General features: G+C 41.2%; 1 protein-coding gene and 2 long non-coding RNA genes across 13 annotated transcripts; 2 read left to right on the top strand and 1 right to left on the bottom strand.

Annotated features, from left to right (window-relative positions):
* Window positions 1-82,966: 82,966 nt before the first annotated feature.
* LOC310673474 lies at window positions 82,967-122,614 on the top strand. Of its 4 annotated transcripts, none has more exons than XR_014509052.1 (3): window positions 82,967-83,068; window positions 84,454-84,553; window positions 121,999-122,614. It is a non-coding gene; the product is annotated as an uncharacterized lncRNA (long non-coding RNA). The 4 variants fall into 4 exon arrangements; XR_014509053.1 differs by lacking the exon at window positions 121,999-122,614 and adding an exon at window positions 111,655-111,770; XR_014509054.1 differs by lacking the exon at window positions 121,999-122,614 and adding an exon at window positions 96,879-96,966.
* Window positions 122,615-133,299: 10,685 nt separating this feature from the next.
* On the top strand, window positions 133,300-458,695 carry KHDRBS2 (KH RNA binding domain containing, signal transduction associated 2). Of its 8 annotated transcripts, XM_083431750.1 has the most exons (17): window positions 133,301-133,689; window positions 208,613-208,740; window positions 263,889-264,005; window positions 287,976-288,122; window positions 339,713-339,840; window positions 343,090-343,288; window positions 414,932-415,014; window positions 426,474-426,532; window positions 435,729-435,903; window positions 437,888-437,936; window positions 438,700-438,878; window positions 440,911-441,001; window positions 453,618-453,722; window positions 454,019-454,053; window positions 454,584-454,676; window positions 457,043-457,113; window positions 458,468-458,695. In XM_083431750.1, exons 1-9 carry the CDS (start codon window positions 133,599-133,601, stop codon window positions 435,824-435,826), a joined length of 1,050 nt encoding a protein of 349 aa, XP_083287876.1. In that variant the 5' UTR covers window positions 133,301-133,598; the 3' UTR covers window positions 435,827-435,903; window positions 437,888-437,936; window positions 438,700-438,878; window positions 440,911-441,001; window positions 453,618-453,722; window positions 454,019-454,053; window positions 454,584-454,676; window positions 457,043-457,113; window positions 458,468-458,695. The 8 variants fall into 8 exon arrangements, with proteins under 8 accessions (XP_083287874.1, XP_083287875.1, XP_083287873.1 ...); XM_083431748.1 differs by lacking the exon at window positions 435,729-435,903 and having other exon boundaries at window positions 133,300-133,689; XM_083431751.1 differs by lacking the exon at window positions 454,584-454,676.
* Window positions 420,820-429,219, bottom strand: LOC310673488. Its single transcript, XR_014509069.1, has 2 exons — window positions 428,195-429,219; window positions 420,820-422,177 (listed from the first exon to the last, which is right to left on the bottom strand). It is a non-coding gene; the product is annotated as an uncharacterized lncRNA (long non-coding RNA).
* Window positions 458,696-517,594: the final 58,899 nt, after the last annotated feature.

Below are 517,594 nucleotides of genomic sequence, written 5' to 3' on the forward strand. Positions count from 1 at the left end.
GTTCCCTCATTAAGCTTTTATCTACCTTAAATGAAGGTGATAACTGGATGCTCTCTGGTAAGGTCATCTTGGCAGTGTTCCCACACTGCTTTCCGGACTGCTTTGATTCATAATAGATCCATGGTCTAAATTGCAACGGGACACCCTCGCTTGGTCAGTTGTTTGGTCCCACACTTTCTGACTCGGCAGATCTCTCATGCAACAAGGGATGGAAAGAACGGGAATACATGAAACTTTTGCAATATGCAAGAACGACTCCACTCATCCCCACACCCACAAGGCTTAGAGCGCTTAAGTTTTGTTTACATTTTGTGCCTCCGGATGTGGCTTCTGTGAGAGAGAAATGCAGCGAGAGCTAGACCAGAACCATCCCACCTGCCTTCGCTGTCCAGCTCTTTCTATGGGCGAAAGTTGCCTGGGTGTTTCTACATTGTTTTCTGTCCTTGGAGGCAGAGGAGGGAATCTCCTGCTGGTGATTTTTATGACTGGCTTAGCAGAGAAAATGGTCAGAAGCTTCTCAGTCACTCGAAATGTACTAATACTATTGTGGGTGACAGGACAAAGACTGGACCATGGCTTTGGAGGTTTTGGAGGTTCAGAAACTTGGCAGGGCTGCACCCCACTTGCCAATATGAAGGGCTTCTCTTGGAACATAGGAAGCTGCCTTATACTGAGTAAGGCCATTGGTCCATCTAGCACAGGTGATACTGAGTAAGGCCATTGGTCCATCTAGCACAGGTGATACTGAGTAAGGCCATTGGTCCATCTAGCACAGGTGATACTGAGCAAGGCCATTGGTCCATCTACACTGACTGGCAGCAGTTCTCCAGGGTTTCAGACTGGGGACTTTTCCAGTCCAACCCAGAGATGCTAGGAACTGAACCTGAGATCTTTTGCATGTAAAACAGATGCTCCACAACCACGGTCCTTTCCCACCACTGCTAGACTGTGTGAGGAAAAGTTGATTGAAGAGAGTCCAGGAATACACTTCCACTTGGTTCAGAATGGAAGCACCTGGTACACTGACTTTCCAGGGTTTCAGACAGGAAATCCCTCCCAGCCCCACCTGGAGATGCTGTAGATTGAAGTTGGGACCTTCATCATGTGACACAGACACCCTGACACTGAGCTACATCTGTTTTTAGTGCAATAATGCTGCCCTTCTGGGCACACTCCTAAATTATTTTCCAAATCAGGTAATCTGTTCATCTGATTTCAGTTTTCGCATTAAAGAGCATCTGCCTTTTAAAACTCTTATCATTGCATATCGATGAGGATAGGATCAAACAGATGACAATGCTCGCAGGCTGTTTAAAAAAAAGATAAAGGAGAGTATTATTCTGTAGCAGTGCCTGGCTTTCTTTGGCTTGCTAATAAATTCAGACTCATCTGCACCTACATTGATCCTGCAAGGCTTTGCAATTACATGTTTCTGAAGAACCATTACAGCACATTTCCTACACTCAAGAAAGGGCCTGTTCTGCCATTATCTCATTTGTGATTCTGCGTTGTTATGAAATCCAGAATTGGAAGTGTTAAGAAAAGCTTTGGTACGTATAAAAGCTGTAGTTACTTGCTGAGGCAATAAAACCATCAATGATTTTTGTCTGCTGATTAGAGACCATAAATATTGACGGAATACTACCAGGAATCAATTTTCTTTGCAATGCCATTTCTTTTCATAAACAGACAGCGATGGTGCCGTTTCTGCCAAACCCTGTCAAGTGTCCTTAGCTCATGTCACACAGGTATTTTATTAGACGACTGATTGTTAATATAGTAATTCTTTAGCAATGAAGCATTCTGTCATGTCAGCCTACTTTCAAATACCTTACACTGTTTGGAGCATTGATTTGCTGTTCACTTAAAAACCATTTGTTTAAGAAGCACCAGTGTATTGCTAACTCTCTCTAGACATTCATGAAATTGTACTCCTTTGCCATAGTAATATATTCAGGTATCAAATTTGCTTCCTGATTATGTCTAGTTTAATTTCAGTGCTTTTACTTAAACAAAAACAACAGTGATGATTTTAAAAGGCATTACCACTTCTAGTGTGGGAGAGGGAGATATCGCTGGCTGCTCCTCAGTTCATAGAATCACAGAATTATAGAATTGGAAAGGACCCCAAGAGTCATTTAGTCCAACCCCCTGCAATGCAGGAATCTCAACTAAAGCATCCATGACAGGTGGCCATCCAACCTCTGTTTAAAAACCTCCAAGGAAGGAGAGTCCACAATCTCCAGAGGGAGTCCGTTCCACCGTCTTTTCTTACTGTCAGAAAGTTCTTCCTAATGTCTACTCAGAATCTCCTTTCTTGTCACTTGAAGTCTTTTGTATATGTCAATTCAAATAAACACGTATAAATAAAATACCCATCGAGTTGCATTGGAAGGACTAGTAAAAAAAAAAGTTTGTGTGTGTTTGCAGCCATTTTATGACCACACCCCACTCTCAGCAGAAGATGTGTACAAGTAGGACTGCCAGCTTTTGTACTGGTCTTTGTGTGCGTCTTTAATAGCTATTTGATCTGCTGTCATGTAATAAAGTTTTAACTCTGTGTCATGAAAAAATGTTACTACTACAAAGCTTGAATTATCGAAGGAGCAGAGGGAAGGCAGCCCTCTTCCCTTTTGTGATGACTCTCTTGGCAATTGTTTTTCACAATTTGGCTAAAAACAGGAGGGGATGTATTGGTTTCATTTAGGGCCCCTTGCCTCTCCCACTTAATTTCAGCAATGGTCTATTCATTTATTTATATGTTAACGCTATTTAATATGCTGCCAACCTGTATAAAATATCAAGGCAGCATACAACAATATGTACAAGTGCAATAAAACATAAACGAATATATAAACCAATTGGCAAAATGACTGGCTAATCAAAAAAACAGGCCTGTCAGCATAAAAAGTTCTCCAAGAGAAAGTAAACAGTGAGGATGCTTGCTGAATCTCTGCTGGAGGAGTGTTCCACAGAATGGGACCAGCAACACAAAATGCCTGACTTATTGCTGAAGCCAGATGGGACTTTGTAACAACATGTTCCAGCGTATCGAAAAAACAGGGCATGAGGGCAGGGGCTGATGGTTGTACAACCACAACAAGCAGGTTTGTGTGGAGCCCTCAACACAGAGTGTGTCCTCTGCTGAGACACCCCCTATAACGTCAGGCTGGTTATATAACACTATACTCAATGCCAAACAACTCACAGCTGCCATGTTAATTTTGCACAATGCTCCCAATGCAGCCTGTTGTTGGGGAATTGTGAGAAATTACAGGGAAGGATCTCAAATACCAATGCCTGGCTTAGGTTAGTGCAGGGGTGAATCTGCCAAGACATTGAGGCCTGAGGTGCTGGGTGCTGACACTGGGCCCAACAACCACAAATTGCCGCTTGTGTTGTCAATTTTGTTTTATTTTTGTTTAGGACGTTGATGGTGTAATAATAATAAAATACAGCAGTAGTTTCTGGCTCATAACAAATCACATGATGTTCCATAGAATAAAAGTCAAAGAGAAATAAAACTGATGTCCTTCTCGTGTAATTTATGTAACAGTTCTTTAGGAGATGAACAACTTTATCTTCACATTTAGTCTGTCCCTGTCCTCTAAGCCTTCCTGCTCTTGGATTAATAGTATATTACGTTCTTTATCCGGACTTCAAAGAGGGAGTGACTTTCCTCAGGAATTTTTAGAGTTTATTTTAAATTGCTTCTTTTCTTTAGGTTTTATTCTTTTCCATCTGCCTGAAAACAGCATTTCCCTCCAGGGAAAGCAGATAAAAAAAAGATTACGTATAAGACGACAGCATTGCCAATCCAAGGCAGCTGGCAAAGTGAGACTTCTGGTTTTTAATACACCCGTAATCAAATCATTAATTGAGCTATGCTGATTCACCCACATTTGGAAATGGGCACATCACTTTCATATTTCTAACTTACGGTCCTTGCTGTGGTTAGCAGACACATGCTGCCACAGAGAGCCCAGAGCCAGCTATTCCACAATAGCATTGGCTTGTTTATGGGCAGGATGCATCTTGATTACTGAATTTGGAATAGATGAGTGAGTTGGTGGAGAATTATTTGCAATGCACATGGTAGTAAACCATTGCAGCTGGAACTCAACCCCATTACATTTCCAAGGCTTATTTGCAACACAAATCTTCTAATTTGGTCTGGTCAGGAAATTTAGAAAATACATAACATATTTAATGGAAAGAAAAGAGGAAGATGAGGCTAGAGCAGCCCTTCCCAACCTTAGGGCCCCAAATTGTGTTGAACTACAATTTCTATCCTCCCTAGCCAGCAAGGCTGGCTGTCTGGAATGATGGGAGTTGTAGTCCAACAACATTTGGGAAGCAAAGGCTGGAAAAGACTGGTCTAGAGACAGCTGTAGTGCACAACTGGGGATGGACAGATGGTCCATGCCACTTTTGCACATCTTCACTCGCAACTCCACTGCATCCTCTTTCTGCACAAATCTGTGATTTCTGCAAATGTAAAACCTCCTGAAATTTGCATTTAAATGCCCATTTCAATTCATAGTTTTTAAAACATATTTTCTTTTAAAACATACATTTTCTTGCACAACAAAATAAAATTGAGGAATGTAACATTTTGAAGTTTTGGATTTATTCCATGTGGTTAGGATCTAATTTGAGTTAACATTGGCATTCACCATCAAGTGTCATATTTTGCATGCAGGAGGTTCCAGTATCTTCAGTTAAAAAGATCAGGTAGCAGGCCTGGAAGGGATCCAAGGATATAATCCAGCTTGCAATCCCCCTCCAAAAAAACCCCCCTTATTTTATTTTTATCCCAGAAAGAATACAGGGCACCTGGAATTTTCATTAACAAACCAAATTTGAAAAAAATGAAAAATAAGCAATCACTTAAACTAGCACATTTAACCCATTTAAAACCAATGTAGTTGGGCAGATATTTTAAAAGGTCCAGATCAGGGGGGGAAACATGTTCTATCTTTCATGAGAAAATTTTCTCTGTTGAATTTGCTGAAGTACTTTCAGCTATATTACTTTCAGCCGTGCTCTTGGAGTCCTAAGCTAACTGATCAGTGGGTGGCTTAATGAGTCAGATTTGTATCTGGGAAACATTTAATTAAAACATGATTAATGACCATTGCAACACTATCACAGAGATACCAAGAAAGTGTTTCAATTTCATCTGGGTCTCTTTGATTTCAGCAACTTTCTCACTGTGTTATACAAGTTCTATTTAACCAGCTAAAACCAAATCAGACGTTAGGTCTAGCGGTGCCTTGCTATAACAAATGAACATTTTTTCTTTCTTTTTTAAGTCTACTGTGTAAAAATAACTAGCTATTTAACGAAGACTTCCACCAGAGCCTACTGTGGTTTCAAGAGAGGGGAAGGAGAGATATCATCTCCCCACTTCCCTCTTCCCATGGCTTGAGTGCTATCAGCGCTGATCCTGTGCTCTGGAAAATGTTGTTTGAAGAAAAGGCAGGGAGGTAGTTCAAGGCAATTGTGTTTGTCACGGTGAGGGAAGAGTTAGGAAGTCTTCTTTAGTTTCGATTTCATTTTTAGCTGGAGGAAAATTCAGGAGCCCAACCATGCTCACTTTTCTTTAGGTGAAGATCACAAGCCCTCCAAGCTTACACCCAGTCAGCGTAGACAATACTGGGCCATATGAGCCAATGGCCGATGTTTCTTGCTTTCCTGTGTTTTGCAACTGAAAAATCAGAGGAGAGTTAAAGTTATAACACAGGGAGATCAAGTGAAGACCTGGGAGTAAACATGTGTGAGTAAAAAAACAAAGCCTAAACTTCATTAATGTGGTGCTCATAATGCACACCCTATGCCGTCCTCTATTCCCCCACTATGATCTCCACCACCTTGCTTCTCCTCTTTTGCATTCTTACTGCAAGATCAGTGGATCCTGCCTGTCCTTCCTTCTGCTCTCTTTTAGTGCACCCAGATGCTTTTGCTGTAAAAGGCAAAAGGTAAAAAGCACCCAACTCCCAAGTCCCTTATGCCCTTGCCCCCAACCCTGCTTGCATTCACCTGCAGGCACAGTTGAAAGGCGGAGAGTGTTCCAAGCAGTGATGCTGTTACTGCACATCATCGCTTCCTGCTCCCTCCCCAACTTCACATCTGGCCAGGCTGGGCTTGCTGCCGTGCAGAAGCTAACTGCAGCCCACCTCCCACGATTTCTCTGATCACCTAATGCATTTGTTCAGTTCGATAGATCAACTATGCTGAAGCCTAAGAAGAATTGAAACAAGAGGAAGAATCCAGCCGAGGGAGATTATAACAAGCCTGGAATGTAAATAGAATTGGAGCATTGTGTTAGTTCATAATTCACGTTTATGTTGTACAACAAGGTTTCAGTAATGTTGCCGGATCATCTTTCTTTCCTTCTAGGTAGCTTGAAATGAGTGGGATAGGAAAATGTTTCACTGGTAGATATCCACAGTTTGTCATTCTCTACAGCTGTCTGCTGTCTACAGATGTGAAGGAGACGAGTAAATATATAACCTTTAGATGACATCTGAAGGCAGCCCTGAAGAGGGAAGCTTCTTAATATGTAATTTTTATTATGTTTTTATATGTATTGGAAGCCACCCAGAGTGGCTGGGGCAACCCAGTCAGATGGGCAGGGTATTATTATTATTATTATTATTGCCACACTTATGAAATGGTGGCTCTTGTGAATGCAACTGAATTACCCTTTATTTTTCTACTTATTATTTTATAAATAATACTACATTATTACTGCAGTGGCTCCTAAGTCCTACTGTCAACACCTAGCAAGGTTCATTGGAAATTGTTTCTGAAATGTAGTGATGCTTGCTCCCGGCACAGTTGTTATGGACTTAGTCTAATTAAAGTTCATTTTGATTAGGAATATGTATGAAGAACATTGTTCCATCATGCTTGTTTCTATCTAAATAGATTCTTGAAAAACATATTTCATGTGGAATTGTATTTTGCTAGTGCTGTGCTAATGCAGATATGAAAATGAGGTAAGTGAAGCAAGCACTCATTAAAAAAAGTATAATTTAAAACACAATAACATATTGCAATGAGGCGGTGACTTTGCGCTCTGATGCTTCCTAAAAAAGGGCACTTCGCTCCAAAATCAGAGGAGAAAAGCCTCGTTCTGCTCCAAAAGTATGAATAGAAAAGTGGGTGTCCAAGAGCACTTTCGAACTACTCTATTATTGATTTTAATTTGGACTAGGCTTTCTATCTGGCTTCAGTCCCACATAATAAATCTGCTTCAACCTAATTTCTGAAGGGTTAGTACTGAAGGAATGCTAAAAGACTCATTATAATAAATGCCTTAAATCTGATTCTTAACACAAAGAAATTATGGATACCCTATGCTCCAATCCTCCCTCTTCAGGGATAGTTTCCATTTTCCAGTTTCTCTTGTTGGTAAGCAATTTTGCCAATTTGTTGCAATTTGTTGTTAGTATGACTTTCTGGCATGGGCTTTCCTCAGAGTCTGGCTATTTCCCAAGGCCTCTAGAAGTCAATTCTCTGAGTAGGGGATGGATGAATATTTTTGATGCACACACACCTAAATATACACTGTATATTTTCACAATATGAATGCGCAATATGAATATTCACAATATGAATGCACACACACCTAAATATACACAGGGGAACAGGAAGGCCCCCATATAATGCGCATTTTCACATGTTCATAACACAGTCTGTTCTGAACGGCTGATAACAGGTTACAAGACCACAATGGTGGGATTCAATGTTGTGCTAAGGCAATTGTTCTATTAGCGAAAACATTTCTGCTTGCTAAATATGCAAAATATGAACAGTTTCCCTTGTTTTCCTCCATGCCGCCCCTCCCCCCTGTTCTGGGGTTTATCCCAATCATTCCGAGCAGATTTGGAGAAGATAAGGAGGCCATGGAGGGTGGAGAAGGAGGGAAGTCATTTTGCCCTAGGAGGACTCATTGCACTGGCTTCCACTAGCATAGCTGAATCTGGCCCATTATGCTTTTCTAGAATATCTTTGAGCTGAAATGAGTAAAATCCTCTGACTGAAATTTTGAAAGTGTTGTTCAAATATATTGGAGATGGATAACATGTGGGCCTCCACAGCTCCCATCATCCTTGACCATTGGCCATGGGGGCTGATTGGAGGGCACTGGTTCCCCATCCCTGAAATATATGAATAAGTATGTGTTCTAGTATATAGAATAATATGGTACGTGAGCAGTTACAATTCTGAGGTGGAAAAGATATTAAAATATTGGCAGCCTCTCTTCAGCAGAAGGTAACAAGAACAATATTATCTTGTGGCGCTCAGTTGGCAACCTGTAAACTTTTATGTCAAGACTTTAACAGATTTGAATGGATTGGGTCCATTAATGTTTATTGTTTATTCAGTGCTACCAACACACTTGGCGCTTTACAAGAGTTTCATAAGCAAAAGGAGGCAGTCCCTTGTCCTCAAGCAGCTTGCAATGTAAGTTGTGACAGCGGGGATGACGCGCAGCGTAAATTAATAATGCAGACTTTTAAGTGAAAGAATAAAAGCTTTACTGAGTTAAAATAAACTTCTTCATAAACAGCATGGTTCCAAACAGTTTGACTGAGATTACATACTGCTCACAACCGAGGCAGACTGACTCTGACTGAAATCTTACAGAGAACACAGAGAGAAAATGGCTGCTAAGTCACATGTCAGAGTGACTCAACAGTTAGTAGTTAGGTCTGAATAACTTTAGTAGGGGGGAGTAGGCTGTATGCAGGAGCCTGTTAACTCCTGGATCCAGTAAGTGATAAAATATAAACCTGGCTAGCTTCCTGTGTTGGGGCAATTGCAATGGCCATTAAAAGGGAAAGGGGCTTTTTGTGAGAAGGTGAATGGGTGGTTGTTAGAAGAATAAAACCAGAGTTAGAGTTGAGTTGCAGTTATGTGGACCAGAAGCAAAGCAGCAAGCTGGGGAGTGAGAGAGACAAGGCAATTATTAATTTCTGTTTGAATCCAAGGCCTTGGCTATAGGAGAAACAATACCCTTTTGTGGGGAGGGGGTTATGCTTTGAACCCTTCCAGGCTCAGGTGGTGCATTTGTGTACATAAACCATATATCATAAGGACACCACAATAGCTACCGTTCTTCATTTCCTAAAGGAAACACAAACCCTGGGTAAGGGCCTGGAACCTCCGGAATCTCGTATCGCTCAGAGATTGGGTAGCTTGTTTCCTTGCTCTCTCTCCAAAGCAACATTTTGCCTAGAACACAGATTAACATTATTTTGCTAATACAGTGAAATCACTAATATAATTACTTTTCATATACTATTATCATCAATAAAAATAATATACTTTCATACTAATGCAATTAGGGCAAACTTCATGAATAAGAAATCTGGTAATGCAATGAAGAGAGCTTATGGGAAATGTTGCTGTTGCTTTATAGCTTTGCTGTGCATTTCAAGGACTAGTTTAATTTCTCTCCTGGGACCAAAGCAGAATGGAAATGAGAAAAATTGTGGCACAGCCTGCTAGTGGCCATTTTCTGGCTGCATCACAAGTCTAGGCCCATTTTTAAGAGCAGCTCCATTATGGATTTAGAAAACTTACCGGTATATGGATCTGTAGCACAAGTGTGGAAGTTCCACACACAAAATTTAAAAAGCTCCAGGCAAATTATAAAGCTCCGGGGAAACACTGGAAATATTTGTTATTTCAAATATAACCCTTTGCATTTTAACTGTGTTTTCTCTTAACTATGCAGTTCAGCCAACTCAAAGTGTTGCTCAGGCCCAACTCATATGTTATTGAAATGGCATCAGTGGGTGTTTCACTGTGTGGATTCAAGGCCATTGCATGCCATTACAGTTATTAATTGCGTAATTAATTTCATAATTTCATTTCAAACATAGCATTTGTGGACCAAAACACAGAAATACCATCATTACAGTAACATTGCATCCCTAGAGTGATGTAGCGTCTGTTTTTGTTGTTGTTATTTTGCAGAAAAGAATAATGTGGTACATTCTCATTGCCTTATATATCTGGATGAAAACCTGCCATAACATATATGTTGAATAACAAACCGCAGAAGGTGAAAGGTTAACTGAAAGTACACTTTTACATCTTCTTTTTGTATTTCAGTAATACTTGTATGCAAATATGCAATTTATATTTACCTCACTGTATAATTTCCATTCCTGTGACAGATAATGCTGTATTTATTTCCTTTAAAAACATATTTTAGGACATTTAAATTCCAAGCGTTTCCTACCAAAGACAAACCCTGCACATCAATCAGTTTTATTCCTAGGTACAGCTAATAACTGAGGAACACCTTGCAAGCGTGCCACATATTCCATTTGATATATTCCATACTGTACCCATTTTGTTTGAAATGCAAAGCTTGAAAAGTAAGCGTATACTCACTGGGACTGCTGGCTTCTGATAAACACATTAGGTTAAAGGCGGGGGGAGTGCAATTATGCAAACTGCTTTTTCCATTATTTTACTTCTAAACTCAAAGTAGCAGAAGTTGAAGTCTCAAAAATTAGGTCGGCCAACTTATGTTGCCTCACTCATGTTTCCCCTTTAATGCCTGTCTTCCCAGTAAAGTGGGTTTTATTAGAAGCAGAAAGATAACAGTCTACCCTTAGCCAATCTAGTTCATACCACAAGAACTCCTGTTAGATCTGTTGTCTTGACCATCTCTGAGGCCCAGTTCAAGGACCATATGCATCCGCAGACAACAGCATCCACACAGCTGCAGGTAACCTGAAAGGGCCAGGTAAGACAGCTTCTTGGAAGAGGTTCATATGAGCAGAGCACAGACAATAGTTATACAGTAGCCACAATAATATATTTATATACCACTACAGTGGTACCTCAGGTTACAGACACTTCAGGTTACAGATGCTTCAGGTTATGGACTCCGCTAACCCAGAAATATTACCTTGGGTTAAGAACTTTGCTTCAGGGTGAGAAAAGAAATTGCGCTGCAGCGGCAGCAGGAAGCCCCATTAGCTAAAGTGGTACCTCAGGTTAAGAACAGTTTCAGGTTAAGAATGAATTAAGTTCTTAACCCGAGGTACCACTGTATTGTGCTAAAAAGTACCCCGAGCAGTATACATCATAATCATAAAATCAAATATACAAATCAATCTCAAATATTTGCAGAAGACAAAATTATCCCTATTCTTTGTTAATTTACTATTCACTTTTGCTAACCAGGGCATGTTCCTCTTTACTTGTATATTGCATTGTCACAATAACGCTGTGAGGTTGATATATAGTGGTGCTTGGGGGGGGGGGCGGCTTTGGTTTTAAGTGTTATATTGTTTTGGTTTTGAGATCTTGTGTGCTACATAGGTATTTATTTATTTCACAAGTTTGTAATAGCACCTCAAAGCGGTTTACCAAAATAATGAAACAATAAGATGTTGGTGGGGGAGTTAATGGAAACATTAAAAAAAAAATCAGCGATAAGCTAAAATCCAGACGAAAACACATCTCCACAAATGTAGATTATTATATTAAAGATTAATCTAACTATGCCTCCTCCTGTTTCAATATAAACTTCCATTATCAAGTTAACAAGATACTGAACAAAGTGCATATCCTTGCCCTGAAGAGTCAATAAAAGCATGTGCTCATTACAGATGACAAATGAATCCAGCCCACCATTTTCATCCAGAAACTGTGATTTCTATCAATCTACTAATGTGAACCATCCTGTGATCATTGGATGAAGGGCAGTATACATACATACATACATACATACATACTGCAACTTACCACAATATTTCCATTGAATTATTTCAAAAAGGTATCTGTATCATATGCTCTATAGTAAAGCTTAAGGTTGATTGAGATTAGTAAATTGATAAAACCCTCGGTATACAACAACAGAGGCGTTACCATTTGATTGTTATTCTCGCTTATGGCTCTAAGGGGGGGGGGGGGTTCCAGTTGGAACCCACAGGAACTCAGTTCCAGCACCTCTCAGGTGGGCACCATTGCCATTATAAGAGAACAAGGGAGGCATTCATTGGGAGTTCTGGCACCTCTTTTTTGCTAAAAAAAACAACAACCCACTGGCCTTAAGTATCCATTTTAAATGGTAACCACTAATGCCATAGAATGAACAGCTTAAGCCATTTCCCCACCATCATTTTAGATAATAATGTACTAACATGCAACTAATAAAAGGGCAAATCACGCACAGACAGGTTACTAACAAGGGAAGGATTATGAAATTTCAGAGTATAAAAACTTTTTTTAAAAAAAATATGTTTTCTTGTTGCTTGGACAACTCATTAATTTGCTTTTGAATTGGTGTTTTCATTTGCTTCGGCTGGATAAAGATTTCATTCTTGGCTTCTCACAGTTATTCTGAGCCTCCTGACTGGGTTTTTGGCTAGGTTTCGTTGTCCCGTGTGTCTTCAGTGTTCACACTGATGAACAACCTTTGTCCTGACCATTCCAATTGCACGGAGAAGTGCATTGTGGGAATTGGCACTCCAGGGATACATCCCAGCTCAGATTTCCATGGTCATGAAATAACTGGTTAGCTGATATCGCTAACCTTGGAGGGTGTGGGTAGCCCACCAACATCAAGGCACATAATCTTTGGCCATCTTTTATTTTGAGAGCAGGGAATTAATTTCAAGATGGAGGCAGGCAGAGAGGTACGTAAATATTTAAAACTGAACGATCGGACTACCTTGAAGAAACTGAAGCCAAATCAACTCTGTGCTGATGAATAATACTTGCTATTACTTAATAACTCCTGAGTGCACATACCTATTACTGCCTATATAACATTTTGTATACTTCTAGTATTATGTAGGCTGCCAAATAAGAGGTAATAAAAAAACAAGAAAATCTGTTGCCTGTGTAAGTGTTTTAAAGATTCCTGACCTAGTTTCAGCGTCAAACATCACCACAATCCAGCACGCATTCTTTTTCATTATTATGTCGCTAACAGATTCTAAAAGATTAACAACCATTACTGTTAAAATGTTAGCGCTGGCTTTGATTTAATGACAGCTATTTGCTATAAGTGAAATTTTGGCAGGAACAGGTATCTGGAGGAGTGCCACACAGAGAAAATAGGTCCGTTTCAGAGGCTAGATCTTGGTGTCCAGATTTCTGGGCTCCCTCAGTTATGCATCTTGCCCAGTTCTATTAAGGGCTGTTTCTGATCCCATGAAAAGACTATAATAACTAAATCAGCCAACCTGGTGCTCTCCAGATTTTTTCCCTCATCAGTCTGATGTGCATTGTAGTCCTAAACATCTGGAGATCACCTAACAAAAGGTGCTTTACAACATGGCACAGGGGGTGCTGTATGTACAGATTGCCCCTTCACTAGTCTCCTGGGAACTGCTTAGGTGCACATGTCTACTACAATGGTACCTCGGGTTAAGAACTTAATTCGTTCTGGAGGTCCGCTCTTAACCTGAAACTGTTCTTAACCTAAGGCACCACTTTAGCTAATAGGGCCTCCTGCTGCCGCTGCGCCACCGCCATGCAATTTCTGTTCTCATCCTGAAGCAAAGTTCTTAACCCGAGGTACTATTTCTGGGTTAGTGGAGTCTGTAACCTGAAGCGTCTGTAACCCGAGGTACCACTGTATGGAACATTTTGTGCAGCTAAGACCTTTGCATTGTTTATTACATCATGATATCCATCTTCAGTGCATTCAGCAAGCCAGCTGAAGATTACTAGAATATGGGATCAATCTCCAGAATGGCATGCTTTGTGGCCTTGTGCTTTCATTCTGATGGATGCACCTGAGGATATATTCATACTTGTGGGATTTTATCTCAGTCCAGTTAAGGGTTATTCACCTGCAAATATTGTTGGGGAGACTAGGAGAACCTAGTCTGCAACCATCATATATATACCCTCCAACATTCCTCAGATGAAATTTGGGACATGTTCTACACCAGTCCCACCCCTGTGCCCTCCTCCTTGGAGGCTGGGGCAGGGGTGCAGATGCATTGGCCAAATGAAGCAAGCTGGAACCAAGTGATTGCAATGGCTGCTCCTCAACATCCTCAACCTCTTGGCGCCTCTTGCAGCCATGGCAGTAGCTTCGCGGACAGGCCCTGCCCCACTCATCATTTTCTTTATGAGAGACCGACCGACTGAGAAGCGGGGAAATGGTGAAATTTTTTCTTACGGGCAGTCAAGTGACCCGGATATTGTTTTCATAAAAACAGGAAGTGATGCCATATTGAGTGGACGGTGTGGAAGGGAGTTGGGAGGCATAGTTGTAAGAAATGTGTTGGAGGGACGCATAGATCTGAACTTCCAGTAACATGTTGAAACACTGTACTGAAGGAAAGGCCCCCTGGGAATTTGGGACTCAGTATGAAAAGTGAGAAGCCATTATGGCTTAAGGGTTTTTGTGATGATCCTGGTGTTTAACTGCCCCCCCCCCCCCAAAAAAAAACACACACCAGGATATGCAACCACAAGCAAGCTAGTTTGCATTAGTTTCAAGGGCTCTGTTTTACTAATTATGAAATTCAGCCAGAATGATGCAGCCATTGGAGGTACAAGAAATATGAGAGCAAGCAGAAAAATGAGGGGGGAGATTTTAAAAGCACCCTAGCTAAATGATTAATAGGCATGTGAAAATGTGCAGGCTTGGTTTGATTTAAAAACAAAACAAAAACAAAACACCAGTCATGGCTTTCTAGGACATGTAATCACTTTCTGATAAAAAGAAAATGCTACTTATTCTTGGAGACAAACAACTAACTCCGTTTGGACTGCTTGGAGTTTGAAGGCACAATGAAATATTTAAAAAACCCCAGAGTATACCAGTGAAGTGAAAGCAGCTGGAGGAAGGAACATTAGAGCAATGATTCTGATCTTGGCTGGTAACAGCAACCCTGGGCTCTTGCTCTTCAAAGGACTATATTTCCATCTCTTGTAGAGAAAGGAAGTAAGATGGTTTCAATGCGGGATGGGGACAAAAAGGAAATGGGTGAGTTAGCACAGATTTGCAATAACTGAACAGAAGATAGGAAGGTATTTGTTAGTTACAAGCAGGTAATTCAGGAGTCCTATAGCTGGCAGCAGACAGAAGGACTGCTTATAAGGTCATTTCAACAAAATGAGCTTTATACCACAATACTGCTTAGCAATGAAAGGATATCTGGTTCCTTCATTCTTATGACAGAGATTCCTACAAAGGAAATGCTGGATCGCCAGCTACAACCACAGCACTCCAGATAGGGGTTCTACAGATACTCGGGAAGACGAGGGTGGTTTCAGGTAACAACACAAAAAGCTGTTGTTGGTGTGGCGGTGAGGGGAGCTAATGATACACAATGGCTCGCTTCAGTGTTATTTGTGAAATACTTAGGTCCCACTAAATTGATTGTCTTCTTCAGAAGGATAGTTGTGTTGGAAAACTGTACCCGCTGCTAGTGGGACTTCAACTGGTTATCGTTTATGATTTATGAAATTTGTAAATGCACACTTTTCCAAATTTTTATAGCACAGTTCTTTTAAAAAAAGTGTACAAAAATGTGAATAATTAGGGGAAAGTATGCCTAAAATAACTTATAAAATGTGTCATGTTAGGAAGAATTGCTTTCAGAAATATATATATAATTTGGTATTTTGCATATAAAAATTGTTTTGGTTTTTTTAAAAAGGAAAACTGAGCACTAAAATGCTGATGGATTTTTGCGAGGACTTAAAAAAAATCAAAATCAAACCGATGAGCAAATTTGGCAGACTTGGTTTAAGACTGGAACCCCTTCCTGAGTGTGTGAAGAAAAGAGCATTTTTAGTATCTGTATCCTATTTAACAGCCCAAACTTTATTTTAAAAAGCTATAAATTGTGTAAAAATTATGAGGGAGGACTAGGAAGGGCTTTGATTGAAAAATGGGGGACTGCTCTATCTGTGGCTTCTATTAGTGCCCTGAATTGTGTCTTGCTTCAGCGCTAACACATTTCGTTTTACTCACTGAGAAAAACGGAGAAGAATTTGCTGAAGTGCCTTGTATCTGTCAGTGGCGTTCTTTGTCTGCTCTGCTAATCAGAGTAAAAACTGGTTCTGATAGAAAGGAGCTCTGAGGAGAAGATCAGACATTGCTTGTTCTGTTTTTCAAATGTATATATATATATATGGTTTCTCTCCCCCACCCCCAACTTTCAGTTTATAATGAGTTGAAAACTCACCCAGGACTCACAGGTCTTTTGGACTCAGCCAAGATAGGGTCTAAACTGTGGCACCTGCCAAAGAGAACAAACACAGCCCTTGATAGGGAGGCATCTACGCTTTTTATAATTGGTCCCTTTACCATTTCCCAGGAAGGCTAAATCCTATTAGTCTGAATCACTGCAGCTGCATGATAGTGGAAAGTTGCTAAACCTTCAAGTACAGAAAGAGACTTTTTGGGTATTTCTTTACTAGGACACATGTAAGGAAAAAAGATTCCTATGACTGCTGCAGGTGAAAGGTATAATTCTGAAAGGCCAGCAGCGGGAGGACCATAGGCGTAAGTCAATTATGCAATTCTACAAGCTTCATGGTTCAAGGCACACGCCCTTGGCTCCCCGTAGGGCAGGAGGTTGATGCAGCCAGAGAAAACGGGCAACTTTTCACAGGTTGAGAATGTGTGGATAAGTAATACAACTGTGTTTGATTTCTCTGCACATGATATACGATAATTCTCTTTGCAGCCTGCAAGGTGGTATTGTGATCTCATAGAGATGATCAAACCATCGCAGGCTGAGTGCTCTTATTGTGGAGTGGATATCTGCATCATCCACCCCAAAGGCCAAAGATAATTATTTATACATACACAGAATACATCTAAAGCCTATGTGGATTAAGTCTGGTGGTAGAACATGTGACATAATAGTCACCTGTATGGACTCAAAAGATAGGCTATCCATAGGAAGCTGCTTTATACTGAGTTAGACCATTGATCCAGCTATTATTTATACCCTGCCACTCTGGGCAGCTTCCAACATATATAAAAACACAACAAAACATAAAACATTAAAAAAACTTCCCTATACAGGGCTGCCTTCAGATGTCTTCTAAAGGATGTATCTCCTTGGCTCGGGAGTTGCATAAATCCATGCCCTCTAAAGTTTCTCTGATGAAAATAGGGCCGTCCTAAAGAAAAACTCACTGGAAGGACAGATCCCGAAGCTGAGGCTCCAATACTTTGGCCACCTCGTGAGAAGAGAAGACTCCTTGGAAAAGACCCTGATGTTGGGAAAGACTGAGGGCACAAGGAGAAGGGGACAACAGAGGACAAGATGGTCGGACAGTGTTTTCGAAGCTACCTACATGAGTTTGACCAAACTGCGGGAGGCAATGGAAGGCAGGAGTGCCTGGCGTGCTCTGGTCTGTGGGGTCACAGAGAGTCGGACACGACTAAATGACTAAACAACCACAAAAGAAAAGCAGGACATTCTGGGATCCAATCAGAAACCAGGACGGCTTCTGTAAAACAGGGACCCTGTACTCTGCCTTCCTTCTCACTCTTCATGATAACCAGAGGTTCTTAATGACAATGTCTGAAAGAGAACTCTGCTTGATTAGGCCATTTTATGCAGCATGTCGTAAATGCATATTACCACGGACCACTGTAGAAAATAAAAGTAACTCCCCCTATGAAAAGGTGCTACAGTTTTCCTATAAAGTATGGAGGATAACTCTGCCAGGTTCAATGGGGCTTAACTGAAGCCTATAAAACACGAACGGAAAGTTAACCAAGGTTCATCTTCAAAATTACTGGGAAGTTTGTTAGATAAGCCTCATTAAAATGGCGTGCCTGAGATGCATAGCAAGAGCGCTGTCAAGGTCTGTCCCTTCCTCCAAATAATGTTTTATGTTTTAAAATTGAAGCCGATAAAACAGAACATTGCATTTTAGGATCTGGTTGTCAAAAGTTTAGGCAGATTTAACTTGGATGGTGTCCATTGGAAATGGTTTCTGTTGGTGCCTTCTAGACCACTAATAATCTACATTTCTGAATTTACCGTAAATAAAATGCCTTATTTGGGGGGGAGGGGGGAATCATTCTCATGTGAATGTCCTCCCAATTCAGAGGTTCTTTTTCAATCTGCCAGAGTTGAGATTTACCGTAATTCATACCCCGCATGCAACACCCCAAACCTGCTATAATGTTGCCAGCAAGGCAAATAGCCTGTGTGTGTGTGTGTGTGTGTGTGTGTGTGTGTGTGTGTGTGTTCGTGGTTTTTAAAATTATTGGTTTGTTTGCTTTAAAATGTAACACCTGTAGCAGAGTACCCTAGAGACTTTCTGGTTACCGCTAATGGCAATGTTTAGCTTTCATTTAACCCAAACTGACTGAAAAGGTCAAATTTGGTTGGCTACCCTACCCACTGAAATGCATGGGTGAATATAGCTTTTGATTCAAATTGAATTCTGCGCTGTGAAATAAAGGAAGGAATAGCCCTCTTGATTTCTTTGTAAAGTATGGCAATCCATTGCTTTCCAAGAAGGCCAGCATAATTAGTAAAATACTATTGAGAAACATAATTTAAATGAATAATTTGGGCCAGAGTCTCAGTGGATCTAAATGGACATACCAAATCCATTTTGAAGTTACCAGCTTACCTCCATGAGCCCTGCAGTTTATTGGAAGCGTTAATTATCTCCCGCTGAGAGAACACACAAAATAATTGGGATTATTGCTGGCAATCCAGCAAGTATGTATTCCACTTGGCACTGGTCCAAAACTTTGGTCTCTGGAGTGTTAAAGATGAAAGCAGCGTCACCCTTTCCAAATAACAGTAACACTTTATCTATATGTCTGCAGATCTGTTATTTGTCAAAAAGCATTTTAATAAGATTCTGATAATAGTCGTCATGCACTACAGTCGCCCTTTCTGCAGTTTGCAAATAACTGCCATTTCTGGAATTGCTTCTGAGAATGCCAAGCTGTACTATGTTATGTCACACAGCAGGCTTCTAATAACTTTCTATTTTTTAAATTGCTCTCTCAATATTTTCTAATTGAATTCCATTCCCGACCTCCTGTGTAGGCCATACTATTACAGTGGTATCTCATTTAGTGGGAAAGAACCCCGGTATCATATAGCTTTCCTAAACTGTTTTTTGCCATCCTTTGCTTTTCTTTTTTGCATACTGTTCTTCTTGTCTATTTCACCAATTAAAAGTCTTTTCTGGAACCACAACCTACCAAGCTTACAAAATCACTCCTCTAAACTGGTCTCTGTGATATAAAATACTGCAGGACATGGCAGTTTGATGGTGCTCATCAAGTCCAAATGTTTTAGCTTACTTCCGTTTGATGTATTAGGTTCTGGTCAGAATCTAGTACTGCCACTTGAAGTCACAGGTTGCATTTCCAAAAACAAAGATATTAATCTCTATGTCTGTCTGTTTGGGTTTGTTGGTTTTTTTAAAGCACATAACCCCGTGTTTCCCATTTGTTTTTGGACTACAACTCCCACCATCCCTAGCTAGTGAGGCCTGTGGTCAGAGATGATGGGAATTGTAGCCCAAAAGCCGCTAGAGACCCAAATTTGGGAAACACTGATATAACCAAATGTGTGAAGGCCTGCTTGAATGCTTCAGTGCTTTATCACTCCATTCTTTTAGGAAACATAATCTTGCCCTGAGGATCTATGAGTGACAATTCTAGTTGAAAGTTTACAATTAACAAATAGTACCCAGTTAGTCTAATGATTACCAGCTTTTGGTGACATGACAGCAGACCTTTTCACTGATGGCGCTGATGTTATGGAATGCGCCCTCTGCTGAAATAGGAAGGCTCCATCTGTATTAGCATTCTGTCAGCTTCTTAAAATGCACCTGTTTACATTGCCTCTACTGGTGTAATCCACTGGGAGCAGTCATCAGAAAATATGGGGCAAAGTGCCATAGGTATGCTGATGACAGCTCTATTTCTCCACTAAATCTTCATCCGGAGAGGCCATGCCCAAGCTGAACTAGTGCCTGGATGAACTTAATGAAGGCAAATGAACTGAAATGGAAGCCTGCTCAGACAGAAACACCATTGATTAATGGTTTCCAGCTCAAAGAATTGGGGGTTCTGACTGTTCTAGATGGGGCTCCACTCCTCCAGAAGGAACAGCCACACAGTTTAGAGGTGCACCTGGAATCCATTTTTGTCCATGGAGGCCCAGGTGGAGCAAGCGGGATCTGTGGGGTCTTTGCTAGCTTCTACCTGGCCCTCCCTCTTACCCAGCAACCCACTTGCCTTGGGTTTATTTAGTTTGTTGTCATTTACTTGAAAAAAATCACAGGAAGGAAGAGGTGAAGAAGGCTGGAAACATTTGGCTCTGATCAGACTGATTGGTCCACAGATCTGTTATTCCACTAAAGCCAGGTTATTCTCATGATTATTAAAGGTGAAATGAAGATTACCCTCATCTAGTGAAAAAGATAACCCTGAGCTAATTTGTCCCCACAAAAATTGTATGGTGAAGGCATGGCTCATGTGGTCATGGGTTACTCTTTCCACTACACGGAACAAGTTTGAAAATGGGTGTTTCAAATTGAATCAATAGTGGGGGGAGGGTTTGCCCTGCTTTTTTCGTTTTCTAAAAGAGTTATTTTCTGATTGTGGAAAGTTTCCAGGTAAGGAAAGACTTGCGTTGGACCTAACCCTTCTTGAGTTCTTTAAACCTTCCAAGCAATTTCTGAACAATTACACCATTTCATATGCCCTTTTTGCTAATAATAAATATCGGCAGCACAAAGTGAATAGCTGAGGGAAAATAAGAAGTCCAAAAATGGAATGGGCAAATGTCAGTAGATTAGAAACATTCCTGATGCAGGAGAGACTTCACCAGCCCCCAAGACTTTTACCATTCAAAATGATTGCATCAAGTTCCACATCACCATCAGCATTCAGCAGAGCCCCGTGACCTGGAGGAAAGCATTCCATTTGTAAAAGGTCAAACATTCTTAGCCTTAAGCTTTTGAAATGAAGCAGAGAAAACAATTTCAGAGCTATTTACTACCCTGTTCCCTGACAGCTTTTGTCCTGGCTTCCTGTAAGAGATATTTGCTTTTATAGTCACAATCCTTTAAGTAAATATGATGCTTGTGGCTACCGAAAACCATTTGATTGCTTTCTTTGAGTCATAAAGCTTTTATCTTGTTTCTAAAAATCATAAAGCCCACTAGGCACTGCGATTTTCCAATGCTATTGACTGCTGTCCCTTCCATACATTTTACGTAATCAGATAAGAGTATAGATGTTGACAGTGAGCTCAAACAATACTGGAATATATATATATATATAACATTATAGTGGGTGAAACATTATTTTGTTTTGTTTTACTACCCGGTATACATAACTGTTTTAAAACCAAGAGGGAAATGATGGTTGTCAAGATTTCACACTGGGTTTGTAATAGCCTTCTAAGCTGCATAAGATAGAAAAAAGGGTGCAGAGAAGGCAAATCAGGTTCTCCTGCTGATAGATTTTGGGGATATGTGATGTATTTCCCCAATATTTACTGTGCATTCTGTTCAGAGGTTGGGAGCTACCTTGCATCTCTTAATTACCATGCCTAAATCTTTAACATTAAAGACATGTTTTAAACCACTGTAAGATACCACAACAGAGACAAAACACAGACAAATAACACACACTGTGCTGTTCTGCATCTTACACATGCCCCCCTCCCTGGTAGGCCAGTACAAACTACAACATAAAACTAATCTTTATTTGGAGTTTGTGTGTATCCTTTCATTTGATAGCTACTTCAGAACTTTATTATAAAGCCAAGTTTACCTATGGGGTTCAAGCGGTGCAGCAAAACACAATTTCAGGTCACTAAGCACTGTCTGGTGAATAGACTGTCTCCAAGAACACACAAGGTTGGACAGCCCTAATCTCCAGACACATACAGAGGCAGTACGCTGATACAAGCTTCCGGATCCCATGTATTCGAAACAAACATAGCAATATCCGAAACCACTTATTCAAAGCATTTTTGCTAACGTTCCCCATTTTTCTCTTTTGAAAGGATTCCTAAAGCTGCATCAGGTTTATTACTCCATAAATCTGTGGAAAGGCTTACAATGAAATAATGGTCATCTGCTTCCAAATTAAAACCGTATTGCAACAATGCAGACTTGTATGGATGGAAGTGCTAATTCTTACAACTAAAACTTTAAATGGCAGTAGAGGGATGAGCACTTCCTCAAGTTTATGTAGGCAACGAAGTTGTCTTTATTGAAAAGACTTTAGCAGAAGACAAAATTAAAATTAGTTTCTTTCTGTTATTTGCAGTTTATCTGCCTTCTTGACTGTCAAACCGTTTACATAAATTAAAACCAACAACTGTTTCTGACCATTAGTACAAGCCATGCTAATTTCCTTATGGAAGACTGTCTGGCTAACAGCACACATTAGCAAAATAGTAAACCACACCTTTCGAAAACAACACACTATCAAATTTTGATTCTGATAAATCAAACAATGGCTCATTAAGAATGTGTGGCTTTGAGAGATCCCAGAATAAGACTAGAAGAATATTTAGTCCTTCTCATAAAAAGCTGCAGTTCTAGCCATTCTTTGGGCATTTTTGTCACAGCTGATCTATACAATTGTGAATTTTATCCCATTATGTATGCTACTTTGGAAATGCAAGTCCTCCCTGATTAAGATTTTAAAAAGAGTTGTGCAAATAATACTGTATTGGCCTATAATTAGCCTCAGACCAGTTGTATTATGTTTAAAAACAGTGCAGACAAGGTGGCAATGGTGTGATTAATTGGTGGATCGGATGCCAAAGTCCTAAAGCACCTTAAGGACTAACAAATTTATTGCTGCACAAGCTTTCATAAGAACCTGATTTATCAGCTGCAATGGAACTGAACACAATGCATTTGAAACACAGACACAGAACAGGGAGGTGGAGCTGAATGTAAGGTAACCTGAAAAATATATCATACATGTTTCCTAGAGAGGGAGATGGAATCCTCATGGACCAAAGCAATGCCCTCTCCCCAACTCATCAGTCTATGTTGGTTGTGGTACTGAGTATGCAGGTGGGCAGGGTTCCACCCTGCTCATTCATCCAGGTCTCAGTAATGCACATCATCCAAGATCAAATAAAGGATGAGCAAGGACCTATTGTGAACTGACCCGGCATTGCAAAGCAGCAGCACCAGACTGGTGAGCGCTAACTGTGTATCAGTGCCTTGTGTATTTCTGCTGTTCTAGGTCATCTATAATGGGAAATATGTGGTCAATTGCTCTTCCCTGTGAAAATAAAGAAAAGAAGAGTCCTCTGCTGAAGATGTTCAGATTAATTTTCCTCATGTAAGTTCTGAGCAGGATGCATTTTGGCAGACAAAAAAGAAAAAAAAGTAAAAGAAAGAATTGTGAACAATGAAAAGTTCAGAGAAGCCACAGTTGGCATTTACTATGTTTCCTAAACCCATCAACAAAACTGTTTTCTTGTTCTTCGTTTACTCAAAACATGACAAAGAGGCTCATTGTATTTCCACAATGTTAAACTAAATGTCATACTTTGGGGGTTGATCAATTTGCAGTAAAGGCCGAGGCATTGCAGTCCATGAAGACAATCAACGTACATTGAATGTTGCCGAATTGCCTGTTTTTCAAGTTACGTTCGCAAGAAAGGTAGTCATCCCAATTTCATCTAGGTCACTTAATCACAGGAACTTCTCCAGTGTTCCTTATTTCTCAGATGCATGGAAAAAAATAATCCAATATACCTAATCACTTTCCCCCCTATAAATTAACTTCTTGATTGGTTTCTGTTTTGACTGCACTCTCTTCAAAGTACTTAAGCTGCCTAATTATGTGCGGTCAATTATCTCTGCTTTCCAGACTATTGCACTCTCCCTTTCTCCATCCTGACCTTGATGTGGTGTTAAAAGTTTCTAATAAGCATGGCATCAATCTCAACCTCCTGGCATTGTCTGCTCTGCTCTCATGTTCCTTAATCTGGTTCCCCACCACCGCCCAACACACACAAACACACACACACATACACACTTTTCCTTATTCATTCTTTCCTTATTTTTCACAATAACATTTGCATATTTGGGGGGCAGTTCTTTTTCTCTATCCCTTTTACATTAAAACTGGGGTCCGACCAATCAGAGCTTGCCCAGCTCCTGATTGTTCTTTAACCCTGCCTCCATTGGTGAATTATTTGCTGTATGCACAGTTGTATGTCTACCCCTGATTCTTTCTCGTTCATTGTGATTCCGCTCCCCCAACACAGTCACATGTGATCTTTTAAGCTTGGGTGACCAGCATGGGAAGAGGTAGAGCAGGAGTAACCAACATAATGTCCTCCAGATGTGTGGGACTACAACTCCCATTGGTCCCACCTAGAATGACTAATGGCAGGAGATGATGAGAGTTGTACTCCAAAACTTCTAGACAACAACACGTTGCCACCCCTGTCAATGAGAAAATTTGAGAGCACTCATGGATTTCTCAGCAGTGGATGACAATGGCAATCTCATAACCACCTCCTGACCCTGCAATGAAGCTTGAGAAAGGCTCTTAAATTGGCAGTCATCATAACATCATGTGGCTCCACTTACTTCTGGTAGAGTTGATGGTGGTGGTATCCATCTGTCTGAAGAGAGAATGCAGTGTGCTTCCAGGGGTGAAGTCAAACCACGGCGTTAGCAGCACCAAAGTAACCTCCCTGATGCACAAGTCTGGGCAGTGTGTATGGAGGTCCTGGGCTGCTCAAACAACAACCCCCCCCCCCAGCCTTGCTGGAAAGCAGAGCAATATGTTTGGCACCAGCTTGGCTGCCGGAGTTGCTGGAAGGAGGTGTACAAGAAGCTATCCCACTGTCTTAGGAACTCCACTCTGGATTTGTTCAGGGCAGAGCTTTCCAAACTTGTGTGTTGTGAAACATTACTGTGTAAGCTGCAACGTGTAGGTGTGTTGTGCGAAAGCTCCTGGGGCTGGAAGGGGGTTATTTAACTTCTGTTTTGCTAGTAAAACTGAATTATGGTGTTGCAAAATGATGCATGTCTACAAAGTGTGTCACCAACATGAGAAGTTCAGAAAGCTCCGGTGTAGGGGCTTCTGCTTAGCCTTTCCTTCTCCTGAAGATATCCTGGTAGAGTCATTCCACAACAAGCTAGGTAATTGCTCTCCCTTATAGCAGCCTTCAGGGTCCTGACTAATCTGCACTCTTGTTTGCTGAATACATAAACCCATGAATGAACACTGTGGCAATTAAAATACAGGTGGTACCTCAATTTAAAGTTATGATTTCTTGCAAGCCTTCCCTTCTGTTCTTTGCCTCATCTAACCCATTCTATTGATAAGTGTTGTTGAATTTATATAGGTTGAATTTGGACTAGGCTGAAATAAATGGGATTGTCATGCTCTGAGAAGAAAGGGTGCACTTGCAATTCAGTATTTTAACTGTTGTATGTTTTAAAGTGCAGTTATACAATTTTATTGATTTTATTTTTAAAATCTTTTTGTAAATTGCTTTGAGGGTTGTTTTTTTAAATAATCAAGTGGTGTATAAATTTTATGAAATAAATAAACTGACTCAAGATATGAATAACTTTACAAGAAGAATCTTGCTGGATCAGACCAAGGGTCTATTAGACTAGCACCCTGCTCCCCAAAATAGCTAACTAGAACCCCATGAGAATCTCACAAGCAGGGCAAAAAGACAACAGTCCAGCTTTCCCCAATCTAGAGTCCTCCAGATGTTTTAGATTACAGCTAACTACTGATCATATATCTGACCATTAACTATACTAGCTGGGGCTGATGAGATTCCACATCTGGTGAGAAAGCAACTGATATTCAATTGTATATTACTTCTGAATCCTGGGAGTCCACTTGGTCATCATGGTTGAGACCCGTTCTCCATTAATTTTGCTAACTACAATTGCATGCCCACTATCAAAATTCAATTCTCACATCAAAAATTGAAATAAAAGGTCATTGCGTGTCAGTGTATATGTTTGGTAGGTTTTTATGGTGATGTAGAGCAGATGGGAAACGTTCAATAACAAAAATTACCAAAAAAAAGAGGATTTTCCAGAATTAAATTTAGTTTATGATGTATTCATTGTTTCCATTTATTTAGATCATGCATATTAAGAAAAAAATAACTCTAGAGTTTATAAAATTAGGAGGAGCAGGAGAAACATCTGGGATTCTGAATTGAAAGAAATCAGTGATGAATGATCAATTTGTAGCTGCATACATTAATTACCATCTCATGATTATTAGTTTAACAGTAAAACATAGCATATGTAGGCTATTGATTTTTCAGTCGTATACATTAGGTATTAATGTTCCATTCTACTAATTAAACTCAATAGTACAACTACAATGGAATAGCATTAAAGGATTAATCACAAAACAACTCCCATTATTTCTGTGTTGCCTTTTTGTAAAATCTCTGTGAGTTGAGAAGGAAAGCTGTTGTGTCATGATGCACTATCAAATTTTTCTTTTTCCTCGCTGTCAGATTGTTCTTAAAATTCCTACAAATCAAACTTACTACTCTGCTTTACTGCTCTGTGTGGCCTCAGATTAATCTACAGAGTGTCAATAAATCATAAAGTCTTTTATTCATGCTCAAAGTGCATGCAATCAATTTTACCCACTGCTGAGCTTCTGGTATTATCAAATGTTTTGATCTATCTTTGTGTATTTACTAAATAATTTAGGATTATGGTATCGACGGATTACACATTACTTTGAAGAGCACAATCTATAGTAACCTTAATATTTTTTTACTATTTGCCCCAAAATTCCCACTGTTTATGGAATACTGCTCTGCATTAATTGATTTCTCTCCCCCCGCCTTCTCCCTCACCAAAACATTCCCTATATTATTGAAAACAACTTTCCTAACATCATGTATCTATATGAAAATATGCATATATTCCATGACCCATTTTCTAATAGAAAATACCTGATATTGAGAAGAGAGAGAGATGGAGATGTGTAGTTTGTGGGTAGACAGGAAAGAATCATATGCAGAAAAAGGAATAGCTACATCAGTTTTCATGCTCTTGCTGTAGCTTATTCAGCTCTGTTGCATTCATGGGTTGTACCTACACCTAGGCCTTTGCTCAGCCCATAGCATGGAAAAATAAAACTGCTCTCAGTGTGTCACAGGAGAGCCCAGGACACTCATTGCTCCTGTCCCAATGATACATCTATACAAAGATGACACCTGCAGTCATACCTATTTGTGAGTTCTGGTTGGAGCTGGAAGCTGGAGACACAGAGGCATATCTTGCTGTGTACTGAACCCAAGCCGAACTCTGGAAGCCTAATGGGGAAGCAAGATTTATGGGTGTATTAATGCTGTGAGCACCTTGCTCCTAGGCTCAGGTACATATGTGCATAAAACAATACATCCTAAAGAAACCACAATCTCTGCTGGCCTTCATTCCAAGGAAACCAAACCTATGGTAAAGCACAGGAATCCTGGAGTCTTTCGCCACTCATACTGGGATTACATACAGCAATGACTTCAGCAGAACCAATCACCCCTTAAAACCACTCCCAGTGTCTCAAGTACCGCTTCTTCCTGCTTGAACTGAGCCAGACCTTGTGACTGTAATCTCAGGCCCTTCTCCATGTGTCCCCTCCATGGGAGGTCCAGAGGATGGGAAAACATGAATGGGCCTTTTCCGTGGTGGCACCCATCTTGTGGAATGCTGTCCCCAGTGAGGTTTACTTGGCACCATCTTTAGTTTTAGGTGCCATGCAAAGTTTGTCCTTTTCAGCCAGGCTATCAACACTTAATTTGGAGGGTTTCAAATACTCATGGCCTCTTTTGGTGGGGCAGGATTTATAAGACCTGTTCTTTAGGTTTTTATCAGTTCTGTTTGTTGTAGTTGGTTTTAGTGTATGTATAGTATTTTTAAGTTGCTTTGTCTCACTTTTATGAGGAAAATGAATTAATTATCATCAACATCATAACAGAAGTGAGTGATCAAAAATAGATCTTGTTTGCAACCAGGAGATGAGAACAAAGCTTAAAACACATAGAAAGCTGTTACATGCCAATGTTGTTTTTGTCCACAGTCAAGTTAGGACAAAGGAGTAAGAAGGAGCAGATGTTACAAACAGAACCAATTTGCTCAGAGGTTACAGAAGCACACAAAAAATAAATTAACAAATGCGGGGGGAACCAGTTCAGCTATTGAAAATATAATAACCAAACTGTAAGGAATTTCCAAGTCTATAGTAAATTTGTAGTTCAATTTAAGAAATAAGGAGCTGAGCTGGAAGGAGAGGAACAAAGGAGAGGGTGATTGTGCAAGTGGAGTGTGGAAATATTCTTCATCGGGGAGAAATGTGCTTCCGTAGACTGGTGTACATAAGAAAGGTAGGAATGAAATGAAAGAACACACCAAAAAGAACAGAGACCTGCTGGAGTTTATGATCAAAAAGAAAAAGGTTAATTATAATGCAGTGATCTTTTCACTTCATAGCAGAAATTCAACAGCAAGAAGCTATAATCAAGTTGAAGACTTCATTATTATTTAAGATATGTTACAGGACATGAATTAGTACATTGTGGAGCATCATAAATAATTTAAGCTATGCTGCTTGTGTCAATTAAGTGAAAGTGTCTTTTTGTGATATATTTGATTGCACTTTGCACTTGCTTGGTTGTTTAGGAATGCACACATTTTAATAATTTGAAATTGATATTCTAGTCAGTGCCGATATATTCACCATTAAGCATAGCAAGAACAGAGAGACAGGTAGATAAAGGATTAGGGACACACACATCCTGTGCACAAGCTTGTAAACAGCATCACCTAGTGGTCCATGAGATGGGGTGAAGCTGACACCCCACCTGCCCCTCTGCCTGCGCTGCCTGCAGAGAAGCAGCAGAGAATAGCACCCTGAAATATTGCAAGATCTCACAGAGTGCACAAGATCTCACGAGATTTTAGTGAGATCTTGTGATATCTTGCTGGAACCCGCCGCTGCTGCACAACTTGGTAGGGATGCTTTAGGGGCAGTGACAGGGCAAGGCGGCACTTCCCATTTTGCCTCAAGCAGTGAAACAGGACATATTGCCCCTGTCATTAAAGGTGTGTGTGGCATCATCATTATTCAGCTTCTGCTAAAGACACACTTTTTTACCCTGGTCTCTGAAGTTAATGTGTTTTTCTGGGGCTCACCCCTTTTGGGGTTTTGTTTTTTTAAAAAAACTACACTGTGCTGCTTTTTGTATATAATTGATTTTTATTGTTTTTACAATTGCATAAACTGTTTTAATAATATGATTATATTTGTTCCTTGCCCTGAGAACCTAATGGTGAAGGGCAGGTAAGAGAAATCTTATGAATAAGTACAGGTGCTATCCACAACAATACAAGACCGAATTGTAAGGCCTTATCTACTTGACTCTGAAATTCACAGGAGCCCTAATACTGAGCTGATAACCCCTGCACATCTTACCAGCCCTAAAGAATTAAGGGTTTGGCATAGAGACTCAGATAGGTGTGGATGAGATCTAAGCCCAGCAGGGGGATACTGTAGATAGTTATGCAAATGAAGGATCGAAAGTGATGTTCAGTGATTGGATAGTTTGTATGCAAATGAAGGATCGAAAGTGACGTTCAGTGATTGGATAGTTTTAGAAAGTTGCTACAGTAACTGTTGTACTGGAGCTCTATATAAGCAGCCTGACTGAGCCCTTCAGTTCAGTTCTGTTCTGGCATCTGAATAAAGAAGAGCTGTTTGAAGAATCACTGTGTCGTCTGATATGTTTACCCACAACTTAACACTTTCGTGGGACCTGCCAGTTCTGTGCATTAAACAAACAGAAAGAAGAAGAAGAGTCTGGATTTGATATCCCGCTTTATCACTACCCAAAGGAGTCTCAAAGCGGCTAACATTCTCCTTTCCCTTCCTCCCCCACAACAAACACTCTGTGAGGTGAGTGGGGCTGAGAGACTTCAGAGAAGTGTGACTAGCCCAAGGTCACCCAGCAGCTGCATGTGAAGGAGCGGAGACACGAACCCGGTTCCCCAGATTATGAGTCTACCGCTCTTAACCACTACACCACACTGGCTCGCAAAGGGTGAAAGCTTGGAAACAAAATGGTCTCTGCATGTGAACCTCTGACAACGTGTGGTTAAGGATATTATAGTTCCCATCCATGTGAAAGACAGCCAAGGTGGAAGGAATTATAGGTAGAACATAGTACTGTAGTTAGAAATGCAGTGGAGGCCAGGATCAGTGGTAAGGCACATGCATTGGAGAAGTTTCTGGTCCAAACTCATGTAGCAGAGCTAGGGAAAACCTGTGTCTGAGACCTCCAGCAATCTCTGTTAATCACAACAGGCAAGTGTGGGATAGATTCAGGCTAAGGCAGCTTCATGTGCATTCTAAATGGTTCCATTCCAGACAGTGAATGATCACTGCCTGATCCACCAACGTATCACCATTTCAGAGCTCAAGTATCCTTTGGAAGATTGGGAAGTGGAGTGGTGGTGACGGCAGGGAACGGAATAGCTTAATGGGTAAACAAAACACATCTCTTGCCATGTATGGCAACCCTAAAACTCTTGGGGTTTTTTGCTGTTTGTATAGAAGGAAAGGGGGTTGTCATGCATCTGAAGGACACAAGTCATGGCCAGTGAGCTGCATCTGGTCTCGGAAAACACTGTGGCTCAGTGGTAGAACACTTCCTTGAATGCAGAGAAACCCAGGGTCAATCCCTGCCATTTGCAGGTAGGGCTGGAAAAGACGGAGATAATTAGTAAGAAGAGCAGAACTTGGTAACTTAGAATATGTGGAACAGAGGGAAAAGAAAAGATACCAGAGAAGGAGACGAAGGGGAGGGAAGCCCTTAGGTGTTTTGTGTTGTGTCCTTGGTTTGTCATAGTTTTGCTTTTATTTTCCCCTTTTTATTCTTTACTTATTATTTTTTGAACTGTATGTAAAAATGCAAATAAAAATTACTTTTAAAAAGAAAAGACTCGCTATCTGAAACTCTGGAAAGCCAAAGCCAGTCAATGTCAACAATATACTGACAATAGTTTGGCTCAGGATAAGTCTCCGTTCCTACTTTTATGGATCGCAAGGTTTGTGCGACCCAGCTTGAGTTTAAGCAGAACACCCAGCCTCTCTCTCATTCTTTGACTGTCTTAGTCTGCAGGCATTCTCTTTTTATCGGCACCAGGCTTACAAAATCACCTGACAAAGCGGCAACATCAGGGGGCTGCTGTTGTTATGTGTGTATCATATATCGCTCCTCTTCTGATTTCTGAACTGGTTCTGCCAGTCTCTAATTTAGTTCACAATGTCAATCAATACTTTACAAAACACATTATGTTGTTTTCTATGGGATCTTCCCCGTTTCTAAACAAAGAGCTACCTGCTGAACGGCTCATCATGCCCTGAATATAAATCTACCATATCTCTTATAGTTCCATTCTGACAGGCACCTCCACTTGAATTGTTCATTGATTAAGAAGGGTGTTTTTTTTCCCCCTTGGCACAGAAAAGAACCTTATATAGTTATCCTCTGAAACAGTAACTCTAATCAGCTCTTCCATTCCCACTTGGCTTAACAATGCAAGGCACACATCCACGTCTATATCTAGATTATCCACTGCTTTGAATAGATATCATATTTCCTTCCACAAACCACTTAAGAGTATCAAAATGTGTATTGTGCCTCAGTTTATAGCCACTTAATTCTGCAGTTAAGATCACCACTTACATAAGCTCTCTGCACTTATATGAGATGCTCAAATATCCATCTCTGAAGCGCTGTATCTCAGTGGAAGAGCATCTGCTTTGCAAATAGAAGGGCCCAGGTCAGCCACAGGAATCTGCAGGTAGGGATGGAAATTCCTCCTGCCAGAAATCCTGGGGAGCTACTGCCACTCAGTGTTGACTACACTGGGTTAGATTGGCCAGTTGTCTGACTCAATATAAGGCAGCTCCTTATGTTCCTAATAATGGCAGAAATGCTTCAAAAATTTTTTTATACCACAAATCTAACAGAGCCCTATACTTCAGTGAATGTTGTCTGAAGTATTCTACACACTTACCTGAGATAAGTCCTATCAAATTCAGTGGGGGTTCCCTCCAAATAGACATGTATAGGATGGTAAGAAGTGTTCATTTTGTACTGTAAATTATTGGAAAACACAGATGATTCAGGCAGCCAATCAGTTTTCTACTGAGTTTATCCTTGATGTGCCCCATTCTCAACAGTATTTATCTGGCAATTGGGGAAAAAATTGAATACTCTTTTTATTTTTACGCTCCTACCCAGCAGCCATGGACATGGGTGGCTCTGTGGTCTAAACCACTGAGCCTAGGGCTTGCCAATTGGAAGGTTGGCGTTTCGAATCCCCGCAACGGGGTGAGCTCCCTTTGCTCGGTCCCTGCTCCTCCCAACCTAGCAGTTCGAAAGCACATCGAAGTGCAAGTAGATAAATAGGTCCCGCTCCGGTGGGAAGGTAATCGGTGTTTCCATGCACTGCTCTGGTTCTCCAGAAGCGGCTTAGTCATGCTGGCCACATGACCTGGAAAAACTCTGCGGACAAATGTCGGCTCCCTTGGCCAGTAAAGTGAGATGAGGACCGCAACCCCGGATTCGTTCGTGACTGGACTTAACTGTCAGGGGTCCTTTACCTTTACCCAGCAGCCACTGTGACTCCACCTTCCCAATCCCACTCAGCTCTTCATAACAAGCACTGGCAATCTGAGCTCCTGGGAAATCAATAGCATCAGTAAGATCTTCAAATATTTAAAGGGAAATTCTGGCTGGAACTAAATGGAAACAATTATTTAAGAACCTTGGAAACCTATTATTTATTCTGACACTATCCTATAGATAATTGAACACAACAATGAATGCATTCAGCACCCAAAACCATGGTCAGTTTAAGAGAAGCATTAAAGTGCTTATAAATTTACTCACTGCATCAAAAAGCCCCAAAATGGCAGGTTAAGACATCCACCTTAACCACCGCACAATGTAAGCAGTAAACACATACTACAGTCTCACTCCCCTCATCATACCCCTCTCTTTAAATATATGCATTCATATAGTATAAACACATACACACGGCTTTTTGAAACATGTCTCTACTATTGGGCTCACATTCTAAATCTAATTCTTTATCCATTAATATTTATTGATCTTATTATTGGTGTGGGGCCTTGCTCTCCAGTGCTGGCTTTACTTCTAAACCATTTTCTTTTGCTTAGAGTATTGCGAACCAAAGGACAAAACTTTATGGTTGGCTTCCATTTTAATCACAAACTTTCTTTTGCTTTGAGAGAAAGGTGTAATATTAGGAAACTTCAGACTCTCTCTCACACACTTTCAGTCCCTTCTACAGCATCTCAAAACTTGTTTATCTTGTTTAGACCTCACTTACAAATGCAGGCCTGGATTTTGCACTTTTACTATGTGGAGACATAGGTGCTCCAAGTTTAGAATCTTTGCACCACGATAGCAATATCTGTTAATTATTCAGTATCTCTAAGCTAGCTGTGGAATTTATCTGTCCATGCCAATGACACTTGTGCAAAAGCCATTGGAAGGAGCTCCATATTTCAATCAGCAACATTCTGTCGAAAGCTTGATAACATTATTGTTTTATTGGCTAGAAATACAGAAACCAAAATTGAGTTAGCACAGGAGACAGATACCACAACAAAGTCAATCTCCTGATGTTATCTAGCCTGATGTGATTGTTGAACCTCTGAGACTATCATATATTTATGTCCCTGAAAGTTGGCAGAGAGAGAAAATTCTCACTGTTTGCAAGTGATCAGCTGAAGAATTTAATATGCATTTCTACTGCTCCTTGCAGCACTCTGCTGTAAAGTAATTAAACTGTGTGTCATGAAATATTGTTCTTTAAGTGGCTTCATCTTGGCAAGTTGGCATTCTGAATAGATACACTGTGGGAAATTGCCTAGGGTTTGGGGATAGGATGCCATTTTATTCAGTTACTAGATCTAAGATCTCATAGCCAGGTCATGTATCAACAGCAGTGAGCAGAGGAGGAGCGCAGAGAGAAGAAATGTCCAGGTGCACCTGTAGCAGCAAAACTGGTTGCCTTCATCTGCCCCACCTGCAATAAAATATATCTCTTCCTGTATCAGTCTCTACGGCCACAACAGAAACTGTAACTCTCCAACGATTTAACTTTACCCTCAAAGGTACACTCCTCCATTGTCTCCCGAGATAGACGGATGCCCATAACAAGCAGTGCACAGCCTACAAATGAACAATATATGGTCAAAACATTAAAACATTTCTCCCCTGTTCCTAGTAGCAACTGAGCGTGCTCAATCTCATTGGGGTTCACCCCCCCCCCATGTTTAAATTCTAAGTTTTTCTTTCCATTTAGGTTTCTGCTAATTCCAGGGTTCCATTTACAGTAGATGCCATTTCTGTCCCCAAGCCAACTATTAAGAAAGTAGGATAATGGGACAGGGGTGTGATTTGGCTGGCTAATTTTTCATTTTTCTTCTTGTTCTCCAGTCACATTTGCTACAAGATTTTGAAGCCTGACCTGCTTGGTGGTTATTGCCACAGTGTATGATTGATGTTACAGCTTTTTAGGGGAATATTTACACACACACCTAGCAACATTTCTTAGTGGAGAATTTATATTCTATTCGTTTTGTCATCAGGAGGATAACATACAGGAGCCAGCAATCATTTAAATTAAATGCTGTGCAACACAAGAAGTCACACTTGTTACAAAATACCAGTTCATTCTGGCAATGTGTATTATTTTCACTCCTGCAAGCTCTTGCCATGCATATGGTCTGTAGCAAGAATGTGGAGACACCAGACTAGCCAGACACATAACTATCCGCCTCACTCTGCCTAATGGGGCAGCTGGCCTGTTCAAAAATATGAAAGAATATCCACCAAACAACATGGACATACGACCACCTGAAGCTGTCTTATACACAATTTAAGCTGTTGGCCCATTTTTCACTGCAATCCCTCCCATGGAAAATGATAAACATGTCAGAATCTGCTCAATTGAAGGAATTACAGTAACAATGTTTTTCATATCCTGATCTCATAGCCCTAGCAAGCTCCTTTTATAAGTTACATGTTTTCTGGAAATTCTTTAACTTTCTTCTGATGCATCTTTGTTTGCACCCAATTATTTAGTTCAGTAAATTAATTCAGAGCTTTTACATTCACTACATATCACATTTCTGTTAGAATTTACCCTCTTTGATATCAGGCAGTGTAATGTTTCTTGGTATTCAAATAAGTAGCGTTACCTCTGGGCTTTAAATAAATTTGATGTGCGCCCTTAATGCAACTAGTTTAATCAAACACATCAGTGATTTTATCCTAGTATACTGTTTTCATTTTGCTTATGCAAGGCCTCCATTTTACGTTTGACCAGTCTTAATACTTCCCAGTTTTAAATCCTAATGGGCTTCACCATTCACAGGTGCAGAAATAAACTAATTACAGGTTTTATGACCCTTGAAACCTATACCAGATATACATGATTTACAGTATTTTTTCCCAAGCATGTAAGAATAATTTCCAGTTGCAAAGGCTATTAAGCTTTTCTAAAGAATAAAATAAAGTAATGCAGCCTTTGCTAAGATGCAGGTTCCCAGCACCAGAACAGAAGAATATCCAGACTGTTTGCAATTGACTTAACTCCCTTCCCCAACTTAACTTCACCCGCATTCTCCCATGCTTTACAGACTTTTGTAGTAATCCACACTGTAGGCAGACACAGATCCTCCAAGTGTCCCTATTTTCCAGGGACGTCCCTGATTTAGAGAAGCCGTCTTGGCTTCTGATTTGAACCTGGAATGTCCCACTTTTCCTTAGGACGTCCCTGTTTTCAATGGAGAAATGTTGGAGGGTATGGAGTTCTCTGACCCCCAAACTGTCTGAAGGCAATCCTATACAGTGGTACCTCAGGTTACAGACACTTCAGGTTACAGATGCTTCAAGTTACAGACTCCGCTAACCCAGAAATAGTACCTCATGTTAAGAACTTTGCTTCAGGATGAGAACAGAAATCATGCTGTGGCGGCAGTGGGAGGCCCCATTAGCTAAAGTGGTGCTTCAGGCTGAGAACAGTTTCAGGTTAAGAACAGACCTCCAGAACAAATTAAGTTCTTAACCTGAGGTACCACTGTATAGGGAAGGGTTTTTTTTTTTTTTTTTGAATGTTTAATGTTTTTATTATGTTTTCATATATATTGGAAGCTGCCCAGAGTGGCTGGGGCAACCCAGTAAGGTGTGTGGGGTATAAATAGTAACATTATCATTGTGGAATGGGAGGCCCCTATTTTCATTGGAGAAATGTTGGAAGGTATGCAGACATACGGCCATTCACATGTATGTACAACAAGGGTGGGGAATCAGTGGCTCTCCCAAGGTTCCTGGACTACAACTCCCAACATGCCTTGCTAGCTGAGGTTGATGGGATTTGGAATCCAACAACATTTGAAATGTCACAAGCCCCACCCCCCAAAGGCAAAGGCATCAAGAACCTCTCAGAAAAAATGCCTTAAGTTATGAGAATCCAGCACAGTGCTATGATTTGTGACAACCAGGACTGGCCATGCTGTGCAGTAGATTGCAATGATCTCCTTCTGTCTGAATGCAGGCCTGTTAGAAGGAAACATTATCATACACTTCCTGATGATTTGCTTTCCATCCCTAGTGAGGACAGTATTTGCATAATAAGCCAATACTCTCTCTCTCTCTCTCTCTCTCTCTCTCTGTGTGTGTGTGTGTGTGTGTGTGTTTTTCTTTTAAAGAATGGGTTTTAAATTGGGGTGGGGAGGAGAAGGTGGCTTAAAAAGGTTTCTTAAAAACAAAAGAAAGGCCCTCCTACTGCTGCTACTTAATATTAGTGTTAAATGCTGCCGAGAACGTCCAACTCATGCTATAAGCCCTCTGGGTCAGCACAGTCCATAATAAATAGTAGTTGGCACAAAGGTGGGCCATTTCAAAGCCTACTATTGTATTCCAGTTAACCTAGTGCTTCTTATATTTATTCTCTGTGTGGCATTTGTTTCTTTCATTAAATGGTCATTTTAGGAATGTGGTATGAGTGTCCCTTCCCCCTTCCCTTAAGATGTTCCATGCAGCAGAGAATTAAATGTGTTTCTAGCGAGCATCATCAGTAACTTCTGCGTTTTAATATTCAGCATGGATACTCTTAGAAAGCCAATGCATGTTTTAAACATTTCACACATTCATGGGTGATTGCGTTTATTTAAGGCCCTAGAGCACACTGAAAGTCCCAACTATTTCCACCCTGTAGGTCACTGCAAACCAGTTTCATACCAATCTTCCAGTACAGAAAAATGAATTTATCAGCATTAATTAGCACAGAAGGCTCAAAGTCATTAACTTTTCTGAACCACTTATACCAATCTCTCTCCTGCTGAGAATTCAAAATGCACTTCATTTAAAGTGAATGGTACAATGTTGAGTGTACACTGCTATGATGTTTAGAGCCACCTTTCAACAACGGAGATTAAGTTTGGTACATTTTTGAAATCATTATTTGCCAAGGACTGGGTTTTCTAAAAGGGGCATGGGTGGCGCTGTGGGTTAAACCACAGACCCTAGGGCTTGCCAATCAGAAGGTCGGCGGTTTGAATCCCTGCGACGGGGTGAGCTCCCATTGCTCAGTCCTTGCTCCTGCCAACCTAGCAGTTCGAAAGCACATCAAAGTGCAAGTAGATAAATAGGTACCGCTCTGGCGGGAAGGTAAACGGCGTTTCCGTGCGCTGCTCTGGTTCACCAGAATCGGCTTAGTCATGCTGGCCACATGACCCGGAAGCTGTACGCCGGCTCCCTCGGCCAATAAAGTGAGATGAGCGCCGCAACCCCAGAGTCGTCCGCGACTGGACCTAACGGTCAGGGGTCCCTTTACCCTTTACCTAGGGTTTTCTAAAAGGTACCACATCATTCCCCATCTCTTCACAGTTCAAAAGTAGCCAAAGAATAAATTGAGGTAAAATAATGGGGTGATGCAGGAGAGATGTAGACTAAAGCAAAACAAACAAAGCAGAAAGTGTAATAAGTGTTGGAAGTACAACAGCAGACCTTATTCAGTGTGAGACTCAGGACACTTTTTCATCCAGAACTCTCCAGAACTCAGTTCCGGCACCTCTCAGGTGGGCGCCGTTGCCATTATCAAAGAACAAGGGAGGTGTTCATGGTGAGTTCTGGCACCTCTTTTACTAGAGGTTAATTCTGACCTTGGTCTGGCTTATAGCAGACTTTGATTGGCTACAGTTTCTAGTCAGTCAGGAGTTAGCTGTCAGTGAGGAAGACAACTGGAATTTGACAGTTGAAAAAGTTGGATGGTAAGTGGTATGTAGGAATTTCCCCCCTGTGTATGCCTGACTTCAGAAATACCTTTATGTCTATTTTCCTCTTATATTATATGCTGTTCTTGTTCAGTTTGCACCAGTAAAGTTTTATTAGTTTTTGCTTTACTCTGTCTGCTGTACAGTCATATCTCGGGTTACAGCCGCTTCAAGTTGTGCTTTTTCGGGTTATGCACTGCCGAAACCCGGAAGTACCAGAAAGGGTTACTTCCGGGTTTTGGCGGTCGCGCTTTGCGCATGCGCAAAAAGTGCCAAGTCACAACCCGCACGTGCGCAGACGCAGGTTGCGAATGCTGCGGGTTGCAAACGTGCATCCCGCACTGATCACATTCACAACCCGAGCGTCCACTGTATTTGAAAACAAAATTAAAAAATTCCTTCCAGTAGCACCTTAGAGACCAACTAAGTTTGTTATTAGTATGAGCTTTTGTGTGCATGCACACTTCTTCAGATACACTATATACACTGACAATAGGAGCAGAAGTGATGAAATGAAGGCTAAGCAAAGACATTTGGTAGTTTGGAGTGTGGTGCTTGGTGTACCTAGAAGGCGGATGTTGCTGGACAACACCTCCCATCATCCCTAACCTTTGGCTATGTTGGCTGATGGGAACTGAAGTTCAATAATATCTGGAGGTCCACAGGTTCCCTACTTTTGATTTAGAAGAAGAAGGTGTCCACTGTGCAGCGTCATATGAAAAAGAACTATTTGTTCTGAAGCTCACTTGAAACCTTCCTTAGAATATTCTAGAATAGCTTATGTTTTCCTTTGGTGCCACCAGGTGCAGAGGTTTACATTTCATGTTGCCTTTTTATCCATTACTGACTAGCCACATTAGTCAGGCATGGGGAGAAGAGGCACATTTTACCAGAGATGCAGCCTCATCACCATGAAGAAAAACACTGAGGTTATATTGTAGATCATGCTTGAGGATATTTATAGAAACGTGTTTCCTTGCAGCTATGTACCTATTACCCAGATCTTGTGAGCTTTCCTAGAGGCAAACAGAAGCAATGTCAGAAAAGAACAAATAACATTCTGAACAATGAAATGTTGGTTCAGACCTTCTTTAGCACAGTGATACCTCCTTCTGCAGTGAAGATGCCATTTCTTGCCATTTGAGGGACACAGAGATCTGTCTTTCCCCATGTGAAATCCTCTCTTAGTAACTTCTGTGACAAAGAGAGCCTACAAGAACTTTCCTCAGCTACTTCATTGCCCAACAATGAACAGCAACCCTGCAGTGCTGCTGCCAACCTTCCACTTACTCTTGCAATCCCAGGTGGGAGGGAAAGTCAGATACACTAAAACCATTACTTTTTTAAAGGTTCAGCACCTTCGTTGCTTAGGTGGAGTGTACCAGCAGCTTACACTCTCTCTGAGTCTCTTCCTGACCTCAGAGGAGCGTGTTGGTCCGTGCTTTTTATCAGTCAGAGAGCGGTAGAGGCACGTTTCTGGCACCTCTCAGGTGGGTGCCATTGCGGGCCGGCTTCTTGCCTTTACGTACTTCTGAGAAGCCCCAAACAAACATTCCAAGTCAAAACAGAAGTTGGCCAGCGAGTCTACACTTTATTTTAGATCTATGACTCCACCTAGCTCCTAAGTGTGATTGGTCAAGCTTTAAGCTTTCCAGCAAGGCCGCTACTGTTGCACAGACATGTGTTTGCACGAGAACCCTTCCGAGCTGCCCTAGCCATCTGCCTGAGTCTAAGAGAACAAGGGAGGCAGAGGCCATTTAATTAACCTGCACCAGAACTAGGGGCACTGGCATCTGTTCAGGGCTGTCCTGTAGTCGCCCGGCGACTTACTGTAACAACTTCATCTTGAGTTCCAGCATCCATTTTTCTGGGTGACTTAAACCTCCAATCCTAAACTCCCAGTAGCCTGAACGCCAAGCATCTAGGCTTGTGAGGATTCTAAAACCCTGAGGTTGCCAACCACACAGACTCCAATGGTCAAATTAAGAAACTTTATTAGGAACAAAGGTAGGGGGAAAGCATGCAAGATGTCAAAACAGAATACAAAATAAACCAGAGCCCTGTGGTTTTAAAACGGAATTAATTGTAGCCTACGCTCTACACCCCTTGTTCAGATTTACTTACAAAGAATCAGAAAGGCTGGTCTTGGAACCCTGGTGCTATAAGGGAACTGGGTCCTTTGGTGTTGGAATGGGAGCAAGATTGCAAAGGCACCTCAGTTTTTCGAAAGCTCTTTTTGGTTAGATATCTCATGTTTCCCAGGTAGGTCCCTTAAGTGCCCTTTTTGCATATGAAGGGGCTTGGTAGGGGATATGTGTCAGCCTTACTTAGAGAAATGGTGGGCAGCTCAGGCCCTTTCTTAGAGGGAGGGACAGAATGGGAAGAACAAACATAGGCAGAGACTTTGACACCACCCTTTTTGTGCGTGTGGGATTCTATTCCCCCATGAATCACCCATGAAATTGGTGGGAAAGAACTGTGTGGTGGGTGGTTTACCCAAATTTCATCACGTGGCATGATCCATGTAAAGTGTGAGAAAATTCCAGCGGAAAACTCCCATGATATTGTGGGTGAATGGGGTTGCAAACAAATTTTCTTCTGGAAACAATTAACACAGAAATGAGGGTTAAAACTCAACTAGATTCTGCTAGATTTCTGGAAGTAGATTTTACATCCTTTGAATCATCACCTAAAATGCAGAAATTATCAGGTAATAATAATAATAATAATAATAATTTATTATTTGTACCCCGCCCATCTGGCTGGGTTTCCCCAGCCACTCTGGGCGGCTTCCATAGAAACAAAAAATACAGTAAAGAAACATTGGGAAACATTGGGAAACTGGAAGTGCTGTCTGAATGCAGTTTCATAAGATTGTATGTATCTGTGTGGGAAGGGGTTCATGTCATAAGTTTGTACCGGACCCTGGCATCAGTAGAGCTTATTTTAGTTTATTCCCCCCCCCCCCCATTCCATTTATATACCGCTTGGTTGTAGAAAAAAAGCCTAATATGGAATGGTATCTTGATACAAAATTTGTGTTTCCTAAATTTGATGTGTGCGTTTTGGGTTTCTCTATGCAGAACCTCTCAGACACGGCTTGCCCAAGACATTTTGGCATCTGAGGAGAACCACAAAATTGCATCACGCCTCCCTACCAGGGAAGAAAGGGTGAGTAAAGATCTGCATCAGGAACTGGGGGGGAATAAAGATCTACATGGGGATCTGTTGGCCCTATGGATCATGCCAACTGAGGAGGATACGTCACCTTGTCTCATGGGTGGGCTGGCCCTGTTCTCAGAGTAGAAGAACGGCAAGTACTTCTAGCAGCAGTTATGTATCTCGAAATATTGGGAGAAAAGCTGTAGTCCAGTGGGAGGGCATCTGCTTTGTATGCTGACTAGCTGACTGTCTTTGTATGCATAAAGACCCTGGTTGAATCCCCAGCACCTCCAGTCAGGGTTGGGAAAGACCCCTCTCTGAAATACTGGAGGGCTTCTGCCAGCCATTGTAGACCATCGTGCATTAGATGGACCATAGTCAGATGAAGTACAAGGCTGCTTGCTATGTAAGTGGATGGTATGGAAGAAATAATCATAAGGGGAAACTAGATAATAAAGGGAAGTGGGGAATCGGGGAGAGAGCTCTGAAGAGAATATAAGGAGAGACAGAAGACCAAGTCAATCCACATTTAACAATTTGCCATAACCAGATCATCTGCATGGGCTATATTAAGACCCCAAACACTGCTGCAATTATGGTGAAATTTCTGGTGCAAATAGAATGGGTGTACAGAGTAAAAGCAAGCACAGTGCATGTAGTTTGTCATATGAGAAGATGATGATCTCAGGCATGTGCATTTCAGTGTTGGGGTACTGTGGCCAAAGATAGATATCCCATTGCCTGGGCATACAAGGAAAAAATAGATGCTTCTGTTGTTCTGCATACACATTATTTTTTCTATGTGGAAATGCAAGAAGTTTGCCACTTTTGGAGTGGGCTCAGTCTGTTTCTTGCAGTATCGTATAAAGGTTTTAAAGAAAGACTTCTTCCCTTTTATTAGTAACGCAGAAAAAAGCCACAGTTAATTAAGTCACCACAGAGATAATTAACTAAGTTTATTCCAACCAGATGTCGCACTCGTGAAGAGGGCAGCCTCCATGTTCTAGGAAACCAGAGAGGAAAAGACCCTATTAAAAAAACACAGTTTTATAAGTTATTGGTATCTCATGTTTTATAAAATAGAAAGAGTGAATACATTTAGCCAGCAGAGAAGAAATAAAGTGGCACGTCGTATAGCAGCAGGCCACAGACGTTTCGTAATAAACTCTCACCTGAAAAGGGAGAGCCCTTTTAACAAGAGTTTCTGGTTAATATAAACACAAACTGGTCAGTGCAATAAAACAAATTTAAAAATGAGGGGGTCTTCATAAAAAAGGCATGAAGGTACACTGCCTCCTGCTTCCCCTAAATTGTCCAAAGGACTGATGCAAGGGTTGCATTCCTAGGAATTGAGAGGTAACAAGGCTTTGTTCTGCCCTGCACAATGTGGAGGAGGCTGTAGCTCAGAGGTAGAGCATCTGCTTTGCATGCAAGAGGTTCCAGGTTCAATCCCGGGCATCTGCAGGAAGGACTGGAAGAGAACCCTGCCTGAAATCCTGGAAAGCGCTGCCAGCCAGTGTAGGGAATACTGATGAATATTCCAACTCAGTATAAGGCACCTATGTTCCTAATGACCAGGTGGACCTTGGCTCACCAGGCATCCTCTGGAGGTAATGAGAATTAGGACAGGGAAGAGAGGAGAAAGTGAGTTATATTCTCCATTGAACTGTTCTCCCATCAGATCTGATTTTTATTTTTATTTAATTTTTTTGCTGATCAGCAGTAAAACCCACAGAGACTGTTCTGGGCTATGTCAAGTGTTGGTGTGGTTGCTTGAGAGCAAACAGGCAAGACTCCAACCTGTCTTTTCTGGGCTTTATTATTAGTACAAACTATTTACACTGCGGAGCGTCGCAAGTCCATGTCTGCTCAGTCGCTAGCAGAATCTGGGAGTGGGCGGTCCTTATACCTTCCCCAGCATAACAGTCGTGTGACCCCCATCCTTCTCCTCCCTTCTCTGCGCCCAAACCTACTGCGCAGAGTGGACGCTGGCAAAGGGGGACTTGCCTCCCCTCCCCTTTGCTCAGGCTTGGTGTTGAGGCTCTCCCTAGCATCTTCTGGTCCCTGCACCCCCTCCCCACTGGAGGTGGGGCTTCCCTCCTCGCCAGAGGAGGAACTGCTTCGCAAGATCTTCGGAGGCTCCCTGTAACACAACTGCCCTTCCACCTCTCGCCTCTGAGCTGATGGCAGTTCCCTGACAGGCTAGTAACATATTGGGGTATAGTTGGGGGTCTTTAGTCAAGATCGTGGTTGGGAGAGAAAGGTTTAACTCCCCTTTCCACATGCCACAATCCAGTGCCCCTATACGCTTTCCTCCTGATACAAGGAATCAAGGCAACTGTTGTTTTTTAATCCTGAAACTTTTCTTGCATTTCCTTGGCAAGAGCAGAGCTCATCCTTCTCCTGGCATCTTTCTCTCTCTCTCTCTCTTCTCCCTGACATGTGAAATTCAAGAAGGATCCCCTACTGAGTGTTATCTTAATCAAAAAGGTAGCACTTGAGGGCTTTCTTTCTGCTAACAAGTCCCACTGGACGGTACAGCCTCTGTGAACCTTTAATGTTTCACTCCAGTTAATACAGAAAAGTGAAACTTGTACAGTTCGGCTGTAAATTAAAATGTTAGAAACTTCAACTTTTTGTATTAGGCTGGCTGGTCTGGAGGTTCGTTTTCTGTGATAAGATGACTGTGGTTTGAGAACTATCATTCAATTAGTTGTCCTGATCTTAGACATGTTTACTTGGAAGTACCATTATTCAAAATCACTGGGTCTTTCTTTGAAGTCAATCTTTATGAGACTGGGAACAGGTTTTGGCATGGAGCAAAGGATGAGGGTCCTCTTGCACATTTTATAACTATAAAGAAGGACAATATTATTATTCTGATATTGCAGAGAGAAGAGTAGACTGCAGATGATGTTGATGGTGTGTTTCTGTGGAATCAGTACAGAACCGCAGCTTGTTCCTGTTGCTGCAGTCTATTACTCATCAGGTAGATCAGTGTACGAGGGACGCGGGTGGCGCTGTGGGTTAAAGCCTCAGCACCTAGGGCTTGCCGATCGAAAGGTCGGCGGTTCGAATCCCCGCGGCGGGGTGCGCTCCTGTTGTTCGGTCCCAGCGCCTGCCAACCTAGCAGTTCGAAAGCACTCTCGGGTGCAAGTAGATAAATAGGGACCGCTTACTAGCGGGAAGGTAAACGGCGTTTCCGTGTGCAGCTCTGGCTCGCCAGAGCAGTGATGTCACGCTGGCCACGTGACCCGGAAGTGTCTTCGGACAGCGCTGGCCCTTGGCCTCTTTGAGTGAGATGGGCGCACAACCCTAGAGTCTGTCAAGACTGGCCCGTACGGGCAGGGGTACCTTTACCTTTACCTTTACCTAGATCAGTGTACAGCACAGGGTGTCAGACTAGACAACTCTTTGGTGTGCTCTAAAAGGAAATGCATTGCATGGGATTGAGATAGATTATCCTTGGGGTTCCTTCCAGCTCTACAGTTTTTTTTTTTATTTTGTTCATGGAACATTCTCCTTGAACACTCTCTAGTTTGGCTGTCTGCCTCTCACAATGTAATCCTTGTTTCTCAGAAATCGCATTAAGCGCAATGGGGCTTAATAATAATAATGTTAATCATGTTAATGTAATGAGTGTGTCACTGCACTGTTCTAAAACTATGAGGCTATTGGCACTTCAGAAGAGGATTGTTTAAAATTAGCTGTCTGCCAGGCCTAGGGACAGTCATTGCAACACATAGAACGGCCTTCTAAGTGGTGGCTCCCCAGAATTGGAATGTCTTCTCTCTTGAAATCTGGCTGGAACCAGCACTGGTTGGGTTTGGTGCCAGCTTTAGTCAGACTTTAACTGATGTGGGTTCTTGGTGTGTAAGACCACTGATGTTTGTAGTGGCTTTATATTATTTTAATGCTTTTATTGGCATTGATGCATTTTTAAAATTAAATATGATGTACCTTTCCCTGGGTCACAGGGTGAGCTATATAAAATAAAATAAAATAAGCCTGAATCCCCAGACAGCTACCCCAAGTTTCAATATCATTTTATTGTTCCATTGTGTCTAGAAAATGAAAATAACACCAGACTCCCTGGGATGTTACAAAGATAAATAATATGATTAGGATGTTACGTTAAAGTTCTGAGAGACATTAAAATACTGGCATAGAACAAAGAGATATGTGTGTATTGGGATACTAAATGTGTGATGTGTTGGCAGTGTAGAAAGGTACTTGTCTGAATGAAATAGACTGCCTGTACTCATTTGCTTAAATGATTCTTAATTGGTGGGATGGTTATTACTAATTTTGAGAGGTATACTGATTTCAAAATGGGACGTTTATCAGTTTTATAGGTTTCAAAATGTGAAAAATGAGACTCCTCTGTTAAATAAGGATGAAATCACCAATAGAAGGGATAGGAGAAAAATGAATGGAGCACTGGTGACTGAGGGCAGGAACTGTGAAGAAACATCAGCCAATGGGAATAGGTTTTGTATGTCCCCTGAATGCAGCATGCAAAAGAAATAAAGGAAACCTAAGTGCATAGTGATATATTTATTTATTTTGCTTAATATCGCAGTGTGGTTTTGTCTACTATTAACAAAACATGCCAAAGGCACCAAGGTTTTGCCTATTCCTGAATAATATTTGTCTAATAGCATAGTTTGTTTGGGTCACATTGACGCATATACAAAATGTATATCTTTGTTTGAAATGTCAACAAGGAAAGTCACTTGGAGTTAAAAGAACTGAAGCCTGAGCAATGTTAGGATTTTTAAGGATGAAGAACCACAATTTAGCTATTCTAGTGCCTCTGTTCAATTCCTGATTGTTGCTTGCGTTAATTCTTGATTGTGGCATATTTCTCAATAGTTACCATTTTATCTGTTGCGCAACTGCAAGTCCTTGTGCACCCTGCCATGACCAATAAATTCTCAACCACCTCCTTGCACATAAATATTCCTTTTGAGCCTCATAAGAAAAATCTAAAATGCAGTACTGAAAAAAATGGGCACTGAGTGGAAAACAGAACCAAATTCTCATGTGGCAAGCTGAGTAAAACGGGATTAAAATAGGATATGAATGTGTGAGGTTAAATGTTTCTTACTTTACTTTGCTGCAAGAAGGGGGGGGGAACCATCCTGTCCACCCCACAATTTGCAAAGAATCTCTGGACTTCTCTAGCTAAAAGCTATATTGAGGATACACCAAATCCAAGAATAGTCTGACACTAACAACAAGATATTAAGTATATTTACTCAGAAGCAAGCGCCACTAAATTCAGCCAGACATTCTATAGTGAGTAACTATGTACCTAGATATTACAAGGGGTATATGATTACTGCTGACAAACAGCTGCCCTCCCTGGTCACATTTTGTAGAAGGACCATGTGATAGTGTAGTTGGGCATACAGTTGGGACTTCAAGAAGGCCAATTTCAAAAAGCTCAAGGAACTGCTGGGTAAGAGGTCCTTGCAGACTGGAGGAAGGCAAAAGTTGTTCCCATCTTCAAAGAAAGGGAGGGAAGACCCAGGTAACTACTGACTGGTCAACTTGGTGCTGATACCAGGAAAGGTCCTAGAACATACAATTAAATGGTCTGTGAGCACTTAAAAATAGAATGCTGTGATTATTGAGACCCAGCATGGGTTTCTCAAAAACAAGTCATGCCAGACCAATCTCATTTCTTTTTTCGATAGTTAATAACTTTGTGGATCAGGGTAATGCTATGGACATGGTGAAGCTCCTGATTTCAGTGAAGCTTTTGAGAAGTCCCCCATGACATTCTTGCAGAGAAGCTGGTGAAATGTGAGTTGGTGAGGGATGCATTTCACATATTAATTTCAGCTAACTAACAAATCCTTTGGCTGTGGGTATCTGCCGAATGCAATTCCCTCTTGGCCCAGGGCTGCATAACAATCCAATGCTCCAAAAACCTTTGCAAAACAAGAATGTGCAAAATTATATTGCATAAAAGGATTCTTGCCTTCATCTCTTTTCTCTTTTTTTCTTTTAAAAAAGGACTGTCCCCTCAGCTATAGAGTTAAGCTATGCAGCAGACTTCATGTGCTGATATTTGCTCTCCAATAACACATTCAAAACAAAACTCTGCAAAGTGAAGTGAAGTCGTATATGAAAACTCTGAAAATAGATTTATTTGCCCTTGACTTCAGACTTGAGCAAATCCTGTACAGTTCAGATCTCAAGTGCATTTATAAAATTAAAATGAAATCAAGCCAAGCTCACCAAGAATGCTCGAAGCAAGGTGGGCGAGGGGGGACTGAAAGGAAACTTATTCTAATTTGCATAAATGTATAATTGGTATAGCCCATGCACACCTTCAATGATAAACTACCACAGATGTGTAGGATTGTTAGAAAGCTAAGGTGTGCCCTCCAGTGTACAGATGTTTTTAAATCCCATGCTCTTCTCCTTGAATACTGTAATTCCCTTTGCGAACATTACACACAGATTATGCATGGTGCATGATACTCAATCCTAAACATTAATATTTTTTCTCCAAAGAATATCTTTAGAGCTCTTCCCACCCAGCAACTAGATCTATAAATAATTTACACTTTGCCTAAAGTCAGACAGTCCTGCTATTTAATATGTTCGGTTGCAGTTAAATCTCTAAATCTTTGGTGGCAGATGTGTGGTATTCATCCAAATGAAAATGCAAAATAAACAAAGTATGCTGCGAATTACTGTACATTTCCATAGAATGTGCATTGCAGTTACTACCTGTTATGTGGATTAAGTTCCTTCCAGATGCATTCAATGGTGTTCACAAAAGCATTCGTCTGTAGCATACAATGCTGTTCAGCAATGCAAAGCCTTAATGGGTTAAAGGACATGCCAAATTCTTGAGAAGTCCGTCTTCTGAACAATTTTTGGATCAACCTGCACTCCCAGTGCAAGTTAACAGAGAAGCAGGTTTACTTGGAGTACATTGTACAGGTTTTGGGTGGAAGCTTGTTAACTTTCATTGGAAAATGACATTTGAAGTCAATACTCCCCCTTTCATCAAAAAGTGTATTTCAAACATGCTACCTAGACAGGACAAAGATTGCATGAGCAATTACACTACATTTCAGTGTGGGATGATGTGCAAGAGCAATTGACTTGATTCATTTGATGTTGATACGTTTGGATTCTAATAAGGAGTAACTGCCCAGAAATGGAGTTTCTATCTCAATCCTAGAAACCATAAAGGGATTACTTTGCACGTAATGGATTGTAGTGAACGTAGCAATGAAGAAAATGAGGGAAAGAAAGAATTGTGGAAGTAGCGAGAGAGAGAGAGCTGTAGGAACAGTAATGTCTGGAATGACAGACCACTTCTTGTAATGCAGCAGCCAGATTACTGGCTGGGGTTCCATTTAGAACTCATATCACTTCTGTTTTAAAACAGCTGCGCTGGTTGCCATTTCATTTCTGAGCCCAATTCAAGGAGCTCACATTGGTGTTCAAAGCCCTAACTGACTTACGTCCCAAATATCTGGAAGGCCACTTCCCTACAGATTGGTGGAGGAGACCTTCTTAGTTATTTGCTTGCCCGTAGAAATTCGGGTGGCAGTGCCCAGGAGAAGACATTTTCTGTGGTTGCCCCTGAGTTATGGAATACCCTCCTCAAAGCAGTATGTCTGTCTCCTTCATTATGTAGTTTCCATCATATGCTGAAAACACACCACTTTGCCCTGGCTTTTGACACTGAGATACATATTTTTAAGACTCGCATTATTCTTGTGACTGTAATAATAATAACAAAACTTTTTCATATTGTATTTTTAAATTGCTGTAATCCATCTTGGGACCTTATTGTGAAGGGCAGGTCAGAAACAACAACAACAACAACAGGCAATATTTTGCATTTTGTGTCTGCCTGCCACTCCAAACATAGAGATCAGGTATGGGGAACTTGTATCCTTCCAGATGTTGTTGGACAGCTCCCATCATCCTCGAGCAGCCAGAATGTGCATAAACATAGCAGCACAGCCAGTGAATGTGGGCTTGCAGATTTCAGCAGGGCAGCAGCTAGTATTTAAATGTATAATAGGGTAAAACAACAAGATTTTTTGTGGGGGGGGGGCAAGGGGAAGATAAGAGTTTGTGATTATTACTTCAGTGGACTAGTGCAGCGTATACTGAGGCCTAATACTAAAGTCAATGTGATGGAACAAGTGTAAGAAAATAATTTGTTCTCTTATATTCATTGTTAGCGTGAAGGTAATGCTTTGGAGAGGATGAAAAAAAAATCCAATTTTATAAATCTGTGGTCTTTGCTACACTTTTACTTTCTTCAAGCTTAACAACTGCTCTGAGACTTTAAGTTCTTTTATTGTTAGGGGAGTTCATTTTCTGTTCTATCACTTTTTAAAGGAGATGATCATATCACTGAGAAATTTGCCATAGGCAGAGAGAAGGGAACAAAACAGCACATCCTAGGCTTGTTCCATTTACTGTTTTTGGAGAAAGCAGCCAGCAGAACATTGCATCTACATTTAGCTTCAGGGAAGGACTGACACAACATAACACTGAGTTAAGATCCTGGGAGAGATAGGTTCAACTTTATAGTTCAAACACACACACACACACAGAGATCTTCAATTTTAATTGCACCACCGTTCCAGTTATTATAATGCAAGATTGCAAAATGAAGTCAAGGTTGTTGGATCTAGATCCTGTCAGCATTCCCATACCTTTGAGAGTTAGAATGAATTGCACAAGGTACATATTTCCCTGTCACAGTGCTATAAAGGAAAGGTATCTCGAGAGCTGGTAGAATTTTCACTTCCATGCAACTCTTACAGGTATATAGTTGCAATCTCAGCATCTGGAGAGTGGGGTTATCAGGTCACCTGGAATAAGGGGTAACGATAGGAACTCTGGATGGGCTGCATTAATAGCTTCCCGACAAGCAGAAATGTAGTAGAGCATTGTCCATCACTGGAAATAAATTTGGATACTACGGGGTTATCTCACCTGTGTCAGTGACTTCCATTCACATGTGTGTAGGCATCAAAATGCACAATATGCTGCCGAAATGACATAAGAGAAGTGATACCACATGTCATAGGGAAGAGGGAACAGCTCAATATGAAGGTGGAGATTTTGATGTCAGCCTTATACCATTCTTAACACTATTATTATTAACTTATTTATTTATACCCCGCCTTTCCCCCTGACATTATCTCAAGGCGGCTTACAGATAAAAACAAAGACTGCTAAAAGTACAGAAAAATAAGTAATTAAAATATAATTAAACACTGACAGAATTAAAAGAAGAAGAAGAGGAGGAGGAGGAGGAGTTTGGATTTGATATCCCACTTTATCACTACCCTAAGGAGTCTCAAAGCGGCTAACAATCTCCTTTCCCTTCCTCTGTGAAGTGAGTGAGGCTGAGAGACTTCAGAGAAATGTGATTAGCCCAAGGTCACTCAGCAGCTGCATGTGGAGGAAAGGGAAATCGAACCTGGTTCACCAGATTACGAGTCCACTGCTCTTAACCACTACACCACGCTGGCTCTCAGGGTCTTTTCCAGGGAGTCTTCTCTTCTCTTGAGGTGGCCACAGTATTGGAGCCTCAGCTTCAGGATCTGTCCTTCCAGTGAGCACTCAGGGCTGATTTTCTTCAGAATGGATAGGTTTGATCTTCTTGCAGTCCATGGGACTCTCAAGAGTCTTCTCCAGCACCATAATTCAAAAGCATCAATTCTTTGGCATCATCAATCAGCCTTTTTTATGGTCCAGCTCTCACTTCCATACATCACTACTGGGAAAACCATAGCTTTAACTTAAAACTATATACATATATAAAATCTGTTTAAAACCTCCCAAGAATTGCAATAAAAACAACATGGTACCAACACTTTAATTAAATCAGTCATGAATGAGTCAACTCTCACTGAAGGAAGCAGCCAGGAAAAGAGAGAGTTAACTGTCATGCAGGATGAACAGCGGCTAGAGCCAATTCCCTCACTCCTTGGAATGCTGGTTGCCAAGGGAACGGATGAGGGTGAGTGGGGAATGCTGCCAAAGCTCTTGGAAGTTCCAACAGGTGGGAACAGAGACAGATAGTGCCTCGGAAAAGAAAGAGGTTGGAGCTGACCCAATCAGTCCCGGTAGCTGGCGAATGGTGGGGTTGCTAGACCGGAAGCGAAACAACAGACGTAAGCTTCGTAAGTTCAATTTCTGTTTTTCTGAAGAGATCTTCAGAAGGGTCATCTTGATTGATGATGGAGGAGGCTGTATTAAGCCCTCCAGAGCTATCTGTTGTTTTGACAATAAATCATCCTTTTTAATTAACTGTGCTTACTGTGTGATCAAGCTGGGGACTGGACTCCTGACACAGCCAATCCCCCAAAGCCTGTTGGAAAAAGAAAGTCTTCACCTGCCAGTGGAAGGACAGCAAGGAGGGAGTCAGTCTAGCTTCTCTAGGGAGGGAGTTCCAAAGTCTGGGAGCAGCCACCGAGAAGGACCTCTCTCAAATCCCCGCCAAGTGTTCCTGTGAGGGTGGCAGGGCCGAGAGAAGGGCCTCCCCTGAAGATCTCTAAACTTGGGCAGGATTGTATGAGGGAATAGAGTATTTCAGATAGCTTGGACCTAAGCTGTGTAGGGCTTTATAGGTCATAACCTATGGAGTTTGAATTGTGCCCAGAAGCAGACCAGTGGTGAGTGGGAGCTGTTCTAGCAAGGGAAGTGTATGCTCCCTTTAAGCAGCCCTGGTGCAGCTTTTTGAGCCAAATGGAAGTTTCTGAGCATCCAAATGGGATGTACCTAGCGAGTGTGTCACTGTGGCCAAATCAGACGCCTCAAGGACCAAGGCCGTACCTGCAGCACAGGCTTAAACTGCACTCCTGGCCACTGCAGAGACTAACCTGGGCATCCAGTCTCAGGTCTGAACCCAGGAGCACACCAGAACCATGAACCTGTGTCTTCAGGAAGAGTCCTACCCTATCCAGCACAAGCTGAATCCCTGTTGCTTGTTCTGCCTTCCAACTGACTAAGAGCATCCTATTGGTATGTGTTGCTATTCAGCAGTAGATATTGTGTTTTCCTGGGGAAACCACCAGCAAAAACAAAAACACCCTCTCAGACCCATGCCTAGAAATCACGGAAAAAAACAGAAGTTGGGCAATGGGCAGTGGGACTTAAATTAGCTGTGTCTAACCTGTTCCATTGGTTTCAGTCACTCTTACAACTAGCTTTAGCTGGACTAGGGCAATTTTTGTAGAAAACTTGGCTATCAGTGTCTTGAAATAAATAAAACATGACTCAAAAACAACAGTGGGGTAACAAAAGGTTTGGTACGACGAGATTCAAAACGATTCTTTCGAAATAACTTTTCAGCTGTGATTCAATCCTCTTTACGTTTGCACTTCACCTTCCTTGTGGTCAAGCTGCATCCCATTACATTTAAAACGCACAAGGGTTGAAACAGTTTGGCTGTTAAGTGGCATGGAGATGCCAAGCTGAGAGTGTAAAACACAAACTTTATGCTGTGCATGCACAATCTTCCAGGAGCCTGGTGGGGTCATCTCCCTGGACTGGGATGCTAATATACCGAGATTATATTTTAAAATTGCAAACACAGCACACAAACTCTGCCAAAGATACCACATTTAGTTTTAAAGCATGTGCTTTTTCATAAAGTTTTTAAATCTTTTAAAATGATTTTTTTATTTAAAAAAAAAAAAGTACCAAGAGAAGCTACTAAAAGAATACATTGAAACAGTTCATATTATTATGCTAGAGGCCCTAGTAAACTGGCAGCATTAACTATGCACTCTAAACAATTGTTAAAGTTCTGGAATGAGATTCTGAAATATAACTCTGCTTTCATAAATTTTTATGGTGTCATGAAACAGTGATATCACTATAGCTCAAAACACTTCTTTTAGAGGGGATTTATTTCAGCAGAGAATAGAGATGACCTTGCCATCTTCTATAAGATGATGTGATGGTTAAACCATTTTTACTGTCTACATATGTAGCCTTATAGAAAATGACAAAAGTAGAAAACTTGTGAGCCAGGAGACTAAATGAAGCTTATTTATAGGACAATGCGTGGCCTTTTCCATCAACAGGGCAGAGATGGATGTCGCAGGCTGCCAGGTTTCCTTGAACAACCTTTCTAAAATATATCATATAGATTTTTCAGTGTACTAGAACTGTGATTGTTTCAGATGCTAATTTTCTGCTGAGTTATACCCTTGCCTATACAGGGGTGGGGGTGGAATCCACAAACTTAAGCAGTGCTTCATTGTAGCTAACTTTCCTACACCTGTGGCCTGCAAAAGGTGTGGAAGTTACCAACTTTTCACCTCTAGGCTATCTGTGCATTTTTAAAAAGTGTTTTGAGATTGAAGGACCCAGTGTGCCTTGCATTCTGCTTGCCCCCCACTCTGTTCCACTACTACAGTAAGTAAGGCAGTAGTATTTCCTCCCCACAGGTGGCAGAGGAGAATGGTGGTAGAGTGAAGCTCAAGGCACAGTGGCTGTCTCAGCAGTCCCACGTTCTCAGATGTTTTAATTCAGGAATAGGGAACCTGAGCATTGTTGGATGGCAGCTTCCATCAGCCTCGGTGCATAATAAGGGATAAGCAGCCTCACATGCTTAAGTGTAATTAATGCACTACGGGGTTAAAACCATAGAGTAAGCTGTCCTGCCAGGCTTAGCTCCCCTTGGGAGGGACTAGGTAATCAAGCCTTTGTTTCACTCAGTCTATCTGAGAAGCTCAACATATGAGGAGGTCTGAGCTGGTTGCTGTGGTTCAGACTGTGTGGCTCTTGCAAGCCTCTCTTGAGTCCCTATATGAATAATTTATTATTATTTTATCATTATTATTTATTGAATTTATATACTGCCCTATACCTGGAGGTCTCAGGGTGGTTCACAGAATAAAATCAAAATATAAAACCACAAAATACATAATCAAAATAAAAACAACCCAATAACTCCATCCCCATAAAAAACCCCACATTTTAAAAGGGCATAGGAATTTAGGAACTTTCACCACTGTAAGTCAAGTTTTACTGCCTGTGCAACTTTTCTGAATGCTGTATGGAAAAGCACATGAACCTGACCTTTGGTAAGTTAAAAACATGTGGTTTTCTTCTATGCTAGGGAACAAGGCAAGTTTTGGAACTCAGAAGGGCATATTTTAAAGGTCTAACATCCTATATTTCCACGCTTTGCTACAAATTTTGTGATTTTAAATCTCTGCTGGGGTTCTTTTGCCAAAGAATGCTTGCCACAGTCTTGGCATCCAGGAATTCTTCTTTTGATATACCCGCTTTTTTCCTTGCACCAACATGATACAGGGCTTGAAGTAGGAAACCGTGGCAACACAGCAGCATGGATGGGCAAAATTCAGAAGGACAAACTGACTTCTTATGAGAATCTGTACCTTGGGCTTGGAATCATGGACATCCTGATACAGAATTCCTCCAGGAGGCTATGACTATAAATTCATCCACTGACACATTGCATTCACACATAGCCAGATACATGACACTGCTAAGCAGTATTTCCTATTAGGTAGGAAAGATGGGAAGGGACGTGGGTGGCGCTGTGGGTTAAACCACAGAGCCTAGGACTTGCCGATCAGAAGGTGGGCAGTTCGAATCCCCGCAACGGGGTGAGCTCCTGCCAACCTAGCAGTTCAAAAGCACATCAAAGTGCAAGTAGATAAATAGGTACCATTCTGGCAGGAAGGTAAACACCGTTTCCGTGTGCTGCTCTGGTTTGCCACATGACCCGGTTGCTGGCCACATGACCCGGAAGCTGTATGCCGGCTCCCTTGGCCAATAAAGCGAGATGGGTGCCGCAACCCCAGAGTCGGCCACGACTGGACCTAATGGTCAGGGGTCCCTTTACCCTTTACCTAAGAAAGATGGAACTGAGATGAAGGTGAATCATGGGGTGCAGATTTAAGGATTTTTACCTGTTGCTAGTTGTAGATAATCAAATTATCCCTGCATTATCAGGTTAGCAATTCGCAAGTGTTCCTTACTCTTAATTGCTCAGGTGGATGGCTGTACCTAGGAATGTGGCTTTCCTTCACTCCATCCTAGATAATCATAGGGATGATTCCTGCTGGTAACTTCTCAGTTTTGATTATTGCAACACAATGAACATGGAGCTGCCCTTTAATGCTTAACAGAGACCACAGCTCGTGCAGGATGTAGCACCTCAGCTTTACTTAATACCAGACAAAAGGAGCAGATAGGTGTGTTTTTTTCCAGACAAAGCAAGCCTGACTGCATCATTTTTTAAAATGTCATTTAAATTGCTGGGTCTTTGTATAATGTTTTGTGCTGTTTTAAAATTGTATGTAGCATTCAGGAGGCTCTTATTTAAGAAGAAAGACAGGATAAAAATTTAACAGATATGAGATACTTAAATGATAGAATCAACCTAGCCAGATTATCAACTCTAGCTGCAAAATTCTAATCTTTAGAGATTAGCGGTCAAAGCTGCTCTAGTGGTGTAATAAGCTGCAACAGGTAATGTAACCATTTCCGCTTGTCAAATGCATCTGCAATGAATCTGTCAGACAGGAGGATAGTTCTAACTCTATGACACAGTTTTAATAAGTGGCTACTAGTTACTTACAGCTATTTAAATCTCTTGCTACATGATGCAAATTGATTATTTGAAATCCTTTGATCTCCTCTGTAGTACACATATTTAAATACAACTTCAAAGTTGTTCCAGAAATATCACAAAGTTGTTCCAGAAGTGTTCACCACTTCATTTCGGGGATGCAAAGATAAGATTCAGTAATGACCCTTCAAGTGCCAATTTTGGGAGGCCAAGGTTAAGGGCATTTCATCTTGTTGACCAACAGAAGAAACAAAGCGAGTGATCCAGGTATGTTGAAGTATTTTTAGGGCCCACTGTAAATCTCTTCCAATGAAATCAAAGGGACTTCAAAGTGCTCCACTTTTTCTCGATCATGCTCAAAAGCTCCAGGCTGCTGTTTCTTGAAGTTGGTGGCAAAGCTTTCATTGCACCAAGAGCTGCTCCACAATCATTGCTGTAGCAAGTGAAGTGTTGAGTTCTATAAGGAAAATACTTGTTTACAATAATAAAAATAGAGATGACTCTTCAGGGAAATTGTGTGTGTGTGTGTGTCCACTTCCTGCAAGGCCTGTGAGAATAGGAAAGGCATTAATCGTTCCAAACCAGATAACATAGGCTGACCTTTACAGAATAAATAAAGGTTGAGGGTGTGTGTAAATTTATCAAGGTCACCCTTAAAGTTCATAGACAAATAGGATTTGAACCAGTTCTATCCCGATTTTTTGTTTTTAATGCTTGGATTTAGGAGCTATTTGTTTTGAAACTTCTTTTGCTTAAAGTGGGGCAGAATTTTTTTCCCCTTTTCATTCCGTCTGCTATATTCACAGTTGAATAAGATGTGACACTGGAGATGTGGGAAATATGAGCACATCTCTTAAAATTTCTTGCAAGTGACGGAGGTGTGCTTGTATGTAAGAGAGCAACCTAGCCACGATTGTGGCACAGGGCAGAGGGGCTTCACCCTTTTCACTGCATGAAACTGCTCCTTGCCATCCATGGGAAAAACAAACATCTGCAGGTGGGATTTTCATTTGGAAAACTGCACAATGGGAAAGGCGTGGGCTGCAACCCTAGCCCCACTTACTTGAGAGTCAACCACACTGGATTTAATAGGACTTCTTACTGCTGAGTAGAGATGGTTAGGATTGCATTGTTCTTCTCCATGGCTTCCTGCATCATTTTGCATAGCTAAAAAAGGAAAAGGAAACATTCCCCCAAACAATTGGTGACCTTGTATGCTTAAGTAAGGTAACCAGCAATTCCCTCCTGGGAATTTTGGAGAAAGCAGCAGAAAATTGATACTCATTTTCACAGTGGAAGTGGTGATGCATGTGTACAGCCCTGACCTCCTTGCTACCTAGTCCCTTCCAGTAAGCAGCAGTGACCCACCTGACAGGAACTTAGCGTAGTGGTTCATCACGCCCAGGAAGACACTTCTGAATACAAGGAAAAGAAACACCTCTGGCAGCTTGATGTATGAAGTTCTGCAGAGATACGTTGTTGTAGTCCTATTAACCTGAGTTTGTATTCAGGTTAAATAAAACACAGTACTGTATTATTTAACATAAACTTTAAAGGAAGAACAGATTGGCAATATCCACATGTTTTAGCCCCAGCTTTTATCATAACACAGTGCAGGCTGCATTCAAAATGAAAAACCATTCCAGCTTCTGTTGTTCCTGCTAGCACCTCCTTTGAGAAATGTGTCATAACATTCCACTGTAGACAATTGGTACAACAATGCACGGGATATTGCTCTGTTGGAGAAACTAACAAATAAGTTACAGCTGTTAAGGGAACAGAAACAAAAGGGTAACTTCACAATGGTTTGGCATAATTTTATTATAGGTTCAAGTTTTCCAGATAATACCCAACCCCTCCCCGCAACAGCATGTGACTCAACATGACTAGAATCATTCTACAAAAGGAAAATATCAGGTTCTCCATTCTCTAGGTTCTCCCACCACATTCATAATCGTATTCATACTCATAAGTATATTCACTTTTATATAAATGTATCTAACTTTCATATCCTAATACAAAAGCATTTAATCTATTAATAATCATTCCTGAGCCAAACTGTGATTAGAAAACTGCCACTCAAATATGTTAATGAACATATTTGAGAAATGTTATGATTTCAAATCTTTTTTCCCTTTTTACCTTTCCTTCCCTCTTTTATGTTTTCTTATTGAAAATCAAATAGCTATAATATTGTAATATCTCAATCAGAAATGCTTCTTCTTTGTTTTTCTATTATCTAGATTGAGAATAGCTAAGTGTTAATTTGTTATATTGTTGAAAACTGAATAAAAATGATCAAAACATAACAGTCACACAGATGAACGAAAGCAAAGAATGTAGTTATTGATCAAAATGATCAGCAGAAGTTTTAGACAACAAAACATTTACTGTTGCATAATGAGAGATTTATTAACATACGCTGTATAGAGAAATATCTTAAGGCATATGCCACAACAAACCCTCAGTACCAATTTGTATGCATGTTCATCTCTCTCTGTGGTTATGTGACCTTGCGTATGTGCACAGACAAACACATTTATCCAAGTACGCAAACCACACACATACTTGGATTGCCATGTGGCCCAGTGTCTGAACAACAGCCAACACTTCTGCAATTGACTGGAGCAGTGGCAAAGGCTTCCAGACGATAAGCCAGAATCCAATATTGCCCCATTATTAATCTTACTACAACTAGTATCGATCACAAGCATCTCTTCAAGAGATGCTAAGGCTCAGAGGCCTAGGGCTTTGGCAGGAAGCATTTCAGGGCTGCACAGTGCAAGGGCTGTGCAGGTCATGTGCCTTCAGCATAGCTTGTGGATGAAAAGCGCTCCTTTTATGAATAAATGTAAGCAGTTAATTAAATCTACATCCTCTGCAGAAGATGGTCCCATTTCTCTCTCTTTCTAATCTTCAAAAAAGCAATGCACATTTTCAGCCCTGTAAAGGGCTGATTTCAAAGGAAACTGAACAAAAGCGCAACTGTGAATAAATTAACAATAGCAAGTAAATGAATATTAAAGATGTCTGAAATCAGAGACAAGAAAGGGGGTAAAAGAAAATAATGAAATAATTAAGGAGAAATTAAAAGGCATGTAAAATTTTGAAATAAGGCAAAGCACAGGATAATGGACTTAACTTGAGGAAGACCACCATTGTATGATCTCATAAGACTATTGTGACCTATCATCCTCTGTTTACTGTTCCAAAAATTCTTTAACCATGCTTATTCTTCAAATCTATTCAACTTTTCTCTTCCTTGTTGTACCCATAAAATGCCGGTGCCTTCCCTTTGATGTTGTTTTATTTCATATTTAACACTTGTTACTGCAATAAACATTGGGCATCACTTTAGTAACCCATGTACCTCCTTTGCATATAATTATCTCTGAAATGTTTAGCTTATCCCATCAAAAGTCAGACGAAAGGTGTATGTCGCACTATCACTTTCAGAGCCAGGTCAAAAGGCACCTCTTTACCTAGGGCTTTTTAGGATGAGTTTTTGGGCGCCGTGCTGTTGTAGTCCTGTTCTTCTGCTCTTCTGATTTCATGTTGTTTTGTGGTTTCAATTTCATGGCTTTAATAAATTGCCAATTGTTATAAATTCTGATGTTTTATGTAACCTACTCGGGGATCATTCAATGAAGGGCAGGCTATAAAGATGTGTGTATGTATAAATAAACAAAGCAATGGTCTTTCAGTGCCTCTAAAAAGCATGGTCTCCAGAACAGAAGAGTTTCTTAGTTTTGATAAAGTCACTGAGAAGACTTCAAGGCACGTTTGTCTGAACTTGGTGCACAGATGGAATGCACTCACATGGAATGGCAGAGTGTGAGGCTCTGCTTGGAGATATTCACTGGCTATCCATTTGCTGCCAGGTCAGGTTCAAGGTGTTACCTATTAGCCGTATTGGTTTAGACAAGCCTATCCAAGACACGTAGACGTAACATGTGTTTTATTTTGAATTATCTGTTGTTGATTTTAATCATCTTCTAGATAGTTTTAAATACTTGATTTTAACTGTTTTTAATCAGCATTTTCAATGTTTTATAGGGCAGGGGTTCTGAGCTGCTCAGAGGTTTTCTTACAGTCAAGAGGTGCATACATTTTGTTAGTTATATAAATAAATACTTAGAAGGATTTTCTCGGGTGCCCTAAAGATACATAAATCACAATAGGTAGAAAAAGAGAGTGGCCCTTATTCGAAGTTTGTCAAGTTCACTGTGAAAACTTGTTTTTAAAGTGAAAATCTGAACACAAGGACAGCATTCAGATATGCCACCATGGAGGTCTGCTCTCTCAGTTACGTCTAGTGATGATAGACCTACCTCTCACTGCTTCTCAGTATGTAACTTGCATGGTAGCAAGAAGCTGAACTGGAATATTCATAAAAGTCATGCTGTCTCACCATCCCACTGGTATGTGGGAAGAGGTCAGTTTTTCTTCAAAGCAGCAAGATATCAGGACTTGCTGTGTGCTGTGTCTCTGATCATAGCGGCTTTGTTGTATCTCTTGTTGTTCTACTGGAGGGAAAAGAAGAAGAAGGTTTGTGACCCAGTATCTCTGTTTCACCATGAAGTGACACAGAGCAGGAAATTGATTGACACTGGGTTTGTACACAAGCGTTTTAAAAAGAAAAGAAAGCTACTGATAGAAAACAAGCTTACAAGGATGTACGATGGACTGAAGACCTTCTGTTCCTCATCCTCCCTCATTACTGAATATACTATGCCAACCAAACACATCCCCTCCAATACTTGCTGGACCACAAATGCTCAAAACCTCATCTGTGCTGTATTGTACAGCCCTACCATGGTAGGTTGGCCCTACTGTTAGAGTGGACCTGACAGCCTTGCAAATAGAGGATATGTGGCCACTGTAAATCTTGCTCTGGAACTGCTTTCCCCTTAATCTTCTCTCTTAGTTCTTACCCCTTAATTTAACCCCAAACAAAGCACAAGAACTGCATTTGCTGACGTTTATTCATTTTTAAGCTTGAATCTCCTTTCTATCCTTTGTTGACTTCTTCCTTCCATCCACACTCACGCGAGAGCAGGAAATTTATTCCGTTTTATGTTATTTTTATAAAGTTCATGTATGTAGGTGATATGATGTAGACAGTAGAGGACTGCTGATGCACTAGGACTGCTGATGCACTAGAGACATTTACTTTGAAGCAACAACAGTGAGTTGGATCCAGATTGGTCATATCATGGATGGAAGGGCACTTCCATCAATAAAAGGCTCCAAGATCCAACAGAGGCTGAGGCTTCCCATTGGGGGAGAGGGGAAGCAGTAATCATAGATGCCTCATTTTTCTGGCCGCCCCCAAAGCTGCCCTCATGCTGCTGTGGGAGGTCCCCAACCTCCTGGGTCAGCTTTTCAGGAGCCACAGAGTGAGTGCTACAGGGAGAGTTATTGGCAAAGACCACCTTCCTGTTTCATTCCTCCAGCACATGTGGAATTCCATTAAGCACAACTCTGGATTCAACCCACTGTACCTTTTTACTGTAGATACCTACGTGTGTTCCCTAAAGGCACAGCGTAAAAATATTCATACTTATTCCAAGCTTCCCAACTTTGTATTGTCCTTAAGAAGGCAGCAGGCAGCTGTATGATCAAGAGGATTAGCAGATGTTATAAAGGGAAAAAAGAGCATTAAGTACTAAGCATACCTTCTTGATCGCTGTTTGCTGTTAGCAAGAGATGTAAAAGTCATTCTCAACAGAAACCAATTTTATACTTATTTTATTATGCAGGGAACTGAGAAAGACCAGCCATTGCAAGAGACTAAAATTAAGGTTAATGCTTCTGAGCCATTTTCTGTTGTAAAACTGAATTAATATAGCTATTTTTGAAAGAGTAGCTTGTCCCTTTAGAAATAGATCTGACTAAAATGTCAAATGTGCTTCCTTTTGTATTCATTGTTCCTGGCACAACTGGGATATGTGTGTGTGTGTGTGTGTGAGAGAGAGAGAGAGAGAGAGAGAGAGAGCTGCTTAGTTTCCACTGAGAGGAAATCATCATCTAGATCGGGGTGGGGAACTTGTGGCCTTCTAAATGTTGCTGGATTTCATGTCTCAGCTCTAGCTGGCAGGGTCAGTAGTTAGGGAAGATGGGCGAAGATGTTCAGGAGGAACTGGAAGGCCACACATTCCCCACCCCTAAACTAGATTTTTCCCTGTATCTAGAATGGAGCCACCTCCTTGGCCATTGGGCTCACTATTAGTCCTGTCTGCTCAACCTGCAGGAGCCTGTCTTTGCATGTGGGGGAAGCCCCTAACTCACTGAGGGCTTGAGACCCATCGGCTACCCTGACCTGGTTTAGCTGGCCAGTTGAATCCAGTTGGCCAGTTGCATGCTGACAGCTTCTAGGAGCCGCAGGTGAGAGCTGAGAGCTGGCTGCAGACCAAAGGTGGACAAACTACCCCAGAGGGAGCATGACATGTCTCCTGCCAGAGGTACTACCCCTCCCCTAACATTCTGAATCAATTCTTAGTCAGCCCCTCCCCAAACAACTTGGTAACCAGCTGTAGACAGTGAAGTGCAGTGTCAGTGCTTACCTGACATGACAGCTGCATCACTGCTGCTTACTGGGAAGTTGAAGGGAGAGGAGATTCAAGGGGTATGAGCTGTGCCAGGCTCTCTGCCACCTCACCTTTCCACATTTTGGAAAGATGGAGTGACTCAGCCATTGAAAGGTCAGATGAGTGCTGTCCCACCCCCCACTCCTTTGTTAATGTTGGTAACATGTTTTACATTAAAGTCATCCCCTCCACGTCATCTGACCTAAATTACTTGGGTCAGTGCTGCTGACTACAGATTACACCTACGTTTTGAGGAATAGTGCTTGGGTTAGTCCTACGCCCCAAGACATAGGCACAATCTGTGGTCAGTTCTATTGGCAACCTGACTTTGTTTTGGATGTAAGTGCTACTGATTTTCTATTTTGTTGTCCCCCCCTTTTTTTTACCCAAACATTTTTTTTTTAATTGCCATGCCATGCATTTGTTCTAATAGAGAAACAAGTAAATAAACTTATTCATATTTTTAGGAATAAAAGGGAGACAGAGAGAACATGGTGAATAATGTATTCACTTTCCAGATCCACACAGACATACAAAATTATTTTTCTGCTGGTGGCTTCCCTTCCTCTGCTAGCCATGTGTGCACGGCTGTGTATCCTTGCTATATTGCTGTGTGAAAGCTGCACTCTGCGTTTTTATAGGTATAAACTGTGCCGTGTGCAAGGGAGGCCTTGGTTATACTCCCTGGACAGCTGCGGGTGAGTCTTGGTGACAGTTGTCATGGGATTTATTGTACAGCTACTGTACTGAGCTTGCACAGGTTTTAAACCTCCTTAATTAAAACAACGATGCATTCTATGAAATGTGTATCTTCTTCTTTTTTGAGCAAGGAGAAATATAACACAATTCTGTTTGTTAGATTCATAGTGGTGGTGGTGGGGATTTTAGGATGATCCTACTCCTGCTTCAGTTTGGAATATTTATCTTACTTTTCTTTCAGGGTGTAATTCCCCCACCCCCACCCCCAAATATTTTATTGAGATTTTCAAGAAATTTATGGTAATGAACAAAGTACAGTGGTACCTCGGGTTAAGTACTTAATTCGTTCCCGAGGTCCGTTCTTAACCTGAAATTGTTCTTAACCTGAAGCACCACTTTAGCTAATGGGGCCTCCTGCTGCTGCCGCGCCGCTGGAGCATGATTACTGTTCTCATCCTGAAGCAAAGTTCTTAACCCAAGGTACTATTCCTGGGTTAGCGGAGTCTGTAACCTGAAGCGTATGTAACCTAAAGTGTATGTAACCCGAGGTATCACTGTAATGCAAACCACAAAAACTGTATCATCAGTCACATTTCACATGTACAGAAAGTGTAAAAAAGTAAAGGTAAATAAAAGAACCTTAAAATAACTGAAAATACAGTCCACACTTTTCAATAAGGCTCATGGTAAAACAGGGAAGTGGTTACACCCATTAATTTCTTGCCCAAAGCAGGCTTCATACAGCAGAAGATTTGTAGATTAATAGAAGAATTAATAAATGATAAGAATGGAAACGAAACAGCTGCAGATGAATTGGGCTTAGCTTGCCACTTGGCTAACCAAACATTACCAAATGGGCAAGCTTTTCAGAGTGTGTGATTTGCCATTTGCAACAATACCAGCTATTAGTAGAGAAGCCCTGTGAAATTTCCCAGCCTCTCATGACCGCTCGTCATCCTGGCCTCTCCAATATATGGAGAGTAAAGCAAGTCAAGGACTCCTGAGAACAACTTGATGCGTGTAGCTAGATAGGTGATCAAACACTGTACCCCAGAATGTAGTAACATAACATAAGGATGGTCCCACTGTAAACCCCTCTTGTGGCAATCCCAGCAGCAACCAGGAGAGAACTGCGCATTGATATAACTACCAGTATACAGTGGTACCTCGGGTTACATACCCTTCGGGTTACATACGCTTCAGGTTACAGACTCCGCTAACTCAGAAATAATACCTCGGGTTAAGAACTTTGCTTCAGGATGAGAACAGAAATCGTGGCGGCGCGGCAGCAGCAGGAAGCCCCATTAGTTAAAGTGGTGCTTCAGGTTAAGAATGGACCTCTGGAACGAATTAAGTACTTAACCTAAGGTACCACTGTACTACTTTCAACGAGACTTACTTCTTAGCGACAGAAAGACCTTCACTCACTTTCTTTGAAGACAAACCTATCCCATGCATAGTCCAATAGTGACCCATAACTTTCTGACACACAGGAGTGCTATGGTACAAACGTACCACTGCCAACAGCTTTCAGGCTCCACTTGTACATCCTCAGCCATCCCTCTGTTCATATATGGAAAGAGGTAATCACGCATTACAGTATTTAATCTAGGTGAACAACTAGCCATCATCTACTGACATGTCAATTGTTTTTCAAGTTTGTTTTATTCCTATAATTTAATGAATATTTCATACCATTTTATGGAAATTGTGTGTGTGTGGGTGTATGTATTAAAAATGTATATACGGATATACATTTTATACACACACACACACACACACACACACATTTTGCCAAATAAATATAGCTCTTTCTATCCCTCCAACATGATAAAAGTAACAAAATTGGTGTTTGGCAGGGTGGGGGGGAGGGGGAGGGAGGGACCAAACTGGGCTGGATCTACACTGACCTTTTTCAACATCATTGTAGATATATTGTTCTAAAACATCACAGGGCATATTGGTAAATTAAAAACATTCCTTACCTTGTTTTGTCCATAACAACGCAGTTTCCCTACTGCTGGTTCCTGGTTGCTCTGCAGCACCCTCTGGTGTCACATTTTAATAACACATAATTAACGTTACAAGCAAAACGTAATGTGTCCATCTACGTTATGAAAATCATTCCTTAACCCTTCGTTAATGTTATAAACCATGAGTGTAGATCTGCCCCTGGAATGCAATTTGTACCTAAATCTTGCCATAAGCTGACTTTCTACACCTCTAATTTAAATTCCCAACAACCACACCTTCAACACTTCAAGTTCCCAGTCTAGAGGTAAAATTAGACTACTAAAGGTTGTCTTTACCTCAGGATTTTTAATGTAGTATGAGGGCATTGTAGGATCAGAGGAGATTTTGATGTGAACAGAGTTTTCTGCCCCATTAATAAAAGTCCATAACACTCTCTTGGTAGTTAATATACCAGCAAATGTAGTTGTTAGTTTCAAAGGCTATCACTGGGTTTAAATGAAAGTAACGGGGATCAAAATAGCTAGCCCATTTTCTGTCTGTGAAAAAGAAGTATCCTGCTGAATGTGAAGGAGACAAGTGGTAAAAATTGCAGAAGATAAATGATCTGTCTCATCAAAAAAAAAAGGGGGGGGGAATCTTGGATAGCAGCAGCTGACATTTATCATCAGAGTCAGGTAAAAATGTCTAGCAAGGACCAGCTGCATTTTGTCCGAGTTTGCTCAGCTGTCTTGTACATCTCAGAATTATGAATCTCCATTTTATGAACCAATGTATAATCTGGCACATAGAAAGTAGAAGACCGAAAGCAAGGAATAGAGCAGTCAAGTAGGGTTTTGCCATAAACTGGGTTTTTCGGTTGCTTTCCAGAAGCTAGGTTTCCACACAAGTGATTGGAAGTGGGTGGGGCTGCCTCACCATTATATTTTGAAATGTTGTGAGGTAATCCATACGTTACCCCCAACATCTGCTTAAGGTAAAAGAAGAATTAATCTGTCAGTAAATCCGGTTCTCCACACCATTCCTGGACTGACTGCATGCTGGGAGGACTCCAAATGTATCTTGGGAGATACAAGTTTCTCTGAGGTCTTGGACACCTCTGCACAGTTGACCGGTTGGACATAATTGGTTCCCATGTAGTGACTTAGCCAAGTTATCTGCTCTGTATGTGCACTTGCATGCATTGTTTTAAGTGTTGTTCTGAGGTGAAGCCTCAGGTTTGCTTGGGTTGTGGAACAGCTGATATTCCAGGTAGATCTCTGCCATGTTTGGTTTGGGAAGGCCCCACTATGATAGCCCATGTGCTTGATAATCAACCCTATACCGACACACCCAACATTACAAGTTGGAAGGAAAGACTCCAAAATAGATGCACACACACACCCCCCTCACACACTCAGAATGGTCACCGAGAAAGCTTGCAATTACCAATCCAGTTCCGGATTGAGCAAAGGAAAGCGTTCATCCATCACTATGCACAGTGGCCATCCTGCTCAAATTGTATATTTCTGGATTCATACCTTTAGATATGTCATGGTATTTTATTTGCATTCCATAGGTTTGCCTGCTAAGCTTTTGTGTGACATAGCTCTTGGCAGTGTAAAATTGGCTCCTGATGAATTCATGAAATGTGTCTTGCCAGTGTCTGCAAAGGAGAACTGCAAGAGACAGTTTGAGCAATTTCAGTTTGGGAAGATGAAGCAGTCCTGGGATTGTAGAACTGGTTGGCAGGCAGGTGCTGCTGTTACTTGTCGCATTTTGGGGCTAGGGCGGTTTTCCTGCCATGTTTGAAAATGGTATGGTAAGACCCTAGTGTTTTTTTGTGTTTTTTTTTATCTAACAGGAAACTCAGCTTGAAAAAGATTGTCTTGGAACTTTCCTCTGTTTGTGGGGATACAGGCAGCATGAAAACAGGACTTTTAGACACCCCAGCAATGAGTCTGCTGCCATGTCACTAAACACAATATGGTTGTAAATTCTTTGCTTTTATTTATGTTTCAGGTTGCCTGTCTCATAGTACACTGGTCAAACACACTATATTCACACCTATAGAAACAGAAAATCAATGACGAATACATTTTATGCCTCTCCCTTCCCCATTTTTAAACACACACACACACACAGCTTAATTCTGATCACCCAGAGGCAACCTATCACACAGTGTCTATAGCTGTGAGACAGCCACTGAAAAATTCACTAGCTGGGGATGCACACTTTCCTGGGGTAATTTTGAATGCTACTTTAATGTGTGTGCGGGGGGGGGGAGAGAAACTTTAAGTGAGTTGCATTGCCTCAGTTCATGTGGCTTGTATAATGTTCAAAAGGGGGGGGGGGGAGAGATACAATTTTATTGATTTATTTACTTTGTTAAACATTTATATCCTACCCTTTGGTGCAAAAGCACCAGTCAGGGCCACTCATTAAAACAACAGCATAAACCTATCAACCAAGGATACAGAATGACTACTTAAAACAAAGCTTTAAAAACAACAGCACAATTATCTGCCCTCTACAACAAAAGCCTGCCAGAATAAAATGGTCTTTTATTCAGCAAAAACAAAGCCACACAGGACCAGCCATACTGCATGGGCCATGGTCAAGGTGTTGAGTAATCTAAATGAACCCTGTTCATCCATGATATCAACCATACAGTTGTGTGTCCATGTAACCCTTTCTCAGTTTGGACTAATCTTTCTGATCAGGAAGGATATATTTTGGTTCACTTTGTTAAGTCATGTGTAGCTATATGCCCAGGGTTCAAGGACATGATCAGAGCCCATCATCTTTGGGAAGCTAAGCAGACATTGGTCTGGTGAGAGCTTGGATGGGAGATCACCTAGGAACCCCATTCCTTGAGTTTCATGAGGCAGGGTGTAGATAAGTTTGGCTGGCACTAGAGATGCTTGAGTAATTTGTTATTTGTGGACTTAGGAACAAGATGGCCTGGTTCACACTTCTTAAACTAATGTAAGGGTCAGAACATAGCTATCCTTCAGTCATTATCCCTGATTGGCACTTTTCTGGATTTTGTAATGCCCCCATCTCCCATTTGAGAGAAAATACTTTTTAAAATATATATTTAAATACACATATATTAAGTTGTTTTTAATGCTGTAACCTAGCCTGGAACCTTAGAGTAAAGGGCCGATAATAAAATAATAATAGTTTAAAGGATGTGTTTAATTCAGAACTGGGATGGAACAAGTTTAGGTGAAAGTGACACACACTTGGAATAGACTGGTGTGTCCACCTCTAGGTGGTATCTTTGATGCAGCCACTTTCTTGTTGGATCTTGTTGGATCTTGTTGGATCTGGAACACCGAGCAGAGGGCATTGGGCTGATCCCTTATGGCAGGAGATTTTTGTCCCTTATGAAAGTGTCATTGGATTATATTATAAGAATTGAGTCTTCGCCCAAAACTGGGCTTCATTATTTAGATTCACTGATTGAATGAGAATATTTATTTCCTCCTTCCTGGCTATGTGTGAGCTTCTATAACAAAGGTCACGTTTATTGGGGCTTAAAGTTTTGCTGCTGCTTTTGTTTCCTCCCCCTCCGAAAGTTCTCACTCTCAAATATAATTGTTGCCACTGAAGTTTGAAATTATTTTGCTATTTCCACCCCCTTATAAGCATTAATTTTTTTTCATCTTGACACAGCGCACTTGTAAATTGTCATAGCAAGTGAATTTCAGAAGAGCAATGTCTTAATCAATGGGTTTAAATCTGCCCTCAGAGTAGAGTTCAGCGAAATATTTCATAGTACTTTAGACCAGTCACAGTGACTTTTTCCAGAGTTATGGAGCAGCCTGCAGGCTATTCTTGAATACTGACAGTAATTTCAGCGCCTCGCAATGTGGTGCTTTTGAAGCCGCCAAACACTGAATCTTGTTCCGTTGTCATTGATTCTTGCTGGTGTGTTGACACCATCAAGTCACATTGCCCCTCTTATATACTGTTCCATTGTTTAATATGTATTTTTCTTACTCTGAAGTCCTTGAAATTTTATTGAGGTTTTTTGTCAAAGAGTTTCTGCAAGGCAAGAAATTGACTCAGGAAGAATCACATTATTCTGAAGGTTTCACCATGAAGGTAGCATTTTTACCCATAGCGTTAAAAACATTTCCTCATTCTGTCAAAGGAATGATCAAACAACAGACCGGCAGACGTTATTTTATTTCCACCTAATCATGTTCTACAGTGGAAAGGCACCCCAGGGCCTTTGCGGCTCTCCTGCATTCACGTACCTGAGGTATATGGAGAGGCAAAAGGCCAAAGGGCAGGTGCTTTTCATCCATACAGGAAGTGCAAATGGTAGAACAATACTGCACATGCTGGAATACATTTGGGCTATTATCGGGAGGGTTTTGTGTTGTTTTACAGCAATTGGAAAATGCACTTGACAAAGAGGCACCTAAAAATTTCACAGACAGAACTTTGCGAGTCAAGAATAGAAATGGGTCCTTGTACTCTTAGTGTGCTGCCGTGACTGCATTATTTCTGACTTGCAAAGCAACAACAACCAGTAGAAACAACCCATTCTGAGTTCCAGTGCTTAGGCAAATCTACAACCTTGTTCTCTTTAAGAAGCATTGCAGCTGCATAATAAGTGTCCTTACATAAATACCCTTTGGAGAAGAACGCCAAGGATTTGTAGGATATGTCAACTGTTGTGCCTATGCTGGAGCCTACAGCCTTTTCTGTAGTCGCTTAGGTCCACCACTGAGTGGTTCACAGCCTTAGGAGGAATCTCAAAAGACTCTAGCATAGAAGACAGGGGAAAGCAAGGGAGGTAGCTATGCTGGAGAGCTTTGCAGGCACCTCAACACAGCCTGTCTCTGCAAACCAGTAGAGCTTTGATAAGAATGAATTAGCCATGGAGGGGGGATACCTTGCAGCTTAGCTGAATGAGATACAGTGGTACCTCAGGTTAAGAACTTAATTCATTTCAGAGGTCCGTTCTTAACCTGAAACTGTTCTTAACCTGAGGTACTACTTTAGCTAATGGGGCCTCCCACTGCCGCTGCACAATTTCTGTTCTCATCCTGAGGTAAAGTTCTTAACCCAAGGTACTATTTCTGGGTTAGCGGAGTCTGTAACCTGAAGCGTATGTAACCTGAAGCGTATGTAACCCAAGGTACCACTGTACCATTATTAAGAGAAAGCCCTGAAATTCATTAGAATCTTGCATAACCCACTGCAAAAGTCCCCTCCGCCCACACCTTTAAGGGAAGGACTGTGACTCAAAGGTAGAGCATCTACTTTGCATGCAGAAGATCACTGGTTCTGTCCTTAGCATCTCCAGGTAAGACAGGGAAGGACGGTTGTCTGAAACCCTAGAGAGCTTGCTGCCATCCGAAAATACCGAGCTAGATGGGCCAATCGTCCGACTGACTCATTATAAGGCGTATGGGAGTGAGGAAATTTGTCCAACTTGTTCCGGCTCACCCCTAGATGAGGCTCAGTGAAATATCCTTTCTTAAAATTATGCTGTAGATGGAAAGGTTATTTTCTTTAGAAATGTTTCTCCAGACCTCCTGTTTGCTAAGCTTTACCTTCTGTGCTGCACATGATTTTAAAATATTTATGTGCACTCCTCAGTGATTATCTGACTGTGAAGAAGAAAGAAACAATGGCCACTATGAAAGACGGGTGCTTACACTTTCATTTGTGTGATTCAAAGAAAACACAGCCCAAGGGGAGACCCATGGGCATGATTTCAGATACTAAGTTGGAAGGAAGGAGTTGCATTAAGGCTTGCAGTGGGAAGAGGAGCATTGTTTGAAACCCATGCTTGATACAAAAGCACTGCCATTTTAACATTTGTAGCAACCCTAAGCATATCTAAGTGAAGTCACACAATATCATTCCTTGTTTACTTTCTTTTAGGTCACACCCACACCATACACCACATAGCTCCCCCTCCCCCTGAAAAAAAAGAATCCTGGGAACTTGAGTCTGTTAAGGGGGCTGGAAACTGTAGCTCTGTGAGGGGGTGTCCTAGCAATTCTCAGCACCCTTAACAACTACAATTCCCAGGTCTCTTGGAGGGATAACTATGAGTGTTGAAGTGGTATACGAGTATTTTAAATGTATGGCATGGATCTTGAGCATTCTGGGGGGCTTTGTAGGACATCATATCCTCAACAGATGGCTATCAAGTATCTTCTTGAAAACCTCCAGCAATGGTGGGCCCTCTGCCAATAGTTTGTTCTATTTTCAGACTGTAACTACTGTCAAGATATTTCTCTGCAAATTAATCTGAAATCCAGCAGCTTAGACCCATTGAGTGATAACTTTGCTATCCTTTCCCTCTGTTGTCTCCTCTGTATTGAATTGTAGACTATATGCTCCTTGCAGCATGGGACTCTTTTCTTGTAAAGTACAATGCAGAGTGTTGGTGCTATATATAAATTAATGATTATGGGGATAATGATAATAATGATGATAACAACAACAACAACAAACTAATAACAATCGCCAGCAATTTATCAACAGTTAACTATAATATTAGTTTAATATTAATAAATAATATAGGAAATAATTTCAGCAGGAACAATATAGCATTCTCCCTTCATTACATATGACATAGCTGATTACAGTGCCGGATTTATGTATAGGCTAAGTAGGCTGAAGCCTAGGGCCTCTAAATCTAGGGGGCCTGGCTAGCCTTCCCGCTCCCCAGCAGGCAACCTCCTCTCAGGTATATAACCAGCAGGTATATAACAGGAAGACTGGCCTGCCCAGGCCACAACTGAACTTGGTAGGTCCATTCTATGTAGAAGGAGGTCTTCACAGAGCGTAGTGGCGACCTCAGGCAGATGTTGACATGCAGAGAGTGGCAGCAAATGTTGAAAGATGGAGTTGTTCTTGCTGCACAGAGTGCCATGCTTCCCCTAACTTAGCTTCCTGCCCTTGGGTGAAATGGAGAATGCTACCCATTCACCATTGCCAGTGTTGTAGTTAGATTCACCTACCAATCTGGACAGCTTGTGTACACAGAAGGAGTGAGGTGTCATTTGGTCCTTTGCCTCAGGCATCAAAATGTCTTATGCTTCCATCACAATGCTCATTGGCTCTCGGAGGTGGGCGTGTCTTGCAAGCCTGTCATGGTGTTCTGTGCAGGATCTATTGCTCCCGATTGAACTGAATCACGGCTTTGATGTCAGATTGCAGTGCAATTCAGGGTCCCTGTCATATTCGGAGGATTAAAAAACAGCAGCCCAGGAGTTTGGTCGCTGAGATGTTATGTCCCTGTGATGCAACAATGAAAGCTATAGCACAGATATTGGGAGAGGTACAATATGTTTTGTTATGCATATGTTTTATCAGACATAGGCAATCCACATTACAAATACCAGTCACAATACATTTGGGATGTGGGCACTAAATTGATGCAACCAGATTGAAACCTTACTGTGATTAATCCAACCTAGAAATACAGGAATAATTTAGTGAGAGATTCAAAGTGTGATGCTGCAACTCACAGAATGATATGTTGAAAAGCACTGATTTCCCCTTTGTCATGGAACTTGCTGGGTGGGAGGTTTCTGCTTGGTTAATAATAATCTGGGGCATTCCAAGAAAAGAAGAAACAAAAGCAGTTTTGATGAGCTTCATGAAATTTCTCGTGTGATCGCTACACATGAAACCACATCAGTAAACTCAGAATTATACATATGCAGATAAGAGAGTAAAATTGAACCAGTTGTGTGTTGAAATTTCAGTGGAATGATTTACTCTGCCCTGTATATGGGGTTATGTTGTAAATACAAAAAAATGCAAAAGTTTTGCATTAATGAGATAATATAGCCATTTTTCCCTCCATGATTTCTTGATGCTTGGTTAATAGTGAGCCTCTGCTAAAGAACTGATGGAACAGGATGACAGCTTCTTTGCTCACATAAACAAATTCATTACTTTCTGCTGATGTCCATAGTTTTTAATATAATTACATTCATTGGCTTAAAAATCAATACCCATACATAACACATATAGACATGTTCATTGTTAATTCCTACATTTTTCTTTACTGCATATTGAGTTGTAAGGTCCATAGGTAAAGGCAATAAAAGAATGCCTAATGATGCATTTAAAATAGTTAATGTATTTTTAACAGACTGCCCAAATACAGATTTATCTACCCTGTAGGGAGATGCTCACCATCCAAAGGCCTGCATGTAATGGAACACATTTATCTGGATGATGATCTAAAGCAAGTAACTCTTTCAATGTTTCTGTCTCCATCTCCAATGCAATGAGTTATGATGAAGCAGTATGTAGCTTTTACAGCACTGAAGAAACTAATGTTTCCCCTCTGCTCCGAATTTGCAAATCAGATTCATGTGCTTTGCTTCTGATGAATCTCAAATTTCATCTGCCACCATAAGAATCCATTAAATATCTTCAGGTTTTTTCCATAGACATTAGTTTCAGCTACACCGGACAGCAACTGGTTATAATGGTGCAACACGTGAATTTTTTTTAATGAGCCTTATTGGTAAAAATTCATCATGCCCACATGCATACACAAAGCTGGGTTTGCCGATATACAATTCTCAGCTCCATGGCGGGTTAGAGTAGGATTGCCATATTCGAGTCCCCCCAAAGCCAGGTGGCATTAATTGCATATTATGCATCTAATTTGCTAGTTATGCAAAGTATGTGTTTGCTTGAGAAAGAGTTATTGCCCCATCCCTGCCCCACCTGTCTTCCCATTTCAAGTAACCCCTTTCAAAAGTTGCTTTTTAGGAATGAAACATATGTTTAGAATTTCCTACTTACTTACCCCCTTAATATACTGTGGGGCTTCACAGGAACCTGCCAACCCCTTGTGCTGATCCTGATGGTATGTTTACGTGGATATTTGGGTAAGTGTGACATGGATGCGATTCAGAAATTGAACACAGAGCCTTGCTGCTGATTCTGAATCAAGGTGGGGTGGGGGGAAATAGGGTTTCTTAGATATATATTTTTTTACATAAACCACACTGTGACTGGTACTTAAAGTTTATGGATGTATGATTTCAGTCCTGCTCCCTTGGTACCCTTCCTAAACATTTCTTTTTCCAGCTCGATAGACTGCTTGAAAGCTGTGCCTGTTTTCAGTACTTCTTTAGCAGCTTATCTTTGAGCACTAAATATGGCTCAGATAATGCAGAGTATTTAACCGCTTCACCTACACGGTGAAAATGTCTGCATAGGGAGCTTCTGGCTCACTGGCCAAATTAGGCCATGCAGAGTTCTAATTTCTCCAAGGCCATTTCTCCAAAGCTATACTCGTCTGCTCTGCACCTGATGCTGTATATGGGGCATGTAAAGACATAGACTGTTGTATGCTGTGCCACAGTGTAAAAAGAGTAAAGGGATAAAAATTGGTGCTGTTGTTGTTAAAAGTTTGGGGTACTTGCTCTGCTGGGCAATTCTATAATTATACTCCCATATAGAGGAGAGGATGAAGGAACTAAAAAAATATAAAAGTAAATAAAATACACATTTGAGTCCTTTGGTGCTGTTGGAGATTTCTTGTTCTACAGTTGTGACGCAGGCCAAATAATTTGTGCAATGCAGATAAGTTTATGCAGATGTCAATATCTGTAAGGGAAAATTTCTACACTAGAATATCAGCTCTCAGAAATGAGCTGGGAACATCTGTGAGCTAGAAGCATTTGCATAAACAAAAGTTGCACCAGAAGGTGCTCAACAAGTCGTGTGAAACCACTATACTAGCTTCTTGGCAGGTAGGTCTTTGTGGCATCCAGGGATGGGCATGGTGACTTGGTGCAAATGCACTAGCAGGAGTGCTGGATTGCCTCTGCTGGTGTGTTAACATGGCAATTAAATGCCCACCACCCCTCCTGCCCATCCACTCACTCACCTGCCCTTTTGCCCGCCCACCTGCTCTTTTGCCCCCCATTATGCCACAGCAAGTCACCTGCCAGGAAGACTGATTCACTCTGCATAATGGTATGGTGGGAGGGGAGAAGAAGATGCTACTAATAAATTGTGATGAAGGAATGATGTCACTTGTGCATATTTATCATGTGTTGACTTCAGCATCAAATGATGTACAGTGGTACCTTGGTTCCCAAACTCAATCCACTCTGGAAGTCCGTTTGACTTCCAAAACATTCGCAAACCAAGGCACGGCTTCTGGTTGACTGATTGGCCCCAGAAACAGCCAAAACAGACATTCGGCTTCCAAAAAACATTCACAAACTGGAACGCTTACTTCCGGGTTTGCAGCGTTCAAGAGCTGATTTGTTCGGGAGCCAAGTCGTTCGGGAACCAAGGTACCACTGTATTTCATGTATGAAACAGCTTCATTCAAATATTGTTCAAAATATATTTTAAAATGTGTATTTCAAGAGCAAAAACACATCAAAATGTGCGTTGCTGAAATATATCTAGAAATGTGTGTTTAAATGTGAATTTTGATGAGTATTTCTTTTGAAATTGAAAATTGATGCAGAAACAGGTTAGGATAGGCTATGGGTGAACACATTCAAAAGTGACACAGATAAGAAATAGACCTATTGTCCACCCCCTAGGATTATAGGCTTCTCCTTGTGATGCTTCTTTTTCTATGTAGGGAAACTTTAAAGATAGAGGGAAGCATTCAAATACTGTATCGGATTCCTCCTTTTGAAATTTCAACTGCTACAACTCAGCAACGGTTCATCTTGTGCCGAGTGTGTGTTATGCCTTTATATAAGTGGACACAAATATTCATAAGTGAAGCAGCTGCAATCTTATGCATACTTACCTGGAAATAAGCCACATTCAGCTTGGCTCAGCCTGTTTAAGAGTTAATGTAGGGACTACTGCACATATCACTTTACTGGGCATCAAAATAACATCAGTTGCTTTCCCCCTCAAGTAACAGCAATCGTGTTAGGCAGAAAGATCCCATTGTGAATCAGTGTGCAAGCAACTAATTGAACTGATATTCACAAGGGGAGCAAAATAGGCAGGCATTTTCCAAAGCCGTGCTCATTTATATTGGTCAAGGTTTTCTTGGGTTCATAAATAATGCACTTTTTTCAATCAAGAGAGGGGCGAGAATGCATACACATACTTCATCAAAGCTGTATAGGTTTCAGTGCATTTTAAATTATACCTTGTATGTGTGGAATAGTATACCTTGCCTGATACACAAATGCTATTTAATATATATATGTCTTTAACATGGAAAGCTGTAGTATACTAAAAGATTCCAGACACAGGACAAAGAGTCATTGTTTACTGTCTCCTAACACTTGTTTTTGTTCTAGATAAATAGTATCCTTCTCGATGACGTTGTGTGCTGTATCCCAGGGGTTTGGGGGGGGGGGACAGGTTTTAGCAAAAACACACACCAATATTATCCTCTCCTGCACAAACCTTCCACAGCCTCACCCCAGTAACTTTTCTGTCTATCATTCCAAACCCCCACCTACCATTTAGTTGTCAACAAAAGGCCTTTCATTCCTCAAGGTGCACTTACTCTTCATGTGATTATAGGCATCAGTCAAGTGAGCAAGGAAACACAACATACAAAAGCGAAAATAGTTCTGCCAGGCACTGCCTGAAAACTGTGGTTCAGAGTTAAAATATAGCAGCGTGGTGCCAAATGTACTGGCCTGGTACATTTTTGACAGGCATGATGGAAGAATATATCTATTGCTGAGAGTACCTGCTCACTGCTAATGGCACATCGCCATAGCAACTACAGGCCTAACATTTCTGCAGTAACCAACTAGTAGTTCAAACTGACCTGCATTTTTAAAAAGCAAAAGAAAGGGAGGCGTCATAAAATCGAATTGCTTGTTGACAATGTATTATGCTCAAGCTACGTTAACAAACTGACGGCAGAATTGAGTTTTACATTCCTTCACTGCATCCATAAACAATAGACAGCAATTTATTACTTGCAACGAAATAAGGCCTACTTATCATAGTGGAACTGCTCTAGTGGTCAGCAACAGAGTTTTGATCAACAAATATACCTGGCCTATAAACCTGCTGATTTTTGCTGCTGCTGCTTGTGAATTTGAGTTTTAATTGTGCTTCAGTTATTAATTCATTTGTTGTTGTTATTTTATACTTGGTGTGTACATGTGTGACGATTTCTGTTTGGAGTACCTATATAATGCAGCATATAAATATATCTAAACAAACACACTCACTGTTATTTTCTTATGCCATTAATAAAATTTAATGTCTGGGGCTAAAGGGCAAAAGATTATATTAGATAAACCCCATGGATTTGTATGCCCCCCCCCCCCCGATATTTGACTTTAGAATGTTGAAATAATAGCAGACTCCTGTACCAAGGCTTTTTTTCAGTCAGAATTTACCGGAATGTAGTTCCAGCACCTCTCAGGTGGCTGAGAGAATGAGGGAGGTGTTCATGGTGAGTTCTGGCACCTCTTTTTCTAGAAAAATAGCACTGGAGTTAAATTGGTGTTAAATTCAATTCAATTTGTTCTTAATTTGTTTAAAATTTTGGAAAACCAATAACAATTAAATTGGAGGTGGGGAGAGAGAAAACACCATCGGGGAACACGGTTAGGCCACTGAAATCTCTCATCCTTAATTCATGACTAGAAAGTGAGATGAAACTTCATGAAGTTATCCTGATCATGAATGGCTAAACCATTTGATCACTGAAGTAAATAAATATAATAACGAAACCTTCAGGCTCTTCTGTGTCCCACCTAGAGCACCTGACTCATGATTGAAACATTGATACCAATTTCTTCTTTTGTGCTATTTTTTAAATATATATTTTTGTCATTCCTCAGTATTTCTGTCCTTGAAATAAGATGTCAATTATGAGAATTATTGGCCTGGCTAAATTAATCTTCTGTGGCATTACAATAATTGATGATGTGGCATTTAAAAATGTGTGCTTTCTTTCTTTCTTTTAAAATCAAGCTGTCTAGGATAGGAAAGAAATGAAAGTGTTTTTTAAAGGCTTTCAGTAATTAGTGGTCTGGAGCAGCAAACAGTATCTCAGTGGAATTATGATGAATTACATATTCCTTATAAGCTTTATTGATTAATATGTCTTGTGCCCATGAAAGAGGAAGACTTGGAATAAAATCAGACGTACTTAGGGTTTCACTGGTTCCAGATTTATAGGTGTATCTAAGTTATCACATATTTAATTAGGACCATGGGTATTGTTTTCCCTAGAAAACCAAATTTGCAGTCTTCACTAGACGTTGCATGATGTATTACATTTACTTGGTGGATTTAAAGCAATTCATTGCAGCATGACATTCCATATTGGTGTCTTTGCCAACTGAGATGTAATGGGTATGCATAAGAACATATAAATCTTATCATTGCTGCCTTTCAAGAAAATGTATTAAATGTAACAACCTACAAAGAAATGTACTAATGCACTTGACCCAATGTACTTATTATCCAGCCCCACCCCTCAGAAACTGAAGTAGCAAAACTGACAGGTTCATGTCACAAAAATAAACCCTATTCATGCGGGGCTGGTCTGTGGGTATTCTAAATTCACGAAGACGGCAGAGAGCTCCTTGTTCATACTGCTCTTGATTGCGATGCACTGGCCTCTATCTCAATATTTGTGCATTGAGCAAGACACCTGGAAAAGATGGGACCCATTATGTACACAGTTATACAAATGTAGGTGGTTCATGCAATCAGGATTCTCCTGATTGTGTACAACTTTAAAATGTAGGCACTACTTTTTTGTACTGCAGGGCAGGCCGAGGTGGCAGTGCATGTGTTGCAAATGCATGGATAGGGTCCATAAAGGAGGCTTGGCACCTCTGAATACAACATGGAACCTGTGAGCTTCCAGCAGGTTGCTGGACTTCACTAAATGATACATTTTTTAAGAAGAAAAAAATGCCTCTGTTTATATGTGACTTTATTGTACTGTATAGGATATAGTGATAAGTATTGATGTGCTATCACTTCAAATACTAAAAAACAACACAACTTTGATACGACTTTTTGCCGCTGCTGCTGCTACTGCAGCAACTGCTCCTGCTTGTTATAGTATTTGACAGAATTTATTTACGAAAAATGTTTTAGGTAAATGCAATATATTGATGCATGCACATGTGCAAGCACATGCACACACACAAAGATGTTTTAGCCACAACAAGCTCCATTTCTTACCAGTTCCCACCCTCACCTTCACAAGCAAAATCCCCTTCTTTGCAAAGGGTTAGGAGTAGGAAGAACTCACAGCAGGCCCACCTAAGAAAGGGGCTATGGCTCAGTGGTAGAAAATCTGCTTTGCATGCAGAAAGTCCCTTGTTCAATCCTGCCTGAAACCCTGGAGAGCTGCTGTCAATCAGTGCAGATAATACTAAGCTAGATCTAACTTGATATAAGGCAGCTTCCTATGTTTTCTGTCCTGAGCTTGAAATAATCATTCCCACCCCTTGTCATTTCAAGGTTAAGGCAGCATCTAGACTTCTGACCACTGGTTTTCTCCTGCCCTTTTGCAAACAGAAATATTTTGCTGCGGCTGCAGCTGCGGCTGCGGCTGCGGCTGCTTATAAAGCAGGCTTCCTCAACCTCAGCCCTCCAGATATTTTTGGCCTACAATTCCCATGATCCCTAGCTAGCAGGACCAGTGGTCAGGGATGCTGGGAATTGTAGTCTCAAAACATCTGGAGGGCCGAAGTTGAGGAAGCCTGTAATATAAAGGGTAGAAATGGCAGGCAGGGCTAGTGGCAAGGCAGCAGATTAAGCCCCATTTGACTTGGCCTCAGACGCAAATGGACCTGGGTCTGACTCAGAATGGGAGCACTTCTTGGAATGGGGAAGTTTGCGCCTTCCACTTCTCATCATCACATATTGTTGGTGAACTCCAACTGTGGGAGCCTTGATTCAAAATGAAGGATTCCCCCCACATACTTAGAAATAGTGCCTTCTGGATTATGCATGGTGGCTGTGATCAAAGGTAGTACAAGGTGAGATCTGCTCATGGAGGTGTGGATCTCTTGTTTTCATTTTAAGCAGCAACCCATCTTCCTCCCACAGTGTCACATCACAGTCTGCTTTTCAAACTCCTCCAAATTTATAGAAAAAACTTGCAGCATAATACAAGGGGAGAGAGCTGCTCTTCAGAAAGGAGAGAGAGAGAGAGAGAGTCAGAATAACTGCACTTAGGAAATGCCCAATTTGCTTTACAATACTTCTCAGTGCTGGATGCCTCTGGGCTTTCTCCTCCCATCCCTAGCATAGCCATGGTTTGTAGACAGGTTTTCCAGAGGTGTCAAAGTCTGATATACCCATGTAACGCTTCCACCACCTGAACATTTTGCAAGCAGTAGTATTTTTCAAGGAACAAATGAAATGGAAAGCCTGGCTTCACATAGGGATAAACGGGTACTAGTAAACTGATATCTAGTGTGTTGCCATAGTTTCCATTAGTTTCATTTTATTTGTGCAACACTAAAAACAAACTAGAGATTGAACTATAAGACAGACAGAGGCTATTCATATCTATCTATCTATCTATCTATCTATCTATCCATCCACCCACCTACCTATCTATCTATCTATCTAAGCATATGGCACCAATCCTGGCCCAAATGCACTGGCTGCCAATTCAAAGTGCTGGTTTCGACCGATTAATCCTTAAACGGCACAGGACTGCAATACCTCAAGGACCACCTCTCCGCATATCAACTGACCTGGACCCTATGTTCATCATCTGATGCCCTTCTTCATGTGCTCCCTCCATTAGAGATTTGGAGGGTGGCAACACAAGAATAGGCCTTTTCTTTGTTGAGTGCTCTCTCCAGGGAGGCTCGCTGTGTGCCATCATTATATATTTTTATGTGCCAGGCAAAAACTTTTCTCTATAACCAGACCTTTGGCCATGAAGTATCAGTGGCTTTTTAGAAGCGGGTGGAATGTTTTTAATGTATTTCTCTTTCCTCTTGTTTTTAATGTACCTGTGTGAGGTTTATTGTCTATTTGTTTGGTTATAAGTTGCTTTGGGTTGCTCTGGCCAAGATAATGCAACTGACAAATTTAATATATTTTAAAATATATGTTGAAATACTGCGTGTGATTATTTGAATATATGTTATATATATATATGATTATTTGAATATATGTTAAATATATGTTGAAATACTGCGTGTGAAATACTGCGTGTGATTATTTGATAACTGACTTCTGTGAAAACAAGGATTAAGCTCAGTGATGTGGAAGTGTGGTCTCCTTTTCCATAGGAAATGGTGCTGCTTCCTGCTAGCATGTCCATTGCCACCTCAAACAGATCAACACTGAGTATCAATTGTTAACTGCCTTTTAAAAAAAACACACACATGAGCCTCATTAGTCTACAAAGAGAAAGAACCTCCCCCCCCCAAATGCTTCAGCACTTACAAGATTTACTGCAGTGTGAACTTTAATCAGTAGCAGCCTATTTCTTCAGATGCATAATAATACTTAGCATTTATTTTAGCTCATTTCAAGTGTTTGACACATTTCACATCTGTAATCCTAGCAATTCTTATAACAGTCCTTATTCCTATAAGGTGGGTCAATGCTATTATCCCCATATTGCAGGTGAGGGAGAGGTGAAGATTAATGATGGAACTGAATCTTGCAATTTTCCTGGCTCATAACTTGCATTGTAGGAGATATGACTCAAGTATAATTCTCCTGAAGTCCTCTAGCAATTCTAAATCAGTTTAGAGATGCTGTGCATTTTTATTATTTATTTAATTAATTTGTATACCACCCGTCATCCAGTAAACACCTGCAGAAGACTGGACTCCTTTAAATGGAGAAACACCTATCAGTGAAAGTGCAGCTACCTGTTGAGGAACGGCTAAGGGAGCTGGGCATGTTTAGCCTGGAGAAGAGGAGGTTAAGGGGTGATATGATAGCCATGTTCAAATATATAAAAGGATGTCACATAGAGGAGGGAGAAAGGTTGTTTTCTGCTGCTCCAGAGAAGCGGACATGGAGCAATGGATCCAAACTACAAGAAAGAAGATTCCACCTAAACATTAGGAAGAACTTCCTGACAGTAAGAGCTGTTCGACAGTGGAATTTGCTGCCAAGGAGTGTGGTGGAGTCTCCTTCTTTGGAGGTCTTTAAGCAGAGGCTTGACAACCATATGTCAGGAGTGCTCTGATGGTGTTTCCTGCTTGGCAGGGGGTTGGACTCGATGGCCCTTGTGGTCTCTTCCAACTCTATGATTCTATGATTCTATGTTGTGAGTTGAAGCTGCTATGAGGCTCAGTCTGAGAGCAACACATTTTTATGTTGTTCCCAGCCTGTGATCTTTGGATGAAAGGTGGTCATGGCTGAGTGGGTCTTTGAACCCTGCTCTCCCAGCCTGATACACTAACCAATACACCACAACGACTTCCAGGGTGTATTAACATTTTGGAACACAGTTTGATGAGGCAATGTGTAGTACTGCCCTTGATCTCCTCTCAGCTGTTGGGAGTTTAGCTGCAAGCCTTTGTACTGTAATGTAGGGTTATGCCCCTATCAGACCTGTGGGATTTTACATGCACAGGACTGATTGGTTACTCATTTTATTGTTCCTTCAGGTGCTCTACTTTCACCGGTGCTAGTTTTTACTCCAGGATGTTACACAGTGTTTAAAACAGTTGAATAGTGTAGCCCTGTTTAAAAGCAACATCTATAACAAGTGTAGTAAGTACATTTATATACTAGCTTATGCCCTCTCATGGCAGTAAAAGTCAATTCTGGATTGCTTTAGGAAGAACTATAAAAATGTAAATTACGAAGACAGACCTGATTTGGTCTTATTGCCTTGGCTGAGTTCTAACACTTAAACTTGGAATATATGGCTGCTGGAGGTAATTAATACTCAGTAATTTGCATATTCACAAGACACTGTACTATTTTTCTCTCAGCCAGGGTGAGATGAATGAGTCGAGGTTCCTGAGACCACTTAACTAGGATTCTGGGTTTGAAGTATATGCCTTCATTTAAATGTGTACAATTCCTCATAGCATGTTATCTGAGCTCTATTATATTGCCCGTATTTTTCATAGCGGGAAAGAGGAAATAAGAAGGATTATTTTTATTTGATGCAACAGAAAATACTGTGGAAACCAAGCAAACAGGTAATTTTTAAAAATGTAAAAATTGAAATGGAGATTCACAGTCATACAATCAGGATGTTATATTCTCTCACCGGGAGCAGTCTAATATGGACAAATATAAACTGTTGGTTCTGTATAAGTGGAAGATTTTGCAAAACAATCAAACAAAGGCTGCAACTGTAAAATAATGCTTAAGCAATATACCTTTTCATTTTGATGTCAGTGAGGCTAACACCTGAAGTCCCAAGCTGCTTTGCGTTTAGATTTGACCATGTGACTAATCCCACTGCACCATTGGGCGTGAAGCATCTCTCTGTTCCACTTGAAGCAGAAAGAAAACTTCCATTATGTAGTACAGTGGTACCTCGGGTTAAGAACTTAATTCGTTCCGGAGGTCTGTTCTTAACCTGAAACTGTTCTTAACCTGAAGTACCACTTTAGCTAATGGAGCCTCCTGCTGCCGCTGTTGCACGGTTTCTGTTCTCATCCTGAAGCAAAGTTCTTAACCCAAGGTAATATTTCTGGGTTAGTGGAGTCTGTAACCTGAAGCGTATGTAACCTGAAGCGTATGTAACCCGAGGTACCACTGTAGTACTATTGAAAATCACCGTGCTCTTGAAGACTAAATATGGAATGCTGTTTTTAAAAAGTGTAAGAGAAATGATAAAAGTGCAACAAATGATCCCACTGGGATCTAAGAGTTGTAGATGGACCCCACCTGTAGGTCAAACAGGAGTTTATAAATTTGGGGAGCCATCCTTTTCTAGCCCAGGGCAGGGGCAGAGGTGTTCAAATGTAGTTTGAGATCTCAGAGGTTGTACTTGGTTGTAGAGTTTGTGTGCAAATGAACAAATTGGTAAATCCCACAACCATGTGTAGAAGATGCCTGACTGCTAGTGCTTCTTTTTCAATGGATTTGCCTCTAGGAAGAAGATTGTGAAGTCTGAATACCCATTCTTTATATTATAGATACTTATCCTATTGTCAAAAGCTCGGACGAGTTAGGAAAGGGAAAGCCATAGATAGAAGGGGTACCAGAAGAGGAGCTCAACATTTCCAGACCAAGAAGGTAAGTCTTAAGAATGGAATTTTAATTTTCTTGACTGCATTCCGGGACAAGGGCAATAAAGGAAGGCCTTGTATTGTTAATGATTGTGGTGAGGACTCTATTCTTATCCAGGGAATGTCCGAACCTCTGATGATGTGGATCATTTGCTTTAGTTGGAAGGTCTAAGTCTAAGATCTAAGTCTATAGACAGTAATTTTGGCTGATTTGTTGTGCTTGCCTTTGTTGGCATAGAGTTCCATTGTGTGTTACTACTTCTTGAGGGTCTTGGTTGGAATGTCTATTGGTAGAACTTGGAATAAAAATAGAAAGCAAGGTAAGGTGGTCATTTTGAGGATGGCAATGTGACCAAGCCATGAAAGGACTCTGTTGCCACCTGCACCTGCAAAGGTCAGATTTTAGTTTGAAAGCAAGACTGGTGTGATTTCTTTTGTAAAGATACTTTAAATCTTTAGTTAGCATCACCCCCACTTATCTGAACCATCCACAACATGGCTGGAAGCCAGACAAGGTTTGCAGGTGGGGTTTTTGTGGGTTTTTTTGTTTTTGTTTTATTTGCTTCTCTAAGAATATTGAAGGTCATTATTGTGGAATTTGAATTATTTGCTTTGAGTCTTGCTGCTGCATGAAACTGCAGTAAAATGGATTGAAGAGCTGGCTGTGCTCTATTGGGATTTTCTGCCATTATTAAGACATCATTTGCAAACAGATTGCTGGTATGTGAGCTTATTCCTGATGTTATGCCTTAAATGTTGCCGCCATTTCTGATGTTGTTTGCCAGGGTTTTGATCACTAGTGCAAAGAGTTGCGGGGGACAACAGGCAACTTTGTTTAGTACCTTGCTGTAGTCGGATTGCCAAGGAGCTGTCCATTCATTAGATTGTTTCTGAGGTGTTGTTTTTTTTAAAAATAAATAAATAAATTCATTTTGTCTACAAAGTGGAGGAATTTCCCTCTCCCCCCAAATCATTTTGTTTAACAAAAATGTAATAAAGCTCCATTCAACTCTGTCGAAGGCATTGAATGTATCCAAGGAAATGAAGACTGTCTGGATTCTGCTTGGGGGAAAATTATGGGTGGTGTTCAAGGCTCAGCAGAAAGAGTATCATATGTATTGCTTTGGTATAACTCCTGTTTGATTGGGGGATGTCAGTGTGCCTTTAAACACATTCAACCTCTTTACCATTACCGCTGACAATATTTTTACATCCTAATTAATTAAGGAAATCAGTAAGATCCTACAAGAGTTGGGTCCTTATCAGGTTTACATAGGAACACTGTCTTGGAGTGTGTAATGGTTCTAGGGATTGCTTGTTCGTAAGTTGCCTTTACTCATGGCTAGCTTGCATGGTTGAACCTTTTCTGACAGAGCAGCCTCTATCTCGTGGCTGCCTCAGTCGCTGGCAGAATCCGTCAGTAGGCGTTTCTTAAACCGCTTCCAACATAAAAGCTGCTTGACGCCCAATCTCCTCCCCCGTTGCCTGCGCGAAAGCTTTTTGCGCAAGGTGGGTGTGGGCAAAGGAGCACTTGTCCCCTCTCCGCTTGTCTCCTGCGAAGAGTCCTGGAGCCACCCCTCCGCTTCCTCTATCTCCTCCCCTTCTCCACTGGTGTTGCGCTGATTTCCTTCCCCCGCGTATGGGCTATCCCTCCTCCTACTGGGACCCTCTCCACCATCATCCGGGAGCCCTCTCACCTCCTCCTGCTCCAATGGCAGTTCCCTGACAGAGTGTCTCCAGGATTCAGTAATAGAACTGCCTTCAAGTATGTTGTTAAAAAGGTTAGTGAGCCATGGAGCAAGTTCAACGTTAAACTTTTTGTAGAATGTGGCACTGAATCCACCGGGACCTGGGAATTTCCCATGGTTTAGCCTTTTGATAGTGGTCAATATCTCGGATTCTTGTATTGGGCTATTGAGGAATGAGTGTTGGTCTGGTGTAAGCATGCCTATCATAGATGGTGATATGAAGTTTTCTATTGTTTGCAGGTCAAGATTACATATTTGTGATTCTAGCCATTGTCCTCTGAGGAGTCCATTTTCAGAATATTTGTCGATTTGATTTTCCTATTCTTACTCTATAAATATATTTTACTTCATAGGAAATTAGTAGAAAGCTTTCGAGTTGCGTGCATTTTTAAACCAGACCTTTCCTAAAAGGGAAATCAGGTCAACCTACATGTTTCCACCCTTTCCCATCACATGAACCCTGTAGTTGTACTGTGGAGGCAGTCATGCCATTTCTCTTTGTTTGGTAATGCAGAAGTTATGGCACTTCTATTAACTGGAATGGGAGAGGGGGTAGTATGCTAGGGCAGCCTTCCCCAACCAGGTGTCCTCCAAATGTTTTGAATGACAGACCTAGCCAGCACCATCACAGATGAGATTTGTAGTCTGAAGCATCTGGAGGGTACGTAGTGGGGGAAGGCATGGAGTTAAGGGTTGTATCCAGCACTGGTGTTGCACTAACAGAAAACACTTCCACTCACACAAGGCTGGGCACCACCACCCACTACAGCCTTCTATTGAATTACATTCAGTTCCAAAGGGTTACCTAGGACTCAGGTGCACCTTTTATGAATGGCTGCAATGTGTGTGTAAGTAGATTAGAAGAAACCTGGGACCCTACCTTTCATGAGTAGAAGTGCTTACATTGACTTGGAAAGAGAAATCATCTAGAAAATAACCCCATTTTTCTAACCAAACAATGAATGGTAGTGTGAAGAAACTATTGTACAAAATACTGTTCTGTATCTTGGACTTTTCTTCAAAGCAATACCTCAGCAGTCCTGCATTTTCATTTCCTTTAGAAGGATGCCCTTTCAAAAGGATTCATTGACAGCAGACATGCTACAATCAGATATTATTCCAAAACCATTGTCCTTCTGCTCCTGCTGCAAGTAGGTCACAGTGGAGAAGTATCTTCAGATGCTTTGTGTGGATACTTGGTCTTTTATGTGCTGGAGAATAAACTGAAACTGTGATTCTCCTGGCAGTCTGGTAGGGGAAAATATTAGCAGTCTGCTGCTTTTGGTCTGCCATTCTTTCACTTTCATTACCAACTGCAAGGATTCTGAACTTGTTCAAAAGCTAAGAAAGTGAATCTAAAAGTTAGCCCAATGATATGGGAATCTACTGCCTGGTTTCAAATTCAAGCAGCTTGCGCTGGGTATTCTCTTCATGAACCCCTCTGCCATGTGCCTATGTCTAACTAACTCTTTCTTCCTAAGAGATCTGTCATCATACTTTGAGGAGGGGGATCCCCTCTTTGTGGGATGAGGCCAGGAATGTGAAGCACACGGCACTCTCTGAGGTATCCTGGACCCATGTTATTAAATACCTTGCAAATTAATACAAGAACCCTGAACATGGTCTGGTAGTGTATGACCAGTCAATGTAAGCATTTAAGCACCAGAGTTATGCACTGGTGATAGTCTGTCCCCATCAATAGTTTGGCCTCAGCTGGAGCCTCTCAACCAGGCCAAGGGCAGCTTCAGGTAGAATGGAAGGTGGAGCTAACCAAATAAGCTGCAGCTCCTCTCTAAGGCTGGTGCTGAGGATGACCAGGTCTTACTGGTCTTAAGTCAACTTATCACTACATTGCACTGGCACTCAGCAGTGGCAAATACCATCACATTTGAAAAGGTGACATATGTTTGTAAACATTCAGAAACATGCATTGTTATTGGCAGGCCACCAGTCAGTATGCACCAGGATGTGTCCACTATGTGTCCCTGTGTGTTTACACACATGAAACTCTGCTTCACCATATACTGCTTCAAATACAGGTGTATATTCTGGATCCCAGTCTGAACTAGATATAGCTGCTTTCCAGTTTTTGCCTTGGTTTTATTGTTGTTTAATTGATTGCATTTTATATGAGGCTGCAGCAAAATGTTGAAGAAACTCAGAAACCGTAGCAGCAATGTCTTATTTCCTCTGTTGTAGGCGTGATGCTACAACGATTGTCACACAGATCAAAAATGCATGAGCTGAGATATAACTCAAGGGACAACATAGTTCAGAAACAATAGATTGCTACTATCATTGGGTGAAGCAGAGATTCTAGTAGTGTCTCACATTACAGGTAGAGCTTATTCCGCAGGGGCTTAGGGGAGATGAATGACTAAAATGTCTGAAGAAAACTGTAACTTATTTCCTTTTGTAGTGGGCTTGCTTCAGCGGCTGATGTCTATTGCTTCAGCAGATTGGTTTTATGTAGCTGACAGGTGGGCAGGTGTCGAGATGGATTTTGTCTGGGCCTTTTTTGTTGTTTCATTTGTAGCTTATTTTAAAAGGCAGGGTTGTATTCATTTTGCTATCATCAGAAGTTGCCGTTTGTGTGGGGAATAAGAAGCTTGGGAGGAAATCAAAGCACTGGAAGAGAGCAAACTGGATTTTTGTTGCTCTGCCTCTCCCCACATCCACATCCAGCCCTGTTTGAGGGTTTCTCCTTTCTGTCCTTTTCTCTGGATTAACACCTATAGTTGCCTTCCAGTAAAGGTAAATTATAACATGTGGGGTGAACCTACCCTCAGCAGCCAGAAACATCATAGCCAGACACTGGAGAGACCTGTCAGGAGTAAGCATGGACCAATGGTATCAAATAGTATGGGAAACAGCCTTATTAGAAAAACTAACCAATAAACTAAAACTGACATGGGGACAAATAGAAGAAGACACCTTCACTCTGGTATGGCCCCCCTTTATCACATAAACAGCCCAACAAGACAATGACAAAAATCCGCCAACAGCATATGAATCAATACGGCTAACCTGGTACAAAAACACACACACATACCACTCACACATGAAAACAAAGTTCACCACAGCCAATCACAAGCAAGCAACAACACCCTAGGCCTACCCCAACCTCTCTCACCACCAAACGAACACAAGCGAATAGCAAAGAGAACCTGCACAAGTGATGATGATACAAAACCCCACACATACATTAAGTAGAATAGAAACATCACCACCCAACCCCACCCTCACTCATCAGGCACCCTCCACCTCTTTCCCCCTTTTCTTCCTAATGTAACACTAATGTCTCAACAAATGAAACTGATCTGTAGAAGATGTAACTTGAAAAAAGAGACATTGCACATACAGTGGCACCTTGGTTTAAGAACAGCATAGTTTATGAACAACTTGGATTAAGAACGCTGCAAACCTGGAAGTAGGTGTTTTGGTTTGTGAACCTTGCCTTGGAATAATAACATGTTTCGCTTCCTGTTGAGTGTGTTCCATTTGTAAATTGAGTCCCCCACTGCTATGGGAAAGCAGGCCTTGGTTTAAGAATGGACTTCTGGAATGGTTTAAGAATGGTTTAAGAATGGTTTAAGAATGCTTTTTCTGCTTTAATTTTAAGAATGGTTTAAGAATGGACTTTGGTTTAAGAATGGACTTCTGGAATGGATTAAGTTCATAAACCAATGTGCCACTGTACTTTTATTAACCAAGAAATATTTAATAAACAAACAAACAAATCAGCATTCTTATCCAGACATTAAAGCTGCCTAACCCAACCTGGTGCCATCCAGATGTTTTGGACTACAGTTCCCAACTTTCCTGACCACTGGCCTTGTTGGCTGGAACTAATGGAAATTGTAGTCCCAAAAATTCAGAAGGCACCTGAGTTGGGAAGGCGGACTTAAAGGGTTCTTAACCTGCTTGCAGCCCTCACACATACAATGAATTGCTCCCTGCCCAGAGGATTTATAATTCAAGTACAGTGGATAAGGTAAAGCTGAAAAGAGAGCACAGGCCTTACAGAAGCAATATGGAGGATCAGGAGGGTTAAATGATAGCAGGAAGTACAAAGAAGTGAGGCCATGTTGATTCAGGAAGAAAATGGAACCTGAGGTAAAACTTTAGCTGTTTGGTGATGGGTTTTCTGCTGTATTTTGTTTGTTTGCAATCAAAAAGGCTAAGAGGCAAAGTATCATGGAGAGAAAGGTTGTTAGTTTACATATATGAACAATCACATTCATTGAAGTGTGCTCTTAAGTATGGAGATCTCAAGTAGTATGTTTATTAAAGATCACATCCCTAGAGGACTTTTGCCTTCTGCTATCACATTATCACCATCCTCCTCTTCCTAGCTGGATTGCCTAGAGCAAGGGTCACAAACATGGCATTAATGGATACATGTGTACCTCAAAAGGCCTTCACTGAGGCCTGCAGAGTGTCTCCTACCCTGTGAAATTAGGTTTGGAAGAAACATGCTTTTTAGCCAATAGACTAGGGGGTGGGTGGGTTGGTGAGAGAGAGAGAGAGAGAGAGAGAGAAGGATAGACAATTTCCTCAGTTTGCAAATGTATCCATGGGCCCAAAAAGGATGGCAATCATTGGCCTAGACAGTTGTCTCACTGTTACAATTATATTATTTTGGACCTTTTATCTATGTGTTATCACTATGCAATTATCCTTTTTGAATAATACATTACTATTGCCTTCCTTTCGGCTTCCCCACAGGTTTGTAGATAAAAGGTCAATCAATCAAACCATATCCTAATTCTCATAGCTAAATTGGGTACCAGATTATTCTAGCCATGGAAAGAGTATTCATGTGCATCTAGGGAAAGAATTCCACATTAAAATAGTGCCAAATCTCTTTGAACCACTTTTCCTTTTATAAAAGAGCTTAAATGCTTTTGGGGAGTTTTGCAATGCCAGTTAGATAAATGGAACAAAATTAAAGCAGAAAAAAACAGCTGAATATTTAAAGACTTGGTGATTGAGAGAACTATTTGGTTATTTAATAGCCTCCCAAGGGAAGTAGTAGAAGATTCATCATATTAACCAGGCATCACCTGAGTTGGAAAATATGTTGCATTGGCTTAAAAAAAGATTAATATTCCTGTTATGGACAGAAATTCTGCTTCTCACCTTATATAGACATTTGGTAAAGTGAAGTGAGTTATGTAAAACACTCAGGAATTTAGTCATCCTGATGAAACATCAAGTTGCTGAATTGTTGCAAAATAAAACAATTTTCACTCAAAATAGCTTTGAATTCACATGCAGAAGAGAAAACTTGATGCCATTAAGTGTTTGACTCAGCTGAATCACTCTGGAGAAATGATAACATCACATGTTTTCAGATGTGTCACCTAATATCAAATGATTAAATGTGCATCAGTGTCTTACACTAAATGCCCCAAATTTGGTGAACATTGAGATTCACAGGTGAATGTTAGCATTCACTGAGACTGGGGTGGACTTTGGTAATATGACACCCTGAGCAAAGCTCAAATGTTATCTGGGCCTGATAGAACATTTCAAATATGTTTCCATATTTGTTTTAATACATTCACAATGTTGTTAATGTACATGTGTCCTCAGAAGCAAGCCCTGTCGACTTCAATGGGACTTACTCATAGATAGAACTGTGTGATATAATTGCAGTCTTTTTGTAACATGCATACAAAAAAAGCTCTTGATCGTTTTTGCCTCACTTTCGCTGTAATGCTGCATTTTTGAAGACTGGCCACTAGAGTGCTGCAGGTATCCATTCAAGATGAGTTTCTGCAACATTGCTAGACACAGTTCTCAGCAAACATACATTGTAAATAAAGATTGCGGCTGTGTGTTTTAAATGCTTTATTGCTTCTGCTCTGCCCTTCTTGGAAATTAGCTGTAAATGGAGTGGCTGGGGGACACTGGGTTGCTTTTATTGTCTTGTGAGAGTGCAAAACATACAAACACAGAGCAGGGAGAGATGTTTTGTATTGCCATCATGTTTTAAAGAATGTGAAATAAGCAATTAAACACACACAGCGGCTTGTCAGTGGTATGCTCTCTCTATAGCTGTATTGATATAGCTGTAAATAATGGATGTGTGTGTTTTATTAATTAGTTGGTGCTAAGGCAAGGGAGTCTCTCTTTTTGCAAACAATTGGACACCAGTAATGGCTCAAGTAAAATGGTGCAGGGATGTCTGGTGCCCTTTCGGACTGGTAGGGCAGGAGGCAGGAAGGCCAACACTAGGTGGAGCCAGAGTCAATGACAGGTGGAGCCAACGCAGTCTAGTATTGGCCTCCTCCTTGTTGAATTCTGCAAGGGTGACACGGACCAGGAGGCATAGCTGTCAACTTTCAGATTTGAAAATAAGGGATCAGCAGCCTCGAAAATAAGAGATCAGCAGCATACCTGTCAACTTTCAGATTTGAAAAAGGGGATCAGCAGCCTCACCTGTCCCAGAGACAGTCTATGGGATATCTAACAATCCGGTATAGCAGAAGGAAGTAGCGGGAAATGGCGCTGAAATAAGGGAATTTCCTGCAAAAAAAGGGAAAGTTGACAGCTATGGCAGGAGGAGAGCTGAGAGTCAGGTCTACTCTTCTGAAGTAGTTGTATGTAAGAAGGGAAGCAGGGGGGCTTGGAAGAATCAAGACTGTCAGTGGGTCACATAGAATCATAAAACCATAGAGTTTTTGTGTTGGAAGGGACACTGAGGATTGTCTAATCCAACCCCCTGCAATGCAGGCATATGCAGCTGTCCCATACAGGGATCAAACCTGCAACCTTGGTGTTAGCAGCGCCGCACTCTAACCAACTGAGCTATTGCTGTGCCCCTTTCTCCCTATAGGACCAGCCTCCACTGATATAGAAATAAAATTGAAGGCCAGGCCTTTAAATGCTATGCTCAAGGCTTCAGCATTAACTGGCAAACAAATAATGCCCAGCATAGCTCCTTCTGCAGAGGAAAAATAGGCTTGTGAAATCCTCAAAATATCACCCTTTTCCTTTCACACCCAGCTTTCGAGGTAGATATTTGCAGATACAATCTAGAAACTGATCCAACTCCCCCCTCCCCCCCGCCCCCGGTTGTAGAGACCTTATATTCTTGTGAAGTAGCATGATGTACATAATTAAGTGCCACACAGTACAGTTTGTTTGAAAGTCAGCCGGTGAGTTGGTTCTTTTATTCCTGGTCAGGATCAGGATCCTCCTTGCATAAGGTCAATTCTTTCATGTTGGAAAGCATTACCCATAGGAAATATTCTAAAAGTGGCTAAGGGGTTGCAGGTATTATGTTGAAAGTAGCTAAGAGTAACTGTAATGTGGGTTGTGAGGACAAGTATAGAACTAGCTAAAGGGATTCTCTCTTCAAGAAAGTGGCATTTCATCAAACAGATTTAATGAGGCTGAAAACCCTTTTTCTTATTCCTTGTGAAGTTCACGAATTTGTGAAACGCATTCCCAGTTGTGCAATGGGTAACCATCCACTAGTTTGAAGGCAGAGTAAGGCCGAGCCACTTCTAATTTCACTGGCTATAATCACTATAATACAAGCTGAGAGGGAAGCACCAATGCAAATGGGAAAAGAAGAACAAAATCAGCACAGAATACAAATATTAAAACTTCTCAGTCTGCACAGCTCTGCTATACCTAGCCTTTGCTGAAGTTACTTAGAATCATAGAATCTTGCATCACATCTTTGAGATACCCCATAACCATTGTACCGTACTGTAAGTCTAAGATTGGGGAGACTCGTGTTCAAATCCCCACTCAGACACAAAGGTTGCTGTGTGAGCTTGGACAAGTGTCTGTCTCTCGGGCTAATCTACCTCATAAGGTTGTTTTGAGGATAAAATGGATGGGAGGGGGGAGAAGAACTGTGTGCTTCTTTGAGCTCCCAGCCTCATTGTGCACCTTCAGTTGATGACTGTGCATCTGAACATGCTTACAATCCTCCTTCAGACCTTTCCACTCAACACAGGAAGGTTAGGGATGGAACTGGTGTAAAGTCTCCCAATCCAGATCAGCCTTTCCCCTGCCCCTGGATGCTTTGTGTCAAAGAGTCATAGCAACACAATTTGATAATTTTACTATCAATGTAATTTAAATGCACATGGTGAGGGGTTTTGGACCTGTGCAGAGTAAGCCCAGACTGCACCCAAGCCATGAATTTGACAAGCATGGGAAACAAGTCTTATGGACATATATGCATAGAGTACCTGCATGTCCAGGGAGATCCTGGGTTTATCCAGCCAGGTACATCACCACCACCATTAGTTTGTTAGTTAGTCACTTTATTTTGCCCAGGGGAACCCAAAGCAACTTACAACCAACCAACCAACCAACCAAACAAACAAACAAACAAACAAACTAGGTGGAATGAACCATTGGTCAGATCCAGGGTAATTCTTACATTAATACAGTTAACTGTTGGATTCTGAGCGCCTTCATACTCAGACGTTTTGGCTCCCGAAAGCAGCAAACCTGGAAATGAGTGTTCCGTTTGTGAACGTTCTTTGGAATCCGAACATCCAATAGGGCTTCCGTGGCTTCCGATTAGCTGCAAGAGCTTCCTGCAGCCAATCAGAAGCCATGCTTTGGTTTCGGAATGTTTTGGAAGCCGAACGGACTTCCGGAATGGATTCTGTTCAACTTCCAATGTACAACTGTATGCAAAATTGATCTTTTCCCTCTTCAGCCCCCGTGTGTCTGCTTAGGGATTGGTGTGGGGATTTCAGAAATCCCAGGATTCTGAAGGTACTGACAGAATGAAAAGCCAGGCAAGAGAAAGCTAATAATGATGGTTACAGCCCCTCTTTAGCCATGGTCACTGAAAAAGGAGATGTGGGAAGGATAATGTTTGACCAGCAAAAATGCCCTTGATGGGGGAAAGGAGAGAAACAGGATCGGTGATGAGAACTAGAGCCAAGTTGCCTTTCTCCTTAGTCCGTCATTAATTTCCTTTCCGTTTCACACTTCTGAGTGCTAAATTGGCAGTCTCAAATTCTACTGTATAAAGTTAATGAAGGATGTGTCTTTAACTTGCTTGACATCTGGCCTCTCTCTTAATGCCTGTTACTTGCCAAGAAGATTTCTGATTCCTTTAATCAACGGTTCAGGCAGAGCAAGACTTCCACTGCCTGACCCCTACTTAAGAGGAAGAAGACAGATCCAATATGTGCTCCTGAACTGGGCCCTGCTGGCATTCCAGGAAAGGAAACAGGCAGCGAGAGCAGCACTACTATGCTGTTTATTGAAAGAATCACCTGCTCATAATTCTGGAATTTGTGCATGTGTGGACATCCATAGTCTAGATGTGATGGCTATGGTGTCCAATCCAAGTCTTCCCATTATCATGGAGGTGTAGCCAAAATGGCCTACCTTCTTCAGTCTACCTCAGTCAGCCCCCACCTGTGTTCCCATAAGTGTATAAAGCTAAATTGCCGGTGTCAAATATGCAGTATTTTTAAAAATAAATATAGTAAAAATGTAAATGAAGTCAAAAAGTTAAAATATATATATACACAGAATAGAGTTATATATACTAATAGGACCCAGCTTAAAGATATTAGACTAGGGGGGAAATAGTGACAGTGTTTATGAATAATTCCTGTAGCATTTTCGAGCAAAGCAAGCACCTACCAATTCTGCATCTCATTTATGCTCCCTGCATCCCAGTGAGATAGGTTAGGCTAAGACATAATGAATTGCCCAAGGCCACCCAGGGAGCTTTATGGCTGAATAGACTCTCAGAAACTGGGTCTCCCATGTCCAAACTGCATCCAACGCTCTGTTCACTGCAGACCATGCTAGCCTGCAGGGGATTCTAAGGATAACATTCACCCACATAGAAAGGCTAGGAGAAGATACACGTGCATCCTATTTAATCCTGTTTGGATAACTTTTTCAGAGATAACAAACCTTTCTTTATGCAGAATTGAGGTAAAAGTGGGGTTGCCCTGAATGTTGCTCATGGACATTTTTAGGATGAATTTTGTACTCTTGAGGAGATGAAAACAATCTCTTAAAAAACCCTAGCTTTCCCCTTTTTTTTCCACCAGAGCTATTTACAGAGCCATTGTTTTCCTTGGGTTGCTGCTGCTTCAGCATCATTTTCCTCACTGATCTATCCCCCTTCAAGTGTTTCCAGCCAATCAGGGACCACTTTAGGGTGGCACCTGAATGATTGAACTCCCATTTTGGATATGCTTGTCTTACACCTTTGTTGTTTCATTTTAGTCAACCGAGTCAATCTTGTGCTCGCATGCTTTTAAAGGAATTTGAGAGCCTTTTCATTGTCTTTTTTCCCTCCTGCTTTTATATGGGTTTTTACCTGCTCACTCTGCTGTTTTACTGCCTTTTTATTGTGTTCTGTTCTATTGCAGTGTTTTATACGTAAGCCACACTGATACTGTTCCAGTGAAAGGTGGGGTACAATCCAATAAACAAATAGATACATAATGAATGCAATAATATTGCTGAGGGCAAATGTTGCTGAGTGAGAACAAAGCTTCCAAGGATGGTCACATGGCCCCTAAATAAACCTAGTGGTCTAACCAATCTGTGTGTTTTATCTTGTCTAAGCAGGCAATGTGCCTGGAAATTGAAGAGAAAGGAGAGCGCAGCTATAGCTAAAGATCTCCCTCAACCTATGGTCACAGCATGAAACAGCCTTCTCCTGACCTTCTCAAAGTATGTTTCATATTCACTGGTCAACCTGGTCATGAGGCCCAGTGACTTCTGAAGCCCTTAGGAGCCTAGTTGGATGGAGTGCCAGTCAATGACCTATACACATATGACAGATGACAGCGGGAGGTTCTTCCATGAAGTTTAGCTCAGCTGCTTAGAGCATGGGGCTGATAATGTCAAGGTTGCAGGTTTGATCCCCTGTGGGACAGCTGCATAGTCCTGCATTGTAGGGGGTTGGAGTAGATCCTCAGGGTCCCTTCCAATGTAGAGTTGGAATTCTATGATTCTATGAAATGACTAGTTCATTTATGGAGGAGATACATGGCCAGCCCTTGTAATGTGTGTTTGAATTGGCTGGGAAAGACCAGTATAGCTGGCTAACCCTATTCCTGTGATAATTCACACACACACACACACACACACACACACTCCCAAGAGCATAAGATCACACCCCAGGGAAGTGCTCACATTTTGCTTTGTGTGTTTGTCTGTAAAGGAAGCCACACTTGCCTGGCCCAATTTGCATTGCCACAACCAGTGTGCGTAGTTCAGCAAGGAATCTGACCACATGCCCCTATTTATAGCATATATTTAAGCATTTTGTCTTATAGCTCTTAGATTGGGAATAAAAAGCAAATGTAAGTGAAACTGGCAACTAGTATTATTATTTTTCGCTGTGGACTGTCTGGATTTTGTCCTTCAAGGAAAGCAAATCCTGCAGTGGAGCCATTTGTTCTACAGTATAATGTGTTTTATAAGCTTTGCTGAAGTAGTGAATAGAAATGAGAGGTTTCAGTTACCCCCTGTAGAGACAATTGCAATCTCATCATCAGCCTGATAACAGTTGATGGTTCTGTGGTCACCTCTCCAGGATTGCGGTTGATACTGATACATTTCTTCTCTGCTGAAAAACTTAACATCCAGCTTTTGTTAAATTTTCCCTTGGCCCAGCTGTGTTGCAGTAGAGGGGGTGAAATATATATAGGATAGATGACCTCAAGAGTTATAAAAAATCCCAGGTGAAGAGGATTCTTTGCACGTAAAGGATAAAGGTTTTATCATTTATTTAAAAGAGCTGCAGCCTACCTCTCCAAAAACTTAGGGAACGTCCAGTAAATAAACAGTGAAATGGCATTAGGATCATTAACATGTAGTTTAAAGCAGCAATCCTATGTAAACAACAATAATAAAAAAAACTGCACTTTGTAGCAGCAGTATGCAAAACCAGCCACTCAGTGGCATAAACCTTTCAGAAAAGATAAGTTGCATATCTCTGAAAACAGATAAATCCAGGTTTGGTTTGGTTTAATTTCAAAATGGTCATTTTTTAAAGTGGAAAATGGCAATACAATGAGCAAATAATATAGCCGATACAGCAATGATGGGGTTGTTATAATTGCCTAGGTAGGCAGGAGTGAAGGAATTATAATATGCTAAGCACTAGATAAATGAGTAGGGTTGACTGGGAGAGGGTACAGCTATAGATAAAATGCAAATCCTAACACTGTGGCCAAAATTGGGATTCAGGAGAAGGAAGTGACACTGTCTAAGTGACTGTTCTAACTGAAGACTAATAGAATAAGTAACTAAGATAGGAACAAAAGACAACAAACCTTTTTGAAAAATGGAGATAGGACTGGGATATATTAGGAAGGGTGAAAGAGGATTGAGATAAATCAAATAGAGGGTTAAGGATGCTGAGGTGGGGGAAGAACCAGGGTTATTCACCCCCCCCTCTCTCTCATTCCCCCCTCTCTCCCCTTTCTTTGTATTGATTTTTTCTTCTGACCATGAGGGGGAAAGGAGCAGGGAGTTTGAAAAGTTTAAAAATTCAAGTTATGCAAAAGTCACATTCTGTCAGGTGCTGTAAAAACTGACAGATATCAATGTGAAAAAAGTAAATAAAGTTGTCCACTTGGTGCTGATGGTCAATTCCTGGCTCTCCTCTCTGGAGGAAAGGGTGAGCCTATTTGGAGCTTGTTGTTGTGGGAAGAAAACCGAGAGAAGAGTTTTTTGGCTATGTTGCAGGGTGTGTGTGTGTGTGTGTAAGAAAAACCAGGGTTGTTCACCTCCTCTCTTTTTGCTGACCATGAAAGGGAAAAATAGGGAGAAGTACTAGGACCCCTTCGCCTCCTCTTTGCTTGATTTTCTTTGATAAGTGAAAAAGAGAAGGAGTTGATCCATTTGCTGCTGTGTTTATTTTGCTGCCTATGCTTGCTCTGGCGTTGGCTGTGGTATTAACTCCTTCTCTTTGCAGGGAAGACTAAATGTGGGCAGTTGCACATTGTGGGAAGACAGAACAAGGAGAGGAGAGGGAGGGTGATTGTCACCCTTTTATGTATTTATTTTGAGGATGTTAGGAGTGGAGAAAGCACCAGAGTTGTTCTTTTCCTTTTTGCTTTGCCCATGGAAGGGCTTTTGGGGAATTGAGGTGGGAGATGCCTATGAATGGACTTTTTGAAAATGAAAGGGGGAGAGAGAAGAAGCCCCAGGGCCCATTCACTTCCGATTTGTTTTGGTAGCCTTGTGAAGGAGGCAATTGGGAGTTAATCCAGCCATGGATGAAAAGTTGGGAAAAGCTTTTGAGAATGTGTGTGTATTGGGATGGGGAAAGAAGTATGGAAAGAAGTATATTTCGTGTGGAGCAGTCGACAGAAGCTTGTTGAGGCACTTCTTGAATATATGTATGTAGTTGCAGACTTTTTAAAATGCAAGAATGGAGGAAGAAGAAGCTGCTTGAGATGGGCATCAGCTGAATATTGAGATAGGTGGGTAAGCTATGCCAACCCTTTATTGTTCCTGCTGCTTGCTCCACAACATGGTTCATGGATAGATCTCAAGTTATTGAGAATAGGAGTAGGAGAAGCACAGTGCAGATGCATAATCATCATTACAAGCATCAACATTACTATTACAAATGATAGTATGGGGAAAGAAATCACCTACTGCCCAATGCATAGCTGTCAACGTTTCCCTTTTTTAAAGGGAAATTCCCTTACTCCAAATAGGATTCCTTGTAATAAAAGGGAAAAGTTGACAGCTATGGTCCAATGGTTCAAGCATTCCATTGCGTGAGCCTGTGCCTGAAGTCTGAAGTGTTGCAGCCCAGTGGGAACTAGCTCTTAGTATCATGATGTTTCTTGGTGTATTGTCCTGTCCTATATATTGCAATAACTTTGTAAACTACAATGGTTTTGTCTTCTGTCTGTGACTCAGAAGGTTATAAATATGAAACAGACATGATGGATGGGCTCTCAGTGCATATTATATATTCTGCAGACGCTGAAAAAGAAGCGAGAGAAAATGTCTCTTGTATGTGCAGTCAGACTTGTGAATCTTGCATATACTTCCTGTTGTCTACAATTCCCTTAAAATGCTTTCTATTTGCCTGGAGGTTTGGGGATATCACAGGTGGTTTTGTTGCTCTGACCAATGCTTGTAGCAATCATTTTTATGTTGTTTCTCTTGATTTCATTACAAATAATTGCCAAAAAGACAGCATTTTACTATTTTAAAAAATCAATGTTATGGCTGATTTTCTTTTAAAAAATGCAGCCCTTTGTAGCTGTTAAGTTTAAGTACTATCCCTAATCAGCCACAATGTCCACATGGCAGTTGCAAGTCATATTCTGAGGTTTGGAAGTTCCGTCTTGACTTTTAATCCTTTCGGGAAATGATTTAAATTTCAATTATGATTTAATTACATTTGAGGAGAGCCATAGCTCAGTGGTCAAATGCATGGTTTGCATGCAGAACATTCCAGGTTCAGCCCCTCCCACATTTCCAGTTGAAAGGGTCAGGTAGCAGGTAATGGGAAAGAACTCTTTCAATTAGGGTAAATAATCCTAGGGAAACTGGACAAATGTTCAGACCTGGTATAAGTTTGATGCTGTAGCCACTACAATTTCCACAGCAATAAGGTTGGAGATGAGATGCATGTTTGAACTGTCAAAGACAGTAGCTGATGGTGGGATGGTGATGCTCACCTGACCTCCGGTTGCATCACGGCAGCTTCCTGGAAAGTAAAGTGGGAGAGGCGAGGAGGAGGCAAGTCAGCTCAGTTCAAACACAATCTCAGCGATGGCAAAATATTTCTTAGTTTTTGACTAAAGGAATGCCAGTCCTTGAATAATTTCACTCAGGAACTCAGGCTGTCTGAGAACAAAAACCAACACTGTAACTGATGGGATTCCAAGGTACCCTCTCATTCCACACTAGTAAAGACCACTGCTTCAGAGCCTGGCTTTTTCACTTTGCTCCCTGAGGCTTCCTAGGAGCTGATGAAGTGGCCTGGAGAAGTTGCTGAGTGTCTCAATGGATGACCAGTTCTTGGCACTCTCTGCAGTTCTTCTGCATTACAGCACAGCTGAAACAAATAGCAAAATAAAAACCACCGATAAATATCATGTGCCCTTAAAAAACAAAATTAAAAAGCAAATTCAGTTGGTTGTGTTGATGTGCATTCTAGAAGTTAAGAGTTACTAATCATAAGAGTCATGTCTCTTTTCCAAATTTCTCATGGGAAGGATGCAGTGTGCATGCTTGGCTTCAGCAACGTCCCAGTTCAGTTCTTGCCATCTCTGGCTGAAAGAGCTGGGAAATATTCTCTGCCTCAAATGTTGGATAGCTGTTGCCAGTGGGGAGTAACAATTGTTAAAAAGCTCTCAGGACACATACCTGGGAATGCCTTCTGCCAGTGATATTGGAGAGTTATGGTGCCAGTTAGAGGAAACAAGCTCTCACTAGAAGACAACTCTGTATGTTGTCTTATAGAAAAGTTTCCTGTAAACATCTAGAATATCAACACCACCCTGCTATGTGTTTGAAAACAGTGCTGGAGTGATAGATTTTTATTTTATTTTTGCAGTATAAATAATTTCTGTTTACAATGTTGCAAAAAAAAAAAAATATCCTGTATTGGAACCAGGAAATTCAATACAAAAACACTAAGAAAGAATGTATTGGAATTGATATAAGTTATTGTCTATAAACATTATTGCTTCTCTAAATTTCTTTGCTTTCATTGGAATCAACTATAAACTATTTATAGTTATTCCAATTCCATGTTGTGTGTGAGACATATCCATAGGGCATGATTCTGACACTGGAGAAGTTTTGGATGAATGCCAGCTTGAATTCTGTACAAAGTTATGCCTAATTTGAAACAAATGATAAAAATAATTATTCTTTTCCACATTTCTTACTGCTTCATATCATGTAACTCATTGATCTCTTCAGCTAATGGGTGGGACCAAAAGTTCAGTTGCCAAAGACACAACCATCATTTTGGTTTTTAACTTTGTGTTGTTTTTTTAAAAAAGAGAGAGCCAAAGAAAGGGAGAAAGAAGGGTAAAGAAGGAAGAGAGCAAGGAAGAAGGAACTGAAGCAAGAATGGAAGTGTGTGCGCACTTCTGTGTGTGTGTGTGTGTGAGAGAGAGAGAGAGAGAGAGAGAGAGAGAGAGAGAGCTAGATACTTAAAACAATAAAAATTAGGGTCCACACTGTGGTGCACCCAAACCTGTGCAATCCTCCCCACTGGTAGGTCCCTGTGCTCAGGCTGGGCTGGGTACAATGGACAGCAGTTGGGCTGTCTGATAACTGGATCTTCACCCCATGCCAAGTCTTTGTATTATCAACCAGGGATGCGGGTGGTGCTGTGGTCTAAACCACTTAGCCTCTTGGGCTTGCCAGTCAGAAGGTTGGCAATTCGAATCCCTGTGATGGGTGAGCTCCCGTTGCTCTGTCCCAGCTCCTGCCAACCTACCTGTTTGAAAACATGCCAGTGCAAATAGATAATAGGTACTGCTGCGGAGGGAAGGTAAATGGTGTTTCTGTTATGGTGTTCTGTTGCACCAGAAATGGTTTAGTCATGCTGGCCACATGACCCGGAAAGCTGTCTGTGGACAAATGCCAGCTCCCTTGGCCTGAAAAGTGAGATGAGCGCCACAACCGCATAGTTACCTTTGACTGGACTTAACCATCCAGGGGTCCTTTACCTTTACTTTTACTATCAACTAGTGAAGTTGTGGCCAAGTTTTAAACTCAGTTAAGCCTCTGTACTACTATTGTTCCCAAACACAAACCCTGACTACATGTGGGCACACAAAGAGAAGTATAATTTTTAAAAATTATAGATTGTTATATATTTGAAATAATTTAATTTTAATTAAAAAAAAAATAAAATCAACCTCATTTGAATTGGGGGAGTTGCTCTGAGAAGGTTGAAGCCCACTGATGTAACTCACAGAAATTCGATCTTATTCAATGACAATGTTCAGACAGAAACCTTTATTTTTCTTTTGCAGACATACATCTTTCCCTGGCATACATTAATATCACAATAGATTCCAAGGGAAAGGGGCTAATGTCTAACATTCCTTCTGGACCAACTTTAGTTATGGTTGACATTTCAGAGTAAATAAAATATGAAAAGGAGCATGAAAGGTGCAAATTAGAATCTGCAATAGCTCCAGCAAGCAGTATATTTTCCCACGTTATTATTCTACATGAAAATCTCTTGAGGACAAGAGAATGAGCTTTGTAATTACACAAAATATATGCATTTTACAATTGCTTAATATGGCATGATACTTTAAAATGATAGCTCCTTGTGTGAACACTTTATAGCGAGGAACTACCTAATTAGAAATTAGGGCAGTAAATCAAAAAGTTTATTCAATCTGCTGGAACCCCATGCATGAATAAATTATGCAAAAAAATTAAGTAGAGCAGAAATATTAGAAGGTCTGAAACTGATCCATGTGAGACCTATAATTTACAACTAAATTTTCTTTTATCAGTGCTTAATAATTTTGTGGGCTCCTGATGGGGAAGGAAACTTTAAAGCAATTCTTTGAACTTTGTATGAGGGAAAGGATGGGGAGTTGAGCCATTTTGGGGGTAGTTTTTTTATCCCCATCTCCTTCACCAACTTACAGATCCTACTATACTTTGGGCTTTTAGACATGGATTCATAGAAGTCTGCAGAATTGTCTTTCTTCTCGTGAATTTATTCAGCAAACAGCCATTTCTTCTGAGAGTCTCATCGGGGGAGCTTGCCTGCCTCCCACCCTGGAAAGCAAGTTGACTCCTACAAAGAGGAAATGCCAGTCAGACACGGCAGGAGGGATAGAGTTGCTACTTGAGGAATCAAACATTTATTTTCTCATAAATTTAATTCAAGGCTCTGCATGATGAGCTCTGTCTTGTAAGATATACACTAGCTCAAAGATTGCCAGTACCAAGGGTTTATGAGAACTAGACTAATAGGATAGTTTGGAATACTATTAATAAAACAACTTGCAGTAGGTTAGGCCAATGGTCTCTGTGAGCCATTATGTTCTTGGAGGTCTGGACTGGATTTTTCACTTTTTCTGCATCAGTCTCTTTCAGCAGCAGAAACAAAGGGTGGGCAGGGGGAGGTTGCCCAGTTTAGAAGAGTTTTGTGACATTGTAACATCCTTGGTGTCTCAGAGTTTCAGCCTAGCTACACAATGGAGTTATGCAGGTTTTCATGTTTGCTATCCTTCTTCCAAGGAGCTCCAAGTGGCATTCAAAGTACCCCCTTTTGCCATCCTATCTGTACCACCACACTTGTGTGACAGGCCCAAGGTCACATTGTGAACTTCATGGCTGAGTAAGAATATGGCTCCCTGGTCCTTGTTGTTGTTGTTGTTTAGTCGTTCAGTCGTGTCCGACTCTTCGTGACCCCATGGACCAGAGCACGCCAGGCACTCCTGTCTTCCACTGCCACCTGCAGTTTGGTCAGATTCATGTTTGTAGCTTCGAGAACACTGTCTAACCATCTCGTCCTCTGTCGTCCCCTTCTCCTTGTGCCCTCCATCTTTCCCAATATCAGGGTCTTTTCTAGGGAGTCTTCTCTTCTCATGAGGTGGCCAAAGTATTGGAGCCTCAGCTTCACGATCTGTCCTTCCAGTGAGCACTCAGGGCTGATTTCCTTAAGAATGGATGCGTTTGATCTTCTTGCAGTCCATGGGACTCTCAAGAGTCTCCTCCAGCACCATAATTCAAAATCGTCAATTCTTCGGCGATCAGCCTTCTTTATGGTCCAGCTCTCACTTCCAAACATCACTACTGGGAAAACCATAGCTTTTACTATACGGACCTTTGTTGGCAAGGTGATGTCTCTACTGGTCCTAGTCTGGCTCAATACATCCGGGTGCAGAACCTCAGGCCCAGGGGTCAAATGCCAGCTTCCAGGCCTCTCTGTCTAGCCATTGGGAATTTCTGAGGCACATCCAGTTCTGTAGACTGCAATTCTCATCATCTCCAGCCAACTTAGTCAATGGCTAGAGATGATGGGAATCGTAGCCCAATAACATTTGAGGACCCAAGTTTGAAGGACACTGATCAAGGAAGGAAGGAAGGAAAACACACACACACTTCTCTTTTCTTTTAGCAAACAGCACTGCAAGTTTCACCTGAGTGGATTCCTGGTAGTCTGTAGATGGAATTTAGGAGAAGAGGTAACTACAGTATTTGATTCATATACTAATTTAAAGCAGGCAGTTCACGGTGTGAAGTTAATCTTCCAAGGTACAGATTAATTCTAGTTTTGTGACCCACCTGGGAGTACAGGATGACTGCTATCTATATTCTTGGTTGATTTGTAAGAGTCTATTCATATTGATTTGTAACAGACAAAAAACATAGCATAGGAATATTCACTCTTTTGTCTAAGACAATTACATTTTGAAATAATCTTTTGAGAAAACTGAGAGGCACTCAGCTGAATGCAGCTGAAGGCAATGTTCCATACAAATGAAAAAAGTAACTGACCAATGCTTATGAACCCCGCAGAAGTCAACCACATGAAAAAATTAAAGCACCCTCCACTGCTCCAATCTTTGCTTAATGATTGCTAAAAGGAAAAGAAGCATACCGCACATTACATTAACTCAGTATAAGCAGCCCATATACAAACATTACATCCATATTTTTGGCTCGATGAGACTGTGGTGTCATGGCATCTGTGAATTACAGCACCATCTTAACTATGTCTTCTCAGAAGCAGGTCTTAGTGAATTAAATGGGGCTTACTCCAAGGTAAGCCAGGTTAGGATTGCAGACCAAATTATTTAAAGGTTTTAATCTTATTTTGGAAGTTGTGTGTGTGTGTGTGTGTGTGTGTGTAAATTAAACTGATAAATACACAAATTAAAAATAGGAGTCAGGGTGGGGTGGGGGGAACAGGCTAGCTGGTAAGCACCTAGCTAGACCTCATTAGGCTGTAATATAGTGGTGGACTTAACATGATCTCTTTTTGCCTTCAGATACATCAGATTAAAAAACACGTTTGATGGTTTCTGTGACCAAGGATGAATGTTATTTGTAAATCACACTTGTCATGTCTTACTGCTTAATCAAAGTAATACACTGACATGGATAGTGAAATTGGAACTATGGGAAGTAATTCCTCTTCAGAAAGGCACTGAAGGCATGTGCCTGGGATCCAATTAAAGCAGTGAGAAGCAACTACATGCTAAATGTTAAGCAAATGTATAGGAGCTCTTTAGGAGTATATGTCACGATTGTACTGCCACCTCTTCCTCTTTTCAGATTAGCTTTTTACATTAACAGAACCTGGCAACTCCAATATCCTGGAAAGGTACCAATGTGCCCCGCAGCTGCCAAGATAAGCTATTTCCAGAAATGAGACCTTTTAGGACACATTTTGCAAAGTGTTATGCCTTTGTGGTAGATCACATACTCTGTGAACGTCTCATCTCATCTCTATTACTATTATTTTTCAGTGCCTAGGGAAGATCTTCCTTTCCCAACATGCCTTTTAAGTGAAGATTCTTGCCCCAATCTGCAACTAGATTGATTTTGTAGATTGTTTTCATATGTGTGTATTTTTATTGTTGGTGTGTTTATTTTGATATGTTTCATGGGAAGCAATTCATTACTGTGTGTAGGCAAAAACCCAGGCTATAGTGCTTTGCTTCTTCAAAGGAATTGCTTCATATCCTTCAACCCAGTAGATTAAAAACTGTGAATTCATGGAGAAGGGCCTTTTCTGTTGTGGCACAACTAGGAAAGGCAAGGTAAAGCAAAATTTACATTGTTGGTGTGACAAGTACCAAACAAGCTTAGAAGAAAGGGTTTTATAGAGCCTGCTGCCTCCCTACTGGATCTGGGGATTAGCTGTCTACCTTAAGATAAAGGCACAGGAATTAACCTCACACCCAGTTAAGACACTGATTCATCTAGCTATGTATGGTCCACAATGGTTGGCAGAAGCTGGTTCTGCAACTTAGAGGGCACCCTTGGTCTGTGGAGTCTCACCTGTCTGGCTGGCACAAGCCTCAGAGTTCTGGTGGCACAGGAGACAAGGAAACAAACACTGGAGATCCTAGTTCACCCCCTCTCCTCCTGCTGTGGGTACCACCCCCAGTACATACAAGGACTGGCAGTGGGATCCTCTTTCCCTAAGAAATGCTCATTTGGTTTTCAGTCCAGGAATGGGTGGTCTTCAGAGCCACAAAGCTGTGAGTTTCCCCACTCTGCCAGTGGGCAGCTTGTGATGTGCAGTGGCGGAGCGTGGAAATGCTACTTCAGGACACAGGAGGGGTTCTAAACTATGTACTGTTGTGAATCTGGGAGGTTCAAGGCAGCCTAAATTCTGGATCATGCTAGAGCCGGAATTTAATTAAGGTTTGGGGTGGCAAAAGCTAGTCTCGGGTGTGAAATGATAGCTAGACTCCTGTAGATTTAAGTGTGTGTTAGACCTTGCTAATCACTTAATTAAAACCAATTAAGTCAGGACTAGTGTCCTGCATGAGATGTTTAATTAAGCTTGTGCCAAAAACTGTGTTGGATTATCTGGGGGTTAGAATCTAAGGAAATGTAGTGTGTATTCTAAGCATCAGTAATTAGCTCATGTAAAGCTAAGTAGGTTAGGCACATTTCCTGGGTTGTGTATTGGGTGTGGTTATCCTAGCTGAATCAACAAGTGTTAATGAAGCCAGACAAACTTCTTTGTGAGATGGGGGCCTGGGGGAGATTAAACCTTTAGGTGCTCAAAGCAGCCAAAAGAAATAGGTGTTAGAATGTAAATGAATTAAAAGGGAAGAGCAGCGGCCTTGAATTCGCCTATCAACAGTTATTAACCAGGCAACAGGATGAGTGGGCAGAGTGCTTACCTGATCATGGCACAATCCCCACTATGGTGAGCTCAATGATATTTTGATTTATTATTATTATTTCTAATTCTGTACCTATACATATACATTAGCATATTCAAATTTTATGCAAATATGTGCCCTCTGGGGGGCATTTTGTAGGTGGCCATCCCAGTCTGCCTTTCTTGAAGCAACAAGGATTAGTCTGCTCCTCATGGCAACTCTGCTGACACTTTCCTCCCAGCTGAGAAAATGGCCGCTCTTTCTCCTTTAAGATGAGAGGCCAGTTGATATTATCTGACCTATAAATAAAGATGCCCAGTGAAGGAATGTACATATGTAGCCAATAAAAATATAGCAGAAGGTAAAGGAGATGGATTTGTAGTCATACTTAGCATTATAGTTATCTAGTCCTGCTCCTAGTCTTCAGACATTAGATTCATCTAATGAGACTTGCACACATAAGGACTAATTGAAGATAGGATGTCCATCCATATGTACTAAAGATGTAATTAGGAACACAAAATGCTGTATTGTTATTGTCTACGTTTCAGGACAGACCCAGTAAAAATGTATTTTTAACAACAGTTAAAAGTTCTGCTATGGCAGAAACTGGATATTTTTATTCCCAGAACTCTGGTAATTTCTAAAGCCCTTCTCTTAGAAACTCACATAAGCTGTTTATGATAGAATTTGACCTTTAATAAACAGCTTTGAAATCCTTCTAATTACCCAATGTGAATGCCAAAGTTGCTCAGATTTGAGCTTTCATATGTAATGGAGTAATCTAATGTTCATATCTGAAAGCCTCAAAGTCTTGCCTAGTCTCGATGGGCTAAATGTGAAGCATTATTTGCATGGTCCTAGAAACATTCACTATCTCTTCCCTGTCCCTGGTGACTAATTATTCCTCCTGGTTTTCCTAGTCATATATTGTATTTTTATGTTGTGAACCACACTTAAGAGCTAAGCATGAATGGCATCATCATCATCATGATATAAAAATGGTGCTGTAATAGCTCAGCTCCTGGCAGACAGGTAGATCCACATGTACGTTCTCTGACTTCTTAAATAGTTGTATACATCACGTTTCCCTAATATCAAGGTTGTTATTGTTGTTTTTAATAGTGCAGTTTTGTCTCTTTCTTCAACTACATTATCTCAGACTAGCTTAAAGTAGGGATTGAAAACAATTCTTCAGCCCAAGAAACCGTCATGGGCAATCTTCCAGAGGCTACATGCCAGCACCTGTAGCACCCCTTTGGTCACATATGGAGAGACCCTCATGTGAGCCCTCATTCTACCACATCCTTTGGGTACCATGTTGTGTGGTGGTCACCTCCTCTTTCAGTCTGGTTGTCAGCCAATTGGCAATTAAACCTGCTAAGCTGCATAGCTCTGTGTACCTGCTGGCAATATTGTCTTCAGCTGTGCTTAAACCCTTCTAACAAGTGGGGAAATATCTCCTTCTATATCCTCTCATGTTTCATCCTTTCATGCTGCAACCCCTTACATTTGAATCCCCCCCAACAATATCATTGTTGCCTTTAAGAACAACGTTGTTTGTGAAGCTTTCACATGCCCCTTTCCTTTTAAAAATTCACTTTAGAGAGATCTTTCTGAAACATGGCTGGTGATTTACATCTGCTTCTCGTCGAGGATTGTGGAGTTCAGCTTTATAAATATTTAACTCAAAATAATAACTGGAAATGTACCTGCTGTATTTCTTCATCTTATTAATGGATAATGGGCCTTTTTTATATATATAGGGCAAGCAGAATCATGGTGCAAGCTCTACAACAGTGGGGGGGGGGGGGAGAGAAAACAATGAAATAGAATCTGGTCATCATTTCTCCTACATAATGTTTGGTATATAATTTGCTACCAAGCATTCATATGACAGAAGACATCTATATTGGATTCAGCCTCCACAGGAAACACTGCAAATTATATATGAAACACAAGTATGTTAAATTAAAAATGTGATGTACAAGATACATATTTGTATCGTGTATGTCACTTTTTTATTTCTCATACTTGCGCTGCATATATAATTTGTCGTGTTTTCTGGAAAGGCTGAATATAATATAGATGTTTTCTGTCATATGAATGCTTGGTAGCAAATTATCTTTGATATATGCTACATTTGTAACATTCAAGATTTGGTATTCCTGTTATGTACTCCTCAGAGTGGCGGTCTGCATCATTTAATAGCGGCCCTCTTCCTGGATTGGGGAAGTGGTTCAAAAAAAGAAAAGTCCAAAATGGATTTCTCATGTTGTCACTCTCACAATAGAGGATAGTTATTATAGTGTCTATTGAAGTGTCATAGTAGAGAGTAATTATTAAAGTGCCTTCTGAAAAGATTTATCCTCCCTCCCACCCTTGTTTGGGCTGCAATAAAAGGTTTATGTGTATATTTGACTAGATGAACCTTTGATCTGATCCCCTCTTACATCCTTATGCTAAATATTTGGCATGAGAATTGGGAGAGGGAGGTCAAATTGCCCTTATTTGAATCTGTAAGATGCTGGATGATGTGGAAGTCCTACAGATCCGATCTCAATCCTCTACTCCCTTAGACACCAGTGATGTTGATGGTTGCAGCCTGGGAATGACTGCTGAAGTAGCTAGATGTAATACTCTCATGGGACAAGGCTTCCATACCCACAGTGCTGATACTGCCTTTCGTGGTTTCTTGCTCCTGACAGCGGATTCAAGAAAAAGAACCAAATGTTATTTGCAGGCCTCTCCCTGCCACTCCTCAGATGTTCCAATCAACCATAGAATGCCTCTTTTGATGAGGCTTTGGACCTTGGCTCTGTACTGCCATCCTTTCTGAATGTTGTTTTGTGTGTGTGTTTGTGTGTGTGTGTGTGTGTGTGTAGAAAGCTTCATCTAGTATTTGTGTTGAATCGGGGCTTACATACTTGTCCCCTCATCTCCTATGGGATCCACGGAGGCAGAAAATATATTCACATCAGAATTCTCTATGCAAGCTCTACATCTTCTTTCTTCCCTGTGCCTTCTCTGCGCATTGATCTTCCTCTCCCCTTTTCATCTCAAAAAGCACAATATAAAACTAGTGGACACCTTTCAGTGTAAGTGTAACATTTACATGCCCTTTGCATCTCCCTTTATACTGCCTGAATAAATCAAGATAAAGCTATCGATGGTTTATAATGGAGCAATGGACATATTCCCCAAGCAGACAGATCTGTGTCTTAATGCATTCAGTGTAAAATGTCACTTTTAGTCATAGGGTATTGTTACGAAAGCATACTAAACTACAGTCACACCCCCCCATTGTACTAGGAAAGCTAATCTCCATTATGAAACCAACTGAGCCCAAGGTTCACTGAAGGGCTGTTCAGGGATTGGGAATGATGTGTATGTTGTGAGGAAATGTTTCATACCACAAATGCATGAAACATACTTTTGAAGTCCTTGCTGCACCCGCCACATGGCCATACCAAGGTAGGGGATGGTGCTGCTTCTAAAATGAAATAATTCTTGTTTCTTGTTTTCAGGAGGATCACATAGGACAATGATAGTCAGTGTTATCTCCTCCTGGTGTTTTGGACTACAGCTTCCCTCATCCCCAGCCAGCCTGGCTAATGGTAGAAGGTGATGGGAATTGTAGTCCCAACAACTCTTGGAGAGCACCACGTTGACTACACCTGACACAGAATGTCACCAGGTCAGTGCCAGAAGTTTCCTGGTGTAGGAGGATCTCAAGGGATGGCTCAGTCAGTAGAACATGAGACTCTTAATCTCCAGGTTGTGGCTTTGAGCCCCACATAGGGCAAAAGATTCTTGCATTGCAGGGGGTTGGACTAGGTTACACTTGTGACCCCTTCCAACTCTGTGATTTTCTGATCATTGATCTATGCAGTCATTCTTATTCATGTAACTTTGGTCTCACAACTGTGCTTTGAGTCCTGAAGTGGTATTTGATGTAGTGATGTCTACAAATAACCTCTCAAAATTAGGGATGGGTGAATGTGTCCATCGGTTTCTCTCAGTTTCCAACTTTCCCAGTCTTAATTCAGTTCTCCACATTTGCATCTCAGTTTGCAGTTCTTCTTTTTTTAAGATCCTCATGAAAAAATCACCAATATTTTAGTGCAAGCCACTGTGTCGCAGCAATATAGGGTCAGTAATGCCACCTTACCTTACAGGGTTGCCATATGGATTAATAAGGTGAGATATGCAGAGTGAACGCTCTCAAGTTGCAATCTAGATGCCAAGCATAATTCTTTATTATGTTCAGACACGTGATTTAGGGGATCAGGTAGCAACTCTGAGGTTAATTCTGATTGCAGGCATCAGACACATCTAATTTTACTGCTTGGGCTACCTGACACTGGTAATGCAGCATGTGATAAACTGCATATAAATCAAAAGATTGCAACTTTGCACCGTGTAAATTTGCTGAGATCCCTCCCCCACTCACTATTTTAGTATTTCAAAGAGTTTTCAATGAGAGGTCATTGCTTGCAATGCCATTTACAATGAAACATTTATATTGTAAACCACTCTGTGATCCTTGGATGAAGGGAGGTATAGAAGCAGCAGCAGCAGCTTCAACCTAGCCCCTCAGGAGTCTTTCTTGTGCATTTCCCAAAAGAATTACAATGTCACACTTGAGCAAAACTAAATGTGAATACATTGCAGATACGCCTCCTTAAGTGACTTGAGGATTAATTGCCTGATCCATAAGTTCGTTTTATCAGAATAGGTGGACTGAAACTGGTTGAGTCCTGCTGAGTTCAAGGGGGTTAAAATACCTGAGGCTGAGATATTTAATACACCAACTCTGTGGCAATTCATTACAGTCAGCAAGAATATTATGAAACTGCTCTAGAAAGAGTGATTTGAAGGTTGCAGCCCTAGGCAGGTTAGCTGCAGGTGTCTTCCACCCCACTCCTTTTTCCACTTTTTTGGCAGTGGATGACAGAAACTATAAGAAAAATCTGCCAGCAGTGTTACCTGACCTAGAGAATAGGATAAGTTGCCTGAGTCACAGCGCGGCAGGAGTGTGTGCAAAAATTGCACTTGACTTGCCAGCCATGGAACTGGAAAGAAACAGGAAGGTGCAGCTGTGGCATTTCTGCTTAGAAGCGTCATGATATGAACTAGAGTGGCAAATTTTGTTCATCGAACATTGACAAAGTGAAAGTTGGTTTTTCAAGGTGAGTGAAAACACCAGAAAAATGCTGTCTCTATTCATGGCTGTTGAAGGAACACGGGTGGGCTTGCCGATCAGAAGGTCGGTGGTTCAAATCCCCGCGATGGGGTGAGCTCCCATTGCTCGGTCCCAGCTCCTGCCAACCTAGCAGTTCGAAAGCACGTCAAAGTGCAAGTAGATAAATAGGTACCGCTCCGGCAGGAAGGTAAATGGTGAATCCGTGCGTTGCTCTGGTTCACCGGAAGTGGCTTAGTCATGCTGGCCACATGACCCGGAAGCTCCCTCAGCCAGTAAAGTGAGATGAGCGCTGCAACCCCAGAGTCGTCTGCGACCGGATCTAACGGTCAGGGGTCCCTTTACCTATTCATGGCTGTTATCAACTCCGTGCAACATCTAATCCCCCTTTCTTGCTGTTTCCTCAGCACTTTGTTGTTGCTGTTTCTTTCTGCAGTAGCAGCAGCAGCAACAACAACAGCAACAGCAATTAGTCAATTGCTACAATTTTATTCTCTCAAAGCAACTTACTTAAAAAAAACACCCTAGAAAACCGAATTAAAATAACTAAAATTAACTAGAAATGGTCATCCTGCAATAGCATACAGGACAGATCTTATACCACCCAACTAAAACATGAACACCACTGTATGTGCATAGCATCTGGTATTCAGGGTTATACTTCCTAAACTCTATTTAACTGTCATAACTGGTATCTGTTGATAGGCCAGTCCTCCAATAATTTGTCCTAGATGCCCTTTAAAAACAACAACACTAAGCAAGTAGATATTAAAATGAAATGTGTGCAATTTAATTTTCAGCCTCTGTGAATTCTTAAGTACGTCACAGTATAGATTTATTAATTGCCCTGCATTCTATAATATATTATCAAGCTGCTAGGAACTGTGGGTGCTGGGGGGGGGATAGCCTGCATAATGATTGCTTAGTTTGTGTGGTATAATACTGTCATGCTGTGGGTGTTGGATATGTTGTTGACATGTGATTACATTAGAATGATTATAGTATTAGATGGATAGATTGTTATACAATTATATTTCAAGATTTTATGTGTTATAATGCTCCTGTTATCAAAGTGAGTCATTCGTCGGATTGTTGTTGTGTTTTGAATTGATTTACCTATACCTGAATGTTACTGTAATGATGTATTGATTTGCATTTTTGTTGCTCTGTTGTGAGGCGCTTTGAGCATGTTTATTTGGGCAAAATTGACATACCATTTTAAAATGGAAATAAATAATATGAAAAGTCCTTTCTAAATGGATGGCAGTCATATTTCTGCTGCCTTGACTATATGGTTGAAAAGTGGTATTCACTTAAAAAAAAGAAGAAAAAGACAGGCTTTTTAATGAACTGTTAAACATTATGAACAACGAGATGGCTTGATTTCCAAAGAGTACTACTGAGAAGATTCACAGGATAATTAAAAACACTAGGCAGATATTGATGTTGTTACTGTAGGTAAATAAATCTCTCCAAAAAGATGTCAAGTGTTTTAAACCTTTCAAGTGTTCACATTTTAAACCAACTTTCAATGGTGAAGGAAAGACATTGATTCCCCTAGCCATAGAATTTAGTACCACCACTGCAATCTCTGATGTGGCCAGGCCTCAGTTCCTGACACCAGGAACTAAGCTGCGAGAGATGCATGAGTACCAAATGGGTAGGGACCAAGAACATTTGGGAGATTGGGAGGAAAAGGCTGGAACTATCTGCTTCCTAGCTCCGCGGCAAATTAGGCAGACATAATTGCGCCCCTATCCAGAGCCGAATGTACTTGTTTGACCCTGCAAAGGAAAATGCTGTGAAATGCAGCCTGCCACCAATTAATGACACACATTCCGTTCATGTTGTATTGCCTAGACAGACTGTCACCATGCTTTCATCCATCTTGATTAGTCAAAGCACACAAGGAAGCTATTGATTTGTGTTCATTCTGGTACAAATGGTGACTAGATTCCAGTGCCGATAGGCAGCTTTCTTTCATACCTTTGTAAAATGATTCCCGGAATAAAAAAATGGAACATCTGAAAGTGAGGTTCAGAGGACTTTACTGTACCTGTAATTTGCTATCAGATCAATCTATATTAAAGTATAGTGCTTCCTTAATGCATTTAGTGCCTTCTTGGAAACATTTGTAAGACATGCTACAGCATCTCATTCGGAAGCAATATGCTCAGATCAATCCTAGAAGTCTTACATACCATTGATACATTATCTGGAGTTATTGATCAGGATGCATTTTGTTGTGATTTCATTCATAAATCCAGTTTAGGATCTGCTAAAATGTTTTTTTTAAAACTTGTTTTACCAGTGGCTCCTTCCTATGTACAACATTCAACAGCTGTCCCCCTGCTGTGGCAAAGACCATCCAGGAATAGGGGTTTTTTGTCCAGAATGTAGAGGAAGAAAAATTCCTCACAGTCCACACAAGGATTTGCTTTTGGCAATTTCTGCCCCATCCCTAGGCTGGCAGAATATGTTATCCCTTATGGGGTTTTAATTTGCTGAACCAATAAATTATGCAGCCCTCGTTTCCTTGCTTCTTCCTATGTAGGACCATATACTTAAAAGCATTCATATTGAATTTTGCCATGTGTCTGAACATGTGTGGAATTTTTTGGAATGAACCTAATATTTGTGATTTTCTTAACTGTGATTTCAACAATACCACTAATATGAGTGTGTTTGATCAGTGCATTTGCGTTAGGGTGAACAATACCCGTTTGTATTGAATGTTTAGTGTTTTCCTGTGAATAAATTGTATATGTACCATGTGAGTTCCAAATTCCGTGATCCCATCATAGTAGCAGATAGGACAATCTGTTTTTAGTACTGTGTCAGGAATATGGTGATAAGATTCCAATGTTCAGTTTATCAAAACATTTACAGAGATCAGAAGTAACAGAGCTACTTAAAGTCGAACAAATGAGAGATCTCTCCCTGCTCATCCAGATCAATAAGGATTTCTTCACTTCTGGAAACTATTGGCTTAGATCCCAGACAACATAATTTATCAATGAGGGAATTAGAATCCTAAGTAGGAAACCATAAGAATAAGTGGAACTCATAATGTTGATTTCTTCCTCTTTGGAAGCAATTTAGAAACCCACACGACAGTGTGTTTATTTTAATTTTCTAATTGTGTATGTGTTTCCCACATTTTTATTAACTTCAAAAATATTTAAACTTAGTACTGTAGGGAATATACAATAGAACCTATAGTTATTTAAGGTGGGGGCCTTAAGGACCTTCTGGTGTCCTAAATTAATGTCCTCTGTTACTAATGTTAGAAACACAGACAGCCATTATAACTGGGCTATTTATTATCTTGTGGCTTGCAGACCTAGAAACGTTAAAAGTAAATGTGGGTTTCAGAAATCTTCCTAAGACATGATTGAATGGATCATACAAGTCTACTTAGGCAATATTTCTAGTCCTCCTAGATAGGGCTGTTTTCCTGACAGCCCACTCTGAGGAGGGAGAAGATATTTAGCACCCCCAAATGGACTGCTGGCAAATCACATGGCCACAACCATCCCTCCCTCCATATATTCTTCTTGCTTCAGAATTGGTCACTGGGAAGGAGAGGTAAGGAATATGGCACCAAGGGATAATCCTGGGGAGGGGGGCAGGCTCTGGTGATATCACTTAGAGCCTTACACCAATTGGGACTTAAGCACCAGATTGCAGGGACTTGAAGAACTACCTGTGTTTAAGATTTTTTTTATATAGCTTACCCATTATATGAAGCCATAGAGTTTCCTTTTCCTCTTAATTAATGATCTGCTTGAATTGTTGTGTTTGTGCTTTTGTTGCCTGTTGTTTACCTTCAGTTCAAAATAAAATGCTGTTTTCTTCATAGTTTTCAGTGTAGCCTTCTAAAGCATAGAGTTTTGTTTTGTTTTTCATGCCCTGGTCTAAACAGGGGAGTATCCCTCTCCCCCATGGCAGATCTCTTCCTACCAGGAAGTAAAACACAGTGTGAAGCTGTACAGTATGTAATCTTATACCTTCTGTATCTTGGAGAGTCCAGTATCAATGTTGCACATGTATGGATGCTTTCCATAGGTTGAAGCCTGTAAATGATTGAAACATCATCATCTTAACCACCTGAAGCTGTAGTAAGTTAGCCCTGGAGAACCACCCCTGTTCCATGCATTCTCCTACAGAGGGAGCGGGCTGAGTTGAATTCGGAAAAGGAAGGAAGCAGTTAATTGTTGGTCTTCAACTCCCATCAGCTGCATTCAGCATGTCCAGTGGTCATAGATGACGGATGTTGTAGTTCAGCAACTTCACGTGGGTCAAAGGCTCCCCAGCCCTGTGTCAACAGTTAAGCTAAGGGTCAGATGCTGGATTCGTGAGATGTTGAAAGGTTGTTTTAAACATCTTTCTGAAGTGAGGACCTCTTTGCAGCTAGAGAACCAAAGTGACAGTTTGCTACAAGAATAGCAACAGCCCTGCACCTCAGATCACATACTATTGCAAATTAGCCCTTTTCACATATTCCAAAACTATTATTAGTATTAATTTGGTTTCTGTGGCAGCCTTTATGACATATGGTTCTATTGTGGTTTACAAGCATAGCGGCTTATACTGCAAAGCTGTAAAAACAAAATACAATACATTAAAACCAGGTTAAGATGATGATGATGATGATATAAAATACAACAGATTGTCATTACTCAGTTACAGCAAATCAGCCCTTCTTCCAAAGCTTAGGTGAAGAGTTACTTCTTCAGCTGGCACTGAAAGCCATACAATAATGCTTCAGGGTGTACCTTTGTAGAAAGGGAATGCCATCACCTGGGTGCCACTACAGAGGAGGCCCTGTCCCAAGTCACTGCACAATAAGCCACAGCTAGCAGCAGGGCCTCCCCTTCAGAGATGAAAGGGAACAACAGATAGCACAAAGGGGCTGTGATGCTTACCTGACCCCCCCCTCCAGCTGAGAGAGGTTTTTTCTGCATACTAGAATGGAGCTGGGGAAGGATGAGGCAGTTCCAAGGTTGGCATAGTGCAAATAGAGCCAGTCTGGTGCCCCTGCTGGCATGTTTGCACTATACCAATCTTATCACTGCCTCACCCTTCTCCGGTGTATCCCAGTATGCAGGGAGGTCAGATAAGCAATGCAGCAGTGTTTCCCAAACTTGGGTCCTCAGCTGTTTTTGAACTGCAAATCCCATCATCTCTGACCACTGGTCCTGCTAGCTAGGGATGATGGTAGTCCAAAAACAGCTGGAGACCCAAGTTTGGGAAACACTGCATTAAACCTTAAAGTATGAACCTGACCTCAAGCTCCTGCTGCCTCTTTTAAGTCCCATTTGCACTCTGCAGCGTTGAACGAAGCTTTGTGCTTTTGGGCAACTGCGGTGAAAAAACAAAGCAGGTGAACTCCTCATATGTAAAGTATCTTCCTTATTGACTCCATTCCCCACCACCACCAAAAACCAGGGTAGTTGAAACACTATTGAGAAGACAGTTCCCACACACTGTTCACCTCATAGTTGAGGGGATTAAGTTTCAGTAAAGAATTATTGTTTGCAGTGGAAATGGAGGGGGGGCATAGTAACTAAAGGAGCTATAGATGGAGCTCAACAGTTACTGTAACAAACAAACAAACAAAGCTATAGATATAAGTGCAATTAATTTGCCATGTAAGCACCACAAGTGAACTTAAATTTACTATGGGTTAGGGTCGTGCACCTTTCTGCATCACGGAGTGAGAGATTATAGGAGGCACATGTTTAAAATGCAGACATTATTTCAGGTCACAATGTGCTTGAAGTACATTTGATGCATCAGATTGCTTGAAGGCTTGAAAGCTTCCAGCTGTTGACCTGGGTGGGGTTTGATCAATACTGGTCAACGTGAGGCCTCTGCTCTGCTCCGCTCAGGGCCACTTATTTTATTTCCTGCTGCCAGTCAGCACTTAGTACAACCTAGGCAGGTTGAAAACTGAACTTACACCAAAAAGAAAACATGGAATATAGCTTCCTGCCTTTTTCTTACTCTTTGTGCTTAATTTGCCAAGGCAGACATTTTCCAACTGTGTTCTGAAGAACCCTGGGGTTCCTTAGAAGCTTAGCAGGGTGTCATTGATGTGAAGATCAACAATGGTGGACAAGTTTCCCTGAAAGTAAAGCTAGCTTTGCCCTCAGATGCGTAGCTCCTGGATAGTTTCTGAGGAACAGCAGGTAGGACAAAGACAGAGTCCAAACAGGCCTAGACAACTCTGTTTATAGACTGGCAGTGTGACTCAGAATGCACCCCAAAATCTTCCACAGCATGAAAAGGTCTCCATATCCCATGGGGTGGGGGGGGGGACTTCTAGGCAGACAAATACATGTGAAAGGGGTTTGCGAAGTTTAGTTTGAAGAACACTGTTTTAGAGTACAAATCATATCTCAGCCATTTACACCAAGAGCAGCTTGCCAAACATGTTAACAACATCAGACCTATTAGTTCAGACCAGACTCTTCAATGCAGAAAAGAGTCCAGGGGTGGCAGTGGGACAGCATTAATTATTGTGTATATTGTTAACTGCTTTGAAATATATAAATGAAATGCTGTATATAAATTTTAAAAATTGGTCCATCAATTCATAACGATATTATAGACAATATTGAATTCTTCAAATGAAATGGATGGTATTGACCACCATTGCAACTGAACATCCTCTCAAACAAAAACAATCCAGAAGTTTCCCTTCCCTGTGGTGCAACCTGTCAGTTTGCATTTCTTAGTGCAGAAAGTATTGATCTCATGTGCAAAGATCTTTCCTATTCTGATTAATTCTAGAAGCTACTAGAAGCTTCTCTGTGTGAGAGAAGCAGAGGCAGAAGGGTTAATGATTGTTTGGGTTATACCTTCTGGGAACCTGCTTTGAACTAGTTCTCTTATCTCTATTCTGCAGAGTCGTGCTGACTATATAGGCCAAAAGGAGCCTGGGTCTTACTTTTCTCTTCTCTCTCTCTTCCTTTTGGTGTGGTGTTTCTGTTTCTGTACATAGAATGCTTAGTGGTAAGGTTTAGTCTTATTATGAGTTAAGTTTATGCTGCAACTGGATTTTGTATGCACTGAGCCAATTCTGATTGTTCTGGATTTGATAATTATTATGCTACTTTTGCCTTCAGCACATGTAAAGCTCTCCTGAATGAAGTACTATTGCCTCTGGTCTATTTTTGGGGAACTCTGCAACATGTTTAAGGTTTTCCTCCACATGTATGACACATGTATGACAACATATGACACAACCCTATACATGTCTACACAGAAGTATGCCCCACCGATATCAATGGGACTTACACTATAGCAGAAATATAAGAGAGTTTTGTTTAGTCCATATAGTTAAGCACACTGACTTAATTTGCACCTCCCTGAAACAAAGTGGTATTTTAGGATAAAATACATTTAGAAATGAGCACATTTCTAAAAGTGTGTATTTTAATATATAACTTGTGATCGAATCTGCAAAATAAATGCTAACCGCAACATAATATATATTTAACTTCATATGCATATTAATTTTCCACATCTTAATGTGGTAACTGGATGGATTCAACACTTGCATTGACAAGGACCAGAAACAGAGTGACTCATCCATCCCAATGCTTAGGGTTGGATGACTTGCCTTGCAGCCTCAGTGCCTTTCTTGGAAAGCATGCAGCACTCTGGTAGTGCACCTCTTTCAGGAAGGAAAGAAATAAAATGTTCAACTGTCCCATTGAAAGAGAATATGACTGTGGGAGTGGTTTGTATTCCATTTTTAAATGAAAACGTATGTGTCTTCCCCTGCTTTCCATCTGACTAAAATTTACTTGGTGAAGTCTGTGGAAACTGGTCTATTAGAGTGAATGGAGTCTTGCCCCATCGGTCTCAGTGCACTCTCATTCAGCCCTCACCTGCCTGCTATCATCAACCAGTCCAGGGGGTGGCACTTGCTGACAGCTTCCTCCTCCTTTTTAGTCCCAGCATTGCACCTTGTAGAACTCAGCAGGGAGGGCAAATGGAGACAAAACTAGAATTGTAGGCCCTGCCTCTCATTGACTCTTCCCACCGTTTGAGCTCCTTGCCTTCTGCCCTACTATTCCTAGTAGGTACCAACCACCACCAGTCAGTGTAAGCCTTCTTACTTCATATAATTCCTCACTCAAACATGTAATGAAATCATTTCAGGCATTTTTAAGCAGCCATTTGTGTTACACTGAGAAGAGCAAGCACTTCTAATGGATTTTTTTTTTTTTTAATGCAACTCCAAATAATTTACAGAGATTAGGATGTTGTCACAAAGATACCGGAAGCTTAGGGATTACTCTCTGAAGCTGTTCTGTACTGACAGCTAATTGGTAGCACTCTTTGAGAGTCCTTTTATAGCTGGATACAGCTGAATGGAAACAAGCCACAAAAGGGAGCTCATTTTTGTTTATCATTAATTTTTACTTGGTTCTGCAGGTTTTTTTCTTAAAATAGAATTTTCTGCAATCTCTACTAGTATTCCCATTATATCATGTAAATTGATTTGGTAAATTCATTCATTTGTTTGTTTTAGTTGTCTTCCTCTTTTAGTGGCCTGTAAATCCAGTCCAATGAATGAATAAAATTATGCCTAGGGTGAAGAGATACAATATCTCCATAAATGATTAGGGAAATTCTCGTTTTATTCCAACAGATCATGCTGCTGCCCTTTGAGAAAGAATGAAATTGAGGAATCATTGTCTTTGTGACTCTTACACCTACTAGGCATGATCTAGATTAGGAACTCTGGTTGGCACACAAATAAATTCTAATGAAGAACCACCAACCTCCTGACCTTCACTACAATACAAGTCTGTTTCCTAAACTGTCATATATCAAACCCTTAGTGCCATGTAGAAAAGCTAGCCACAGTTATCTACACTGTGGCCACCGGCTTCATTTCACTCTAAATTGATGGCTCAACTGGTTGTTTACAAAGATACATCTCCTACACTAAAATGCTAGCCCATTAACTTTGAAAGTCGGCATCAGAAGTTGACATGTTCAACAGATGAGTCAGAAACACATCAGATGTTTCTCTCTTGTTTTTCCCTTAGGTGCACTTCTGAGTTGTTTTAGCTTTGCACCTCAGAATATGGAAGAGTCATACTTGCAAACAAGATATCGTACAGGTGCATCACTGGGGACTCCAGAATCAGTGCTGATCCCCCTGAGTATGCAACTCAGTTTAAACTGTGATTGCTTCAGGAAGATCCACATAAACATTTTAGAGCAGAGTATATGGAGTGGTTAGATGGGTGCTAAGATCTCCTTTCCCCCAATGTTTCATTTGGTGCGGTCCGTTCATATAAGCACTTACCGTATTTTTTGCTCTATAAGACTCACTTTTTCCCTCCTAAAAAGTAAGGGGAAATGTGTGTGCATCTTATGGAGCAAATGCAGGCTGCGCAGCTATCCCAGAAGCCAGAACAGCAAGAGGGATTGCTGCTTTCACTGCGCAGTGATCCCGCTTGCTGTTCTAGCTTCTGAGATTCAGAATAGATGTTTTCTTGTTTTCCTCCTCCAAAAACAAGGTGCGTCTTGTGGTCTGGTGCGTCTTATAGAGCGAAAAATACGGTACCTGGGGAGAAAAGTGTTTGGAAGGAGAAGCTATAGGGAAGTAAGCAGGGTGGGTCCATAGTACTCCTTTGGACTCCACTCTTTCCCTATATACATGATTGGGATAGACTCAGGTTTAAACCAGTGGGTCTGCTATGGTTAACTACAGTGATGTTCTCTTGTTGTATTGTGTATTGTGTAATGCTGTATTGTGTTTTTAACATTCGGTTGGAAGCCGTCCAGAGTGGCTGGGGAAACCCAGCCAGATGGGCGGGGTATAAATAATTTGTTGTTGTTGTTATTCCCTTGACTTCGGTGTATATTTCAACATTCCTGCCATTTACATCCTCAGAAACTACATGTGAAAAACGACAACGCAAAGTTCCCTTGTGTAATGGGATGAAAGCAGCTGAGCATTCAAGTGCTTGCAGAATCGTCGGCTTAGATTAGATGGCTTACTGTGAGCTTCGCCATGAAATCAGATAGTGGACATACCTGCGTTTTCAACAGCGCAATATTAGAGTCTGAGTGGCAGCAGCCTGTTTCAATACACACTTGTTTACACACCTATTTTAAATATTTTGTCATAAGGTGCCATACTTCAACATTATCTCCATGGATATTGGCTAATGGGCAATTTTCTGTGTTCTGACATATTGCCTTGTTAGTACCTCATTAACACCTGCTGCTAGTGAACAGTATTCCTTGGGGACTCTTTTCTGCTGTGCACTCACCTGATGGAAAGCTAATTGCGTCACTGTGTAGCATTCCCATTAAAGCTGCTGAGCATCTGTGATTAATAAGGCACTGCAGTAATGAGGAAGTGAACCTAGGACTCAAAAACACCTCCCACTCCCATTAGGTTTGCTTTTGAAGGCCAGGGCTTTAACGGCAAGCCTCTCTGGGGCAACCACAACATAACCAGAGCCTCCAAAGATCTGGCAATGGGGATGGGGTGAGGGGTACATCAGGTAAATGTCTTGAACAAAGGGGCACTGTTGTATTTATCCTGCTTGGCACCTCAAGTGCATGGAAACTGTGTGGTCTTTGCTTGTTATCCTGCCTTCCTGTTTCTACCCTAACTTAATATGGAAGAACAAAAGCAAAGTTGTGTTTTATGATGGACATTCCTCTCTCCTGTCAGCCCACAGAGCTGGTTCTGGTCCTGAGAGTGTGGGGGGGGGATGCCTGTACTAAGGGGGAGAGTGCATAAAAATGGATATATCTGAAAATAGCGTGCAGGTATGCAGTATATCAGGGGAAATTGCTTGCAAAAAATATGTGCACTAGTCAAAACTGTATATAAAAGGTATTAGGAGAAATCTGTACTAAAATGCTGAAGAAATTTCATGGAGATTTATTTATTTTTTAACCCCAAATTGCTACAGAAATGTGGAGAACTGAATTTAAGGCTGGGGAAAAAATGAGAAACAGAGTGAGCTTAAATTAACACATTCGTCCATCCCTACTGTGGAATATTGTGGGAAACTCTGTATTGAAAACCAGACATTTAAAATGGGGAGACGAGACAGGGCAGGTATGAGTCATATGTCCTGCTCAAGTACTGGGTCCTTTGCAGCTGCCCAAGGGGTTTGTGTTGTGGAATTAGGTCTGCCTGTCTGTCCGAGAGAGAGAGAGAAAGCGCCAATATAGTAGAGGAGAAAGGTCTGCCTTGTCTGGAACTGTCTGTGCTCCATGATTCTGAAAACTGCCAAAGAAGCCCTTAAGAATATTTGCTTCACTCACTCACTCACTCACTCACTCACTCATTGTTCTAGATAGCTAGAGAGAGCCTTAGCTAAGGGTCCTAAAATGCGGGCAAACTGAGAATTTTCCTGTGATTCACACCAAAAGGCTATTTCATACATTCTGAATATGTATCCAGTCTCTAATCAGACTATGCCAGCAGGTGTACAGTTCAGAACCAATCCTGCCTCATGAATGTGTGCCTGTATGCTAGTATGTTTGCTTATACACATTTCTCTCATGCATCCTTTCATTCTTAGGTGCACACTTAAGAAAATATATAATTCATGAAGTAGTCCTTATTTTACATTTGTGATGGGACACACACATCGCCTAGGTCTTCTCAGATTGACGTGGAATAAATAAACCTATTTACCCCATGAAGGAAGTGTGATGGGGTCCTTCCTCTCTCTCCCCACCATGATCCTTCACATCCTTGTATTTCCCTTTCCATTCTCCTCCAGTCTTTCACCTCCCCATCAATAACACACATATGAACAAGGGGTGTCCAGTCTATTTTCTTCCAAACCCAGTCTTTTAAAAAAAGTAATTAATGGGGGGAAATCATTGCATGCAGAATGAAAGAGCTGATGATATCTCAACATATGGTTACAATTAATTAGTACTCAGAGTAGACTCTATCGCAGAAAATCTAACACACATTTAAAATAAACTCCTTAAAGTACTGGCATAAATATAAAGTAGAACAAAGTAAAGTTCTGCTCTTTAGTAAGGAACTGCAAGGTACAGCCTGAACCTGCAAGAATATAATCAGATTCCAATTTGTGATAACAAGATGGAGCTCTTAAATTCTGAAGTTGCACTCATGAGCGATGATGACCTAGCCCTGCAGCTATGCAACTCAAGTGAATCATTATCCCATACAAATCTTTGTGCTGCACAAAACCTCTCTAATTTACGCTATGTCTGCCATCCCCATGTGACTCTTGAATCAAGCATGTTGTCCAATAAATGAAGATTTGTGTACTATTATCTCTAGCCACTATTGTACTCAAACTTCATTAGACTTTTGAGATCCAACGTTCTACTCAAAAGGAAGAAGCAATTATCTCTAACGATATGCAATACTGCTAGGAGTGTAACAAGCTTCTTTCAGACACAAGCCATCCTCCTTTAGGAGTGCATTTTAATTTTGTCGGTGCCTGTGTAACATCACATTCCCAATAACTTAATGACGCCACAGGTAGCTCTGAACTCAGCCCTTTCCTCCTCCTTCCTTCTTCCATTGGTTAACCATGCACTGTACCCTATTCTGTTTCTGTTTCAGCAGCTACTGATAGCTGAAAGGTGAAATGGATGTCAAAATAATAAAGTGAGCAAGGCATTATTCGAATAACACAATGGCCCTTCCCTACCAATCCATCCACCTGACAGGTGCAAATGGGTCACCTTTCAACGAAGTGCATTTATTTTTTCGCATTTAGAACGATGCAAACAATTCAAACCTTTAGAATAGCATACCGTTCTTTCAAATACATCTTTAAACTTAGAGTAGGCATGGTGGACATTTATAATAGGTATACACATTTCAGCCAAATATAATTAGAAAGGAAAAGTGCCAAGATATCAGGCCCTGTCATGGTTTAGAACTAAAATGCCAATTCGCTTTGCAAAAAAGGAGGAAGAAGAAAGAAATGTCAATTATTTTCATTCTCCATTGCTCGTTCCCTATTAAAAGCTCTGTGGTAATGGCTGGCTTTGGGACACCTGGTGTGTTCAGCCAGGAGTTTCAGAGAAGAACGTTAATGGAAGGCTTATACTACAGGCCACAACTTTGCACCCATCTGCACCTGTATTGCTTGTACTTACTTGCTTGCTATATATATTCCATTTGTATACCGCCCTTCCCCACAAAGGAGGCCAGGGCAGCAAATAGAAAAAGGCCTAGAGCAGACTTCCTCAACCTCAGCCCTCCAGACTACAATTCCCACCATCCTTGACTCCTGGGTCCTGCTAGGTAGAGATCATGGGAGTTGTAGGCCAAAAACATCTGGAGGGCCGAGGTTGAGGAAGCCTGGCCTAGAGCAAAACAATACAACAAAAATAAAATAAAAAAACATCGTTTACACATTCAAAAGGACCTAAAAGCATTTGAAACAATTCAAAACATCTAAAAATAATCATATACCCTCACAGCTAATCATTTCAACGTCTCTGGAAACAGTATTGTTCGGCCAGGAGTATTTTTAAATTCCTCCTGAACATTTAAGAATGTAAGAACCACCTGAAGGATCAGACCAATGGACCATCTTTTCTAGCATCCTTTTTCCCCCACAATAACCAACCAGATGCCTGTGGAAAACCAGCAGCAGAGCACTCTCCCTTCCTGTGACTAATTTATTTTTATTTATAAAATAAATAAATTATATATTACTAATTCATTACTATTGAGGGAGACAGGTGCATGTTACCTGCAAGGGGATCCCACAAAAAAACTCTTTATGTTGCATCATCTCTTCCTATCCTGCCCATTGGACCTTCTTCCCCTCACAAAGGAAGGGCTCAGATCCTCTGACCAGGCCTTGCCTCAATGAAACAAGGCTCTCTGTGCTGCTAAACATGGTGGTTGATCTGAATCCCTGTTGTGGTTCAGCCTGTTTTCTTTCTAGGTCCTCGTGCACTTTTTATTCTCCCTCCTACTCTCGTTCCCTGCATGTGGGTGTCAACTCTGCACCTCCTCAGAGCTCTGTCACATCCTTTCTCCTTGCTTTTGATGCTTCACTCTGCCTCCTCCCCTTCCTTTTTTGCTCAAGTCCCTGCCCTTATCTGAAGACTCTGATTTCTCAGCTTCTTGCTTTCTGTCACAATTCCCTTTGATCAGAATTTCTGCAGCATGCTGCTTTGGTCATATTTTTTTGACTTTGTTCTCTCAATGAGCTCTTTGCTATCAGTAAATTTCCCTTCTCTGGCCCTTGTTTGATCTCTCTTAACCTCCAGCCCTCTCCCTCACCATTTATTCTACAGCCTCCAGTCTACCTACCATTTAAGTTCTCTGCTGTCTCGCTCTCCCATACTTCAGCACTTCAACTCTTCCCAAGCTTATCCTGACCGCATGGTGCTTTCCATCAGTATTTTCACTGCCTTAGCTGAACACTTTTGCATGTCCTTCAGACTGACCTTGGCTGACCCTGATCAATTTCCCCTGCTTTTGATTACTGCCTAACTAGAGAATCTCAAAATACTGTGCAAGCTCCTTTCACTACACTCTTTCATTCCAAACTCTTCCATGTTAAATCCTAGGGCACTTGCCTTCCATTGCCTCCCTACATCATTGCCTTTTCTTTTCTTTTCATTTCACTTGCATACCTGCAGTTCATATCCCTTATTTCAACACACCTGTGCAAACTATATTTCCATCTTAACATGGAAGAGATATGATGCCCCTGATTGTAGCCTATAGAGAACAGTTTTGGAAAGCTCATTATCTCAGGTTTGTCCATGTAGAAGGATGCCCCAAATCTGCTGCAAGGTTCACTTCAGATGGAGTTCACAAAACACTTCTAGTGCGCCAATAAGTTATTTGAAGCAGATGCCTCTTCTTTGGTAGGGGCATCAAATTGAAAGATTTCAGTTACAGTAGCAAAATAGTCATCCAGTACTGCTTGTTTTAAGCAAACAGAAATATGAGAGGGGCATATTTAACCACTTTGTAATATAGCAGTTTGTAACACAGCACCTTACAGAGCTATGTGCAAAATCACATTGCAATTCACAAAACAATGCCGTGCATAAAAAATCACATTTATACATTTGGCTACCTTTTCACATTCAAGTATCTCATATATGAGACATACATGTGAGTTACAAAAATCAGCCGCTGTTGAATTGTGGGATCCCAATAAATTATGGATGCAATTCTATGCATAGTTCCTTGTAAGGAAAGCCAGTTGAACTCAGGTAGATTTACATCTGAGTAAGCATGCACAGAATGGGGGCTGTACATCAACTTTCCAATTTCAAAGCCCCACAAATTTGAGATCCCTGTTTCACTTGATGAACTGTTCTGAAAATTACTGCAATCGGAATCAATGGTAATGTGCGTGCTTGCAGCACCACACCACGTTTTTGCCGGCATTATGGGCGGGGAGAAAACTCTTAGAAAAGAGAGAAACTTTTCCCAAATGCTCACTGAAAAGCTTGCAAATCCTGAACTGATTTTGAATTAAGACGAGGACAACTTGCCTTTCACTGCAGTTTGCATCCCCTTTAGCCTAGTCACCGGGATCATTATGCATGTTGTACATAGGTAAGCCTTTGCGTGGCGAGTTCCCGCCCCCCACCAGGATAAATAAAGACACGAGACACCATAATTTAAGGTTAAATGGGCGAATTAGGCCACAACTTTATTGAATTCAGGAATGAGAGGCATTGGCTTAGGCATTGGTCCTATCGACTATCCGGCTCCAGCCCATTTACTGGAGACATGGGAAGGGTTAACACCATAGAGGGGGAGTCTCCTGCTGAGGCACATCAACTAGGAGCTCCCCCGGGTCACCCACTCTGGGGCGTGCCTTTGGCCCACACCTCCATAGGCTTCGGACAGGGCCACGCCCCCCGGAGTCCTTTATCGGACCACCCTTCGTTCACTGGGGGGAGGTGATGGCGTCCTCCCCCCCCCCACACATCCTCTTAACCCCTTCTTACCAATACCTAACCGTCAATGCTAAGGAGTTGTGACGAGTTGCTACGAGGTAGGCGAAAAACCAAATGGCTGTAAATTGGCAATTGGGAAAAATTCCTACCATGCCCGTTGCGGCAACAGACCGAAGTCCATAGCAAAGTCAGAGACCTACCTAAAGCCTACCTAAAGGGAGGGAGGGTGGGAAAACGTGGGGGCTAGTCAGCAAAAAGAGGGCGAGCCCCCTCTGCGCCGGCCCTAAATAGGGCAGGCCCCCCCCCAGCCAGCCGATTGGCTGGCTGGGGGGGAAGATGCGGCCTGGCTGGGGGGGAAGATGCGGCTCACGTGGGGGTGGGCGTGAAGCCCGCAACCCCACCTCCTGGGCAGGCCAGAAGTGGCTTTACTTAAGAGCAGCTGGTTTAGATAAAGACCTGCCATTTACAAAAAGCTCTTTTTTCCAAGGTTTCTGTTGCCGTGACACCTTAATCCAATACTTAGTTCTTTTTTTGCAATACATTCCACCACATCCACACTTCTTTCCCAGCAAAGAGGGGACTATGTATTATATAGATAATTGCAATCATTTAACAGCAAAGGAGTTCTTCTGCCAAGCATAGAAATGAATGCAAATGTATTGAATATTTGAAGACTTTGAACAAACTGAGTGCTTATTTAGAGTGAGATTTGAAAAACAAATAAAAAGCAGTTGTTGTTTTTAAAAAAGGCAAGAATGAAAGATTTATTCTGTTCTTCAAGATGATGCCTTCTTGTATCTATGTGGACTATTTGACTGTGTATTCTTGTTTATAATTCTCATATCTTGTGGAAAGATTTCTTCCTGAACTACTGTTTTTTAACTAGCCTGTCTGTTGTGCTTCCAGGCCTACCTGTAGGGCATCATGCTATGATAATGAATTATCTGAAACAATGATAGCATCTATATAGCTTTGGTTTATCTGGGACTCAGAGGCTGCCACACCACAGTTTTATTACAAAGCATTCCATTCTGTTTTGCAACAAAAGACTATCAACGTGAGTTCATTTAACTGAAAAAGGAGACTCATTAGGAGCATCTGTTAATATAATGGAATAAAAAAGGCCATTATTTTAATTGATATTCGCTCACATTCTTCTCCTGACCACTCAGAGTTGTTCTGTACTGTGTGTTTTCTCTCTGGATGGCAGAGCTTTTAACCATCCCCATGATAGACTATTCAACAGCATAAAATATATCACTACAGATATATATTTTCCAAGAGCTGCCCTGCAGTTTCCCATTTGTAATTCTATCCTATTACTTTCACTTCTTAGCTTTTGCATCAGTTTAAATAATGCTTCTATTTGTTGTGTTGTTCTTTCCATATACGTATCTCAACTCCTTGGAGCTGAGATGTTAATACCAACCTCATTTGTGTGTAGTTGTGTGCACACATACACACGCACACGCACACACGTATGTGCATCCATGTATTTGCAGATGTTGTGCTATTGTATATATTTAGATTTGAATGGCCCTCATGCAATATTTCAGTTGCAGCAATATTTCTCTCTCTCGGGGTTTTAGTGGTACTGGTCAGTCAGCTGCATCCAAGGGCCGATTCCTGCCCATCAAATGCAGGTCTCAGAACCTGCTCTTTGCTCTGGCCAGGTTGTCATTTGTGCAAGGACCCTGCTTGAGAGTAAGCACCTCTTCTCTCTCCCTGGTTGCTACTTCAGATCTTGAACCTTGCCTGTTTTGCACCATGCAAAACTTTTAACTTGTTAGTGTGGAAAGTTTTGCTTTCATTGTATTAGTGTAACTCAATTATTTACTTACTTATTTGCATATGACCAGAATATCAGCAAGATGCCTTTTTGAGATGCTGGATGGAATTCAACATCATGCCATGATGAATGTTCCATCTGCACATGCATTTCAGCTTGCCAGATGAACTGATTCTCCCTCTCGCTGCACACTGTTTTGGGGCTTCCCCTGACCCTTCTAGAGCCAATTTCTGGGGAGCAGGCTACATGAAGTACCAGAAACTAAGGGAACATGGCCATATTCTTTGAGCATCAGTGCTGTCTAGTGGCTAGGACGGAGCTTTTGGAACTGGAGACCTTGCTTTAAATTCCAGCTCAGACAGTCGTGGGCAAATCATTGCCTTACTTTTCCATCAACAGCTTTTGGGAGAGGGCGAAGTCCCATAACCATGAAAGGAAGCTCAGCTGTCATACACTGAGCATTAACTGGCTGTGTTGTTTTGAGATATAATTTGTTTCAGACCCAGTTTGGTTACTTCAATCCCTAATTAAAAATGGTTCCTAGGTCCAGATCTCAAGTCTCATGAAGATTAATGAGACCCCAATGTATTTCTATGCCATTTCCAGTAGCCATTTGGAAGGTCTGGAGGTTTAATTGTCGTTTTGAGGGTGTGCCTTTCATGTGCCTTTGGATGACTTAATCCATTACTATAGAACTGAGGAGGAAGCAATGATGTCCAGTTTAACAACAGTGGGACTTCAGGGAAGTATGTACCTAGTATCAATCTATGTTGCCAGCTTTGGCAATCTGTGTTGCCAGGCTCTTAGGAAAACTCAGTGTGAATGCCTTTCTATAACCATTCCATCTTATCCTTTAAAAAATCTTGCAGGAAGAGATGCACAAAGGTAGGGTAGCCAATGGGATGCCTTCTAGATACTCCCGCCAGCCCCAACCAGCATAGCCAGTGCTCTGAGAATCTGGGACTTGTAGTCCAACAACACCTGGAGAGCACCATGCTGTCTATACTTGCACTAGGCTGCAATGTGCATAGGGAAGGAAGACTTCAAGGAATCGGAGTGGAGGAGAAAGCAAACCACATTAGTTGCTTCATTAATTCTCTCTTGTGCTTTAACAGTGCCATGCACCACCAAAGGGCTGGTACTTTTCTGCCTTTTGGCTTGCAGCTAACATTTTCTTTTACCCCATTTAAAACATTTCTTTATACTGTCCTTCATGAGGACTGAATCCAGGGCAGTTTGCAGTGCGAAAAACGAAGCCCAGGTTTAATCTTACTACCTCCTTCTGCTTTTTTGTGTGCTCAGAATGGAGGGAGATTGTATTCCCCATTTTATGATCAGGCTTCTTTCCCTAGTCGGATGGGGAAGCATTTCCAGCACTGTTTCTGTCTCCTTGCACACACTGCCAGGAGGAGACTGCAGCTTTCAGCTTGACACTTTTCTTTCTCTCCATCTGGTGAAGGCAACATGTTCGCTCTCCCTTTTATGCTCTCCAGCAATAAAAAACCTACCTGGATCGAGTCAAGCTGCTGTACGGTGTTTATAGTAAGGACAGGGCAATGAATCAAACCTGCAATGAGTATTCCGCCCCCCCCCCCCAACGCCGCCACTATTTTAGATGTACCAGTCATAACAATCAGCTCCCCACCTTTCAGCAGTCCCGACAGAAGATGGGATGAATAAGGTTGATCCCCCTTGCAAAACTTAAATATTGGTGATTAAGAGCACAGCACGCTCCAAAAGGTGACAACTTTCTTGGCTAGCAGGATGTTACAAAGAGTCTCTGGGTGCGTATTAAAAGCAGCCAAGCAGCACTGCAGACCAGTAAAATATGCGGTGACCGGGCTAATTGCTTTCCCTGAGAACCGAATTGCCAGGCGTTTATGAGGGCGGCGGGGGCGGGGTGCAAGGGAAACAATTCGGCCCCTGACTGTAACCCAGCGTTGGGTCTGCTGCTGCTTCAGACGCCGGGTCTAGGTTGCTCTGTCCTTCGTCCTGCTTCAGCACCTTGGACAGCGAGCGGAGCGCCTGGTCCTTTCCCCTCCCCTCCTTCCCACAGACAGCAGCGCTCCTGTCTCTTCTCCCCAACCTGCCTTTCAGCCGGCGAGGTTGGGTGGGAGCCAATCCCACCGCAGCGCTGCCCCGCGCATCCCCGCCTTCCAGCCTGCGACCACCAATGTGAAGGGAAAGGAGATGGGTGGGAGGCTTCTTTTCCACACCTCCCTAGTTAAAGCTTCTGGTATGAGGCTGGCGCTCAGTGGCGGGGGGAGAGGCACACACGCAGACGGGCGAGCAAACGCGCGCGCTGCTGGAGGGAGGGGAGCAGGAGGGAGGTGGCCGCGGGAGCGCTGTCCGGGGTCCTGAAGCGGGGACTGAGCGAGGGGTGCTCCACCTGCCGCCGCTTGGGTGCATGGGGAAGTGAGCCATCCCAAGTGCCACGAGCAAGGGGGAGGGCGAGAGGCGAATCTCACCCGGGGAAGCTCCTGCCACTGTCCTTTTCCAGCACCACCTCGGGCAGGCAGCCGGTCCAAAGTGCCGCCGAACATACTATGGAACAGGAGAAATATTTACCCGAGCTGATGGCAGAGAAAGATACCTTGGATTCCTCCTTTGTTCATGCGATGCGCCTTTTGGCTGAAGGTAAGACTTCGCTCGCCTCCCCTTAACGCGGAGATCTCTCTTGCTTCTCTCTTGTTTCATTTCTCTGCCTTGCTGCTGCCTACAGCGAACTGTTAATCTCCGCTGCTGTCTTGAACCAAACTGAGACGGGTTAAGAAACGTGCAGATGCACATCCGTTGTTGGGAAAGAAGGAGAGAGCGCACGGCTCTTTCTGTGATATGATCTCAGATCTACATACAGGCAGCGGTTGCCCAGACAGAAGCGGGTGATTGGGAACGACTTAATCGCATTAGAGATTGCAGTGTTCAGGCAAGTCAGAAAGTGCAGGGGAGAGAGAGGGGTCGAGTTTTGCTTTAGAAAAAACGCAGGAAATCCTCAGACACTGTCTTCGCCTTGACACAGACATGCGAACGGGTGCGCAACAGTAATCTTAGCAGTGGGGACGGTATGCTGGCAGCATTGCTTCAAGGGGCAAGGTTAAGCCAGAGATGCTGACAGGTTTCTGTAGAAATGCTGTAGGACAAGTAGGGCAGTTTGTGTTCATGGCAAGACTCCGGAAGAAGAGCCACTTCCCTCTTCTAGCGTCAGTCCAGTTTGCAAATGAATAAGCAACAATTAGGCATGCTGTGAAATGTGTTGGACGTGGATGTTCTGGTAAGAAAGGGCAGACTCTTAGGGAGAGACAAGATTCATGATTCTTCCCCGGTTCTGTCCTGCAATAGATTTTTGGAGCTAGCATACAAAACAACTTCTGCTCCTCAGTATACAGAGCATTCCCATTGCCAAATACAAATGTTGCCAGTATCTTCCACTTAATAAATAACTACCAGGACTGTAGCCATGACGGTTGCTGCATTTCCATGGAAAGTGTGTGTTTCCACAAGATTTTATTTATTTTCATACTCCTAGTTAATACTGAATTCTCTCCTCGTTAAGTGAACAACTGAAGTTGAGTTTTTGTGGCAGGCAGAGCTACAGTTCCTCCTTTCATTTGAAGAAGATGCTATTGTCTCACTTGAACTCATTACGTCTTATGCTGTGTGTATGTGTGCTTTTTAATTTCATACTCAGCTATATATGGCAAGAGCTAAACCCATCACAGTGTCTATAATTCAGCAGTGCTTTCATTTCACTTCATTTGGTTCGTATTTGCCGTGTTGGGTTCACCCTGTCTTTTTAGGAGATGGAACAGGACTCTGCTCATCATGGAGTTGTGCTGTGGGATTCACCATTTTGAGCTGTCAGCATTGCTGGTCAGTCACTAAATAAAACTTTGCAAGTTGTGCATTTGTCTAACTGTTCTAGTCACATTAATCTGTGCCAAAAAAACCTGAGGTACAAAAGTATAACCACCAGAAAAATATCCCTTGAACTTATCCCTTGAGCTTTCGTTTCACTTTACTTGTATACTGTTTGTATACTTTACTTATATCCTCTATTTCTGTACTATTATTGTTTACTCAGCACGTTATTGGAGGATATAAAGTATGAAGAAACTCTGGTAGGTAAAGATGATTACGCTCCGTAATTAGTGATAGTGTTTAGATAGAAACAACTATACAGAAATCTAGGAATACATGCAAGGACATATGCCTCTGTTCCAACTTAATTTGATGTTTAAACACTCATAATCTGAAAAGCACTAAACTCACAATGCTTAAAAGCACTAAACATGTTAACTTAGTTGAGGAATCTTCAGGTCTTCTTAAGTGACAGAGTATTTATTTGCAAATCACAATAATGCAGTGCTTCTGTTGAGAATGGGAATGCTGATATGAATCAATGATGAATTTAATATACTTATAGTAGCTGCTTTTCTTCTATAGAGGGGGGGGGGAAACCATACCCATTTCTGCAGGAGATACTTTGGCACCCATGGGATAAATTTAAGTTTTCTCTCTAACGTTGTGGGTGTAGTTTTCTCTTTTCCCAGCAGGGGGAACTATGTACTGAGACACAGTGGGAGTCTCAAGAGAAGTGAGGGGTGGGGTAAGAGAGAGAGAGAAATAAGGGTGTGGGAAATTAAAATATACAACTATTTTAAAAGCCAAAAATAAGAGCAAGACTATGAAATATATGTTCACAACTGCCTTTCCTATTAAAGCTAGAAATCAACTCAGAACGGCTCACAAGCTTTAGTAAACTGTGGCTATGGCATTTCCACCCCATATGCTGTAGGTGAACATATGTGAATATTAAAAAGAGACTAAGGTGAACTGCCTATGAAAGCTGCAGAGAATGCTAATGTGAGATTCCCACCAGCTACCTGGCATTATCACTCAAAACACCATCTGTCAAGGTTTCTAGAGCCACGTTTTAGATTCCTTTAAAGAAAACACTACAGAAATTAAACTTTCATTGTAGCGATCATATCTACCTAGGAGAGCACAAACTACATGAAGGGTAACGGTAAATGCCATTGCTTGCAGGCAGCCTTCTGGGAAGCAGGTTACAAACATTATACCACCGTTTATCCAAATGCCCAGCAAATAGGAGACTACACAGCAATATTACTGTTGCATTCCACCCCAATCTCTGAGTGGTGTGAGATTTCAGGGGTTCCAGGCACTTACCAAGGGTTTGTGTTTCCTTATGGGAATGAGGCAGGGCAGAGACTGTGGTGTCTTTATGATATATGCCAGCAGAGCCCCCTTTCCTTTGTTCTCTTAATCACCTGGGTGATCACCTCAACACAGGAAGCTAGCTTGGCTTATGTTTTAACACTTTCTGGATTCAGGGGTTAGAAGGATCTCACATACAGCCTACTTCTCACCCCCACCTCACCCCTCAAAATCCTCATAACATTACATTACTAGCCTTTAAAATGGCATCTTTACTGGAATTATAATATTGCTATCTGCTATATTGGCTATTATTTGCTAATAGAGGGATAGCCTTTTAAATCACAACTTAGGAAGTCTTTTTACTAGTAATGTATTTCAATTACATGCACAAGGTCCTCTTTGTGTTTCAGGGCTTAAACTTGAAAGTGATTCTTCATGTCACTTGCTAATGCTTGGGGGTTAAAGTCAGACAAGCTCAAGCAGAACTCTTAGGGATATGTGTAAAGAGAGTTTAGGTTAAGGATATCTGATTAAATTATGAAGAACCTCTGCATTTTCTTAGGGGATAGATCTTCCGAGCCTAGGAATGACTATTAGTATGCCTTGTCCAGTATGCATAACTTATTTTTGTAATGGCTAGTTCTAACACCTTCCTTATAACCTTACTTATATTTCAATAAGGAAAGGTGCACTTATAAATAAACCAGCATCAATAATACTGAGCTCTAGTTCAGTTATGTTAATGGTAAGGATCCAACATACGGAAATATTTAACATCATTTGTAATTTGTGAAGTTTGGAATGGCCCTGCATCAGACAGTGCAAAGACATAAGACTGCAATCCCATACACTTTCTTAGGAGTGCTTTCCATTGAATCCAGATGCTGCAGCTCAGTAACTTTGGACTAAGCATCCACTTGACTGAACAGTTGTACTCTCAGTAGAAAGTGTACAGGGGAATGTTGATTTATCCACTTTGTTCTGTAACCAAAGTATGCAGTCCTGGTTCCTATTGAAACCAAATATACTGTGAAATGTTAATTCTACAACCCTATGCACACTTACTTAGGTGTAAATCCCATTGAATTCAGTGGGACTTGCTCCTGAGGAGACATGTATAGGATTGCACTATTAGCTGCATACATGCCCCTTTGGAATTCTGTACAGACATACTGTATGTTTGTATCTTAGCTTTCATACATTATATGGGCAAGCCCAGGGTCTAATGGTCTCACCACAAAAGCAAACTTCCTAGAGCCTGTTCTTTCTTCCCTGTAGCAGTATCATCTTTAAATCCTTTATATATGATTACAGATGAGCAGAAGCAGGGGAAATATTCAGACGCTGTAAAATCTCAAATCCTAAAAGAGAATTTCTCCATACTAATTGGATCACATTATGCAGCCACCTGTTGCAACAGGCAGCATAATTACTGATCCTTCTAAGTTCATTGTTACCAGAATTAACTGTACAGTATTTTGCAGTTAACCTTTCTAGGTGGCAGGTAAGAGATCATTGTACATCATTCAACCACATAGTTTCCAGTGGCTATAAAGATATTTAAATACCCAGCAATGGGGATATTTAAACTGCTTATTTTATGTGCCATATTTTATTATTATTACCATAGAACTTGGGGCAACTAATTCAGATTTTTATGTTGGGCACTGTAGGGCAAACATTATGTCATTTTTGAGCGAGCGCAAGTAAGCAAAGTGGGAGGGATCAGTCTGAAAACATGAATGGAAAAAAAACCAACAGCTTGGTGATTCCTGACATGTGTGACACTGTCCGCATGACTCACTGGAATCTGCAGTTCCACTTTCTATTGTTTGTGGAAGTTTGCCTTCTCTATTTTAATTGTGTTTTTACATTACAATTTACCATGATTAGAAAACACAGCTGAAAATGCAAAGTTATGCAGATTGCAGGGGGGGGGAGGAGAATTTGATCTCTCCGTGGTCACGCTGGATTCTAAATTAGATGTTTTGTGACTCTGAAAGAAAGAGATCTGATCACTCATGAAGAATTTGCAGATAATATCCTCTCAGTGAGCAGCTGTGCTCAAAAGGAACAAGCCATGTTCTAGGACAGGGTTGAGCAAACTTTTTAATGTTTAGTGCTGTAGTCCTTTAAGGTAATTGCCAGGGGCAGCATACTGGTAGTGGAATCAAATGTGGGTGAGGCTGGACCTCAAGGTGCATGTGATCAGAGCCAAAGATGTATAGGGTCACTCTCTCTCTCTCCTCTTGGCACTCCTTCCTTCCTTTCTTTCTTTCTTTCTTTCTTTCTCTCTCTCTCTCTCTCTCTCTCTCTCTCTCTCTCTCTTTACCAATCCCCTTTTCACTTGTTTTTCTGTGTACATGGCCAGCTGCTTTTAAAACTCAGCCATATCAGTAACAGTGTGTGATGCAACATGGGAGCTTCTGCTGAGAGAAGAAAAGTCAAATATCCCTTTCATCACACAGGTACCTCTTTAGCACACCGAAGGGACCCTTCTGTATTACAGCTTTAGGCAAATGGAAATGTAGGTCTGGGTCTAGTGCATATAGATGGGAGACTACCTGGGAATCTTATGGATTCCATGTTGAGTTCAGGGGTGGGATTAAACTAATGAGTCATGTCAATGAAAGTACAATGACTTCTGCTTCTGCATGGGATGTTCCCCACCTTTTCTCCCCCCACGCAACCCTCCCCCCCCAAAAAAAAAATTGGCTGTAGGAGGATCAGGGAAAAGAAGAGGGAGGAGAGGATGAATCGTTCCGTTCAGCAAGCCATAATGCTTGCCGTCATGGAGCAATTGTCTTAGTGTGATGTTAAATTCCTCCCAGTGTCTAGCTTTTTGACTAAAGCCATGGAGAAGTTCATATTTAGACAAAGAAGCTTGGGTGTTATTATTTGAGATCAGATTCCACCTTTGCAAAGTGTGAGTGATTCATCACTTCATGCTTCCAAGTCAAAGCTGAAGCTGGATGAAATACATATACACCCCCCTCCTCATTTCTCTTACTGCAGGAAGATAATATGCATCTTTGATATCCAAGTGTTCCCTTTGCACTCTGTTCATGCTTTCCCCCTTGCCTGTGCAGTGGATGCCCAATGCAGTAATTGCGAAAAACAATCTTCCTGCAGATATTTACATCCATTTCTTTAGGCTTATCAAAAGTCCTAGAGGATCTTCACGTGAGCTTATGCTTATAAATACCTTTCCAGGCTTGAAATGAACATATATAACAAAAGCCAGCTCTTCTGCACCCATGTTTTCTTAGTTTCACAGCCTTGTTACAACTGTACAATACAAGCCCTATGAAGAATGAATGGTTGAGGAATGAATGAATGTGGTGCATGTTTATGTGTTTTTGTGTGAATGGATGGATGGAAGTATGAAAGAGACAAAGCAACAGTGATGAATGGATGGATAGATGGATGGAATGTGTGACTGAACATGCATGTATGGTTGTAGGGTAGTTGTGTGGATAAGGCCTCACTCGTTTTTTGGTTTAGCACTGCCCATCACCAGCTCTAGTCCTTCCTACCATTGGTATGCAAGCTTTTGATCATGTTCCCCTGAGGGAATGAGGTCCTGAAAACTTCAAAACATTGCCCACTTTTGCCCTAGATGTGAAATTAAAAAAACAACAACTTTTAACATTATTTTCTTCTTGAAAATAATTCTTTCTTCTTGAATATAATTCTATTACAGTACTCAGAGCTAGAGAATTGCATGCCACATAAAGTTTGCTTGACTCATTAATATATACTTCTGCTGGGAATCAAGAGGCTGTGATAAGGTCACTGCATGCAAATTATTTTCAACTGCAAGGTACACTGTTATGAAGAGTATGCCTTTCTTCTCAAAGAGAAAGGTTATTGCTTAATCCAGTGACCCACTGCCATTCAGGCACTTGCTATTTATTTGTGGATGGTTATAATTATCTTTAGCCTTAGCTGCAAGGATAATTTATTAACTGATATTGTCTGTGCAGGGCTTGGAACAAAGATCAACTTATTGTAATGTAAGTTTACTTTATAATTCATTAACTGTTGATGATATTAATTCAGTGTAAGTGGATTTCTGAGTTTTTGCTCTTTTTCGTGTGTTACAGACAGGAAGGGATCTTGCTTCAGTAAATAGCTAGCTGTCTTGCTTAGGATTGGGGTTCTTCTTGGTGGTAATGTACTCATTCATGCAAATGATTGCTTGGTGTTTCTTCAAGTGATGGAAGAACACATATGTATAAACTAGTCCTAATATTTTATAACAGATGACTTAAATAATGCACCAACATCTTGAATCTTTTAGTTCTGCTTAAGTTTCTATGAAATCAAAAGCAACAAAGAATGATAAGTATGAATATGGGATTTCATTCTTGATTAATTATTGACTGGGGACAAATTCTAGGAGCAGATCTGGGTTATTCAGTTGCAGCAAAAAGGACAGAGTGTTTTGTACAGCTGCATGCAGCAGTAGATTGCAAGGAGAGCAGCTCAGATGGTCCCACATTTAAACCCAGTTTTTTTTTAAAAAAGGATCAGCTAGTAGCCCTTGGAGAGCTGTTGCTAGTCAAAGAAGATGATACTGGGCTTGGCAGAAAAATGCCAGCTGGGTACAAGGCAGCTTCCTGTGTTCCTTTTGGACCATGCATTTTAATAGGGAAAGGTTTGCTCCTCTCATAGAAAAGGTTTTGCTGTTGTAAACTAGTTATACCCTAAGTTCAGACTTGCTGGCTTTGTGGTTTAACATTGGTCCCTGCAGTCCAATGATGTGTTTAAAATTTACAAAGCAAGCATGTATATTCAGGTTCACTTAATGACTCAGGGTTCAGTGATCTGGACTATGCACTCTGTCTTGAAAACATAAGAAGTGCCTTGCTAGATCCATCTAATGCAGTATCCTTTGAAAGAATCCCAACCAACTTCAGGCATTAGATGGTCCATCAGAAATTGGAAAGTGTTGAGCCAACAGTGGACCCCATCCCTAATCTTATACAGTACACACTTGTGAAACAGTCTTATTTATTTCATTGGAAGAAATGGGAAGAAATCTGATAGTAAATCCTATTGTTACTTATTTTGCCATGATAATTGCATGCATTGTTTAAGTCAGCGTACATACTCTTATATCCAGAAAGCGATACATTTTGTTGCCTGAAACAGTGCTTCTCCCTTGCCTGGTTAGGATTAACATATTAAACACTTGCTGCACCATTCAGATGCCAAGTCTTGCCTTCAACTAGCACAGGGCTGGAGAACCATTTCAAGGCAGCAGGATGGATGCTTCAGTCCCCCAAGCCTTGCAGGCTATCTTGACTGGTTGGTAGGGCTGCCCACCTGCCATTCACTGGAAAGCACTATGGGGTCAGACCATGTGGGCAAATGCAGGGAGCCATTTCTTTTACCTACCCTACATCTGACACCATATATGATGTATGGTGTAGGGCAGGCAAGAGTCACTTGGCCATAATGGCCTCTAGGACTGAATGGTAAGGTCTACTAGTCCTGATTGGGCCCATTGGACAGAGGTTCCTCCCTGCTGATTTAGTGCTTCTCTCATCTCATCCCCTGAAGCAGATTCATTTACCTTGTTGTGTGGCAGGGCTGGCCCTGATCTGACTTATCAACTCAAGTCATAATGTGTTTTCTAAAGTTAAAAGGGCAGCTGCTTCAATGCCACAGCTTGCACTGTTGGTTCCCTAGTGCCAGCAGTTAACCAAGGATATTGTTCCAGAATAGTAGCAGCTGCTATGCAAGGAAAGCCGCCATCCACACATAGGGCATCATGAAAGTGCATCATCAAAGTGAGATCATGAAAGCAGGTGGAGTAGTTCAGAATTCCTCGCACAGAAGCAGAGCTAGTGTGTCAAGTTATTCTGACAGGATTTTGCAGCCACTGGGTATTGCTGTACTTTAGGGGTAGCGAATGTCTTACCCATCAGATCTTGCTGAATTCCAGATCCCATCTTCCCCTGACAATTGTCAAATAATATCTGGTGGGTACCACATTTGTTACCCTTCCTGCACTATATGGCAGAGCGGAAAGTATGAGGTCAAGTGATATTCTGTTTAGCTGAATAGACTTGCCTGGCTTACCTAGCAATGGTGGTGGTTTCCAAAATACCTACTCTTTCAGTCTGCTGTGGAACTCATTGGTGTCTGAGACTCACTCTGGGGTGCATTTTCAGTTTGCATGGAGCCCTAGAAATGTCTAGAAAGCTTTGCCATCAGCCCAACCAAGCTGAGTGTGTAGCCTAAAACATGCCCAACACTACTGTGGCTGTACAGTGTACTGACCACCACTACTCTGACAATGTCATTCAAAATGCTTTTTCATCTATCAAGGAACTCCTGTGAAGCTTCCGATGCTTGAAGTTTGAAAACCACTGCATTATACTTTCTCACCTATAGTGAGTTATGTAATTGTTGCATTTTATGGAACAATTCAAGTGACCTTCTGCATTTGCTCATTGATGTGTGAGTTGCATAAAAAGCTAAACTGCAAGGAAGGTGATAACAAGAAAAAAATATATAGATCACAGCCAGCCAATGTGGTGCCCTCCAGATGTTTTGGACTACAACTCCAATCACCCTCAGCCAACATAGCCATCCATTGGGGATGATGGAAGTTGTAGTCCACACATTGGCTACTTCTGATCTAGAGTAAACTTTGATTAAAAATTTCATAGCATCTGCAATTAAACTGGCCATATTTTATTAGGCGGTGGCACAGTTGTTTCTGGACTGAGTTTAAGGTATATATATATATATATATAGGCACAGAGTAAACACAGATTCCTGGATGCCAATAATGACCACTTTAAATTCAAGTGTTGTAGCTGTATCCAAGAATAAAGTGACTTGGAGCAGCCCTTGCTTGCAGAGCTTTGGAGATCTTGGAGATCCACAGAGCTTTGGGTTGGGGTGGCTGTTTGTATAGCCCTGCAATAGTTAGGTCTATGTATTTCTAGTGGGGGAATTTAATAAGCAGACGAGCCTGTGAATGCCCAACGCCTGCAGCTGTTGTGCATTTGCACCTTTTATCTCTTGCAACATTTCCGTTCTCAAGTTAACCATAACAACTTGAGGAATTGCTGGTTATAGTGTCTGGTTTCCCCTCACTAGGCCTTTAGCCAAAGGAGATTTCAGTATTAATGTTGTTCTGAAACTACTTACTACAGAGAAAGTCAAATAAATGCTATGACTGGAATCAATTTGCTGCTTTGGCAAAAGAGTAATAAATGGGAGATTGCAGAAGGACAACACACACACACACACACACACACACACACACACACACAAAATTATATAGCACACTCCTCTTTTGAGAAGACATTCTTCCTTCACCTATGAAGAAGCATGACAGGGGGGGAAATGACCAGAGCTACATTTCAAAGTGTTTGCCTCTCTGTGTGTGTCTGAATGTGTGTGTGTGTGTGTGTGTGTGTATCTATTCCTTCCATCCCTCCACCAAACTGAATCCCTGAAATTCTTGAACTGACATGATACATCTTGTCAGAGCTACTAGTGGGCCATGCAAGGGCATGGGAGGGGGTATAACTTCCCGGGTGAGGAACGTGCTTCAGTCCCTCAGGAGTGGAAGTGATGCTACAGTGCACTCCTTGGCAAGCTGCATAAATCACAGGGCTTTGCAGCATGGGAGGCACTGACAGAGAGAGAAAGGCACTGAACTGTGCAGTACAAGGAAGGACTGTGCTGCATCTCTGCCATCATTATTTCAGCCTAGAATATTACCCCCTTGCTATTCTGCAAGAACTTTCAGGCATTGAAATGCCAGGTGTGGGCATTGTATGAATAAATACTACACATTGCACATCCTCAAGGCTGTGCAGGGGATGTTGCTGCCTGGACCAAAAACTTCATAACTAGTTGTTCAGGGAATCAAGGGTTCCCTTAATGTTTTCCTTACCATCATCTGAAGACCTTGAGCTACCTCTTAAAGTTTCTTTGCCCTTGTTTAACTAATAATATATAATGCCACTTATAAATGCCAAACCTTCAAGCGGTTTCTCAGAAATCCTCTATACTAATTAGTGAAATCGGTCCCTGAGTGATGTTCCTTGTGCAGGCAAAACAGCAGCATCTAAGAACAAGAAGGAGGTATGGACAGGCTTGGGAAGACTCCAAGGTCTGCAGGAATAAAACTCACACATATAAATAGTCTAGAAAAACAACTCGGGTTGTGGAAATGGATTGGAATATCCTGGAAGAACAACTAGCTACCTGGTTGGTTGGCAACCTGAACATGAGCCCTCCACACGGTGCCATTTGTTGCTGACCTACTTTTAAAGTTTAATGAATAAACCTCTTTCCGCAGCAAGTTATGTAATCTTTAAAAAAGATACTGTAAATTAATAACCGGTCCAGTCCCAAAACAAAGCAAGTAAAAGTTTTGCAAACAAAAAAAGGAGGTCAGAACGGTGGGAAAGAGAAAACATTGTAGAAATGTACACACATACACACACAGCTGACATGTGAGTTCCCAGTTTGGTTAGATAGTATCTTTGTAAAGGAAAATATTCATGTTACTCTTTCCATGAAAATGGCTCAACAAAAATCTGCATCCTGCAGTAATCTCAAGAAAACTTTTGTATTTTTTGTTGAGCCATTTTCACGAAATCACAAGATGAGCATTTTCCTTCAATTAAGGTGCTATCAAAATGCATTCGGAACTTAGTATTTCTTACAGGTCTTTTCCTTTTCCTTTTCTTCTTTGTGTAAAATTTATACATATAGAGGATTCCTGTCATTGAATGGGTCATCTGAAATGTTTCATAAAATGAATAACAGAAAAGCACACATTAACTAGGACATCTGGCGCTCACTCTGCAAATACAGAAAGATACATTCCTGGCTGCCGCTGCAAACCTCCCCTCCCACCAGTGTAAATTTCCCACAGTCCCACATTCTGTTTCCTTGGTTGTCCTGTGCTGGAATGTGTTATGAAGTTGATGTCAAGTCAAAGGTCTAAAATCTCTTACTGTTCAGAAAATTTTTTGTAACTATAGTTAGAGCATGGTAGTGATAATGCAAAGGTTGCAGGTTCGATCCCGTATGGATCCTGCATTACAGGCGGTTGGACTAGATGATGCTTAGGGTCCCTTCCAATGCTAAGATTCTACATCTGATTAGGCATATGTGTCAGATTTCAGTCTGATGTGAAAGTACCTTTACAATTCAGTTTCCACTTTTTCATTAGTAACACTGTCTCTCAACCTGGAAAGCCAGGCAATTGTTCAAAGAATGGAGATCTCCTCAAGGTGATATTGAGAGTGTAAGAAATGTTTTGAAAGATAATTTAAAGCACAGTTTTTGTCTTCCCCAGTTAGGGTCATGTGGTTTAGCGGGTAGTTATATTCAGAGTAGAGCCATTTAAATTAATGAACCTAAGTCCATTAGGTCCATTAATTTCAATGGAGGTCATTCAACGTTGCACTCTTCTGATCGTTCAGTGCAAGCATTTTGGCTTCCCAGATTGAACTCTCCCCTTTCCCCACCTCATGCACTATTCTGGGTGTGTGTGTGCATGAGGACACACAGGGGAGGAGAGGGGGGAACACCCCATCATGCAAGCAGAAGTCCTTGGTGAGGGCTTCTGCTGATGGGATGTACTGGTTAAATCATTCCCCTTGGGGCTGTGCTAAGTAGCACTCATGTTACCTATAACCCTTCACACTTTTAATCTGTATATTAAGAAATGATCTCTGGTCTTTAATTTTTCAGAATGGAATGGACTGGTCTTTCTTCCTTTCATTCTACAGTGGTACCTCGGTTTACGAACTTAATCCATTCCAGAAGTCCATTCTTAAACCAAAACCATTCTTAAACTGAGGCACACTTTCCCTAATGAGGCCTCCCACATCCAGTGCCCTTCCACCATTTGGATTCTGTTCTTAGACCAAGGTAAATTTTGCAAAACCGGTTTTGCGGAGTTCATAAACCAAATTGTTCGTAAACAGGGCTGTTCTTAAACCGAGGTACCACTGTATGTATGGATGCAAGGATCCAAAAATATATATTGAAAGTTAACCTTCCTAGATTATGAATTCCCCAGATGGTACTCCTAAAAAGTGAGTCATTTTTGGTATTAGTATCCTTCATACACTGAATAAGACACACAGCTGGACCAGCTGGAACTAAACACCCTGCTTGTTACTTATACAGGAGTAAGGTAAAGGTAAAGGACCCCTGGACAGTTAAGTCCAGTCAAAGGTGACTATGGGGTTGCGGCGCTCATCTCGCTTTCAGGCCGAGGGAGCCAACATTTGTGCACAGACATCTTTCCAGTTCATGTGGCCAGCATGACTAAATGGAACACCATGATGGAAACCAGAGTGCACGGAAACACCATTTACCTTCCCAATGCAGTGGTACCTATTTATCTACTTGCACTAGTGTGCTTTCAAACTGCTAAGTTGGCAGGAGCTGGAACAGAGCAACGGGAGCTCACCCTGTCATGGGGATTTGAACCGCCAACCTCCTGATTGGCAAGCCCAAGAGGCTCAGTGGTTTAGACCACAGGTCCACTTATTCTCTAACTCTGAGCTGGGCTCACTGCAGAGCTGTGGGGATCCCTTGTGAGTAGAAAAGTGGACTCCTTGAGTTCACTAGTCACTACCTGTTGGACTACTTGACCCTGTGATACTCTTCTGTTACAAGAATTATGAACACTTTGGCCGAGGTACCACTGTAATTCCTAAAGTAGCTACTTAGGTGTATGCAACAAAATATTCTGGCTTGCAGGCACGGTCTGGGTATCATCAAGGAAGAGGGAAGAGTTCCTTGGGCCAGCAAAGATGGAGACAGTGATTTCCCCCAAATCTAGCTGCTTTCATGTTGGGTCCCAGGAAGTGTTAAGGTTTGGGGACAGAGTGGCAGGAGCCAACCAATCAGTGAAGAGTAAACCACTTGGGACAACACCTGTGAGAGGGAATATGCCATTAGTCCCTGCCATTTAAATCAAAGAGAAGGAACTGGAGTATCCCCAACACCTCTTATTAATGTGAGGGAGATGCTTTGGACATAAATTGCTCTCTGCTGGATAAAGGCATGGATAGTCTCTGGGTACAGATAGGTTCTCTTAAAACAACAATTAATGGGGAAGGGGCTCTATTTTGTTACGGCGTCATAAAAAAGGGATCTCCCTGATTCATTATTAGCACAGAAGTTGCACTTGACTAGATGGAAGTGACTTATTCTCCTAGATAGTAGCTACTTGATGACAGAGTGTGAAAGTAGGCCTGCCATGTGGCAGTCGGAATCCGGATGCATGGCAACCCATGTCAGAGGTCAAGATTTTGGCAAATTTCCAAATATGGCAACCCTAGTGAAGGGTTCCTTTGGCAAATGCTTATAAAATGTCAAACTATCAATAGTTAATTTGAAAGAAGAAAAATGTTGGATTTCTCCCCCCCCCCCCCGTCATTTCATACGGGGTGATTTTATTCACTTTTAGCTGAGTGTTCATACAAAATGTAAATTATTGTTGCAGGAAGATGTATTTTATGGATTAACACAAGGCGTAGCCCAATGAAACTTCAGTATTTCAGCTACATACGTATATTAAGACCAGAAGTAGGTTGTCTATATGGAATGAAATCAGAGTGCTAGTTTCCCAGGAGTGGCGTTACTGTCTCTTAACTAGAGAGGAGAGAAGGAGAGAAGTGGCAGTTGGGAGGTCAGCAAGGTGCAGACACAGTGGCAGGAGTATTATATTGGTTCTGCTGGAAAGTCCACATCACGCTGACCTCCCTACCGCTTGTCCCCTCCCCATCTGTCTCCCAGTAAGCAGCAGCCCTGGGAGCTAATGTTGCAGTTCACATTGTCCGCATGTTCATGAGTACACTCAGGTTTTTTGCTCCTTATTATTTATTACTATTGCATATATATCCCATTTTCCTCCAAGGAGGTCAGGCTGCTGCACATGGTTTCCCCCACCAGACTAGCGTACTAGCAGATACAATTAAGATGTAGAAAATGGAGCCTTTCAAATTCAATGTTCATCAGACCACTATATTTCTGTGCAATTTTCAAAGGCTTCATTTTTTTTAAAAAAAGGGGACCCGAAGGTATATAGCTAATAGCTAAATAAAGAAGGATTAATAACCTTTAATTTACACATTAAAGGAATTTAAAGGAAAAAGTAATTTACTTTTACCTCTTAAAATAGAATGCTCAAAAGCACTTAATGTCACCAGTCTAATCACAATGTTTCAAAAGGACTATAATTTCAGCCCTGATTTGTATCTTTGGCAGCATCTGTCTGATAGGAATTGCCGTTGTGATTATTTTTGTGCAAAATATATGCATGCATAAAGCACACACTGTGCTGGAGAGGTTAGTGCTGCAGTAATAGAAATCATTTGCAGCTGTAGCTTCCGCCAAAGGTTAGAAATGTTAAATGAAACCTGCTTCCATCATTTGAAATTAAAGGAATTAACTGGCAGGTCATTTAAAATTCTTATTGGCAGCTGCTTTTATCTATTATATTTAATTAATCAAAATGTAATGGAAATCTTCTGGAGTTGCCTATTAAGCTTTGGGGGGGGGGGACCACCATAATGTAGAAGTCAAAATTATATATATATATTTGAGGGTTTCTTGCTTTAGGAATGAGTGGGGGCCCCCCAAACCTCTTACATTTGCATTTTTATAACTTTCCTCACTTTTCCATTTGATTTTCATTTAGAACTTTTCTGCTCATCATCTCCATTCCATTTGCCATTGCACTGAACTCTTCTCCCTCGTCTGCCTCTATCACTCCATTGCTCTCGCATTTCCTCCTCGGCACATTTCTCTTTTTGCCTCTCCTAATTTCCTCCACTGTTTCTTTATGGATGCTTATTGCAGTCGGTTAATGAGATATCTCCCAGAACGAACAAAAGGACTGGAGAAATAAGGAGATGGCTGATTAGAGCAAGAAGAGAAAGAAACAGCTGAGCATTGCTGCTAATTTTTAATTACTCCACATCTCCAGTTCTAAAAATTTTCTGTGCTTCAGCATGCCTCTACCATCACAGCAAATCCAGGGCCATAGGGTGTAATGCAAGCTGATTTTTCTTTGTTTTCTCTAATTAGGCTTCTCTTTCTTCTCTCACTGCAGGATGCCTGCTCTTTAGTTAACAGTAAAAATAGTTAAGGATGCAACCCTAAACAAACTACCGCTGGAGTAGGTCCTACAGAAATGGATGAGGCCAATTTCTAGGCTAACTTGGTCAGCATCAAGCTGTTGTGTACAAAATGATATTCTTTTACAATCTCCTTGGCCTATCAGAAACGTCTCAATTCTCCTTTTGCTGAGATTTTATGTACTTCAAATTACTAGCGCATATTTCAAAGCGTTGCCTTGCATTCTGTCTTGTAAGTGATAGTGCTTCAAAGAGACATGGCCGTCTCCCTCCCTCTCTCTCTCTCTCTCTCTCTCTCTCTCTCTGTGTGTGTGTAGCTCATGAGTTATTCAGCACAAAGTACAAACAGGAATTAGTAACAGATGATGGTAAATAAATACTTCATATTTTGTTTGCCTCTTGCTATTATCACCTAAGGATAGGGCTGGATCCAGCGCTGTTTTTCTAGAAAAAGAGGTGCCAGAATTCACCATGAACACCTCCCTCGTTCTCTTAGAATGGCAATGGCGCCCACCTGAGAGGTGCTGGAACTGAGTTCCGGTGAGTTCTGCCTGAAAAAACACACCACTGGCTGTATCCAATGATAGCTTTGCCTTAGCAGAAAGCACTTCCCTTAATATAAGTCAGGGCACCTGATTTACCCCAGTCACTCCTACCTACCACAACCCTCCACACCATATACAGTACTGTTCTGTTCCAGAAGATTCCCCAATCTTCAGGAACAGCTATTTTGGGGGGGGGGTGCAGGGAGGCATAGGCAAAACTAGGGTGCTTCACCTTACAGAAGCAGAAGTGCTTTCCCCTGGCACAAAGCCACCACTGGATACAACCCATGATGACAGCAGCACAAGACATACACCCTAATTTTAGTCAGTTCACAACCCAAAGCGTTTTCTCCTCCATAGCTTGAGTGCATTTTGTGTTTTGTTCAGTATAGCTGTTAACATGAAACCCAGCCTACTAAAATCTCCAAGCCTAACTGCATGTTATTTCTTATCGCTATCAGTTGCTCTGTGTGAACAAAAGGGCAGAATACTAAGGAAGGAAGATTTTAAAACTTAGTGTGCACCTTTAAAGGGTAAAGTAAAGGGACCCCTGACCATTAGGTCCAGTCGTGGCCGACTCTGGGGTTGCGGTGCTCATCTCGCTTTACTGGCCGAGGGAGCCAGCGTACAGCTTCCGGGTCATGTGGCCAGCATGACAAAGCCGCTTCTGGCAAACCAGAGCAGCGCACAGAAACGTCGTTTAACTTCCCGCTGGAGCAATACCTATTTATCTACTTGCACTTTGACGTGCTTTCGAACTGCTAGGTTGGCAGGAGCAGGGACCAAGCAACGGGAGCTCACCCCATCACGGGGATTCGAACCGCCAACCTTCTGATTGGCAATCCCTAGGCTCTGTGGTTTAGACCGCAGCACCACCTGCATCCCTAGTGTGCACCTTTAACCTGATCCAAATAAGGAGATTCATAAATGAAATCTGGCATCCATGCATGTATCAATTGCTCCAGCAGGGACTCTGAGCATCTGCTGGACATGCACTGAGATGCCAGCTGAATGTGTGTCTGAATGTAGATGCCATATAGCTGCATAATATTATTTTCGATAGGGTGTGCTTTCAGATACATACCTCTGTCCATATTCTGACACAACTCCTCATGGGTTAAGTAGCATCTTTTGCATGTGACCAGAGTTGTCTTTGGGTTCAAGCTTAAGTGGCCTGCATAAAATGTGTAATTTTAATTCAGGGCTCAGCCCTAAAATCTGTTTGAAATGCCAAGGTGCATCCACAGTAACAGTCAAGTATGGGGAAACTGTAGCCCTTCAGGTGTTGTTGTCACCAGGGTAAATGGCAAGGAATGGTGCAAGTTATCCAGCAACATATAGAGGGCCACAGGTTCCCTATCCCTGATATAGATAGATAATTTCCTTCAAAATATTCATTCTTACTCAATGAGCAAAGTTCTTAAATTAAAATCAGTGAGTCTAACAATACTATAATAGGTTGATCATAGCGTCATGCAGACTTGGCCTACTGTGTCCAATGCTCTTCTTTTTCGTCAAATAAAAAATGTATCCATTAAGCAAATGGAGGTAATAGGGGAAAACAAAACAAAACAAAAGGCCATGAGAGGAGATTATATGTATTTCTCATTCATTCAGAACAGCTTCCTTTCTCTCTCCCCCCCCCCCCTTCCCCTCTGTCAGATACCAAAACTAGGAATCACTGAATGAATAAACTGGGATTACTGATAGATGACTACTACAAATTTACAACAAAAGCGACAGCATCCAAAACACCATAAAGCTAACAATACTGCTGAGTGCTCAGATGCAAGTCACCAGGGGAAACATGATGCTATAATATAGAGCGATCTGAATAATATTGATTGCAGTGAAGATACATCACCCATTATTAAATTTTCCTTTGCAGTGTCCGTCAGGTCCCTTATCCTTCTTGGTTAAATTTATTACTCCAGCATTTCAGCGTTTCTTTGAACTGCACAACAGAATGGACCGTGTTTTGAAGGCTTTGAAGGAAGAGGTTCAAAAATAAAAGGCACAATGCAGCTGAAGAGAGTATTGTGCACTCAAGTTTAGGGAATGAACGTTAGATATTTATGAGAAAACGAAATCCTTGCTTTGGTGTTTGCCAAAAACACATCCCTGAGGGCATGTTGGGCATTCCTGGGAAGTGTCACTGCAACCATTATGCAGAAGCCGCCGCCAGTACCTGCCCTGATCCTCCCTCTATGGTTTGCTTTGGAAACCACCATTATGGTTTCCCGCAACGTCCCAGAAGATTCCTACATTAGGAATATTGTTGGGAAATTTATATGCACTATTGTTAATCCTTGGGCTGGTACAAAAATGTAATTGAATTCTGCCCCAAACATTTTAGGATGGTATGGCAAGAAAACTGTGAACTGAAGTCCAATTAGTATTATCATTTGATCATGTGGTAGCTGCAGTGATCATATGATGAATCTAGGGATGTGAATTAGGTGTGCAGTCGAAGCCCTCTGAAATTGGATCAAAGAACTAAAGCTCCAAACAGAGCTATAAAGGAATGAATAAAACTCTTTAAAAACTGTATCAAAGAAAATATGCTTCCAATAAAGCTCCTTCTCCTGATTGTTACATACGCAAGACGTAGTATATTTTTGACCCAGTCATCTGGAACAGCTGAATTCAGACACATACCCAGCTATGATCAAATCTACCATGAAGTGCATAATTGCCTACTCTCATTTCAACATCTGTGCATAGACATAAGATGATTTTGCAGTGCTGTGGTAGAGTTTATGATGCTAAGCAAGAATGCTTAGTAGGCTTTTCTAATGTGCTTTGGAATAGTTTGGGGGATGTGTGGGTGGAAATACTGGAACATTTCAATGTAGGCTTGAACAAGCTGCAATCGATTTACAATATGGAGCATCCTGTTTGGAAAAGTAAATATATTTTTTCCCCAATTTGAGTATCTGCTTTGTGGCTATGCCAAAGTCAGCGATGTGCCCTGGATTCCACCAAATCCTTGATTGCAGTTTCTTTTCTTGTTTGGATTTATGTTTTATACATAAAACATATAGAAGGCTTTGTTTATTTGATGCTCCTCAAGTTTATTCATGGTGCTAAATCAGTTCGGCTCCCATCAGGCTGTGATTGAGAAGTTGTAGCAAAATGTTCAGGCAGGTAGCAGGACATCCTGTTCAGTGATGAATCTAATGATCAGGAAGCATGTTTCATCACTGATTTAAACAAATGAGAGTCATAGGAGAGTTACTTAGAAGCTTGCAAAATTTTGCCCATAATTGCTGGAAGATAAGGTCCAATTCTATGGTTCTTTAACTATCCATGGATTTCAGCAGTGGGGTGCCAGGTAAGTTAAATCTGGGTGATTCCAGATGAAGAGTAAATTCAAAAATGGACAACTAGGATCTTCCTTTTCAGGTTTTCCCTAGAAATGATAAATTCGGATTAAAGGGGTGGGAAATATGGACTGGCATTCTGATGTCAATGACATTGTGCGAATGTTTTTTTTAAAAAAATATTGCCTGCATGAAGAGCACAATAATTGCACAATAAGCACCCATGTGGAAGCACCCTCCATGGTCAAGGGAAAGTGTGTTCAATTCAAACATTGCTGCACTGCTCTTTACCCAAGGCATAGGAACCACAGGTCATTGCTACGCGTAGCTATGCATTGTCTACCCTGACTGGCAGTGGCCTCAGGGGTTTCCAGACATGGAATCTTTCCGAGCCTCACCTGAGATGTTGGAGATTAAATTTGGGACCTTTTGCATGTGGAGCAGATTCTCCACTACTTCGCCACGGCCCTTTCTGAAGGCGGTTCATTATGTTTGTTTCTTTCATCTCCCCTTCCCTCCCCTGAAAAAAATATGTATAAACTTCATTTTCCATATAAAATGCCTTAAGCAGTGAACCATCCAATGCAAAATAAATAAATAAATATTATTATGGCAGTAAAAATAATTATTACTATGAATTATACCCATGGCTCCCTCTTCTCATTGCTATTGATGTCCTTAGGTGCTCTATAACCTAGTCTTTTTTTCCCCTTCTGGTGTCATAGAACAAAATGCCCTTGTCTACCTTCTATTTCTTTCTTATGTCAGCTGGTGTGCCTTCCACATCAGTGAGCTCTGTATGAGCTCTTTATCTGCATATTTGCAAAATATTGGGTAAACTGCCAACGAGTAAGAGATGCCCCCCAAAAAATAAAGAAAAAAGTTTTAATTGTGGCTCGTGAGAATTCTCACCAGATGACAATATTGAGATTTTTTGGGATCCCCTCCACCCCCCCAAAAAGAAATCTAAACAGAATATTGAGTCTATATCTAAGAACATAAGAAGAGCCACGCTGGATCAGGCCAAAGACCTATCTAATCCAGTATCCTGTTGACACAGTGGCTAACCTGATATCCATGGGAAGCCCACAAGTGGTTATGAGCACAGCAGAACTCTCCCCATTTCTGCTCTCTAGCAACAAGTATTCAAATGCACATTGCCTTTGACAGTGGAGGTAGAAAATAGCCTCATGGCTAGCAGCCACTGACAGCCTGAACCTTCATGTATTCATCCCCCCCATTGATATCTGTGCTGTCCCAGTCTTTCGAGAAACCTGACACTAATTACTTTCTTCCTTAAAAGCCCAAAGATAAACACCTTCGTTTGTATATGCTGCTTCTTGGATTGTATTCTGAGGGCAGTTGCCACGTCAGCCATCCGTTCTGGAGACATTGAGATGGTCTGTCTCATTTCCCCAGAGCATCCCCAGCAAATTAACAGTTTGGAGGATGCCAGGGCAAAGTCATCAAGCAATTTGAGGCATGAAAATGTGAAGATGGTGTCTAAGACGTCAGCTTCTGATAGTACAAATAAGCTAATGGTTGGAAGAAGCAAAATCAGTGTATCTTTGTCAAGCTTTGACACTTTTCACTCAACAGCTTCTATCTAAAGGTGCCTTTCCACTAGCATAAAGCCCCTTTGTTCTTCCAAGGGGCAGAGGTTCTTTTTTGATCTGGAACACAGTGATGACTAAATTTTTATTTAATAGCCAAAACAAAAAACTACAAAGTGTTACAATTAACTTATGTCCTGTCCTTTGGTTGTTGGGAACCTTGTCAGCAACAGATGGGACACTAATAAGGCTTATCTATAGATTAAAATTCCCATATGTTATCACCCTAGTATATGATAAACAGTGAGAGCATAATACTGTATATTCCATAGAACAACAAAATAGAAACATAACAACTAAAACACTCTTTTCTTAAAGAAGGGATGTTAGGGGTTAGAGAGGTGATTCCAAATCCAGAGTAAGTTTTCAATTGGTCTGAAAGACTTTGCACAAGCTCTTTTCAAGCTCTCTGCTCTTTATTTGCTACAGTCGTATTCAACATGCTTCTTTGATGGTCGCATAACCCCATAACACATTATGCTGCTGCACTGTGAGAAGCTATCCACTAGCTTTTGTGCAAGAGTTCACACATTTTGTTTTATGTCTATGGTTCCTGGAATCCATCATGGGACAGGTATACTCACCTGCTAAATTAAAAATGGCACCTACATCAGCCACCACCTTGCTTACTCACAGACATAAGCTATTTGCCCCTCTCCCCTGTTTTTTTTTTTTTTAAGAATAATTTTTTATTAACCGACCAATCACCTCAAATCAAATCAAATTACATAAATTCCAAATTACACAGCCAAATTTTAAATTTTTGTTGGGGGTACCCATATTTCAAGTTCCGAAGGGATCCAATCAACTTCTTGCTTCTTACTGCTGTTTTAATGTCCACAAATCTAACCTTATGATGTTCCCAGTACTATCCAGTCCTTTCTTATTATTTTTCCACATCTCTTGTTGTTATTTTCATATATTTTTCCTTTCTCTTTGTGACCTCTGATAGTCTCCGCAAGCTGGTTAGAACAGTTTGTAATCCTGCGTGGATATGCCCCTCTCCCCTGTTCAGAAGTGAAGGAAAAGTGGGTGTCAAGTCCTGAAATGTAGGGATATTTAAGGGGGCATGTTCAATGTCAAAGAGACTACTGTAAGCCAGTGCAAACATGAAATGTCTCTCGTGTATTGTGAATTTTCAGGGACTATTAACTGACTGCATCTGTGTGGCAAGCAGTTTGTGCACATAGTAACTAGTCACATGATAGAGACCTTACTGTCCCTAGATTTTTAAATTTTATAATCAATTTTATCATATGGCTTCATGAAACAGCAGCCCCCGCAAGGACACTTGTTCAGCAGAAACACTCTATGTTTTCCCTGTTATTTGTCTTGCACAATTAAAACTTGTGCAAGAGACCAAATGCATCTGTGTCTGTTGCTGCTGTGTGTGTTTGTGGTGTTGCAATCTAGTCTGAGGTATGAGAGCTTTGTATGGTGGCCATATGAACAGGGCAGCAAATATGTTTGTGTTTGTTGGGGGAGCATACAGTTTTGTCTGTTTGTGTGTTGCTATTGGTCTACAACTGCTGCGATAGCAGGGCACAGTGTTGGGTTCCAGCCTTATCCAAAGCAGGTGACAAGAGCAGCACTGACACCATGATAATATATGGTAAAAAAAATGGGTCCCCAAATGTATGTTTGGGGTAAAGGTGAGCCCCTCCCATGTTCAAAAAGGTTGAAGGCTACTGGTCTAAGGTATAAGATTCTTGAACAGTGGCCAAATTATACCAGTGAAAAACATTAATCTGTGTGAGTGAAAACTTGCATAAGTGGCTTATGACAGGAAGTATATTAATTCCAGGATTATACTTCTCTCATTTTCATTCTTTTGAAGATGCTGAACAGGTTTTTATATACTTTCAAACTGGGTTATGATACAGCATTCCAGCTGCTCTTAAAACGTACTTATTTAAAACTTCAAAGAGAGAAGCTTGAGTTTCAAAGTAATGTCATGGGGTGTCTTTTTTCTCAAATCACTGTGGGATTTGAATTTTTAAAAAAGCAGGGATGCTTGGTGCTCAGGCCACTGAACAGGAGGGGAGAAGTTGAAATAGGTAAGGTAAATGATACCCTTCAGACACAGGCAAGATGCCTCTCACAGAGCTGACATGGGGGAAATTGGATCTTTCTGCAAGACATTTGTGAATGCAGAGCTGAAGGTTAACATGAGAAAAATGTGAAATTTGATTTAAAAAACTGTGTGGTGTAATGAACAAAGCAACTTTGTCTCTGCTTATGGAGACACTATGAAGTAAAAGGAAAAAGGTGGCAATATGCCTAAAAACGTGAGAAAAGGGGATTAGAAATGGCAGAAAACAAAGTTACCATTTGCTGAGTAAATATAATCCTATCAAAGTACAAGGTGCTTGACATAAACAAAATGGCCATTCCCACTGAGGTAGGGTCCTTCCTCTACGTCAGAAGAAGGGGAAAACCTCCAGCCTGCAAGTGAAATTTGGCGCAGCATGGTGCCTAATTTGGCCACCAGGGAATTCAGGTGCACAGCCGATGCCCAGCAGAAAGTGGGCTTGAAATCGCCACCCAATGAGCTGATAGGCACAGACTTCAAGACTGCTCATCAGCAGCTCTTCAAAGAATCATGCAGAACCCTTTGCAAAGCCTGCATGGTGCTTTGAAGTCCTAATGATCATCACCCGATTGCTGTCTTTTCCGCCAACTGGGTCAGGTCCTCCATCCCTGTCCTCCAACCTGCATGCACATACACTCTGTGCAGAATTTGAGATGGAGATGTTGAGGTCTGTTGTTGCTCTGACAACACCTGCCTCCCCTGTTGCTTTCATTCTACATGGACATATCTATGGGACAGGAATAATAATAAATAGAGGGTTATATTGTATGCTGGCGCCAGGTAGCTGCAGTGGTTGAGGTCATGTTTCTCTCACAAAAGATTCAACTGCAGTTAATACAATCTCATTATCCCTTACCCCACTGGCTGTGAATCATTTCTGATTCATTCACCTTCTACATAACGGGAAGAGGGGATTGTCAAGGGTACATTTCATAGGCCTCTCTCTGCATGTGTGACAACTGCTCCTGATTCTTCTTGCTGCTATAAAATTGGGCTGCTCTTTCAGCGAAGGAGTTGAGTCAGGGGCAGCCCTTCTCCCTCTGTCTCCCTCTCTTTCTCTCTCCAGCTCGCCAGCAGGACAGAATTGATCTTTGTGAAATTGTGTTTTATTAGCACACCCTGTTGCTCTCCAAACTCAAAGCAGAAGGGCAGCAGGAATCCTCTACCTCCAGCTTGAGATTCGGTTCATTTGACAGGGCCTGGGGAGCACTGTGGGAATGGCATCCGAATGGAGTGTGCTGGCACATTAACTTACTCTCTCGGGTTCCCTTCTTTTGATTATATTGGGCCTTCCAATCTTCATTTAACCTTGAGCTGCATGATTCCGGAAAGAAAGGAAAGAGGAGGCTGAAGCAAAGTAGGACAAAAGACCTGCCCACAAAAACACGCTGTCAAGGCTAAAGCTTGTCATCGCAGCTGTAGAATCAAACACTTCAACAGAACAATAAAATACACTGCCATTCCCTGAACTGTGCAAGTACACTTTTAATGAGGTATTGTGTGCATTTTATTTAAGCCAGGCTTCTCATTCATACGTCTCCCCAGCTTCCCTTTCGTGAGGCCATACTTTCTGTGATTGTACACTTCATTGTTCCTGATGCAGATTCTTGGTGTTTTTTCAGTTTCTCATACTATGGACAGGAGCGGCCCTTTCATGAGGCAGGGGGAGGTTGCTGCCACAGGGAGTTGATTTGGGGTGTCACTTATTTTTGCAGTCTTTCTGCCAGGGCAGGAGAGAACCACTTGAGGAGTTTTCTGCCATGGGTACCAAAATAACTTAATCCACCTCAGATGCTATGCACCTTGCCGTGTGTGTGTGTGTGTGTGTCCGTGTGTGGACGCGTGTGTGTTTATTTGCTGCTCCACCTCAGGCAGCAAAATGTCTTGGGTCACTCTTAATCAACCAATTATTTTCATGACTGTTTTGTTGACAGGACGTCATGAGGGTTGCAGTCCTAAAGGTCCATAAAACATGGCACATTTATAGTCCTCTTTAATTTTGTGGAGGGGCAGTGGGGGCCTCACATATGGAGGTGGCAACATCAACATTGTCAAATAATTTTTCTTCAGCTGAAGAAAAATGGCATTGACACATATCCATTAAGAAGAAAAGGGGCCCATCCAATGATCAATTGGTTTTTTTGAGACTTAAAAGGTCCTGCCTGAGATCAAGGGAAGGGCTGTAGTTTAGGTATGGCTAGGAAATTACTGCCTGAAAATCCGGAGAGCTGCTGCCAGTCAGTGTAGACAATACTAAGTTAAATGGATAGTAGGGGTGATTCAATATAAGGCAGCTTCCTGTATTCCTATATACAGAACAGCTTCCAAATTAACAAAGCCCACACAATTCAGATTTTGGCCACTTATCTGCAATAATAGAACTATGCATTTTAACCCAAATTCCATTTCAATTGAAATTTGATAGGAACCCTTAAAAAAGGATAATTCTGGCCACATATACAAAAGACAATGGCAGGTAGATTTAGGGGAATCCTGATCACTAGTGCGCCATCTGTATATGGCCATCATCACACAAGAAACCCAGACCACTATGACTCTCTTTCTCATAAAGTTGTATTAAATATGCCCATGTCTTTCTTGGTGACCCTTTCTTTGTAGCAGCTTTCAAAGAGGTGGCCATGTTAGTCTGCTGTAGGAAAAAAACTGTGGCAACTTCACCAGATACAGTGGTACCTCTGGTTACATACTTAATTCATTCTGGAGGTCTGTTCTTAACCTGAAACTGTTCTTAACCTGAAGCACCACTTTAGCTAATGGGGGCCTCCTGCTGCCGCCGCGCCACTGCTGCACGATTTCTGTTCTCATCCTGAAGCAAAGTTCTTAAACCAAGGTATTATTTCTGGGTTAGCGGAGTCTGTAACCTGAAGCGTATGTAACCTGAAGTGTATTTAACCCGAGGTACCACTGTATGTGAAGCCTTACTTCTCATTGGTGGCTGGGAGATGGGAGGCAGAATGGGGCCAAATAGCTATGAAATACAAAAAGTAGAGCGACAATCCTATAGCAAATGGATCATTCACAGCAGTGTTAATTGGTGGTGCTAACATACTCACCTCAGCTTTGCTCTGTTAGCTGTATGCAGGACAGAGAACCATTCAAATGAAATAGAGAGAGAGCTAAAAAAAATAAATTGATTTGCAGTCTTTCGATATGCCTGGTCAATCATTTTGTTTCAACCTGTGTGGAATATTTAAGAATGGCTGCAATCTATTTCTTACATATGCTTTAGCATCCAAAGCAGCAGAGAATATAGGGAAGTAGGAAATGGATGCTACCATTTTAGAATCTTGTAAAAAGCAATTCAAGGGAGCGGGTTGTAAAAGATTGAGTTGATAACATCCGTTTCTCCTAAGAAATTTGCATAAAATAGCAAAAATGTTAAATCACTTTCAAGATTAACATCTCAGCATATGAGGTCATATGAACTTCAGGGACTGGTGTTTCTGTCTTATTTAACAGCCCCATGAATGTGACAGAAGTATATTAATAAAATTTGCAGAGGATCCTAGCCTGGAAAAGTGTAATGATAATGGGGAAATCAAGAACTTCTCTGTTTGGAGACAAATTAGAAGTGTGTGCAGGAAATGACAAACCTTTTATTATGTCTCATAATGCATGCGTTTCATTAGAATGGGATTTGAATTACTGTACTAAAAAAAAGATGTCTTTTTTCATCATGGATTTGAAAAACTTTCATGGGAAAAAGACTTTGTTAAGGGCAGATTCAAACCTCATTGATTTCATTGGAAAGGTTCCAACTTAGTTTTAGAAGATGATATGCAGAGGGATGAATAACTAAGATCAAATCATGAGTGATAGAATTTTGCTTTCAGCTTAAAAGCGCTGCCTCTCTGCCTGTTTTCAAGCCTCCTAATTATGAAGCCCTAAAGTAATTAATGGCGCTGCTATTATTATTATCATCATTATTATAAGCTGCTTTTTAGCATTTATTGCAATCATGCGGTATATAAATGTTTTGAAATAAATAATAATTATAGTTACTATTTTCATTTATTAAACCACCTTCATCCTGTAGGATCCCCAGGCAGTTTCAAAATAATCAACCTACTACATCACACTCATCCAACATTACAAACACCATAAATGCAGAAATTTACAACGAGAAAAATTTCAATGTAACAGCAGCTCCCAAACCCATAGAGCCTTTTCTACTCCCTTCAGTATAGGCTGCAGAGGCTCGTAGCCCCTGTCTGTACTGTTGTGTAACTTCCCCCTTAGTTGCAATGAATGAGGAAGGGGCTGTACACACACAGGGGCTTTCACGTGTGCATCACCAGATACGCTGGCCTCTAGAGTTCCAGAATCAGGGCAAGAGGCAGTTCAGCCTCCAAGAGGAAGGGCTCTCACTAGGGCTTCCGCTGCTCAAGACTTACTCACCCTAAGAGTTCCCTTCCCCAGTTTCACGGTCCACTCTAATTTTATTTATTTATTTATAGCAAACTCATTTGCCGAGTATCAGTGCCAGATTAAACCCTGTGGACGCCCCTAGGCAGTCAAAATCTTTGTTGGGGGCAGCCCTCATGCATAGTGGGATAACACTGAACTAAGTAAGCCTGATTCTAATTTTTTTCAAGATCAAAGCAATATTATTTTGATCCGTTGTGCCTATTTGGTACTCAGCACTGCCAAGTGTGGATCTTTATATAATTTAAAAACAACAACATCCATCCACACACAAAGGAGATATTTAGCGAAACACAAAACAGCAACAACAGGCAAATGAGGACGGAGTATGCTTAGGAGGCATGGGATGCTAACTGGCTGTTGGGATGGAAAACTGGAGGGAAATAGAATGGTGTATCCTGGACAAGGGCACAGCTGGCTGGCTGGAACCCTGAGCAGGAGCAGTTGCAGTTACTTACAGCTCCAACTATTCCTCCCTGCTTCCCATCAATCACCAGTGTGCCCCTGGGTAGGTGTCTGCTGAAAACTTTTTCTTTTTTTAACAGAAGCCTATCCAGACATGCAGAAGTTGGCGTGTGTTTTAATCTGTGTGCCCCTTTCTCCCTTCCATTATAGATTATTCTGCATTTACACCAGAGTACCTTGTTCATCATACATGGCACCATCTTCAGCAAGCTGTTGCCACTCTGGCTCACTCTGACCAGTTCCTGTGCTTAATTAAAGTTGGTTTGTTCAATCAAGCAGCATCAGCAAAAAATACATGCAATTTGCATAATTTGTTCTGCTTATGGTGAACTTACATAATTTGGCTTTCCAAAGTGCAGGCATTTCTTCTTCCTTTCCCCTCTCTCATTTTCACAGTAAGACAAGGTTTCTGTGATTTTATATTGTATGGTGTTCAAAAAAGGTATTAATATGTATTTATTTTTTATTTTTTAAAAAAGGAAAGCTGCTGGTGGTGCGGTAACCCCTTAATGCAAGCAATAGAACCACATATCAGATACATACTATACGCAGGCACACAGTGGTAAGTTGGCTTCCATACAATTGAGAATTCCTGGGCAATGAACCATTCTTGCGCTTAGCTGCTGCCCCTTCTCTTCTCTGTGGAACACTGGGCCATAGACTAAGTTTGCCTGAGGCTTTGCCTTACCCCATAAACACCCACTCGACCACTTCAAAATGTGGAACTGCCATTGGTGCCACAAAACATTAGTTCCACACTGATAAGAAATCATTCTTTTGGGAGTCCCTACCTATTGACATCAGGTAGGTGTCTGCTGAAAACTTTTTTTCCCCCAATGGAAGCCTATCCAGACATGCAGAAGTTGGCATGTGTTTTAATCTGTTTTCAGCTTAACTTGTTTTAATTCTGTTTTGATCTTCCCATATACCTGTTTTCTAGTTTTGAATTTTATTGACAATTTTAATATTTGTCTTACTTTTTGCAAACTACTCTGAGTTCCTGTTGACAACCAAGTAGCATATACATTTGGGGCAGATCTACACTCATGGTTTTTTAATGTTAAGGAAGGGTTAAGGGATGGTTTTGATAACGTAGATGGGCACATGGCGTCCTACTTTTTATGTTTATAATGCCCTATTACCTTGTCTTTTTTATCACTTAATTTTTAATTGTTCTTTGCTGCTATATTGGTGAAACACTGCTCATATGTCCCTATGTAGCGCTTTACCTCCCCCCCTTTTTTTTTTGCTGCATTCAAACTCTGACCCGACCTGCCCCCAATGGTATTCAAGGGGCAGATAACAAAGGACACAGAAGGAAGGAGTAAGAATTAAAATGTGACACCATACAAGGTTAAAAACATTTCAATTAATAAGTATGCCTTGTGACATTTTAAAACAACATATCTAATATTGCTCTAATGGGGGAAATAATGTTAAACGGGTCAGTGTAGATCTAGCCTTTGTCAAATAAATAGATACAAACAGTGCTCTTCCTCTCTGCCCTGAGAAAGGTGCTCATTCTCAAAGAAGATTTTAATCCCCGTCCCCACTCTTTCATCCATGACTCTGGTTTGCCCTGTACCTTGAGAGCATTCATTTTCTTTGTAGTCTTTTATGGAGAACCTTATCATAAGCTTTATGAATCTCCCAACTACAGCATGTGGCTTTATCTCCTTTGATTAGCTTTATTTCAATACAAAGAACTTGATTAGGCTAGAAAAGCAGAATTTCCCCTTGCAAATGATGTGTTGCTTTGACCCTGTCAGACATTACTTTTCCATATGCTTACCTAGTCTCTCCTTAATGAGACTCTTAGTCTGTTTCTCTGCACTGAATGTGAAACACACTTGTCTTGGATTCCCAGGGTGTTTTGAGAAAAGTGTCACATTAGCACAGAAGCATTCTTTGGTCCAAAAATTACTCTTTTTCGGTATGAATTTTTATGGAGTTTCGGTTAACTCTAAACATGAAATCAGTTATGTAATAACAGTAATTGACATAACCAAGCTTTACCATATCATATAATAAAGGAAAGAACAAAGAACAAACATTGAACAAGAATGAGTGACTGAATCTCAGTGGAATGTCTTCTAAATAATAAGTCATATTAAATTCAGTGGGTCTTGCTCTCTGGTAAGTGGAGTTAAGACTGCAGCCCCAGCAAGGCCCAAACTATGTATCTCCTTGCAAACTGTATGCAAAAATGGTGATGGATGGCATGACATGAAACACAGCCATATAAGTGTCATCCTTCCAAGCAGTGACTAGGCAACTTGAGAGGGAAAGTATGCAATAGAGAGAGAGAGAGAGAGAGAGAGAGATTTAGCAATAAATGTTTGAATGAATAATACTCTGGAAGAAAACTCCCATATACTTCAAAGTAGATTTTTGAATATTTTTAAAGAGGATTTGCAAGAAGGAGAGAGGAAATTACAGAGCGAGGGATTAGATGAGCACACATGAAGGTTCAGGAAGTAAACGTGTGAATTCCACAGTTTTTTACAGATGGAAATCACAAATTTTATGCAGGACAAAGGTACAGCTCTTCTGTATGCAGCGAGATCCAATATCTGTTGATAGTATTCCCCAGAGTTCCAGTAAAATAGGTATATACTAAGCACGAAGGGAGAGACAGCAGAAGGAACAGAAATTAAGACAGACAAGCACAGCTTCAGCGTCAAATGTTCCTCGAAGTTCCCATTCAGCTTAAGCCATCTGTGGCACCAGACAAACGTATCTCCTCTGAGAGGTTGAGAACCACAACTTATTCTGTCAGCTAATATGAACAGATATAGTGTTGCCTTTGCAGGGAGTAATTACACAGATTTTTAATAATTGCTGCTCCTTTCCCCATAAATCACTAAGGACACTGCAGACACTTATATGTGTCTATCAATGGACATGATCCAATCGAAATAAAGCATACTGGAGTCCTATTAACTTAAATGGGACAAGTAAACATGTGCTTAATTTTTTCTCATTGAAACCAAAGGTATTTAAAAATGCCTCACTTTGGTTGGATCATGTAATGAACCATCTTTCTGATCAGAAGCAGAATTTCACTGGGGATAATGCAAAGGGTTAAAGCTCTTCTGCTGATCATTCCATACATATTTATTCTGTGTAGCTCACCTCCTTTATTTCATCATCCGATCTGAGGCACGCAGTCACGTTAGCTTTGCTTATGCTGACTGAAGATAAACAATGCAGAAAATACACCATGAAAGTTACAGGGTGTTGTGGTGTTGTTTTAACTACAGTAGCAAAATATAGCTCGTCAGCCCATTTACATTTAGATTATATAGTTTTTCTTTCCTTGTACCAAATGTGCAAGCTAAGCTTTTTTAAAAAATGTATGCCTTTTTATCCCCTATAGTGCACAGTAAGTGTTAGCATCCATTTTCAAGTCTCTTTCAAACACTTAAAAGAAAAGAAAAAAACCCTCACACTCAACTTTCCACAATAAAAATGCATTTACTGTGGCCATGGTTAGTCTCTAATGAGTTTAAAATATTTTTTTGCAAAGCATGCTACATGTGTTGTAATGGGGCTACCAGGAATGCAATAGGTTCTCCCACGAGATGCTGCTGCGAATGTGCAGGGTCCAGGCAATATTTTCAATTGATGGAGCGAATGGACTGGGTTTTGAGTGAAGCCAGAACAATATGACTGAACTGAGTCAGTGGCACAATGAAATAAACAGTGCTTACATAAAAACCAGCGATCCAGCCATCTTGACAATAATATGCTCACTTTCAAGACACTGCAGTAAGAATTAAACATTTGTGCAGTGGGCTTTTTGCTGCAGGGTTTGAATCATGATTGAATAATTCCAAGCAGACATAGTTTTGCCCCTGAGAATGTCTTATCCAAAATTTGCTGGGTGTTTGATATTTCTGAGTAACATTTTGATATATCCCAACCCTACACTGGTGCTGTATAACTTGCTGGACTCATTTATGATTTGCCAATATGCACAGAATAATTAAACAGTTATGGTGGAGACACATTTCCCCAACCTCATCCCCAACCCCACCACACTGTTTTTGATTTGGTCTTTAGAACCATTTCAGGAACTTCCTAAAATGGTGATGTGTCTGAAGCCCAGTGGGCTGTCCCAAGTGTTAGACATACGCAGAGTACACCCATTAAAACTAATAGACTTTATTTTTAAAATAATTTAAAATTGAATTCATTTTAAAGAAAACCTTAAAATGTAAAAAAGAATCATTTTGATCAATACAAAACAATAAACAAAACATAATGGCAGTTGAAGGATTGTTATACATAAATCATCTACTGTTACATAATCAACTGGAATAATTGAGCAGACAAACAAATAAATCTAGCTTGTTGTTGTCATAATTTATTACACACCATAAGATCCCAGGGCGGATTACAACTGTTAAAAACCACTTGCAACCATAGGAATAAGGTGGATTCTAAAAATATACATCTTAAGTCTCAAAAGGCAGGATAAAGAGGTGGGTCTTCAATATTCATCAGAAGCTGTATAATTAAGATGCCAGACACACCTTTGTGGAGAGGGAGTCCCACAATTTAGAAGTTGCCACAGAGAATGCTGTCTCCCAGACCACCACTCCTGAGCCTCTGAAACCATTTCTACCAATCTTAATACCTAAGGTATTAGGGAAGAGGACAGCTACATCTATTGCTAATGCTGACGGTTGTTTAAATACTGTAACCTACAATTAAGGAATTTGGACTGAAGGTTGTGCGGACTGAAAGCTCCAGTTCATTAACTCCCATTTCGTAGTGTCCCAAAGATAGCGACACTTCATATCCTTTGTGGATTGGAAACAATTCTAGCAATGATTATATGGTCTGACAGCCTCAATGTATGATGATCATAAATGTGACTTGGTGAATGACATTTCAAACTATGCCTGCAGCCAATCATACTTTTTAAATATAAAATGCGTTTGTGGGGAAAAAACTATGTGGATAAAGTCCTGCCCTTGGGAAAGAACTCTAGAGAGTATCCAATATTATCAGGAATAAATATACATAGTCAATGTGAAGGTCATCTGTGTTGATTAGGAAAAATACTCAGCAGGCAAATAATGTTTATTACTATAGCACCACCAGTGTTATACTGGCATCTTGAGGCAGTGCAGATTATTATGGCAGTCATACGTGTGTGTGTGTGTGTGTGTGTGTGTGTGTGTGTGTGTATATTAAGATCTCTAACCTTCTGCCCACATTTGGTAAAAGCCTTAAATAGTGTTGTGGATCTTAACCTAATTCCCTTGGGTGTCTCAGAGATACACAGGAAGAACTAGGGTAGGAGTTAGGTCTGAGGTTCTAGGGAGACAGGACTACAAAAGAGCAGCTTTTGTATTATGCCTTCAGGCCACCCCTCTTTATTCATCTTCCCAAGAAGATTCTTTTGTTCTTCCGAAAAAGAAAAAGAAAAAGAAAATCATCACATTGCTGAACCAACAGAAAAATGTGAAAACGTTCTGGTGTCCCGCCCCCCCCTAAGAATTAGATTATTGCAATGTACTCTATCCGGAGCTATCTTGAGGTTGGTCCAGAGATTGCAGCTGGTACAAAACATAGTGGCTAAGTTACTTTTGGGGACAAACCTGTGCCAGCATTTAGCATCTTGCTTTCGGGATTTGCACTGGCTGCCAATCTGCTACCAGGCCAAGTTCATGGTTTCCATACTAACATATAATGCCCTGTACAACTCAGGACATGGGATGGAGACAGTGCAGAGAAAAATGTTTTTCTACTTCTCTCATAACACTAGAACTCGTGGGCAATCCAAGGAAGCTGAATGTTCAAGATAGATAAAGAAAGTACTTCGTTCAGTTAATATACGGAACTTGCTCCCACAGGAGGCAGTGATGGCCGCCAGCCTGGATGGCTTTAAAAGAGGATCAGGCAATTTCATGGAAGATAAGGCTGTCAATGGCTACTAGCCATGATGACCATGCTCAGCCCCCATAGTCAGAAGCAGTAATGGAAACCGTAGTGTGCTCTTGTGCTCAGGTCCTGCTTGTAGGATCCCCACAGGTGTTTGGTTGGCTGCTCTGAAAACAGGATATTAGACTAGATGGGCCATTGGCCTGATCCAACAAGCTCTTCTGTTCTTATGACCAGGTTCCTCAAGAGACTGTCTTATCCTTTACATAATTCGCTTACACTGGGGTCTGCAAAAAGCTGCTCCTGCGTGTTCCAGAGATCTCAGAAGCCCACTCCACAATAAATCACAGTATGATTGCCCCTTGTCTGTGAAATAGCATTCCTGTTGAAATACAACAGGTGCCCGCTATCTGCAGGTTATGGAAACAATTGAAGCCTTTTTTTTCTGGACAAGCTTCTCCAGTTGGATGAGTAGACTTCTGCAGTGGGTGTATATTTGGTATTCTTTTTAAATTCATCTACTGATTTTTTTAGGTGGCTTTCAACTGTGTTTAAAGTGGATTTTATTGCACTTTGTACATCAACCTTGAGATATGTGTGGAAGGTGATAGATTTTAAAAAAAGGCATCCCATGTGCAGCTTCATCAATTGCAAAGAAAACAATGGTATTTTAGTCAAGGAGACTAGGACAGGAAGATAACGTGAATTTATTTCAGAGATATAACTAATTTGGCATCTTTGTGTTAGAGCACGTGCCTTTCAGTTTCAGACCCTGACATCTCCAGGTTGGGGGGGGGATATCCCTATTTGAAACCTTAGAAAGGCACTGCCAGTCAGGGCAGACAATATTGAACTAGGTACTGCTTTAGTATGAGGCATCCAGTGATCCCTGTTGTTTGCTGCACGCACAAAGGCATGCACACACAGCAGGATAATGTTTGAAGGTAGATTGGTGGTGGTGTCGACATTATAATGCAGTAGCCCCAGTCAGCCTTTAGCTGACTCCACTAGAGATCATGCACCCTTTAAAAGAGCCACTCATCATTTGTTGAGATACTGTTATCAAAAATGACGGCTGAAGTACATATTCATCACAAAGGCTGGGGAGCTGTAAAAGCTTGTGCTGTTTAAATGTCCAAGCTTGTTTTGCTCTGGCCTACTCTGTGCATTTGGCTTAGCTGCTTTGCTTTTGACAGTCATATGCTGTTTAGCCTATACACCTTGAGGTTAACCCATCTTCCCAAGAGAACTGGGCCTTGTAAACAACAGAAGCAGGTTCAATCAGTACTCCTCTCTTCCGCCTCTCTTTATTTGGCAGCTGACATTGCATGCAAAAGAGGCTTGGTTTTCTCTCTTACAACAAGGTGCTGGCAAGCTCTGAATAGGTTTTATAATGTCTTAATGGCATTGGAGTGGAGGGTCGGGACGTGGGTGGAAATCAGTTCAGTGCGCATGTAAAGGCAAATCTGTCTAATGCGCGCTTTCTGAAACAATGTGCAAACCAAAACGCAGCCGTTCTTTGAAATTTGTACTCCAAACTTTGCAACTATCCAGCTTAGTAAACTGTGCACATACTAGGGTAAAGTGTGCATAAAATACATATATTGGTGAAACTAACATACAAAAATGTGTTGCTTGGTGAAATTGCTTTTCTAGAATGTGAACATTAGACAAAATTGCATACAAACATGTATATTGGAATAAAATTGTGCAAAAATGCTGATGAATGAGGACATCTGCTAATGATGGTGGTGATGATATTGCAAACCGATGTGGAAATGCAGAGAACGGAAATAATTAGCATAGAAAAATGAGAAACCAAGAGAACCAGATTTCACCTGAGAAGAAATGCCACCAGTGGGGTGGGGTGGAGACCTCATTCACATATTTATGATATTTCTGAAGGGCAGCAGCAAAGAAGTATGTTTGCCATGCTGGATTTCCAAGCCACCCAGAAAATATACATCACAACTGCATCACATATCACTTTTGTCCCCCACACAGGGAGGGCTAAGACTGACCAATTCCGCATGTATGTATATTACAAATAAGCACTGCCATTTAAAATAGAGCTTATAGCACCAAGGGCTCATTCAGTTATATACACACACACACGCACGCTTGTTTGCCAAAATGACTTCAAAGCATGAGTCTTCTTTGGCCTTACTGAGCTATTCCGCTGTAGCACTCTGAAATTGTTTTTGCAGATGTCATTTCCTTATGGACTGGGAGCTCTTCACAGGTTGAGAAGCAAATGGGAAGGGGTCAAGTTAGTGTAGCATTACACAGTTGTCATTCCAAGCAGCATTCACCAGGGAGAAAATCACATTGAATTTAGTGGACTTGCTTTGGAATAAATACACTCAGATTTGCACAGTAAAATGCCATGGGAATAATCTGGTATCGCTCAGTCTAGTGCAGGTTAGTGCTAGCAGAGAAGCAAGAGCACATGAAGCTCCTTTATTATACAGATTATTGGTCTACCCTGGTGTGAGGAAGCTGTGGCCCTCCAGGTGTTGTGCTCCATCTCCCATCACACCCAGTCAATACAGCCAACGATCAGGGATGATGGGAGGAATGGCGGAGGAACCCTCTCCGGCACCCGGGGCGGGACGAACCACCCAGTGGTGCTTGAGTGGCGTCTGTATGGGCTGCTGCTCGCACCCTGTACCTACGGACTGTGCATGTGTGGCATCCCATACAGTGCACACACGTGGCAGCCCATACAGACGCCCGTATGGACGGCGTGAGAGAGCGGCAGCCCGTACGTTCACTGTGCGAGAGCGGCGCCCATACTGACTGTGCGTGCCCTTGGCCCCGCTTGGCCATCTTGTCACACACACACCAGAGTGGCACCCGGGGGGGCCTGCCCCCTCTGCCCCCCACTTTGTACGCCCCTGGATGGGAGCTGTGGTCCAACAACATCTGGTGGCTCTCCAGGATTTAAGCAGGGGCCTTTTCCCTCAGATCTGTTGCCTGAGACCCCGGAATGAGAATTGCCCAGAGATTCAATATGGGACTTTCTGCATGCAAAGCAGGACTCTTGACACAAAGAGATGGCTCCTCCCATTTTGAAGGACTTAAAAAAAAAATCACAGCAGACAGGCTTGCCTCAGTCTGCTATGCTTGCATGCAGCAAGAACCTTCCTCTTTGAGCTGCAGCAGCAAGCAAACTTGAAAAGACCAGGCTGTTCATTATACTCTATAGGTGTCCTTTCTCTAATGTGCTGAGCAAAGAAAGCTCTGCTCTAACGATCGTTCGGCAGAGGCTACTGAAGAGCAGTGATCTCACTGTGTGCCATATTATTTCTGCTTTTTTTGTTTTGGTGTTTGGTTTTGTTTTTCAGTGCGGGAGTACACAGAATGAAAACAATTTCTGTCTTGTTTGCGTGTGTCAGTGGGAGGAGGGCAATATTCATAAGTTCAATATATGAAAGGTTTGTGGTAATTATAGGAGGAAAGCCATTAACTTGTAATTTGGATCTATCTATGCAGATAGAATTGCAGGCTGCACCTTAGCAGTGCTGAGGCACCTTGTGGGCATTTTAGCATCAGCTGAATCTAGGCTTGTCCAAGTAACCTAATCTAAAAATATACAGAATGCTAAGCCTGTTAGTAGTGACATGGGGCAAACTTTGAGAGAGAAAAAATCTCTGAAGGCCACAGCCAGTCCAGAACCTATTCTGCATGCATCATCTTCACTGGCTGTCAATTTGCTTCTGGGCACAATTCAAGGTGTTGGTTATTTCCTTTAATGCTCTGAATGGTTTAAGTCCTGGATACCTGAGAGACTGCCTACTCCTTGAGAAAGAGAAGTCTATCTCTTCCTCCCAACTAGGGCAAAGTCATGATTAATGGGGACAAGAAATGGGGCCTTCTTGGTGCAGCTGCAGAGGTGAACAGTCTTTCGCTGGCTGATGAAGACATTCTTACTCCAGCAAGATCCTTTTTTTAAAAAAACAAAAATTATCAAATTTGTATACAGCCCTTCATCCCTAGATCTCAGGGCAGTTCACAACATAAAAATACAAGATAAAAACAAAATGCATAACGAAAACAAGATCAACCCCCTCCCAGTAAACCCACCCCACCCCCTCAATAAACATATTGGCAGTCTGAATAATAACAGTTGCTGAAATCTCAGCCGGTGCTGTGGAGCTGCAAGCATGAAGTGGCTCTTAGTTAATTTTGTGATTAATGGGTGGCTTGCTGTTGTTGTTGTTGTTTTTGAGAGGTTATCCTCTCCTTCTGGGTATTTAGCTCTAATATGTTGACTTCAGGGATTTGTGTCACTTTATTGCACTTGCTGCAAAGTTGTAATTGGAGCAGGGATCCCGCTATGCTTAGAAAGCCAGTGGCGAGGCTGAGACTTGGGTTTAGTTTAAACATTATCAAAGCCAGAAGTCCTAGCTGGATTATTTCTGACTCTTATCCAACGTCTACCAAATCATGGCTTTGTGCACAGCAATTTGTTCTTTCTTCCCCACTCAGCATGTTGTTTTTTGAATGCAACCTTCGCCATGTAAGAATCCCCCCCCCAAAAAAACACTAAAATCTAATATTCTTTGTTCAAAGACAGTTGAATGGCGTTTAAAAGATTACACAGCTTGCATTTGACTTTAACCCTGTTGTTTATCCATCCATCCATCTGCCCCATTTCTACTTACTAAATGATCAGCGCTTGAACTCAGAAGGCGGAAAGTCTGACAGCATAATCCATATTCTGACAAATAGTTGTGATGTCTAAATTGTAAATTCTGTCTATTCTCATCAATATGTATGTTTGAATTAGCAAAATTGTATATACATGTACACCTCTTGCAGAGATAACTGGAGAACTATATAGTATAATTATTATTGGACCTTCGCACAATCATTCTGTGTACTTACAACCAGTGGCGTAGTATGTGTGGGGGGGTGCACAGGGGTGGTTGCCCCAGGTGCAAAATTGTTAGGGGCACAAAGTGTCAACACCTGGTGCTGGCTGTGTGCTTCCATTGCTGGGCTCCATTGAAAACAGCTTCTCCATGCGGACCAGGAAGCGACCTCTCCAGACAACGGAACTACTCTTCTTTTCTTAATTCTGTGGCTGAGATCTCCTGGGTGACACAGACACCATTAGGCAGTTGAATGTGCATGTGTACATACTCCACTTGTTTCTCTCCCATGCACTCCCTCTGTGCATCCCCAGGTACAAGCACGCTACGCCACTGCTTACAACATCTGTAAAGGGTTTGAGCTGCAGTTCATCCTCCCGGGTCCTCCCTGGATTTCAAACACATATCTGTCACATTCAGACTTTTCACTTTCACCCATGCACTTAAACATTTTAGGTGCACACTTAAAAGATACCATAAGGTACCATAGCTCTGCTTCACGTGAGTGACATAGGACCCTGCTAGATAATTTGGAACAACACTTCAGTTGATCTACCTGTTTGCTGAAGAAACAACTTTCGTGATTCACTGACTACCTCAAGATTTTTCAAATATGTCTGTGACTGGTTAACCATAAACCATAAAACAGCTAATTGCCAGAAGTATTTAATTGTCTGGCAATGCTGAGTCTCCTGTGGCCAAGAACAAAAGAACCAGGCTGTGCACTGTGGAGTCTACAACATCTTTCAGTTTGTGATTTTTCACCATGCTGTTCATTTTCCACCATCCTGACCCCCTCATTACATCCTCTGCTTTTACTACTAAAGATATAACATAGCACTGCAGGGAGACAAAGAGAAGGAGAGATGAGGCTATAATGAAAAGAAGGGCACAAGAGTGAACTGGAGGAAAGGATTAAAATGAGATGGTGGCTCAGAATTAATTGAGTGACAGCTGCTGTCGTTATGTTTCCCCCCGAAAAGAAGTATAAGCTTTTTGACCCAGCGCTGTCTATCCTCATTAAGCTCTAATAGCTAGATACAACAATCAGTAGAAGTGTATAGGTTAATTACTACTTCATTTCTTCTAATGCAGCTTATACGTGAGGTTTTAATGAATGTTAATTATAGCCTTTGTTGTTCTGTTATTAAGATAATTTGTGCGTGGGATGGAATATTCTGGCAACGAATGGCTTCTCAAAGGTGACTGGGGAATAATGAAGGGAAGTGACCAACATGAAGCACAAAGGCCTTTTAGCTCCCAAAAGCTATTTCCTCCCCTTACTACTTCACAAAAGGGTGAGGGGCATTTTGATAAGAAATAGCTTCTTTCTGCAAGCACTGAAAGAGCTGCAAATGAATGCCATGTGATCTAAGAGAGATGAGGTTTGCTCGGCTGAGGAAAGAAAGAAGGAAATGGGAAGGAATGCTAAGGGTCTTTCTGTTAGCCATACACACTGGTTTTACTAATCCACAGTAGCAACTAAGAATAAAACAACAACAATATCCATTAACTATATCGATCCATACAATTGACAGGGGAGACCCTGTAGGTAGCAGCACTGACCCGTGACACAGCCTTCTTAGTGGTAGTTCCCTGTTTGTGGAATTCTCTCCTTGGTGAGGTACAGCTGCCTCCGTGACTGCTAACTTTCAAAGGATTTTTGTTTGTTTGTTTGCCCAGGCATTAGATGTCTGAAATATACTGCTCCTGGCAAACTTGAAATTGTTAGCTGTGAATGTATTTGATTGTTTTAGACGATACTAATTTTAAATTCTCTTTTATTGTATAAATTGTGTTTTTATTTTACTTGTAATTGCGTTGTTCTGAGTTTTCTGCATTTGCTGCTCTGGGCTTCTTTGGGAGGAATGGCAGGATATGAATTTAATAAATACATTATTGAACTTTCAGGTTAGAAGGAAGCCAATGAATTTTTCATTTAATCATTTTTTAAAAAATAAATAAAAAACACACCTGCCATGTAAAACATATAAAGGCAGTATACAATAATACAGCAATATCACATGTACTATACTAAAAATGAAATATAACAGAAAGAGCAGGTAAGAGCTTAAAACCATAGTGGCTAGTGTCCCAAACAATCAAATGCCAAGGAGAACAAGATTTTCAGCATGCGTCTACACTTCATCAGAGTTTTCCACATGCTTCATCTCTGAGGGGACACTATTCCAGAGTACTGGTGCCATCACAGAAAAGGCCCCCCTCTGGTTCTTAACAGATGGGCACATACTTACAACTAGGAGGGCTTCTGATGATGACTATGGTGTTCAGGTCTTTATAGGTTGATTCCAAAACCTGGTAGCAAACCAGTGCAGTTCTTTCAGCAAAGGAGTTACATGGCAAAGCATCACACATCCAACTACCCACTTCATGTTGCACTAAGCTGCAGCTTCCAGACCTGACATAAGTCTAGCCCCACATAGAGTGCATTACTGAGTGGGTCAATGTGGCCAAGCTATCCCTGTCCAGGAATAACTGTAGCCAAATCTGGTAAAAGTTGCTCCTTGCCACAAAATCCACTTGGGTCTCTTCCAACAATGATGACCCTGTTGCTTAATCAGGAGTGCAACTCCACCCAAAGAAGGCAAACTGTGGGGTTTCTTTTCCATTTTATTTAAACATATTTCTTTCCCACTCTCAAAAGGAATCTCAGAATGGCTTGCTATCATAAAGATGTAAACAAGATGAAGCCAGCCAAAGATAAACATCAGTAAGCATACTAAAATCCCTCACAACAGATTAAATCTAAGCATATAACGGCTTAGTGAAAGATGTGGCCGTGGGTGTTGTGTTGTGGACAAAGTATCAGAAACCCAGAGGGGGGCTCTGGGTTCAAATTCTCAACCCGTCTCAAAGGTCATTCAGTTAGACATAGGGGTGGGGGTATCAGTCCCAGGGTCCAAATGTCATGGTCCAGGCCTTTCTGTCTGGTCCTCTGGACTCTCATCACCCCTATATAAGTGCATTTGACTGGCCAGAACATGTTATAATGCCTCTTGCATGGCTGAATGAAGAAATGTGTGTGTGTGTACAGACAGATGTGTACAGAAACTTCTGGCTTTTGCATTGCTGAAATGGTACCCACTAGAAGACTCACATCAATGGCTCCACCCACTTTTGTCTCTGGTCCAAACCACCGCTGGTATGTGGCCCCTGGAAAGTTGCCCAAGAGGGGATGTGGCCCTTGAGCTACAAAGCCTCCCCCCCCCAACCTATATCACAACAATGTTGAGAGGATAAAATGGAGGGATGGGAACTATGTATCCCCCCCTCCCCGTTGAGCATTTTGGATTTGGATAAAAATGCAATAAATTATTGAGTCATGATTGGCCTTCTTTATACAATGGGCTACTAAGTGGTTGCATCTGTCAAACTACTGCTGAGTATCCAAAAAGCTATGATTCATTTTGGATGCCAGACCTTTCAAAGGATGATGTCAGATACCTAGCCCATACATTTCTGATTATATTTTTATTGAATTCCAGCTAAAACCACTTATCTGAGCAAAAAAAAAATATGCACCGTTTTGTTATGAATTGCAAGAAACGTATGGACATAGAATTACATACATCACAAAGCACCAATTGATTTAATGGAATTAATATCCTCCTAGGATCACCGTAGAGCCGTACAATTTACTTGATGGATAACGTTTGCACTGGGAGACTTTTGTTAGCAGCTATGCACATTAAAATACCTACACGCGCCATCTGTCTAATGACTTCTCATCCAAGGAGGTTGCTGTGCTTCCATTCTACCAACAAAAGGTGAAAATCGCTTTTTCCTTGAGCTAGCTTTTACTTTTTCTTTCTTGGGGAACATGAACCCAGGCTGGGATCATTACAGGGCTGAGCCAAAATGAACCCCTGACTTTGAAGCAATGGGTGTTTCAGCAATGGATGAAGGCAATGCCCAGGAATAACATGTTTGCCCATCTAACCAAGTAGTAGAACACATGCGACAGGCAGGGATACACCTGTCAGGAGCTCATCCTACACTCGAGTAGGACCCTGGTAGAGACACATGCCCAACTGGCATGTTCTCTCCCTCCTGGTCATTCATTCAGGAGCTTCAAAAGCTTTCTTCAGCCCAAACATCACATTAAGGATTCGCAGAGTCTTCGCAGTTTGTGTAACAGACCTCAGCAACTCAGCATTTTCTCTAATCTACGTTTATTTACATACAAACACAGACGGAGCACTGCAACATGGCTCCCTCTTTCTCTAGCATCAGGCAGCAAAGAGAAAAAAGAACAAAGGACAATAGTCCCACTTCACAGAACACAGTAACACAAGCATCATGTCTCCGTCACCTCCCACTCTGTGGAGTCAAAACATACACCGTCATGTAAAAGACAAAAATCCCATGACTGCAACCACGGAGCAGGAACTCAAACAACACCTGCGTTGTCTGGTAGCTATAGCATTTCTGGAAGTGCAATAACTCCAGCAGTGCTAGCATTCCTAATAGCAGTTACAGGAACCTGGCAGTGGCTGTAATAATAATTTAAAAAAAAAAATCACAGGGGGAAAAAATCATAATGACAATCCTCCCATTTTTAAAAGGCCATAGATTGTTTAATGGCCAAAGGCCTAGGTAAAGAAGAATGTTTTTGCCTGGCAATGGCAACTGCACTACCCTTCCTCATCCCACATTCACGTGTGACAGCACTCTCTCAGTCAACCCAGAGTGAAGGCAATGTGATACAGGAAGAATTAACCTCACTCTGAATTGGCTTAATTTTCCCTTGTCATCTCATGTTATTGTGATGCCAGATATGACAGGCTATTGCAGCATTGTGACATCATTGGTAATATGACACAATCTTGATGGGATGTGATCGTGTTTTGAAGAAGGAAGCAGCCTAATGGAGAAACAAAACAAACAGATGGTGCTGAAGCAAGTGCTTTGAGGACCAGTGAACAAGAAAGGAAATGTTTTTGTGGTCTTTCAGAGAGCATTTTAGGCCCCACAGAAATAGCTGTCCAAGGATGTTCAGTGCATCCAGAATAATTTTATTTTGATTTATTTAAGGAGCTGTGTGTTGCATTTCAAAACAGAACGATATCATAAAAAACATTTTACAACCAGTATCTTAAAAACAACAACTAGAAAAAAGCAGCATAAAACAATTCCTTATCCAGACAATTGAAACAGTATTTAAAGAGACAACAGTAAAGATCATCTTGATAACAACCTGAAAAGATACAGGCCATTTGGCTATTTAAACTCCTTACAAAATGCAACACATCGCCAAAGCTGCCAGCCTTATGAGCGACTGGCTGCCACAGCATTGAGGGGACGGCACGTTTCAGTTCAGTGGAGGGAGCCGCTCAATTTCCACCAAGGGAGCAAACATATCTCTTTATTAGAGTGAATGGGGGATCATATTGGATTTAATGAAGCACTAAGCAGCTTGGATTCAGATTTTCTATGGTTGACCAAGAGGGGCCATTTGAGAGTACTTTAAAGGAGGTGACCTCTCTTCTCCCTCTCCCGACAAGTGCAGCTGGTACATTTTCACCCATGTTCACACTTTTTTTTAAAAAAAAGTATTTATATACTGCTAATCAAAAAATATCAATGCAGTAAACTTTACTCAGAATAGACCCATTTGAATGAATGAACATGACTAAGGTCCATTGATTTCAGTGGGTCTACTCGGAATAACAGTTTAATACCACACCATTATATACCCCCCCAAAGCCCCCAGTAAAAAAAATACAGCGATGATTGGTCAAAAATACTTAAACAGCTGCATAGGCCCATCAGCGTAAAAGTTCTTTAAGTGATGCCTGAAGATCAATAGCAAGGATACCTGTCGAATTTCTTCTGGAAGAGTGTTCCATAGCATAGGACTGGTGACATTCAATGGCCAATTTCTACCTGAAGCCAATCAGGACCATCAAAATGAGAGGGCTTTTTCTTGCACAGGGTATGTAGACCTTAATTTTGTGGTAAAAGCCCCATTGTGTTTCAGCCCAGTGCTATTTAGCAAAGAAAACCCTACTGAACCTTATGAGGTAATTATATCGGCATGGACTCCTGGGCAATGGCCTCTTAAATTATGGTACCTCAGTGACAGAATACCTGCTTTGAATGCAAAAACTCCCAGGTTCAACCACCTTTTTTTTAGGTAGGGCTGGCGATGTGTTGCATTTTGTAAGGAGTAGGGCTGGTAGGACTCTTGTCCGAATAATGGACAGTTGCTGCCCGTCTGTGTTGATAATACTGAACTGGATGGACCTGTGGTCTGACCTGGTATAAGTCAACTCTTCCTGTGTAAGAATGTAGTCTCTGTTCTAATGTTATGGTGCAAAACAAGGGAAGGAGAGCAATATTGCCATCGTCATTTAAAATCGTTTTCTCTGTGAAATAATGAGTCACTGCAAAGCCACAATAGGAAGGCTCTGAATCCTTCCGAGGACTGCCTTAATTATAAAGCACATACGTTATCTTTTCTTTCTTTGAGCAACAAGTTCTTTTCCAACCCCAAATATTGTTGGTCCAGATCACTCACATCTTTGGTGGGGTTTAGGTTTCAGGGGTAGCACACAAAACCAAAATCATGCATAGCCGAAACAAATCATTGGAACCGTGTTTTCGCAAGCCATCTTATCTTCTGGAGCTGACACACCAAATGGATCTTACCCCCGCACTCCCAAGGAAGGCAGAGACCTTTTTAAGCCCTCTTGCGAGCTCAGGGAGGCTCTCATGAGATCTCACAGGGCTGCTTGAGATCTCACAAGAGTCCACCCCTCTCTGAAGTTCTGCCTTGCTCGCGTTTCTTCCACACTTCCCCCTTTTTAATTTTCTTTTCAACCTTCCTTTCTCCATTGTGCCGTCACTTTCCCCAAGAAACCCCCTCATACACACATTTACTATTCCCCAGCTGTCTAGCTTTCATTCTTCTGGGAAATACTGACATGCAATCCCAAACAATTTGAACACAATCTTATTGTAACACCCTGAGGGGGAAGAAGAAAGGGTGTTTAAAGAAACATGAACAGTTGAATCCTAGACAAGCTCCTTACGCATTTTACATAGTTTGTTTCTCTTTTCATGGAGAATCTTCCTGTAAAGGCCTAGAGCTTTGGAAGTTTGCTATCTCTACTAATGTGAATGCACCAAACAGATGTTTGCAAACATCTGTTTGCAACAAATGTTCATGAAGCAGCCTCCGCCAGCCTGGTACATGCTGCCTGTGGCTGATGGTGGTTGCAGTCTAATTCACCAGGAGGGCACCAGGTTGGGAAATGCTGTCATAAGGGTACACGTCTCATGGAATCAGGCTTGGGCATGGCTTCCAGTGAAGGGGATGCTTGCTGACAAAATGGCTTCCCTGCCTAGGTCTCCCAGGGTGGGAGTTTGGGAGAAGAAATGCAAGTTCCTGGGTGAGCTTTGTGTTAGTCAAGTTAAGCTTCACATGTGAAAGAGGATTTTGTATGCTGCTGCTTCTTCTTTTGTTTTGTTTTGCTTTGCTTTGTTTTGTTTTGTTTGTTGTTTGTTTAGATAAGACCTTACATTATTACATTACATTATTACATTACTATTACATTACAATTTAAAAAATCTATAATCAATCAATCAATCAAAACAAAATGGCTTCCCTGCCCTCGGATGTGTGAAAAGGCCCCTAGGCTGGGCAAGGCCATTTCCTCCTTAAAGCAGCTTCTTGTCAACATGATTGAGTTCTGTTCCTAGTTACTCCCTCTCCTTGCTTTCGCCACATCCCCTGATACGTTATCTACCATGTACACCTGTATTTTGGCATGTGACCCAAGAAAGGTTAAACAAATGTATTTAGCTGCAGAAAACATAGCCAAATAAATTAAATCTCGCCCCTTCTCTCCCCCCACACATTGTGTATGTGTACACACCATACACTTAAAGCACATATAAAGTATATGAGTGCCCCCCAAAGAATCCTGGGAACTGTAGTTCTCCCCCCAAAAAAGCTACATTTCCCAGCACCCTTAACAAAACTGGAGCTTCAGGAATTATTTGGGAGAAGCCATCTACTTTATAAAATTGTTTTATTTGTGTGGTGTATATGCAGCCTTTAGTGGTTATGTCCAAAGGTCCAGCTATTCTGGGATCTGGTTATTATCACATTCATGACGTTTGCCACTTCCATTAAGGGAAATGAGAAGTCAAGCTCTTGTGAGTAAGATGGTTCCACATGCTTGTCACTGTATTGAAGTGATTATCCTTGTGGTTATAGAGCGATATCATTATGGAGAGTCAAAAGGGTGCCCCGAACATCTTCTCAGTTTTATAGAATGCTTAAAAGTTTAAGTGCATCTATCAATTCCCTGGATTTATAATGCTTGATCTTCAGGCTTCTTTTACAACTCTGCCGTGATTGTTTTTAACTTTTACAATGCTAGAAGCTTGTGGAAACATGTCTAGGGCTAACCCTAGGTGATTTTCATTATGTATTGGCACCTGAGCAATTTCTTAAAACCCATTACTGTATTTATTGTGGGCTAAGCCCCGTACATAATTTATGTGTCTGGTTAGCTTTAACCATTTTCTTTTTATTGCCTTCCTTCCACACATCACCTTTCTAATATTCAGTGTAAGCATTTTAAATATCCAGTGCCCCACCACTCCAATCCAGAGCACTTTTGCTAGCTCATTTCCCTCCCCAGGTAACTTACCCATCTCTGAATCATAAGCAGGGGTGGCCCAATTATATACACCAGGGATAGGGAACATTTGGCCAGATGTTGCTGGACTCCAACTCCCATCAGCCCCAGCCAGCATGGCCAATAGTCAGGGATGATGGGAGTTGTAGCCCAACAAACATCTAGATTAGGTCAGAGTTTCTTCATCCTTGGTAGTTTAGGTTAGCTAATCTTGCAGTGTTATAATTCAAGAGGCTCACATCGTACTGGAAGCCATGGAAACATTTGGCCTCTGTTTCAGGCAAATGACAGACTCATCCAAGCGGAGAGTAAACCCAAGAATCCTCTGCAACCTGCAGCAGGAGCTGCAAAGCTCTTGTACTTTGTGAAGAGACACACTCAGCCTGCTCCACCTTGTGTGGCAAGAATCTCGAACTATTCCTGATTATGTTGCCATCTAGCATCATCAATGTACATGACACTTTTCACAGTAACTACCACGAAGGGCATACAATCTAAAGCGTGTAAATCAGCAAACACTAAGACCTGGTCATTACGATCCTTTAGTATCCTTGGAGGGAAATGTTTTGTTTCCCATTATTTATTGGGAATTGTAGGTCAAATAATTTGATCCAGGTGCATATTTTGCCTCTGAGTAAGGTTTTAACTTGTTGGCAGAAAAGAAAACCTGCCTAGTGAATTAAATGCAAAGAACATTCGGTGCAAAATGTGGGCACGATGCAATGGGAAAATGGGTGCCCTGAAGTTCCGTTAATTTCAGTGAGTGGGAAATATGGAGGACATGCTTAAATTTCACAGCACAGTAGGTAATGCATCAAATTAACAGAGATTCCCTTATAAAACCTATCCTTTCCAATGCTGTTCATTTGTAGAAGCAAGGAAGCTAAAATCATGCTAAAGAGTTGCTTGAGGGAGAAGGGGAGGATGAGTGGGGGACTACATCCATCCTCCCACAATTGCCCTGAACAGTTGACTAGTGTGAATGTAGTTCAGCTGCCTCATGTGCACACCTGGAAGAAAGAGGCATGATAGGAGGGAGGACCACAGCTCAGTGGTAGAGCATCTGTCTTGCGTGCAGAAGGGCCTAGGAAGGGCTGGGAGAGACCCCTGTCTGAAGTCCTGGACATCTGCTGCCAGTTAATGTAGACAACACTGAGATAGATGGATCAATGGTCTGTCTCTGCATAAGGTGGCTTCCTGTGTTGGGTACATAGGGCCATGGCACAAAGGAGAAATGCAGTTTTATAGCTGTGCAAGAAATGTTTGCTGAGGTATAAGTCGATTGCCAACTTCTTCCTCCAATGTCAATTAAATGGACCAAATAGCCGGCCTGCTTTCTATTAGCAAGGCCTTAGATGCTCTCTGAGGCTCTCTGAGCTCAGTCTCCACCCTGAACCAAAGGTCCAAGGATTTTGGTTAAGTACCAAAATAATCCATTTGCTAAACAACCCATCTGTGGAATCCTCAGTCACCATAAAGGGCATTCCACAGTGACTCTGCTGCCACTCCTTTTTCTACGGTGCCTATCACTAATGTTAGACAAACCTAACTGACAGCACATCTGCATGCTGTCCCCATCCTTTCCACAGGCATAGTATGGAGCAGATGGTGGTGAGGGAGGGAACCCATTGCCCATACCCTATCAAGATGCCAGGCAAAACAATTAATACTCTGCCCCAAAACAGCCACACTTACCTATATTGCTACCTGTAGGGCAGAAGGGTGATTCATTACACAGAAGGAGTAGCCTGAGTGGTGCTGGCTTATAGAGCATCCTATTGATACAAGGATGCTATGTGTCTCTGCACTTCCTAGTATGCTTTGCTCCGAGAGCAGGCATTAACTGTCCCCATGCCTGCTGAGGGGAGGTAAAAGGTAAAGGTACCCCTGCCCGTACGGGCCAGTCGTGTCCGACTCTAGGGTTGCATGCTCATCTCGCTCAAGAGGCCGGGAGCCGGCGCCGTCCGAAGACACTTCTGGGTCACGTGGCCAGCATGATGAAGCTGCAGCTGGCGAGCCAGCACCAGCACCGCACACGGAAACGCCGTTTACCTTCCCACTAGAAAGCGGTACCTATTTATCTACTTGTATTTAGGGGTGCTTTCGAACTGCTAGGTGGGCAGGAGCTGGGACGAACGACGGGAGCTCACCCCACCGCGGGGATTCGAACCGCCGACCTTGCGATCAGCAAGTCCTAGGCACTGAGCTTTTACCCACAGCGCCACCCGCGTCCCCTGCCTGCTGAGGGGAAGAGGAGCATAAATAGCAATGGGACTGGAGATCTAGCTGTGCATATACATTGGTACCTTGGGTTAATTCGTTCCAGAGGTCCATTCTTAACCTAAAACTGTTCTTAACCTGAGGGTACCACTTTAGCTAATGGGGCCTCCCACTGCCACCGCCACACGATTTCTGTTCTCATCCTGAGGTAAAGTTCTTAACCCGAGGTACTATTTCTGGTTTAGTGGAGTCTGTAACCTGAAGCGTCTGTAACCCGAGGTACCACTGATTATCCTTTTGTGTGTGAGAGAGATTCCTCATCCAGATATGTGTGCAAAACGAAAAGCTACCTGTACCTGAAGCAATACTGTATGCTTTTTAACTAATCTTTCATTTCTCATTATACATTTAATTAATTTGTAGCAAAGCCTGGTTTTTATCAGTTCTTATTTGCACGCTCAATTAACATAAAAGTATTTTAAGGAAAAATAAAAGGGATGTCACCAGGCTTAACTGTGGCTGAATCATGATGATCCTCCTCTTTTTAGAAAGAATTTCAAATCCTGCAGTGATCAAACAGTTAGAACATCCTGCAGTTAGAACATGATTGTGTTGTGAACTTAGATGCTAGCACAAAAAAGATGAATTAGCCTCCTGTTTAAAACAAGCCTGCTTAATTTACATCAAAAAAAGTTTGGGTTTTGTTTTATATATGTATAAAAAACAATATTATCAAAGGATGAACAAGAAATATCTACTTAGTGGCTTAAGCAAAGCTCACTTCATCTTGCTACATAAATTATGCATGCATCTTCCAAGCATCTTAACTGTATCATCTCTTAAATAACAGAACAGAAACCATTAAGAGACTGTTTGTGCATGCTTCACAATTTGAATCTATCCCTTTGATCACTTCCTGATTTTCTTATCAGTTCTGATTAACAGACAGAAATAGTTCAAACAATGTAATTTAGCAACTGTGTGTTTTTCCCCTTTAGACATTGCACAAGATATATACACTTTATTAAAAATTCATTTACTTTGTTTATTTGTAATAAGGTTGAAATAAATCATACTGTATCTTTGAGCTACTCTCTCTTGATTGCTTCCCGAAGAATTCTTTACAGGGGAATGCTGAAAAGATTTTTTTTGTTAAGCACACATTTTTAAATAAACGCGTTTTTTTAAAAAAATTATAATGTAACTAATCATTAAACCATCAAATAGAAAAACAAAGCCATCACTATATTATGATTATTGACTTGCTGGTCAATAAAAATTATTGAGCACAATCAAGCAAAACTGAATGGCTTTCAAATCCCATTGATTCAGTGACAGGAGTTATGCATGTATTTAAATCTTTTGCCACTGAAATCAATGGCAGATTTGAAATCAACTAATATAAAAGTGTGTGGCTGTGACTGGCTCATCCTCATTGCCTCATACTTGCCCTGCTTTTGCCAATTTGTAGAAACAGCCCAGTTGCAAATATTCTAATCATTCAGGTAAGCAGCTGGAGACCTTAAGAGAGCTAAACTAATACGGTGGGTTTTCCAGGTACAACTCATCTTGAACAGAAGATACATGAAAACCCTATTAGGTATCATTGCCCTAAGAGGCAACATGCATGCAGTGGGGCTGTGTGATGTGCCAAAATCTTTCGTCCAATTTCTTGAAAGTTTTCTTCTGTTGCAAAAGAGGCATCCATTTTTCTAACTCCTTGTGAGGCAACTTGATAATTTCTTTACAGTGCTTGTAGATTCTCTTTTTCCAGTGCAGGGTTTGGGACTTGCCTCATCATTGCAAAGTGGCCACAGGTGTTTTCCAGTAAACATTACTCCAGAATTCTGCAGTCTCCACAGCTGCCCATGCTTCCTGATCTGATCTGCAAAAGCCACCTGGGAGGAGTTTCCTAATTATACCTTCCCTTAGTCTTTAACTGAAGCATGAGCACCTGGGAAAGCTGCTGAGTGCAGACCATTGGAAAGGTGATTTGCAGAATTAAAGAAAGGACACTCACAGCCCTCCAGCCCTGACACTTCAGGAGTAAGGTAAACACAACAGAACCCTTATACCCAACCCATGACTATTTCATTGACATTTTCTATTGTATTGGATAGTTTTGGATAAATATTATTCTTGCATTAACAGAAGGGAAATGGCTGGAAAAATGCAGGAGACTTTTTCAGCACAGCACTGATGCAAAACACCCTACTTGCATGTATGTTTCTACTTCTCACCTGGTCTGGGCAACTGTTGACCACTGCTTGGCTATTTAGCTTGCTTGCCAATCTGGACAATTCTTCCCAGTATGAATCCCTGGCTGCCTTCCTCATACTGGTTTGCAGTTATGATGCGTTGCTTTACATTGTGGGGTAGAAGAGGTTTTGGAAAAGGCATCTACATAGCCGCAACTAGGATCTGACCATGCCACCCACCTCCCATTAGAAAAACACTTTTTTTTTTTCTCCTGGGAACATGTACTGCGGATACAACTGGTCTTTCCATAAGTTGATTTGTTTAATATTAATAGCCTAAAAGGACCTGAAATTTGTGTGCAAATTGTAGTTTTGTATTTTTTTATTTTAAAAAGAGAACAGATTGTCAAAAACATCTTTAAAAATAGTTTTGATATGATGGCAGAAGAAATGCTATTAGAAAGGGGCAGGGTGTCCAGATTTCCCTGCCACTGAAAATAACTATGGAATATGTAGCACTTATATTGTAGCTGCACCAGTAACATCATCATGGGAATGCCCTCAGGAATAGCCATCTTGTCGGCTGGCAACTCCACTGTCTTATAACATAAGAATATAAAAATCGTAATTTTGGTTGGGTGTGCATGTGACCCCTTTTCCTGGACCTTATTTACAACTTTGGTCCAGGGCAGTGGAACAAGTATGGTTCCCTTCAATGTTTTTCTTCCTCATTTCCTTTCCTAACTTCCTAATGTCCTTCCTTCCTTTCTTCCTTGTCTGCATCTGGACTCCAAGGAAATTATGGTAGCAAACGGGGAATATTTATTCCTTGTCCTATAGCTGCAGGTCAACCGGGCTCCAAAAGGCTCACTGGAGTTGCCAAGAAGCACAATGGAGAATCCCAGATATGAGGGGGGCACCTTCCCTCTGCAGCACCTTCCTTGCACAGGAAGTCCCCAAATCACCAAAAAAAGAGAGTTTCAGCAGTGTGAGAGCAGAGAGAATTTTATTGAAAGTGTGCACACTCCATTTCAGTTCATCTGGAACGGAGCCTTGGCATAGAATAATCTCTGCAAGTAAGTCCTAATGGAACAGCTGCTGAAAGTTTTTGTTGTTTTTTTAATGCAGCAGATCCTTGTCTTTTTTCCTTTGTGAAATGGAGATTACTCATGCAGCTATGAAGCAATTTGAAATATTAGTGTGTGCATGCTCAAAAGAATGTGTGTTTGTTGTTTTTGAAGGGTATGGGGTGAAATAGCAAGACATAATTGAAAGTGTATCAGTGAAATGGGAAATTCCAACAATATGCAGTCAGAAAAGCAGAGAAGCTCCTACTGACTTTCTCCTACGAGTTTGTTATTTGGTTGGTGCTCAGCTTTTCCACTGTTGTTTTTTTAAATGCTAATTTATTCTAGCGCTTCAAAAATTAAACCCTGTGTGAAAAGATTTACATTGCAACCTTATACATATTTATCTGCCCAGACGTAAGCCCCACTTAGTTCACTGGGACTTACTACCAGGTAAGTCTGCTTAAATTGCAACAGGATTTACTCCTAGCACAGTACAATTACAGTTCTTCAAAATTTGGGTCCTGTATGCGAAGTCTACAAGATTTACAATGCAATCCTATGCCCTATTATTACCTAGAAGTAAGTAGTATAGAACTCAATGGGATGTACATCTGAGTAGACACAGAATTGCCGCATAAAAAATAATTATGATGTGCAGAATAGTGGATTTATTTATTTATTTTTACATTGTGAATGCGTTCCTTCTTAAATAGACAAAGGGAATATCTAGTTTCGGTACAAGCCACCCACCGAGCCTGAGAGTCCTTGCCTTGGCCTTAATGTGCTTAAAGAGCTCATGTGTCAGTGCAAAGCCCCTTGCTGAAGCGATAAGTAGCTTGCTGCAAGATCCATCCTTTGCTCCAAAGAGGCTTCCTAAGCTTATAGTTGCTTTGTCAGATAAGCTTGTAAATGCCTTTAATAAGATAATGGCTCAGTTGTACACATGGAGCTTATGTGTTATGAACCTTGAAGCAAAAAAAAAAAAAAAAAGTTAGATTCATTTTCTGCTTCTCATGATTGCTTTCCCAAACAACAATGCCAGCACAATTTCCATCTCTGTGTTCAGGGGGTAGCGGTGGTAGTGGCTGCAGAGTAAGCATGGCCACATATGTGTTGAAATATTGGGGAAACAGTGATCCATCTCTGAGGACTGTTTAAAACAAACACAACAAAATGATAAAAGGCTTTGCAAATTACAAGTGCCGGGTGAATGATCATTGGTAGAATATTCAGTTTGACTTTTATAATCAGCTGCCATCTGTCCTCTTCAGGGTGTCCTCTTGCCACGGGATACCAGGCTTTCTTTGCAAGAAGGAATGTTTGTTTAGCAAGATGGCGTGCATCTGCCACAGCTTGGTTGCTTCGTTTCTGCCTTTAACTTCCTTTGATTTTTTCCCCAGGGCTTTGGCCAAAAGACAAAGGGGCAAACATAACGTACTGGAAAATGTAAGGCTCGTCACTAGCACTGTAGACAGATAACCCAGTCCAGAAAGGGGAGTGGGATGGAAGATATCGATATGGATCAGACACATCCTGTGCTAGCATTATTAATTTATTTTCATTTGTGCCCTTATTTATTTGTAGATTTATAAACTACAGGCACCTCCCCATTTATGCATGGATTATGTTCCTAGGTACCGCATGTATACATGAAATTGCATACAGTGGGGAACACCATTTTCAAAGCCTGTAAACACCCTCCAGCAAAATTCCACCAAACTCCACCACAGTCAATCCCTCTAAAACTCCTTTCTCCAACTCCCAACTCTCCACAGGCCTCAAAGGTCAGTGCAAAGGCTTATGGGAGTACTAGCTGTTTCCCAGCCATTTCGGCAGTTTTCCCACTCTTTCCTGGCCGTCTCTGCCCTTTCCATGCCTTTCTGAAGTATAAATTGATTTTTTATTTTCTGGTGCTGTGCATATACATGGTCGCACGGGTCAAAATTGCGTAAATGGGGAGACGCCTTTACCTCACAACCAAAAGTGACCATGGTGGTGTATAATAAAGATAAAATAAACTACAAGATTACAGACTCAGTAAGCTAAAACAAATTATTTCTATTATTGCACAATTATTATTCCATAAAATGCCTGGGTCACAATTTAGGGGAAACCTTCTTAAATAAATAAAAAATGCATTGAAGGGTGCCTAAATATCCAGATGTTAGCACTTGCCTAATTTCAGTTGGTAACTGATTCCAGAGTATTGGAGCTTGGCTTCTAGTTCATACTAAGTGCACCTCTGAGGCATGTGGTACTTTCAGCAGTGCTCTATCTGAAGAGAATAGTTATCAGGCAAGGATATACACACAGGACGAGGCAGTTCTTTTCTTCCATGATGGAATTCAAGATTCTCCCCCCCCCCCAAAGAACTGACCAAGAGCTGCTCAGCTTCAACCAGCTTTCTTACTGCATCATGTTCAGTAGTGACATCGCTGTGACTTACCAGGATGGAGGGGCTGAGGTGATGGCAAGTACAGCACAGTGCAAATGGTAGAAACCAATCTGGGTCTCCTGATGGTGTGTTTGCACCACGCCAGCCTTGCTGTTGCATTGCCCCTTCCCATCCCGATAAGCTGCAGTGATGCCAATAGATGGAGGTCAAGTGAGTGCCACTGCCCTGCTCCACCGACCATCACTGACCATATGCCTTCACATCATACCCCGAGGCTTTGTTGCTCATGAATAAGATCCTCAAAGCTAGCTTAGTGTTCACTCAAATGTTTGATCAGGCATCCATGTATATATGAGTAAGGTTGTGATACCCCTGTGGAGATCTTTGTAGTTTCCTCCTGGTCGAAAGTGATGAAAGGGGTAGCCAGGTGTTCCTTTCCCCCATTGCAGATCCTTGTGGACCAATGGACTTCGTCACATACTTTCCTCTTTCTCCTTCATTTGCTTTATTTCATCTTTGAGTGCTACTCATCTCAAGACAATTATGACTTGACTACTTTTTCTGTCGTTTGTTTCCAGTGAAGGTACATTCAGAATAATTTCATGTGTGTGCGCGCACAGCATAATTTAATTAAAAAAAAATCTTAGAAGGTAGTTGTGAAAAGAAAAACAGAAACGGAAACCTCCTCAATTATAAACACTAATTTGCATTCACCGATGATCCCTGCAGAAATATGAAAATATTGTTAAGATGATGCCAGCGAATGGCTGTTTCTGAAAAGTGGCTGAAAAGTGGTTCAAAATAGTTGATATTATTCATGAATTCATTATTTCTGTTGTGTCTCATTGACCTTTCCAGTTTATATACAGCAATATAAGTTGTGGGTGCAGTGCAGGCTACTCCACAACTGAAGCAGGGGCCAGCATAGATGCCAACTGGATTCCTTGTTCTGGTTTGACATCCTTTGTCCCACTATTGCCATGTTTTCAGTGGCAATTTTCTTCTGCTTTCTCTCTCTCTCTCTCTCTCTCTCTCTCTCTCTCTCTCTCTGTGTGTGTGTGTGTGTGTGTGATGGAGGCAGAATTGGAGAGAGAACAGCATACAGGAAATCGTGTCCAATCTTCTGCCTCCCTAATTTACGGCTAAGATATGCATGAAACAGTCTCAAAACTGATTAACTGCCTTGCATGAAATTTCCTTTGCTTTATTGAAAGCCCAGCTGTCAAGCTGAAGCATGATTTATTCCCATCAATCCTTCAGACTCCAATTCAACACACATACACACACACACACGAGAGAGAGAGAGAGAGAGAGACAGAGACAGAGACAGAGAGAGAGATGGTTTTGTTGGCAGAATAAACGTGACGCTCAAGGACTGTTTGCATCCGTGCTGGACTTTGTTTCCCCTTCCTCAAAATTTAGTTGTTCACAGCATCAGAAATAAAAGATCCACAGAAAGCTGAGATCCAACATTTCAGAACGTTTCTTTGGGGGAAAATCTGTCCATTTCTCATGTTCACTTGGCAGCTGTCTAGTGTGGAATCAATCACTCAGTTCTAGCCCATTATGTTCTGAGGGTTTCAGTTAAATGAATGAATAATTGTGGTCCCGCCGCCCCCCCAAGACTTAGTGCATTGGTCAGAAGACTCACATTAGAGTGGGGTGGGAAAACCTTTGGCCTGTGTGTCCAGTTATGCCCAGTTGGGATCCTAATTTGCCCTACAAGGCCATTTCCCTGAAATCACGCCCATCTGACTAATCTACCCCTGATGTCAAAAGACAGAATGTAGCACGTGGTGGTCTCATAATGTTTTCAAGGTAAGAAAAACTGCAAACTCCTGCACCTCCCTCCTCACAAAGATTTCACAGACGTTTTCACTGCCCACTCCTTTTTTATGGGCAGTTCCCTCCCCAACATGAAAAGAATGGCCGAAGATATTGGCACAGCATTATTCTGAACCAACCAAAGCTTCTAAACATGGATCCATTCTGGACACTACAAGGACTTAAAAGGCTGTGCCCAGGTCTGGTTTCCCCTAAGAAGGGGTGCAGCTTTGCTGATGGGAGGGGCCAACCAGAGTGCAACATTCATAAACCTATCATGTGACAATGGGGGGGGAGGGAAATGATTTGAACTAGAGATATCAAGAATCACTCAGCCGCTGCTCTACACCAGTTAGGTGATGCACCTTGTGAATGGCTCACATGTTTTGGGACCAATCCATACCACAATTTTTATTTAATCCAGGGCTGGAGTTCAATAAACCTTTGATTTCCCCCCCCCTCTTTGAAATAGACCATATTGTTCTATTGGTGAAGATCCTCCAAGTCTTGGTTGGGGTCAGTGGGTCTGAACTCTTACCCTTTTCCTCAGTGCTTACAAAATTCTTATTTGCAATAAAAAGTGCCCCATTGTATCATTTTGATTCTGGTTGTCTCAGTTCAGGGGTGCCTAACTTTCTTTGGCGTACACTCTGTCATCGGGCCCTGCCCAGCCATGTAGTCCAGCTTCTTCAGGATGAGGGCACGAGCTGTAGAAATTGGACTATAGGGGCAGTTATATTTTTCTCTGACAGGTTCATCTTTTCTGAATAAGAATGTTAAAATAACTACAGACCAGTCTGGGTGAGCTCTCTGTTCTTATATCCCACCCTCGCTGCTACATAAATATAGAAAACTTTTAATAATACCACCTAATAGGGGGGAAAACTCAACCGCTAACCTACCTCACAATATTGCTGCAAAAATAAAGAGAGCAGGGGAGAACAATATGCACAGCCTTGAGCTTCTGGGAGTAAAAGCAGGATGCAAATATAATTTGGCTTTTCCAGACCATGTAAACAGAAATGAAATGCACAAAGTCACAGAAGCAGCCTCCTCGCTTCCTTGCTTGAACTGCAACCATCCTGAGATCCGACAGCAAAATATTTTTTTTTAAATTTTACCCGCCATGATGAACTGAAAAAGAAACAAGTCTGCACATGAGTAGTTTTGGAATTCAGAAAGCACCCTCTCACTTGGTATAACCTGAAATTCTGTAAGCTTGTTGATTGCTTAGCTAAACCAGGGGATGCTAACTTATGGCCCTCTGCATGTTGTTGGACTCCAACTTCCATCCTCCCAAGCCAACATGGCCCATGGTCAGGTATGTCCGGGCCACAAGGTAGCCACACTTGCCTTACACTTTATACTGCAAATGTTTCCTCTGAACAAGTGGGAAGCCAAGAAGAGACACATTAAGAATGGATGTGCAGCTAAAGCTACAGGCCCACAGCACCTTTGTTGCCCTTTCATGAGAGCAATTAACAGGAAGAGGGCTACAGACTCTTAGCATTATTTAAAGTCTAAGGTTTTCTGAAGCTTTCTATCCTGTTGCCTCTGCTTTGATTCCCCAAAGTCCTCACTATTCCCTGTACAGCAATAACTCTTTCAACTCAAATTTATGTACTGAATCGTGCTGAACCATTCTCTGTCGGGCCTCTTAGCTGGTATGTGAGAGCAGCTTACAACACTGCATTTCATTTTACAATGTTGGAAATCTGAGATAAACCCCAGAGGCTACTATCTAGCAACGCTTCTGGAACTCGTGATAAGTGGGAAATTGGTCCTGGGTAATTTGGAATACAAACTCTCCCAGTTCAGAAAACCACAACAGGTGACTCCAAGTTCTGGTCCTGCTCAGAATAGGGTTCACCTATACAGAATAATTTACCACAGCAGACATCTCCAGTTGGGACAGTAGGGAAAAGGGGGTGAAATTTTCTGTGCGAAGAGGGTGGTGGCGTGGACATGAGAATTCATTAGAAAGCTGTTCGACAATGGAATGGAGGCCCTCAAAAGGTGGTGGACCTTCATTGGATGTTTTTAAGGAAAGGTTGGATGGCCATCTGTCAGGGGTGCTTTAGTTGTGATTTCTGCATTTCAGGGGCTTGGACTTAGGTGATCCTCAGGATCCCTTCCAACTCTACAATTCTGTGACTCTGTTTATATGAAAGCTGCATTTGAATGTATGCAGGTCCTCGGGAACAATGTGGGATATGGGGTTATATCTGACTAAGTGGGCCCATCGGAATCAAGGAGTCTGAAGCTAGTCAATACTCCCTGAAGTGGAGATACTCTCACTTGGACTTTGCTGGATACAACCCATGGCAGGGAGGGCTCTAAGGGGTGGGTGCTCAGCAGAGATCAGACACCTTACCTTGCAGCAATAGAAGTGCTCTCTGCTAACACAAAACCACACTAGATACAACACTATGTAAATAGAGACGTGTTTCGAAAATCACTACCGAACCCTAAGTATTTTTGTTCCAAACTGTACAAACCTCCACTTCTAAGATTTGCAGTCTTAAATCAAATGTGTCACTCTTCTGAATCTTGAATTAATTAGCCATGGTACAAAAAAGGGTTTTTTTTTTGTTTTTTAAATCATTACTTTAATTGCAAAATTGAGTATGTACTTGAAATGAAAGCATAACAACTGTACTGGTGAGATAATCAAGTTTTCTTTAACCTTTCATGATTTTAATGCATTCTGGAATAAAGTAGTATTTATAGCAGTGGTAGTTGATACACCCACTCTATAGAGCAAATTCTTTTATAATGTTCTTTACTAGTCATTATCATTAGTAGCTACTTTAGGATACAATTCCTGTTTACTTGGAATAAAGCCCCACTGAACTCAGTAGGGCTTACCTCTGGGTAGGCATGGAATCACTTACTATGATATTATTATTTTTCACTCCTGACCAATATACTAGCATAATTTGAAGATATATACAACTCTTTGAGCCAAAAAATGACAATTTTCTATTATCACAAAATACATTTTCAGTGGGCCAGAATTGTTTGGTGGACAATGCTAGACCATCAAAAAATCTCTCCCCCACCCCAGTATTGTGAATAACATTACAAGAATCTCCATAACTGTTCAGATCCAGAGGTATTTAAAATGGCAGCACCCATAATGTACTTTCAGCCACAGTTACTGCAGGGATTGGGGATTTGTGTCTCTCCAGATGTTGCCAAACTATAACTTCCATCACCCCTGACTATTGGCCATGTTGCCTGGGGTTGAATGGGAGTTGGAGTCCATACATTGCTATTTTTCTAGAAAAAGAGGTGCTGGAACTCATCATGCACACCTCTCTTGTTGTCCCATAATAGCAGTGGCGACCACCTGAGATATGTGGGAACTGAGTTCCAGCTGGGGAAAAAAGCCCTGGAGTCCAGCAACATCTGGAGGGCCTCAGTTTCACCACTCTTGATTCAACGAGCATAATAAGAAACAGTGAGGGTCAGATGAAAGAAATGAATGTTTCTCATAGTAACACCAGTAGCTGTTTCCTTTGACGTTGGGCTGTAGCCTATTGGTTTGGATTGTAGTAGTCAACATTTTCTGGTGCATAATCTGTTGACCAACATGGGAGTTTCCACTGTTATGGGAAGGGGTACTGGGGGATTGTTTAAAACAGGCCAAGAGTAAGAATGAGAGAAGGCACAGGGTTAAAAAAAAGGCTTTACCTTTACATTACCTAAATTATGGATTATCCTTATTCTTGCTTTGAGTGTGGAGTGGCCAAGGGAAAAGAAGCAACCTTTTCCAAAGGATTTTGTGTGCTACTGATTTACACTACAGTGCTACACCCCAGAGGCTGAGATGGTACAATGTGGACATGCCTTCAGGCAAGGTGAAATACTCTGCTTTCCATCACAGGCAGCCTATGGCTCTTGAACTGGAAATACTAGCAGATTTCATTCCAAAAAGAGAGGCACACTGCATGTGTCTTGAGAGTGCTTGCTTATGGAAAATGCTTTTTCATCTTAAGCATTACAGCCTGAGATGGAGACATTCTAAAAAGCGCTGAAAGCTTTTCTTGCAAAACTTTGCACAATAGTAAAAAGTTTAGTGCTTTGAGAGTATAGAAACAACAGTCGAAGTTACCCACTTGTAACAAAGCACTCTCTTCTTGGAAATGTTCCTCATCAGCAATGAACCTTTGGTGTTATGTAAGCCCAAGAGGCTACTTCTACTGCTTATCAAGGCAGCTGACAGCATCCTTGAATCAATAACGGGTTTGCACAAGTTTCTTTTCTGTAATGAACATTCTTAGAGGTAGCAAGAGATTGACAGATGTTCCTTTTGACCAGCTGCTGAGATTTGCTGTGACAGATGTGAGCCAGATAAAAGGCAGTTTGTTTAAGAAATGAAATGCAGGCAATCTGAACAATTTGGTTGTGACTTTCTTTTTTTTATGAGTGCCTTATGTATTTCCATGTATGTTGAATAATAAAATAAACTTGCCAGCAAATGCAGCTCCCAATTTGCAGCCTAATTCAAATCTAGTATACTTGGAAACCATGCCAGATAATTTGGGTAGCGTTTACCACCAAGGATACATGCTTAGGATGATGAGGATGATGAGGATTATGTCATTTCTATACCACTTTGTAATTTTAAGAAAAAAACCTCAAAATGCTTTACAACACATTAAAACATTAAATAAAACAATCCAGAATGAAGCATCACTGAAAAAAGTCAAATATAAAGTATACATTCAAAGCAAAAGGAAACTAAAATATTATCTTGAACATTTCAAAATGAAACATTACTAAAGGAAATCAAATATAAAATGCACATTTTAAACAGCATAATTAACAAGAGAATAAAATATTATCATAAGCATGTGTTTCCCCAGCCACTCTGGGTGGTTCCCAACCCAATATTAAAAACACAGTACAGCATTAAAGATTAAAAACTTCCCTAAACAGGGCTACTTTCAGATGTCTTTAAAAAGTAAGATAGTTGCTTATTGCCTTGACATCTGACGGGAGGGCGTTCCACAGGGCAGGTGCCACTATCGAGAAGCCCCTCTGCCTGGTTCCCTGCAACCTCACTTCTCTCGGGGAGGGAACCGCCAGAAGGCCCTTGTAGCTGGACCTCAGTGTCCGGGTAGAACGATGGGGGTGGAGATGCTCCTTCAGGTATACAGGACCGAGGCCGTTTAGGGCTTTAAAGTTCAGCACCAACACTTTGAATTGTGCTTGGAAACGTACTGGGTCTACGCTAAGAGACAGCCAAGATGGAATCTGGCCTCTTCAGCAGTATCAGCCTTTTTAGCTGGAGTTGATCAGGGCCCCACCCTCCTAGACCATGTGGGAAAAGGCCTGCAAGGCAGGAAGCAGGTCCTCCAGGACTCGCAGCCAAGAATGGTTTCTTAGGATTTGCAGCTTAACAATCTCCTCCCATGCATGTTGGAATGAAGCTCCACCATGGCCAATGGGAGTTACCACAGGCTGCCTGGCCCATTTTGCCACCTGAGGCAAAAATGGGAAGGTGCTGTCATATGTGTGCACTTAACCTTACCGCAGTCTCACTTACTGGGTCTTGGGAAGGTTCTGTGCAATTTTGCAGGGCTCTTGCCAGTAGCTGCTGCAGCTGCTTCTCCTTGCTTCTTCGGTTTTGTGTGGGCAGTCCTGTGGAGGCGCCCCTTGGATTCCACTGCCTGAGGCATCTGTCTCAGTCTGCCACATGGACAGACCAGCCCTGGGTGTTATTCTGAAGTAAGTGTGGAAAGGACTGGCAATGTAATCAGTGTAACTTAAATTAGTCATGACTAACACTATGCACAACTTATCAGGATGTACATTTTACTTAGGTCCTGACAGACTGTCCTATGTGGCTAGTAAGGTAGACGTGCTCCAGGCATTTATTTATTTAGAAAAGTATTTATATGCCACCATTTATATACTGAAACATCAGGATGGTGTACAGCAATAAGGTATCATTAAAAAGAGCACAGAAATGATTGGGCGGTCAAACAAGCTTCAAACAGCTGCATAGACACGTCAGCATAAAAAAAAGTCTTCAAGAGACATCTGAAAGTGAAAAGTGAGGATGCCTTCTGAACCTCGGCTGGAAGAGTGTTCCACAGCATTGGGATTGCAGTGCTAAATGGTTGGCTGGTAGCCGAGGCCATTCGGGACTTTGTAACACAGGAGCAACTCACAGCACTTCTCTGGATGATCTCAGTAAAAGCACTGGATATAAGGGTGCAGGTGTGCCATTTATCACTGGGGCAATGAGGGAGAAAGTATGTGTACATAATAAGGGATGGGAAAAGTACAGATTCCTTTATATTTTATGACATTCTTGCAACCAAAAGCCATCTTTATGGTAGATATGGCCCCTAGTGCTGAGGCTCTCATTCTCCTTAATTGCTTCGGGGTACTACAAACCATGAACTGACATTCTGAAGAAATCTATACTTTTATAGCTTTGTGGGCTAAATATCGCATTGCTCCATTCACGATTTCGCACCATTTAGCAGGCAGAGCAGGAAGGCATGTGTCCCTTTAGCATATCCTGCTGCATAGATTCGAAAATGGAAATCCACATGGAACAGAATGTTTGTTTGTTTATTGCAGAGCTGAGGGCCATAAATGGCACAGATGCATTTTATAGTCCTTTCTGGTGTGTGGAATATGTCTGCTCCCCAAATGTCCAGATCGATTAATCCAAAGGGCATTTGCTCAGCTGTCACACTTTGAGCATTGCTTAAAGTTAAAAAGGTTAAATTAAAATTTATTATAACAGAAGGCCAAGGTAAACTATAAATCCTAATAAAAACAAAACAGACTTTTCTCTTTATAATGAAAAACTGTGTGATATCCTAGCTGAATAATGAATTTCTAGAACTGTGCATTTCTTCACTCAGAGGTCACAGTAGTATCACCATGAGACTTAATCTAGTAGCAAATTTTTCAGGAGCAAGAATGGAAATTGGAAAAGCATGGAAACCTTTGATTGAAGAACTATTTCTAATGACATGGGAAATCACCAACCCAATAACATTAACCCAGAGGGCAGAATAATGAAATGATGTCGAAGTAATGATTTAATTGGATTATTTGCTAGAATATTCATCGCATTATAATAGATAACACTGAAGTATTTTTCCTCTGGCACTGCAATCCTATACTACTTACCTGGGAGTAAGCTCAAGCTCAATTGAACCTAATGGGACAGACCTCTGAGCAGACCTGCATGCTGTAGTATTGCACTAGTATTGTAGTATTGTGTTTTCAAAATTTAGGCTGCAATGCTGAACATACTTACGTAATAGGGAGTAAGACCCACTGAGCAGAGTAGTGACTTACTTAAACATCCACAGTATATTTCTGTGTATGAGGGCGTAAGTGTGTGCATCTAATCTGCAAATTGGTGAGTTCAAATATTTTCAGATTTTTATTTATTTTTATTGCAATTTATTTTAGAAATCAATGCAACTTCTTATGTTCTGCAGTTAATTGTATTGTGCAATAAATAAATAAATAGTTGAGAAGCAAATGAAGTGAGGAAGACAACCCATCTCTACATGAACAGAACCAATTTCCATTGGGGAGGTTTAGCATAGAGCAAAAAGGGACCCCGTTTCCTCCCTAAGAGCCAGTGTGGTGTAGTGGTTAAGAGTGGTGTATTCGTAATCTGGTGAACCGGGTTCGCATCTCTGCTCCTCCACATGCAGCTGCTGGGTGACCTTGGGCTAGTCACACTTCTTTGAAGTCTCTCAGCCCCACTCACCTCACAGAGTGTTTGTTGTGGGGGAGGAAGGGAAAGGAGAATGTGAGCCGCTTTAAGACTCCTTCGGGTAGTGATAAATCCAAACTCCTCTTCTTCTTCTAAGTGGCCCTTGGCACGCGTCCACACACACACACACGTTGCATGGAATGGTGTTATCTTGTGTGTGTTTTCTGTGTACTTATCTAACCATCGTTTTCCTGCCTGGGGTCCAAGTCCACAGATTACTTAAAGTCAGGGTTGCAGTGCAAGCACACAAAGGGAAGAGGATGCCATTTGATGGGCTGTGCCTAGAGGTCACAGTTTCATATTGGTAGTCTGGAACTGGATAACATTTCACCTCAATTTCATTTGGAATAATAGAATTGTATTGTTGGAAAGGACCAAGAGGGACATCTAGTCCAGCCACCTGCCATGCAGGAATCTTTTGCCCAATGACCCTGAGATTAAGAGTCTCATGCTGCAACGGCTGAGCTGGTATAATTGCTTAATTCTTTTTAATAAAAAAAGCATGCAAATGGAATTAAGCATTGGACAGTATCTGACAATACTAAACCTGTAACAGGTGCAGCAGCTGCATCCGGTGTGTGTCTGAGATGTTTGGAGAACATCTTCCGGGTATGCATCTGATGGGGATTACAATAGCCAACTTCCAATTGGAATTTAATTGGTGGCTCTGCCTCATTTAATTGGAGGGGGCGGGGGAAGTGAGCAACCTTGAAGGACAGGCTTGAGGGAGTCAAAATGGGAAATGGTCCAAGAAGGGGTGTGAAGGGAATCAAGTCTGACAGGCAAGTTTAGCAGAGCTGTGCCTGGGTTAAGGATAGGCAAATTTGTCAGTTTCAGTTTTCATTTTCCAATCTTAAACTCTTTTCTCTATATTTCCAAATCAAATTGAGAATTATTATTTTTTCAAGTTCTCATGAAAATTTTGCAATAATGCATTTTTATATGCAACTTTTCTTAACATACATGTTTTGTCAAAGCAATTTCCTTCATATGCATTTTCAATGTTATTTTCAATAATGTTGGTATCCATCAGTCTTGAATGACAATGGAGTGCGCCTCCTAGGGTGAAGTCAAACTGCTGGAGAATCACTGTGGTTGCAGAGTCCGGTAACTCATAACTGCTGCCTCCTGCATTGTTTCTGCCTGAATATAGCAGTACCAAAGTGACCTCTCTGGATAGTGTGTGTGGAGATCCTGGGGTACCCAGACAACAAGACTCCCCTTTCGGCCTTGCTGAGGAAGGAAAGCAGAGCAATACATTTGGCACCAGCTTGGCTGCAGGAGTTGCCAGAAGGAGGCATACAAGGTGCCATCCAACCGTCTTAGGGATTTCACTCTGAATTTGTGTAGGGTTTACTCTGTATCCTTTTCTTCCCTGTATGTCATACCTGGGACCTTATTTGATACAGCAGGCAGAGAAAGGTGGGAAGGCAGGACTGGGAAAAGAATCCGTGGATTCGGCCATGGCTGCTCTCTCCCCCACCCCTTCCCACATCAAGATATTTAAAGATACAGCATGGATCGCTAACCTGCACCTTGTCTGCCCAATTTGAACAATGCAGGAGAAGTGGATTAAAAGGTCAACCAGCTGGGCAAATAGGCATACTGATGAAGAAAGCTCTTAGAGAAGGGGGGTGTATTTTGAAGCTCTCCAAAAGTTAATTTGACAAGGCTGCCAGCAGCTACTCCTACCCCTGGCTCCTTTTGCCGGGAAAGAACATGCTAGCATTGGTTACTTTTGTTAGAAGCAGATTGGAACTGAAGTTCCTCAAAGTACACTCCTTGTATTTATTCAAAAATTCCAGTCAGCCTTTCCTTTTATTTCCTTGACAGAACATCTTATTTCCATTAGGAAGCTAATGGGGTTTAAGAACATACTTGTCAGGGTCATTTAATTCCATTTTATGTAACTCAACATCAGTTCCTTCATTCAACACCCTCGCCCCTTTTTGTCGTCTCGGTGTGGTGGAAATATTGCCTGGCTTATTCAGTGTAACCTTGTTTGCTTCATGTTTATCCTGTTTGTGTACCAAGTTCAGAGTGGAAGCAGAAGCTCCCATTGGTTTTTACAAACTCCTGGCTCTGGGGTGTGATTAATCCAATGTGTAGGCTGCTTTTCACCTGGTGTGAACTCTAGAGGGTTTTTTAATCCTCATTTACCCGACAAACATTTTTTTCCTGCTGATTATTGTGCCTATAACTGGAAGTACTTTTTGGTATGTGACGCTTGGCACTGTGGAAAATGGTAACATATATGTCCTACTTCCCCCAAGGAAAAGTGCTTTCAAGATTTATGTCTTTGTATAATGTGCTATGAAATTGTTAGACTAACCCTAATGGCCAATTTTATGTGCTGCTCATATTACCATAATCTGAAGGGCAATTAGCTGACTGTCATTATTAGAGGTCTGTGCCAACTGCAAAATTCCTTGGGACCTAAGGGGGAGTCTCATGTTCTGGAATCTTTTGATTGGCTCAAAACACAATATTGATTGTCATATTTTCTGTTGCTTACTGGAAGTGGAAATATAAATAAACCACAGCATCAAGCATTCATTTGCACTATAATGCTAGATATCTTAAATCACGGCATATGGGCACTGTCAGGAGGGAGGGTGCCAACTGGGTGGAAAAAATGATCTACGCTTCCCATGTAGCCAGAATATTAATACACCCTTCTAAGCAGTATTGTGCATGATTTGTCCTCTATGTATTCCAAAATATCTGTGTATTCTGTGCTCAGGTATCTTTACTGCAGCACAGGTGGCACTGTGGTCTAAAGCACTGAGCCTCTTGGTCTTGCTGATCGGAAGGTTGGCAGTTCGAATCTGCTCGACGGTGGTGAGCCTCCACTGCTCCATCCCAGCTTCTGCCAACCTAGCAGTTCGAAAGCACACCAGTGCAAGTAAATAGGTACTGCTGCAGTGGGAAGTTCCCCACCCCCAAACAGCAACAAAAAAACAACTATTGCTGAAAATGCTTCACACAGTTTACAAGACCTCTCCTTGCTGTCCAAACCTGTTCTTTTTAAGTTTGATGTCTGGTAGATGAAAGGGGGTAAACTACAAATTCTTCTGATTTACATTTTAATTGGAGCTGAAGAAGGAGCCTTTCAATGCTTACCTCTTATTTAGAGCAACCATTACAAACGTTGGCTGGATCTACACATATTAGAAAAAAACGCTAAGGGGGGAAACGTATATAGCGCTTGATGCAATTTTCCATTGACTGCTGTACAGCACCCCCTGGTGTCACATTTTTATAATGCATTTATAATGTTGTAACTTACCAGTATAATTAGTCCCTTGTGAACTGGGCCTGAACCTGGTTAGTTTAAGTACGTTTCATGGGCCTCTCAGCTTCGCCAGACTCTAGCATGGTCTGGTGGCCAGATGGACCAGGAAGAGGAGCAGATTGGGGGCTGAATGGCTGGCACCAAGGGCGGGAGGATGAAGGTCCTCCCCTTTTGGTTCTAGAGGTGACTCAGAGTTGCTGGCTCTCCCCCCCCCGCCCTTCCGGCAGAGCATAGAGCCTCCTCAGAGAGCAAGGGCAACTTCAAAAAGACATAGCGAAGGGCTTAGCAGGAGGAGATGGCAGTGGATATGGAGGTAGAGGGACAGGACACAATCTTGTTGCCAAAACCTAGGTGCTATATTCATAGGTGAGATCATTTGCATCTGCCCAGATAGAGCGCAGATCAACAGACTTATAGGGCAAGAGAGTCCCGTGAGTGAACTTTGCCTGCTTCATATTTAAAAGCTTGGTGGGAGGGGCATATTAGCTGCTGGGACATCTTTGTAGCTCCTATTTGGTTATGAACCTCTTACCTTGCTCATGGAATCTGGACCTTGTGATCTCTTCCTTGCCTACACACAACAGTCATTGTGTTTTGGTTTGGGAACTTGACAACATGAGGCATTTGCACTTCCTTTCTGCATTATGTCCAAAGCTAGGCAAAGTCATTCACTCTTTCTAGGAAATCATGGGAAACTGTTGTTATTGTTGTGTGGATGGGTGGATGCTAGATTGAGCCCTCTTAACACCCATACTATAGTTCCTTTAGCTTTTTGGGGAGTGGGGACTATGATTGTTTTCAATGCAGTTATGCTCTGAAACACCTAATTCTGCATATGCGTCACTTTGGGTATAGCTTTATAGGCTGTTTGTATAAGAACCAGGCCACAGAATTCTCAGGTGAAAGGAAAATCAATCTTATGATGGAGGTGCAGGATTCTTGAAAAACATGTAGCTGACATCATTAATATTATCCTTGCAGAGTACCCCCCCCCCGCCCGTACGGGCCAGTCGTGTCCGACTCTAGGGTTGTGCGCCCATCTCACTTAAGAGGCCGGGGGCCAGCGCTGTCCGCAGACACTTCCAGGTCACGTGGCCAGCGTGACAAGCTGCATCTGGCGAGCCAGCGCAGCACACGGAAATGCCGTTTACCTTCCCGCTAGTAAGCGGTCCCTATTTATCTACTTGCACCCGGGGGTGCTTTCGAACTGCTAGGTTGCCAGGCGCTGGGACCGAGCAACGGGAGCGCACCCCGCCGCGGGGATTCGAACCGCCGACCTGACGATTGGCAAGTCCTAGGCGCTGAGGTTTTACCCACAGCGCCACCCGCGTCCCTCCCGACATCATTAATACTTACAATCAAATAATTACACACACACACACCCAAAACAGCTGCCCAGAGAAAAACTAAGCAAACACTAACATTATTCTTCTGAAGGGGAACCAAATGCTGGCAGCTTTGGAAGGTGTATATTCTATTTTATGGTAGGTTGGAGAGGCTGACGAGAAGAACATTTGTTATTTGATGAGTTTTGACATGCTTCAGAATGTAGCAAAGGGATGTTTCTGCTGGGGAGGGTGACTTTTTAAAAATGGAAATACTATATTCATGACGAGAGTTTTGTAACAGATGTCAAGTATAGTGAAGAGAAGTATAATTAACTTCCTTTTATTGGCACGGCAGAGGTGTTTTGGGGGGTGGGGTGGGGGAGTAAGACGCACACACATTCTTTACTGAGTTTCTTTTTGCCAGAACAGTGTAGATTTCTGCAAATCTGTGCTTGGGAAACTACTGAAAGGTGTGATGATGCTTGATCAGGATATGGGCAGCAGGGGTTTGGGGGGAGGTTGCTCCGTTAGAAGCTTACTTGCTCCAATATAGCCCCCTCCTCCCGCCTATGCTGCTTTGATGCCCAATTGCTGCTGCTTTCTGTGTATGCTTCATCACAGCCAGAAATTTCGTTTTCAAGGCAAGGCCTCCTGGGGCTCATGTTGATACATTCAGTGACCAGCTCCACATGGTGATTAAGCTTGTCAGCTCTCTCTCCTTGGTCTGAAGTTTCATGATATCAGCCTCCTTTTGGGAGTCTCCAGAGGAAGGAGTAAAATCTCAGAATGAGGAATCAGAATAGAATGGGCAGGCAGCTTTATTTTGGCTTTATTTCTTTATCTTGGCTTGATTTCTGTTATTACCTCTGCCTCCATATCCATTGAACTCCACCCCTGAGGTCCTTCCCCCTGGCCTTCCAGCGGGCATCTTCTGCTCCTACCATGTGACACTAAGCGCCATCTTTGTCCTACTAGGCTCTCTATACTAGCCCTTGTGAACTGCCAGGCACTACCTTATCTCTTTGACCTGGTCTAACTCTTTGGCCTGGTGGAAATGAGAAAATAGAGGCCTAAGCTGATAGAGTGAACTGTGGCACTGCAGGCTGCAAAAGGCATGTGTTTATGTTTGTCGCCTTTTGCATATGCTCCTACATAGAAGGTTCAATATTAACCAAAAGCTAGCACAGTAGCTTTGTTTGTTTGTTTGTTTGTTTGTTTGTTTGTTAATTGAGTGAAGGTTGTTATAGGAGGGAACATTTTTTTTAAATACTTTCTGTAGAACCAAAGAGAGGGTCTGTGATAAATTCCTGTATTATTCTGCCACCACTTTCTCCTACAGAAGCAGTCCAGGCCTTCAGATATAATAAACCTTAGACTTTGCAATCTAACTGGCCTGACTGCAATCCAATGGCCTGACTTGGTGTAAGGCAGGTTTCTATGTACCTACATCATTCTGCCCGATCAGGGTTTTGTTTTTTCCCCAGCTGAAACTCAGTTCTGGCACCTCTCAGGTGGGCACCATTGCCATTATAAGAGAACAAGGGAAGTGCTCACAGTGAGTTCCAGCACCTCTTTTTCTAGAAAAATAGCACTCCAATGGATGCTCTAGCTGCAGGACACTGGATTTTAGGATGAAGCGGTGAGGCCTATTTCATCCATGCATAGCAATTACACCCAAACAAATTGTTCTGAAGTGATTTTGTAAGCCTATCAAAGTGAGCTGTATAGCTGTTACTCTGAAGTAAGACCCATTGCGTTTGACCGGTGGTACTGCCCTCGAAGGAAGTATGCATAGGATTGCTGCAGATGTGCCTGTCTGTTACACAAAGCAGTACCCTTCTCAGAATGTGTGTTCTGATGTTCAGCCCAGACACTTTGGGCTGAGGTATTGTTTGGGTTTTTTGTTAAGTGTGTAAGTGTGTGTTGTTTGCTGTTGGTTTTTTGTATCTTTATTCTAGAGTTTGCAGTTATTCATGTGGAAATTGTCCAGATCGGTTTTGTATTTTTTTAATGTTTGATTTATTATATATGCCTACTTTTTATGTTTTAGTTATGTATTTTTCATGTTGTAAGGAGCGTTGACCATGGTTTGAACTGTGGGAAGGCAGCATACAAATAAAAGTATGTGTGCATGTATGCAGTGCTTTTTTCAGGAGGGACGACACTCAGGGGTATGCATACCCCTAAACATTTTGTGAATTTTTGTACTTTTGTCCATTTACTGTATTCATTTTTCCCAATTTAAACTATAAAATGGTGATTTTCTTGAGTCAAAATGACAGTGCCCCTAAACATTTTTTTTTAGAAAAAAAAGCACTGCATGTGTGTATACGATGGTCTTTGCCACTCCTTTGCTTTCATGAGTTGGTGTTTCTGGAGTCACTACGGAACAAGCAAGAAATGCATTATTCTGGGCTACCAAAGGGGGCGATAGAGCACCTTGTAAAGAAGGTGCTGGAAGGCTGAACTAAAGTTGCTACAAAGAGAAAATGGTGGTTGTGTGTTTCTGACAGGCCAGATATATATATATATATATATATATATATATATATATATATATATATATATATATCTGGCCTGAGGTTATTTATTTATTTCTTTGTTTGCGTGCTGCTCCCTGCAGCACAATCTTTATATTTGTAAGTAAAACAGATGATATTACATGAACAGGACAAAGTCACCAATACGCTTTCCTCAGAGCAAAATGCAAATGCACCCTGTGATTTCTGAAGATCAGGGAGAATGACTCTCTCATTCATGCGCACACACACACACAGAGAGAGAGAGAGAGAGAGAGAGAGAGAAAGCACTATTTTAGGTTATCCACATTTTATCTTCTTTAAAGCAGCTCTTCAACTTTTCCAGAAAGTTCCTGCTGTGCACACATTCCTGGCTCAGCAGGGCCAGGCTCATTAGCAGGTTTCTGTTTGCCGAGAAGTGTCATTACCAGGGGCTCAAGCAGCAAGTTCAGCAACAACATGTTGGTTGAAGAGGAGAAAAGGAAAAAGCCACAACACACCCCTCACTTGGTAGAGGAAGCAAATCCTACTCTTAAGACAGGCAACTTATAAGGCTGCTGTAAGGCCAAACAAATATGCTCAAGGGAGTCTCAAGCCCTTAACCGAGAGAAATTATTATTTGTTTGCCTCAACAGTTCCTTAATTATATTCCGGATTTCTAGTTCACTATTTCATATGAAATAGCAAAAAATAGGGCAATAGAACATCTTGTTTTTGTATAATCGTGGTATTTTTGTAGGAAGCTTCAGTGCTTTTTTTCTGGCAGGGACGCAGGGGTACGCATACCCCTAAACATTTTGTGAATCTAGGTTTGGCCTCGTTGAGGGGCAGTATTTCAATATGAGTAGGAAAATAAGAGTACCCCTAAACATTTTATTTTAAGGGGGGAAAGCACTGGGAAGCTTTAACCTGATCAAAGGACTAGCCATTTTCAGTGTTAGTGCTGAGGCCTGAAACAGCCAACACTATAATAAAGGAGAATGCCATTGTTAATTGGCAGCATGGCTTTCCTTCAGATGAGGAAATCCCTATGGTTTTCCAGAGCTTACTTCCTCTTATTAATGGGCCTCATATGCAGAATAAAAACTTCAACTGCATATTTCTTCCGCTCATAAATAAACAATTCTTGTTTTCCCAAGAGTGTACCCCTATTTTACAATATTGATCCAGTGTCAGAAACACTAGATGAGAGGAATGCAGGTCTGCAAAGATGTCAGTCCAAAAGTGCAAATCAGTGCTGGATTGACCTGCACCAAGACACAATGGCTTCCATCTGGTTTAGAGGAGCCCATTCTCCACATCAGGTATGATGGGACTGAAAATGCCATTGACCCGATTGTTCCTCATGATGCCCCCCAAAAAGGCATAGGATATTAACAGCAGTGAGCAGCTATCATCACGGGTGAAACACACTCCCTTCTTTTCTTGCGAAAGAAACATCTGCCAGGCAGTACTCAACAGACACTTTACTTATTTATTTAACTTATGATATCCCCTCATAAAATCACTTCTCTGAGTGTTGTACAAAAAGAAGAGAAAGATACAATAAAATATTTAGGAATGATTGGCAGACAGGAGCTCAAAGCACAGCTCCTAGCACAAGAGCTGAGGCAAGCCAATGGCTCTTCAGCGCAGGAAAACATGTACTGAAGGAATAACATTTTAATGAAGGGTAGAGATAGTTGAGGAATTGATCCTTGTAACTTTTGATACAAGCTGGGTGGGACCATGCTAACATCTGTCATTCAGAATTTAGCCTGCAATCCTAATCCCACTCAGTTACCATGGAAACTCAATAGGACTTACTTCTGAGTAGACATGGTTAGGCTTGCACCGTTAGTTATCCATGCTTTCTGAATGTTTCAAGATTTAAGGAAATTGGGATTGTTCAAGATCCTTTGCTTGCAACATTTTTGTTAACTGGAGCTTTCTCTTAACCAATTCCTTGTTGAAATTATGCAACAAACTTGAGGGAGAGGGAAGAGGCAGCTCATTAGAGACTTGAGAGCTTAAAATGGGAACATTGTGGATTGGGAATTATTTTAGTGAAGTACCTGGGTCTGTTTGTGGTCACCCTTCAGGAGCATACAAGAACAGGGTGGTGCAACATTGGGCTCCCATGATTTGCCGGCGGTATAAAACTTCCGGATTGGCCAGGCCTGATATAAATGTCTTGAGTCTGGCCTTCTTCTCTTGCCTAATTGCTATAGTTTCTGTATGCTTCACTCTAGCTCTCAACTTCCATAGCAGAACCCAGCTAATGCTGAGTGTCCTGCTGACTGCTATCATAAAGTCTCCCTATGATTGCATCATAGGTTCCGTTGAAATGTCAGCTGCAGCTTAAGTTGTATAGTATGTTGGGTGGTATTCAACCAAATAGTTGTGCTAGTACAAGGATATTTGCCACTAGCACAATAGGATTTACCCCTCCTATCCTCCATGTGTGCCACATGCCATCTCCAAATGTTCTCCAGAGGGTTGGTGGGGGCCCTCAGAACAGATTTATGGGTTGCATGGTAGGGAAGATGGGGGAGAATATTCACTCTTGCATGGACAGAATTTTCTCCTTAGCACTACTCATTCTTTTGCCTGAGTCTATGTGGTTACTCATATAACTTCCAAATAAGAAAATAATCCTGCATCAAAGCATAACAGCCATCTAATTATAGATTCTTTTTTTTTTGTTCACCCTTCCTAGAAATTGAAAAGTTCCAGAGTTCTGATGAGAAAAAGGAGGATGAAGAGAAAAAATACCTCGATGTCATCAGCAACAAAAATATAAAGCTGTCAGAAAGAGTATTGATTCCTGTCAAACAGTATCCAAAGGTATTGTAATACCTATATAATATAAGACAGACTGTGCTATTTTGATAGATGATTGTGGTTATGGTTATAATTAAATGCTGTGCTCAAAGTGCTAAGTCAGGGCAGTATAAAAAGAGAATTAAAATGTATTCATGCCTCTTTATTGTTTCTAATAAGTGTTGGATCAATATTTCAGATTGGATTTTGAGGGAATACACATAGAGTTCAGACCAACTCCATTAAATTCAATAGGAGTTTTGACTTTGACTACAACTCAAGGTGGATTGTACCCCTTTACTGTCCTCCTACCCCCCACATCTCTATCTCTTGGCTACCTTTACTCATCATGTAAGGAGTTGATGGTTCTGGGATTGGTCTAGCCAAAAGGCTATGGCATGGCTAGGAGGAGGGGCTGGCAAGTGAGGAAGTACTGGGCAGGCTGTGGCACTGAGGTCCACATGAAAGTGGCCCAGGTTTTACTGGTGGGTCCTGGTTCTCTGTTTGAAAAGCACTGGTTGAAAGGGAAATAAGAAACTTACTAGACACTCCTCTGACAAATCCTCTCATATGATAATTTGGTTTCTTCCCACTTACTTGCCTTGAAGTAAAGAAAAATTTACATCTCAAAGGAAGCCAGTATTATTTTGAGCAAATTTGGAAGGTGCCACTTCTGCAAACCAAAATTCCTCAACACAGATCTGCATAACAAAGATCCAGGCAGGAGGTAGTAATATGTGTGTGTATGTGTGTGTGTTTATTTATATATATATATGATGAAGTAAAGGAATGCTGCTTTCCCCTGTGCAGCCTTGTATTTTACACAAATAGTTGTTGTCCTGGCAGTATTCAAACTGAAATGGTAAACACCCCCATTTATCTCTAGTGCAATTTTTCCTGCTGATTTATTGTCACATGGTATTTGGCCTCACTATTAGCTTTGATTACACTCTCCACTTTTCACTTTATTCTTTCATCAGCAATAGCAATAAATTACAGTGGGTAAAAAAGCATATCGACCCAAATGAGAGGTGTGTATAAAAAAAGAGAGAGAAGGAGAGGTGCATTGATTCCAAGATGGCATTTACCTCCTGAATTGTGAATATAAAATTGATGTAAAATAATCATCAAAATGGTAAAAGGCACGAGAAATAGGCATTGCTAGAGGACGGCTTGTTATTGCCTTGTTAAGATGTTGCACTGTTCCTAAATTGGTAATGTTCTATAGCATCACTGCTGCTCTGCCCTGTGCCTGTTTTGGGAATCAAAGGTGCTACTGGCAGCACATCCCATATTTTTCATATAATACCAGTCATGGGACAATATACAAATATTCTTAATAATAGATTATGATTATGTTTATTAAATTTCTCTACTGCCCTTCAACCAAAGAGCACAGGGAGGTTTTACAATAGAAAAACACAACCCATAACAGCAGCAAACAAAAACAATACCCCTCCCACAGTTTAAAAGGCCATAGATTGTTTACCGGTAATTAACCAAAGGCCTGGGGGAAGAGGGATGTTTTTGCCTGGCGACTAAAGATACATAACAAAGATACCAGGTGAGCCTCCCGGGGGAGAGCATTCCACAAGCAGGGAGCCACCGCAGAAAATGCCTTTTCTCATGTTGGCACCCTACGGACCTCTCATGGAGGAGACATATGAAGAAGGGCCTCAGATGATGAAGGAGCAACTTTCTCCTTTTGTGCTATAGCAACTTTCTCCTTTTGTGCTATAGAAAGATTTCCTATCCTATTGCCCTTACAACTAGCAAAGCACATGCACATAATTAAATGCAAGGATTTCCGTGTACTCAGTTATCAAAGAAGTGGTGTTCAGTTCAAGTGGCCTGGAAGATTATGACAGTTAAATCCTAACCATTTCTACTAAGTAGTGAGACCTATTAAACTGAATGAGTCTTAGGATTGTGGCCTAAATTGAGAGTGAAGAGGTGATGTGTTCAGAATCCTGAGACCTCTTACATTCAACTGATATGTGTTTACAGTGGTGCCTCGGGTTACATACGCTTCAGGTTACATACGCAGCAGGAGGCCCCATTAACTAAAGTGGTGATTCAGGTTAAGAACAGTTTCAGGTTAAGAACGGACCTCCGGAACAAATTAAGTACTTAACCCGAGGTACCACTGTATTACATTTTATCTCCTGCGTCTCTTCCATTACAATACTGAAGGCAAAATAATAATCAGAATGTGGTTTTGGCTGGAAGGAGCATCCTCTTTCTCATTTCTAAGCTTGCAAATCCATGTAAAGAATAATAACATCATATATCTGATTTAAAACTCTGGATTTTACTGTCCGTGTTCTGTCATTCCAGAGCAGCTCAGCTAGTGATGGCGCTGAAACCCCCCCCCCCCATCATTTCTTCTCTTTTAGATGTCTCCTCTCTCTAATCCTGACAGTCAGGATTTCACAGCACTTGCTTAAATGTGTTTTATTAAAGTATTTTTTTCATGAGTAACAAAAAGGACCTTCAGCATCTCTGTTTTCAAATCATAGAGTCCTTCATGCAAATCAGTTGTATTCAGTTTGAGACATGATTGTTATGGGTAATATGTGGCTGAGGGGGAAAGAGAAGTGGGGGAGGGAGTGGGGAGGAGACAGAAATGGGGGGAGACAATAAACTTTCATTCTCTTTCATAATATATGAGCGGAGCTTTTGAGGCACATTTATCACCCCCTGGAAGTGCATTTGGAATGCTTTGTGAGCTTAGGAGCATTTTTAAGTGAGTCTTTGTGAGGAGAAAAATAGGCAGTGGTAACATCATAGGTTAGGCTTTGGGAGATTGGATGTGCCAAGGAAAGAGAAGTCCTGCTGTCAGAATTTAGTGCAGCTAGCCAGGCTTGCATTGCAAGCTTTCTGTTGTCGACCATTAAATAAGGCCCTTGCTGAATTGTGCAGATGCTACAGTTTGTTTTCATCTGTCAGTCAGCCTTGGCAAGATTCCAGGCAATCAGAAACGAATTAAGAATAATTCTATTAAAAATTTTAAAAGAGAGGAAAGTACTGGTGTTAGCAATCCACCTTTTGAAGTGTTTCTCAAAAGACTGTATACGTAGGACATTGACAGCTTGTCTCCTTGATCAGCTTGATCAGTCAATGGTGGTTGTTTACCATGGCAGATCATTCTTGTCTCCAGATTAATTTCACTGTACTGTTGCTTTGTTAGGCATTATTAAACTTGGTTGCTATTTTTAGTTGGACAGGGCCATGTTACCCCACCATTCCTCTTTGCTGTGTCATGGATATTACTAAAAACCCACCTGTATTTTGCTCCTAAGGGAGGCTCTTCATAGCTAGCAGCAAGGGAACATTTGCTTTCAAAGTTGGGCCTCACGCTTTCTTTCCGGTGTGTATTTGGCTTCCCTTTCTATTGCATTTTGTAGTACCAAGAATCTGCCACATCCTTTTGCCGCATTGTTTCCTGCTTGCTCAACAAAGCTCAGACAAATAAAGATATAATTTCATTATTTATATATTATGGCTTGAAGGCAACATGGGCAGTTTGTCACAAGCTCTGTAATTATAAACACTGGGTTATTCCAACCTACCATCCCCAATTCTTCAAGGAAAAATGCATTTTCATTGTTCCTTTGTTGCAGGTGGGAAGTTGAGGATGACAAAAAACAAAACAAAAAACATTTTGTCAAAAGAACTCTTCCAGGTTCCCCACCCCAGACCAAAAATGAGAGAGAATAACCTTGGGTTTTTTTAGTTATTCCTGGGAGTTCATTAAATAAAGGAGACCCAAAGCCCCTTCCCCATCTTCTTCTTTGTCACTCCAAGAGAAACTGCAATGGGCCCTTCTCTGACCTGAATATTTTTCTGATCCAGAGAAGGGCTAAGCCTGGGCATTTGAGGCAGTGTTTTAAGAACCCTGGGAATTCATATGGAAGCTGGACCCAGATAAACCTAATGTCAGTCCATTGGTTGAACTCTCAATCTATTCTCAGATATGGTAAAATATCCTCAGTATGGCACTAAAACAATCATTAGTCATATATTTCATGTATGCAGTTGCATTCAAGGGTCTCTGTGTTGTGCTGTGCACAATGGATGGGATGAAGCAATCTCTTGTGGTGCTCTTGAAGGAGTAAAAATATCCTCAGTATCAATCAGCACTAAATATAATGACTTCAGTTAAAATAGTCACACTCAAATCAGTATTGAATCTACTCCTCCAACTCTACTTCAAAGCAGAAGAGGAAAATATTTAAAATGAAGTGACATTTTCTGAGGAATAAGAACTATAAAATGTGAATACGACTATGATTGGAACATGAATTCCAACCTTGAATTTGTTTGGAAGGGGAAAATTAAGACACAAGCTAGACCAGGGTTTCCCAGACATGTGTCTCCAGCTGTTTTTGTAGTAAAATTCCCATTATCTCTGACCACTGGTCCTGCTAGCTAGGGATGATGGGAGATGTGGTCCAATAACAGCTGGACACCCAAGTTTGGGAAACCCTGACCCAATGAATGCAATATATAGTAACCCTCCTTAGACAACACAAGTGAGTGTGGCTGATTCTTCATGGAAGCAGGCGCAGGAAAGTAGTAGAAGGCCCCCTTTTGAGCAACTGACATTCAGTGTGACTTGTCTACCATAGACCCTAAGTCTAAGGGGTTGAGGGGAACTTTTTCAGGCTGAGGACTATATTCCCTTCTGGGACCCCATGGCAGTGGTGAGTGAAACCAGAGGCAAAAGTGGGCCAAGTAACAAATGTGAATTTTGCCTTTGTACAGTAGGCTACCACTCTCTATCTTCCATCCAGGCAAACAGGAGGTATTATCAGAGTTTGGGGACACATTTCCATCCAGGAAAAGACACCTAAGGAAAATTAGAAGCAGGTCCACTAAGGGATATGGCTTTGAGGGAGCACTAATGGGGCCAGAGAGAGCTCTGGAAGGCCACATTTGGCCCCCAGACCAAAGGCTCCCCAGCCCTCCTGAGATACACTGTACTATTCCTATGATCAGAAACTATGAGAAAAGCCCTTCTTTTTTTGACTGAATGAGCAAGGCTGTGTTCTTGCTATTTGTACATGCATAGGACCTGTTCAAGCAGGCTGCTGAGTGATGTAGGTCAGGGGTGAGGCCCACCACCGCGACCCTGCTGTGTATTTTTTACATTCAGTAAGCACACCTAATGTGGTTCGAAGTGGCCTAAGGTCACATTAGAAATCAAGAAACTTTAAAAGAAAACAGTTAGAGAAGCCTCCTACTGCTCTGCTGCAAATTTCCATTAAAGGAGCCAAGTTATGAAGAACAAAGCAATAATGTCCTGAAATTAAGGGCTCACTCACAATGTAAATGCTGACATCAACAGAACACTAAAGCCATGAATGGTGTCACTATAATTAGGTTAGATGTAGCATAGCACAGATTTTTTTTTTTTAGTATTCTTTCTGCTTCTGCCAAAGGAGAAGCTTTACTTATTTCAGGCATAATTACATTTGTCACGTATTTTGGAAATGCAAAAAAGCATGCTAGCACAAAGAGGCAATATGACTTTCAGAGCAGATCATGTAAATGCTTTTCGTAATATGATTAGAGGGATGAGATGACTGATGATAGCATGGAAAGCAGAAAACAGTGCTTTTCCTTCTCATTTATTTTCTGCTCTTGATTTCCCATCAGTGGATAACTTAAACTGTGGGGTCAACAGTGAACATGATTTGGGAAAGAATGTTTGAAAATACTTTGGCAATTTATATATTTCTATCCCCAAGTAACAGATGCATATGTGTGTAATGTGATTTGTATAAATCAAACATAACTGAACAATTTGCATGGGATTTCCTTTTCCACATTGCTTTTTGGGTTCCCCTTGTCGGGGTCAGCAGGACATGTCATTGTCACCAGCAGCTTCCCTGAGCTCATCACTCTAATAGCAAACTTGGACAAAGTGTGCCTGCAGAAATGGAGCCTAAGCAGAGCCACTGAAAGGCAAAAGGGAGGTATCAGCTTGGAAACCCCAAAGTCTATAAGCGCTTCAAGAGGTCTCAGGGAAAGGGTTGCAGCTAAGTGAGAGAGCATCTGCTTTGCATGCAGAAAATCTCAGGTTCAATCTCCAGATCTCTAGGTTGGACTAGGAAAGAAACCCTGGGCAGCCAGTCAGTGTAGTAGACATATCAGTTAGCTGGGCCAATGGTCTTAGTCAGTATAAGGCAGCTTCTTATGTCTAAAGGTAAAGGTAAAGGGACCCCTGACTGTTAGGTCCAGTTGCGGACAGCTCTGGGGTTGCAGCGCTCATCTTGCTTTACTGGCCGAGGGAGCTGGCATACAGCTTCCGGGTCATGTGGCCAGCATGACTAAGCCTCTTCTGGTGAACCAGAGCAGCACACGGAAACGCCGTTTACCTTCCCGCCGAAGCGGTACCTATTTATCTACTTGCACTTCATGCTTTCGAAGTGCTAGGTTGGCAGGAGCAGGGACCAAACAACGGGAGCTCACCCCGTTGTGGGGATTTGAACTGCCAACCTTCTGATTGGCAAGCCCTGGGCTCTGTGGTTTAACCCACAGCGCCACCCGTGTCTACAGAAGTACAATTTTTTTTTTTAAGCCTGCGGGGACAGCCCCTCCTCCCAAAATCCAGGCCAGTGAAGACTGGGTTTGCTCAGCAAGCACTGAGCATTGACTGAGGGTCGGGAAAGTAAAACTGAAAACTACAGGGGGCAGAATGGAGCATTTCATGGACACTTGTCTTTCTGAAAGAGAAGCTATTGGTATTGAACCTTTACATTAGATCTGTGGCTCTTTCCATCTGTTGACTGTTCCTGCCACCCTATCCCACCCAGCCATTGCTTCCATTTCACAAACCAATTTTGCGTGGTTTGGGGTTGCTTCCAAAACCTGCAGATACTGTGCATATTATCAGAAAGGACCAAAACGAAAACAAAACAACAACAACTTAAGCAGGCAGAAAAAAAAACCTGCTGTGTTGAACAGGCAGTTTTAGTATTTATACCAGCCCTGACCAATCCTGGGCTTCTTACTACTTGTCAACTGTGGGGGCTAATGTTGCATTCCCCTACTTCCTTTTAAGCTGGAAAAACCCTCTGAGAACAGAAGTCCCCATGTTGCTCACATGATTAAGCCCCAACTCATATTGTTCACTATATAGACACTTTCTGTATATGGAAAAGAGGTAACATATGGAGCATCCCTGAGCTCCAAAGCCATAGAAACAATGGGAAGTAGTAGAATGATATCGTCAGCTCTTTTGTTTTCAGCACAAACAGTAACTTGGAACAGTATTGCTCCATTAGTGCTGTGAGCCCAACTTCTGGAAAACCATATATTTACAGAGGGTTGGTTACTTTCACACTCCAGCTGGCAAGGAAGACACTCCAAACAAATCACCTTTCATCACACACGTCCCTTTGCAACCGAGTAACAAGAATATGTGCTTTAATAATGCATTGCCTTTTTTATTTATATTGCTGCTGCAGTCTGAGCAGTGCAACCTCAAAATGCCTATTTAGTCAAACAAGAAAATGAATGCTAATAACATGTAGCATCTATAAGAGGCTCACTATCGTAAATAGGATCACAGGGGATGTATTAACTAGGATATGCTGGGAGCTATTTTGTGGAAAGGGAGAGGAGCTGAAAACACTTCCAGTCATATCAGTGTGACTTTTTTAAAATTTAGCACTGAAGAAAGTGATCAATCATTGAAAAGCTAACAAAAGATCTTTGCAAACACAGTAGCTGTTTGCAGTTGTCAAGTTGGGCTGAGGATAATAAGAGAATAACAAACTCCTTTCTGAAATGATTTTTTTACCTAAAGCCTCAGCCAGATAAAGTGTGATCAGTTGCTCTTAAATCTGGCTGGAGTTATTGAACATTACCAGGAAAAAAATATCATAAGCATTCTATAGAATCATTTAGATACAGGAGGGAGCCTGAAGATATAAGGATTTAGAATGTAAAATAGATCCCATTTTAAATATGTCTATATAAGTGATAATCAACATTGGTCATATTGAATTCAGAGTTGACCCATTGAAATTAATGAACTTAAGTAATTTAAGTCGATAACTTTCAGTGGGTCTACTCTAAACTTCTGTCCTCACCCTGGGAGTTAGTCTCGCTGAATTACTTCCAAGTAGATATGGTTAGAATCATAGCCAGAGTTGGAAATTACTAGATATAGATATAAGAGGTGTGTGAGAGACCAAATATTTGCCTTGTATTTGTGTGTGTTTTAAAAAAATAAAACTGTTCCTCAGTTGTTCTGTGATCTTTCTGTTTTGATCTCTTTTTGCAGTTCCAAGTTGCTCTGTCTTAAATGAAGCTTTATGTTCCCTATTCACAAAAATGAGGAATCTAATAATGGCTTTAATTCCCCACTCCCTTTTTGGCTGAAGTGGATGAAATTTGAAGGCACATGAACATCTTCAGAGTGAATTAAACCTGCCAGATAGGTCTTGGGATGTGTAGCAGGGAAGTAAAAGAATATACTTTACTCCATTAAAACTCAAAACTTCATATTAGTTTGATATTTTTGAAGGGGGCAGAAGTGAGGATTCCCTGTCTTACCTTAAAATAATTAAGAGTTGGCCAAATGATTTGTATTTTCCTTGTATATCTCTCTCTTTGTTCCAAAGGTTATTAGTTAGTTAAACCAGGACAACATGGTTCAAACTGAAACAAAAAAACCCCTTGCATTACATTTTTATTTTTTAAACCATCGGTTTCCCTGTTTTAATTATAATATTTAAAACAATCCAGAGGTCTTTGGTGATCTGCAGGTGACGTTGGATAGCCTCACATTTTGCAAAGCCCAGAGAGTTATAGAAACATACTCCTATTTTCCCTATATAAGATGCCCCCATGTATAAGACACCCCTTATTTTGGGGGATTCCAAATTAAGAAAACACCCCTCAGCACTACCCATGTATAATATGAGCCCCAATTTTAAACCTAATTTTTTCGTTTAAAAAACCCTAGTCTTAAACATGGAAAAATACGGTAGATACAGGTAAATAAATGAGCTATACAGGGGGGGGGGAATAGTCAAATGACATGAGGGTTTTGGTGAGGGGTTCAACTTCAGGGTGGTGTTGATGTATACTTCAGTTCGGTGGTGGGGATGAAGACTCCTGAATTCAACTTGTTTCAGCGTCTATACAGAGCCAGTGCATTCTGCCCTAATATATAGTACAGTGGTACCTCGGGTTACAGATGCTTCAGGTTACAGACTCCGCTAACCCAGAAATAAAACCTCGGGTTAAAAACTTTGCTTCAGGATGAGAACAGAAATCACACAGCGGCAGCGGAGCGGCAGCAGGAGGCCCCATTAGCTAAAGTGGTACCTCAGGTTAAGAACAGTTTCAGGTTAAGAACGGACCTCCAGAATGAATTATGTTCCTAACCAGAGGTACCAGAGGTACCACTGTATGTCTTACAAATTTAAATATATGGTAAGCATATATGTCTGTGTGTTCGCCTTCATCTGAGCGTTCATTTGTTAGGAGAAGCAGCACAGATCCCAGTATTCCTTTTGGTGTTCTTTCTTGGGAATGCAGGAGAAATTCAATTCAATCCACATTTTATCTAATTCACACATTCTTAAACAATGTGCAGACCAAAACACAGCCATTTTTCAAAATTCACATTTCTCTGAATTTTACAGTACAGTTCTCCAGCAATGTAATGTGTCCAAAAGCTAGCATACAACAATATTATATATTAGTGAAAAATACTGCATAAAAATTATTAGAAAATTTGCTATGAAAAAATGTGTATATGAGGCAAGATTACATACAAACATGGATATAGTAGAAATTTGCACTAAAATCCTGGTGAATTTTTATAAGGTAGGGTTGTTATCCATTTTCTGGTTGAGCTGAAAAACTTACACTCTTACATGACATTGGGCCTATATTAAACTAAATCATTGCAGAAGCCAGTTCAAGGTTTCCCACTAGCGCAATGGGAATTGCCCTGTCCTTAGCCCAAGCACACCCTGTGCCATCCCCAAAATTTGCTCTGGTGGGTTTAGGGAACCCTCAGAACAGATTTATGAGGGGCAGGAGAGAGAGAGATGGAACCATAGTGATGGAACCTTAGCCTTAGTGCTGCATTGAATGTACAGATTTCAATTTAAATCCTGTTATAGGCCACAATTTTTTGTATAGCTGGTTGCAGACTTTATCAGCACCACAAAAGTGTGAGAGTTAATGCGCACAAGAAAGAGGTTTGGGTTTTTTAAAGAACAACATGGAATGGTTTTGTTTCTTCAGTCCATTTTCACAGTTCATTTCGTACTATTGAAACCACAAATGAATTAACCACTACTTCAGATAAAGCTAAAAACTCAACGACAGTAGAATGTCAGGACAGATTTTCTCTGGAGTTCATTGCTTCCTTCTAGTCTCAAGACGGTAATTTAATTGCATATTTTGTGCTGTTCCATGTTGACAGCACCTGGTGGAGTCAGCTGAAGAGTTTGAATGCAGAGACATACCAAGAATATATATTTCTAAATAAGGCAATTTGGAGAAGATCTCTGAAAAGCCTTCCAGTGATGAGAATAGCAAAACCACAAAAAAGTTACCAAATGCAATAATGATATCCTCTTATCTGTTTGAGTTACATGTGTGGTCACTAAGGCCCAGAGGCACATACTGGGTTGGATTGAAATAAGGCTTTCTTGACTCATGGAATTGCTGTTTTATCCCTTGTGAAAGAAAAGTGAAACTATATTGCCCGATGTTCTCTGTTTGTGTAAAATCTAGCACAAGATGCTGCACAAACTATGAGAACTGCTACAGAACTATCCTGTTGTATCCTTGTGTGAACTCCTGGTGAAGCCCTTGGGCAAGTATTTGTGGAACATTTCTAGTAACTGTTTCCCTTAGGTTTGTGGCTTGTTGGACCCAACTCATAGACTACAGTGAGACCTGGAAGTTGTTAACAGGGCACTGGGCTACTGCTTTCTCCAGAGGCCTGCTCGCAAGTCAACAAATGCTCACCACATGCAGCATGTGCAAATGCAATCATTGGGGTAGGGTGGCCCAATGGAGTTGACCGAGAACAGAACAAGAGACTGCTGGATCAGGCCAATGGCTCATCTCATCTAGCATCCTGTACTTGCAGTTGCCTACCAGATGCCTGTGGGGAACCAACAAGCAGGACCTGAGCTTGTTCCCTCATGTGGTTTCCAGTAACTGGTATTCAGAAGTATTACTGCTTCCAACCATGGAGGCAGACCATTGTGTAGTCACATTTTAAACCATACCAGTGGCAGCCATCACTGCCCCCTCTGGAGTGAATTTTGCATGTTAACTATTGTGCAGTGTGAAGCGCATTCCTAGGTCTGTCGTGAATCCTCCAAACATTCAACTTTTTTTTTTATGTCCACAATTTATAGTATTATGAAAGAGAGAGCGAAATAAACTTTTCTCTGTCCACTTTCTCCATGGCATGCATAATTTTAAACACTTCTGCCATGTCACCTCTTATTCACCTTTTCTCTCAACTAAAAAGTCCCAAATGTTGCAACCTTTCCTCATAGGGGAGTTGCTCAATTTCCTTTATCATTTTGGTTGCCCTTTTCTCAAACTTTTCCAACTCTGTATTTTATTTTATTTTTAGGTGAAGCGATTAGAACTGTACATGGTATTCCAAATGCGGTCACACCAGAGATTTATATAACAGCAGTATAATACTGGCAGTTTTATTTTCAGTTTCTTCCCTAAATGATCCCTACCATGGGATTTGCCTTCTCAACAGCTGCCACACACTACACTGTAGGAGGAGAAGCTGAGATAACTCAAGGACAAATAGGCTAAAAACTTAATAATAAATAGGTGCCTTGCTACCCCCCCCCCAATGTTTTTGCTTTACAAGCTTTTGTCCTGTATTTGTGCATGTGCATGTTAAGTATTTATTATTTCATGCCTTATAATTGATTAAAACCAGAATATCCCAATGGATAGCATATTAGCCTTGGAATTTATACGTTCATGTGCTCCCACAGCGAAATAAGCTTGTTGCATGTCAGTAGGTGACTCCTTTTATTCAGCCACAATTTCCTGGGAATTATAATGGGTGCTACCACATTGCAAAGAATAATGAGATACATGTTGCAAAGCACTTTTCACACTTAAAAAAAAGTGTTGTAGAGATTATAAGTAATAATCATAAATGACAATTAAGGTAAATGCTGAGTCCATGGTAGGTTTGACTTATGAGAGACAACCTAGATTTGGCCTGAACTGTCATAAAACTGTCATAAAACTATCACCATTGCAGATATGGAAATGAGCGTTTCCTATGAAATGTCTCCACAAGGAGAAATTTGGCTCAATATTCGCATGGCTGTACTTCAATTATAGTATGAACTGGCAACATCAATTTTAAAATTAAGCAGAAAAAGCGTAGGTAATTCTACTCTTCTTACTGCTCCCCACCCCCAATAACTAAAGGTGGATTTCCCCTAATGAAGGGGGAGAGCATCTTGTATTGCTGGCTTAATCTTTACTGAGATGAGAAAGGCGAATTTGCTTCCTGTTTTGCAAAATTGGCAGCATCAACACACACTTCAACCCCACTGAGCTCAGTGGATAGAGTTCATACGCAGTGTGTATTCTGGCTGCAGAAATGCTTCAGCCAGTAGTGCAGTACCTAAGAATGTTTGATCTCCTCTTGTCGCTTCGACAACACAAACTCTTCTTTATTTTATTTGGCCTGAACTGGGGATTGATTCAGTTCTCCTATTCTCTCTTCAAGATATCCCTGACTTCACTCCTCTGCTTTCCTGAATGATTATCTCACCTAACATTCCGACCACACAATAACATTGATACTCCCATCCCGCCCCCTCCACAAATGGTCCTGAAATTGTCGGCAGTATCTTCTCTTCAGAAGCAAGGATATAAATAGGAGCTCTCTTAGATCAGATTTTATTTCCCATGGAGGAATGGTCCAAAAACTTCAGGCTACAAAGCTCTTTACAGAGCAAGTTGGATAGGTAATAATAGGAGTAGCAGCAACTAATAGTAAGTATTCTTAACTATGTGTGCGCTTGCATAGCTGGCTCCTAAGCACAAAGGATACAAGTGTTGAAAGCTGGTGTGGGTGATCTGTCTCCATTAAAGTCAGTGGGAAAGGCTGTGGTACTGAACCTAAGTGTTTGACCCATTACAATCAAAGCCAAACTGGGCTAACTATACACTGGATTGCCCAGTTGCAGATTAAGTTACAAATAGTTTAAAAACTATTTTCAATCACATGTCCATCTTGCCTTCCCTCCAGGAGCTTAGGGTCAAATGAGACAAGAAATAAATTTAATGAAGTCAGCCTATGTAGACAATATGTTAAATGTATGAATTTATTTTATGTAGGGTTTTTTTTCTTTAAGCTCATGGCACATAGGAAGCAGATGGGGAAACAAGAGTGGGGGAACTTTTCTAGCCCAAAGATCACATTCCTTTCTGGATGACCTTTTGGGACCACATACCAGTGGTGGTAAAAGTTGTTATTTTCCCTAGGACAGAAGTTCCCAGGCTTGGTTGGTGGGGTGGGGGTGGCAGGAGGAAAGTGCTTTCATTAGGGGCTGTGGTGCCATCTTCTCTTCCCATATTTCATGGTCTTGATCCTGATTGGGCTTCCTTGCACTGCAGTGTGTATGCTGACCTAGTTTCACAAATTCACATCATATCATTCAGTTTGTAAGTTAGAATTGCATGTACAGTATGTGGTTGATCCTCACAACCACCATCATGAGAGAAGTTGGCCTCATAGCAGCTGTCCCAAGGCTTATTCATAGGTAATAAGCTATTGGAACTCAGGCTTCCACAGCCCAGTTCACCATGCTGTATGGCACACTGGCTTCCACTTGCGTGTCTCTTTAACCGGGGAGTAATCATGTCAGTTCTTTCACCCCTTCCAGATGTGTGCACTTTGAGACTTGATTTTTAGCGAAGGTTGGCTTTACGTTTGATATAGGAACCTTCAGATCTTTCCTACGGTCATTGGTTGTCAGGCGCAAGTAAGCGGCCTGATTTACTACTACATTACTGTAAATTTTCCCTCATTTAATCCCCTTGATTTCATGGCCCATGGATTCTAATGATACTTTTTAAGAAAGGTGTGATAGCCTTACAATGACTAATTGGATTGGCAGTAAAAGTGGAGGAATTTATCAGGCAGCTTAATGGATTCTAAGATATATGAGCATGTGGAGAGTACCTGGGAGGCCATAGTGAAATGAGTATTGTTTTCACAATCAGCTGAAAATCTGTGGCATCTTCAGTTGATAATTTCTTAACGTTGTTATTTCCCTGTGTTTCATGAAGCACCTTGGTCTTCTTTCCACATCAGTTTTGGTGCATATTTTTCTTCTCCTCTGTTGCTAGTATAGCCACACATTGGCCCATTTCAGACATATTGGGAAAGGGCATGTGTCTGAGCCTGATCACTCTAGACCGACTCAACAATTTGGCTGTTCCCCCCTAACCTGTTCTGGCTGGCCTGACCAATAGGGCTGAATATGTGGCATGCCATCATTGCCCAGCCAAGAATTGGATCGTCCTGTTATTCTCTTAACTGCATTTTGGGAAACTTGAGTAAATGCTGTTACTTATTTCATATTTCTTCACTATACATCTATGTAGTTAAGAGTTATAGCCGTGTCAATATGCATGGTGCTTTATAGAGTGGAGTAACCAATAAAGAGGTCCATGCCCCTGAGGAAATTACAATCAACTTTACAAAAGAGGAATCAAAAAGAATAGAGGCGAAGGAGTGGCTAAGGTAAGAAGGATTGACTATGAGCAAATTCAAATCTAGGCTTTCACTAATGGATTAAAGTAAAAGCTTCACAGACAAGGTAGGCTTTGAGAAAGGAAGGTAGGCTTTGAAAAAATAACCCAACGCGTTTGCTCTGAGAGGGAATTGAAGACACCCTATCATCATCATTTTTTACATATAATATTGTCTGCTTGAAGACTGCTTCACTCACCATCTTTTCTTAATTTGCTGGTATATAAATGGATTCACACCATGGTGTTGCATCTGTTCTTCACAAGTCTCTCAGCAGATATTTCTCATTTCACTTCATGGATTTCTGAATCGGCCTTTCACATTAAGGCTACATTACTTGCACGGTAAAATTAAACTGAAAACAGATATGATTTCAAAAGATTTATTTTTAAAATGATTTATAATTTTATAAGCTTATTTGCAGAAATAGCATACAAACCAGATTCTTCGCATAGCCTGGGCTGTTGTCTATCTCAAAGCAAAGTTACCATGATAAAGTGCTTGGGTTTATTTATGTTTGACACTGTGGCCCGGTGAAGCTATAGCTCTGTGTACACGAATCCTTTGTAATGGATTACCCTGAAAGTGAGTCTGTTTGGCAACTTTTAAATGAAATTTTCAACACAGGAGGTATAAGGTCATCATTTGACATGCATTGTATTTTAATCTGTAAAACAGTAAAATGTGTTTGTTATTGTACCCATCTGTAGCAACAAAGTGCAATTTTACCGCTTTGGAATAAATACATTTCAGATTATGCACATTTTTCAGTCAAGCCTGACATCTAACTTCATGAATAAAAAAGGAGCTATTAATCATGACTTGATAGAGTCACATGCCTTGTGTTTGTGAGTGAGCAAGCTGTCTTCTGTTAATAACATTTTGAGCTGGTGGATATTCATTATACAACACAAATAAGCTAATAAGGCAGTCCTAAAAAGTGATCACCTTTTTATGTTGACGGTTGTTGCTATTCAGGTAGCCCATATGCATCCCAAAAGATAATCTAAGACCATAAAATGCTTCAGATATAAGAGTGAATATATACGCCTTGTGTGTAAGTTGGGACCCATTCTTGAATCCTTTTCGAAGTGGTTTCTTGATAGAAAATTAGTAATTTCTTAAAGCATTTTAGAAGTACAAAATCAGGGCCAGGATAGATTCTTGCTTTGAATGTACATGGTTTGTTGAGTGGAGCTGTGCACCGAGTTCAGCCAAGGTTCAAATTGGAAGCAAAACTGGGCTTGGAAGGATTTGGGCTTTGCTCAAAGTGCATTGAGACAGCCCCACATCACAACAGGCAATTTTAAGTGGCCCAGAGCCTTCCAGGGCTGTCAGAAGCTTGGACATCAGGCAGGAAGGATAGACCTACTGCGCAGCTAACACCTTTGGGTGAGAAGGTGTGGGGGGGTGTATTTCCCACCAGGCCTTTCCTCTTTCCCAGCAGGTCTCTCTTCCTGGCTACCCCCTGAAGCAGCACTGCAAAGAATCAGATCATCCCACTTAACAGTAATTAAGTGGAACTGATCCTGCACTGAGCAGATTCCCTGAAAGCAATTCCTTTGTGAGTGCTTCCCTTGTGTGCACAAAAGCTCCTCATGAAGGAGCAGCACCACACAGGAGTGGATCCTCCCATTTAACCAATGTTACAGGGAGGATCTGTTTTTACATGGTGCTGAGTTGCTGCACCCTTTCCCAACTGTACAGCAATAGTATTGAGCTACCTATTTGTAATTCAGAAACAAAGAAAGCATGTATCTGTGAATAATTTAGCCTCAGTGAATAATAGAGTTTTGCACTCACTATTGGTTTAGTTCTGCTTTTAAGTCAAAATTTGCTCTTTAGGGAGCAGAATGTGTGTGGTTTTTTCTGAACGAATTAATTGTCCAGTGCTTTGAATACTACTTTTGCTTTTAGTAGCGTTAAGGCTGACCAAGGCTGAAATGAAGACCCTAGCTGTGGTCAAGAATGGTAACACATAAATAGGCACTGCAGGTGCTGGAGATGGAATCACCAAGGTCAGCATTGCTGATTCTACCTCTGTCTTTGGCAATGACCTCCATAAATACACTCAGAGTAGTTTGTCTGCAACAAGGGTGATACGCAGCCGCCGCCACTGAACATGGAATCACAGCAAAGAGATTGATTGATATTATGTAATGATGCATGACTTCTTGATATTGTATCCAACACCGCCTACACGTGAGCAGAATGAGCTTTTGCTAGTACAATGGGACATTACTGTGCTCTCTTCCCCCATGCCCTCAAAACCTCAAATGGTTTTTGGGGGGAGCAGATTTTTGGGGTGCACGGAAGGTCTCTGTGTTTTGTGAAACTATATTAATTACAGCTGTTCGCATAACTTTCAACGACAAATGGGCCTTGGTTTTTAATTCCACCAGAGAACATAAACTAAGAGACAGCATCTATTTGCTGCTTTTTGCTTCTGCCTGCTTACCTGCAGAATCTTCAGCAAGCCAGGATAAAAGACACTTGCTCCTTACAGTGTCAGCAGACAAAGGGCAGTATCTAAAGATGTATGTCAGATGTATGTCAGATGCTAAAGAGACATTTTCAAGTATTTCTGCTCTCTGTTCTTCCTGACTGTAGCCTGAAAGATCTGGCGTGCATTCTTTCCCCCTTTGCGTTGGTGCTAAAATGTCGTACCTTCATCTAACTAAAATATGCTTATTCTAATTTCTTCTGCAACGTTTATTGTGTAATCTGAGTATTAGTGTTTTACCAGCATTTATCTACTGTAGAAAAAATGGGAAAGGGACTGGGAGCAGCAGTTTACATGACCGACTTGAGTTTTCCCTCTGCACTCAAGGTGCCCTTTGTAAAACTGCTAACCCTCTTTATGTGGGCTGAATGGAGGGGTGAATCATTAAAAACATCAGTAAAACATTGATAAATGCTAGTTTGTTTAAAAAATGGTAAATTCAGATAGTCTGTCTAAACCACTGTTTCCCAAACTTGGGTCTTCAGCAGTTTTTGGACTATAACGCCTATCATCCCTAGCTAGAAGGACCAGTGGTCAGGGATTATGGGAACTGTAGTCCAACAACAGCTGGAGTCCCAAATTTGGGAAACATTGGTCTAAACAATATCATTTTCAAAAAGTCATGAGAAAGAAGTGAGGGTTGTTCCTACTGAACATCTGCTGGCCTGCCACACTGAAGGCTCAGTTCCTAGTAGACCAACTGAACCTTAAGGGAATGGGGAACCACCAGAAGTGCCCCATCAAAGGATCTTAGTGAGTGAAGTGATGCATAAGGAATCAGACAGTCCTTAAGGTACTTTAGGCCCAAGCTGTTTAGGGCTTTGTGAATGAATACAAGTAGCTTGAAGCTGCCCTGGTAGCAAATTGGCAACCGGCGAAGCTCTCTCAGTAGTGGAGTTGCATGTTGCCAGTAATCTGCACCCTGTGTGCACTCTGGCCACTGCATGCTGCACTAATTGAAGTCCCAGGCTAGATGTGAGGGCAGCAGCATAGTTGTGTTCACAGTAATCAAGCCTTGAGGTTACCCATGCATGCACAGCTGCTGCAACCAGAAACAATTGCAGCTGTTATACCAGTCAGAGCTGGTAAACATTATGAACAATGTGTGTGCAAAAAAAACACACCTTGGGGGAGGCTTTTCAGCATCAGAAATTGAAACAGTTTGACTCTATGAAAGATTTGGGTGGAAATTTTGACTTGGTGATATTATCACACTTGGTGGCACCCAGGAAGGGAAGAAAAACATGAAGAATCTTTAAAAACCACAGGGTATTATAGAAATATTAGACACAGTGGGGACTGACTTGAGACACCTGAGATGTGATATTATCACAAACAAGTAGCATCAACAACAGCATGTTGTGGAATGTTTCCCGTGTCTCTTCTTATAGTTCTGTGGGTTGATTCACTTCACTGAGTTCAATCTATTTCAATTGAAGAACTCTCATGTAACCAGTTTGTGGATATGCCGCTTAGTTATTTTCAGAGAGGCTGCTTTGAAGCACCTCTCCTAATTAGGAATGCAGTGTGTTCAGTATTATTCTCTCTCTTTTCCCATTTGTATATATTTTGGTCCATGAAAGTTTATAATTAAAGAGTTTTTGACTTGGTTTTGATTTCATAACATTATGAAACAATATATAATGAAGGGATGTAACTGATGGATATTACAGAAAATCATAAATAGTACCCAGTTCTTAATATAGGTATTAAAGCTTGACCCCTCAGCTCATGAGTACAAACAACCATATCACTTGAGATTTTATGCTTTCACCACTTGCTACAGGGCAGCATGTTTAGTGGCTCACAATTATGTAGAGGGCAAATATGCAGTGGGGTTCCTAGCAAGCAAGACCAATGCAGACAGCTTTGTGTGTCGCTGAATTGAAATTGATTCATGTTTCATCTGCATAAGTATGCTATGTAGGTCATGTGGGATAACCAGCCTCATATAACTAACATGGCTAAGTCTAATTAATGCATGAAGGGGTTAATGCCATAGAGTAAGCTGTCCTAGGTCACACACCCTCACCTTGGGAGGAAGGTAATCACCCGAGAACCTCAGTGTGTAAAGAGGTCTGAGCTGGTTGCTCTAAACTCAGACCACATGGCTCCAACAAGCCTCTCTTGAGTTCCTATACCAATAATTTAGGAACTTTCGTCTCTGTAACTAAGCCAAGCTTTACTGCCTGTGTTTTCTGACTGCTGTATGAAAAAGCACACAAACCTGACCTTTGGAGAGTTTGTAAGTAAAACATTTTTTAACTTACCAAACATGTGGTCTTTTCTGTGCTAAGGGAGGAGGGGAATTTTGGAACTCACAAGGGCACATTTTAAGGTCTAGCAGTCTATGTTTCCACACTTTACTTTGCTGCATATTTTGTGATTTAAAATCTTTGTTGGGGCTTTCTCACCAAAGTATACTTGTCTCAAACTTAGATCTTGGTGTCTAGGGAATTTTTTTTTTACAGCAATTTTTCCTTGCCATCAACAAGCCAGAGAGTGCTGTGGTTCAAAAGTCATTCTTTCTAAACCTATTGAGCTTCTATAGTTTTTAGCAAGGTAATAGGCATCATCCAAAGATGTTAATTAGTACCAACAAAATACTATTGTGTTTGAAAAGCCAGGTTGATCATTGCCTGCTGTTGCGCTATCCTGCACAACAGAGCATATGCGACTCCTTTTGCTATTGCTGCTTAAGCTGACACAAAGGGATAGAACCCTAAAGCAGGCCTAAGAAACAGAGGACATAAGCATTTCATCAGGGGACTGTAGTTGTGTATCCAAATATTTCTGAGGTTCAGAGGGTGGTGTGGATCCTTTGTAGCCAAATTAGGCACAGCTCATGCACAGAAGCAAGCTTGGCAGAATTCCAGGGTTGGCAGAAGTATAAATATGTGTATATTGGGAGAGGGGGGGAATCAGTAAATACCTGGAAAACAGCTCAGAGATAGGATGTTCAGTAGCTACAGAATACTTGTAGACTGTTGGGTGCAGGAGATGGAAAAACAGGTAGGAGAGGAATGGAATGGTGTATCCTGGAGGAGAGGCTGGCTGGCTGGAACTTTAAGCAGGGGTACTTATACCCCAAACTTTTAGTTGGAGGTCCCACTTCTATATCCCACTATGCAACTGTTTACCAAAGGAGGCAAAACACATTTTAGAAAAGGACCCTCTTTATTGAAACTTAAGAGTAGATGAGGAATATGAGCAGCTGCATAGATGTATGGATTTATTTTAATTTGTACTTCCCCTTCCTTCTGTATGTATGCATATCCAATTCTGAGTATACTGAAGGTTGAATTGTTCGCTACGACCCTCTTGTGGTTTTGCCTTTGGGAAATAACTGAAATTCAGTGTTTCTGCTAAATCACCTAGTTGCCCACCAATACATATTCAAGAAGGCAAATCAATGAGAACAAGCCGGCAGAAGTGAGGGAAATTTACACTCGCCACCATTCCCGCTGCAGCATCCCCTTGATGAAGTGTGAGGCTTGAGCTTGTCCATTACTGATTGTCCACAGTGGAGGAGGTATATGAACAGCTTAGCGCACACTGTGCAGTGACACTTCCACATCTCCATGGAAACTGTGCATCAGCACATCTCTCAGTGGCCATTATTAAACAAGGACACTGTTATTATCCAATAATAAACAATCTCGCTCTTCAAGATAGCTGGGGCCATCTGTTAGAATGTGAAGTGTGTCTGAATTTATAATTCAGCCATGCTGTGCTAAGAGAAACATTAGGGATCTCTCGCTTCATTCTCCCATAGTTAGAAGAGTGCAGTTGTCAGTAATGCATCCGCCATCGAAGCATATCATGGCACATTACATTATTTGTTCATGTTCACCATTAAATAAGCTTTCTTTTCAGAGATATACAAGTAATGTCTCTAAAGGTGACACAGGTGTAGCCACCTGTTCATGCCCGGGTTCTTGCATAATCAGCCCCTGAGCACTTCCATGCTTACATATTTGGCCCTGAATGTTTGACTGTAAGTTGACTGAAAAGTTAGGCAAGATTAGACGTCAGTTCTGTGTAGTTACTTGGATGGACATCTGAAGGGATTATATGTTTAACTTACATATTTAGGTTAATGCACATGTGCTTATGGTTATTGTATCTGCAATGTGAAATAAGATGACTTTTTGTTACTGTCAGTATTATTTAGATATTATTTTTTATTTATTTTCTTGTATTTTCATTATTATTATTATTATTATTATTATTACTACTACTACTACTATTGGTCTTTCACCTTCCTTTTCTTTGTTGAATTTACAAATAAATATTAATTAAAAATGGGCAAAACTTTAAACATATTACAGGTTACAAGACTCTTCAGCTTACAGACGCTTCAGCTTACAGACTCCGCTAACCCAGAAATAGTACCTCAGTTTAAGAACTTTGCTTCAGGATGAGAACAGAAATCACGTGGCATGGCGTGGCGGCAGCGGGAGGCCCCATTAGCTAAAGTGGTACCTCAGGTTAAGAACAGTTTCAGGTTAAGAATGGACGTCCAGAACGAATTAAGTTCTTAACCTGAGGTACCACTGTACATTTAACCCAAAGGAGTGCTTGGGAAATGTTTCCTTCCTGTATATGCCTTGAGCAGTGGAAATTGCCTGAGAAATTTGTAGAGATTACAATAAGTTTGTAGGCACTCCAAAGGAAAATCTGGTTATGAGCTGCAGAGGAGAGGAGGGGAAGGGTTCCATTACACAAACAGTAATCTTTTGCGCTAGATCATTCTGTGTAGTTAATGTAGACAGAAATATCTTTCTCCTATCCTGTAGGTTTGAGTAAGGAATGGCCTTACATCCTTTTTGGTCCTGTGTGAAAGCAGCGTGAAATTGCATTCATGTGATGATTGCTATACATGTTGGAATATGTAGAGCGGCTTTCCACATAGCTCATCACCGACAGCCAACCTAGCAGTTCAAAATCATACCAGTGCAAGTAGATAAATAGGTACCACTGTGGCAGGATGGTAAACGGCATTTCCGTGCACGCTGGCACCCATCATGGTCCTCCATGCACCAGAAGTGGTTTAGTCATGCTGGCCACATGACCCGGAAAGCTTGTCTGCAGACAAACACCAGCTCCCTCAGCATGAAAGCGGAGATGAGCATCACACCCCCATAGTCGAATTCGACTGGACTTGACCATCCAGGGATCCTTTAACTTTACCTTTACCTTACCACCAACAGCCGCCTATTTCCCAGAAACATTCATGATTTTCTAGCCCCTGGGGCTGTTATATCTCTGTTTCACATTTTGTGCATTGCTTGCAGAGGTTTTGAGCTACCTTTTTTGACTCATTTGTACCTCTGCAGACAGAGAATACTTTTAAATCCAGTTAAATGCATACTTTCAGAAAGATTGTACAGTGTGTCAGACTCAACTGCAAGAAAGTCACCTCTTGTGCTAAAAAATCTATCTCTTCTTTTAATCTGTTCTTCTTTCTGTCCTGTTATACATTGTATAACATGTTCCCCAGTTCTGTAAAAGGAAGTAATAGTAGTTGCTTCATTCCAACAATTACATAGGTCTTTGCTGGCAATTTTTAAATTTACAGAAAGTTAGGGGTGCTATTCTCCTATTAGCTGGTGAGACAAGTTTGTAGCCATGTATCTGGAGAATGTGAATACTTTCCTAGGTGTCTCTGCCTTTTCTATTAATGTGGCTTATAGCTGCTTGCTCCTACTACTGTAAAACATCCAAAAAAGTGTTCACATTGCAGAAATACATACATTTTCATTCATTTCTTTCTGGATTTTGCGTGTGTACTCTCCCTATCACATCTCTATGGTCAATAACATTCCCTATAGTGTGAAGACACAAGTGTCAGCAATGAACCACAACAGTATTGTGCATATGTGTTGGTGCAGATTTATTTTGCTATCAGTGCTATGTAGGAGTTTAACTGCATGCTTAAAAGAATGGATTCCTGTCTGGTTTGTGGATATGAACCTTGGCTTGACCAGCGCTTCATATAAGCCAATGTTTCCCACCAGTTTTTGGACTACAGTTATCATCATCCCTGGGCCACCGGTCCTGCTAGCTAGGGAAGATGGGAGTTGTAGTCCAAAACTGACTGGAGACCCAAGTTTGGGAAGCACTGATACACTGTTCCCCCCCCCCCATTCACGTCATCCACCTCCATACATGCATTGCTTTATAAACTGTGGTGATGCTTGTAATAAAGTATTCCCCCCCTTTCATTTTAACCAACTTAAATTAATTGTAAAAGACAACCCATTAATGTAAGCATTTGTTATTCTGTATAAACAGGGATGTACTGGAAAGGCACGCTTATGTGAACGCAAAACTCTCGCACATTAGGGCTTTGCTGCATTGCCACCACTACATAATCAGCAAGCACTGGATGTGATACAAGCCTGTGTTGGCCGATCCTGTACATTGTTTGTTAATAGGAAATGAACAAAGGCGGGATGATCAGTGCAGGAGGATTTCTGTGCAATATAGATTGTCAATATGTGTCATCTTTTATTTTTATACTATTTATCTCTCTCCTCACTGTCTCATAAACTTAAATTAGTTTCCCCTTCCTCCGATTACAGTTGAATTCTACATCCTTCCTATAAGAGGGATTTCTATTTCAATGGCTATTGTAATTGAAGGAAACTAAATGAACCCCTACTATCCCATTTGTCTTTAAGGCAAGATAACCACTTATGCAAGTTTCACTCCAATTTTGGTCACTGAAGCATTTTACTGGTTCTGATTAGTCCCACAGAGTGGGAGCATCATCATCTTGTCAGTTCAGAAGAGTCATTAAACTTGGGTAAGCTGTGGTGATGCATGAGCTAGGGATATGTAAATTCCCTTGTAGTGGGTACATTCTTCATCCTGTCAATTTGCTGTTACCTGCTGTTAACTCTCTCTTCCCTTTCTCCCTCCCTCTCCCTCTCTTTCTCTCTGGTAAAGGAAAATAATAATAATAAAGGTTTGCTTCATTAAAAAAAAATCTCTTTGTTTTCCCCAGCAGTCTTTTCCTCCTTGTCCCCCCCCCCGCCCCCCGCAATGCCAAAAAAGATACTACGTTCATCTTGGGGAAGCTAATAATTGAGTATAAGAAGTTTAAAAATAGAATCTTGGCATCCGCCCTTCTAGAAATTTCCCTGGATGAAGGAAAAGCCTGCTCAACATGGTATGAAAATAATAGCCGTAATAATAAAGCATATGAGCTTGTGAGAGATCTTGTTTGTCCTCTGCTTTAATTTGTGCAGCTGGCACTGGTGCCGTGTGCCTGGTAATCCAACCTGACACTGACCTGGGAAACATTACAAAGGTAATCTTCACATAAATTCGAGCAATTCTTTGGCAATTATTCCACGCAGAGAAATATAAGGGGACAAAAAAAGGGGGGGTTTCCATTCTTGGCTCATTTATTTTCTTTGAATAGTAATTGCCTACACTGGAAAGACAGATTTAAATCATTTTCACATGTTTTTTAATGTACAATCCCCAGTGTCATAGAATGTTGAGAATATTCATACATCATCACATCATCAAAAACACATTTATTTTATTTATTTTTATATTGAATTGATATACCACCCTATACCTGGAGGCCTCAGGGCAGTTCACAGAACAAAATCAAAATATAAAACCACAAAACATATAATCAAAATAAAAACAACAATCCAATAACCCCCCCCAACCCCACATTTTAAAAGGGCATGGGATGTTAAAAAAGCAATCAAAAACCATACATTGTCAAGTACTAGTAAAAAAAATAACCTCAAATCATTTTTTAACATGTATACTCTATCTTTCAACCATCAAAGAACCCATGCTTCACTGATGCCATTGCGTTCAGACATCATGCTCACATCCTCACGTAGAAGATATAGAGGGATTGAACCCTGTAGCCAGTTTATAGCTGGCATGTCCTTTTTTTCTGCTGGAGTCTGTCAGCAAACCTCCAGAGTTTTTGAAACAGCTTGTTCTGAGTGTTTGTTTTTACCTCCTAGCAGGAACACTGCAGCTCTAAGAACTGACGCATGTCAGCTATATGGACAAAATACACTCTGACTATAGAGAAGTGCATATAGTCACTCAGCCTGCAGACCGACCAGCTTCAGCAAAACCACGAGTCTGCTGGCCCTGTGGCTGTAGTCTACATCCTAGTTCTTTTAAGTACAGTATTGTGCTCATTCCAGCCCTATCTTCTCATCGAGGCAACATCAGCAAAACAATGTCTGTGTTGCATGAGAAACCTCTCCTGAAGTGGTTGTACACAGTTGTTCCTGAGCAGATCACAAACCTTTGCCTTTTGTGTGTACAAGGTGAGTGTGCAGAGGAGTGCTCCCACATTATGGGATGGAGATTTCACATTACCTGAAGGTTTACAATTTGTTCACAGGATAAATGACCTACTCCACACTGTTCAGAAATTACAACTTGTAAAAAGACCAATTGATCTTGCAAAGTAAATCCCTAATCTTAGTTTACTGAGCCAGTGGTGGATTTGCTGCCTATTAGATCTATTTTCTGTTCTGGGCAAACAGGAAAATTGGCTTTCTTCATATCCAGATATTGAGCCCTAGCAACAGTAGACTTGGCAGCAATCAACAGCCAGGTTTGAGTGTCAGCATAATGAGATTCTGTAGGGCCACTTCACTCATCTTCAGGAAGCTTGTTATGTTTTGTGTAAAATGGCTGGCAGTATTTTTGCCTGATGTTGTAGCAAAGCAGTTGTGCAGCCTATAGAAAATGTATGTTTTATTTATGCATAATAATAATAATAATAATAATATACCACCAACTCTTTCAAAATCATGTATGTGTACAATAAAACCATTCAAGCATCTTAAAATCATAAAATACATAATAGAACAGCATCACTGAATCAAGATGTGTGTGTATCAACCTTTGAAGGTATGTAACAAATTGTTGTATTGTGAAGAGTTCGTAAACTTTCTGAAAGTATAGCTTGTTCTAAATAATAATAATAGGAGGATGAATTTGTGCAAAAGTGTAGCCAAATTATTTCATTACTGATACAGTTGCTATTATATTGTCAATATACATGAATCCTCATGAGTTCATCCTTATGTTTCTATAGTTTAGGCAGTTTAAGGCCCAGAGTTAAAGAGTCATCGTAACTTTGCCCAGAGTGAAGGAATTGTCATTGGATTTCAGAATTCAGCAGCCCCTCCTCCCACCTTTTCTTTTGAGGTTTGGTGTTAGATGTATGACCATTGTTAATCCTAGTAAATATGAATGAGGGGATGCACTTAAATTTCACTTTGAGGCAAGCCTAGCTCTGAGAAGGAGCTTAGGAACATCCCAGGATTTATTATAAGTCGGGTTATCAATTGCCACACCACTGATTAAGTCAAGCTGGGAAGGCCAAGGTCATTGGGGGACACCAAGCTCAGCTCTTCAGTGCTGTCTTTCCACAGAGTGGAGGGAGTCCAACAATTGCATGAACAAAGTAAAAACAGCTTGTAGCAAAAACAGCATAACCTGACTGGCAGCCTCTTATCTGTAAATTGTTTAAAATCAGCACCTGATACCTTTATTTCATTCATTTTCTCAGTTGCTAAAAGAGAACTACATTTAAACAATTGTTTTGTGCAATGACACTTACTTATAGTATACTTGAGCCTCCATCATGTAAGACTGATATTCTCTAAAGGATACTGAATACTGATACTGGATTTCAGCAACAATGAAAGGCACAGCTATTTGTAGGTGAAACAACATTACTTTCTTTCAAGACCTTGATACTGAGATGGGTCAGTGCGTTGCATTTAGAAGTTGATGCTGTGGTCTATGGAGCGTCCCCTGGTTGTATGAGGTGGTGTGGTTTTTTAAAAAGTAATCATAGAACCGTAAAAATAGGTTAATTATGTTTCTCTTGCTATAATTTCTTTTGCTTACATATCCTTAAGTAATCAAAAGTACTTTACGACAGTAATAACCAAATACCCTTGATGTGACCTTGGCTGTTCAAAGTTAAATTAAACTAATGACACACTAAATCTTTTTAGTCCCTTTCAAGGTGGCAGGACAACTAATCACTGTCTGTTGATTTGTGCTCAACAGAGTTGAAAACTAGCGCTTATTAGACCATACTGATAATGTGAAATATTTCTAAGAGAAAGTAGACTTTTTAAGAGGAAGCAAATGACTTACCCGGAAAGGGCTCTGCAAAAAGTAGACTTTTTAACAAGAAAGTAGACTTTTTAACAGGAAGCAAATGACTCACCTGGAAAGGTCTCTGCATTCTACATACTTTGCCCTGGAAACTATTTCCGTTGGCAGAGTCTGTCAGAGAGGGGAAGGAAGGTAATTTGTCCTGAGCCTCCAACTGAAAGGGGGCCTCAGATTTAGACACTGGGTAACTTTTGGGCATTTGATAAGTTTCACAACTTAATTTTATGAAGCTGAAAGTTCACACAGTGCATGGTTAAACTATTGGAAGCAGTAATCGCCACCCAACTTGTGTGGCTTTAAAAGAGGTTTTATTAATCTTGTAGGGTTTGTATTTTATTTTATCTCATTACTATTTAAGTTGTCTTTGATTTACACCATAGTTAAAATAGTAATAACAAATACAGTTAAAACTACAAACAAGCAGAATAGCAGCAAAAAAACAAACAAACCAGAATTTAAACAATCATCAAGAACATTTGAAACCCTTCAAACCAGTTGCAGTAGAAACATACTCAAGAGGCTTCTAACCTCATTAAAACCCTATTTAAATAGACAAGAGGAAGGAATTTCACAGCCAAGATGCCACCTCTGAAAAAAATGTTCTCAATTTATTTAGGGAGCTTTGGGCTTCTAAGTCACCTGAAGCTCATAATACAGTACAATTCAGCAAAGCAGACTTCTACTTTTTTTTTTGTTAGTTTCAATCTTGGTTTTGTATACAAAAGATTTAGTAAAGGAAATTTCTGAATTAAATTTTCATTTGTATTAATGAACTTTTTTCAAATAAAACATAGCTATATCAAATTATAAAACACTTGATATTAACAATATATTTCTGAAAACATACCTTGTTGCTAAATTTAGCTCTTAAGATTTAAACGTAGAGAACATTTTCTTAGTCCAAAATCTTAACCATTCAACTGTGAAATTTACTAGTATCTTATTGTCACAAACACGCACACCACCTTTTTTTTAGTTTACATATTTCTTATACAAAATTAACTCCCCAATATTTGATTGACAATTAACCGGTGAGCAAAAATTTGAATACACTCATATTTGAATGGCAAACGTCAGATAGAATTCCGACCTTGAATAGTACCGTTACATATCACATTATTCTTTAAATAACTCTTTGACCTTAAGTGATAAATCCCAAATTTGAACTCAGCATTCAAACCAGACCATATGTAGTATGTTTATATAAGCTACCCAGCCTTCATTATGAACTTGTCTTGTGTCTACATCTGCCTGTAATATGGCTACAAGACTTTCCTTTTGCTTTCTACACACCCTCCAAATCCCCCAGAACAGCACAGGGTGGGAGGAAAGGGAGAGGAGTCTTCTAACTGGCAAGCAGGAATGCTTGGGCTAGTGGAACAATAAGAAGAATGCAACGTTGCATTCCTCCCATAATCTGCTACTTGTTTGGAGATGAATTAGCACCTACTCGGACCTTGAGATCATCTTCTGAGGCCCTTCTTCATGTGTCTCCTCCTCGAGAGGTCAGGAGAGTGGCAACACGAGAATGGGCCTTCTCTGCAGTGGCTCCGTCTGTGGAATGCTCTCCCTAGGGAAGTTTACCAGGCGCCTTCATTATATACCTTTAGGTGACAGGCAAAAACGTTCCTTTTTAACCAGGCCTTCAGTTGATTTGATTGGCATCCTATGCCCTTTTAAAATGTGGTTCTTTTGTTTTTTTTTATTTTGATTATATATATTGTGATATAATTTTATTTTGTTCTGTGAACCACCTTGAGACCTCCAGGTATAGGGCAGTATATAAATAAAAATAAATAAAATATTCCAGAAAAGCTCCAACCTCTAAAATCTGTCACAGAGTTTGGCACTATCCAGTAACTCCTGGAGGGCATTAAAAGAAAAAAACTTTGGGTAATTTCCTAGAAGAATGTAAAAATATTGACTTTATCCAGCAACTATGATAGCAATGAATTAGTGGAGGTTTTTTTCCTTACAAAACGTGTGCTGGGTCTTCCTGAGTAAGATTTCTATTACTCCATTGCCTGCCTCATTCCCTAGATGAAAATCTTTCCATTTTCAGGCTGCCTTGCATGATAGAAAAATGTATTTCCACTGGAGGACTTTGCTAATAACTATAATTTATTTTGCCTGAATGGAAAGGGAGATGCACATGGCTGCAATCAGCAGAAGCCTAGATGCTGGAACCATCTGATTACTATCTTTTTCCATGTTTACCAAATGAAATTGGTCAAAGCATCCATAACAATGGCCTACAGTGCTGATAAGGGAGGTTATTTTAGTGACTTCTCATGGTGAACTAGTAATGCAATCCTTTACATGTCTACTCAGTGTTGTGTAGTAGTTAATGTGTTGCACCCGGGTTCAACTCTTCACTTGACCATGAATCTCACTGGGTGATCTTGGGCCAGTCACTGACTTTCAGCTTAGCCTACCTCACAAGGTTGTTGTGCAGTTTAAATGAGAAGGGGGAAAACCAAGTGTGCCACCTTGGACTCCTTAGAGAAAAAGGTGGGATATAAATGCAGTGCAACCAACCAACCAACCAACCAACCAACCAATAAGCCAGCCAGCCAGCCAGAAAGCTAGCCCTATTGAGTTTCATCAGACTTACTTCCAGATAGGAATATGGGATTTCAGCCTAAATCTGCTTTGTGGAATATGGAATATTGCATGAACTGAAAGATAGGATCCTGAGTTTCTTATGCATATCCTGTTGAAAGCTTGTAGTGGATATATACTTCTGACTCTAGGTCAAAGTTTGAGCCCAAGAAAAAGCAACAGCAAGAAGTCTTAGGATTTTTAGGGGAAAGTCTTGTGGCACTTACAAAAGTCTTGTGACTCCTTGAAGATTAGCACATCGTTCTTATGGCATTGTTTGTGTGGACTAGTGTATCTGTTTGTGTGTGAGTGACTTTGTGTGTTTGTGTCTGCAACTCAAGATTACACTTCATGTGTCTAATGGAGTGGACTCTCGTCCAGAAAAGCTAACCTACGTATATACAAATGTGTATACCAAGATTGTTTTGGGGTACTTAGTGGAGATTCTTAAAACTAAATCTAAAGTTGCCTGATTTATTCAGTGGTGGCTATCTAGTCTTTTATACATTGCATGTGTTTGGATTATCGATGTATTTGAATGACTTTGTATGATTTTACTGTTTTAACTTATACCAATAAAGGCTAGTAGTAGTAATATATATACAGATATATGTGAACGTGATCACAAACACTGATTGCACCAGGGCTCCAGATCCACCGGAGCACCAATCTATGTTCATCTATAAGTGCATAGGCATTTCTATGCAGACCTTTGGCTTTATGCACAGAGGCCAAGGGTGAGTCTGGAATGGTGCGGTGATGTTGATAGTGGGACCAGTAGTTGTGGTCTTTCTTCATTTACTACCATGTAGGGAGGGAATATGTGAAAGAGTCAAATGTTAATTGTGATTCTGTGCATGCAGGTCGGTGTTCAGCAGTTCAGCAGTTGCTTTGTAGGAATTAGGTACTCTTAATCGTACTCCAGGTCAAAGAAGTTGCATTGCATCTGGATTCCGGCTTTAAAACGATCCTTCATTTTCTGTCTTTATTAACATACACAGAGGGTATGATTTTTTTTGTAAGAAAATCTGTTAACTTCCTACCTTCCCTTGAAAGGGAAAGCAAACATTTGTAATAATTTGATTTGTCATGAAACTCATGTTTCAGTAATAGATGGAATGAATTTAATGAGGTATTTAATAGGCTGTGTTCTGTTGGAGATAGACAAGGAATATTTTGATAAGCTTAAGATATCATAGTTGTAAATCCAGACACTGTTCCCCTATTTAATAAAAATAAATTCTGCTCCTTAGAAACCACATTAATTCTGTTAGAAATCCACACACAAGAAGTTTGGCTTTGTGCTGCAGTATTGCTATTCCTTTCTGTTAATTTTAAACACTAAAATGAGCTTTTTGTTAAATACTGCCATTGCCGATACTCAACCCATGTGTACTATTCCAATCATTTTTTGCAGGGAAGCATCTTGGAAGGAGATAACATGGGGGTTATATAATTGAAGTTGCAAGTCCTGGCAAGTATTAGAGAGGGGGAAGCCATAGCTAAGACTGCAAATTACTTTAACCTTCATAGTTGTCCAAGATATTCACTTCAGGAGCGAAAAATCCCAAACATTTCATCTTTGTGATTGCTTCCCGCCCTTTCGCCTGTAAGCACTGACTGAAGGCTTAGGGTTGCAATATAATGAGCAGTTTCTAAAAATGCTACCTTTTAGCTGTAATGAATAGGTGTTGTTCCTTGGAGGCATTCAGAATGTTACAGAATCAGGCCTCTGAGACCAATGTTGTTATTATCAGTCAAGTATGCCTCAAATTTCTGCAAAGTTTGCGTATAAGAGTAGGATTGCCAACTGGGCAGGTTTAGGGCAGCTGCCATCTTTCTCTCTAGCAAACGCAGGAGAGGAAAGCTAGTTTCCCCACCATTCTCTGTTTTTTCCTTTAATTTTCTTTTCTTTTCCTTCCTCATGTACTTTGCGCATGCTTCTGTTATGCATATAACAGAATAGGTGGAGACCGGGAAAGAGCGTGCATAGACTTGCAGCAGCGTTTTCATGACAGCCGAAATCACTCTGCTATTGTACTTGGTGCTGTCTGTACTGCACATACGCATTGAAAGCAAGGCGGACAGATGGGTGGCAAAGGCAGTGGCAGTGGCTAAGCCAGCCAGTGATTTGCAGGATCAAGGTGGAGGGTTGGAAACTGGGGACTTACATTTATAAGTGTAGCTAGTCACCAGTTGTGTCTGCTGATGTGACACCATCAGCCACACCCGGTCAATAGAATGCAAGGTGAAAGTTGTTTTTTGACTCAGCCCCACCCTCTTTGGTAAACAAAATGAGCTGCTTCTTTTTGTGTCTGCAAAGAAGAAGTACTGCAGGGCAACTTTCAGGGACTGTAGAGCAGGCTGAGGTTTGCAGGACTCATCATAAAGTCTAGGGGAGGAGGGAAGGGTCTTCAAGGGAAAAAAACCCTGCATCATCTTGCAGGCAGAGGAGGGAAGCAGAAAGGACTGGAGCTGCTGGAAGGATGGCAAACGGAGTGGAAACCAGGAGAGGAAAAGAGAAAGGAAGAGGTGATGACACAGGAGAAAATGGAGGCTTGCAGGGGATTGAGCTATGATTGGGTGACTCTACCCAGCCATTTTTCAAGGTTCAAAAGACAAGACACTGACATTTACATAGTCACCCATCCCTACAACTATTGCCCGTGACTACTGGTAGTAGTTTCACCTCAATAGCACTTTCAGTTTTAAGAAAGACAAAATGCATTCAGATTTTTTTAAAGGATTTCCCATTTAAAATCTGCATGGAAAGTGGATGGAATAGATTAAGCAGTAAGCACACGTGAAATAGAAACAAACCCATATTAGTGTTCTCTGTCCATCTATAGTAAGTGGAGACAGTGAAAGCCAGATATGGATATACCACAAAATCCTAGAAAAGAAAATATATTAGCCTTCCAAGGTAGCATTGATTATTTTTGCATCTTTCCTTCAGGTTCTGTGTTTTTGGGGTTTTTTTTAAGTTGATCCACTAAATTCATTTTAGCCTCTCCTTGCTTGAAAGCTGCTCTATGACCCTGAATAAATGTGATGCCCTTTTCCCAACTCCGTCAAAAAACCACCACCTTCACTTTCCATTTCTAATTCTCAAAATTTCCCTGTGGTAAATTTGTTCATCCATAGCATTCCTCAATTTTCCTTTGACTTGCCTCTCATGCTCAATGGCCATTTCCAATTCTGCATACTACTAATGACAAAGATGTTTTTTGTTTATCGCTTGACTCCTTTCATTCTTCATCTCTCCCAGAACTCTTGGATGAAAGTATCCTGTGGGTTTAGTGATTTATTGCAATTTAATTTCTCAAGTTTCTCCCAGCTCTGGCAGCAGCTGTTTGTATTTATTTTTTGACATCATGTCAGCATCACTAGTTTGGAAGATTTTTTTTAAAGGCATGCTACCACTTCTCCCCCACCCCCCAAAAAAATCTTCAGGTGCCTTTATTTAAATTGGATTGTCGTTTTCGTGTACTGAAAGTTTTTGAGAGTGAAGTCATTTTCAATAATGTAGCTAATTCAATTGTAGGTGAAATGCAACATCGTAACGCTGGGGCATGGGATTAAACACATCCACAACAAGCATGTTCACACCTGAGCAATATCCAGGTGTCCAGCTTTTACGTATGATAAAAATTGTGCTAGAGAAAGGGGGTGTGCTCTGCTGTGCCCCACCCACTTTAACACACCCCCTTCTCCTTTTTCTCAGCTGCTCATGATTTGGAAGGTGAACTTCTGAGGTGGGAATTCCCCATGCAATTTAGATCCCTGCTTCAGAACTTCACCTTCCACCTTGTGGTGCTTTCTTCGTCATGTAAAAACTGAACGCCTGAACAGAGCTACAAATAATTTGTGCTGAGCAGATGGGAACAAAAAAAACCCCGCCAAGCAGCTTTAAGCCATAGTTTGCCTGTTTTGCATCTGTACGCTTAAACCATGTTATGGATATTTAATTATGGTTAGGCTAAACCACACTTTTGCATTAAAAATGAGCCCAGCCATTTTTAGTGCCGAAGGCTGGATTGAGCTTTAGTATTGAAAATAAATGCCAATTGTGATACAAGAGAAAAGGGTGGAAATTTACCGAGACATTCCCAAACAGTTATTGGATTTGAGAGCCACATATTCAGAATTGGCTAAATTGTTGAGACTTAACACAATTCCTTACAGGTGGGAGTTCCCACAAGGACTATCATTTACTTACAAACAGAAGAAGGCTAAAATAAGATCACCAGAGGACCTACAAAAGTTCCTGCACGACCACGGAGAAGATCTCCAAAAAGAAGCAGCAGCTAATTGGCCTTTACCCAACCCAGGTGGACCAACGCCTGCACCTTCGGAACCAGAGGAGAAAGAAGACACACCGCTCTAGGTGTGACAGAATAGTTCAGGATGTCTCTGCGGCTACTCAGTTGGAATATTAATGGCGGAAATTCCCCGGAGAAAAGAAGGAGGTTATTTCACATATTGAAGAAAGAACAATTGGACATTATTTGCCTACAAGAAACTCATGTGACCAGGCTCCATAGAAAGGTTTTAGTTAATAAAAGATTAGGCCAAGAATTTATATCGTCGGACAAAGTAAAGAAGAGAGGAGTGGTGATTTATGCTAAAGAGAGTCTGACACCTAAATTTTTATTCAAGGATGAACAAGGTAGAATTTTGGCAATTGAAATTCAAGCTCAAGGAGAAAGAATATTGATATTAGGAATTTATGCTCCAAACGATGGGAAATCAGAATTTTTCAAGAAGCTGCATGAGACGCTGCTGGACTATCTGGATTATGCTAACATCATAATGATGGGAGACATGAATGGAGTGGTGTCTACACACATGGATAAGTCTTACAATCAGAATTTAACATCAGATGGCAGACTGCCTAAAACTTTTTTTGAACTGACTGACAATCTGGATTTGATTGACATATGGAGGACAAAGAACCCCCTAGGTAAAGAAGGAACTTTCTTCTCTGAGGCCCATCTGTCCTGGTCAAGGATCGACCAAATTTGGACCTCCAGGGGGATGGCACCAAAGACTAAAAAGGTGGAAATCTGCCCAAAAACATGCTCCGACCACAACGCCTTGAAAATAGAATTTAGACTAACTCAACCCGGTTCCTTCAGATGGAGAATGAATGACACATTATTAAGAGATCAAGAGATTGTGAAAAAGGCCCAAAAAACACTAAAGGACTACTTTGAGATAAATTTGAATACTACAGTAGAAAAAAGAACGATCTGGGACGCAAGCAAAGCCGTTATGAGAGGGTTTCTGATACAGCAGAATACAATCAAGAAAAAATTCTGGAATGGAAAGAAAGATAAAATATTGGAGAAAATACACCAAGGAGAGAAAAAATTGAGAACTAAACCAAAGTCAAAGGAGGTGCTGAGAGAAATTAAATTCCATCAAGCAGAATATTCAAAATTGATTAATCAGGAGATTGAATGGAAAATAAAACAGATGAAGCAAAGATCCTTTGAATCAGCGAATAAATGTGGAAAGCTGCTAGCATGGCAGCTGAAAAAAAGACAAAAGTTAAACACGGTTACAAATCTAGAGATTGAAGGAAGGATGATTCAGAAACCAGAAGAAATCAGGAAGTGCTTCCACAGATACTTTAAAGAACTGTATGCACAGGGGCCTCAGAAAGAATCAGAGATAGATCAATTTTTAAAGACAAATGGATTATCAAAGATAACTCAAGATAAAAAATTAATCTTGAACTCTACAATAACTTCACAGGAAATTGAAGGTGCCATTCAGAATATGCAACTAGGCAAATCTCCAGGCCCGGATGGGCTTACCTCCAAATATTACAAGACTTTGAAGGACTATTTGATACAACCCTTGTTGGAGGTATGCAACCAGATCATGGAGGGGAAGAGGGCACCAGAAACGTGGAAAGAAGCCTTCATCACATTGATACCCAAGTCAGAATCTGAAAAGACTCAGCTCAAGAACTACCGTCCCATCTCACTCCTAAATGTGGATTACAAAATATTTGCAGACATTTTGGCAAATAGACTTAAAAAAGTATTAAATGAAGTAATTCATAAGGACCAAGCAGGCTTTCTCCCTGGTAGACACTTATATGAAAATACTAGAAACATCATTGACATTTTGGAACTTTTGCAGACTGATAGGAACACAAGGGCGGTGTTAATCTTTATTGATGCGGAGAAAGCATTTGACAACATATCTTGGATGTTTATGAAGAAGAACTTGGAAGGGATGGGAGTGGGACGGGGGTTTGAGAATGGATTACAAGCAATTTATTCAGAACAAAAGGCTAAATTAATAGTGAACAATGTGGTGACGGAGGAATTTAGAATTGAGAAAGGGACACGACAAGGGTGCCCCCTATCCCCTCTGTTATTTATTTCAGTCCTGGAGGTGCTATTGAACATGATCAGAGAGGACCGGTTGGTACAAGGGATAGAGGTCGGAGTGAAACAATATAAACTGAAAGCATTTGCAGACGACCTAGTTTTGACACTGCAGGAGCCAGAACCCAGTACAAAAAGAGTTCTTGAACTTATATCTGAATTTGGTCGGGTGGCGGGATTTAAGTTAAATAAACAAAAAACTAAGGTGTTGACCAAGAATTTGACAATTACAGAAACAGAGGGGTTTCAGAGAGAAACAGAATTGAATGTGGTAAAAAAAGTGAAATACCTAGGGATCTATTTGTCCTCCAAAAATTTGAATTTATTTAAGGATAACTATGAGAAATGTTGGTTGGAAGTTAAAAAGGATTTAGAAATTTGGTCAAGATTGAAACTTTCCTTGTTGGGAAGAATCGCAGCTATAAAAATGAATGTGTTGCCGAAAATGTTATTTTTGTTTCAAACCTTGCAGATCGTGGACAGAGTGGATTGTTTTGGAAAATGGCAGAAGGACATATCTAGATTTATCTGGCAGGGCAAAAAGCCCCGAATAAAGTTTAAAATACTAACAGATTCAAAAGAAAGAGGGGGGTTTGCCCTGCCGGACTTGAGGTTGTACTATGAGGCTGCAGCCTTCTGCTGGCTGAAAGATTGGTTTTTGTTGGAAAACACTGATGTCCTAGATCTGGAAGGATTTAATAATGCTTTTGGTTGGCACGCATACCTATGGTACGACAAGGTTAAAGTACATAAATTGTTTAAAAGCCACATTGTCAGAAAAGCAATTTTTGCAGTCTGGATGAAATATAAAGACCTACTAGAGAGTAAAACTCCGAGGTGGTTATCACCAGTGGAGGCCAAGGCCCGAAAAAGACCCAATATGGAGGCCTACTGGCCGAAATATTGGGAACTAATTGAAAAAATTGGAGACAAATGGAAGCTGCAGAGCCAGGAGAAATTAAAAAACAAGGTGCGAGATTGGTTACACTATGCTCAAATTCAAGAGGTTTTCAAAATGGATAAAAAAGTTGGATTCCAGGTGGAAAAGTCGAAACTAGAGACAGAATTGTTAGAACCAAAGACAAAGCTGTTATCTAGAATGTATAACTTGCTGCTTATGTGGAATACACAGGATGAGATAGTTAAATCTGCTATGATTAAATGGGCACAGGATGTTGGACACAACATTATGTTTGAAGACTGGGAAAGGTTATGGAACACCGGAATGAAATTCACGGCAAGTACTGCCTTGAAGGAAAACATCATGAAAATGATATACCGGTGGTACATGACCCCAGTCAAGTTAGCTAAGATACATCACCTGTCTGACAACAAATGTTGGAAGTGCAAAGAAGCAGAGGGGACATTCTTTCACCTCTGGTGGACTTGCCCAAGGGTTAAGGCCTTTTGGGAAATGATTTATAATGAGTTGAAAAAGGTATTTAGGTATACCTTTCCCAAGAAACCAGAGGCCTTCCTGTTGGGCATGGTGGACCAGAGAGTGTTAAAGAAGGACAGAATTTTGTTTATGTATGCTAGTACAGCAGCAAGAATACTCATCGCTAAGAACTGGAAGACACAAGATCTACCCACGCTGGAGGAATGGCAGACGCAGTTGATGGATTACATGGAGATAGCTGAATTGACCGGCAGAATCCGAGATGTGGATGTAGAAACAATTGAGGCGGACTGGAAAAAATTTAAAGATTATTTGCAAAAGTATTATAAGCTGTATGAATCTTAAGATTATGCATGATTTGGAAATGATATGCTTTAGCAACTATGATTAAGTGAACAGTAAATTAAGTGAGAAAAGAGAAAAGGAGATAATATGAATTGAACATGTTACGTTTATTTTTAAAGGTATAGAAATGGTGACATAATGTATTGAATTTGGATACATGGCATGTGAAGGTTACAATAAGGTATGATATAGGGTAGCAAATTGCTGACATTGTTGATGCAAGGAATGCAGAGTCGGAAGGGGTGGGGAAGTCCAAGTTAGGACTCTTTTTTTGGTTTGATTTATATTGTTTTGCTATACAAAAAAAAAAAAAAAAAAAAAATGGTTTCTTGTAAATTTGTAGGTATGTTTGCAATGCACAAAATTTGGAAAGAAACGCAATAAAAAATATTTTAAAAAAAAAAAAAGAAAATAAATGCCAAGGCGAATCCTGGTGAACTCTGGCACAAATTAAATCCCCCTGAGAACTCAGTACCTTTTGATGTTGCTGGGCCTCATTTATACAACTTCTGTATGTTACTTATGTTAATAAATTTATGTCAAACAGTGCATAAAAACTAGAAAAGGGTAGTTCTGTGCCAGAAGGGTAGGAGAAATAAGCTTCTAAACAAGGCATATCTGTGGCACTTTGATCCAGTGTAGTCCTGTAAAAAAGCCATCTGTGTATTTTCTACATAATAGATCACCAAGAATAGTTTCTGAAAGTCCATAATGAGATTATATTTAAAGACAGAACTGAAATGTCACTGAGCCGATTAGCTCAGCATTCTCACGTCACCAGAAAAAGTGGCCACTCTGAGTTACTGCCTTGTTGTGCTACAGCTGTTAATTATATACTACAAATTCAAAAGTGGATAATGTGAATTGCCTATTTAATTTGGGGGTGGCCTGAAAAGAGCCCTATTAAGTGTTACACTGCAAGTATTAAAATGTAATACTTCCATTTCTGTGTTTTTTGTTTTTAATATTCTAGAAGCAGGGACGGATGGATAGAGTTATAGGCACCCATTTTATGTACAGTAGACATATATTTATGACTTGCAATAAATTATTTTTGCTGCTTAGTCTCTGATTTACAGTATTTGTTTTCAGATATGCAGCACTAAATTCTGCTAGGAGACATTGGAACATTGATTACCTTTCATTTGCAGGTCAGCAGGGACTATGTTCTGCTTACAGAAAAATAAGAAATTCCAGTAAAGCTTTCAGTGATTGAGGGATCATTTTAAAGTGCACACAACTTACTTACCAATGGGCAATGACATGCAAGCATGTTGCCTTTCAGTAGCAGATGAGGAAAAAGGAAATGTATTGACTGCTTCGCAAGTATGTAATTTGGCACATTTCGTTGGGGCACTTTAAAAAGATTCCATTTGAGGAAACTTGCAACCTGTTTTGTTATGGCTGAGTCACAGAAAATATGCAATGAGTTGTGAGTATATAAATGCAAATTGGTGAATGACAGTGGCTCGCCATGTCCAGAGAAAGTAGTAAGACTATTTCAGTGGATTTCTCCAGGGAAAGGAGAAATTCTCTAACCATTTCTTGGGTGCAGAGTTCCATGGCAGTGGCACACCTTGTTTCCTTTCCTCTTCCCAAGTTTTTTTTATTTATTTCCCAGTGCTGCCATCGCAAGTGGCAACAGCAGCTCCTATGTCGGCAGTCCAGGCACTATTTTGCATCAACCACAATGCCCTGCTCCTAGCATCATTCTGGGACTGTGTGTATGTGTGGAAATGGTGGCCGGCTCTCCTGACCACTAAAAATAAGAAGAAGAAGAAAAAGATGAGAATATATTTTGATAAAAGTCTTGAATTGCCTTCTTTTTCTAAGGAGGTGAGAAATAATGAGAAAAATGTATTCAGAAAAAATGCAGCTCAACTCTAGATAGAACTACCCTCCATGAATTTGTCTAATCCTCTTGGTCATTTTTTTAAAATGAGCATTCCGGAAATATGAATTTGCTTGTTTTCCTTTCACCTCTACTGTTGTTTCTTCCTGATGTTGTGTCTATTACACTGTAATCCATTCTGGTGGACCTGTCTGCTCTGTTCTTTGTACAGTGCTGATTAGCATTTTAAGTGGTTAATTAACATCAACAACAACAAGCTGTTAATCAGGAAAGTAGTTTTATTTGTTTTATTTAACAAGATTTATATATTACTTACTTGTCAGAAGACCTCTAAGCAGTTTACAAAGAGCAATCCAAAATATTCATTAAAATATATATTAAGGCAAACATAAAAAGTTAACACTAAATATAAACAAAACTAGCAATTTAAAGCAGTCATAAGTAATTAAATTATATGTTAAAATTACATGCCTTGGTAGGCTTGCTGAAACAAAGTTTTAGCAGGTGCAAAATGCAATATACTGAAGGTATCTGCTTAATATTAATGATTCTGAATTCCAACATAAATGATTACCTGTTTTTGCAATGAAGGATTATAGGGCTGGGCCAAAATTGTAGCCCAATTTAAGGTACATTTTGACAATTTTCAGTAGCCGGGGGCTTTGGAAGAGGCTCTGGTAGAGCTCATTGCAACTACCACATTATCTTCCAGAATAGGGGGAAATTTCTGACAATGCAATTTCTTCCCTAGGGGCATTCAGGAAAAACAAAATGGTGGCCTCTAGCCAAAATAAGCTGCTAGAAGTTCTAATGAGCTGTTTGCTCTCCCAACAAGTAAGGTGCCTGCACTCCACCTCCAAAAATATGAAAGAGGGGAAGGAACATAGCTGAATGATAGAGGATCTGCCTTTCATGTAGAAGGTCACAGGTTCAATCCATGGTGTCTCCAGGTAGGGTTGGAAAATACATGCCTGTAACCCAAGAGAGTCACTGGCTGTCATTATAGACAGTACCGACCTAGATGGATCAATTGTCTGACTCGGTATAAGGCAACTCCCTTTCTTCTTATCCCTGACCAACTCTGTCCTGCCAATATCTGACTAAATTTTCAAGCTGGTGAAAGTTACATTAAACCTAATCTTAATATAAATTACGGAATGATTTATGTAAGGCTAGGCTGAACTTTTGTTATGTTGTAGTTATGTATTTTTTCCCTTTTGTAAGTTGCCTTGAGCATGGTTTGAAAGGAGGCATACTAATAAAATTATGTATGTGTGTATGTATGTATGTATGCATGTGTGTGTGTATGTATGTATGTACTTTCATCAATTTGAAAATTTCATCAGTGTCATTGTAAATGGATTTCACTCCTCCCGCGACATACATCTTTTCAGAATATATAGACAACTATAATTATGCAAATGAAGAATAGTTACAGCAGTTCCATTGTGTTTTATGACAAAATTGTTGTCGTATAATTTTTCTTGCATTCTTCTTGTGAATCTCTAGCTACAAACAATCATGAACCTGTCATTATTTCTTTGCTGCCGCCCCTCAGAGCTTCCCGCCCCCCTGTGTAATATTATATGGGAACAAATTAGGCTGCTTTTTAGTGCAATAATCAGTTATTCATCAGAGTAGGACTACTGCCCAGAAAAAAGTGATCACTAAGGCATTCCCCAGCTAGCTCAAGCCTGAAGCAGATGACTGTGTCCCCAAAGCTTATAATGATAAGAAAAATGGCCAAGAAGTCTATTAAATAGCTACACGTTCAAAAAAGCATGCATTATTCCCCTCTCTAACCTTTTACTGAATGAGTTTTGTTCTGAGTGTGCATGATGCTTCCTTAATGGCAGAATAATAATGAAACGTGGTAAATAGTGTTTCTAGCTGGGAAAAGCCATTTCCATAATGAATCATTTATTTCAATTCAGTTGTGGGAATGAATGCAGATTTGTTGGGAGGGCTGTAAGAAATCTGGGGGGCAACCCAGATTAATTCAATTACAGTACACACACAAAAACTTATTTAGGAAGAAAAATGTGAGGTTTCCAGGCTCTTTCTGTCCTTAAAAAATGTGGGTTTATGTATGTATATACAAAACATCTGAATATCAATGAATGAAATATAGGAAACATTAAGATCATAAAGAGAAGATAGCCAAAAAAACTAACTACTCTTTTCTCTCCTTTGTTCTGTGCCTCCTACTGAGGTCCATAACTGCATCATTTGGCCAGGCTAGCTTTCTTATTTTTGTTGCTTAGCATCCAGTAGTGAAATCTCCACCGGAGGGAGGACTAGGGAGTTCCTTATATATTTTTTCTGCCACGAGTGCCGCATTGCTGCATACCTTGCAAAATCCACCCAAAGCTCATCATAGCTCACCTGTCAAACGTTGCCTTCATAAAAAGGAAACGCATGGGAAAGTAAGCACTCTGCTGCCTGTTTACATAAAGAAGATATGTTGGAAATCTGCAAAACTGTGGATATTTCCAGCTTCTTGCAAGATGTCCACAAAATACCCATGGATATCCATGCTTGTGTTTCATAGGCCCTTGTGTGGCCACTGTGAGAAGGGAATGCTGCACTAGATGGGCTAGTGGCCTGATCCACCAGGTTCTTATGTTCCTATGCAACCAATGGTAGTGTTTCATTCACCCCTATTAAGTGAACTGAGTACATTGTCAATGCAGAACAAGAATTTGCCCTCTATTAAAGACTTCACTGATTCCCCCTGCACACACACACACCTCTGTATGCAGTTTTTTCATTTCAGGTTGGATCTCTGTTTTTTATCAAATTAGGATACCATAAAACCAACAAGCATATTTTCCTGTAGTGAAGAATACTCAGGGCCATAATGATCTGGAGTATATGTGCAGCTTGTTCTTGTTGGTGTTTTGCTGTGGGACTGGATAGCAGAGAATATTGTTGCATCCCTAGATGAAACCTAAAAGTCAGTGTAGGAGGCAGTGAATGGGAACAGCTTGACCTTGTAATGCTAGCCTGCTTGTAACAGAGGAAACAATGATCAGGAGCCATCCCATGCTGCTGCTGCTGCTCTTTGTCAAAGCTTGGTGGACCAGGGAGAAAGCAATTCCAAGGAGAAGAAGCAAAATTGGAGAGTCAGTTGTTTACTCCCCGCCTGAAATGCATGGCACAGATGGATGTGTCAATGAGGTTATTCTGCAGCTGCTGTGGATGCTCCCTAGTCACTACTAGCACCATCTCATCTGTCCACCCATCCATGAAGCCCAGATCAATGAGAGGGGAGCACAGAACTAACTTTCCCCACTGGAGGCATTTTCTGTCCTTGATGCTGGCCCAGAGAGGAAAGAATCACATTCCAGACATTAACAAGCATGGGAGAGAGAGCCCCAGTGTTAGTGATCTCTCAACAAAGTGCAGCCAGATAGTTGATTCTGTGAGCCCCTTGTTAAGGGATCAGCTTATGTTCTATTCACATGTGCAGGTAAATACACAAGTTACATGTATATTCATGTATTTGCAGTTTTAGGGGATCTGGAGGGCAATTAGTTATTTATCAGTACCAATACATTCTTGCTTAATGGGGAGAGGAATTAAGAAGAACAAACAAATATCAGAATAATAGCAGGTAAAAGGGTTGTTTACAGAAATAAATGGTGGACAGTAACTAAACAGCTTTGCGGACTAAAGTGGCATGTGCTATATCCACAGATCTTCTTGACAATGCCACCTTGTGGAGCTGCTGTATGGAATCTTCTGATTTAGAGCACTGTGCCACGTTTGCTTAGGAGAGATCAGAGAGCAGCAACCTCAATTTTGAGTATCAGATGCCGTTAGCCTGCTATGAGGCAGCACCTAGGCCCTGCCTTCTGGAGCTTTGAGGCAGCTTTGTTTTTTGTCTTTTGTTTACTTTGACTTGGTTTGTGCAGATACTTAGTTTGCTTTAGTAGTACTGTGCAGGCTTGGCCCATAGCGGGTATATTCTCTCTAAGCTCGACCCTGCTGTTGATTTTCAGCCTGTCCAGCTGAAAATGTTGATCTCTAGCTAAACAGTGTTGTGACTGATTTCAACTCTAATGGAGATTTGGGCACACATCATCTAAACAAACAACATTAATTGTCCCTCAGGTTTGCCTTTTCACTGAAAGGATTTCCTAAAGTTTCTAAACCACTCTTCCTGTCCAGAGATAGACATTTAATCTTGTATCTGTTGTATTTTTCTGACCCAGTTACTCAAGATTATATTTTTATTTCATAGAGGAAAATCCTACAATAAAGACACTTCCCCCAAAACATTTATCAACTTAGCTATTCATTATTAAAATTTATAATGTACCCTTCCTTCTGAAGGGAGCACAGGATGGCACACAATAATAATAATACCTAAGAGCAATTTAAAACAATGTCATTACAGCAGTTTAAAAAAGCACTGTAAAAATGTCATACAACTTTTGGCCAGAAGCCAATACAAAAAATGTATTTACATGTTTCCTAAGTGCAGATAAATATTTATTTATCCCTCTATTTTCTGCTTTTGGCAACAAATGCTGATGATTGCTCAAGAGTGGAGAGAATATGCATTTATAAACAAAAAAAGGTGTGTAATGGCAATGCAGGGTGCACAGACAGTTCCAAGAAGCAAAAACAATGACAGCAAGCCAAGCAGAGTTACAAGCTAGCTTGGAGATCAATAACAACAATGAAAAATTAGGGGTGAAAATGTTATCAAAAGATTACTATCAAAAGCTGGTTGTGAGCTCTTGCTTGTAGGCCAGGTTCCTCCACCACCACCACCACCACCATCATCATACATCTGACTGGGTTGCCCCAACCATAAGGGGTGGCTTCCAACACATATAAGAACATAATAAAATACCAGGCATTAAAATCCTTCTGATACAGGGCTACCTTCAGGTATCTTCCAGAAGTTGTATAGTTATTTATCTCCTTGACATCTGATGGGAGGGCGTTCCACAGGGAAGGTGCTACTGCCAAGAAGGCCCTCTGTCTGGTTCCCTGTAACTTCACGTCTTGTAGTGAGGGAACTGCCAGAAGAGCCTCGGAGCTGGACCTCAGTGTCTGGGCTGAATGATGGGGGTGAAGACGCTCCTTCAGGTATACAGGGCAGAGACTGCTTAGGGCTGTAAAGATCAGTAGCAACACTTTGAATTGTGCCTGAGCTTTGTAACACTTGCTCTTTGGCTGGCTTGTAACAAATTTCAATACCACCCCTACTCTAGACTTCCATTTATAGCCAAACAGACCAGCATGGGTTTCTTAAACATACCTTCAAAACAGAGAGGGGCATCCTTTAAAAACCTAAGTATTAGAGGTCAGGGTCATCTTTAGAGTCTTGAAATTGGTATAAAAACAAAAGGGAAGCCATTATGTTCTTCATCTACAGCTATGTGACAAATGTTCCTTTGAAGCTTGCTCTTGCATATATTGAGACGTGGGTGGCGCTGTGGGTAAAAGCCTCAGTGCCTAGGGCTTGCCGATCGAAAGGTCGGCGGTTCGAATCCCCGTGGTGCGGTGCGCTCCCTTTGTTCGGTCCCAGCGCCTGCCAACCTAGCAGTTTGAAAGCATTCCCGGGTGCAAGTAGATAAATAGGGACCGCTTACTAGCGGGAAGGTAAACGGCGTTTCCGTGTGTGGCTCTGGCTCGCCAGAGCAGCGATGTCACGCTGGCCACGTGACCTGGAAGTGTCTCCGGACAGCGCTGGCCCCCGGCCTCTTGAGTGAGATGGGCGCACAACCCTAGAGTCTGTCAAGACTGGCCCGTACGGGCAGGAGTACCTTTATCTTTACCTTTACTTGCATATATCATTTCAGTCGCATAAGCAAAAATACTAGCAAAGTAAGGGATGTAATTATGCTTCATAAGAAAAGACATGAGGAAGATTATTAAAGTTATTATCTGAGACAAATGCCTGTGCATTTAAATGCTTCAAATGAAGCTTGGAATAAATTTATGTTGTGTGACATTTAAGTAAAACAGTCTGCTTTATAAAGGCTGGGTTTTGTCTGAGCCTAGTAATGAAAATATGAGACGGTTGTGAATGTGACGTCGTTTGAAGAAGACTGAACAGAACAATACATTGCATGCAAAAGAGATATTGTAGAGTTTTATTATTAAGCTTGTCCACACTAACATTACTGTGTGTTTGCAGCAGTTTGTGCTTCCATTTAATATGCACAGTCCACATGACATCAACCCTCAAACCCTTGTTGAGTTAGGCACTTCCCCTGCATATGAAGGCAGGCTGTGGTGGATTGAGTGGATGAGGTCAATAGTGAATCCAATGGTCAAGAAGACGGTTACCGTACATGCTGTAGAGGAAAATGAGGGGCAGATGGGGCTTCTCAAACTGGGAAGTTAGCCCATCTAGGAGAAGGAAATCTCTGATCCTAAACCACCTCTGCCTTGAAGCTATACTCATTCGTGAGAAAGGCTTCGGAGTACCTGCTGCCTCGCAGGAGATCTTCAGGAGAAGAAAAGGCAAAAGAGTAAACCTTACACAAATCTGAAGTGGCGTCCCTAAGACGATTGGATGGCATCTTGTATGCCTCCTTCTGTCAATTCCCAGTAGCTCCTATAGCCAAGCTGGTGCCAAATCTATTGCTATGCTGTCCTTTGGAGAACATCAGTGAGGCCCAGGGGGTAGGTCTTGTCGTCTGGGCAACCTAGAACTTCCATACACACTGCCCAGGCTTGCGCCCCGGAGAGGTCACTTTGATGTTGCTAATGCAGAAAGAACAACACAGGAAGCAGCAGTTAAGATTTACCAGCCTCTGCAGCCACAACTTTCTCCAGTGGTTTGACTTCACCCCCAGAAGCTCACTCCATTGTCTCGCGAGACAGATAGATGCTGACAACAAATGACATCACCCCTCAGATTTTCACAAAGCTTGGCAACTGCATGCCCTATTAATTAGCTTAATAGAATCAACAAATTAGAGGATGGGATGAAGCACAGAAGGGGCTGCCTACTGGTTTGAATGGAAAAGGCCAACAAGAAGTACTGACAAAAGTAGAATGGCAGATGAAGATGATGGACTTCGCAGAACTGGCGAAGCTGACAGGAAAAATCCAAAACCAGCATGATCAAGTATTCCAAAAGAACTGGAGTAAATTTATACAATATTGGAAAGATTATTGTAAGCAATTAACATCACTAGCAGGGTTATCAGAAGACGTCTAATGAGAAGTTTTCTACCTTTCTATATTTATTTAAATTTTGAGCTATTTTGTAATGAGTGTACCGTAATTAGAATTGGAAAACATGCAAAACGCAGTGATATAAAGGTTAATCTTGAAAGCCATGAGGTGGGAGGAAAGGAAGTTGATAGGCTCTAAAGAGCCAGGGAGGTAAAGTGGATAATAGTGATATGAATGCATATTATTAAATGGACTCCACATGTGCAAATTCATATGCGCAGGTGTGGACTACTCTGGTCCAATTCGAATGGATTAACCGCTAAATAATGCTCAAATGTGGACAAGCCCCAAGAGTCAGTTCAGTGTAAATCAGAGATATGTATAGAATGCAATAAGCAATGATGTTGGCTTCTGGGATTCATAAAAACCTTTATTCTGATCAAAGGACCATTTCACCATGCCTAGAATATTTATTTCAGTCCCCTTCTTGTGCACCTGCAGCTGCGTGGAAGCTGTTCAACACCTAGGGCAGAGCATGTGGAGCACATGGTTGCATCATCCACAAGCACAGCCCTTAGCTTTATGGAACTGCAATAAAGAGCAGCAGCTCATAAATTAGCTTTTGGGGTGTGAATGAATGGATCTTAAATTTAAACACAATTTAATCCACAGGCCTGTGCTTGATGTGAATAAGCCCTAAAGAAGCTAGTGTTGTAACAGAATCAGCATAAGGGCTACTTGGTGACATTTTTTCCCTCCTAATCCCAGTTTGCTTCACAAAGGAAACCAAATGTGTATGTTGCCTTTTTTTTTTTAACAAAGACAATTATTTTGTGGTAGCCGTTGGCAGATGATGTGTCCCCTGAAGTCAGCTGAATGTAAAGTACCATTCCAGGGACTGGTTGCTTAGGCTGAAAGTATAAAACGACAGGTTTGATCATTTGAAGGCTCCATATGGAATGCTTACAACACACTGATTTCCAGCAAGAAAATAATAATAATTTGGCTGCTATAGGACCAGATGGCAGATTAAAAGGCACATCATGTCAGAAAGTAAGCAGTTTGCTGTAAAGGCAACTATGTCTTAGCTCAAGGTTTGGCAGCAGTCTTTTCACCGATCACAGGATCTTAGTCTGGAGGTTTTCATGTTTGGGAGTAAGCAGACAGGAATGCATATAAACACTTTTTTTTCCAGTAAGCCAAAACCTTTTAACTGTGTTATAAGCTTGAAGTTATGAAATATGAAAGTGAACAAATTGTTGCTTTCAGGTGAGAGCCAAGGGGTCCCTGACCATCAGGAAATAGTACCAAGGAAATAATAATGCACCTGTCTCAATAAGATGCAATCCTAAGCATACTTAAGTGGAAGTAAGTCCCATGGAAATCGATATGATGTTAGTTCTTGTGTAAGTGAATTTGAGATATGGCTGTCAGTACGGCTCAGTGCAGTGATTCCTGTGGGTTCAGGAAACTGGTTTTATTACAAAACTACTTATTCTGCCATGGTATTTTTCATTATTAGGCTGAATATTATTATTATTTTTTTAAACTCCCTTTGTGACTTTCAGAACGGTTGTTGTATATGTTTAACTAGAACTGACTCAGAATTTGGGATAAATCTGAGGGTTTCCCTTTGGGTAAAGCACCTGCTGAATTTCAGCAGAGACTGAAACAGGTTTTAATAATACCAATGAAATTTCTATGGGAAGATATTCTCATCTCAGTTGTTGCCACTGAATTCTGTCTTGAGTGAAATCTGAGATTAATTTGGTAGTTCCTACTGGGGCAAAACATCTGAGGAATTTTAAAGGATGCTAGAACCATTAGGTAGGATAAAATTTATTTGCAGGAAAGTGAAGGGGGGGAGGTTTCACACATTCTGAGTCGCTTTTACAGGAAGCCCACAAAGAAAGGTGTAAACCCTAGTTGACTACAAGGATGGCAGTGATGGCATTAAAAAAAAAAAAAAAAAAGCTCTCCCACTACATTTTGAGTGCTCAGTAGTTTACAGTGGATAAACCATATTCCCTCACTGGCAACCACCTGCAAGCTACACAGGAATGGTGAGCAGGACCAGAATAAAAAATGGGCAGAACAAGGAGTATATCTTACCTTTGTGCAACCAGCTACAAGCCAGCCATAGAAAAACCAGATGTTTCTACCTCACCCGTACCTCTCCATCTTTCCATAAAGGAAAGCAAGCATTATCACTGTTTGAAGACATATTCAAGCCTTCTCCTGGGCCTTCGGTTAATTAAACAATCTGTGGCCTGTATATATATGTGTGTGTGTGTGTGTGTTCATTACTATGTTTCGTGTTTTTGTGCTTTTATATTGTAAACTGCCCTGTGATTTTCGGATGAAGGGCGGTATAGAAATTTAGTAAGTAAGTAAACAAACCTTTTATTTATTTAATTAATTTACCAATGCAAGCTTTTAATGCAAAACCTTTTTTTAAAGAAACAAAAACACCAGGGAATGTTGAGGGAAATGGCAAAGAAACTACTCCTGTTTCAGGTTGCTAAGATGATACTGCATAAGCTAGCGTAACACCGATGCACTATTCATTTGCACGCACAAATATTAATGAAGACTTGTAAACAAGATTCCAGTTTCATTGAACACAAAGGAAGAAGGAAGCTATGCTACTTATCGTATTTTTCCTTCTATAAGACGCCCCCATGTATAAGATTCCCCCCTATTTTGGGGGACTCAGATTTAAGAAAACAGCCTCAGCATTATCTGTGTATAAGACACCCCCTAATTTTTGACATAATTTATTAGGGGGAAAAACCTAGTCTTATACACAGAAAAATACGGTATATGAACACGCCTTACTATTTCTTTAAAGCAAGTGTCACTAGTTGTGTATTCCAGAATCTAGCTTTGTAATTTATTTATTTATTTTTTAATTGTTGGCATTAAAAAAAAGTATTCCAGACATCTTTAATGAAAGTTAATAAAGTAAATAAACAAACTTGAGGGGGCATGGCCTAGTAAGAGCCCTGTGGGCCGGATAGAAAGGCCTGGAGCTTCCACTTTCAGCCCTCAGCCCTGTAGCTTCCCGCTCTTGTGGTAGACTAATTGAGAGTGTTACCTTGATGCCATTCTAAATCATGTTGCATTTTCACTCAGGGAAATCAATTCCATCCAGTTTTAATGGAATGTAACAGACTAGCTGAACGTCTCTAGTAAAGCCTGCTTTATTCCCTCACTACATTCACTGTTATGTGAGTAGAAAGGTTCCTGAATTCCTTTCAAACACATGTTTTTGTAGGTTTAGGTTTTGAAGTTTAAAGCTAAAGGAAATGGTAGGCTTTCAGGAAACGCTAATATAACCTCTTTAATTCATTATCCCTTTTTGTTGACGTAAGATCTGGGTACCTCTGTCACTGAGTTGGTTCTAGTATGTACAATTTGCTAAATACTGTCTTATCAAGTATAAATATTAAGGCAAAAAGAGGATTGTTGTGCAATGGAAGTGAAGCTCCCTGTAATGTTATTTTAGAAGCCAATTGAGTATTAACCATATAATCCTCTTAGAAACTGAAAGCCAAATCCTGTCCTTTGATAAAAGTTACAAGTGAAATGTGCTAGGTTATGTTGGAAGTTATTAATCAGTTATAGCCTATTAATAGTTAACAGTATTTCAGTTTTTGCACCGGGGCTTTTCCTGTTGTACGTATGTGGTGTTAAGTCATCAGTATGTGGTATTTCCCCACAAATGAACAGCAACACATCCAACGAATGCGGTAAAAATAAATAAATATTTCTGAGGACAGATCAGTTGTCCATAGATCACCCTTCACAGCTGCCCATTGATACATCAGACAGACTAAAAATAAGCAAGTACACAGTCATTAAGAAATATTAACATATGCGTAAATTCATACTAGATATGCTTGAGGAATTCAATCTTTGCAAATTCCAGACAAATCAACCCAGTCAGTCCACACTTCCCAGACTAATGTGCCTATCAGAACTTAATTATCCACATACTTTCCAAATGTTCAAATGCAGTACTTGGCTCAAATCTATCAAAGTATACCTAATAAGGCACATTTTGAAAGGAAGTATATTGAGAAATTCGCATTTAAATGCATAATTTTTGCAAACATTTGTTTAAAAATAGCAATATACAGATTAATGTATGAACAGGGCAGAATCGACTTATGGGAAACAGGAACACAGACCATAAACACACACACACACATATTCATCTATTTTCATGAACATTATTATCTTCTGCTTCTTATTCTTATATTCTGTTTTCCTCTATGGCCCAATTTGTTCCCCTTATTACTTATCCCATGCTGCACACATGCACTCAACACAATCATATCTGTAGGAGAATAGTCAATGAGTCTTATATTTCCTGGCTCAGAAATACAAATCCCATGAGATTTAATCGCTTGCCTTAACAACAAAAGAATTTTTCCACCCTCTCAAGACCCATTCTTCTCTGCCCCCTTTCCATTCACTTGCTCATAAACCTTCACTCTTCCAGCCTCTCTCCCTTCCTACCTGTTGGCCTGTGCTGTGGTGATGTTCCAGGGAGTGGAGTGGCAAGGGGGAAGCCTTTTCTCTTTTCCTGCGCACTGTAGTTCAGTTGTGAGTGTGACATGGGCAGATCTGATTCATGTTGACTCCATTTAAGTCAAGTTATTTCCCCATTTTGGAAAATACTTTGGCTTTATCTGAGCTTTTCTATTTGGAAGTGTGGTCACTTGCATATCTCCAAAAAAAGAGGACACAAGAGAACCCATTTACAGTGGTACCTCAGGTTACGAACTTAATTCATTCTGGAGGTCTGTTCTCAAGCTGAAACCATTCTTAACCTGAGGTGCGCTTTTGTGTACTGCTTCCCACTGCCGCCGCACGATTTCCGTTCTCATCCTGGGGCAAAGTTCGCAACCCGTTTGCGAACGCAAGCGGTGTTTGTAACCCGAAACGTTTGTAACCCGAGGTACCACTGTACAAAGAATTTGCAGGTGCTAATTTATAACTTCTAACTTAGAAGCTACTTAAGAGACTTTTGTAAACTGCATATAGGTCTTTTGTTTGAGTAAGCGATGCATAAATTTATTTAAATAAAAAATAAAAATGAATGATGTATATAGAGTTGCACACCATATAGTACTAAGCAAATTGTTTTCTCCTCATGCAGTGGAACAATACCCCTCTTTTCTTTCCCATATGCCCCATAAATGTGTTCTGGGGGGGGGGGGTCCCCCAACTCTACAGAGCAAATCTGGAGATGGAGCAAGATAGATTTGAGCAGAAAGTGGGAAATATTTGAACAGAATTTGCCCATTTTCTGGTCATTTCCCTGCAACATTACCGGAAATCCCCTTGTCGGGTGCTTTATTTTTCCACTAGGGAACTGTGGGGTCACAGGACCTTGGCATGCAAATGTAACTTTGTACATTGCCTTGAGATTAAACAGAACTGCTTTTAAATAAATGCTGTCTCTTTAAAGCTATGTTAATGAGTATGGGCACATCAGTCACATTAAAATAACTACTTTCCTTTGAATATGAACATGACTTGAATAAGAAAATTAATGTTTGCACTACGTTATGAACATGCAAATTACTATGTAAGTGCTGCCTTAATTATAATTGCTATTAATGATGAAATCAAAATTCCAGTGAATTATAATGCATCCTTTAATTAGATTTTGATATACAATTTCTGAAATAATTAAGTCTCCTCCAACTTGGATGTTGGCCAGGTTATATATAATACATAATACAGACTGATCATGTAATTAAGAACGTTTCAAGAAACCATTGATAGACCTTGCAGCATAACAATCTCCTTTGACTTAAAATAGAATGGTGCTGTTTTCTTTCATTGGTGAATCAATCTCCAATATGGCAATGTAATTGATGTCTGAATTCACAAAAGAATTTTCTAGTGTGTTTGCTAAATATGGAGTGCATTTCTGTATATAAATTATATTTAAATATTACTGGATAAAATTTAATAGGAATTTACATATGGAAAAGTGCAACTGAATGAAAAGTACACAAAACAGTTTCACTTTCCTTTTTTGGATGTATGTAAAACAAATGTATCGGCACAGGGCTTGGAAGCTGCTGGTTATGTTTTCAAAAGAGCTGTGTAATATCTGGAGAATCCCTGGGCTTAGACCTTTGAAACTAGCTTAGAGACTGAACGACATTTGCATAAACAGCTTCTCAATATGCTGCCCCCCCCTTTCTTTTCCCTTTGCATAAGTTGCCCACTGATCGTACAAAAGGTTCTACAACGCCAAAGGGCAAGTTCTGATGTGAAAATGAAAACTCGTGAAAACTCAGCTCAACTTTAACAAACAACAACAGCAGTTTGGCCTCTTGGAGATGTAACATATGTGAATATGTGCCAGTTTTTCTTTCTTTTTTAATCAGCTACGTTGGGATGCTCTACCATCAGTATTCTATTCAGTAAGTCCATTCTGTTTGGGTCCAGAATATCACATGAAGCATCTTCTCCCTCTATATTTGAGATATGCTAGGGAGGTCCTGCTCAAAATGCCATTTTTAAGTGATGCAATAATGGCATCTACCAGGAGGAGGACCTAAGTTTCCATATTGATGTGGAGTGTCTCCTGAGAGATGCACTCAGCCACATAATCGGTTGCTTTTCAAAAGCTGATTACAATCTGTCTAGATAAACACACACACACACAAATTATACAATGCAACATTGGTGTTGTTGTTTTTTTAAAAAAATTAGAGGATAATAAATATATGTAAGAGAGGAAAAGACATTGCAGTCATACCCCCCCCCCCACCGGAGGCCTTCATTATATTCCCCTGCACTGAAAATGGAGCACAATTATTATTATTTAACCAGGAAAAAAAATTACATTTCTTTAAATTCCTTTATTTAAATGCCACATGTTACCAAATTCCGATGGAAAATTACTAGACTGAAAACAGAGGGAATAGCTTGTTATATCTGTATGGTCTTGCACTCTGAAAGATGTTTGCTTAGAGTCATTGGCCATCTGTTTGATGGAACTGGGCCAGCATATGGGCTTTCTGCGTCTGTGTTTGTCTCTAGAACACCCGGTGGTTGATATAGTCAAATAGTCAAATATCGCAGCAGTCTCTTCAAGAGAAGGGTTGTGGCTTGGTGATGGAGCACATGCTTTGATTGCAGAAGATCTCAGCTTCAGTTCTTGGTATCCCCAGGTAGGGCTGTGAGAGGCCCTTGCCTGAAAGCCAGCAGAGCTACTGCCAATCAGTACAGACAATGCTGTACTGACTTGGTATAAGGAAACTTCCTGTGTTCCTAAAGACAGGCTTCCAGCTTTTGTAGGATTAAAGGGGTTACATTTATAACAGCAATGCGTTTACCATAATATTTTTTACAAAAATAGTAAAGTGACTGATTTAGCAGCTGTTTGACTATAGATTTAGGATGATAATCATTTTGTACTGGTGATCTATCTAATTTTGTTCTTCCCCTTGTACAAGCTAATACCTACTCAGCAAATTTATGAGACCAGTTTGGAAGATATTCTGGAAGATATGAAAGATAGAGCATTCTTCTTCCCTGGGGGGTTCCCAGCTGTTGCCTCCCACCACTCCTCTTCATCCAGCCAGTCCATGACATATTACATTCCCTGAAACCCTCAACACTGCTTTTGCCCTTGTCATGGTTCTGCAATGGTTTTGGTGATCAAGTAGGGAAATGCAGTTGGAAAATGGAGTTGAAGAGGAAAAAACAGACTTTGGAAGGAAACATTATGATCCTTCTTGCCACTTTGCACATCCATGGAACTCCAAATCCTTTGCAAACTGAGGATTTTGTTCTATTCTCAATAGTATGCCATCTACAATATATTGCTTCTCAATATGTTCCAGAAACCAACATTTTCTAACTTCCATCCCTCCCTATTCTGTTTTATTTTTTAGTTTAATTTTGTGGGCAAATTGCTTGGACCAAGAGGAAATTCCTTGAAAAGGTTACAAGAGGAAACAGGTGCAAAAATGTCAATCCTGGGGAAGGGTTCTATGAGAGACAAAGCCAAGGTACTGTACCCAACTCTTGATTTTTCGCTATATCGACTGTAGACAAAGTCATTGTAATATGTCATTTGCTGAGTATTTAAATGGTTATGGCGATCTAACATTGTAGAAAAAAAATCTGTATAATGTTACACTTTTTGAGGAGAAAGAACATTACTGGGGGTGTGGGTGGAATCACCCTGAAGTCTAGACCTCGACATATTTTACGGAGATAATGTGCATCATTGCAACTTAAAAATGTTCTCTGCAGTGATTAAGGATCCATGTGAATCTTTTATAACTGGGTACGGTGTATAACATGATTGCTATGCATGTTCCTAGAATTTGTGTTACATGAAAGAGAACTTGGAACTGAGTTGACAACATCTTGAAACTTGGACTGCATCGTAATTATCATCTGGTTGATTAATCACACCCTTTCCGTTTCCCTTTCCCTCCTTCTTAAGGCAGGGTGGGGAGCCCCTGGCCTTCTAGGTGTTGTTAGACATCTCTTGGCTTCCATAAGCCCCAGCTAGTATGGCCAATGATCAGATATTTCTTTGCTTTGCAATACTTGCATGCCACTTTTCAGTTACAATGGCTCTCAAAGCAGTTCACAATCAGATTTATAAGCATATCATATTGGCCTGACAATAAGAGACCTGGAATATTAAGCATTATCATTGATATCATAGGACCCTTGGCTCTGCTCCCCTGAAAGGTGGTTTGTCCTAGGGGCAGATATTCTTCTAACCTGTCACCCCAGTCTACCAAGTACCGTATTTTTGCTGACAATACTACCGCCATTGCAGGTCAGGGAACTGGACTAGCCATGATTCCCAGTTATTAGATGGATAACAGCTAATGGATGACCAAGGGGTGACCAGTGACAGCTGAAATCCTCTCCCCAGCCCTGATGCTTGTGGCAGGTAAGGGAGATCCTGGGAAGCAAATGTCCTTCAGAGTGCTGGCCCCAGTTCAACAGGTATTCCTACTTCTGTTCTAGTCAGGTGGTATCATTGGCTCCCGGGCTTTTATAACTCTCAAACACTGCCCAATCCCCATGCCTATATTCCTCTTTGACCAGCTCTGCAGCAATGGCCACAGAGAATTCACACACACACACAAACACACACTCCTGAGATAGGCTTCCAGGCATATTCTTAGCAGCTAGATATTTTCTGTCTTTGTGGCAGCTGGCTTCCTCATCCAGTCTGACGTGATTGCTGTGATTTTTGTTCTGCTCCCCTGAAAGGTGGTGTCAGCAAAAGGGCTGCTGGTTGCAGATGTCCTTTATTTTGCTTTCCCTAGCCCTCCAGGTGTTCCTGCTGCCAATGCTACAGTCAGGGATGATGGAACATCTGGAGGGTCAGAGGTTTCCCGTTTCTGCCTTAAGATGATCAGGTATAAATGAAGGCAACATTTCTTGAAGCAGGCACAGTGCCTACATTTAGTGATTCCAATCACTCTCCTGTATTGTTGTGTCCCAGGCCTGGCATGTTGTAGCAGTTCCACTCAGTTATTTCTGACACTGCTTTCAGAAATCCTGGTTTGCTTCTACCTTTCTGTTACTCCCATCATACATCTCAAGACAATAGAAGAGAAACAACGAGTTTAAGAGAGAGAGGGGATCATTAAGATTCCACTTTCATCAATCTGTTTAATGCTAAATTATTATCTCTTGTTGCCAGTTTGTGCAAAGAAAAACCAACATATTTTTTAAAGTTACAGTATGTGATTAAAATAAACTGGACATTAAATATGATGCTCTTAGTATGAATGGACATGTTTGTTCATTGGTGCAAAAATTCCAGGAATGATTAATTTACTCAGATAATATTTCTGGAGTATATTGCAGATGTTGGTGCTAGCATAGAGCCTAGCAAAGAGAGGCTACTTGAGACTTCGTTATGGGCACAACTCACTGGAAAGTTCCTGCATCTTTAGGACCAAACTAGATGTTATGTGTGAGCTCCATGAATATGGGCCTGTAGGCATTTCCGTCCGTGGCTGAATCCAGCTTTGGAGGAATATTTGAATTTTGGTTGCATTGTGGTACAAAGGGTAGAATCCAGCACACATACTCTGACCACATGGATCGACTTCTCCCACAAACATACACTGCTACTTTGTGAGAAAGACGGAAGATAGGAATTCCCATCACTGAATTCTCGAATAAACTTTGGCCCTAAGATCCATTTAAAAGAATGGGAGCTGCACAAAAACTCTACTGTGATTAAGAGAACCCTCCACCTAATCCTAAAACTCCAGTCACCCATCACCAGTTTTATATCAATTCAAGATGCATGATCACTCTAAAGCTGTGATCTTACAGAACAACATGGATCTGAGAATTGTCTAAGACCCCCAACCTTGTACTCTCCAGATGTTTTGGTCTGCAAGAACCATCAACCACAATCTGCATGCTTTAAAACAATAAAAGAGATGATGGGTGGAGTTTTGGGAGAGAAATAAATATTGTTTTCTCATTGATTCACCTATTGGCTCCCCCCGCTCCTGCTACAGCACCAAATTTCAAAACTTTTAGTGCCTAAATTGCCAAGTATGGTTTGTTTGTTTTTAAAAAATCAGATATAAGCTGTTTGCTTAATGTGATGAGTACAGAAGGGAATTGTGCCCATCATAAGATAACAGCCAATTTCCATTCAGTTCTTATGACAGGTGGAAATAACAGGCCCTCCAACTAGAGAACTATGATTACCATTCTGTCTCATATGATGCCTTTAAAGCTTGTCATCCCTGTGCATGCATTACAAACCTGTAAGTCGTCTCTTTGAGTGTTAAAAATGAGAAGATTTTAAACATTCAGGCTTACAATTCACCCCACCCCCTTTCTACTCCCCACCTTGTGTTCTTATCACATCATAAAACAATTTCAAGCAGTCTGGAAGAAAATGATGAAAGAGAACAATTAAAAACCTATAGACAAGTGAAATCTGATTACAAGTGGACTTATATATAGGCATCAATTCACTGAAATTGCATATGTGGTATACATGTTTTCCAAGGTAGCAATCACTAGTAATTATATTTGTGGCTACCTCTCCTAAGATACATCTTTGCTTACTAATTATGTGTGATTAAATACTTACTTTTGTATGCAGACAGAGTTGTTTTTATAAACTTGAAGTAAATGAGGTGGCTGTCGCCTATACTGTCCTGATCATGTTTGCTAGCTATACTTCTCAACATACTATACATACACTATCTTCTAATAGGAATAGCTGTGCTAGTTGGACATTGATGAATGGAGACATTTAGGGAGGCCAAGAAAAGTAGCCATTGTGTTTCATATCACATTATGTTTGCTTGCTTGCTTATTTGTTTACTGTGTTTATATCCCATCTTTCCTCCAATCTGAAACACAGGATGGCATGACATAAAGACCAAAGCCATTATATACTAACAAATAATAATCCAGATAAAATCCAGTAACAGCAGTGATGGCCCACATAACCACAACCCCCAAACCCTGCAGCTTTAATTATCCAAATGCCTGGACTTCAAAATATCAACTGTGAAGATTGATAATCCCCAGGAAGGAGTTCTGTGATTGGTGCATCTCCAACAAGAAGGCCCATATTGTGTCACCACCTCCCTAGCTTATGCAACAGATGGTACAGCCAACAGAGCCTGCACACCACAGTATTGTTTTCCTGGTGTTGAATTATCAGATTTAGGGAAATCAGAAGCAATAGCACAAGGGGCACAACATATTTTATTCATTTATAGCAGGGATAGCCAACATGGTTTCCTCCGGATGTTAGTAGACTCATCCCTGACCTTTGTGCCTGGTCTCTGAGGTTGTTGGGAGTTGGAGTCCAATAACATCTGGAAGGCCCCACTTTGGTTGTCCCTGTGTTACAGCAGCAAAAAAGCTCCAAAGCCCACATTTGGGTAACACTTTATTAGAACCAACCGAAAAGTAAAAAGTAAATGTGGGAAATTCTCAAGAACTCTTCATCAGGCATCATGGGTATACAGGGGTATACTGTGTGTATAACATCTGTATGTTTGTTGCGGTTACACTGATGACTACAACTCAGTACACAAATCAGGGGAGGATGTTAGGATTCTTGGCCCATGCTTGCAGTCATGGGATTGTTTTTTATCACATGATGGTATATGTTTTCATTCCACATAGTGTAAGGTTACCAGATTTTTTTCAATGAATCCGGGGACACTTTTCAACTTCAATGGATTTTGTATGGGGACTGATTTGTAAATCTGGGGACTGTCCCTGGGAAACGGGGACATCTGGTAACCTTAACATAGTGGGAAGTGATGGAGACAGGATGTTTGTATTACTGTAGGATTATTGTCCTTTGTTCTTTCTCTTTGCTGTCTGATGAGAAAGAGGAAGGAGCTAAGTCAAAATGCTCCGAATGTATTATCTGTAAATAAAGTAGTTTAGCCAAAATGCTGTACTGCTGGGTCTGTCTCGCAAACTGCCAATACTCTGCAGAATCCTGAAGTGTGCTGATGCCTCTCAGAGGTATCAGTCACTGTGATGTTCAGGCTGGATAATGCTTTTGAAGCTCCTGAACGAACGACCAGGAGGGAGAGAACATGCCAGTCAGGCACGTGTCTCTATCAGAGTCCTACCCGCGTGTAGGATGCTCCTGACACTGGTGGGTCTTAATAAAGGTGTTATCCAACTACAGGCTTTGGAGATTTTTGCTTATGGATCAACATGGCTACATTAGCTTTCTAACAGCACACACACACTCACATTCTGAGACCTCAAGACCTCTTATTTGTTTCTTCTAACATTTCTCTGATATATTTTACTGTATGTCTAGGTGCTCACATTAATCATGACCTCTTGTGTTACTAAAACCCATCAGCTTTGAGTGAAGTAGTTTGTGAATTTAGATTAAAAAATTATATGCTTTCCCTCAAGTAATACTGAGGATGTTTGAGGTGGCTTGCTAAATCACAGGTGTTCCATTTGCCATGAGCAGTCCTAGGGCAAAAACAGTGGCCACCATTAACAGGGTAGTAGTGTCTATTTGAGCCCCATGTAACAGAAGATGTTAGCAGCATTGCATTAAATATAGTTGTACTTACCTTCCAGTCTCATAATGAAAGCTAATGTTTTAATAACATTAAATTGTTCATTTTGATTATTGAAAGATATTGCTCAATAAAAGCGCAGCAAATAAGACCATATAAAGACTTAAAATTTTATCATTTTGAAAAAAAAACCCCTATTATCTATTCTGTGTCTGCAGGGACTTTATTTTTAAATATCTTTCATTATTAAGACATAAAAAATACAATAACACTGAACATGCTAAACAAAAATGGTTCATAGAAAACCAAGTTAAGTCCAAAGCAGAGAGAGTATAAATGAAAAGGAGGGACGTCATCTTGTTAAGCACAGTCGGGTGAAAGCGGGGGCATGATTTGGACCAATCAGTCAAAGAGTCATATGTCAAAGGCATTGCCAAATAAAGTAATACTTCACTGGGATAAATGGCTTCATATGTTGTTTGCTCATGTACGTCACAAAGGTCCACCAAGTGGCAGCAAAGCCATTGGTTTAGCAGTCCCCTTCAAAAGCTTAAGCCGATGGGAGGTTTTTCTGAGGTGGCTTTCTTATACCAGCAGTTCCCATTAATAACAGAAACATCCTTCCATCCCTGTGTCAGAACCAGTTTATCTGCAGCTAACATGAAAATTACGAAAGGTTTTAAAGGGAGGTCAGCATTAAGTCCTGAGAAAATGGGTGAAAGAGTCTAGGACCAGTGAATGGGCAATGATGATTTCACTTACCTTAAGTATTTGTGTCCAGAAAGTAGTCGCATGGAGGCATGCCCACCACATGTACCAATGTGTGCTAACAGCACCACATCCTTTCCAACAAGTCTGATCATTTGTATTCTGAACGCATTGAAAGATATTGCACAATAAAAACACAGGAAATGACACTATATATATAGACTTAAAATCAATTACATTTTTGAAAACACATATGTATTTTATGTTTGAAGGGGCTTTTAACTCAGAGTTCATCAAAAGCATGACACGATAATAAGTAGTACATTCCATAAGCCCTAAAACATGGCTTAGTTGGATAGAACATTTCTTGGGCTGTGCTGTACTGAAATAGATTCTCCTCAAAGCCCTTTCGCTTAAAACCCTATCAGTATTTTCCTTTAGTGGATTTTGAACAAAGAATTCACTTGCAATTGAGCAACTTTAATGTAGTAGTTTTATAGAAACCCAATTCCTGTGTAACCTCTCTACAGAGTTTTAATTTTGTTTCCTACAGGTATCATTGCTATATGGGATAGGAAAACATGATATTGACACTTTGTTGGATCTAGGCAGTTATTCACACATGCTTAAGTTACAGAGCAATTCACCGCTATGCTGGACTGGAGAGGATTTAGATTGAGTGGGCAGAGTTGTCTCTCTCTGCTCAGCTCTGCTGGTTGAGGTAGTGTTCCACTGGCTGCTAAATGTGCAGAGCTCCACTGAGGTTCGGGGCAGGAGTCTTGCTGGAATAAAGTTATAAAAAAACTCAAACAAAAAAGCAGCTGGTCCCTGGCAGCCCCCCCCCCCGGCAGCTAACTTAGCCCTCTGAGGCCTGGGGCAAGTGTACCTTGGCTGTCCCCCTTTCTGCATGGGCCTTAGGGTGAGAAGCCCACTGACAGTGTCTCCACCTGCCAGAAGAGCCCAGCAGAAGGCCCCCAAACAGGTCATTGAAAGGGTGGGGAAGGGCTGAGTGGCCTTGGGATCCAATGGTCTCACAGCCAGAGCTGTCTGGCACAAGGAGCTTCCTGCGCTGTCCAGCACAAAAAGTTGGTTCAGGGATCAGGCTGGGTTGCCCTGATGCACCACCTTCTGCTACAGCCATCAAGAATGTTATGGCTGCAGATTCTAAATACACACACACACACACACACACACACACACACCGAGCTTGGTGTAAGGTGGTGGTGGATCACGTTGCCTGTCACCATGAATTCTATGCCATCAATTTCAGTGAGACTAAGGCTAACTTGAGTGTGCCACTCAGTTTTATCTTAATTGAGCGCTTCACACAAATCCTTACTGGCCTCGGCACAGGAATTATTTTGATTTGAAGGAGTTTTTGTATTATGCAGTAATATAAATATATCAATGATCATGTATTTTAGCTTTAAACCTAACTGGAGTTGTAAAAACAGGTGTGTATCTCTATATGTAACAAAGGGTTTAAATATCCATGAGTGCATGCTCATAAAAGCTTAAATAAATTATATTGTCTGAATTCCTCTCCCCTGATCAAAAAGATTAAAAAGGAAATGCAAATGGACCAAACTGAACCTCTCAGTGTTACGCAGAATATCTGCCATGCAGATGGTGGTATTGCTTTTGGGGGGGAATCTTTTTCTAATGCGTTCCATGTATCTCTGCCCAAATACATTTAAATCTTGGCAAAAATTAATAAATAAATACGTTTCTCAAGGGAAAATAACTTGATTGGCTAAGAAAAATTACTATAGAAAACAGTATGGAGGGGGGCAGAGGCCTGTCACAGCTGGGCCTCTGTTATGAGGTATTTCAATTGAAGCAGCTATGTTTTATTATTTCAAAAGTGTGTAAGAAATGGATGACTCTAGAGCAAGAAATATTACATCAAACACTATTGTGGGTTCTTCCAATTTATCATTTAAATACATTCTTATTACAAAGAAAATCATAATCCATTTATATTGTGTATGTTGAACACATAGGGAAATTGGCAATGCCACACACCACCTATCTTCCCTTTATTTCCGCTGGGATCCCATTCAAAGTTAAGGATATGGCGTTACACAACATGATACTGAAATGGGAAAAGAAAGACAGGTTTAGATCGCAGAATTTATACAGTATTAAAAAACCTATTACTTTGGAACAACATAAGGTCATAGCTGGCAACCAAAACCTTAATTAGCTACAGGCTCGCCGATTTAAATCTTTATCAGTGAATCACATTTGAAGACTCAGGCCAATAGTGAACTTAATAAATTTGAACTTTTATTGTTAAACTAGGGTGCTTCTGAAAATTGGGTATTTGGCTTGTTTGCAGACTTTTATGATGCCATATCACCAGGGATGCACAAATAATCTGTGTGTGTGTGTGTGTGAGAGAGAGAGAGAGAGCATATTTCCTTTGAGCACTTAAAAAAAATTGAGATCTTGTACTGAGGGGGCGGGGCGTGTTCTCAAGAACCAGGTGTGCTTCTTGAAATCAGTGGGGACATGGCAATCTTCGCTGATTTTAAAATGCAGATTTAAGCAGGTTCCATGCCACAAAATAGCTGGAGGGAGTCAATGACCCACGGCTGAAGATCCTTTTACCCCCATGGGTCTTCAGCAGTACATTCTGTTTGCCCTTATGCCAGCTCTTTATTTTTGCAGTAGAACTCAGATACTACCCATTGTTCTGAACAACCAAATAGGACTACAGTCTCTGTTGATTTATTTTAGACAATTAATGCTCACTGCATCCCTGCATATCACACCCTTGTTGAAATCCCTTTCAGCTGTAAAGGCGTGGAAAGTTGCTGTTGTAAAGGCATGGGTGGCTGAGATAACCCTATGCCAGAGCCTCAACCTTGGGCATGTTGAACTGAGTTGATTTTTGGATACCAGCTTTTGTGCTTCCAGTGCAAAACAGGCTTTACTTCTTTTATGAGGCAGGTGAAAAATAAATGGATAAATGGATTAAATAAATAAATTAAAGGATTCCTTCCGGTATTTATGGGAGCAGGTGTTTTTTCATTCCTCGAGATGTGTTGTCTCTAGTTGGGGATTAGAAAATACAGGGCTTTGTACATGTGTTTCTGTACCCATGTTGTTTGTGTTATATTGAAGCAAGGTTCGTGTTTAGTCATGGTCTCCCTTGACTACAGGAATAATTTGTTATAATAGATGTTCCTAGTCGCTTGCGTGGGTGAATGAAGGTCAAGTGCAAACTACCCATTTTGCCTATTAGCTCTGGGAGCCTGCAGTCCCTGTTGTGTAGTTGTTCACTCCTGGGCCTGGCTGCAGGGCTGGATGATACTGGATTTGTAGTAGAGATTAAGCCATCTGCTTCACTTTAAATGTTTCCTGCTGAAATGATTCATGAAGTGGTATAATATTTGAGTGCAATTAGTGGTAGCATTTTCAAAACTGAATAACCAAGAGGGCAATTTAACCTTCTCTGAGGAATTGCATACTCCAGGGCGAGTTCTTTTAAAAAAAATATTACATTGTTCTAAGGGAACACTTGGCAAATAATTGCAGCAGCCCTGGAACAGATGCTTTGAAAGAGAGCCTCGTGTTATTACTTGTGTGACACAATGGTGATAACTAAAGCATCTAATGCCTGCTTCAAACTGATGTTAGAACAGACTTTGGTGTTTCTTCATACTACTACTCGTGTAATATTTGCAAGCAAACTAAGGAGCTGCCACAAGATTTGTTTTCACTGCCAGGATTTAGCATGCAAAGTATTAAATAATAAAGACGTATGGCCACTGCAGATGCAGGTTAAATTTCCTTTGATATGTTAGATATGAAGAGAAAGTGGTTCAGAGGAAAGAGAACTATTTGCATGTATGTTGTGCTTGTTTTTAGTCCCGCAGCCTGTTTTTATTTTGTAAGGAAGTAAAGTTCTGGAATAAGTGAATTGCGAGTTGATGCAAAGCTGCCTAATTTTGCAAAAAGGTTTTATTTCCTTACATTGGACAGAATCTGAGACAGAATTGTTTAACTGATCCATTTGTGTCAAAACATAGATGCCAGAGAGTTGGTTAGATACTGCAGCTTGTTGTGGATGAAGGGTTATTTGTAACGAGGATGGGGTATTGTAGGAACTCTAAGGAAAGGCTCTGCAGCCAATTATGGTATGGACACAAGTTTTCATGGAAGGTAATTGAACCAAATGCCTTGAAGTATGGATGAGGAGAAGTCAAACCTAAAAGGGTCTAGTCAGTTGCCCGGCTTCCTTCATCAAGTTTTCTTTGAAGAATGGCACAATGAAACTTTCAACATATATTTGAAAAAAACAAAAATGTGAAATCAAGTAAACAATTGAGATATTATGATGCTGGTGTATTATGGGTCCTTTTGAGAACCATAGTTCATTTTCCATGAAGGCCTTGCCCATCTGCATTTCTGTAGAGCAATGATTTATAGTCTAAAATGTTTTATTTGTTTTCATGGAACTCCATTAACTCTGGATTTTGATACTGTTGTGCTTTGCTATATTATTGTTGTTTTCAGTGTTTTACATATAGATAAATGCCGAAGAGCCCATTTTGAAATATTTGCAGCAATTATGTTAAATCCCAGTTCCCCCTGTGCTGTGTTTATCTGTACTCCTGAGAACCATGATAAATACTTTTAATATGCCTTAATGGGTTACTGTTACAAGAAATTCTTGTGCTTGCCACTACTGAGACAGCATTACATTAAATTACAGTGCAGACAATTAAATAGAATAGTGGGGAAGGGGTATCAGGCTTGGAAGAACAGCTAGTTGCAGCCTTCTGTAATTCAATTCCTTGATCAACATAATAAGGGAAGATGGTGAGTGGAATTTAGATAACTAAGCTGGATATGATTGTATTTGTAATATCTCCATCAGGGATTAATGCTCCCTTATTCGGAGACATTGATTAGCCTCTAGATTATTTTTCTGATTGATTACTGTTGTACTGCAACATCCCTTCTTCATATATCTAACCAAGATCAATATCACTTTATAGTTAGAACTTCATCTTGGCACAGTTATGGTACAATCAGCAGTAATTTGTGGTTCCTCGATAACAGTTTCAAAGAAAATGTGCACAGTCTGTTACTTCAGCTTGTAGCCATTTATAACTAGGAGGGGGGAAATTAACTTCCCTTGCATCTTGTCTGGGGGAAAAAATGAAGCATTAGTTGTACATATGCTTGGGCATGAGCATCTTTCTCAGGAAATTTGTCTGTGAGTTATCATTTCACTTCAGAGAACATGGGAGAGATTAAGGTATGCAAAATTCATCCAATCTCTTTCTTGCATAACTCATACACAGTGATTCATTTGTGTAAAAAGATAGTGCTAGGACTCAGTTCTAATAGAGATTCAATAAGCATAGACACAGCTTCTAAAAAAAATGAACTTAAAACTGCTTTAGGATTCAAACACATCTTAGGCCTAGAACTCTCCCAACTACAGTACATTCAGCCATTTTAATACAGTGGTACCTCAGGTTAAGAACTTAATTCGTTCTGGAGGTCCATTCCTAACCTGAAACTGTTCTTAACCTGAGGTACCACTTTAGCTAATGGGGCCTTCTGCTGCTGCCGCTTGATTTTTGTTCTCATCCTGAAGCAAAGTTCTTAACCCAAGGTACTATTTCTGGGTTAGCAGAATCTGTAACCTGAAGCGTCTGTAACCTGAAGCGTCTGTAACCCAGGGTACCACTGTAGTAGCAAAATAACAAGCAAGGCTCCACCCACAATCTGACTCCCAGGGAGAGAACCCACCTTCTTTTTGTGGCTGCTGTTAGAGGAAGACTTTGCCATGACAGTTCCCTCTCAAACCATTTCTCACCTTAGCTATTTCTCATGAGTGCAAGGAAAATTGCACTCGGATGTGTCCCTAGCTGTCAGGCGCAACAGAAACCTGACAAATCTATCTCATTCACGTGGCTCTAATCCACATGTGACGATTTACACAGTACTGTAGGGTAGGGGTTCAGGCAATCCCAGCCACACATTCAAAGCATGTGTAATGGCACTGTGGGGCTGTGCAACTTCTCTTTACCCCCAATACTGATTTGTGGGGTGGCCACAGCAGGTTTAAGGGGCCATAGACATGTATTGGTGTAAGCACACAGATATCTGCCACATGAAGGGAGATCTGGGCATTGATGGACATGGCCCCACCCCCCTTTCAACATGTCAGGAATATTCATTTGTAGACCCCTGCTGACATTCGGTTCTGATTCCTAACATGTATTTCAGGGGGAAAGAAATAAAAAGTAGTAAGGAAGCAAGATGTCTGCCTTCAGCCTTGGCTAAAACTGGCCTTTTGACATCAGCCATAGCCAATGTAACTAGCCAGCAATGATGTAGAGTGCAGCTGAAGCTTAGAAACAAAGTAGAGGTGAGGTCCTGTACTAAGATGTCTCTATGCAGAATTCATCCCAACTTTTGCAGTTCAGGGAAAGTGAAGAACATGGTTTTTGTATTTGAATTCCACAATGATTTGAAGAATTTCTAGTGCTCCTTTCAGTCTCTTTGTGTGCATGTAGCAAAATGCCCAAGGCTCAATTCAGGATCAGCTTGGTATTTATGAATTTTCTCAGCAAGGATTCTGAAAAAAGGCTATCTGTTTTCTGAGACTTTTATTCAACTTTGTAATTTTGATGCATGTGCACAGGTGCATATTATCACATTTGCCCCTCAGAATTATAGTTTTGTCTGGGGTCCCATGCCTGGCTTGTGCAACTCCACCAGGTTATGATATGTGTGCAGCATAGTACATTGTTCATAGGGGGAGGACCTCAAATAGTTTCACAGAAATTAATGAAAGATTCCTCAGAAGTAAGGACTTGGCATTAAAAATAACACACTTTGCAAGTGCCTGCAAAGTAGCTTGTGACGGGCAGGGAGTGTCTTTTGAACACTGCCTGCCCATGCATAGAATCTCATTTAACATCCCAAGCTGCAGAAGTCTGAGGAGACAGCACTTGATTCATAAGGCGGTTGAATAATATGAGCCAGACCCAAATCCATATACGGAACATCAGTTACATCACTACTGTTTGTCTGTTTATTTACTTCCTGTATTTCTTACATTCCCTTCATCCAATAGTCCCAAGGAAGGTTACAGCATATCAAAACAAAATATAATCAGAACAGCTATTAAATGGCAACAACTCCCACCCATAGCCCCAAAACAAGAACCGGACGTTTGCAGGAGGCATGCTTTGATTTCAAACAGACTGCTATTAAACATTCTAGGATAAACTGCATCTTAATTTGTTACACATGTGCACTAATTTCTCATCAAGCTGTTTGCCTAGGGCTCTATTTTGGCAATCTATGTCGGTGTAACTAACCATACAAAGGAGACTTCTCTTCACAAAGGGGGAACTAATATGAGGCATAACATTAATTTTCACTTAATAGAAGCTGGGTATCACTAAATGATTCATAAGGAGCTGACAAGTGGTTTTTATTTCAAGTTTCAGTCTTTTTATATCAAAAAAATGTTAAACAGTCAGTTTCTTGCGAAAAAGCTGTCTTGGATTTAATAACACTCACAGGCCACATTTCAAATTAATTTGGTCTGTTAGATAATCTCTTACTCCTTTTTCCACATCAGTGATATTAGAGCTATAAATAGTAATAAGGTTGCAACACTTGCAACCCCTGTATAGCAGCTGGGCTTGTCTGGAATCACCCTTGCCTCATTCAATTCAAATGGAGTACTTCCTCTTCAAGGTCAAGCTCTCAAGCAACTGGCAATGGAAGCCTCCTCTGGTCACTGGCTATTAAGCCAGTCATGAAACCTCTTCTCCATTAAGCAGTCTTAGCCATATGATCAGACTCAATAAAGTTGTAGCAACAACAGTTTTCATGGGTGAACATTGGTTTGGGCATTTTCAGGAGACACCAAACGTTCCTGAAAACCTTACCTCTTTTTGTTCATTCCTGTTCACTGGCCTCTTCAGCAGCTGCTTTGGTGCCATTAAGAGAAGTGGGTATGTCTACACGATCCGTATCACCAGATGTTATGGAGCCACCTTTCAGAGTGGGCAAATACTTTTGCTCCATTTTCCCCATCCTGAACAATTACTAAAACTGGAGGGGTGCATTTCAAGGATGGATGGGTGTGGAACTTTTCATGAAACACGCCTCCTACCAATTTCAGTTGTAAAGGCATTACTTTCAGGTCTCGATTCAACGTGCCTTGGGCATTGAGAAGCCCTCCATAGGAGACCAGTATTGAAGCATGGCTGGTGTGTGAGTGGGTGTCCATGATTCCTGAACTCTGTGCATGTGCTTCTGATTGCCAAATCACCTGTTTATAAAGTGTGTGGGGAGAGCAGTGATAGGGAAGAGAAAGAATCACAAATGCATAGTGGGGTTCCCTTATTCTCAACAGATTATTAGCATTGCCAATGGGGAAGAAACTGCCTGGAATCTCTCCCTTTTCTTCCCAACCCAGCAGGGTTTGGAACTAACTTTGGAAGGACAAAAAAAGAGCAGCAACAAAAAACCAAAAGGATGCAAAACATCAAAAAGATGAATTCTTTGAACAGTAAAAGTTACAAGGCCACTTCACTCATTATTGCTCCCCTCTTGCTCTACATGGAAGGGAGGAAACACTGAGCAGCCTCACCCATGGGCTACACACTACTAACAAGAGCACTCTTTGGGCAAACGAACTTGGGTGCCATACTGAATGAAGGGGCTTTACTGGATCAAAAATGCCGAGTGCATTTTTGTTGGTTGTAACTTTCATTAGGGGCACAAGATTAAGGTTCCTCTCTCAAGGCACTGTTGTTTTTGTCCATGGAGTTTTCTTGGCAGGGATACTGGAGTGGCTTGCCGGTTCCTGCTCCAGGTGGATCACATTTAGTCCAAACGCTCCACTATGACCTGTCCATCTTGGGTGGCCCTGCACGGCATAGCTCATAGCTTCTCTGAGTTATTTAAGCCCCTTCGCCACGACAAGGCAGTGATCCATGAAGGAGTTTGACCAAACTGTGGGAGGCAGTGGAAGACAGGAGTGTCTGGCGTGCTCTGGTCCACGGGGTCACGAAGAGTCGGACACAACTAAACAACACAAAGCACTGTCTTAAAGGAGAGATGTTGCCTTGATAGAATAATCTTAATCTTCTGCCCTTGAGGAATATTATCAACTAAAACATGCTTAGGGGCGCCCCCCCCCCCAATTAAGACTATTACTCTTCATAGAGGTTGCTCTGCTGGCTTTTTTTTTTTTTTTTTTTTGAGGTTTTGCCTTCCTTCTTCTTCTTTTGGAGGTAGCATTGTTGTTGTTGTTTAGTCGTGTCAAGCCCCTTCGCCACGGCAAGGCAGTGATCCATGAAGGGGGGAGGTAGCATTAGCAACCTGTTATTGTACCTGGGGAACTCTGGATTGGGGCCAAAAGGTTTTTATTTTGTAATAATATGGGAATAATTTTCCTTCTTCCAGCAATAACCGTTGTTACTGTGAAAGGGAATTTAATCTTGATAATCTACACACAGCACTTTCTCAACTTTTATTACTGTAACACAGAGTGGTCTAAGAGTGGGCAGTGTAGTAGTTCCTTCTCCCTTCCTGCTGCAGCTTATTGGTTCTTTCTTTTCAAGTGCTTCCTCTGATCAAATTGCTAACAGGCAATATTAGTTGTTTAAAGGTTTCTCTCTCCCCCCCCCTTTCTTTTAACCTTTATGTATTTAAATGGTCATGACCTTCTCATCAGTTGATAGACTGGACAATTGTGAATGCTTGAATAGTGCTCCTTTTTTATAAAAAAAAAATACATTATTTTCAAAAGGCTAACTCTCAGTATTGGTGGACTCACCTTTAGGAAGGGGGAAAAAACCTATATTAATCATGACACTTCCAGCCTTTAAAAACACAAAGAGACATCTTATATGTGTCTTCGTGGTATTTTACTCCCTCCATCTATATAGTGCAAAGGAGATTCTAGATTACATGATACAAAAGGCAAAGGTCATATATTTGCCTTTTAAGCTCAGAACATTTTCATTTCTCTTTGGGCTATTGCAGCAGAACTAACTGTTCAGAGGCAGCTGCCTTCCGGCAGGTCACACTATCTGCCCATTTAGTCCAGTATTGCTAGCTCTAACTTGTGGCAGCTCTCTGCGGTCTCATTGGTATGTTCTCTATGCAAGTTCCCTATGAAGAGTGTATGATATATTCAGTAGTTTCCTGCACATGTGTCAGGGACTGGGGAGAGGAGGAGGAATGGTGGAGATTGCCTCCCCAGTTTGACCCTTCCAGGGAAGAGGAAGACGGTTTAGGTTTGCAACAGAGGTTTGAGGGAGGTCACAACTCAGAGGCAGATGAGGGGGAAAGTTAGAAAATAGTAGGGGGGGGGAGAGGAAGCACCGGGGGTGACAGCTGATGGACACAGTGTCTTTAGAAAGCATTCCAGACCCCCCTCCACTCCCAGAACCTGGCGAGCCTTGAAAGTAGGAGAGCAAAGAGCTCAAAGATAGGGGCCACGTAGCAGCACCTATAGGAGAGGCGATGAGAATGATGGATGAGGAAGTGGGAGAGACAGGGGTTGGAGATTCACTCGGGACAACACCATTATCCAAGAGTACAGTATCTCTGTAAATACTGAATAAAAAGTGGACGGTAAGAAACATTTCCTTGTCTTTGTACGTTCCTGGGCAACCAGCCAGGAGTCGCTGGCAGCAGCCTGACAGCATGACGGTCTTAACTTAGAAGAATAGGATTGCCAATGTGGCATCATTGTGCAGAGTACTCTTTGCTCTGCCCATCCCCCATACCTTTGAAGCATGGCTGGAAAAGAATGGAGACAGAGCTGGCTAAGGATGTGATGGCTATTGGACATGGAATCCACAGTGGGGCTCCTTAACCTGGAAGAGGCAGGACCTAGAATGCTTTATCTTGACCTTCTTGAGTTCTTTGTGCATAAAAAAATAGCAGCAATGTTGGAGTGGTGGGTCCTTTGCCAGTTTTGAGGTCTGGGCAAATGTTTATTCTTAATGTTCTCTGGTAGTGGCCCTGGGTGCAGAATGAATATGCTCCAAAAAACATTTGTGAACCTTGTGAAGGTTGTGAGATAGACAGGTTAGTTCCCAGTTTGTCTTCTTTTTGATATGGGGCATGCATCACCCTTGCCACTGGGATAATATAACATTGGGGTTGATAACCCCCAGAGCTATCTGACTTGTGACTACTTTGCTGTGGCTGCCTGCTCACCCATCCATACAAGCAGTTACAGGAGCAAACAGAATGACCAGCAACTTCCACTAACCTTGACCTCTTCGTCTGGGCCCAGAGGGACAGGAGCAAGGAAACTGGCAGAGTCAACAGCAATGAGGGTGAGTTGGGGCTACTTAAGGAGGGCCCCCCCTGGCAGCCCAGGACCCTAAAATAACTTGGAACTGGAACTGTGTTGCAGAGTGCTCAGTATTATAAAGCTGAATCATTTCTACATGGCGCTGGAACCTGCAAAGCTGTGATACCTACTTAGAACATAAATTAGTCAGATTCCTCTCATCTCTGTCCCATTTCACAAGCTTCATAAACTGTAAGTGTGTCTGATCTCTATACCCATAATGACTCACATCCACATACACACACACTTTTGGGTCCTGATTGTGGGTTTCTCATAGGCATGTGGTTGGCCACTGTGAGAGCAGGAGTTGGACTATTGGAGGCCGTTATGGTCTCTTGGACAGCCACCTTGAATCAAGAAAAAGAAAAATCCTGAAAGTGGTAGCATAGCAATGTCCTACTTTGGGAGGGTGGGATACCAAAATAAAGCTGACACTCGGAGTTGGCATTTTTATTTAGGTCAGAATAAAGGCGTCACTTATTTCCCAGGCCTGAGACTTTACCTAGGGATCCACTAACATAGGAAGCTGCCTCAGTATAGTCAGATCCTTGGTAGCTCAGTACTGTCTACACTGACTCAGTGGTGTCGCAAGGGGGGGCGGGGGGAAGTGAGCCTTGGGTGCTCGCCCCGCCAACCCTGGGCACGGCGGCATGAGCAGCCATTGCGCCACCACAGCCGCATGTGGAGGATCCCATCACCGTCCGTATGGTGCTCAGGCAGTGCCGGTGGCAAACCGCTACATACAACGCATGCACGGTGTCGCATGCATGCGCTGTATGTAGTGATGCTGCACACGCGCTGTACATAGCAGTTTGCCACCAGCGCCGCCTGAGCACCATACAGATGGTGGTGGGATCCCTCCATCACCACTACAGTCGCGAGCAGAGGATTCCACCACCACCCATACGGCGCTCAGGTGGTGCCAGTGGTAAACCGCTACGTACAATGCATACACTGTATGTAGCAACGCCGCACACACGCCCTACGTAGTGACTCCACGCATGTGTCGTACATAGCGACGCAACGTGTGCGCAACCGATGGTTTGCCCCGCCCCGGGTGCCGGTTAGCCTTCGTTTGCCCCTGCACTGATTGGCAGCAGCTCTCCATGGTTTCAGAGAGGAGTCTTCTACAGCCCTACTAGGAGATCCCAGGGATCAAACCTTCAGTGTGTGTTCTACCACTGAGTCCTGGCACTTTCACAAAGTATCTCGGGATACATTTTCTCTCTCTAATGAAGTCCACAGCCCTCTAAGGACGTGGCCATTGGAAAATAGTTCTTGTCATCTGCCATTCTCTCTTTCTGAGATACTCCTCTCATGTTTAGTTGCCATAGAGAGCACTGTGGAAGAGATGCCTCCAGCTCCACAGAGAAAAGTAGAAGAAATAGTGTTGCACTGAATGTTTGGGAAGACTTAAGCAAGGAACTAGAATTTATTATGCTATTTAAAGTTTGCCTCAAAGGACATGTGGAAATAGCACCTTTAAAATTTATACAGTTATTTATAAAGACTGTATAATTTTATCTGAACAGGATGGGAACTTCAATTTTTCATATGCAGTAATTTGCACTATTCTGATAAAGTAATTGCACAATGGAATTTATGATGAATTGGGTATTAGTATAAATGTATTAGGAAGACTAATGCAGTTGGAATTTTCCATGTTCATTCATTTGTAGTGCAGATATTTTCTGCTTTAGTTCTAGGATCTAGATTTTCTTTTTTTAAAAGCAAGATGATCTGCAACCTTTGCTTTGAAGATTTATTTATTTTTACTAATTGCCTCTAAAAAGGGAAATAGCATGGTTTCCAAAGCCGCAGACAGATATTTTACCATTATTTTGTAGTCTGAATATCTACATAACTACTTAAGAAAAAAAGATAGAAACCAATTAAGAGAAATATAATGGAGACAAAGTTTCTTTTTCAGTGGATAGACTATTCATTTCTTTACAAGGAAGCATGAGAAATAGATGCACAAATATTAATAATGTTAAGTTAGATATGCATTTTTCTTTTTAATGCTGACCATATTTAGTGAAACTAATCCAAATGAAATTCAGTCTGGGGTAGCTGAAGATATTAAAACAATGGGAATGATATAACATCTGGCTTACTATTAATTATGAAGATATGAGTTGTTATTTTGTTTTTAACGATAAATTATATTTTAAACATTGTGAAAAGTCAGTTTATATTCATTTGAGTTAAGTTAAAGTAAGGTGAAAAGAGAAGTAAAGGTTCTCCAGAGAACTATTGCGAAGATAAACAAAATTTTGTTTGATTTGATTTGCAGTGATGGGACCATCACTTCATTTAAAAGTAATTGTGGCTGGAAGTTGAAAAGTACGGTATTTGAAAAGCAATTTCAGCTTCAACTTATGGCTTGCTATGCGAGTGCCTAAGTGCTTATGATGCCAGTGTTTTGTGGCACTGCAGGTAAAAGCCAATATGATTAGTATGGAAACACTAGTCATGTAACATATTGGTATTCAATTTCTTCTTCTTCTGTACATTACCCAGATAGCACAGCATATGCATGTTTTAGATTACAGCAAAGGCATTTCCCCAACAAGAGGTAGATTTTTCTTTGACAAGTCTTAGGCATTTTTACTAATATTGTTTCATGCTTCAAAATATGAATTCAAAATATTTTGTCACCACAAGTGTCTGTAAATGTTTTATGGTTTGCAGCCTGCCACTAGTGTTTGTCTAAAAGATGGAAACTGAGAATATTTTGTGATACTGAATATATATATAGTGATTAAGTAGTTTTTTCAGTCTTTTTTAATACAAAGCCCTGACTGCTAGAGTAGTCTCTGCTTCGAATCTGGAGCCTCAAAGAGCCAAGCCAGATGTGACATTTGTCATGGTGTTTAACCTTGTGTGACTGATATTTCTATGAAATAACCATGGGTATAACCATGAAATAACTATGGGTAACATAGAGTGGGACCATAGTATGTGGAGTGGGGGCTTTAACCCATTCCCTCCCCCACTGTTTATATCAAAATTCCACCCCGCTGCAAGCAGGAAAGCTCCCATTGGGTCTGAAGATAAAAATGAAAAAGGGCTCTCTAAAATCTCTCTCTCTCTCTCTCTCTCTCTCTCTCTCTCTCTCTCTCACACACACACACACACACACACACACACTATCAAAGTCTCTGAGATTCATTTCATTATTCTGAAAGGAGCTACTTAAGAAGTATATAACTGAAGCTATCGATTTCTGTGTGAGAATATCACAGAATAAGTAGGACTTTTCTGCTAGTGGTCAAACAATACAACAATAGGCCACTTCTGAAGTAACAAAGAGTTAAACCTTTGGCCATTTGGACCTCCAGATGTTGCTGAACTACAGCTCCCATAATCCCTAGCCATTGACAATACTTGCTGGGGCTGATGGGAGTTGTAGTTCAGCAACATCTGTGGTAGGGGGGAGAGAAGCAGAAGTTCCCCACAGATGAGTTAAATAGTAGCATCTAGTTTCTTAAACTGCTCCTAGATCCTTGACTGAAGGACTCGCAATTTTTACGTGGCTCATCAGACACACACCACAACATTATCATTCGGAAAGCTCAGTCACACATGAAGGCTAGCAGAAGAACAATTGACACAAAAGATGAGAAGCAATAAGCATAGCTCTGGGCAATGTCCCCCCCCCCCTCTCTCACTCTCCTCTGTACACAGCAATAGTTGTTATTCCTGAGTTTATAACTAGAAACATCAACCTTTTGGACATTTTCTTCACCCCGCCCCCAGGCCTGGCAATCCATTGTCTCATCCATGAACAGAATGAGCAATTGCAATGACTCAAGTGATGAAGTGTTGCCTTGAAGTTTCTTTGGCATCAGATGAATCCCATCTATATTGCAGCTGGTACCAATACATTTCAAGAATCACAAAGGCATTATTAAGAAGGAATACATATTGGAATTCTGTAAAGACATTTTTATGAATACATTATGGCACTTAAATGCATGTGCAGTATGAACATTTTGGTCATGCTGTACTAATACTGCTCCAGTTGTTCTTTTTACTTTAATGCAGTTTATTGCAAAATGCTCAGAATTTTGACGGTTTATCTCAGTGGTGTTTTTGCTATATTCTGCAGCTATCTTAGATACACTACATCAGCTATTTGCTATATGTTAGTGCCTGTTTTGCTATCACTGATGTATTCTTGTTGTTGAGAGTGATGTGAAATATACCTGTTGTTTTATCGTACATGCTAAATTTCAACAGTTTATATGACTCAGTCTGGGATGCTATTGTATTGAAAAGCTCATAATAAATATTTTAAATAAAATAAATATGGTGATATCCAATGTTAGTCATACTCAAAGGAGACCTGTTCAAATAACTTTTTAATGAGGCATCTTTAACTGGTTAAAGACTTGGTTAAAAATTTACCAGTGGATTTATGATAACTCATTGTTTTCAAACTAGAGTTTGACTAATTCCTTGTTCCCCAAAAGGCATATTCTGGTACTAACACAGGCATAATGTAGGTTTAGACATTGGCTGCATTTGCACGACATCGTAACGCAAACTATGTCTTACTGGGACCACGAGGACATGTGGGCTCCCCTCCTGAAGCAGAGCTCGCTGCCACTTTGGTGTTTCCCAGTCATTTTTACTCCCACACCATGCTGAGCTAAGCCATGGTTTGACTTAGCATGTCATCCAAGCTCCTTCCTCACTAACCATGAGCTGCAGCCATGAACAAACCACACTATTGACAGTTTAACTGGTTTAGGAAAACATAACGGCTTTGATCTATATGGCAGCAGCAGAGATAAAGTAAGGGGGGGTGGAATACGCTCACCAACCAGGAAACAAGATGTTAAGTGGAGGTTAGCATCTAACAGGGGGGAAAATTACTGATTTCTACAACATATTGACGATATAATAGGAAAAACATATCTACATCATTAAGGTAATAGGTGAATAGGTGTTGGGTTTACAGGAAACAGGCCTGGGCCGCAGCATTCCACATAATCATTTTTTTATTGTTTACTTTTCCATAGTTGACCCTGCATTGTTACACTGGTTTAGAAAAATACTCAGTGAAGGCATGATTATTACTTTTAAACTGCAAACGGTGTGGTGCCCATTAACATCTACTAGCTATTTTATTTGTATGGCTATCTTGGGATACGTTGAACCCCAGTACCGGATTGATACTTTAGATTTTTAATTGATGAAAGGTTAAAGAAATAAAAGGACATACCCTAGTACATAGCTGTCAACCTTCCTTTTCTTTTGCGGGAAATTCCCTTATTCCAGCGCCGTTTCCCGCTGCTTCCCGCTGCTATCCCGGATTGTTAGATATCCCATAGACTGTCCCCAGGACAGGTGAGGCTACTGATCCCTTGGTGAGGCTACTGATCCTTTATTTTCCAGGCTGCTGATCCCTTATTTTCAAATCTGAAAGTTGACAGCTATGCCCTAGTACCCTTCCCCCTGGAAGCCACATGACGTGAATGTCAGTCAGTAGGTGCTGGTTTTGCCGTCATTTATCTGTTACTAAAAATGTTTCAGGGCAAAGTCCATTTGATGAGATCAGTACCTGAGTTGCTCAAAACCTGAGGTTCTCAACTGCATTCATATAACAGGGAATCATTGTGAAGTGTTCCCATGATATGTAGAGAAGAGGCATCACTCTCTGCTTTATAGAAAGAACAATTTGTTGTGAATTATTCAGATTTTTTTTAGTGTATTATTTTAAACTTCTTTCTCTAGAGCAGTTGCTGGAGATAGCTAATAAAACTGTAACGTTGTAGTGAAAAAATGCCTGGTCTTCCTTTGTTCAAAGCTTGGTTTTAGATACAGTGCATAGATCCTTGCTAATACTACACGATATCTGACTAAAACTGAAACAACCTTGCAGGAATTGCATGTTGTCTATATAACATACAGACCAAGATCCATGTGTAGTAGGCCATGTGCAAGATTTCATGTGTAGGAATTTTCTCTGTTGAAAACTGTTATTGATAGCAGAGTGCTAGTCATCTGTTTATAAGAAAAGGAAAACACTGTTCAAATCATTCCACCCAAATAGAGAGGCTTGACAACTGCCATAGGAAAAGCCAAGTGCAGAAAAGTGAGCTGCACACCAAATTTTTTTTTCTATGTGTAAACTTTAGATCGGGGTAGTCAACCTTTTTATACCTACTGCCCACTAATGCATTTTTCTTGATGGTAAAATTTCCTTAGCGCCCACCAGTGCTCAATGGAAGGAGAATTCAGCTTGTGCCATAGAACCCCCTACCATCCACCTAGAATCCTGAAATGCCCACTAGTGGACAGTAGGGACCAGGTTGACAACCCCTGCTTTAGGTCAAGCAAAATGTTTAATAGAAACATCTTGGGGCAAGTTTCCTACTGTAGCTTACCTAAGCAGACTCATCCTTGTACACCCTAAAACTGTTTGCTATGGTCCACCCCAAACACTACAAAAGTCTGATTTTTCTTCATGCAGGATGTTTAGATGCCTTTTTTCTTTGACTTTCTAGATTCTCCATATTTTAGTACATGTTTTATTGTGTCCTTAGTATACGATGCTCCGGAAAAACCTAATCTGCAAAGACTCTGTCTTTTAATTGCATTCATCATTAAATTTTTAACACATTCCTGTAAAGTATTTAGCAAGTCTTTCTTTGTAGATGTTAATTATGCCAGGTTTTCTTCTTCTTTTTTTTACCACTCACACACTCCAAAGTGATTTTCAGATCAAGTAATTTATACCAAGTATTTTTGTTTCTCGGAGGGCCTCATTTTGTTGAAAGCCTGCCTAGATTATGCCCTTTTGTTGTGTTCTCTGTAAATGCTAAATCAATGCAAAGTGAATAGATTTCTATTTCTAAAAATACCCTCTTCCACAGGAAGAAGAACTAAGGAAGAGTGGGGAAGCCAAATACGCACACTTGAGTGATGAACTACATGTATTAATTGAAGTGTTTGCCCCACCCGGGGAAGCTTATTCACGGATGAGTCACGCCTTGGAAGAAATTAAAAAATTCCTCGTTCCAGTAAGTTGCTTGTAGCACTGTTGCAAATGTGTGTGTGTATTATGCCATTAGTTCAAATGCATTAAGAGCAATACTTGAAAATCAGAGCCACCATTACTCGTGTGTTTCTCTTCCTTCCCCATGGCACCATCATGGCTGCAAATCAAACAATATAACATATTCCAGCAACCCTTGAACATTCTGCATTTAAATTTTCTTTTATGAACTTCCGAGTTATATATTTGCAATTACAGGTGACCCAGATCCAGAGATATTTAAGGAATAGATCCAGTACTCTGGCCAAAGAGTGCATTGTTCCAGGGCAACGTCATCTCAGAGAGGAGCATTTTGAAGAAATGAGTGTTTTTTGTCTGAAATAGCCCACCCCTTTATTTGCTTAGTTTTAGTTCTGTCCACATGGAGTATTGGTCATTGGTAGCAATGTAAACATTGCATTACAACACTGCATGCTTTCCCAGGTATCCATCCAAACTGTACATGGCTAGGGAGCACACACAGTGTGACCTTTTAAGTGCCCACGGTAGGGTAAATAGCTGTATGAAGTTATGGCTAATGATCTTGTCACAGACAGCAGGCAAGGAAAGATGTCTAAAAAGGATTTATCTTTACGTCTATCCAGCCACCTTTCCCCAGCTGTTTAAAAGTTATCAGCTTTTTCAATGCCATTTTTAGATTAAGAGCTTCACTGTGTTCTGGTGTGCCATCATTCTGGAATAAAGAGAGCATGAACAAAAATAAAAGGCTGTGGTTAAAAAATTGCTCATGTCTAATCAGAACTGAGAAAATGTACAAAAAACTGAGAGGATTGTGGCACGACCAACTTACCATCGCACAAGGTTTCATGGGCTACAGCCCTCTTCATCAGATGCATCTGATGAAGGCCACAAAAGTTAATGCAGTAATAATTTTGTTAGGCCTTAAGGTGCCACAATACTCTCAGTTGTTTTTGCTACAGCAGACTAACATAGCTACCCTTTCAGAAACTGAGGAAATATAGACATCCAGAACTTGCTATCCCAAGAATTTATTGGCAAATTGAATTGTGAGTGATGATTTGGGGGTGAATATATAGTAAGGTCTACTAACCTGGGTGGCTTTATGGCTTTGTTCCAGCAGGTTTCTTATATTCTTAATGTGCCCCCCCATGCACTGAATAATGCTGAAAAATGGATACACCTGGTCAGTGCTATTTTTCTAGAAAAAGACATGCCAGAACTCTCCATGAACAGCTCCCTCGTTCTCTTAGAATGCCAATGGTGCCCACCTGAGAGGTGTCGGAACTGAGTTGTGGCTGAAGAAAAAGCCCTGGACCTGCTTATAAGCTTGGTTTTTTGAGAGATAGGAGGGTTGGAACCAAGCTGGAAAGGTGTGCTTTTGGAAACAATTTTTTCCCTTTCACGAAGTACTTGGAATGTCGAGCAGAGAATGAAATTTACATGTTCATCCTTTTCAGTACTATCTGCAGTGCTCTTGCATTGTGATAAATCAAGAGATTGCACAACCACCAAGGACATAACGTACAAATAACCACAGCACAATATAGTTAAAAAGAAGTGTGGGCATGGCGTTAACAGCTTGTGCTGTATAAACTGAGTTGTTTTTAGCCAGCATCTTTCGGTGTGGTGCCTGATGCATTTGTGTGTCTTAGCCCTTCTTCATTCAGCTGCTACCCTGAGTTGGTAGCTGAGTAGTGCAGCGTGTGCCACATGCGGCATTGCTAGAAACTGCACACTTAACCAAAGTTTAAATCTCATGCCTCTTCAATTCATAAAGAATGCTACAGCAGAATGAGGAGCCTCAGGGGGGAAATGGAATTATTGACTTTGTCAAAGCAGAACACTTTAATTATGGGCCCTCGTATAAAAGTCCCAGGATGAGCCCATTAAATCAATACAAATTAGAATTCAGAATTTATACATATAGTAGCAAGTCTTAATATACAGAGTATATTCATTTATGGACACTTATTGACTGTACCATAAAAAAAAACATTACTTCATGTAGGATAGTAATCTCATGCTAATACCAATTTTCTTCTAATGTATATATTTCATATTGTTGTCACAGACCAGGTATTGTCTGTTACACAAGCAAAGCAATCCTGGGGTAGAACCACAGGCTAAGAGCCAGTACACATAAGATAAGTTTTTTAGTACCTTTTCTCTCCTCTCAATACAAAACCCCTAATTCCTGGGATAAATCTAATTATGCCTTCCCATTCATGGAAGGGCTTTTCATCTAGCAAACATTTCTGCTAACAGAAGAGAATGGGACCTGATTTTCCCTGCACCACTGCAAGCCCCTCCAGAACTGATTGGTGATCTGCGGGAGGTGGGGTTTGCAGATGCAAGGGCAAATCAACAAATCCATCTCTCACACTCTTATTTTAGTGAAGCTCTCGCGGACCAAAGACTTATAAAAGGAGATAACGACTTCCATTCACAACAGGGATGCGAGTGGCGCTGTGGTCTAAACCACAGAGCCTAGGGCTTTCCGATCAGAAGGTCGGTGGTTCAGATCCCCACAACGGGGTGAGCTCCCATTGCTCTGTCCCTGTTCCTGCCAACCTAGCAGTTCAAAAGCACATCAAGTACAAGTAGATAAATAGGTACTGCTCCGGCGGGAAGGGAAACGGTGTTTCTGTGTGCTACTCTGGTTCGCCAGAAGTGGCTTAGTCATGCTAGCCACATGACCCGGAAGCTGTAAGCCGGCTCCCTCAGCCAATAAAGCAAGATGAGTGCCGCAACCCCAGAGTTGTCAGCGACTGGACCTAATGTTCAGGGGTCCCTTTACCTTTACCTTTTTACTTCCATTCACAGAAAGGCGGAATGAGATCCTTCAGCATTTCACAGATGATAACAGAGGCACAGTTGTAGCACTCCTATTCTTCCACTGCCTAAGCATTTACACACACAAACACATACAAGAACACTGCATTGTGGAAGACTCTACTTTCTCTGTTGCATGCTGTCTTTGTTTACACTGCAGTAGTCTTGATATAGAATCTAAAATACTATTTATTCTTTTGCTTAAAAATATGTTTGAAAAAAGAAAACATAATTATATTACAATGTGTAATCAATTGTTCTAAATGTACCGTAGCATGTGCACTAGGTGCAGTGGCAGTCTGTGGTGCTTTAGCAGTTGTGTGAATGCCTTTACATAGAGGTGCACTAGAGATGAGATGCAACCACAACCTACTTAGGGATTTAAGTTTTAGAAACCAAAGGAGCTGAACAAGTCTAGCAGCTATAGCAATTTTGAGAACATTTTTTTTATAGCACATTTCTAAATGTGGGAGTTTGCAGTCAAACATAACTATGCACAACTGCTTGTTAGTGCATGAAGGGGTTAAGGACCACAGAGTTGTATTGCTGGATAGACTTAGGTCACACCCCCTCTTCTCTGGAGAGGAAGTGAACCCTTTCTACTTCCTTTATACTGTGTGTGTGTGTTTGTGTGTGTGTATGTCTGTCTGTCTATCTATCTATCTATCTATCTATCTATCTATCTATCTATATCTATCTATCTGCAACCTGTAACCAACAAAGGAGTGTGTGTGTAAGCTTGCTTCTAAGCTTACAGCACGTTTGGAAATATATTCTGTATTTTTTACCCAAGAGTATTCTGCTACATGGAACAATGCATGACTGAGACCTCAAATCTGTAAGTAAAGCATTTTAAACTTATTTAACAGTGTGTGGTCTGTTCATGCAAGAGAGATAGAAAGAGGTCAGCTGCTGTGTGCAGCTGAAAGGGATTAAAAGGCCTAACAACCTATATTCCTAATGCTTTACTGTGCTGCTTATTTTTGTGAATCTAATACTCTGCTTTCTGTGTGCTAGCCCAGCGTTTTGAATCCAGGCAACCCGCTGATTCTTTTGTTGTTCACCCACACACGTGGGTCCACAGGGATTCTTATTTAATTCCCCACACTAAAGGGGAAAGGGGACAGTCATCTACCAGGTGCTGGGGCTTTCTGCAAATGGTAGGCATGTAATCAGATTCAGAGGAATACTAAATCCTGAGCTGAAGTAGGATGCCTCAGGGGATTAGGAGCTTGTCAAAGATGAAGCACAAGGCTGCACAAGTCAAAGCACTAACCTCTGAAATGTTTCATGCTGCCTCAACGATCCGAATGTCAGAAACATGCTGCACACTAGCATCTAAACGTGAAAATAATAACTCTTACATTTACTATATAAGGCATAGCACCAGGTGGAGGAAGAGAGGTTGGAGGGAGATCTCCATTGTGATAGATAAGTCAAGCTTTTACTCAGAGGGAATGAGATCACCTGGAAACCCAATCTCTTTTACTTCCCATGCATACTCCAAATCAACTACAAGTGTGCCTAGCACAAAAGCTCCTGGACATATTTTCCATTTGGCAAGTTTCTCATTCAGGGGCACTGGTGGATCTTGAGCCAAATTGGGCAGCCTATGAAGCTCTTTGAACTGAGGCAGACTGTTTTCGGAAGTACAACGTTAGAACCTGACCCAAAACATTTGGTCATTCCATATCCCTAGCAAGTGACCTCTCAAAATTTATCACTCTATTTGTTGGCAGAGAAACCCCATTTCTAGAAGCATAAGGAAAAAGAAAAATCTAGGCATTTCCTTGAAATGTTTTGCACTAATAAAAATAATTATTTGACCCAAACCTAGCATTTTTCCAATTTGTTTCTCCCCTTTAAGAATAGGATATAATATCTAGGCTTTTTGTGATCTATGATTTGTTTATCATTTGATTTGAGCATGGTGCCTTTTTATTAAAACAACAACCTTCCACTTTATCATCTTTGCTGCATTGTAAAGTCTCCACAAATTGTTATAAGGTTTAGGATTTGGTTTACAGCAGCAGTAATGACCTGGAACAAGCAAAAACTATATTTTATGGCTTGTTTTCTAGCTTTATCCCTCAATGCTTTATTTCAGATGTATAATATAGCTAACAAAGCTGTTATTAACTGGCTTGTTAAAGTGTATGCCAAAGGGTTTATTCTGCAGAGGCTTGCACTAGACTATTAGGCCTTTTATCCCCCTTTGACAAAATATATCTTTAATTTGTTTTATGAGGTTGTGGGTTTTTGTTGTTGTTGTTGTTATAAACATTATATTTATTGTGGTAGCAAATAGGTTGTCTTCTGTTACTAAGCTGAAAGAATGAGAAATTAACTTTTTTATGTACTGCGTAGGTGAGAGCTGCTCTGCTGCAGGAAACTTTCCTGCCCAAACAACACATTTTGGGAGGTGTGTGGCTGTCATTAAAAAAAAGACACCCCTTATTTTTCTCTCTCTCCAGTGTGATATAAAGCCAGTGTGCAGCGGCAGAGGAAGCTGCTCGGGCGCCTGGGGCAGCACGAGCCACCCATGGGGGCAGGGTGTACCATGAGGCCTCCAGAGTCTGCCTGTCTCCTCCCACTCAGCCGCCCTACGGCTGGGGGGAAGGCAGTGGGTGGACCGTTTGGGCAGTGCGGAGCCTGCGTGCACCCAAGCCACCGCGTTTCCTATTGCCCTCTTCCACTTCACTGGCTGCCTCTAGGAGGGCATGGAAACCTGCTTGCCTGGGGGTCATGTCGGGCTGCTCATCTTCTGTGGAGCAGACCAGGAACAGGAGGGGAACCTTGAGAATGGATTACTGCCATGCGCTCTATGTGGGGATGCCTTTGGCCCTGGTCCAGTAGCTCCACCTGGTACAGAATGCAGCAGCTAAACTAATGATGGGGCCATATGGCTGGCAGCATGTGACAGCCTTTGCTAAAACATCTGCACCAGCTGTTCTTAAGCTGTACAAAGCCCTAAACAACTTAGGTCCAGGATACCTTCAGAGCTGCCAGAGCCCTTATTCTGTATCCCTGCTTAGCCACTGGGATCATCTAGAGCAGGCATAGGCAAACTCGGCCATCCAGATGTTTTTGGCCTACAACTCCCATAATCCCTAGCTAGCAGGACCCAGTGGTCAGGGATGATGGGAATTGTAGTCTCAAAACATCTGGAGGGCCTAGTTTGAGGAAGCCTGATCTAGAGGAGCAGTGTTACTTGCTCCTCCCCATGTCTCAGAAGCCCAGCTGAGCTGGAAGTTGCGCAATTGGTGTCACCCTACCCACACTATGGAGCACTTTTCCAGCAGGCATCCTCACTGCTAACCTTCAGGTGTCTCTTGAAGACTTTTTTTTTTATGTTGTAAGCATTTTCAGTGGTTAATTTAAAAATAATAATAATGAGCCAGCCATTATTGTGGTTATTGTATTGTGTTGTGGTTATTGTATTGTTTTACCATATTTTAGGTTGTGCACTGCCTTGATACGTGAGTGGGTGGTATATCAAAACTTTTATAGATAAACAAACCACGACAGTGACAGCATTCCCACCTGCAGAGTGTTTTTGGAAGTACTTCTGTCTTGGTCCCTTTTGTTACTTCCTTGCAGATGCAAACTGAACAAGAAGTCAAAAGCAAGTGTTTCTTCGTTTCTAGTAGTTTTCTTTTTGCCTTTAGCTCAGACATTGTAATGATAACTGGGAAATTCACACCCCATGGGGAGGAACCAAGTGGTTCAGAGGTTAATTGCTCCTCAAAGAGCACTATCTTGGTGGTGTCTTTGGACCTTTTGAATTAGGAATTCTGCCACTGTATTAGATATGGGCAAATCTGTCAAAGAAGTACTGCTTGATATATATTGTAAATTATGGCCTTGTAGTTGAAGGGTCGTTTTCTTTCCTCATTTTGCAGCACGCTGATGCCAACCAATGGCTATATAACACAAGTGAGGGGGATTTCCTGGCCTTTTTAAAACCCTACAATAACTTGTGGGCATGTTTTATATCGTTCCTGACCCCTACAAAGCTATATTTTCATCTCTCTCATGTTTTAAGACAGAATTTCCATATAGAACTTAATATAGAGTATTAACTTTTTTTTCTTGTCTCTCCGTCAGCTGAATGCATATACCTGCATCTCTTTTCCTCCCGCAGCCATACACATTTCAAATTACAGTGCTTGAAGTCAGTGGATCAACCCTTATATTTTTTTTCCTGGCTATAAGTATCACGGGCATTTAAACATGAGAAGCTGCCTTATAGGTCAGACCATCAGTTTCTCTAGCTCATTACAGTGGTACCTCGGGTTACATACGCTTCAGGTTACATATGCTTCAGGTTACACACTCCGCTAACCCAGAAATAGTACCTTGGGTTAAGAACTTTGCTTCAGGATGAGAACAGAAATCGTGTTTCAGTGGCAAAGCGGCAGCGGGAGGCCCCATTAGCTAAAGTGGTGCTTCAGGTTAAGAACAGGTTCAGGTTAAGAACGGACCTCCGGAACGAATTAAGTACTCAACCCAAGGTACCACTGTATTGTCAATACTGACTCTAAGTGTCCCCCCGAGGCTTCAGACAGAGGACATTCCCATCCTCAGCTGAAGATCCCAGGGATTGAACCAGGACAGGAGCAGTTGGAGAAGTGCCACGCTTCTGCCTTCCTGACAGCAGACTGACAGCAGACTGCTGCTTATTGGGGTGGTACAGGAGTGAAGTCAGGGGTTCAGAGGTGCACCAGCAGGAGTGCTGGATTGGCTTTGCCAGTGTGCTTGCACAGCCCCAATCTCGCCACCATCTCCCTGCCCCCTAGCAGTAACTGCATCCCACACACATACCATGCCAGCTGCTCTGCTCCTGAATCTGGGACCTTCTGTATTGAAAGCACATGGTCTATGGCTTATCTGTAGCCCTTCCTATCAAACTGGAAAAAATTCATTGGGAGTTAAGCTCATCACAGCTGTTCCCTGTTATTGCATGTTCCATGCATTGGGGGGAAAACCCTCAATATATTCCTAACATTTCAAGGGAGAAAGTTAGAACCAATCCTTTCAAAAACCACACTGTTGAGAATATTTTTTTTCTTGGTGTGCTTTAAGAGAAGCTTTCTGAATACCAAGAGCTGAGGGAGCCTTGCCAACGTATTTTGGCCTCGAAAAAAGGGTATCACCTGCCCTTCTTTTTAAATGTTCTATTGTCCACATCATGATCAGGTGATTGTTTGCAGAACATACTAGCAAATACCCTTGGCCTGGGATTAGCTGAACAGCTGCTTCAATGTGATATCACTCCTTCACATTTGCACACTCATTATGGGAACTGATATGCTGGTATTTAAGTGGATTAAGGCCTTTTTGGGAGCATATTTAGCCAATGAAAGCAATCCGTTAATAAGCCATTCCAAATACTCTGAGGAATCCCTTTTAGAAGGAAATCATTATTATTAGAGTCGGTCTATTGTTTACCTATTATGTCTGACTGAAAATATATTTGCAGTTGGTTGTTAGTGTGGGGGCAGTGAGGATATGACATATTGAGCCTGAATGAAAAATTGAATCACAGCTGAAATTTTATGAAGTATTTGCCAGCTAGTCTGGAAACTCAGCATTAGGGAAATGTCTTTTTAAAAAAGGTTTATCTAATGCACAGCTCATCATAAGGTGTAGGTTTCCCATCAGATGACAGAGCAAGGGCACTGCAATTGAATGTGGATGACGAGAAACACGTATTGTTGTATGAATCCCTAGGTAATGCTTGTGGTTTCTCCACAGTGAAAACAGCTAAGCCTAAATTGCAGGTTGTGGAAAGAAATTGCCTTCAGCTTCTGGGGATGAACAAAACCTCCCCACAACAGCTGGCCTTTTGTTTCCGAATTTCATTCTTCTATATCTCTGGCCACTTTCATCCCCAGAAGTGTTGACTGCTTATCTGGCATGATGAAAGGGAATGCATCAGTGCTACATAACAGAGGGTTTTGCATTCTTTCTTTGTACATAAAGCATTGGGAAAACACTCTAGTAGAAGACCAGTTCAGTACATGGCCAAATGTCAGTTTACTTCAGGGTGAAAAAGATTAATCTAGCATAGATAAATTCTGTGTGCTATATGGATACAGGTAACTACGTTTGGTTATGAGTGTCAGATGCCTCAGACTTTGAGACATTTTATCATAGTCTCACTGCTTCATCTGCAGCAAGTTCGTAAAATTATTTTTGTTCCTCTATGAAATGAAGAGAGGGTCAAGACAGGATTAGGATTACTTCTCCAAGGTGATTTTTCCTCCTCCTCTCAAATGATAGAAACAGCTTGCAATGTATAAATGGTAGCACAAACTTTACTTTGCTTCAGGTGTATGTGTCAGGAAACCACTAAATAGGTGTTCATACAATCTCTCTCAACCATTCAGTTAATTTATGAGAGGAAACAATACCACCCTGAGATCTTTTGATGAAGGGAAGCATATAAATTTAATAAGTAAAATTGCGCCAATTGGCTACTTTCTCTCCCCCTCCCCAATTAGTGGCTGAATATTCATTGTTAGGGAGAATGGGCGGCTATGCATGTATTAGCCCCTTGGTGTTATGAAGAATCCCAATTGGACAGCAGGCTCATCAGCACTGGGGTCTGGCCATCATGGTTTCAATGAATGTATGGAGAAGTTCATAGGAACTTTGAAAGCCAGTATGACATGGTGGTGAGTGCACTGGACTAAGACTGAGCAAGCTGGGTTCAAATCTCTACTCAGTTGTGAAAGTCATTGGGTAACCTTTAGCCAAGTACTGAGTCTTAGTCTAATCTAGCTCACAGGTTATTTTGAGGATAAAAGTCAGGGGAAGTACCATGTACGCTGCCAAGATCTCCTTAGATGAAGAACAGGGAATTTTTATATATGTATATATGAATTTGTATGTATGAAGTTAAAAATGATACAACTTGTGTCACCAACTGTACATACAGTATATGGAGGTTATATGTCATGATAAATAAGTTAATGGTGTTTGCTTGTTATGTAGGGATTGGAGCACTCCTAGTGCTCAGGGTATACCTGTTGAAGTTAGAGCAAGAGCTCTAACTTCAACAGGTATAGTTAGAGCAAGAGTGGTAGAGCTACCACTTCAGTAGCTTGCAGTCAATGGGTTTTCTGTGCCCAAGGTTTCTGGATATCCTCCACCAAGATTAGCAGGTACTAGCTTGAAGGCTACTGTGAGAATCCCATATTAGGTAAGGCAGATGTGAGCTGATTTTCAAACCTGGGCTTAGAAGCCTTTGGGAACACTATAGTGACATTATGTTGTAACCTGGGTGAATTCACAGAGACTGGGTCTGTTAATTATGAAGTAGAACAGAATATAGTGGTGAGGCACGCTGTGGTGAACATATTTCACCAGTAAAGAACTTCAGTGGCTCCTGATCTGATTCCTGGCACAATTCAAGAGTACTGATTTTGCCCATGAAGTCCTAATCAGACCCATCTGAACCTCCACCAGCTGACCCTGGGGCCCTTCTCTGAGCCACTGCTTTTTCAAAAACAATGCAGATGGCTACCAGGATAGGACCTTTTCTGTGGTGGCACCCCAGTTAAGGAACTTATTTCGCATATGCTGCTGGTGCCATTATTACAAGTCTTTCTGGTTCAGCCAAGCCTTTAAAACAGAAATGGGGAGTGTGCAGCTCTTCAGAAGCTGTTGGACTCCAGTTTCCAACATCATCAGCCACCATGGCCAATAGTCAGTGATAATGGAAGTTGCAGTCCGGCAGTATCTGGAGGCCCACAAGCTCCCCAACTCTGCTTTAAAGGAATTTAATATTGATTTGTTTTTACCTGCTGCATTTGTTGGTCTCTTTTATTCAGTGCCGGATTTATGTGTAAGCTAAACAAGCTATAGCTTAGGGCCCCAATCTCTTGAGAGCCCCACTCTCTTGGGGACCCCCAAAAAATTAAGGGGAAAAAACTGGATGTATATTTCCAAAATATAAGATAAAAAAACAAATAAAATGAAACCTACATATAGCAACAATGTTGTGTGTTGTGTAGACTCCTATGATGTAAGTAATGAGCCCCGCCTGCTAGCCCTACTCCCTAAAATATCACTGGTTTGCTCATTTCTATATACAGTGGTACCTTGGTTTATGAACTTAATCTGTTCCAGAAGTCCATTCTTAAACCGAAACTGTACTTAAACCAAGTCACACTTTCCCTAATGAGGCCTCCTGCCGCCGGTGCCCTTCCACCGTTCGGATTGTGTTCTTAGACCGAGGTAAAGTTCGCAAACCGGGACAACTACTTCTGGTTTTGTGGAGTTTGTAAACCGAATCGTTCATAAACAGGACTGTTCTTAAACCGAGGTACCACTGTATAGGGTGCCTACATTCTGCATGGACTGGTTGCATGGCAACATGTAGTATACAGCTGCAGACTGCAGTGCAGCACAGTTGAATGTAGGTCAAGCTGTTGTAAAAGGTAAAGGTAAAGGGACCCCTGACCATTAGGTCCAGTCATGGCCGACTCTGGGGTTGCGGCGCTCATCTCACTTTATTGGCCGAGGGAGCCGGCGTACAGCTTCCAGGTTATGTGGCCAGCATGACTAAGCCACTTCTGGAGAAACCAGAGCAGTGCATGGAAACACTGTTTACCTTCAAAGTGGTTTGGTACCTATTAATCTACTTGCACTTTGACGTGCTTTCAAGCTGCTAGGTTGGCAGGAGCTGGGACCGAGCAACGGGAGCTCACCCCGTCATGGGGATTCGAACCACTGATCTTCCAACCGGCAACCCTAGGCTCAGTGGTTTAGACCACAGCGCCACCCGCGTCCCTTCGATATAGCATATATTCAACACAAAAAACAGCAACAATTTGTTGTTTAAAGGACAGCTGGACATATAAAGGGCCCCATTACCTTCAGTAGCTTAGGCCCTCATCAAACCTAAATCCGGCCCTGCTTTTATTAGACTTGTTTTAGAATCATAGAGTTGGAAGGGACCCTAGTTCAATCCCCTGCAATTGTTTCATTGCTGCTGCTGCATGTAATGTAAGTAAATGCACCCTGATTTGTAGAGCTGTGGGAAAGCAGGACCCCCAGCTGCTGCTGCTGCCATCCTCCAGGTCCTCCTCATCTTGTACCCCCGCCACAACACGCTATAGGATTTATTTATTTCTGCCTGTGCTTCTCTCTGTAGAGAGTTGTCATCCGCATTTCCATTTTTAAAGAGGGGCATTTGTGTGCTCGCAGCATCTCCAGCTTTCTTACATTAATGGCAGCACAGGTTTCTATGTCTCTGCAGGGTCTATTTCTGTAGAAAGTGTAAAAAATAAAAATAAAATAAAATCCGCTTGCAGATAAAGGAAGATTCTCCTGCTGATACTCTTGGCAGGCGCGTAGGGAGAAAGTGGTAGACTGCTTTCATAGGACTGATGAATCATAGATCAAAATTTTCTGCCTAGAGACACCTATGTTAAAAGTCAGAAGAAAAGCAATCTCAAGGGATCCTTATATTCGGAAAGTCTGGAGATAATTTTTGGCCCACGAGAGACAGGAACACCTTTGAGAAATAGCCATGCATAGCACATCTGCAGGTGTCAGTAGGAGAGAACAAAATATGCCAGGTTTTGTCTTGACGCAGCTTGTGATTATTATTTTTTTGCTATGATTTATGCTAAATCTTATTCTCCCTGAAATTGCTCCCATCCTCACAGCTTGGACATAGAAGGCACCTTGGATGCCGTTTGTTCCGGGTTTTGTTTGTTCTTTTAATATTTTAAGTGTTTGGCTTTGGTGGAAGGTATTTATTGTGAAATCTTAAGAGAAGAATATACAAGGTAACAGCTTGTGTGCCAAGCTGAAGACAGGTACAGTTAATAGCAGTGATAATATAAGCCTCTGAAAATTGTTTTCTGCAGTCGCAAATCTGACAGACCATTTTGCTGCAGCATTTTGAATGTGCTGCTATGATGCAGATTATAAAATTGTATGGGTCCCTGTTATGCTGTTTCTCTACCTGCATGAGAACTTTAGCTTAACAGGTTCCATCTGTTTCTGAACCACAGCGGGTGTATTAAGTTTGTTTAAAGGTAGCCTTGTTTTCACATGGCTAATCAGTTATCCCAAGGAGCTCATCTCTTTTCATGACCTGAAACCTTGTTGTTTTCATCTCAGACATGCTGGTTTCTTTGATGCTGTGAGCCTGTTGCCTGTACTTCTCTGCTGTGTCTTATCGGAGAAAACAACAAATGATCCTGACCCAGTTGTCATACTGTGTATATTTTATACTCAGCCAATACCTCACCCCTTCTTCCTTTTTCTGATGGTTTGGGGACATTATGTGCCAACCAACTTATTACTGGCATTTTCAACAAGCATATAAATAAGATGGAGCTAGCTAGCATGTTTCTTGGTTTTTATTTTTGTGCTAGTTTCCCATCACCTTTACAAACAAACCAGAAATATGTTGGACTAGGGATGAGCAAATAATCTGAGGCTCTTTTCAGATTGGCACTTCTCCAAGTCCTTCCTCCTGAAAAGATTTCAGGGGGGGAGGAGGAAACACAAAATGTCCAGAGCTATCTGAGTGTAGATGTGTAAGAAGACATCGTTTTCCACTCCACCCTGTATTTGCCACATGTGGTACTGTTTCCATTCTGCTGCAGTCCTTCCTCCTGAAAAGATTTCAGGGGGGGGGGGGAGGAAACACAAAATGTCCAGAGCTATCTGAGTGTAGATGTGTAAGAAGACATCGTTTTCCACTCCACCCTGTATTTGCCACATGTGGTACTGTTTCCATTCTGCTGCAGTTCATCTTTCACCATAAACTACATTAGCTATCTGCTGTGCTAGGTTTATGTAATGTAAAATGTAAGTTGTTGTTACGTTATTCCACCCCATTCATTTCATGCATAAGAAATGCAATGCAAATGGGGATAAACATAATCAATTTCTTTTTGCTTGTAAACTGAAAGCAACAACAACCGTGAATAATAAACATATCCACTGGATTGATTTCTATTGCTGACATGGTATGAATAAGTGAACATAAGCATTTTCTGTTCCTGTTTTCATTGGAATTATCCAAGATCCCCATTTGAGTGACTCAGAAGGGTCACCTCTTTCCCTCCCTCACTGCCCATGTCTCCTTCCCTGAAAAGAGATAATTCTGTTTGGTTTACATTTTAAGTAAACCTGTTTAATTTAGTTTCCCGAAATAATTCACAAACCAAAGCATAGCTGCCCTTTGAAATTAGCTTTTTATAAATCTTGTGATCCAGTTTTCTAACACCCTTGCTGAAAGTGTACAAAAATACATATATTCAGGGATGTATGCATTAAAATGAATATATTAATGAAAATAACATACACAAATGCATTATATTGGGGGAAATTGCTTGCAAAAATATGTATATTAGAGAAATGTACACTACAGTCTTGGTAATATTCTGTAGGACTTTACAAAAACGTTTTTTCTTTATGTATTCCTTATGTTTCACCATACTGCCAGCCTAGCAGTTCGAAAGCACTCCTGGGTGCAAGTAGATAAATAGGGACCGCTTACTAGCGGGAAGGTAAACGGCATTTCCGTGTGCGGCTCTGGCTCGCCAGAGCAGCGATGTCACGCTGGCCACGTGACCCGGAAGTGTCTCCGGACAGCGCTGGCCCCCGGCCTCTTGAGTGAGATGGGCGCACAACCCTAGAGTCTGTCAAGACTGGCCCGTACGGGCAGGGGTACCTTTACCTTTACCTTTATGTTTCACCAAGTGCTCCCAGGGCAGATTACAAAAATATCACAATTGAAATAGGTAGAAATTACATTAACGATCATAAGACAAAACCTGAAAATTAACCAATGGGCAGAGTTAACAAAGCAGCTGAATGGGATAGCAGTGTGGAAATGTGGTGAACTTAACTTATGATTGGGAAAACGAGAGAAACAGAAGTTGATAGGTTCATACATCCCCATTGCAAAGCTATCTCTGCCACCCTCCTGCCTCCAAAGAACCTTGTGTTTCCTTTAACTTCAAGCAAGGAGTAGGGAGGACAGTTAGAACAGCACCAAATCCCTTTTCTGCATTCCCATTGCTGTGACTGCTATTTCCTTCCCAATTCTCCACCTGAAGGTAAGGAAAAGAGAAGGAGGGGAACAGTGTTTGAGGAGTAACTGTGATAGGAGAGGGACGAAAGTCAGAAGCTATTTTCCAGCAGAAATATCCAAGCTGCAGAAGTGTGTATGTGTGTGTCTGTGTGAAAAAGCGAGACAGACAACCTTTTAAGAATCCAAGAAGTTCGTTTCTGAGCTAACTTCAACCAAGTTTCCCAACATACCAAGATTCAGCCTCTTTTATGCATTGACTTTACACAGAGATACCAGCAAGGTGCATCATTATTTCTCAGCATTTTCCACTTGTCTTCAAGTTCCTTTCTATGCAGTAAAAAAAGAGAGAGGGGGGTATTATTGCCTATGGGACTGAGTGAAGTTTTCCCCTTTCCTGCCAAGCATTGTGGTACTGAAAAATAATTAAGCTTCTCAGGTTCTGATTTTGTTGTTGTTCTTTCTATCTAAAGTACCCATCACACCAATGGGAGGGATGCCTGAGGACATTGATAATTTGGTACTACCGATTATGATGCCACCTTCTCCACTGATGTATGGGTAGAAGCATAGGTATCCATCGGATTTTACATTTCTTCCTATGCACTGAGACAGATCTCAGGTCAGAAAAGTAGTTTAATGCATTTAAAATGTGTGTTATTTGAGACAGAAACACAGCTAGAAATTAGTGCTTTGTGATAGAGGTATGTTCAAAAATACGTATTTAAGTATGTATTGAAATGCAAATGTTCATGCACATAACCCCTCCCCCCCCCATTAATGCAGAAATGCAATGGAATGGAATGAAGATATGTGATAGTTAGTAGAGTAATCTGTCCGTCCCTAATCAATGCTCAATCATTCATTATGCTTCTGGGCCCATTTTTACAGATTGTGAAAGCGTAGAGGTTATATTTTTCAGCAAACTTTTATTGTCTGCAAATGAGCTAGATGGAGAGGCTAGGATTTTTGTAGTTATTTTGTGATACCATTGAAGCAGAACATTTACAGGGTTGGTCCTACTATTAGGTAGAGTGATGCAACTGCCTCAGGCAGCATATGCTGGGAGTACCTCTCACTTCTTCCCCTTGAGCTTCCCGACCAGATCCTTCTGTTGGAGAGGAGAACTATGTGTTATGCAGTTTCTCCTCCACTATTATAACTGTCTTGATGACCCTCGGGGCAGTGCAGGACCTCATTGCTAGTATTGAGGTAGAAATGAGGAGCATATGTGGAATGGCTTTGTGCATGTGCCATTTTGTCATTTGCCTCTGGCAGCAAAAAGTATTGGGCTAGTCTTGAACATTCTGGTCCAAACATTTTCTATTTTCATGTAATTTTCTATGAATTTATTATTATTATTATTATTATTATTACATTACAGTACGTGATTCAATTTTTAAACTGTATTTTATTGAAATTTTAAAGGAATTAAAAAACACTGGGAAATAAAATAAGATATATTAATAGCACAAAGCAAAAAACATCAACATTAGAAACAACGTAAACAGTGCATGTATATGATGGATGACTGACATCGGACACATATGCACCTGTGCTAGGCCAATACTTCTCATTTGCTACATTTTGTTGATTCAGATTGTCTGGTTTTGTTTTTGAGACTGTTTCTTTGATTCTTTTGTTTGTGACATTTTATTATTAAAGAACTGTGCCTAGTACATGCATATTTTTAGCTATTTCTGATAGTAAATAAACATGCACTAGTCTGGCAAACAGAAAAATTTGAAACTCAAGATTAGGATTTCAACATAATCTGAATGGAAATTGTCGCAGAATTGTAATACGGGAAGCAAATGTATTTTAAGGCTAGAGAAAAATACCTTCAGGCTATATAAATTCTATAAATAATAGATGGGGAGAGATTTGTGGCATTGCTGCAGGGTTCCAAAACTTGCAATGGGATTCATGTCTTGGTTGAGTAATACTTATACAAAGTGGGTCATCACATTGAATGTGGCCGACATTGTCCATTAACAAAGAGAGAGAACATGTGATCTGGAAAGCAAAGCCAACCAATGATTTGCAACTTCAAGACAATACTGAAGTCAATATAGTTTTTAAATACATATAAATATATATGTTCAAACCTATTGAAATTATTTTCTCAGTTGAGAGAAAGGCCAAATATTGGGAGATGTTCATGCTGCTATTGGGAACTAGGCTACTCTTGCATATATTTCTGCTTCTTGGTCTGTCATCTAGAGTGAGTAGCAGTGATCAGGGTGGGCGAGTCTTGAGTTTTAGATGAGCTCAACAGTAATATGAATCAGAGAGAAGAATTGTTTTGACTTGTCATGCATTTTGGCAGGCCTTTTTGAATTCCTTAGTGTAAATGTCTGGCAGTTGAAGAAGCCCCCTTGAGTGGGGCATTTCCCCTTCCCCTATTCTAAAAGGGGATAAAATTGCTCATCAGTAGCAAATGCTCGCTAGTCTTTCAGCACATCCCTTTTTCGCCTTGTTTAGCTATAGTATAGGACAGGCTTCCTCAAACTCAGCCCTCCAGATGTTTTGAGACTACATTTCCCAACATCCCTGACCACTGGTCCTGCTAGCTAGGGATCATGGGAGTTGTAGGCCAAAAACATCTGGAGGGCCGAGGTTGAGGAAGCCTGGTATAGGAGACAAAGCATCTGTGAGTGGCAGGAGTCACCACTAAGCATTGGTCCAGATAGTGACAGTGGGATTCTGATCTTGCACTGGCAACTAGTTTATGTGGGGGGGAGGGAGCGGTAAAGTACTAAATATATGAGACTATATATCTGCGTATCACTTAACTGCATGTAGGCATCCAAATGAAGTAGAATTATCATCCCAATTAACCACTGCCCCTTGCCAGTTAAATCTCATTTGGTTTAATTTTATTCCCTGGGAAATGTCCCAGTTAAATAGATTTCCTAATTAATCACATCCTGGTTAAGTCAAGTACGTTGACATTATTTGTGTTGCCAGAAAGGACTGCTGCCATCTCCCTCTCCCCTCCCACCAATTTCCTTTTATGCTTATCCATCCAGAGATATCATTTCACTGTAACCTTTCAAAATAGAGGTTTCTTCTTCCTTTGCCTTAGTCAACTACATACATTTGATAAGGCCAGTTAATCAACTGAAATGCATAGAGCTAAACTATCCTAATCCAGATAATTCTATATCCATTATTTCAAATGAAAGTGAATCCCTGTCCACAGCAGGCCTTGCAGGCAAACACTGCTTGGTGCCAAATTGTAAGCCCTACGTTCAGAAAGGAAAATGTACCTACAAAACAAGAACAAATTGGGAGTGCTTTGAAATCAGTCACCTGGCATCATGGTGATTGATAGGTGGGCAGCCTATGTAAAAGTAGCTCATGGGAGAGTGAGGGAGCTCAGGATCTGACTCAGCGGCAGAGCCAGAATCCCAGCAAGTCTTCTGGAATCAACCATTCAGGTGTGAGTGGAGCAACTGAAAATCTATGATCAGCTGCTGGAACTCAATAATAAGATTGCACCCTATATGGGCTTTTGCTTTGTTTTGCTTTACTATGTGTTCCAAATGTCACAGACTACATTGCTTAAAAATAAGGTGTAACTCTATTGCTAATGTTACTGAGACTATGATAAGGTATAAGAAATATATGCATTTCCTCTTAAAATATTTGCTTTGGTAAAGCTTGCTGTCTTGCTGCTGCCACCCCCCCCAAAAGAATTTGCACACCCTGAAATGACGTCCCTGGTGCAAAGCCACCCTGACAAACATTTAGCACGCATTTAGATGACAGATTGCCCTTACTCACTTTGCAGTTAGCTCAAAGGCACAGTTTAGTTCAATGACACAACTCCATTGAGATGTTTGCTGTGACTTCAACCTGGGAATAAGTATGATGCTGCAATGCCTGCCTTGTTCTGTGACCCTCAAGCTTCACATCAGATTCACTGAAACATGAAAATGAAATTTCACTTCTAAGGGAAAAGTCAGAGGTGAAGAGGTTTTCTTTTAGAAGCCTGATATCTTTGTGCTGTGTGATTGTGTTTTACGCCCTATCCCGTATGAATTCATTATATCAGCAGACATTGCAGATCACAGAAACGGCATGTGGCAGATTAATATTAAGGGACACTCAGGGCCAATACAGACAGCTGTAGTTTAGGGGACTAAGGCCAACTATTCCAGGACTTCTGTGTCCCACAGTGCAGGTACGTAAATTACTGGCATGGGGGCTCACCGCACGAGTTGTAAACTGCTGTAAGCAGACATCTGATGGGCTGGTCTGGTAACCATAGTACAGTCAGACCTCAGTTGTTGAATGTCTCCTTTCCGGAAGCCCGTTCGGTTACGAAACATTCGACAACCGAGGCGCGGCTTCTCATTGGTTGCAAGAGCAGCTTCCGAAAAATGTTTGAAAACCAGAACACTTACTTCTGGGTTTTTGGCATTTGGGAGCCGAAATGTTAATCAACAGAGCTGTTTGAGAAGCGAGGTTTGACTATTTTTCAGCCTCATCCCCCTATTCTGTAACATGGGGATCATAATATTGACCTACCTTATAGTCTTGTTCTCAATACTGAAATAATTTTTATGAACTGCTGTGTATTGTTACTCTTATTCCACTGCTGTGTTCCCCTGCCAATCTATTAGCTCACAGTAACATATAAAGGTCAGGTTGGGCTTCCTTTCACAGTGGGAAAAATTATTGCAGAGGGGGGGGGAGTACTACCTACTTTTATTCTAGAGAATCTTGTTTCTCCTGGCTCTGCACACCAGTAGTGAACCATGAGTTCAGAAGGCCAGGATTTGTGGGAGCCTTCAGATAGATCGGCTGATCCATTGGCCAACACAGAGGATACATCATTAGATTTCTACTAATTTGTGGACATCCAGCAGATGACTTTTAGGCATTCTTATTTAAGAGTAAATCCATTAGATACAATGGGACTTACAGTGCCAAATGTTTACAGCTGCTCTGCCAATGTGCAAAGTGTCTCTCCCCCCATTTACATTCTTTGTTTTCTCAGAAAAGTCCTGTCCGAGGGGCATCATTCATATTGCTAGGAAACTGTGGTGGAGAGAGAATATAACCTGTCCAAGATCATGACACCAAGGCTTTAAGCACGGTTGCAACTAAAACCAGTCCATACTTACCCAAAGTGGCATTGGGATTTGTACAATATGCAGTGGTTGTTACATTTAATAGAATATGTATATTAAAAAATGTAAACAAAGAAAATATGATAATACATGCAATGAAACAGAACTATGAAATGGAGGACGAGCTTTGGGGAAGGGAATAAGTATATTTTGGTCTGTGTATGTACAGAACCACTTCTGTGACTTGCGTAATCTTGGCAGCTATATGTATGTTGGTAATATTGGTGATTGTGATAGTAGTGGTAACAGGATTTCACTTTTGATTCTCTGCTACTCTCTAGCCACAGCACAACCACAAATGGTGCCAGACATTTTATTCATGGAAAGAACTAAGAACCAGTGGAGGCTCCTGGAGTGAAGGACTTTTTTCCTGGTTTATCCTTCCCCATTGCAGTCTGTTGTGCTACCTATCTTGCTATTCCAAAGGGGCTCCCAACCCTCTGGAGAATGTTTTCAGGTGGCTCAAAGGACTGAAAGTGGAAGGATTCATTGTGATGTAGTGGTTAGAGTGTTAGACTAGAAGCTATGAGACCAGAGTTAAAATCCCCACTCATCCATGAAGCTCAACCTTACTCTTAGCCTAACTTACCTCCCGGGTTGTTGTGAGGATAAAATGGGGAGGAGGAAAACTTGATCTCCTTGGAGGAAAGGTAGCAAAAACAACAAAAACCTATGCACATCTGTGGTTGACCTTTTCTGTGAGTGGAAGTCTGTGCATGAAATACCTGGAAATCTGTTTTGTGAAGTACTTTCCCTTCAAAATTGCTGGTATTAGTGGTCTGAATTACTTGTGCCTTTGCTGCATCCATCAGTACTGGTGTGCCTAAATGTATGCAAGATCAAGGTACTCAGACCTGCAGCCAGCTACATACCAATTCAGAAATTATTCAAAAGTCTCCAGGTCTTGCAATTTACCCATTTGCCTATTTCATCCAAAAGCGTCAGGAGGAATCCGCTCTTGACCATTGATTTTTACAGTCAAAGCAGCACCAAAACTGCCTTGGCAAAAATGAATTGTTGCATCTGTTTAAAGCAACTTTTATATATGACACAGGTTTTATACTCTGGGAGTGGCATATGGTATAGTACCATGGATAAAAATGCCTGCTGCTCATACATGGGGTGCATGAAGATCCCTGCAAGGTAATGTACGTATTGCTGAATGTTTGTACAAACAGATTGCATTCTCAAAATTAAAACACATAATAATTCACAACAACTTGACCTGACCTGTTGCCTACTGACTTGCATAAAAGCTGAGGTCTGCTGCCAGCTGTCATAACTAAAACCTCCTCCTTTGGAGACTAATCACCGAATCCCAATAGAAAGTATCTCTCTAGCTTGTTAGAAGTAGGCAGCCAGTTTCCCCCCTTCTTGGTTGAAAATTTAAAATCTAAACTGTGTGTATAGCAGAGCGATCTTCTGACATTTAAATTTATCCTTACAAAGATAGTGTTTTGTTTTTTTCAAAGTCCCACTTCAAACATTTGAATGGCAGTACCCTAAATAAATAATTATGAGAACCAATGGGAAATAAATTGGAGACAAAGGGAACAATAGCTTGTTTCTGGATAGTGCATGAGTCTATATTTAGACATTTAATCAGATTTACATTTATAAAATGTAAAGTAGGAAAGATAAAATTGAATGGCATTGCTGTTTTCAGAGTTTTCACTTTGTAAAACACATATTAATATAACAATAGACTGTATCACAACCATATTTCTAATTGTCTCGAGTCAGCTGGGAAATGAATAAGTTTGACTGCCTTTCTCAAATGAAAACCCTGAATTAAATTTGTTTTTATAGCTCTTATATACTGCGTTCCAAGGCAGATGCCCTTGGCATGCGTTTCTTATCGAATGTGATGCTAACAATGATTCTGGAATATCTCTAGCCATTAATTTTTGAGAGTCATGTGAACCTTGGTGCATTCACTTCACGCTAGATTTTCTTATATTTCGTGATGATTTTAATTCAGATTGTTTTCACCCTTCTAATAACATGCTCTTCTACTATGGCGCAAGATTCCTTGCATCAGTGTGACAATGTGCAGCTAAGTCTCCTATTTAATTTTCAGATAGGGCTGAGAAAGACTCCCGTCTACCTCCATTGAGAGTTGTTGCCAGGAAGTCTATGGCAGTCTATGACTACAATGGCCAGGGTTGGTATAAGACAGCTTCCTGTGTCTCCTATAGAGTGACAGAACAGAGGGTTTCCTTCAAAGGCATCATGTTCCTCCTTTGCTTTACATTATTATTTATAGCTCACTTTTCTGTTTTTTATTTATTATTTATCAGTCTTATACACTACCCTTCACCAATAAGGCCCCAGGGCACTGTGCATTAATTAAAATATAAAAGCAGCACAATAAAATACAGGTCAAATATAATAAAAAAATTCCATAACAGTAAGACACAATGGAAAAGGCTGCATTAATATTCATTTGTGTATTAATTTATTTAGGGAATTTTTAGCCCGCTCCTCATTAAAAATAATCCCAAAGCAGATTTCAGTATACAATATACTACAACATACTACACAATATCCAAGCACATAAAACCAATATGTCATCACATATAAGAATTCAACAGTGCAGCCAGCACTGTTAAGAGCTTTTTCCTACCTGACTGTAAAATCTGGGCAGGTGTATATGGGAACAGACAGTTCATCCATTTGTGGATGTCCTGATAATGAGGTGAGGTTGGTCCAAGGTGCTGGGCTGCACTCTACACAGGCTGAGAAGCAGGATCCTTGTTAAATACTGAGCAAGACTCTGATGAAAGAAGTGACATATTCAGTTCTGCTCCCATGGTATGGCCTACTATCTGTCACCAGATAAGTTTGTTGTGCTCCTTGTCAGTTAATAGCTCCTGGCTTAGTGAGAGGCAAGGGCTCCACAGAAGGATGCTCTGATCTTTGACTCTGATGCTGTCATCCAGCTTAAGCAAACTCAACCAACTCAGTGCTCCAACTGCAGAAGCTCCAGCTGCAGGCTCAGTTCACAAGCCTCAGAGTCATGAGCCTCACATAGCCTGTGCCCATCTTTCCCTGGCAGCTCCCAACTGCAGCAGAAGCAGATTTAGGGCAACACAATGCTAGGTTCGACCTACACGCAAGTAGGAACCCGATAGAGACACATGCCCGACTGGCATATTCTCTCCCTCAGGAGCTTCAAAAGCTTTCTCCAGCCTGAACATCACAGCGAGTGATACCAAGAGGCATCAGCACACTTAGGGATCCTGCAGGGTATTAGGAATTCACGTAACAGACTCAGCAGTGCAGCATTTTGGCTAAACTACTTTATTTACATATAATACACTCGGAGCATTCTGACTCAGCTCCTTCTTTCTCAGCAAAGAGAAAGAACAAAGGACAATAGTCCCACATCACGGAAACACAGTAACCCAAACACCCTGTCTCCGTCACTTTCCACTATGTGGAATGAAAACATACACCGTCATGTGACATAAAACAATCCCATGACTGCAAACATGGAGCAAGAATCCTAACACACAGTTGGGCGTCAAGTCTAGGGGGTGCCACAACTATGACATGAACTGAGCAGAACTGAAGGCGAGAGACTGGTGGGTGTCAAATTTTGGCCTTGTACAGGATGCCACTGAAGACGAAAGTCCATCTCTGCCAGCAGCCCGGGCAAGGAACAGTGACAGCAGGGGGCTTCTATATACTAGAAGCCATCCTTTTTTCATTTTCATGTCAATAACTGGCTACTTCAGCTTCTGCCAACCTAGCAGTTCAAAAGCATACCAGTGCAAGTAGGTAAATAGGCACCACTGTGGGAGGAAAGTAAGTAGCATTTTTGTGCACTCTGGCACTCGTCGCGGTGTCCCATTGCTCCAGAAGTTTAGTCATGCTGGCCACATGACCCAGAAAGCTGTCTGTGGATAAACGCCGGCTCCTTTGGCCTGAAGCAAAATGAGTGCCACACCCCATAGTTGCCTTTGACTGGACCTAAGAGTCCAGGGGTCATTTACTTACCTTTACCTTTTTACTTCAAAGTAGATATTTATATGTCTGTTTTTCATTTTATCTCACCCAGCACTTGAGTACTTTAGCAACTTTAGATGAATGGATGACACCATTTATTTTAATTATTTTATTCTAAACACATCACATGGACATTTCCACTAAATCAATAGGAATTGCTTCTAAATTTATGTATATACGATCATGGTATTAATTTGTTTACCACTCTTGGATATAACAAAGCTGCTTCCATTAGTATTATAATGTCATAGGGAAAGGGGGGGGGGAGAGATCTCAGCAGATGGCTATCGTAAACTCCAAATCACATTTTGGAATTTGTGTAGAAAGCAGCTTGGCATACATTATGGCATGTAATTTTCCTACATGTTCCTGCCCAAAGAAATCTGGCATAAAAAATGTTTTCCAAAAGATTATCAGGCTTTATTTATTGCTCCTTTTTAATTTGCAGATAGCTTACCTATGAATCTATAGAATACAGGCTTTCAGGAGGAACCCGCAAATAATAATTATATGTTGTGATGATGACATCAAATAGTTATTGCTTTGTGGTCTGTTTAGAAGTATTTTGTATACTACATAAGTATCTGGTATTTTGAGCAATTACTGTGAACTTTAAGCATTGTAGGAAGCAATGGTTTTTAAACTTTCTATCTTTGTGGAGCTCTTTCTACATCAGCTTATCTGCAGAGAACTCCCCCCTCTCTCTCTCTTGGAACAACTGTATCTTGGGGAAGTTTCTAGGGGGAATTCTTGAATGTGCACACAGTTCATGGGAGCAGTGGCTAGGCCAGTTGAGCGTCACTGATACCTCACCATAAATTGAGTGTATATCCTTTACACCAACATTCCCCTGCATATGTGTGTTTGAAGAGAAGGCTGGTAATAGGGGACAAGCCGACTTTAAGGGAAGCTTGTCTATCATTATTGATCCTCAAGAGTCACTGAAAACCACCAGTCTAGAGTATATGCAAAGCAGATACGGCAAAAATCATTCATGAACCAGTCATCACTCACCCTTTGTCATAGCCATGGTCATTTCATCTTTTGAGGTGTATTTGACATGCTACAGTGTCCAATGGGCCACAGAAGCAGTGAGCCAAAAAAATAATAATGGTGTTCCTGAACAGGAATCTGGTCAAGGGCATAGTTATGTTTGAAGCTGAAGAAGTAGCTTCAGGATAAGTAAAATTATTGCATTGTAATGTCTGCAGATGCAACCATGCTGATCAGATATAATGTCTAGTAATGTTCACATTGTTCTGATTCATGATTCTTGTTTTGAGGTTAGTAGTGCTGCCAGCAATGATGGTTGAGGCCCTGGAAACAAACAACTAATGAGATTCAGCTAGTGAATGTAATTAAACAATGGCTGCTTGACAGCTTTCCCTCTGTAGCAGAAAAAAAATATAAGTGTTCTATTGATACTTGCCAGATAAACTTGTTTAGCAATTAACTCTTATCTCTCCCCTGTCAGTTGCCAGTGGCTATTATTTGAGGAGGCAGTCACAACATACAACCCAAAGCGCAAATATGGGTTCAAAAAGGGTTGAATCTCCGGTAGTTTTGAAGGGCTAAATCAGAAGATGTATTACAACATGAAAGATGGGAGGGAATATTCTGAAAGGCTTAATTTACTCTAGGTGCCTTGCTGCTTAAGTTTATGATGACCTCTTTGGAAGGCTGGAGCATGGGAATGTAACAAGAAAATAATATTAAAACCATACCATACTTTTAGGGCAATGATTGGAATTTGGTGTAGTACAGATAGTATACAATTAGTTCGTTGTTTTCTGTTTTTCTTAATTAAGTCATGTTTAAGGTATATAATTCATTGTATAACACCCACACCCACTGTACTATATTTTTGAGAGAAGGGTACAGATCACAGGACACTTTGTACTCCTTGCTTTGTGATATAAGTGTAGGTAGTGGTGCCTTGACTGTGAAACCTTTGAAGGAACTAGCAAAGCGCCAATTGAAAGTTGGGTTTCTAGAACACCAAAGTCGCCATATATTTAAACGCTCTCATGCCACCTTAACAATCATGGCTTCCCCCAAAGAATTCTGGGCATGGTAGTTTGTTAAGGGTGCTGGGAATTATAACTCTGCAAGTAGATTACTGATCACTGCAGATGGTGACAGCAGTCACGAAATTAAAAGACGCCTGCTCCTTGGGAGAAAGGCAATGGCAAACCTAGACAGGATCATTAAAAGCAGAGACATCACCTTACCAACAAAGGTCCGTATAGTTAAAGCTATGGTTTTCCCAGTAGTGATGTATGGAAGTGAGAGCTGGAACATAAAGAAGGCTGATCGCCGAAGAATTGATGCTTTTTAATTATGGTGCTGGAGGAGACTCTTGAGAGTCCCATGGACTGCAAGAAGATCCAACCTACCCATTCTTAAGGAAATCAGCCCTGAGTGCTCACTGGAAGGACAGATCGTGAAGCTGAGGCTCCAATACTTTGGCCACCTCATGAGAAGAGAAGACTCCCTGGAAAGGACCCTGATGCTGGGAAAGATGGAGGGCACAAGGAGAAGGGGACGACAGAGGACGAGATGGTTGGACAGTGTTCTCGAAGCTACCAACATGAGTCTGACCGAACTGCGGGAGGTAGTGGAAGATAGGAGTGCCTGGCGTGCTCTGGTCCATGGGATCACGAAGAGTCGGACACGACTAAACGACTAAACAACAACAAGTAGATTCCTAGAAACTCTCAGCACTCTTGACTCCAGTTCCCAGCATTCTTTGGGGGAAGCCATGACTGTAAAACTGTTTAAAGAGGTGTAAGAGTGCTTTTAAATGTATGGTGTGGTTGGGACCCAAGTTGTGGCAACAAAATCCTCACAGTCTGTGGCAATTACCATAGTATTCTTCACCCTAATGAGCTGGACTCTATGTGGGTCTTTACACTGATCAGCAAACATCTCCAAAACCTCATAACACAAAATGGGCGTGATATAATCTAATATATTGAGAATGCACATGGAGATAATATCTTGTACAAGATTCTGAGAGCATACAATTCCCCAGGAAGATTTTCTGAAAATCTCACTCACTTTATATAATCAGCACATCTTCTCACTAAACATAGCTCTGAATAATTACAGCTCTGAATAAGTCCTGTCTACACAGAACCATATTTAAAGGGCAGCATTTCTAAAGCTTGGCAATCCAATGTCTTGTTTTATTAATAATCTTGGTTGCAAGTTTCTCAGCATCATTTATTTTTCTTTAATGAAGGATGCCTTTTTCGCATAGCATCACAACTTGATCTATATGGATGGATGGATGGATGGATGGATGGATGGGTAGGGAATTCTTTGGTAACTCTTTGATATAGTTGACATGTATTGGCCTGGAAATTCAGATGCATGAGATTTCCAAACTAGTTATGTTTCAACAATAGGAAGGAGGAGGAAAGAAATGAAATAGGCTCAGCTCACAACCTGTCCATCTTTTACCATTATGAGGGAGTTTACTTGTGGAATTAATTGGGGAATTATGTGCCAGCTATACTGGCATTTTGTTTGTATACCCCTGAGTTATTCTTTAAGGCTGAGTTAAAAAGAGCAGACATAAAACCTTATATTGTTCCACAGTAAATGGTTAAATTTATTATTAAAAGGAGTGTTTTTGAGGCGTACAAAAACTTGAAAGATTACAGAAATCAAGAATCGGTGAAGAGTCACTGATACTAAGTTTCAACACACACACCCCACCCCTCATTAGAATATATATGTGTTACTAATTTGTCAGTTGATGAAGGTGGAAGCTGAAACATTTCCCCACATAAATCAAATCCCTCTTTTGTTAAACACGGTAATGTATATATTATGTTAGTACTTAGCCGAATCCCAAAAGGGATCTAGAGCAAGCTTGTGTGAAGTGCCTTTGATGCAAATCCTGAAGCAAACACTGGGAGAAATTGAAGGGATTATGATGCTAAATCGATGCAGTGTTTTAAATAAGTTAAAAAACTTGATTGTGGGCAATACCCACAAACCAGAAAATGGTTCCAACCTAGAAACCATTATAATGGAAATACTTACATTTATTTGAATGGTCCTGATGTGGATTGAGCTCATGGACATCTTGTTTATGTGTTTTTAGGTGCTGGGATGAATTCAAGTACTCAGATTCTTCACTATCTTGTGAAGAGCAAACAGGGCTCCAAGGCTGGCTGATTACAGCCAACATTAAGACAATGTCAAGGGAGGGAAGGAAACATTGCAGATAATGGGAATACACAGGCCCAAAGCAGTTGCATGCTTAGCTAAATAAGCTTGTCTCTCAACTGTTTTGCTTTGTTTTTATATATTCCTTATTGTGATTTAAAAACATTTGTTATACCCCTCCTTAGGGTAAAGGGTAGGTTATAAAAAATAAAGTAAAATCAGCACTGCACCTTTATGCTGATCCAAATGAATTAGCAGAAGAAACTCTGAAGGAAAGCACACACACAAAACAAATCACCCAGAAAATACCAGAGGTTAGCAGATACCACATACGAGACTCAAAAGCAATCAGAAAAAGTTGGCATTTGCTTGTTTCGTGTTTGTTTGTTTGTTTGTTTGCTTGCTTCCACCAAACATTAAAGGCAAAGATTATGCTTATATATCGAATAGTGCTGTACTGTACATGGGAGATGACTGAAGGATAACTTACTGTGCCTACAGTTGCCTTCTTTCCAAACATTCATTCCAAATAGTGGCAGCTGAACAGATGCGAAGGTCTAGTCCCATAAGTTAGACTTGGCTATAGGAGGCCAAAACCTTAAAACGATGAACCCACAAAGCATAGAGATGGAACTACAGGGGACCTATTGCCACCAATGAGATTGGCAATAGGACAGAGCTGCTGGAAAGAATTGAATACGGCAGATGTTGTTGGAGTCATTATACAACAACGACATCCTGACATAGTGTGTTTCTCAGTAATATGCCTAGTGGCACTATAAGATGCCTGTGGAGTCTGTAACTGCCAGAGTACATCATACTCTTTGATGCTGTTGCTACTTGCTTGACAGCTCTTGAATTTGTAGCAACTTTGTTCCTTATGTCTTGTTTATTTGCTCCATAATAGTTTGAACACCATCTGTTCTTCCTCTCTGCATCTTCACCCACCAGCTCTCCATTTTCAGTTCCATTGTATTATGGCATTTTGTTTTTAAACCATAACTTGTAGAACTCTCTCTGTTTCGGAACATTACTGCTATAACTAAAACGCCCCCCTTAATGAATTGCCTAGCTAAATAGAAACATTTGGGAATGAAATATTTAAATAATAGTAATCAAAACAAAACTAAACACTATTATCTCCACCAGCAGTTATAGGACAAACTTCCTTGGTCAGCTCAGAGAGCCAAGCTGTTTTCCCTGAAACTCAGAAAATAACTTGATTTATACTAATCCCAAAGCCAAACCAAGGTGCTGACAATGTCAGAGAAGAACGTAGGAGGACATAATGCTTGTTTCATGTTAGGAATTTTAGTAGCTCACAATGCTCATATAACTATCATTAAGCCAGGAAATAATGAAGTTTGGAAAAAATCATTATCTATTGATGCACATTTATTACTAGTAATTTAAATTCACAGCAAGTATAATTGATAATATGGATTAAAATTTCCTGGGAAATTACAGTTTGTTCACTTATACAGGGGTCAGTTTGGCCATGTGGATAAAGTGTTTCACTTAGATCAGGCCCTTCAGTTCAAGTTTCTGCTGAGCTTTGAGGCACACTGGGCAATCTCCAGTGAACCCCTGTTTCTCAGACTACTCTCAACTTCACAGGGTTGATGTGATTATAAAATGGGATAGCCCAAGAATGCTGACCTTTGTGGAGGAAGGATGGATACAAATTAAACCAATAAGTAGGTTTACCTTGCATGTTGATATACAGTGGTACCTCGGGTTATAGAGACTTCAGGTTACAGACTCTGCTAACCCAGAAATAGTACCTCAGGTTAAGAACTTTGCTTCAGGATGATAATAGAAATTGTGTGGGGGCGGCGCAGCGGCAGCAGGAGGCCGGTTTAGCTAAAGTGGTACCTCAGGTTAAGAACTGTTTCAGGTTAAGAACGGACCTCCAGAACGAATTAAGTTCTTCACCTGTTCTTCACCTGTACCAGTTTTGTTTTGATTTTTTTTTTACCAATCTTGTGGGTTTCTAAACGCATGAAAACTACACAAGTGGACTTCAGAATATGTGGTTTCGCCCTATTCCACCCCTCCAAAAAATGTCCTTCAAGATCACGCCTTTTTAATATTCTTGCTACTTTTCAAAGTGAAATATGATTTGCAGCCTACAGGGTTGTGGTTGTTGTTGCTTTACCTTAAGCATGGAGAGAACAGCAGACATAGGATATGTTTTATCCCAATGTTAGCAAGATAACATTTAGCAAGATAAATTGTGCCTTCAGGGCACAATTTCTGTTTTGTATTCTTCTTTCTCTTTAGCAACAGAGGTGACTAAAAAAAAAGTTTCCTGAAGAAGATATTTGACAAGTGGTTTGGCCTTGCAGCTTCTGTAAATGCTAAATAACCTCAGTGTTGCTTGATAGAAAAATTGACAGCTATAGCTTGAGGATGTGAGTCAATGCATATGTGAAACCTCTAGATTCAGAGGCCATGTGCCACTGAAAACCAGTTGCAGGGACAGCAGGGAGATGGACATTGTCCCTTTGTTCTGCTTGTGGCGTTCCTTGAGGGTTCTGGTTGGATGGACACACTGGGCAATAGGATGCTTCTCAGATGGACCTTGCTTCTGATCCAGCCGGGCTCTTCTTATGTCTATTCTTTCCTCTAGATTGGACACATTTTGTGTTCCTCATCACATATAAGCCTTAATTCAAAGCTTTAGATAAGTACAAAAAATACTGAGCTTCCCAAGGAACCAGTATGTAGATTAGATGGATACCCAATGAGGTAGATTCATGCATTTCCCCCCATCAAAGCTCAATAGTGTTTTTAGTTAAGAAGTAGTCACTGCATCATTAGTTGAAGACATATAAAACTTTTTTACAGTGTGATCCTGTGCATGGCGCTGATTGGCTGCTTGTTGTGATGTCTTCAATAGACCTCTCCCAAGCTCTCAGTAGACCGACACTATATCTGCCCCTCTATTTTCTCAGGCTTTGTTCTTCAATGCCAGATAAGGGACCCATAATTTTAAAAAATATTTTAAATTATCATTACAATTAGTGGACATCATTGGGCAATTTTAGCCCATTTAGTTTCCAAAATACAGTAAATAATAATAATTCTCTCAGTCATTACAAATTCCACTATCTTATAACAAAAAATATCAGATATTTAAGTGTATACATAACCAAAAGTTGAATAAGCTATATCAATATAATTATGGCACAGTTTGGCAACATATTGCTACAGAAGAAGCTATATGGAAAAAATAAACTAAATGTTAATGTAATAACTCTATGATTCTATGATTCTATAAAATATATTTTACAAAAAATGGCATACCTATTCCAAAAACTCCCAATTTGGAACCCAGAGAAACAATTAAAAATGAGCAAAATAAGACTGAATTATTTCTATTAGAATCCAAGACATTAAAGGTAAAGGTAAAGGTACCCCTGCCCATACGGGCCAGTCTTGACAGACTCTAGGGTTGTGCGCCCATCTCACTCAAAGAGGCCGGGGGCCAGCGCTGTTCGAAGACACTTCCGGGTCATGTGGCCAGCGTGACATCGCTGCTTTGGCGAGCCAGAGCTGCACACGGAAACGCCGTTTACCTTCCCGCCAGTAAGCGGTCCCTATTTATCTACTTGCACCCGAGAGTGCTTTTGAACTGCTAGGTTGGCAGGCGCTGGGACCGAACAGCGGGAGCGCACCCCGCCACGGGGATTCGAACCGCCGACCTTGCGATCGGCAAGCCCTAGGCGCTGAGGCTTTAACCCACAGCGCCACCCGCGTCCCACTAATCCAAGACATTAAGGCTAGCCAAAAAGATACTCTGTAAGCAGTTAAAGGAAGGGGGCTGGGGAATACCAAATTTAATAACTTATTATGAAGTGCATCAGTTGTGACACCTGGCATTTTTATCCAAGAGGATGAAAACACCCTGTGGATCCAATTAGAAAAACAAGTGGTGGACAGCTTCTTACTCTCTGTTTATCCCTTTTTTAAAATCCAGACTCAGTTGCTTATATAAGGTGGAAACCTTTTATTTTTTAAAAAATATATATATGTTAAAATATGGATAAAAAGAAAACCTGCACTATTCCATTTAACACATCTGAAGTACCACACAGCTTTTAAAAATACATGCTGTGTGTGTGATTTAGAGGGCTGGGGATGCAAAGGCTTATTTAGATTAAAAGATTTTTTTAAAAGGCGACCGACCACTTACAGAACCAGAAATGAGAGCACAATTACAATTTGTCCCCGTACCTTGGCTGCTATGGAGACAGCTCACCTCTTTCCTGAGCAAGTGTCATATTAAACAGATGGCTTTCATGGACCTAACATACTGAGAAAGTCTGATAATGAGCAGAGTATATAACAAAAGCTAAGTATTTTATTATGTCAAATTCTATTGGACATAGGCACAACACATAAACTATCATCTATATGGGTGAAAGAACTTGAATGTGAAAATGAAGACAGACGCTACCCTACTTTCAAAACAATCTCTGCTCAAACTTGGAGCCAGAACTTGAGGTTGGTCCACAGATGATATATGATAAAGGGGTAAAGGGACCCCTGATGGTTAGGTCCAGTCGTGGCCGACTCTGGGGTTGCGGCGCTCATCGCACTGGGGTTGCGGCGCTCACCCCGTCACGGGGATTTGAACCTCTGACCTTCTGATCAGCAAGTCCTAGGCTCTATGGTTTAACCCACAGCACCACCCGTGTCCCGATATATGATGTATGGGGTATTTATTAGCCTCCGCAGCAGGAGAAAACAAGCTTGCTCCTTCTTCCATGTGACAGGCCTTTAGATAGTTGAAGTTTCCTAACAAATCTTCTCACGGCCTCCTTTTTACCATACCCAATTCCATCAACCCTTCCTCATAAGGCTTGGTTTCCAGATCCTTGGTCATCATCTTGGTTGCCCTCCTCTGCACATGTTGCAGCTTGTCAATGTTCTTCCTAAATTGTGGTGCCCAGTACTGGACACCCTACAGTACTATATTATTTTAAAGTAGTTCCTTTTTTAATTTTGGTATAATTTATTTATTATTTGTATTGAAATTGTACTTACATTATTGTCAACAAATTCTGAAACTGTACTGTATGCTGTTGATAAGAACTCTTTTTTTTTTAAGGGAGTGTGGAGAATTCACTGTGAGGGTTGGTTCTATCTTATATCTCTCAGTGTCAATAGATTGTTTAAAGGAATCCAATACCTGGTGATTTTTCTGTCTACAATAGTTGCCACTGCAGAGGAAAGTAAACTTAAGCCTATGGGCTTCCATCCTATGTTGAACTGTGTATCTGTAAAAAGCTAGATAACTAAAACCATCAAACCAACAGGGCCCATCCCATATTATATCCCCTCAGACAGCAAATCTCCACTAGATTCCCCATCATTCAGTCCACTGCCATTGTGAATTGTGAAGGAGTGAATTGTATTATTGATGTGTTCATAAATCTAATAACTTCAGTTTATTTCCAAATCTCTGATTTATTATGATTATAATATTATTATGGTTCACTGAAGAGTTACCCATTTGGTGATTGATGCTTGTTTAGTATTTATTGCCTCAAAATGGTTCTCCCTTCTCCCTCTAACTTTTGTTTTTGAGATGTGCAGCCCGATCCCATGCAAATTTACCCAGGTGTTAGGCTCCCTGTGCTCAACAGGATTTACTCCCAACTTTCTCTCTTTCTCTCTCTCTCTCTCTCTCTCTCTCTGTCTCTCTCTCTCTCTCTCTCTCTCTCTCTCTCTCTCTGTCTCTCTCTCTCTCTCTCTCTGTGTGTGTGTGTGTGTGCATGAATTTGCATTTAAATAATACTTTTAGACTTCAGTTTTAGTTTACCCTTACACATTTTTATACATAATTTAATACATTTTTTAGTTAAGAACTGCATCACTACATGTGGAGAAGTGTGAAAGGATTGCAAATTATAACTGCATTCCAGTTTCGTCAGTTTCTACTAGAATTCACAGAGAACCAATTTCTCTAGCTTCCTTAATACAGAGTAACTGTTTTGATCCTGACTCAAGCATTCAAAACAGTCCCTTAACTGTCACATCCCAACATGCAGAAGGACACGTGGCTGCAAGGGCAAAGAGATGGTAGTGAGTTTTGCTTTAAAACTAAAACCTACTTGGGCTTGCCCACCCATGAGGCAAGGTGAAGCAACCACCTCAGGTGACAGGATCCACAGGAACAACAGTTCCTAATGTAGTTCTTTATTCTCCCCTTGTAGATCTTCACTCACCTCTCGTCCCTGTTAGGGAGAGGGTGCCATTTTGTGGTTCACCTCAGGTGCCAAAATGTCTTCGGCCAGCCCTGAATCCTATGAACTTCATTAAAAAGTGCAGAGGTGAGGGTCTAATTCAGTTTGGTAGTTCAACATCTTAAAGACTGGCAAGCAAGGAATACTTAGAAAAGCAAGGGTGGAGATTCAATATAAAAAGATTGCTTGCAGCACATTCTCATAGCTCAAAGCTTGCCTTCCAAAGCCAAACTATCAGCCCTTCCATCTTGCTTTCTGCCACTGGTTCTGTCTTTCATTACACAGCTGCCTCTTCCTCCTGTTAGGGATAGACAAACAAGTCAATTTGGGGTTCTCTGAGTTTCCCATTTTTCCAGACTCCAGTTCTCCACATTTCCAGATCAGTCTGCAATCCTCATGAAAACTTGGCATCATTGTGGTGCAAATTTCTCTGAAAATACACGTTTTACATTTTTTGCATAGTATACACATTTTTGCAAGCAGTTTTCATGCATTTTTGTGCAAACTTTCACCTAATGCTTTTTGCAGTTATGTTTGACATGGTATTTGGTTGAAGCAATGCATTGCACAATTCAGAGAAGTGCTGGATGTCAAAGGATAGCTGCATTTCACTTTGTGTGTTGTTTTGGGAAGCATGAAACAGATAAGGTAAAAGTAAAGGGACCCCTAACCATTAGGTCCAGTCGTGGCCGACTCTGGGATTGCGGTGCTCATCTCGCTTTATTGGCCGAGGGAGCTGGCATACAGCTTCCGGGTCATGTGACCAGCATGACTAAGCGGCTTCTGGCGAACCAGAGCAGCGCACGGAAACGCCATTTACCTTCCCGTCAGAGCGGTACCTATTTATCTACTTGCACTTTGATGTGCTTTTGAACTGCTAGGTTGGCAGGAACAGGGACCAAGCAACAGGAGCTCACCCCATCGTGGGGATTCGAACCGTCGACCTTCTGATCGGCAAGTCCTAGGCTCTGTGGTTTAACCCACAGCGCCACCCACGGTTCACACTAAAATGTGAACCCTGAGCATAATTTTTCCCACATCTGTACCTTCTGCCCACTTCTTCTGCTTCCATCTCCAGCTGTGAGGGATTGGATAGCTTTTCCCAGTTGGAGGAGCACCAGCAGTAGTCAGCTAGCGGGGAGAGGCAAGATTGAAGGGCTTAGTCATCTGACAGTCCAGGTTTGAAGGTGGTCTTAGAGTGAAGAATGTGCTCTGAGCTCCCTATATCTCTTATGTTTATCTCCATGCTAAGAAATAAATCTGAGAAGCTAAATATATAATCAAGACCAGTGCTTTTTTGAAAAGGAGCAATGCCTTAGATGTAGGATGTATTGTAGAAAATCAATAGGGCACTGCACCACTCAGGTATAAGAGTTAGTGGTGGTTTTGTAAGGAAGCAAAATGAATTATTTGCATACCATTCACTTGTTTGGCAGCTATTCATTTCAGGAGATAAATTTGAAGAGATGTCACAAATTGAAGCATCCACTGAAGAGGCTTTAGAATAAATTGATAGATTAGACAGTGGTAAGCCTTCAGGGTTAGGTTGCATTTACTCAAGTGTTTGGAAGGAACATTAATGTGAAATTCCAAAGCCACTGCGCTGGTTTTGTCTTGACATTAATGATGACCTCTAGAGGGATGAGGAAAGCAATTGTAGTCCAGGTTGGCTAAAGTACCAAGCAATTTGGAGGAACAATTATGCAATGTACGGAGAAGAATCAAGCTTTTGTCTCTAAAGAAAGAGAGCCAGAACTGTCAAACCAAGTGGGCAGAGAGTGCTTTAGGGATGGAATAATACAAAGCTGAGAACATTTGCCCTCCCCAACCCTAGAGAACTCTAGATGTTGATTTATTACAACTGTGTTACAAATCTGGCAGAGGGAAGACATGGCTAAGTCTGGTTAGCTGAGCTATGGAACACCAAGGAGTCATCTTCTGGTACTATGGTTGCTTCTTGTCAAGTCCAGAGCGTATAGATGAGCTTGCTGTAATTGGTAGGTCATCCCCAGTCAATCAAGGAATTTAAATATACATTGCAAATTATGGATTTTTAATGGTGTCACTGGGCTGTCAACTCACTGACGTGGTTAAAAATTGGGTTCCCATCGTAGCCCTCTTCAGGTGTAAGAGCAACACTTGAGCGATGAGATCAGGAATAATCACCCGACACTCCTTGGTTGCTGTCATTCTACACAAGTTGGAGAGAAAGCTCCTGAAATAGGAGCCTCCTTGAGTATTAATTGGAGTTTTTTCTGTCATTGTAAACAGCAGGTACAGGCTTAGGGGAGGTCTGATTGGAATCATGGGGGAGACAAATGGAATCATGGGGGAGATCTCCACATTATAGTTGCATTTCATTACCTGTGGGTATACCCATGTTTAGAGGCAACAGGGTCGTGGCTGAAGTGGCCTCAGGTTCTCAAGAACATAAATCAGGGGAAACATCAAATAAATAAATATGCCTTTTTGCAAATTCAGATATGCAGTAGCCGTATTCATACGAAGTTTATTGGGAAATCATTGGAAGTCTTTATGGTAGGCAATTTCCTTCTTCAACTGAGAAGAGTACATTTGTGATTGTAAAGATAGCATTTTATCCAATTTAGCAAGCCCGTTTGATCTACAATTAAATAATGAATTAAAGAACCTTTTTGTGATGATTTTGTGAACTTTCCTGACAGAGTGCCAAAACAATGGAAAAAACACAAGAGTGAATTATTACTTAATGCGAAAGGTGATATGATAAACACGTTTTTATTCGCTGCGGGTTAAATGGTGCATTTAAAAAACGGCTGTAAATAGCTCTGCCAAGGTCACTTTATGGCTACTGCCCAACAAACACAGGCAGTATAGAAGTGCCCAGTCATTTACACTGCATTTGAACTGCAGCAATTTGCCCTTTGAAAGCTTCCAAGTATCTGTTTCCTGTAAAGCTAATATATTTTTAACATGGGGATGACTGAGTATTCAAGTTGTTAGGATAGGGAGCAATAGTCAATACTAGCCTCATCCATCATATCAGAATGAACCTTTGCATTGTAGAAATGACTCTGCAATTGTAGGCTGCTGAATTATTTTTCAAAAGTCATGTTTATTGTGCTTGTATCTGAACTTTTGTCCAGTGAGCTTTTTGCTCTTTCTCCCCCTTTTATCCTTGCAACAGTGAAGTTGCAAGTGAAGTACACATGTCAGGCTAAGCGACAGTGATTGGCCCAAGGTCACCCAGTGAGCTTCCTGGCTGAGTAGGGATTTGAACTCTGGGCTTCTAGTTCCCAGTCCATCATTCTAACCACATATAACTCTGAAATGTTTCCCCACTGAAACCTAGGTTTCTTTGGGGATTCAGCTACGACTAGATTTCCACACTGATTTGCTGTTAGGCCATGGAAACCTCCCCATGGCACTTGTAACAAGATGAAGTGCCATTCATTTTTAGCCTCCTGACTCCAACCACGCAAGGAGCCAGGCACTACTATCTCCTCCTCCACTTCATTGTATGCCCAACTGGTTCCAGGAGTATAACCTAGCATTGGAATGAGCAGCATGCAATATGGTTAGTGCTTGGTAGAGGAAATATGGCACCACACAGTAAGTGGTCATGTTTCTCTCTCTTAAGGCGTCATTATCCAGGGTTACAACTTTTAAAATTTCCTGTATGAGAGCTTCAAAATAATCCTATTACCTCTAGAAAGATGAGTTATTCGGTGAGAATAGGTACCCTTATATACAACCACGCCAGAATGTACACTCTCATATACAGTGGTACCTCGGGTTACATACGTTTCAGGTTACAGACTCCGCTAACCCAGAAATAGTACCCCGGGTTAAGAACTTTGCTTCAGGATGAGAACATAAATCTTGCTCCGGCGGCAGCAGGAGGCCCCATTAGCTAAAGTGGTGCTTCAGGTTAAGAATAGTTTTGAGTTAAGTACGGACCTCTGGAACGAATTAAGTACTTAACCCGAGGTACCACTGTACAAGCCTACCAAGAACATATTTATTTATTTATTTCATAAAACTTGCATACCTCTTGATTGTAAAAAAACTAAACAAAACCACCCTGCAACCTCAAAGCGGTTACCAATATACATGATTCTCCTTCCCACAAAATGCAACCATCATATTTATTCATTTATACTGCTTGATTGTAGGAAAAAACTCAAAGTGGTCTGCTGAAGACCAAAGGTGCGTTTCAGTTCAGTCAGCACTCATATGTAGCTTTCCCATTTCTTGACAAGCACATTGTCCGTGTACACATGCAGAATAGCAGAACGAGTCTGGACCCCAGGAATCTTGCCCCAGCACTTGTTTTTCTTTCCCTTTCTCCTCACCAAAGCATGGAAGTTGTATGAAGCAAGGCAGTTATGAAATGTGGTCTAGCTGTAAAGACGCAAGATATATTTGCCTTATCTTACTCAGCATCCCATGAAGAAACTTTGCACCCAACAAGAGCCACAGCAATGGCAACAGCAACTGCAATGGGAGGGAAGGTACTTTTCTTCCCTTGTAAAGACATAGATGTTTCCTGAGACAGACACAAAAAGGCTGTTCAGTGGCAGCTATGCAGATTACTATTCTATCCGTGGGCAGAATAGATATATTTGTTTTAATTTATAAAATCAATAAAAATGTCACTACAGTTTACAGCAATTTATAGAATCGGGATGCCAGACTAAAATATCAGAAGTTTGGAATTGTATCCTCTATTTAACATACACTGCCTGTGCCCCAAGCACCATTTACTTTTATGCTAGCTAATCAATGATATTCTAGGAAAGATTTTCTGTACAGTTGATGTTTGACTGAAGAGCCGAATCAATATCTTTGCTTTATAGTTTTACAGTATGCTGCTATACAGTCACACCTCCTGTTACGGACACTTCAGGTTAAGTGTTTTCGGGTAACGGACTGTGGGAAACCCGGAAGTACCAGAATGGGTTACTTCCGGGTTTCGCCGCATGTACAAAAGCACTAAATCAAGCTTTATGCATGTGCAGAAGCACCGGATCGCGCCTGTGCAGACACGGCGCTTCAGGATGCGAACTCTGCGGGTTGCAGACGTGCCTCTGTCACAGATTACGTCCGTAACCCGAGGTTCCACTGTACATGCCTCCTCAAATCTCAGCTTTTTTGTGCTCAAAAGGATTGACTTACAGGTCACTGGGTATTGCAGCCTTAGTCCAGTTACTGGCTGGTAACTTAGGAAGTTTGTTTTTAATAATAATAATAATAATAATAATAATAATAATAATAGAAAACTGAGGAAAACAAATGAAGTATTCCATGGACAAACTGCTTATCTTGAGTAGTCATGGTTCTGAAATTCTCTTCATCTGAATTTTAGAATACTGAATTACCAGGGCTTGTTTCTGAAGTAGAACCAATGCATCAGGAATTATCCATTGTTCCTTTTTTTAATTTCCAAATATTGGACAAACACACAATGATGAAACTTTATGTTCATTTATGTCTTATTTTTTTCTGTTACTGATGAAACACTGTAAAAGTAACTGGGTATGCATTATTACTTCATGATTCTTGTTCTGCAGTGTTTTACTGATGCGTTTGTCTGCATTGGTAAAGCATGATAAACAAGCAAATTTGATATGACTCTGCAAGAACTATCAATATTCTCTTTATGAGGTGTTTTAAATGTGCCCATCAGTAGAATACTGCAGAATAATTGTGAGGCAATCCTACAGATGATCACATCCAAGGTGCTTTTCTGCAATATTTTATCAATGCAGACTAGCTTACATCAGGGATAGCGAGTTGGGGGGGGGGCTGAAAGCTGTGACAAATTGTACATACAGTACTACCATTTTGAACTGCCCCTCTGCTAAAGCTACCAAAGTGCAAACACTCTTGATTGTTGCTATTCACTCTGTGTGGAGCTACCCTGCGACCAGATCTGGAGACTCCAGCTTCGGCAAAATGCTGCGGCTATTCTGTTGGTGTGGACAGAATTTCACTAGCACATAGCTTCAGCACTCTGAAGCTTGTACTGGCAGCCTATACACTATTGGGCCAGGTTAAAAGTTCTTGCATTGATTATTCAGTGCCCTTAACAACTTGCACTCGGGATACTTCAGGAACCACCTGATACCTTAGATCCCTGCTCTCCCATATATCTGATCTCTGTGGTCTTCAGGGGAGTCACTGTTAGTGGTGCACCAGGAGCTGTGCATCCAGTATCGTAGGCCAAATTTTATGGAACGCCTTTCCAGTTGAGGTCAGACAGTCCCCCTCCCAGTTGAGCTTCCAGCAAATGCTGGAGACTTTTAAAATTCTTTTTTAATTGAATTATTTGTTTATTGTTTTAACTCATTATTTCCTTGTAGGAAGTCTCTAGAGACAACTGTAATTAAGCAGTATAGAAAACTGTCAAAATAATAAGTAAATTATTCAGCCTATGAAAGTTTACACCTGAATGGATTGCCTTGAGGACATAGGTCCAGTCTCTTTATAGTCATATGGAGCAACAATAACAATTTCTGATAATCAGCAAGTTACTGTTGCAGTTGTGGTCCTAAAATTAGCATTTTGTAAGTATAGCTGGGGAAACCTTTAATATAGAAGTGCGTTTATAAAGGTATATAAAAAATGTGCTGCTGTGACTCTTAACTTTCTTCTAAAGAAATCATCTGGCATTTAAGTTTGCCTAAAGGCATCGAAGCTTAAAGTCTGCTGTAGCACCTTGAACTCCTCGAACTAATTTATCTTTCACTACCCATGACGCTCTAAGAAAAATGAATTTTGTATTATTCAAGCCATAGCAACTTAAGCAGAGGGACACCACCGCATCTCCCCCCCCCCCTTCCTCCAAAAGGGTTGTGTTTTCTGCTTTTTTATTATGTTGAAAGGTTTATTTCGTGCTCTGGAATTTTTAGAGGCTTTGATAGCTATCTAACATTTGGCACTCTCTTTATAAGCAATCTTTTATTTAAACATTGGGCCTGCTTGATTTGTTGAAGGATATAGCTGGGAGGGAACTACTGAACTTTACGAAGCTATAAAGTTCTTTCTTCAGGGCTGAAAATGCACACCTTACCCGAATTTGGAAACAAGAGTTCATACATTGGCTGGAATTTAATGTCACACTAATGCAGTAGTTTAATCAGTACTAACATTCTTGCTTGCCAGATGGAATTATTTCTCCTCTCTGCCAAACTGTTATGGGGTTATCCTGACCCCCTAGTCTTTATTGGGGTGGTGCATGGTAGGAAAAAGCAGCAAAATGCCCCATTACACTAGTGGAATGTGTTGCTGTGGCTCCAGGTTCTTAAAAACTTCTTGAGAATAGCATCTTAAATATAAATAATGTAGGTTATCAACATTTACACCTACTAAACTAACTTACTATAAGTGTTTCAACAGTTGGCTGCCTTAATCCAGGAAATTCATTACCCAACATCTGTTTTAGGAGACAATTTGCAATATCCAAAAGGGTGCCCATGCCATAGTTTCCATCAGAGTAATATATTAAATTTTCCACATCAGCACTTGCTGTTAAATGGCTTAGCAATTTAGATCACAGCGCTATACAGTATACAAGAGGGGGAGATAGACTGGAACAGAGCAGCAAGTTCCCTCATAAAACAGTTAAATTAGTATACCAATTGTCATCAAAGCACAATGAATGCATTACTTATTCATGAACAAAGGATTTTCCCTAGTGTATTTCTTCATTTTTTGGAATACTAACTCATCTCATTTGTCCATTCCTCTCCCCTCACCCTAAAGCACATCCCAATTTGTGTATATACTGTATAAGGCTACTGATAGATTGCAGAAACTAGAATATGTTTCCATCAACATTCTGATGGAAGCCAGCAGTTTCTCTCCTATTCATCTAATTTTGATCCCGCATGTGGGTAGCCTGATTTTATGAGTTGTTTACTCAAAAGTAGGCCCCATTTAATTAAATGCTATTTATTCTGCAGGAAGTACACAAAACAGTGCTTATGTAGTGCTTGTGATGGTTTGGAACTCGAACAACAATCACAATCTAGAGAAGTGGCATTTCCATTTTTTAAAAAATGAATCCTATTTAATTTCTCCATCATAAGATACCATCTGGACAGAACAGGTTATAAAACTATTTATCATTATACACACACACACACACTGATATATATACTTACGCACACACACACACACACAAGAATTAGACTTTATGGCTGTCAGTACAATGCAGCAGTGTTCAGAAACACAATGCAGTAAGCCCTCTTTAGCTATTAGGGAGTGAGACCTTTCCCCCCCCCCTGCCGGTGTATTGGAAACTTCAGGACCCTCCACCCTACCCTCCACCCCCAGCCGATGATGCCAGACAGATTTAATTGAGCACATTGAAAGAGAAAAATGACATCTATATTTGGCTAGCCTTGTCCATGGCACACTGACAGATTTCCCTCAGCTGTCATTTAACCTCAGAAGGAGGTATTCATGATCATGGTTTATGCCTCTCTGCACTCTGCCAGTAGACATTTCTTGGCTTCTGTTACCTGGAAGACATTCTCATTCAGCCTGCAAACTGCCTAGAGATAATGGGCACGTATTGTTGCCTTTCTTGCACATTTTAGATTTATTGTGCTGCCAACAATAAACAAAATAAAAACGAGATACTGGTTTTCCTTAAGATGTACAGCAAAGAGGGCTCTATTTATTGCACTGGGATGTCACCTGGTTGTAGACTGCTTGGAATGAACACACAACAACTGCCCCCCCACTCTCGGGTACTCATTTAGATATATTGTAGTCATAGGATAACCATCCTCAAATGTTTGAAAGGCTGTCACATCAATTATGGCCCAGATTTGTTTTCTCTTGCTCTAGAAGGTAGGGCCAGACCCGAATGTGTTTAGATTAAAAATTTTGTAATACCTTCCCAAAAGTGATTCAGCAGGCTCTATCAATTTGATCTCCCCCCACCCCCTTCAGTCCTTTTTTGAGGTTTGGGGGGATTATACTATTCAGCTGTCAATTGTGTTGTTTTAACTTACGGGTGGTTTCCTTTTTAATAGTGTATTTGTTATTCTGATTTTTATTGGTAATATTTTGTGATACTTGTAAGCTGCTTAGAGATTTATCTCTAAAAAGTCAAGTGGTATATAAGTTATCTATTTATATTCTAAGTAAACAAAATAGGAAGAACTTTCTGAATGTACGAGCTGTTTGACAGTGGAACAGACTGCTTTCAAAGGTGCTGAACTATCCTTTGTTAGAAGATTTAAGCAGAGTTGGGTTATCATCTATCAGTATGCTGTAGCAGTCAGTTTCCTCCACCAGCAGGAAGTTAGACTAGATAACCAACTCTGATTCTACTATGAGGCTCCTCCTCCTCCTCCTCCTCCTCCTCACCGCTAACTGAGTTTGTCAGCAGTGGCACTTTCGCCTCTAGGAAGTGGTGGTCTTACAGTTCCCGCCACTTCACTGAACCATTCCATCCAGACTTCTTTAGCTCTACCAACACATAAATGAACATATTTACAGTATGAACACTAGACTCTGCCTTGTACTGAATAAGACCATTCGTCCACCTATCTCAGTATACTGCACACCGACTAACAGCAGATCTCTGGATGCTCCCCATCTGCCCCTCACTTCCCCTTACAGCACATGCAGAAAACACCTTTTTGACCATTGGACCCACTATTAGTCTTGTCCACTCAATCCACCAGACCCAGTCTTCACATAAAAGAAGTTCTTAACTCACTGAGGCTTTGAAACCCATTGGCTACCCTCGCCTAGTTTATTTAGCCTGCCAGTCGAAGCCGTTTCTCAGAATGTGCCGTTGTCACACGCTGACAGCTTTTAGGAGCCACAGGTGAGAACTGAGTGCGGGGGGATGGGGGACGGGACCAAAGCTGGACAAACTACCCCAGGAGGAACATGACATGTCCCCCACCAGAGGTAATATACCTCCCCATATTCCCCATACATCCCAGGTATCTGAGTGCTTACCATTTTATACTATAAACCCTCTGTAGCTATTAAAATTGCAGCACCTGGAATTTTAACTTATCACTATAGCACTGATTCAGAATGGCCCTATTAATCTCTATGGTGAAAGAAATGACTACAAGTAGGTAAACACACACACACATATCTCGGTCAAAAAAAAAAAAGGTAACAGGATGGTCAAACTTTTCATTGCTTGTTCTAGTTAGATTGATTGTCTTAACTGTTTGAAATGTGAAAATGAAGTTCAGTTTTGTCAAGTCATTTTTTCGAAGTTCATTCATTCTGCGGCTACTACATGAGAGACTGCTGGGTTTAACACTGCAACAGTCAATAATTCATACTTAAGCAGTGGATTTGAATGAAGGAAATTAAGATTTTCATGTGTGCAGTGACTAGTGAAGTGTCCGTTTTCAAACACACACACACCCATACATGCATGTAAATACACTTACCTTATTTTACCTTAACCTTATTCCTCTACCTTACTTGGGAGTAAACTCAACTGAACACAGCAGGACTTCATTCTGAGTATTCGTGCGTAGGATTGATATCATATATTATATCCATAATTTTAAAACAGTTTTCAGCAGAATAACTGTTTCATTTTAAGGAGAATGTACAGTGGTACCTCTGGTTATGAATGCATCTGGTTACGAACGCTTCAGGTTACGAGCTCCGCTAACCCGGAAGTAACTGCTCCTGGTTGCAAACTTTGCCCAGCAGGAGGCCCCATTAGCAAAAGCGTGCCTCAGGATACGAACAGTTTCAGCTTAAGAATGGACCTCCGGAACGAATTAAGTTCGTAATCAGAGGTAGCACTGTGTATGTTAATAAAAACCTATTCACATGTAGAGATACTTTCAAATGTCTTCTCCAAATTTCCATCTGTACTTGATATATATTGTCCATGTTACAGAGCGGCATCTATGCATTTGCCTCTCTGCCATTCCTCTGGTTTGGATAGCCATACTTTAGGAATAACCGTGTGTATGCACAACTTGTTCTTGCCAGAGCTTTCCATCTCTGCAATTTATTCTCATGAATCTTTTTTGCTTCCAGCTATGCTTATGTGCAAGTTCATTGTGTGCACGAAACTCCAGAATTGGATGTGATAATGAGCATGGCTCTCTCAATGTTTCAGTTAGAATCTAAAGTTTAGATAACAGAAGCATAAATGCGCATGAGCAGGAAGTTAAGTGAGGCTCTAAACATAGGTATCCACTTATGCTTATGTATGCTTTTCATTATCTAAATGGAATATTGAGCTGCTTGTGTGCATGATCACAGTCTCAAAAAACAACACCCACGCAGTGTTTAGCATTAAAGCATCAAGGTTTGCATTGTCCCAGACCTCTCTCTCTCTTTTCCATTGGGAGGTTTCAATGAAACTTGAAAATGTTACCGTTATAAAAACTGAGGGCAGGGGGAGGAAGAAGGGTTCTAGCCTCAACCTTTTGATGATTCACAAAACCTCCAATCAATGCAATTGCATTGAACTGTGCATTCCAGAATGTTTCCCTTTCAAAGCAATACACTACAGGTAAATAACATCAATGTTTTAATGCAAATTCTGATAAGATGTTTATCTGCACGGTATCACTTTCAAGAGGAGATGCACTTGAACTTGCATTTCAAATCTGACATGCATTCAGCTGAATCACAGCAAAGAACAGACTTGCTTAGATCCCTTCTCTGTGCCTTGAGCTTTGAAAATGTGGATGATTCCACTCAGCCACTTACAATTTCAGAGATACTTTCAATTTAAAAATTTAAAAACGGTGCACTGACAGCAGGGCCTTTTTTGATGACATAGTCATCAGCACCTACAATTGTATATGGGGCAGTTTATAGCAAAACAATTAAAAGCAACCAAAGTAAAGCATCCAACACAAGCAATAGGGAAAAAGGAGCAGGAAAAGTATTGAAACCCCAACAGCACAAAGGGAACAGTATGTGGGAATAGCAGAATGTGAAGCCCATTTCTACTACTGAATGTCTTGGTCTACTTTCCATTTTATATTTTGTCACTATCCCAATTGCAAGCAAGACCCTTATAAAGTCACAAAGCGCTCTGTTGCTGTTTTTTCTATACTTTTTGTACAGAATAGCTGTATATGCATGTTTGTTAAGGTCCAGGGGCTCTGCAAGAGATAGGCTTCAAAGGACTGAAGATCTATGAATTTTCATGTTCACTTAGCTTTGCAGTGCAGGATTTTAAAAAATAAATAAATTACATTTTTAAAAAACCCTATGTGGCACTACTTAAACCAACAAAGCAGAGCTGTTCGAAACTTCACAGGCAACATTCTACTATGCAGCATTGTAACATAAGGCTGATTTTGGAGGCTTATGGCCCACAAAAATGGCTTGTAAGGGCTGGCACAGGGCAGCGGAAACTGTGAAGTGACAGAGTTTTTAGAAAATGTACAATAATACAAACCACTGGATCATCTCTTAAGGTAAGAAAGTGTAAGGGACAGCCTCCTCCAAAGAGGAAAGTGAATCCATTTTACTTAGTCAGCAAAGAAACCCTGAACCTAATTGCCTGCACACCTCTGTCATGTGGCACTTTAAAGACTAGCAGGTGGGGGGGGAGGTTTGAGCATTATAAGCGGTTCTCACAGACACCCTCTCCGATTAATATTCTTGAGTCTCACTTGATTCAGTCTCTCTCTCTGTGTGTGTGTATTTTCCTTTCTATGCGTGAGAATACAAGGGAGCAACCAGTTGTTGTTTTTCTGGGAGTACTCAAGGGTATTCAGTACCAGCACCCCCTTTTTGGTTGTTGAAAAGTGTGGCACTTACTGTAACAACTTCATGGTGAGTACCGGCACCTATTTTTATAGGAAAAAAACTGGGAGCAACTGTACAGTGGTACCTTGGGTTACAGACGCTTCAGGTTACAGACTCTGCTAACCCAGAAATAGTACCTCAGGTTAAGAACTTTACCTCAGGATGAGAACAGAAATTGTGTGGTGGCAGCGGGAGGCCCCATTAGCTAAAGCGGTGCCTCAGGTTGAGAACAGTTTCAGGTTAAGAATGGACCTCCGGAATGAATTAAGTTTTTCGCCCGAGGTACCACTGTATATAAAACCTTACCCAAGAATGGGCAAGTCTGGAGGAAACCCATGGAAAGAGACTGCGTAGGAGCGTCGACTGCTGTAAAGTGCAGCCATGCAAACTGTGCTGTCTACTTCTTTCTACCCAGCGAACTAACTACTGTTCGTTAACTTGAACCGTCCATAATTGATCGCTTTGAGGACGTAGCTTAACACATTAGAGAAAGAAGCTTGTTTTTGAGCTTGTGCAAACGACCCAGTGTTTGCTCATACCAAATTCTATGGCACATTTTCTGTCTTCATTGCTATTCCTGTGTAGCTTCCATCTGACTTGCAATCTCTGTGTTATTGGAAGTCTTAGGAGCACCGCATCCAGCTCCAGTGCAAGGCTCTGCATTCAGCTGCCTTCAGAAATGCAGCTCCATTTCTAGTATGACTCGTAATAGTTATGAAAGATTCATTTAATGTTGCCTTCCAGATTAATGAAAGAGTTGGAGTGAGCTTTGTAATCTAAAATTGCAGACTTCAGGTTTAGAAGATTGCAGTTTCATTACATGCCAAATAGAGCACACATGATAAATGTTTGCAATTATAAAAATGAAATATTTCAACTCCATAACTACACACACACTCTCTCTTTTTCTCTTTCTCTGTTTGCATACAGTTGTCTATCTTTGTTATTCCCACTATAAATAGATTGACAGTTCAAATAGTGTATTTAACCAGTTCTTTTTAAATAAGACCTTGTTATCCTACCAGCATGCAGGGCACTCTCTCAGTTTCATCCATTTTTGCTGCTTTCTGGGAGTTACTAAAAGCAAAAAGGGCAGGATAAAATTGCTGGCACATTGCATTGATATTGGCCTGTATTCTCTTGTTGGGTCACAAATTGTAAAAGCCTAATTATATATTTCTAAAAACTAAAAAAAAATTGCATTTCTCACTATATAATAGTTATACTGATCTGTCGTCATGCTATACTGACAGTCAGAGTCACTGGGAGTACAAGAGGCATGTGGACTGGGCTGAGACTTGGTAGCTGACCCTTGCAGGAATCCACCTCAGAGCCAAATGGGGCACTTGAGAAAAGGGCAATAGTAGAGGGCATAACCTGTTGGGGGCCCTTTTTCTCCCTGGCACTGGGGGGGCACTTTTTCTGGCAGGTGGGAGAAAGAAAGAAAAACAAGGTGGGAGTGGGAGAGATATCGTCTTTTCGGTAGGAAGCTGTGGGTGGGAGTTGGGCCAAATTAAGAGCTTTAGAAGCCCTAAGCACTTAAAAGATTTTGATGTCCCCAAATATGTAATTCAATAATAAACCATAAAAAACCATAAAAAAATTATTTTTCAAGATGAAATAAAACCTACAGTAAGATGGAAAATAATGTTTATTTTTGTATACTTCCACTTTATATTTGAAAAAGAAATCCTACTTTTTCTAATTGCAAAGTCTTTGATCAGATCCTCAAAACTAATCTTATGCAACATGTGGTAAATCTAGCAATGACACTGGAGTGGGGGAGAAAGGCAGTTTAAAGCAAGGTTTGAGTACAGCGAGAAGGGAGTTTGGAAAGGCTCTGCTAGGTTTTGGGGCGTTAGCTTTTGTGTTGTACCTGTCTCTGATATTTCTCCTTGTTAGATTGGCTTGTTTGTTTTCTTAAAAAGCAACCCCTCAACCTTCTCTGGAAGCTGGAGGCAATCTAGTTTTTCAGTGGGAGGCTGGTCCACTGACTTCTTTCAATTCTTCTTCAAGGAGATCAGACGTCACATTTTCAGTGACCTGAATTCTAAATGGCTTGGTCCCTAAATAAGTTCCCAACAGAGACAAGGTTCCATAACTATTACAGGTCGCACACTTTCTGTCTTCTTATTTGGTGTAACTAGATCTCATTATCTCAGAGTCTCACATAAAACATCCAGAAATATCAAGTTTCTCAATGACACCTCTACGTCTGTGAAGAAGAAGAAGAAGAGTTTGGATTTGATATCCCGCCTTTCACTCCCTTTAAGGAGTCTCAAAGCGGCTAACATTTTCCTTTCCCTTCCTCCCCCACAACAAACACTCTGTGAGGTGAGTGGGGCTGAGAGACTGTGACTGGCCCAAGGTCACCCAGCAGCTGCATGTGGAGGAGCAGAGACGCGAACCCGGTTACCCAGATTACGTGACTACCGCTCTTAACCACTACACCACACTGGCTCAGTCTGTGGGCTGAGAGAAGCCTATTGTCAGCTGTACTTCTTGATTGCTGTGGTACTTCATTTTGTTCCCTCACAGCATTGGATATCTCCATGCCAGCTCTTCATCAGATTCCCCATTTCATAGGACAGAAGATTTGTTTACTGCAGCTATTGACAGGAATGGGAACTAATGTGAAGGCATTTCTCTTTGATAAGCAAAATGTGCAGGCCAGCTCTTAGTTTGATATTAGAATTAAACCTCTCCTAATTATGAAGAACAAATAACATGGGATGCAACCCATGGGGAATGATAGCTCAAAGGAAGAATTCTGTGTGCAGAAACATCACATATAAGCTAAAAAGCCCTTTGGGATGCCTTTCTAGTAGCATGCCTTGGGGCTCAATACATCAGAGAATATTCCCCTGTCTTTTTGTGATTACGGCAAAATGAAACCACTTTGATATACATTTTTCTCCTTTTTTATAACTGTGTAGGTAGTGCTATTACAAATCTATAGCAAACTGTCACTGTAAGCCACAGTGCTGTGTAAACAAATGACTGTGGTGCTTTCCCCCCCTTTTCTTAATGCAACAAAGGTGTCGCTTTTGAAACCAGACTGGTCTTTCTGCCACTGGAGCATTCTCTCTTTTTGCTTTCTTTGTCATTACTTAGAGGTTGCAAAGAGGAATTTTACCCCCTCCTTTTTTCTTTTTTTTGGGGGGGAAGGCTTAATTAATCTGGTGTGCTGTTTTCCTACCTGAAAGCCACCAAATGCATTAGAGTCTTTACAGTACAGCAGCAGACATAAGAGAGTGGTGCTAATGCACATTTTTTTAAAATGACTGCTGTAGAATTACTACACATTTTCTCTGGTGGGCATCTTATGTAATTCTGTTATCAGATTCAGAAGAAACGTTGGTTCAGTCTTCTGCTTACTGGTTCAGAAGCAGCACACAGAGTGCTCTGGATTAGTGCACTGAGATTTTATTTGGAAGGCTGTGCCTCATGCGACTTCACTGTGTAATATTTTCCAAATTAATGCAGTTTTTAAGGCTTGAAGGCAGAAACTCCCATTTTGAAGACATTTGAGGCTCTGTTATGAAGACGATTATTTGACGACACAAATGGTCAAAGATCATTAGGTTCGTTGCTACTAAAATATCCTGTTAGTTCTTTCACAGTATAGATTAGGCTTTCTCCTAGGTCCAAGTGACAGCTTCGTAAAGGATTGTTCTAAAGGAGAAGGGGAGGCATAGGATCATACCTACTGACATAGAAGTTCCTATTTGCACTGAGGCATATGTGCATACTCTAAATGTGTATAAGCTCCTTGGTATGATCCATACTCTCCATTTTTGTACACTCCACTTTTGTAGGATGTTTATTGCACAAAGGATTGATTACTTGGATTTGGGTGTTTAAGCATAGCACCCTTGGCAATCATGACCTTGAACATGTGGAGGTCAAAGGTAGAATCAGTGAATACAGTTCCATCCTATTCTCCATGGTTTGTTTTCTCAACTAAATGACTGTCTATACTAGGTGTCTGCACATGGTTTCCATATGCGCAAACAAGGTAGGTTTAAGGCTGAAATCCTAAGCACACTGGCGAAGGAGCAAGGTGTATTCAGCTCAACTGAACATATATAGGTGTGAATGTGCTTAGTATAATGGGATAAGCAATAACTTTTATTGGTTCATAGTGCACTGCATATATTTGAATAATGTATCCATGTAAAATATTTAGGGTTTCCCCCACAAGAACAAAAAAAAAACACTCTTCTTATTAAAAAAAAATCATTTAAGCCTATATATATATATATATATATGTATGTATCTCCAATTATTTTGAAATCAAAAGTGACCAAAGTTATACAGATGACAGGAAGTTCTTCTGCCTACTCTTTTCCAGGACTATAATGATGAAATCCGTCAAGAGCAATTGAGAGAATTATCATATCTAAATGGTTCAGAAGAGTCAGCTCGTGGACGAGCGATGCGGGGAAGAGGGATCCGGGTTCCTCCTGCAGCCCCTTCAAGGTCAGTTGCGTTTGCTCTTCTTTACAACCACGTTATGAAACAGTAGCTGCGACTCTAGGTACAGATGGTGTTATTTAAATCGACCACAATTTGGATAAGCTGCAGAATCTCAGACTTGGGGACCAAATTGACCTCCATGGGCCATTTATCTTTAAGAGCTTCTGCCTGTCTGGAACGTGTTCTGGAACACATGTTGCCTCTTGCTTCCTTCAAGGAGGGTGGAGGTTTTTGCATGGCTTTTGCATGGCTGGAATATAGCCTTCCCTGCAAAGGTAAGATTCATATCCATTCTTTTGCCCACTTTTACATCTGGCACCACACATCACTAGTATATGACGCTGGAAGGTTGCTCACAAGGAGATGCAAGGTTCCCTACTCCTCAGTCAGAAAGATTGACAGGCGAAAAAATGGGAGTTTTCTTTCTATGTTTTCTTTCAAACAAACCTTCTCACTGAACTTCTAACTGCGGTTGAAATACAAGGGAATTTAAATAGGTTTGAGAATGACTGCTGTGACTAAATTCCAGACCAATATGCAAGTTAGTTATGGCTTAATTCCCAGGGTTTTAAGTGACAGATTGGGGGTCCATATGTAAACAAAAGTGAGCACCCCTGGCTAAATCCATACAACTTAAAGCCTTCCTGTTTGGTAGGGGCTTGCTTTTCACAGAGACTTTAAAGAACAGCTTTGTTAAATTAGGTCCTTAAATAAGTTACGAATGTCGTACTCAGAATCAGAAGCAATTCAAGGAACCTTTCCTAGGCCCAATTACAATTTCACAAAATACTTTTATGTCATGTTACATTAATTTAGGAGTCATTCCATTTGCCGTAGAAGGACTTAACTGACTGCTGATGCATTTTAATAGGAGAGGTTCAGGGCTAACAAATGGATCTCTTGAGCTCATAAAGCGGCAGTGTGTGGTAGACTGACTCATTACCTTTATTTTACGTTTTGCAAGCTCCTTTAAGTGTTTGTCCTTCTGTCATTATTTCTATTACCTTGAAGTAATTTTAAGCTCTTGGTCGAGTGCTTTCAAAGACTGAATGAGAAGAATCCTGGTTGCATGTTTTTTTAAGTTGTAGGTTCAGTTTGCCTTTTCAACCATCATGAGATAGCCCTTTGTAGACATTTACCTTTATAAGCAATTGTGGCTGCACATGCCAGTCCTGCTCCCATGGCACATGCTTTGGATATCACATCTGCGCAGAAGCCTGTATGCATAAATTTCAATACATGTAGGCATAAACTATACAGTCTCTACTTTCAGTTTTGCAGGGTTTAGATGGTTCAGTTTGTACTACACGTGAAAATCCTTAGATGTGTAGATCTGGTGTCCAATGTATGGGCAGTGGGAATGCCCAGGAGGTGAGGCTAGCAGGTATGATCACAATCCTTCCCTACATGTACATAACTACATAGACCTATTAAGTTCAGCCCTTCATTATTGCAAGAATAGGAAGCACAATCCTCTCAATAAAGCCAGGAACTTTCATTTGAAATTTTGTTGTTACTTAACCCATCTTATTACTTCTATGGTTGTTAATAATCGTCTACTGTTGTTCTATCTAAATGCAATTCATTTCTCTTTGTTCTAGAGATTACCTAATTCTCCTGTCTCTCTGATATCACTCTGCCTCCCAGTGATCTATTTATATAGAGAAAAATAATATTCTCTGTCAGTTTTCATTAATGCTGGAATGAGCAAATCAGGTTGTTTGAATCTAGTCTCCTTAAATTGTATTCTTCAGTCCCACTGTGGTTTGAAATTGAGTTCCTACAAAACAAACCCTTCCTTGGCTAGTTTGACTACTTCCCTTTATCTCTGTATTTAGAAAGGCATTAGATTTTGCTACATTATTATTATTATTATTATTATTAACCTATTGAATCCTGCTTGTAGTATAATTCCAATTTACGATTGTTAATTAATATAGGTGGAATATTCATCACTTAACAAAAGGACTAGGCATATGAAAAAGATACTGTATATATGTTTCTACAAATAAGAATACTTATTACACTTGTCAGTATTCTACATGCTGTTTCTGCAAAGTCACAAAATGGGAAGCACAAGGGAGCCTCCTGAGAAAAACCCCACCCCACCCTCCCACTACATATAAGGGTCTGGTGACTTCTCTTTCAGTGTATCTGAAGACGTGTAAATATACACGAAAGCTTATACCAAGAACAAACTTAGTTGGTCTCTAAGGTGCTACTGGACAATTTTTTAATTTTTTAAAATATTTTTTGACTGCGTCAGACCAACACGGCTACCTACCTGAATCTGAAATGAACTGGTCATTCTACAATTACTTTTCTATGATGCATTCTTCCCTTACTTTCTTCTCACAATACACTGCAATTTATTTATTTTAGAAAATATATTCTCTATTTTCTGGGCCCCAAAATGACTTTTGGGAGTCTTCTAAATTGAAAACAAAGAAAACAAAATAAAAGCAAGTGTAACTTGCCAATTAAATGGTTAAAACAACAGCATGAGTTGGGCATAAAGCAACTGGGTCAGATTAAAAATACATTGCTCCAGCAGGAGGTTAACACAGATCAAAAACCAAATGGAAATAAAAGACTGCTGAAAAAGTCAAGAGAAAGGGAGCTGACTGAACCTCTTTGGGGAGGGCATTAGACAATCTGGATTCTGCTTTTGATCTACTTGATCCTGTAAAGGGATACAACTGGCATACAAACCACAGCTGAGCCAAGACAATAATATAGAGATTATGTAGGTTATTCTTTGAGGAAATAGTTGATGAAAGGTCTTGTCCAACAGCTAATATCTGTCACCTACCAATGTTCCTTCCAAACATCGCCTCCTTTGTTCACTCCCCATCTATCTAAACATAGCCCAGCTGAACTGCCTTTATTCCATGAAACCTTTCAGTTGGCACTATTGTTCTACCTAGGGAGAACAAATACCAAGTATGCGAGCAGCGCTGAAAATTTAATGATGATATGAGTGCTTGGGGGGGGGGAGGGTTTGTCAAATTCATTTTCTGTAATCTGTTGCATCGTATATAAATTGATTAACACTTACCCTAAAAATGTGTGATAGATTTCGTTTCAGGTGTGGTCAGCCTATGGCTCTCTGGGTGGAGTTGTTAAACTCCAACTCTAATCACCTCTTGCTAGCATGATGGAAGCCATAGTCTAGCAACATATGGAGGGCCACAGGTTCCCCATGCTTGTTTTATAGCTTTGCATTAATGAGATTTCTCTATTCCTTCTCAGGGGTCGTGGGAGTGCAATTCCTCCTCCACCACCACCTGGACGAGGAGCTCAAGTACCAAGAGGAACGCCTGCGACGCGTGGAGTACTCCCAGTCCCCCCTGTAGCCAGGGGGGTCCCAACCCCCCGAGCAAGAGGAGTTCCGGCAGTACCAGGTTACAGGCCACCCCCTCCGCCAGCACATGAACCCTATGAAGAATATGTAAGTACCTGTTTTCTTGATAACAACAAATGAACAAAATGAAATACATTTTTTTTTAATGTTGGCTATATTTGATGTCTTCACAATCACTGATTCGCAAGTTAATTGCACATCAGATACACAAACAAGCATGTGAAGTGTTATCATTTGTACCATGGAGATGGATTTGGTGGTATGATTTCAGTACTGGTTTTTGCACAGTATGATCTTGACAATCATTGTGGCGTTGGGCCATCCCCAGGTGTATCCTTTCATTTTAAACAGGTATATTCTGTTGTGAGCTGTTTTGTCCTAAGTCAATGCCACTTCCAGGTGTAGAGACACCACGTGAGGTTTGTCTGTTCTGATCCCCTTGGGGTGATTCTTGGTATTATAGACGGCATTCTGCATTAAGCAAATTAACTATGGTGAATTGATATATGAAAGAATAGGATTTATCAGTGGCTGCTGTTAATTGTTCACCCAGTTGAACTATTCTATTTGTCTTTATTTTTCTGTGCTGCCTTGTAAAATTTCAGCATAGATAACCCATGATGGGGAAAGCATATCCTTAAAAAAAACACACACACAATTTTGTGGTGTCGTCTTAAATAATTTCTGACAAAACCAGAATTAGAAAGGATGAGTTCTTTGCTATTGCTCGTCTAACATTATAAATACTCCTCAGTTTTCTCAGCACCCTCTCAAATAGATCAACCTTTCAAAGTTTTTTGTTTTTTTTAAGAATTCACTTTTTTGTTTTATGTTGTGGCAGTGTTTAGAAAGAGACAATGAAATAGTTACGAAGCTTTTAAGTAAGCTCTGAACATCGTCAAGACTGAGAGGCAGCATATAAATTTTTGAAGGAAGGAAAAATGTGTACAGTGGTACCTCAGGTTACAAACTTAATTCATTCCGGAGGTCCGTTCTTAACCTGAGGCCCGCTTTTGCTAACGGGGCCTCCCGTGCCACCGGCGCGCAATTTCTGTTCTCATCCTGGGGCAAAATTCACAACCCAAGGTACTACTTCTGGGTTAGCAGAGTTTGTAACCTAAAGTGTTTGTAACCTGAAGCGTTTGTAACCTGAGGTACCACTGTGTGAGGCTTGCAGGCTTTTGAAAAGCTAATCATTGAGATTTTTTTTCTCCTTAGGCTTGATATAGTAGCCTAATATGAGGGACAGTGGATTCTAATGGACAATAGGTAGTTCTGAGTATCTGGAATATGATGAATCGGATCCATCTAACATAGTGGAGCTCTTGAACCGGTTTTGCCTAGTCAGGCAGACTTTTCATGAAGTTCCTTGGTAGAAGCAGTTTGTTTTCTTGTTTTAAACCGAAGGTACCAATGTATTTTAAACCCTGCCAACATAATAGCTGCTTATCCCTTATATTTTTATACAATCCAACCATAGCGAAACACTTTAAAGTTCAATTGATTTCCATTGGAGTTATAATTAAGCACATGCTTAGCTTTCCAACAGAAATCAATAGGATTTCATGTGCTTAACGTAGGCTGGATGGTGCCCTTATTTTTGTAGAGCTCAGGATGCCTGTTGATTTTAATGGGTCTTGCTCCCCAGTAATAAACTCATCAACAGTGTACTAATGCTGGGAGCAGGGCTGTAGCCAGGGGGTGGTGAGGAAGGCCCCCGCCAGGGGCACAGGCGAGGGAGGGGAGCAAAATCAGCTTTAAAATATGTCCATAAAAATTAAATATTGGATTTTCTGTGAAAGAATTCATTACAAGGTGAAGTGCTTGAAGAATTGAATGTGTGGGGGTTGGGGTTGGAGGAGAGGCGGAAAGAAGAGCTAATTTGTCTGTGAGTAGTGGGCGCAATCTGGACAATTCTTCCAGGGGTGCAAGATCACCTAGCCAAGGCTCTGGCTGGTAGGCTATCATGTGGAGAACGTAATTCCTCATTGCCTCTGTAAATTTAGATTTAACTTTGCACCCCAGTGAGTAATGCTAAACCAGTAGAAAAGACTTTGCTGAATGTCACCCAAATATCCTGGGTGTTGGGATAGTGAAACCTTTTAATAATCTAACAAGGCATTTTTCATTTTCATACCAGTCCAGGAGCCAAAATACATATTTCAGTAATCAAAATGCAACATTGGTGTTTGGAAGTGGTTGTCCGAAATTGTATTCCTATTTAGAATGAGCTATCCTAATGTCAATATGCTGCTGAGAAAGTACAAATTTTGGCAATGCAATCCTATATGTGTTGACTCTGAATTAGTTATCAATGTGCTCAGTAGGGTATTTCTGCTATATAAAAGTGCTTAAGAATGCAGTCATGAGTGAGGCAACTGCGTGTTTTCTGCCCTCTTAACTGCTGCAGAATTAAATGTCTGCTTAAGTATCAAAGATGTATTAACACATGTTTTGTCTATTAAAAGCTGCAGTGCATGGTTGGTAGTCAGCTTCATGGGTCACAGTATGTGCCTTAAGCATATTGGCAGCTTCTTAAAATGAGATCCCCTCTAACTGAACTATTCATGAGGCCTGACTTATATCACTTGGGTTCTGGTTTTGAGAGCATATTTGTTGCCACAGTGCTTGATAGGTTCTCAGATGCAGATGTTGTTGCTGCTTTGTGGGTAGAAGAGCCATGATCCAAATGGTGACATAAGCTGTACATTTACAGGAAAACTCCAGTATGCTCATATTTCCCCCAGGTAATTTTCGTTAAGAAATTCTACTAGAGCTAAAAGGGCTGTGTAATCCCCCCCTCCCATATTTTAATTGAATTTTAGTAACAAAAAAGCAGGTTCCAGGAAAAAATTAAAAATAAGGTTGTTGTTTTTCTAAAAATCACAATTGCCAAGAAAGACGTATAGGAAGGTAAACGGCGTTTCCGTGCACTGCTCTGGTTCACCAGAAGCGGCTTAGTCATGCTGGCCACATGACCCAGAAGCTGTATGCTGGCTCCCTCGGCCAATAAAGCGAGATGAGTGCCACAACCCCAGAGTCAGCCACGACTGGACCTAATGGTCAGGGGTCCCTTTACCTTTATGCAATCTATTAAGTCCATAATAAAAACAACCAAGAGGAAAAGGCTGTGTGGTCTATAATTACAAAGCATTCCGTGGTCTAAATAAAAATAATTACTAAATTTTAATTCAAAAAAGAAGACAGAAAATAACCTTGGTGGGGGCCATTTAGACCACCAGTGCTTCTGCCAGTGTGGGCTGTTGATTGCCTCATTTATTGTTACTGGGGCGTTCCAACATCTGATTTAACAGATGACTATATGGGCTGGGAAATGCCAATAAGTCGCAGTTATAACTAATGAGAAAGGTGAATAATGTATTTGGTGAATTGAAAATACCAGTACATGTATTTGGTAAATTGAAATAGCATTGTGCACGGATATTGGACGAAAAGTATTCAGAGTGAGGATAGCGGTGAGCCGCATCTTAATTGCATCTTTTTAAACCCACATTTTAATCAAGAATGACTTGAGCACATGACCATGAACCACAGAGAACCACATTTAATTTGAGAGACCTTATTTATTAATGTGTGCTGTTAAGGTATGGGGGAACATAAATGAGCTCTTTGATGAGTTTCTTGTTCTATATTGCATCAGCACATCTGTTGGGTGGGTGGGTGGGAATACATTCCTGGGTTTACTTGGCAGGATGGTTGATTTTCACTTTTCCTCACACTGAGGCAATTAGCATTGATGGAATACCCACCCACTGACTACATACTTTCTAAAATCACAGAGAAGTCCCCAAACCTCCCTGAGACAAAGGTGAGCACTGTATTTTTATGAAACACGTAAAAGGCATCTAGTTTAGAGTCTAAATTGCTGCGTGATATATCTGAAGGGCACCGTAATTTTATGTGAATTTGTGCTTATAATATAAACAGTTTAAAGTGTCAGCAGCATATATGTCACTTTACGTCTGTGAAAGGCTGTGGGAGTTATTTTCACTGGAAAAAAAGAACTATTGACTGTGGTTTGAGCCCCTGAAAATCAGGACTGGGGAACCTGTGAGCCTCTACTCCCATCAGTCCCAAGCAGCATGCCCAGGGGTTTCAGGTACGATGGAAGTTGTCGACCTGCAGTATCCAAAGAGCTACATGTTCCCAATCCCTGCAGTAAATTGACAAATCAAATGTCCAATGCTCTGGAACATTCTCGTTAACACTAATGATGGCTATTCTCATTTAAGATCTCATAATGATTTGTAATAGAACCAAAGTAAATAAGGGGCTGCCTGTTACTAGAAAAGGTCCCATCAGAATGGCAAAACGTTTAAAATGTGCATGTTGGGGGGTGGAGGCTTTGGCTGTACAGTGGTACCTCAGGTTACATACGCTTCAGGTTACATACACCTCAGGTTACAGACTCCGCTAACCCAGAAATAGTGCTTCAAGTTAAGCACTTTGCTTCAGGATGAGAACAAAAATCATGCTCCGGCAGCGCGGTGGCAGCAAGAGGCCCCATTAGCTAAAGTGGTGCTTCAGGTTAAGAACACTTTCAGGTTAAGAACGGACCTCCGGAACGAATTAAGTACTTAACCTGAGGTACCACTGTATTGAGAAAACAGTTTAATCCATTTGCCCAGTGTTTCCTTGCCTGATCATTTCCATGTTTTATGTGATCCTTCACACGACATAAATGCCACTTCTGGAAAACTAGTAGAGTTTAGCGTTCATTTCTGTGTTATTTGCTTGGGGGGGGGATCCATTCACAGCCCTGTTAACCCAGAAAAGGACAAGAGTTTTGCGTTGTAATGTCACACGATGAAATCTGGGGCGTTATCCTGCTATACTGTTCTTTCCTGGATTTTCAAATTCAGCACAACATGACAGTATATCCATCAGAAAGCCACAGATCTAGAATCCAACAGGTGATAATACAGTGTAAAAGAAATGTTAGAATCCAGGATTATAATCAGGAAAACTAACCCAATAATCCTCACGTCCAAATGCACACTCTGTCACTGATCCAGTAGAAGCTAGTCTTAGCTCCTTGCTTGCTCCCAAGAGTTATTTGAGCTCCTCCAGATGGCCTGTTTATTGAGAATTCATCCTGATATGCTTGCACGAAGTTTACCTGGTGGTTGGACTATGCCCAGTTTTACTGGGCATTTGTTCTGATTTGTTTATGGGATGCTGATATAAACACAGAATATTCTTCCTGCATTCATCCCGACTGCCATGCAGTATGTTTACATATCTTCCTATTGTCAAGGGAGTAGCTAAAATGACTCCTCAGGTTCGTTCCACGTGGGGAATTCAATAAAAAAACAAAACCAAGGATTCCAGCAAGACAATATCCTTTATTAACTAGTAACTGCAGTAAACTAGTGATGTACTTAGCATTATGTAAGCTGTATGTAAAAGAGTATAAAAGGGTATGTGAAACCTGTGATAGGTGCAGCACCCATCACTTATGGGAATGTCCTTCACCGCAGTAAAGTTAATAAAAAGGGTATAGCTTTTTCCACTACACACAACATCAGAAGCTTCCCCACCCCCACTATAACCTGTAGGTTACCCACCCTTAGGTATACATGAATGTTCTGTGCTTCTTGATCCAGATGCACAAAGGCTGAAGCACACAACTGCCTCCTGGTGAAATAAAATTCTCCTGCATTCAAATGATATAATTGTAAATGGTCTTTCTCTCCCCCCCCCCCCCCCCGCGTAAAACCTAAGGAGAGCCATAAATAGCTCTGAGTCTGTGTCCCATGACAACATCTAATGTATGAGTGGTATGGCAGATCATAATTTTAGACAGCTCTTTTAGATATATATATATAAAATACAAAGCAAACTGGAATGCAAAATGAAGCATACTGTTTTTAATGCCATGTAGTTTCTTCTCTGTGCTGTTTTTCAAGCTGCAATACAAATGATTGAAAATGAAAGCTAATGTCACATTCAACTATTTAAGCTCCGTTGGCCATTTACATTTTTCAATGGGTTTTAGGCAAGTTGGAACAACTGCACTTATCCAGTGGATTCATGGACAATGACAAGCATTACAAGAGGAGACGTTTTGTCACATTTTAGTCTTTCTGCACAGAACCGTTGTGTTTATGAATATGTTACGGTGGCTTCACAGCAGTAGGGAATGCTTTTCTTTAACGTTGAAATTGGTCCTATAACATATACTACAAGTGGTGCGTTAAAAGGAGAAAAGGACACTTTATAAGATAAAAGTATCCAGTACTGTTTCTTATGGGTGATTTTGGCACCATTTTGGAGAAGCGAGAAAACAACTTATCTATTTGAAAAAGAAGGATCACCACTCATGGGTTGTAAACTTCCTACATTTGCCTCTGTTGTACACATTATCTTTGTTTCTCAACACTCCAGGAACCTTTTCTTGCACACTGGTTCTTTTTCAGTTCCACCATTGCTAGCAACTAAAATTGGTTTCTGTGTTGGTAAACAACAGATTACAAGACAAACACCTGCTGAAACATTTCCCTCAAAGCTTAATTAGGATACAGGGAAACTCACAAAGGTCACCCAGTACTGCTAATCACACGGATTAGCAAATATTGTACCATCTTCACACTGGTGCATTTTCTTAGCTTGATCAAGACCTTGTCAGCATTTCTGCCCCAGACAGAAAAACATTTCTGCCCTTAAGACAGGCATTCAGGCCTATTTTCATCGTGAGCTGGTGCCTCTTGTCCAAAGTTTTCTTCCATTCCACGGCTTCTGAGGTGATCATCTTCACTGCACATGCAAATATGCCGAGAAAATTGAGCTCATTTGCACCCCAGATAGAGCATATTCCAGTTGTGAGTTTACCATGAATGATTGCAGCCAAGCTAACTCTATATGAGTCTCACAGAGCTTTCCTGTAAAATTTGCTAGTGATAACTGTGAGATCACTTCCTTTGTCTGCCTTGGCAGGAAGCTGTAACACTGCATACGGCCTTCCTTCCTAGGCATCTCTCTCTTTCTTTATCATGCTTCTAAGCTGACCACATGTGCATGCCTGAGCTCTGCAGCTCAGACACCATTTTGAACTTAGATTTTATACTTATGAAATCTTATCAGTCACGACTGGACCTAATGGTCAGGGGTCCCTTTACCTTTACCTTTTTAACTTAGATAAAGGTAAAGGTAAAGGGACCCCTGACCATTAGGTCCAGTCATGGCTGACTCTGGCGTTGCGGCGCTCATCTCACTTTATTGGCCGAGGGAGTTCGGTGTACAGCTTCTGGGTCATGTGGCCAGCATGACTAAGCCACTTCTGGCGAGCCAGAGCAGTGCACAGAAACGCCGTTTACCTTCCCGCTGGAGCAGTACCTATTTATCTACTTGCACTTTGATGTGCTTTTGAACTGCTAGGTTGGCAGGAGCAGGGACCAAGCAACAAGAGCTCACAGGGATTTGAACCGCTGACCTTTTCATCGGCAAGTCCTAGGCACTGTGGTTTAACCCACAGCGCCACCTGCATCCCATTGTAACTTAGATAGTAGTCATAAACCCGCCTACATTTTGCTACTGTAACTGCTGCTTCAAGACCTAGGTTATGCAAGTAAATACTACTTGTACTTCTTTACCAAACAATGTCTGTGTATTGTTATCTTTAAGGGGGAGAAAAAGGGTGATACCAGAGAAAATCCAGTTGTCCTTTATGCATCCTGGTTTATTGTTTCTAGAAGGTTAGATCAACCTTATCTTAGCTTCCAAGTTTAAAGCTGCAAAGGATGATACTCTGCTGAGCTCCCCCATATGAGCAAGGAAGGATAATAAGTAAACAATATATCCTTTCCTAGTGCCTAAATGCATTCCTACACAGATAATGAGGGAGGAAATAGGCAAGTAGTTGGTTGTGCCCAAGGCACTATGAAAGGCACTTCATTGGGATGTGTGAGCTGGGGCTGAGATGATTCGAGATGCAGATAAAATAGTGGCAAAAGTGCATTCTCTTGAGAAAGAGATTAGTGGACAATACAACTGCGGAAATGGTGGCACTTACAGTACTTGGAAAGCCCATGTCTTAGGCAAGGTACAATTTTCATCAATGCTGTACTATTTTGTGATCAAATCTCTTTTTGGGAGGTGTTTGTGTGATTGAAATGGATAAATCCATCCTTGGTTTCTTCATATGAATGGCTTCCTATATAGACTAGTGCCTATGCAATTTCTGGCTGCGGCAGCAACTGTAAAACTAAGGTAAGATCGAAGGTGGGGCCAGGGGTAAGCAATCTGTGTCAGGAGTGACACCTCACAAAACAGGAATGTGCAAGTTCATAGAGTTAGAGGGGGGCTCATATGCCATCCAGTGCTATCCCCTGGTTAGGACATCTCCAGCTGAGATATAAATTTACTGAGAAAGAACACCTGATCTGACACCCAGAACCAGCACAATAGGTGTCATTTATTAGCAACTATTTGCATAAGCATGGTGAATATTAAAAATGAGCTTTCTGCACAGGACTACTTCCAAGTGGGTCATCAGAACTTGACCTATGACCAGCCTTGCACAAGACTTTGGATGCTGTTGAGCTTCCCCATGTGGTGGATTATTATAGGTTGACTCTCCTTTCCACTGGGTTTTGGAAGTTAGTGCTAGCTCTCTAAGCTAAGAGTTAGATGCTTAATCATTCCATGATTGAACATATTCTATTGATTTAAGTGGGAGGAAGATCCAATATAATTAGATATTTCTAGGTGAGCATATTTAATTGCGTTGAAAAGTACTGAAAGCAAGTGTATATACCTAACAATTTATTTGTCAAACATAATATGCCTATCTCTGTAGTTTGAAAATGTATTTTTATTCATAATTCTTTCCATATTGCACTGATTGCCACTATGCACAGTGAATAAAGTGTTGAAAAACACACATAGAACAAAGACGATGGGAACAACCTGACATTACAGACAGTGGAACTTGCCAGACTGAATAGAATATTGATTTAAAGTGATGGATTGTTTTTTATGCCTAAGGCACTTAGATAAAAGGCTAAATGATGTTTCACTAATATTTGCTGTGTCTTGAAAACTCAGATTGCAATTTTTTACTCTAATGACAATAAACAGTAGATTGATTATATATTATTATGAAGACTATATTAGGGGTTTTAGCAGAATATTATGAATAATAATATAACATAGAGAATGAAAGGGAGGTAGAATTTGTGCTCTACTCCTCTCAATGCCTTTTAAAACAACCACCACAACAAAAGCACCACTCTTTGCTTTGGCAAATTTCTTTAAAATAATTGTGCCAAATTGACAGCTGTTTTTTTAGGAATCACAAAAGGGAGTTTGCACTTGAAAATTAAAAGATGGTTTTCTGTTTAGTGGAGTTGACAGCCTCAAGCATTCAGAAAGAATAATGACTTAATCCGCAGGAGGGTGTTGTGTGCAAGGTCAATTGAAATGTCATACCATGTATATGCTTGCATAGATGCCATCAACTGTGGTGAGGATTTTGCTGGGCATTGGCATCGTGGCTTGACCTTTATTCATTTCGAAAAAGGTGCAAAAAGGAAATCATGGCCATGTCAATCCAGTTATGGGGACTTACATGCCTAAAAGTAGGCTTCCGTGTGCATATGTCTAACTGCACAGACAAATATTTTGTTGTTGTGTTGTTGTTGTTTATATTTATTAGTTACTTTAAAGAAAAAGAAGCTCGAAGTGACTTACAAAACGGAACATTGGAAATAAGTATTACAAACAAAATTCAAACAACTTGAAATACACCAGATACATATATCCAATTCCCCCAACCTTGCTAATAAAATAAGCAGAAAATTAGATCCAAAGACCTGATTGAATAAGAATGTTTTTGCCTGGCACATGAAAACAGATTGTGATGGTACTAGGCATTCCTTCCTGGGGAGAGCATTCCATAAGTGGCGAGCCACCACTCAGAAGCCCCTTCTTGTTTCACCATCCTCTACGCCTCCCTCGGATGAAGAATGCAGGGCATGGGTTGCTTCATGTGGGGAGAGGTGTTGAGATGCATAAGGTTATATATGTCAAAACCAGCACTTTGAATTGTGCTCAGAAACTAAGTAACCCCTCCTGCAGTACCAGAATCAATGTTACATGTTCAGACTGTCCTGCCCTGGTAAGCAGCCTGGCTGCTGAAATCTGTACCAGAATATATCCAGCTGCTAAGGCTGCACATATGTATTCCTTTAAAAGAAACTGGAATCCCAGTAGTCAACTGTTTGGAAGGGGTAGATTTATTCCCTCCTCCTTTCCCCTTCCAGCAGTATTTCTGCTCCCTACAATTCTAGTTTCCTTCTAGAGCTAAGTGTGTGCGCACCTAGCTGTTGCACAGTCTTGGATCAGAGCTGGTGATGATGTATCCCAGGGATAGGGAATCTCAGGCCTTGGGGGTCAAAAGCGGCCCTCTAGACCTCTTTCGCTGACCCCCATAATTCTCTCTAGACCACATCCCTTCCCGTGCCACACCCCTCACCAGCCCTGCATCCATTTTACCGGATGTCTTTGAACTCTGATAAATGCTCCTTAGTTGCCTAGATGGGAAGATAGAGAGAGATGTGTTGAATGTGAAGAAACCAGCCTGCTGCTTTGCCCAATTTTGTCTTTGGCCTTACCCATCACTAGCATGCGGTTCCCAGAAAACTGCTCATAATGTGACCTGCAAGCTGAAAAATGTTCCCCATTCCTAGCTTCCCGATGAAAGACAGCAGCAAAAACCAAACAAGAAACCATTCCTTTTTAGTTTCTTCCTCCACTGCTTTGGTGTCACTTTCTCCTACTTCCACTTCTATACTGAAGCCTGGAACAGAAGTACAGTATTTGTACTACTACTAGTAATATTCTTTGAAAATCCGAACAGGAGATCTATATCGATTGCATACATTGATGCTACATCGATTGCACAGGAAGTCTCCGGATTTAGGAAGGAGAAAGTGTGAGACAGCAGCATTGGAGGAGAATGCCTCATCGACAAGAGGGAATTAAAGGAGACCCAAAGGGGTTTCACAATCCACATTAAGCCAAGGTATGGATAGACCCATAGCCTCCTCCTTAGTATGCTCCTAGTGGTACAGTTCAGCACTATCAGGGGTGCCAACTTGAATAAAATATTGAGGGGCCAAGGTAAGCCCCGCCCCCCCATAATTGGTCACATGACAGGGTGCACCCACACTATTTGAATGGTAATACCTATCAACTTGGGGGGTCTTCAAATATTTTATGGGGGACGATGAAGGGAGCTGGCTCCGATATGTAACACTTTGTACTTTTGGATCATTCAGTACAGGTTCCAAACAGCAATAGAAGAGCAACATTTCTGAGGCAGAAAACTATAGTGATGCCCATCGTTTCCACATCTGAAGCTGTTTTTATCATTTTGGTGTTTTTGTTAGGTTAGGCTCTTGGTCTGATACTGAGTCTCTAAGGATTTTTTGTAAAAGAGAAACAATGTAATTTTGCGAAGAGGGTGCCTCTCTTGGCTGAAATATTCAATGATACGTTCCAACTTTAAAGGGTTGTTATTCATTGCCAGATGGAGTTGAAAAGAAGCGCTGACACAGCCTAAAGTGCAATGTTGCTATGTTTGATGCTAATACAACCGCAGCCTAATAAATATTCATATAGATATATAGTAATCTAAGTGAAGGGTAACAGCCAGGGGAATATTTGGCCTTCGCTTGGCCCTTAAATATTCATATTGCCTATCCCTTTTAGCAGCGATGCTTTTTATAAATCCTAAAATACTGCACACAATAGCAAGAGCCCCTCCCCCAACCCAAGGCTTCTTTTCTGCAGCCCAACTAAGTTCTTCATTAAAGCTAACTATTAAAAAGCCATTAATTGCACAAGCTTCCTAAGCACACTTCCTATCTCAATAAGGACCCGCAAACTGCATACATTACATTCTCCTCCTTCCAAGCCCAAGCCAGCTGACACCAGCTGCCTGGCAGAGAAGTTTCTGGTTGAGTTTCCATGTCTTGATATTGCATCACTGTAATTTTGTTTAAAAGTATTTTGATTTTTACTTGCAGGCTGCCTTGAAGGATTTTGTAACCTTAAAAGCATGATGACGAGGATACTGTTGTTTAATTATTAATTACTTACTTAATTAATTAATTAATTAAGATGGACCCAATTCAGAGACTATCCAGTTAAAACACAATCGATAAACCCAGGAAGGTTTTGCCAACTAAGGAGCTGAAGGAGGGGTCTTTATGGCTACTTTGCCTGTGAAAAGAGCAGTCTGCCTATAGGATTGTACTTACACTGCCAAAATCACAGCCCATGGGGTAGGGGCTGAAATGAGGTATGGGAGTTTGTCAGAGGTAGTCAAGAACCCATAAGATTCTTAGGCCTCTTGTTCTGCTGAAAAGTAAAACTACATTTAGAGCTGGCTTAGTAATTTTCCTCCTGCCAACCTAGCAGTTTGAAAGCACGTCGAAGGTGCAAGTAGATAAATAGGTACCGCTCTGGTGGGAAGGTAAACGGTGTTTCCGTGCGCTGCTCTGGTTCGCCAGAAGCGGCTTAGTCATGCTGGCCACATGACCCAGAAGCTGTACGCCGGCTCCCTCGGCCAATAAAGCGAGATGAGCGCCGCAACCCCAGAGTCGGCCACGACTGGACCTAATGGTCAGGGGTCCCTTTACCTTTACTAGTAATTTTCCTACAACTATGTTTGTGACCACAGAATAAAATCTGTTGCTGTCGCTCCCTACTACTGAAGTCAGTTGGAGGGATTTTTAAAAATGGAAGAAAAAAAGTGGAAAATCTGCCCCTTCCATTTTTTTTTTACCCTGGCAGGGCTTAAGCAATGTCAGCTGGTCCACCATTGGATCTTCCCACCTGCAATATAGAATTGCTCTGTAAGGCACCATCTGCCTTATGCATTTAAAACAGTATCATACTAGAGTCATGGCCTCCCCCAGGGAAACCTGGGAACTGTAGCTTCTTAGGACTCCTGAGCATTTTGAGGAGACCCCTGTTACCCTCACAGAGTTACAGTTTCCAGAGTTTAAAGTGGTATTATACTACTTTAAATGTGCGGGACAGGTGGGACCTGAATCAGTTTCAATTGATCATGCTAATATAGCAAACTCATTCTCTTAAGTGTAGATCATTACGTAGCCAAAAGGGCACAACCCATTCAACAAGAGGGAGACAAATTTTCAGCAAGCTCTGGGGAACCCCAAGGTTTACATAGGTATAAAAATATTTATGGGAAAGAACTACCTTAATGGGGACTGAGCATGCCCATTGAACATGGAATATTGATTGGCTGTTGTAGGGTGAGAGTTGAGAAAAACTAAAGAGGGAAGGGAAAACAGAAGGGTGTGACTGGCTGACTGGAACTCTTGACATATCCCAGTTGTCTAATAGATTGACTACCTCTGTGCTCTTAACCCTAACATAACCTTCCAGAATTCTGTTAGCATGGAGCTTTGCTGTGTCCCATTTCATGGCACTTCCCAGTTCTCTGCCACCAGCTTGAGAACTGATTTATGGCAAGAGCTTGTGAGATCTTGCCAGATATCTTCACCGATGCCTGCACCACTTCTCTGCCAGCATTGGAGGCAGTGGAGCACCCATGGGTGTGCTTCGCTGGGGGGCTTCTGTCACCTGAGGCAGCTGCTTCACCCCATTTTACGGGTTCTGGCTTTGAGATCTGCATCCATAACATGTGCCAATTTCAGTTATATCTGACAATGTAAACCAGGCGTCATTTCAACCAGAAATAGCCTGTGAACTAGCCGAACCATATTTGCCGTTCAGTTTTTAGCTCTGTGTGAATTACCAAGGAATGATTTATTTTTATTTGAAGAAAACATTCCCTTTTCTCTCCTGCAAGGAGGACTTTCTGGGCCAAAAGTATAACTCTGTAATTTAAAGCAACCGAGTTGGTCTTGTGGAAAGAGAAACCTAGAGAGGATAACCTTCTGCTGGACCAACCAGTCATCTGCTGGACCAACCAGTCATCTGCAAGAAAGCTTTTCAAGCTACACATTATTCACCAGGTGTACATGAAAAGAATAAATAAAAAAATAGGTGCTGTTAATATCCTAGGCTGATTGGGAGGAAATGGTGTCAGCAATCCAGCAACAGGGATCTTCTGTTCATAGAGTGCTAGAGGCTGTGTGTGTGTGTGTGTGTGTGTGTGGAAGAGAGAGATAAATTCAGTGATCTTCCTATGCACCCATAGAACTGCCCATGTGAGGGGTGATATCTCAATGCCTTTCATGAGTAACTGGTAGGAGTGAGTGAGCACTCACCTGTTCAGCTCAAATATCCGCTGGGATGCTCATCTGGACTGTTCAATATGGTTCGTTTGACTTGGGAAGGGCCTCAGCTCAGTGGTAGAGCCAGTTGTGTAGCGTGGGGAAGGGACCATGGGGGCCACTGCCCCGGACGCAGCATTCTGAGGGTGTGCAGTCAGGTGCCCCCATTCAGGCATCGGTTTCTATGGCAGTCCCTGCCCTGCCTTGGCAAAGGTGGCAGAGCAACTCAGGCCCATGGTGAGTGGGTTTGGACAGAAGGATGCAGGCAAGCGGTGACCTCAGCATGGCCCGGCCCAGAGTTCCTCTCTGCAGATGCTGGGGAAATTTTCCTGCCAAGAGTTGCGTTGGCAGGCAGGCAGCGCAGCGCCGACCCACTCAGCTCTTGTGGGTGTCAGTTTGCATTTCTTAGTGCAGAAAGTATTGATGTGTAGAGATCTTTCCTATTCTACTTAATTCGAGAGGGTTCTTGAAGCTTCTCTGTGTGAAAGAAACCAGCAGAAGGTTCATGTTGTTTGGGTTATTCCTTTAGAGAAGCTGAGTACAGCTGGCTTAAACTGGTTCTGTTATCTCTTTCTGTCAGGGTCATGCTGACTATAATAGTGAGGCCAAAAGGAGCCTGGGTTTCACTTTCTCTTTCTATCTCTCTTCCTTCTGGTGTGGTGTTCTGTACATAGTATGCTTAGTGTCAAGGTTCAGTCTTATTATAAGTTATTGTAAGTTTAAGCTAAGTCTGCCGCAACTGGATTTCTTATGGACAGTGCCAATCCTGAATGTTACCATTATGCTCATTTGCCTTCAGTAGCAGTAAAGCTCTGCTGGATGAAATACAATAGCTTCTGGTCTGTTTTGGGGGAATCCTGCAAAGTGTTTAAGTTTTTACTCGGCTAACCATACGCTGGAATCTGCTCTGGATCAATATTGAGTAGAATTCCATGACGGGGGTGGGGCGCATTCTGGCAGTGGGAGAGCATCTGCTGTGCGTGCAGAAGGTCCCAGGTTCGATCCCAAGCATCTCTGGGTAGGGGGTCTGAAACCCTGGCGAGGCACTGCTAGTCATAGACAGTACTGTGCTAGATGGACCAGTCCTCTTGCCTCCTTCCCAAAGCCAAGCAAGCACTTACTGGTCTTTGGGGAATAAGTGGGAGGTCTCTAGGACCTTGTCAGAGCCTCACGGCTCCTTCCCCAAACCCAGCTTAAGCCTGTGCCACCAGGGCTAGGGGGAGGGCATCAAATGTTGGCCTCACACAGGGCTGGCATATTACCAAGGCAATTAGCCTGTGAGGTGGCAATTCAGATGCCACCACCCAGCCACTCTTTGAAAGCATGGGGTATTTAGATTGTTCTGTCATCCAACTCCGATCAGTTCTGATGGCTTGAAAGAGATTATTTTAATTTTAAAACCCACATGCCTTCTTAATTGCAAGGTGAGCACGTGGTAGAGCTCGGTGCTAAATTGGGCATAGCAGCAGGTGGATAATAATAAAAAAATGTGATTTTTCAAACAGCAGCGTTCCGTTTCGGCTGACAGGGGCCCTATGTAAGGTGATGTCTTGCTAAATGATTAATGAGCTCTCTTCCTAATGGTGATGTGGGTTTGTGAAATATTAACAGCCTCTTCCAAACCTACCTGCCTTAGTGTCTAATATTATTCAATAATACAAAATAGTAATATAATTATATTTCAGGAATGAATAATTGGATCAAGTCAGAATGCAGGAAATTTGGGCAAAGTGTTATGACAGCTCATCGAGTCAAATATATTCTGTAGGAATCTTTTCACATGGTGCATTATTGGCTTAAAAAAAGAAAAGAAAAGTCACCATAACCCATAGTGTTGTTGTCACCTATCCGTCTAAAGAGACAATGAAATGCACCTCTCCGGGGCGCAAGCCAGGGTAATGCATATGGCGATTCTGGGCTTCTCTCTCAAAGGAAAGCAGAGCAATACATTTGGCACCAGCTTGGCTGCAGGAGTTGCTGGAAGAAAGCATGCAAGGTGCCATCCTACTGTCTTAGGGACTCCCCCCCCCCCCTCCGATTTGTGTAATGTTTACTTAGCTTCCCAAAGATGTCCCACAAGGCTGCGGGTAGAGATTTTTCCTCGGGGCTTACTCATGAATGAGTATGGCTGCAAGGCAACAGAAGTTTAGGAGAAGAGTTTTCCTTCTCCAAAATGGCCTACCTTGCCAGGTTGACAAGCTCCATCTACCCCTCAATCAAATAGCCTGTGTTCATTGTTATAGAGATGAACCCAGGAAATTAAAAGATCTTTTTCCAGTTTCAAATACGTTCAGCTCTTTTGGCTGCGTTTCTGACACTTAACTGGCTAGGGACTGACAGGAGTTGTAGTCCAAAACATCTGGAAGGCACCACTTTGGGAGAGGTCGCATTAGCATTGTAGCATCCCTCTCTTGGTAATGTTCTGTACCTAATCTCAGATAAATTGTTTCATGTGGTTCTGAAGTGTGCTTCTTCCTAATAGATCCCCTTTTCTTACGTTTGATCAGAAGTGCAAGCGTAGTTCAGCTCTTTAAATTGCAATACCAATGATGTGGGCACTGACCTTATTCGAAAGTGTAGTGCCTTAGATTTGACCTGGTCCACTTTGAGCAATCACTATCAGATTGAAAACTGGGATGAGGACCCAGAGGCATTATGCCAGAGTATAGTGGCACATTGCTCGTATTTAACAGAGGTCATTCTTAAGGATTGAAAAAAAGACATTATATACATACCGTCAACTTTTGTGGCTGTTTTCCTTTTAAATTAGATGAGCTTTTATTCCCCTTTGCATTTAGTAACAAGAGACATTCTTTGACATAATGTATCCTTGTTACAAATTTTCTATCCAAAGGGGCAGTAAGTACTGCCTTATATAGCAAAAATTAGAAATTGAGTGGGTGTAGTTTTTTAAAAAACGGGAGTATCTTTGGCAGTTAGAAGGTGTTAAATGAGAGAGATAAAATGAGTAAGATGCTACAGAAAACCAGTGTAATCAACGAGTACCATATGTATAATTTTGCTGTTCTTGTTGCCTTTTGCATGAACCAGGGTGCAAAAGCAGAGAGGGATACATAGGAGTACATTGCATTTGGAGGCTGCTGCTGAATAGCAACCAAGGAGATCATGTGCCGGACTAACACCAGGGGGTTGCATTGCTGGGTATCAGCAGAGGGGATCTACTGCCAGCTGCCCCTTCCTTCTGTCGCTGCCTGTTTACCTGCCCTCTCTGAGCAAGTGAGTGGTGACAGAACAAGGAGAAGGAACAACATTCCATTTGCCTGCCCGCCCTTGCCTATTGAGCACAGAGGAACAGGGCAAGTGAATGGGAAGTTACAGCAATGATCAGGAGGAGGTGGAGCTACTCCAGGAGGAGACCACTAAGGACAGTCCAGAACCCACAGCCAACACTGGAACTGTGCATTTATTGGTTGCACCCAAGCAGGTGGTGAGGACTGATTCATGCTGTTCATGTACTGCCACAATCCCCTGGGTAGAGGATCCTAGCAGCCAGTGCAGACAGATGACATCATCACCTTGTGCTCTTCTCAGCACCTTGGAATCTTCACAAATGAACCTTAAAGAACAAAAACCCAGCCAAAATCGCCCCACATACACCCAAACACACATACATAATGGGCAAGGCATTGCAGTTTAGCCATTCAGACACATCACTGTATGCTCATTAATCTGCTTCTTGCAGAACTGTTATTGATTTAAAAGCGCAGAAGTTGTTTTGCTATTAGAGTACATATTTAATGATACAAATTTTTCTCCTCTCATTAGATTATATTGACTTTGTATGAGAATGACAAATTATGCTATTATTATACTACGGTGGACTGTAACTTGTAAGCGTTGAGTGTCTTCTAACATCCTGTGCATTTTAGGATACCTGCTTAATTGAGTCACATTGATGTATAATGTCTTTATAAATTCTTTATTCAATAAGAAAAAAACCTCTGAAGAATACATTAACAAAGCATTTCTTAGCAATAGGATACAGCTTCAGTAATGAAAGAATACATCAGGGTGATGAAATAGGCAGAGGAAACAAAGGAAATAGAAAAAAACTCACTTTTCTCAAGCTGTCAGTGAGGAATGAGACCTGTTTTAATTTGGAGGTGTTGGTTTTTTTAATAAAAAAAAAAGCCGGTGTGGTAGGAAAGGTAGAATAAATGAAGCATACTATAGTTCAGAATTCAGACTGATTATTTTCCGTGACATCACACCAAGCTAAATTATTCTGTGCAGTGCAGTCCTATATATGGGTAACCATGCATAAGGTTGTAAATCCCCACTATGTTCAATGGGGCGTACTCCCAGGGACAGAATCTAGGACTGCAACCTAACCTGGTAGTTGAGAACTTGGGCTGCCCATGCTTAGGACTTAACTTACTCTCACTTCTGATTGGTTAATGCCATTGCTGACATGTTTAGCTGCCAAAGGTAAGGTGGAGCAATGCAAACTGAGACAGTGGCCCCAACGCCCAACAGTGTCACCAAGGATTCCCGACAGAACTGTATGCATGCGATGAATCCTGAAGGAGCACAACAGAAGTAAAGAATGCAATATTGGATATGGAATAGAGAGTCCTGAGAAACTACCATTTATAATTCTAGCCCATATGGACACAGAGCGTGTGGGCAATGCCTGCACAAATGTCAAGAGCCAAGAGACGCGGCTGAATTAAAATAAGATTCCCAGTGATGGTGGGTGAGGTGTCAGTGCCCTAAATAGCTTCTTGACTAGCAGAACCAGAATAATTCGTGCAAAATCATGGAGAATGAATAAATTATGCAGAGCAGATAAATTATGTAAATATGTTATATCTGCATAATTTATGCAGGTTGTAACTTTTTGACATAGAATTGGGATCTCTTGGGTGAAGAATTTTAATATTTATTTATTAGAGTCAAGTACACATCACCCCAATTCTGAGGGTTGGTGTCAGTTTGCACTGAAAAAGGGACCCAGGCAAGTGTGCTGCTTTCAGAAAAGAGACCTCTTTGCCAAACTGAGAATGTAACACAGAACTCTCCATAGCATTACATAGGATTTTGGTGTACACGTAGCATGCATTAGAAGCCAGCTGTATTAAGTAGATGATCTACGCTTGGTGTGTTTCTAAGAGTAGCAGATTAAAGCTGCAATTCTGAATATTCTTATCCCCAGGTCATGCCCAGCAACTGATCACAAAGATTCTGGATTGGAGAGTACATATTCAGGTCTATATTTAGCCACCCCTGACCTGGCCTCAAAAATATAGCAAAACAGAAAAACACAAATATAATGTGTAGGCATCCTGATTTATATACAATTCTACATGGCTTTCCTTAACATTTCTGAAAGTTAAAATTGACAGGACAGAACCAAAGCCGCCAGAGTCAGTTGATCCGCAGGATTGCTTGTCCTTCATGGCCCTTGAGGAAATAGAAGTGTGTATAATGCATGAAAATGTGTTGTTACATTTCAGTAAACAGCTTGTAGGGGTTAAGTAAAGAAGAACTTGAAGGGGTTAAATATGCAGGAACTCTATTACACAAAGGTGGGGAGGAGAGTGTTGGTGGGATCACATTATACATAATATTTCAGGCAAGAAGTTTATTGAATCCAACATGAATTTAGAGATTGTTCGAAACAGGCCTAGTAAACAGGAGTTGCTGTTTTGATTTACTACTCCAGCAACATGCCTTGCATGAAATTCATAAAATGATATTATGTCAATTCTGGAAGCTATAAAGTTAACCTATATAGATAACAGCCTCAGCCTCAAAATTATAATAGCACCATGATGTGGCAATGATTTCTTTGCTTGACTATGAAATGGCAAAGAGATTTAAAATGTCATGCTTTGGGGTGTATGACAAATAATGTTATTAATCTTCTATAACAGGGAAGCAAGTTATTTATCCTAAGAGTCACATATCAAATTCTTCATATGTTCAAGAGTCAGAAGCCGAAGCCCTGCATTCCTGATTGATTGCATTCCCACCCACCCTCCAATTTCTTGCGGCTTCTTCCTTCCTCACCGACACCACAATCCATTTTTGTCTCTGTCTCCACTACTTCCCCACACCCCAGAATTTCCCTCCCCACTGAACCCACTTCTGCTCTTTCTATTTTGCTTCCCTTTGTTGTTCCAATAAGACCACAAAATCAGTGGTTAGCTTAAGTCTAAGCTGCACATTAGTCCAAGGCTGTATTCAGACAGCATTCTGTTCTGGCTTCCTGACATTTTCATGGCTGTTAATTTTAATGTTTTATGGGGTCTTTCACATGATGTAAAAGCCACTTCTGGAAATCTACAAATCTACCAGAAATTTATCACTCATTTCCATGTTAATTGTTTCCAGAAAGCCCCCCCCTCCCAAAAAATCTGGAATTCCATAATATTGCAGGAGTGTTGTGTTGTAAGTTTCTCATTGGATTTCATACACTCATGTAATGCAACTTTGGCTAGTATTTTGACATCCCACACGATGGATCATGGGAAAGCACACATGAGTGGAAAGGGGGGAGAGAATGGCAACATGTCTAATGGTGTTTATTGTTGTGACACCATACCCACTGGTGTGAATGAAATTTAGTATGTCATGGATGTATATCAATAATAATAACACTAAAAAACCCCCAGAGTCCCATAATGCCTCAGGAATTAAACCATAGAGCCTAGGGCTTGCCAATCAGAAGGTCAGCAGTTCGAATCCCCGTGACGGGATGAGTGCCTGTTGCTCAGTCCCAGCTCCTGCCAGCTTAGCAGTTCAAAAGCATGCCAGAGTGCAAGTAGATAAATAGGTACCGCTCCAGCAGAAAGGTAAACAGAGTTTCCAGGCGCTGCCCTGGTTCGCCAGAAATGGCTTAGTCATGCTGGCCACATGACCCGGAAGCTGTACGTCAGCTCTCTCGGCCAATAAAGCGAGATGAGCGCCGCAACCCCAGAGTCGTCCGCGACTGGACCTAGCGGTCAGGGGTACCTTTAGCTTTTATGACAGTGTAAAAAGAATGTTAGAAATCAGGACAGATGTTGCTAGCATTATAACCACTAAAACAAATGCAATAAACCCCATGTCTGAATGCAGCGCAAGAGGTCATTTACCATAAAAATCATCAATTATAAAATTCCTCAAGTGTCTCTACTCTGAGACTCTTATGTTTAAAAGAAATAGGGGGGGGGGGACCTGAATGGTAAGACTTGCTTTCAGACCTGGGGCCCACTTTTAAGCCCAACATGCATTTGGAGACCTAGTTCTTAATTGCTTTACCTTTTATTTGTATTGTGGCATTGTTCCTATTGCAAGCCACTTTAGATCAGGCCATGAGAAAGTAGTGAATCCACCAGCAATGTCTTAGATCAACAATGTCTTAGATCAGGCTTCCTCAACCTCGGCCCTGCAGATGTTTTTGGCCTACAACTCCCATGATCCCTAGCTAGCAGGACCAGTGGTCAGGGATGATGGGCCTTAGATTATAAGGGAATATGTGGGTTTCCTTTTCCCTGTCATGAGTCTGTGGGACTCACACAGTATTTGCTATTGGATATCACACAAAGGGATGCGGGTGGCGCTGTGGGTTAAAGCCTCAGTGCCTAGGGCTTGCCGATTGAAAGGTCGGCGGTTTGAATCCCCGCAGCGGGGTGCGCTCCCGTTGTTCGGTCCCAGCGCCTGCCAACCTAGCAGTTCGAAAGCACTCCCGGGTGCAAGTAGATAAATAGGGACTGCTTACTAGTGGGAAGGTAAACGGCGTTTCCGTGTGCGGCTCTGGCTCACCAGAGCAGCGATGTCACGCTGGCAACGTGACCCGGAAGTGTCTTCGGACAGCGCTGGCCCTTGGCCTCTTTGAGTGAGATGGGCGCACAACCCTAGAGTCTGTCAAGACTGGCCCGTACGGGCAGGGGTACCTTTACCTTTACCTTTTTATCACACAGTATTTGTTTTATAGACAGCCAAATGTTAGCCCATTTCTAACTGAAAGGGTCAATGCATTTTTTCCACATTTCTTGTACAAATAAAACATTTAAAAGTCAGGAAATAAATCTGTTGCATTTGGCCTCATCCCACATGGACTGACATTAAATGTAATACATTTTAGTTGTCAGGAAAGAATTGTTTTTCAGAGTTACGCAACAGTGAATCCATTCAAGCCGTCAGCATATATTAAATTTATAGTAATTTAAAGTGTGAATTTTCAAATTTGACTCGTTCTGCTTATTTGCCACAATACATTTCATATTTAAGTTATAGTTTAAATTCAACTTTATAAATAAAAAAAATAGAACTTTTGCATTCTTCCCTTGTAGCCTATAATTGCAGGGTTTAAAAAGTTCGATTTGAATTTGTAATTGATTATTCTTAACATTTTATATTCAAAATTTATTTCTCTGATTTTGTACCAGTTTTCCTCCTATGCTAAAAGTACAGAAATGTTGACTTGATGATTGCCACAAACTTGATTCTACTATTCATATATATGTTATGTGTTCTTCTGCATGCCCAGGGATGGCAGAGTGAGCCAGCTGCATCAAGAACATAATTTTCGACACTTCCACAGGACACAACCACCTCCAACCTGGTGCCCTCCTGGACTACAACTCCCATCAACCCCAACTAGCATGGTCAATAGTGATGGGAGTTGTAGTCCAAAACCTCTTTGGGGTACCAGGTTTCTGGAAGGCTGGCCAAGAAGTTTATGCAGACAGATTGGCAACGTAATATGGTGCAGAGTTAATGCATTGTTATTTCCCTCCCCCCACCCCAGAATAATCATGCAGAAAAACACAGCATTGGCCACAGTAATTGTACCCACAAGTTAATGTTTCCTGAGTCAGCTTTGAGTTTTGAAAGTAATCTGTATAAGGAAAATGGAACTGTCCTAACACTTAGAAACAACCCACATCCACACCATTTCTTTATCGCCAGCATAAATTCTCTGCACACCCAGTAACCTGCTTTATCTTCATTTATGGCATTTTGTGAACACAGCAACTGGTATCTCCCAACCTAGGTCCTTACTTGCTGGTGCAGCAGTTCTTTGAATCTGGCCATTAGGGTTTTATGAAAACAGTATTTAAGGGAAATGAGGTAAAGTCATAATGCGCATACTTGTGAACATTTCTGATTTATGATTCCATCATTTTTCATACTGATTGCTCTTGTACATATTTTGCTGTGAGAGCAAATCGCCCTCTAGATCACCCTTCCCGTGCGTGTGCGTTTTAAATAATAAATGGGAACTCCAAATGAGTTTTCATGTCAATCACTTGAGAAATCAGACGCACTTTACAAAGCCCAGGCATTTCCATTTATATCATGAACTTGGTTTTGAATTATAGCTATTGTGTTACGAGTTGCAATTTTGAGATGCAAACATTAAGCCGGACATGCAAATCACAGCCAGTTGCTTGGGCAGATGAAACGTCCACATGTGCAGCCAGGAAAACGAGGCCAGGCCTAAGAACAGCGGGAATTGTCTTCTTGATTGAAGTGAGGGTACATGCGGAGCAGGGGGGGCACACTCTCATGTCTGGATATGGTGATCATAAAATGACTACAAGCCAGCAATAAGGGGTCTGAATGTCAGGAGTGTCATTTTTAATAGAAAAGCGGTAGTAATCCTCAGGCCCTTTGAGAAGAAGGTAACAGGGTTAAGTATGCTGGCCTTACGCATAGAAGGGGCCACACACACAGTAAACTCAGAGAGATCATGACATATTCTGCTCCTGAGCCTCTCAGAATGTTAAAACAGACCTATTAATTATTATCTTTTTTAATGCACTAGTAAGGTCACACCTGGAATAACTTTGCTTAGTTGTAGTGTCCCCTAGCAGCCAAGGTAAGGCAGCATTGATGACTGAAGAGGGCACACATTTATAGGGTATTTCAGTGTTTCTTCCTGAGCCAGGGAGGGGGAAGTAGTCAGATAGGATTGTTGTTTCTTTCAGTGACTCCATCAGTACTTGGCTGCTTGGCGAATCCGAAAAACTGAGGAAGCCGGGCCTACTTCCCATGGATCTTTGTTGCTGCCTGTGTCAGCTGACAAGAGATGTACCCACTCCATTGTCCCCAACGTTCCAGTCTTAAATCTCCATTGTTCTTTCTATGGTGCTGAAAACAGTATAGCTCTTCTTAGATAAACGAACGTGCTTCAGATTTAATTGACAATTGTATATTCCCATCTACAAAGATTCTCCCTGCTGGCTGCAGATAGTCGCCTTCAAAGTAGTGGAAGGCAATGAAAATGGGGACAGAGGGAGGCATGCTAGCATGCTTCCCCCCTACATATCCATAGCAACCTCCCCATTTTTATTATGTCTTAATAGGGTTTGCATTCTACTTTTGAATATTACTCTGCTTTAAAAGGACTGACAATGTCAAACCAAATTCCACAGTCCACTTTTAGTAGAATTCAACAGCAAGTCAAAACCAAGGCACTCTGGGTGTTAGTAATGCTACAGAATATTTGCAGTTATATTTAAGGTTGTGGGAACATTGCTATTCAGTTTGAATTCTGTCATTTGCCAGTTTTAGAGTCAGCACTAGTAAAAATGCATGGAGCAATTTTACTCCTAAGTATCTTTTTCTTAGAATAACAAAAATCTATGATACATGGATCCCACTCAGGTATCTCACTTTTTTTTTTCTAATTTGAAAATGCACGTGTTTTCTACATGTTTTGCAGATTTCTAATTACTGTTCAAAGGAACAAGAAGCACAAAGCTATTACTGGATATGTGTGGGTATCAATGGTTTCAGTTATCCTAAACACCTTAAAGGCTGTATGCTTTAGTAAAACTGTTGAATAATATACTAAATTTTGTGTAGTTTTTGTTTTTTAAAAAGCATGGGCTAATAAAAATGAATTATTGTATAAGGAAATTCATACTCAGTATTTTTTTCTTCTCTTCCTATGTAATAGACCTATAAAGGTCAAATTCAGAAGTGCTTAACGCGTTTAAGCCTTGATGCAGAAATTTCCAGCAAAATAACCTCTATGTATCCCACAAAAATCAGTGAAATGAGGGAGATGTTACTTCAGCTGAAGCATGCATCCCAAATCAATGTTTCAGTGAGTAGTCTATTGGTGTGACTACCCATATAATGTCAAAAGAGTGAACTCATGTAAGAATTTATGAAATTGATTGGCGGAATAGGAAAAGAATAGGGAGAAAAGAAAGCACTTTGGATATGCATAATTGACTTACTGCTGCAGAATGGAAGAGGACTCCCCTTGTTGTATGAATTTGCTTTTTGCAGTCTTATATGAAAAGACCCCATTTACATGAACAGTTATTTCCTGAGCGTAGTTTCCCAGTAGTAGTAGTAGAAACATCTCTACTGACTAACATCAGGAGGGATATGGAATAAACTGGGTTCCGTTTGCATTTTAATGCGAATCTACTTAATCTGCCTGTCCTGAAACACGCGAACCAAAATGGAGCTGTCCTTTGAAATTTGAAGCCCTCCAAATTTTGTGATGCTGTTCTCCAACAAATAATGTGTAGGGGGGAAAAACTAACTAAACTATTAGGGGAAAGTGTGCATTAAAATGCATGGAAGTAACATAAGATGTGCTTTATAGCAGGGGAAATTACTTGCAGAAATGTGCATGTTAGGCAGATTTGCATATGGGGGAGGGCTATAGCTCAATGGGAGAGCATCTGCTTTGCCTACAGAGGGTCCCAAGATTCAGCCCCCAGCATCTTGAGGTACAGCTGGGAGACAATCCTGCCTGAAACTTTGCAAAATTGCAACTAGTCACTGCAGACAAAATTGAGCTAGGCTGATCAATGCTCTGACTTGATGTAAAACAGCTTCCCATGTTCACAAATGTATATACTGGGAGAAATGCACTAAAAAACTGATGTGCTTTCATTAGGACTTTTTTTTCTTTTTTAAAAAAGTGCAAACTGATGTGGAGAACCGAGCTTGAGAAGGGAAAAAATGAAAAACAAAGGGAAACAAAAACTGACATCTTCGCCCATCCCTAAATATCAGTGAGCATTTACAACAAACCCTTTCCTGGGAATCCGGGCTAGCATGAGAGTTGGGTAAAAGTAGAAAGAAGCAAATTAAAGGAGAGGTTTTACCAGCTTTTTATTAAGCCCAGGGTAAATGATCCTGTTCACAGCATGAGGGAACTTTTCAATACGGGCCTTTGTGCTTTATAGATGCAGAGGGGTGGGGAATCAAATATGAAACAAACTCTACTATACTTTGGATCCTGGGCTCTGTCAAAAAGATGGGGGAACAAAAACAAAAAGCAATTTGTTTTTCACGATGTATGCCACTGGGAGCCAGCACAAATAATAGCAATTGTGTTCACACACTAAAGTTGTTTTGTGACCTTGTTCTGATAGGTGACAGCTTTCATGCTTTTTCCTACCCAGCTGTGCTTTCTGTGCAACAAATAGGTGACAGTCCAAGGCATACCTCTGGAAGAAATCAGGAAAGTAATAAGAGAGCAGTTTGGGATGTCATTGGAGCTAAGGGCTGCTGCAAGCATTATGTGTTTCCTACAGGGAAAGCGCTTCCATGTACATTTTCTTGATGTATGCAACTTTGTATACTAGTGGCAGCACTCTGCTATTGTTGTAACACTGAGAAAGAAACCTTTGTGGTTTAGCACTGTTTTAAAACTCATAAGCTACAGCTATAAATCAGCAAATTAGCTAATGACTGCTACTGGGCAGTGATACATGATGAAAAACAAATCAGGAAGGGCACTCAAGCATCACACTTTGCAGCAACTGGGAGGAGGAATTAAAATTCCATCTTTTTAAAAAGTTGGCATTATGAAGGACTGTGCCTTGATAACAAACCAAGTTGCACCCAAAGAAGCTTGCTTCCTACTAACTGGCACTTAGAGTGTATTGTTTTCAGTGGCTCATGTGGATGTGAATTAATTCATTTCCTTTTTCCACATGGACATCATTGAAAAGTAATACTATGAAGAATGGTTGCCATCCTCATATCCTTGGTTGCCACCAAGCAGTGAAAGCAGTTTCCACAGCAGCAGACCAATAATGCATGTACAGTGGTACCTCGGGTTACAGACACTTCAGGTTACAGACGCTTCAGGTTACAGACTCCGCTAACCCAGAAATAGTGCTTCAGGTTAAGAACTTTGCTTCAGGATGAGAACAGAAATTGTGCTCCGGCGACGCGGCGGCAGCAGGAGGCCCCATTAGCTAAACTGGTGCTTCAGGTTAAGAATAGTTTCAGGTTAAGAACAGACCTCCAGAACAAATTAAGTACTTAACCCGAGGTAACACTGTACTTTAACAACTGCTATGGCCCACTCCCTGTGTTGCCTCTCTTCCTTTAGTGACTGCCCCTCCGCTGAGATCATTCAAATGCAGACAGGCTGCTTCTAGCTCTGCAAGACCCCAGGACAAAGTGAATCATAGACTTGTGAATTGTAGTGTTGGAAGGGACCCTGAGGATAGTCATTCTAGCCCAACCCCCTGCACTGCTGGAATATGCAGTTGTCCCATACAGTGAGGTTACCAGATGTCCCCGTTTCCCGGGAACAGTCCCCAGGTTTACAAATCAGTCCCCATACAAAATCCATTGAAGTTGAAAAGTGTCTCCGGATTCATTGAAAAAAATCTGGTAACCTTACCATACAGGGATTGAACATGCAAGCTTGGTGTTCTCACCACGCTCTATCCAACTGAGCTATCCAGGCTTTAAAGCTCCCCCACCTCCCCCAACTTCTTTGTCAAGCACTGAAGACTTGGAGGAAAGGACAAAGTCTTTTCTCTCACTTCAAGTTTTGCAGAAGGAAAAAAAAGTAGTGTTTGTCTGCTTTTTGAAAAGCCTAGCTTGACGCAAAACAAACTACCCTCCACCTAATTCTTTGGCACTCAAAGGAGACGGGTCAGTGGTGGTCACTGGTCGCAAATATTATATGGTGGTGCATGTGATATTCTAGCAATGTTTAGGGAAGTTTTTAATAACTGATGTTCTAATGTATTTTTAGTTTTTTGTTGGAATCCGCCCAGAGTGGCTGGGGAAACCCAGCCAGATGGGCGGGGTATAAATAAATTAGTAGTAGTAGTAGTAGTAGTAGTAGTAGTAGTATTTATTGCAATGTAACTCTTTTGCGTAAGAAAATACTAGTAAGAATGCTCCCTGTCTTTGTTTTGACCTTGAAGATCAGGAAAGAGTTGGCTAAAATATATAGGTGAGCAGATGATAGGTCTGAAGTCTGTGCACGAAGGACAGATTGAGCCTATTCTGTTAAAAGGATATGTTTGGAAGACATTTAACTCAAAGAGAGATATGCACTGTAATTCTGGATACCAAGAGAAGCATTTACATTTCACTGGCTGCATTGAATTCTACCTAAGCACAGACCTGGCTGGAATTTCCTAGTTGGAGTTTTGGAATGTGGTTTTGAAGTGATGGATGTGACTTGTAGATGTTAAATGCAATAACCAATGCCAGTGACAGGAAGACAAGGCCTCTAGGTATGCTGTCTACAAGTGACGTGACACCCTTCTACAAAACAAAAATGACACTATTGATTTTATTGACTTTTTAATTTATTTATGTTTAAGTACAGATTGATCCACTCTGACAGCACAGCAAATCTGCAGTGACTTTGCTGATGTCTGTGGGCAATTTCCTATGTCCAGAAGTATGGGCACAGGTGCTGCTCAAATCCAATGGGATCTAAGTACATGTTACTGGCCAGGGCACTGCAGTTTCTGACTGCATAAGGATGAGGATACTTCTGAAATTTTCCTTGCCTGACTTCCATCTTAATATTTTCCCCCCCAAAATTTTTTTATTCATTTTATAACACAAAGAAAAATCACAAACAGAAAAGACAAACAATACAAACAAATTCTTGTCATATCCTTATTTTTCTAAACATTGTTAAGTTGGCTTCCCCAAGTCCCACCTATCTGATTTTCATTTTACTTCATCTTTAGCAGTTTACATATATCATAATTTCTAACCATATTTCCCCCCACACACTTACTTTAACCATGAAAAACTTCACATTTTATCACTTATAAAATATACTATCCTCTACTTCTAACCCTACCTATTTTTGACTTTGAAATGATTTCGTCAGGTTGCCCAAGCAGAATTGGTGTCTTAGGAGTCCCGCATTGTTTTGTGTTGTACAGTATTTCAAAAAAATTCCCAGAGTACACAGTGCATTCACAGTTTGCCACAGCTTTCAGCTCCTGCCTTCCCCATGTATCTTTTCTCCTCCTCTACATTGTTAATGTTCATGTGCGTGCATACCAAACACTGCTAAAAAGGAGTCTTGATGTGATTTTATGTATTAATTCTTGAAGATTCTCCCCACCCCACTGCCATGGCGTTTTCTAAAACTGCATGCATGAACTCGTGTGTATTGATTAAAAAAACACCCAAAGGGGAAGCAATCTTGACAAGATTATTGAAATGACTGTATCAAGATTCTGGTGTTTTGTGTGTGTGTTTTACAAACACAAAGAAGCTCATGTGTAAAACATCATAATTTTTGTATGTACTTAGTGCAGTGCTTCATTCATCTGCTCTTTCATACTGATAGTACAGAAGGGGGACAAATACGATGACTTTACATGATTGGATTCTGGAATTCGTTTAGAAGGCAGAGTTAAACTAGAGAATTCAGGAGATGAGGGACCCAAAGCAGAGCAAACCCACGGAACAATATAGGAATGGAATAGAGGAGATCTTCTCATCCTTAGTTGAAGACTGGTCGTGGCAAAGTGGCATTTATTTGTCATTTAAGCAATCCTAACATTTGATCTCACTTTCTCCTTGTGCTGGAATCAGTCACCATAATATCTTGCTGTGTTATTCCATGAAGACGAGGAGTCAACCAAAAATATAATCCTGTGTTTTGAATAGGGAAGCCTGACCAAATACAAGGGACGTGGCTGGCGCTGTGGTCTAAACCACTGAGCCTCTTGAGCTTGCTGATCAGAAGGTCGGCAGTTCGAATCCGCGTGACAGAGTGAGCTCCCATTGCTCTGTCCCAGCTCCTGCCAACCTAGGAGTTTGAAAGCACTCCAGTGCAAGTAGAAAAACAGGTACTGCTGCAGAGAGAAGGTAAATGGCATTTCTGTGTGCTCTGGCTTCCGTCACAGTGTCCTGTTGCGCCAGAAGAGGTTTAGTCCTGCTGGCCACATGACCCAGAAAGTTGTCTGTGGACAAACACCAGCTTCGTCGGCCTAAAGCGAGATGAGCACTCCATCCCATGGTCAAGTTTGACTAGACTTACCTTTACCTTACCTGACCAAATTTCTTTGAATTTGATGCAGACTCACCTGTGCCAGCCATACCTCTTTGACTAATGGACAGATCAGAACATAATTAATCCTAGGATTTTCTCTCTTCTCCAAATTTTATGTGGAATTACTCAGATCAAAAAAACACATCAGCGTTCATTAAGTAGGTATTTTAGATTCCTGCTGTGTGGAAAATTCTTCCCTAAAAAATAAGACATGCACCAGTGATTATGTGCTTTTGACAGATGCTAAAATCTTTTCTTTTTACCCAGGCTTTCCCAGATTAGGTGTGAGTCAAGTGTACTGCTGGTTAAGGGAATGTGAAATTATTGTATTCTGCTATTTTATGAAGCACTCTTCTTATCTTTTATACAGTGCTTTGTAAATTTTGTTAATTGTTAAGCCATTCATACATTTTTCAGAATAATAAAGCTAGAGATAAAATGTATATTTAATTACATATTTTGTGATAAAAGGCATGGTTAAATATTACTTAAAATGCATTTTTTTATGCATATCTTTTTTTTTCAAAAAAAAAACATTCACAGATAAATTCAGAAACAGGATGCAATGAATAGACCTAAATGTGCTGTAAATGTACAGTGTGCACACAGCCCAAGACTTCAGAGTTAAGCACGGATAGGAACTTGACTCTCACTTTGGAGAGCGGAGCCCCAGTTCAGTGAGAGACAATCTGTGCAAACAGATCTCCTACACAGCACACTTAAGAGTTTGGTGTGTGGAGTGTGGGTGGATGATGCCCAGGATCAAGTATATAAGGGAAAATATGGTGTTGGAGCTTCAGCCCAGAGATCCATGAGCAGAGCAGTGAGCTTGAATGTGTGGTGCTAGACCCACAGAGGCTCTTTCCCATTGATAGAAGGAGTTCACTGTAGCACCACCATCTTTCTGTTTCCCACTAACAGTTTGGCAGGGGAAAGAAGGCTAGTGCTGGATTTGGGCAAAGGGCTACCAAGTGTTATTCTCGGGCCCCCGAATACATTTTCTACAGAACACTTGCAGAACATATACTCAATGTATTTTATGGTGGAGGTGGAGGAAATTGCTGGTATGTTAGCGTTTTAATAAAACACAACCTCCCAAGCTGTCAGCCGAGGTAATGTGCAGTGTGATATAGTAGCAACTTGGGAAATATGTGAGGAGATGTTGTCAGTAAAAGAAAACCCCCAAATATCTCTTTTATAGTAGTCTCTCTTTTCTGTTGTTGTCACAACATCAAGAGCCACAGTATTTAACAAGGTCCTTGTAAATAACCAACTATGCAAAAAGTGTACCTAGGAAGTAGGAGAGCAAACATCAACAGCACTGAAACTGGGAAGGTGTCCATTTATAGATATTGACACATTCCAATTTGCTGCCCTTCAGATTTGTATAACTAAATGTTGGTATTATTATTATTATTATTATTATTATTATTATTATTATCATTTGATTTGATTTAAATGCCACCCTTTATCAAAAGATCCCAGGGCAGTGTACACCATTAAAAACATATTACAGGACATCAATGATAAAAACATAATAAAAACAAAGTAAAAAGCATACTGACAGACAGCCTACTATTAAAATAAGAATCACAATAACAGTCCTCTCCCCACACACTTTTGCAGGCTATAGATTATTTAATAACCATAGGCCTGGATAAAGAGGAATGTTTTTGCCTGGTGCAAAACATGTCATGATGGCACCAGGTGAGCTTTTCTGGGGATAGCATCCACACTCGGGGAGCCACCACAGAAAAGGCCACTAGCATCCTGTAAATGCTTCCGAGACCATTACACCACACTGACTTAAATGGAACAGAAGGCCTAAAGCTGTATACACTGTACATTTAAAATACATTTAGATCACATGACTTCTCCCAATGAATCCTGGGAACTGTAGCTTGTTAAGGTTGGCTGATAATTGTAACTCTGTGAGGGGTATACCAGTGTGGGGGAAGCAGTATGCTTAAAAAATGTATACAGCCCAAGTCAGTGCACTGAGGCAGGACAGTGCTTCTGACTTTTATGCCTAGTCGGCTGCAAGGGCACATGTGTGGCCAATGCTCTCCCAGCCAGCGAGACACACCTCCCAACAAGAGCTGCAATGTAGTAAACAGGTTAGCTGGCAGCTAAGAATCCTCCACATCAGGTGAAGGCTGGGAGAATGTCTCTGGCATGTGCAATTTGCATGGGTGAGTTTATATTTTGTTTTGAATTTTTATTTACATCTGTGTGCTTATTCTTGCCAAGCTGCCTTAAAGGCCTTGGGGTGGGTGGGGGGCGAAATGTGGCATATAAATAAATAGTAACTGTAAGCAAAACAATTTCACCTGCCAGACAGGTAAACTGACTAACCTGTACTTGGCCCAGCCACTTACCGAGATGTAGAAAGAGACAGAGCATCTTCCTTATTAAGGAGGTAAGAACATACTCCCCCCCTCCCCCCCAACTGATACACAGCCCTGAAAGGGTACCAGTCCTTGTCAGTCACTTCCCCCAAACATATTCCCATCCTTGTTACTTATTTATAGCCCTGCTGGTGTTGCAGATCCACATTTACCTCACAAATTTGAACCCCTGCAGAAGCAAAAGCAGTGCAAAGGAGGAGGAGAGCTTATTGTGAGAGAAGTGTGGCTTATTGTTTGCCCCGTACACTGTATCTTTAGTTGTTGTTTTTTAAAAGAAAACTTGCAAAAGGTGAAAAATAGTCATTAATAGCGATGGTATATAAATAGAAAGTAATCTTCCCTCCAATCTTTCATGCTCATAATTCTACAGTATAGACCAGGAGAAAAATTACCTGCACATATCCCTTCCAGCAAGTTGCACCACAGATATAGCTTCATGAATCAATATAATTTAATATAATACAGTACATAATGATTCGTGTGGGTGGATTTTAAAAGAACCTTCTTAGCCTCCTGAATGCAACGTGATGCACATAGCTACATAGAAAATCAGTTTGTTGGTGTTACCAATGCATCACGTCCTCTACAGAATTATAATCTTTGGTTTTTGTTGTGAGGGCAACTTCATCTATGAATTTTAAAGCTGCTCTTGCAGTATGTTTGTTTTTTCCATGAAAGGGGGAGTTCTACATATACAAAAACACCCAGGGAAGCTTGCCATTATGGATAACACATATATCATACCATAGAGCTACAGCAGTCACAGCGGCAAGCATGTTAACTGCACAAAAGAAACCTAGCTTATTATTTGGGTATCTGAAAGCCTGCCACACAAGAGCAGCTGTCCTCAACCTGGTGCCCTCCATATGTTTCAGACTACAATTTGCATCAGCCCCAGCCAGCAAAATGTTCGCCCACAAACAGGGCAAAATGGAGCTGGTTTTGCAAACATGGAGACATGTTGGCCCATATATCCCTAATCAGCAGTAACACATACATCTTTTATTGCTGTTTTTCAAGTGAGGGAAATGTTCAGATTTTAGTGCCTTTCTTTGAATCTGCTCTGAGGAACTGGTGAAAACAATCAATACAGAATATCTCCAGGACATGTCCAGGCTCATAAAAATAACTTGTAGGTTTTAGCAATGTGCAGGGATGAATTCATACAGCATGATCCCCTGGTACAAATTAGTCCTGTATAAAATAGTAAAACTTTTGAGCTTTTACGTTAAAAATCCATACCCATTGAATCATCCCGGTCTTGTTATTGCTGCCTGTGAACCCTTGCAATCATAAGCTTTTCTACATTGACTAGTAGAGTCTCTCCAGGATTTTAGACAGGGGTCTTTCCCAGCCATGCCTAGAGATGCTGAGGACCGAACCTGGGACATTCTGCATGTGTTCTACCACTGAGCTGCTATCCCGAAGCCCTATTAGCATAGCTGTCAAGTGTCCCTTATTTGAAGGGACAGTCCCTTATTCCAGCGCCATGTCCTGCTGCTGTCCCTTATTGATGGATGTCCCTTAAATGTCCCTTAAATGATGTCCCTTAAATTTCAAAGGAAGCAGCTCCTCTCCCTCCCTCCCTGCCGGCCAGGGAGAAGGAAGGTTCCAACTGTGTTGCTTGGCTGTGTTGCTCACCCAATAAAAAGTCTAAGAACGACTGGGGGGTGGAGCTTGCATGCCTTGTGTGTGGCTAGTTAATGCAAGCTGTGGGTTTTTTTGAATGCTGTTGCATTGAATTTTGTTGCACGTGCTGCTGCAAACTTTGCAGTGCAAAGCCAGGCCGGGGAGCCATCTTAAGTTGAGGCTGCATAGGCCTTGTGGTGCATGTGATTCAGATTCTATTCAGTTGAACTTCTGGTTACAAAGTTGGTTGGACAGTGTTCTCAAAGCTACCAGCATGAGTTTGACCAGACTGCAGGAGGACAGGAAGACTGGAGTGCCTGGAATAGGTGAGGCTGCAGGTCCCTTATTTTGGCTGCTGGTCCCTTATTTTCAAATCTGTAAGTTGACAGCTATGCCCATTAGTGATTAGGTCAATGGTACCATTCTTGCAAGGGACGCGGGTGGCGCTGTGGGTTAAACCACAGAGCCTAGGACTTGGCGATTAGATGGTTGGCGGTTCGAATCCCCGCGGTGGGGTGAGCTCCCGTTGCTCAGTCCCTGCTCCTGCCAACCTAGCAGTTCAAAAGCACGTCAAAGTGCAAGTAGGTAAATAGGTATCGCTCCAGCGGGAAGGTAAACGGCGTTTTCGTGCACTGCTCTGGTTCACCAGAAGCAGCTTAGTCATGCTGGCCACATGACCTGGAAGCTGTACACCGGTTCCCTCGGCCAATAAAGCGAAATGAGCGCCGCAACCCCAGAGTCGGTCTTGACTGGGCCTAATGGTCAGGGGTCCCTTTACCTTTACCATTCTTGCACAATCCTTTATTGCCCATTGTGACTCAGTGATAACTGGCTTCCAAAGGGTTACTTAAATTTCACAGAAACTTATTCATACAGTGTAAACATATCCGATGCATTTCATTAGTTAATGAGAGTTGACTATATGCAGTGTGCAAATAAGTTAATTATAGTATCATGTCTTGAGAAATGTGATTTTATTCTCTGGTATAAATACAGATTAGCTGAACATCTATTTTAAGCAAAACAGGGACATGAGAAAATGTGCTTTTGTCACTTTGATCCCTTATAAACCATAGAATGCAATACTAATTTAATTGGTTATCAGTGGGTGCCCCTAGGGCTGCAGGGGGTGGGGAGATGAATAAACTGCTTCTTTTCTACTGCTGTAAAAAACCAAAACCATCTACTTTATCAGTTATGGGGAAGGCAATACATAGTGGAAACTCTGGTTTTTATCTGTTTTGTAGGGAGAGTTGCCACCACCTATTGGACTTTCAAATCTCTCATGCAAACAATTCACATTGAACCACAGGTTGAGAGCAAATTGGATGAGATTGGCTTCAGTGTCCCAATTCTTTAGCCCATATGGACAAGTTACGTATCACTTCATTATGTGTTTCCATAAGCTTCCCAAATACCCTGAACAACTTTTCAGCATTCAATAAGTCCCGTTCAAATTGAGACTTGGTAATTTAGGAAGAGTACTGATAAATGAGAGGCATTTGCCTTGATCAGCCATGGTATCTTCTTGCATTTAAAAAGTAAGAACAAGAATAAAAGGCGCCACAAATAGAAAACGGTGGCGATAACCATGATTATATGTGTTCTCTCTGGAATTGCTCATCTAATGCTTCAGTCCTAAAGCCATTAAAAGGAATTAAGCTTCATCATGTGGATTCGAGAGCTGATGGCTTTGCGTGAATGGTCATGCCTCATCTTGTCGTAGTTAGTACAACAGATAGTAAAGCTTCTTTGGGGGGATACTTCATATATCTACAGTACGTTGATTGTAATTCCATTCAGAGTCCCATGTTTTCTCCATCAGTTCAGAAAAAAAATCAAATATTTGCAGGAAGGGAGAAAATGTTGAGTCATTAAATTAAGCACCATCCAATGAAGTAATAGATGGCAATTGTGAAGAAATAGGGTGTGTCTTTTTCTTTGCAATTATTGTGGCCCTCTTGGAATGCAGAATTAAGAGCAAACCAATGTCTTTTGCTATAGCACACCAGCTACATAACCGAGGACTAGGACCTAAGGAGAACATGTTAATCACTACATCCCTTCAGTTACACCTCAACTGTATAGTTCTCTCACTGATGTGAGAATAAAGGCTTACCTTGAATGCCATCTTTGATAACTCCTGACTAGAGACACTCAACTAATCCCTCTCTTTACTATCAGATTCAAAATGAACAAGGCTACACTAAAGAAGCGTTCTCTTCTTTTCATGCCTATTAAACAATAGTTGCAACTAAGAACTGATTTGACAACATTTTTAAAATTTGAGGCTCTTCCCCCCCCCCAACAGCAGTAACTGCAGTTTCCAACAAAATGATCCACGTAAAACAGACAGAATCGATGAAATTGACATTTTAAATACTTTGTAAACATAAACCAAATAGCAAAAAGAAAACAAAATCACAGGGTTATCTTCCAAGAGCTGGGTGGGAGAGGAATAGCTAATGTATTAAGATTCAGCAAAAGATATTGAACTTTCAGGGTTACTCTACAGAGTCTTCGCACTTTAACCATTTCCTGTCCACAACCTCAACTGTCCAGGGACAGGCCAACCCTGAATAATAAAGAGTCAAATTGCATGAATCATGGAGCATAATTGCAATAATATGCATAGGGCCCTTTAGCAGGGAGAAGGGTTCAGTAGCCAGATTCACTATGAATCTGTGTTCAGGGACTTTTCTCTGTGGGGTAGCATTCAAACCATTGATCTACCATCCACAGAATGGAGTGGTGATAAAAAGTTTAATCACTTCAGTCTGCTGATTATATGCATAGACTCCCTCCTATAAGTCAGATGGGATGTATTAGTTTATTCCCAATCCATGCCAGTTCTGTATATGTTCACTCATCATTTCCATCCAACTTCATATTTAGGAACTTATTTAAATGTACATTTTATCTCAGTGTATGATTTTCTAAATGTGTTTTATCTTAAAATATGTACTTTATTGCACTTTCATACTTTTGTGGTGAGAATTGTATCACGAAATTCACCTCTGTCCCTATAAATCAGTGGTTGATGGAGTGATAACAATACGCGAAGCTCCATGCTTTCACATTACAAAGAGAACAACATCATTAAGTCAGAATAGCTTGAGATGTTTTGCATATACTACTGGGTTTCCTATAGAGAAGTAGGCAAAGAGTTCTACACAGGTTATCTTGAAAATGTTTCAGAAAGGAGGCAGGAAGTAGATTTGCAACATTCATAAGGTTCAATTTGTTGTTGTTTAGTCGTGTCCGACTCTTCATGACCCCATGGACCAGAGCACGCCAGGCACTCCTGTCTTCTACTGCCTCCCGCAGTTTGGTCAAACTCATGCTAGTAGCTTCAAGAACACTGTCCAACCATCTCGTCCTCTGTCGTCCCCTTCTCCTTGTGCCCTCCATCTTTCCCAACATCAGGGTCTTTTCCAGGGAGTCTTCTCATGAGGTGGCCAAAGTATTGGAGCCTCAGCTTCAGGATCTGTCCTTCCAGTGAGCACTCAGGGCTGATTTCCTTAAGAATGGATAGGTTTGATCTTCTTGCAGTCTTGATGTCTCTGCTTTTTAAGATGCTGTCTATAAGGTTCAATATATAGTCCCAAATCCATTTCTGTTCCTGTAGCTTTGGAATTGTTACTAGCTGCCTTGCTCAATGGCCTTGAGTGATTAATGATGGAGGAGTATATGCTTGAGTTTAGTTTAATTTGTGTTGGGATAGCATAATATACACCAAGTGACCTTCCGTCATGCAAATAAGCATATTGATTGATGCTGAAGAATATTAGGATTTGTTTTTAATTAAAAAGGGGGGCTTTCAAGATCAGAGCATACAAGCTAAAACTTGAGCAAGTATTACATTTTTTTAGTATGCCCGAATAAAGTAACATCTTCAAAGCAATTTTCAAATATATTAAATGTTAGAGGCTACTTCTGTTGCCTTTCCTAGAATTTAATCAGCAGCTATGGCCTTCAGAAGACAATAGGACAAAATACAAGGGTATTGCATGAGTGTCATTCAAGTTAGCAAGCAAGGCTAACAAATTGTTATGTATTTGTCAAAAGTCATCACTCACTAGGGTATGAAGCTATGAACATAAAAAATGGTAATTTCATAGATTCTGAAAGATGTCTTATCCTAGCCATCGTCCTTCTTGTTTCATTACATAGAAGTCCAGCAAACACAGGGAATACTATGCTCAAGGAAAGCCATAAGGCAATGTAAAATGTTCTCCTCCCCCCCCCCCCAAGATGCCCTGGAAAAATGCTGTGCCATCATCATTTAGGGGTTAAGAACATGGCAAAAATAAGAAGAACCTTTACCTACTGCTAAAGGTTAGGGGCAAATGTTGCTACACATATTGACAAACATCAGAAGCACATCACCTCTGTTCAGAGGCATAAATGCCCCCAACCAAGGGATTGAAATGAATAATGTGTGCCTCTAAGTGTATATGATTTAGGTACCCAGGAGGACGGTGTCAAAATCAAGCTTCATGGTTAGAGCGCATGTCCCGCATGCTGACATTCTGAAGCTCAGTGCTCAGAATCTCCAGTTTTAAAAGATCTCAGCAAGCTGAACTGAGGGCCGTGCATGGGATCTCATTAGCAGCACCTTGGGAAATCAGTGCCAATTAGACTAGATAGTACTGAGCTTGTTGGATCAATGGTCTGGCTGTGTATAAGGCAGTTTCACCTAGACACATCTTGACGTGTGTGTATATATTGCAGGGTGGTACAGAAAACACATTTGTTCATTCAGTATGAAACTGGGTATTAACTGGGTTCACTGGGAACCCAAGGAAGTGAAAGCTAGCATGCTGAAAGATGGCAAATCTTGCAGTAGGTACATATTACATATTGCCTTTTTATGCTCTTAAGAGTATTGTTTTATACTATTACATTAAACGTACTGGGGATTAATAATCTTTTGCAGCATGTATTATGGATAATATGCTTCTAGTACAAGGTTTTAATTATGCTGTTTTAGAAAAATACTGTGCACCCAAATTGGATTTAGTTTGCTAATCCTATTAATAAATATTTGAGCAGCTTTGGCTTTGTTGTCCACCTCCTTGATTACCTTGCTGCTGCTTCTTCTGCCTTTGTGCTTTCTACTGATATTGAAATTCCTTATTCTCATTTATAAGGCTCACATGAATGTGATACATTTTTTTCTTCTTGTGACTGCAGTTGCATTCTCTGTTCAGGATGAGCATGTGAGCCTGTTAACACTGATAAGCTATCACAGATTGCTTATCAAGCCGACCAAAAGCAAGCTGGAAAATGATAGTCTATCAGATGTTTGTTATTACTTCAGTTGACTGTATGACAGAATAGTGGTGAATTCAAATGACCAGCTGGAGTGATAGTTAACACTTGGTATGCTTATTATGTTCCAACAAGATTACCTGAGTGGATTACAAATCTAAGAACTGCCTTACAAGATCAGACAGTGGTCTCTCTCTTCCAGAATTCATGCAGTCAGCCAAATGCCTCTGTGAAGTTAAAAAATGCATGTTACATGTTCCAGAATATTTTAATATTCATAGGATATTGTGGATGAATCAGTTTATTTCTGGTTCATATCATTTCTGCTCATAGATTTGCTGCAGGAGTGGGGAACTGGATACAGCCAGCAGGCCAGATTCCTAAATTCCCACGTGGGTAAAGTTTGACAGAGCTCTGCAAAACTCTATAGTCCATTGAGAGATCTGTTGGAGGCCTGTAGAAAGGAAAGGCAAGTGTAAATGGCAAAGTTTTAAAAAACGTACAAGCAAGAATACACACCACTTAGTTACCACCTCATTGTTTTAATCTAAGAACGAACAAGACATGGACCCCTGCTCCTCCACAAAAGGGATTATTGAGGAAAGTGAATACCTTTTACTTCCCTTTTACAAAAAAAAGCCCCTGGACCTATTCGCCTGCAATTTGTCAGGCTTAATCCGGTTCTGGAGTGGCTTCTCCGCCTGTAAATGTCATCCACTTTGACCAAAGGGGAAATTTTTTAGAGCCATTTACATTTCATTTTATGCAGAGTGGCTTGGAATCTAAATTATAGCTCAAAGTGAACCTGCACAGAGCAGCTCAGAAATAAATGCAAATTTTAAGAAACAGATATAACACGAATCTTGAGACCTCTAATGTCTTGTGTAAGTTAAATAGCACCGGTCCCAATATCAGTCCCTGCAGGACTTCTTTGTTTGTTTGTTTTCGTTATGTTGTGAGAACTAGCCATATTGCTTTTTCTTCCCCACTCCCCCAGCGGCTAACCAATCCATAAGAGACCTTTAATCCAATGACAGCAAAATTTTACTTGGAATCTTTGGTGAGGGACAGTGTTGAAAGCTCAACCATGGTATTCTCCTGGAGCAGCTCTGTGGGTTGGAAGTTGGAGGCACCATATTACAGTGATTCTGCTTCAACCTGCAGGACTATTACCAATGATCAGCACTGGGGCAAGAGCTGCTTTCACCTTGGTGGTTGTACTGTGGGTTGTACTCCTTTTTCCTGTAGAGTTCCATCTTGTCCTCCTGCTTTTTAGCATCTGTCTATATGAATCCACCGGGAGAGGTAATCTAAGGATTTGAAGCAAGGTGCCACCCATTTTTGAAAGATACCCAGCTTTAGCTCTCCATACCATTTGAATTATCTGAGGCTGTGCAAGTGTTTGTCCAGTGCTTGGAAGCAGTAATGGGCTAGAAGATGGCCAGTAAACTCAGCTTGAATCCTGACAATTTGGAAGCACAGTGGGTGAAAGGTCTAGGAAGTGGGAAGATGGTGTGTTCTAGGTGGAACCCAACATAAATTCAAGACCCTAATCTATATGAAATGATGCTATATAGTGAGATGCTAATATTTACCTACCCTCAGTGGTTATTTCCAAAATAAAACCCCAAAGCCTTCTGCTAGCTGTTTATCATTCATAGTGGTAAATCTAGAGGTGCAGAAGCTTATCATGACAACCCCATAGTTATCTCTCACAGAGATCAAAGAAAAAGAACCAGATGGTGGAATTATGCTGGTCTTGTTAAAAGCAGCCGAGAGCTGCTCCCCTCCAGTATCTGCCACTTGAGGCAGCTTTTTCAGTCCGCCTAATGTCTGCCTAATGCAACAACAACAACGTCAGGTGAGCCCTGATCACACTACTGTCAGTCATTGGACTGCCAATTTAACAGAATGAAGAAGCGAAGCAAGCAAGACCTGCCAGGGGAAAAGCCTGGCTAAAGAGAGAGGGCCCTTTGGGAGAGGAACTGTTTGGGGAGCACTCCAGTTGATGACATACAGTAATAGTAACACTTTCGGAACGTGGAAATCTCTCTCTCCTTTTCCACTGCTATTACATTCCTGATCATTCATCTGTTTCTCTTTAGTATGCCTCTTGACCTTTTCCCCTCTATTAATAATGATCAGCATACCTAATATTGATAAATGATTTAGCTTCACATATATTGGTTTATTTTCTTTTAACCTTCATATATCCTTTTCTTAACTGTGTTTTAAAGTCTACCATTTTTAACCTTTTAGGGCAGAGAATGGTCTAATATTTCATCATGATATTGTGCTTTGGTGTATGTCTGTGTTGTGCGTTACAGATAGAATGACACGGATATATTACCCAGCAATTAAGATATTATTGTAATTATTTTAAAGCCATCTAACCAATCTGGAAATTATTTATTTATGCTCTCATTCATTCCTATTTATAAGTCACTTTCTTACTAAGAGACCGTCATTGTAACTTACATAATAAAAGCAAAGAAGGCCAACAACCACATTATTAAAATGTCAAATAAAAATATATAAACTTAAGAGTGTTAGGAAAATGGCAACAAATATAGCAGTATAATAAAGAGCCAGGACAACAAAAAGTCACTTGAGACCAAAGGTGTGGTGGCATAAAATGGTCCTTCAGCCCAAGACAATGTCTGTGTTGTAGGGGTTGTATAAACTTCCAGAAAAAGAGATTACATAGCCTGGGCTCCACCACTGAAAAGGCCCTGTCCCAAGTCACCACCAACCACAACCCAGGTTGTTCACCTCATCTGACAAAGTAGGTTCATACAGGAGAGTGTGGTTATTTTGATTAAAGGTATAGGGCTTTAAAACCTAATGGACAGCACTTTGAATGCTGCCTGAAAATGAACTAGGAGCCTCTGCAGGTTAAGTAATAATGCAGTAACATGCTTCTTATAAAGCACACTCAGAAGTGGACTGGTGATGGCATTCTGCAACAGCTGTAGTTTCTGAGCACTTTTCAGAGATGACTTCATGGAAAGCATGTTACACTAGTGCAACCTGGATGTGACCGAGGATGCAATAGGAACTACCGTATTTTTCCATCTATAAGACACTCCCATGTATAAGATGCCTTCTATTTTTGTGGACTCAGATTTAAGAAAATGGGGGAGATGTACCTGTGTATAAGACACCCCCTAATTTTCGACATTATTTTTAAGGGGGGAAACCTAGTCTTATACAAAGGGAAAATACGGTATATCTCATGTCACAAGAAAAGAGTTATCACTCCCAGAGCCTGATCCTTCAGGGATAGGATCTTTTAAGGCATTTAAGGCATATAAAGAGCCAGCATGGTGTAGTGGTTAAGAGCGGTGAACTCGTAATCTGGTGAACCAGGTTCGCTTCTAGGTGACCTTGGGCTAGTCACACTTCTCTGAAGTCTCTCAGCCTCACTCACCTCACAGAGTGTTTGTTGTGGGGGAGGAAGGGAAAGGAGAGTGTTAGCCGCTTTGAGACTCCTTAAGGGGAGTGAAAGGCAGGATATCAAGTCCATACTCCTCCTCCTCCTCCTCTTCTAATGCTACAAATATTAATAGATTACTCCACAATTGAGCTTGCAGATTTCTCTCTTCCACCCACTCCAATAAATGAATGTCCAATTAATTAACAGTTATCTTTAAATCACATGGAAAATGTTTTTTGGGTTCATGATACAGAAATACCCAAAGGATTGCAAACAAGATGAACTTAGGTGGTCCTACTAGGTTATTTTGGAAAACTGGAAGGGATGCTAAGGGAATTGTTAACTTCTAAATGTGCCAATTCCTTGTGAAATAAGAATCCGAGCCCACTTACACAGCTAGAAGTGTTTGCAAGGTGGTTCTAAATTTTAATAGGTGTAATTCATAATATATATTTCAACTACATTTAATATGAAGAATTTAATTTCACTCTTCCATCTAGTTCTGAAGCTTTAAATTTCCTATGCAGCCACTACATCTTCATTAGGAGTAGAATTTAGATTCATACTGTTCCCTGGATCCCAGCTTCACTACCATATGAACATTGACTTGGAATTTATTAACAGACAGAATCTTCATTACCCTTAAGTTAGGTTTTCTAGCTAGTATTAAAATGGAAACATATGCATCCTTTTTTCTTTAGCCAAGCTTGGCTAATCAGCAATGCCTGTCTATTTTTTTAGAATCAGAAGGGCAGATTGAACTGTTAATAAATTTGTTGGAAGGTAGGTAGGTGAGTGAAACTTAGCCATGCAAAAACCTCTTTGAAAAATGTAACTATAATACATATATTTTCTAGGAATGTAAAGTGAAGAATGGGATGCCCAAAGCAAAAGCAAAAAGAACATCAGGAAGCTGGTTCATAATGCCATCTCTTAACTTGAGATCATTTGCATTTTAAGTTGTGAAAGATAATCCTAGATTTCTCACTTGACTCTATTCCATGTTGGGCAACAGTGTGCATATCCACAAGTGTGCCTCTTCCCCTGCTGAATTTGAACCAAATAAGAACACAATCAATAAAAGTGAGTAAAATTCAGTTGTAAAAAGTGGGTTCAGAACTTTGAAAGAATTGTTCACAGTCATTTGAACCTATTAATATTTCTCTGTGAACATAGTTTTCAGCCTTTGCAGACTGTATATCAGGGTGAACAGAGGTGTACAGAGCAAAGAGACTTGTGAACACATTTATGGCATTAGCTTTTATGAACTATAGTTCGCTTAATCAGATGCAGATACATGTATTGGCAGATTGAGTGGGGGGATTGTATAAAGTGACCTCACTAATATAATAAACCGAAAGAACATCTTCTGTGAGTGAAGAACTGGTATTTCCAATATAAACCAAACCACCAGATTCCCTAAGATCAAAATACTGCTGTGATTTTGCTAGACTTCAAGCTGTATAGCAAGGGGGCATTAAAAATTCTAATTGCTTTGGAAAGTGGAAGTTGTCAATCTATAACACTCAGTACCACTAGTCAGCCCTGGGCACATCAGTACCCTAATTACATAAAGTCTGGCTCTTCACCAATGTTTTAACACTTGATTTATTTCCTGTTTGAGTTTGTTCAATAGAGCCAGAGTTAATTGGTTTTCCAAATGAGTGCTAAAATATAAAGATCCAGCTTCATTAAGTGGAGGCTGTACTTAATATGCACCACTGAGTTGTAAGTCCATGTAAAGGTTACTGGGGTGAGATTTCCGGGCTTTCTCTAACAAACCACAGTCTTGCACTAGTCTGCTTTGCTTACAAATAACAGATAAAATGTTAACTTCTCATTGCTGGTGCGTTTTCCCTTCACCTCTTTTTCCCCTCTCAAGATGAACTAAAAATATTTAGTGCAATTAATTTCTGGGTATGTACGCTGTTCATTCTCAATTACATGAGCACCTGGTTGTAACATTCTGCAAACTAAAATCTTCCCATTCCAGAGATGTGTTTTGGGTGTAGAAACTCCAGTATATTCCCAGAACTGGCACACCACCCTTTAACATTCCTCAGAAAATAGGGACATTCTATTCTACGTCCATGGAATGTCCCTATAAGCTCTCCCATTTAGGGGAACATCTAGCCCTACTAAATATACATAGCCATTCCGTTTCCACCCTTTCCAAACTATCTCAAAGATCTAAGTTACTTCTTTGTTTGATAAGGAAACAGCCATTTACTATCTGTATTAAAAAAATACTCTTCAAGAATTGCAATTATTGGAGTGTGTTGCTTTATAGAGAGAGTGGGCTCTTTTACAGTACAGTAAAGGACTTTAGTTTGCCTGGGGCCACTGTGTAATATACTTAGTTCAATGGTTAATCAGCCTTGTGCACTTGTCTAATGAATGACTCGTAATGCATGACTCTGCCAGGCTTTTCCTTTTGTGTAATTTAAACCACATTATGGGATGATGATAACCCAGGATATTTACTTCCAACCTTGAAATGACTGAGGGGTGCTGCATGCCATAAGAGAATTTTGACTCTGGCATGTCAAATATGCTTTATAAAGTTTTTGTCACAGTTATTAGTCTAGCAACCGTGAAGCATTCCTCTTCGACATGCACCCGTTGGTGTGGTACAATGAAAAGATTTATCAGCTGCGTTGGTTTAAGTATCAATAAAATACTCACTTTGGGCTTTATTATTGATTAACAAATGACTTACCCAAAGCCTGGCCATATTGTGAAGGTCACCTGAAATTACATTGGAAAAGCATATTTTAGAAACGTGTCAGCATGTTTCACCTTGCCAGAGACTTGTTAAAGTTCTTCTGTCACATCATGCCCCATTTTGGGCAAACCAAATGACAGAGTGCATACTTGGGCAGCAAACTAATTGTGGTAACATATCTCATTAAGAATGCTGGGTTCAGCACGCAGGGGCTTTTCTTCAACTGCAACTACCTTTAATGAGAAGCAGCACAGCACAAGCCACATTACTAGCCTGACAATTTGTTCTAGTGATTTATTATGCCTGGGCTGCTGTTGCCGACATGAAAAGACTGCAGAACATTTGTCTGATGTTAGTGCATGTTGACTTCCCAACTCCATCAAGGCAGCAATAAGAATAAACTGCACAACATGCTTGGTATTTACTCAGCGTGTTTTCTTTGAAAACAAACAGCAGCATCAGGTGAGGTGCTATTCTTTCTGAAACTATGCGAAAGTAACACAAAGAACATAGGGCAGAACCACTAATATGGAGACCAGTAGGGAGGAGGAGGGTGATAAAATAGGTATTGAGAGGATCTGCTTCTTTCTTTCTTTCTTCCTTTGGCTTAAATAAATGCAGAATAACACTTGATGCATTCTTTTAATATTGAAAGGGGATGGAAAAGGGAGCCCTTTGTCTCACTGGTGTGACAGCATTCTTTCATCCCTTTGTAAATTCTTGTCAATTTTTTATAGTGCGGGAAATCTCTCTGCTCTGATTTCTTAACTTTATTCCCTTATCATGTTACCAAGTTAAATAAAATATGAGCACGCATGAATCTTAGTTTTTATTTATTTATTTCTACAAAGAAAAGGTGTTTTGCATTATATATATCATTTATTTATTTATTTATTTATTATTTTATTTTATTTTATTTATACCCCGCCCTCCCCAGCCAAGACCAGGCTCAGGGCGGCTAACATCAGGTACAAAAACAATTGATTAAAATACAACTTAAAAACAAGATTAAAATATTACTTAAAATGCAGCCTCATTTCAGTGGAAGCCCAGATCAAAAACTGTTTTGGGGGAGAAAACGTCAAATTTTAAGGCCAACTATCCAGACTGGTCCTACATGGGCCAGAAAAGCCAGGGAAGTCCCCAAATAGGGGTTCCATCACAGAAGGAAAAGGAAAGAGGGGGAGGGGATTAGGCTGGTTCCAAGCCAAAGGCCAGGTGGAACAACTCTGTCTTACAGGCCCTGTGGAAAGAAATCAGATCCTGCAGGGCCCTGGTCTAATGAGACAGAGCGTTCTACCAGGCCGGAGCCAGTGTTGAGAAGGCCCTGGCCCTGGTTGAGGCTAATCTGACTTCCTTAGGGCCCGGGACCTTTAGAGTGTTGCTATTTATGGACCTTAAGGTCCTCCGCGGGGCATACCAGGAGAGGTGGTCCCGTAGGTACAAGGGTCCTATTAAACAGCAATAAATAAATAAAATTGTTCCCATCAGCCCAAGGAGCATGCCCAACATATAGAAAGACAACATCCAGTTTAGAACATCTAGGAGTTGTCAGGGCATTCAAGTTCTGGGGCTTATATTTTATTTAGATGGGTTTAGTTACCTAGAGTTCCTAATAACTTAAGTGTTTAGAACCAATCAACTGGCCAGAAATATAGATGCTTCTAATGCGTATAATATGTGGCCTGAAACATTAGAGGGGAAGGCCTTCCCTAAAAAGTAGTCCTGTTTTAAGTAGTGAGAAATTCCTTTAATTTGGACCAGAAGCCAAGTATTGAAGCAACTGCTAAATATCTAGAAGATAGTTAATGAAGAAATGTTCCATATAAAATCTACCTCCTTTTCTCCATCTACTCCCACTTCATATGTTTAATCAAAGCAAGAAATGACACTGAGCCAGACTGAAATGTCAGATACCTTATTTTTTTTTCTAAAACAAAAGTTAACATCCCCCTTGATTCTGTGCATTTTTACTTTGAGAAACTTCTCTCAATAGTTAGTATACCTCCCATGCTCTGGTATCCATGTATTCCCCCCCCCCTCCTTTTTTGCGGTAGTTTTCCACTGGTACTGAAGGGAGAGTCCTTAAATTAGGTCATAATGAATTTCATCTTTGATATTCTTCCTGACTCTTTATATAGAGCTCCCATTGATATCGGTGGGTGTTCTGCATATTGAAGGAGACCAGACCATCTGAACTGAGATCAATCATGCAGATCTGAAAGAAAAAAGTTTCCTGTCAATGTGGAATAGAATGTAAAATGATGCAAGTTTCAGGAGGGTGCTTCCTTATACATTATAGATGGCCTCTTTTCTGGCGCTTAAAGCTTTCTTCCTGAAATTCACCTGCATCACTACACATACTTCTTTTAAGTTCATAACTTCACTTTTAGAGTTGACGTTTCCCTATGTCTAACGGTATTTGTGCGACATCAACCCCCACTTTTTTTTGCCTCAGATTTGAACACTACACTAGACAAAAATTCTCTTTGAATAGGACACCTGCCGGGATGATAAGTTACCGCGTGCAGAATATTTAGCATTGATTCATAATGGTGCAGCATCCTGAAGCTGTCGTAAAAGGAAACATAACTAATTCCATATATGTATGTATATGAATGGAAATTTTTATTCACTGAAGATAAAATGCTGGTCCTCAAACAACTGTTCCAAATAATTGTTTCTACCCTTAAGGATCAATATGTGTCAATTAGTGGCAGAAAACGCCTGGAAAATATGACACAGTGATGGCAGGATTAAAACTTCTCAGTTGTTCCAAAGAACAAATTCGCCCTTAGGGGGCGAATGTTAGAGATTTCAAACTGAAGCAGTAAAGCTCTGTTAACACAACTAAATTCTTCCTCTTCCTCTTCTAAGGATGCTCAGCTATTTATAGGTATCCTTATTATTTATCAGGGTGTATCTTCACTTCCCTATTCCCACTTTGGCACTGTAGCACCAGGTGGAAAGGCTTGTGCTAGCAGAGACTTCATTCATCCCAGTATAGCGTATTGACAAGACAGGAGAATATTCAGGCCAACATGCACACATATAGGGAGCTGTTAGATTGAATGCATAAGGTCCCATGAAATCAATGAGGTTGAGTTTATGATGCACCTCCAGTTAAAAGATCTCAACTTTAGGGATGAGAAATGCTATCAAATGGTTAAGGTGCTTCCACATCACTGAGAAGGATTGATTTTAGTGTGCATATTTAGTTATTATTGAAAGCATTTTTATCCCACTCTTCAGCTGAAAAAGACTCCCAGAGTAGCTTACAAAGGTTTATAATAGGCAAATCAGCTGTTAAGAATTCAGCAGGTTGTGATGCTGGATCTAAGCACCATGGCCCTCTCTCCAAGGACCTCAGTGATGGCAGCTCATAGCAGGAGGGAGAGAGGGGTTAGAGGGGTTTCAGCTGCAGCTGTGTGATGGAGGATGCACACTAGTAGGGTTTGACTTAACCCAAGACAACATATTGACTAGAAAGGGGTTGAAGAAGAACAATATCTCTGGGAAATTTGTGCTGGATTAAAAAAAACAACACAAGCTAACAGGCCAGGGGTCACCAACCTTTTAGGGGCTAGTGGGCACATTGGAATATTGAGAAAGAGCTGTGGGCACAAGTCACAAAATGGCTGCAACAGAGGAAGCATGGCATAACACAAAATGACTGCTACATAAAGAGCAGGAAAAGAGGCAGGACCACAAAATGGAGTGGGCATGCCCTCCATTATTGGGGGAAAGGCACCTGTCTTTGCACTCATTCACAGAGAGAAACTCTTTACACCTCCCTGTTCAGGATGGAAGAGAGGGTGTCTAATCCTGGCATCCAGTGAAATGTGGGCACGTATAAGGTGCCATATTCTCAGTGTAGGAGAAGCTAAGCAAGTACAAACAGAACTTGGGCAGGGAGAGCCAAACTGTTGTACATTGTGAATTTTTGAGGAGATGTTTACAGAGACTTTTTTGTGGGTGCCATTGGAAGTAGAGTGGGCACACTGGTGTTATACTACTAATACTTTATATAGCATAACTAATACATACAGCTTGTGTCCTGTGAGTATACTCCTGTGAGTATTGATGTTTCTGGCTTCTACTGGAAATGTTTCCCCAATATCCCATCCCACCAGTGGTTTTGCCATAGCTCAGTGGTAGGGCACATACTTTGGATACTGAAGGTCTCAGGCTCATTGACTGCATTTCCAGGGATGCCTAGGAAAAAGACTTCTGGAGATTCACTGCTAGTCAATGTGAAAAATATTGAGCTAGATGGAACAATGGCTTGTCTTGTTATAAGAGTTCCCTGTGTTCATTTAAGTTTACTTCCTTTGTTCTGGAGAACTGCCTTCGATTATGAGTTGAATGTCATGTCCTGAGTTTGTTGTGTCATTCTTTCACCAGCCAACCTTTTGACAAAACGTGCTATTCCACAATGAAAATTCAATCTGGATCCCTGCATTTGCCAGCTGTTGAGAGTGTCATTAGATTACTGAATCCCTGAAGGTAGTCATAGCTGTAAAGACTAGGCTTTTCCAACATGTCTGCTTGATCAGGCCAATGACAGCTTTACTAAAGTATGGAATAAAAATGAGTTGCAAGAGTTACAAAAGTATTCTGAAGCAAGTTTTTAACACTTTCATGAATCCCTCAAGACAAGGTGTGCCGGACGATGTGGGTTGCTTTTATAATGGTGGTTGTTGGTATTGTTATTTTAAATCACAGCTGTATTAGAGCTTAGGAGGCTAATAAGAAGAGGTGTGACATGTTTGTTTTAAATTAACCTTAATTCCATGAACTGAGGCAGAAGGACGCTGCTTCCCCGGCTGCACCGCTATTTAAACAGGCATAGCTACACCCCCAGACAACCCTGATTGGCTGTTCAGGGGCATGCCACGGCCAGGGTTCCTGATGACATGGGAGGTGTTCCTCCGCCCACTCCAGGGTCACTCCGATGACCCAGATTCCCGCCCACAAAGCAGCCCCTCCTAAAAGGGGGAGCTGAAGACTTAAAGCTCCCTTCACTGCTCTGGAGTCCTTTTGAAGTCCTAGACTTCTTTGCATATGTCTGCAGTGAATTGTGTTCCCACAATTGAGTCTGGAGTTTTGAGAATGATTTCATTCAGTAAGTTCTCTACTGAAAGTCAGGAGAACAGAACTGCACTGTTGTGCAATAGGCACCCCCCCCCCCTTCTTCTCTACCCCCATGCCTCTCCCAGATCTGCTCTGGAGGGTCATGAGAACTCCTAGAGCAGTGTGTAGGGCATACAAGATGAGAGATCATTTCATATTACAAGCAGAAGGACTTGCACTGATGGAACGACTGTTTTTTGCGTGACTAATCTGGCTCCACGGGTTGCTCATTGCCCATGACTTTGAACATTCAAAATAGGCACATTTTGGGGATGGATTAAAATGATATACAATCTACTACAGTTTCTGGAAACAAGAACATTTGCATCCCCCAACCTTCCCCTTGAGATTACAGTGGTGGCTTCTCTTACCTCCCTCCCAGTTCTGGAAGTGACTTGCTTGAATTTGAGACTTAGTCCTATGTCTCTCTGGTCTTTTGGACAAAGAATCCCCCCGGCCTTTTTCCCCACCAGGGCTGGAGGACCTGTGACCCTCCAGATGTTGTTGCACTACAGTGCCCATCATCCCTGACCATTGACTCTGCTAACTGGGATGGATGGTAGCCGGGAGTTCAACATCTGGAGAGCCACAGATTCTCCATCCGTGCTTCATATCTGCAATGTGTCTGGACATAAAGAAGCAGGGCAACCCTCACTGAATTCCATTTCCATTCCACATACAAAATACAGTCAGATATACTCATGGCCACTCTCATGCTCTGTTGTGGAAGAATGTTTGATTTGGAGAGGAATAAAAATAACTTAGGTGCTTTTTGCCTCAAAGGATTGAAATTGCACTTCCTCCACTAGCAGTCTCATTTTACAGTAAAAAAGCAACTGAAACAGGCTAATGTGAATTTGTTTCGTTTTATTAGATGAGCAAATCCAGCTTAATTAGATCTTTGGCTGTCTATCTTTGAAATTAAGAGAACATTATATTTGCATAAAATATGCAGTATGCATTTTGCAGAAACAAAATAGAGGAAATTTTGACACTTTACATAAATATCACGCAATTAAATGTCAGGTGCATACAAACACAGTAAACATACATGCATATATTTTGCCTAGGCTTATTTGAAGTATCTGAATAATCATACAGGCAGCCTCACGCTCAACAATAGTGTTGAAATGTAGCACTGACAGTTTCTTCCTATAAATGGCAACTCATTAGGAGAGCCAGAGCTCAAGCAAATAACTCTAGATGGTGAGAATTAGGAAGGGCCATGGCAGTCTAATGTAACTCCCTATGCTCCTATTGTATTTATGTATGTATTTATATCCCAATTTCCATCATAGAATCCAAGGTGTAGGCAAACATATGGCTCTCAGGCAGCCACCTGTCCAGACACTGAGCCGACCCAAGCCTGCTTAGCTCCTGCAAAGCAGTAGCCTCATGTGCCTTCAGACCCAGTGTGGCCTGAGGCCGTTTGTCCAGCATGTATTCAAGCAGTTTGCCCATGGACACGGCCCCAGAGATCAAACAAGAGAGCCAATGGCATATTTGGCGTTCAGGTAAACCCATTAAAATCATTGGCTCCCCACTTAGCCATGTTAACTACAGTGGGTCTGCTCTGAGTAAAACTTTGTTGAGAACTTTCAGCCCCAGGTTCTAAGACAGGGATGAAATTATTCCTCCAGTTGTTGTTGTTTTTTTTGGGGGGGGGTGTCTCCCTATGAAAATAGGGGGCAATTTTTTCTGCTTTCTTGGCAGGGGGAAAAGAATTTCTGTGACATTTTCAGTTGGTGATTGCCACTTACCTTAATGCGTCTCGTGAGGAAATGCAGGCATCAGGCAGCAGTGACAAGGGCCTAGTATTGTATCGCACCAACTGGATTTCCGAGAAACCATTGGGAGCTATGTGATGTGCAACTATGCGGTATTGTTCCCAAGGCTTTCTGGGATGAGCAGGTGGCCATAAGCTGTGGAGAGAGCTTTGCACCACAATGAGTAGCTTCTTTTTTCAAGTTAGAAAATGGAAAACCTTTGGTCATATCACAAGGTGGATTAAGATAAGTGGCAACCTCATTCTGCCCTGTTGCCCAAGTAAATTTTGAATTACTAAATTATTGTTACATTTCAATTACAATGGACTACCCATTCTCCTATGGTGCAAGTGTCTTTACGGTGTGGAGTGCCGGTAATTGTATGAATGCTACCACTGTAAAAATTAAAGAACTGGGCTGTTCCACTTCAATGCCATAAGGCCACTGTGAATATTCCTAGTACAGGAACAAAGTGGTGCAGCTGCAGCAATATATTAGCCATTGTAAATTGGAGTTTAATTGTCTCCTTCACCACAAAATATATTTTGCAGTAGCTGGACAGTAGACCTCTTAAAGATGTCACTATTACTCAGAAGCACCTAGACCTTTAGAAAGTCATAACTCATCAGCAATGCGCCAAGTGCTTCTGGGAATTTGCAAAGTATAAGAGGTTAAACTGATAGCAGCACACAATGCTCTGCATAGGACAGCACAGTTGTAAGGTTTTTTCCTCCTGTTTGTTAACCATATTTTTCCTTTCTACCAGAATACATCATCTGTGGGAATTATTCAGATGAGTAGCTTGGGGAAAGATTGCTGGATGCACAGGGACAACTATTTTGACCTATTGTATTGTTTTATAACCAGTGTAATAACCTCAGAGCAGCGTAACTGCATATATAAAACTTCATGATGTGATATGCTGCTTGGTCTCAGGACTGTTAATTAGATGGTTGCTGAAACTGCCTGTATTCTCATCCAGCAAGCCAGTGTGGGTGCTTTCTACTACTGTACTGTACCAATTGTGGGGCAAATGTGACACCTAGTTTTGTATAGCCAAGAAACCAATGTTAACATAAGCTTCACCCTGGGAAAACACTCATGAGCCTATTGGTTTTTTCCTCCCTTTAATTAGCAATGGGTGCTAGTTAAAGACTGTTGGAAGTTATCCTGGCACCTAAAGTAGAAAATTACATAAGCATCCTTCTCTGTAAGTAAAAATACAACAACAATAACAATAGGCTACCATTTTATAGTACAAAAATTCAGCTGCCTACTGGTAGGGCCGGCCCTGGCAGTTTGACCTGTGCCATAACAATGACTACATATAATGATGAGCTGTACATCTTCTGGCAGATCTTATAGGAAAGAAGCCACAGCGTGCTTTAAAACTATTGTCGCTAACGAAAGCTGACAGCTGGGAATGTTCCTGTATGGTGTTTCTGATACACACCGGGTTTTTTGTTCCTTTGTTTTTAAATGTTGGGGATGTTTTGACATCTTTAGTGGAATAAAAAATTAATATACCACTTAAAATGTTCAGATTAAACAGCTGCCAAATTTTCATTTTTGTTAAGCTGCTTTCAGTTTTTGTTCTTGCTGTCGTTCCTTAAAAAAAACAAAACGCAAATCTTGGGATGAATTAAAAATTCATGACCTCTGCACAAGGGTTGGTTCGTGAACTAAACATGCAATGCTCACATGAATACAGCACATACATATATCCTCAATAGGCCAACTTTTTAAAAGGTAAGACTCAAACTACCCTTGGAAGGCACATTCCAAGTGATGTATTTGCATGCGAAATGACCATTAGCCAGGGCAAGAAAGTGGATCAGATTGTTCAAAAACCATTCAAGCTGCAGCAATGCTCATGTGAAGAGGGTCACAGTGTAGCCCTGCACCAGTTGCACCTGTCCCTAGTGTGGGTGTGTGATGTGCAGATACAGAGCTGGGATTGGTTACACCTTCCTACTGATTATGGACTCTTTTGTGAACCTGTTGTTGATGCTTTTTATGGGTAATAGTGCTTAGGAGCTTATTTCTCTCCGTCATACTTCTAACTGGACTTACAAATGTAGCATTTCTTTAGGAATACTCTGAGAGGTTGTGTGTGTCCCTTTTAGTCTCCTTTTGATAATACTAACTCTTCCTCTATTCATTCCCAAAGGCTTACAGCTTGAAATCTGAGTTAATTTATTAAGCCCCTGTGGGCCATATCCAATATGGAAAATCTCTGCTTGAACAATGCACTGAAAAATGAGAATGTTAAACTGCGGCTTTAGATGAGAAGTCTGCAGTCACTAAGTGCCTTGGTTTTCCCCAAATTAATGATTTGAGAATAACAAGAATACCAAGGAGCAAATCAGTGCCAAGGACAAGTGTATGACAGGGGGAATTATTGCGACTTTTGGAAAAGGAACTGTGTAAAAAAATATATATATATATATATATATATTTGCTTTCGTATATTTGCTTAACATATATATATGTTAAGTGTAAAAACCTTTATGATCAGATTTCTCCCACAAATGGTTCTCTCTCTCTCTCTCTCTCCAGTTGAAGTAGCATAACTCTAACCATTATATTTCCAGACTTTAAAAACAAAAACTTCTGTTAAAAGTCATGATAAAAAAAAGAAAAGCAACCATTACAGTAAAGGTGATTCAGTATTTACTTTTGCTTTGGCCGGCTCTATCGAAAAAGATGGCAGCTATGCAATTTGATGAGGTTTTGAGGTGCTTTAAGACATAGACATATTTATGAATTGCTTCCCGTAAAATCAAATAATTCCATATATAAACAATGGAGCGATATTCAGCTAAATAGTTGTGCTAGCCCAATAGGATTTACTCCTTTCTCTGCCCACTGTGCATGCCCCATACTATTCCGAAAACTGCTCCAGAAGGGTGGGGTAACCCCCAGAACAAATTTAGGAGTTGCAGAGGGGAGAAAATGTTGCATTACACAAAGAGATATCCCTGTGCTGATGGGATGTTTCTCTTAGCACTACACTGAATACAGCCCAATTCAAAGCAATTATCTTGCAACCTTTTACCAAAAAAGAAAGTCACAAAACAGACTTTGCAACAGGTTATTTCTAGATTGAACTACTATCAGATTTTCACATACATTTTCAGCAGCGTTGAAAATACTCCATGCTGTTTTGACTATTTTTGACGTGTGTGTGTGTGTCTCCCTGCTCATGCATATAGACTGCTTTTATTCTTATTTTCTTTCCTTACCGAGCCCTTAGCAAAGTTGTCACACAGCCAAATCTGGGCATCCTGATGCTACTGTTAGTTGGTGCCATCTGTGTAGTGAATCCAGATAGACAAGTAGCAACCAAAAGGTGTGTACATGTTGTGTGTGTGTGAAACGTTGTCAAACACGGGGGAGAATCGGCGAAGAAAAAAAAGGAACATTAAATTAAACTGCTTTTTTGTTTTTTAGTTCTGGTTTGTTGGTCTAAGGGTAGGTGTGCTTCTTGCTTTGGGTGAAAGAGGTCAATTTCCAGGCAAGGCTATGTCACCAGGGTGAAAGTAGCCTTTTTTTGAAGAAAGTTGTTAGTTCTTATATTCTATGAAAATATTTATATTCCTTTGCAGTATCTTTTTAAAAAACCTCTAAATAGAAACTATGGAACGTTAAGTGAACCCTTATCTATCTAGCTGCCTTGCTATGTCATAATCTACTGCATAACTGGAAATAAAAGCAAATTTAAAAACTGCTGCATTAAAAAAAAAATCTGCCTTACAAGAAATCTGGATGTCCTGGTCCAACAAAGAAAAGACCCTCTGTTTAAGGGTACTTTAAAGGAGAGCACATATATTGTTTCTTTGCTCCAGCCTAATTTTGTTATAACACAAAGCAGAGTTCCTATTACCAGCATAATCCTCTGTGTGCCTCCTCATGCCCTACTAAGTCCTATGGAATTTTCTTTTGAGGAAACGTCTTTAGGATTTTGTTGCATGTCTGAAAGATCTTCCTCCGTCGCCCTTTTTAACCTGAAACAAATCCCATACAGAGACTTATCATCATGTCCCTATTTAGAAATGTGTGCCTCCCTACCCCCCACCAGGGGCTCATTTCAATTGCTGCTGATTCCCAGGTGCTTTGGGACTGGTTCATGTGGCTGTCATTCTTTAAATGTTATGGCAATGATACGGTATGGACTCCTAGGACAGGTATTTTTCTGCAACTTCTTACAGTGTGAAGGGCACCTTCATTCTATCTAGATCTGAGATATTTTAAATATCTTCACACCAATTCATTCATTCATACAGTAAAAAAAAAAAAAAAGTCCTGTTGCATCCCTAATCTGCCCTTATTGCTTTGTGCCCTGCACCTTGCCACTGCAACTAGCCACCCCTGCTTTGGTATAAAATTAAGCATGCCCCTCCTTTCCCAGTTTCCCAGTGTTTTAATACAACAGTTGCATTTTCAATAATCAGCTTTCACCATTGATTTACCATATTACTCACCATACTCACTCAAAATGACATTTTAAAAAATCATTGTTTATAAGAGCTTTATGTCGCAAAATTGTGCTGTTCTGTCTAAATAAATAAAAAGGGGGATTTCCCCCCCAAATATAACAATTTTTGAACTTCTCAAATAAGTTCCCTAATTATTTGCTACATATTTCTTCCTGGAGAAATTGCATTTATTGCACTAAATAATTGGTCTAAACACAGCTACTTTTGCCCTGAAGCATGCATTTGCTTAAACCAGCTAACTGACAAATTTGAATACATTCCAATCACATGCAATTACCAGTTAGAAGGAGAAATGTAATAGATGCCCTGACTGACGTATGCTGCAAGATATATAAAAGAGGTGAGGAACATGAGATCTTCCAGATATTGTTACACTGCGACTCTCACAAGCTCTATACAGCACAGCCAAGAGTCAGCCCTTCCATGCACAATAAAATCGTGGATGAGCATGGGCTTATTATGGACTTATCTGGCAGTCAGCAACAACAACACCAAACCAGAGAGCTCAGTGGATATGCTATCAGTACCTTCTTGATGGGTGAGAGGACTGGAATTAGGAACAGAGACCAAACATCTAGGCTTCCACCCCAGATGGCAGTCATCCCCTCCAATCTGAATCTAGACTTCCCTCTGCCCATGACCAATGAGATTGGGGCAGTATTTTCACAAGTCCCTGCTACCTGCCCTCCAAGACATATTTGAGGACCGTAATCCATCACTACATACAACTGGGAGATTAGACCACAGAAAGTCAATTTAAGGCCCAGTAGTATGCACATCTCACATGTCAGGAGAAAGATGGTAAGTCCACAACTACACTCCTCTCCGTGCCTCTCACTCAGGGAAAACCACACCAAACCAAACTTCCAGGCTTACCCCCTGGGTGAGGGTCATGGGCCTTTTTCTGACAGTACCTGGCCTGCAATTCTATACCCTGACTGACCAAGGAGGGCAGGTTAACCCCTTTGGGATGCCATCTCTACCTATAGCAGGGCCTGTTGTTATAGTAAGGTAGGCTCTAGACTACACTCATTTAGCCAGCAGTCCAACCCCAACACACTAAACAGTACACACTCTTTCCTGCAGGTAGATCTCTTACTGGACAAGAAAACTGACATGGGCAAGCAACACACACACTCTTGGCTTGCTAGGAGATAGACCAGGCAGGGACTAGGATAGCCCCTTCCTATTTAGTCCTCCTGTAGTTTTTAAACTTTAGTATTTAAACTCTGCTGGAAAGCATTTAAATTGGACAGTTTTTTCTCTATTTTGTTTTCTTCCTGAGGTGGTGTTGCATTATCCTCTTGGTCTTATCTTCTGTTAGCCACCGTTAAGTATGTGAAGAAAGGTGGGGTTAAAATGCTTTTGATAAAAACTCTTGGGCAACCCTATCTTGCTCATTTTTCAACCTCAGTGCAGACCATGTTGTGCATGTAAGCAACACATGAAGTCTGCTGAGTCTGTACACATGCCACCTGTATCTCTGTCCAGGACTATCCAGGTTATTTGAGTTCAAGAACATGCGTAACATCACTGCTTAGAGGAAACAGAGAGCATAGAGATATAAAAGGAGGACACTGCCCTTCCATTCTCTGCAATAATTCATTGTGTTGCCCTCTTTAAATGTTATCGCTCACCATCTCTGCAGCAAAATGCTTCTCTGTTGCACATATAAAGGTCTGCTAGTGAGCATGATGCAATAATACTCTGCTCTCCTGGTAACTGCCTATGTGTTTAGCCATTCTTTTCCGTGTCTACTGTGCATGTATATATTAATTGTTTAAACATTTATGGTCTGAGGATGCGAGAGGATAGATTGTGTGCCCAATAGCACTGACATATCTATCTCTCGGGGTTGTTGTTTCTCTCCCTCTGTCTTTCTCTCTCTCTCTCTCTCTCTCTCTCTCTCTCTCTCTCACACACACACACACACACACACACAATACATGCACTTGCATACCTTTAAAGGTGAGTAGGCAGTTAAAGAAAACCAGGCCCAGGTCGGGTCTCTTGCAAAAGCGATAGTGGGTACACTCCAATGTGATTATGCTGAAAGAGATCACAAGCACATCAATAAAAATAAAATCAGCCCTGCATGCTGTGTTGTACTTCAGCACCTATTGTGAAGTCCTGTTTTTCCCTTTTTTTGATAAAAAGGGAAAGAAAATACTCTTAGTTTTCAAAAGGTTTTCAGACTGTCACATTTGACACTATTTATTTAATACGGTTGTTGAAAAGGAGAACTACAAAGGATGTCTCACCAAAGATTTGAATTATGATGAACATCCCTTTCCAGTGCCTATCCGTTGTAGACAGCATTGTCATCAACAGCCTCAAAATTATCTGCAGCCATGCAGCATGGATATCTTAAAGGAATAAAAGCCCAGCAATTACACAAGAGCAAGATAGGAACACGTTAGAAGTATCCACTCTTCTGCTACATAAATGCTAGGATGTGAGAAATCTGCTTCATACAAGACGACCAACTCATTATTTTTTCTATACAGTTTGTCTTGCTTTCAAGGTACACATGTTTCCATGATAACAGAGACAGGCAAAGTGGAGGCAAAAGCTTTTAAAATTCTGTTGAAGAAATACACAATGCGCTCCTCTGGCACTGTGTATGCTTGCTAGAAACAGCTGATGGCCTAAATACTGGTGAGAGTATAAGAAACATTAAAAGAGCCCTCGTAGAATCGAGGATCATCTAGTCCAGCCACCTGCAGTGCAGGAGTCAGTGCAGGATTGAATCATCAGCCTGTTTAGGCCATCACTACCCTAACTGCAGGGACGCGGGTGGCGCTGTGGGTTAAACCACAGAGCCTAGGGCTTGCCGATCAGAAGGTCGGCGGTTCGAATCCTCGTGATGGGGTGAGCTCCTGTTGCTCGGTCCCTGCCCCTGCCAACCTAGCAGTTTAAAAGCACGTCAAAGTGCAAGTAGATAAATAGGTACCGCTCCAGTGGGAAGGTAAATGGTGTTTCCGTGCACTGCTCTGGTTCTCCAGAAGTGGCTTAGTCATGCTGGCCACATGACCCGGAAGCTCTATGCTGGCTCCCTCAGCCAGTAAAGCGAGATGAGCGCCGCAGCCCCAGAGTCAGTCACGACTGGACCTAATGGTCAGGGGTGCCTTTGCCCTTTACCTTTACCCTAACTGCACACCTATGGAAATGGTGTGGTTGCTGATTGATTTTGTAGATGTGTAGGCCCTGCCCCTATCTCTCCAAATGGAGGATTAGCAAGATAGGGTGTTCGCTCTGGTCGACCGTGGTCAAACTCAATCTCTCCCTCCCAGTTGCACACTGATAGGCTGGGGGTGGAACAGAGCAGCAATGGGAGCAAAAGCTTGGAAGTCGGGGAAACTTAAAAGTGCTTAGCATCTGCTGAACCATGCCCTAGGATGCAGTCTCCCAGAAGAAGAGGAATAAATAATTGGCAAGCCTTTTCAGTTGAAAGAGCAGGATGCAAATGCTTAAAATGACGAAAATGGATGTAGATTTTGCAGCTAAGCTTAAAAATAGCAATGGGAAAGAGTCTGAAGGAAACCATCTCGCCTTCCAGAGGCATCAGAATAGATGTAATTATTATTTTTATCTTGAATTGCTATGGGCCTTTAATTAAAATACTTAAATTATAGGTAATAACCATTACCTATATTGATTTTATTTCATTAATCAAATTGCTACCTTTTTGCTTCCGTTTGATTGGCACTCCATTTCAGTCCCAGCCACAAGTCTTTCCCACCCCCTCCATGTGTAACTTTTAATTATACATGACCTTTTGGCAATAGCTCCTGTAAAAGAATGAAAAATCTTTGTCTCTAGACTCATTACTCATGCATATCTTTTAAAGCCAAGACAAAAGTTCTGTACTAGGCCTAATGCTTGGCCATAGCTTAATATAGAACAATCTATCACACCCAAAATATCTTTTCTAATTATCACATGTCTATGTCTGTTCCAATATATATGTTGTGCATATTCCTTTTTCTTCCGAAGTATAGATAGGAGAGTAGACATTTTTAAAGTGCATTTAATTGGACTGCAAAGAATGTGGTCGGCCTTGTTAGCTCTCTGCTTTTGCACCCAGTTATGTAGCTTACTAGGGATGTGGGTGGCGCTGTGGGTTAAACCACAGAACCTAGGACTTGCTGATCAGAAGGTCAGCGGTTTGAATCCCTGTGATGGGGTGAGCTCCCGTTGCTCGGTCCCTGCTCCTACCAACCTAGCAGTTCAAAAGCACGTCAAAGTGCAAATAGATAAATAGGTACCACTCCGGCGGGAAGGTAAAGGGCGTTTCCGTGCGCTGCTCTGGCTCGCCAGAAGCGGCTTAGTCATGCTGGCCACATGACCCGGAAGCTGTACGCTGACTCCCTCGGCCAATAAAGCAAGATGAGTGCTGCAACCCCAGAGTCGGTCACGACTGGACCTAATGGTCAGGGGTCCCTTTACCTTTATGTAGCTTACTGGGTGACCATGGGCCAGACCCTTTCTCAGCCTCAACTACTCCAAAGGGTTGTTGTGAAGATGAAGTAGGAAGTTGAGAAGAACCATATGTGCTATCCTAAGCCCATTACAGGAAGGTTGGGCATGATGAAGCTATTTTTTTATCCCAGTGGTGCTACATTTATTCAGGGATGCGAGTGGCGCTGTGGTCTAAACCACCCAGCCTCTTGGGCTTGCTGATCAAAAGGTCAGCAGTTCGAATCTGTCTGATGGGGTGAGTCCCATTGCTCTGTCCCAGCTTCTGCCAACCTAGCAGTTCAAAAGCACGCTAGTTAAAGTAGATAAATAGGTACCCTGTGGCAGGAAGGTAAATGGTGTTTCCATGTGCTTTGGCACTTGTCATGGTCCTCTGTGCACCAGTAGCAATTTAGTCATGCTGGCCCCGTGACCCAGAAAGCTGTCTGTGGACAGATGCCGGCTCCCTCGGCCTGAAAAGCGAGATAAGTGCTGCACCCCATAGCCTCCTTTGACTGGACCTAACCCTCCAGGGGTCCTTTACCTTTTTACCTTACATTTATTCTTTTATCCTGTGAATGATTTTATTACTCTATGCTCCTAACCTCACCTGTAAGTGTGCAGGTTTTGAACCTTCATAACATCCCACCACTCTGGCATCATATCTTAAGGATCAAGTGTTGTTATATGTTCATTTATTTGACATTATTTGTGCATTTGGTTGTTATGCTGAGGTGGTAGATTCCCTTTTCCAGTCCTATTGTTCTGCCTTCACTTTGTGACTGTTAGGTCTTTAAATCTCACCAGTTGCTACCAAATGTGAAAGATCATTTCACCTCCTGTGAAAAACCCTACCTTCCTGACACTGACTATCAAATATCTATTCATCTTATTGATTTATCCACCAAATAGGGAGGAATTTGCTTTCTTTCCACTACCTTTCTTTCCTTACATGCAGGATCATTCCCGCAACTACCTATTTGCGGAAGATTGCACCATACCAAAATGTAAAATATCTATACCTTGAAAAACCTCACACCACTGTTTATCCCTGGGTGGATGAGTGCTACTGATTACCTTTTTTATTTAAGTATTGCATTCACTGCAATTATATCCCCATTTCCCCCCTCCAAGGTAGTGTACATGGTTTGAAAGATCCTTTATTTTATTCTCACAGAAACCATGTGAAGTAGGTCAGACTGAGAGACGGTGACAGTGACCTGATGACACCCAATGAGCTTCATGACTGAGTGGGAATTTGAACCCTGGTCTCCCAGGCTCTTTTTCCAGAGTAGCCAGCATGGTGCCATCCAGATGTTGTACTACACTTCCCATTATACCTGTCTATTCGGAGTGTACCACATTGTCTACCCTTCTTCTGTATCTTCCACTGCCACCAACCCTTTCTGGCAGTGTCTCTTATTCCTCTTAGAACACACAATAGCTGAGTTAGACTACAGTGGTACCTCAGGTTAAGTACTTAATTCGTTCCAGAGTACCGTTCTTAACCTGAAACTGTTCTTAACCTGAAGCACCACTTTAGCTAATGGGGCCTCCCGCTGTCACTGCGCTGCCGGAGCACGATTTCTGTTCTCATCCTGAAGCAAAGTTCTTAACCTGAGGTACTATTTCTGGGTTAGCGGAGTCTGTAACCTGAAGCGTATGTAACCTGAGGTACCACTGTATAGGTATGAGAGAAGTCAGACCAGGATATTTATTTTAAGGTTGAACTAAATATATTTACTGAAAACTTATTTTCAATATAAAAGAAATATTTTGTGGATTGAGTAGCAAACTATGTTGTAGTCATCAGTGCTTGTTCAACCAATTCTATTACCCAGTTGCTATCATCGTAACTCACAGATTATCTCAGGGGCACTCCTTGAAAACTCAAAGCTTTCCGAGCTCTGTTGCCTGTAGCTGAGAAATCTGGCTTCAGCCTCTATGTACATAGGACCTGCTGGGGACTTTTCCTCTCCTTGTAGACCAGGCATGAGGAACCTGTTTTGGCTGGTGGGTCAGATCCAATAAGTTCCCATTTACAAGAAATCCTAGACACATAGATATAAGAGGTTTGGTATACTTTCATTGGTATGTTGTCATCACATGTAAATATGTAGCAGATATAGTTTATAAAATTCACAGCACAGTCCAGAACTATCCTATTATTGTCACAAATATGTTCTATCGAACACAGCTTTATTAAGATCTTTATGACTAAGGTGAAAGATATATTGCGAGCTGCCTGACCAATGTCTGTCTGATGGCAAATACACAAAGTAATAGTGGGTTGCCTGCATTTGTCTTACAATGGTTTTGTGAAGTACGTAACAGATTATGGAACAGAGAAGAAATGTCTAGATATCATGATGGCTTTCTGGGACATTTAATTCTGGGATCCATAAAAGGAGAGGCAATCCTTAATTTTAGTGAAATTAACTTAAAGGAAAAGTGCTGAGATGCTAAGAAATACTGATCATAAAGGAGCTGGAATTTTAAATCTTAGTAGCAGAATAGGACAGGAAAAGAAGGAATATCTGACTTTTAAAAGGGCAGCCACTCTATAAAAGGGCACTTGCAGGGTGTACGTGGAAAAGGTTGCTAAAAGGCTTAGAAATATTAGAGATGGAACGACACTATCTCAGAATGAAATCCCATATATGAAGAGAGCTAAGATAATGCCAGTAAGGCTGAATAATATGGTTCACAAGACTGGGAGGTTGAGGATCATCTGGCAAAAATGGGAATTACTTTTCAAGTGATTAAATGCACAACAGGTCTGCATTCTTAAATGTACAATGTCTGAGGATCCTGATAAGCAGCTGGGTAAATACTGGGAAAATATTTAACATAATGCAATCAAACCCTTTTTTATGTTCCAGTGAGTTAAGGGAAGAGTGTTAAGCACATGCTTAACTTGCTTGACTTAGGGCTTAGCCAGAATTACTTGTATCCTTGTTTTGTATCCATTTTCATGAATGGCACCTGCAGTTTTTAAAGAAATGTTCTACACTTGTATTGAACAGAATCCACTTCTTAGCTTCATTTGTTCTTATTGAATGGATTGGTTACAGTAGTACCATGTGATTTTGATGTCACATTGTTGTGGCTGACATAATGATGTCATGGATGCCTATGCAAAGAAGGAGAAAGGTGTGATAAGCAAGCAGCAGCAGATCTTCTGAGAACAAGATCTGAGAAACAACAGTAGCTGGATAGAACAAAAACCTGCCAGACAACACTAAAAGAATGGAAATATTCATTGAGATATTTTTTCAGTAATTACTTCAGATGCACTGAATAAGCTAATTTCAAAGCAAATATAACATTCACTGAATATTCAGTGCAGCCCTCCTAAAATGTGCTTAGCTTTGGCTGAGTTGGACACATCGTGTAAAACAGGGATAGCCAACATGGTGCCCTCCAGTTGTTGCTGGACTACAACTCATGTCATGTCAAAGAGGGAGCGGGCAGTAAATCTCACCGTTCAAAGTTGAAGTTAACTCTTTATTAGCAAAAACAGGAGCTTCACAGATTTGGCTGAGTGCCGTGCCTAATGAACAAATCCCCAGTAGGTCTTACCCCATGAATCAGTTGCCAAGACTGAAAGTTCCTGTCTCCCCACAACCATCCAAGTCCCTTCTTCTCCAGGGCTTTTCCCAGGCAGTCAAAGACTGTGCATGTGTGCAGCCTTCCACTGTTTTGCCCATTTCAGCTCTCATCTTGTTCTGTGAAAGAAGGTTGAGAGGAAGCTTGTAACAGCATGAGGGGGAGACACCTGTGACCAGCCTGACTCATCTCTGCCTCTTGGTCTTCCTCCACCCATTCGCCTGCTTCAGTTCTGCTTCTGGACTTCTCTCTGCCACCAATTCTCCCAACTCACTTAGCCCTGTTGCCTCTCCAGCATCTGATACCTTCTCCCAGTCTTCTCCCTCTGACCACACATCATTGTCCCACCAATGTGCCCCAGGCTCTGAGCCTTCTTCTTTTGTTGGTAGAGTTGGTTCCTCCCACCATTCTTCTGTGCCCAACCCGTCCATGGCACGTCAGCCCCAGCCAGCCTGGCCAGTGGTCAAGAATGGCAGGAGTTGTAGTGCTGCACCATCTGGAGGTCACCATATTGGCTACACCTGGTATACAAAGATGCCTGAGAAGTAGGAACCCTCTTATATACACAACAGAGTTGGTGACACACCAGTGAGTAAATGGAGCATTCCATACGTACAAAGACGTTTCACCAAAAAGCAAACTGAATTCCTCATGGAGAATTATATTGGAGAGATGCTAAAGATCTAAAGCTGTGTGACGGAATGGAGAACAGCTTTAAAAAGAACTAAAAAACTGCAGTAATAAAACTAAGAGATGGTATTCATCAAAGAACAATAAAACAATAATTAGAAAATTATTGGGGAAAAGCTTAGTTTTGCATTAGGGCAGGGATGGCTAACCTATATGGCCCTCTAGATGTTGTTGGACTATAGCCCCATCATCCTTAACCATTGGCCACACAGGCTGCAGCAGAGAATTGCATTCCATCAACAGCTGGAACACCACAGGTTAACCACCTTTGCATTAAGGGATTTGATTTTATTTTTTTTGTAATAATATTTTATTATTTTTTTTCCCTATAGAAAGTCACATTTGTTACTCAGCAATTATATTCCAATTCAACAAAACCAGTGATCTGATTTCTAAGCGATTACATGGGAAATTGTTATTCATTCAACTTTTCTGCAACAACAGACAGAAATCAAAGCTTCTGCTAATGATTCCATTCAGAGGAATTACGCTCCTGTACAGCTCCATGGGTAGTTTCTCATGTAATAGCTTTCAAAATATAAATCTGTGTTACTTTAGAATTGGCCCTTACTGTGCTGGAGCAATCACAAAACATGTTACATTGACAAATTAACTGCAGTTCGAGTTGACAGGTTTTGTGGTGAGCTGCTGTTTTGCCATAAACACTCTACTGTGTGCAGCAGCCTCTATCGAAAGCGATGTCAAGCAGCCTCCTTGTGGCTACTGGTTCATTGGCATCACACAGAAGATGGGGTGGGGACATTGTGGTTTCCCCTGCAGGAGTCCTCTTTATAGCTTATTCGTGATTATTTGCACTCATGATGCCGTTGGAGAAGCCGTATGCAATCCTACTTTCAATACTATTTGCACCAGCAAAAGTTTTGGGACAGTTGCACATTGCTTCCTTTCCAATTAGTGCATATCCTCTAACTTCCAGCTGGAATCCCATAACTTTTCATGACAAATATGTTGTGGGGTTCCTCCCCCCCCCCCCCCGCCCCACAGCCCTTCCAGACAATAACAACACAGTAGCATTGGCAAACAGAACAGCTCAGTAGGTTGAGCATGAAACTCTTAATCACAGGGCTGTGGGCTCACAAGTGCAGTGGTGTGCATGCTAGTCCTTTAAAGCAAAGGTTTTCAAGCTTTTTGACCCCACAGCCCCCTTAACCAACTACATTCTTTCTGCGGCACCCCGTAGGGCTCAGGAGCCCAGTTATGTTACCCCCTGCCTGCAGAGCTGCCAGCCTCTCACCCTTTTTCAGACACCCTCCCTTGTGGAGTGTTTCCTCAGCTTCCTCTCCTCTCCTCTCCCCTCTCCTTGGGAGTCCTCTGGGCAGCCACTGCCCAAGGTCTCTGAGCTCCTCCTCCTGCCCCAAAGAGAGGTGCCTGCCAGACTGAGGCACCATTATTGCCAGGGCTGCTGCAATAAACAGCTGTGCAAGCCTTTGGGAGGCAGAGACACGAGAGGCCATCAGAGGAGGGAGGGAGGGACGGAGGCCAGTGTTGCCCGTGGCACCCCTGACCATCATTCAAGGCATCCCAGGGTGCCATGGCATACTGGTTGAAAACCAGTGCTTTAAAGCATATATGAACCACATTTCCCCCCTCAAAGAATTCTGGGTTAAGGGTTGCTGGGAATTGTAACTCTGTAAACTACAGTTCTCAGAATCCTTTGAGGAAAAGGATGTGCTTCAAATGTGCTTTAAAGTTATAGTGCGTACCGGTGCTATTTTTATAGAAAATGAGGTGCCAGAACTCACTGTGAACGCCTCCCTTGTTCTCTTATAATGGCAATGGTGCCCATCTGAGAGGTGCTGGAACTGACTTCTGGTGAGTTCTGGCAGGGGGCGGGGGGAACCCTGGTGTTTACACAGCCAATGTCAGCTCTTAAACTGAAAAGGAGAGGCAGTGTTACATCTGCACTGGTCAGTATTACAAATGCAGTAAGACATACAGATATGGGATTCTGGCTTGATTCTGACTGGGCAGCAGCCTCTCATTTTTAGTTGCCTGTGTAGCGAGGAAGTGTTAAAATATCAACCTTACAGGTTCATAATCTTTATTTCTTATTACTTGCTCCACAATTTATTGATAGTAACTTGCAGAGTTCAGGTTGGCCTGAAGGGAGTAAGCATTCTTGATTTACTCTGCATAGTCACTAGAGTTCATGCACAATTCCCAAAGGAAAATAATACCATCACTGAATAAATGGGACAAGTTCTGCCAGCATTCAAAGCTACAGGTTTAGCCAGAGAGATTATTAGTCAGTTAAAAATGGGTTGGGGGGGATCACATAAATGATGCATGGCAGCAGCAGAGCTTCACTTTGAAATCTGTAGACTCTCATTAGTTAGGAAAACACACTTTTAAAAAGTCTCAAGCATAATAAACACTGTTCATATGCAATCGCCTTTCATTTACATGGGGCTTGAGTGGAAATCAAGGCATATTTATTGCAAACATTAAAGGTTGGAAAATACCATATTGAGATGGTACAGTTTAGAAAGACTGAAACATAAATAAAAATGGAATGTGGGAGGTTTAAATCTCATGGCCCTGATGCTATAGATGTCCAAACCCATCTACTGATACAGCTACAGCTACATGTATCTATAGCCTTTGTACATCACGTGAATAAAGCTTCATGCAACTCCATTACTGTGGGCTCCCAAATGAAGGTGGCTTTGTGCAAGAGTATATATCCTTTAGGATGGTGTGAAGGTTACGTTGTTTTTCTTGCCATCCCAGCATAAGCCAAACCACAAAATTATGCATTATATAGCTGCTTTTAGAAAAGGTGATCCCCGTCCCCCTGTCCTCATTTGATTTCTCCTTGGATTTGGGGCTTCTGAATGACTTGCTCTCAATCACAGAGTAACACTGTGGGCTAATAGTTTGCCATTCTGTTTTTAACCTCTGCATTTTGTTCTACTGGCTGTGCACACACAGTTTGCTGTAGGTTTTAGTTCTTTCCATTTGTTCACATCTTTCTTTTTCCTCCCAATTGATATTATTGATATGTATGAGCAGTGGCATGTATTGATCAGACATTGTGCAAAATCTTGGCTGCATACTAACCCGTTCATAGCACTTTCCCCCTTGCCCTCTCAATCTGGAATCATATATGCTCATAAAACATGCTGCTTTCAATTTAGATTAAATCTAGATCCTGACATTCACACGGGTGTGTGTGGCGACTTGATACACATTTGATAACCCTCCCCTTGGATAGGCTGCCCTTGCCTCCTCCTCCCTCCCCAGGTGAACGAAGGAGGAAATTGTGCTTGCAATCTTGGTGTACCACTGCCGACAACATCTGCTTTAATCTGCTTTCAAACTGACACATTATGGAGTAATGCAGAATCAATCTGCAGTGAGGTTTCATTTTTTGGAGTGAAACCAGTTTCTCAAGAAGTGCTTTCAGGGTCAAAAAATATGCAGTATATCTAAATTCCGAAATTTGTTTTAGAATTTCTTAATGTTAAAATAGGAAGGCAAGTAGAGCAGAATGTAGAGTCTGGGGAAGAAACCCACTTTTGTATGATGCCCATTTGCCAGTTGCTATATTTTGCAATGCTGGCATCTGTTAGCATAAAAGTGCAAAGTTAGTAGTAGTAATATAGTAATAATATACAGGCTTTAATTTCAAGAAACTTTTTTTGTCATGAACTCTCGGTGCTCTCCCACATTGAACTTTTTTCTGCACCTCATCTATGATGCTCATATGAAAGCATAGCAACTTGCAGAAGTAGACACTTGCAATAGGAAAGTTAATAGAAAGTTATTTTACCATTCCAGAGCTGTTTGAAATAAGCGTTTAATTTTCCTGACCTTTTTAATGTGCTTCTCTTCCAGTGCTTTCTGCAAAATATCACTAAATGATATTGTATTCTCAAATGCCGCACATTTCATCCTTGTACAATAGTACTCAAAAAGTCAATGGTTAAAAATTAAAGTCTCTCTGTGTTTAATTGCATTCTATCTCATGGGCGGTTCACAAAATATCTCTTCTGTGTTTTTTTCTCCAAGTCTCATTTCCACATGTGAACAATCCCAAATGGCTCAAGGCAAACCCCTCAGACTAGCTCAGGACATTTTTATGATTTTCTATATATTTTTTCTGGGATAATTCTGGAACCAATCCAAATAGATAGCTCACCCCCCGAACCAGAATTCTCTTCTGAAATCTGGTACTCATTTCATTGAAATCTAGGTATTTTTCCCATTTTTGCACTGGAGTTTGAAACTTGGAACTCTAAGGAAGTTGTTGAAGCAGCTCAGACTGAGAGCTTATATAGGAGCTGAAGGTTCACCTATTCTGGGCTGTCAGCCAGGCTGTTGATTCAGGCTTTTCTCCCCTCCTGGGCAGCCTCACATGCAGCTAGCTGGACACTTTGCTGGCAACCTTGAAACTCCCATCCGTCTTGCCATGCCCTCTGCTGCTGTGACCCTGGTGACAGGAAGCTCAAGAGACAAGGAACTCGGATAGAAGCTGCCAGTTCTGGGATGAGGATGGCTGGAGCCAGGAATGCCCAGTGGAGAGGGGCAGCAGCTCACAGCTCATCTCCCAGTTGTGCTGCTGCTACCACTTACTGAGAGGGGTGAGATGGCAGGCAGGTCAGTGCTGTGTAGGTGCACTGGTGGAGCCAACCCACTTGCTCCCACTGACGTAGCCACACAGCACCAACCTCCCCATTGCCTCTCCCTTCTGGTAAGCGGTAGCAATGCTGCTGCTGCTGGGAGGCCAGGTGCATGCCACCACTTTTCCCCACCAGCTGCTCCTGTGCAGAGATCTGCTGGAGGGTCCTGCTCCCCCTACTCCTCTTTGAGGGAAACCCTAGGTCTAGGCAGAGCTGAACCCTGAAAGTACAAATCGTGTTCAGTAATTTGCTGCTAAAGCAGCTCCTTTATCTGATCTCACCTGGCTGGTGAATAGTTGCTTTGAAAGGGTCATTTTATCATGCCTTCACTGTGTTTCCATGCACACTGCTAGTTGCTGTGGCAGAGGAGATCGAAGCAGGGATGGATGGATGAATGAATGAATGCTCAAGGAAGTTAAAAGGCATTCATTACAACGGTTATTTATAATTATTATCTGTGGCTTTCTCCTTAAAGTTAAACCACATTTTCTGAAAAAGAACTGAATGGTATGTTTTATGCTCCATAATGACCTTCTTAATGGGGTAATGAGATCAATATAGTCTTGCAATCATTTGTTCATTTCTGTGGCTATTATTCACTAGCAGATATTTAGAAAAGCATTTGTATATTGAATTCCAGAGAAAACAATGAGTTTCATTAGTACCTTTTTCTTACAATACAAACTTCATTATGGTGATAAATAAAAACAGGTCTGAAATTATTCATTCATATATATATATTCATACATATATACCACACACACTCTTTCAGGTTTCTTGCAAGTGTGTGTGTGTGTGTGTGTAATGTGCTGCCTGTTAGGTATATAATATTCTAAAAATTCTGTTTCAGGCTAATACTATTTATAACTTACTGACCTTCTAAATTCCAAATTTCTGTTTTATTATAGGGATATGATGATGGATATGGGGGTGAATACGACGAACCAATTTATGAGGCCTATGATAATAGCTATACCACACAAACACAGAGGTAAGCACCAACAAACTAATTTATGGATAAGCTACTTATAGATTTCCTTTAATATCTGTTCTAATCCCTAACTCTGCCAGGAGCTACTGCTAAAACCACATCTCAATGTATGGTGTCTAAAAACACCACAAAAAAATGTTAAATTTAACATTCAAGGAATGTTAAATTTACCAGGTATACCTACTGTTACCCAGTGAGTAGTGTAATGAAGGTGGAGATAGAACAGCAGAATCCTCCCCAAAACGAAAGTGGAGGTAACTTCTCTTTCTCAAGTGTTCCTCTTCTTCCCTGTGCCCCCGACTCACAATCCCATCCCATCTAATATTTCTTCTCTAGACTGGATAGCACCAGTCAAGCCTCAAGGAAAAACTAAGAGCAATAATGATTTAACATGAAGTACATAGTTTAAAAGATACTGTGTCTAATCAATATGTGTTCCAAACTATGGACCTAAACCATGGCAGATACACAGCATCATGCCCAGGGCTCAATTTCTAGAACAGGAAAACACTCAAAGATCACAAATAAGATCAGGATCAATAATACAATGAGAATCAGTTCTAAGACAAAGGCTCAAGGTGGCACATGGACTCTGGGTGTGGAACAAAGCAAGGCAAGCAAAAGTCATGAATTGATGAGTCAAGTCAAAGTTGAAGGAGGTAGAGAGGCTGAACCTGTGAGTTCATCACTTAAGGATGAATCCAAAAGCCAAAGGCTTTCTAGGCAAGGCATATGAGAAAGCTCCTGAAAAGGATGGGTTGAATAATTGCTTATGTGTATTGCTTTCCCCTCTTTTATGGAAATAAAGGCAGAAGATGTAAAGTGTGCGCAAGAATAATAGGGTCACAGGTCATTTTGTCAGCTATGCCTCTTTTTCTCTTTGAACTGTGAACCTCTGTTGTATAAGATCTAAAAGTTAGCCCTCCATATGTTTTGAGTCATCAGGCTGGTTTTGGAAAACTCTGCCCTAAAGCTAGCTGAGAATCAACTGCAAAGTTAAGAAATAACAAAGAAACCAGGACATAGTTGGCTTACAAGGCAAACTGAGGTGAGGCAGTGAGGCATAGCTGACTAGAGGAGTCAGCGGTCCCAAAACATGGTAAATGCTGCTCCACACACTGTGTTCCAAAAGATCTTAAAGCAGAGAAGCTTTGGGGTCTAGCCCACAACTGCAACTCCCACCAAGTGCTCTGAAACCTAGTGCAGATCAGATGCTATAGTGGCTGAAGAGATAATTGCAAAAGCAACTGCAAGAGCTGAATCCTGACATCAGCTGTTCAGCATATTTTTCCACAGTGACTGCCTACTCATCAGAGCATAAAACTCCTTAAAATCACTGCTGCTGATTTTATGACACAATAAAAGAGAAGGGGGTGAGGAGCTGAAGGAAGGAAGGAAGGCCAAAGCCAAGTAATAATAATTATTATTATATAATAATAATTAATTATACCACCCTTTATCTGAAGATCACAGGGCGGTTTACAACATAATGATGCACTGGAAGAAACAAAGGAACCCAAGATTGTATGTTGAAATAGGAATAGGGATTTCAAGCCTGGCAAGCTGTCTGCACAATCGTTCCCATGAATGATTGTGTGGCTGGTCCCCCAATATCAATGGCATATTGCTACCTGTTTATTCCATTAACTTCTAGCCTCAGGTTCCTGCTCATATGGAATGCTCTCTCTCCAGTAGTTCTCAAAATCACATATTAAAAACTATGTAATAGCTTGCTGTATAATGCTTGCAGTAATATTCTCAGCAAAACTGAATCATGTTGATTTAATAATTCAGTTTTATTGGAAGACTCAAGACAGCAGCCATCCATTGAGATTGAATTTACAATCAGTTATTGAGTTGAAGGGATTTTCTCCCTAGTTATTCTACTTCTATCCTGTTATTATTTCCCTGCCATCTACTAGATTGTTATGCTGCATGTCTTCATTTCTTAAGAGGTTTAAAGCCTTTACTGAGACAACAGGAATCTTTCACTCACGGCTTTGTTCATCTGAAGTCCAAAATAACTTTCATTTCAATCCACAACAAAATTGCTTCTAGAATTAACTAGGATTGCCAGATTTAGAATGAAACATGGGCTTTTGGAGTTGTGCAGAAAGGAGAATTTTGGCAGGTGCAATTTTTCCTGATATGATAACATCATGGCAGGATTTGTTTGTTTGAAATAGTCATTTAACACCGCTCATTAGAACAAGATTCCAGGGTGGCTTACAAAAGTACAATTAAAATATAAACCAAGCAAAATACAAAGCAATTAAAACAATCATTATCACAGCAATAGATTAAAAAAAAACCAGGGTACAGGGTTCCGTTCATGCACAGTCTTCTTCTTGTACAACCCTCCCACCAAATCTGTTCTGGGTTTCCCCCAACTCCCTGCAATATGTATGTGGAAGAAGAGAGGAGAGGGGAATTCTGTTGTGCAAGCAGAAATCCCAACGTGAATAGTACAATTTCGTTAGACATAACCCCAAATATTTTTATATTAACCTTGCTGCATTCTTTCTTGCTTCTGTGACAGTATTAATGGCAACATGCATCTTTGGATTCATTCAGATGTGGGGATTATGACATTAATCCTCCATCTTTCAATGCTAGCACTTCTGTCCTGGTTTTTGACATCCCTTTTACACTGCAGTTCCTGTTGTATTGTGACACTGGTGGGTTTTTTAATTGCTACCCCACCATGTCATGCTAACTTTTATTCACCCCAGTGGGTGCCACTGGACATGCCACTACCACCATTCTCTATGTACATATGTGCTTCTGTTCCCCCTGTAATATGCACCCCCCCCCCAAATGCCAGGAGACCGCCCCAAATTTCATCAAGTGAGCAGCAACGGCATGAAACCTTCAGGGAAATTACAGTGCAAAACTCCTGCAGTTTTCCAGGTTAACAGGGTTGCAAATGGAAGCAATTAACATGGAAATGAGCACTAAACTTCCACTAGAGTCTGCTACATTTCCAGAAGTGACTTTTACATCATGTGAAAGATTACGTAAAACATGGGAAATTATCAGGTTAAGGAAATGTATGGAAAATGGAGTGAAATGCTGTCTGAATGCAGCCTTTGTCTTTTAGATCGCTCTAGAGAAGTCATGCTAATAAGTTAAATCCCTCTTGGTCCAATAAGCTCAGCTTCCAGTTTAGTGTAAGCCCCTTTGTGATCAGGATCCTGGGTGGTATTCAACAATTTTTTCCTGCTAACGCAAAGATAAGCGCTAGTAAAGGGGATGTCACCCCCATGAACACCACGTACCATCCCTCAATCTGCTCTGGAAGGTTTGTTGAACCCTCAAAACATATTTAGGGGGAGGACGAAAGGAAATTGTTCTGTTCTGCAAAGAGAAATCCTTTGGCTGGTGGAACGATCAGCTTTGCCTCTACATTGAATGCAACCCTTACAATCTAGTTAATGAAAGTGTTTTTTCCTAAACACCTTTGTTCTTTAAGCAGACAACATAGCTGTATTTTTCTCCTCACAGAGGGTCCTTGGGAATCCATTCAGCAGCAGTGAATATCAGATTCATTTGCATTATTTGGGGCATTTGTAATGGCTGGAATTTTCACACGTAAAAAGCCTACCATAAGAATATGCTATGACTATTAGTAGTAATGGCTGAACTGACTTCATAAATCAGCTAAACATTACTCAAGACTTTATAACATTTTAAAATGTCAGCTTTAATTTTCATATAATTTTCTTTCTGGAGATGTTGCAGTCCTTATTGTTATACCAATTCTTAAACTGGAAGCCAAGCTTATTAGGCAAATGGCACAGAAGACTAAGAGAGATTTAATTTGTTAGTATGACATCTCCTGAGCAATCAAAAAGAAGCACGTTGTCATTTACACTTTCACAGTAACACTTGCAAGTGAACTTCCTTAACACCAAGTTGTATATTATCTGTAACTAGCACACAATACATTTCCCCTCTTACACTAAATTGTGTAGATATACTAAGGTTACCAAAAGTCCCCGTTTCCCGGAGACAGTCCCCAAATTTACAAATCAGTCCCCATACAAAATCCATTGAAGTTGAAAAGTGTCCCCGGATTCATTGAAAAATATCTGGTAACCTTAAGATATACAATTCCTTGAATACATTTAAATAAACGGAGGCAAAATGAGCTATTCTAGCAAAAGTGTAGTATTACCTAATTCTACCATTAGTCCAATAAATGTATTTTAAAAATTGGTTTCAGGATGCTGAAGTCAAATCAGTATTTAAAATCCATTCTGGCGCTTACCATCTCGATAACCTCTCCCTGCTGCTTTGGCTTCACGTTCCCCAGTCTTAAGAAGTGCCTCGCTTTTCTATTTCCTTCTCACAAACACCACTTCCTTCCTTCCTTAGGTATTATGTGAAGTTTCCACTTGGACTTCTCCTTTCCTCATCCCCATGTTTCTCTGCCATGCTTTTTCCCTCATGGCAGTGGCGTCTCACAATTCAGTGGCGCCACACGTGATGTCAAAGTCCCGCCCCCTGCCTCTTGCTTTCCTTTTGGATGCTGTAGTTGTGGCACCTGCTGCAGTGCCTCAGAAGCTCTGCCCCCAGTGTGACCAAACCAGCCTCGCTGCCTTTGCTCAGAGGAAATGTCTTTGCTACCCCATCGTCTCTTCATCTCTCCACTTCTCAGCTTCTTGCCTTCTCTGTCCCTTCTTCCTTCAGCATCTCAGCTCTGGATTCTGCAAAAAGCATCTCTCCTTCTTGACCCATTCTCATTCCCCAGCGATAAGACATTGTGGGCCCAGGTAAAGGGACTTGCTTTCTGATAAGTGTGCACAGGATGGCAAACCTAGCTGCCATCACAATATCCTGACTCGATTGCAGGATGATGTTATAGCTGCTCAGCCAAAGACTGGGCTGGGTTTCAAAGGCAACAGAGAGGTGACAGTTTTAAGCCTAATATTTTAAGATTTCAAAACCTGTATATAGGCAATAGATGGAACAACCACTATATAGTCTGGTAACACACCACCCTTCCTGTTATTTTTTTCTATTGTATACTTCCCCAGTTTTGAGCTGTATGCACAGTATTTGCACACAGCTGTATTTCATTTTGGGTTTTGTGCTCATATCTCAGTGTTCATAAATAAAGATTCCCTCATATTTTATTTTGAGACTATTGAATGAATCAAGTTAGCAGGCCTAAAAGATGACATTTTATGGGTCTTCACAGCAATCCACTTACAGCATTCATCATCCAAAACTGTTTTGAAATGCCACCTCTCATTTATTTGATTCAATGAGCACAAGTGTGTATCAAATACACTACCCCTGAAGTAGATAAGAAAGTTTTTTCTCTCTCCTATAAATCACTTATGCCCTCTAAGGTTCTTGAAATACTTATTTCCACTATGGATCTCCAGTGTTATATCTGATAGTCTCAAAAAGAGAATATCTTAAGTATTTTCTCCTGTTCTGTAATTCCGTTCCATTGCATTCCATCATCTTCCTCCTCTCTCTGTGGCTTTTGGCCCTTGTCTGAGCAGATGGCTTATTACACCTATCCATTCCATGTGGCTTTGAAGTATGCTTATGTCCATTTGTGATTTAGCAAGCATACAGGCCTCTCTGTATCTTGCTATATTAAGACTGCAATCCTGTGCACATGTACCTGGAGTAAGTCCCATGGAGCTCAATGGCCCTTGCTTCCTAGCAAAGAGGCATAGGATTCTGCTGAAGAATAATTGAAAGCAAAAATGAGGCCCCGTTTCTCTAGATAATGTTACCCTGATGATGCAGGTACAGGGGGAAAGAAAATGTCCATCAGACAAGGTAGAAGATACAAACAGTACTTTATTATTACTTTAAAATGAGAAATGATGAGACTCGGGTTTGAGCAGGAGTTCAGAGCCTCTCTTGTCAAGCAATAATCCAGTGGCAGGGATTTATTTATATACATTTTACATCCTGCCTTTCTTCCATCATGGAACTCAAGGCCGATTCCATATGATTTCCAGGAAATCGTGATCCTAGAACGTAACATCTCCATTGCAGGTGAATTAGCACATGTTTTGAATGCTTTCCCAAAGGGTGGGGAAATCCTGAACATCTAAAGTAGCATGCGTTGAAGAAGGCTATGTTAGAGCCCTTCTCCATGATTATGCCTCAAATGACGTGATGGTGGAAGACCATTTCTTTAAACCAGGGGTAGTCAACCTTTCTTACCATCTTTCTTGATGGTAGAATTTCCTTACCGCCCACCAGTGCTCAATGGAAGGAAGATTCAGCTTGTGCCATAGAACCCCCTACCGCCCACCTAGAATCCTGAAACAACCCCTGCTTTAAACCTAGGTCTGCAGCTAATTCATATAAAGTATGAGGTGGTAGAACCTGAATTTTCAAGCAGATGTGGTCTCATGGGAGGAGAACTGAAGTGGCAATGTGCTTTCTGTTTTTCTTCCAGTTCTCTCTCCTCATAGATGCTTTTTATGGCTGACTTGGAATGCTTCCCAGTTATCCACGCTATTTAGGGATGGGTGGGTGGAGACTATTTTACCAAATATGATTGAGGGGAGGATAAATTTCCCAAGAGTTTTTCTTAGGGGGGAACTGTTCGGAGAAATATCAGCTCACTTATTGTTGAATGAAACTATCTCCCTTTCATATTGGTCCATGAAGGAAACAGTGGGTTTAAAGAAGAGGACTGGATGAAATATAGCCAAACCCATTGCTTCTGCCAATTATTTTAAAATAACACGAAACAACATTAAAACTTCACCCAAAATTCAAGAATGGTGAAATTGGGGAGGCCAATTTGTCAAATGTCCTCCTGGGGAGGACCGAAAGAGCAGTGATGCGAATAATGAGGACCAGTCTGAAATATTTAGCCCAATAGTAGTTTTGCTGGTCTAGACAGCCTGTCACACACAGTGAACCGGAAACCCCCCTTTCTAATCCCAGGTGTGTTTGGGTTGGCTGTGGTTATTCATTGGTGATGGAAAGCCACTTTGCACATGGATATTGCACTTTCTTGGTTGAAACCAAACCTTGCAGGAGCAACAAACATGGCTTTGTGCGCAAATAGGTATCCATGTAGTTCATTCTGGAAGCAAGCCAGCTTGTTCAGGCAACAGGAATTGAGCCAACTTCTCTGATTGCAAGGTATAGGTAGGAGGACGTACTTGTAAGGAGCCCTACAACAACAAAACGTTTACATTTATCAAATCAGCTTAGCTAGGTTGTGGTAAATTACACCATTCTAGAAGATTGCGGGGTATAAACTCTAGCTCAGAGATTCAATTTTTTAGCCGAGATTTTAACATTTTTCAATAAGAATATTTAACTGGGCAAACAGCTATCATTATAATTGATATACCATTTGAAAATTTGAAGGTTAGCCAAATACATTTATCTCAATTGGGTGAGATTTGTGTCTCCAAGCATTTGAATCCCTTGAGGCAACATTTCCATGGAAAGTTAATTAAAGAGTGCTCACTAGAGGATTACCTGAGGGCATTGTAGCCTATTCACATTTACATACAAATCCCCCATAATACTGTAGGTATGTAAGACTTTCTAAAAAGTGGAAGCTCATGTTTTGCTGAGATAAGGCAGGCCTATTAGCAGCTAAGAGAGCTTTCGTTTTCATAATTAATATTGATTCCAACACATTATGAGTATCCTGTTCTAAGATTCCCTTACTAAAGGTGAAGCAGTGAATGCAACCAAAATAATAAGGGCAAATAATTATTGCTTCCAAAGAAGGTCTCAGATTATGAGCCAGTAAATAATGGCAGTAGAGGAGATGCTCAGCCTTATATATCTCCTGCAGCAGGAACGGAATATTCCTGAATTATTATTATTTATTAATTCATTCTTTAAAACTAGCATAAGATAGAATCCCAAGTTTCATCTTAGAAGCCACATTCTAATCACTGTAAAAATGCACATCAGAGTTCCTAAGCCAACCATTTTTGCTAATCATAAATCCAATCTTTCTTGAAGAACGGTTGCTCTTTGACTTTTGGAAGTGTCTTACGTGAAATGCATTTTTAACTCTGACAGTTCATACAAGATTTATTGAAGTTCTACTTTAAGATCCTAATCCCCTCCCCCTCGCTGCCGCTTGCTTACGAAACACAGTTTTTGTATACTAAACACATTCCCAATTTATTTCAACAGCACGGAACAGCTGATTGATTGTAATGTATAAGGTGTAGCATTAGCTGTATCAGCAATAAATAAAAACTCATAAAATAACATGTATGTGTTACAGCTAAGCTAATGCTATTTTTCTAGAAAAAGAGGTGTTGGAACTCACTATGAGCACCTCCCTCATTCTCTTAGAATGACAATGGTGCCCACTTGAGAGGTGCTAGAATTGAGTTCTTGTGAGTTACCTCTGAAAAAAAGCCCTGCAGCTAACCCATTTGAGGACTGCAAAAAAAGAAAAAAAGAAAAAAGAACCTAAATCAGGCATGGCTAAACTTGGCCCTCTGGCTGTTTTGGGACTACAAGTCCCATCATCCCTGACCACTGGTCCTGTTAGCTAGGGATGATGGGAGTTGTAGTCCCAAAACACTGTTGCAATCCCCTCCAATCGGTGCGAGATTCCAGGTACATCCCCAGGGTTTGTGTTTACTTTTGGAAATGCGGCACAGCAGAGACTGTGGTGTCTTTAAGATATATGTAATATATATTGTATATGTGCACATATATACAACCTGAGCCTGTGATGGAGGGGTTCACAGCATCAGTGCCCCCAAAGGCTTTTGTTTCTCCCATTGCTACAGCCTTGGATTCAAATAGAAATCAAATGTTGCTCTCAAACACCGCTCTGACTCTCCTTCCAGCTTGCTGGCTTTACTTCTAGGTCACATCACAGCAAATGAACTCTACTCCAAACTCTGGATTTGCCTATTGAGAGAGGAGGCCCCACACATTTACCAGATTGCACTAAGCCCCTTAATCCCCCTGAATCACCAGGAGACTAACCCACCTACTCTGATCAAATTAGAAGCCCTGATCAAATTCTAACACTTGCTGGATTAGAGGGATCTGACACACAGTTTAACACCCCCAAACTTGTAACAATACTTTTTATACACAGGCCTACCAAACACCACAATTTTTATTACACAGCTAGCCCAAGACCAGTCGTGCTTTATAGGCTGCGGGGCATGCCAATGGGGAATTGTATTTATTTCCCCAACTCCATAGCCCTACAGCTGCCAAACTTGGTTTTGCTCCAAATTCACCCATACTAAATATGTTCTCCAGCCTCAGATAGGGAGGTAAGGAATCCCTGCAGCAACCTTCATCATACCAGTGGGCATTAGCATCTTTCTTCCTCGTGGTTTTGGAATTAAGTGGAGGCATCAGAGACAGGTTGCCTCATTCTAGCTACCCTCAATCTGGGATCAGAATGAAAGTATGGGGTTTGCAGGAGTGTTTAGTCCCCCCCCCCCCCGGCGGCTTTCCCTCTCTAACCAACAATGCGATGTTGGAGTTAATGTACAGAGGCGGAGACAGCCATTGCTGGCAGTACAAGATCAGGCTGCCCTGAAGCTAAAGGCTAAAGTATAATGTAGTGTATGCTAGGGGAAATACGCCTGGCTGATAATGAGTTCATCTTATATGTGCTTTCAGGCTAGGAACCTGAGCTCTCAGAAATGTGCTTTACTTTATTTTCAGGCTAATGAATGCTAATCGTAGAGAACAGTGCCTTGTTTCCCAACTGCCAAGGAAACCTGGCTTTCTTGGATGCATGAACACGAAACTTGAGAAATTATAGGATATAAATAAAAATTTGTAAACAGCAAAGCTTTGCTTATGCCGATTTCATTTGATAATTGCTGAGATGTACTACACTTGTACAAAACATGAATTAGTTGAGATTTGTCTTCTGATGCCACCTTAAAGCAGTCATAGAAAACTATCTGTGCTGGCTCAAGATGCTTGAAATGCAACTCACTTATCAAAGCTCTTGTCTAAGAAATTAGACAAGAATATTATTCTAATAAATATAAGTAATAGATAGCTTCATATATTCAGCTGTATTTAAAGTGGCATGCATTAATGAACAGTTGCCTCCATATCCTGGAAATGCTCAGATTCCAGCAGTGAATTCTGGAGGAGAACTCGTTTGTTACTAGAACCCATAGTGCAGGCATAGGCAAACTCGGCCCTCCAGATGCTTTGAGACTACAACTCCCATCATCCCTAGCTAACAGGACCGGTGGTCAGGGGTGATGGGAACTGTAGTCTCAAAACATCTGGAGGGCCGAGTTTGCCTATGCCTGCCATAGTGGTTTGATTGTTTTTGAAGAGGAAAGTCTTAAAATGGTGGATTAGCTAAGAGTCAGAATGACATGAGAAATTATTCTTACATTGAAATCCCAACCCCACTGTGTGGATAGCTGAGAGTGGGGTTTAGATGGTGTGCAATCTCCTCTCCACCAACCTCCATTAGCAGAAAGGAGCACCACAGGTTTGGGGGGGGGGGCTGTCTTGTGATGCAACTCCCAGCTCCACCCAAGCAGTTCTCCTACTGGCAGCAGGCAGCAGAAAATGCCCCTCAACTTTACATTTGTTGCAGCTTACCTAAATGGCCCAGGGGCAGTGCAGTGGCAAGGTCAGAGCTGCGCAGATCTGTGTGTTCCCATTGGTGTGTCCATCAGCCCTGACCTCAACACGGCCGTGCCCTGGCCATGTCCAGGTAAGCTGCAGTGATGCCAGTGTTGGGAGATTCATGTGGCCCACGACACTGGTCTGCTGGTTTCCTGCTTTCCTGCAGATGTGATACCAGAGGCTTTCCCCCCTCCCTCTAAAATTATCATTGGCCATGTTGACACATCTGTTCTGGCATGATGTTACTGATCTTTCCAAAGCATGAAGGATGCTTTGTTAGGAAAACATGGTTATGATATTACTGCTGCAGCACAAGGAAATTGACTGAGTGAGCTTTGTTTCTCTTCTGTCTCTTATCATTTGAGGATCTAACCTGCCTGTTCCCAATGACAGCACATACATACATTTTAACAAGAACAGAGCTGAAGCCACTGCAAGTCAAAACAAACATTCCTGCTGGTTCATTCCAATAATCACAATGTTTTAAATGTGGGAGGTGTATCATTAAAATGTTTAGTTCTACTTAACTGTGATCGAAGAACTGGTTGCATAGGCATTTTTTATAGCAAGCTGTAATTCCTTCTGCACGTTCAAAGTCAAATCTTCAAAACCACTGCCATTCAGGGTTACTTTTATCGGTGGGTTGGGGGTTAAAATGAACAATGCATTCTACTGTATGTTGCCTTTTTCCTTCACTGATTTTTCCTTTCAGGTTTTCCTCCTTAAATATTGAGTTAGCGGTTGCTTGTCTAGATTTTTTTTTGAATTTTTTTTTTAAGGACCAACATAACAAACTTATATTTTCTTGTGTTTGAAGCTTTCCTGTGCCAATAACTTTACTTGCTGTCAATCTATTGCAGTCTGCCTGAATATTATGACTATGGTCATGGAACAAGTGAAGATGCTTATGACAGCTACGGTAAGGCCTGTTCTATTTTTGGTAAAAGTGTGAAGTCAGAAAACCAATCACTCAGTGACAACCTAAAATTACTTGTACATTCTCCCTCTCCTGCTTTTATAGAGGCCAGACTAAGCTGATTTATGTCATTCTGAGGTAAAATGTGACTTGTGGGACTGAAGCCAGGAAACTGAGCAGATTCGTTTTCATCAGAATTTCAAAGACATTCATCACACTTGTAGATCAGTTTTTAAAAAGTAGTGGTGAAAATGCTGATTAGGGCCCAAATCTATTTCATGGTAATGGTCGTCTGTCTTACTGGTGTCACCTTGTTTTGTGTATATGCTGTCTCAAATACAGGAAATCAGGAAGAAGCATGCAATGCCTCAAATGCTTTGTTCTTGTTGGAGAGCAAGTATATGCTACTTTAATTAAAATGCTTTTTTTAAAAAAAAAAAAAGTATTGCATGTATAGCTTCTAGTAGGTCAAATCTTGCCTAAAGTTCATGACAAACCTCTCCGTCCCTAACCAGCAACTGATTTCACAAATAGGGTTGCCAACTGATGGGCAAGGGGTGGGCAGACCACCAGGGTCGGGGTCTTGTTGTTTGGGGGAAAGTTACCACAAAAGCAAGATCACTTCCCCTCCCTAGAGAGCATATGAGAAATAAAAAATAGATGTTCTCTACAAGGTTTATCTTTTCCTTCAGTGTGCAGGTTGTGACTGGCATTCAGCCACATAACAGAAATGTACACGCACGCATTATATACTCACGCCCACAGATATGAAGAGAAACTGGAAGTGCTGTAGCTTTACTAACACTACACAAGCCACCTCACACTAGAATTGTGTATATACTATAGGGCATATGACCCAGTTCAGATTAAGCTCTTTCAATTGATTGCAATAGAATGAATTTCAGAATGTGCTTGACTGAAATCAACACTCAGCCTGTCGTCCTATGCCTACTTTCATGGGAATAAGCCCCACTGAACTCACTGGGGCTTACCGGTACTTCTGAGTTGACTCGTATAGGATTGCACTGTTAATAGTGCTTAATTTTGAATGTGCTATGGCCATCGGGTGTTAGGGATAATCTAAGCAACAGACACCTACCAGGAATAGTCCCTTTACACAGACAAAATTCTGACCTCAGAACCTGACCTGCTACCTCTGTCTTTCCCAGAACATCTAAACCCTCTGTTTTGATTTTAGAGAACTCTTAACCATATTTTTTTTTAAAAAAAAGTTAATTTGGCCTTGAAAGTTTTCTAAAATCACCAGAAGGTATAAGTTTGGATTCATTCTGTTGAAGCAAACAAAATGCGAAAGAATAACCCATCCATCCAGCAAGAATAACTAGAAATTGCAAAAAAAAAGAGGTAAAAGATGCATAGGAAGAATAGAAGTTTATGCAAGTTGACAGTTTCAAAAATAATTGTATTTGTTCAGCTGTTGAGAATATATTAGTGCACGGCAAAGTTTCAGTTCCTTCATGCTTGGTTTAAAATAATGATTTCCTAATAGGACAATGTCAAACAATGATGCTAGCAAATAGAAAATGGCATTATTTCCACAGTTAGTGTTCACTAAGTGTGTAAGGATATGGGGCCAGAAAGATTGGGCTATATAACCTGAGCGGATGAGCTGTGTAGCATGCCAGCCTCAGCTTCTCACCCTACCTGGTTTTGCCTTGCTTTTCTTTCCCTGGGCTTTTGCTCTCTCCCTCTCTCTCTCCATTGAGATGCTCACCTGCATCCATAGCCTCATCTGCCCCAGCTTCTCCTCCTCTTCATTTCATTCATGTTCATCTTTGGTCCAACCCTGTGGCCATGTTAGAAAGATGCGCACCAGGATAGGTGAGTACTTGCAAATTGAGTGGGGTGGTTTTTTTGTTTGCCCCACATCTTGGCATCTTTTAATGTTTCCCCCAACATTGTAATATAACTCCATTGCACTTTTCCAGACAGCAGCTGTGCTTGTTATATGTCCATACACCTTTGCCTCTGAAACTCCTTTTCTTTAGGCACCAAAGGTTATTGCGTAGTGTGTTGGGTCCTAGTAATCATACAAAGGAGATGAGGTTATGAGTGAAGACGTTTGATGTCACGAAGTTGGTGACAGCAAGGCAAGGCAATGGTATTCTCACATGCTTGTTCTCAGGCAAAAGGGACTTCTTTCCCAAGTCAACAATTGTAGCTTCCCCCAGCACAGCCAGTCTCAGAACTTTCAGGTGGTGCATCTCTCACCTATGTCAGCAAAGCATTTCAGAAGAAGTCAGAGACGGAATGACAGATGTGTAGTGCATTGTTGTATAAGTGATAGGATCCAATTGGTGCCTTTCTACTCACAGTGGGGTTTTGATCCAGAAGAGGCACCCATTAACAGAAGAGGACAGGAGCCAATTCCTTCCTCATCCACCCCACAGCTCACGGTTCTCCGAGAGAATCTTTTCCTGGGCAACCCCTAGAACAGGGAGAAAGGTGGTATAGGTAGCTGCAGGGAGGGATATGGGATTTGCCAAAACCATTCCTCCCTTTTCATGGCCAGGCACCTCCCTGGGATCAAATGTCCTTCCATGAGTGGCATAGTACCAGTTGAATTCCGCCCAATGAGAATTATTTGGTTTTCTGTGAAGTATATTGTCAGTGTTAAAACTACCACTGATGATAGCACATTTGTATGAATGTGCTTTTTTTTTTTTACTGTATTTGCTGTTACCACTGGCTGCAGTCAAAACAGAATATTAAACTCATATAAATTCCACTGGATATTAAGTGATTTGATTTTAAGGAGGCTCATGCATTGTTACTTGAATTCCTCACAACACTTATTTGCAAGTAAGACCCATTGAGATTTGCTTTGGAGTAAACATGATTTGAATGGCAGTGCATGAGTGTGATTCTAATAAAATCCCAATGAAACCAATAGGATTTACTTCTGAGAAAATGTGCTTAGGATTGCGCAGACCTAGAAGCAGATATAGTAACTTCATGTTTTAAAATTTCATGTCCCTAATTTCAGTGTTACTTGCAAAAAACTTGAGAAACTCAAAAATCCTTACTTGTGTTTTGTTTCATTGCAATTTGCAACAAAAAGATGTAAAGAGTTTTAAAAGGGTGATTATCCTGCGCTGCTCCTGGTAGTATGCAATATATAATTACAGAAACTATTGGCCTACTTTTCTGCTTATGGCTGATCAATCTGGTCATCTCATTCATCTGCACCAACATTGCTATTTGTTGTTGTTTAGTCATTTAGTCGTGTCCGACTCTTCGTGACCCCATGGACCAGAGCACGCCAGGCACTCCTGTCTTCTGTAGTTTGGTCAAACTCATGCTGGTAGCTTCGAGAAAAACTATCCAACCATCATTGCTATTTACATATACCAAATTCTTCAAAGCTGATTAGTCTTTTTAGTTATCCATGCATTCCTTAGATAAATGTTGTTCATTACATGGGGTGGGGGGAAGTATTAATGAAAAAAATGAATGAAAAAATGAATGAAAATAAAATAGGCTTCCTAACCATGCACTGTTAGATTTTTAAAGGATGTATTATTTTACTAAATTCTACAAGGATTATATGCCAAAAATGCTGCTGCTGCTGCTGCTGCTGCTAATAATAATAATAATAATAATAATAATAATAATAATAACTATTATTTTATTATTTATACCCTGCCCCATTTGACTGGGTTTCCCCAGCCACTCTGGGTGGCTTACAGTGCATATAAAAACATAGTAAAACATCAAACATTAAAAACTTCCCGATACAGGGCTGTCTTCAGATGTCTTCTAAAAGTTGTGTAGTTCTTTTTCTCCTTGACATCTGGTGGGAGGGTGTTCCACAGGGAGGGCATCACTGCTGGGAAGGCCCTCTGCCTGGTTCCCTGTAACTTCACTTCTTGTAGTGAGGGAACCGCCAGAATACCCTCGGAGGAAGACCTCTGTTTTCGGGCTGAACAATGGGGGTGGAGACGCTACTTCGGGTATACTGGGCTGAGGCTGTTAAGGTCTTTAAAGGTCAGCACCAAGACTTTAAATTGTGCCTGGAAATGTACTGTTCTGGAACCTTGCTTGTAACTACTGTCTTTAAAAGTGCAATGAGTAACTGAATGCAGTTCTTAGTGATATAGCTAAAGTTTTCGTTTGATCTTGGGTTTTACATAACACCCCATGGAAAACTTGTCCTTTTTCTCACTCTTGCCCTCTCTCTCATCCTTTCTTCCATTTCTCTTAGTCTTCTTAAGAAATGAACCCTCTTTTTTAGTGTTTGAGTTTGTAGCCTCCCTAAAGGCCAATTAAAACTACTTTTCTCCAAAGATATACCCAAAGTACGGTGTGTTAAATCCTTCAGCATCTTCCCTTTGACACATGGTTGCAGTGGGGGAAGGTGAATAATTTCTACAGACAACTACCTGCTTCTGTACTCTATTTATTGTCCATAGTTAAGGATCTATGATTGTCTGAGGTTAATTTAATCAGAATTTTGAAGAATTCAGGAATGTGATTATTGGCATTTTGTAATTCCAATTACATAACTACTCGTATGATATTTTATGAACTATCAGGTTTTAATTTTAAAAGTGTAACTTGGTGGATGATCAAACATGTTTTTGATGTTGATCAGTCGTCTATACACACGACTATATACACACAACTTTGCATTTTCCCCTCCAGCTCCTCTACCTTTTAGGATAGTGACTACGGAATGTTAGTGTTGCACAGTGGAAGGCTTAACATTTAAGATGCAATGCTAATCTTGCCTGTTTTCCTAGTTTGTGTTCTAGTCTGAAATGAACAGCCATCACTTAATCAAATTAGTTCTGCACAAAAAAGGGGGCATATTTGGGAAAGCGGCTGTGGCTCATCCACGTAGCTCGCTGTTTAAGGGGGATTGGTCCTGGTGGGTATCACAATCTTTTGAAACACAATGAAGACTTCTGAACACAGGTTTGTTTCACAGTCAGAATATGTGATAGTGATCCACTATGTGATGAAAGAAAGGTAATTTTAATTCATAAAAAGGGGGATTAATTTTTTTGCAATAAATAAAAGCAGAAAGGATTTTTTGTATTTTATATATAAAAAAAGTTCAGGCTGACCCACTGAAGTGAGTCTTACCATTTCCTTGAGTTAAGAACTGCCACCAAGTGTAAGTAAGTCGATGCAGTTTTTCCTTAAGATAGTCATAGTGCAATCCTATACATGTCTATTCAGATGTAAGCCATGGTGAGTTCAATGGGACTTCTGCCCAGGTAAGTGTATATTGGAGTGAAGCCTCAATCAAGTGTCTAGAAAGCACATGTTCATATCAATGCAAGTAAGTGAGTGGGAGATCCTCTTGGAATTAGGAATGTAAAATTAACATATATATATATATATATACACACACACACACACACACAAAGGGTGGAATTCCTAATGAGCCCTGTCAGTGGAAGCCGTCCACAGGGACTTCTCCTTGTGCAATGGGGCTCTTCCCCTCTCTCCTTCTCCCCTGCACCCTCCAAAATTGGGTTTAGCGGGTCAAGAGAACCCCCCAGACCAGCTTGCAGGAGAGGGAGAAGAAGGATCATGTTGTCTGGCAAGCTGAAATGCTTGTGCAGACAGAACATTTGTCATAGGAGATATTATATATTAGTGCATGGTCTCGACATCCTCTTTAAACGTGTGCAGATAATGCATCAATAAAGCAATGCTCCCAGCACATACAGGAAGTTTACTGAAAGCCCAGTGAAAGTAATGGCAAAGAGCCAATGTGAATTTTAAGTAAGACTGCTGAAATAATAATAAGTAACTGTCAATTGATCACAAACCAAGGAGGCTGGCAGCTAGTGATAATAGCAATTAACTTCCTATTCCCCATTTAATGGTGGGTTGCTGTATTGATTCAGTGAAAACACAGCAAATTGGAAGTATCCACATTAATAAAAGGTTTCTGCTCATGCATTTAATACTTGTGGCTTTAAAACAAAACCCCATAACTCTTGATTAACTTGTAGCCATGATTACTCATGTCCTTAGCCCTTTCTTTCCAGTTCCTGCAGCCCTCCTGAAATGATTTCATTCGTAAGCAGTTCTCTTTCAAGCCACTTTTAACTTTCTTCTCCCTTCTTCTTTTTCCAATTCAAAATTCAAATCGATAAATGCAAGATTATTATTTTTAAGGGGGGAGCCTATGGCAATCCGATACCCACTTTTCTGAACACAATGGGATTTCCTTTTGAGTAGACATGCATAGGATAGCACAGTAATCATGATAAGTAGAAGCAAAGTGCCCTGGTTGTTCAGGAAAGCAAACAGCCTCTATTAGGCGATTAGGCAAAGATGAATCTGCAATAAAACTGCCCTGCAGGAGAAAAGGAAGCAGATATTTGAAACACTCGAGGCAAGGAGTATTTTTGAAAAAGTTCATCCACAGCGATGAAGGAAAGGTCTAGATTCATAGTCACAGGGGTTCATAAGGCCTCTGGAGAGAACAGTCAGTCAACGGCTTGATGAGAAACAATAAGAGCAGAGGCGGTTTTAGGGTGGCATTGGGTGCCGTGCTGCAGGGGGATTGCAAAATAATGCTGTAGAACAGAGCACGATAGGTAGGGGTGTGTGCCAAATTTTAGCATCACACATGGCACTGCTGGTGACATACATATATAACATTAAGCTGAAGATCTAGATGTGTGAGCATAGGCAGCCTTTTTCCTGCTTTTTTGCTCTTCCCATTGTGCAAGCACCAAAACACATCAGGATTCAGCCTTTAGCCATTGCTTCCCATTACATATGAAACCAGGAACTGCTACATTTAATAGCTTTTCAAACCAAGCCAGGAGCTTGCTGTGTCTGAATGTTCCCCTCATTCAGAGGACCTCATTCAGAGGTAGAGCTGTCACACACTGATTTTGTTCTACATTGTGTCCGGTTTTTTTCAACCTGTCCACTCCCCAGATACCTGATCCAAGTAGTGCAGGAGTTAGTGTAGTTTGGAGGAGGAGGATAATGAAAGTGATTCTTTGAATATGCCATGGTGACAAAGTATGAGTTTAATCTGCTTGAAATGCTGACAAAACTTTGCCATGCTAGAGGATAACTAATCTGTCTTGTGTGCCCTTACATTTCTACACGACCTATGCAATCTGCTGCGCTTCTCAAGCAGAACCCTAGCAGGTCTGTTATTTGCCACTGACCCATGTGAACAGACATCACGCACGCTCTTGTTGTCTAATTGGTGTCTTGACCGTAGGCTGCTTGCTAGTTTGTTCGTGCAGGTGCACAACTTAGATCATTGATTTGATTCATTTGGGAATGAGTTTGCAGACATAATTGTGCATATTTTACTTCCAGAGCTTACTAATCACAAGCTGTCTAACTCTCACCAGGATGTTGTGACCAACAGAGATTTCCCTAGAAAAATGCTGAAGGGCTAGTCATTGATGTTGTAAATGGTCACAGTGGCCTAAAATTAAACAACAACCCACTCACCCCACTTCATTAACTGCTAAGCTTACACTTGCTCTTTATATATAATTCACTGTAGTAATATCTCAGGAAAATATTTAAAGAGATATAGTTTAAATCACAGAGCTTAGGACTGAAATGACCCAGGCAGGAACTCATTTAGTACCTGAAAGTTGGCTCCGGGGAAAATAAATAAAAAATAATACTCCCAAGTTATATCATAGCCTAGAGGTCTCCTAATTTATTTGGCCTACCGCCCCTTTTGCAGAAAAAAAAAATTACTTGGAAATTTACCTTCTTTAAGTGAAAAAACAGAAAGATGTAGTGACAAATTTGGACAAGAAAGTAATCACTATGAGTAAAACTATGTTACACAGGTAAGCGTCATTACACAACAGATGGAATATGTACAAATGTTTTTCAAAAGTAGACGAGGAGGTGGACTTGGCCCCGGGATTAAAAACCCATGGGGCAGACCCAAGTGAAGCCTGCCGGCTAAGTCTGATCTGCCTCAGGGGCGGGGCCAGCATCACAGCCTGCCTGCCATTGGCCAAATAAGCTAGGCAAGCTGCAATCCACTTCCTGGGCCTGGGTGAAGCCAAAAAGGGTTCACCCTGGCCCGGGGAAACCCCTCACCTCCAGCACAAATGCCAGATTATTGCACAATAGACGAAACAGGTATGAATGTTTTGTTTTGTTTTTTTAAAAAAACTTCCTTTATGCTTCCACCTCCCCTTATTTTTATTCAACGCCTCCCAATTGCACCCAAGGCAACTACCACCCCCCTGGATTGTTTCAGCACCCCCCAGGGGCCAGTATCGGCCACTTTGGGAAACACTGTCCTAGCCCTTTTAATGCAAGAATTTATCTGCATGATTTAGAATGTCATCCAGACTGTCTTGGAGTATACTGATTATTTGGGTCCCATCCAAGCTAGCTGTCAATCTAGTTTCAGGACAGAAACTGCCTGGTTGCTGTGCGGCATGGGCAGGGTGTGTGGGGTGGTGGGAATCAGCAGAGATGTTTGCATTACAGGGCCTGAATATTGAATACTGCTTCAGTAAGCCAATGAGCTGATGAAAATTACTCATCCACCACTATATCACATGTTGGTGTAATTCAGAAAAGTGACCATGAGCTCACTTAAGACTCCAACTAATTCAGTGTATCAATACATAATTGTTACTGGGTGGTGTGTGTGTGTGTGTGTGTGTAAACTAATATTTTATGTATATTGAGAATTATCTGCACACTCTGGAAAATTCTGTCCTAACGCTACTTTAGTTCCAAGTAGTTTCCATTCTACTGATTTCTTTTTTTTTTTTAGTTGAATATGGAAGCAGAAAACACATTTCAATTACCCACTTTTGATTCAACTCCTGATCCAGTTAATGCACCAGCTGCAGAAAACGATATCCACCTCCATGCTTTAGCATAGCATGTTAGAAACTCAGTTATGGTACGGGGTTTGGAGAGCAGGCAAACTTAAAGCAACCATTTTCTTATGACTGATTGTGTTACCAGTAAATTGGATATTCATATCTTGAATCAAATAAGGGAAAGAGGTCTGTTGCTCTTTACTGAAAGCTGCCTTGGCTGGCAGCGAAATCTTATAAGTGTGATTTTAGAGAGGACACAGAAATGGATCCCAAAGCTCTCCTTATATTTTGTTTGCTAAATGCACAACGGGGAATCTTTTACACACATACGTGCCTACTAAAATAAAGTAAATTCTTTCTTCTTATTTTGTCTGTTTTAGCACAAGAAGAGTGGGCCATAAGCCGTCCCAGCCTAAAGGCACCACCTTCCAGGTCAAGCAGAGGGGGTTACAGGGAACACCCCTATGGTAGATATTGAAGGTCCTCCTCATCTGTGACCTCAACCTTAAAGACAATTAATAACCCGTGATCTCCACATAAACGGCAACAAGACAAGTAATAGCCCATTTCTTTTCTATCCTAGGAATTACTGCTTATGATTACTCTATATACTTCTTGTGTTTACACAATGGAGTGACACTGGCATTAGTACTATTTTATAACATGGACTATAAAAGACCGTTGGCAAGCATTGGCTAAACCATTCAGCAAGATGATGTTTTCTTGGTTGTTCCTCATTGTTGTGTGTAATTTTAAAGCAAAACAGGACAAATAAGCATGAAGCTGCATCTATTCCCCTCCACACCCCTCCTCCCTGCCCGGTACAACAAAGGTCAAATTTTTTATTTAGGGTTGCTAAAAATGTAATATGACTTTTTTGAACCAGATGATAATCAAGATGTAGATAAGATGTTTTAACCTGTCTTTTTAATATATGTTAGTTAGATTTAAGATGTTCAATATTAAGTTTGTAAATTTCATTTTAAATGCTGTTTTAATGGGGTTGACAACAAGCGGCTACTGTATGTATGTAGCTAACTAACTGAATTTGTCCAGTGTTTTAACCTGTATTTGTTTTGCTTTTTTATTTTTAAAAAATCACATAAAGTTCCATGTGTAAAGCTTCTCTAAATAGGAAACCATAATTTTGTCAAATATGTTTGCCATAATTTGTCAATAAAGCTGAAACCTTTTGTAAGAAACTAAATTTGGAATTACGTGTGTTTAGCTTTAAATGCCTGCTTGATTTCTTCTTCAAGAGATGCCTAAAATGTTTTCGATATAAAAACTTTTTTTCAAAAACAAAATACATAAATGAACCCAAGTTTGTTTTAAGAATATGTGCAACACTTTAAAAGTTGTATTAATAGCTTATGGTTGTTAAATAATTTAAAAGCTAGCAAACTAAACTGTGACATGAATCATGGATAGCAGAGACTAATGTATAACATGTTAATGAGAGAGGAAAAAGACGTGGCTTTAGAATAAATGGATTTTTAAACGATCCTCTAAGCTTGATCTTGCTAAACACACACTCTGATTGACTTGTTTGTATTAGCATGTCTCTCGTGAGAATGTAATGGAGTTTAAAGAGGTAAGATTACTGCTTACCAGTGTTAGACTGTCTAAATGCTAGTTCTTCAACCTTTGAGTTTCCCCGCACATTAAATATCCCATTCAACATGTAAGCATTGCATAGACTCACCTTATTGTTTTCACTCCGAGGAGTGTGTTGACTGCATTTGCGTAGTTATCTAATAATTTGTCTTGACAAACCAATCATCAGTGTCACTGCCCAGTTGTTGCTCTTCAACTTCAAAAACTTTATTTGTAATTTTCAGTGCTAATTATCACCTCCCTTGAAGGCAGTTTAGAGGGCTGTTATTTCTTTTGAGAATATCAGACTTGATGGCTGATGATTATTAAGGAAATATGTCGCAGGACTCAAAGGATGACTAAACGTTAAACAGGTAACATTAATAGTAACTCTGTAATTTTGAGTATGCAACAGCAATGTTAAATATTCCAAGTGATTAAGTTACTGATAGTTAAAAAAGTAAACCTGCCAAAACATAACAAATAGGTATTATAGGCTATTAAAACAACTAATTAACATTAACTAGCGGCAACAAAATTATTTTACAATATATAACCCTCGAGGCAATAAACAGAACTAAAATTAACAATAATAGTAATGCAACTCTTGCTAACGGTGAATATATAACCTAAATTTTTTATGACAAAAAAAGGAAAACTTTATAGTAGGGATACCAAAACTGTGAAATCTTTTAACTACAATTTTTTGTTTCTGGTGGCTTTTTGTCAATGTGATTGGTTTACTTTTTTGATGAGAACAGAACATAGGCCGGTTGCTGTTCATTTTGTTAAAAAAAAAATCTCTTGCAGCTGGAGTTGCATGCTAACTTTCTTGAGTAGTCTTTGAAACATATGTCTTGTCAGTTGATTCTTTTGTGTTTATTGAAGTTGACTTAGCTAGCTGTACAGCTGTCACACTGAATGTTCTGTCTCACTGTTTCAGGGACCCAAACACAGTGGACAGCAAACCAGCACAGTTACGTAGTGTTCAGGTAAGCAATAAACACAGTTCTTCATCTGCACATGCACACACACCTCAGGCTAATTGGTTTTTCTTCTTCTTTTCAATCCCTGGAACTGTTGCCCATAAATAACCATTTGTTTTCGGTTTATTCAGTTCCCCAACACCACAGTCCTGTGCACACTTAATTGGAAATAAGTCCCTTTGGACAGAGTGGGATTTACTTCCGAGTAAAGATGGACAGGATCATGCTGAAAATGTGCGCTCACATATAAAATACTGATGATCTCTAATATGTGCCACAGTACACTTTTGTTTGACAAGAAAAAGCTGTGTTGGGGGGGGGGGGCAGAAGGAAGTGTTGAGTTGTATGTCGAACTGCCCAGTAAACAATTTCTAACAATGTTTACAGTAGTTGTGAACATGATGCATTGAATTGTTTTTCTTTTAAAAGCAGGAGCCCTTTAAAAAAACCATCATCATATAATTTTTGTAAATTAACTACCCATTGTGAGCAGAAATGCATTAAATATACTTTTTTTCCAGTACACAGACAGGTTTGTGGATTTTATTATTGGTTATGTTTGTTCATTTTTGTGCCAGATTTATGTGTGGTAGAATCATCGCAATAGCTATCTTTCATCTTGTTGATTCCTCTTTCTTCCACTTTGCAGGTGAATTCATCTCAAATTGGCATGATACCAGTTCATGCCAGGAGAACTGATTAGTCCCCCATACCTACTGACAGATTTTGCATTCCTGGCGTGACTTTTTGTACATGTGTTCCTCCACAGGTATTCCTCCAGTGAGGAAAAATTACACTGGAATTGGCCTAGGAAAGGTGTCGAACTTAGAGTCTTTCTTCCTCTTCCTCCTAATATACCTGAGGGCAAAGGTTGGCAAACCTTGTAGAACTGAAACTTTGCTGTACTGCAGTAAATTAGGAAGAGTATTACGGTACTTCAACATGAAGGTTTGTGCATAAAGATTTCTAAATTACACATGGCCTTGCAATAACAATAGAAGTCAACTTTACAGAATATCTCTCGTGAAAGTGGGGCTATTGTTTATGTTTTCCCCCAATTCATGGCTTAGTCGTAAAGAGTCTCATCCAAGCTCACATCATGAGCACTGAGTTAATAGATGGTGATTTTCAGATTGACCATTGTAGGAAGTTAACTTCAAAAAGAGTGGTCCAGGTCCTAGCTTTACAGCAGGGATGGGGAACTTGTGGCCTGCAGATACTGTTGGACTACAACTCCCATCACCCCTGACTATTGGCCATGCAAGCTGTGGTTAAGCTACCAACAACACCTGAAGATCTCACCAATGGTTTAGCCAATGGTTTTCTTCTTCTTCTTACAGGCCTTTTCTTTTCATATAGCTTCCATGGTTGAAAAATCTTTTTACATCTATTATAGGAAGCCTTTCCTCCTTCCAGGAGGGGAGGGGTTGTGAGCGGGAGACGATTCTCGCGTCATGCAGGGGGCGCTCCGCCCCGTTTCAACTCCAGGGCTGGCGCGCCACACCTCTCCCCGGTTGGGCAGCCAATAGGGAAGCTCGGCGGGGGCAGGGCTTGCTGCTCAAATGCAGCCGCACCAGCCATCTCCACCATTGCACACACATTTTCTTGGAGTCCTAGAACCTTAGTTTATTGCAGAAGATTCCAGGACCTTAGTTTATTGCAGAAGATTCTAGGTTGTTTTCTATGCTGCACAGAAAATTTACACAAATCCCTGACAAATCAGGTGGGTATTGTCATTGGTGTACTTAAACTGAGAATACATCTAACAATTTGTAGACTAATGGTGGACAAGCTTGCACAACTGATCTCTTAGAAGCTTCTGAGAAAACACAGGGTTCCCAGGAGCGCAATTTGAAACCACTGTTTTGACTTAAAGCAAATACTACATGACCAGCTTCAAAGGACAAATCGCAGCATCTAGCGTCTTGAATAGTGTCTATTCTGCACTCAATCAAGGACTGATGCAATTGTTTCTAAATTAAGCAATAATACAGGATTGTTATGAGGAAAAGTAAGCTACAACCAGTGCTTTTTATCTGGGGGTACCCAGGGGTATGCATACCCCTAAACATTTTGTGAATCTGAGTTTGGCCTCATTGAGGGGCAGTTTTTCAATATGAGTAGGAAAATGAGAGTACCCCTAAACATTTTTAAAGAAAAAAAGCACTGGCTACAACTTTTAAAAGTATTCTATTACCTCAAGAATGATGACTTCACTTCAAGTACCAACATTAGCAAGCAGCTCAGAAATGTGTTTTCTTTCCCTTTTGCTGCTTCTAGTCCTCCTCCCACGATAAGTGCACCATCTCTCTCTCCTTATCAACTGGTGGGTGCCAGCTCCTATATTTCTGGCAGGGCCACGTGTTAAAAAAACTCCTAACAACTTTTGCTAAATGCTTCTCAGGATGTCCTGGGCATTTCCTCCCCCAAACAAGCATATTTGCAGGAATTCATTTGCCCAAGTCTCGTTCATGTCTGGGAACAATGTTCCCCTTAACTGATGGCATGTACATTGCTGTAGGCTGGGAAGAAGTCTAGGAGGTAAAAGTAGAGTTTGTAGCTGAGCTCCAAGAAAATGTGGATCCCCCAAAGTCCAAAGGCATATGTGGAGTATGTGGTGAACTACAATTCCCATTATCCTTGAGCATCGGTGGTGTTGGCTAGTGCTGATGGGAGATGCAGTCCGAAACATCAGGATGATACCATGTTGACTACTGTGATATATGGCATTGCTCTACTGCTCAAACTAAGCTGGCTTTGTAAGGTGGTTGGATGGAAGAACCTGGAGATCACATATAAAGTGCTCTTGGTTTTATGGAAGAGGAGCAGGACATAAGTCTAATAAATATGTTGACAAGGCCAAAGTCAATCATGATTATCAGAAGCTTATTTATAGCCGAGACAAGGAAGTAATGTAACAGGTACTTTAATCTCTTTTGCACCTAACATTCACTGAGTTATTGTCTCATTTCATTCATAGGATCATTATTGTTTCCAGTGCATGGGCTTTGGAATGGTCTGTGTTCTAAACAAAGAGCTGACATTTAACGCGTTACAAGGAACGAAGCAAGGTAGGACAGCCTTCCTGCCTAGAAGAATGGGGAATTTCATTAAGGTTTAAAAACTTTTACCAATTTGCTTGTTGCCTATATAAATATTTTAGAATTAGGATTGAAATTATTCATCAGTAAATTGGGTTTGGTGGCACTGCTGTACACAAAGTTGATTAAGCCAAGGCATTTGAGATGATTTCCCAAACCAATTATTTCCCGTCTTTCTTAAATGGCTCCAACATAACACCCAATTTATTTAAACCATTAAGTAGTTGAGACCTTAACTAAAAGCAACTCAGTTACTCAACTGGTGGGTTCACTGCCCTAATTGCACTGAAACTTTACTGTGTGTCCTGATCTACAGGCCCAGAGGAGGGTCTGCGTGAGTGGTTGGATGCAAGGATGCCAAAAATGCCGCAGTGATCAGTTCCAGTGCTTTATTAGAAGAAAGTGCAAGCTTACAAAACCCTGCAAAGCCTTGCTGCTGTTACAGACACAGGATGGACGCTGAAATATGTTAGGCAACCATAGCCCAGTTAACTCACCCCTGGCTTAGAGGCCCCTTTCCAACTCTCCCATCTCTCAGATAAGGGAGTAGCTGACAGTGTAAGAAGCCTTCCCTCTCACAAACAACTAAACCAAAACTCAGGCTTCAAGGTAAGCAGATAAGCAAATATGATCTCATTTTACAGCTCGCACCAGTTAGTCCCCTGGGTTATCTTGACTACCACTATGGCATTTACAGGCCTTCTGGGACATTTGCACCATTTGGTTCCACACTCTGTGTTAGATATATTATGGAATGTAGTTTCCAATCTTGTTAAGTATTATGGTCTTCCCACTTTGCTGTGTGACTTACTGTGATTGTATTAAAGTACCGTATATATAAGTATGTGTGTGTGTATAAGAAAGCTCACTTTCATAAAGGTAAAAAATAATAATACAGCAATTCCAATTCAATTCCTAATCCTTGGTATTTATTAGTTTGAAGGTTTATTTTGGTTACACAAATCTTGTGAAAAGGGCCCATTTACTGCTTGTAGCAAAGAAAAACTGAATCACCTTTGGCATCTAACATTTAATCTTGTCATGAGGAAAGCACCATGCTTCAGATTCAGAAAGCATGAAGGCACTTTCCGGCTTTGGCTCTTTAATCTGTAAATCACAACGGAGGTTTATAGAACAAAGGCCAATTTTAGACCTAAGCAAGCAAAATATACAGCACGCATTCATGCACTAAGATATCAAATGGAGTGAAAAGTTGATTGGACATCAAAACCTTACCTATCCAGAACGAAGTTGCCAAGATACTTTATGTCCTGTCAGAGGATGGTTATTGTCTTTAGAAACTCAATATTTAAATAGGCCTCTAAGGGAATTAGAGGAGGATTCCCATTTTACTGTTGGTTTGTTTATGGTGTTATACCACCTGCCATACAAATATATGGTCAGAGCAGTTCACAATAATTTTAATGCAAGGCTACGTAAGACCTACAGAAATCTTGACCGTGGTTTTATATATTGTGTGTTTAGTTTCCTGAAGTAGACCTTGGGTTGTTGGTTTCCTCCTGCCATGCAGCTATGTTTCAGTAAGAAACATAGGGAATCATTCAAAATTGTATTTCCTCCACCTTTAACATTTTAGTGTTCTGTGTCTACCACCTTATCCTGCTGCCTTTATTGACTAAGCCAAACAGCAAGTGATGAAACAGGGTGATGTACATGCATGTATGAATCAGACTCAATAGGAATCTCTAGCATTAGTGGGCTGTAAACTGAGGTGTAACACATCCTTATTATGCCAGTCTTCACTGGTTCCAGCGAGACTGATTTCTGATAAATGCATTTAGGAATAGATTGGAAGAAACAGGTAATTAAGTACTGTATAGATTCTGGAATTTGCATTTTCATATATAAATATTTTATTTCCTATTACCTGTAGCTTGTCATGTTTGGGGATTTTTCCTTGACCTTTCCCTTGTCAAATGGGTAAACCAATAGAAGGGTTTTGTTATGCTTTACATATGGGAGAACATTCTTTGACACATGCTAGCTGCCAAATATAGCCAAGGACATTCTCATTCAAATGATGAGCCCTGATAAGATGGTTTGCTAATAGTGTTTTAAAGTGGTTGTTTTCAAAATCCTGTTTGACACTTTCTAAGGATGTTTAATCACCATATGAGAAGGCACAATGTAAACATGTAATCAGAAGAATATTACATTATGTTTTACTCTGTTTTAGCAAAGACTACTTTGTAATCATAGATTTAGAGTTCAGTTTTAAACCTGCACGTTGGACATACAGATAGAACAAACTCAAGTGGTCAAAAGCCATGCCTCAATATTGGCCTTCCTTTGGGATACCATTTACAAGTGACAAGAGTGTGTCGAGTTTGGCATGTGTTGATTCAAAAACCCATTCCATCCTATTTCCACAATAATCTAGATATTTAAATAATAATCTTGGTGTGGATGAAAAACAGTAAGTATATTCATTTGAGGCACTTTTAGCCCACTCTTTATTAAAATCAATCCCAGAGCGGGTTACAACAGGTAACTCTTAATACATATTCAACAAGGAAAACCATCAAAAACCTAATCAAAACAATCACAAACAATCAACATCAGCCTGAGTAGACTCCTCCTTCCTTCCAGCTAATTTAACCAACTGTCCTTAAAAGGTGCCTAAAACCCATCAGGGTCAGATCTGATTGAATATGAGAAGGGAGGACATGCTACTACTGAGAACACTCACTATCTTTTAACATATTTGCTAAAAAACACACACACCAAAAATCTATATATTTTCTCTCAAGGCATGCATATCTGAGCATATTAACCTGAGGCTGTGCATTTTGGCATGTTTCTGAGCAGAGAACTATATTGCAACATTTGGAGAGGTGTAGAATCCGAGGGAGAACTGCTTTCCACTCCACACATTATTCCAAGAGGTGTGGATCAAACCAGTTCTTAATGGAATTTGCTGCAAATTCCTCAAGGTTAAAAATAACATTATAAATAATAGGAGCTCACAGGTAAGGAACACCAACCATTGGCCTGCCCCCTCATCTTACATTCCCATGCTTAGTTTTTCCATGACTTAAAAAAAATTTTTGTTGTACATATTTCAACAATCCCAATGTTTGAGAGTCAGTAGCACAGACGTTGTAAAGGTGGAGTGTTGCGGCAAGATGGCTGTTCCGAATTTCCCCACTTTTTAACAGCGGTCATGACCCTCGAGGAGTAACAATGTGTTCATAAAAGTTCTTAAGTGGATACCAAAAACACAAACTAGTGGAAAAATTGTGGTGATCTGTTGTGGAACAATCCCACTGAAGAAGATGAAAGTGGTTATCCAGAGCTCATGGCTGGTTGTGAAGAGGCCTCCATAACAGTTCAAGCTTCAGGGCCCCCAAAATGTAGGCTTCCCACATACACACTATGCTTTATATGCAAGTGGGGAAGAGAAGCAAACAACAACAAAGGGGGGAAAGACGTGAGTCTCCAATGTCACATCTAGTTTGCCCTCAGTCTAAGCCTGTTCAGAGTCTTAATCTGCTAGCAAATATAACTTATAGACAACTGGAATGATTTACTAATATTTATAATCCAAGCTAAGGACATGAGTTTACACTAACCTCTGCTGAAACATCTGAGACAAGCAGAAGCTTTGGGAAGAGCTTCTTGATTACCTGAGACAGTAAGGGGAAGCCACCTTGAATTCCAGCTTCTCCTTGGATTATCTAGCAGTATGGCACCTTGCAAGACACGTAGTCCAGCCATCTCAAACCTCAGTAAAAATCATGTGCAGTTCAACAGAGCATTCTTAATAAGGGAGAGCATTCAAGTCATAGCATTAAAAGAAAACGAAATACTGAATTATATACGCTATGTTATTACTTTGCTACTTGGCTTAGTTGGTGCTAATAATCAGAGCTAGTAGATAGCATTAACCACATGTTTCTGGACACCTCATTCTTTGAGACCGTTCCAACAAGTCCATGTGGCTGTTAGGAAAGCATTAGTCAAGTTCTTTCACAAATCTCCCTAATATTCCTCAAATTTCAGCCCAAAGCTTCCCATATGAATAACCATACCAGATGTCCACACCTCCAGTGCCAGAGGCAAATCATGTGATTCAATTATAATGATATCAAACATCGACATCCCTCATCCAGATAACAATGATTCTTAACATGATAACTGGCAACTCAGCAGAAGGTGGTACCCTTCTGTGCAGGAAAATCTAAGCCACTAAAAGTACACCAATTAAGAGCTTACAAAACCGGATAAGATGAAGCTTATGAGATATTATTACACACATATTTGTTACAAGTTAATGTCTTGGAGATTGACAGGCATCACTACATTCAGGATGTTGTGTGCATATTTTTTTTAAAAAAATGGCATGAGTTAATCCAAGCTCAGATGCATAATAGGAAGAATATGCATCTCCAGTGCTACTTTACAGAAGGCAGGAAAGCATGGGGCAAGGAAGCACAAGACACTTGTATGTCATTACCTTAATTTTTAGGCTACCTCTACCCCATATACACTATGACAATTAACTGTGTGTAGAAGTCTTTATCATATCTGCAATGTTCAGGGATTATATTGTCAAGGAGACTCATTCCCTTCGTTTGCTGGTGATATTTCTATCTTTTATACTAATCAAGCAAGACTCCACAAGTCTCATTATATAGCAGGAAGAACATCTGCTTACTCACGAATTATATTCTCAGTGGATAATAGTAACTCATGCATATAAGCAGTCATGCAAATGTTTGGCCAGATGAATCAGAGAGGTGTAGGGCAAGCCAATTTTATAGCTTGAACACTGACCAAAGAATATTGCATGTTGGTGCCTCCTAAAGGAATCCTTAATCCCTTACTAGATGGCATATCTTTATGATACTATATTTTTGCATCTGCGATATAAAACTACAGTTATTGCCCTTGGTGAACAAGTACTTAATGATAGAAACAACAAATAACTAGAAAAATAATGGAGCACATCTGTGTGCAATACAGATGGTATTGATAAAATAATCTGCCAGCATATGAAACAAAACAAAGATAATGCACAGTAAACAAGACTTCTGAGATCATGTTCACACATTTAGAAAAATAATGGAGCACATCTGTGTGCAATACAGATGGTATTGATAAAATAATCTGCCAGCATATGAAACAAAACAAAGATAATGCACAGTAAACAAGACTTCTGAGATCATGTTCACACATTGCATAATTGAATTGCAGTGCAGTAGCTGAAACTATCATTTTATTCCTTAGCATCAATTACTGTGTGGTGAGTCAGCATTGATCACTGGTGCCCTGTATTCCACACTCAAGAATTACATTCCAAGTGGGCAAATGCCAGCATGTAATGTATCCTCTCCTCCCCCTGAACCCCTAAAATCAACTCTGTAGTGTCCCTGAACACTTCAGAACAGGGTGTCAGAGTGTGGGGGGGTTACAGGGAAAAGACGAGGAAGGGCAGGTCCTATTGTATGAACAGAAATCCACTGCTCAAGTGGAAGTCTGTTCTGAACCTATATGACTTGGGTGTAAATATGAGACCCCGAGCAATTTTTGGTGTACATCTTACCTACCAATCCCTCATCACAACAGAATGCCTATTAGCTAAGAAATAAACATGCCATCTTAAAAAAGGTAAAGGACCCCTGACAGTTAAGTCCAGTTGCGAACGACTCTGGGGTTGCGGCGTTCATCTCACTTTACTGGCCGAGGGAGCCAGCATTTGTCCGCAGACAGTTTTTCCGGGTCATGTGTCCAGCATGACTAAGCCGCTTCTGGCGAAACCAGAGCAGCGCACAGAAACGCTTCCCGCCGGAGCAGTACCTATTTATCTACTTGAACCTTGATGTGCTTTTGAACTGCTAGGTTGGCAGAAGCTGGGACAGAGCAACGGGAGCTCATCCCGTCGCAGGGATTCGAACCACCTACCTTACGCTTGGCAAGCCCTAGGCTCAGTGGTTTAGACCGCAGCGCCACCCGAGTTCCTAAATACCATCTTAAGGACCAACAAATTGATCTGGCAAGTCTTTACCATACTGCAACACTACCTGTTGCTTTTGCTGTAACAGCCTAACATAGCTACCCCTCTGGAAATTATTATGTAAGAGGGGGTTCACGCATTGTATTAATTGTGTGGTTTGCCAGATCATGAGTACCACTTGATTCTAATTCTAATGCACTTAAATTAGCATTACTGTAATTGAGGGGAATCTGGAATATGAGGTACTTGAGCTTCTGTGTGGTTTACAGTTAAAGTAACATATGAACTAGCCCTCAGTAGGAATAAGATTGAAATTCAGGTTGAGTTTCGTATGTGATTTATATTACCTGTGCACTTTTCATAGCCTCTCTTACTGAGAAAGCATTATTATAGCATCAAAATGTTATGCAAACTGGGATTATATAAACCCTCATTACTGAGCCATTCAGTTCCTCAGCACTTAACATCAGTAAGCTGTACTTTTAATTAATCTTCTACTGGCATCTATCCCTGCAAAAAACCATCACTCATTCTACAATCATTTCTGGAAAGTGGGATCACCTTTTCACTGCTGATGGGCAAGTCCAAGCCTACAAAAGGTTCTGGAACAGAACAGTAAGACATATTCAAAACACCAAGAAATATCTCTTGTCTTTCAAGCCCAGAATACTTCTGGGTGCTGAGAGAATCTCAATTAGATGAGCTCTCATCTCCCTCCTCTTTGCAATGCTTAGAACTCAACTTAAACTTAAATGTTTTCCTTTTCTTTTCCAAAGTACACTCTGCAGAATGGAAATACAAATGTCCAGATATATTTTTGTCAATACTCCCCTTCTAATGCAACACTATTTGTCTTTTGATTTAGACTTTATTAAAAACACATTAAAATAAAAAGCTAACATCAGAGGTGATCAATGAAGTAGAAGCAAGCTACTACAACCAAATTTTTCAGCTTTGTAAGCAATAGTACTAAATACGTCGATTCAGAAGTAATAACCACTGAGTACAATTGAAGCTACTCCCAAGTAAGAGAAAAGGATTGAATTTTAATTATTCGTATTAAAATATATCCTGCTCTTTTGGGTGCTGTCTTTGTGCTTTTAGATTGAACCTCATTGTGTTCTTTTGCTATTTCATTCATGCGCAGAACCATAGGGCAGAGTGCAAAAATTCATAGCAAGTCCAATAAAATCCAACAAACCATGAAACAGTGAAATGGGTTGTCAGACCCATGTCAAGGGTCAAGTTATCCAGTCCATGATATCAGACAGACATTAGCTGAAGCCTCTCTAGGAATTTTTGAGAAAAGTTTTAAGAATTCTAACCCAAATTCTCAATAAATGAAGCTTCAGAAGTGTTTTCAAAGAGTTTACTGAGAGAGACTACAGAAATGAAAAAAATAATATTGAAGTTTATCAAGCTTAGTGTCCAAGAGAGATTGGAAAAGTGGGGCTGACAGAATTCGGAACACCATATAGGATGCGGTGAGAGAGACTGGGGTTTTATTTTCTCTTTGTGCTGCCATAGTTTTCTTTGAGTGCTTAAAATCAGCTTCATTTTCTCTGTAAGTATGATACTAGAACAGTAGGATTTCTTTCAGAAAACAAAATGTTATATTCCATGCTAGACAGGCAGATCAAATCTGCATTTACTCCCAAAATATCACTTTAGTGCTATGGTAATTATTTTTGTAAAATAAAAAATAGTAGTACCATACATTGCATAATCTGAATACCATATTGTGCTATGAAGTAGGGAAACTACCAACGTTATCTAGAACAAGTTTCATACAATGCCCACCAAATCTGTTTCTCAATTTCACATCAACGGAGCTGGACAGATCCAAGTTCTCTTTCAAAGTGAATGGAAGCATTATAGTGGTGGAGGAACTGAGAGGTGTGTGTATTGTAGCTTCTGCAGTAAATCTCTGAACAGGCACTCAATAGAAGAGTTTTCTATGAACACACTTTAGCTATATGCATAAACATTAATTTCCAATGTTCCTTCACCCTCTATTGTGACAAAGAAACAGATAAAAAGATAGTTCTACATAGATGAAAGGTTGGAGAGAGCCTGCTGTCAGGAGCACGCTTTGCTCTATAGCTCCAGTTAAGTTTCTGAATAGAATGCTACAGTAAAGCATACAGTTGAATAAAGATTGTGCCTGTCCCTCAGTTCAAACCCTTATCTTAGGTACCAGGACTTTGGGATCCTTTAATGTCTCCTTCATGAGCAAATAATTGCAGTTCACTTTAATGGGCCAAAATTCCAGGGACACTTGCACAAGGGACAAAAGTAACTGGCCCTACACTAATGAAATTAGGTGGCTTCCCTATCCTCACACAGTGACAGCAAATACACAGAGACCTCCTCCGCCTCCTCCTAGTGATCCTTACACTATAAGTACCCTCCCTCCACACATACACACCTGCTGTTATGCTAGGCATTTTGCTAGTTCCCTAAGGATAATATTATTTTTGAAGTTCTGAGCTTGAGGACCAGCTTACTGGGCAGCAGCTGTCGAGATGGAATGGAACAAAACAAGCTGGAAGGGTAACCAATATGAAAGGCTCTCATATTAAAATGCAATAAAACATTTGTTCTTACCTTACAACAGCTTCTAGCTTTGTTCAATTATACAAAGAACTGGTAGCAGATTTGGCAGCTAGGGTGAATTAGATGGAAGTTTCTGGAATTCAAAGGCTTTGTTCATGCAGGATCTATTTAAAGGATGAATGGAGATAAGAAACATCTTGTCACAACAAATTGGGAAAGAACAACAAACAAAATGGCTCAGCTTTTAGGGGTGGGCTTAACTTAAACACAGAACCTATAAACAAGTGCTGGCTACAGTGCTGTCATGTGGTTTAACATGCATTAACTAGAAGCTTAAGAGAAGGAAACGCATTTGCTTTTCTCCAACAAGAAAACAAACACAGTAAGGTATAGCTCAGAAGAACTGTTTAATGGAGACAGATTCTGCACAGCCATGTTCAGATCAGGACCTATATCTGTTAAAATTAGCAATGATTGTGTTTTTCATCTAATCAAACACAAGCTGCTTCATTCTAGGGAAAGCCCTTGGCTTCCAAGTATGCCATGACAAATCTTGTCTCATTTGAAACCTTCATTGCAGATTGTGTATTATTATAAAGATGCGACCTCTATTTCAGTTTGAATACACAATACAGTGGTGCCTTGGGTTACATATGCTTCAGGTTACATACGCTTCAGGTTACAGACTCCGCTAACCCAGAAATAGTACCTCGGGTTAAGAACTTTGCTTCAGGATGAGAACAGAAATCATGCTCCGGCGGCGCAGCGGCAGCAGGAGGCCCCATTAGCTAAAGTGGTGCTTCAGGTTAAGAACAGTTTCAGATTAAGAACAGACCTCCGGAACAAATTAAGTACTTAACCCAAGGTACCACCATAAATTAAAGTATAAGCAACAACATTATACTAAGTAAGACTACTTAACCTGTTGAGCCCATTACTGCATATTCTGATAAGCCAGTGGCCTCTTTGAAGTTTGAGGCAGAAGTTTATCCCAGCCTGCTACTGGGAATTCTTTAAGAGGAGGCATGCCAGGGATTCAGCCTGGGATTTGTCTACCAAAGCTTGGACTTTTTACACAGTGCAATGTGGGAAGAATTAGTAAGTTGATCCATTCACGTCTGAATACAGGGCAGTTTATGCACAGGGGCACCACCATATTTACAAGTGACTTCTTTCCTAACACAGATATCAGTTTGCTGACTGTGTGGACTACACTGCCAGCAAAAATCCATCAGCCATGCATGGCAGCTCCCACCCCCACCCCCACCCCTGTAAACTCCCTGTTTTTATTGCCTGTCTAGCACTGCAAACAACAGGTGAAGTTCTCCACCCTCCAGCAGGCCACAGTACAAGTAAGGTGGGCTGTATTGGCTTTTGTGGTTAAAATTTCTTTAAGCCTGTTTTAGAATGCGGACAGCATTGTGCTTTCACTATACGTACAAGAAAAGTAGTAAAATACCAGCCTATGAAAGCAACCAGTGTTTAAGCAGTGACATTGCTTAAATATGACATGCATATAGGGTGGGGGTTTTTTAATGTCAGGCAAATAACCCAGGAAATAAAAATATGTTTTGCACCCTCCTCAATGGTTCTTTTAATGTGCAGCAACCCCATAAAATCTGACTTTATTTATTACACGTAATAAAACTGTGATGTTAAACTAATCAAATACAAATCAGTCCAACTGCATAATTTTCGATGAAGAGGTGCTTAGGAGCAGCAAAATGAACTCCAAAATGGCTCATTGCCTCTTAATCAAAGGCAGTCAGCATCAAACATCAGCCAGTCAGGTGATAACTTTGTCATTGCTCTGCCGCCTTCTCAGATGGAAGTTGTCAGAAAGGCCTGACAGCTTTTAAAACACGCCAACTCATTTGTCTCTGTTGAGGAACAGACCCTGTGATCTATTGGTGTCTCTAGGAGATTAGGAAGAAAGACTACTATATTATTATAGTGGTGCCATTAAAACAGATTTACTGTGTGTCTATCAAGGAGCATTAATGATATAAAAATACATGTAATTTCCGATAAGAATTTTTTGTCAGCCTTCAAGTCTGGTTCTTTTCTTGTCTAATTTTGTCCAGTTACTTTGGGGTACACAAGAATATTAATGATTAATTGCCTTGGCGCAGGAAAAGCACAGGCTTGTAATATATCATTAGAAACTAGAGATCAAGAAGACGGAATGAAAAAATCTTGGATGAATATATTACTGCTATATGCAGTTAACAACAGCGGCTCGAAATCATTTGCGTTCAGAACCTGCAGTGGCACCTCTTCATTGAAAGCATATTATTTATGTTAATTTTACACAGCCTACTAGGGCTTCATACAAAAGAGAAGGTGTTTAATTAATAGGCACCAAAGCAATAGCAGAAAGTCTGTCTTTGAACTCTCATTTTTAATCAGTGTAACCACTTCCGCATAGATGGAGGAAGAATTATGATAAGGGATAGATCATCTCTATGTTATAAAGGGCAACTTGACATCACAGGGATAAGACTCAGCAGTATGGTGAACTTAGTGTCACCTTTATATGACTTGGGATGCCCAACTCATCTCTATTTTACTTGACAATAATTTCAAGCAAGGCTATAAAGAAGACAGGCAGACCTTTTGTCTCTCTCTAGATTTCATCTTCATTCCATTTTGACAATTAATACTACAACCACTGCCATTCTCAATTTATTTATATACCTCATTTCCCACAAGTGAACCTGTGTTCAGAGCAGTTCACCCAAAAATCAAAGTCTAAACACTGCCACACAATAAAAACAAAACAATGCCTAGTAAGATACATTTTTACTGCAGCATAACACTAAAAAATAATGATCAGCAATTACCAATTAAGATTTCATTAGATACACATAAAACACTAAGGAAGGCCGCAGCTTACCAACAGGCCAGTTATCCATTAAGCAACTCACTTCTGATGGCTCCTAGAGCTGGAAGGTGGGGCCACGCAGGTGAAACCAACCATCCCTGATGGTAAATCACAGGTGCTCTCTGCTCACAATTCTTGCTATGGAAATAGCTCCCCTCTGAAGGCTCTTACTGCACACAGTTGTTTTTTTCTGAGGGCTCCTAAGGCTGGAGGGTGGGGCAAGGTGTAAAAAAAAAAGCCCATCCCCTGATGGCCAACAAACATCCCTCAAAATGTCAGGAGGTGGAGAGTGAATCTCATAGGGAGCCTGCAAGTAAGAAATTATTTACGGATTCCTTCCCCCACCCCCCTAGCTCTTTTTAAAATATCAGCTGGGTTATCATTAAGCTTCAGAGGTTCTTAAATTGCTTCTTGGAGTTTATTTGTCAAATAACTCATGGTATAAAAGTAGCACCATAAACATTAATTGAGCAGCCATTAAGCAGGATGGCTGTTTGTTTTTGGTTGATAGAGAACATAAAGCTTCACACCCTGTGGTGGAAAACAATTAGATGTGATGATGAAGGTGCTGTTAAATACCACTCTTACCACCCTTTTGATATCAGTTTAGCTGTGCAAGAATAGCAAACAGCTGTAGTCAGAAAGCATGCAGAAGTGATAGGAAGACATATTTTTACTGTCATGTCAAAGTCTGTTATGAATGGCATAAGAGTTTCTAATGCTTTATGCTAATGGCAGTGACTAATGATAGTCATTATCTCCATTTATACTCATAAAAATCTTTCTCCGGGGAGACTGATCATAACTAGAATACTGTTTAAAATTAAGCTATTTCCCCCTCTAAAATACAGGATGTAAAAATGACTTAAATACAAGAGGTTGGCTGACCAATTTATTTTGTTTTGAGTGTGTTTGACAACTGCAGCTGTTACTTTGCCACCTGCTGACTTTGCGTTTAGGAATGTGGTATATTTATATGTATCCTTGGACATTCTGTCCTGGAAAGCTCAGCCCAGGGGGTAATATAGGTGAAACGTGCAGCGGAAAATCAACATGAAGTATAAATTTGACATTGCCATGTCTGAAGTTTCAATTTCTTTTTTTTAACAAGGACACTGAATTTCCTCATCCATTTCTGATTTCGGTTATGAATTCTGCTTACTTGACAGGTACAGAGCACTTCATTATATGCACGCTCAGAAACCCTTAAACGGATGAGGCAGCTATTTGCATCTGATAGGAGCTAAGTGGGACATTAAATTAATGCCAAACAAGTGAGTGCTCATTTTGGTTTCATTATAAATGGCTGCAGTACAGCAGTAATGTGTTGACTCTTATGTGCTGACAACTTCTATATTTCTTCTAAACTTCCCTGAGAGCTAGACATGGAGGAATAAATTGCTACTCTAGATGATAAAATTAGGAGGAGATATATTCACAATAATTGCACATAGATCTCCCAAAATACACCAAAGTCTGGAAAAAAGTGTTAGTGGATTACTGGTTTTCATGAAGGTTTGTTGACATGGATATGCATTTTCATATTCAACTATATCCCCACTTGTTTTAGGAGACATCCCAATTTTAGGAGAACATCAACCATGGGTAGGTATTCCATGTTCACTTCACACCTTGTATATCGGTAAGATATGTGCAGTGTAACTTGCATTAACACAATTTTATATCATTCATGAAAAATTATTGTTGTTGTTGTTACTCATATGTTGAAGGCAAGAGGATATTTGAACAATTTGCATCCACCTGAGCCACAGTCCCCTTGTTTAGCTTTAAAGAAATAATAATAAGAAACACGAGTCTTTGGTTGAGTAAATAAAATAAAAACCAGGAAAATAAGTAGTTTGTAGCTAACCTTTAGATATCAATTGTGTGAACCATATATTACCTTTTCCTATAGTAGATTGACATTGGGAACATATGAAGCACCATGCAGTCCTCAGGTATTAAATTCCAGCTAGCTTTAACAATATCCAAGCCTTATATGAGAACCAAATAATTTGAAATGGATATGCAGGTGGTAAATGAACAAATCACAAACCAGAGGGAAATGGGAATCTTTTTTGTTGTTTATGTTTTCTTCTCATTGTAAAAGTAGATTGTTCTCTTTGCTTTTGAAGTAACTTGTTCCAGAATGAACCAAAGGCCACAACATGTATGAGAGATATTTGAGTATTTGGTTGCGTGCATCTACCACCATAACATTCCCCAGTGTAGGTGAATTTATTTTGGTTTGGTAAAGCCAAATTTATTTTGATTTGGAAATAGGAGCTATTTATTTACAGTTATTTTTGTACAGTTGGGATATTGTGCATAGAAAATACATATGTTTACATTCAGTTATGTTTTCTCCCCTTTCCTGATCTCTTTATCATAGAACTTGTTCTCCGTGCATTTCTTTTCCTTCCTCCTTCCTTCCTCTTGCTCAGAACTCAAAACAAACCACACACACACACACACACGAATGAATGAATGAAATTAGGCAAAAAGCCCCACAAAAAACCACCCAGGGGCTACCTACCTGTTGTTGCTGAAATGTGTTTACGTATCTCCTATGTAACACTTTGTAAATGTACTAAGTGGCTGAAGTTTCATTCCAATCAGCAAGAGCCATATGGATCCATTATATGACTGGCTGGTTTTATAGCAGGTTTAAGGAAACTGTTTGTGATATTTAAGCAGGCATGGAGTATTTTTAGGAGCTTCATGCATTCCCTTTCCCTGCACAAGTATTAAAGCATGTGTTGCGATCATAAATACCCAATGCCTTATTACATCTAGGCACTCTACTCTCAGGCCAAGACATTATGGACAAGGAAGCTCAGAAGGGTACATTTCCTGACAGCTATAAATTCTAATTGGGGGGATCAACTTTAAGTTTAGTTACAAGTTTAAATTTACTTTAGCAGCTTTAAATGTTTAACTCATTTTAAAAAATACTTTCTAGCCACTGTGAAAAGTGGTGACAGTGCAGGCACTCTCCAAGGTTACCTTACCCAGAATGCCTCACTCTGGGGAAGGACCCCCCCCCCCTTATTCAAACAAGACATGAGTATGGAATAGGCACCTTGTTCATATAACCTGACTGCATAAGCTGACACTAACCACACAACCTATCACTGCCCATAGGAGCCAACTCCTATGGGCCAAGGTACCTTCACACACACACAATAAAATATTTGAGGGTGCTCGCCCCGCAGAGTTAATGAGCACTGCCATTCAAATGTGCTGTTTGTGCCACATCTTCAGTTTGATTATGTGGGGTGGAGCTTACCTGCCCCCATTTATTTCCTACTCAAGTTGGCACTCCTATCACTGCCTATGGCATTGGGAATGTAATAACTGCAGAGTCAAAGTCACTCCAAAGTCAAGCAACTTTATCCTGAAACTGTGTAGCCAGTTTCCACTGTGTAGCCACAGTGGGAATCAGTAAGCTCTGGACCACCTGAAATAACTCCATCTATCAACTACCAGAGGATGCAATGCAAATTGAGAAATGAGCCTTCTTCACAGCCTGCACTGCCACACTGGAGGCATGATTATGTGCACTAACCAGGGTTCATTCAGCTTCGGAACCAGAACTGAGCCACTTACTTAAACAAAAACAACCATTTGCTTGGCTTACTTCATAGCCCGCCACTCCCCAGAATAAGAAGGAGCCACTCAGGCTCCACGACACCATCCAGGACACTTGGAAACAATCGTATCAATGGCTCGTTTCATCTTGCTATTCCATAGCAAAACCAGAGCTTTGATAGTATTGCCAGCTATCTCTGCTTGAAGATCACCCAGAACATTCAGGAACTCCTCAGTTTCCATCAGTCTCCAAGGGTGGGCCATTTGAACAGGTCCAGCACCCTTACATGGGAAAATTGCCACTACTAGCCTTCTCCCAAGGTTGTTCCAAGCAACTAATATGAAGTGGAACTTGGAGATTCCATATAAGCGTAATGGATAATAGCCATTGGTAGACCATTGATGAATGGCCTCTGAATCCATCTTTGTCTACACAAACGATCATAGTACCCCTTCATTGTCAGATAAGAACAAGTACTGTTTACAAAGGTCAAAAAGGATCTAGAACTATTCTTCTCTTCTATAATCAGTTAGTTAGTATACATAATGAAATCTTACCAAGCCTAGGATTCATATATTACTAAACTCCTAATGTAATTACATCCATTGATGCCTAGGCATAATCTGTTCCTCAACATTATAATTAGGCTTGCATTGTTAATGCTGTTTCCTAATTTTCAATTCTAAAAGCATAGCTATACCCAAATATATGTTTTCTATCATTTTAGCCAGCAGCTTCTGGAGATGAATAAATTTCCCAGTTTGTTCCTTAATGGGCATTTCACTCTGCTTGAATCTCAGTTTAGAGAAGTATCTAATATTAATTCTGGAATTTGAGGGTGTACAGGCATCATAAATGTCATTTTTCCTTTAACATGAACTTTTGGGTAAAAGTAATATTTGATGTTGAACACTAATAGTACAGGATATAGTAACATCTGAAACTCGAAAATGAGTATAGATTAATTTCTCAGGCTTTATTCCTTCTTAAATCTCTTTCTAGGAGACAGAGATGAAACTTTCAAGGGAGAAAGATGGGAAGAGCTGACAAGCAGATGTTCCCAAGGCCTGCATGTAAGCCGCCATGGGAAACTGTTGAAGGGTGGGCTAGAAATTAACAAGTGATCCATCAATATGACACCTGCAACCAAACTATGCATGACAACTCTAGAATTAATCTGCTTTGCTTTTACCTGATATTTTGAGCCTATTAACAATAAATTTATTTTACATAAATATAACTGGGAAATCAACTGTACTCAGGGAACTTCTCCATCACAGCAATCCAAAAGGGGAGGAGAAAGCTTCTGTGGGATCAAGATTCAATCCTCCAGCTTTCAATCATTTTTAAAGGCAAAGCTCACGCTTCTGTTACCCATTGTTTAATCATAATAACGATTAAGATAACAACATGCCAAAAAATGCACCGTTACAAGATCGGAGGGGCATATTTATCAGTATTTCTGACAGCATTTGTCCGACCATGTGAACACTCCAAGTGTTCACCCTTCTGTTTTATCAGGGTACCTGATCACATAAAGGGTTTTGTTCGCTTTCAAGCAAACACAAGTGGGAACCCTCTGCAGACCTTCCATCCTCAACATGGGGATGGCTGGGGACTGAGCAGATGGATTGTCATGAACAGGGATGTTGAGGGTGGGGTTGCATCTACGTCCCTGCCCCCCAAGCCCAGATTTCATGTGCTTAAGCAAATGCATGAACCTGCTTCTGTTTACTGTGCAATCGTATACATCATAAGAAATAAGCCGCAATGTGGGACTAACTCCCAGGGAAATGTGTATAGTATTGCGAGAGGAAACCTAAAACTGCCAGAAGTACTATCAGTGTTTTGCTAATTGCTCTGCTTTTCAGTATACAATGAATTAAAATACAACTTTGGCAAGAGATAATTTGCTTAAATACCCCTCTAATAAATACTTGCTAGTATTATTTTATTATTATTTGCCTCCTTTAATATATTTAGTTTCTCGTAACACCATCTATAAATGACTGTATTTGTAGCATCGGAACCAGAGATAGGGAACCTGCGACGCTACAGATGCGGTTGGATTACAACTTCCATCATCCCTGACCTTCCATCAACCCTGGCCGTGTTGACTGGGACTGATGAGAGCTGGAATCCAAGAACATTTGGAGAGCCACATCAATCACTGACCTCCGTCACTGAGCACAGATAAACACTGAAGCATGACAAGGGGGGCACAGAATATTTAAATATTAAGGCATCTGCATTTGCACACTAGTGAACTGAATCTGGAGTGCTTTGTCATCCCCATTAGGCCATGGTGATGGAATATCAAAAACGTTTGTATATCTTGTTTGTATTGAACTGCACAGGTATACTGGCGTTTCCACTGTGTCGTCTATAATTAATGACTGACCGAATCTAATTCCACTGTTTCCACAGGCTAGTGACAGCTGTAAACCAGAAAGAAATGCAGTGCCCAACAAATCAAAACACTGTGTTTGGAAAAGGTCAAGATTATCTTCGCCGCTTTAGCATTCCAAGGAGAAATGACTGGAACCTTTTGACATCCTTCTACCCCAAGGAGCAGGGGGGAAGATAAAGGCAAAAACTGTAACAAAGTGGGAAAAAGAGAATAACAAATAAATCTTTTACAAGTGTTGTGAAAAATGAAGTCTGTGTGCATTACTCTTAGTGGGGAAGGCATCCGATCGCCCAGGACCATAATGTGTTTTACTTGAGTGGCGCTATATCTTACATTTTGTAGGAATGCTACTAATTACATTAGTTTAATTGTATTGCAAGGATTAAAAGTACTTCCCTTCTACATGGGACAAGGTTATCAGTTAAACACATCACAGGCCATAGTCACATGATATTACCTCCGTTTAATAATTGCACTGCAAGATGATTAAAACTAGAGAAAAAATATTTTAAAAGTATATTGAAAAAACATGTTTATGGCCTAAAAGACAGGTGCTGGGGACAAACCGAGGAACAGTGTGAACTTCACATCCTGTATGCCAGGCATAGGTAAACTCGGTCCTCCAAAGGTTTTGGGACTACAACTCCCATCATCCCTGACCACTGGTCCTGTTACCTAGGGGTGATGGGAGTTGTAGTCCCAGAACATCTGGAGGGCCGAGTTTGTCTATGCCTGCTGTATGCCATGAAGCACCCAACACTTTAGTGCCCACTAAGGTCTCTGCCCCTCCTGGTTTTTATTTTATTTTTTTGTATGTTGGGCAGTGGCAGGGCTGGCTGATGAGACAAATGCAGGCCTCCCGCTACCCAGATCTCTGGAAGAGAAAGAAAGTGGTTGGGCCTAGTCTTCCAGCCCCCCTTCAAAAGTCTTTAGAAAAGTAGGAAGAAAAGGCGCCCCAATTGCTGTATGGTAAGTTTGGTGGAAGGGTGAGCAAGTGTGTGACTATTTTTCCTGGGATGTTTTTAAGGGTGCGTGTTGCCACCTTTTTAGGGTATCGTGTTGGAGGTGAAGTGTTTTGCCTGTTTTTAATTCTTGAGCTAGTTTCTTTGGAGGTTCTATGTTTTCTTTTGGGATCCCTGCAGGCTGCAATTCCTGGCCCATTTGGTAGTGAGAATGTAGGCCTTTATTTTCCCAGATGTTCAGTACAATTTTAAATGGGCCACAGAGAACATTTTCAATTACAGCTTTACCTATGGTGATTCACCCATAGTGGTTGCCCCCCTTATTCACCTCTTCTCTTGATATTATATTCATCAAATGATGAATATCCTCATGTAAACTGACCCTAAAAAAGCAGTGTTGAAACTGGGCAGATTCATTTATTAAGATCAGATCAATATAATTTATATCCTGCTTTCCCAACAAAAATCTGGTGCCAAAGGCAGCCAACAACAATAATATTCTGGCAAAATATTTCAAATGCATTCAAGATCTGATTAAAACGCTTTCTTAACAACATTTGTTCTACAGGATGGTAAAACAGGTCTAGATTCTCAACTGTTTTTTCAAAATTCAATCAGTAGAAATACAGGAGGAGAAATATTATGATTTGCATTTAAGCTCTAATTAGCTCTTAGCAATCTGGCAGATACTTGATTAGGGAAAACAATTCAATAAATTCCCCCTACAATGCAATTGTATACATGTCTACTTAGAAAAAAATCACCTTGAGCTCAGGCTGCAATTGTATACTCATTTACATGAGTGTAAGCCACATTAAACTGAGTAGGACTTACTCCTGAGTAAACATGTATAGGCCAGTGCTGCTAATGTGGTTTACATAGAATCACAGAATCATAGAGTTGGAAAGGCCCCAATGGTCATCTAGTCCAACCCCTGCAATGCAGGAATCTCAACTAAATTATCCATGATCATGACAGATGGCCACATGTTGTATTCAAACCAAGTCAAAGCTTTATTTGGAAATAATGTTACTGGAATACTTTTAAATATTTGAAGATATGACAGCTTAATAACTAAATTGTTCGCATTTTTAAGTGGGGGTGTAGAATCAAAGCATGGAAAATGGTTAATATAGTCATTTTAGCCTGTCCAAAGATCAATGCTTTTTTATTTATTATACAGTGGTACCTCGGGTTACATACACTTCAGGTTACATACGCTTCAGGTTACAGACTTCGCTAACCCAGAAATAGTACCTCGGGTTAAGATTTTTGCTTCAGGATGAGAACAGAAATCGTGTGGTGGCGGCACGGCAGCATCAGGAGGCCCCATTAGCTAAAGTGGTGCTTCAGGTTAAGAACAGTTTCAGGTTAAGAACGGACCTCCGGAACGAATTAAGTATGTAACCAGAGGTACCACTGTACAGTACATTCATTCATGCTTCCCAGGAATAGTCACATGAAAAAGTTAATTAGTACTACAACTCTGAAGCTGCCTATTTGACCTGTATTGTATCCATTCATTATGCTACTAGTAAATTTTATGGAACAATGATTTTTAAAATAAATTGCACATTTCCCATTGAAAAATATACATCGGTACCTCAGTTGTCAAACACTTCGGAAGGCGAACATTTCGGTTTTCGAACGCCGGAAACCAGGAAATGCTTCTGTTTTTGAATGCACTTCGGAAGTCGAACGGCTTCTGAGGCATGTTTCTCAATTTTCTCAGTTGAATTTGCTAACTGCCCATTGCGCCACAGTTGTCAAATATTTCAGAAGTCAAACTGTCTTCCAGAATGGATTACATTCAACAACCAAGGTACCACTGAATATCAGAAAGTTTTCAACCCTACATCATGGCTTATGTCATAGGTTTTCAACCTTTTTGAGTCCACAGCTGCCTTGACCAACTATATTCTTTCTGTGGTACCCCTGTGAGGTTCAGAAGCCCAGTTACGTCACCCTTTTCCTGCAGAGCTGGCAGCCTTTTTTGAACACTCTCCCTTGTGGCGTGTTCCCTCAGCCTCCTCTCATCTCCCCTCTCCTTGGGAGTCCTCTGGGCAGCCACTGCTGCCGCCCCTGGTCTCTGAGCTGACACCCTGCCCTAAAAAGAGGTGCTTCCTCACAGTGCCCCAAAAGCAAGGGCTGGCAGACTGGGCTTCCTTGCCCACTCCCTTGCTTACTCTGAGGCTGCCTCAGATCCTGGCAGCAGCACCCCCTGGCCAGCCCCAGAGACACCATTCGTCTGCATAGCTTGTAGCCAGAGCTGCTGCAATAAACAGCTGCACAAGCCTTTGGGAGGCAGAGACATAAGAAGTCATCAGAGGAGGGAGGGAAGGGAAGAGGGACAGAGGCCAGTGTTGTCCATGACACCCCTGACCACCATTCAAGGCACCCCAGGGTGCCACAGCACACCGGTTGAAAACCACTGGCTTAGGTCTTTAAAATATCTATGTAGTTGTATAGAATAGCAAAATAATTTTCATCAGTCGGAAGGGTAATCATATAAGAACATACAGAACTGCCTTGTACTCATTGGTCCATGGATGAGTATAAGGGTGAATGGCTGATACCTGGTTAAAAAGGCAAAGGACCCCTGACAGTTAAGTCCAGTTGCATACGACTCTGGGGTTGTGGCGCTAATCTTTCTTTACTGGCCAAGGGAGCCAACGTTTGTCCGTAGACAGTTTTTCCAGGTGATGTGGCCAGCATGACCAAGCCACTTCTGGTGAAACCAGAGCAGCGCACAGAAACACCGTTTACCTTCCCGCCGGAGCGGTACCTATTTATCTACTTGCACTTTGATGTGCTTTTGAACTGCTAGGTTGGCAGGAGCTGGGACCGAGCAACAGGCGCTCACCCTATCGCTGGGATTCGAACCGCCAACCTTCCGATTGGCAAGCCCTAGGCTCAGTGGTTTAGACCACAGCGCCACCCATGTCCCAATACCTGGTTAGCAAGCCCTAAACCACGCTTAGCGCTCTCCACTTTCTATTTTTAGAAAAGCCATGTAGGGCCATAGTCTGGATCAGAACCTCAGTGCAAGGGGATATTTTCCTCTCTGTGCTGTTTTCTCTCTGATATCTGGAAAAATTGCAGCAGAGAGAGGCAGTTTTCAGTGTAAAATGGTTCAGGGAGGAAATGTCAGGCTGCCTCCCTGTCCTACATTTTGCCACTCTGGATCAAAGGCCCAAGCTGCTGCTGCTGTGTTTCTTTGTTTGTGTGTGTGTGAGAAAGAGGAAAATGGCCAGTGCTAAATACTTATTTTTTTAAAAGCAGCATACTTTAATGTAACATGTCCTTGGACCGTCAGCTCATCAAGGGAAAGACACAGGATAGCCTCATACTTTAGGCAAGAATGCCGTTTCTGATTAATGCAGTTAAAATATGGTGCTCTTGGATTTGCTTTTTATGACTCAGAATGTCATTGTTTTGAATCTTCCTTACCTTTGGATCTGAAAGGAGCGATAGACATTTTGCTGCCTAAACTACTTGGCAGGGTTGTGGAAGTAGGGTGTGATACAAATACGGAATTCGTGAAACAGCCATTATTTTGAAATTGTATGGGGGGGGAGCACAGTCCAGAAGCCAACATGAATGGGAAATGCCTTCTACTGCTCAGAATCCATTCTTGGTTATTTCTTACAGAAGAGGTTGGCTTTGGGACTGTGCAATCAGGAAGAAAGTTGATGGACTGCAAAACCTTTCAGTCTGAAGGAAATGCCTTAGGTTTGGAATGAGCAGTAAATGGAAGCTTGCACTGTGATGGTCATGTCCTATATCTGTCCAGGGGATAAATAACATACTTCCAGGCATTCAAGCATGCTAACCTTCCTTGCATAAAATCGTTTAGCAAAAGGATCGGTTCAATAACTTCCTTGTTAGTCACCTGCTAGTCTTCTAGGCCACACATCCACAATTTCAAAAGCAACATCTCTAGCTTATTGATTTACAATGTCTACTTACTATTAATCAAACTATACAAATAAAAACAGCAGCAGTTTTATGGAGCTATATAGTCCGACATCTATCAGCATTGTTCCTGAGGATCACGAGAACTAATTAATCCCTAAATGTAAATTTCCTTAAATGCACATGAACAGGATATCCGTGTAAAAGTAATACAGGTGCTTAAGCTTTCCCAAGACATTTTGCTCTCTGTGGTGAATGGCAAGATTGCACCCCTGCATCCCATATGGCAATTGGAGTCATGCATCAACACAACTGGCAACTGAATCTTACAGCAACACTGCTGACAAAACAGTGTCCTCCAGCATATGGGCTTGGTTTCAGGGTGTTCCAGGAGAATGGTAGGGGCTGTCACCATTGCCACACCTGATTAGATAGATTTCATTGCATTTGGGTTCCACTTTCCCTCCAGAGAACTTAAGGTGGCATATATGGTTCTCCAACTCCTCATTTTATCCTCACAACTATCCTGTGAGTTAGGTTAGGATGAGAGAGGGTGCCTGGCTCAAGGTCACCCAGTAAACGTTCTGGCTGAGTGGGGATTTGAATCCTCATCTGCCAGGTCTTACTCCAACACTACCCATTACACCACACTGCTACCTGAGGCAGCTGTCTCAATGCGCCTAATGGTAGGACTGGCCTTGACAGGCACTATCAGATCTATCTCTGAGGTAATTCTTACCCGGAGTTGACAATTTCTCCTTTTTCAAGCATGAACAGTGGAGATAAACAACAACAAAAAACATCAAAAAGTACCCAACCAAACTGAACAATTTCCACATAAATCGTAAGATCTAATATGAAAAATAATATCAATAACAGCAACATGTGCCCTGCCTTCCAACAACCCCCCTAAACAACACCCCAGGTAGGGTCCTGCCCTCCCAGGCCAGGTGGGAAAAGGCCTGCAAGGCAAGGAGCAGGTCTTTCAGGACTCAAGCAGGTTTTTCAGATTACCTGGTCCAGAATTCTATAGTGTTCTGTATGTAAGCTAAGCAGCAGAATATTAAAATTGGCTTGGTGGCTAATAGGTGTGCGTAGTACCTCAAAAAAAAGCAGCACCAAAAGCTCAATATGCTGCAACCAACAGCAGCACTGTGTGAGTCCACCAAAGCCATCACAAAGAGCCACAAATGCTCAGCACATCATACAACATGGTGTCTTTCACCTCTCATAAACAGTATGTTTGGCTTTTGAAAGCCTCTTCACGTCACAATATTCTTACACAGCAGTATAGTGAGGGAGAAGGTTAATAAGCCAGGGATACTAATGGGTTAAGTTAGTGCTTTTCAGCCTGATTGGCCCCTTGTGGTTCCCCACTTCTGACTAGAACCCCAATGCCCCTGAACCCCAACAAAACAGACGTTTTCCCACGAGAGGTCCATTTTTAATGTACCAGGCCAAAGGTACCAGGCCAAAGGCCACAGCAAAATATAAACTATTACTATTTTCACCTGACATACGAGCTTTGCGTGGATGAATTTTTTCCTTGAAGCAGTCCTTAAAATAATGAACATTCAGGCAGTAGGGGAAAAAAGAGCCAAACGGAGCCATAGAGAAACAAGAGGGATAGACTAGCCTGCTCAGAGAATCCCTGAGATTTGAGTTAGTAGATAATATCTTAAAATGGGGGGCGGGGGAGGGCCCCCCACACACACACACTGGCAGGGGGAGGGGGGGGGGACCAGAAATACAGGTAAATGCTACAGGCTCTGTACTTCCCTCAATGCTCCAAAACTGTATTCATAATATATCAAGGACCAAGCAGAAAAACGAAGTGGTGGGTAGAATAGAGTATTTTGGAGGATGGCATGGCTGTCTGGAACTTTGAATTGTCTTGAATTGTCTTGTCCCTGTTAGGCAGCAAGGCAGCACTGGCGGTTCATGGAGGGCTGGGCTGGGGAGGGACACAGGAACAAAGGAAGCAGCCTTATACTGAGTCAGACCATTGGTCCATCCAGTTCAGTATTGTCAACACTGACTGACAGCAACCCTCCAGGGCTTCAGGCAAGGTTCTCTCCCAGTGCCACCTGTAGATGCTGGGGACAGAACCTTCTGCATGCAAAGCAGGGGCTCTGTAACTGAGCTGCAGACGTTCCCTGTCATGTCTGCAACATCCTCCCAAAGGCAGGGCTGCCCCTGCCAACATGGGGAGGCAGCAGTGGGGATGTCAGGGAAACTCTGCTGCAGCAGCAGCGGCTCTACAGGCATGTGCACACCTGCAGGGCCTCTGCCACCAACGTGGAGCTCCTGCAACCTCACGGATGCTGCCAATCCCTGCCCCATCCCTGCCCTAATGAGCATTGTGCTGCACCTGGGAGGAATATACCTGACCACTAGCACCACTGGGCCATCACTCAGGTGGGGACACACAGAAATATTTTTTGCTCGTTCGTATCATTTATTGTTTCTGGATCTGTGTGCACTGATTCCCGTCCTCAGAATCACAATCTTGGGGGGGGGGGGGAATCAAGTTTTTGAATTTCAGCATTACCTGGAAGTATAACAAGTGACCTCCTGGTATTTTGTGGTACCCATGATCTCCCTTGTGCCCAAATGTAACTCTCCCCATTCATATCTGGGATGGTGACTCTGCTCAGAGTTCTGGACAGTGGAGGCAATACAAAGGCTGGCAATTATTGGTATGTAGCTCTTTCCATTCATTGCCATGTATCTGGTAGATACCACATGCTTGTAATGGCAGGGGAGAGAGAAATGGAGGCCACTTATATCCACTGTTGCTTGCCATTGTAGCTCAGCTGGTGCTGAATTACATCAGTGTGCATGAAATGACAATCTGGGCCATGCCGTCTCCGCAGCTTCAGCTAATAATGAGCTGCTAGGCTGTGTTCCCAGAGACATCTTGGAACAAGCAATTGTCATTGCTCATTGTTAGTCTAATGAGGAGAAAGGGAGAAACATTGTTAAATGTTTCCCTGATAGTCTGAGAGAGAGAGAAGAACAATTCTGTTTTGTCGTAACACCTTCTAGCCTTTCGTTATAAGGGCATTCTCATTAGGCGGAACTGAAAGAGGCGGCAAAGATAATACTTTAAAGGGTAAAATTAGGGTTGGTAGACATCCAGGATTAGGATGGATAAGACAGAAATGGATGGTTTTGTACAGCATCCAGAATGTTCCTCATTCTGGATACATGCACACATATCCAGAGAAGTGCATGGCGCTTCTACCAAAACTCAGTGGTAGAGCATCTGCTGTGGAAGCAGAAGGTCCCCAATTTAACCCCCTGCATCTCCAGGTAGGGCTGAGAAACATTCCCTGCCCCAAACCTTGCAGAGGCACCTGGGATGGGAGGAAGGTTGGCTGAAGTTGAAAAGCCATGCTGTGCATTTGCACCTTCATGGACTTACTGGATCATAGCAACAAATCTCCAGAAATAAATTAGTACTACTACAACAACAACAACATAATAAGAAGGTATACTTTCTAATCTTTCAGACCTGCCTCGTAAGATCCTTTCATACAATTCCACTGGCCAGGTAGTGTTGGCTCTCCTTGCCCCACCCCCTGCACATTTTTAAAAGCCGGGTGGTATATGGGTTGCCTAAATCATTCATGGGCCACATCTGTGCATACCTGCTATCAACCAGTTTTGGATGCGTCATGCAAAATGGGATCTGCTGCTCCAGAGGAACAATTCAGACAACCTATGAACCATGACCATATCTGTACCTGCACAACAGATAAAAGAGATGTGTTGGCAATGAACACAGTAGTGGTATGAATGGACCCTAAAATGCCGCGATTCTTGCCATGACTCTCATTCAGAGCCCGTCACATGAAAGCTCCCAGATTTGACCTGCTATGTGTGGAACTGAACAAGAGAAATATCAACCCTCTACTCAGAAAAGCAGGACCACCACTCACATCTTCCTTTCCTGTTGCCGCATAGAAGGGAACCTCTCCCCAGTTGTCTCCTAGATTAAACAGCGGAGGCTTGAAGGACTGGGAGAATGCCAATCGATTGGACCCAGAGAAGTGTGAACGGAACTCTATTCATGCAACAGCCTAGCACACATATGCTTACATATCTCTAAAGTAGCTCCTGAGGATCAGGGCGTCCTCCAGAACAGTGTGGCATGGGACCTATAGTTAGAAAGTGTGATTGGCACCAATTCAGGGATATCACTTGTTTCATGAAGCTTCAGGGAAGCCATCAAAGAAAGGCTGCTCACAATCCTAGTAGTGAGGGGAAAACCCCCTCCACCCAGCAAGGACCCTATTGCCCCAAGGACCTTTGGCTGAAGGATTTCAGGTGTGGTTACACACACACACGTGTTGTCTTCATAGATTTGCATAGGTGAATAATAAAGGCTGAACCCTGGAAAAAGCTGGCCGGGGAGAAGGGTCAACAGGATCCTTGCTTAGAGGCTGGATTCCCCTCCCATCACTCACTCACCATTTGGGAGTGCAGCTGTTCTTTTCCTCCTTTGACAGCTGCCCTGAGAGTCACCTTTAGAGTAGCACCATTGACGGCAGCCCCCGTGAACCTCCAAAATGGATCGGCGGCTTCAGGACCAGAGTGCTTAGCTTCAGTCCTCTTCAGGGGAGATCTGCTTTGCTCTGGAGGTCCAAAATTCCTCTGAGACAGACTGACTCATGAGGAGCATATGCACAATCACAAATATATATGTAAATGTGTGACACTATTAGATTGTGGGATCCAATCACCAACACCGCCTGCATGGTAAAGAGGCACGATCCTAGTAGGACTATGGTATCCCCGATGCCTTAGTAGGCCCTGAGACAAATGGTTGTCTCCATTTGGCTTCTTTACTACAATCCTATGCACACTTAACTGGGAATAAGCAGCAGTGGGGCTTGTGTCTCAGTAGACATGCACAGAATTGCTGTGACATGCTTATGACTTCCATTTCTTACCGTATGCATTTTTCCATTGTTACTATTGCTGTTAAAAATAGGAGGAGTTAATATGACCTCATGACCTTTTAGAAGTGCTTTGATCAAAATGAGCAGCAATCATATTCAGGGGATCTTCCATCCTGATTTGTTTGCACAGAAGTTAAACTTATTCCCATTAATTTGTCATTTATTCTGCACTTGTTAGTGCATTTCCCTACCACTTTCCAACCTGCAAACCTAACTTTCCAGTTTGCGGCAGAATCCCTCCCAGAAAAAAAAAATCTGTGTCTGGTGGTGACTTAGGAGACCATTTCATGATCTTAAGGTGAGGCAAACAGTAACTTTGCTACAAATACCTTCAGTATATACAGAGCAATTGAAAATCTGCCACTGATCCTGAAAGACTGTAGAGCTTGTCAGTTGGTTAAAAGTAACAAATATTGACTTCTTCTTTTTTTACATATGGACCACTGAGAATCTAAGAATCTCTTGGCTTGTTAGTCAATTTTTCTCCCCATGTCCACACACCGAAACACATGTCCTGAAATAAAAACATTGCTCCAGACGTTTACAAGGACTGGGTACTAAGCTCCATTTGATTTAACAATAAAGTTGGCTGTTTGGGGAGCTATAACTTCTCTGTAAATGGAACTGTGTGAAATGTTTGCTTACAAATTCTATCCTGTAAAATGTCATGTTTCGGGGACATTTAACAACAAAGCTCTTTTGTTAATAATGCTTCCATGCTGAGCTTAAGAATCTATTAAAATGAACACAAAGCCCATATCACCATGTATGATTAAACAACACAGGGGCTGTATTCCCATGGTACCCAGTTTTTATTGAAATAATATGTTGTCCCGGAGATTTCCTCTGAGATCTCACTCATCTGTCAGTGGTATCCTTCTTCATGACCCCATGTTCTTGCATCACACAGTGAATCTACTACTTGTTTGTCCTATTTTATTTCTCTTATAGTTCAGTGTGGCTTACTTTGTCAGCTCCTTCGACAATATGTCTTCCAGAGGGTTTCACTTCTTTATTAATTTAATTTAGGTCCAGAATTTATGAGCCGCCATTCAGCACAAGCTCTCAGGGCAGTGTACAGCTTAAAGAGCAAAACAATACAGCAACATTCAGCAACAAAACAATATGAAGCACAGAGCCCAGCAATGTCATCAGTCATTCCGTAGACCACATGAATAATAAAACAGTGGGAACCAGTGGTTCAACTTGCTGTAATGCATGATCCAATTTTTTTAAAAAAAGATATTGGAGATGGTTCTCTTGGAAGGACATTCCTAACGTGAGGCACGATGACTGAAAAGACACTTTCTCCTATCCCCTCCTACCTAACCTCAGATGGTGGTGAGACATGGAGGGATTATGAAAATAAGGCAGGGATTGTAGACTTCAGAGGTTGTTGAACAGCTTCCATCAGCCACAGCCAGCAGGGCCAATGGTCATGGATCATGGAAGTTGTAGTCCAGCTCTATCTGCATGGCCATAGATTAGGGTTGCCATATTTTAAAAAGTGAAAATCTGGACACCAAAGTTGTTGAGCTTTTGAGCCCTTTGGGGGGGGGCAATTCGTAGCAGCTGCATTTTGTGCTAAGTTATTGATGTTCCTGTCTTTTACAGTTATTTTGCTTGCCTTCTGTAATGGGTAATTTTGAATATTTAAGATCCCAATATATTCATTGGAGATGAATACCTGAAAATATTCATAATTTCTCACTTTCATTCATATTTTGGATTAAATACTCCCCTTTTCAATCTAATATTTTTAGAAAAGAAAAAGAAATTCAAAATGAAGATTCAAATGGTTTAGACTTATTGCCACCTCTTGGTTGTTTTGGCACACTTCAAATATGGAATGATAAGCTCCAGACTATCAAATACTGTTAAACATCATTGCATGTTAGATGTAAAAAACTACCATTACATAACTATCACAACTATTAAATATTAAATAACATTGCTTGACAACCAACAGAAATAGTAAAATATTATATACTAAGTAACTGTCAAATAGTTTTAGGGGAAGCCTGAGGCTCTTTGGAAGCTAACAATTCAATAAAATCCCCTTACAATGCAATTGTATACAGGTCTACTTAAAAATAAATCACCTTGAGCTCAGGCTGTAATTGTATAACTTAGTGTAATTTACTCCTGAGTAAATATGTATAGGCTAGTGCTACTAATGTAGTTTACATAGAATTGTAGAGTTGGAAGGGAACCCAAGAGTAATCTAGTCCAACCCCTGCAATGCAGAAATCTCACCTAAAGCATCCATGACAGATAGCCATCCAACCTCTGCTTTAAAAATTTCAAGAAAAGAGTGTCCACCACCTCCCTAGAAAGTCTGTTCCACTGTCAAACAGCTCTTGCTATCAGAAAGTTCTCCCTGGTGTTTACTTGGAACCTCCTTTCTTGTAACTTGAATCCATTGGTTCGGATCCTCACCTCTGATGCAGGAGAAAACAAGCTTGCTCTATTTATCTTCCATGTTACAGACCCTTAGATATTTAAAGATAGTTATCATATCCCCTCCTCAGTCTCTTCTTTTGCAAGCTAAACAACAAAATTTCCTCAAATATTATTCTAAGGCTTGGTTTCCAGAACCTTGATCATCTTGGTTGCCCTCCTCCACACACATTCCAACTTGTCAATATCCTTCTTAAATTGTGGCAACCATAACTGGACACAGTCATCCAGGTGTGGTCCGACCAAGGCAAATTAGAGCTTGACCAGGGCACTATGCTTCTGTTGATGCAACCTAGAATAGTATTAGCTTTTCTTTCCTTTCATTTTTTGCTGCTGCTATATCACATTGTTGGCTCATGTGAAGCTTGTGGTCTACTAAGACTCCTAGACCCCTTTCACATGTACTACTGGCTATCCAAGTGTCACCCATCTTAGATTTGTGCAACTGGTTCTTCCTGTGTCCTTTGTCCCTACTGAAACTCATTTTGTTTGTTTGGGCCCAGTTCTCCAGCTATCAGTACTGTCATGTACTGAAGACCATTGATTAATTATGCAAACTGTCTCCTGGCAAATAAAATACTGATATCCAGCATCGCTGGGTGTCAAATACAGGTATCAAGTATCTAGAGAATATTCAGCAAATATCAGAGCAGGCGGAGCACACCTGGTGAATATATTCAGACACAAAAATGAACAGAATTTTTTGGGAACAAATTCATTCAAGTCTAAGCAAGCAAACAATGACCAATCACATTAAGTTTGCTGTTGCGATGATCACATAAAGATGACAAAGTACTATCTAACAAATGACTCAGCCTACCATGATTAGGAGTACAGGTGGTCACTGAACAAGTGTACCTTTGAAGAGGGAGGGTTCCTTGCACCATGTTAAAACAAACATTTGCATGCAGAGCAGCTAGGCATTCTGTCAATTCAAACAGAAACTGACTTGCTGGCCTGTGCCACAAGACTGTGCACACAACAGAATGTGTTACCTCTAACCTAGCCAGCACATTATATTACCAAGGGGACGAATGGCCTCGAGATCTCTTGGCACAGTTTTTTTGTATGCCCCTGAGCCCACTACTACATTGCCAAAATATTTTTTAAAAAACCACACACAGAGACCAACAACCTGAAGACAGCTCTGTTTGCAGGCACTAAAGTAAAGGTAAAGGTACCCCTGCCCGTATGGGCCAGTCTTGACAGACTCTAGGGTTGTGCGCCCATCTCACTTAAGAGGCCGGGGGCCAGCGCTGTCCGGAGACACTTCCGGGTCACGTGGCCAGCATGACAATGCTGCATCTGGCGAGCCAGCGCAGCACACGGAAACACTGTTTACCTTCCCGCCAGTAAGCGGTCCCTATTTATCTACTTGCACTTTGATGTGCTTTCAAACTGCTAGGTTGGCAGGCGCTCGGACCGAGCAACAGGAGCGCACCCCGCCGTGGGGATTCGAACCGCCGACCTTTTGATCGGCAAGCCGTAGGCGCTGAGGCTTTTACCCACAGTGCCACCCATGTCCCTTTGCAGGCACTACCAGGACTCTAATTTAGAGTCTTTGAATACAGTGGTACCTCTGGTTACGTACTTAATTCGTTCCAGAGGTCCGTTCTTAACCTGAAACCATTCTTAACCTGAGGTACCAACTTTAGCTAATGGGGCCTTCCACTGCTGCTGCTGCTGCGCCGCCACACAATTTCTATTCTCATCCTGAGGTAAAGTTCTTAACCCGAGGTACTACTTCCGGGTTAGCGGAGTCTGTAACGAAGTGTTTGTAACCCGAAGTGTTTGTAACCCGAGGTCATAGCTGTCAACTTTTCCCTTTTCTTCCGAGGAATCCTATTCAGAATAAGGGAATTTCCCTTTAAAAAAGGGAAACGTTGACAACTATGCCTGAGGTACCAATGTATGTGCACAGCTACCCAGTGTGATATACCACCATATTTCAGGTTATAGTCTCTACCTGAGCAGTGAATTACCCTCAGGCCCTGGGCTGGCTTCATCTACCAAGGCTTCCCAATGAACCCTCTGAGGCAGGAAGAAGTAAAGATGGCTTCCTGATCTAGGTGTGCCTTACCTGAATATCATTGTCTTTCTGACCTTTTCTGTATTCCTGTATTCTTTGATACTGCCCCCTCGTCTTGCTCTTCTGGCTTGTCATTAGAATCATAGAATAGAAGAGCTGGAAGGGACCTTCCAACCTTACTTGCTTTCCGGTGCTGGCTTTGTTCCTTGACTCTGATGTCCTGGTGTAACTCTGTTCCTTATCTCAGCTTTCTGCCTACAGCTTAGCCCTGACAAGGGCCAGGATCAAAGTTTTGGCTCAAATTTGGAGCTTGGGGGGGGGGGCGGGAGATTGGGAGAGAAGATTCAAACATTATGGGCAGTGTTAAATCAAGCGTAAATGCTTACAAGGTGGCTGAGGGTGGTTTTAAAAAAACTTGACTGCACAGAAGCCACACAATTCTCCATGCAGCAGCAAAGAGCAGCTGGCAATTTTGCTGCTATCAAGGGGTGCTTTAGAAATGGGAGCCAGAAGTGTCCCTAGAAATGAAGCTGTTTGTGTGGCAGATGAAGGTGTGAGAGGGGGAAGAAGGTTTTCCCAGTTGTACTCTTGACCAAATTTCCCTTCCACACTCATTTCTAGAAGAGAATGAAAGGCATGGCTGTTATTGTTGCACTGGCGCTTACAAAAGTTATTAGCCAGACAAGACAAGCCCTTTGAAACCACAAATATATTCCTAAGAGCTGCATACTTTCCTGCAAATCCTCCGAACACAAATGTCAACATCTAGCCCTGTCACCGAACTGTTTAACAAATGTAAGGAATCTGTAGAGCGTGGGAGGGGGAATAGGGGCTCATCATGTGAAATGCTGCCCTGCTCCTCCATTCTCTGTCTGTCACAGTTGGTAGGTACAAATATAGCCCAATAACAGAAGACTAGATGCACCACTGTGTTTGTTTTGGGTATCCCCCCATGGCACAGGAAGTAATGTACACTAGGGGCACCATTTTTAGTTTTTACTGGAAAGAGAGGACAAAGATTCATCATTAAGAAGTCCAAAGCCCTGCTTTTGAATGTGTTCAAGAATTTATTCAAGATGAGATTGCAAAAAAGAACAACAACCCCAAACCACAGTTTATTCTAACAGTATTTATTGTAGTTACTTTTTTATGCCTCATAATAACTAGAGATATATAGATGTTCCTGAGGAATAATCCCCTGTGACCTGAAAGATGGAGGGGGGACCCCCTCCCTTCACTCCCTAAATCATTTGCTTCAGAACTTTCTGCTTTTAATAGCTTTTTTAAAAAAAGCTTTCGTAACAAATCAGCCAACATATGGAAGTGAAATAATCTTCACTTAACATTGTAGCTAGTTTTGCCCTTCCTCGGCATAGTATGCTATGCAAGTTATATAAATTGCATTCTCAACAGCCCCTTAAGGAATCCAGAGGAGTATTACAATTCTGTTTCCTCTTAGCCATGAGCCTATATTAAATAAATGGCGGCTGCTGTGATCAGCAGAATCCATATCCTCCAAACTGATTCTCTCTCTTTCTCTCTCTCTCTCTCCTTCTCTACCATGGATCAGTAAAACTTTATTACCATGCTCAGTTTCAAAAAAACCCATCCAAATCCACTTTCATTAAGTTAACACAAAAAAGGTCATTCCGGCTATTTTTTCCGATGGGATTGATAATTTGGAGCTGTCCTGAACATTAAACAAAGCAATTTCTTTTTACATACCGGAAAGGAAACTGCTTTGCATCTAGTATATGTAATCCCCTATGTTATTAAAGTACTTCAGTGAAAAATGTCAAGCGTGTTCAGCGGAAAAGAATGTAGAACGCTATTCAAAACATGATGTATTTCCTTTTTTTTTTTTAAGGGACCGCTGCATATTTTCTTTTATAAGAAAACCTACTGCTTAATTTGAGTCTTGCCTAACAAGGTTTCACCCCACCACCTTTTTTCTATACCAGGGGTGCCAGTGGTGCCCTTCAGATGGTGTTATACTGCAGCACCCATCATGCCAGGCTACTGACTATACTGGCAGGGGCTAATGAGAGTTGTAGTCCAACAATATCTATAGGGCACACTGGCTACCCTGGTTCTAGGCTATAGTTAAGCCCTGAAATATCTAAAGCAATTATTTTCTTTACACACTTAATTAGGACAAGTGTCTCTATATGTGCATGCAAACAAGGGACTAATAAACCCTTTTGAAACACAAAATACCCAGAGGGGGAATATGTGTTTAGCTCAAATGTCCTAAGGGGACCATTTTCCATTGTGATCTTGACTCTCTTCTGCCAGAAGACTGATTGCTGCCCACCCAGTGGAGCTGGCTCAGAAACCAGCACATTTTCCAAATACACAGGAACAGAGGGCTCATTCACACTTGCACTTGTCTCGTAATCTAGGAAGCACAGGTCTGAGCAGTTTTCTGCTTGCCTTCTGAGTGGTTTTCCATTTGCCCCACCAATTTGCCCAGGAAAACCAGCTCTCTACCATTGAATCTGAGCAAAACCCGATTTACATTTGCTCCGATTCAGAAGTAAAGAGCGAGGCGGGGTTTCTGGGAGGAAGTGGCAGGACAGGCAGAAATGTGAATGAATCCTGAATGTCAGTAACTTTAGTGTGTTTAGTCAAGGTAGTCGAGTGTCTTTATAGGGTACTTGGGGCAACAGCAAAGATGCGATTAGAGCAGGGGTCTATGAAGACCATTTTACCGGCCCATGAGCCCCCCCACAAACTGAGCCGCCCACTCGGTGAGTCCCCCGCACGCTGCAATAAACCAGCGCAGCGCGGCACAGGGACTCGCCAAGGGGCGCCGGGAATTGCCTCTGTGAATGTCCAGATGTCAAAAATCTTTTCTGCGCAGGCGTGATTTTCAGCGTCTGGGCATGCGCAGAAGCGATTTCCGGCGCTGTTGACATGCGCAGACACGATTTCCAGCATCACGCTGCACCCATCTGGCCCACGGACGATCTCTGTGGGCGTGATCTGGCCCATGGCTGGTAAACCTTGCCGACCCCTGGATTAGAGCTTTCCCAAAAATGAGGCTTTACAGTGGTACCTCGGGTTACAGACGCTTCAGGTTACAGACGCTTCAGGTTACAGACTCCGCTAACCCAAAAATAGTACCTCAGGTTAAGAACTTTGCTTCAGGATGAGGACAGAAATCGTTTGACGGCGGCGCAGTGGCAGCGGGAGGTCCCATTAGCTAAAGTGGTACTTCAGGTTAAGAACAGTTTCAGGTTAAGAATGAACCTCCGGAACGAATTCTTAACCCGAGGTACCACTGTACTGAGAAAATAAGCAAAATGGCAAAATAATAACTACAAAGGCTGTCAATAGTGCACAGGGGGAAGAAGAGCAATAATGTGATGGCTGCCATCCATTGATATTCTACTATTTACTACACTTTCGCTAAGTAATAAATACTTTGCATTTTGTTTTTGTTTTTAGCTGCCAGCCACATGGGTTGTGTGATGATAGTGTGGCTTCTGAGAAGGGGAGGAACTGTAGTGAGAATTTAAACACTGTTGAAAGACAAAATTATTCATTTCTTATACTCTAGCTGAATGCAGAGAGAGAACATAGGGGACATTGGGGTGAATACGAAAAGGAGGGAAGAAAAGGAGGAACTTTCCTCAGTGCAGAAAGTTGTCCTCAGCAGGTGGAGTTCACTAGAAGTGGAAGTGCATGGGGGGGGGGGACTCTCAGAACCAGGGTTCAAACTAAGCCAGGCTTCATGTTTTCCAGCAAAACTCTTACCTGGGACTGCCTGTGGTTCAAGTTTTCAGCGCTGTAAGAACAGGCACCAAACCAAGAGTAAAGACGAAGTGTCTGCTGGCAAAACTCAAGGAGGACACACAAGAAGGAGAGCCACTCAGTTCAGGAGTTCTAGGGCGGCTGTAGCCTTTGATTACCAAAATGTACAGTGCTCCTATAAGAGCAATTTCCAGGTGCACAAAAAAGGAATGTTTCCCTTGTTCGTGCTTATCAAAGGAGGGGAGTCTACGCTTTAGGTGGAATTTAAATGTACTTCTTATAAAGGACACTCAACATCTCACAGCTGTCCATATAAAATTGATAGGTGATAATAGTGCTGCTTTGATTAGATTCGGATGGAGGAAGAGTGAATGTTAATGATTTCAGGGGATCTTGTAGAGAGCCAGCCTGACCTTGAGGCAAGGTGAGCCTCATGGATCAGGCAGCAAATTGGGAAAGTGGCAGAATAAGAAGCCACTACCTGCTCACCCAAAAGAAAATAGCCAACCATGGTTGCTGGTCCAGCTGGCTGCTGGCTTTGGAGCACCCGGCCATCAGCCAGCCAGTTCAGCTGGGAACCAGCTGTGGAGCACCTGCCATTGCCCACTCATTGCCTACCAACTCGGTCTTATACCCTGCTCACAAATCTGCAGAAGCCACACAGTAATCACAGCAAAACAACAAACCAATCCTATGGGTATGTCATTTATCAGAAAGGTAAATGGCTTTCCCAGACCAGCATTAAAAAAGACTCCAGGGAAGGCTGACGTTGTTGTGCAAATGGCCCACAATATTGAAGTGACTAACCCCTGTGATTCCTTCACTGAAGAGGTGTCCGCCAGGAGAAATCAGTTTGCACACTGCTTCAGTCATACACAAAGTAGGAGGCCTGCTTCTGGGTGTCAGTCAAAAGGATGTGCAGTGTAGCAAACATGATGTCTAACATTTCTGCTCTTGATATTCCCAGATGTACATGACCCTCATGTGACCAGGTGACCCTCAGATTATATTTATTTAGCATATCACTTAGTAAAATAGCTTGATTTGTATCTTATTGTGGCCTGACAAAATCCTCAAGCAGCCATGGAGATGGGAGGGATGTTAAATGATAGCCTCTATTCATTCTCCTTATTCATATAGGTATTATCCAGGTTTTAAAAGACATCAAGTTAAACACCTGGGGGGGGGGAAGCTACTGCAATGAGCAAAGGCAAGTCACTCTCAAATAATTCTGTGGCCAAAGGCAGCCCACACTACACATCCTATCACCACAATATGCATAATATAGATAAGGCAGCACACTCGGAAGAGCACAGGGTTATTTAATGTCTGCATCCACAATAAAACTTTATGCCATGTGACCCATATTTTGTGCCCTGGCAAGTTTATCTGACATTATTGCTCCTATTGAAAACAGGCTGGATCCCCTTCATGGTTTGTAAAGTGCGCCCTTAGCAACTTACTTAATTTGTCCATTCCAAAGCTTTCACACTTGGAAACCTAAGGAAAGGCTATTTTCTTTCATATCTGGGCCCTGAAACAAGTGGTCTTATCATCAAAGCTTCCTGTACCAACAACCATTTGCATAGCAGTGACCTTCAGTGCATCCTCTTGAGAGAGAAAAAAGTGGGGGACAGTGGTCTTCTACAGTACAATATGTAGCAAACTTACATTTGATCCAAAAGTGTTGTGTTGGTGTTTAATTTTTTTCCAAAAAAAAGCAATAAAAATCGGTGGATTTCAATTTGTCTCTTTTAAAAACAGCCAAAAAGTAATATGTGCACAGCACGCAGTCAGTTCAAAGGCCTGGTTTAACCTAATTCCTACACATTCATTAAGACCTGCATCTGAGGCCCTACTCATACGCCAGACAGTAAGATCTCTGAGGGTGTCTGGCACAAGAGACAGAGACTTCTGAGTGGTGGCCTGTTCTGCATTCCACTCCTCCTGGGTTTTGGCTTAACTAGCAGAATTTCAGTTTTCTAGGAAGGGAGCATACAGAGTTTACCGCAACTTTCGGCACCTTCCTTTTGTTTGCATCTTTTATCCATGCTGCATTACCGATGCGCATGTGTCCATTGATAAAACACCAATCAAAAAGAATTCCTGAATGTTTTGGGTCCCCCCCCCCGTGTTTTATCAGTGCTCACATGTATACATCATCAATGTAAATGAGGGGGGGAAAGATGCAAAATAACTGAAAGAATTGGAAAGCTGTGACAAATTGTGTTATGCGTGGTGCTCTGCACTAAATTCAGAAATACAAAATGGATTGATGGAAGGTTCCGAATGCATCAGTTTCACTTTGGAAACGGCCCCAAGTAATTTTGAGTTTATTTATTTATTTATTTTCTTATATACTGCTTTTCATCACAGGTGCCCACAAAGCAGTCAGTGTGTGTGTGTGTAAAAAAAAATCATTATAATTCTTACTATGCAATTAAAAGCATCAACAATTTCAATGACAACACCAATAAAAATCAATACTGCAGTACAAAACAATCCATACACAAACAAACAAACCTCTGAACATAGGCTTTCTGCTTTTCCTGCTTGGCGGTTTTCCACAGGCATCTGGGTGACCACTGTGAGAATTGGATAATGGGCTAGATGGTCCACTGGTTCATCCTCAAGGTATGCACTACACAGAGCATGTTACAGTAATCTAGACAGGAGGTTACTAGAGCGCATGCAAAACCGTGGCCAAAGCTTTCATTGTCCAGCAACCACCATAGCTGGTGAAGTAGCAAGAGCTGGAAATAGGCAAACCTTACCACAAAGGTCAAGACAGACGGATGCCAACAACCACCACTAAGGCCATTTGGGTCTCAAAGATACAAATCTGGATCAAGGACCGCTCCCAGACTATGCATCTGGTCTTTCAGGGGGAGTGCAACTCCATCTAGAATCAACATGGCTTGTTTTGCATATGCAATGCCCTTATCACATGGGAAAGAATCACCAGAGCAAGAGGAATAGGACTAGAATGCAGGTGTCTTCACACATCACACTGAACTCGGGTACACACTTTCTCTCTACACATGTACAAGTGTTTGTGCGGAAGAGTGTACACCTGTTCATTTGTATAGATCAACTACTGAAAACTGCACAATGCACACATTGAATGTAATGTGTGAACACCTCTCCTGTAAACACAAAACACACATGAACTTCCTCATATGTGTACTTGCAAATAAACATTTAAGTGATGCAGTTAAATCTTTACTCCTTTTTTTCTTATCTATCTAATGTCCTCCTTCCTGATATCAAATCTGGAGCATTACACCCTCCTCAGCTTTATTGAATTTCAGAACAAATTAAATTCCTACTCCAGCAGAAAATGGCCCATGTTTTCACAAAGCAGTCAGCTAGTGTTTTGGCATCACGGTTATTTTAAGAGACTCAGAATGTGTTTACAAAACACACAGCTATGTAGCAAATAGATAGATATGTGCACTTCAGGGATCAGCTAATGGTTTTCTTTTACATTGGGGATGCAGCATGAAGGATAATGTAACTGACAAATTCATACTTTTCCTAGCTCACCAGTGAGCAAAACTTTGCCTTGTTTCTTCTAAAGATGGTGATAATGCTTACATCTGAAATGCAAGCTCCAGAATATTGTGCAACTGCAGCAATTATGCCCCTGAAGAATAATCTTGGCTTTTTAATTATTATTATTTTGCTTAGGTGAAGCAACTTTTGGAATAACAGCTCAAGTGTGAGTACTGGGAGGAGTAGCAGGTTGGAATTGGCTTCCAGCATTTCATTCTGTTTCATTAGGAGGGAATCATCAATATGCTTTCCTCGGCGCTGTTTTAGGGAACAACAGGCTCTATTAGAAGCTGCAGTATGACCACATGTAATGCAGACTCGACTTAAGTACACTTAATGATTCCACTTACTAAGGGGGAGAGGGTCAAGGCGGGCGTGTGGTTGTGGGTTACATCAGGGGAGCCAATCAGGTTCTTCCAGTAGTGTGCCCGTACTACACCAACCTTCCCCCGTAACTCATCCCTCACTCTCCCTGTAAGCGGCATCACCCCTGATGCTGGGAGACTCGTATTGTGGCTCCATCCAACTAGGTGAGCCATTTCTAGCGGAGGATATAAATCAGCAGCCAGGCTGCCAACTCAGGAGTTTTGCAGGAGCAGCAAGAGCATAAAACAAACCTGGTGGAAAAGTAAGGAACCATGGTGGTGGGCTGAGCCCCTTCCTCCATGAAACTTGGAGAATTTCATCCCATGCTGGAAAATATTTGATCCATTCCATCACCCACAAATACAATGGAGAATTTCAAGATGCTGTTTTCAGTCAGCCACCGTCTCCAGAGTTGCTGCCCTTCCTCCTCTTCCCTCAAGTACAGGTGGCAGCTTCCTAAAAATGAAGACGAAAACCATTTGCCGGGACAGACAAGGGTTAAAAGTATGTAGAGGCACACAATCTGAACATGAAGTTCTGAAGGGGGGGGGGTAGGTGTTTTCTGCCAATCTTTTTAAGGGTGAATTTGAAGCTGATTATCTCACCCTGGCCACTGGTCCTGTTAGCTAGGGATGATGGGAATTGTAGTCCCAAACATCTGGAGGGCTGGAGGTTGCCTATGCCTGGCTCTCCACCTTTGGTCACATGTTATTAGGAAGTGAGTGCAGGGTTTTCATTTCCACACTATTGGTGGTAAAGGTAAAGTACCCCTGCCCGTACGGGCCAGTCTTGACAGACTCTAGGGTTGTGCGCCCATCTCACTCAAGAGGCCGGGGGCCAGTGCTGTCCGGAGACACTTCCAGATCACGTGGCCAGCGTGACATCGCTGCTCTGGCAAGCTAGAGCCGCACACGGAAACACCGTTTACCTTCCCGCTAGTAAGCGGTCCCTATTTATCTACTTGCACCCGGGAGTGCTTTCGAACTGCTAGGTTGGCAGGCGCTGGGACCGAACAACGGGAGCGCACCCCGCCGTGGGGATTCAAACCGCCGACCTTTCGATCGGCAAGCCCTAGGTGCTGAGGCTTTTACCCACAGCGCCACCCGCGCCACACTATTGGTGGGTTGTGCCCAAATTGAGGAACGTTCTGTGGCTGTTAGTCACACCTCTTATTCACATGTCTCTCCAACCAATAAATGCCAGAGTTATGAGCATGTGCAGAGAGGTCGCTCTTTTGCAGCTTTTTTCTTCTTCAGAATTCTAATCATGTGGGGGAATAGGAAATCAAAAGAGGAACTACGAGTCTGCCTGAGCTATGACAAACCTGGCTATTGTGACGGAAGTTTGTTTGCAGGTAATGACTGCTGTCACATGCAGTACTTTAACTCAGCACCATTGTCTTTCTGTACCGCATCTCTCCTCTGAACTGAGCTCACAAACTGGCTACTCACACTGGTCAGAGGGAAATGGTGTAAAATAATTGCTTCCCTAACCACACCTATCAACCATACTTCCTCCACACAGAAAATGGGACGATGTTTGCGCACATGCCACACAAAAGATCTTTCACAAAAGTTGGATATTTGCAGCAGAAGAAAAGTTTGGGGTTTGAGTAAATTTTTCCTGGAATACCAGCTGGAAATTTTTTGCTGTCCTGTGGCAGCATGCCGAAAGCTTCAAACAAGAGAAAGAAAACCCTCAGAAACTGTACCACTACAAATGGTAACTGCAGAAAGGCCCTGGGTTTTCAACTTGATGTCATGAGGGGAGATCATCACATCTCTGATGAGTAACCCAAAACAAATTTCGGAAGATCTTCATTGCATCTGCACTTTGAATGAAATGTAGTAGCAGATGTTGCTGGAGTTGTCCTTTTAAAATTGGAAATGTACTGAATAATCTAATTTGTTCTTTGGCAACCGCCTTCTGGAAGGAATAAGATTTTACTGCTACACAGCTGCATTCTCAGTCATATGTAAGTGGAGCAATAACATGGTTTAATTGTCACAGTAACAGAAAAGTTCAAAGAGGGAACGCTGCAGAACTAACAGATGCACCAGAACACTTCCCATTTCCACTCCGTATCCGAAATCTATTCATTTATCCCATTTGCATCTCACTCGTTCTTCAAGGAGCTCAAGGCTGGAGTTATCCTAGTTCTTCCTTTTAACAATCCTGTATGTGACATGAGTTAGTGAGAAGATAGCAGTTGGTTCAAAGGCTCCCAGAGCTTCATGGCTCAAAAGAGAATGAACATAGGTTCCTCCAAGCTGTCGGTGCAATCTTGCTTTCGGATGTAGTCCCTCTGTGCTCAATGGGGCTTCCCGTCAGGGAAGTGTGCAATAGGGCTGTGCAGTAGGCCTACTCTTATGCTATCTTACTAACTACTAGAGATATCTCCACCATTCCCCTCCCCCCAGCATCCTCTATCAATTAACAAAAAGGAATTGCATCCAACAAAAGCGAAAAATGCCAGTGTTTGTGTCATTTCTTTCCTTCTATAAAACATCTTTATATTTGCACCCTGCAGCCTTCCCAGGTGCTCATGCTTCATTAAAACCCCATGGTATTCTAGGCTGGGCTTCCCTGTAAGTGCAGAGGGGCTGCCTACAATATGACAGTTTTTTGTTATTAATTTAAGAGAAAAAGAGCTTTCCATAAGGAAGACATTGTGAGGTTGCTCCTTCTATGGGACCTCTTCAGATCAGGAAGCACAGGCAGCCAGGGAGGCTGCTGGATAAATATTTGGGGAAGAAAAATACATGCCACCCATGGCCAGCTGGCAACAATAAAGCAAGCTCAGTCCTATATCTACCAGAATCCTACAGAAATTCTGAAGTGCTCCACAAATGAGGCAAACAACAACCAGAAATGTATTTTGCTGGTGAAAACAGCTTTCAAGAAATTGAAGGATACATTTTGGCACAGCACTAGTATTTAGATTGCATTACTACAGTGCTAGATAACTTTGGCCCCATTTCAGGTATCTCTGCACTCAGCAGACAATTGTCCTGACATTTTGAATGTGAAGTTCTTCCCTGCCAACTAGAGGCCAGAGCTATGGTGGTTGTGTGTTGGAGAGGGAAAATGAATTATGGGAATCAGTCATTCTGTACACCACCAAAGTTTGACCATATCTGAGCCAACCATGGTTTGAATCATGACTTTAGTGGGGGGTGGGTGCAGTGGAACCTGGGTTACTTTACTCAACACTCTTATTTCTGTACTGGGGAGTATTGCAAAGCATAATCTGAATGCAAAAGTCTGTTTGTATGCACAGATTAGGAAGAGTTATGCTCTCCAATTCCCATCTGCAAATACATTGTTTTGTGTACTAGGGTTAAAACCGCCCTAAATCTTACTGAGATCTCTATGAAAATCAGAGCAAGTCCATGTAAACCCCATGCCCTCCAGATGTTTCAGACTCTGACTCACATCATCCCAAAGCATTGGCCATACTGGCTGGGGCTGAAGGGAACTGGGGCCCAACAACATCTGGGGAAGGACAATGCAGTCTAAACACACACTAGACCTGTGTGTTAGTCACTAATAAAATAGTACAATTATGACAATACAGTTATTACAACTTTTCAATTTATAAGTATAGAAGGTGAAATCAGTTTTCCAGAACTAGAGCTTTCTGTGCTTTTCTCTGCTATGCTAAATGACATTAGTTCAAATGTCAGATTTAGTTGTTCCCTTTTTTCCTTCCCTTTTAGTTTTAATAAATAAAAGGGCTCTCAAATCCCATTATTTCATTAGGAGTTTTCTGACTCTTGGAAATTTTAGTGTAATCATATTGGGGCATTTATTATTCATTTAAACTGAAGAGGTGATTGCAATTGTTGGGGGGGGGGATAGGAGCAGCGGAATATTTCCCTCTCTTGCATAAAGAAACTTATATAACAACTCCAAGAATAGACTTTTGAATAAAAAAATTGTTGAGGCTTGAATAAGTTTTGACCCTAAAGAACTCCTTTGGGATATTGCAGGGGATTTTGCGACTGAGGAGAAAAAAAGTATATAATGAAGGGCCCTTCAAGGCATCTCAAGTAGATGTATAATCCTTTTTCTCTTCTTTAGTAACCCTTACACAATTGTTTTATTATTATTTCCATTTATACACTGCTTGCTGTCCAAAGATCTCAAAGCAGTTTCTAATATATATAAGCATAATATGTACAATTAAAAACCATACCAAATATTTACATAAAAAATAAAACAAATATATAAATGATATCAAAATACACATCACAACAAGGCAGTATAATGTAAACTTTTTTTTTTTTAAATAATTTTTATTAACAGGCCAATCATATCACATTGTTCAAATCACATTAATTCCAGATTATACAGCCAAATTTTAATTTTTTGGGGGGTACCCATATATCAAGCTCCACACGAGTCCAAATTCCAGATGACTCCAGACATCACTTATTTGCTGCTTTTGTTCGACAGTTCCATCCAGTTCGATTCGGATAGACATTTATTACCTTCTTTCTCTTCTTGTTGTTATCATTTATTCCTTTCTTTGCGATCTCTGATAATTTTCACAAACAGATTGAAAGATTTGGTGTCACTGTGTGGGTTTTGTAGTCTTCATTATTCAGGAACAGCCTCTGTTAGATACTTCCATAAACAAAATTAATCTTCGGTCTGTCCATTATTATTCCTCAGGCTGGCCCGGTAAATCAAATAAATTAATTAGGGGGCTCTGTCAGGTCAAACTTGCATTCCAGCATTCCTTCTCTTTCGCACCGTCCTGATACTCCTCCCCCTACTCTTCTTCTCCGACCGGCCTGTCTTGGCGAGACGCCATTTCTTTTTAACTGCGTCATAGAAATTTTCCTCCTTCTCACCATTCGATCTTCTCTTGTTGTATTATATTTCCTCCCACACAAATCTTAAAGTTCTGTTTATGAATTATTAAAACGTGACGATCTTATTTCTTCCTGGGGTGGAGGGTATTATTATCACATATGCAAGGAAAATAGGGAGAGTTTTTCCCTCCACCCCCCCTTCATTCCAGCCATACATTCTCATAGTGGTAGTTCAACAAAAGATTTACTTATCCATCCGTCACTCCCGGTCACAGAGATCCATTAATCAGCAGTCCTTATCGTCGAGTTTCACTTGATATATGTGCTTCAGCCTTCCAAATCTATTTATATCCAATTAGTTCCAATTATAATTCCAAGCTGAAGCAACCAGCACGCGCTGATTGGAATCGGCGTCGGGAAGATCTGACTCCACCGAGGGCTTGTGCCAAGTGTTCAGCACCCCCATCTCTCGAATCAGGGGGTGCATTGTGAACACCGCTGGCAGGGCAGCCCGCCCCATACCCTTGGGGGGGGAGGAAGGCTGCCTACTTCCCATAGCAGCCCCTTAAAATACCTCGTATGGGTCAGAGAGATGTTATTGTCAGCCATCTTCCAACGTGCCACCTAGTGGCCCCCAGTATAATGTAAACTTTTTAAAGCAACATAGAACATGTTATTCATACAACCACATAGGCTGTCTCACTTGCCAACCATTCTGCACAACCACTACAATAATTCACTACCTGAAACATTATCTACGTTAACTAACCAAACACTCATACATAAACCACCTATACAACCCACAGTGAAGCACAACCATGCAAGATACATCTCTGAAGCATTAAAAGGCTCATTGCCCCACATCTACTGGATTATCTAATACTCCTATCCCATCTCTCACCTTAGAGTGGCCCAGTGGGGGAGCTGCCATTGCCTGGAGTGGGCACCAGCAAGGAAGTATTGTGAACCTTCCACAGTCATCAAAAAGTATTGTGAATAGCAATCCCTTTTTCCTTGCCACCTGCCCCAGGCCAAGTCAAAGCCAGCCTCCTCCCTTTACAGGAATATGTGACAGGGGGTGTCCCCTGGCACATCAGCCTGGCAGTTCCCTTTAGCAAAAGTCTTCCTGAAGCCAACCCTCCCACTGCGTGACTCAGAGAGCAAGAGGTCAGCCTTCGTTCTACTGAAATGTTAAATCTTTCCCTTCCCTCTGCACCTTTCCTTTGAAAAGAACATGCCCTAAATACCTTCTGTAGGGGAAAGGTAGCACAAGTCATCCTTCTAGGGAAAGACACAACTTTAACAGGATAAAGTATGACAATCCCCTTTGCATATTTTCCAGCCATGCCTGGTGTTCTGCATATCTCTTTTTCTTTAGCCCAGCAATGCCCTGCCAGTGCATATAAATTCAACCACCTTGATAAACAAAGAACCCAAAGGGAGCAGGCTACCAACAGCGGTCTAAATATTCCAAGCCCAAGTCAACCAGAATTACACTGTATCCTATCATCACTTTTTCCTGCAGCTGCTCTGTTCTCTATGCTTTCACAAAATATGAACGCAGCAGCTAGTTTTGCAATATCCAAGGGCTGGTTCACACAATATATTTTTTCACCTCTGCAAGCTGTCCTGGCTTGACCTAGGCAAGCAAAGTGTGAAAACTGGTGATCTTAACTAGGGTCTGCAGCGATTTCCACGCTCAGGTTAATCAGAGTGGGAAGGGAAACCCACCATAGCTCTGGAAGTTGCTCCAGATCATACCCATGATTTCCTAGTTCCTGCATTACAAGCTAGACCTGGGGGAGGAATTGCCAAAAGGCATATTGGGTGACCTGGAAAACTGACACTATAGAAGCCAAATTTGTTTTGTTTTGCTACATACAAAAAACACCTCTTCTGTCCTACATCTAGAAAAGTAAAAGGCACCAGAGTTTGCAGAAATTTTCCAGCCAAACAAAATGTGTGCAAAGCAGGGCTGATGAGATGTATAGCTGAGGAAGAGTTTTATGGGCCAAAAAGAGACCTAGACAGCTGGATTTGGCTCCCACACTTGAAGAACAGTCAGTGAGCCCATTCTAAGGACTGAGACGAGCACCCACTGCATTTGTTTTAGTTTCATCCCTTTCACCTTGCAATATCCATTCGAGGCAGAAGTGCCTGTCAAACTGAACTAGGGAGTTGGAAAAGTCCCTTCCTGGGCAAGAGATTTAAATCATTTCCAAAGTTAATTTCCTGATTCCAGATGGAGAACAAATCTAATCGGGTTTACTTCATTCTTCTTATGAAGAAGAAAATGTTGCTTGCATACTCAAAAAGGGTAATGCACTCATAGGCAATTCAACCTCCCCTATCACAGCAGACAAAGACGGCACTTCTAAAATGTAACTCATGGATTTGAATCTGAATTCGAAGGTGGATTTAGCTTAGCAGGCCTGGGAATGCTTCTGCTAGCCACCTTCTGCTAGCGAAATTATGCACTGCCTACAAATCAGTAGAACTTAATCTATCCACCATTTGTACTAGTGATCTTTAAAACAAAAATGGGGGGGGACGGGACCACACCTTTGAGAAAGAATTTCAGAATGCTGCCTATGGTAGCGAAGAGTAATCCTGAACCCTGGGGAAAAACTCCCATTGACTTCAATGCTCCTGGGCCAAACAGTCAGAAACTGATAGCACAATTATACCAGGCATATCATCATAGACGCTGTAAGACAAGAGTTATTATCAAACACTTGCTAGACTTATGTGACAGCTTAACATAAAGTTGATTGAATTAACTTCTGAGTTCACTGAATAACAGTACCATCCGAAGGCAGGAATATTAACTAGTGTTAATGTGCTTGTGCAGAGATTTACAAGAGTCTATATAAATTGGTCCTTCCTCAGAGTCTATTGGATTGTCGCTGGAGGATAGTTCCAGTTTTCAAAGATCCCTGCCTGAAAAAGTCCACTGAAATTGAGATTGTTTTCATTGAGTCTGTGATCTTAAAACATCAGAGATACCCAACATGGTGCCCCCCCAGATGTTGTTGGACTACAACTCCCATTAGCCCCTGCCAGCATGGCCAGCAGTCTTGGAAAATGGGAATTGTAGTCCAAAAACATCTGGAGAGAGAAATGTTGGCTATCCCTGTTTTATACCCTACTAAATGTTAAGGGATGAATGAAGGTAGGAATGGATGCATCTGCCAGTGTTGGTTTCTCTCAGTTTCTTTTCCACATTTCCATATCAGTTTGCAAGTTTGTAAAATGTATTTTTTTCTTATAAAATGCATTTTTATATGCTCTTTTCAGTAACATTTACCCCTAATGTATGCATTTTGGGGGTTGGTGAACTGCATCATAAAATCTCAAGAAGCACGAATTTTGAAGGAGAGTTGTATTTTTGTTCCAGGAGGTGTGGACCAAACCAAATTTCTCTCCCATCTGTACGTGGAAGTATTAATGGGAAATTTAACAGTAATCCGGCATTATCCATTTCCTTCTTCATTCATACTTTCATTGGTGGCTTTGCATTGCCAGTTTGAGTAATTATTTAAAGTTGATGACATAGACCGAAGCCATGATAAATTTAGTAATGTGACCTACATGTTAATGAAACCAAAAGGGCTTGACAGTGGTCACTAACTTGTCCCACTGATTTCAGATGTCTTTGGATATGAATTACTCTGGATTTGGGCCACAACCTGTAGTCTCCAAGTCTGCATTCAGAGTGCTTAAATCCCTTCAGTGGGATTTAAATAGCCTGTGCATAGGATTACTGCCCAGAAGTTGGTCTTCATATGTATGACTAAATGTGCTTTACCTTGGTCAAGAGGTGATTGAAAAACCTCAGTCCTAGTGAGCAAAGCAAACAGAAAAAGAGGAAGATATCAGGCCATTGGTCTATCTATTTCAGTATGACCTACACTGACTGGCAGCAACTCCTCTTGGATTTCAAACAAAAATATTTCCCTGCCCAACCTAGAGGTGCTAAGGATTGAACCAGGAGTCTTCTGCATGCTAATCTGGTGCTAAAACACTAAGCTGCGGTCCTCCCCTTAATGGAGGCATACTAGGGTAAAGGTAAAGGGACCCCTAACCATTAGGTCCAGTCGTGACCAACTCTGGAATTACGGCGCTCATCTTGCTTTATTGGCCAAGGGAGCCGGTGTACAGTATGGCCAACACGACTAAGCCGCTTCTGGTGAACCAGAGCAGCGCACGGAAACGCCGTTTACCTTCCCGCCAGAGCGGTACCTATTTACAGTGGTGCCCCACACGACAAATGCCTCGCAAGACGGAAAACCCGCTAGACGAAAGGGTTTTCCGTTTTTCAATGCACTTCGCAGGACGAATTTCTCTATGGGTTTGCTTCGCAAGACGAAAATGTCTTGCGATTCTTGCGATTTTTTTTCGCTCCCCACCCCCTTTTTCTAAGGCACTAAGCTGCTAATAGCCTTTTAGCAGCTAATCCGCTAATCCCTTAAACCTTTAATAGCCGCTAATAACCGCTAATAGCGCTAATCCGCTAATGGGGTTGCTTCGCAAGACGAAAAAACCGCTAGACGAAGAGACTCGCGGAACGGATTCTTTTCGTCTTGCGAGGCACCACTGTATCTACTTGCACTTTGACGTGCTTTCGAACTGCTAGGTTGGCAGGAGCAGGGACAGAGCAACGGGATTCGAACTGCCGACCTTCTGATCAGCAATACAGGCTTTCACAGAGAACAGGAAGCTGCAGTGAGAAAGAGATAGGGGGAAAACCCATTGAATAAATAGATGCCTGCTTCCATAACTTTGGATTCCACCCCAGTGTTTTCCTTATAACCAATACCTACAAAACAAACTCAGCATGTTGAACAACACAAGTGCTTCTTTGAAAACAGGGACCAGTTCCTGTCATGCTTTGATGGTTGCTCACAATATAGGTCATGCCTAGGGCAAGCCCTTTCTGCACAATCAGGTCTCTGTGTGTGCATGTGTTCAATAAATGAGCACCGCTTCTCGTTCATTACTGAGCCCTTTCCCAGTTCTCTCAAAGGTTACATTTCTGGTGCAAGGATATTACATTTGTATTCCTCCAGCTTTCAGATTGTAATGCTTTTCTGCCTGGAAAAGCACGAGAGATCCAGAAATAGTGCACTCAATTGCTTCATGCGAAGGCAAAATATTGTTGGGGCACACTTTGGTCAGGCAAAGTGTCCCTTAGTACTGTGCAAAGTTAAACACAGTCTCCCTGATCTGGCAAAAGTCACCCTGATCTAGGTGCACACCCCCATCTGTGGCCTATTTGCTGCCTGAGTGCATGCTTTTAAAATGTCATTGGAGATGCCACCAGTTGTTATAGCACCTATAGCTGAATTGGGGCCAATTTGTCAATGTCCAATGTAGTTAAATCAGTTTAGTTGCATTAATTTCAAGAGGCTCTAACTTTCCTTTCCCTTTTGCTTCCTGACACCCTTTATTTGGCTGTTACGACAAACAACAAGCCAGAAGGGAGCTCATCATTTTCCCTGGTGACCTTTATCATCTTCATTTTGGAATGAACAAATAAGGTCAGTCTTCAGGTCTGTGCATTGCTGCTCAGTTGAATAAGCCTGCAAATGATGTGAAGTTGCTCTGGATAATAATATACAAAAGAACCAATGATGCTGGCTCAGTTGATTTGCCAGAGGATGTCATGCTGCAGAAACCCGAAATCTCCATAGCAACACATCAGGTCTGCTAAAAGTACTGTGACAAAAGTAACTTAATTTAAGCTTCAATATAGCACTTATAACCAGATTAATATGCAAGGCAACACACAGGCATTTGGTACACTAAATTATTGTATAATGAAATATATACGGCTAAGCCTGACAAGAGGCAGTGAAGGGATTTCCACTGCATGTTAAAGTACCTTGATATTCTGCTGAAGTGTATATGATACAAAGTTAAGTGGGCAACTGTTAAATTATTTGTATATAAAATGAGTGGATTCTCTTAAGTCAGCCTGGATAGCTCAGCTGGTTAGAGCTTGGTGCTGATAACGCCAAAGTTGCAGGTTCAATCACCATACGGGGGACAGATGCATATTCCTGCATTGCAGAGGGTTGGAGATGATCCACATGGTCCCTTGCAACTCTATGATTCGATGACTCTCAACATCTAGCGGTATATCATTTAATTTAGAGGCTGCTGACCAGAGGCATTTTTAGGGTGGCATAAATGTAGGGTAGCACTGTGTGCCGCTTTGCAGGGGTCACCAAATCAGTGCTGTAGAACAGGAGAGGTAGAGGGTGCCAAATCTTAGCACTGCACAGGGCATCACTGAAATTTGAGACCCCAAAGTCCACCACTGTGCTGACTATGAGGACTTAACTGACAAATGGCAAACACTCCCAGACTGTTTTGAGGCCATCAAGAGTGACCAACATCAGTTCGGTGATGTGTCTTTATTCTCTTCTGTGAATATGGATATGCTAATATGCAGGCCTGTTCAAAATAATTTTTGGTGCAAGCTCTGCATGAATTACAATGGGAGAAAAGGGGTGTGCCCACTTCTAAATATCTATAAAGGAGCACGGTGTGTCCCCCACCAGAGGTACTACCGCTGCCCTAGCACCGCATACACCCCAAGTCAATGTATAAACCACCACAATCCCCCAAGCTCAGTTCATTCAAGATCTATATGTAGGGAGAATGTGAGACTGCCATCTCCCCAACCATGCAATTTTACCCACCAATTGCAATTTTATTGCTTATGTGGGTGAACCATTGATTCTATGAGCTGCGATGAGGATCTGTGAGTACGGGACAGTTTAGGGGAGTTCCCTACCCTAACAGACCAATTTGCTGACTGTAAATGTTCTATTAAGTGATTATTCTCCATTTCCTTGTAACAAGGTCCATACCACTGCTTTGTTTTACATACTTCTTGGTTTTGTATAATTAAAAAGATGATCAACAAAATAGGTTTTTTAAAGCAGAAGAAAGCATAGGTATGGGCTTGGATTTACCAATTTGTGTGTGTTTGTTTGATGTTCGTGTTTTTTATTGGGGCTCCTGTTCTTATACTTCTTTCCTTTAAAAAAAAAGATTTTTTTCTGTTAAAAAATTAAAAGCTAAAAAGGAAAACACACCCACCCTCCCATCATGCTGCTACACATCTACAGTGAAATTTGCATAATTTATAGGTTCATAGGACACATTTCCAAACCAACCTGCTATGAGTAATGAAACAGAGTGCCACAGTTCAGCAACTGAATATCAAATGCAGCCACAGGGGCTGATTTCTAAATCACTGCACGCGTAATGAGAGTTCAGCAGAGTTCTTACTCCTCCTTGGTAAAATATAGATGAAACATACAGCATGAGCATTGGTAAAGCATGCAGAAGTCTTGCAATCCTATGATGGAAACATCACTCAGCCTGATGTCGCCTTACTTTTACCTTAACTTTTTTTTAACCTTCCCCCTCACCTCCAGGAGACCCCAGTGTGTACACTTTTGCTATTTATATCTCTAAAACATGGGTATCTTTTCTTTACCGTGTAAATGAGCAATAAGAACCAGTGAGTTTATAGCAGGGGTGGGAAACATGTGGCTCTCCAGATGTTGTTGGATACCAACTTCCACCAGCCCTAAGCTATTGCTAAGGGATGTTTGGAGCTGTAGTCCAGCAAACTCTGAAGGGCCACAGAACAAACCTCACTGCCATAGTGCATGGAGAGCAGCCTTGTTCCTGGGAAGATAGCCTTGCTGCAAGGGAATAATAGGAGATAGGAGAAGCAACCATCCTTGAAAGAACTAAGTCTTATTGCCAGAAAGGGGTAACCTTTCTGGTATTCAATACTTGTTCTGTTTAGTTTGGGGAGGGGGAGTTTTTTGGGAAGAAGAAAAGGAAGAAGAAGAAGAAGAAGAAGAAGAAGAAGAAGAAGAAGAAGAGAGTTTGGATTTGATATCCTGCCTTCACTCCCTTTAAAGCGGCTAACATTCTCCTTTCCCTTCCTCCCCCACAACAAACACTCTGTGAGGTGAGTGGGGCTGAGACACTTCAAAGAAGTGTGACTGGCCCAAGGTCACCCAGCAGCTGCATGTGGAGGAGCGGAGACACGAACCCGGTTCCCCAGATTACGGGACTACTGCTCTTAACCACTACACCACACTGGCTCTGGGAAGGAATTAGCGTGCTTATACTATACTATACTATACTATACTATACTATACTATACTATACTATACTAAGGAACTGTCCTGTCTATCTCTTTTTTTAAAAAAAATGTTAAAAGGGGGGGCATAAATTAAACCTTGTTTATAAAGTCTGGAGCTCAAAGCAGAGATTCAGTCATCACCATGGCTATCACAGACACATTGAATATGTGCAAGTGATATCCATGGAACACTGTTCTATTTTGCATCTGCAAGAGCAAAAGATACATTAGCAAAAAGAACCACATTTCCCCAGACGTAGATTTATTTTTTCATTTAAGTGCTGGGATGTCCTTGTGGTTAAAAAAAAAAAAAGTTTCATGGGGTAAACAGCTGGATCTCCTTGAATGATTGAGCAGGAGCAATTTAGCACTTATTCTGCTAAAATTTATTTATCTGGAAAAGCCATGATTCTTTTCAAAGTTTCTGTGTGAAGCAATGTTGAATATCATGGCAGTCTGCATTCAAACACACATGTTGCGCCTCTCCTTACTGTCCAGTCACACGACTGGCAGTAATAGTACATATCATGGTTAACCATACCTAAAGATTTTAATGGATTTGTAGTTAAGTACGGAGACTTGGATTCAACTAAACTAGCACGCTAGTGGAAACCAGTGCAAGGACTCCCACTACTGGTGCACTGGAGCCTCCTTTCTCTCCTCACCCTGTGCGTCTCGCTCAAATTTAATCACTCATCCTCTGGCTACTCACATTGGAAAGAAAGTGACTATACATATTCTGTTCCACATATATGTGAATTTGGCGTCTCCCTAGCACCATGACTACAAACCCTTTTTTATCCAAGGGCAATGTGGGTGGTTGGGTGTGCGCACACTGCAGTGGTTTCCAATCTAGGTCCTACATGACTCTGCTAAGCATTACAATGTGAGGCTTTCTAGAACACTGCTTCTGCTTCTGATGAGCTCTAGCTTTGGTTTTGGTTTTTTATTAAACCAATGTAAGCTTTTTTTAAAACACACACAAAAAAACCTTAATCTCTCTCTCTTAACCCTCTACTGCTGGGCTTTAACAACAACAATCCTAAGCAATTCCATGCTCCACGGGAAACGTTTTAGATAGCCTAAAAAAAACCTAGAGAAACCAGACACGTATAGGAAAATATAGAGTTCTACAGGACAGGAAACAACAGGATGACATAGCCAAAACTCATAGAAAATAGTTAAGAACAGTAACAGTATTATGATAGGGTGACATAGCCCTCAAATCTCTCTCTTTGTCTGCCCCAACCCAACAAACACTGAATCTCCAGAGGAGAAACATTATATGATGTGTTCCTGTATTTGTAGGGATTGCAGTCAAGATTCACCTCTTCCTTGCCCCAAGGTGCCCCCAAAGAGCCATACTGTCCCTTGGGCTAGCTTCAAATATAGATGCCAGGCTGAAACAAACCAACCAATTTTGTTTAGTGTGTAATCATGATTAATAACTCAGAAAATATGAATGAGGAACTCCAAACTAAGATGGCTGCAGAAAATTCTAACACACATAAACAAAGGGTATGTATTCATCCCATATTCAGACACAGCACTGTAATTCCAAAACATGTAGTGTCTTTCCCAGCATCACTTCTTAATTCTTTTTTTAGCAAATGAGCTGCTGTGTGTTGTTATACTTGGCCTTTGCTTATTGGAATATCAACATGGAGGTCTATGAAACCGGCAAGAATTTCATAACTCACCAGCCATATGTAAGCTGTCACTTTGACAGATGCATTTCCCCAGGCTATTTTAATGATAATTTCATTGAGGGAAATGATCCCAGATTCAATCCTCCCTTGAATTGTCAAGACTCTTCCAATGTGACTTCCTTTTCCTTTCCTTTCTTTTAAAAAAATTCAGAAGTGATGAGATTCTGAACAGCATTTCACACTGAATGCCGCTGTCCTGGGATTCTATTTTCACAATGTGTGATAGAGTTGTGACTGCTACCACTTAAAAAAAAAAGTTCATGCTTCTTTCAGATGCTGTTGCCAATTTATGTTCTTTGCCCTCTGAAATTTCCATTTAGAATAATAACTAGAAACATGTCTGAAGAAGGGATAGGCAGAAGATTCTGTGGTCTTTTATGTACAACCTGCACACAAGTTAAGGCATCTCATCATATTTGTGGAGCAAATAAATTATTTAGCGAAACGAATAAAATAAATTGCCTGTGTCTCAGATCTCACCACCGATGCAAGCAAGACTCCTTGTAGGTAACTGGAAATGTTATTTTCATTTCATTCATCAGGGCCCCTCCAGACTGGTGTGTGTGTTTTTGTGGGTGTCATTGACACAATAAAAGTGCATTAGTCATGGATTTATACTGAGCCATCCACACATCATTCCACTTTATTAGCTCTGTGATGCTTCCCCAGCATGAGTACATTATTGCCATCTAGAGAGGTGCTATACAGAGCAACACTAGAGGGACAAAAATAAAACTGGAAAGAAGCTGTATATCCATCCCAAAACTTTTCCAGGTGCAAACAGTATTGAAGGTGGGACCACCCTGATGCCACCATAAGCACAAATCAACATGAACGTGCAATAAAAAGAACTTCTGGGGAGGGCCTAAAAAACACCAGTAAAACAGGGAATCTAAGATATGTATAACATATGGAGTGCAATTCAAGGTTGCGCTATGGCAAACATTTCAGCTTGCCAAACAGAATACCCCCGCTTCCATGTGCTGTTATGAGGTTCTCCTGACCACCACCACCACCACCAGAGTCACCTTTAGGGGCATGGGGAGAGGGAGGGAAAAGCCCTACTGTGTATGCCTGATCCAGCAGGCCTCTGTTCTTTTCCTTTTTTAAAAAAAAAAAAAAAAAAGTGGGTGGGTGAGATCCATTGAAATCATTTGGGCTGACCTCTGCATAAACCTACATAGGATTCTGATGCGCAAGTGCGAAACTCAGGTTGGTAAGCCCCCAATTCAAAAAGTACATCCTTACACTGTGTGGAACAGTAATACCGGTCTATCTTTCACAGTTGTAAAATGACTGAGATAATGTATGGGAAGTGCTTTCAATGCTCAAAAATGTGACATGAAGTACTGAGTGAGCGTTACAATGATGAATGTGCTCGTCTACATAGCGTTGAAAGGCCAAGTCTGCTTCTGCCCATGACAACAGCGTCTTCAGGCTACGATTGCATACACACTAAAGTACATGATATTCCCCAAAGAATCCTGGGAACTGTAGTCTCATCGTCACTGACTGACGATTCCCAGCACCCTGCACAAACTACTGTTCCCAGGATTCTTTGGGGGACGTTGTGTACTTTTAAAGTGCTTTAAATGTAAGGTACCGTACACAGCCTTAGCCGTTCTATCACTTCAGGGACATGGGATTTCAGTTGTAGCTGCTAGGAAAGGAGATACTTGGTACCCGCAGGGCTTTTTTTCCAGCCAGAACTTGCCGGAACTTAGTTCTGGAACCATTGCCATTATAAGAGACCAAGGGAGGTGTTCATGGTGAGTTCTGGCACCCCAATAGCACTGAGTACCCTGCTCAAAATCATCTCAAGATCTTGGGGAGTAGCCACAAAATCTTCCTTCAGAGTTCGCCTCAGGAAGCCAGAGTATGCTGGGGGCGGATCATATCTGCCTGCTAATTAACTTTCTACTGATCCAATTTAAAAAGAACCCATAAAAGAACTGCCTTTTTTTTTAAAGGGTGGGTGGGTGTTAAAAGTCACCACCCCACATTCCACAGAGGATGAGTTTGTCTATTTCCTGCAGAATAACTATTGGCTTTCCTCCCCTTCAAACACACACACACACACACACCCTCCTTTCATTATGCTGTGATGCTTCTTTAGTTGAGATTCCTGCACTGGGGGGAGTTTGACTACATGACCCTTGGGGTCCCTTCTAACTCTGCAATTTTATGCTTTTATGATTCTCCCTCCCGTTCTGATTTGGGCCTGCTGCTATTATTTGCTTTTTCTGTGGAAAGATTCCCCACAGTCCCTGAAAATGGGGGGAAATTAGTCTTAAAGACCAACAGCATTTTGCCCAGGGCATTTGTTTTAATGCCAGTTTTCTCTAGTGCTGCAAGTCTTTTTTTCCCATACAGTCAACAGTTTATTTAATGATCCAAGTCGTGGGGGGGGGGGGGAGCCATACTGTCTAATTAGGGCTTCTCCTGGGAGGAAGTGACAGCCAGAATACGGGAAGGGAGAACGGATTCTTTGGGCAAACTATAATTGGTTTAAGCCTAGTAGGAGAATCTAGAAAAAGACACCCCCACCTCCCCAAAAAGAAAAAAAAAGATCAACATAAAATATCCACGTAATATTCCTACATCTCATTATGTAAATTTTATTAAATAGCAAAACTGCATTTCCAACAACTTCGTTGAAATGTCTCCCCCCACCCCGAAATGAAATAGTGTTGCCTGCTCCCAAAGTGAGCCCTATAGAATTCACTTGGCTTTGCAGAACAACTCTCTGCATGTCTACTCAAAGGGAAGCCCAGCTGAGCAGAAAGGGACCCACTCCCAGGTATATGTGTACAGCATTGTAGACAAGCACCAGTAACATACACACACAAATCCCTTTCCCAAACCCCAAACAATAGAAAATATGCCCTCTAAGGCGCGCTGAAACTATTAATAACATTTCATCGTTAGTAAAACAGCATGTTCTCAACACACTTTAATATCTGCTATTGTTTTAGGACATTCCATCCCGCAATGCAAAGATGGGGACCAGTGGGCCTCCAAACGATGGGAGTTGAAAGCCACAGGTTCCCCACCCATTTTGTTTCTCTGATTCACTCTGCCTTGCAATCCTACCCCTCCTGAATTCTGGTTTACTAGGATAATTTTAAAAATTAAATTCAGGAATTGGAGCATGGCGGTTGCAAGTTTCAAATTCATTTTTTTCATTTACCTGTTTTTACCAATGAACCTTTGTACACTGATTAAAATATTTGGGGGAGGGGACACAATATGATTGTGATCATCTAGATGACTGCATCCAGGTTTCTCTTGTGTGCTGTTTAACCAGGGACAACCTAAGGATTTGTCTTGCCTGTGGCAAAGGGCAAGATGGTACCCTCCTCCTCTTCCAGGTATTAAAGCCAACTGGACTGGTGGGTGGCTGAATTTTACTCAAACACTGGTAATAGGATAGCATCCTCCATGGGACCTTAGGCCAGCTTAGGGGGCATACTGTAAGCTGGACAAAACATGCAACTCTGTCCTCCCAATACCTTGCCATTAATCCCTGCCCCCTAGTATCTGCCTCCTGAGGCAGCTGCCTCATGCCGCCTAATGGTAGGGGCAGCTTTCTGTTTTAATGGTACACATGGGTAAACCACCACACAAAAGAATCCTGATTAATGTACAGTCATGGCTACCTTTTTTTGGTACCATGACATGAATGTATAAATGTAACATATGCAGCATTTTGGGGGCACTGCTCTATCAATGAGTGCATGTACACTGCTGCTAAAGAAGGCAGGGCATGGGGGGAGTAGCAAAGAACCCCTAATGAATTAGTTATACTTCAGAAACAAGAAAGGGTAATTTGCAAAAAGAAGGCCAAGTAATTTGAATCTCTAAAATACACGGGAGAAGTTGATAAGAATTATGGAAGCATCCCTAGGTTGGAATTTCTAACCTACTCAGTCATTTAGCCTTATGATTGTAATGATAGGCCAAGCACCAAACAAATAAACTGCGCTAACATATTCTGAAATAGGTAGCATGTATATATCTATCTGCCAAAATACTGCAAATCTGAATACTAAAATACTATTCAGTAGGCATGGACAGTCAGTTTCCTCCTTAAATTGCATTCTTCAGTCCTTCTGGATGTAATTTTGGCTTGTGGGAGGCCCTCAAGGAAAAACAGGGGTTGGTAACAAGGTCATGAGTATATATCCCCCGTGTTTTATAATTCACACTGAGCATCTAATACTAATGGCTGCTTCATATGCCTCCCTGTGTCAGCTGCCTCGACCCAGCTAGCTGCTTGTCTGCAAGACTCACCACACAGAGTGGGGAACTTTTTCTAACAGCTTCCAGAATCAGGACCGCTGTCAGGAATCTGTCAGTCGCCACAATAGATACTCCCTCCTGGGAATATGATACAGTAATTTGAAAAGCTCACTCTGCAAAGAGAAGATGTTGCTGCTATGGTACATCACTTTCACAGCCATATTAGGGAAATGTGTAGTGGGTGCATTAAGAAAATAAGGCGCAATGTTGGTCTTTGGGGTCACAAAGTTAGAAATAGGTTGTAAATGGGCTCGTTGCCGAATCTTATTTTCTAGCTCCCCCTGCTGGAAGGAAACTGAAATGTTTAGAGAAGACAGCACAACAGGACACTAGTCCTGTGGCAGGGCTACTCTGCCTCTCTTTGACGTGGCCTGTCTGGCCGGGTTTTCATATGGATACTTAGTTTCAACATAGTTGTGCAACTCTGCCAATCACCTGACATCATGACGACATCATGTGACAGGTAAGATGGCAGTCCCGCCCACCTGCAAAACTGACCGGGGGCGGGAGAGGGTTCAGCTTTGGGGAAGCAGAATAGAGCAGGATTGACCCCTCCACTCATCAGCTGATGAATGGAGGGTTATTTATTTGATCTATATCCTGCACTTCCACCCAAGGTGCCCAGGGTGGCTCAATCCCACAGGGTGCAGGGGTCTGCCTTGCCAGTGTGTTCCCCTTGGGAATGCAAGATGGAGGGACAGGTTAGTGTGGTTTGGGAGACCAGGGTTCAATTCCCCACTCGGCCCTGAAGCTCACTAGGTGGACTTTGGGCCCATCACTGTCTCTTAGCCAAGCCTTCCTCAAATGGTTGTTGTGATGATAAAATGGGGAGGGGGGAAGAACCATGCACACCATGGGGGAAAAAATGTGGGAAGTATATGTAATAATAACAACATTAGAGAAAAAGATCAGGACCATTGTGTCAAGAGAAAAAAAAGACATTCAGGCAGCTCACTGTTTTCTGGTCCTGCCTCACTTAATTACAAACAGTATATTGTCACGCCTGAAAATTCAGTAACTCAGAATGTTCACCTTCAAGAAACGCAACTCCAGGGAAGTGAGGGGGGAAATATAGCATTACTGCTGCATACTGTATTTAAGGACTTGATTACTGAAGTGTGAACTCACCTGCATTATAAGGTTCTGATCCAAATCCTCTGGATACTGGAGAAGAAATAAGAGTAATATCATCTGTAAGACACACGTGGCTCTGGCAGCGAAGGGTTCTTCCATACCTAATCCTCTTGTTTTCATGGGAGTTATTCTGGCTTTACACATGTGTATGTAAGATCAGAATGGATTTATTTTTGCCTTGCTATTCTTCTTGAAATGCCATTAACTTTAATCCTCAATTTTATTTAGCCCTTCCCTGTGCCAGGCTGATGCAGCCGGGCTGACCAAAAGGTAGCTGTATTTTTCCCCCCAGTCAAGATTCTCCTTTGAAGCACCTTGTCAGCATAATGTGTCTCGGTGTGTTTGATTATCTAATCTACGGAGCAGATCAGCCCTCTCAGAAAAGAATGCTAACTTGCTCCCCCGAGAGCAGAGTCCTTATTACACAGGCAGGTATAGGCATCTATCTCCTAGCTGCATCTGTGCGATCCTAGTAAAAAAAAAAAAACCAGATTAGGCCGATAGCATCAGAAAGGCATTTGTGCTTCCATCACCACTTTCCAAACAGGAGATCCCAAAGCATGATTTGGGCATTAACTAAGCAAATCAAGTATGTCAGCAAGATAAGAAGGACTTATTGGCATCTTTAACTCTTGGACAACAACCTATGCAAAGGAAGCACAGATGACATGTCTCAAGGTCGCAAGCACAATGAGCTGTTTTCCCCAGAAATTTCAAAGCCCCATCCCGAACTTTGCAGGTCTTACTCACTCTTCCTTACGTTGTGATTTATCCTATCCAAAAGCTCTTTGGGGTATTAAAATAAAAACCCTTGAAGATTAGTTTATTATTGTGAAGAATCTTTAATCATGCTGTTGTTATGATTGACTGGGTATTTCTGAAAGCTTTGCATCAAGAGCTTATTAATAGTCCTACTGGGGGTGCTAGAAGACTGAGTGGGCCTGTCAACGTAGTAGTAGTACTGGGTGAGTAATTATATCTATAATGCATTATATATAATTTAGACTGTAAACTCCTAGGGGCAGGCATCTGCCTTTTTTGTTCGTGGAACTCCCTAAAGCATCGTTACACATTGATGGCAGTGCATTAACAGCAGCCGCTAGACGGTGCAATCTCCCCTGGCAGGCAGACAAAATAAAAGTCCCTTTTGTCTACATAAAGAAAATGTGGTTGAAATTTGAAGACATTGGTGCATTGATACATATTAATGTAGCCTTCATTCATGTTTGCCTTTGCAAACACTACTTGGTTGAAGCCTGACCTCAGGTGGGTCACTAGAGCAGAGCTATCTACACAAATGGATGTGGGGTTTTTGTGTTTTTTAAGCATGTGGGTCCCCTGACTGCTGCTTCACCCTTCACCCCACTTTCCCCATTGCAACTGCTGCATCATACATGGTCTCAGAGGCATTTCTGAAGACATGAAAAAGGGAATGGCTGATGACTAGCTGGCTCAGGCTATTGTAGTGCATGTCACAGCTTGCTGCCAGCCCCTATCAGATGCCTGTGTGCTGAGTTCTCACTCTCCCCACTTTATCCCATAGGTTTTTATGTGGAGGGGGTGGGTGTTGGTTCTGAATTCCACACTTAACAAAGCCACTGATGGGTCACAGTTTAGAAAAAAAACCCTGAAGTCCAAGAAAACATGTATAAGACAAAGAAAGAGGACGGATGCTGTGCTTGCTTGTGGCAAGTGTGTAGAACAAGTGAGAGATATACACATACTACTGGAGAATAATCACCACCACATTTTCCCCCACTTTTCCTCAAAGTTGTTCAAGGTGGCATAGACATATTTTCCCCATTTTATCATCACAACAACTGTGGGAAGTACAGTGGTACCTCGGGTTAAGTACTTAATTCGTTCTGGAGGTCCGTACTTAACCTGAAACTGTTCTTAACCTGAAGCACCACTTTAGCTAATAGGGCCTCCCGCTGCTGCCGCCACACCACCAAAGCACAATTTCTGTTTTCATCCTGAAGCACAGTGCTTAACCTGAAGCACTATTTCTGGGTTAGCGGAGTCTGTAACCTGAAGCATATGTAACCTGAAGCATATGTAACCCAAGGTACCACTGTACAGTAAACTGAGAGGCGACAACTGGCCCAAGGTCACCCAATGAGCATTATGGCAAGGATTTGGTCTCCCTGGTCCTAGTGCAACACCCTGTCACCTAAAGTTTGAAAGACAGTAGAGAAAGACTACAGACACACCCTTTCTGCCCTCCCCCAACTGTGTCCCTAGCTCTGCTTTGGTTATTTATTTATGTGAGCCATAAACTTCATACTGAGCTTCAACAGAAATGATGAGAACCATTTACAATGGTTCTCTTCAGGCAGTATCCCCAGAAGGGACAACACAGGTAGAGTGAAATGCACCTTTAGCCACACAACTCATGGGAAGGTACTCTTCTGCAATTGAGGCCCTTATTTAGCCATAGATGCTCCCTGAGCGATTAAGAACCCTGATTCTCAATCACATCAGGAGCCTCCATGGATAGACAATTGGTTTGCTGTTGCTCTTATTTTTACTATATATTTTGCACTTTTTATATTGTGATCTGCAGACTAAGGATGGTATACTAATTCAATAAATTATAACCATAATTCATGCAAGGTGCTTCTAGAATTCATTCAACCTTGCAGGTCAGGTTAACATGCACCCCCTGTTCTACTAATGTGGCCACTGAGGACACTATTGTCTACATTAACTGGCCAGGGATCTTTCCCAGCCAGCAACTTTCTGCATGCAAGGCAGGTAGGTGTCCTGCTACTGAGCTATGGCCCTTCCTAATTACATAATCATAAATATACATAAGTATACTCTCCAAAAACAAGGTGGGGAGCTGAGTGCTGAATCAGTTCACACAGCTCACAGGCAGACTGCTATAGGAGAAGCCATTCCTGCAGGTACTCTAGTTCTAGCCCGTGTCAGCTTTTAATAGTAAACATCAGAAATTCCAGAAGTAATGTAGCAGTTGTATTGTGTTGGAACTGTTTCCCCAAATAAAGCCCCTTCCAAAGGGAATCAAGTAGAACATACCGGCAAATAACATGCAATAGATGAAGAACCAATGGTGTTTTCCTAAATTATTCTGCATCCCAAACATTGCAAATGTAAATTAGTTTAAAGTTTCAGCAAGTTTATTATTAATTATTATTATTACAGTCCCTTCACCCTGATGTCCCAGGGCGAGTTACAACATTAAAACTTACAATCATCAAAATTAAGGTGGGTCCTTTAAACAGTTTCAGAGCTCGGCTATATTTAGCAAAATGCTAAGCAGTTGTACAAGCTGCTTTCTATTTTCCATCCTTCATTCTAATAAGTGTTTGCCAGAAGGTGTTTCAATCCGAAAGGGTTAAAAAGAAATATGTGATTTCAGGCAGGCACTGTATTTTGTTGTGCATGGGGGAAAATCCCAGCCCTGAATCACTATTCTGTCCATTGTTACAAGCGCAACTTTGGGATTACAGAAGTAAAAAATTGCTTTCTCTTTTTCGCTCACTGAGTTCATGAACCAGCCTGTCCACTGATTAGAAATCAGATCAGGCTTTCCTTGGCATTTATCCAGTGGCTGTCTGGTATGAAAGGTTACAGAAAATACGCACAAGCACCCCTCACCTCTGTGAACACAGCAAGGCCATCCACGAGTCTGGAATTTAGAGAATGTGAAGTGCAGAAAATGCTATTTTCTTCTTCTGGTTACTTCCCAAATGAGAATGCTAGTCAAAGGTCACTGCGCATGAGGAAACTGACGGTTTCATTAATTTCCCCCTCAAATGCTTCTGGGTTGATTCAAACAACATTAAAAATAAATGTTTATAGCAGGGTACCTTCCTGGTCACTTCTCTTCCCCCCTCTCCCAGATTTGTCCTCCCTCTCCCAAAATATAAGAAACACAGGAAGAGTGTGCTGGATCAGGCCAATGGCCCATCTAGTCCAGCATCCTATTTTCACAGTGGCAAATCAGAGGTATGCAACATCAGCCCACTCAACTGTCAGGAACCTTTGCATGGTCAACAGGGTGGTACTTTCTAATTGCAGAAGTCCCTCTTTCCTCTTCCAGTTCAGCCTTTACAACCTGGTACCTTCCAGATGTTGCATCACTTACTTCTGGCCATGCTGGCGGGAGCTGGTGGTAGGTGGTGTCCTACAACATCTGGCAGGCTCTGTGCTGGAGAAGACACCCTCCATGTCTAAATATTGGAATAGCTGCCCATGGCCTGAGCCTGACCTGACATTTCTCATAGTAACAGAGGTTTATGGAATAAAATAAAGACTACACTTGGGAGATAATGTTGGGATGGGAGCCAAATTGGCTCTAATCCTCTGACACTGGGTATTCGTCACTTTACTGTCACCCACCCACAACCCTTTAATTTTTCCTACAGAACTGTATGGAGTCATGCAATTCAATGGGTGAAATCCGGATACTGATCAACGCAGCTGCTGAGGGAAGAAGGCATTTTGCTTTGTAGGGTGGCCAACTATGGACCCTGGAGGTAATCTGCTTCACCATGTGTATGGCACACCATACACATGGTGACAGTGCCCACCATCTCTTGGTGATATTTGCTCTGGAAATTCAAAGTGATGAAAAGACAAATTCCTTGATATGAAGACAGCATTCCCAAACATGGTACTCACCAGATGTTTTGAATTACAATTCCTGTCAACCCCAGCCAACAGCACCAATGGTCAAGGGTGATGGGAATTACAGTCCCAAATATTGGGGGGGGGGGCACCAGATTAAAGGAAACCTAATATAGGAGATTGCTTCTTACTATACTTGCTAAGCATGCCAAATGGAAAACCAGGCCCTCTCTTAGCTTGTTAGCATAAAATACGAAAAGGACAGAAAGCTGGATTGAAGCCTGGAATCTTTTTCAATCTGTTAAATAAGAGCAATTGTTTGGATTAGTGTTTCCCCTCCCAAAATTGCTATTTATTCTTAAGCCATGCACTGATCTTAAATGTTATGATATACAAGAAATTCTATCATCAATACCAAAACCTAAAAACCCCCCATATGGCCTTATAATAATTGTTGCTCAGTTTTCAGTTTCTTTTGACTTGTTTTTATTTTTCTTGTAAAAGAGCTTCTTTACCATATCAACGATGGGCAAAGGAGACACACAATTCTCTAAGGTCTAAATGGATCTCAGGCTACAGGAGATAGTAACAGCAGACCCATCTGCTTAAACTCAGGAATCCCCCAATCATGTGTACGCTGGGAAATAAATTATTACAAGCAAATGTAAGTCACATCATTGGCTTATTCCCCCATGTAGCCTCTCTAATGATGCCAGTCCATCCCCAGCTGAACTTCAATCAGGACCAGCAACAGGGACTGGCATCACTGAGGGAATAAATAAGTTTGCACTTCCCCAAAAAATATTTAAACTGAAACCCAGCCAACTTTTCAAACTCAGAGTTCCCCAAATTTTGTGATTCAGTTCTCTAACAACAACAGGAAGAACAAGAACAGATGTACACAAATGCATATATTAAGGAGAAATGGGCAAAAAATGCACATACAAACATTCAAAAACACATTACATTAGAGAAATTGCTTGCAAAAATGTGCATATTAAGAGAAATAGGCACTAAAATTCTGATGGAATCTCATGAGGAGTCACAAAAAGCAAACTGATGAGAAGAACTAAATTTAAGATTGGAGAAACGAGACACCAAGAGGAAGAAAAAATGGACAGATTTGTCCATCCCTAATTGTTAGGCATGGGGTAAGGCCAATGCCACAACAAGGGACCCACAGCCAACCACACCAGAGATCCCCAGCCCTTTCTCCTTCCAGTTGCTGTCTGTTTACCCATCCTTGCCATGTGAGTGACCAGCTATGGAAACTAACAACATTATCTGTTCTCCTTGCCCTCTGCCTCTGGAGATGGTACAGACTAGGCCCAGAGGGCACGGGGCAAGCAAAGGGGCAGCAGCAGCAACAAGGGTGAGATGAGTGCACACTGGCCAGAAGTCAGCCCAGCATGAAGAAGATGCTGGAATCCTGGAAATCGAGACCCATGTTTGGGGCAAGTACCCTTTGGGAAGAGAACCCCAGCAGACATTTTGTATCACAGCAAAGGAAAGCGTGGAAATATAGGCTGTAAAAGCTTTAAAATGTGCCCTTCCAGTGAGCCCCTAAAAAGTACTCATTTAAAAGTTCTCTCCAGTATGGTATAAGAATAAGTTCTCTCCCTAGCAGAGAGATAAACCACACATTTGGCAAGTCATAAAATGGTTTTACTTACAAAACTCTTCAAAGGTCAAATTCATATGATTTTCCATACAGCAATCAGGTATAAGTTTGTAAACTATTGGTATAGGAAGATGCTAGTTTCAGACTATTCTAGTCTGAAGCAAAAGAGGCTAGCTAAAGTCATGTGGTTGGCTGCAGTGACCAGCTCAGAACTCCTTACATATTGAATTCACATGTAGAGTGAGGTAGCAAATATTTGGTTACCCATTTCCTCCCAAGCTGAGGGGAAGTGACATAGGCTAAGCCTGGCAGGACAGCTTACTCTATGGTTTTAACCCCTTCATGCACTAAGTAGACTCAAGGATACTTGTTATATGATGCTGGTTAGCCTACAGAAAAGTGACTTGAAGAAGTGTTTGCAGGGCTGTAATCAGAACGTGTGGCTAAAGGTCTACTCCACTTACTAGCATCAACATTTTGTCTTGAAAAATCAGACCTTCCTCCCACCCCCATCTTGCTGTACATACAACTGGATGTACAGTACATGCAAATCTATGGGCTTAAGCAAATGGGACTGCAGCTTCATAGAACCTAAGCATTTGAAAGTCTGGCATGTACATACTGTATTATCTCAAAGAGGGGCCAAAGGTGTTTAAAAAAGAAAGGACCCTCAAGTCTTTGCAAATTCTGCTAAGCAACAGAGAAGGAAGATACATAAGGCTGGATTCAATAAAAGTGTTGCACTAGAAGGAGGCAATGCAACAGGTCCCAATAGCAAAATATGGCTCCCCCCCCCCCCACACAATTGGGTTGCATTGGCGGAACTATTATGAAAGCACGGCACTGAATTCCTCCCTTAGGATTTTGTCCTATTTCACAGGCAACATGGCACTGATCCACACAGCCAATGCCGGTTCTCTGGGGCACACACAAACCTGCACGAAAGATTCACACAGCACCTAGAAATATGCATTTGCCAGATGCACATGCTACAGTTTTCTTGAAATCCATAATAATGTCTACTTGCAGCTATTAAAATGGAATGTGTGGAGCATTTCTTTGAAGTTATAGTAATAAATTCTCCAATGAGGACTTGCATTTTCCAGTTGCGGATATAAACAGAAAGCAGTCTGTCGGTCTGTCTGTTTCTATTTCTCATGTGCTGTTCTGCCCCCCCTCCCACTTTTATCCATGCAGAAAAATAAGAGCAAATGCACTCCTGTCATACCTAATGCCTGAAACATTAGTGTTCATTAGTCTTTATTCTTCCCCTCCTCTCTTTCACACATGCGCCACAGCTCCCTATTACTTCTTCAGCCTTCTTCTCCCCTCCAGACTCTCATTCACTCTTTTTTTTCTTTCTTTTTGGCAGCCTAGTTATCAGTACCTTGTTATATCTCTCTTCCCCAGAGCCATTTTCTCTCCTGCATTGCCAATTCAATCATCAAGCACAGGACAACTCTTCTCGCATACAAGCTGCATACATTGAAGAAGGGATTCAGAAAGCATGACTGGCAGCAAAAGCAAGCTCCAGCTCTGATAGGTTGGTATGGACAGTCCATGTCACCTTTGAATGTGTTCATTCATAACACTATTCCGTCCCATTTCTACATTAATCTGATTTTTTTTAAATTAAAAGATGCATGAAAAATTTGATTGAAATCTCTTTTTGAAACTTGTTTTTCATGGAAACCTGCATTTCAATACATATTTCCTCTCAAAATATGAATTAATCAATACATTCCAATGGTTTTTGAGCTGAGAACTGCATCACAGAATTCAGCACAAAACCTTACAAGAAAGGAGATTCCAGCTAAACATCAGGAAAAACTTTATGACCAGGCACAGGCAGACTCGGCCCTCCAGATGTTTTGGGACTACAGTTCCCATCACCCCTGAACATTGGTCCTGCTAGCTAGGGATCATGGGAGTTGTAGGCCAAAAACATCTGGAGGGCCAAGTTTGCCTATGCCTGTTTATGACAGTTAAGAGCTGATCCGCACTGTAGCAAACTCCCTCCGGAGGTGGTGGACTCTCCATTACTGGCGGTTTTTAAAGCAGATGCTGGATAGCCATCTCTCATGACTGCTTTAGCTGAAATTCATGCATAGCAGGGGATTGGACTAGGTGACCCTCAGAGTCCCTTCCAACTCTAAAGTTCTATCATTCAATGAAGGAGAGATGCATCCCAGTCCACACATTAGCTGGGCTAGTCCAGATCAGGTCGGTTTGTATCAGAATTAATACAAAACAAATCCTTAAAACTGGATGCCTCACCTCTTTGTACCTATAAGATACCTTTGATTTGCAGAGTGCTTGCTGTGAAGGCTCACAAGAGTGTTTTTCCTACCACAAGACCAACCCTTGGGTGTCCAAGCTTGCTTTGACCAAGCCAGTAGCAGCTATTAGGGCAAAGGCACTTACCCAACCTCTCATCAAGGGTGGCGCTGGGGGGCAAGGTCAGTGAAAACACACTGGCTTATCCAGTCTGGCTCTCCCATTAGTGTCTCAACACCATACCAATCTCACTGCCACCTTTCCTCTCCCATTAAGCCACAGCAATGCTGGTGGCAGGTGGTCAGATGAGTTCCACTCACTGCACTGCCAACCACTACTGGAACATGGCCTAACAATACTCCCCAACTCACCTCCTGAGAGGATATAAATTATTTCTTCCCTCATGAAGCACTTTTTGCCCTTCTGTTCATCCTGGAGAAAGGTGCTGCAAAGCTTAAAAGTTCATACCTTTATCTTAGTGGAAGTTAGCACAATCACTGCTCAGTTGGGGTTTAATCACAGCTTTGGCATCATTTAGGGTATGGGCAGGGGACGTTTTTCAGCAGGAGAGGGCTGTTTCCCATTATAGGCAAGTTTCTGAGGGCTGCATTGCCAGGGGAGGGTGTGGCCAGAGGCAAAAGTGAATGGAAGAATGTGTGTGACTCTTCCTTTTACACAGCAGGCTATGTTCTAGCCAAAGATAAGTCAGAGGTTTCTAAACACACACCTCCATCCAGGCAAGCAAGAACCATGATCACAGCTCAAGAATGCATTCCAGTCAGGCACAACCCCTCAAGGAAGGCATGGAGTAGAAAAGCTGAGAAGGTTTCGCTAGGTACCAAGTCAGACCATGTAACTCAGTTTTGCCTAAACTGGCTGACAGTGGCTCTCCATGATTTCAGGCAGGGAGTATGTTCCCAGCCCTATCTGGAGATGCCGGGGATTGAACCTGCATGCAAAGCAGATACTCAGTCCCTGAGCTGTGGCCCATTCCCTCATCCACAGTTTTTTTAATTGCATACTAAGGGTAGGGGGCCGTTTTTCATTGAGTGTAACCCTTCCCTCTACAGTCACAACAAACATTTCTCATACCAAGGGGAGATTAGTTTTCAGGTGCGTGTGTGGTTGTGTGATTCCCATTGGCACTTCCCTCCCCATGTGCTCCAGTCAAAATGAAATACAACAGGCTTCCCATGCTTAGTGCTGCACACTGCTCATTTAACATATAATCTAGCTGGACCATATCTAGGTCTATGTACTAGTTAAAGGTGCCAAAGACACAGGTGCCTTTCTTTTCACACAAGAGACTATTTGACTGGTCCTTCATATGAGTTATAAAATAGTAACTGCAAGTGTTACCTATTTCTTATCCTTTGCAATCGAATCTTGCTTAAAGAACATCTTGTTGTGAATCTGGTGTGTGTCCCTCTTCCACCACCACCACTGAAATGTGACCTGGAGGTCCCAAATCATAACACCCTCTTTAAAGGTAAAGGTAAAGGTAAAGGGACCCCTGACCATTAGGTCCAGTCGTAGACGACTCTGGGGTTGCGGCGCTCATCTTGCATTATTGGCTGAGGGAGCTGGCGTATAGCTGTGGCCAGCATGACTAAGCCGCTTCTGGCTAACCAGAGCAGCGCACGGAAACGCCGTTTACCTTCCCGCCGGAGCGGTATCTATTTATCTACTTGCACTTTGACGTGCTTTCAAACTGCTAGGTTGGCAGGAGCAGGGACCGAGCAACGGGAGCTCACCCCATCACGAGGATTCGAACCACCGACCTTCTGATCGGCAAGCCTTAGGCTCTGTGGTTTAACCCACAGCGCCACACACGTCACTTACACCCTCCTTACAAACCTGTAATGCAATGGTAGCCTCAATGAGAATGGCCAAGGGTGAAAGGAGGATGGGAGTTGTAGTCCCAAACAACTGGAAGACAATATGCTGGAGTAGCTGGGGCAACCCAGTCAGATGGGTGGGGTGCAAATAATGTTGTGTTGGCTACCCCTGTTTGAAATGTTATTGTTGAACTCAGAAAGAAAAGGCACTGGGCTTCTGCTGCTTTTTAATCGAAATTAATTTTCAGGATGTGGCCATTTGTTTCAGATTCACGGAAGTAGAAAATGAGGTCCTCCTTCCCTGGGCAACAGTACAGAATTTTTCCTTGTCATTGCAACATGGTCTGCCATAAGATAGTAAAATGTTCAGGTACAAAAGGAAGGCTAAAAACATCTAATTGTGCTTGCAATGGATTTTACAAGCCTCAATGGAATTAATTACTGAGAACTTGCACATGTAGTAATTAATTTTATGCAATTCAGCACCATCTGTAGATGCATTATTTCCTTTCAAAGCTACTTTAATTTGATGTAAAAACTGAAATTGTTTAGAGTTTTTAGAAAGAGAAAGCCATTTACATCCTGTTTGTGTCAAAACAATTAGATAAAGAAGTTAAATAGTATTTAGAAAGTGAACTCCCCCGCCCAGCACAGACACACTTTATATTTATTAAGTGTGCAGGGGAGGGGGGTGTCCTTCAATGGTGGGGGGGGGGGGGAGCAGTCCAAGAACAATGCAGTTGCTTTAAAGTGGTGTATAACCAGCCCTAATAGCTCGGGAAGATAAAATTCTAGGTAGATTAATACACTAGTGGACCTACAACTGCACTGAAGTTCAGGTGTCCGTTAGAATCATAGAATCATAGAGTTGGAAGGACCACAAGGGTCATCGAGTCCAACCCCCTGCCAAGCAGGAAACAGTTAGATTGGATGCTCTCAACAACCTAAGCACAAAACATATTCTGATACTAATCCCTAATTCTGCTGATGAGCAGAACAATTATGAGGGAGCATATGACAGATTAAGGGTCAGCAAACTTTTTCAGCAGAGGGCCGGTCCACTGTCCCTCAGACCTTGCGGGGGGCCGGAATATTTTTTGTTGGGGGGATGAACAAATTCCTATGCCCCACAAATAACCCAGAGATGCATTTTAAATAAAAGGACACATTATACTCATGTAAAAACATGCTGATTCCCAGACCATCCACGGGCCAGATTTAGAAGGCGATTGGGCCGGATCTGGGCCCCGGGCCTTAGTTTGCCTACCCATGGGATAGATGCACTGGACCCAAATTCTGGCCCATCCTAAACCCTGTGTGGATGGTTGAGATGGCGTAGTACAGGGGAAAGGGAAACAATGACAGTGGAAGGAATGCAGACATTCCCATACCATCCATAGCACTATCACCAAGAGTACCCAATCCACATATAGCTCCCCCAGCAGGCACAGCCACACCGTTCCACCACGGCACCCAAATGCATGCCAAACATCCCCACCAGTGGCACCATAAACAAACACATGTGGTGGCAGCAGCACCGCAAGTGCACCAGTATCCCTTTAGCCTGCCCCTTCCCCAATGGCACCCCTGCACTGTGCACACCCTAACCCTGCCAAGGAAGCACACAGAATGAGAAACAACAATGCAAAAAAGAGTACATATTCCAAACTGGCAAAGAAAGAAAGAACAGCAGCAAAGCCATCCTCACACCCCCTGCCAAGCACTCCATGATGCTTCTAGTTGGATGTGGCACAGAACAGGGGCATTTGGCCCTTGGAGAAGGAACCAATTCATAATGCTGCGCTCAGGTCAAAAAAAGGTTAGCCACATCAGAGGCAGTTTCAGGGTGGCACAACCAGTGCAGTTGCGCTGGAAACTACACTGCAGAGAGGGCACCACAATAATGCTGTTGAACAGAGCTTGAGAGGCCGGTGGGGGAGAGATTTTAGTGTTACACAGGGAGTCAGGGAAATTTGAGAGCCCAAAGTTCTCCATCGGCCACACCTGCTGTAAGCCTATGCCCAGTGGCCAAAAGCATTAGGAAAGTAAGTAAAAGCCAAAGGAGCTTAAAGTTCTCCCAGTTAGACAGAACAGCAGCAACAAACATTGCCAATCCTCCCCTGACTATTGTTTATGTTTCAGGTGCTTCACGTTTTAATTCCAGGAAAACTGCTTGGGAAATGACAGGCCTTCCATTAATAACTTTTTTTTCAGAATATGAGAATAAAAGACTTGGATGTGATTTATTATACAATGCAAGTAAGGAATTCCAAAACGGAAAATATATTATGAAGCTTTTCCGTTGCACCAGTTAGAACAGAATAAAACTTTATTGTTTAAAGCCACGGGCCACCACAATTTAAATACTGCAAACCATCAATTTAACATACTCAACAAACAGGCATACAAGGAGAAACAGACAAAAAATGATGCTTCCTCTCCTTCAGATATAAATCCTGCATTGCCCTTCCACAGTAAGCTATGTTAAGTGTTAAAAATATGGGAGGGGGAAAGCACCTCTAACGCACCCCTGTAGGTTGTTTGGCAGAACAAATTTTGCTACTTGAGTGGTAGTAAATACTTACCGTATTTTTCGCTCTATAAGACGCACCAGACCTTAAGACGCACCTAGTTTTTGGAGGAGGAAAACAAGAAAAAAAATATTCTGAATTTCATAAGTCAGAACAACAAGAGGGATCGCTGCGCAGCGAAAGCAGCAATCCCTCTTGCTCCTCTGGCTTCTGGGATAGCTGCGCAGCCTGCATTCGCTCCATAAGATGCACACACATTTCCCCTTACTTTTTAGGAGGGAAAAAGTGAGTCTTATAGAGCAAAAAATATGGTATTTGCCTGCAAGCAATGTACAAATCTGGTCCAAGAGGGGTCTACTTGACAGGGTCCAGTTGCACCAATAAATTCAGTGGCAAGACCAACTTTGGGTGGAGATGGAACTGTCAGAATCAAAGGACGTCCCTCTGCTGGTGTAGCCTTCCAACAAGCTCTCATACGTCTGCAATAGTTTGTGTTGCATCCACAAGGTGCACATTTATGGTATGGAAAGTGTAATGTATACATTATCAACTAAATACTGTACACAAGCCGCCTTTAAGAGAAATAGCTGTGACCCAGGAGGCCAGCAGAGGTGTGGCCTGGCTGATGAAGCTTAGTTTGTACTCTGAGCGGGCTCCCAGACCTCATCAAGAAAACACACAATTTACAATTAATCTTGTGGTGTGTTCATACATAAACAACAGAAGATAAGGCAGAAAGCATGACAATCTAAATGAATCCCAAGTAGGTTCCCCTTGATGCCTGTATTAAATTATCCCTCCTTCAACAGTGCAGATGAATAAAGGACTGGTAAGGGAGGTGAGTAACTATACCAGTTTAGGGACTTTTATATCCACTTATGAAAAGAACAACTGGGAGACTTACTAGCCAACATTCAAGTCAAATGGTTTAATATCCATCTATTATTTTATTTCTAACAAAGAAATTTTTGAGGAAACTGTTAGGGTTCTCACACCTTTGGAGGTTTTGGGTGTGGTAGATGAGTCTGATTCAAAGACATACTACATTAACAAAAGATAACATGGAAAAGATTGTCAGTTGCAGGGTGGTTTGGGAAGAAATCAGGGTGTAGGGGAAGAAATTCCAACCGCTCAATGAGGTAGCACCTGGATGGTAAAAATGCTGGTATATCAGTAAAAAAATACATTTTAAATAGTCAAAAATAAATAAACAGATTTCAAAAATAGTCCATTAGTTGGTACTCAGTGAGATTAACACCAATAATAGGTACAAAGTCCCCAAGCTGTTGGAAGGGTTGCAGTCAGAGATGTGGTCAAATTATGAAGATGGGTATAATTTAAAAAAATATTATTCTAACATCAGTATCCTTAATGTGGCTGTATTTGAATTCAAATTGGATCCAAACTGGAAGACTTTCTATTTCAGATTTGGAAACTGCACTAAGAACAAAGATAGGTACTTAATGGCTTTTCTAGTCATGAAATTTTAAAAATAGAAGCTTAACTGTGACTGATATCAAGATCCTCATGCTTCCCGTTCCAGAACGTCATGTCTGAAATATAGCATTTGCATCTCCCGAACATGAAAGCACCTTCAGCATCTGCTGCAGGCCTTGATACGTGCAACAACATTGTGGTGGAACAGGAAGCACATGGAATGTTCACATCCTGTTCCTGCACAACAGCAGTACATCTGAAACAGCTCTATGTGGAAGGTTCTTGGGCTGCAAATGGCTCCCTGTTGAGCTAAGTACCCTTATGCTTGAACAGTTACACAGCAGGAAAACATTATTCTTGTTTTGAACGAAGGAGTCCAAAAGGAGCGATAAGTCACGTTTGTAAAATGTGCAGTTCTTCACTCAAGGGAAGAAAGGGAAAGAATACAGAAACTGGGCTGAAAGTTTCAATGGCAAAATGTGATAGTCATGGTAGTAACAATAAATGAACCAGGGATTTACAATATTTAGGACAGGACAAACCTTGGTAGTTTTATCATTACAGAAAAAGACAACGCAGCAAGTTAATATCTTTGGGGAACCTGTCCTAGTTCTTTATCTCGGCTGCCACCACCCACCCTAGAGACAAGGGTGCAGGATTCCCACTGCCTTATGGTGGTCTCCTTGGGAGTAGGGGAAGATCCAGATGAATGCCAAGTCTCCAGCTTGGCAGCTTCACCCTGTCTTCACCCTGTTCTTCTCCCAGGCCCTTTGACAACCTGGACAGCCCAGAAATCCAATTAAGTGGTTCATTCAAAAGGAATATATGTAGGCAAAATATGAGGGAATAGTAAGCATGCAGCTCAAAACTGAAATAAAACACTAGCAGAATATTGGTTGGACAAACCCTAACCCTACACTTAATCCAAGCAAACGTACTCTCCAAGGTCACCTCTGGTGAAGGCAGGTTCAGGTATCAGTTGCAGGTTGAGAGGCTCATAAGGGACAAAGAACTGCATGGCTACAGCCCATTTTTAAGAGTTTGGGACCCAAGTTAGAATTTGACCATTTCTAGTCAATTAGAGCCATGGGGGTGCTAGGGAGATGGCAGGTGCCTCCTGGGACAGAGGAACATGGTTATCTTGGATGGAAATTGCTACTAGATTTCCCCCTCTTCTAGGCAGGCTTAATCAGTAACCTTGATGTGACTTCTTTGCTTATCCACGATGGAGTGCTAGGTAATCTTAAAATCACAGATTGGCGGGTAGTATAACTGCCCCACATGAGTCACACTAAAACTGCAGACCTAACCCCAGCTACGTGGGAGTAAGCTCCACTTAATTCAATAGGATTTACTTCTGAGTAAATAGTATAGTTAAGACTGCTGCAGCCTGAGCTATTTGGAGAAGGACTGAAGTTGGCTCAGCTGGACAATCTCAAACAATAGGAATAATCCAACAACTTCTCAGCCATACAAATATGGAAAGAGGGGGTAGGAAAAAGATATAGCCATCCAGAGACTCCCATGTACGCTTCCCTGAATCCTTTAGATATCCCATTCGCCTTAGTAAATGGGAGGATTCATTCTGTGATTACAAAGGAAAGCACAAGCTTCTTGCACTGAAGTGAAGGAGGTAGCCTCTGTGGTCAGGAGAGCTGAACCACTGTGTCTACAGCAAATCACAGAATAGTGGGATATGGCTTTCATGCTTGGCATACTTCCTTTGATAACTCATTTTGTCTGATAGGCACATATAGTGTCATAAATTCTTTGTCATAAAAGAAGTTTCATTTTAGGGGTGTTTTTTTTGCAAAGTGGGCAGGGGGGAGCTAAAAACCTCCCAGATTATTTTTTTTAGAATTGCACTGTTAGGCATAGCTCTCACAAAGAGAAGACGATGGTATAAACTTGTTGCTCAACTGCATCACTAAAGACTACCAATGAGAACTCATGTAACTGAACGTTCCTCCATTAAAGAAAGGAAACGAGAGGAGGAACCATGCACACAGAAAATTTACCATCTCCTGTTCTGTATCCTGATCAAAATTAGGAATACAGTTGGATGGTGTGTGTGTGTGTGTTTTTTGCGGGGGGAGATCACACAAAATTGGTTCAATTTAGATTTTGTGTGTGTGCGCACGGATGTTTAAAATGGAGAAACTAGGATCACTGAGCACACAAAGAACTGACCCAGAGAACAGAAATAGGTTGACCTTCCCATCCCTAATGGACATGATGGGAAAAGAGAGCTGTTCACACATTACATCCAACGAATACACAGTTTGGGGCTAGGACTACGGGAGTCAAAAAGGAGACAGTGTAATCATGGCTCTCGTTTGCATTCATTAAAAACAACAAGCATTTGGGGAAACAGAGCTGATAATAAACAGCCTGTGTGGTGCATCCATAAATAAATTAGAGCCACCTCAAAAGACTTCTCTAGTTTATACCAGAGTATTTTACTGCAAGCCTTTAGCTTTGACAAATATTCACACTTAGGTGGCAAAAAGCCCTCTGACACTTACTTTCTCTTACACTGAACTGCGGCTCTTGAGCCCTGGAATGTTAAATCCATTCTTTCATTTGGGAACAAAAGCCCTGCTCTATTCTGTTTCCCTTATTTAAAATCCGTACCACAGAACTAATTCAATTATGCCATAATACTCAGTTGTCACATTAGTCCCCCGTATTTC

The sequence above is a fragment of the Podarcis tiliguerta genome (assembly GCF_965153285.1).
Source record: "Podarcis tiliguerta genome assembly, chromosome: 3".
NCBI classification, from domain to species: Eukaryota; Metazoa; Chordata; class Lepidosauria; order Squamata; family Lacertidae; genus Podarcis; species Podarcis tiliguerta.

Coding starts and splice junctions, on each gene's coding strand:
- KHDRBS2 (XM_083431747.1), top strand. CDS start 133,599: ATGGAACAGGAGAAATATTTACCCGAGCTGATGGCAGAGAAAGATACC. Junction 133,690..208,612: donor GATGCGCCTTTTGGCTGAAG/GTAAGACTTCGC, acceptor CACCCTTCCTAG/AAATTGAAAAGTTCCAGAGT. Junction 426,533..437,887: donor AGATGCTTATGACAGCTACG/GTAAGGCCTGTT, acceptor TCACTGTTTCAG/GGACCCAAACACAGTGGACA.